The sequence below is a fragment of the Lissotriton vulgaris genome, chromosome 1_1 (assembly GCF_964263255.1).
Source record: "Lissotriton vulgaris chromosome 1_1, aLisVul1.2, whole genome shotgun sequence".
Lineage (NCBI taxonomy): Eukaryota > Metazoa > Chordata > Amphibia > Caudata > Salamandridae > Lissotriton > Lissotriton vulgaris.
The window spans coordinates 1,401,878,749-1,402,455,464 of NC_141685.1; the positions used below are offsets into that span (position 1 = coordinate 1,401,878,749).

At 45.6% G+C, this 576,716-nt stretch overlaps 1 protein-coding gene and 2 pseudogenes across 3 annotated transcripts; 1 reads left to right on the plus strand and 2 right to left on the minus strand.

Moving 5' to 3' along the window:
- Positions 1 to 28,825: 28,825 nt before the first annotated feature.
- Positions 28,826 to 452,728, minus strand: ATXN7L1 (ataxin 7 like 1). 3 transcript variants are annotated; one of them, XM_086967089.1, is made up of 9 exons: positions 452,602 to 452,728; positions 271,389 to 271,614; positions 234,879 to 235,156; positions 168,590 to 168,672; positions 109,533 to 109,789; positions 98,350 to 98,545; positions 90,410 to 90,531; positions 66,495 to 67,413; positions 28,826 to 43,546 (listed from the first exon to the last, which is right to left on the minus strand). In XM_086967089.1, the coding sequence occupies exons 2-9, from the start codon at positions 271,595 to 271,597 to the stop codon at positions 43,508 to 43,510; spliced, it is 2,103 nt and encodes a 700-aa protein (XP_086823215.1). In that variant the 5' UTR covers positions 271,598 to 271,614; positions 452,602 to 452,728; the 3' UTR covers positions 28,826 to 43,507. The 3 variants fall into 3 exon arrangements, with proteins under 3 accessions (XP_086823215.1, XP_086823205.1, XP_086823210.1); XM_086967079.1 differs by having other exon boundaries at positions 28,826 to 43,549; XM_086967084.1 differs by lacking the exon at positions 452,602 to 452,728 and adding an exon at positions 390,718 to 390,926 and having other exon boundaries at positions 28,826 to 43,549.
- On the plus strand, positions 117,695 to 118,994 carry LOC147750588 (E3 ubiquitin-protein ligase MARCHF5 pseudogene; annotated as a pseudogene).
- Positions 263,016 to 263,854, minus strand: LOC147750589 (gametocyte-specific factor 1 pseudogene; annotated as a pseudogene).
- Positions 452,729 to 576,716: the final 123,988 nt, after the last annotated feature.

Consider the following 576,716-nt stretch of genomic DNA (forward strand, 5'->3'; position numbering starts at 1 on the left):
ATTTTGTTAACTTGGTCACCCGCACAACTCAAACTTTAAAAAAATTTTTTTACCCCTAAATTGAGTTTTGAGCTTGACTACTTACACTGTACCAAATTATCTCTGTATAAACCTTATGCTGAGTCTCTGGAGTACAAGCATGAACAGCCTTACTTAGACTTTTCCCTTACCCACGGTGCAAGGAGGTCAATCACGATGTTGCGTTTGGGCATACTACCCGTGTTAACTTTTACCTCAACTTGGAGACCAGACAGTTCTCCGCTATGCTCTCTCTGTCAGGGGGGAAATCAGAACCTCGAGCATCTCTTATTTACATGCCCTAATGCCAAAGTTGTAAATGCACGGTTAACATGCCTTGACCCTATCTATCGGACATGTAGGATTGTTACTGCAAAAGATCTGCTACTAGCATGCAAACGGCCACCGAATGAATTTGTTTGCTATAAAATATATACATTTTTAAAAGTTTCATTGAAAATGTATTGAATTGTAAAATAAATTGTGTGTATTTTTATAAAATTTGTGGTCCTCAATTGAGTACCAAAACAAATAAAAACTCTTTTGACTTGACTTGAGTAGACTTTTCAGAAAAAAGACATTGAAAATATGAATACTGCAGGAAAGTTAACCCGGATAAAAGAGTTGATTGAACTACTAAGGAGATGGGGAGATGTAAATAAGTGGAGAATAAAATGGGCAAAGAAGAAAGAAGAAGCCAGTGATAAATCTACATTAGCTTTCCCTGTGAGAGAAAAAGAAACCATTGCAAATTAATTCCCTATGAGAGAAATACCTGGAGGAGGTTTTGTACATGTTCCCTGGAGTAGATAGGATATATCATTTACAAATGATTTCCCCAGATTAAGAGAAAAATCAGTAGAATGGTAGCGACAGGTAGATCGATTTGTGAAAGTTTCAAAAGTACTATGGGTTGATCTGGATGGATTGTTTGACATAGTTGTACCAGTAGATCTGTGGACTGAGTGCAAGATAACGGTAAATTGGCAGGAGGAGGAATATCCTCGAGACAAAGTAACAGGTGCTCCATCACCTGAAGTAATACGCAAATACGAACAAGTAATAGTGTTTTTGAAAAATAAAATTCCACCAAAAGAAACCGATTGGGTTAAAATAGACAGAACTATACAGAAATTGAAAGAATCTGTACATGCATTTTATGAAATGTTAATGTTAATGTGTTAATGTTAATGTTGAAAGTATGAAAGACTGTTGTTGTTGTTTAAACAATACAGTGGATATGAGGAACTGAGCGAAAAAGACATGAGTCATTTTGTATATCGATTTGTATATGGTTTAAGACCAGACATTGGAGACATGATTAGACATAGTTTAATAGGATGGCAGTCGAGTACAGTGGATGAGGTATTGAGACAGGCAAAATATTGTAGTGATGAAATTGAAGCTAAACAAAAGAAGCTAAAGGAAAAGGCTATGTGGGCCCAAGTAAAGGTAGCAGAAAACCAAGCAGCACAATTGGAAAATAAAAATAGAGATAGTCAAGGAAAATTTAAAAGAAATTTTAATAAAACAAAATTGGTAGGAAATATAGAAGACCTCAAGAAAAAGTTTCCTTGTCATAGTTGCGGCAGGATAGGGCATTGGAAGAAAGAGTGTACGTATCCACCAAGAGATAATCCCGAAAATACATAATTGAATCCACAGGTCCAGCATGAGGTAATTCAACAGCCACCGCAACAGCAGCAGATAATTACTCAGATAAGTCAGGTGCCACAACCGCCACTTCCACACAGTGTAAATCTACAGAGATACAGTGCAGAGACAGGATTCAGCGGAGGCGAGCAGGTAAACCGATCGCCCAGAGTGAATGTGAGTCCCCAGTATTGGTTACAAGAGGAAGGCGGGAGTGAGTCGGATGAAAGTTTCTGACGGTGCCTGAGAGAGGGAGAAGAGTGTGTGCTTGGAGCCACTCTTGAGGTAGATCAGTCTGTTCCATTTGTGAACGGAAAGGTGAATGATGTAGAAATAACTTTCCTAGTGGACACTGGTGCTATCCGTTCTACTGTTAGGTCAGTGGAAGTCCAAAATCTTCCTCTCTCGGGAGACCACATCCAAGTTGTAGGTGTAGCTAATAGACAGATTAAAACCTCTTTAACACAACCAGTTGAAGTAGAAATTGGAAATTTCAAAGACATGCACCGATTTGTGGTGTGTGATAGTAGCCCCGTAAATCTGTTAGGACGAGACATTTTGTGTAAAATGAACTGTGCCATATACTGTTCAGCAGATGGCATAGAACTACAAACCCCAGATGAAGATAGCCTGTATAAAATGACTATGCTAATGATTGAGGCAGAGAAAAATAAGTTGTTTCCAGTGTTTGATCCACAAAAGATACCTGATGAATTGAAAAAGGTAGTGAAAGAGAAGGTGTGGGATTTCACAAGAGAAGATATTGGATTAATAAAAGACGTAGATCTTGTAAAAGTCTCTATAAAAGAAGGTGTGAGTTATCCGAACATTCCCCAATACAAAATGACAGCAGAAATAATTGAAGGAATAACTCCAGTGATAAAAAAATGATTGACCAAGGCATTCTGAGAGAGATAGAAAGTAGTCCTTGTAATTCACCGATAATGGGATTGAAAAAGCCAAACGGAACATTTAGGATTGTACAAGACCTTAGAAAGGTTAATAAAATAGTTGTCCCATGTTGTCCAATTGTACCAAATCCAGCAGTGATTTTATATCAAATTCCCCATGATGCAGAATGGTACACTGTGATCGATCTGTGTAATGCGTTCTTTACTGTTCCATTGCACCCAGAAAGCCAGCCAATATTTGCGTTCCGGTTCGGAGATCGTATTTTGGCATAGTGCCGAATTCCTCCAGGGTATACAGAGAGTCCATCTATCTTTAATCAGTTGCTAAAGAAAGCACTAGAAAGTTTGAGCATGCCTGGAGAGTCTGTATTGGTTCAGTATATTGACAGGACAAAAGATGCATGTATAACAGATACTGCTGCATTGTTGAATCATTTGGCAGAGGAGGGACATAAAGTGTCTCCATAAAAATTACAATTTTGTCAGAAAGAAGTGCAATACTTAGGTCATAAGATTGCCAAAGGAATTAGACAAGTCACTGCAGAAAGAATCAGAATGATACAAGGAATGCAGCCGCCAAAAACCCAAAGGCAAGTAAGAATGTTCCTCAGAATGGTAGGTTACTGTAGACAATGGAATAGTGGATTTTCACTGATAGCAGCACCATTACAGAGATTACCCAGAGCAGATATCAGAGACCCTATAGTATTGACCAAGACTGAGATGGAAGCATTTGAACAGCTAAAAACGAGCTTATGTGAAGCTCCAGCTTTAGGGATGCCTGACTATGAAAAGGAGTTCGAACTGTATTGCAGTGAACGAGAAGGATGTGCATTGTCAGTGCTAATTCCGAGACATGGAAAACTGAGAAAGCCAATTGCATATTTCTCAGCTGTTTTGGACCCAGTTGCAAAGGCATTGCCAGGTTGTCTGAAAGCAGTAGCAGCTACAAGCGTAAGTCTAGAACAAAGTGAAGGAATAGTGATGGGATTTCCTGTGAGTGTGTATGTATCTCATTCTGTGGAGATGCTCCTCACTAGGACAAAGACCCAGTACCTCACCAACAATAGAATGACCAAATACGAAAAGGTAATTTTGGGAGCAGAAAATGTGACAATCTCTAGATGTGTAAATATCAATCCTTCTACGCTATTGCCTGATTCTATGGAAACTGAAGTAAGGAATGAGGTTGATCACAAATGCCTAGATGTTCTTGAATACTGTACCAAACCAAGACCAGACATCAGAAATGAGCCATTGCCTGAATCCGATTATGTAATGTTTGTTGATGGTTCGTGTCTGAAAACAAATGAAGGTGTTTTGAGTGCTGCATATGCAGTGTGCACAGTGGCAGATGTACTGGAATCATCTTGTCTGAAAGAAATTTGTTCTGCTCAAATAGCAGAATTGATTGCTTTGATTCGAGCATGTGAACTGGGAAAGGAAATTGAGGTTACTGTAGTGACTGATAGTCAGTATGGATTTGGGGTTGTCCATGACTACGGACAACTGTGATCCCAAAGAGGTTATTTAACTTCTGCAGGATCCCCCATACGTTATGTCGAATTCGTAAGAATGTTGATTGACGCAATTCAATTGCCTGATAAGATTGCAGTAGTGAAATGCGCAGCACATAAAAAGGGAGATGACTACATAACTCGAAGTAACAGGTATGTAGATTCCATTGCAAAATATTGTGCCAGAAATCTTGCACCCATAAATCGGGACAGGAGTGAAGAGCATGTTTCAAGTTCTTTAATGCTAACCACAGGAGTTGAGACTTGGCAGGAAGTGAGGCAAATGCAGGAAGAAGCTGGTGAGGAAGAGAAACACGTCTGGTTAAAGGCAGGATGTAGGCAAAGAGAAGATGAAATTTGGGTTTACAAAGATGAAAGACCAGTAATGCCTGATAGCATGATCTCAAATATGGCCCGAATGTACCATGGTCAAGCTCATGTTGGAAGGGATGCCATGCTTCGTCTATTTAGACAGACGTGGTACAATCCTAAGTTCAGGATGATTGCTGAAAGCCTGTGCCAGAGATGTTTTGTATGTCAACATTTTAATCCAAACAGAAAAACAATTGTGAATCTGGGTACCATAGGACGGGAGGGAGGTCCATTCACACGAATGCAGTTGGATTTCATAGAACTTCCACCTTGTAACAGGCTCAGGTATGTTTTGGTGATCATTTGTCTGTTCTCTCGATGGGTGGTGGCTTTACCCACTTGGAGAAATGATGGACTAACTGTTGCAAAGTTGCTTTTACGTGAAATCATCCCAAGGTTTGGATTCCAGTAACGATCGAAACTGATCGTGGAACGCACTTTCAAAATGAACTTATGCAAATGATCTGTGAAGTCCTGGACATTCGTCACAAATTGCATTGTGCTTACAGACCTGAGGCTTCAGGGGTAGTTGAACATGTGAATAGAACAATAAAAAACAGGATTGCAGAAATGTGTTTGGCAACAGGACTGAAGTGGCCAGATGCCTTACCACTTGTTTTGATGACCTTAAGGAGTATCCCTGACAAAAAGACTGGATTGAGTCCACATGAGATTTTAATGGACAGAGTGATGAGACAAGCATTTGTAGCAGTTGATAAACTGTTAACTATTAATGATGACATCATACTGGATTACTGCAAAAACCTGTCTGACGTGGTGACTTCTGTGTTCCATCAGGTGGGAACTGAATCAAACACGAAAGAGAAACATCCAGCTCATGATCTAGTTCTTGGAGATTGGGTTCGGATAAAGGTACATCAATCAATTAATCAATCAAAAACATTTATAAAGCGCGCTACTCACCCGGAGGGTCTCAAGGCGCTTGGGGAGGGGGGGTCCGCTACTGCTCGAACAGCCAAGTCTTGAGCTGCTTCCTGAAGGAGAGATGGTCTTGGGTCAGGCGGAGGTGGATCGGGAGGGAGTTCCAAGTCTTGGCGGCCAGGTAGGAGAAGAACCTTCCTCCTGTTGTGGCTCTTCGGATGTGGGGGACGGCGGCGAAGGCGTGGCTGGTCGATCGAAGCTGGCGGGTAGGAGTGTAGAAGTTGAGGCGGCTGTTGAGGTATCTTGGGCCTTGGTTGTGTAGGGCTTTGTGTGCGTGGGTGAGGAGACGGAAGGTGATTCTCTTGTTGACCGGGAGCCAGTGCAGGTCTCTCAAGTGTCCGGAGATGTGGCTGTGTCGGGGGATGTAGAGGATTAGTCTTGCTGAGGCGTTCTGGATCCGCTGGAGTCTCTTCTGGAGCTTGGCGGTGGTTCCGGCGTAGAGGGCGTTGCCGTAGTCCAGTCGGCTGGTGACGAGGGCCTGGGTGACCGTCTTCCTGGTCTTGGTGGGGATCCACCGGAAGATCTTATGTAGCATGCGCAGGATATTGAAGCAGGACGAGGAGACGGCGTTGACTTGTCTGGTCATGGAGAGGGAGGAGTCCAGGATGAAGCCCAGGTTGCATGCGTGGCCTGTCGGTTTGGGTGCGCTGCCCAGGGCGGGGGGCCACCAGGAGTCATCCCAGGCGGAGGATCCCAGGATGAGAACTTTCGTCTTGTCTCAGTTCAGTTTCAGGCGGCTGGTCATCATCCACTCGGCTAGGTCTGTCATCCCTTCGTGTAGGTTGGCTCTGGCGGTGGTGGGGTCGTTGGTGAGGGAGAGGATCAGCTGAGTGTCGTCGGCGTAGGAGATGATGTTGAGGTTGTGTTGGTGTGCGATGGCTGCGAGGGGGCTCATGTAGACGTTGAAGAGGGCGGGGCTGAGCGATGATCCCTGTGGAACGCCGCAGACGACTTCGGTGGCTTCTGATCTGAACGGGGGAAGGCGGACTCTCTGTGTCCTTCCAGCGAGGAAGGAGATGATCCACTCCAGTGCCTTCTCCTGGATTCCGACGTTGCTGAGGAGCTGCACTAGGGTGCGGTGGCAGACAGTGTCGAAAGCCGCGGAGAGGTCCAGGAGGATGAGGGCCGCTGTTTCTCTGTTGTCGAGCAGGGCTTGGATGTCATCGGTGGCTGCGATGAGGGCGGTCTCGGTGCTGTGGTTGGCCCGGAAGCCAGACTGTGAGAGGTCGAGGGATCCATTCGTTTCGAGGAAGGAGGCCAGCTGTTTGTTGACGGTCTTCTCGATGACTTTGGCCGGAAACGGGAGGAGCGAGATGGGGCGGTAGTTTTTGAGTTCGGTGGGGTCCGCTGATGGTTTCTTCAGTAGGGCGCTGAGCTCGGCGTGCTTCCAGCTCTCCGGGAAGGTCGCGGTGTTGAAGGAGGTGTTGATGATGTCCCGCAGGTGGGGAGCGATGACAGCGTTGGCCTTGTTGAAGACGTGGTGAGGGCAGGGGTCGGTTGGAGATCCGGAGTGGATGGAGTTCATTGTACGGATGGTGTCTTCGGTGGTAATCGGGGTCCAGGCGCGGATGGAGGTGGTGGGGGGCGTTGGTGCGGTCGTGGGGATCGTTGGTTGTGTGCTGAAGCTGTTGTGTATGTCTGCGATCTTGTTGTGGAAGTAGGAGGCGAGGGAGTTGCAGAGGTCTTGCGATGGGGTGATGTCGTTGTTTCCGGCGTTGGGGTTGGAGAGCTCTTTAACGATGTTGAAGAGTTCCTTGCTGTTGTGTGCATTGTTGTCCAGTCGTTCCTTGAATGTAGTTTTCTTGGTGGCGTGGATCAGTTGATGGTGTTTTCGAGTGGCGAGCTTGAGGGTGGTCATGTTGTCTGGTGTTGGGTCTCTGCGCCAGGCTCTCTCAAGGGCTCAGCAGTTCTTCTTGGAGCTCTTGAGTTCGTCGGTGAACCATGGTGCTTTCTTACTGCCGGGTCTGCTAGGCGGGGTCCTCAGTGGGGTGAGGTCGTCAGCGCAGGTGCTGATCCACTTCGTGAGGTTGTCGGCGGCCTGGCTGGGGTTCGCTGAGCTGGTGGGAGGGTGCTGGCTCAGGGATGCGGCGAGCTGGTCGGCTGTGATCTTGTTCCAGCTTCTGCGTGCAACCTGTTGCTGGTGATGGTGGATTGTGGTTCTTCTGAAGCTGAAGTGGACGCAGCTGTGGTCCGTCCAGTGGAGTCCGGTGGCGTGGCTGAAGGCGATGTCCTTGCTGGATGAGAAGACGGCGTCGAGTGTGTGTCCGGCGTAGTGGGTGGGGGTGGTCACCAGCTGCTTGAGACCGAGGTTGGCGAGGTTTTCCAGCAGGGTGGTGGTGTTGCGGTTGTTGTTGTTCTCCAGGTGGAAGTTGAGGTCCCTGAGGAGGATGTAGTCCGCGGAGGGGAGGGCGTGCGGGCTGATGAAGTCGGCGATATCTTCGCTGAATTGTGTGCGTGGTCCCGGGGGTCTGTAGATGAGGGTGCCTCTGAGGGTGGTCTTGGGGTCGGTGTGGATCTGGAAGTGCAGGTGTTTGGCGGTTGTGAGAGTGTCGTCGGTGTTGGTCGTGATGCGGATGGTGTTCCTGTGGATGATGGCGATGCCTCCTCCGGTCTGATTGCCGCGGTCCCTCTGGGTGATCTTGTATCCGTCGGGGATGGCAATGGCGATGTCGGGCGCTGAGGAGGCGTTCATCCAGGTTTCCGTGAGGAAGGCGACGTCTGGAGATGTGGTCTCGAGGAGGTTCCAGAGTTCGATGGCGTGTCTGTGGACGGAGCGAGTGTTGAGCAGGATGCACTTCAGGTGGTTGCTGCTGGTGCTCGGCTTGGTGGGTGATCGTGTAGTGCAGGTCCGGATGCAGGTGAACTTGCAGGAGTGGCAGCTGAAGGGTCCGTGGGTGCGTCTCGGGTGGCTCGGTAGCATCCCGGGATCCGACCGGTGAGTGCGTTGAGTTCGGTGGAGTCGTAGGTCCGGCGGGTGGGCTGGCGTCTGCGGGGGCCAGGGGTCCTGGCACTGGGCGTGGTCCAGGCGTGGACGGGCGCAGACGGGCTTACCTTTGGCGCGCCTTTGGCGCACAATCGGCATGCCCGCTGCGCGTCAACGCTGCGCGTGCGCACGGTCGCCATTTATGGCGAAGTGCGAGGTTGGGAGGAGCAGCTGGGAGGCGGGAGCGGGGAGGGCACAGAAAGAAAAGGGGGCGTGTCCGATCTCTCAGCGGCGGGAAGCGGGGAGCGGGGCGGGAGGGCACAGGGGGCAACAACGGGGAAAAACAGCACGGGGGCACACAGAAGACAGAAAAAGGGGCAAAAATGCCTGAATTAGGCAACAAGGCAACAGAAAAAAACTCAGCAGACACAGACTGCAGGAGACCACGCCGAGCGACGGCAGGGGGCGTGGTAGGCAGGCAGCAGGCAGGCTCAGCGTGGCAGGCGGGGAGCACACGCTACAACTGGTGGCCGTGCGGCGCGGGGGTGTCCTAAGAATCGGTCACACTCACCTGCGCCGCACGGTCGCCATTTATGGCCAAGTGCGAGGGAGGGAGGAGCAGCTGGGAGGCGGGAGCGGGGAGGGCACAGAAAGAGAAGGGGGCATGTCCGATCTCTCGGCGGCGGGAAGCGGGGAGCGGGGCGGGAGGGCACAGGGGGCAACAACGGGGAAAAACAGCACAGGGGGGCACACAGAAGAGAGAAAAAGGGGCAAAAATGCCTAAATTAGGCAACAAGGCAACAGAAAAAAAAAACCATTGCAGAAGAAACTGTTTGGTGCCTCGCTGGCAGAGACCAAGACAAGTTATACTGGTCAGCACCACTGCAGTTAAATGTGCTGGAGTAAAGAGATGGGTACAGGCAAGCCACACCATCCGTGTGCCTGAACCTGAGAATCCAAACGAAGAAGGTGAAAGCACAACTGATTCTGATGGTGAACCAGAGAAAAATCCAGACACTGAAGCTCGACAAGAATATCGACATCTGGAAGAATCAGATGCTAGCTCTGCGTCTGAAGGAGAAGGAGAAGGAGAAGGAGAAATTGTTGAAATACCAAATTCTGAAGATCAATCTGAAAATAGAGATTTGGTAGAGACTGACACCAGTAAGGACACTGAGCAAGGTGGAAATAAAACTGGTGATCAAGGAAATACTGAAGAACAGTCTGGAAGCTCTGAAAGCAGGAACGAAAATCCTGACACTGGAAAAGAGGAAATAACTCACGACAAGGTTGAGATTCCAAATACCTGCTATGGAGATGTTCTTAACAGAGTGAAAGAACTGTCAAAAGAGAAAACTGATTTTGAAAAAGAAAAAGACATTATAAAGTTTGTCATAAATGAAACTGTCGAAGAGACTGAAAGTGAAACTGACGACAGTGCAGATGAAACTCCATTGAGCAAGAGTTCAAGAAAAAGGGCTTGGAGAGTGGAACATAACACCGCGGAGCCTAAGACAAAAAGAGTTTGTAAAGGAGATAATTGGCCTAAAGAGAATGATGGACTGAGATTTAAACTGGTTAACAAAGCAAGAAAGCCAGAATTTAAAGGTGGAGAAGATCCAGTTTTCCCTGGTATTTATTTTATTTGCGGAAACATAGCATATTATAGATTACCATACCATTGGTATGGGACATGTTATGTAGGTCTGGTCTTTCCTAAAATCTTTTATGTAGATATAGGTACTAATGGAATACATGAGATAGGTAAACCTTTAAGTCGCAGAAAAAGAGAGAGTGTCATTTAAATAATAGGTGATATTTATGAAGCACTGATACCAACAGTGGGAATATCTTTTAATGCAAACCGAATTTGAAGATTGTCAACGATAGTAGATCGTTTGTCAACAGACACAGCAGGTGGATTTTTAATGGTAAATACTGAAATGATTGCTATTAGAGCTATGGATGATGCAGAATCGTCTTGCTCTTGATATAATATTGGCAAAAGAAGGAGGAGTTTGTGGAATTTTGAAGGTACAACACTGTTGTACCTACATTTCAGACAAAAGTCAAAATATTGAAAAGTACATTACAAACATTACAGAATTGCATAAGGAAATTGAACCACTGGAAGTTGATGGTGTTCTTGAACAACTTGGTAAAAGTTTGTCAGCAGTTAAGCACTGGTTCCAAGAAATAGGTAGTTCAATTATAGACAAAATACTAATCCCAGGAACAATAATAGTATTAGTGATTTTGATGTTAAGATTATGTTGCATATATAGAAAAAGAAAGAATGTTAGAAAGTCAATAAAGAAAGCCATTCAAGAAAAACGAGAAAGAGAAAGAAAAAACAGTGATATAGAAAAGGAGGAATTTCAAGAAAAGGTCTTTAATGAAACCAGAGAAGAAGATACTAGAGTATAAACTGTACTAATCTGAAGAACTTGAAACATGTTTGGATAACATTTTCAAAATTTTGGGAGATATTTGGTGATGAGATCACCAAAGGAGGGAGTTGATGGAGCGAGGTGAAGAAACAAAATTTTGTATACCCCTCGTGAAGTCATTTCCTCATAACTTTAACCTTTATTAATTGTGTGGTTTGGAAAAACTAATCAACGTAGTATAGAGTGCATACACAAATACACGTGGGAATATTAATCTGCTTGCATGGAAAACTCTAACTGACTAATTTAGTAATGTTGTCATGTTGTTTATTAATGCAAAGCTTTAATTTAATCAAAAGCGGCATAAATGTGCTTTCTGTATGTATTTTGTGGCAAAAACATGGAGTTAGGTGAGTATATCATGCATATGTGTTGCTTATTTGCTAGGTAACAACTAACAGGGCCGCCCTTAGTATAGGGGAGGTAAACAGAAGGGCTATATTTCAATAATGAACATTTATTTGTGTTTGTTTCTATGATAGTTCCCATTCTGGCTCGTGAGGCCTACCTAAAAATGGAGGCTTTCGATTACTGTGACAGTGAAAGATACTGCGCACGCGCGGCTAAAGCCGAGATTGAATGTGAGCTGCCTGTGCCTGAGCGAGAGCGGTTCAAAGACGGCTTACCCTGGAAGTCCCGATGACTGCCAACAGAATGAATATTTGAGTTACTGATCGTGGGAAAGAAACCTGTAGTAACTACTTGAGGATGTAACTAAGCCAAAGACTTTCTCAAACAAAGGACTCTTTAAATTCAGCTGATGCCACAGAAATTGAATATTAGAATGATGAGGTGATGCTCATCCACCATCAAATTGTCCAATCATAACTTGAGTTTGTACTGACAGTTACTTTTGTAGATAGATAAAGTTAGTGAATAGGGTATAAAAAGTCGTGACTTTTCTTAAGAAAATACTCTCTTTCGATTTCCTCCTGAGATGCTGTTGGTATGCTGATTTTCCTGAGATGTTAGATTCTTGAATAAATGTTTTATTTCTTTGAGAGAGAACTGAGCTTTAGATGAGGTTATTAGTTAGGGAAGTTAGGAGAAAATGGAATTTGGGAACTACCTGTCCTTTTGCTAATACTTCTGCTCTGAGACCTAAATAATAATGTTTATTTCTGAATTTCTGAAATAAAATGAATATACCTGCTTGAGATAAACTTTTACTCTTTTAAGGTTATTTTTGAATAAAGAAATAAATAAAACGAATTTACTGTTAGACATGCTAAACTTTGCTTTGAATAAAAATTAGATAAATGGAGAATTACTCTGGTCTTGAATTTTCCTAAGCCTCATTTTTTACTAGCAGATTCATCGACTATAATGATGGTGTGTCTGAATAAAATGTCTTGTTAATAAAAACCATGGTAAAACTCATTTAAACTGCAGATGTAAATAGTATAAATATTTAGTTTTGATTTAGACACTCCGCTATGATATAGCAGCTCTCCTTTGAATCTCACCGATCCATGAAGTAGGATGGACGTGTTTTGTAAGTAACTCGCAGTGTTATGGGCCCCACTGATGAGTAGATGTATGATTTGGTACTTCAGGGAAAGGTGATAGGGTTTTAGAAAATATTTCCGGAGTAGTGCTGCATCACTGCATAAAGAGTGTTGCCATAGTCAAGTCTTCTAGTTATCAGGGCTTGTGTGACTATTTCTCTAGAATTCTCTGGTACCCACCGGAAGATTTTTAGCAGAATCTTTAAGATGTGGAAGGAGGTGGAGGTCACTGCATTTACCTGGGGTATTGTGTTGGGCTTGCCATCTAGGATGATTCCAAAGTTTCTGGCGTGGAAGATGGGGGTTGGTATGGAGTCGAGGTATGCTGGCTACCAGGTGGAATCCCAAGCAGATGTTTTCCTTCAAAAGATCACATCTTCAGTTTTGTCTGAGTTGAGCATGAGGCAGATTAATCTCATCCAGGTTACTACAATGGTCATGCAGATAGCAAAGCTAGTTTTTGTCGCGGAGGTCTTGTCTGTCACGGGTCATGTAGATGTTGAACAAGGTCAGACTGAGTGATGATCCTAGGGGGATTCCACTGATTAGGTTCTTGGCTTCCGACATGAAGGATGGTGTGCTGACTTTTTGTGTTCCTCCTGTGAGGAAGGAGGAGATCCAAATGAAGGCAGGTCATTGGATGCCTAATTTATGTAGTCGTCTGATCACAGTGGTGTGGGAGACCACGTTAAAGGCTGCTGTGAGGTCGAACAGAATGAGGACTGCTGTTTCTCCAAGAACCAAGAGGCAGAACCTAGCCTTAGCCTCTTCCTCCCCCCTTTTTGATTATTGACTGCTGTTTCTCCTCAGTCTGAGATCATCCTGATGTTGTCTATAGCTGCGATGAGGGTAGTCTTGGTGCTCTGATTGGGTCTGTAACCTGATTGCTCGATGTCTAGGAGTTGGTGTATGTCAAGACATTGGATGAGTTGCATTTTGATGGCTTTCTCAATGACCTTGGATGGGTAGGGTAGCAGGGAGATCGTACAGTTGTTTGCTAGCTGAGTGGTAACTGCCAAAGGTTTCTTTAGAAGTGCGCTGACCGCTGTGTGTTTCTGTGAACGTTGCAGTAGTGATGGAGGAGTTCAGGATGCAGGTGAGTCATTTGCTGATTGGGGAGGTGCCCAAGTTGTGAATGTCGTGGGGGCAGGGGTCCATCAGTGCCCCAGAGTGGATGGTCCCATCATGTTAGCTGTTTCTTCGTTAGTGATTGTTTCCAATGTCGCCAGGGTGTTTCTGAGGTTTTTATTGAGTAGGCTGGACGCAAGACTGCAGGGGTGTGGTTGAGGGTTGAAGTTGTTGTAGATTGATTTGACTGCTGAAAAAGTCCTATAGGGCATCGTATAGGTCTTGTGAAGGGGTGAGGCTGTTTGTGGTGGAAATTGTTGTGGAGGAATTACTTCCATCCATTCTTTCTCTATTTTTGTTTTTGTTATTTTCTTTCTCACCTCTTAGGGTGATTCATAAGCAAGGACGAAACCGATCCTTTGGGAACCCCCAAGTTAACATTTGCTATGGAGTTCTTGTGGTATTAATGTTGTTTGCTCAATGGAGCATGACTTGGATATTCTAGGGGTTAGTGATTGTTACTTGGATTTGATGTACCTTTACCTAACATCCATATATTAGGAAGTAGCTCAGGATGCTTTTCAGTAACTAGAAAAAGCTCTCACTACAGAAAATGTCTTGCCAGCCCTCTAACTGAGGAGGTAAGCTACTGCTTTTTAGAAGTTCCTACCGCCCTCCGATTTTGTAACCCATTCCTATGGATTTTTAAAAAGGCCTGCTGTAAGCTAGCTGACACTGACAGATTCAGGTTTTGACGAGCCTGATCTGTCAGCTAGTACCAGCCTGTGGCCTCTGGAGCCAGTAGGCTGCTGGTGGGGTTGGAGCTGAAGTCTCTATGCTCCGTCAGTAGAGTTCTGGAACAGACCAGCATATGGTTAGGCATTTGGTCTGGTCTCTCTCGCAATTTTTTTCAGTCACTGGACATCACCAACAGGGGAGGACGGGGACCTCAACACTGAAATCATTAATTTCTCTTTGCCTAGGCCAACGTTACTCCGCTGTGTACAAAAAGAGCTGGTGACACTTGAGAGAGACATTGAATGCACTGCAGCTTTATAATTTAAGTGAATGTGAGTGAATCACTGCTTTGTTTCCATCTGTTCCCAGACAACAGGTTGATACTGAACCAGTAATTATTGAAATCTTAGTTCTTAGGTTCTCCGTGGCAGGTTGGCAAAGGGCTGCAGCAGAGACAGAGGCTGGAAAACTAGACAGACAGCAGGACTGCCTGAACGCTGGGATCGAGCTGCTTCTCACTGGTCAGGCTGCTCAGCTTTGGAGGTTCACAAAAGATAATGGGGATGAATGCAGCTACGTCACAGATGAACCCTACTTTCAGGCAGAGGCATCCTCATAGTTGGATGTATAGTGGAACAGACTCGTATAACCTGTGAACCCCTCCCAAGCAGAGACTGAGACACTGTGGAGTTCTCCAAACACCTCCAAAGTACAAGCTTGCATGAAATACTTGCATAACTCTGCCTGCGACCCATTGGTCGCTCGAGGGTCGGACTGGCCTGTAGGACAATAAGGCAGCACCCAATGGGCTGGTCTGACAGATCAGTGATTAGGCAGGTTTTATGCCTGTTTGTGGGTCTGTTTTATGGGCCACTGGGCTGTTTTTTTATTTCCCTGATTATTATCAGGGAAATAAAAAATAAACATTGCCTGAAGGAAGCTCAAATCCGTGCAGTCTTCAATACCTCGCAAAAAAATGTATACAACGTGTCTTTACGAATTCAAAATTACCCCAGTTTTCAAACAAGGGCCATTTTTAGCTTCCTAAATTACTAATAGGGGCCACTATTATTTTGGTGCCCAGGCCTAACTTCTCTCTCAGTCCAACCCTGGTGGCCAGGTATCGATAACCATTTTGGAGTAGAAACTATGGAAAAAACACAGATGTTTGTCACATGCATGATTCATGATGATAATGATCTGTGAGTATCGAACGTCAAGGTGGACTGGAGCCATTAAACCTGATCCTTAGGCAGCATACAGAAAATTCCCTCTCCCCTTTTACCTCCTGGACTAGTACTTCCTAACAGTGTATATCCATTTAGAACAGCTTTTTTTTATAACAGAAATATTTTTCAACATGAACAAACCACCAGTTTGCTAAGCTTCTGATTACCGGGAACTGTCTTGAAATGAGATGAGGTACTCAGGCACTAAAACTAGCCTGGGTGGTTAGTGTTACCTCCTGTCAATAGACTAGAGCAGTGGTTCTCAACCGGTATTCCATGGACCCCTGGGGATGCCTGGCACCTGTTCAGGGAGTCCACCACTGTTTAGAAAATTAAATCATATTAGCAGATTAATAAAGTATGCACACATAAAAAAGAATAATGAAACATTGATAATTATAAAATGTGTTGTAAATGTACAGGAATATGAAATCGAAGGCTAAATATTAAGCTTTTAAGCATCCTTAGCTTGGTTTGTGGGAGCAGCACAAATAAAGTGATGAGTAGATCAGTAGTATGGATGACTGGTGACCTCAATAGAATGACAAACAGCATGAGCCAACGAAAAGGATGCATTGGGAAACAAAAAAGAAAGTGCTACACTGGAATCTAACATACTGCTTTGGGTTTTAGAAGTAAAGCCACATTTTGAAAAATTCCAACCTCCCTTTGAAAATAAAAATTGTGATTTTGTATATATTTTTTTGTTTGTGAATTAAGAAAAATATATAATCTTTTGTGTATTTGCTTGATATATACTTGTTTCTGCAGTTTAGCGTTTTTTGTGAGGTTTAAATTGTAGAAATTGCTTAGACCGGAATACCTGGTTCAAAAAAGGGATTCAGTGGTGGTCCAAAAAATCAAAAGGTTGAGACTTGCTCGACTAGAGTTTACAGGTAGGGAGAACTTTTCAGACAAGGCGTTTCAATGCTTCCTGTCCTGTAGACTCTCTGCATTGATAATTACAGTACACTAGCAGTTCTGTTCATCAAGGCTATCACATGTGTACAGAATTTCTTTACACTGCCATTTCCAATGCACTCTGTGTCTTATAAATGAACGGATTCCTTATACACACTGCCTTCTGTTTGCTAAGCTGCCTTTGTTCTGAATGTGTTTTGCCATAAAATGCACCCTCGCAGAACGCTTTGGCTACAAAAAGCTGCCAGCAAACATATCCTCCAATTCACCAAGGACAGATAATGTAGTCTATTTAGTCAACATGAGTGTACACTTGTTCTGGACCTATTACTACCATGTGCCAGAAACAACCCCCTTTCTCTTCACAGTGAGGTGTGTTTTCTCTAATGTCTTGCTGTCCATACACAAAGCAATGTTTGTATCTAAAAAACTTAAAATTATAGGGTGGCAATCAAATCAAGGTGTCCAATGATGCCTGCCCTCAATCAGACAGTACATCAATCCACACTCAAACAGATGAAGAAATGAAAAAATGTGTGGTGGAGAGGAAGGCACCTCACGGGCGAACAACCCTCGGGGAACTTGGCAGATGTTTTACCCAATTCTATGCCCCTTTCTCATCATTGGGCGCCATTCCAATCCAAAAAGAAAACAGCGGATAAAGGAGGGGCAGTGGTGGTTCTTAATACGCAGGACTATGATACAGAGATTCATCGTTTGTTGAATGTCCGTACCAACTACCAACCCCTTAGAAAGGATCCGGTTGATGATCTGTTGAAAACCATTAGAGAAATGGTTAACAAAGCTAAAACCAACAAATGGATATCAGTAAAAGAAGCGGAGTTCCTTGTGAATAACACCCCCAGGACTCCGGCATTCTATATTTTACCTAAGATTCATAAACCCACCGCCCCCCGCCGGGGAGACCCATAGTATCGGGTATACAATCAGTGTTGGAACCCCTTTCGCAGTATGCGGATTACTTTCTGCGCGAGTCGGTGGTGAATCAACGGTCATTTGTTAAGGACACCACTGATGTGCTTAACATGTTGGAGAGTACCCCTTACGACCCCAGTTCCCAGTTTCTGGTGACCATCGATATTGAGTCCCTGTATACGAGTATCCCCCAGGACGCGACGTTGGTGGCAGCATCGCGCGCTCTGGGGGAACTCGAATGGTTCTATGATGCTCCACAATCATTCGTCATGGAATGTATCGAGTTGGCACTCACCCAAAACTATTTCGGATACAAGGACCAACTCTACTTACAAACCTCTGGAACATCGATGGGGGCCACGATGGCCCCCAGCCTGGCATGCATATATGTAGGCCGTTTTGAAGAGCACATCGTCTATCCTGATACCAACCCCTTCCAGCGGCACGTTTGCCTCTGGAAGAGATATATAGACGATGTGCTCTGTATCTGGTCAGGTACTGAGGAATCCCTGCTGGAGTTTCTGACATGGTTGAACTCACAGGACCAGAGTTTGAGATTCACTTGGTCATACAGCCATACCACTGCTGTGTACCTGGACCTTGAAATTGAAGCACATGTTGAAGGTGGACTCGGCACTAGGGTGCACCAGAAGCTGACTGACAGAAATTCGCTTCTCATATACCAGTCATATCACCCCAGAGCCCTCCATGACAATCTTCCGGTGGGTCAATTCCTACGGTATCGGCGGAATTGTTCAACTACCACGGACTTCTTGGAACAGTCGGACGACCTGTCCAAGAAACTTGAATAACGCAGCTATCCCCGCAAGGTGATCAAGAATGCGAGAAAGAGGGCCCTCAATACACCACGGAGTGTCCTGCTCGAACACACCAACAGAGATAGAAAAGATTGCCTCCCGGTGGTGATGACTTTTGACCCAATGGCGACAAAAATTAGACAGTCTATCAGAAAACATTGGGCCTTATTGTCCAACAAGGATTTCTGTATGCCACCACCAAGATTTGCCTTTAAAAGGTCAGGCAACTTGAAGGATAGGCTTGTCCATACCCGTGCTCCCTTACCTCAGAGGAGTGACCCCACGACTGTACCCAATGGGCACTACCCGTGTGGAATGTGCTCGGTTTGTCCGCTCACAACTAAAAACACTAGCGTGATTTTGAGTTCAGGGAAGGAATGGTTCTTGAACCACTTCAGCAATTGTAATACCACTAATGTGGTTTACAGATTGCTGTGTTGTTGTGGTCTCCAATATATTGGTTTGACCACACGAAAAATTAAAGTGCGTATCCAGGAACACCTGAGTACCATCAAGTCAGGTAAACTAACTACAAAACTAGTCCAGCATTGTAACAAAGAAAAACATGGTTTCACTTGGACCGTGCTTGAAACAGTGAAGGGCAACCCACAAAATATGGAGACAGTGTTGCTGAACAAGGAAGCAGGATGGATTTATAGAGAACATAGTGACACACAGGGTCTGAATGAAATTATTGAATGGAACAGACTGAAATAATCTCTTGTTGTCATAATATGATGGGGTTTGGCCCCTAGAGTAGCTATACACTTCTTATGTAAACAGGTGCCTTTTGCTGTCCATATTGAGTTTACAATGTAATTTGCCTGGCTTGAATTGACCTGTGTCCCGAAATGTGGAGCAATATACACAATATGAATGAAGTTCTAAATGCTCCACGGTCTTGAAAATCTCCTTCCCCCATAACAACAATGACACTTATCTTTGATATTATTGCAAATTTCTATTTGTTAATTACAGGTGTGCGCGCAGTAATCAAAATGAGATCATAGCACCATTAATTTGGTCGGATTGCAACTGACCCGTGTCCCGAAATGTGGAGCAATATACATAATATGAATGCAGTTTCAAGATCTCTACGTTTTGAAACTTGCTTTCCCTATAAATGACCTCATTGCAGACCCTTAATGATGAAATTTCTAGTTGTTAATTATATGTGTGCGTGCAGTAATTAAATTAGATCATAGCGCCAACTCCTTGGGGTTAAACTGTGTGCAAACACCAGTAACGACATTGATATACATATCGACAAAACTCCACTCAAAGATGGCGCCCACAGGAGTGCACACTAGGAAGTGCTTCTGAGCATGCCCGGAAAGCCATGTGACCGGACATCCCCCGGTCTCGCTGCAATCAACATCTAGTTAAATATCCCTAGCAGCGAGTACACGGCGTTCCTGGGATGATTTGACGTCCTGGTTACGAAGTCGTACGGTGAGGAGAGGGGTGTAAGGTTTGAATAAACGTACCTAGCGAGGAGGAAGAGAGACTGGGAATACGTGTTACTCTTTACTTTTTAAGTATTTGGACGCTGGCGCTGTGAATCTCTGGCAGCTCCACCGTCGCAGGGGAGCGAATTAGGACTCCCACGGGGACATTGTTTGGCATTACCTCTGAGCGATGTCTAGATGAGGGACAGAGTTTCCCACAGGAGGGCTCAGTGGGAATCAATCGGCTTAGGAGCATGCTTTGCAGTTAGTACCTTCACAGTTAACCGATGCAGGCTTTCAGCACAGGTTGATGGTTTGATGGTTTTACTATTTGCAGATTGATGCATCAATCGACATAAAACAAAGTGGATGGTGGCCTGATCAGCTGGTATGAGAAGACAGGGCTGAATCAGGGTAAATGTTCTTTATTTTGACCTTAACTTTCTAGAGAATAAGATGTCCAGATTGGTTTCAGAAATAGGTTTTTAATGGTTTTATACGGGTGTGTGTTTTTTCAACTCAACAGTGTCCAAAAAGAGGTGTCCACAATCGGTGCAGTGACCGAGTGTTAATACCCTGATGAATCTGCCAAAAGCATTGGGGCAGTGAAACATGTCGGTATCAGGTATTGGTATGCATTATTAAGCTACCAGCCGTTTTAACTCACCAGCACACACTAATCTCCCGGTCAACAAGAGAATCACCTTCCGTCTCCTCACCCACGCACACAAAGCCCTACACAATCAAGGCCCGAGCTACCTCAACAACCGCATCAACTTCTACGCTCCCAAACGACACCTCCGATCAGCCAGTCACGCCCTCGCCGCCGTCCCCCGCATCCGAAGAACGACAACAGGAGGAATGTCCTTCTCCTACCTGGCCGCCAAGACCTGGAACTCCCTCCCGACCGACCTGCGCCTGACCCAAGACCACCTCGCCTTCAGGAAGAAGCTCAAGACCTGGCTGTTCGGGCAGTAGCAGCACCCCCCCCCCCCTAGCGCCTTGAGACCCTCCGGGTAAGTAGAGCGCTCTATAAATGTCTATGATTGATTGATTGACTAATACGAATAATAAAGATATATAGTAAGTGTGTCTGATGATTTTATGTCACTCGTTTATGTTGGTCACACTAGTTGGCTATTGTTATAAGCTTTCTGTCTAGCACCGCTTTACACGCAGTTTTTCTTTTGTGTTGTACATTTTCTGTGTTTTGTACACTCTTTTCTTTTTGGATTGGAATGGCAACCAATGATGAGAAAGGGGCATAGAATTGGTAAAAACATCTGCCAAGTTCCCCGAGGGTTGTTCGCCCGTGAGGTGATTCCTCTCCACCACACATTTTTTCATTTCTTCATCTGTTTGAGTGTGGATTGATGTACTGTCTGATTGAGGGCAGGCATCATTGGACACCTTGAGTTGATTGCCACCCTGTAATTTTAAGTTTTTTAGATACAAACATTGCTTTGTGTATGGACAGCAAGACATTAGAGAAAACACACCTCACTGTGAAGAGAAAGGGGGTTGTTTCTGGCACATGGTAGTAATAGGTCCAGAACAAGTGTACACTCATGTTGACTAAATAGACTACATTATCTGTCCTTGGTACAGGGATCTTTTTTGTGAATTGACTGATTAGAGTGGAGGGCGATCCCTTTTGTATCTTTTTGTTCCCTCTTGGCTCCTTTTGTGTTATGGTAAGCAAACATATCCTACCTGCTAGGGCAACTCTGGTTGAATCACATTTTCTTTGGAGAGCACCAGAGGAATTTTCCCTTTGTTTGTCCTCTACAGCCACACAAGTTTTCTTTCTACCGTCAGACTTCTTTCTTCCTTGTGGTAAAAAAGCCATCTACAGAACACTCAGAACAGACTCCTCTAATAAAATCTCTGTGCATAATCATGCACTCCAGCATCGTTGAACATTTCACACACATGAACCTTACTGTAATGAGCAAGCATTTGCAATGCAATAGTTCTCGCATCTGCGAAAGTTTGTGTTATTAGCATTGTAAATAACAATGCAAACACAAGATGATGATGGACGGAGCACTGAAACATGTCAGACACTAACGCCCAGTCACAGATCTGAGTTGAATCCATCATCGTTCTTTAGCTCACTTCGCCACCCCAGTTCAGACACAGCTATATGTAAATCAGTCTTGACCCTGTGCCTCATAGGAACAGTCCAGCCCAAACTGCCAACCCATGTCTTTCCTGTATTCTTGTCCTGCTAGTCCATATACTGAAAAATCCACAAAATATACACAGCGTTCATGTCCCAATTTTATAATCCAGATGCCTGTCCACCTGCATTTCAGCCCAAAATCTAGAGGCTGAGCAGTCCCCAAAACGCAGTGAATCCGCAAGAACAGCCACCACCTACAATGCATCACGGGAGGTTTGTGCTCCTTTTTTGAAGGGTGGTGCAGTCTCTTTACGGCTTTGGGCAAAACTGTTACAAATCCATAGATGCTCCAATTACTGCATTTAACAACTATCAGTGGTATGACATCATTTCCTGTTAGCATTTAGCCAAGGCATTATGGTATCTGTAGTATACAAGACTTTTTCAAATCGTTTTTTATATATCTATATATCATTTCCAATTAAAGTGTATTATCCAGAATTAAAAATTTAAAAAATATATAAAAAATATAATGCACAACTCAATAAAATGAAAAGTCACATTGCGCAAATTTCCAATGTTAGAAAATTATATAACCGTATCTCAGACTCAGTCCATTGTCTGACTTTGACTATGCTTTTTGGATCGTTCAAGCCTCAATATGTTTTCACATAACTGCCTCTGGTGGCTGTATTTCCAAAACATTACAATATTTAGTTATGTCACCCTATAGTTAAACCATTTATTTAATATTTCTTTGCCTACAGTGGCATTTTAATCCGAATGGTTAATTTTTAATAACCTGCACAATTTGATGACACCCTTCTTTATCCTAACCATCACAAACAAGCAATTACTTTTCATTGAAATAAACATTAGTTATTTGAGTCCATGAGGTGAGATATCATTTCATGATTGGAAAAGAGATTTGATGATTCCAAAACGAAAATTAAGAAGTAAAATAAAATTAAAATGTAACGATAATAAAATGAGTTAAAATAAAAGAGGAAAAGCATTGCATTTTCCGTCACACCTTGCAGCATGAATGATCAAAATAAACATGGTCTCTCCCCACTAATTAGTCCCATATACACGGTCATTCTACAGATGTATATACATTTCTTAACTTTGGTTGAGACCAAAAGGGGTTAGAGACCGCAGATTTAAAATGTAGCGGGATTCTTTTTGCCTTAATGTTCTTTCTCTATCCCCCCCTCGGCCTTGTTTTTTCACCATGTCAATGCCTTAGAAGGTTAAAGTCTTCCAATTACTTTCATGGTGGGACTCCATGTGTTTAGCTACAGCGTTGCTCCTGTCTTTGTGGACAGTTGCCCTGACATTTTCAAGGATCCGTTTCTTCAAGTTACAAATAGTGCTGCCAACATATTTTAATTGGCTGGGGCATTTAATGACGTAAACTACGTATTTGCTCTTGCAAGTAATCAAATCACCAATGTTCCATATTTTTCCGTTGGCCATCATTACATTATCCGTGTTCTTTGCTATTTGATAAACTTTACAGTTATAGCATTTCTTGAATCCTTTGCCTTGTAGCCAAGTTTTTTTCTTTTCTTTACGGAAATGACTATGAGTCAGGCGATCTGCCAAGTTTGGTGCTCGCCGATATGTTACTTCTGGAGCATTGCCCACAATCAGCCCAATGGTTGGATCTAATGTAAAAAATGTCCAATTCTTTTTTAGGATCTGTCTTATTTGAGGGGATTCTTTAGAAGATGTGGTTATGAATCCTATTGGTTAAATTTCTTGCTGTTTTTCTTTTGTTTCAACGATGGTGTTTTCAGAAATTGCTGATAGTAGGTCATTCCTATTTAACTTGTTTGCTCGCTCCCATCCATTCTTGATAGGTTTTTTAGAATACCCTCTCCTTTCAAATCTTTTTGAAGTGGAATTACTTTGTTGTAACCATTGACTCTCTTCTGAGCAAATTCTTCGCAGTTTTAAGAATTCACCGTATGGAATATTCTGGAAGAGGCATTGTTGGTGAAAGCTACTAGCATGCAGTGTTGCATTTGTTGCTGTCTTTTTCCTATGTAGCGTAGTTTGTATCTGATTGGCCTCAATGTAAATTTCTGTACCCAGAAAGATGACTTTTTTCACTTAGTTCATAGGTGAATTTAAAATTTGCAGGTGTGTTATTTAGAATTTCAAAATATGCTTTAAATTCCATTTCTGAACCGTCCCAGATGATCAACAGGTCATCAATGAATCGTACCCATAGTATGGTTTTATCCAGGAATTCGTCATTTTCTGCTTGCCGTGCCCATTTCTGCTCCCACCATCCCATGGTGAGGCAGGCAAAACTTGGACTAAAAGAAAAGCCCATCGCCGTGCCCTTCGTTTGGGCAAAAATCTCTTCACCAAAGTAAAAAACATTTTGATTCAAACACATCATGATCCTTTCTTCCAACATTTTGTTGTGTTGGGTATAGTGTATATTTCTTTCATTCAGAAATTGCAAGCTGTAATCCCAGTTTTGTGATCAATGTTTGTGTATAACGATATCACATCCATCGTTATGAGTTTGTATGTGGGTAACCAAGGGGTTCCATTCAGATTCAGTCATTTATATATGAACTTAATTTTGAAACAAAAGGCAACAAAAAATAGTCAATATAGTTGGCCATGGGTTCAAACAGGGATCCGTTAGCTGACACTATTGGGCGCCCTGGTGGTCTAGTGTGGTTTTTATGCACTTTCGGTAAGAAATACATGGTTGCTGTCACAGGTTGTTGAACTGTTAAATACTTCCATTTGTCATGATCAATTAACCCTTCATCCCGCCACTCTTTTAGTTTTATATCCAATTTTAGTATCATTTTGGCGGTTGGGTTAGATGTTAAACTGTCATAGTAGGTTTTATCACTGAGTTGTTCGGGCTACATCGATGTAGTCTTGCTTGTCCCATATACCGATGTTTGTGCCTTTGTCGGCCATTTTGATCTCGATTTTGTCATCTTGGCTCAAAGTTATTAAGGCATCTTTCTCATCAGGTTTAAGATTGTCCAGGTATCTCTGTTTCTTGAGTTTGTAAAGATCTTGTATAACCGCTTCACTGTATGTATTATTTTTATTGCAAGGTGGCATCTGCGGATAAAAATGCGATTTTGCTTTCTTTTGGCTCAATCCCGCTCCCAATTGTGTTATACATCTCCAAAGGGCATATGTTTTCATCAGCCCACAGGGGTTTTAATCACTCAGTTATTTACTGCTTCAATGATGAACTCACTCAAGACAATTGGTTCATGCACTACAAGACCCAGAAGGCCATTTTATGTGACCACGCCCTTGGAGGCAGGCACTTTAAATTACAGTGCATGTTGCATAATCATTATCAACAGATGCCATTGAGAAAGGGATAGGATTCCCGAAACCGGTTTGGCTGAAAAGAACAGATGGTGACTGTTTTCTCTGCGTCTCCTGTTGCAGTTGATTCCTAAATGAAATGGTTGCAAATTTCACCGATCTTGTGGCTTCTTCCTTCGAGGGCTTTGATGGTATATATATATATATATATATATATATATATATATATATATATATATATATATATATATATATTAGAACAGTTTTTCTCCGAGGGAAGAAAGTTGGCCACACCTTGAAAAACTCTTTTAAAAGGCTGCTTTATTAATAGAAAAACAAGCGACTTTGAGGCTATATATATATATCACACATTTTGATCAGCAAATTGAAGCCACACTCCCAAGCAGGTTAGGAACATCCTTTATTTAATGAAAGACAGCCAGCTTTGCATCCCATATTGAAGTCCTTTGGCCGACGCGTTTCGGAGAATTCTCTCTCCTTCTTCTCGGGCCAATGCGAGCACTTAATATGTTTTCTGCTGAAACTGCTGACCCTGCGTGATGTTTAAATGTCCCTTATTGGCCTCTCGTGTGCCATCAATATTCATATTCGGCCCATTGCACGCTGGTTAACGTAGTTCCACAATTTTGTGCATACTTTTTGCCCTCCAGTGGTATATATATATATATATATATATATATATATATATATATATATATATATATATATCACCTCCACAGTGGTTCCTATGCGGGAGTTGCGCAGCGCTCCTGTATGTGCGGTGTCCTGCGGCAGAACCAAGCCGCTATTATATTTACCAACTTTTCCAAACAAGGAAAATAACGGGTCGCACAGCCAACCTGGATTCCAACAGTGATCCTCTTTATTCTCAATATTTTCAAATAAGGGCAACAGGCGCAGAGATCTCTGCGCCTGTTGCCCTTATTTGAAAATATTGAGAATAAAGAGGATCACTGTTGGAATCCAGGTTGGCTGTGCGACCCGTTATTTTCCTTGTTTGGAAAAGTTGGTAAATATATATATATATATATATATATATATATGAATGACGCGAACTCCGTTATGCCCTGAAAACAGCTTCAGAACACCAACGAAACCAGGCCCAAATGGATAGTTTGCAAAAATTATTTATTTCATCCTTCGTGCAGAAAAACACGCCGCCATGACGCGTTTCGGGACCTCAGCCCCTTGATCGCATGACATGGTCCGGCATTACACCCATCATTTTAAAGTGCAAGTACATCATCAGCTGACCCCTCAGCCTGTGGACATAAAAAACAGACTTCAGCCTGGTTCAGGAATGAATACATCACATATCAAATGTAAAATTCCAATTGATTATACATGGTCCATGTAAATTTAGAAAACAACATGTACAAGTAAGAGAAAAACATTTCAAGGAAATTATTGCTCCTTTTCACAAACGTAAACTCTCTGTCCTCCTATCCCTCTCATGTTTGTTCCCATTAATTGAATTGATTAAAGTGTACAATCAATTAAAAGAATAAAATGAGTCCGTATATTTCATGTTAAAATCATGACTTAAAAATATACAATTCATACATTCTGTGCAAATTCGCTCTATTGTGTGCAAATTACGCAAATGGAAACAAAACATCCTTATCCTTCAGAGGAACTCATGTTTAAGGACCACCTTTCAAAATTGAGCCCCAGTGGGCATTATCAACTCCTGGAACCACTGCGTCCACACTGCTGTACACTGGTAGAAAGCTAGTGCACTTTAAATAGCTTTAACTAAATCATTGTTTAAATAAACAAAAACCCTTACCTAGTGGTTAAAATAACACTATACCTATCACCATCAAATTGAGTTAAAAAAGCCATCTTCATGTTCGACTTAGTTTCATTGATTAACAGTCCACTTAGGCTCCCCTACAGTATTAAATGTATTTGATGCTTTGAAAAAACCTCCTGATATTTTTTAATATCCTCAATACAAACATGAGTGTAAGTCTTCAGTTTGATTCAGACCGTTGGGGGTTTTAGAATTGAGCTCTAAGATGTAACAAGTCTCCAATACTCGCAGCCGGGCCTCTCTGTCACCCCCTCTTCGAAGGGGCGGGACCATATCTATAGCGTAATACCGTAGACATCCTACATCACCCCCATGGCATGAATTCACGTGTCTGGCCACAGGGTAAGTCTCATCCCTGTTACTTATTGCCCTTAGATGCTGCAAAATGCGCTTGTGAACCTGCAACTTCGTGCTGCCCACGTATCGCAGGCCACAAGCGCATTCCAGACGTACACCACAAAGTCTGATCTACAGGTGATTTTCCTTTTGATTGCTATCACCTCACTACTAAAGGGCGTTGTGTTGGAAGTACGACTCCTCCCTATCCTACACGCCTTACAGACGGCACATTTGATGAAGCCCTTGCTCTTTCCAAGCCAGTTGTCATCAGCCACTTCAGGACTACTACTCACCAACATATCGCTCATAGATCTGGCCCGACTGTATGTTATAGCTGGTCTATCAGCTAGGGTCCCCCCAATAACCGGATCTCCCTTGATGACCTGTCAGTTCTTGCAAATTATGTTGTGTATTTGTTTGTGCTGTCGGCTATAAGCTGTTATCAATCTAGGCTGACCAGACTCCTTATCATCTCGTGCCTGTGTTGGTACAGCACCCATTGTCAATTCATGCCCAGAGGTTTTATTGGCACGCCTCATGACACCCTCCACCATTTCTCTAGAATACCCTCTCTCAATGAACCTTTCCCTGCTTGCATTTTGGGCTCTAATACAATTTTCACCTGTACTACATATCCTCCTGATCCTTAGCATTTCCCCGTAGGAAATGCTCCGAATCAGGTGGGCTGGGTGATGGCTTGTGGCGTGCAACACCGTGTTGCCTACCTTCTCCTTACGGTGCAGGTCCGTTACCATTCTTCCGTTGGCAATGCTAACCTCCACATCTAAGAAGGTAACTTTTGAGCTACTGATTTGACCAGTGAATCTTAAGTTCAAGTCGTTTATGTTAATATCCAAAATGAACCTAGATGCCTCCTCCTCTGACCCCCTCCAAATAATGAAGAGGTCATCAATGAACCTGTATCAGGCTATGATGTTACTAGCCATGGTATTTTCATAGGTTCCCCCAAGGACCTGCTCCTCCCAAAGCCCCATGTGCAAGCACGCGTAGCTTGGGGAGAAGCAGGCCCCCATCGCAACTCCCCTCAGTTGTTGAAATATTTGCTTTTGAAACAGGAAGAAGTTGCTTTTGAGGCAGATCTCTGTCATCTCACTGATCATGTTGTTGTGTTGTAGCATGCAGGCAGGCCTGCGCTGCAAACAGTGTTTTACCGCCCTCAAGCCGTCATCATGATTTATACTGGTTACAAGGAAGTTACATCAAGCGTTAACAATAGGTAATCTTCCTACCATACAATTGGTCTAATCTTATCCAAAAAATCACCAGTATCTCTGATGTACGAGGGAAGAGCTCTCACATGTTCCTGCAGGAAATGATCAATATATCGGGAGGCATTCTCAAATGTACCCTGCCTGGCTGAAATTATAGGCCTACCAGGTGGTTTGGATAAATTCTTGTGAACTTTTGGAATCATATAGAAAACAGGGATTACTGGATCATTTGATTTGAGGAACTTCAGCTCATCCCCACTCAGTAATCCCATGCCCTTCCACGTATACAATCTGGTATGGAAAGCGTCCCAGGCCTGTCCAGCTGTTTTCCAATCGCTCCAACAATATATATATATTGGTTTGATTGATTGAAGGTTGTATGTTTTTAGTGGTAAACATTTTACAGCTAGTACTCTTTGCACACTACCTTCAATTACCAGGGCAATGGAAATGATGATGTACATATTAACATACCTGAAGAAGCATCTATCTTTTGAAAATAAAAATGACACATTATTTTCTTACAAACATATAAATTATTTTATTTACAAAACCATGTTAGAAAAAATGGAAATGGAAAAAATTAATCTTGCATTACAGAATAAAGCCAGGCCAGACATGGTTGCAAAGCAGTATCATGCAGTATCATGCAGACATGTTTTATAATTTTTTTCAGAAAAAAAAATGTGGCACTTGTTTTGAGTTAGGCAGAATGTACCCTGCTGCCCTGGTGGATTACAGATGGACATTTTTAGAGATCTCCGCCTACCTGGTGGAGAGTTTCTGCATTACCATAGGACCAAGAACCACGGCAACCTCTCTGAAAGCATGCTTTGCTGTGTAAGAGCCATGTTTCCTGCACAGCAAATATTTTAAGTTTTTCAAAATTATACACCCAAAGTGCGAGATTTTAAAAAAACAACAATCAAAATATAAAAACCACTGACACACTTGGAGTTTTCTCCCAACATATGGAGACAGTTTGATTAACTCTAAATAAGAACAGATGTGCTGAGAGTTCGGCAAATGGGGCATTCCACTATATATGTGGTGAAGTACCAAGTTCTCCAAACTTTTAATTACTCTGTAAAACTGTAAGCTACATAATTCACTTTTTTGTCTACTTTTGAGATTTTTCCAGCTTTCAACTTTCACAATGAATGATTTCTATAGTGCACAGCTTTTATAAACAAGGAAATACTTTGTTACAAAACACAGAATGCATTAAAGTAAGCACTGCCCAACAGGGGTCAGGTCACATAAATTGCTGCGTGGTAATTCTGCACCAGCATTAAAATATTTATACCATCAATTCATGCAAAACACAATGTTTGCACTGATCAATTATTGCCAATTTCACATTTATATTATTCATCATTGCCCATTTTACTGCAAAATTGCACAGCATTGTTGGAAAATCGTTTGATGCAACTGCAAACTTATCTAATACCAGTATAAATTTTATGTGAGCTGGATGCAGTTGTTAATAAATCTTCTCTTGATCCAGTTATTGAATCTGCTTAATGACTACCCAGCCATACCAGTGTCACACTTTCCTGTAATTTCCCAGTTACCCTTGTAACAAAGTGGGGCGGTAACAGGAAATCAATTTGTTTTACAGGCCTTTACTATGAACAAGAATTATTAAAATATGTGGCATGAACAATTCTGTAGAAAAGTCAATGTGCTTTACATATAATTCTTGCTACAGTAGAACATAAGGCATACAAGTGAATTAAGCAATATCAGTTAGCAAACAGGCTTCTTCGTTGTGTGTTTTTTTGAACTGTCCAAGTGCTTCAAAGGAAAACCAAACCATAAAGATAGTGAAGGGAAAGAACGCCATGAATTAATGTAGCAGTGCTAGAGCTGGATTAACAGAAAAAAACATTTGCACACTTTGTCAGTACAAAAATTAAATTTGCATAAATTTATCAGTGCAAAACTGTGTTTTCCACTGGCCAGTCTGGACAAAAGAAGTTTGCCTTGAGGTTCAGATTCCAATATTTTTGGACAAGTGTAATCAAAGTTGTAAATGAGGGCACAACATAGTACTTTTATGAACTTCTAACTTCGCAACAAATCACCAGAATATATGATTTTATAGAACTGACAATATATATCAGATATGTGTGTTAGAATGAACCTTTTTACTATCACTGCAACTTGTTCCATGTCTCCTCCAATATCAAAATTCATGATACATTAAACACAACATTGACCAAGTTCCCAAAAGCAAACTCGACATAATTGCGAAAGTTACAGATACATACAAACACACGGTACAGACAAATCAGGGGCTAGTTTATTATTTGGGCCATGGAGGGGAGTTCAGCACTGCTTCACGAGGGTCAGATCCATCTTCAGTTTTTCCAATATTAACGGACTATACAAATGATTTTGATTATATTGATTGTATTTATAGTTATCCCATGTGGTTGTAATGAAAATCAGGCTTTTACACTGCTGAAAAAATGTTTTGCCTTATCTCTGTGTGCTTCACACCTTTTCTGACCCACAATTACGGCTGCATTTTAGAAGCAATGATCTAGAGCTATCAGAAACACAACAACTGCTATTCTATTGGTAATGCACTGTCAGCCTCACCCTCTCTCAACTCATCCATCAATGCACTGTACTGCATGTGTTTTTTTGCACTGTGTGGGGAAGTTAAGGCAGATGGTGCTTGTTTTGAAAGCTTCAGGACACCAGACGTAAACGAATCCAGTTGTTACAACTTGAGCCCAGTAACTCTTGATTGCTCTGGAACTTCTGAAAATGATGTCTAGGGCATATAATGGGGTGTTCTGCCAAATATGTATCTGTTGGATACTTTCATGAAGAAAATGGAATTTTGATTTGAATTCCCCAAAACGAGTATTCTATAGTATTTGCTAGAATCTTCCAAATGCTTAATGAAATCTACTTTTAATGAAGGTTCTCCGCCGATAATCACTAGCGGTCACATACTGGCTATTGGTACGTTTAACAAATTCTTACAGATGTTTGTTGATTAAATGTTTAAAGTAACAGATGCCCTGTGTTATATTACCTATTTTGCGCTACCTCTTGGCTTCCTCCAAACCCTTTATACATGCTATGCTTAAGATGTTCTTAACCTCATTAGCTTAGAATGCAAAAGTCTCATGGATGCTTAAATCATTTAGTAGCAGCACAACTAAGAAGTCAATTCTACATTTTTTGCAAACACACATTTACAAAATAAATGATGACAAATAGCACATGCCTAAATAAGACTCGGAGCACTTCTGGTAGCAACAACTGATCTAAAATCTTCTGCCAAGAAATAGCTAGGAAACAAAAAAGGGCCAATGAGGATTAAAATAGTCTCAAACTCTGCTTTTCAAGGCGTTCTATTGCAAGTGAAACTGGAACGCGTTTATCAATAATGCTCCACAGGTGAAACAAATTGTCCCCTAAATATGTTGCACACTGAGGAGGAGCTTAGCGCGCATACAAGATGGTCGCTTGAGCACAGGGCTCCCCGGACCCTCGCCACTCTCCGCAATTTATCCTGATGATATCCTGACTTCTTGGACCGATTCTCGAAGATGAACCTTGACTGAGTCCATAACTCTTTTCAGAATTTAAATCGAACTTGGGCAGCCGAAACTACATCGTTTTGAACTTTTGGGGCCCACCTGGAGGCGAGCCAGGGACTTGGCGACTTGCGGATCCGGGACGAAGTTGAACAACGGCTGTGGGGTCTCCTTGGTAGCCCTACCTCAACTTTCGGTTTCGTTTCTGGATCCTGGCATGGTCTGATTGAGAGACCGTTTCGCTCAGTTGGGAACCTAGCCAGCCTCCATCTAGTGTAAGCACGGCTTCATCATCACAGCCTTTTGGGTCAAGTCGTGACTTTGTCTTGGCCGTACGAGCCAGCTTTTGTGGTTTGTTGGTGCCCGGCCTGCCGGAGGCCATTTTCACCAGGTCTCGCGGGCCCCTCTGGGGCGCATCTTCCAACATGGCGGGCAGGGGTGAAGCAGAGAAGCGGAAGACCAAGACGCCGCTTCGTGGGGGACGGGTCCAGACAAATGTTATGGACCGGTACACTCAAGCCAAAGGATCCCCCGGGCTCTCCAGCCGTACCCCGGAGGACGCCAGAGAGGACCCGTCCGCTCCTGTCGATTTGTCCCTGCAGGACATTATGGGCGCCATCACCAACATGAAGGAGACCATCGGCCAGCAATATGAGGCTCTGGCTCGTAAAATTGACACGTCGCCATTGATGTCACTCTGATCAGGGCCGACCTGTCCAAGACCATTGAGAAAGTGAAGTCATTGGATCTGAAGACTTCCAGCCTCATGGCCGATGTGTCGGAACTCCAAACCGAACTTGGCAATTTGAAATCGGCCAATGACCTGATGTCCCATCGGCTGGAGGATTCTGAGAACAGGGCAAGACGCAACAACATTCGCGTCATAGGTGTTCCAGAAAATCCCGAGACTCACTCAGTTGACCTCCTGGTTGAAGATCTAGTCCTGAACCATCTTGCCCCTTCGGCAAGCCTCGTGATCGTTGTGCGTCATACAGACCTATCTCTCTATTGAATGCCGAGCCGAAGATTCTCGCCAAGGTCCTTGCTAATCGTCTACTCACTGTAATTTGTGACCTGATCCATCCGGATCAATCCGGTTTTATTCCGCACCGGAACACTGCTCTCAATTTACGGTGCTTACATGGCGTTCTCGCTAGGGCGCAGTCTCTTCCGGAACCGGCCATCTTGGCTTCCTTGGATGCCACGATGGCCTTTGTCACGATAGAATGGCCATATCTTTGGGCCACTCTGGCGAAGTTTGGTTTTGGTGCGGAATTTATCAGTTGGGTGAGACTTCTATATACGGATCCGCTGGCTCAGGTTGTCGTCAATGGTAGAGTGTCCCAGTCCTTTGCTTTCGGGAGGGGTACTAGGCAGGGGTGCCCGCTGTCCCCCCTGCTCTTTGCTCTTGCTCTAGAACTGCTTGCAGCCTGGCTCCGATGGGAGCCGTCGATAAAGGGCATTCAGTGGGCCCCCGATTTTGAAGACCGTGTCTCGTTGTACGCCGACGATATCCTCTTGTACCTCACTTCCCCTCGTAAATCCCTTAACGTCCTATTCGACGTTCTCACTTCTTTCGGCAAGATCTCCGGTTTAATCATTAATTGGTCTAAATCGTGTGTGTATGTCATCTCGGGCGGCCTTCCCCCCTTGCCGAGTAGGTTTCCATTCAAATTTCACAATCCGGCTTCAAGTATTTGGGAGTCTATATATCGTTAGACCCAGCTGCCCGCTACGAGCATAATCTCCTTCCTCCTCTCCGATGATTGAGGTTGGACGTGGCTCGGTGGCGTAGAATGCCGTTGTCGCCACTCGGTCGAGCGGTACTCTTTAAAATGATGTCGCTGCCTCGATTCCTCTACGCGCTTCAGAACTCTTTCGACATTTTTACGGCGGCTTACTTTCGGGAGGTGGAAGGTTTACAGAGGAGGCTTGTTTGGGACGGTCGCGCACGCATCGCTCTTGCAAAACTAACTCTCCCCTGGTATGACGGGGGCATCCCGCTCCCGGACATCAGGAGGTATTATTGGGCCTCCCAGTTGTCCGCCATCAACCATGCCACGTATGCACCCGGTCCGAATCCGGCTTTCGAGATGGATAAATATCAGTTGCCCAGTGGTAACTTCAACAGAGCGCTCTACTCTCGGACGGCGGGGAGGAACCTAACGGGACCCACCAAGATTGCTGTGCGTGTGTGGAAAGATGCCAATTCGGCCTTGGGATGGAATGATCGGTTGACACGAGCGACCCCTTTGTATGCTTCTGAAAGACTGGGATGCCTCTGGACAACGAAAGGTTTTGAGAACTGGGATATGATTGGCATTAGTAGAGTGGGTGATCTCTGGGTGAAGGGCGCGGTGAAGACCTTTGCGATGCTTCAAAGTGAGTACGAGTAGAGTGATCGGGAGTTCTTCAGGTATGCACAGGTTCGCCACGCTTTGCTGTCTGTCTTCACAGCTGGTGTTACTGTTCCTGAATCTTCCCCACTCGAGGACCGTATACTTGACGGTCATCTGCCCGATAATACGATCTCCTTGATTTATAAGAAATTAATTAACAATTGGGCAGATCTCCTTGTGTGTCTCAGGGAGGTCTGGACCGGAGACGGGTTGGAGCTGGACGACGAGGACTGGCAGTCTGCACTATCCTCCCGGAAAGAGGTCGCTATTCCTGCCCGTCTCCGTCTCGTCCAGCTCAAAATTCTTCATTCTGTGTATATTACGGGTCCTCGTTTGGTTGCTATGGGCTTCTCCTCGGATGGGTTGTGTAAGCGCGGATGTGGAATGAGTGTCACCTTTCTTCATATCATTTGGGAGTGTCGTGAGGTGGCGGCGTATTGGCAACGTGTGCATGCAGTAATGGAGCGTGTCACCGGGGTCTCTCTGCTGCCTGAGGCTCGTAGATGTTTGTTGAATGTGTGGGAGCCGAATAATTACAACGTTGCCCAGGCCCGGCACTTGGGAACATGATCGCAAAAAGAGATATTGCGCAGCTGTGGGGTTCCCAACGGCCTCCCACCGTGTCGGTATGGAAGGAGAATATGGACTGGTGCATGTTTAGAGAGAAGACGGTATACTTGGCTAGGGGCAAGCCTAGGGCGTGGAGTAAAATTTGGGGTCAATGGAACGCCTACCGAGGGAACATCTGTAGGCCCCCTTTTGAAGACACTCCGGACATTTCTCTGTCCCCCTGATCCTGAGGTTCTTGAAATAATTCACTCCTTTTTCCTGATTGTCTGACTTCCCCACTGCCTCCCCCCCTAGTCATCTCTATTGCCCTCCTGATTCGCTATCCGGTACTGCAGGTCCCCCCCATCGGAGCCCGACATCGTCTAAAACGCTTTTCGCCTTGAGTTTTGTTCTTCTCTTTTTCTCTTTGTTCTTTTTCTAAAAAATTAAAAACATCTGTATCCTGACTACATCCTGTGTTGCTGAAATTGTATCCTGTACTCTGCTGGACCGCTAAGGGATCAGTCGCTGCTTTGTGATGTCATATACTTGCTTTACATGTACTAGCGGCCGGCCCCTGTGGTTGTAGGCACATACTTGTAATGATATTTTTTTGCACAATAAAGTTTTACAAAAGAAAAAAAAATATGTTGCACACTGTGACTATGTGGTGTCCCTGTATAGACCATGGCATTTGAAGTAGAAGTAAGCAAAAGTGACTTTTCTGTACTTAAACCAATGAGAAAAGAAAGGACATCAGTAAAGCTATTGCATTCAAGATAGTGAAGGGCACAGTACTAGGTAACTTTAGATAAGCGGAACCAAGGAATATTTCCTAAATAGAGCAATTTATCAATATATTGACATACAGAGTTACAGTCCACCAGTCCACCTTCATTTACAACTTGGCAATCTATCCCTAAACCAGGAAAAACCAGAACATCACCAGAGAAGAGGAAAGATGTAGCTAAATGAGCAAATTTGAACACCCATCCAATGCCAAATCACATCACTCAAATATAGAGGTCAGCTTTTCATTTTCAGTTTAGTCTGATGTCAAGATCGCAGACTGTGTAAAAGAAATGGACTGAAGGGGATGAGCATTCAGGTAGTCACTATGTTAGGCACCTAAAGATGTTCCTTCACTGCCTGCCTGTTTTTCAATAAACAGTGTCGAAAGAAAACATTAGATGCCACCACAGAAATGGAGAATTACATGATTCATGAATACTTAACAAAAAGATCTGGACTACGGAAAAAGTGCTCTTTGCAGGGTGCGGAACTCACCTCCTCGGACGACTACAGACCACACAGAACGGCGCAGCCAACTTGCCCTGGATCTCCCTAGACAAACCCACATCACACACCCTGCAGGGAACTCCACTGACTTCGGGTAGAGAAAAGATGGCAGTTCAAACTACTGACCCACCATTAACCCATGAGACACCTCCAAACCACTTCCCTCTCTCTAACCTTCACCCTCCGCATTTGAAGTAGCCGATGCGGAGGTCGCTATTTCTCCTACCTAGCAGCGAAGACATGGAACGAGCTACCCTTTCATCTCCAGACCTCCTACTTTCTTCCAAATTTTAGAAAATACCCGAAGACCTGGCTATTTGGCTAATCAACTGGACCCTGCCAGTGCCTGAATACCCTCAAGGTTGATAAGCTGTGCTCTACATATCTACTGGCTGATTGACTATCACCTAAACAGTCCCTAGAATATAGATTGTCAGGTTTAACACTTTTACAGTATGAGAAGTGCCTAGTCCCCTTGCTCCTTTTCATGGAGGACCCACATAATGTCTACATTGAGGAATGTCCCTTTCTTCTTTTACAAACAGATGGAAAAAAAACAGAACAAAGATTTCAAGAAGTCAGTAGGTCCCTAGGAAGAAAGTGCTCAAAGAAGAAAGTACCTTGTCTTAACTGAAAAGGACATAGTATTCCTCTGTAAATAACACCTTTATCTAATGCATATCACCTTGTTGAAAGTTTCCTTGTGATATACTCCTCACACAAACACAGACAGGGAGAAGGCTAAGATACCACACAGGAAGGTTGTACTGTTAGCCCTGTTGATAGATGTAGCTATTATGCATCATTGAGCTGAGGCACCTGTCACAAGCTAAGGCACACACTGGAGGTGAAACAATGCAACCTACATAGGCCTTGATAATGGCAAATTAGAACTGGTCTAATCAGAATGTAGGCTACCATCACAATGTCCTTGTGTGCCAGAAAGCTTGATGCCTGAGGATGAAGAAGTGTCTGGGCTAGAACCACCTCCATAGATGGACCACCTCTTAGAGGGAGACAGTTCTTTACACTTCTAGGTATACATGGCACATTCACTAAGTGCTTGAAATTCCGGACTTTACCATATAAGTCTTTGTCCACAGCAAAATCCCTATCCTACTTAGAAACAGAGAAAGGAAAGGCACCTTACTCCTTACCTGTATGTCCTGTTAAGTCCTTAACATGGTCCCAAGATCTTGTTTGATGTCAAATGCTGCAATAGCTCTGGGGCTAGTGGCATCCCCAGATCCATAAGTTCAGAGGGGGAAGATGCAGATTCAAGAGGTAGAAGTGGAGTATGAAAAGTCACTCGAGACAATAACGACTGCTTAGGCAAAGGGTGAAAGGTACATTGGCGAAGCAATATAAATGGAGTCTACGAGAATCCACATAAAGGCCAACAGGACCCACATAGGGAGTCAATGCCAATAATTTCTGGCATATAGGTGTCAAAATATCTGTTTATGAAGTTCAAGTATTTGTCTCATGAGCATAGAAGTGAAACTGGGTCTGGTAACTTAGTGTAGTAATGCGTCCACTTTAGTGGCCTGTGTTTTACCTCATGGTCACAGGTTCAAATCCCGTTGGGCCCACTCTCCCTTGCATCCTTCTGAGGTCGATAAAAAGAGTACCATTGAGTTGGGTAACAATAAACATCTGTTATTCAGCGCCAAGATGGCCACGGGTGAACATGCACTTTACAAATACATGTTATGTTATATTACTGCAATAATTATCGTTTTATGGTACTCTAAGATTTTCTTCAGAAGATGGAGTGAAGATGACAGTCTGAGGATGAGGAGACAAGATGAGGCTAATCTTTTCAGAGTCCCCGTCCTTTGGATACTGTCTTCGGTGAAATCCTGCTTCTCGTTGTTCAGATTAAGGAAGTCTAGGGCTCATGGTCCTGTCTAGGCAGAAATAAAAAGGTTTTATCAGAATTCTGAGGCTCACAGTTCTGTGACTGGCTCTGAATCCTGTGATTACCACTTATTCTTAGAATGACTGAAGAATAAATGATGTGTATCACCTGGGCAATGGAGACATCTAAGACTACTAGCCCAGCAATTATTTTAGCCTCAACCAGTAACTCCCCCAAAAAAGGTCAAAGAAAGTCTTTCTTGGATGGTACCACTGGGGTTGCTATTCACTTTGTGACTGGAGAACCGAGATATATTGGCAAGCTCACAAAGCTCTTGCTAGAATACAATGGGGTTGAACCTGAGTGAACCAGCAGCATGGCCAAAGATGTGTTTTCTACTGCTGCCCTCTTGGCCAAAATGCTTTATTTCAAGCTGCAGGGATTCAGGAAGAGAACAAGTGTAAGACTGCTGAAATTGCTAAGTGCCCCTGTGTAAAGCCAAAGCAGCACCTCAGTGTTACCACTAGAAAGGGAGCAGCAAGGACATATGTCCTTTGCCAGTCTAGGCTCTGGGTCTAAAGGATCAGTCACTGAAGATGGGGTCGCTCACATTCAGCTTTCAGTTGATAAATACATGTAGCTCAGTAGAAGTGGCACTCCAAGCAACGGTAGAACAGCAAATGATGGCCGCATACAGAAAACTTATAACTAAGGGAGGCACTCGTTGAACCCTGAAAGATGAGGCACTGGGAGCCTAAGACAAAGAAATGATCAGGCCCCTGATAAAGCTTAGGAGATGTAAACATGTGCTTACGTACTGGGTTGCTGTCTGAGGACAGAGAGATGGGGGTGGTATCAATCCCTTCTAGGTAAACACAAACTGTATATATATATGTATGTCCTGTTTCCATAGTGTGAACCTAGTCAAAAGGCAGTGGAGCACTGTACAAGGTCAAATACAAGCAAAACGTCAAACGTTAACAAGTGATAAGAGAGGTAGCTAGGTTGTGGAAGGTTAATGCATCATGATGTAGAGTTCTTTAAAGAGGAGCATCTTCAACTCCTGCCTAGATTGGAGCAGTTTGGAGTAGTCCTGAAAGTTTGTTTCAGATCCTGGGTACATAGATGGAAAAGACCTGATGCTTTTTTACCTTTTGTTTGTCTGTGCAGACCAGAGATGGTGAACATGTCTGCAAAACATGTGGGATACTGGTTGTGATGGCTTTGTGAATTATGCAGCTGGTTTGAAGACGGTGCTGGTTGGCAAGAGGAGCCAACGTAGTTCGAGCATGATGGATGTGATATGCTCTGGCATATAGGATGCCCTTCAGGTGTGCAGTGTGGAGTCTGGGAGGCCACAGAGCAGGGCATTGCCACCATTGAGCCACACAAGCGTACAATGGCTTGAACAGCTGTTCTGAAGTTTCTTTTTGAAAGAAAGATTTTCATTTTCTTCAGAAAAGAGCTGGTACCAGGCCATCTTTGTTTTTTAACAGTATGGTCCTTGAAGGTGAGGTTGGTGTCCAGGGTGAATCCAAGTGACTTAGCATTTGATGAAGGTTGCAGTTTGAAGCCTTCAAGGTGCATGTCATTGAGCCAGGTCTGTACTGCTTCTTGTTTGAATTGTGCCTTGGTTAGGTTGAGTTATAGGTAGGCCCCAGACATCCAGGTCTGGGTAATTTGCAGGCAGTGTTTGAGGCATTGGAACTTTAGATCCGAGGAGACTTTCAAGTAGAACTGTGTGCCAGCGGCAGACTGGGGAATCTTTCTGCTGTTATCTGTGAGAAGAGCACCAAGCGACAACATGTAGAGGCTGTACTTGACAGGAGACAGTATGGAACTCTTTGGTACTCCACAGGTGATAGGGATCTTTTGCGAACTGGAGGTGCCGGCGTGAATAAACTGGTGATGGCCGGAAAGGCAGGAGGAGAATCAGTCAAGGACACTGCTAGTGAAACCCTTTCGATTCTCCAGGGTGCATTTGTCGGTAGGTTGGTCAACTGTTTTGAAGGCAGCTGAGAGGTTCATTAATATCAGGAGACATGAGTCTTCATCTGTGATCAAGAGGGCCTTTTCTATGATGGGTGAGGCAGGTGTCGCTATGCTGCTGCATGATCTAAATCCAGGCTAGTAGTCATGCAGGAGATGGTTAGCACTGATGTGATCTTGGAGTTTAACATAGACTGATTTTTCAATATTCCTGCAGATGAATATAAGTGAGTGATGGGTCAGTAGTTGGTGAGGTTATCAGGTCCTACAGCAGGTTTCTTTAGGAGTGGAAGGATCTGGCCTGCTTTGAGAACTTCTGGAAAGATGCCTAGACTGGTGGAGGCACTGATAATAGTGATTCGGGGCGAGATAGCATTCTAATAGAGAGCTTTGATGAGTAACGGGGATAATATATCTTCCCTAGAAATGGCTTTGAGGGTGTGAATATGTTGATGAGATCTGAGAGAAAAGGCTGATAATTAAGGGATTCTATGGGAAGAGGTAGCTGTAAGAGAGAACGTGTGTGCTTCAGTTGGTGCGTGGATGTTCAGATAGTTTTCTCAAAAAGTTTTGAAGTTGTTTAGAAGCGTGTTGACCTTGTATGTGGGGTTTATAGGGTGGTAGATGAGTACAAGCATTAGGTTGTCTTTGGAGAAGTCTTTTCAGGATCTGACATTTTGTTCTTGCCTTTTGTGTTGACCTTAGTTGTTGGTAGCACGCTGAGTAGAGAGATAGGAATGGCGAAGTTGTCTGTACTATCCAGGGTTATGGGTGGCTTGCTGGTGATGTTGAGAAGGTAAGGCCGAGGATGTTGCCTTTGGAATGTGTTGTTTGTGTGACATGCTGTACCACATTCTGTTTGTTGATGAGGTTGAAGAGGGTGTCTCTGGATTTTTTTGGGCTTGTGTTGTCTTGAAGGTTGAAGACACCCAAGTGGGTGGTGTGAGCATGCTGAATGGACGAGGTGGTGGGGAGATCTGAGAATTCAACAATAAGGTCCTTATTCTGCCTGCGAGGCACGCAGATGAGATGGAGGTGGCCGTCTGAGTTGCAAAAAGTGGGAAATGGCATGTCAGCAGCTCCATGGAGTTGAGTGTCACTTGGTTGCCTAGGGTGCAGGTCCAGGAGGACTTATGAATGACAGCAAGATCTCCCCATCTTTTAATGTGCGCGGTCCACATGATGTTTGCTGTAGTCTGTGGGAAGAAAGATGTCTAAGATGTGGAACTGTGTGCCATCAAGCTTGTGAAAGGTAATGAGGTCTGCAATATCTGGTGCTGCAGAGGGAGTTTTAATGATCATGAACTGGAATGTGTGTTCTGTAGTTGAGTGTTTGGATCTTCCTGCTCTCAGTGTGATTGGCAGCATGGGGTACTGGATGAAGCACATGATATCTTACCCTTTAGGTTTTGGTGGACCACTGGTTCTGCAAAGCCCTATCTACCCCTAACCGTCCTAGGCAGGCAATGCACTTGTTTGGGTCAGCCCTTTGATGGGGACGCTCAGGCCCAAGGAGGACAAACTTCACTGTCGGATAGGGCATAAAAGCTGATCTTTTTTCACAGCTTTAGCATGAGCTTTTGGTTGATTCTCACAGAGGGGACGAACAGCTTGTTCCCTTTTGGACTGTCAATGTGTAACAGTTACTGAGGCCATAGGAGTTTAATATGTGCAAAACATATTTTGAAAACAAGCCATTCTCTGCAGTGACACACTGGTTGTAGTTTTTAACTGCAGATGTGCAGTGACTCGTGTTTAATGGTTCTAGGTTTAAAATAAATAATATTTATAAACAAAGGAGGTATAGTCGCTTCACCTAGTGGAGTGTTTTTGTATTCACTTATAGATCTTCCACAGGGAGCTCTGTGCCTTGCTCAGTGGAGAGAATTCCTGGAATCGGTTATATTATGGATGAATGCTGATATTTTCTTAAATACTTACATGATCTACCTTACAGTGTTTGGAGACTTACATATTTTGAAACTATAAGAGATGGAAGGTGCTGAAGAACCCAGTATTGTGATTTAGCCCTGAGCACCATAGAGGACAGCAGAGTAAAGTTTATGCTGGTAAGTATTACTGCAAGAAAAGAGACAGGTCATGTTCAACGACCTGACTAGAAACATGTTTAAGAGAAGATACAATGCTCGGCTATTTAGGAAAATGTTATGTCATACCTACAGCCTCAAAACCACAAACCACACAAAGCTGTAGTGAAGATTCATCAGCATGTTATCTCACCTTAACTTAGGGTAGGGGCAGGGGTAGGATGGACATGGGGAGGGAATTGATTTAAATTACCCTAACATTAAGAAAAAACAGGGCTTTGTTGATTGTTACAGTCCAGTACCCACTGACACTAGAAACATGACATGCTTATTGCTCTCTCTCTTGTCATCAACAGTTGTGTTTTTTTTAACTTTAGATGTATGGAGTCCAAATAAACGCATTCATGTGATGGCATTGAGCATCTTCTGTGTTCTTCTGTGCTGTCTTTCCACCCTTTCGTTTCTTACTGAGCCTCCTCTGTTGAGGTCATTACACTGTAGAAAACTCTTTAGAATATCGGGATTCAATCTGATCTTCTGAAATTTAAGAAATCGTTAACAACTTGGTTGATTCCTGTCTGACAAGAATATTTCACTTTTCTCAAAACCACAACATTTTATAGGTGGTCACTGTGCTGTGTAAATAAAAGAAGTGAATTAAACCGAAACTAATCCTGAAGCCACTTTAACATATTAAATATACTTGAGGAACACAGAGAGCAAAAAGAAACACTACACAATAAGTGGTTTAAATGTATACCCTATCTGAAATTCCAAATGTATTGTGTAGTGACAATGTTTTAGTTCTCTTTTATGTCACACTGTAAGGTTTTGTTTCATTCCACTTTCAGACGAAAGGTTAATGTACATAATATGTTCCTACCATGTAACGGTGAGTGCACTCAGTGGCTTTCTTGTGGGAACCCTTTTCAAGCATGTGATGTCTCCGCGATCATATCATATCTTCACACTTGGCGAAGGCACTAAAAGTATTGCATAATACATTTTATGGTGATGAATAAGTCTCTGTAACCTCTTATTTAGGTTTCCCCTTACCAAACATATATGCTTCCAGTAGGATCAACAAAAACATCTGGGAATATTTAGTAGCAATACACAAATTCACCGTTCACAGTGAAGTGAATTAATTACATAACATAAGTGCAGCGTAATGATTAACGCATATCCTTTGCTGGATCTATGTAAGCAACAAATACAATATTTCAATATTTTGTAGTGAAATACTGAATTTACACTGTTCTATTAAACAAAAGTAGCTATCCATGTGGAACAATTACGAAAAGGAAAATGACAAAAAAATAACCCAATTAGCAAGGCAGATTTAGAAAACACCAAAGGTTCTTGCATCATTGTGTTTTTTAGAGAAGATTGAAAACCATAGAACAAATTCAAAACTGGAGACAAATGGAAAATAAAAGTTGGTTCAAGTGGGTTGCTGGTGAGTATAGACACTGGATGGCCATCTGCTCTAGTCAAGGAAGAGGCAGAACTCTCTCAGTCCATTGCGAAGTCTTCTAAAAAAGAAAAGAATTCGATTTTAACAAAGAAAAAATATTTGCCTTACACCTGTTTTGAAACAACTCAATGATTAAAATTATGAACATCGCTAATCGATAGCATTCAGTAGTTTTGCAGGGAAAGGGATCTTTGGTAGACCGATACATACCAAGCAGGAACATATTAATCCTGAACAGAGAAAAGATCCAATGATTGAGGTTCCTTTCGACCTCATGAAAGATTGATGGGTAGAGTGAATCATCTTATCAACTGGTACCATCCGATGGGCCTTACGAAACACAGGGACTGGCAAGATCTCTGGCCGAGGTGATAGACTTGATGACAATTCCATAGTTTAAAAATATACAGATGTCTTAGCACCCATATTATTGGAGGTATGTAAATGAAGCCCAAACTGCTCATTCACTTCCTGGTTCATTATAAGAGCTGTGATCACAGTACTGCCCAAGATTCTAAAAGGGCATCTTGAACGTGATCCGTGCTGACATCTTTCAATTATAAATGTCTATAACAAAATACTGTGAAAGATTCTGGTGAACATTCTTTTAAGGGTCACTGGTACCAAATATTAACTAACTATTCATGATTATAGAATGTCTGAAGGACAGCCAGATATCATACGCATAGCCAATTTAGAATCTCTCAAAACATTTGTTATACTGGACTTGCAACACATGCAGGGGGGTCTTAAATCACACTGGAATGTGACACTTTTATCTCATGGGTTTTTCTGCTGTATTCAAGTGTCTCAGCAAAAGTTTAAACCAACAACATAATAACAAATGTGTTGTAGATACCTTGAGGCATGAGACTAGGTAGCCCTGTCTTACTGCTAATCTCTGCACTTGTACTTTAACATTTTGAAAGAGTAACAAGGGGATCTAAAACCTTTTGTTTCTTTATATACAGATGACATCCTACTGTTCATGAAATAGCCCGAATTTGTTTTCATAAGTATTTGAAACCAGTGAGCAGTTTTGGAAGACTTCAGGTTTTCAGGTGAACTGAACGAAATCAATCTTATATTCTTTGCCTGGCTCTGATGTAGCACACTGGAAGAATAGACCACTGATACTAGTCTGACCTCTTTAAATATCTGAGTGAGTGGAATAGCTGTGATATGAGCACTGTGTAAGAAGATCCTGTGGAGGGTCTTGCTTCAGACCAAAGATGTGTATCGTGTCAAGAAAGTAGTTTCTTTTAAGGAATATGCCCATGGAGCTACCTGATACATACACTAGCAGCTGGATTCTCTCCTACTACACAGGAAGGGCAGCCCAACAAGCACCTTCTGTGCTCACACTGTCATAGGTAAGTGTTGTAATATTGATGTCACATTTCAAGATCATTTACTGTGTATCACAATAACAATATTTAGTGTCTTGGGGGTCTGAATACAACATGGATTTATTCACGTTATCACTGCTGAGGTGGTTCCTGTCTCACCAATTGTCATTATCACTACACGCGAATACAGTATCAGATTAGCTGGACAACTATGTATACACACCACAAATGAACTGGGCAATAACCAGAACGGAGGAGCATAATCATGGCAGAACACTGCATTATACTCTATCTCCTTGATGTATGAGACAATACAGACAATAGAAGTGACAGGTCCACTCTATATCTATAACACACACACACACACACACACACACACACACACACACACACACACACACACACACACACACACACACACACACACACACACACACACACACACACACACACACACACACACACACACACACACACACACACACACACACACACACACACACACACACACACACACACACACACACACACACACACACACACACACACACACACACACACACACACACACACACACACACACACACACACACACACACACACACACACACACACACACACACACACACACACACACACACACACACACACACACACACACACACACACACACACACACACACACACACACACACACACACACACACACACACACACACACACACACACACTTAAAGTTTTGTTATAGTTAGGAACACTTTGTTTATTCTTTCTAAACAACCATACGTAAACTACACAAAAATGTAAAACTCTAAAGTTATAGTGATAGCTTAAATTTCTAATTTACACACCACTTTAAATTACTAGAAATGTTTTTATTCTTTAGATAAAAACCAAACTCAAACTACACAAAAATGATTAATTCTAAGCTTATTCTTATACCATTAATTCATAATTTTTAACAAAACCTTCAAATTATTTTAACTTGCGCACCTCCATACACAGTGCATTCAACTCAATAGCCACACTACAATAACTGTAACTTGCATCTTCTCCAAGCACTGCTTATACTCTTTACTATTATATTACTTATACCAGTTCAAATAATAGCATTTACAATAACACTTATGACATCGCAAATCATACATTTTGTGAGAACACAGTGCATGGCAGAGGGGTTAATACCTTATAAGTATTAGGTTTTATAGTTGTTCCCTACCGATTACCACTAATGTTTAGGTATTACCACGGTACTCCGTCGACTTTTTTGTGAAAACTTACATATTCTAATATATAGTGTAATACAATGTATTTTGAATGTTTTTTTTTTAAATATGTTTTTATTTTTCCGATTACGCACACTTTAAACATTGTACATTTTATATCATTGATTAAATTTCCATCAATTCATGTCAATTAAAGATATACAGTATACAATACATTTTGTTATCCTAATTATATTTATATTAGAAAAACGCCTTGCACCTAACAATTTCAATTGCAGCCTAGTCCCTCCTTCCATCTAATTATGGGTTCCATATTCTCAAGCCTAGGGTTTTCCCTCTCCTTCCTTTTCGCGCATATATATTCTTCTCCATATTATATGCCAATAATAGGTTAGCCAGCCAACTCTGCATTACCGGTGGGCTTTTTTCCAGCCATGCCCTGGCTATTGTTAATCTGTATACCGCCATTGCTACAAATATGAAATCCCGCTGTACCCCATCCTTATCCAGGCCAACCCCTAGCAAAATCCAAGATGGAGTAAGCTTAATTTGCATCCCTAATGATCTTCCCAGGAAACCCTCAATTTCTCTAACCAATGTATGAAGTTGCGGACAGGTAGCAAATATATGTATGCTATCAGCTTCAACAGCATTACACCTAGGACAGGTAATACCCGTGGTACCCCCCCATTTTGATATCCTAGCTGGAGTAAAATAAAGTGAATTTTTAGTTTTATAATGCTGAGACTGAAGGGGGGATGCACACAATATCGTTTGACCTAAATCTAGTGACTCCTGGAACCACCCCGTTTCCGTAGCTAGTTTCTCCGCCCATCTATTGCCGTATTTTTCTAGATCATCCATTTTCTCTTTTACCAGGATTGCATAAAAAGAACGAATCGTGCAATCCCCTGCTATTCTTATTTTCTCCAGAATTTCGTTTTTATTAAATCATGCTGGTCCTCCTTGTTTACTAGCTAAAAAGCTCCTGATCTGAAGATACTTAAAAAAGCCTCTGTTGCTCATATCATATTTATTTCTAAGATCTGCAAACTGTACCAGTCCTTCAGAATTCAATACATCACCAATTTGTACAATCCCCCTTTCGGTCCACTCTGCCATTGGTTGATCTACAAATATTTCCATAGGGAATGACTTGTTCTTATACAATCTAACATATCGATTGTATCTCCCCAGCTTAGACTTTAAAAAAAAAACATTCCAGACCTTAACAGCAGCCACAATTGTCTTAAACCTCGTTCTTTTGAAGTATCCAAAGTCTATGCAATTTAAAAAACAATTTCCCGCTTCCATCACTAATACAGCTGTGTATACTTTTGTAGAAAAATTATTCACTCTTGGATCACAGTCGTTTCCATCTATTAACCCCTGCATATATTGCAAAGCTGCTGCTATATAGTAGAGCCTAAAATCAGGGGCGCCCCACCCACCCCTCTCTCTTGGTAGAGAGATAAATCTGTAGGCCCTGCGAGTCTTACCCTGCGCCCAGATGAACCTATTGCAAATAGCCTCCAATGTATTAAACCAACTGGCCTAAAAAAATAAAGGGATGGATCTAAAAAAATAAAGAAACTTGGGAAGGATCACCATCTTAATTACATTGGTGCAACCCACCAATGACAAATGCAAGTTGTTCATCCTCTCCAAATCCGCTTTTACTTGTGACATTAAGGGGATCATATCGTTTCCCACCACCTGATCCAGATTTGCTGATATTGCCACCCCTAGGTATATTGCTGACCCAACAACCCTATCATCATTACAGCTCAAATAACTATTCTCGACAATCTGCGTTTTAGATCTATTCAGGCTGTACCCAGAAACCAGTCCAAAACATTGAGCTTCTGCTTCCGTCGCCCTAATAGCAGCTATGGGGTTGGGTGTCAGAATGGCCACATCATCCGCGTATGCCAATGTTTTTACCCTGCAGCCATTTATATTCATTGCCGGTATCCCTGGGTTCCTTTCCAGTCTACGCAGATACGGATCCAGATAAAGCGCGAATAGCAGGGGGGATGACGGGCAGCCCTGCCTGGTCCCTCTACTAATTCTAACAGCTGTCGAGTATCCCCTATTGACTCTGATCTTGGCCGTTGAGTTTATGTATAGAGTCTGTATAGCTCTAATTAAGCCTTCCCCTATGCCACTCCACCTCATAACCGACCATAGGAAACGTATTTTGAAATTTTTAACACATTTATTTATTTTTATTGCAGTACTCCTGAGGCAGTACCGCGGTACTCTGTACATTTATTTTCAATTTATGGAAACGTATAAATATTTTTCTATACCTATTTCCAGTTTAACCTGTTAGGTGCTAAGGATGTGTTAGAGACATCCTCAGCTCCTGTGCTCCAAGCACCCACCCACGCGGAAAGCGATGGGCTCCCGACACATGCCCCTAGCATGGATGTAAGCGCTTCCAATGCCACTCCATATCCCTGAGCGATGACAATGTCAGCGAACGCACAGCTTGCCAACGTCATTATAAGAAGCCAGGAAGCGCTGGAAGACATTTCGTTCCAGTGCATCATGAATTCAAGATCTTTTTCAGCTAGGTCCACTTGCTGGAGAAGGGATCAGGTTGAAGAGGCACACTGGAGAAAAGGAAATAATTTTTCCTTTCCCCCCAGTGTCTCTTTTTAGTGAATCCCTGCAGCGGGATCACTGCAGGGGCCATGATCCCGCAGCAGGAAAGCACCCACTAGACACCATGGATGTCTTTTTGATGCAGGGAATGAGCGCTTGCGCAAGGGTCGTTCCTCCAAATATCTGGGCATTTGTTTTTGCCGTTTCTGACCGCCCCCACCCCGGGGGCAAGTAAGCCATTTTTTTAGGCCCATCTGTCTCACCCCCCAAGTTAGGTGGAAAGCCACTGGACCCCAGAGATTGTAGTGGATATGTATTTTACGGGCAGTGACCCCTGGGGAAGGGTTGCCCCCCCGGCACAATTTTCCTTTGTTTTCGCCCACCCAATCTGGGATGCAAACGCACTTGACCCAGGGATTTCAAATTACTGTACGCTGGGGAAACATGTGGCCATTTGTTTTGACCGTTTCTACCCCCCAGGGCAGATCGGACATTCTTTAGGGTGATCTGCCACAATGCAGCGGAAAACCATTAGGCACCAGGGATTTGATTGTACATGTATACTGGAGAGCGGCCCCTTGGGCATAGACCGCTCCCCATTTTTTGGGACATGTTTTGGCCATTTTTTTCATCTCCCCAGAGGCAGACTGGTGATTTTTTAGGCTGATCTGGCGAAAAACCACTTGACACAAAGGACTTTATTATATGTGCATGCTGGAGAGCAGCACCTTGGGCAAGGGTAGCTCCTCATTTTGGGGGCATGTTTAGCCATTTGTCGCCCCCATCCCCTTGGGAGCAGATCGGTCATTGTTTAGGCAGATCAGCCCCCAAATAGGGCAGAAAACCATTAGATACCAGGGACTTTATTGTACATTTATGCTGAGGAGCAGTCCCTTAGCCCTTAGGAAAGGGTCGATCCCAATTTTTGGATATGTTTTGGACATTTTCTGGCCCTCCGGGGCTTCGGCCAATTTTAGGCCGCTCTGACCCCATGGGAGGCAGAACCATTAGACAACAGAGATTCTATTGTATATGTATGTTGAGGAGCGGCTCCTAGGGCAAGGGCCGCCCCCCCATTTGTGCGGACCTGTTTTGACTGTTTTCCGCCCACCACAATGGGATTATATTTTCATATATGTTGGTGGAGCAGCCCTTTGATCAAGAATCACTCCAGTATTGCCACACTGGTTTTTTGTTTTCTGCTTTTCCTGCGGATAATCAGACTTTTTCTTAGGCCAATCTGCCCGTGGGAGGGGGAAGAAAACCACCATACAACAGGGAATACGTTTCTGTGTGTGTGTGAACTGGCGTTTTGCTGGTGGCGTGCGTGTAGTGGCATTTGGCTAGCAGTGTGTGTGGACTTGTGTTTGTCTAGCGTTTGTCTGATGATGAATTTAAACTGGGTTTTTGGCTGGAGATGTGTGTGGACTGGCTTCTGGCTGGCAATGTGTGTGAACTGCTGTTTGACTTGTGTTTTGCTAGTGGCTTGGTTAAGACTCATTCCACTTGGGGGTGCTAATTTCTTGCCTTTGCTTGTGCCCCCCTTTGGAGGCAGATCTAACATTTATGATGCCTATCTGTACCTAGAGACAGACTTCATAGTGCTCTATAATGTTAACTTTCATCATTTGCATTTGTGATCTTAATGTTTTTTTCTCCTTATTATAGTAGTGCAAAGCATTTGATTTCCTTGGTGGTGTCTCCTGTTTGATGTTTCAGCGATGGTAGTTTGTGCAGTTGTATGTGTAAGGAAATTTTTTTGTAATGTTAATTTTAAATTATTATCATTGCCCTGCTTTAATGTTTTTATTTTAACATTTGATAAATCCATAGCATGTTAGTTTTTGGTTTATTGTTTTTTTATTATTCACTTTTGGATTTGGGTATGATATGTATTGTGTTATTTTCTGTGTCATGTTGTTTCTGTTTTTCCTTTCTAGTAGGATATCTTTGGTGCTTGTTGTGTCTGTGCAGAGTAGGTGCAGTTGATCCTCAGCCTAGCTGTTTTTGGCAAGTGAGATGTATTCTATGAATGGCTATGCTTAGGCTCTATCCTGCTCTGTTGAAACTCTTCCCACTATGTGCAATGTTGATTTTGCTCTGGTATTCTATAGTCTTTTTAGGGAGCACATACTTTGAAAAGGAGTTAGTCTACAGTGCATTTCTCTTATTTTATCCTGGAAAATCTAAGGTATCGTTGCTACAACACTGTGGGGGAGACTTTTTTCTAAGGTTTAATAAGTAAACTATTCAACAACTTTACCTACTAGGTTTACGAAAAATTCTCTTTCATTTGTATACCAAAGTAAATATCTTTAAACTTAAAGGTTTTACTCGATTTTAGGAGTGAATTGGATAGTCAGTGTCAGTATTTTTGTTGCACTCACAGCCGCTATTCGGTCACTGAGAAGCTGCTTATGGGTAGCGGTGGACCCAGATGGGGGAAACCACTTATAGGGGTTGCGGAAAGCTGGTGCCAGCGAGGCATTTGTGGCTTATGTGGCTCATGGAGTGCAGTTTGACAAAGGAGGAGGTGGGCAGTTTGTGGCCTGAGAGTTCTTATTAATTATCAACTGGCCTTCTGTCCTTATGCTGGAGTGCCTGGAGTGTTTGGGGGACATAACTTCGGTGGTAAAAATTTCTACTGCTCTGATCCATCATGTTTGAGCGGCGCAGAAGGTCTTTACTTTGTTGCTGTTTGCAACGCTCTGGTAATAAGCAAAGAATTGGCTTGTTTGAGTTATAGCTGGCAGTAGCTGGCTCCTTTCTCGACTTCTATAGAGCTATAGCAGCCCGCAATAGCAGAGGGAGCCACATGCTACTCAATTGACCCAAACTACCTACAAGAGATTTGGGAACAGTGGAAGTTGTTCATATCCCCTTTATTCTGCCCTAGAGTGTCATTTTGCACTGGTCCATCAATTCTTTATCACTTTGGCCTAACCACTTGTTAATTACATTACATAATTAACAGATGGCCAAGAGTCCGCTGAGAATACTACATTCAAGTGTCATGAGTATGAAAGATCTAAAAAAGGGATGCCAAAACCAAAATATGATAAGTCAAGGTCAAAATCTGAAAAACAGAAAAGATGCCAAGTTAACAATTAAAGATTACATCATACTGATAGTAGATGAAATTGATCCCAGCAAACCTACAAACATTGGCAGTACTGATAAAATGAAAAACAAGTAGACCTAATTTATTTGCCAACACCTATAATATCTTCAATAGGGACTAACTGGCTCACTTGACTCAAGAAGCACATATTAAGAGTTCAACACATTGAGCCCCACATGCTGCTGCGAAGGTCCCAATTCCTGCTTTCTCTAAGTCAAATTGTTTAAATGTAGAGGTCTGACTGTTAGCCCACATAAATCTCAAGTGAGAGAGGTAAGTCAGATTAGAAGTTGTAAAATGAACTATGAAAGGACTGTAGAGCAGATTCATGCTGCATCAAACAAGCAAGATGAATACTCGATTGATGAGGGCGAGGAAGAACCAGTTACTATTAAGAGCTTCTTAAATATTGATTATCGGGTTGCTTGTGAGGACCCGATACCTGACTCAATTGAAACAAATACATTTTACACTATTAAATGTACCTCTGATACTGCAAGCCTGGGTATAAAACCTAGATATCAGGATACAAACGCAATAACGCAGAGTTATAAAGACTTACAAGAAGTAGCTAATGGTTAAGAGGGCGCCTTAACTTGTCCTGTGAAGGACAATATTGTAAGCGATAAGTTAATTCTTGATATAGTATCCAGCAATAGAAACATTAAGGATTTGAATGATATAGCTTTTTGTTCCATGCTCTCAGATAAGATTTGTGGCCTAGGACATTGAACAGTCATCAAGTCCTGTTGCTAACTCGATGTACAATAACCAAACTGAAGCAGATAGGACTACTCCATCTATTCAAAGAACACTATCTCTGCCTTATATAATTGATCTGTCTTCGACTCAAGATGTGACTACCCATGATGGTAGCATTACATTACTAGGCAAGGCGTAATAATTCATTCGGAATGCCTTTTGCTCTCTAAGCAAAGAGGTCCTTACCACTCTGATGAGTTAAGTAGTTATCAGGCTCGGCTTGAATCGATGAACAAAATACTTGATTCCATTGCCCATCTTTTAGCCAAATTGGTGAAGGATGTAGAAAATAACACAGATATCAATCTTCAAATATTACACATCTTAGCAAAACAAATAGAAAGGGCTGGGAAAATTGAGGTGCTAAAAGGACAATATTTTGGGAAGGGACCTGACACTAATTGTAATGATCAATATTTGCAAGACTCCACCTTATGTAATAAAGCCACCCAAACGGAGGTGGCATGGTTATCATTGGAGTGCGAGAAAGAGGCCGAAAACTCTCAATTTGGATGCAATTAAGTAACCATAAAGAGACCTGGCCCGAAGGTTCCTTTAGAATAATGTCCAGAGCTTCGGGAAGAGAGCATGCAACTGTTGATGTGATGCTCTAAACAGTAATATCTTGAATCCTGTAGCAGTCATTCCATCAGCTTCTTGCTGAGTTTCTTTGTCTCAAAAGGTAATATTATCTCTAACTACTGAGTCGCAATATTGGGAAAGACTTATCTACGAGCCAGAAAGTGTTTCCGATATTTTCAAAAAATACACAATTGAGGCTCAATAAACGCAGGCAAAGGAAAAGGAAAATAACAAGGAAAGGTTGAAGAAAGCTAAGGCTAGATCCTCTCTCTGCAAATCCCGCAAGAGGACAGGCACACAATGGTAATGACCTACCTTCTTCTGAGAATGGTTTACTGCATATGTGGAAGGCTGTTGACCCTTTAGGTAAGAACTTAATTTGAATGGTTCTCGAACACATAATGATGCCCAAGCCCTATTTAAATTAAGATACACCTAACCTTATTTCTAATATTTCAGAGTGTAATACTATGGCTACTCAAGTGATTCTTCTGAAAGATACAGGTGTGGCTCCTAAAAGTTCCCTCCTATCAAAGGACCAGGATTTAAATGGGAATGTGGATTGTGAGGTTTTAATGAATAAAGAATGTGATTATATACATTCCATCAGGTCAGACCATTATCAAACGGATAAAAGCATCTTGAGTTTTATAGATATTTTTACTGATCACGATTCTGTCCCTTTTTTAACAGATCAAAGATTGTGCCATTTCTTGCTAATTTACACACAGTTATCAAAAATCGTATCAGGGGGTATCTTCTTGGTAGAGTTACCAAAACAATGGAAAGGATCTTCGGACTGGCCAAATGCTTTTATACATTTAATATCTGGGCACATTGCGAATGTAGTATTACACCATGTGGATAATCTCAGGCATATGGGGTATGAAGTTTATAAAGTCATGCCTATGCCAACTATGGCTAATCCGTGCAATGAGGATACCCCATACTTAATTCAGCTGTCGGAAAGGATATAAGTCCCACTGGGTTATTGGTCCAGATAGATGGCAGACACAATGGAATACTTTGGATCACATCACAGTAAAATGGTCAGATAACTCGAGACCCCCTCTTGGGGGACACACAGCCGGAGACAGACAACTCTGGCAGGGGGCCCTGACTACTGTTTGCCGACTTTTGGATCCTTGCTTTTCTTCTGTGGCCGTCCACTGCGGCGGCCGCCTACCAGTCAACGGTTCAGGCGTAACCTGGTGCAGTATTACCTGGCTCTTTGACTAATGCTTGGGACTCAGTGAACTGATGCTATTTATCATGCACTGTTTCTTGCTTATGCCTTATTCTGGGGGGGGGGGGGGGGGGGGGGGGGTTGGGGCAACCTGTTGGGTTTGGGGGGTGTGTTTGGGAGTGTGCTTGGTTGGTGGTAGGGGGGTTACTTGGGATCCATTGGCATGTCTGCCCTTCGGCGCTATGTTCTAGGCCTGAAGAACCGCATGCCGCGACAGATACTTCATCGTTTCTTGAGGTATTGGGGTGGGGGGGTCATGGGTTGTTGAGTGGCTGATTGGGGGGGTTTGTTCTTCGGGGGTTGTGGGTATCGGGGTCCTGTTTCATGGGGTGCACGTGGTCTTCCTGAATTTTGCAACTGTGGGGTCTGGGGCCTGGGCCGGGGGCCGGGGATGGTGGGGCTTGGTACGTTGTGCTAATGGTTGATGTCCCTCATTTAGCGCCTTCGAGCGCTTCCATGCATGTTCTTAGCTGGAATGTCCGGGGACTCTTGGATAAGATTAAACGGGGGGCGGTGCTTCGCTGGGCTAAGAGGGACCTGGCGGATGTGCTCCTTCTTCAAGAAACACACATGCTAGGCACCAAGGCTCTGAGTCTGCAGCGCTTTGGCTTTCACCAGGTGTTCCACGCTGGGTTTACTAGGGGCTCCAGGGGGGTGGCCATTCTTATTCACAGGCGGCTGGCATACACTCATGAGCGTCAATGGCTCGACCCCCAGGGGCGTTTGGTGTTTGTTCAAGGGAAGATTGGTGCGGAGCCTGTGGTATTTGGTTGTGTGTATGCCCCCCCCCCTTGCAATGGGCCTTAGCTGAACGGTTGTTTGCCTTATGGACTGAACTCTCCCACTCCCTGGCTGTGATTGGTGGCGACTGGAACGATGTAGTGGATGTGGCATTGGACCGGCAGAGGAGGCCCGGAGTGGCGCTGGTGTCCCCCCCTACGCGGCTGGGGGCTATGATTGATGGCCTGGGATGGGCGGATGTATGGAGGCACTTGCATGCGGAGCGGCGAGAGTACACTTATGTCTCGGCTGTCCATGGCTCCCTTTCGCGCCTGGATTGTGTGTTTGTTCTGAGGGCCTTCCTTGCTAGAGTGAAGGGGGCGGCGATACGGCCTCGCGGGCTCTCTGATCATTCCCCTGTGGCGGTCCAAATCGATCTGCACAGGGCACGCCAACCTTTCAGATGGCGGATGTCCACGTGGCACCTGCAGCGCCCTGATTACTCCCAGCATCTCCGTGGCGCGATCGCCCAGTATTGGCGGGACAACCTTGCCGTGGGTATGGACGCAGTGACCGTCTGGGAGGCCATGAAGCCCAACCTGCGGGGTATAGACATTGCTTGGTGTGCTTCCGCTCGCCGGACTCGGCTGGAAGACATTGTTGCTGCGGCGGGGCGGGTGGAAGACCTTGAGGCTCGCCACAGGGAGGCATCTGATGATGTCGCACTGCGGCTGCTCCTGCAGGTGCAGCAGTCTTACTCCTCGGTCTTGTTGGACGAGGCTCGCCAAGCATGGTTGGCCACCCGTAGCCGGGTGTACTAGTGGGGCGACAAATCTTGCACCATGCTCCATAGGCTTTGTCAACAGACTTTGTAGCCTCTTACACTGCCGGGTCTCGTCGATGACGCCGGAGTGGCGATCACGGACCCGGCAACTCTTGCCACGAGCTTTGCGCTTTATTATGGGCGTCAATATGCCTCCCGGGAGACTCTCTCCCCTGCCGATATTGCTGATTATCTCGCGTCGGTTCCCCCTTCTGCTGTGTCGGATGAGGTGCGTGATGCCCTGTATCTTCCATTGACGGCTGAGGAGCTAGGGGACGCATTGGGTCAACTCAATGTGGGCAAGGCGCCGGGGCCGAGCGGATTCCCCAGCGAATTCTACAAGAAATTCCATCTACAGCTCGGGCCGCATTATCTGCGTGCCCTGGAGCAGGCGCGAGAACATGGCCGCCTCCCACCGGATTGGCGCCATGCCGAAATCGGGGTGTTCCTGAAGCCGGGTAGGCCCCCGGATCGCCCTGAATCTTATCGCCCCATCTCCCTTATTAACTTCGAAGCCAAGCTCCTGGCCAAGGCGCTCGCGAACCGCTTGCTTCCACACATCTCAGCCCTTGTTCACCCTGATCAGGCAGGCTTTATGCCGCGCCGGGCTACGAGACACAATATACGGCGGGCGCAGGCGGTTGGGTCTTCGGAGGATCAGGCGGCGCTACTATTGGCCGACATCAACAGTGCCTTTGATTCGGTCAGCTGGACCTTTCTTTTTACCCTATTACCGCTGCTGAACCTCGGCCCAGTCTTCATCTCTTATGTCCGGCTACTCTATACTGAAGTCACAGCCTCGGTGCGTGTCTCCGGGGCGGCTTCGGCTCGGTTCCCAGTGACCCGGGGCACGCGTCAAGGGTGTCCGCTCTCCCCTTACCTTTTTGCGCTGGCCATGGAGCCGCTGGCCGCCAGGGTACGCCAGGATGTGCTCTATCGTGGCTTTGTATGGGGTGCGGATCATTCGGACCGCATAGCTTTATATGCGGACGACGTGCTGTTCTTCATGACAGACCTGCAGCGTACGGGCCCTCGTGTCCTGGTACTAATGCAGGACTTTGGTCGGGCGTCGGGGCTGTTCCTTGGGCCGCATCCCTTCAGGTGGCTGTGGAGGGTGTGAAATACCTAGGTGTTTTCCTCTCTGCTTCGCCTGCAGTGGCGTGGAACCGGAACATCCAGCCGGTATGGGACCGGGTCCAGATGGACATCAAGACATGGACGCGTATGCCTCTTAACATCTACGGCCGGTCGGCCATCTTTAAGATGGTGGCCTTGCCCCGTCTCCTCTACCAACTACAGAATCATCCCTTTTCGATTGATCCGCAGTGGTTCCGCAGTGTCGACTCTGTGCTGGGCCGGTTTCTGTGGGCTGGGGGTGCCTCCAGGGTGGCGCTTCGCACATGCTTCCTCTCTACATACTGCGGCGGCTTGGCGACTGCGGACATTTTGTCCTACTATCAGGCCTCCCATCTCCTTGTGCTTAACGAATGGTGGTATGGGGACCGCAGTGATCCGGCCTATGCCTTGGAACATTCTCTGATGGGCGACGCCTCCCTCCACACATTGCTGTACTCGGCCAGACGGAGGCGACTGCTTCCCAGGGTCACCCAGGATTCGCGGTCTGGCGGCGGGCCCTACACCGTATGGGTTGGTGGGGTAGGCTGACGGCCGAGACTCCGTTATGGCGCAATGGCCTGCTCCCGGCGTTGGCGTCTTTGCGGGGGTTCGACGGCTGGGACGCGATCGGGATCTCCTCCCTCGGGCATGTTCTCTCTGGCACTACCCTTAAATCCTTTCAAGATCTCAGCTCTGAATTCAACATGCCCAGGTCCCAATTCTTCCGCTACCTCCAATTTCGCCACGCTCTAACTCCTAGCCTGGTGGGCTTGGAGCAGCTCCCTGACTTCAGTCCCATTGAGGCGAAACTCTTTATGGGAGACCTGGGTGACAAAAAGGTCTCCCAGATATACCGCTCTCTGGTCACACACTGTTCTCCTTCGCTCTCGACATTGAAGGCCTCGTGGGAGAAGGATGTTGGTTCCCTGGATGAGGACGACTGGCGCGAGGCCCTTGAATCTCCCCGTGGTGCTGCTATAGCTGTCCGCCTCCCCTTCATCCAGTTCAAATACCTCCACCGAGCTTATTTCACTAGGGACCGTTTGTGGCGGGCGGGACTCATTGCAACCCCGGAGTGCCTGAGGTGTGGTTCTGAAAGGGGCACCCTTTTTCATACTGTGTGGTCCTGTGAGAGGCTGACTCGATTCTGGGCCGGGGTATGGGATTGTCTGTCTGAGGTGTTGGGGTGGGACCTGCCTCGTACCCCTAGATTGGGCCTGCTTCATGTTCTTGAAAACATCGGGGGCAACGTTTACAAGCGCCATTTGTTGTTGCTGGGGCTTGTGGTAGCAAAGAGGGATCTGGCGCAGGCCTGGAAGAGCGAGCGCGCCCCCCCACTCAGTGCCTGGAAGGCGGGCCTGGACTTCCTCATGGGTCTGGAGCAGCCTGTTTTCGAAGCTCGGGGGTGCCCCCGCAAACATTACAAAATTTGGAAACGGTGGGCGGACTACAAGGGCCTGACCCTCGACCCCCCCCTGGACATTGATGATGCATTGCCGCTGGATGTTGATCCCACGCCCTAGGCCGCTGGCCGGCTCCACCTTTGTATATCATCTCATATTGCAGAACTGTGATCACGTGCACCGGGTTAGGGTGGGATAAGGGGTGGGTAGTTGCGGGAGGGGTTGGCGGGAGTTTCTGGGGTTGGGTGGGCAGGGGTAGTTAGAAATATTTCGCTCTATAACGCTGGGTTCAATGCTATGTCAATGTTGTGTCTTTTCGTATCTGTCGTTGACAGTCTCCGCCTGACTGTGGAGGGCTGTACTGAAACTTGCTTGAACTCATAATAAAAATGGTTTTGAAAAAAAAATGGTCAGATAAGGGGTGTGAAATTTTTACAAACCGCAGCGATCAATATGACAAATTCAGGACTGGAAATGGATTGCTTCTACGGTTCAACCAAGAAAGGAGCTTTTGTAAACCCAGTGTTGGATATTCTGATGCCAAAGTTCTTAATATCATCTCCTAGAAGATAGCTGGCTTAAAGTAGAATTTTAAATATCTGACAGCTGTGCTGAAAGTACTGGATATTTAACTCTAAATGACAATCCTCCCCACATAGCCAATACTTTTGCTTGGAGATCTTAATACAAATGTCCCTATGAGATCAAAATGTGATGGCGTTCAGAATACAAAAGAAATGGTATGGGGATTCTCGAAGAAATCTTTTATATCTCCTTGGGGAATGGCAGGGCACAAAAAGGGGGTGGAGATGTCAAGGGTGAAAAAACTGGTGCGTTATTCAATGCATTGAACATGATTGTATTTAATGGGTGGCGTCAAGGCGATCAGCTGTGTCGAAATATGTTTGATAATCGTAGATGCTCTTCTCCTATTGATTATGCAATAATAACTGCTGAAGACTTCCATTTGGTAATCTATTTGGAGATAGGGGTTAAGAGCTGTAGTGATCACAAGCCACTGTATTTACCCCTAACTTACAATTTGTCAAAGAGAGAAATGTGGTAGAATGCAAATCAGATAAGATGCCTTAATGACAGAAAGATATTATGTTCATCAAAACCAAAAACAGACCTAGGTAAGGATAAGAGCTCTCCTACAGTAAAGCACAGACTCATCAACAGGAACTATAATGGTAAAATAAAACTATTTTATAGTTACAATTCGGAATGTTGCTGGAAAAGGGGTATTCACTGGCAAGTCGGCTAAGGAGAAACTGAGCTTGCAAAAGGAGCTTGTGAAATTAGAACATAATAGATTAATCAGAGAGAACTTTAAACAGAAGCTAGGCTGCAGGGAGGATATCATTAAACTGCTAAAGAGGAAATATAGAAGAGAAATACAAAGTTTAATTTGGGAGGAGAAACATAATGCATGGGCTCCAGTTATTAAAGCTTTACGTGAGGGTAAATCACAGCTTTTCCTGGAAATTGGTAATCAATAGGTTGGGTAGTATAAAAAAACTGGACACCCCCCGCCGTGCAAGAGGAGGATTGAATTCAATATATTTCTAATCTATATAAAATGAAAGAAAATCCTATGAACTCTGCAGCTGACCTTGATTGTTAAAACTCATCTCACTGAGACTGTTTCTGGTAATTTCGAGGATTTTATCCCTGCTGTATTAGAAATCCAAAAGTTAATAAAGGGTTTAAATAGGTCGCAGGCACAAGGACCAGATGGCTTACTGCTAAAAGAATGGGTGAATAAAGATTTGGGGCATATTATCAAGAAACAGCGTTAACATTATCGCCGCTTTAGCGGCAGAAAATGGGCTTGATAATACACCCTTGTGAATTCCCATAGAAGCCCATGTTCTGGTGTGAACATGGCCTTCTATGGGAATTCTCTACGGCGTATTATCAAGCCCATTAGTGTCGCTTTAGCTGCAGTTTTCTGCCACTAAAGCGGTGATAATGTTAACGCCGTGCTTGATAATATGCCCCTTGGTTATCCCAGCAACACAATTAGGCTTTAAAACAGGGCACTTACCGTTTGATGGCTGTTTTGCATTGAAAGTCGATAGTCAAGGAATATGCTGGGAAACAGCATCAGCCTCTTTATGTGGCATTCTTCGATTTATCCTCGGCATTCAATATGATTAATCGTTCACTTCTCTGGGCCAAAATGGCACATTTGAAAGTGCAACCAGCCCTGTTACAATTGATTATGCTCAGGATTCCTGGACAAAGGTAGAATAAGGAAGAAACAGTGCTCTGTTCAGGAAAATAAATACCCCATATGGCATAAGGCAGGGTTTTATCTTAGCCCCATTGTTGTTCTCTATTAATGTAGCGGATGCTCTGTTTTTTTTTGCCCTTCCTCATGGTTTTCCGCCAAAACTAGAGGGTAAACCAATTTCTTCAAAGTTCTTTGCAGATGACAGAGTCATAATAGATCTTACACCTGTGGGTCTGCAAAGACATATACATTAATTTGACTCTTATTGTAAAGTAAATGATTTGGTAACAAATGTTACTAAGACAAAAATTATGGTATTTGCTAATAAAAATCAGACTAGTAGGACAAAATGGTCGATAATTGGGGCCTGGGTAGGGAGCGTTATAGAGTACAGATAACCTTGGCTCTTATTTCAAACAAATCTTAATTTTAAATCCCACATATAATAATAGACGCTAATGTGGTCGCAGGTACTTTGTGGAGGCTTGATTCCAAGTTGGGTCACAAATCGGTATGTATAATTTGAAAAATTCTAACCTTTTACTCAATAGTTTTGAGTTATTCACTAAGAAGGAATCAGTCTCTCTTCAGTTTATAGAGACAAATATTTTGGAAAAAAATGGCTGGACCTAGCTAAAGGAACATCAAGGATATATCAGTGGTATGTAGTAAAATTATGCTGAAAAGGCTGTTTAAAGTGAGATCTATAGAAAGAGACCAAAAGGATTGTCAGAGTTGAACCCAGGTGGCTCATCTGATGAATACAGATTATAACGGTCTCCCAAAACCGTATTAAAAAAACATCAAACTTAAAAATATTCGAGGATGTATGTTGAAACCCCTTAGCCTGATAGATATAGCCCAGAAGGTTTTGGGTTGAATACTCCTGGAAAGAATTCAGACCTGGGAAGAAGAAAATGAGATTCTGAGTACCCTACAGGCTGGCTTTAGAACAGGTACATCAACCATTGACCAGATATTCAGACTCCAGGTCCTTTATTGGAAATCAGTGAGTGAAGAGGGTGGCAGCCTCTACCTCATTTTTGTGGACCTGAGGGCCGCGTTTGATCTGGTCCCCAGGGACAAACTTTGGAGAGTTCTCCTTGGTATACCATCCTATCTCCTGAGAGTGTTGAGAAGGCTCCATACAGGAAACTTTGCCCAGGTCAGATGTGGGAAATACAGAGAACTATCAGCACCATTCCCTGTACAAAGGGGATGTGTGCTGGCTCCCACCCTTTTTGTCTTTATATTAATGGGCTTATAAAGCATCTTTCAGGCATATAGGACACCGATGCCCCAAGACTAGCAACAGGCAGGGTCCCCGCCCTAATGTTCGCGGACAACACTTTACTGTTGTCCCGAACATCGACGGGTATCCAACGTATTTTGGACGGCTTTGCAGACTTCTGTACCCTAAGTGGCTTGGATATTAACTTAGATAAAACAAAATATATGATCCTTAATCCTCCTAGGCAGACGCGCCCCAATCCAGTATTGAATGGTACACCTTTTGAGAGAGTAAAGACCTTTGAATATCTAGGTATCGTTCTAGAGGAATACCTGGGATGGGATGCCCAGATGGCTAAGTCTGATCTAAAACTGATGCAAACTGTGGGCAGTCTATCTAAAATGCATAGAGTATTGGTCTTTAAGCCCGCCGACCCTGTTGTAGAAATTTATAAGGTACAAGCAAGAGCAGCTTCTATATACGGGGCGGAATTATGGGGACACTGCAGGCCTACACGTCTAATAAGGGTCGAACATCTATTTATGAGGAATCTGCTAGGTTTGCCAGCTAGTACTCTGCTGGTGCCCCTAAGGTTCGATCTAGGGCTACTCCCCGTGGAGGAGGAGGTGGCCTTAAGGCCTCTTACCTACTGGAGAAGACTCTGGTCCGCCTCGGAGCTGGCCTGTTATCGAAATGAGTTTAAGGAGGTGTGGTTTGCAATCAAATCAAAGAAAATGTCATGGTTAACCCACATCAAGGACCCTCGTGACAGGATTGGCTTTCCCGAATTATGGGGATCGCCGGAGGGATCTTGTCCGGCCCTTTCTAGGGCTGACTTGGTATACCAGTATAGGAATCATAACTTAGGGGGTCATTATGATTGCGTTTTTTCCGCATCCTCGGGGCCGGCGGAAGCCACCGCCGGCCCCGAGGATGCGGAAAAACCGCAGCGGACTGACCAAAGACCCATCGCCACATTAGGATGGCTGGTGGGTCCTGGTTTCTGTCCGCAGCTTTTCCGCCGCGGTCGGATTACAACCGCGGCGGAAAAGCTCTAATATGGTGACGGTGTCTCTCAGACATCCTCGTGCTTCATATATCGGTCATTCCTGGAACGTGCACCAGTCCACACCCCTCCTCCATTCCCACAGCGAGGGGGACACCGGAGATCTCCACTTTTATGCAATGTCTTGTTTGGCCACCAGTGTGGTCACCCATACTAAGGACCGCTCCATCCTGCGGCCCCAACCTCATTCAATAGACTCAGCAATGCAATGCTGGGGGTAGGAGTAATTGGGTGATCTAGGATCAGAGAAAGTTCCCCTCCAATCCCTTCCCAAAACTGGGCCAGGCCCAGACAAACCCAGACCATGTAAAAGCCTGCCGTAGGGAGAACCGCGCACATTGAGCCTTGCCTGCACGGTGTAGTCGTTGGGGGGGATGGAGGGGTCTGATAAGTGAGGTGTGGGTGATTGAGTTGGACAATGCGAAGTCGAGTGGGGATGGGCAGCTCCCTGGGAGCCAGGTGGGCTTCACCCCAGTCATCATCATCATCGAGGTCCACACCCATCTCTCTCACCTCTGGTGCAGATTTCCAAAGCGGTCTGGAGCATTAATGATTAGAGAGCGATATGTTCTAGAGATAGCGCCTTTACATAGTTCACCATCAAGATCTAAGCTTCAAGAGGGTTACATTCTTGGATGCGCATACTAGTGGGTAGGTGCTTGCCTGAACAAGGCATAACGCAGCTGCAGATAACGATAAAATTTGGTACCTAAGAGACAATTTTTTTCCTGCATTTCCTGATCCGACATCAGGGCATCTCCTTCCCAGACGTCCTCCCGGTAGTTGATCCCTATTTTGTCCCACTGCACGAAGTATTGTAGGCTCGGCGTGTGATTCAGCCACTTTACCTGCCACAACAGGGTCATGCCAGTGAGTTTGCAGTCCCATTTGATAAAGCCAAGTGACGCACTCCAGCAGAGAAGGGTCATTCTGGTGCAATCAGGAAGTGAGTGTGGGATTAGGCTTACATACAGCACGCCCAGAAGACCGCTGAGGCCCAAGAGTTTTAGTTCTGACAGATAGGCAGGGTTGTTCCATCCCCCCTTCAAGCAGTTCGTTATCATCACAATTTGGGCAGCCAGGTAGTAGCCATTTAGGTCCGCTCGCCCTATTCTCCCATCAAATGGAAAGTGTCTGCTGTTAACAAAAGCCACTCGGTTGCGGCCTCCCGCCCAGAGAAAGGTGGTGATTTTTGACACCAGTGTTTGGAACCATCGTCTGGGATTCATATGGGGAAAATTCACAAGAACATACAGGAGATGGGGGAGACACATCATTTTAAACAATGCTACGCCGTCACAGGGGATACAAGGGCATTCGGCTCCACCGACCCGATTCAACCCTGTCATGAGGGGTTGCAGGTTAAGACTCCACGCTAGTGCTGGGAGATGAGAAATGTTAATGCTTACATATTTAAAGGAATGATGGAGCAGTGGGTTCCTGGGACACCAGGAGTTCCTTCCTGTGACTCCTGCTACTGGTACCAGCAGGGATTTAGTTTCATTGATTTGCAGTCCAGAGGTTCCCTCGTAAAAGTCTCCAATCATTGAGGGCCTGAAGATAGTGGGTCCTCGAGAAACAGTAGAAGGTCGTCCACGTATAAGGCTTTACACTCCTTTGGTCCTCCCTCCCAGGAGTACCCCGTACTCGAGCATTTGCCTGGACATGAGCCTGACATAGAGGAGGCCAAAATATTTATGGAACAATGGTCCAAAGCCTGCTCTTTGCAGCACCTCCTCAAAAAAGGCCCATGAAACAGTATCAAATGGCTTTTCAAAATTCAGTGTGCTTGGAAGAAAGTTAGTTTGACTCTTCGGATACAGTAGGGGGGTACTCTGATAGCCAAGACTTTTGCAAACACCTTGATGTCAGCATTGGTAAGGGAGATAGGCCTGTATGAGGAGCATTGGTCATAGGACAGTCCTGCTCTGGGTATCAAGACAATGGTGGGAGTGCCCACATCTGGAGGAAATGGCCCACGGGCGGCCGCTTCTGTGTACAGCACCAGAAGATGGGGAAGTGGGAGGGTCCCGAAGCGTTTAAGGAACGCGACTGGGAAACCATCTGGGCCCGGAGTTTGCCAACTCTTGTCAAATGGATAGATAGCAGTCGGAACAATCAAAAGGAGGATGTACTTGAAAATATATGTCCTTTCTGTGCTAAAAGAGACTTAACTATGGCTCACCTTTTGGTTTTCAGTCCCTCATTTAATGGTGACAGAAAGAAACTATTACTTTGAAGATTTGGTGAAATCAATATCCAGAATTTACCTGATTTGTTAGTCTACATAATGAATTGCAGTGATGTCTGCTTATGTCATGTTATTGATAGGTTCTTAGATATTGTTCAGAATAAGCTGAATTGTGGGCATACTCTGTGTTAGAAAATCTGATATTTATAACAATATTTGGCTACTTGTATGCACAGTACTTTTTCAATATTTTGCACATAGTTTGACATTGATATTGTAATAGAAATATATGTTAGAGCTGATATTTATACATTTTAGTTGCCTTAGTTTATGCTTTTATATATTTATAACAGTTATTCATCATATTTATATCAGCATACTTTGTGTAATAGGCTCCGGAGAGTTCCAGTAGTCAAAATGCACCAGGTTCCATTTTTTATGTATTTGTTTTTATATATTGTTTTTTTCAATGATTTGTTGTATGATTTAGCAAGAATGTTTTTTACAACTATATCCTTATATGAAGTGAACTTTTGTCCTACGGAATATATATTTTATTAGTTTTTAAGATTTACTTAATGGATTAGGGGTCAAATTAAGAAGATATGCATTATATAGAGAAACTTAGGTATAGAGGTTTGTAATGCTAAGTTTGTGATTTTTATGTGTGTTTTTGTTGCCTTATTGGCACAGTATCAACAAATAAAATACTGAAACTCAAATTGAAAAAATTAGTGGTCAAGTAGTGTTTTATAAATTGCTAATAGCATAAATAAATATTCACATAAAGAGTAAAACATCAATGATGAACGAAACCCAAATTATCCAATACTAAGTATCTATAAAATCATTGACACTGTTACAATACAGTACACAGCACTCGTATTTGAAAATACAGCTTCAGGGAACTTGGCGTAAAAATTATTGCTCAATGTATCTCCTCTTCAAATTTGTTCCATCTCTTCCTAGTCCTGTTGTACGCCTCACCTTTCAAAGCCTTGCTCAGTGCAAACCTTATCAGTTGTCTAGACACACAGATCTAGTAGATTTTTATCCCATCCCAAAGTACATAACACTGTGTCAGATGGTTATGCCCCAGCATTGTGTGCAGGTCATGTCTAACCTATGCAGCTACATGGACACTGCTTCCATTTGGCCTCTCCTTCTAATGGGTCTGAAACAACCGGTCCCAAGTGGTTTTAGCGGAGAGCACTGAAACATGGTGCTACTCTAAAACATGGATAACCACATTTAAAATGGAGACTTAGAATGCACATTTAATTTTTAAACTCTTGAAAAATGTAGGTTCAAACTTTACCTGTCTTGTGACTGAGGTCTTCGCAGGATCTGGAACTGTCGTGATAAAGTATCCTGAGCTCCTAGTGTGCACACTGTTCATACCAGGCATTTTATTGATTTTACAAGTTTTAGTGCTAGCATTGCAGTTTTTACGCCTTTTATCATATGATTTCTTTATAGAAAGTGGAAGTGGAGACACTGGTTTGGCTGTTGCCTGAGTTTGGCCCATCGGATAGTGCCTGTGGGAATACGGAGGGAGATTTGAGTCTATACTGCTTACTACCGTGCCCATATGTTTTAGGGTGTCAATGGGGTTACTCAACAAGCTAGTTCCGACTTGGGGCTCAAATCTGGCACTGCGTGTGCATGTTCCAGGGTTTGTACTGTTCAGAGACACATGGTTTAGCAAAGAGGAAGTGTGATGGAAGTTCAAGGTCACCCTTGGATTCAAGATATAGCTGCCTTCATGTGACCCAGAAAGCGAAGTGGATGGAGACATTGGCAAAGGAGGTGAACATGAGACTGATGGCGTCCTTTGCTTTTTGCTACATGAAGATTCAATGGCACAGGAGGGAAGCTGTTGCCCTTTCAATGACTTGTTTCGCTTTGTCCTGGATGTCTTTTGGGATAATGATGTTGGGACTACTTGCAATGGTGACATGGTAGGAGATGGGTCTGGTATTTTCAAAAAGGCTGCCACTTGATGCAAATCTGCTGGCTGTGACATGATGGAACTGGTAGCAGATGTTGTAGTGAAGGTGGCTTTTGATAAAACAGCTGATTTCCTGATGTTGGACGGAGAAACCCTTGAATCAAGTGTTGACGGAGGCAACATAACATTTGGCTGGCTGAGAGGCAGCAAAAAAGTTGTTTTTAAATTGGTTCTGATATGTGTTGCTGGAGAAGGTACTGGGCTGGAAACTGCAAGAGGAATTTTCCTAATAACGAGAAAAGAAGAAAATAAAATGTTTGCACCTTTCTTTCACCATCATTAATTTGTAATATTCAAGAAACATTGCATAAATCTAATCAAATGTTGTGATTGGAATTATTATAAATGTCTCAGGGAATTTGTTTTAAAGTCTGTATTGGTAGTTTAAACACAGGCACATTTTAAAGTTATTATCAGAGAATCATTTTAGCACAACAGATTTAATGGACTGGATCAGAACCCTTCAATCTAACAGATAAATTCCTTCTGTTCATACTAACAAGTTTATTTTCTTGTCTATTTCAGTACATACAAGGATGCAAATCTGTTACAGAAACTATTTATCTGCAGCAACTAAGATCACCATGATAGATAACAGCAGAAATCGCATATGACCTAGGGGAGATGGCATCTTATCTGGGGCAGCTAACGTTTGGAAAACTAGCACAGCCACAGGACCAACAAAAGATATCCATCCCAGTACAGCTGCCCATACTGGGTCTCATCGTATGGGCCACCACAGATCAAGGCGATCCTTTGCCTGTCCTTTCCTGGCAGTATTCTTTCGGCACATTATTCCTAATGTCTTTATTATACTTCTTCTACACTGTTCTGGATGGCATGACTCCTAGTACAGTATCACAGGGAGGCACAACTTTGATGCAACAGCATCTTTACCGAACTTTAGTCCTCCTACAAAACAGTTCTTGAACAACTTTATTGTCAGAGCACTGTACTCATCTGGGCAGTATTCTGTTAACACGGTAACACTGATGGAAGCTTCAACTAGCTTTGCTTTTGAGGTGCCCCATTCAAATGTACTGTATTCAGAACAGTAATTTTGTGGTATAGTATTTTTGAGGGGCAATTTTCAGGGAAGCTTTTGGTACAGCTATGTCTCTTTTGTTATTGCTGATAGGACTTATATATGTTGGTGGTCATGATTGATGGACATTTTCTATCAGAGGGACTATATTTCGGGTGGACCAGTGTTCCCCATTGTTTTTTGGAATTCGAAGGTTTGGGCATTCTCACTCCTGAAGCGGATGAGGCCTGCTGACTCCAGCACATGTGCACTGCCATAATACTGAAAACTGCTTTTATGTTTATATTGCCATAATTGACACTTTGATATGTCAGTTGTAATTAACACTGAAGCTTCTATGTTCAAAGGTAAAACCTTTGATTGGCACAAACCATTAACACTTAGCTAACATCCTTCCATCTTCGATACCACTCCTCCATAACATTTGACTGGAGTTAACCACCAACTTCTTTCTGACCACGCTCCTTTGTTCTTCAAACGCTGAGGTTACCAAGACCAAGTTATAACACAACTTTTAGACTAAAACTGATATTTAATTTTGCATTGTTTTTTATGGGTTTCTATTTCAATAATTGCCTTCCTACTTCCAATTTTCTTCTTTCATCTTTAAGTCAATTTACTTAGTAGTAATTTTCTCTTTTTAACAGTAACATGTTTGTAGTATCGAACCAGATGAAGGTAATCACAATTTTACGATTCTTAAATACCGAATTTTACCGATTCAGTATTTAAGAATCGGTAAATGTGATGTGGGTAATAATTGGCAGATGTATCAACCAAAATATCTCCCGGTAAATAGCGAATCGGTACAACAGGCCGTTACCGAACACAAAACCTGAAATCCCAATGCATCAACCCAAATACCGAAAAAAGAAAGAATCGCAAAAAAAAACAGCGGTAAAGTACTGAATCGCAAAATTAGCCGCCCGGAAATACCGAATCGCTATTAAAAAGTCGCAACAAAATGCATCAGAAATCGCAAATACCGAAAATCCACCCAATTGCTATTTAGCATGAGCAAAATAAGGGGAATCTCAACCAGGAAGTAAAGTTGATTGAAGACAAAAAAAAAGAAAAAAAAAGAAATTCCTACAGGTGGCTACAATCAGAAATCCTTCAAATATGCCTCTGGAGACCCTGTACGTCTTCCAAAATGGCTGCCCTCTACGGTCTTGCTAGGAGGATGAGAATCAGTGCTGCAGCACAGCGCAGGAGGAGGATCCAGAAGAGGGTATTCAGGGTGCGCATCTCATTGTGGGACAGTTTGAGGAACTAATCTATGACAAGTACAGACTGAATCGTGCCATGATGATGCGCATCAACTTCCCCACAACCCCACAGCAGTTGAACCGCACCAAACAGGACTTCTACTAGGTGGCACAATTTTCCCATGTCATAGGATGCGTTGACTGCAAGCATGTCCCCATCTGTCCCCCCTCAGCCAACGAATACATATTCCGCAACTGGAGGTCCTATCACTCCATAAACGTAAAGGTCGTGTGCAATGCCAAGCACATCATTATGGACATTGTAGCGCAATTTCCTGGAAGCACACACAACGCATACATATTCCGACAAAGTGGCATCCACAGGCGTCTGCTCAACAGTGAATTTGGAGAGGGACACCTACTAGGTACATACTTATGCCTAGTCATTAACTCCATCCTCACATATGTAATTTCATTCATGCCGCTAACCCTTTGCTCCCCACCCTGCAGTTGACAGCGCACACGCCTTGCGTGAATATCTCTTCACTCCCTACCTCAACCCATCAACACGTCAGGAGCAGCGCTACAACGCAGCACATATTAGTACCAGGAATGTGGTAGAGCGAACCTTTGGCATCCTCAAGAGTCGCTTCCGGATGCTACACAAGACAGGAGGTGCCTTGCAGTATGACCCGGTAACCTGCTGCTGGATAATAGCAGTGTTTACCATGCTGCACAACATTGCCACAAGAAGGGGGATACCAATAGAGGTGGACGGAGAAGACAACTTTCGTGCACAGCAACCCCCCCCAACACCGACAGGCACACGTGCCTAACACAGCTGAAGGTCAAAGGAGGCAGACATACATCACACACCATCACTTCAGAGACAGGTAAGAATGAGCCATCACTACATAATCTGGTGTGCGAATGTTTAATACACATGAGCACTTGTCAGGTGAATAAGAATGATACGTCTACATGACGCAGACCCAAAACATAGTTAATGATACATATCCGTTGTCATCACTGGAGTATCTTGAAGTAATGTAGGTGGCCCATGGTTACATCACCATGGCCAAATAACCGGTAGTACATAGATATTTGCGCCTTCCACGGACCCCCAGCCTCCTGTCGCGTGACTCCTCCACATCACCCCGATGTGTGTCAGTGGCTGTGGAGCTGCGCAAACTGCACCTTGCATCGCTGGGATCCGGCACAGAGACGCTGCTGACGTTTGATGCCGCCTCACTCCCCTCTTCCACTCCCAAATTGCTGGCACTAAAAGTCCCAGACTGCAGATGCTTCACTGCAGTGGTCACTTGGCCACATCACCACAGTAATGGCCCAGGTCGACCTGCAGTGGCACATATCTCTGTGCTGTGGCAGAGCTTTGTGATGGCCCTAATGGATGCAATGGACCGGAGCAAGTTCTGGTGATGCCTCCTGCACTCGCTGTGTTGCCCTGCTAGGACGGCACGGGTTAGCTCCTGTAGGTACAGTTTGATGTCTCTGTTACCCTCAGCAACGGCTGTGGTCATTTCACGCACAGCGTCTGTCATCGTGCCCATTTTGCTAGCCAATTTTGCCATGTTAATGTTAATTGCTCCCATGTGTCTCCTCTGCAGGCGCTGAACACGCAGCATCTGTGACTCAACCACACCGTAGCTGTGTGCAGGCTCTTCAGATTCCTTTGCAAGTCTTCCTAGGGGCCTGTGCCGCTGTCTGACTCGGACATGTGCTGGTGTTTGATCTGGAGGAATGACAATTGACTGTTGTGGAACATTTGTGGCTGCTGGCCTCTGCTTCGTCTCCATCACCTGCAGGGAGGGGACAATTGCCCTGCGTCTTCGTGGTGTTGTCTGTGGTGGTGGTGGTGATGATGTTGGTGGTGGTGATGGTGTTGTGGAATGACGTCCCTGCGGAGTCTCTCCATCGGTCCCTGCCGGTGTTTCTGATATGATGAGGCGTCTGCTGTAATCAGAGTCCAGGGGTGATGCATCTGTGAGTGAAACAGTGCATTGTTATAATATTTTTCTGAATGTATATGTTAATCATTTTGCATACTTTTGACTTCATAAATGACATACTTGGACAGACTGTTGGCCCTGTGCTGCTGGTCTCATTTCTTTTACATTGGGGATCATACATGCACACTTGGATGACATGACTACAACTCCCATGATGGAACACTTCGGTGAGGGTATATGCGTTAGGCACTTCTACCTGTGCACTGTGATTGGCCTGGGGGGATGGGCATGGGTAGACAACACGCTGCTTATCAGCACAGGCATGCATCTTACCTTGTGCTCCTGGCGCAGCGCCTGAAATGTCCAATTGGGTGACCCCCACGACTGCCTCAGGCTCAATGGTACCCTCAACGAGGTCCTCAAGGGCTGTGTTGGGAGTGACTGTGGATGTCCCCCCTCCTGTGGCAGCTGCATCCTTCACCCTTTCAGCAATCCTCTCCTTTGCCCTTTTTCTGAGGTCATACCACCTCTTCTTCAGGTCGTCTATGCTGCGGTGCGTGACTCCAACCGCATTCACCCTCTCCTTGATGCGCAGCCAGATCTTGCGCTTCTCCGTCTCAGGCACCTTTAGTGACAGCTTACCAAACAGCCTGTCATTCTTGCTGCTCACCCCCTCAATCAGAAGTTCCAGTTCCTTGTCAGAAAAGCTCCTCTTCCTCTTTCTGGGCGTGTCTGTGTTTTGGGGTGCATCCTTCTCCATCCTGGATTGCAGTGGTGTTGCTGGTTGGTGGGATCAGTGTTTCTCTCCTAAGCTCCTGTGCTCTGCCTCCTCCTCTGTGCTCCTAAGGGCACTGAATGAAGCATGGGCTGGATGACTTCCTGGTTGTGATGTCATCAACCTGCTTCCAATGCGACTCTTTTTTTGCAAATTCGCTAATACCGAACTCGCAAATACCGTTTCGGTGTTTGCTAATTCGGTATTTGCTAATCTTTATTTTGCACTCTCGCTATTGTGGTTTCTGTATATTTTAACGAATCCTTATTTGTGATTCCTTATTTATCGCAAATAAGGACTAGTTTTACAGATTTTTAATACATGGGCCCATAAATCGGTAACATTTACTGATTCGGTAATATTCCTTATTACTGAATCGGTAATACCAATTCGGTAATGAGGAATACCTTCCCATTCATTCCTATGGGCCTGGAGGCCCATAGCAATGAATGGGAAGCCATTCACTATTACCGATTAGGTAAATACCGAATCGGTAATAGTGGGAGCATATTCAAGGGTGTCACATATACACCCTGTTGCTTCCCTGAATCGTGCAAGTGTGCACATGTGGTGCCACATGGCACTTTTAAAAAAGCAAATAATTGCTTTTTCAAAGGTATTCGGTATTTACCACCAACTTGTAGTTGGTGGTAAATAACGAATCCTTAAAGCAAAAATGCACTCACTTGAGTGCTTCCTACATAGGTTATAAGGATTCGGTAATTTACTGATTTCTTAAAATAAGGAATAAGTATTTTACAGATTCCTTAAAATAACGAATCAGTAAATTACCAAATTGTTATTTGGAGCTTCCTACATGGAATGGGCTAAATACCGGTCGGTAACGGGAAAATCACAGATTTTCGGCCGTTACCGACCAGTATTAAGCTACCTACATCTGGCCCAAAGTGAATCAAATATTCCTCACTGAAACTTAGTTTTTGGGAGCTCAGTCACAGCGCCCCCCAAGACTCTCTCGCCAACAGTTTAACTATCTGGTTTCATACAGGCATACAAACATGGAGGCACAATGCTTTACATGGACACATTCTGTAAGTGGGTCAGTGTTTCTGCTTGATATAATATCTATGATGACACAGTTCCTGAGAATACCAAGTAAAGTTAAGCATAGCTATGCTTATGGGCTTAATTGGCAAAAAGCACCAATTATTCTGCTACGCTTTGGTATCTGAGTTTAATTTTTTTTACTGATGGTTAAATAACAATGGGCGTGGAAAACATCCTTGCTATTCTGGTGTACTGCAGGTACAGTGGTAAAGGCAGAAACAATATCCTGAATAGAATTTCTAAGTCAACAGTGGTTCCAAATTAACAGGCACTTGAGATCCCTAAAGAGAGAGGCCTAGATGGGCAAGACGACAGACTTGGCTAAGTAAAGCTCCCGACGAACTTCCACTTAATCCTTCATCATCCTGGTATATTGACCTGTACTTTCCCTTCAAACGGCTGAGAAGTGAGCTGACTTGTCCGAGGCCTGCATGTATGGAGGATGTCCCAATATGGAACCCCAAGTTCTTGCTAGCTCTCAGGCGAGTTTCTCCTCTGGCCTTCTGGAATGGCGGCGGTGGAGCTCAAAGCAGTGGCAGTGGGTGGCCCGAGGAGGGCCAACCCACTTTCAGAGCAGGTGAGGCTGGGGAGGCAATGATCCTGCCTCAGCAGGAAGTTCTGGAGGCCCTGCGCTGGTGTTGCTGCAGCCTGATTCCCATGATTGGAAGCATGGACTTGCATAAGGCGCAAGCCTTTGAAGCTTCCCCTTCGTGGACCCTGCCCATCCTGGGGGAGAAGGCTTGGCACCTCATCCCAGGATGTGCATTGTTTCAGACCCCTGATAGCAGCAGGCTCTAGACTCAGGGGTCCAGAAACATGTCTGGTGGTGGCAGCTGGCGAGCAGCCTCTCAGCCTGGACACTAGTGTTAGGTCGTTTTTCAGGGGAAATCTCTAAGATGCCCCCTGAGTGCATGTTTAATTAAATCCCACACTGGCATCAGTGTGGGTTTAATGTGCAGAGAAGTTTGATACCAAACTTCCCAGTTTCCAGTAAAGCCATCATGGTGCTGTGGAGTTCGTAATGACCACTCCCAGCACCATTCACTCTTAATGGCAGTACTGCACTTACAATGTCTAAGAATTGGTTTAGACCCTGTAGGGATACAGGGCTCATGCACCTGTACCCTCACCACTGGTACAGTGCACACAGCAAGAGGGGTGGCTGACCTATGCTAGGGCAGTGGGTCGTAGGCATGACACACAGGGATGTGTGCCATGTCGACTCTTCACTTCGTTTTGCACCAAAATACGCAGCCTGCAATGGCAGTGTGTGTGTAAATGTACAAGGCCTCTAAGGGTGGCACATTAGGTGCTGCAGCCCTTAGGGGCATTCTCTAGCCACAGTGCCCTTGGTACCTATGGTAACATTTGCAAGAGACTGACATGTGGCAAAAGAGTGCCAATTGGGTTTTGTTTTAATGCAATTTTAGGGAAAGAACATAGGCCCTGGATATTTGATTGGCAGGATCACAGGGCACACTCAGTCAAGTTACATCCACAGTTTGGCAAAAAGTGGGGGCAACCATGCAAAAAGAGTTGATTTACTCTAGATTTATCAAGCCATGCAGCGCCAAGCGTGGCTGCCTTGCGTGGCTTGATAAATATCAGTTAAGTTTTGCGTCACCCTTGCGCCCGATGCAAAACCTTGATAAATATATAAATATAGGCCTAAGTGCCCAGCACCATAATCTGTTTAGAGGGTCGCAGAATGGTGTGAAAGCCCATTTACATGTCGTGATTTAGTAGGCTATGTCGTGATTCAGTAAATCATAGTTTTAAGAGCAGACAAGGAAATATTGAGTACTTTCTTCAAGAAAAATAATAAGTTAAAAATAAGGGCTTGTTAAGCCAGGAGAAAGCAATTATTTCTCTGGGCACTGATGCCACTTCCTCTTCCTTTGCCAGGGTTCCATTAAGCGGTAGGAAGAAACACCTGTGCTCCTACAATAGTGAGAACAAGCATTTGCAATGCAATAGGTCTCGCATTTATGCAGTTTGAGCTATTGGCATTGTAAATGACAATGCCCTTTACTTATGTTTTGGTTTTCAAAACATAAGTAAAAGGCATTGTCATTTACAATGACAATAGCTTAAACCAGCGTAAATGCGAGACGTATGGCACTGCAAATGCTTGTTCTTATTCACTCCAACTCTATTCCCTGTGTAACCATCTACTCGTCTGAATGCGTTCGGTCTAATTTACATGCCTACACAAAAAAAATTCAACACAGCGATGCAAAAATAAAAGCATGCGTATTAAAGTTGGGACATGTTTTGGATCAAAATCGAATTATCTAGCTAGAAAGCTAGTTTAGGAATGGGAGTATAATTAAATAATATAACATAAATCAGCATCGCCATCGCCCACCGTTTACCTCGTCGGTCACAGTCCCGGCTGGTGTCTGCTCTCTGTGTGTTAGTACTAGACACCTGGCCTGCACTATGGACAGGCAGTCGATGAGCTCTCTGACTGCGACAGGCAGTCTCCGGTAATAGTGTCATGTCTATGAATCGTGTGCTTAAATGTAAAGCAGAGGGTTCAAATGTGAGGAGGGGACTTTACTCCACCACAGCAGCATTAGAAGCATTGCTTCATGCAAGTTAAAGTGAGTGAGCTACTAAAATGAGGAGATTCCATTCAGACTAATATTTCAGCGTCATATCCTCACGCAGTGTGAAAACTCGCATCCATGTGAATTCAGCCCGTGTCAGGTTATCTGGCTCTTCCCTGACTGACAAGCTATGCAGTGTTTCATCGGAAAGAGTCTGCGAGCCTTGTCATGCTGTTTAGAAATACACCCTAAGTGTTCTGTTTTTTTTTTTACTTTTAACTTTGCTACAGTTCTTCTAGAAACCGATCGAGAAAGAAGCAAAGGCACTCAGGGGTGTAAAAATGCACCACCCTATGAAGGGTGTTTTCATTTAAAGGACCAGTCCAGTAAATGGAACTATCGGTTTTAAAACCCCAACAAGCGTCATCAAACACAGTGAGATTGCATGCAGACCTCTAAAGTTGGTGGTCGTTGGCGGTGTTTTCACCGTAAGCGGACAACTTGTTTTCAATGTCACTGGATGGACACTTTAATGTAAACTCACCAACACATACTCGGGAATATGTACAGTACACTGTGTACAATGTGTATGGAATGCTGGTTCCGTGGAATAAGTCTGAATTCCACATGTACATTAAATTATGGAATCTTCCATGATTGGTGCGTATTGTAAGTTAGGGTTGCCGGTTTGTAATAAAGTATATTTTGCTTTACCAATCAAGTTATACATTCAGCGCCTTCCAGCTCGCCTGTCCTTTTTAAAGCTCTTGAACTCTGGTCTGCTAGTTCGATAAGCAATAATCTAATGTCGGAGGCAGCCTCTTCCCCTTCCATGGTTCCACCTGCTCGCCCTTCTCTGTTTAGACTGGCTCAGTTGTAGGAGGGAGGGGGTGGCGGGGTGGGGTCTCGGTGCGCTCGTGTGTGTGTGTGCGCGCATGTGTGTATGTGTGCTGCGGGGGGTGTCTCTGTATGTGTGTGTGCATGTATGTGCGCTTATGTGTGTGTCTCTGTGTGTGCGCTCATGTGCGCTCATGTGTGTGTGTGTGCGCATGCGTGTGCGAAAGCAGGGGGAGGTGTGGCTGTGTTTGTTGGAGCTTCCCAGGAGACAGGAGATGTGCACACGCGTGCGCGGCCCGCTCCGATCTGATTCTTGAAGATGCGTGTGGCCATCTCTTGTCTCCTGGGAAGCTGAGCCGGTGACTATAGGTCTCTGGCGAGACAGCGAAACCGAAAAAGTGCACTGACCACAAACAAATCCATCCAATGCGCTAAAGTATTTCAGGATGATACCTGATCAATCTAGGGGTAGTGGAGGTGAGATTTCTGTATTAAAGACAAAAAGAAGTGGAGGAATAACAGTGCAGCACCACCAAGTTCAGTACAGATGGAAGCCCACTCGGAAATTCACTATATATATGTTTTGTTGATTTGTATAGTGCACTTATCACCCGAGAGGTTTATCCAGGTGCTTTATTGGAAGACTTTTCAAGGAGAGCATGTGTGAAAGAACCAGGCAAATAAAGCCAGAAGTGGCTCTTGAATGTACCTTAACATTTTTAAATACTTTACAAAGTTAACGTTTGAAACAGAAAATGAAAAAGGTATATTTTCAAAATAATTACATTTTCTTTTTAAAGGTATACTCAGCCATGCTTTAAGGTACCCTTACCCACGCATACACCCCAAAACCAATTTTGCTAATCCTAACACCTAAGCAATGCTGTAAAATGCCATAACCGTAATACAAACATCCTTACCGTAACTAGCCATTTCACGTACCTATCTCGATCTCTAACACTAAGTCCTGCATTGCGAGTTGACACGATTCAACTTCAGGCTAACCGTGGGTAGCAGTGGGGAAGAGGAATTTCCTATTCCAGTCAGTTTTCCAGCACCTCAATCTTTTCATTATGTCCCCAGAACAGGGTATTACTAGGCAGACCCAGGGATACATCGCTAAAATGTGCATGTAATCCAGATTTAAGTAAGCATTCTACTTATTACCACTTGCTCTGAGTATGTGGCAAATTTCAGCCGGGGAGGGGAATGGGATGGAGGAAAGGAAGCCCCCGGGTCGAGGATGAATTGCAGGGAGCGTTTCTAGGGCCATGGAAGTATGTGGTCAGGCCTGGGGACATGCTGTCCGCTCCCCCATGAAGATGTTTGAGACCTCGCTTTGTCTCTACAAGCAGCCCCAGACCTCTGCTTTGTGGATTTACTGAGTGCTGATCTACACCTTGTAAAACAGGTTAGTGTCACTGTACCAAATTATTCCACAGATGGAAACATCGGCAGGTCGTGGTATGGCGGAGCACTACCCCTGATACCATTCTGGCATACTCATAACAAGGGCCTAAACTGAACATTCATGTTCACGCACACACTAACATTAACCAAAGCACTCGCTATTACACTTGTCCCAAAAATAGCCCTTAGACTATTGTTTCCTAGCCCATATGCTAACCTTTAGCCTTTCCCTAAATTAATGTAAATATACTGTAAATGTCTCAAATACTTCTTTTACAAATCTAATTTATTTCATATTACAAATCCACAGGGCTCACAACAAATCAAAGAATACATGGTTACTTTTATAATGCACTTCCAAACCAAAGTGAAACACCTGAAAAATAGAGCTTGTGCAGAGACTGTCCACCTCCTATTAGTAACATGACAAACTTGAGTATGATAGTAGGAATCTTCTTAAATTTTGAGTTCTTCATGACTGACTATCTTTTAGAGTTTGCTTTTCAGAAAACGTATACTGCTCACCAGAGCACTTATTGATAGGTCGTCAGGAGATGTTACCATCATCGCTGAACTAAGAAGCCCAAGTGAAAGTAGGTAATTCCCTTTCCAGGCTCCTGTAGTGCGACACACCTGAGTAGCATGAGAAGCAACCCATTAAGGAGGAATGTTAAAGACCTCTCTATAAAACCCCAAAAGACTTTTCTTGCAAAGATTCGCAGCACAGTACTATTTGTTGGAGGCTCAGCAGGTTAATCCCCAAACTCCTCACTTGGAATCAGGACACAGAAACGACTGTGATGGCAGAGTTCACCAGCCCTCCACAGGAACGATCATAGCGAGGTTACGCCTTCAGACGTAGAATCCAGTCAAAGAGGTAAAAATGGAAACTCTCCATGTAATACACAACTGGTTGTTACCCTTGTGGTGAGGCCAGTCCTCGTCACCAAAAGTGTGTGGTGTACCATACAAACCACAAGAAGATAAAGTGTTGTAGAAGCTTTGTTTTCACCATAGGGAATCACGTACAACTGCTCATTCCAAGAACTTCCAGCACTCTCCAAAACCAAATCACTACATTCCATAGAAAAGATGTCATATAGATTCCAGAAGGATGACATAAAAAGGTTCTTACCTTGTGTTTGCGAGAACATTAACATTACACACATCCTCCCCCGTACAAAATAATAAAATTTAAATAATGGTAATATAAAAAATATTAATAAAAATACAAAAACACATTTGAAACTTCAGCAGTTTACAGGTAATTGCAATAGTGGGTTGTAAACTCATATATAAACATATACATTAAAGTGGACAAGGCACATGCAATTAATACTTTGTGTACAGCTTGAAATATATATACTTAAAAGAGTACAAAGAACTTGAATTAGTATTTCTCACATACACAGTCTTCTAACCATATTGGTGACTTCCTATTCCTTTTCTGTTCAACAGGAACAGGACCAAAAAACACTTCCACCATTTTCAGTCCCTGGTGCCTCGTCATTTGCAGAATACGGACTTGTTCCACAATCATCCCTTCTCTCACAAACATCAACAATACAATTCTCATCCTGAATGGGCTTGTCAAAATAAACATTCGCAGTTTCATCTTATATCAGCACCCTTATTGGTCATCCCTTCTGAACTCTTCTCATGTCCATCATCCACACATCACTCATTACTCTACCTTCCATCAGAGTTCTGTTTCTAGAATTCTTCTTACATGTTCTCAAAACCAATGGCAATACAATTTAGGTTCCATACGTCATCATCACTTAATCTGACTGCATTCTTTAACATTTCTACCACTTCTCTTGGTTCAAAAACCTTTCTTTCATACTTTGGTACCCTACCTAATTTCTTCATTCTTACCCACTGAACAATTTTTATTTCAACATCCTTGACCTTGTTCTTAGTATTAAATGACTCCTTGTATTTTCAATGACTATCTTTAATCCTATGTCTAATTTCTAACACAGACAGCTCCACCTGAATCGAAGTAAATAAACACCCAGGTATATTCTTGGATCTGAAAGTTCTACTTCTCATAATTTTAAATGGTGAAACAATACTGACACAATGGTTGAATGACACCTTTGATCATGAGATTAAATATCTCCATCATACTATTACCAGTTGGATTGTATAAAAACGTAGTCTTATGTTGCATGGCAAGTTTATTAAAGTAAGCTTGTGCAATATTAAAAATAAATTGAACACCATTTTCACTAATGATCATTGACTGAATACCTTCCAACAAACATATTTGGCCTAAACGGTTTAAAACTGTTTCAATATAAGCTTTACTAACCACTTTGACCACTGGCCAACGGGAAATAACATCTATCAACACTAATGTACTGTTGTTGAATGCCAATGGGCCCCGTAATGTCCACAGCTACACACTCCCCAGGTCAGTTGGGAATAGACACATCACACATTGGTGGTTTAAGTTCACATTTCATAGTTCAAACAACCTAACACTCTTCTCAAAATTGATACCAACCCTTGGCCACCAATAAAACTGTAGGACAAAAGTTCAAAATTATCTTCATGACTTAGCTTACTGACTTGTTCTCTTAAAGAAGTAGATGGTATCAACCTCTTAGTAGCATACAATTACAATGAGATCATTTTAATCTGATTTCCCAATATGGCCTTTCGTCCATTCTCAGACAATTTATATTCGACCAACTGTTATCGACAAATTCCTTTACTCTGTTCAATACCTTATCTATGCTAAACTCCTACAACCATTCCTCATTATTGATCCACTGTCATGAACAAGAGCAACTTGTGAGTCATTCCACAAATCCTCCAAGCATTCTTCTAATTGCACAGGCACTCTGGATTTAGATTGAAAATCAGCAACATTTTCCTTTCTATGTACATACTCAACTCTATATGCAACTTAATTGAAAATTATGCAATTCCTGCAGACCTTTTTACCCTTCCTTCAGAGATCAGTATCTTAAAAGTGGTTTAGAATCACACCTAATACAAAATTCTTTACACCAAGTGAAAGCTCTGAAATACTTCAATGCCTCCATGCATCCCAAAGTTTGTCTCTCATTGAAGGAGTATTTTTCTTCAGCTGGAGAAAGAGACTTTGAGGCAGGGATAATAAATGCAGCAATTTTTCTACGCTCTTTATTCAAAGAAACTTGGTGATATGGTGATACTAAATCCACAGTAGAAAACCAATTTGTGCCTTTCACCACAGCCAACATCTCATTAATTTTTAGCAATGGAAACTGGTCTATTATGATGCTATTTACATGGGGAAGATCAACACACAATCTTATCTTACCATTGGTACATCTAATAATCACCAATGTGGAAATCCAGTTGAATGCGTCAACCAGTTCAATGATGTCAGAATTCATGAATTTCTCTATTTCCTTTGACACTTCAACTGGCAATAACATGGATGTATGTCTTCATTTATGTACTCCCCGTTGGGTTTGTTCTTATAACAACATTTTGTGTTCAAACCCCAATAACTAATCAATAGTTCTAAAAACTTCTATAAATGTCACCAAAAGTTTTTACCCTTTGTTTCACCTTCATCTACCACCAGAACCTGTTCGTTACTGTTTGGGTCCTATACAATGTGCAAATGTCCCTGATCTGCAAAACCAACAACTGATGGGCACTTCTTATTTATGTATAGTTTACCAAGAGTTTGCCTGATTTTTAACATAAAAATGTTATTCCAATAGCCTAACATATCAAAAGGTTCCCCATCATAACCTTTTGTTCGAATTTCAGATGGAAAAAAATTGCCCTAAATCTTAATGACAAATTTGTCTCTCCAAACCTCCTCATTTATCGTCATATATGGAGGTCTGCGAAAACGGTTAACTGCAGACCACTGATTGCCATGTTACACTCTACCTTTCTTTTCTTAACCATCTGGTCTTCCACATTCATAATTAATTTCTCATGAAAACTCATAACGGTACTCCAAGATTCCGCTTCACTGAACAAACTACTCTACTTACTGTAGACACACTTAACGCAACTTTGTTTCTTTTTTCTTTTTTACAAACCTCGGCAAAATATCTGAGTAGCCCACAATCACTACATTTTTGTTTTAACGCAGGACAACTCTTCCTGTAAGCCAAATGTTCCTCACTGAACACCTATAATATCTTGCTAAGTCCCTAGTTTTGCTTTTATTTAAATACTCATTTTAAAGGTTTTGTTAAAAAGTTTCTCAATCTGACCCTTAATCTTTCCCACAAGTTCACTCATCATTACTTTTGGCTCATTCCTAGCACATCTTCCAGACATTTCTGCCTTGCATGCAATGGCTAAAATATATTTCAAAATGGAATAACCATTGACCCACAGCTGCTCTCAAACATTAAACACATGCATTACGACTTGATCCCTAATTAGTTCTTCTTGTAAAGCCCCAAATCTACAATCCATAGCAAGCTTTTTGAGATCAATACCAAAATCACTAATAGATTCACTTTAGGTTTGTTACCTTTGGAAAAAACATAAATCTAGTAATACCTATGCAAACCTTTGGAGCAAAGTAGTTATCAATATACAATAGCACACAAACAAACATATCCCCTTCTCTAGCTGTACCCTCTACAGATAGTTGATTAAAAATCTTGATCCCTTTAGGAACCAGAGAGTGCAACAAAATGATTTTCGTCTGGCACACCAATATGTTATTCTCCTCACTGATGGTCGCAGTATAATTGAAAAAATACTCCTTCTATTCTAGCCACCTCTTCGTGGGTTGAACACGAGAGGGCCGAAATACTAGCTGTTGACTAAGAAAGACATTTTGAGAGCTCATGTTTGCTCAAAGGAAGGAACTGTTCAGTGTCCAAATTTCACCTAAAAGGACAAGTCCACTCTCCACTCACCAACAAAAGTGCACAACAAGAAACAATTGTAATTAAGAGAACAGCTCAAATAAACAATGGCTGAATTAAAATAAGAATAATCCAGTAGCTTGCAGCACCCAAGAAGAAAAGGAGAATCTCACCCAACAGTCTGCAAAACCACAAATGTGAATGAGTCTTCGAATAATGGTAGTCAAGAAAATCAGTGTGGAAGCTGACTGTCTGCAATTCAATAGTGCAGTCACCTCATCGTATGCAACACTGGTTGTGCCGTAACAATCATAATTCCACTCATATAGAGAACAGGACAATCCAAATAGAAGATGGACAAACGCAATGACGTGATCTTGTAACTTTGTAGTAAGTAAGTAAGTAAAGCATGCCAACCCAATCCAAAATGGCTGCACAGAATGAACTTGCATGACCTGATAGCGTGCAGCAAGAAACACACTGAAATATTTTTATGTGTTCCATAACACAGACTGGAGCACACTGGTGCAGTGTTGAATGATGTGCTCGGTGCTTATGGTCACAAACTGCTTGCACCTCGCGCGACCCAAAATGTCGGATCATGCAGCACCTGCACACAATCCCCCGACCCTAAACCTAGAATAAGTCCAAAGAAACGACTGAGATGGCGGGGGTCACCAGCTCTTCAGAAGATCCTAGGGATGGTGACGTCTTCATACGGAGAATCCAGTCAAACAGGTAAAAATGGAAACTCTCCAAGTAATACACCAGTGGTTGTGTTGTTCCGGTGAGTCAGTCCTCATTACCAAAACTGTGTGATGTACCATACACACCATAAGATGAAGAGTTGTAGAAGATTTTTCTCACCAGTGGGAAGAAGTAGTTTCTTACCTGTAACTCCAGTTCTCTTGTAGAGGTATTTCCGTGATAGTCATAATCATGTGAATAGTCCTGCCCATGTACGTGGCCCCGGAGCACTTCATTAGATATATCTTCATAAGTTGTTATCTTCTGCCTTTCTTCAGGAAGGCCTGTATAGACACTTAAGAGATACAAAGACAATAATGCAGCCTAACAAAATAGGCTACACTGGCCATTAGTTCATCTTGAAGTGAGAAAAAAATAGACTGTTTAACTTTTTAAATTTTGCAATTTACTGAGTTTTACACATAAAAAACTCTCCTTCACAAAGCTCCTTTTTTCATGATAAGAGATGAAAAGGAATGGATAGGGAAGCCCCCATAGGCTGCCATTATGTGTCTGCAAATGGATACCGTGCCTTTAAGAGTCTCCAGAGACCCCCGGTATCCCATGATGCACCGCCAGAGGCAGTTACTTTCAGTTCTTTTTGGCGGCGTAAGGAAGCAGAGCCTGCTGAGTCTTAGGGACATCTGTGTCTGCCACCGGGGCGGAGGGCGGGTTGCTTATGACTATCACAGAAACAGAAATACCCCTACAAGAGAACTGGAGTTACAGGTAAGAAACTACTCCTTCTCTTGTAGGGGATTTCCGTGTATAGTCATTATAATTTGAATAGACTAGCAAGCCCATTCCCAAAACAACTCTCCAGCGGTGGTAGAAACAGAGATGGTAGAAACAGAGAACAACTGCTCTATTGTGCAAAAAGATTTCAAAGTGAAGCCTGCCCAACCTGAGCATCTGCCCTAGCATCAGTGTCTAGGCATTAGTGCTTAGTAAATGTATAGACTGACTTCCAAGTGGCAGCCTTACAGATTTCCGAAATAGGTACGTTACGAAGTAAAGCTGCAGTAGCTGCTTTACCTCTGGAAGAGTGAGCCCTAGGCTTACTAATCAAAGTCTTGTTGGCTTTCTGATAACACAGCTGAATACTGGAAACAATCCACCTAGAAATGGATTGTTTGGAGGTAGCTAGACCAGTTCGGACCGAGCCATAATTTACAAATAACTAGCCCGATCTACGGATATCCTTAGTCTTGTCCAAATAGAATCTCAAGACCCTCCTAACATCAACGGAATGAAGCGACCTCTCAGCAGGAGAAGAGGGATTCTGAAAAAATGTAGGCAGTGTAATAGTTTGGTTCACATGAAACTCTGAAACAACTTTAGGGAGGAACTTAGGTTGTGTCCTCATAACTACCTTAGTGGAATGAAAGACTGTATAAAGCTCTTTACAACATAATGCCTGAAGTTCGCTAACCATGCGGGCAGAAGTTGTGGCCACAAGGAAAGCCGTCTTCCAAGACAGGTGCTGAAAAGAAGCCTTATGAATGGGTTCAAACCTTTCCTTCATCAGTCGTGAAAGGACCCCATTGAGCTCCCAGGGAGGCAAAGGACGCCTAATAGGAGGAAACACTTTCTTCAATCCTACAAGAAAATCTCTGATGACTGGGGTTTAAAAAAATGGAAGTTTGTGAAGGACATTTCCTATAAGCAGTTAAAGCTGCCAGGTGAACTTTGCTCAAATGAAAATCCATTTATATGCATATGACGTGCGTGTAGATGGTCGTTTGGCCTCCTTCAATATCTCCATACAGTCCTGAGAGAGATTCAAATGTCGGTACTGTACTAACTCAGGAGCCATGCAGCCAAATTAAATGACGAGAGGTTGGGGTGCACCATCTGCCCGCCGAACTTCGTCAGAAGGTCCGGCCTGCATAGAAGACGGAGATGTGGCAGGAGAGACCGGTGGAGTAGGTCTGTGAACCACCACTGATGGGGCCACTCAGGAGTAATGAGGATCATCATGGCCCGTGATTGTGAGAGCTTGATCAGTACTTCCAGATCAGGGGAATTGGCGCAAAAGCATAGAGAAAGCCGTCCGACCAGTTGATCCATAGGGCATTCCCCAGAGTCCCTGGTGAAGTCGCGGAATTTGGTGTTTTCCGCGGTAGCGAACAGATCTACTTACGGAGTACCCCATCTTTCGAAGATGTCTTGCACCACTTCGATGTTTAAGACCCATTCGTGATTTTCTTAAATGAGTCTGCTAAGTGCGTCTGCCTGAGCATTCTGAACACCTGGAAGTTGAGTTGCTGTGAAGGTCAGGTTCCTGGCTAACAGCCAGTGCCAGATGGCCTGGGCTTCCCGAGATAACACTCAAGATCTTGAGCCCTCCCCTGCTTGTTGAGGTAGAACATTGTTGTCGTTTTGTCCATCTGAACAAACAGGGAACTGGTGTGAAACGACGGCTGGAAGGCTTTCAGAGCCAAATGGACTGCTCGAAGCTCCAGGAAGTTGATGTGGTACTTGGTTTCTTTTGGGGACCACATGCCCTGTATCTGAAGGTGGTCGGAAAGTGCACCCCAGCCATGGAGAGAAGCATCCGTCACTATGGTTTGTGTTGGTATGTCCTTGTGTAAGGGAATCCCCAGAGGAGATTGCGCGGAGAACACCACCATCGGATGAACTGGAGAGCCTGCTGCGACAGCTGAATCCTATCTTCCCAATCCCCCAGTTTCTGGTCCCACTGATCCTCCAGACAGAGACCAACCTCCTCCGCTTATGGGCTGGTCGTGAGGAAGGAGCCCTGGATTCAACATCAGACGTCCCCCTGGACGGCGATCCACTGCTCAGCGTCGAGCGCCGACGTCGTCTGGAACGCAAACTCCCTGTTGACGACTATAGGCTCACAATGGAGCGAGGACCAGAATGGGACATCAAACGTCAGTATCGACACCTCGACGTTGACCTTCTCATCGTCTTCGATCCTCTCCTCGAGGTCGACCGTCTTGTAGACGTCGATTTTCTCGACGTTGATCTTCTCGTCGATGGCGACCGCCGTTGCTTGTGAGACTCTGATCAACGACGATGATGCCTCGACCGCGATCTTCATTGAGTCGACGTCGAACGCGGGGAAACCCGCTACGGCGATCTCGTCCGAGACCTCGCTGTCCTTCTCCTCTACGTTGATCTTCGACGTCGCTCGATGGAGAGTATATCGCTGTCATACATGCTCTCGACGTGGATCGGGACCGGAGTTGTTTTTCTGCCGTTTTTCGACTGGGGAGCCGCCCGGAGGTCGTAGCATGGGACTTGGTAGAGGACTTACCCTCTCCTTGCCCATAGGCTGAAGAAGCTGCCTTCTGTCTTCTCTGCTCCAACCCGTGGAGCCAAATCTTCTCCCTGTCCACGCAGGGTGCGCCTGGAAAAGGTCTTATAAATAGAACAGGGGTCAGGCACATGAAACACAGGCAAACACAGAATACAGACTCTGTGAGCATCAGACTTGGCCTTCTTTCTACCACAGTCAGGACACTTGTCAAATAGTATTTTGACAAGAAAACTGTAGAAATTCTGCCAAAAAAACTACAGCAGAAGGTAGATAAAGGTCAAGTGAGACTGCAAAAATCCAAATATATCACTATAATTGAATGTAATACCAAAAAAGGTAGAGCTCAATGATCCAGGGTCCTGCTAGCAGGAGCCAGAAAAAATAACTGAAAGTAACTGCCTCTGGCTATGAAGCATGGGATACCAGGGGTCTCTAGAGACTCTTAAAGGCACAGTATCCATTTGCAGACACATAATGGCAGCCTATGGGGGCTTCTCTATCCATTCCTTTACATCTCTATCATGCACAAGCATTGGCATAGCCAATAGGTCTTGCCTTTGGGACCTGATGAGTATTTATTAATGCAGCAGGTCCCAAAGGCAAGACCCATTGGCTATGCCAATGCTTGTTTTTATATCTGGGCATGTTGAGAGGCTAGGGGACTGGGTCTCGATGTCGGGTTGAAAGCACAACAATGACCTACTCAATTTGAATGCGTATCTAATACAACCGGAGGCGTAAAATGAAAGTTTCACTACCAGGATTAACAGGAAGCTAGAAAGTTAGGCTGGTTAGAAAGGTAAGGAGGGGTAGAGGCAGGCATGGTGGTGAGGGGAGAAACAGATGCATGCTAGGAGAGCGCTGTGAGGGAGGGAGGGAGGCGAAATGGGAAGAGGCACTGAAAGGTGGTTCGGGTAAAGACCGTAGTGAGGCAAACAGAAGGGTAGCGAGGGGTGAAGGGTAGACAAATAAGTGAGGTATAGAAGAAAAAGATTCAGGTGCAGAGACAGGTAAATCAAAGATGGAGAGGGCAGAATAACGCAGTCTTAGAACGAGAGAGGGCCATGTAGAGAGAGGGAGAGGTTTGTCAGAGACAGGTAGAAACAGTTGAGGACTAGGGAATAATAAAGAATGAGGTAGACATGTACGGTAGAAGGGTGCATTGATATAAAGGAAGTGTAGAGATGTGTCAGACAGATGTTACTGAAGAGGCAAAGAAGTACAGGTATTGAGAAAGGAGTAAGGTACTAAAAGAAGTAAGTGCGTGAACAGAGGTAGAACGAGTGGAAGGGGAGAGAACATATAGAAGATGAATGGTAGGGTAAAGTGAGCGATCAGGCAGTGACTGTGAGGAGTGGGATACAGAGGGATATGTTGCAGTGAGCGCGAGGTGTGGGGTACAGAGAGATATGCTGTGGCAGTGAGCGCGAGGTGTGAGGTACAGAGGGATATGTTGTGGCAGTGAGCGCGAGGTGTGGAGTACAGAGGGATATAAGGCAGTGAGCGCAATGTGTGGGGTACAGAGGGATATAAGGCAATGAGCGAGAGGTGTGGGGTACAGAGGGATTTTAGGCAGCGAGCGCGGAGAGTGGGGTACAGAGGGATATAAGGCAGTGAGCCCGGGGAGTGGGTTCAGAGGGATATGAGGCAGTGAGAGATGATAGAGGAGTGGAACAGTGGTGAATTAGAAGGCAGAGAAAGTGGTAGATAAATGTTAGGTATAGAGAGAGGGTGAGGTAAAGAGCAGATGTTGAGAGCGAGTGGAAGTAGAGACAGTTGCAGGTCTTGTACATAGAGATGCAGAGAGGGGAAACATGAATTTGTCCTTGTGTAAACTGTCTGGGAGAGTGAGGTTTGAGGTTGGGCCGCTCAAACATGCAACCTAAGTTTCTGGTAAGCATTCCCATCTGCAGAGTTAGGAAAAAAAAGTTTCCCATGCAAACAGTTATTGACTTTAGACTGTCCCGATCAGTTTACCAGGGACCTCCTTGGAAGGTGGGGGCATGGGAACCTGCCCAGTTTGACCATGAATTGAAACCAATCTGGGGAGAAAAGCAGTCCATTGGCCCTGTAACATGAATTTGACAAGCCGATTTTCCTGGTACTGCTACAAGGAAGCACAATAATGTGATAAACTGTCAAGGTTGGTAAACATTAATTCAGTAAGTCCGGTGTTTGATGCTTGGTGTTTGCAACTGATTCTTCTACATGCAGCATCTGCCATCTAGCGGCTGGCATAGACAACTACACCAATATTTCTTTAAAACAAGCAGCAGCTGTTTTCGGGAGTGGTGCGTGCGTGCACGCGCAATCTTCACTTTTCAAGCACTGCACTCGTGCTTGTGGCGCGCTGCTGTTCGCTCCCGCAAGGTGGATGCCGCCACAAGCACGAGTGCAGTGCTTGAAAAGTGAAGACCGATGGCTAAAGGCCCTCCTAGGGCAGCGCATGCGCACAGCCTAGGACCATCAAAAGGAGCTTTGTGAAGGAGAGTTTTCTAAGTGTAAAACTCAGTAAATTGCTAAATTTGAAAAGTTAAACTGGCTACTTTTTCCTCACTTCAAGATGAAGTAATGGCCAGTGTAGCCTAGTTGGTTAGGCTGCATTATTGTCTTTGTATCTCTTAAGTGTCTATACAGGCCTTCCTGAAGAAAGGCAGAAGATGACAACTTAAGAAGATATATCTAATGAAGTGCTCCGGGGTCCATGCATGTGGGCGGGACTATTCACATGATTATGACTATACACGGAAATCCCCTACAAGAGAATCAAGTGTACCCGATCACTCCGACAACCCCCAACACTCTCCCAGACCAAATCAACAAATTCCATACACAAGATTCCACATAAATTCCAGAAGGATGACATAAGAAAGGTCATATTTTGAGTTTATGAGAACTACAATACACAGTTTAAACAGTAATATGATAACACAGTCGACGACTTTATTTACAAAGTTTTGTAACCTAGAACGTTTTGTTAGAGACATGGGAAAATGCTGGGATTTGCCTGTTTCAGGGCCTTCGAAGGCACGTTAACTATTAAGCAGGTTAACTATTAAAAGTGTTGAAAAGCAAATGAAGTGGATCAAGTGGTCAATATAATTAGGAGGGTATGGCCAGTGTAAATTACTTCTCCCACTCTCTTTTCCTCCATTCACCAGTGCCTCCGAGGCTAGATGTACCTGAGTTTAGAGTTTGTAGTCAAAGTATTTGTTAGTGACTTCCCAACCTAAAACGGAGATTTTGTTTTTGTAGTATATGACCTTTTTGCATTATTTTTAGTTTGCTGGCATTTGCGATGTATCTGCTTTTGTGCCTTAGTACAAATGGATTTAAAACAAAAAAGATAACACGCTGTTGTGTCACTGTTTATGTATTGAATGCGGACAACGTGCAAAACTGGGTGTGGATAGAGGTGATGCTACAAAGTTCATTTAATATCTTTTGTGAATACTGAATTACAAAGTACGTATGACTTACTTCCACATCTGTGAATTCAAGTGTTTTTCAACCATGGAGGTCAGTGCGTATCTAAATCGATCCCATCGTTTGTCGAATACAAAGTACCCTCTTCCCATTAAGCGACTCCCAAAGGAACAAATCTAGATGAAGAGAATTACATATTAAACCAGGAAAATGAATGAAAGACAGTCACAAGATACAAAAAAAACAGCGCATGCAGAAGTGGGCTATAAGGCTGCCACTTCTGTCAGCTCTGTAGGAAGCTTTTGTCTTGTGCCTCATTATTCTGTGGTATTCTAATGAATAACAACAATATTTCTACAAAAGAAAATATTGTTTCAGTGCCTTGCAGGCAAAATGATTTTATTTTTATTGGTTCACACACAGTATCCCTATACATCCATTTCATCTGTGTCCTTGATTTAAAGCATCAATACTCCTGTGATGAAGGACTTCATACAGAGCAAATGTCAGTCCATCTCAGCCTGCAATTCACCTCCATTTAATGAAGATACAGGTTACAGTGAAGCTGAACAAATATAATGTCACAGCAAGAGCATCATATCTGAGTTTTATCAAGAGTAATTGCCCTCCTCTACACTGTTTTTGCAAACACAACAACAGAGACAGTGTCATAGAGGGTGTTTTGAAATAAAAAATTCAAATTGAACAGAACATTTAAGAGATAGCTTGAAACAAAAACTATTGGACTGGTACCATTTAAAGTAAACATCTACCTAACAAAAACAAAACCCCTTTGTCAGACTAATAGTTAAATCTATTCAAGTTTGATCGTGGCAAACTTGCATACGTTTGGACAACTGTGGATAGATTGGGTGTGTATGGGCCTGGATGATAAAGCTTTGGCATTTTGTGATTTACAGTGCACACAATTAGGTCCATGTATGACATTCCCCACCCTACAAATATTTTGTATATAATTATTTGATTTAACTCCCACTCATGAGAACTACCCAATGATTTGCTTAACACATCAACTGTGATATTTGTTCTCATGGCAGCTGATGTACCAGTAAGAAATTCAAACTGAGTTTCACCCATTGGTATATGTCTTGTGCCTTCTGTCAGTGTGTGTGACTTTGTGGGGCCTTGGTTGTCCACACACACATGTTTTGGTTTTGCCTTCTTGATTCTGGAAGTCCATGATTTGTATTTGATTTTGAAAAGCCTGCAGTATCATGTGAACAATCATCAGCTGCAGGATATCGATATGCATTCCCTTCTCAGACTTTTTAAATGTGCCTCTGACCCTATGTGAGAGGGACAATATTATTTTCATAGTTGGAAATGGTTGTATGAATGCTCCCCCCTTTTTCTTGTTGTCTTGTCTTCACACTTTAAACCTTTCTTCACTTTGTCACCGACAACTATTAGATTCTCTCAATCCCATAAAGATGACGACCACTGAGTTGGATTGTAACCCGTTCCTGTATTAGACACATGTAAGAGGGCTTGAGATATGTGACGAATACACAATACCACCATTACTAACAAGTTCATTATCATGCTCATTGTCAGAGACTGTGACGTCTGGTAAAAGTGACACGGATCCTGGATTGGGTGGACTATGTGTGGTTTGGCTGCCCTCTGCACTCTTTCTATTGCAAACAAATCTTTCATTGTCACAGAATGCTGGGCAATTGTTACAGAAAGTCTGCAAATTGCAATTTGTATAGCAATTGAATCACCTTGTTTATACTGTACAGGCATTGTTGGAACAAATCTGTCTTTACCAGTTAGTCGTCCAGCTAAGGATACACATGCATGGTCTGACTTCTTTGACGTGCTTACAACACAGCTAGAAATGCTTAGGGTCAATGTCATGCCTTCGTGTGCATGCTGATTTGATAGCACTTTTTCCCTGCCACCAGCCTTAGGCATTTTCGGTGCTTTCAATGCAAGGGGATGTGGAACCAGGCATGCATCTTTGACGACTAATGTTGCCAAAAAACCCTTCTGCTTCAGCTTCAGCACACTCATTATGCCATACATTATCATCTTGAATTTCTGTCTTATAACGTGTCACTTTGAAGTCTGCAAGTCCTAGTGTTAGTCTTAAGTTTACCTTTGGAAAGTACAGTGAATATAGTCCCTGATACCTTTCATTATGCAGAACCTTTCTATTGCTCCATACAGCATTAATGACTTTACTTCTTCTAACGGGGCGAAATTAATCCTTTCAAATGTTGGTCAATTTTGGTTGCATATGTCGTGGTTTCTCTGTCAATTCAATGCAGTAGACTTTTTTATTGTTTGTAAAAAACACTTGTGATTTAGGTGAATAGTCTTTCCCCCCACTGGTGCTGTATGGTTGGGAGATGGGAGTTGAAAGCTAATATCACTTGCTAGCAGAACGTTTTCGATTCTACCCTCTGCCTTTGTCCATTCTATGAAAGGGCTGCTTGCGTTGGTGAGAGTGCTGTCATTGTGCTGTTGTTAGATGACCCCATTTTTTTGTTTAAATTTATTGCTGATAGGTTTTTGACCCCAACTTTGGTAACTGCTTTGATGGGCCTTGCAGTCTAATTATCGTTTTCATCCCTTTAAGGATTGTTTCCCTGAAGTGATGAACAAGGTTTTCCACCCACTTCGTATAATTAAAGCTTGCTTCTAATTCTAATTTGAAGTCACACACCCTAAGTGGAGCACATATGTGAAAAACAGAGCTTGTACATAACAGCCTGCTTAATATTTCTGCAACATACAGAAACATTTCAAACATGTTCTCTATGGTTGCCTTTCTTTTCTAGGTGCTCTGCAAGTTGTTGCAACCCTAACTCTATTTCCTCCCACTGCTGGTGCTCATACCATCTTAGAAGTGCATTGAATTGAATATGAGCCATTGAGTTGCTGCAGATCACTCCATTGTTTCTCCACCACATCATTATCTGGCAGTTGGCCAGGACAGGAAGAGGTTTCTGGGACTTCTTTCTTACTACTTACTGTAACAATGCCTGACTCAATATAACTTCTAATATAAATAGAATCCTGAGGTGATGTTCTGCATTTTTCATTTTTGTTGTTGGTTACTGATTTATAATATATATATATAAACACAGATTCACAAAATCAAGACGTCGGTATTCCAAGGAGATGTTGGTGAGGTTTAGTGAATCATACAAACGTGCGATGCGCCCAACCAGCTCTCAAAACAAATAGTGAAAGTGAATAGTTAAAATAAATATGTTTGCTTATATTGATAACTGCATATGGGGATCCTCAAATCCTCTTGCAAGGGTGTTTTTTAGGGTTGTAGATTCAGCACTATAAAAATGTTTTGGCCTTTTTATTTTTCAAACTTTCATCAGAATATTTTTTTCTAATAAACACTCTTTTTATTTTGTTTTGAAAAAATTGTTAAGTTTAACAAAACAAATTACAACTTGAACATAACATGACTGCTAAACTAATGACATAATTATCGTCTTGTGAACTGACAATCCAGTTTGTACACATATTTTTCATTAGGCTTGGAAAAGGTCTTATCTATAGATCAAGCAGTGTTCATTTGGAAGTGCTCCCAACAGCGCCCTTAAATTTCCAGTGTTTATCAGAGCAATACAAGGCCGTGCATATTAGTTGTTCTAGCTTCAAACACTAATCGATGCCCCCCAACCAGGCTCTATGAGCTGTGGCATTCACTAGCCTTGTCCGACCTCCAATATTTAGCAATGTCTCTTTTGGCCAGGAGGGTGCCTATTCCCAGCACTGTTCTCCCTGTGCTTGGGCCGGTCACATCTTGTAGGAACCCTCGTCAGGACAGTCTCAATGAGGAGTCAATATTACTCCTCAGTACCTCACTGAATGTGTGCACAACTATTTCCAGAAAGGACTATATCAAGCGGAACCTTTCTCTTGTTTACCTGTGACATCTAGTACAAGGAGGAGAACGCTCCTGCTTTCCAATGGTGACTAGGGGTTAATACCTTATATGATGATAATTAAGTTGTTTCAGCCTGAGTTTATCTCATATGGAAAGTTCCCAAGGGACAAGAAGGGTATCTTTCCAATCGCCTCGTCTAATGATTTGATTAATCAAGATTATTCAGTGTCCATGAATTTCATGCAGCTCTTACTGCCTGAGTACTAGGGACTAGCCTTTGTATACAGTGGAGCACATTTGGAGGTGTCAGTTTTCCTAAAGGGGAGTCACGATTGGGAATTTGTAAAAAAAAAGATTTTAATCTGACTTTTGATGGATACAATTCCACATGTATCCTGTGCTCGCAGCAAATCAGGCTGTGTACTTCACAGTAAAAAATATAATTAACACTTAATTGGTTTGAAAATACACAACATTTTTTATAGCACTGAAGCCAAGTAACGTCATAACAGAACATCAGTCTGACCACTTTTGATAGGACAGGAGTAATAAAGAGTTCATAATTCTCCACACATTTTTGGTTTATTTAGAGTGTCCTGAGTGTAAGAAAGCAGCTAGCAAATAATAAATATTTTACAGCGGTAAGGATCTTATGTAGCTTGATATTGGGCTCAACATGCTTGCCCTACACTACGCCAGTTCCAGTTAAAAAGATCACTGCGGAGACACAATTAAAATAACTGCTATTATTTACCAGGCATGAACTGAAATTGAGTTGGTTGTATCTTATAGGAAGAACCTTTTTACCACAAATGAAAACCACTCCTACACGAAGGTTTGAGCATCCATGTGGGCATTTCCCATTTTTAAAGCCTTGATTATTTATAAAGGAGCAAAAATGTTTAATGGCAAATACAGATTCGTTCTAATATACAGTCTCATTCAGAATGTGACACAGATAGTAGTCACAGTTCCTTAATTGGTATATGAGTAACTGAAAACTGTGATATTTCTTATACATATATATGAAATGATATGAAATGCAATTTATAATGCGCAACTTTGCCCAACGGGCGTCAAGGCTCCTAACCAAACATTATCAAAATAGGAGCATCAGAAAAGAGACATGCTACTGATAGGCCTCAATAAAAAGCCGCGTTTTTAGTGCTTTCTTAAAAAGAACCAAAGAAGGTAGTGCTTTTAATTCGGAGGGGAGTTCATTCCACAGTTTAGGGGCCATAGAAGAGAAAGCCCTTCCACCCCATCTGACTCTATTTGTTCGGGGAACGGCTAGGAGATTCTTAGAAGCAGACCGGAGGCTTCTACTGGGGATGTAGAGGACCAGGAGGGAGCCAATGGCTTCTGAACGCCCACCTGCTAAGGCACTGAAGACCAGACATAAGATTTTAAAAGTGATCCTAAGATGAATAGGGAGCCAGTGCAAACTCTTCCTAGCAAGAGTAGCAGAGGAGGTATTAGAGGCGCCCAGAACAAATTTGGCCGCCGCATTGTGAACGGTCTGTAGGCGTAGAATCAGGCTCTTATTGATTCCTGCATACAGTGTATTGCAGTAGTCTAACCGTGATGCCAGAAGGGCCACCACGGTCTGTTTACGAGCTTGGGGGGAAAGATAATGGGCTATTTTTCTAAGGATCTTGATGACTCCCCAACAGGTGGACACAGTCCGATTAACCTGCTTTGTCATGGCCAGTGAAGTATCTAGAATCACTCCCAGATTACGGGCTGATTTAACAGGCATGGGACATGTTCCCAGGGAAGGGGGCCACCAGTCACTGGACCATATGTTTTGATCTTTGTCGAAGATCAAGACCTCGGTTTTCTCTCCGTTCAGCTTCAGTGAATTTGAGATCATCCATTCAGCAACTGCCTGCATGCAGTTCCTGAAGCTGAACGCAGAGGTACTCACCGAGTAGGAGAGGGACACCATGATCTGCGTGTCATCGGCGTATGACACCACCTCCATCCCGTGCGATCTTACTAACCTTGCAAGTGGGGCCACATAGATGTTAAAAAGGGTCGTACTCAAGGCCGACCCCTGTGGGACCCCACATTGCACAGGCTTAGCAGGGGAGAGGAACTCTCCAAGCTTGACCCTCTGATCTCTATGGGTGAGAAAAGAGACCAGGAGGCTCAGTGCTGGGCCCTCCACCCCTATCTCCTTTAACCGAGATGTTAAAGTCAAAGGAGATAGGGTGTCAAAAGCTGCAGTCAAGTCGAGTAGTACCAATAGAGTGGTCTGGCCTTGATCGACTTTAGATCTAATATTGTCGACTACTACCGTGAGCGCCGACTCGGTACTATGGAACTTTCTAAAACCGTGCTGTGATTGGTCCAGAAACCCCGAGACCTCCAAAAAAGAAGTTAAATGCTGATTGAGATGGCATTCAAGCATTTTAGCTGGAGCAGGCAACAGCGATATAGGTCGAACATTTTTAAGGATTTCCGGATCCAGAGTTGGCTTTTTAAGCAACGGCTTGACTATGCCTTTTTCCAAACAGTAGAGAAGATGCCCTGGGTCATGGCACAGTTCATTATCTCCAACAGAGGGGGCAACAGAGTTTCCCTGCATTCTTTCAGGATCTTTAAAGGGCAGGGATCCAGGGGAGAGCCTGACTTGGTTCTATTTAGAAGAGAGTCTAGCTGCTCCAGTGTAAGGGGTGGAAAGTCAGACAAAACGTTTGTGGGAACTTTACCCCAACAAACTAAGGGGTGTTGGGTCGAGAGGGAAAGGGAACTCAGTTGGGCTCTCTGAGTTTCCAAAGTATGATGGAGGTCCGCAATTTTAGTATGAAAGAACTGCGCGATCCTGTCGCACAGCTCTTGGAAACTAGTGATGGTATCAGGGGTTTGTAATGAACATAAAGAGTCAACGATTTTAAATAGATCCCTCGAGGAAGTAAGGGACATAGTAAGCTTAGAAAAGTAAGCATGTTTTTCTTTGATGACCCTTATCTTGTAGCCCACCAGCAACAACTTATGTCTTTCTCGATCCTTAAGGTTCCAGGACGTTCGCCATAACCTCTCCTGCCTCCTACAACTCTGCCTTAAGAGCCTAAGAGGCTATGTAAACTAGGGGGCTGATGGTTTCCGCCTCGCTGAATAGCAATAGGAGGCGGGAGCCAGAAGATCTACTGCTCGGGAGATAGAGTTGGCTAGCTCCATCGCAGCATCGCTGGCATCCTTAACAGCTAGAGTGGTGTTCTGAGCTACAAGGGAGGTTAGAGAATTGTTCGTAATACCCCTATAGTTCCTTTTGAGTTCCTTGTTCGTGAGCCCATGACACAAGGAAGAGGAGGGGGGGAGTTTGAGTTCAAGGGGCACCGCCAGATGGTCAGACCATACCAGGGGAATGGGCGGGCCCGTAGAGACTCTAGGGTCGTTAGAGAACACCCTATCCAGAATGTGGCCGGCCCGATGGGTGGAACAGTTTACCTGCTGGAGGAGGCCGCAGGCGGTCATAAGGTCCACTAAAGAGAGGGTATCCTTCGAACAGAAATCATCTAAATGAAAGTTTAGATCTCCCATAACCGTAAGGTGAGATTTACCAAAATAGGGTTCTAGGATTTTAAGGAGTTTGAGGGTAAAACTGGATCTCGGTCCAGGAGGCCTATAATTAAGAAGGATACAGAGGGAGATGAAGAGATCGAAAAATGAATGGCCTAAAAGAGATCTGCCGGAGAAGAGAGAGTCGTAGTGCGACAGATAGCCGAGGTTTTATAGAGAATCGCCAACCCTGTTCCCCTGCGGCCTACTCTATCTAATCTATTTAACGCATAACCCTCAGGTTTGTAATATATGGCAATTCCTGAGAGACTACTTGATATACTAGTCACACGTTACTAGTAAGATCGTTATTTTGGAGAAGGTACCTAGTGGGATACCTCTCACGTTTCCTGATTTTAAAATAAATGGGTTTGCATTATTTGCAAATGTATTTTTGGCAACCATGCAAACATAAGGGCTGTTTCCAAGATGTTAACACTGGTCAATGAGATGTGGTGGCTGAAGTCCATATAGGTATTTTGCAATGCAGTCTTAATAAGACACAAACCTTTGTTTTGAAGCACAAAACAGAGCAACATAATATACCTACCTTGATTGGTCTGGGATGGTGTCTAGAAAAAAGGCAGTCAAGTTTTTCTGAATCTTCATCTACACTTGGGTCTTCTTCTTCTTCACTGGATAATCTGCTTGCCAGGTCTTCTCCCACTGAGGTGACTAGAGGCTGTGGCAGTTGTGCAGGGCAGGTTGCAGAACTGTTAATATCTAGAGTATTTGCACATGATGACCTAAGGAAGGGAACATATAAACCATGATGGTATGAAGAAGCAGGTGACTACATGCTAGATACCAGTGGACCTCGTACTCCTTTCTGTGATGTGAAAAGAGACCCTGCTAACCCCTCCCTACTCAAACTATGTACAATAATATTTTTCATCCAACAGTCTGAAGATGTGAAATATTAAATGAAAATAAATGTCAAAGCACGTGAAAATGTCTATGATCCAAAAAGCCACAAGATGCATTACTGCATTAGTAAACTTAGGGCATCTCAGTTAGGATAGCATCTTCAACATGCACTATGAAATCTGTGTCAAAGATGTACTCCACATCAGGATGAGGCTCAGAAAACAGCACCTAATTATTCTATTAATATTCATTGAGCATCAAGAGCAATTTCCACAAAAAATGATGTACAATTACAATTACAAAGTCGTACACAGTTTAGGTGATGACATTAAGGGCCCGATTATGAGTTTGGCGGACGGGTTACTCCATCCCAAACTTGAGGGCTATCCCATCAACCATATTATGAGTTCCATTGGATATAATGGAACTCGTAGTACGGTGGAAGGATATCCGTAACGTTTGTGATGGTTGTGATGGAGTAACCTGTCTGCCAAACTCGTAATCAGGCCCTTAACGTGTTGTGGATTTGATACAAGGGTGAATGATGACTGAGACACAATACTCAAGACACTGCCAAACATTTAGCATATATTCATACTAACACCAAAGTGATAAGGAATATTAGAGGAGAGAGAGTGTATAGAAATAAATGAGTTGTGGCCATTTATCAGACTAAGAAAAATATTCTAAGAACAGTTTTAAAAGAGAGAGAATCCGACTCTGCTGACAACTAGCTACTTTAATGTGGGCCTTGTAGGTAAAAGGAGAGAAATCAACATGTTGTGTAGGTCTAGCTAGCAGTCACAATGAGGTTCAGACCTTTTAAGTGCAGACTCTGTGGATGCATATATCGGGTAAATATTTTGGGCAGGTTATCGGGGTAGGCCGTTTATGATGAGAAATTAATCTTAGGGCAATTAAGGAGGCAAAATAAGCACCCACTTAAATGTTATTAGTATCTGTAACATGGGACATTACCAATTAAATCCTAGCTTGTTCAGCAGCGAATCCAACCTATATAAAAAATAACTGGTATTTTAAATGACTTTTCTGAGCCGTGCTTGTCTTCTGAACAGTAATTATTGAAAAATACACAATGCGCCAGACTCTCTACTACTTTTGAGCTTCTATACTTTTCGCTCATAAGCCAAACACATTTATTTATGTTTGTACCTCTATTTTATTTGTACTTTTTTTGGAAAAATTACTTTCTTATCAAGTTTTTTTGGGGAAAGTACTAAAAAGGAAAATTAGTGCAAATTTACATATATTACAATTACATTTACATTCATTTACAATCAGTCTATTAAGCATACTCCAACACTATACATACAGTTATATACAAATACTATACAAAACAAATTAGTGAATACAAGTGCAATTTGTGCAATGCATGAATAAAAAAAACAGGTTTCAAATAAACATCCATGTCACTATAAGAGCATATCCTCATTAAAAATTTATTTCATTTATAGTATTTGTATATAACTGTATGTATAGTGTTGGAGTATGCTTAATAGATTGAATGTAAATGTAATTGTAATATATGTAACTTTGCACTAATTTTCCTTTTCACTACTTTCCCCCCAAAAACTTGATAAGAAAGTAATTTTTCCAAAAAAGTACAAATAAAATAGAGGTACAAACATAAATAAATGTGTTTGGCTTATGAGCTAAAAGAATAGAAGCTCAAAAGTAGTAGAGAGTCTGGCACATTGTGTATTTTTCAATAATTAAGTGGCTCTGTCTGACTCTTGTTCCTTCGGGACAAACTCCTTTTGTTTGATGCCTTCTGAACAGAGCATTTTATTAGTGCCTCTTTCACAGAACAAGTGGTCCTTTAATCATACTGGTAGTGGTAGAACACCAGGCGGTGATGGTTTTCCTGCTTGGTTTTAAACTGAGTTTGTGGATTCCCTAATTACCTGTTTTCTGAACCTTTTCAGTTGCGGAGTGTATGGATAGCTTTCATTGATTAGGCTGGGCATCAAGGTAATAAGTAAACTTTCTCCCGTTTATGTTCTCTCCCGCCTTGCTCTCCTTCCCTTTCCCTCTTCGCCTCAACTCATTCTTTCCCTTGCAGCCCTATTCTTTCTTCGCCTTATGAAGGGAGGCGTGTTGTAATCTCCTCTAAATGGTACGTTCCAACCCCCCCCTCACGCCTCCCAGTTGGTTTCCCCCTACCAGTGTTTGCCAACATTCCACTGTGCCCTCCACCTGACTGGAACCTGTGGTGGTGTGAAGACGAATAAAGATGATTCTCTTACCTCACTCAACTTCATGTCTTCTTTGTAACAAAAGTGTTAGCAGAATATCCCTTAGTAGTGATGGCTACAATAGGTGGCAATAATCGAGGTGACTGGTACTGCCCTTAGAATAAAGTTGTCTCTCCCAACTAATAGATTGCTGAGAAGCTCCCAAAGTGCAACCTGCTAATCTAATAGGCTAGTCGCCCAGTTTCCACTTCAAACCTGAATGCAATCGATTGACTGAGTGTAATGCATGTACAGACTAATTGTGATCCACTTAAATCAGAAATGTTAGGCACGATAGTTGACTCCACCAATGAACCAATTATTTCTGTTAATATTGGGAGGGGTTGGGAGGTGTGACACAGGTGCGTTGAGAATGATAAACAGTGTGTCTCCTAATAGAAACAGTGGAGAAATGTTATTTGATGCTTCTACCTGCCTGAGTAGGATAACTGGGAATTTTGACAGTGATAATATGGAGGGTGGTGCTAGGGTTGGTGACACAAATATTAAATCTTTGATTGTCAGCCCAAGTTCCCTTCAAGCAATGGGTCCAGTAGGTACCCAGATACAATCTGGTATTAATCTAATATCCTGGAACCTGGCAGGTATTGCTTCTAAGTTGGATGACCTTGAGTGGCTATTGTACATCGGTGAGCATGATATTTGCATATTTCAAGAGACCCGGGCAACTGAAAAAATCTTTGTTGATGTCCCAAACTATAGTGTAGAGGCTAAACCCCCCAACCATTATGGGAGGGCGATCGGTGGTCTCCTGATCCTCGTTAAGAATAATGCATCCAAGTCATGTACGCAGTCGCAGATAAAATGCTTAGATTTAATGGGGATCACTGCCTTGTTACAATCAGGACTTGTTTTGGCACTATTAAACATATATGTGAGATCTACTGCGGCCTCTATTGAATCTTCCACTCTGTCCATCCTTGAAAAAGCTTTGGACTCTTTCCATTCGAATACAAAAGTAATACTGGCTGGTGACTTTAATACATCCTATGAACCATCTTCCTATATTAATGAAGTTACAGAAAAGAAAGATGAACAGTGGGGTATTAGAATACCAACGAGGAAACCTTGAGTAAACTTTATGGCAACTGGTCCTAAACTAGGCTCTCTAGTAGTGGGCAGAGGGCTTAGGATGTGTAACGGTCGTATTACATCTGACCCGATCAAGCCCCAACTTTTAGGAGAGGTAATCATGCGGGGATTCAATTTTTCTGCATTATCTTGTATTTTGAATTCAATATGTGTATGATCTTTCATGTTTTTAATTACAAGATGTATTTTTAATACATATTTGATTTTTATACATAATTTCAACTGTTATAGTTACTATTCTTGAGGCATTGTGTTTCGATAATTTGAAGGTCTAGGGAGACATTCCTTTTTGTTTGGTAATTTACCCTACTTCCCTTGACGCTTTACAAGGGGTACCTCTCCTATTTCTTAACTAGAATATATGCCACACAGTGGTGCCTGATCCAGTAATATCTAACTGTAGGCACTACGTTTCTTGGCCTAAAATGATGGCGAATCAAACATTGCTGTCACAGATATATGGGCTTTCTGCCAACTCCTTGGCCAATTATAAAGAGTTGAGTGAACAAGAAATCCCAATCTTGAGCATACACAAATCTACTCTTTAAAAAGCTCCATCAGATACTTTATAAAGACATGGCCAATAAAAAAACAGCTATGGGGAAAAAACTACCTGGTTCGATTCCACTTGTAAGCAAGCCAAATATCTTTTAAGATGTGCAGTCCTGGAAGGTGATCGGGACCAAATAGCCCAAGCAAGGCGCGTATAAGAAACCTCTATAAGATTGGCAAAAAAATGATAGGATGATAGAATTTGGGAGGATATGATGTGCGCGGTAAGAACAAATGATAATAGCTTGTTCTGGCGCACAGTGACTCAAACCAGAATGGAGAATAGTAAGAACTACCAACATTTTATATCAGCCGATAGGTGGGTTTTTCACTTCTCTGATCTCTATGAGCCCAAGGAAAACATACTGCAGGGCAACGAAAGTGTTATAATGCCACCTAGGGACTTGCCCTGCTGTGTTACTCTACAACCTGATGGCCCTGATGTCACCTTTAGTATTGAAGATACCATAAATGCCATTCTTGCGTTAAAAACAGCTAAGGCACCAGGACCTGATAAAATCCGGGGAGATCTCTATAAATCAGAACCCCAGGTTTGATCACTTTATTTTAATCTGCTTTCCAATGCCATAGCGAGAGAGGGAGAGGTACCCGAATCTTGGAAAGGGGCAGAGATTGTCACCATATACAAGAAGCATGAGTACCATCGAATTATAGGTCAATTAGCCTAATCAACAATGCCCAGAAGATTTTTGCTAAACAAATCCTTGATAAGCTACACCACTGGATAGACATGAACAACATCATGTCAGATTTACAAGTAGGTTTTCATTCAATGGATAAGCACTGTAGATCAAATTTTCAGATTGACCACACAATACTGGAAATATGCCCTATTACAACAGCAGAATATTTATGTGGCATTTGTTGATCTCAGAGCAGGCTTTGATTTTATCCCCCGTACAAATCTGTGGTCTATTTTAAATACAATGGGTGTACCGGGGAATCTGATACATCTGATGTCCCAGCTACACAATAACAACTTTGCACAGGTACGGTGTGGGGATGCAGAAGAGCTAACTAAGCATAGCCCAATATAGCGTGGTGTACGCAAAGGGTGTATCCATGCCTCTACGCTTTTTACCCTCTATATAAATGATGTGGTTGACATCCTGGAAAACTGCAGAAATTACTCTCCTTTACAAAACGGTAATAAGGTACGGATTCTCTTATTTGCAGATGACTCCCGTTTAATTTCCAAGACTCCAATGTGTCTCCAGCTTCTTGTCGACAAATTTACAGATTTTTGTGAGTCACAGGGCTTGGAGCTCAATGCCAATAAAACCAAGTATATGGTTTTTGGCAAGGGAGCTGCTAAAAACTCTATCAAACAGGCCAGGGGAGAAGTACTTGAGAGGGTGAGGAGCTTTGATTTTTTAGGAGTCAAGGTAATGGGGAGTATGAAGTGGAATGATCAGACAAAGAAAAGTACACTGCTACTAGAACATTGAGCAAATGCTATTAGTAGGTTGCATAAGCAAACAAGTTCACGTGCAGTATTGCCAGCCCTGGAAGTTTATTTTGGCAAAGTACAAGGGGCAGCCCTATATGGAGCTGAGATTGGGGGATGTACTGATGCTTCCCAACTCACTGCTGCAGAAAATGGATTTGCCAGAAGTCTGGTTTCTGTCCCCAGAAGTACACCATTAATTCCTTAGGACTCAAAGGAATTGCTGACCTGGCCGCCTTTAGACCACTCATTTACTGGATTTGATTATGGGTTACTCCTGAGCTGAGGGAATTCAGAGATTGCCATGTTGAAATGTTGAGCATAAGGGGTGCCAAGTCAATACTCTGGGTTAAATTTGTCTCCGACTGGTTTAACAAGTTGAAATTGACAAGGTTGTCAATTAACCAAGAAAGAACGTGTAAAACCGACCTTAACATCATAAAATCCAGCTATTGGACTTACATCCAAGATATCCATTTAAATAATTATTCAATTGGCAAATTAACAAACAGATTTTTAGACATTAAGCCGTTTTCTCGTCACGAGGATTTTTTAGATTTTATTTCTTCCCCTTTAGCTAAAAGTCTCCATATCCGTTTTCGATTTGGCATCCTCCCCTTGAGATTAGTAACGAGTCAATGGCACATGCCCCCTGGTATTAAGACTTGTCCAGCAGGTTGCCTGGCAGATGAAGATGATGCTCACATATTATTCTTCAGTCCGAGTTACCATGTCCCGCACTGGATATGGTTTATTCCTGTATGCCAAAATCTGAAATTAACAAAATACACAGTGGCCCTCAGAATATTAAGGAGTGACACCCTCCAGAAATAGCTATTGCAACAAGCACATTTTTACTGGCGGTATGGCATAAACGTGGTAGACTATTCTCTGTGCCCATAAATGAGTAGATCAAAACATTTTAATGACTGTCTTTATCTTATTTATATTGCTTTTATAGATACAGTTGCAAGATAGTTTTTATGTATTTCTAGGTATTTATTGCTTGATTTACACATAGTTTAACCTGACTCTTGCTCCCATTTTGCACATTAGTAATGGCTAAAGTAGATGAATAGTGTCGTTCTTAATAAATTGTGCAATGACATGCAATGAAAGGGTTTTATGATATACTTGGTACTTGGTTACCGAATAAAGATCATTACTACTACTGCCCTTATAGTATATAGGCTGTTCCAGTGGTTAGACGATGTGAAAACAACCACAACAATGGTGTGTTTCTGAATCTGAATGCCAACAGAAGGTGTCCATATCAATTCTATGTCAGACCCAGGGCAAGAATTATGCTTTCTCCAAATTTTACTATTGCAAACAGCTTCAAAGCAAAATGTTCAACATTCTAGTATACAGAAAGACCTGGGGTAAAGCAACAAAAAACCATCGTTGGAAACCCCTAATCAGTCTTTGCCCTAAACATATGTGATCGGAAATCCACAGTAAATGTGTAACTTTCTGCTAACTGCAACAGATGAGTAGAGACGTGCGTTCATTATTTGAATTGATAGTCATTGTTTAGTATAATTCTTGAATATTTTGGCGGTGAGTCTTTCATGTTTAAATGTAATGGGCTGGATCAAGCCTTATTACTTTTGTTCAAAGACCATCAGAGGTAGACAACGTTTGAGGCTGTGCTGCGCTTATTGGGATTCACGTTTGCAGTTCTCATTTTAACCACTGAGGCTTTGGGCAGCTAGATTGCAGGGAAAAGGAGCCAGGTGGAGGCATAGTGTCTGTTGATATGGTTTGACTATAAACATTATGGCATAATTATATTCCTTTAAAGTAAAATTGATATCTGCAGATAGAACTAAATGGTCAGTAAGAGGAATGTTTAAGTTCAGCTTGTAAGAAAAGCATTACAAATGGGATAGGTCTAGCAATTGTTTCAGTTAGAGCTATTGGCATTGTAAATTACAATGTCATGTGTTAACCTCTCCTATACAGATTCCTGTTTGGGCTTCGAGCTGTATGCAGGATAGATAGACTTACATTGCCACATTACTAATTTAAGACGTTGCGGTGGACGTCTGGTGCACCGTACTTCACTTCTTTGTTTCATTCTTTCAGCCACGATTGTAACGAGAAAGAATAGACTAAGGGGAATGTAATTATTGCCCACTCTACATACATATTGTATCCACCCCAGAAGGATGAGTGGCAGAGATGGTTTATTCTCCACGTTATCTCTCAGAAGCGCACGTTACAGAACACATCAACCAGGAAACATGCAGACTCACCTCATACAGGACTCTACTTCCTGGCGCTAATGTGCACTGGTACCTGACGGCCACCGGGACGGTGAGCTCGGCGGGGGTAGAGGTGACGTTAATACGGGCTCGGAGAGCGGCGCTCTAGGAGTGCACAGTAAGCAGGCGACCCCGCTTTGAAGCCACTGTGTACTTGAGCACAGGGGACAGGCAGGGCTCTCGGGCTGGCACCGAGGAATGGGCGAAGCATGCATGTCTTAAAAGGACGAGAGGGAGTGCTGAAGAGCCCTGGAATGCGCTACATTACACCTGCAGACTTGTGTGGCTGAGGTACCTTTTTAGCCAGCGATATTGACGTTTATCACAATAGTTTTACTTTCTTTCACTTACAACACACACCCCTCGCTAGAATGCAGAGATTCCCAGGACAAACTCGATTCGCCTTGTACGACGGCACACGTGTGCCCAATACCAATGCATAACAACAATAACATGTATGAACATGGATTAGATTGTAAAGGTGTGTAGGACATGCAAGGTGATGCACTTTATATCAAACACAGCAGCACATGGACAAGGGCCCGAAAGAAAAATGCCCAATGAATCTATTCCACACAAGTGCCAACCACGCCATACAGCGCCAAGAGGCCATATTTTTAGCAGATGCGGAGCTCTTAAAACACAACTACATGCAATCGATATTCATCTAATGTCTTTTGGAGAATTCCAAACAAGCCCCGGCGAGGCCTCTAGGACCGCACACCAAGGCAGAAGAAAGCCGTGCGCACGCTAAAGAAACGCATGCGCAAGCAAAATATCCAGTTCAGGTGGGCAAGCCGAAAAGGAGACAGGGAGGGAACAAACAAGCCTTACTCCAAATCAAAAGCGAGTGTTTGACATAAAGTGTGATGTGCGCCAATGAAAAGCATGGGCGGGGCTTCGACTCCACTTCCGAAAGCAGCCCGTCGACAATAGATCTCGCAGAGCGAGCAACGCATGCACTGTGATGCCAGGCAAGACTTAAAAACTAATGAAACAGCACATTAAACACATATAATTCTTAAAATAACACAAAGGTACCAATATTAAAAGCAGAATCTAGAAAACACAAAAAAATTACAATAAAGGTAACACTAGAACACTACAAATATTGACAGCCTGTCCTAAACATTAATGCGCCCTAACGTGCATACAAAAATGACAATGCTCTTCAGGTGCCAACGAGCAGCAGGCAGTATTTTTTGTCACTAGGTAAATCCAAATTTTTGGTACCTGGGATTTGAAACACAATAATGTAGTGGTAACATATATATTTGAAAGGGAGAGGAAACAAATAGAACAAAGTCCGTTTTGATTTGGGAGGAAACCACCTACCAGTCACACAACTAAAAAACAATACGGTCTAAAAGTATTCATGTGTTGTGAGTTGTAAGGGAAGAGAGTTTGGTGAGACTGTGTAGGTTTAAGAGTCTCTCCAAGGCAGTAAGTGGCTTGCAGTCAATGTCGAAGTCTCCTAGAAAGATATTGTTCATCTGGTTGAAGAAAATTAATTTGAGTTTGACCGACCATCAGGGAAGAGGTTCAAAGAAAGGTATTTTCAAAATATGTAGACATTAGCAGCTTCTATTGCAATGACAGCATTAGTTGTCTTTGAAGGAACCTGGAACCTGCTCTTTAATGTGAAGTACCTCAAACGCATCATTACCGTATTAAATATATATTCCTATCTGCAGACAGTAGCTCAAAAAGCTGATCGTGACATGATATGGCAAATATAAAAGTTGAAGCCAGACCCTCTCTTGTCATCTAAACTCTTGGTCATGAGAGCTATGGCAAAGGGAATGATATTGACTGGCTTCTTTACAACACCAGAAGAAAGAAGTTAATAAGGGAGTGTACAAAGAGACAAGGACTCCACTGTTAGAGGGGCATAGATGCTTTGACTTGGAGCATCAGTAGGTAAGGCTGGCCCCTGATGTAAACATACATTAAGGTGAGGCAGACTTTTAAAGAGGCTGACCTTCTGTTCTGAGACTTGAGAGATCACAACATGAATTTGATAACTAGGTTACTGGGTTTTGCCTCTCTCTGAGAGGTGTCTCACTGCAGGTGTCATATCTATTTAAGAAAATCTCTAAGATGATTCCCAGCTATTGCTACACAGATTCAGAGTCACTTAATGGGCTGCACAGCAATTCATTATATAATGTCAGATCATGTGACGGTCACCAGTAGGAAACTCCACCTTATAATGCTTGGCCTCCTTGATAATGCAGCATTGGCCACACAATCACCAGAGAAATAGAGAAAGTATGTATATGGTCATAAGACAGTAAGTAAAGCATCCCTGAGAAATAAAGAACCCTGTGATTAAAGGTATCTGAAGCGAAACAGATCCAAAAATAATACTTAGAGGGCAGCAGAAAAAAAACTGAACACAAGAAACAGCAGGACGAAAAAATATGGAGAAAAAATAAGAAGTAACTTTCGAAACTAGCGAAAGGATTGACAGTCCTCATTATCTGACACAAGGTCCCTAAATGGACCTGTTCGATTGAAGATCGGTATGAGTGTAATAAACAAGATATGAAGTGCTTCAAATGTAATCCATGGTGTACCTTGCCATGTTTATTTGTTATGGAAATACCAATAAAAATAGTACAAATAAAACATGGTTACAAAGTGAAGGAGAGAGCAGAAAAGGAACATTCCGAAAATGATCAACATTTAAAAAGAAGTGTACTCATGTTCATTTCATTTATTTAAGACATATTTACAAATGCTACATGCCTTTAAGGTGAGTTGGAAGGGGAACAACCTTTACAACGAAGGTTTTACAACGCAATACTGTTACCACGCAACTTTTACAACGCAAGTCGTTACAACGACTTGCACTGGGGGGCGCTCCAAGATAGTAAATAGTTTAATTTACTATCCAACTCCTTCCCTACTATCCACGGGGACTGGAGTTGAAATAGTAAATTAAAATATTTACTATCCAGCACCCCTCAACGCAAGTCGTTGTAACGACTTGTGTTGTAAAAGTTGCGTAGTAACGGCACGCGTTGTAAAAGTACGCGTTGTAACGTCATACATCCAAGTTGGAAACCATGCGATTTTTCATGTTATTGTTTTCATTCAGTTATTGTGGGTTCACAAGGCAAAAAGCGTGGGTGTTGTCAAGAGAAGAATGCCCTCCTTGACATCTACATTAGAAGGTGTGCAGAAATGGTTGGAGTGTATCGCTTACCTAGGACGGACACAATTAACCGGTCTACTTTTGGCAGGGGAAGTTACTTTGGGTTCCTGAAAGCCGTTTTCTGGAGTAGCCGGTGAGGATTCTTGTGGAAGTGCAGGCAGGCCCTGTTGCGTTTCTCTCGTGCGTTGTGGGTGTTCTCGGTCTTTTGTTACTTCCTTTTCTTTGGAGAGTGCCTTGTGTTCAGCAAGTAGAATATCAAATTGTTGGATGCGCCCTGGCACGGCTCTTCGATGGCTTAGTGAATGTGTCTACGAAAAAGAGACTGCAGTTACAAGTTTGCTTTTGATCAATAATTGTTATGAATTACCCACAGTTCTTCAAGACTTGCAAAGCAACTAACAAGTCTAGTTAAATCATGGTATGTTTTCAGTGTGGGTTGCTACTGGTGGTGAATAGCTGGCACACAACTGTGAAATAAATAATTAATATTTGATAACAAAACTACCCCAAAGCTGCCCTTTCTTGGTAGGTATATTAAGAGAAACCAGGAAAATAAACCAAGAAATTATACAATGAAAAATGAACTGCTGAATCCTACTAGATTCATACGGCGCATGAGTGAAAAATGCACCATTGAGCCCTTCTACTTTCCAGTTTCTATGAGTACTTGCAACAACCTCCAGCAGAAGTCAAAAACTACTTCCTTGACTACATCTCAACTGGGAGCCGAGGGTGGTAAAGAGGGATGTGCAGCTCTCATCTGTCCCAACAGGGGAAGCAGTTAGAAAGCTTTCTGATACCAGAGCCACTTTTATCTCTGCATAAGCAGCACCTGGCAGTGCAACAAGGTGGCTGGCCTAAGAAACTAGGGGGAATATTACCAAGCAATAGCGATAATTATTGCTATTGCTTGGTTAGAGACAAAAATGTATCTCTGACCTGTGGTGATTTTTATCGCAGATAAACCTTGGTATTACCAAGGTTTATCGCAAATGTGATAAAAATCGGCCGCAATGCATGAATATCGCTGGAAAAGTCAGCGATATTCATGCATTACCGAGCTAATGCTCTTAGCCATGTTATCCACCTCCCATTAGATAACATGGCTAAGAACTGCTCAGGGCAGGTGTTAGCTTTTGGAGATATTCGCGATTAGCGCAAATATCTCCAAAAGTTGGTAATAGGAGATAGCGATGTTAGTGACTGTTTCCAGTCGCTAACATCTTGGCACGCCCACTTTGCATGTCATTAGTGATAAAATTCTCTGACATGCAAAGTGGGGCCCAAGATGTTCGTTATCTCCTACTAGCTGTCGCTAACTGGTGTTAGAGAAAGCTAGGTAATAGGGAGATAATTTTATCTCCGCTTTCTTGGCTTTTAAAGCCAAAAAAGCGGAGATAAACCCCCTTGATAATATGCCCCACAGTCATAACAGCTCAGATAGTAATTCTGATTCTGTTTGTGCCTAATGTAAAAACATTGCGCTTTATTCACCAGTGAAAGGTTTCCATGTAAAACCTATTGAAGTGTGCGCAGGAAATACTGAAAAAGCTCAAACTGGTTAAAGACGCACAGGTACCACAGTATGCCTATTATGAGATGTGGATTTCAGAATGGTGAGGTTTACATATCTGGTAAATACCGCACCGTGTGGTATCCCAGTTTACCATCGGCAATATTACCACAACAAATACGGTGGCTCTAACAGTGAGGCCGTTGGCATCGTTGAATGAGAGTACCTCACCTCTAAGAGCTCCAAATACCTCCACAAAAGAGAAACCAGAGGAGTAAAAAAAACTGTAAACAAGGTTCTGTTTTGGTTTCTCAACAGGACCAAGAATTATTGTGGAACACTGGTTTCCCATCACAAACAGAATGGTGTAATCGTCTTTTTCAGACCAATGGCTTGTACCTTTAACCCCTTCGATGCTGATGACGAGCTCAGCTCGTCATCACCCACGGGTGTCGTGTGCTGATGACGAGCTGAGCTCGTCATGGTGCCACTAAAATGGCATTTTCCAGCACAGGGGGGGGAAAACGCCTAGCAGCCAAGTGGTTAAAGGAGCAGCCAAAGCACTAATACTCTAGCTATAGTAAGAACAAGCATTGGCAAAGCCAACAGGTTTTGTTTTTTGAAAAGGAAATTGCTCAGCTACTGGCTTTGCGAACACTTGTTGGCATTGGTGGCACTGGAAAAAAGAAAAAAAATCAAAAATTAACATCAGTAAGTCATGGTCTTTCTCAATGAAAGCACACACATAGGCAATTATCCTGGAAAGGTTGTTCTTTTTCTTTATGTGATGAACAAGTTACTTACCTTCAGTAACACTCTTTCTGGTGAGTACTCTATCTAGCTATAGATCCCTCACCTTTAAATACTTCCCAGGTGCCAGACTGGATCCAGGAAACATTTCTCTAGCAATACTCCTGTTTGATGCTAAGGTGGCGCCATGCGGCCCCATGTTGACTCTGTGCCACCCCGGAAGTGACCAAGCCTAGTTGCATATAAGCACCGCCCATTGCACTGACATCAGTTTCTTGTTTATTTCTTTTGTACGTTCGTACACCGAGCTTCAGCAACTGGTAGTACCAGTGTACAGATTGCTAACTTGCAACCTTTTTAAATGTTAAAAAGAGACCACTTTACAGAATGAGGAGGTGGGATTACAGTGGGGTATCCACCTGAAAGAGAATTACCAAATGTAAGTAACTTGTTTTTCTGGTTGATACATCTAAACACAAATTCAGCACCTTGGAACAGACACAAAAGCAGCACCTACACAGGTGGAGGGTCTGTGGAATTGAATCATACCAAAACGTCTTGCAGGATTTAGCAGACGAAATGTCCTTACCAGACCTGGCTGTCAAGCAGTACTTAATTTGTAAAACAATAAGTGCCAGGGCTCTCTTCCCGAGGCCACTGCAGCTTGCACCACACATTGCCCCTGCTATGCTACCAATGATAGTAACAACACAATTACTAACCATCACACTACTACAACAGTGACAATTCGGACTATTTCAGGTTGCCAAAGCTATAAGAATGGCTTTGGTGGCAGGTAATAGTAATTTTTAATGTATATTGAATGAATAATTAACAGTTGTTTTGGTCATCACTAAATTCGTGAGACAGTGCCACCTTGTGGCAGACTGTCACAAGCGCCGGTGTTGACAATTAAGTTCCGGTGCAGAGCACCAGAAACCACCTGCTCAAATTAAGCACTGCTGTTAAGGCAGCAGTGCTTTGTGAATGCGTACACTGACACCCACATCACAGCCTGGCAGATATTAAGAACAGGCACTCAGCATTCCAACGCAGTGCTCACAAGACCTACCAGTGGCTATTTCATGGGTAGTCTGTAGCAGATCTTAATGCAGGGGAAAATCCACCTTGACAGGGTCCTCTTCTCACAGCCTTCCTGCTGGACCTGGCCCTCTCTGCAGGGCTACTCCCGAACATTTTGCCTTTGCCCCTCCTGTTTTCTGATCCCGTTTTTGTTGGCTTTAAGACTTAGCACATTTTACCACTGCGAACCAGTGGTAAAGTGCTTCTGCTCTCTCCTTTAAACATGGAAAAAATGGCTTACACCAAATGGAATATTTAATTTACTTGTAAGTCCCTAGTGAAGGTGTATACCCTATAATTAGCGGTGGTAAATTAAATGCTAAAACATGTACATAAACCTCAGCACTCTAATCAATTTAATGTTGATTCATAACATTTCCCATACAAGTCAATTTGAAGCACTAGCAAAGCAAAAGGGTTTTTACTTGCTGTTCAATTTAATATATATATATATATATAAATATATATATATATATAGAACATAACGTTTTATCCATATATTTAGAAGCAGTAACATTGTGTTCCAAGGATGGAAAGCTTAATACAGTGATCCTCCTTTCAAGCATTGGACCGGCAGCCGACAAGTGTTTCGTTTCAAAGAAACTTTTTCAAGGCTTCAATAAATAGAGGAATAAAACCAAAAGTTTTATATATATGTTCAAGTCTTGTAGTTGGGAATCGTCCGTCCCTATGTATAATAGTATTCTTATCCGTAACAGAAATTGTGCCCCATATTTTCAATCAGATCCACTAAACTGATATAGATTAATAGGCGAAGAATGTAGGGCTATGATATGCCCCTGTAGTAAGCATCTCCCCATACAACGAGGCCAGTCCAAATGTGTCAAAAATTAAATGCTACTAATGGGCCTGCAGCACTTATTCTGCCAACCCCTTAGTAACCCTTTAAAACATGTCTCTAGCCTGCCAATGCAGCCTGTATGAGCAGTTTTGAACTGCCATTTCAACCCAGCAAAATAAACCCTTTGCCAGGCCTTCCTTTTTATTTATTTATTTATTTAGTGTTTTATAGAGCGCACAGCTACCTCCGACGGAGGTGTCCCGGCGCTGAAGACCTTATCTCAGAGGAAGGAATGGGGGAGGAACGAGAGTTTAGATCTGGGAGAAGAACCAGGTCTTTAATTTTTTTCGGAAAAGGGGTTCTGAGGAGGCGAATCTTAACTCTGTGGGTAACTGATTCCAGAGTTTAGAGGTGACAACGGCGAAGGCCCTTCCACCCGTGTGTGTGAGGCGGAAACGGGGGGTAGTGATTAGACGTAGGTTGTTAGATCTGAGGTTACGCTGTGAATGAGAGAGTTTCAGTCTGCGTCGGAGGTATGCAGGGCCACGGTCATTGAGGGCTCTGAAGACCAGGGTCAGGGCTTTGAATTGTATACGCATTTTTATTGGGAGCCAGTGGAGTTTGATAAGGTGGGGGGAGATGGAGTGTCGAAAAGGAATGTTGTTGATTAATCTGGCTGCTGCATTCTGGACTCTCTGTAACTGGTTGATGAGATAGGCGGGTGCCCCCAAATACAGGCTATTTGCGTAGTCCAGGTGGGAGGTTATCAGGGCATGGACTACTGTTTTCCGGGAGTCAAGTGGTAGGTAGGGAATGATTTTTTTTAACATGCGTAGCTTTCCAAAGCAGGCAGAGGTTACTTTACTGATTTGGGTTTTGCAGGAGAGAGCAGTGTCGGATTGGAATCCTAGGTTTCGGGCCGCTGGGAACGGCACAGGGGGAGGGTTTAGTTCGGATGGCCACCAGATATTGGGGGGTAGAGGAGATTTTTGATTAAAGAATAAGACTTCCGTCTTATCAGTGTTGAGTTTTAAGTTGTTCTCGGCCATCCATAAGGCGATCTTTACCATGCAGTTGCGGAAGTTGTCAAATGATTTTTCATCATGGTCTTTAAAGGAGAACACCAGTTGTGTGTCGTCGGCGTAAAAAGTCACCTTGACTCCACATGATTCCACAATTTTTGCTAGAGGTTTAAGGTACACATTGAAGAGGAGAGGGCTCAGGGCAGAGCCCTGTGGGACTCCCCAGGTCAGTGGTTTTTTGTCAGAGAGAAACGATCCTAGCATCACTTGTTGGGTTCTGTTATTTAAAAAAGATTTTATCCACAGGAGGGGAGGGCCGCCAATCCCTGTCTCTTGCAGGCGAGTCATTAGTGGTCGTGTGAGATGGTGTTGAATGCAGCGGACAGGTCGAGGAGTACCAACATGGCCTCCTCTCCCCTGTCCGTGCATTCTCTAATTGACTCAGAGACTTCGAGTAGTGCAGACTCGGTACTAAAGTCCGGTCTGAAGCCTGACTGGGTGTCATGAAACAGGGTGTTAGATTCCAGATAGTCTGAAAGTTGGAGCTGGACTGCTTTCTCTAGTACTTTGGCGGGTTTGGGCAGAAGTGAAATCGGACGGTAGTTACTCAGACAAAGAGGGTCCATACCTACTTTCTTTTGGATAGGGATAAGGAGCGCATGTTTCCAGGCAGCAGGGACCACACTGGTGGAAAGGGAGGAATTCCAGATTTCGAGAAGGGAGTCGATAATTAAAGGAGCAATGTCATTCAGGATTGAGGCTGGAGCAGGGTCTAGAGGAGAGCTCGACTTGCAGTCCAGAAATAATTTCGTAGCTTGTTCCTTAGTGAGAGGTTGGAATGCTGTAAAGACCAGTTTATGATTGTGATTCGTGTCGGGACTTTTGGTGATGACCTTGCCATTTTGTTGGATGGTGGTTGCAATGTTGATAATTTTCTCTTCAAAGAAATTTGAGAGACTGTCGCATAGTGTTTGCGACAAGGGAATAGGGGCAACGAGGGCATTGGGCTGTGTGAAGTCTTTGACTATATTGAAGAGTGTCCTGGTGGAATTCTTAGCTTTGGCAATGGTATCAGAGAAGTACGTGCTCATAGAGTGTTGTTTGAGTTTACGAAACTCTTTAAGGCCTTGTTTGTAGAGTGCCTTGGCTGCTGGGTCATAGCTCTGTCTCCAGAGACGTTCAAGTTTCTTACACTTGCTTCTATGTGTCCTGAGTTCTTGTGTGAACCAGGGGGCAGAGGGTTTTTGCCTGTTGGAGGTGAGAGGACGCATTGGGGCTATTTTTTCTATTGCAGAAGTGAGGTCATTATTTAGAGTGCACACAGCGGTGTCTAGGTCCTCCAGAAGAGGGCTGTGAGTCGAGGCATATATTTGTTCTAAGGCTGTAAGAGAGAGTTTGTGCCACTTTCTGCCATGAGTTCTTATGGCGGCGTTGTGTTTAACAATTTGGGGTGGGGAGATCTGAAAAGGTACTAAGTAGTGGTCAGACCATGTCAGGGGTAAAGGGGGAAAGGCTGTAAGTTTCTCATGGTTAGAGAAAATGAGGTCAAGAGTATGCCCAGCGACATGAGTAGGGCCAGATACCCTTTGTGATAGATTAAGATTTTGCATTGAGTCCAGGAGAAGGGCTGCGCGATTGCAGCTGTTGACGTCTACATGATGGTTGAAGTCTCCCAGAGCGATGAAATCAGAGTGTTTGAGGGATAGATCTGCTGTAGTTGCTAATAGCTCTTGGATAGCAGATTGGGGAGAGTTAGGGGGAACATAGGCCAGGATCCCTGAGGAGACGGCAGTGGAGGAGTCTATGATAGAGAAGTATAGAGCTTCTATAGGTTTGGCGTTAGTGATTTTCCTGGTGGTCATTTTTAAGTGATTCCTTAGAATTACTCCTATTCCCCCTCCTGGTTTAGAGCCTTCGCGGCTAAATCCAGGGAATCTGTAGCCCGGTGGGATAGCTAGAGCGATGTCAGGGTTGGAACTGTCTTTAATCCAGGTCTCAGTTAGGAAAACTATGTCCCAGGGTGACGAGGATAGTAGCAGCCAGATGTCATTGGCGTGGCCTGGTAGTGAGCGGCAGTTTACTAGCCCCATGGAGTAAATTTTGGAAGGGAGGGGGTTGGGGATGGGGTCGGCTGGTTTGCGTGGGCAGGTCCAGATGGGGTGGAGTAAGAAAGAACAGTTAGGGCATTTATGTGAGAAGGGGGTGGGTAGGGGAAAGCAGCAAGGCGAGGGGGAAGAACAAGATGACTTACCTATGTCCATGAGTTGTGATTTGGACCAGGTAAGTGTCTGGGCGGCCGGAGAACTGGCAGCATGGCCGGGCCTAGGCACGGAGCCGGCGCGGACGGGCGCAGACGGGCTTGCCTTAGGCGCGCCTTCGGCGCGCAATCGGCGCGCCCGCTGCGCTCGTCCGCTGCGCGGTCGGGAAGTGCACATGAATGATGCGCAAAGGGGCGTGGCCTAGGGAGATGGGCGTGGCCTCGAGGTGCCGAGCGAATGGCGGCAATCGGTGAGTCTGTCCACGTCAGCGCTAGAGTCCGCTGGGCGTGGTTGTGCAAAGTGGCAACAGAATAGGGCTTTTTAAAACACACAGTAATCACAATAAACACAGTTTAAAATAGTCAGTTTTCGCGCTATCAGTCTCTTCTCCCGGCTTCCGCCTCAGGAGATGTGCAGGCTTCTAGGTCGCGCTAGTGATCAGCGCGCCTAAAATACACAGAGTAGGGGGCGTGGCCTAGGGAGATGGGCGTGGCCTCGAGGTGCCGAGTGAATGGCGGCAATCGGTGAGTCTGTCCACGTCAGCGCTAGAGTCCGCTGGGCGTGGTTGTGCAAAGTGGCAACAGAATAGGGCTTTTTAAAACACACAGTAATCACAATAAACACAGTTTAAAATAGTCAGTGTTCGCGCTATCAGTCTCTTCTCCCGGCTTCCGCCTCAGGAGATGTACAGGCTTCTAGGTCGCGCTAGTGATCAGCGCGCCTAAAATACACGGAGCAGGGGGCGTGGCCTAGGGAGATGGGCGTGGCCTCGAGGTGCCGAGCGAATGGCGGCAATCGGTGAGTCTGTCCACGTCAGCGCTAGAGTCCGCTGGGCGTGGTTGTGCAAAGTGGCAACAGAATAGGGCTTTTTAAAACACACAGTAATCACAATAAACACAGTTTAAAATAGTCAGTTTTCGCGCTATCAGTCTCTTCTCCCGGCTTCCGCCTCAGGAGATGTGCAGGCTTCTAGGTCGCGCTAGTGATCAGCGCGCCTAAAATACACGGAGCAGGGGGCGTGGCCTAGGGAGATGGGCGTGGCCTCGAGGTGCCGAGTGAATGGCGGCAATCGGTGAGTCTGTCCACGTCAGCGCTAGAGTCCGCTGGGCGTGGTTGTGCAAAGTGGCAACAGAATAGGGCTTTTTAAAACACACAGTAATCACAATAAACACAGTTTAAAATAGTCAGTTTTCGCGCTATCAGTCTCTTCTCCCGGCTTCCGCCTCAGGAGATGTGCAGGCTTTTAATACAAAGAAGTCATCCCTGGCTTTCGATTTCAAACAAGCTGCCCTCAGTTTCGGAACCACGAAGGCTACGGACAGGCACTGTTGGGTATGCTTTGCCATGGAGAGCGAAGATCACACAGCCGAGTGGGTGAGCCCGTGCAGCTGCAGGAGCTCTATCAAATGGATCCACCAGTCTTGCCTGCAGCGTTCGCTCAATGAGAAGCAGAAGGGCAGCAGCACCGGCAGTGTGAACTGCCCGCAGTGTGGCACAGAGTATCATACAGTATTCCCCAAGCTCGTTCCACTGGTTTACTTCCTGCAGCAGGTTGATAGAGTACTCTCCAAAATAAGCCCCTTTGCTGCAGCAGGTATTTTGGTTGGAACGGTGTGCTGGTCCTGGACCATGCAGGTTGTTGGTCACAAGAAAGGTTTAGATGTGATGGAATGTGCTGACCCACTCTTTCTGCGCATAGGCCTTCCCACCATTCCCATCAATCTGGTGCTTGGCAAGATGATTCGTTGGGAAGTTTACGTGCTGCGGTTGTGGCATAAATACTCCAGCAAATTGCAGGCTCTCAATGCACTGCTGTTAGGCATTGGCCGTCCTTTACCGCACATGCCTCTGGAGACCTACCCACAGAGTGACCACTTGTCAGTTTCACGCACTCTTTGTGGAGCACTTGTCTTCCCATCTATCGCCAGCATGGTGGGCCGAGTGATGTTTCGTGGTGTGAACTCCAGCCTGCAGCGAACTATCGTGGGTGGCATTGTCTTCATTGCAATCAAAGGATGCCTTAAGGTTTACTATAAGCAGCAGCAGTACAACATCCAGAGCAACAGCGGAAATGAAGACACGTGACCTAATACTTCAGTGTGTGCTTCCTACTTCCCTTTCCTGCATCCGAATGTGAGAAGAACTTTAACCCCCCCCCCCCCCAATCGGGAAGGATTTCCAGTGATTCTGTTTTGTAACGGATGTACGTTGTAACAACGCATGCTTTTACCACGCATGCCTTTACAACGACTTGCGTTGGGGGGTGCTGGATATTGAATAGTTTAATTTACTATTCCAACTCCAGTCCCCGTGGATAGTAGGGAAGGTGTTGGATAGTAAATTAAACTGTTACCTATCCTAGAGCGCCCCCCAGCGCAAGTTGTTGTAATGACTTGCGTTGAAAAACCTGCATTGTAAAGGTACTGCGTGGTAAAAGTTGCGTCGTAAAGGATGTTTCCCGTTTTGTAACAGGATTGGTCCCTCAACAAGTTAGTTATCCAGCTTTGTGTATTCCATTGCACCACAGGAGTTTCCCTTAGAGCCAATGAACACTCAGCCTTTAAGAGGGAGGCATCATTTGTGCAGTGCTACTGGGTTTGGTCACCCTTACTTTGGATTTTTTCTTTAAGAAGGCGATTATCCCCACTTGCTTCCTACCCCGCAAGCTGTCTCTGTATTTCTCAAGCATAGTCCCCCTCGTGAAAGGTTTGCACTGAGTTCTCTGCACCACAGCCTGATGTTAGCCTGATAAATTTTACAATTTATGATTCGTTTTCCACGTGCTGATGAGCGGATGCCAAGCACAACGTTTATGATTTTTCTTTCAAATCATTTACCCCTATCCAGTTTCAGGTTTGTAAATCGTGCTTTGATGGCTATCTTAAGTGCTGTGTATATAAACAAGAGCTTTGCATTGTAAAAAAAAAAAGAAGTCATCCCTAGGGAAGGCCCTAAACAGCCTGCACTGCAGGGTGCACTATATTTAAAATGTTGGACATGTACACGTACCAGTAGTAAAAAACTTGTTTTTCATTATTGTAATGCCTACCTCTTCCATAGGATAACAATGGGTTACCTTATTACATTTAATAAGTGATAACCTTTGTTTGGGAGCAGATCGGAATGTCATGTTGGGTGTCTGACGAATTGTAATTTAAAACCCTCATTAATGGTAAAGTGGGATTTTAAGTCACAATTGTAATGTATCTTATGTTACCTCGATTTGTACAGCACACTAATCACTTGTAAGGGTATACAGGCACATGGGCAGATATGTAGGTGTGTGGTCCTCTCTGTGTTTAATCGAAAAGCCAGCTCTTCAGCTTCTTGCGGAACTCAAGAAATAAGTATGAAGTTATGAGGTGTTGAGGGAGGTTGTTCCATTTTTTGGGTGCGATGTAGGAGAAAGAGTGACCTCCTGCTCTGCTTTTACGGATGTGGGGAGCATGTGTAAGTTAGAGTGAGGCAGAACATAGGTGTCTGGAATTCTTGTCTAAGTGTACAGAGCTTTTCAGGAATTCTGGTACTGTAATGTGTAAAGCTTTGCATGTGTGCGTGAGAGGTTTGATTTGGGAGGGCTTTTGAATGGGGAGCCAGTCAAGCTTCTTGATGTACGGTGTAATGTGGGCGATTGAGAATCAGTCTTGCAGCGGCGTTCTGGAAGGTCTGGAGTCTGTGTAGGAGTGTTTGGAGATTTCGGCGTGGAGAATGTTGGCAGAGTCTAACCTGCTGGTAATAAGTGCTTCTGTGACAGACTGTCTAGTGTTCTGTGCAACCATTTGAAGATCTTTTGCAGCATGCTTAGGATAAGAAAGCAGGAGGTGCTCACTGCTCAACGCACCTATCCGTACCTATGGAAGGATTTCTATCAGGCTCCAGGCACTAACAACTAACCATTCAAAAAGATGCATTTTTCAGACATGGGCTCAGATACAGATAGTGATCAAGCCGCAGTTAGCTCACATCAGAACGCATTTAACAATCAGCCATCTACATCCATCAAATATTTTTAGGACAGACACACGGGGCCCCAGGTTCATGCAGGAGACAAACGGAAGGGAGGAGAGGATGCTACCAGAGCCAATACACCTTGGGCCAGGAGCAGACCCGGAATCAGTACTACGAGTGGTAAATCAAGACCTAACCCTACCCATTTTTAATCTCTCCTCCCATGCCCTCACTGAAACTGAGAACTCAGTATTAGCCTCAGAACTCACGTTTGTCCCAACACACAAGAATGATCATTTTCAAACCAAGATAAAACTCTATTGATTCTTTATATCAATTCACCTGAAGAACTTTTTTTAAAACATCAATTCATATAAACACATGATGTAACAGGGCTACATAATTCATCTACATTTTGTTCATCTAACAATATGATCTCAAAAGAAGTTACAGTCTTTTAGAAGGTCATTCTAACTGTAATAGACAATCTATTCAGAAGTCCACTTTATAGTAAATATAATCTCTCTAAAGATGAACACTAAAAGTGAGCTTAGCAAACACATTCTTATTCTCACCACTAAGGGCTTTGAAGAAGGTTGGTTAAGTGTAAAGGAATCTGAATTTTTTAACAACTCAGACCCAACAGTGCCGGCTATATATATCTTTGCAGAGGTACATAAAAATCCTCTTAAGTCCCCGGGAGCTCAATCCTGAAACCACTGGCACAATGCGCAGACTTCTTTTTTAGACCATATGTTATCAACAATCCAACCTTTATTAGAGATATCAAAGCAGTTATAAACTCCATTGAGAACTATCCATTTGATCTACTTAAAGAAATTCTTGTCACTATGGACATAGACAGTTAATACACAAACATAACCCAACAAGAGGCTTTGGAATTTCTGGAGGTACTATTAGAAACAAGAACTGGGCCACACCAAGTCCCTACCTCCTGTATCCTTGAATGTACAGTAGGAACTAGCTTTGAGCAAAAATTTCATTATATACAAGATTCAGTTCTATGAATAGATCAAGGGTGTAGCTTTGGGGGCGGTTTTCACCCCTGACACAGCAAACATCTATTTTGCAAACTTTGAGTCAAAACACATAGAATGTATCAACAATTCAACTGTCTTTATAACACATCGATTTACCTATGTGCAATAGGTAAATCGAAGCGTTATAAAGACAATGTTTTCCTGATATGGAAAGGTGACACAGAAAGCCTACTTATGTTCCACAATTGGATCACAAGACTAAACCCTAATTTAAAATACACCATTGAATATAACAACTAAATTAGGAACTGCCTAGATATCACAATCAAGACAGAGATAACAAACTACACACCACTTTATCTACTAAACCAACTGCTAGAAGTACGCTTTTACAGTTCAACAGTCATCACACCAAGGTCGTAAAACCTAAGCTCCCATTAGGGTAATTTATTCGCCTTAGACAAATCTTTTTCAAGAAAGATGACTACTTTACATTGGCACATAAGTTGAAAGAAAAACTCAAAGCCCGGAGATATCCATCCAGACCCTTTCGGAGGTCACTGAAGAGGGTATGGTACAAAAGGGAAGCCCTCTTTAAGATTAAAAAACGACTGAGACAATCAAGGCCAGTATGCGTCTCTACCTTTGGCACATTGTCTAACACAATTTTAAAAATCATCTGTAAATATTGGAGCCTTTTGGCAAGAGGCTCAATGTTCCATGAGAAACCATTATTTGCTTTTAAAAGAGGCTCTAACCTAAGAGACAGACTCGTCTAAGCATATGTCAAACCTACACCACTAACAATCCAACATATGTGTCAACTTGCACCTATTACCGGCCACAACAAATGCAATAACTGCTTAGTTTGCAGCATATCTAAAACAGTCTCGAATTTCAGCATAAATGATCAACAATCAACCGTGAAACACTTCAAATTGTATCACCAGTCCCGTCATTTACTGCATTGAATGCCTTTATGGCCTCCTCAACATAGGCAAGACAACTCAACCAGTGTGTAAACGTATAGTTCAGCATCAGTCTAGAATCAGATGCTGAGTCAAACATGCCTGAAGGTCCAACACTACACAATTCAGTCCAAGAAAGACATGACATGGTGGGTGATAGATACTGTCAAAACCACTATCAGGTCTCCCAGTGTTGATCGGATAACCACGATCAAGGAAAATAGGTAGATCTGTAGAGTGGACAGTATTAAAAATGGCCTGAATGTATCTTTGGAATGACAAACTCTGGCCCCACTTTAATAAATGTCTTCTGTATAACAAATGTGTTGTATAATGTATCATAGCAGTTATTATTTAAATATACTATTGGGCCTGCTGTCAGTTAGTTCTATATAAGAGACCCTAAGATAACATTATCTTATGAAATGGTATAATTATGTACATATGTTAATCGATATGATCTTTGATTAAGTTAATACGCAAATTTCTGTACAATAGTATCTCCAATCATATGACGGAATAATCATGTACATGCCTTGATACGAGTATACAGTTTCTCATCATGTTAATATGCAGATTTCTTTCATGCTTGTGATCCAATTATTTTCTATGCCATAAATATAATTTGTATTCTGTGCTATTAATTATATCATAAAATGTAATGACATCAAACTAGCTGGACAAATTAATCTGTCAAGCTAGCACATCACTCTTTTGGTATTCTACTGTAAATTATATATACTTAACACTACATAATACAACGAATACGGGACACCCCGATGTCACTAACAGCTCTCCATTCAATGGAACATAGCTTCTTTATTTTTTCTTAATTTGATACTTAATTTGCCTTTTAGTTACTATGTGCAGCTCTAATAACAGCTCTCTTTGACTTACGAGACAGTTCTATGATACTGTTTTTTCGATAAGGGTGATATACTGATCTCAGCAGGTTGTAGAGCATTTTAGGACCCTAGTGTAATTTTCCCGATTCATGCCCTTATATAGGTATAAATCACCATATCCTTATATAGGCATAGAAATCATAACCATATTAAGACATAGCTCAGGCAGTCCAAATACGGCATGGCTACTTCCACTAGTTCCGAGAATCCACAACGATTTCTTGGAAAACCCCGCCTTCAGCAGTCAGGGACCTCCCCTTGCTTGAATATTGATTTATCCAAGAACTCATGGAGTTTTCAAAGAACTGAGTCTTTGATGATGTTATTATGTCCAACCTTACGTCAAACTCGGCACCTTCAAGGTATAAATGTGCCCACACTTGGCCAGGCAAACACACAGTGGTTTGGAGCAGTTCGACTATCTACCTACACGACATAGCTCGCTGCAGCAAGTGCCGAAGGAAGCCGTCCCCCAGCAGACGCGCTGAGAAAGACGCTGTCTTTTCTCCTGCCGAGAAATCCAGCTCCAGTGTTTCCAAGCTACCCTTGCGGGTTGTTGGGAAATCGAGTCCTGAGAGAGAGAGAGATAACAGACCTCCTTCATTCTAAACCAAGGTACGGAGCTGATTAGACCCTTAGAGAATTCTTGGATAGATTCTTGGCAAAGAATACTGAAACTAAGCTACACCTCACTTACTTCTTCCCTCGTACTAGACTTAGGTTAGGTACACCGGGGTAGGCGTATTTTAGAAGCACTAGTTGAGTACTTTTAGTCTTTATTTATTAATGTATGTATTCTATGTATTTTATGGCTTAGAAACCATATCATGCTTTTACAGTATTATTTTATAATACTCCTCGTACTGTACACATTGTACTTCGCAACCAGTATTACGATTGTAGCAGGTTATTTCTTCTGCATGAGAAAGAAGACTGTTCAATAAATACTTTTATTGAAAACGCCCGTCTCTCTATTTCTCTGCACCTATGGTGAAACGAAGTATGCACGACTGACTGAGTGAAATACCTATCTATTGTTTCCGTGACTCTTGAGATATATTTCTTACTCTTGGGAAACAAAATTGTCATGTTTATGCGGTTGTCAGAAACAAATCACTTCTTGTCTATTTGAGAAAGTTTCTAGTGACCTCTGAGCTAGCTGGCACTCACAATTAAGTCTAATATATTCGATAGAGACCTAGTCGACCTAAGTCCTACGTCAAATCTATAGTATATATATTTCCAATGCGTAGAGCCTATTGGGAATATAGGAACTTCACTACAAGCATACTGCCAATATGGCCGACCAAATGCAACTCTAGTTCCTCATACGTTACAACATTGTTGACTTTTGTGGTTAGCTCTGCGATTTTTTAATAACGTGCATTGCTGGCTTTTAGTAAAACCCCTCCAAAAGTGGCCAAGTATAGTTAGCCCTCTAGCTGTTTACCACATATAACTCAGCCGATTTCCGCGGTCTCCGTCGGGTTCAAACTAACTAACTAGCAAGACAGAAGGCTTTTCCACAACTCTGCTAGGACTAGTAAGTACCTGCCAATTTCCTAAGTAACTGAACACGTAGAAAGCAGCCTTCTTTTAAATAAGTATGTGTGGTCTGCCTTGCAGTGAGCACAGGATGGCTGTAGCGTTATTGTGTGTTATCTGCTTGATTGCAATACCCGTAATGTTTTCGGATGCCAAATTCTACGGAGAATCACCCACTAGTTTATCCATTGGTGCATCTCTACGCTGCAACCTGACCCTTAATACTGCTGTGTGTTCCACATGAATAGTTAATGCACTTTAGAGTTGTTATTTGGCTGTACTAAAAATTATGGCGCAGAAGTTGGTATATTACCTGACCTCTATTTCAGGCTTAAACACCGCAATGGTTTTCCGAAGCGCTTTCTCAGGATATTACCTATCTTGTGCCTCTGTGCACAACACTCTCAATATGTATTTGACGATTTAGACGTCGTCTTCCACTGCTTTGTTCAACAGCGCCTCATCCAGCATTTATATTAACCTCAAAGACGCACAAGTTTATTTATAATTTTTTATCTTTTTCCATAACGTGATTAAACTAAAGTGTCTTTCCCTGTTCATCTCAGGGCGCATATACGTGCAGAGTCTCCCGTGAATATAGGATTCATATTGGGACCACACAAATTTTCTTGGTGTATGTATTGTACCTTCTGCCCAATTAAGATACAACCTGAATAAATTCAAATGATCATAGTAATTTGAGTGTGTGATCTTTAAGATGAAACGTTGATTGAATGATTATCAGTACTGGCATTTGTTTTGTTGATTAATGTAGTATTCAGGAAAAGGACATTAAGCAACACCCATCTTTCTAATTTACTCCTTATACTGTCCTTTGTAGATGGCTGCTAGTCATTGGTAAATATCTAGTCAGTTCTTTTTTTCTTTCGTAATCTCCCATGAGAACTGCCCCTCTTACATTTGGTGTTATTTTTAATGTTATTTATTACTGTCTGAGCACTCTTTTTTAGGTCTCGACCTACAGCATTGCTTTAGCAATGCTTTTTTGGTCGAGATTATAGTAGGGCTGTCAAAAGTCTACCCAAATTGCTGCGGATCGGGTACAGTTCATGTGAGCCAGGCGGTTGCACATCGCACATCGCACACCCACACCATTGCCAGCCACATCCCACACCATTTGTCTGAGCCTCGGCATCAGACTTCAAATGAATGCGCTCCGCCGCCACAGCAATGCTGAGAGCTTGGTTTTTTGCATCCATTTCACGGGGAAGTTCACGGTGCCTTCCTCCTCTCCCGGATAAAATACTGCTGCAGGCCACTTTCGTCTCACTACTGCAGGATTCGGCAGAAATCAACCTAACAAAACACGGGGTGACAACGTGCAACTTTTCCGCCGAGTAAACAGAATTTACATTTCAGAATGTTATCTCCCTACTTGTTTTAACGCACTATCATCGTGATGCATTTGTGACCCGCTAGTGCCCCTCCCCCTGTTATTTATCACGTACAAGAAACAAACTAAAGAAACCGCATATTTTTCCAGTACAAACTGGGCAAAATCACTTTACTCCACTTCCTCAGTTCCACACTCCCAAGTTTCAGAGGCAGCCTGCCAGGCTTGCGACGAGTGATGGCGTTATTGCGCTTCTCTGGTACCAGCTCTGCACCCAGAAGCGGGGTTGTCGTCGGCCGAGTGCTTTACGTCTCACAATGAGTTTGGTAAGCAACCAAGCGCTATATGAATTCAAGCAAAGTACAAAACACGTGCTCAGGCAAGCGGATCTGTGTTGCTTCCTTACTGAAAGCTACCTCACAATCCATTAAAAAGGTGACAATGAACACACTGAGAGGACTGTGCATGTAACCTGCAAGCTGTGACAAATCTTGTTACACTTCCGGTGTTTGGTCCTATATTTCAGGTTCGTTTTCCACTTAATTGCATCTTTCTTTTGCTTTCTTGATGAACGGGTGCGCGCATGTGCTTGCTTAGGGCAGGTCACGGGAACTCAGGAAAGCTCTCCAACAAATGTCCGTCCAGGTCCCCCACCACTCACGGTGAATCCGCAAATGACATGCCTCTGCCCTGGAAGAGTGGACTTGGTTCTTTTAAAAACATAACTTTTTGTGTTTTATATCTTGAACCGCCAGAACATTTGTCTATTCTGATGTACTTTCAAGCAAAATATGGGCAGCTGAGCAGTCACAGTTTACAGCTGTACTATTTGAAACTAACTGTAGACGTGCTCTCCATCGCTCCCTCTTCTAATATTTCGCTCCTCTCTCCCTATTCGACCTTTTTTACTGTCTATTCTGCATTTCTCATCTCTCTCATTACCTCCTTTTCTCCTCCACTATCTTCACTTCTGTCTTTTTCTGCTCTCAACTCTTGTTTCTTCCTTTCACTTTATTCTCTCCTGTCTTCCATCCTACATCTATGTATAGACCAGTCGCCTGCTTCACCTCTCTGCTATTTTCTTTTCTCTCTCACGCTCTTTCCTACACCTCTGTTTCGCTACCTCCAAAATGTGCCCACTTTATTTTCTTCCTCTAATCTCCTCTTTTATTTAATTACTCATAACCTTTTCACCTGCCTTTCTCCGTTTCAACCCTGCCTTTGCTTCTCTGTCCGCCTTTAACAATTTATTTTTCCTTTGAATATCTACATTTAATGGTTTCTATCTATGTAACTCTCTCCAGACTGCCAACCGCTAGTTCATTCTGTCTCACTCCCCACACAACCACAAACACAACTACACACACAACCACAACCACACACACACACACACACACAACCACACAACCACACACACACATACGCACAACCACACGCACAACCACTCACACAACCACACACACACAACCACATACAAAACCACACACACAACCACAAACACAACACACACAACCACAACCAAACACACAACCACACACGCAAACAACCACACACAAAACCACACAAACAACACACAACCATCCACACAACCACACAAACAACCACACACACACAACCACACACACAACCATAACCACACACACAATCACATATACAACCACACATACAACCACACACACAACCACACACACACACAACCATACACACACAACCACACACTCAACCACACCATCAGTACACACTTTCACCAGGCACAGACAACATCAGTCATCAGTGCACGCTTTCAACATGCACAAACACCACCAGCCGTCAGTTCACGCTTTCACTGGGCACAAACACCACCAGCTGTCAGTGCACGCTTCCACCAGGCACACACCACCAGACGTCCGTGCACGCTTTCACCAGGCGCACACACACACCACCAGCCGTCCGAGCACGCTTTCACTAGGCACACACACACCACCAGACGCCAGTGCACGCTTTCACCAGGCACACACACACCACCAGCTGTAAGTGCACGCTTTCACCAGGCACACACCTCCAGCCGTCAGTACACGCTTCCACCAGGCACACACACCACCAGCCAGCAGTGCACACTTCCAACAGGCACACACACCATTAGCCATCCATGCACAATTTCTACAGGGACACACACCACCAGCCATCAGTGCACACATCAATTGTTAACGCATCCACAATTAACTATTGTAGCAATCGCAGTATGGCGCACTTTACTTAACATATTCATCTAAAGCGCAGCATGCCACCATTGTTAAATAAATAAATACATATTTTTTTGGCCTACAATTATAGACTTATGTTGCAATTGGTGATGCAATATTTAGCAATGCCAATAGCTCAAACTTAATTAATGCGAGACCTATTGCATTGCAAATGCTTGTTTTGTTAAGTCTTTTTTAGGCTCAGGAACTCACTCTCGCCCATGCTTGCTCTCTTTCCTCAAAATTATGAACAGCAGCCCTTTTATATTTGCTAACGCCCCCTCCTTGTTAAATATAGTGGCAATTACTTTTTTAAATTTACCATTTAAAGACAGAAAGTCTTTATTTTTTAAAGCGCCCCATGCCTCACTTTCACTTAAACATCAAGGACATGCCCCTCTCTTTATGCGCAGCTCGCTGTATTTATCTTTGAAAAAAGAAAGTATTTTTTAAAGCGCCCCATGACGCACTTTCATTTTAACAATGGCTGCTGTGCGCCTTTCCTTATGCGCGGCTCGCAGTATTCACATTGTAAAGTCCTTTTTTTAAAGCGCCCCATTCTGCACTTTTACTTTAACAATGGCGGCTGCAGGTCTTTCTTTATGCGTGGCTGGCCGTATTCACGGTAACAAATATAAAGACTTTTTTTTTAAGGGCCCATGCTCCGCTTTCCCTTAAACAATGGCAGCCGTACGCCATTCTTTATGTGTGGCTTGCCGTATTCACTTTGCAAAACATATAAGTCACTAGGTTTGTCCGTTGTTTATGTCTGTGGCGTTGCACAGTGTTTGACATCATTTTCTGCTTCCTTTGGGCTCACTGTGCGTTCGGGCTCACTTGTCTTCCGGTCTTTCTCAGTCTCAGGCACAACAGCAGGAGTCATCATGGTGTACCGTGGGCAAGGCTCAAAGGTGCAGGTACAGCCCATTGTATCCTAAAAATGTTATCGTGCTTGGAGCGTATGAGGGAGACTTTTGTATGATTATTCCAAAATATTAGTTTTGGTCAATTAACTCCTCTTTATTTGAATGATTGTCTAAACCCTGCACCTCAGCTTGTTGGCAACCCACACTTGTAACCCTTGCTGTAACTATCCCAAACATCAGCCCTCGGCCATTTCGCAATTCATTGCAACCCAGTCGTACAGTGCTTTATACGATCTCACACATATAACCACATTTCATAGTTTATGACCCTGTTGTTGTTAAGCACTGCTGTTTCCTTCAGCCAAAATTGTACGGACTGTCTAGAAGGTTAGAAAGGTGGGTCTGGTTGTTATATATCAATCTTCTGTTTGGTGGTTTTCCTTAACAGCTTTATTTCCGAATCTCATCTTCAGATACCTACAAAATGTAAGTATACACTATTACATGGGGTAGGGTGCAAGTGGAATGGGACTGCACTATATTTGTTGGTTATGGGAGGACACATCACATTTGCGTGAGGCTCACTGTGCTGCAGACAGCCGTTCAGCTTGTTCTTCTGTCATTGGAGTTGTGCTACTAAGACTACAAGCACAAAGTGCATTGTTTGTTTCTGGCTTTGCTAGTGCTTCACATTACGGAACAGCAGTGTAAAATGCTTGTAAACCAAAAAACATAACAAAAAAAACGTAATTTGTAATGCCAGTAGCTCTAACTTTCACAAATGCGAGACCTATTGCATTGCAAATGCTTTAATGCACAGGAATGCTTTATAGTATAGCTCAGTGATAAATTATGTAGAACTGAATGGTACACCTTGTAATCTTTGATGTAATATAGTAAGCACATTAACATGATCTGTTGTTGTTAGACCTGGCATCATTGCGCCAGTCTCCCTTTCATTTTGACGAATTACCTCCTCTGTTTTGATATGTTTTGCTGGTTTTATGCTATGGGCACTGTGCCACTGCTGATCAGTGCCACAGTGCAAGTGCTCTCTATGTTAAATTGATGTACTAATTGGTTGTGCCATGATTGGGTTATTTGATTTATCTGTCAGCCCCTAGTACAGTGAACCATGTGAACACAGGGCTTGTAAATCAAATGCTGCTGGTGGGCTTGCAGCATTGGTTGTGCCACCAACAGAAGCAGCTTGTAAAGTGTGTCTCAGGCCTGCCATTGCAAGGCCTGTGTGCAGTCTAGCACTGCCATGTAGACTTGGCCAAGTGCACCCACATGCTCTGATGTGTGTAGCGTGTTCTAATAGTGAATGACAGCCATTTTCGTTTTTCACTATTGAAGGCTACCTGTTCTCCATAGGCCAGAATGGGCAGTTAGATTATTACAGTCTTATAATCCTAACTGACTCAGGGAACATGGTAGAAATTCGAGTTAGTATGCCTGAACTCAGAATAACAAAATACATCTTTTAATAAAGTTGATTTTAATATTCTGTGTTTGAAAATACCACTTTTAGAAAGTAGGTATTTTCTTGTCTAACTATCCAGGCCTGCCTCTGCTGGGTTGTGTATTCCTTGTCTGGGTTTGTGAGTGACAGGGCTGGGGGATTCCAGGAGACAGGCTGGGGCAGCCCGGTGGTGAACATAGAGATCTGCATCTAGATAGGAGGGAGGAGTTGCACCTGGGACCTGAATAGGGCTGGGCCTTCCCTCTACAATGCTGGCTCCACCTCCTGTGGCATGTCTGATGTCTCTGCCCTGCACTGTGAAAGGAGAGAAGGAATCTTGCCAACAGTGTGCTCCAGAGCTGTATCTTCCCTCCCCTGTGCTGGCTCCACCTCCTGTGGGGCGGCTGATGTATCGGCCCTGCACAGTGAAAGGAAGAAGAGAGTTGTGTAAACAAAGTGCTCAGGAACTGGTTTGGGCTATGCAGAGGCCTCTCTGCCTTCAGAGAACAAAGGATTTTGGGGTGTAAATATTGGGACCCTGATCCCAAGAAATTAGATCACTTCTGGACAAGAAACCTTTCTGCCAAGGAGAAGAGCCAAGGAAGCTGCAGGAGTTGTACTGCCCCTTTGCCAGTGTGCTGTTTGCTGGGTTGGCCTGCAGTGGTTGCTTCATTGCCAAGGGAAAGAAGAAGGAATTTTGTAAGGACTTCCATCTACAGAATATTCTCCAAGGGCTTGAACTGTGCTTGTCTCCTGCTGAAGTCTCAGGGACAAAAGACTTCACCTCCAGCTCCCCATTGAATTTCCTTGCTGGGAATTGTGACTCCAGACACTTGCGTGCCACTGGGAGCTGGAAGCGCGACGCATCGAGAAGAAGTGTGTCGCAGCCGCAGCTGAAATCGTTGCATCGCCGGAGAAGCGAGCCTTCGCCGCATCTCCCTGGAAGCGTATGTTCATCGAAGCTGCCTGCTGTCGCATCACCGGAGAAGCGTGACACCATTGTGAGAGTCGCCATCGCATCACCGGAGCGTGTCGCAGGGCCTGTCGCGGCTCCAAGGTACCGAGTCGTCGCAAGGCTGCCAGGGCGTCCTTGCATCGTCATCGCATCGCCGCATCAAGGGCGCCATCTTCTCGCATTGCAACCGGATCATCGCATTGCATCAAGGCGCCATCTTGCGCACTGCAAAGGGACCCGCAGGCCGAGAATCTACGCGTCACCTCCGCACCGGTAAAGATCATCACGCATTCCCTACTCTACACAAGCATTGAGGCACAACGCATCATCTCCCCCGGATTACGGAACCAACGCATTTCCCCTTTTGCAAGCCTTTTGTTTACTTTGTGTTACGCATCCATGTACTTTGTTGAGAACTTTGCCGTATTTATCATCAACTTGAACTAAGCAACTTTAATAATCTTTTAAGTAATCTTAAGGGTAGTACTGGGAATTGTTGTCGTTTGTGGTTTTGTGTTTAAGTCTATATAAACAATACTTATTTTTATAAAACCTGTGTTGGGCCCATTTGTAGTGTTTTCACTGTATTACTGTGTATATTCACAAATGCTTAACACACTGCATCTTAGATAAGCCTGTCTGCTCGTGCCAAGCTACCAAGGGGGTGAGCATGGGTTATTAAGGAGTGTAATCCCCTTATCCTCACTTAGAAGTAAGGGTCCCTATTTGGACAAGGTGAATACCATTGCCAACTAGAGACCCCCAGATCTAACAGTTGTCTTTCCATACAATTAATAATCTGCTCTTGTTGCACTGATTCCGATCTATTTTTCTGGCAGGTTGGTTGCTACATATTAATCTGCATAAGATATATAATCACAACAAAGCACTCTTCACCAACACTATCCCCTCTTTTCATCTCCTTTAATTGGGAACCTACTGCACGCTCATCTTCACACTGTTAGCTTCTGCACCTTTTCAGTCTTTCTTGGACCAGTTTCTACCCCCAGTTTTCATACATTCATCTTACAGGACAAATAACAAGGGACAGCACAGACAGGACACAATGAGGGAGGAGAGAGGAGAGAAAGAGTACACGCAGAAAATCATTGTTCCAATATTATAACTACTACCACCAGCCAAAAGACCTCTTAGGCTCAAGTCTAACTTTTCATGTAATTTCTTCGTCCTGAAGAATAAATCAGCAGTGTGGAAATTGTCTAGACCATTATTGTTTTTTTTTCCTCAAAACTCAGAAGGCATCTATTAATGAATGTTTTCTGGGAGAATATTTGGCATTCAAATATTTGGATATAAACACTACCAGTAATGTAGCTGAATTAGTAGCTAGGACAGTTTCTCCAGTGTTCATATTAACCAAGCAATCTAAATGATAACATTTTTAGCCAGCCCACTACCTTCTAAGCAGGCAATCTGTCTTGGATGTGGTTGTTTCCGTATCCAACTATTAGTTAACCCTAAACTGCCCGGAGTAAACATTATGCAGATTATTTTGGGTAGTGTTTATCATGATTGCATCTTGGTTTTTAAAATGATGTAAGAAGCTGGGCCATGTAAGGCACTTTCCCAGATACTGCAGCTTAAAACTTAATCACCAAACCCCAGCACCTTTCTAAAGATGTACCACATCTGAATCCTACAGACCCTGATGCAGAGGTCTAGCCCGGGACCAGGGTTCAATTCCCCGCCTCGGCGGGTCTTGGGCTCAAAATTCCACGGACCTGATAATTCCCACTCTGCAACTCTGGGCAATAGCTTGCTTAATCTCCACAACGGCCCCCACAACGCTAAGGATGCCTGGCCTCCACCTTGCGGGTGCCCAGAAGTGGACGCCTCACAGGGAAAGCCAGGATGGGTTCCACAGCGGTATTCGTACAAGCACCTTGAGACCCTTGCGGGTGAGTAGTGCGCTATACAAGTTCACTTTTTCTTCACAATTGGATCTTCATAAGAAGCTCTGTCACAAATGCCAAGTAGACATGAGCAGAGGCATCAGACCAAACCAGACCAGACCTCTAAAAACACCAATAATGTTGGCTGGCCCCTGCTTTTCCATTGTAACTCTGCTTCGGGGTGGCAGATCCAGTAGAAACCTCCAAAGAGGTTGTCTATACATACAAGGCTCTACTAAATGGCCTCACTAAAAACCCTATTTATGCATCTTTATAGCAATCTAGCAAGTCTGGCCTTTTTATTTATACTGATGACTCTTGTGATAGCCCCATACATTGTGGAAAATAGTCCCATGAGAACTCAGACAGTGGGTAGCTCTAAGATAAGCAACATCCTTGGTGTCAAGTTTAATTTCCACAGATGTCATGCAACAGTTCTTTTAAAACTAGGCTAGAACACCCTAGGTATCAAATGATATCCCTTTTCATGAACACATCATAAACGTTCAGTTCTCTGTCACTTCTTCCCTTTGTTCAACGCATTATCCCCAGCTAATTTCTAATACTGAAAAGACTGAATGTCTAAATATTTCTCAAAAGATTTCCAGGACCTGCGTTTCCAGGCCACTTAGGTACCGCTGAAGGTCATCTGTGAACAAAGATAATTTCAAATGGGTATCAACACTATCTCTCCTCCTGGCATTGCCATGTCTTCTTGAGGACTAAAACAAAGGTACACTACTAGTGCAAAGAAAGAAGACACTATTCTGTTTATCTAGTATGGTAAAGGATTTCCAAGCCTTTTTATACTTGTACTCTTGCTCTGGGTCCCTAATATAGCACTGGCAGCCAGTAAAGAATTCAAGGGACTACGCCAAATTTAATTAGTAACTTTGGTAAAAAGACAATTTGAGAGCAACGAACGTATGATTCTGTCTCTTCATCCATTGTGGGGGATATTCTTGATCACTTTCTCAAGCGCCTAGTGCCTTATTGTTTCCTCTTGGGAGGCTGAATCCTTTTAAATATGCTGATTTATTGCCCTTTTGCTCTATGCCCCTATTACACTTAACCTTCAGGGTATGCATTCCTCAACATAACGTCTGGAATTTCTCCAGAATCTCTTTTCTATAAATGTGAATCTACTCATCTACGCCCTCTCCTGCTTCTGCACACTAATTCTCGACTCCAGCAACCTACTGGCTCTGTGCCACCTTTTGTAGAATTGGCACAGAACAAGTGTAGTACTCAGTTTCTCTGAGACCGTACTTTTGTATTTAGGGCCTCCCACCAGCTTAGGTTTAAGAGATCTGATTCTGTTAGGGATACTCTGTTCATAAAGGGCATGTAGTTCTTACTCTTCTAGTGCCCAGAGCTAGCAGCTCTTCCATACATTGACTTTATGGACCTCCCACAGCACACACTCTGATACTTTCTATTATCAATTCCCTTAAAAATAAAAGCTCGAAAGAATGTCATGTTAGATTGTCATTACATATCCATCTCTACTTTCTCATGCTGAAGGGTAGCACTTCTGACCATTTAACCCTGCAAGGAAGTCCAATGTTCTGGAGAGTTTCTTGAAAAGTAGCTAAGGCAAGCATCTCAGTTAAAGTTGTGTGGTTAAATGTGAATTATATTTTATGTCTGAATGGTATCCGCCCCATGCATCTATGTTTGTTAATAACATTACATTTCTGTATTTTCCTTGTTTGAATGACATTCCACTTATTCATCTCAAAGTCACTAACCATGTTCAAATTGTATCTATTAACAAGTTCACCTTTCTGAAATTTCTTCAGTCTTTTCTGGTCTTCATCAGATGCTCTATTGTTAAGTCTACCGACCCATAGGTGGAGCAGAGGATCGAGGTCAGCATAACCAATAGCCTTCCTATCAAGAACCATGCTGAACTGGTCCGTAACCTATATCCCTCTCTATACACCCTTTACTGTAACAAAATATTTGACTCCAAAAAAATATGCCACTGTTTTCTTGTTTTTGAATGCCAGAAAGACCAGTGCAAATAACTTGCCTGCTCTTAGCAAAGTGCATTTACAGAATAAACGAAATCCCTATCTTAGTTGCGCGGAGATCTGGCTTTCAAAACTAGCAGCAAACAGGAGAATGTAGTCCCTTAACATGGCCAATTTCAACACTACATATTAGTTACCTGTTCTAGTGCTCCAGTCATCAGGCAAAGTGTTCATCACTCTTTGGTCAGTTTCACTATCGCCAGGAGGTCCTGTTCATGATGTTGACTTGCTTCACCCCTGAGAAAAGGAAACAAGAAGGAAAGGGAAAACCACATAGACTCACAGACGCAACCAACTTTCTTCCCCTTTACAACTCACGTCTGGTGAATCTTTTGTTCAAATGCACTTGGTACAAACTAATACTGATGCTTTTAGCAATTACAAGAAGGAGCCTGGAATGGGAAAACATTCTCAACTAGCTTATGTGACTGTTACTGCCACAAAACAAGTCAAATGTCTCTTTACCCCAGAACACCTTACTTCTTCCCCACCACCTAGAGGCATATTTTCAGTAAATCTGATAGCAAGCCTTCATACCCCAGAGAATTGAACAAAAACGTGCACCTCTCCCAAATAATCAAGCCTTATTTGAAAAACAATTATATAGCAATACAAAGACCACAGAAATCCTTAATTCGGTTGTGGCCAAGAAGAGTGTGTCTTAAGAGCCGACCCTGTGAGCTCCTATGATTCAGGCATTCTTCCCAACAGAGCACCAACAAAATATCAGCATTCACGATCTTCAGATCGGAAAAGAGGAACCAAAGAAACCAGAGACCTTTAGGTGAACTTTAACAATAATGCAGTTTCAACCTGAAATTTTGTTGTAATGTTAAGACTCCTTTGGTCAGATAACTCGCAAATTCGGTGCATAGGCTGGGTTTTTGGCCTTAACAATGATGGCGAATAGAGGGCAGAGGCAATTTAGCCTTAATCTAGCTGGTGAAGAAATTAAAAGTTGCCATGTGTCGGTAAAAGGACAGATGTACAGCTGGCGTCTTTAAGGAAACAAGCATATCTTATGGTAGACTTAGAAGTTGGCTCAAAGAAATCACTTCACTGACCCAGAACAGATTCTGAAAATCAATGTTAACTGATTTTACAATAAATGCATTGTATAAGAAATCATTTTCAAGAAAGTGAGGCGATCAGCACTTATGGAACTTTAATTTTTTTGACAGAGATAAAGCTGGCCTAAATAATGTGCCAGATTCAGTACAAAAACATGTAAAGAGTAAAAATTATCCATCCTAACAGATTACAAAATCATATTCATAATTAACATATCTCATGCATTGGGTTAGGGCACAGAAGGGCTGATAGCAGAGGGAAAGACCGAGGGCTAGAACAAGGCGCAAAGGTACTGCAGTACTACCAAGGAGCACAGTAAAACGGCCAAAGGAGAAAATGTAAAGACTCAAACATGCTTATAAATTGGGGACGATATCACCAGATTACCCATTATCAAACCAGATCTGAAAAATCTGCAACGAGAAATATAAAATTATAGCTCCACTTTTTTTTATTGTTAGAAAAGACGTATTTTTTTGAAGTTTTTCCAAATAATACACTGTCTGTGCACTTCAATGCTTCCATAGAATCTCCACATCCCATTACCATTTGGTAAAATAAAGACCACTCAGTGCATGCAAACAAGTCCTTTAGTGTAATCCACCAATTATTTTCCTCTTGTCACCCACTAACCACACAGTGCAGACCTGACAACCCCCCTCCATGTAACAGCATGTGTATCAGAACCACGGGTTCTTCACATGTACAGGCAACACTATGAGGTTGGGATCCTGTCACAGGTCCGACTAGTCATTTAAAGGCCCATGTGACATAAGGCCATTACTCATTTAATCATTATCCTCGCTTCCCTCAGGTTGGATTATGCACCCTCTGTCGCACAGTGGCGGTATAGCTAGTATTATTATTTCCCAGGCTTCCATTCAATTTCGATTCCTCAGCCACTTAGTTACCATTAGCTTCAGCGCTGCACTCTTTCAACTAGCCCATTTGATAAGTTCAGTTCTCCAGCTGTTCAACCTAGGCCAACCCAGGTCTTTCTAGCTCATTGCTATTTGTCGTCTTGTGGTGAAGGCAGGGCCTTGCATGCCCACATTGCTATGTTAGCTTAGCCTTTTAGTCGTTTAAACACCATTTTGCCACTTTGCAGCTTTTGCACACAACACTGCATATATCTGTTATTGTAAGTTAGACTGCTTGACTTTTCTTCACATGACAAAACCTTGTTTTCGACATCCGTAGATTTACACCGCGATGTCCGTCTATACAGTGTGTGTAGAAGCCTCCAAGGTTAACAAAACAATGTAAGCTGTTATTCGGCTGATCGGCTCACGATCTAGACACAACATGCACACAGCTGCGGCTGACTGAAATTCTAGCGCCTTTAATATTGCACTGCGTGCATGATTGCAACACTTGGAGAAAGTCTGTATCCAGAGAGAGAGAGATTGTTGCAGATCCTGATGTGATTCACCTCTGCTGATCTTTGAGGTATGGGGTTCCCCATTCAAGCCTAAGAGACCTAGCTAGTGAGGGTGGTACACTAGGCACTATAGGTCCTGTTTCCAATAGCATTATAATATGCTTTCTCCTTTTGTGTTTTATGGAATTGTAACAATGCTGATCGTATTGTTATTAATCATATGCCTGCTTATGTTGGCAAAAATACTGCATTTTAGAGCAGGTTGTTAAAATAAACATTTTAAACTTTTCCGTGTCACTATTTACTCACGTTGTAGACTGGTATGAGAATATCACGAAAGATATCACGAAAGAGTGTTCTTGATTCCCACCATTCCTGAGAGTAACCTAAGTCGCATGTCTGGGTTGTCTAATCATTGTTACCGAAGAGCTAATGAGACACTGATGCTATTAGGTTAGGGGTTCTAGGTACTGAGGTGAGTTTTTTGGTCCACCACAATTCACTGAGGTCTTGGGTCTCTGTGCACAGTTCTGTGTATGAGCAGAATCCCTGCAACAGTCTCAGTCAAGTCTGCAAATGCAGACGTAGCTGCATTAGCTTTATCTCTGGGGAACCATCCCAGCAAGCAAAGCCCGGTGTCTTGGCAATGGACTATCTGCGGTCTCATAGTAACTTGCACTACTATTAGTTCAATGCTTGGCCTCTCCAAACCATATGAGAGAACTCAGCATACCCCTCCGAACTCAGTATACCCCTCCCTACATCTGGTGCAACCCCTCTTACTGTCCCATACCCCCACCACATGAAGAGGAGGTTCACCCTCTTGGGTGTTAGATACACCCTTTGCAAGAAATAAAACTGTGCTAATTTTAAAGCACACATTGGGCAATAGTTTTGGGGTCTACCCAAGGATTCTAGTCCAGTCTGCTTCACTGACGGGACAGCCTATGTATGCTGGCCAATGCTTGCATAGGACACTAATGTGCCCTCCGATTGTTGCAACAGTGCCTGATACTATAGTGACATTGCATGCCTGTGCCCACTAATCTCACAGATACTCTGAAGACACACATGCACTGGTGGCTGAGTCGCACCCTGATTGCCACCACTCTCGCATCACAGCCATAACTGCCTCATATAACATGAAGTAGTGTGCAGGGACCCCATGTTGCTCCATTAGGCCTGCAAAGTTCTCAACCAGTGCATTCACATACAGATACCCACCAGTAGTAACCCCCATGGTCCCACAATTTTAAAGTCCACTCCAATTATGACGGGGCAGTAAGGTCGAAAGTGTCATAAGCCGATGTTCGTGGGTAGAAGGCACCAGCATCTGTGTGCACTACAAAGCACAGGATCACACATATGGAGGAGTGGCAACCAAGATCCACTCGCCCTGCGGATGAGACGTCCATGAGGGGGCTAGCAGCAATCTCGCTAGAGCATCTCTAGAACGGGCTGCAGACACCTCTCTGTGGCGGGCACCCCATCAGTGATCACACCAACGCGCCCCCCACTGCAGCTGCGCAGGCAGATAATAATGCTCCAAATCTGGAACAGCTATTCCCCATTTTGAAGCAGGTAATCTTAACTTTGTAAGTGCTATTCTCCTCATTTAGGGCCCCCATATAAGCTGTAGCAGTAACACATATATGTTTCTAAAACTTTTCCTAGGATCTGGTCTTGGCAGAGCTGCAAAAAATACAACAGCCTTGGGAGGAGAACCATCTTCGATAAAGCAACCCTGCCCATTTCCAACAGTGGAAGAGAATTGCAGAATTTAAAGGCCTGCAGCAACAAGACAATAGCCCCAACAATGTGGCCGTTCAGCCGCTGATCTGCCGTACAGTAAATGCTTATCCCCAAGAAATATATACTTATTGGTTCAAGCGTAGAGCATTCCTGTGGGTCTCCGGTCTGTTGCCCGTCCCAGGGCTAATATAGGATACACACAGGGCATTTCTCAATTGACCTGCAATCCTGGCAGTGTTCTAAACCGTACCAGGGCCCTAAAGGACCCCTTCATATTACCCACTGTTCTTCATATCATGGCCCTCCCCGCATCATGTCAGCTGCATTTAACAATAGATGCAGGCGTGTGCCATTATTCTAAACCTATGGTAGTGATTGTTATGAGAGTTCTAGCCAGTGATTCCAGTGCCATCAGAAACAGCACTAGTAATAGTGGCAACCCTACCCACTGGATATCTCTCAGAGATAATAACACCTGTCTTCACTGGGCCATCAGATTAGTATATAGTAAACTAGTTAAGTGGCCAAATCCGCTATTAAGGCCCAAACTTGCCATTGCACATATAGAAAGTCCCACTGCAGGGAGTCACAGGCTTTTTCTATATCTGTCCCCAGTGTGAATGCCATTGGACAGTTCGGCAAAGGGTGATGTAGCACCAGAACCAGCTACCTGATATTTGGAGTAATGCTACGCATAGCCCTGATTAGTACGGGTGGATTAAGTCTTGTAACTGGGGCAATAACTGTATCAGGCAAAGCATCTTGTAATCCATGTTCATTAAAGAGAGTGGTCTATATGATGGGAGGTTCTCGCTGTCCTTGCCTGGCTTAGTCAGTGCCGTAATCAAAGCCTCACACAGGTCAGACTTAATCCACCCATCTCTCTGGCTTCATTAAACACTGTCAGAAGGCGGGGCGATTACTGCTCAGCATATACATCATAGAATTCAATGGAGAGCCTATCTGTACCCGGGACCGTTCCCTTTCCATTTCTTTAATGGTCCCTCCAACTTCCAGCTCAGTCATGCCCTCTCCCAGGGACTCCGCCTCTGCCGATGGCAGTCAATGGAGTTGTGCCTGTATTACATAGTTGTGGATTGCTTGCATGCCCTGTGCTTCCTGCAGGGCACATGCCTTGTCTATAGTAATTTGTAAATGCCTCATTGATCGCAAACTGTGTATCAACAAATTCCCCCCCTGCAGGCTATATAAGAAATAACGGGGATCCACTCTTTTCAGGGTTTGCTAATCAAGCGAGCAGGCTGCCAGCTTTATATCGCTTATCATGAGTTTTATTAATATAGCAGCTGTAGTCATAACCCTGCAAGCTCTGTGTAAGGGCTAGCCGCAATTTCAGGTCCTCCCAACATCACGCTTCCATGAAGGGATCATCCCCCAGGTTTTTTCAAAGTATTGGAGAAGCGTTTCATTTTTAAGTATGCCTGCACTCAGCTGCACCCGGATTCCAGGCATGGAAGCTATACAATGCCCTTTCATCATCACTTTGGATGCTTCCCACTACACCAGGGGGGAAGCCGCTGTCCCCACATTGTCGGCAAAACTACTGTGTATAGCCATCCCCTACCCTTCGTGGAATACCGGGTCTTCCAATGACTCAGTATTAAGTTTGCAGCTCAGTATTACTGTTCTGGGAGTTTCCCAATTAAGAGTCCGCAACAAAGGATTGAGGTCGGTGGGTTCTAGCTATGTACTCTGCATCCATCACCCTCTACTGCATGGGCGTGCTGTATAAAAATCTATCTAGTGTGCATTCCAAAATAATATGAGTATTCAAACCTGTGGGCAATAGAGTACTCTCCAGGTATCCGACAGACCCAACTGGGTCATCCACTCTTGGAGTTCCTTGGAAATCTTATGGGGCGCTACGATGGCATGGGGGTGTGTGATCTATCTACTACTGTGTCCTCAATGCAACTGTAATATCTCCCTTAACAAGCAAGGAGTAAGGCTGTATGCCTGCCAAGAGCAGCGCTAAACTCTCTAAGAAGACCCGCTAGCCCACATTAGCTATATATATATATATATATATATATATATATATATATATATATATATATATATATATATATATATATATATATATAACAGCATCTCCTCTCACTTTTTCAATTTGTTGCAGAAGACAGGACCTCGGACCGCAAGTTAGTGGTGTAAGTATTTTTATTGTCTGCTCAAACAACCCACAGCCATGACGCGGTTCGAGTCCAAAAGCCCTTGATATATATATATATATATATATATATATATCAGCTCCTTTTTCTCCGTATTCCCCAAAGAAAACAAGCACTCGCGGGAGGAGGATCAATCGGTTTTTATTACTGACCCTCTGAGCACCAGACGCGTTTCGGCTACTGCCTTTGTCACTTTGATCCTCCTCCCGCGAGTGCTTGTTTTCTTTGGGGAATACGGAGAAAAAGGAGCTGAGATATGAGCGAGGTTCGCCCCTCGCAACAAGGCACCCGTGCTTGATTGTGCGACCTGGCGAAAAGAGGAAGCAATAATATATATATATATATATTCACTGAAAAAACCATAGGTTATAGACCATATATAGTTAGGAATTTGCATTTACAAAACCTTGAAAATTCACTGAAAAAACCATAGGTTAGAGACCATATATAGTTAGCTGGACATTTTATTGACATAAAACCAATGAAATTCCATATATAGTTAGTTGCACTAACTATATATCGCGCACCCGCAATCCACTGCTGATGATGTCACATATTGCATCATTCATGACATGGTCAGTGACATCACTGATGACATCACTGATGACATCTCAAATGACATCACTGATGACATCACTGATGACATCTCAAATGACATCACTGATGACATCATCTAGTGTCTGTGTGTTTTTGTAAAGTTTAAATATGTTTTACATATTGAAGAATGGGTGGATGTATGGAAGACTGAGTGTGTGTGTGGCTGGCTGGGAGGTGTGTGACTGTGCATATCAATGTGTACTTGTATCAGTGATTGTATAAGAGAGTAAGTATGTGTTAGTATATGTGTGAAAAGTATGGTGTTCTGTGTTTAACTGTATAGATGAGGAAATCGAAGTGTGATTGATTCTTCACAGGACTGACTAGGTGTATGAGTGCATATGATAGTGTTGTAATAATGAGTGACTGTATGTATGAGTGATTGTATGGGTGAATGAGTGAATGTGTGTGTAGACGTAGGAATCAGTGAGTGCATATGTAGTAACTGGTATTGGTGTGTCATGATGTCATCAGTGATGTCATTTGAGGTGTCATCAGTGATGTCATTTGAGATGTCACCAGTGATGTCATCAGTGATGTCACTGAAGTATGGTGTTCTGTGTTTAACTGTATAGATGAGGAAATGGAAGTGTGATTGATTCTTTACAGGACTGACTAGGTGTGTGAGTAACTCCATGGATGAGTGGCAGTGTGTGAGTGTCTGCATAGGTGTATGAGTGCATATGATAGTGTTGTAATAATGAGTGACTGTATGTATGAGTGATTGTATGGGTGAATGAGTGAATGTGTGTGTAGACGTAGGAATCAGTGAGTGTGTATGTAGTAACTGGTATTGGTGTGTCATGATGTCATCAGTGATGTCATTTGAGATGTCATCAGTGATGTCATCAGTGATGTCATTTGAGATGTCATCAGTGATGTCATCAGTGATGTCACTGACTATGTCATGAATGATGTAATATGTGACATCATCAGCAGTGGATTGCGGGTGCGCGATATATAGTTAGTGCAACTAACTATATATGGAATTTCATTGGTTTTATGTCAATAAAATGTCCAGCTAACTATATATGGTCTCTAACCTATGGTTTTTTCAGTGAATTTTCAAGGTTTTGTAAATGCAAATTCCTAACTATATATGGTCTATAACCTATGGTTTTTTCAGTGAATTTCATTGGTTTTTTAAAAGCTAATATCTATAGCTGTAAAATATATTCTTTATTACGTGACGTATCACGTAGCCACGTGAGACGCCTCATGACGCGTCGCATAACCGTGACGTATCGGCTCTGCAGCGCAAACAAAACCCGTAACGTAAGCGTGCCGGAGCACGCTTACAGATATATATATTTTTTTTAACCTTAATTAGACAAAATCCACACGTGCACATATCTTGAGGCCTTGTAAAGGCACATCAAACAAACAGTCCCTACAATTTTGCCAAGTTTGCTGGAAATCTATTCCCTTAATTTTTTTTTTACTGTTTCTCTTGGTTTTCCCCTTGTTACGCTTACCGGGACGCTACCCGGTACGCGAACCGGACGCTCCAAAAACACAAGATGGCGGACTCCCTTTACGCTGCCGGTTAGCTGCCCGGTTCGCGTACCGGGAAGCGCCTCTACCGCGAAAAATCGCGGGGGACTTTAATATCCCCCTCATCAATCCTAGGGGGTCAGGAGGGGTTTACCTTGCCCCCTTTCCTTCATTTCCCCCTTCTTTTTTCACCACATCTTGTCTCTCGATCGTACCGAGAGACAAGATGGCGGCCGCTCCGGACTGTTTAGAATGTTGACAGCTACGCTGCCGGTTAGCTGCCCGGTTAGCTGCCCGGTGAGCTGCCCGGTTCGCGTACCGGGACGCGCCTCTACGGCGTAAAATCGCAAAAAAAAATGTTTTTTATATTTTGCCCCGCGGGGCACTTTAATATCCCCCTCATCAATCCTAGGGGGTCAGGAGTGGTCTACCTTGCCCCCTTTCCTTCATTTCCCCCTTCGTTTTTCACCACATCTTGTCTCTCGATCGTACCGAGAGACAAGATGGCGGCCGCTCCGGACTGTTTAGAATGTTGACAGACACCGGAGAGCCAATCAGCTTCGCTTCGCGAAGTTCCGTTACGCGTCAGGTACGCGAACCGGGGCGCTAACCGGAGCGCTGTCAAAGATATATATATTTTTTTAAACGTTAATTTCTCAAAATCCACTGGAGCACATATATTGAGACATAGCAAAGGCACGTCGGGCAAACCATATCTACAATTTTGCCAAGTTTCATGTAAATCTATTCAGCCGTTCGAGCTAAAAGTGAGTCCAACCGCCCTATGGAAAAATGAATGGGAAAAACACGTTTTGGGACCCCCCTTTTTTCTCGGCCCCCCCTTGACGAAACCCCCCCAAATTTTCAGGGGCTGCTCAGAAACAAAATGTGCCATTTTCCTGAAAAGCCAATTCCGTCCACAAACGCCAAAGTTATTAGACATAGAATTTTCAGAAATCCCATAGAGAAAAAATCCTAACTATATATACCCACTGGCTATCGCCAGTAGGTAATATACATATATAAACATATATAATCTGCATATCTATATAAATATAAATGCATGCATACATATACATATATGCATACATATGCATGTTATTTACATGAAAGTTTTAAAAACACTAATAAAAGCAAAGCTAAAAAGCCACCTCATTACAAACAGAATGGCTTTAACTTAAACGAGGGCGAGATCTATTGCATTTTCAATGCTTGTTTACTTTGGTTCTATCAAGAAGGCATTCAGATGTGTCACACATTTGCCTTAAATTCTGAATGTTAGCACTCTAGTTGCTCATTAGATCACTGTAGTAAAGCTAGTGCTCACCAGGGAAGTCTGCTGCTAATCATGGTTTGCAGCCATTTTCCCGCATTTTTTATCCCGCAGACTTTCAGTCCGCATACCATTATCCCGCAAGGTCATTGACCTCGCATACCATTATCCCGCATTTTTTCAAAACGCATGTGCATTTATCGCGCATGCCTTTACAAAGAATTACGTTTTAAAGGCATGTATGGTAAATGCATTTGCGTTGTGAAAACCACGATGACGAGAAAAGTAAGTGGGTTTGTGTTAATTTTTTCATGGGTTAGTGATTGTGTAGTGTAGTGTTGTGTAGTGTAGTGTTGTGTTAGTATAGTGTAGAGTTGTGGTGGTTGTTTAGTGTAGGGTCATGCTGGGGGTAGTGTTTTAGGGTTTAGGGTTGTGTTGTAGTGTTTGCGTAGTGTAGGGTCATGCTGGGGGTAGTGTTTTAGGGTAGTGTTGTAGTGTTTGCGTAGTGTAGGGTCATGCTGGGGGTAGTGTTTTAGGGTTTAGGGTTGTGTTGTAGTGTTTGCGTAATGTAGGGTCATGCTGGGGCTAGTGTTTTAGGGTTTAGGGTAGTGTTGTAGTGTTTGCGTAGTGTAGGGTCATGCTGGGCGTAGTATTTTAGGGTTTAGGGTAGTGTTGTAGTGTTTGCGTAGTGTAGGGTCATGCTGGGGGTAGTGTTTTAGGGTTTTGGGTAGTGTTGTAGTGTTTGCGTAGTGTAGGGTCATGCTGGGGGTAGTGTTTTAGGGTTTTGGGTAGTGTTGTAGTGTTTGCGTAGTGTAGGGTCATGCTGGGGTGTAGTGTTTTAGGGTTTTGGGTAGTGTTGTAGTGTTTGCGTAGTGTAGGGTCATGCTGGGGTGTAGTGTTTTAGGGTTTTGGGTAGTGTTGTAGTGTTTGCGTAATGTAGGGTCATGCTGGGGGTAGTGTTTTAGGGTTTTGGGTATTGTTGTAGTGTTTGCGTAGTGTAGGGTCATGCTGGGGGTAGTGTTTTAGGGTTTTGGGTAGTGTTGTAGTGTTTGCGTAGTGTAGGGTCATGCTGGGGGGTAGTGTTTTAGGGTTTTGGGTAGTGTTGTAGTGTTTGCGTAGTGTAGGGTCATGCTGGGGGTAGTGTTTTAGGGTTTAGGGTAGTGTTGTAGTGTTTGCGTAGTGTAGGGTCATGCTGGGAGTAGTGTTTTAGGGTAGTGTTGTAGTGTTTGCGTAGTGTAGGGTCATGCTGGGGGTAGTGTTTTAGGGTTTAGGGTAGTGTTGTAGTGTTTGCGTAGTGTAGGGTCATGCTGGGGGTAGTGTTTTAGGGTTTAGGGTAGTGTTGTCGTGTTTGCGTAGTGTAGGGTCATGCTGGGGTGTAGTGTTTTAGGGTTTTGGGTAGTGTTGTAGTGTTTGCGTAGTGTAGGGTCATGCTGGGGGTAGTGTCTTAGGGTTTAGGGTAGTGTTGTAGTGTTTGCGTAGTGTAGGGTCATGCTGGGGTGTAGTGTTTTAGGGTTTTGGGTAGTGTTGTAGTGTTTGCGTAGTGTAGGGTCATGCTGGGGGTAGTGTTTTAGGGTTTAGGGTAGTGTTGTAGTGTTTGCGTAGTGTAGGGTCATGCTGGGGGTAGTGTTTTAGGGTTTAGGGTTGTGTTGTAGTGTTTGCGTAGTGTAGGGTCATGCTGGGGGTAGTGTTTTAGGGTTTAGGGTTGTGTTGTAGTGTTTGTGTAGTGTAGGGTCATGCTGGGGGTAGTGTTTTAGGGTTTAGGGTAGTGTTGTAGTGTTTGCGTAGTGTAGGGTCATGCTGGGGTGTAGTGTTTTAGGGTTTTGGGTAGTGTTGTAGTGTTTGCGTAGTGTAGGGTCATGCTGGGGGTAGTGTTTTAGGGTTTAGGGTAGTGTTGTAGTGTTTGTGTAGTGTAGGGTCATGCTGGGGGTAGTGTTTTAGGGTTTAGGGTAGTGTTGTACTGTTTGCGTAGTGTAGGGTCATGCTGGGGGTAGTGTTTTAGGGTTTAGGGTAGTGTTGTAGTGTTTGTGTAGTGTAGGGTCATGCTGGGGGTAGTGTTTTAGGGTTTAGGGTAGTGTTGTACTGTTTGTGTAGTGTAGGGTCATGCTGGGGGTAGTGTTTTAGGGTTTAGGGTAGTTTAGTTGTTTAGTGTATGCTAAAGGCATATTCGTTCTAAAAGTTTTCGTTATTTTAATTTGCGGCCTAATAGTACATGCGGGATTTTTTTTGCGGACTGATGGTATGCGGGATTTCGTCATATATTCGCTAATCATACTTTCTATGAACCCCCTCATTTTGTTCCTTTTTAAATTATATGTTTTAACGCGTTTTTCCCATTCATTTTTCCATAGGGCCTTTGGCCTCACTTTTAGCTCGAACGGCTGAATGGATTTGCACGAAACTTGGCAAAATTGTAGGGACTGTTAGCCCGATGTGCCTTTGCTAGGTCTCAATATATGTGCTTCAGTGGATTTTGAGAAATTAACGTTTAAATCAAGATATATATCTGTAACAGCGCTCCGGGCAGCGATCCGGTCCGCTTACTTTTCGCTTATCTGAACTTTGCGCGCAGAAAGCTGATTGGCTCTCCGGTGTCTGTCAACATTCTAAACAGTCTGGAGCGGCCGCCATCTTGTCTCTCGGTAGGATCGAGAGAGAAGAAGAGGTGAAAAACGAAAGGGGAATTTAATGAAAGGGGGCAAGGTATCCCCCTCTTGACCCCCTAGGAATGTTGTTGGGGTTATTAAAGGGTCCCGTGGGGAAAATTAAAAAAAAAATGATTTTTCACGGTAGAAGCGTTTCCCGGGCCGCGAACTGGGCTGCAAACTGGTAGCGAAACGGGAATTCGCCATTTTGTGCTTCGTTAATTAAATTACTAGGTATAAGGGGGTGCGGGAGACATATCCTAATCCCCTATATTTCCTGAGGGTGGCTGAGGAGGCTCATATATGTTGATACATCTCTTCCAGCGGCTGTGCGTGAGCTTTTTTTTTTTTTGCTGCGTGACAGTCCGGAGCGGCCGCCATCTTATCTCTCGGTAGGATCGAGAGAGAAGAAGAGGTGAAAAACGAAGGGGGAATTTAATGAAAGGGGGCAAGGTATCCCCCTCTTGACCCCCTAGGATTGTTGTTGGGGTTATTAAAGGGTCCCGTGGGGAAAATAAAAAAAATATTATTTTTCACGGTAGAAGCGTTTCCCGGGGCGCGAACTGGGCCGCAAACTGGTAGCGAAACGAGAATTCGCCATTTTGTGCTTCGTTTTAATTGTTTAGAGACAAAAATTATCGCCGCACATCGGCCACAATGCATGAATATCGTTGAAAAGTCAGCGATATTCATGCATTATCCAGCAAATGCTCTTAGCCGTGTTATCCACCTTCCATTGGATAACATGGCTAAAAACTGCTCTGTGCGTGTTTTTTGTTATTTTTTTTTTTTTTGCTGCGTGACGTTTGTTAACGTTCGATTCGATGGAAATCAGGAAGTGGTGACCACCATTTTGTCACTGCGAGTAAATATTTTGTTATAAATGAATCCTTATTGATAAACATTGTCTGCGCCATCTTGCGTTTTGTCCAATGCCACAATTTTGTCGTGCACGGCAGCCATTTTAGATGCCTTGACCAGGGCCACTCTCTGCACGCCGCCGATTCTCAGCATGGCTCCCCACCCTCGCACGCATCTCCCCCACGCAATGGTCACCCCCGCTCTCTCTCTCATGCATGGGCCATATACTTCCCCCCATCTGCGCTGCTCTTCTCTGAGAATCACACCCTGTGCCTGCCCGACACCTCCCTTTCACCCTATTCACTACCGCACCCTCTGACACTCCTCTTCCTCTGTGTCCGATTGTCCAGGCCGGACCTAGGCTATCACCTAGCCCTGCGAGTGTAGTTTATGACCCCAGCTGTAGAGTATCCAGACATGCCAACCCTCCCGATTCAGGCGTGAGACTACTGATTTCAGTGCTAGTCTTTCGCTTCCTGATTCCTGCAAGGAAAAACCCGGGGGCATATTACCAACAACTAGCGGTAATTTTGTCTCTAACTTGTTTAGAGACAAAAATTATCGTTGCACATCGGCGAATTATATCGCACATAAACTTGCTATTAGCAAGGTTTATCGCAAATGCGATAAAAAACGGCCGCAATGCATGAATATCGTTGAAAAGTCAGCGATATTCATGCATTATCCAGCAAATGCTCTTAGCCATGTTATCCACTTCCCATTGGATAACATGGCTAAAACTGCTCAGGGCAGGTGTTAGGTTTTGGAGATATTCGCTCTTAGCGCGAATATCTCCAAAAGTTGGTAATAGGAGATAGCGATGGTTAGGGACTGTTTCCAGTCGCTAAAATCTTGGCACGCCCACTTTGCATGTCATTAGTGATAAATATCACTGATATGCAAAGCGGGGCTCAAGATGGTCGCTATCTCCTTTTAGCTGTCACTAACTGGTGTTAGCGACAGCTTGGTAATAGGGAGATAATTTTATCTCTTTTTTTTTGGCTTTTAAAGCCAAAAAAGTGGAAATAAACCCCCTTGATAATATGCCCCATGATTTCTCGGGGGTTTTAGCTGACAGGGCTTGGTATTGTGTTACGTGCTAATTCTTCCAGGAAACGTCAGGGGGTCGATGCAGGGGTTATAGAAGGGGTGATAAACCATTTAAGCCTCATGAACAAGCGCATGGTCTTTTAAAGATTTGTGAAGTACTCGGGGCGGCTGTGTGTGTGTGCCCTCTTTCAGGAGCGGGCGGGGGGCACTGCCAGCAACTTGCCAGGCCAGGCAGTGTTCAACACGTGCATCACCCTTTCTCTGCCTGCTATTGCGCTCCATGCTTCGGAAAGGTAAGAAAAAGAATGTGCATTTGAGTTTGAAATGTCCGATCTTGTAGCAGTACACTTGCAAAGCCCACACATGACAATAACCCGATTCAAGGCCCCATTCATCCGATTTTTTAAACATATATAGCACTCCAACAAAGTTAGATTTTAAAACTTTATTAACATTTAACTATAACGAACGCAACAAAAACTGTAAATATATTTAACCATTTTTTGAAATTAACCAGAACTATAACGATAACAACAACAAGAACAATATTATAACTTTTATGCCTAAATTACACAAACATTTAGCTAATCTGCTAAAGGGGGGAGTCGCCATTTCTTTACAATAATCAATAATGAAAAATCCACATCAATAGGGTTGTCCGTTTTCTCGATGCAGCACTATAGTGCAACATAGACAGCACCTGGGGTGTCAAGAGTGAACAGGTCTTTCTTTGTTCCTTAAGATGTTTTTGTGTCAACCTCTTCCGAGAATGCTGATGCGTTAGGGATTTCCTTGTGACAGCTGCTTCATAGACAGACGATATCTTTGTTAAGTCATTAGTGTTAAGTGTGTCTGAAACTCCAGTGCCCTTCTGTTTTACTTTCCACAGACACTACAGAGTTTTGTGTGTTGTTCTTCTGAGCGACAATTATTCCAGAGGTTTCAGGTTTACTTGTTTTGTCCTGCAGTGAGTTAACAGCTTTAGAGACTTCATGTTTATTTGCTACGTCCTGCTGTTCGTCAACTGCTTCAGAGACGTCAGCCTCATTTGTTATGTTTGACTAGATCCTGGACCTGCCCGGCCGCGCCCAAAATGGCGCCGGTGTAAATGGGACTCGTAACTGCTTGTTGTGTACTGGTTGCCCAATCTTGATATCACGAGATACATATGCAGTTTTGAAGCACATGGCGGAGGCTCGTCTACTGTAGTGGGGCGCCCCTTTATCGTTTCAGTCGCCATTCCGCCCGCTTTTGCTACACTGTGCATTTTCCGCCATTCAGCTGTTTACCGCCCGCTCTTACGGCTACAGCGTCTCGCTCACCATGTAGTTGAGTTGCTCCCACTCTTGCTGTGCAGCGATAGGCGGCTTCCACAGGACTCTTAAAATGGTGGCCGGCTCTTCGGATTTGGGCCTGGTCCGGTACAATGGCCCTGGGACACCTTGGAACTCGGACGCTTGTCTGCCATGGCTTGGGTTCCATTCTCGAAAGCGTCCCCTCAGCCTTGAAGATTGTACAAAAGTCTTGGGGGCCGTCGACTCCCGCAGGCTTCCGGTGGGGAGCGGCTGCCATGATTGCTTGCGAAATGGCCATGACGGAGCTACGAGATGGTGGTGCTCTCATGGTGACGCCAGCTTCAGTCTGAAACATCCAGAAACAAGGTGGGGCTTTCATCGTTTGGGAAAAAAAATGTTTTAATCCAATGAAAAGTGTTATTTTTAGGTCACATGACCTAGTCTTACATCATTAGGAAAAGAAAAGTAAAATGAACCAATGAAAAGTTTTATTAACAAGTCACATGACCTGTTATGCTTACGTTACGCGCTGCGCGGCGCGCTCTGGATCGTTTCCGGGAAGCTGCGCCTTGCGCACCGGAGCACTTCCGGGTGCGCTAACGCGTCGCGTCATATGACGCATTACGCGACAATGCAGGTCCAGAATATAGTCAAAATGTCTCCACCAACCAGCGGTCGGAATACAACCGCTTTCAGCAGTCCAAAAAGTTCGGTTAAATCTTAAGAGCGGGAGCAACTCAACTACATGGTGAGCGAGACGTTGTAGTCGCAAGAGCGGGCGGTAAACAGCTGAATGGCGGAAGAGGCACAGAGTACCAAAAGCGGGCGGAATGGCAACTAAAACGGTAAAGGGGCGCCCCACGACAGCGTGTCTTCAGGTCAAACGGATTGTGGGACAAGGTCCAGAATGGAAGATTCTTCAAAAGGGAAAAAATTCCGCCGGACCCCGGGAGCCGGCCGCCTATGCCGGGGGCGATCTCAGGCGTCACCAGGGCAACACGACTTGGGGAGGGGGCAGGAGCCAAGCGCCCCCTCTCAGTCCGCGCCATCTCACCGCCTCTCGGGGGCCTCCGTCAAGCGGTTTAGGGAGGCACCGTATCACATTGTTTTCCAATGCAGTCAGGTCCACAAATGGACCCCACTTACTTTGAATAGTGAAGCTGCAGCAGGTGCAAATAAGGTTTAAACAGTGTTACAAGAGCTGCTTCGAACTCTGAAGTATGGCACTCAACAACCAGGACTTATGCCATTTGTGTAAGGCAGTGACATGGAAGCAACTTAGGGACTAAAAGCATGAACGAACATTCACGTATGAAAATCTTATTTGGGGAAGGGGTAGAATCCAAACGCCCCCTGCCAGTTCGCGCCACTACACCGTATGTGGAAAATCTGAAGCCATCGTTCTACAAACTCTCAACGCTTGCTATCAGTGCATGAGTTTCATGCTCGATCGATTGAGCTAGCCGGATCGGGCAATAAAAAGTATAAAATAGTTATGTAAATAGTTATTTAATAAAATGTTTTACTCTGTTTCTTTGCTGGTGTGTTGTGTATATTTATAATATTTGCATAGGGTTTGTCGTTATTTTGGGCGGTGTGGGTGGCGGAGTCGAGCTGTCTTGCAGCCCTCATGGTGTGGAGCTCAGTTCATTTCACTATTTTCGTATTTCTCATGAAGGGTTGTTCCTAATGTTTGTATTTTACTGAGGTCAAAAAGAGATCGAATTAGTGGTCTACTGATTTTGCTCGATTACTTTTATTTTTTTACACGATTTTTCACTATCTGCAAAGATTAAACAGAGTATTGTGACTTTGTGCTTGTTTGTAAATAGAGAATGATCCAAAGAGAACCAATTGTAAAACAGTAAATGCTTGGATAATAATCAATCAAATGGAGAGACAAGCAAGTACGACGGATTACAACGGGGGCAAAGGTCTGCGTTAACTACCGTTCACTATCTGCAAAGAGAGAGTACTACTAAGAGAAAAGAGGGGAGTGGGGGGGGGGCGTTCAAAGCACATCAGCGTGCATAAATACGAAATGTTTTTACTGATCACGTACTTGACATTTGACAGCTTTTGATATTAGCTTTTAAAAAACCATTGAAATTCAATGAAAAAACCATAGGTTATAGTCCATATATAGTTAGGAATTTGCATTTACAAAACCTTGAAAATTCAATGAAAAAACCATTGGTTTTAGGCCATATATAGTTAGGGATTTGCATTTACAAAACCTTATTTTACTCGCATAAAACCATTGAAATTCCATATATAGTTAGATGCGCTAACTATATATCGCGCACCCGCAATCCACTGCTGATGATGTCACATATTACATCATTCATGACATGGTCAGTGACATCACTGATGACATCACTGATGACATCACTCATGTGATAATACAATGAACCTCTTCAGACTCTAATATAACCTTACATACACTCAGTATAAACAGACACTCACAGACTGTCACTCATCCATGGAGTTACTCACACACCTAGTCAGTCATGCAAAGAATCAATCACACCTCCATTTCCTCAACTATACAGTTATACACACCTTACTTATTCAAACATATTCTAACACATATTTACTCTCTTATACAATCCCTGATACAAGCTCACAGTGATCCATACAGCCACTCACACATTCACTGGCTCTTATCCACAGTTATTTATATATGTCAACTCTCACATGTATTGTGTTTTACATACGTATTTACTTGCACATGTAGCACTGAGATATCCATTCACTCACCAACACACCCATGCACAGTCAACCGCCCATATAGCTGTTTCCACATGCACTCTTGAACTCATACACCTAGTGAATCAACTGCTTACACATCTATGCAGAGAGTCACACACCTCCCAGCCACCCACACACACACTCAGCCTCCCATTCAAATACTTGGGCAACCAATCAATAACCCATATAGCCACTCTTATAGCTACTGATCAACACATGCAGCAGCTTACACAACAACAGACATACTGATGCACAAATTAAGACAGTTTAGTCACTAACCCATGCACTCAGTGAGACACATTTAATCACTCTTTCATACAGTCAGTCATGCACCTACTAAATTCTTCATCCAGACACTTATACATCCACTCATTCTTCAATATGTAAAACATATTTAAACTTTACAGAAACATAGTCACTGGATGTTGTCATCAGTGATGTCATCAGTGATGTCACTGACCATGTCATGAATGATGTATTATGTGACATCATCAGCAGTGGATTGCGGGTGCGCGATATATAGTTAGCGCATCTAACTATATATGGAATTTCAATGGTTTTATGCGAGTAAAATAAGGTTTTGTAAATGCAAATCCCTAACTATATATGGCCTAAAACCAATGGTTTTTTCATTGAATTTTCAAGGTTTTGTAAATGCAAATTCCTAACTATATATGGACTATAACCTATGGTTTTTTCATTGATATACATATATACATATACATATATATATATATATATATATATATATATGTATATATATATATATATATATATCTATATATATATATAGAGAGAGAGAGAAGAGCTCTCTTTTGTAATGCCTGTCCCTCTAAACTAGTACCAAGTGTTTCCTGTAAGAAAGTGATTTGCACCTTCCGTCTTTTAAAGTATGCCTGCATATTGTATCACTTCCATGGAGAGTTGAGACCTCTCACATTTTACGTAAGTATCTATACATATGCCATAAACCCAGTCATGCAGTTGGTAAGCAATGTCACAAAGCCCCTTCACTATCTTAAACTACGGATGAGTTGTTTAACCTCCCCACTACCGCCTGTAATCATGTCTGTGATCTGGTGTGGGCGGATGAGAGGGGTGAATTCTTATGCCCTGTCTGTGGTATCACCTTTCACGCTTATGGGAAATCCAGTTGGTTTGTCGGGGAGGGGGGGGTGGGGTTGGTAATACTACCCATTGTAATGGATTAGATACCATTGCTTCTGCCCCTCTCGGCCCTTCTGCCCCTGACTGTCTTATTAACTGTTGATCTCTACCCAGACATGCTATAGATATATTCAACTTAAATGGATGAGAACCAATGGGATCTGATAATTCTTACAGAAAATTGGCTTAAGGATTGGTCTGCTGCTGACGTAGACTTGGCTATCCCTCCTGATTTCTCTATCAAACACATTGACCGGTTGCAGAAAAATGGGGGTGGACTGCCAATTATACAGCGCCCCCCCTTTTCTTGCTCCATCACAAAACTGATGAACATCAATAATATTGAAGGAATGGCCTTCACTATTCTCCTAGCTCCCTCTTTTGTCCTATTTGGAGCTGTTATCTATCGCCTTCCCCAACGCTTTGGTTTACTCCTTACAATTACTTTCTGACACAATGGGTCAATTGTCTCCTCTGCATGCTAATTTTGTGGTACCTGGGTACTTCAAACTGCATGCCAAAGACCAGAATAACAGACTTGTGAAGCAGTTCCTGACCTCTCTTTAAGGTTTTAATTTGGAACAACTTGTAATGGAGCCCACTCACAAAGCAGGTCACCTTCTTGAACTTATGCTCTCTAACCCTCCTAAAGTTAGAGTTGATCCTGCACTGAAATTCACTTATTCAGACTATTTTCTGGTTCATTTCAGCTTTATCTTCCCTACTCCTTGCCGGGTGCAGGGTCTGGTTAGGAAAACTTGGTGCTCATGTAAAACGGTCCAACGATCCCTTGGACCGAGTTCACACTATAGAAAAACACAAAAAAGCGATAAAAAAACATTACCGCCTCTAATTTTTTTTTTAAAGTAATTTTTATTGCAGACGTACAGTACATAATGTATTGCCACATATACACTCCATCTCTGCTCTTCAGTGCACTTTTCTCCATTCAGCTCTGTACACAGCCTTTAGGCCCACAACCCGGAGGTCGGGCGACGATAATAAGGAAAATGACAGAGGACTGGATATGTTAGCAAGTATAACCCCTGCGCTTGGAAGTGTACATGTCTGCTTTTCTCTTTCTTCCTACTTGTAGCCCCTCTAGTGTCTATTAACTGTCCCCAACATCCTAACCTTCCCCCTCCCCAATTCCCACCACCCACTCAGAAGGACTAGCTAAGTTCTAGTCTATGGGTAAAATCAAGAGGCATAGATTAACTAGGTGTGTGATGCACCCGGTGTGTCCTGGGAGCTGTCCCCGTTCAGGTCCAGGGCCTCCTCGTTCCCTTGCAGTGTGCTATCCCTTAGGGCTTGTACTAATGCTTCCCATGCCGCTGCCGTGTCCAGTGCCCTAACGTCCGATTTCCGGCGAGCTGCTTGGTACTGATGTGTGCTTTCGCAAGCGGCCCATCTCAGGAACTCATTAAGCCATCGCCTGTGTGTGGGACCCACTCTCGCCTTCCAATGTCTTGTAATTTCTCTTTTAGCTATGATCAGGCCCATATCTATGAATTTGCTTGTAGTTTTGTTTTTGGGCGTATGTGGGAACCAGTGCAGTATACATACCCCCATATCGGATTGTAGTGTTCTGTCTGTTACTTCGTTTAGTGTATCGCCAATCGCCCGCCAGTATTCCCGAAGGTCAGGGCAGGACCATAGCATATGTTCCAGCTCTGCTCCTTCGAAGCTCATCGTGGGCATGCCGCCTCGGCCACCCCGAAATACTTCTTCATTTTACCAGGGGTCATATAAGCCCTATGGAGAACGTAAAAGTGGATTTGTTGAAAACACGCGTTTCTCGTACTGTTCTGAGCTCGTCGCACCAACCGAGCCCAAGTCGTCTCAGGGATCTCCCTATTAAGCTCCGATTCCCATTTGGTCTTTAGCACCGTTAGAGGCAGCAGGTTCTCCTGGAGCATTCCGGAGTATAGGCATGTTACAGCCTTGTAAGTTTCGGCCGCCATCATGGTGTACTGACAGGCCATGGTCGTCGTTGGTTCCGCGAGTCCCCCCTTCCAGTGCATCTGCATGGCTCCAGTTACCGCAGCATGCAGAAAGTATCCCCCTCGTGGTAGGTCAAACCGCTCTTGCAGCTCCTGACACTGGATGAGCGCCCCGTCTTCGTAGAGGTCTCCGATAACCTGTATTCCCGCGTCCTCCCAGACCTGCAACTGCGACCAATCTCCACCATGGGGGAGCGCAGTCACCATTCCCATGGGAATCTCTGGAGCATATGGGTGCCGTACCCCCGCGCGGCGTTGAGACTGGTTCCAACAGAGCCTGAACGTTTGTTCTTCGCGTGTCAGATTCCGAAGGGCGATCCTTTGTTGCAAGGTGATATAGGCCAGGACATGTCGCGGTGTACCCCCATCTCTCTCGTTCTCCGGACCACGGTATACTTTCGCCACCTCCTGCGTAAAAATCTGCAGTTGAGCAGCAAGATAGTAAAGCTCGAAGTCTGGGACCGCCAGTCCTCCCTCTTCTTTCGGGCGGGTGAGCGTCGCCAGCGCTATTCTACATCTGCACGAGCCCCATAGGAACGTGGTCAGCTGAGACTTCAATTGACGAAAAAAGGATCTAAGTATCCAAATGGGGAGGGCGCGAAAGTAATTCAGAAGTCGCAGCAGGGCGATCATTTTCAGTAAAGAAATGCGACCAGTGACCGAGAGCGGGAGTGTGGCCCAAAATGCCATACTTCCCTTCAGCGCCCGCATACATCGGCCCACGTTGCCTTCCAGCATGTCTGCCGCCGTGTGATACACCTATACCCCTAGGTATTTCAGGCAAGTGGGCTCCCAGTTAAGCCCGGATCGGTGGTCTGGCCGTGCCATGTCATGTCTCAGAGGAAACAAGCAAGTTTTAGACCAATTGACTTTCAATCCCGAGAGCTCTCCAAATCGCTCTAGTAGTCCCTCCGCCCCCTCTAGCGCTTTTGACACGTCTTCTAGAAATAACAGTAGGTCATCCGCGTACAAAGAGATAAATTGTTGACCTCCTCTACTGTTTATGCCCTTAAAATGTTTCCCAGTCCGGGCCTCGGCCGCGAGGGGTTCAATCGCCAGGGCGAATAACAGAGGGGATAGGGAGCAACCCTGTCGGGTGCCCCGCTCCACCGGATATTGGTGTGAAACGAGGGATCCTACCCGCACTCTTGCCACTGCCGCTGAATACAGGGCTCGCGTCCATCTAATATAGCCGTCCCCCAGGCCAAAGCGTTCCATGGCTCTGTATAGGTACTCCCACTCCAAACTATCGAACGCTTTCTCAATGTCTATCGAGAGGACTAGGGGTGTCTGGGCTTCAGAATATGCATTCTCCAACAGTCGTGTGAGTCTCCTAATATTTATCGTCGTATTACGCGCAGGGATAAAACCAGACTGGTCTGTGTGGACCAGGTCGGGCATGTGTTGCAGAAGCCTCGCTGCCAGTATAGCACTCAATATTTTATAGTCCGTGGTCTGCATGGAAAGTAGCCTATAGGAGGTCGGGCTGCTGCTTTCCCTTCCAGGCTTTAGTGAGGGGATCACCAGTGCCTCACGCATAGATTGGGGCAGGCAGCCAGCAGTTCTGGCTTCGTTATATATTGCTTGGAGGCGCGGGGCCAGCAGGTCTAGGTATTTGCTGTAGAATTCTATGGGCAAGCCATCTAATCCCGGTGTTTTGTTGCGGGCCATCCGTATTATAGCTCCCCTGACCTCCCCCAATTCTATGTCTCTACCCAAGTCGTCCGCCTGTTCCTGGTCTAGTTGTGGTAATTGTAGGTCCTCAAGAAAAACGTTAATGTTATTCTCTTGTCCCACCAATGCGATCCTGTAGAGGCCCTCATAATATCTCTGAAAGGTGTTCAGGATCTCCGTCTGGGAGTAATGTATGTGGCCCCCTTCCCCCTCAATGGCCAGTATCGGGGAGCATCGTTTAGTGGGGTTAGCTAGCCATACCAGCAGCATCCCAGCCTTGTCCCCCTCAACATGGGCCCTGAGCGTGTAAGCTCTGTGATCAAAGCTGCGGAGGCGCTCCACTTCCACTGATACTGCCTCCCTAGCCAGGGTGACCTCGTCATGGAGCTCAGGGTGGCTCGGTCGCGCCTTCTCTGCTTCTCGCAGCTTGGAGTCTGCCTTGTGCAGATCTTCTAGTAATATCTTCCGCATGATTACGTGTTTCCCTATGCACTGGCCCCTAACTACCACCTTAAAGGCGTTCCATTCCATTGCTCTAGAGGCAATGGACCCCTCGTTTTCGGCGAAGTACTGGGTTATCCCCTACTCCAGCGCCGCGTGAAACAATGGATCGTCCAATGTCTCAGCCCGCAGCTTCCAAGTCGGGACGCGTGACACCTCAACTGCCCAGTCTAAATTGATCAACATGGGGTTATGATCCGAGATTGTCCTGGTAAGGTACTCGGTCCATGTTACAGTTGGCATCACGACCTGAGCGCACAGTATTGTACAAATACAAATACAAATACACCCCCCGTGTTCCCCCATGGTCAGCAGCGGTCTTACATCCCGGTTCATGACCCCCATGTGCAGTACCTTTCAGTTTGTGAATACTCCGATCGTCAGCAATGATCACTACCTGTCGCCTTCATGTCAAATGTTCAGGATCTCTTCCGACGTTTGCGGCATTACCAACGGGCCTTTGGTACTGTGTATTTCTGATTGGTCCGTCTCCAACCCTGCGGCGTGGTCCTCCGATTCCGTGCCCTGTTTTGATTGGGAGGCATCAGATCTCGACAGCGACTCCACTGCTTTCAGCGCGGCCTTCCTCTCCACATCTGTTTGAGACGCAGACGGTTTCCGAGAGCCTTGCTGCCTGCGGCGTATCCTCTGTGATTTCCGTACCTGTGTTGTCGAGCGCTCTTTCTCCTCTCAGAATCTGGCACCATCCATGCCTGCCTTGTACGTCTCCCACCATGCCCATGCATCTGCCGACGTGAGGAAGAAGTGTGTCTTGTCAACTAGCACCACCCGGAGCTTAGCCGGGAAGAGCAGAGAGTACGGAATGCCCTCAGTTCGTAATTCTCGTTTAATGGTCAAGAAGGAGGCTCGCATCCGCTGCGTTTCAAAGGTGTAATCAGGGAATAGTGTCACTTTGCTATTCGCTATCTGAAATGGCCCCGTATCGCGGGCCCTTTCGAGTAGTAGGTCTCTGTCCTTGTAGTGCAGCAATTTGGCTATAACCGGCCCTGGGGGCTGGTCCGGCCTGGGCGGCCTAGTCGGGACGCGATGGGCTTGTTCTAGTGTAAAAAATGGTGAGAGGCCTTCCGGTGCCACCGTGGTCTTGGGCCAGTTGTCAAGAAACTCGACCATATCGTCCCCTTCCGTTTTTTCTGGAATTCCCACTATTCGGACGTTACTGCATCGGCTCCTGTTTTTGGCATCCTCAGCCCTCCTCTCCAATGTTTGTATTCGGTCTAGAGCGTCCACTAGCCTCCCCGCCATAGTTTTGTGGGCTGTGGCCAACTCACTTAGGGTATCTTCGGTGTACTGTTTTTGAGTTTGTCGTGGTCAGCTCGCAGGAGACCCAGTCCCGACACCACCTGTGCAATATCCTGTTGCAAAGTGTCTCTCGTCGCCGCAATAGCCTCCAGTATGCGGTCTTGGAACTGTTGTAGGTCCGAGGGCCCCGTGGGAACCCCCTCTGGCGCTTCCGAGGCCGCAGCTCCCTCTGTTTTCCCCTTGTTTTTTACCATGGTGCCAAATCGCCCTTCGTGCTGGTGTTCTTAACGTGCTTTGCAGCTCCCAGGAAGCCTCCGTGGTCTACTCCAGATCGCGGTCTTGTGGCAGCTATTTTCGTCGGTTCCACAGCTCTCCACCTGTGTGCCCACGGGCAGAATCATTCTCGGTCCTTTCAGCAGGTGGGTATCCGCGGCATCAATCGGCCGTTAGTTTCCTTCCTCCACGCGGCTTTGCGTTGTTTCAGCCACGGGGCGTCCTCTCGGGCCACCTCCACTTCTCGTGTAGTCAGGCTGGGCTCGATGTTCTTATTCGTATATCATGGGGGCTCCCGCTGTGCCCGTCGGCGATGGTGAAGGGTCTCAGGGTGTAACTCCCTTCTTGCGCGCGGTTAGGGTTCAGTTCCCTGCCAGGGTCGGCTTGTCAGGCAGTCTCGTCGTCTCCCCTGCTCACCGGTCTTCTTCCTTACTATCTTAGTGCCCCACTGTAGCGCTCATCGTGATCCGAGGTCGCCCTCAGGCCTGTGTGTTGTCCGGGGTCTGGTCCCTGTCCAACCTCTTTGCGCTGCCTCTGACAAGGTAGCCGCACTCCTTTCGTCCACTCTTGGCTCACCGCCCACCGCAATTTCGTGGACTGTGTCCGGGGCCCCCCCAATATCAGGCGGAGGCCGCTGATACACCACTCGCCTCACCAACAATGGCGGAGGACTCGTCTGGGGCCGCTCTCCCTCCAAGCAACGCTAACCGCTCCTCACCTTGTGGTCAGGCTGGGGGTCTCACTGTGGTCGGATTCCGCGTCGCCCATCCGCGCTCGGCGGTTCTTTCTGCACCACCGGGTCAGCCAAACCGTTCAGACCAACTGCGGGTGCTCCGATTCCGCTGCTTCTTTCCCCATTGCCGCCCTTCTCAAGGCTTTCTCTGTGCCGGCCCCGTCGCGCTGTATATTTCCCCCTTCTCCGTTAGGGGAGATCACTGGCCGTCTTGCAGCGGTAGGCTCCAACAGGCGTCCCTGTGTCAGCCAGCAACAGCGGGGGAGCCCTCCGCTCTTCAGGCTCACGGGCGGCAGCTGCAGTGCGCTCCGTAGTGGCTAGGAGCTCGATTCCCCTTCGCCACTGCTCCGGTCCGGGTGCCCCGCTTTTCCCCGATATTCCGCCTGCAGAAAACAACCCTTCAGACCACAGCTCGCCACAACTGGTGGCGTCCTGGGTGTTCTCTCGCCCCTCAGTTGAGTGGGGATTCCACAGGGCGGCGGTCTTAGTTACACTGCAGTTTCATCGCCGCAGATCACGCCGCCATCTTGTTTGGGGCTCTCTAGCTCGTTCCGTCCCAGCGGATGGTAGTCGTCTCAATCTGGGGTCCCGGGGCTCACCGCATCTACGTCCGGCCTCACCCGGTTGTCCGGTGCGCTCCCCAGTGTGCTCAGCTCCCAGGGATGTGTCTTTCTTCCGAGATCGCTCTTCAGTAACTCCCGGTATCAGCGGTGTCCGCCATTTCAGGTCCCTCCATGCGCCGGCTCCTCAGCTTTCCCCCTTTGCCGGTGCACTCTCTCGGTTGGCCCCGTGAATGGTCCCAGGGGTGCCGCTTCGATTCCCCCTGCCTCCAGTATACAAATTAGGGTCATTGCGGGCGTCGCCGCACCGTTTTACAGGATTATTGTGGGGATCGGGCGCGGAGCTCCGAGCTCATGCTGCCATTCCCTCCGGCGCCCAAGCCACGCCCCGTGAAGTATTACCGCCTCTAATGATGTATAAATGACATCATAATGTGAGATGTAAACCGCCATTGCTCATGTTTTAAAATTGTGCAAAGGCTAGGGCATCATAATTAAGGCAGAATCTTTATATCAAAAAATATATATTCTTTTTTTAACATCGCTTTTTCACTTTGGTTTAGTTTTCACAAATAATTAGGGCAACTTTAGACTTCATTTTAAAGTGCTTTTGCCTCACAATTACTATTTAAACTATATACTGATCAGAGAAAACAAATTGGGATTTAGGTGATTTTCTTAATTTTCGTACCGGCCAGGATATAAAGATACCTGACATGCCAGTGAAAAGCAAGCCAGGTGGCAACCCTAGCCAGATCCGGTGTTGTGGCCATTGGGTAATTTTTATTTCACCTCGCCTGCCCGGCCAAACTGCAGTGCTTCTAGTTTTTACCAATGTTACCCGCTCTATAAGCTTTAAAATGCTAAAGTTACCAAACATTTCAATAAAAAGGAGTCCAATGAAATGAATCAATTGTTTTTTAGCAAAGGGCACGATCAAGAAATGTGGGACACTTTTTTCAGGAGTTCCCAGGCCTAACTGTGATCACAATCCGACCCTGTCCCTAATGGGCCTCCATACCATCACTGTTGCCAGTATTTCATTATGAAGATTAATCATACAGAATCTATTTTAGCAATATCTGACCTAGAGCTTGTTAAACTTAGGCAACGTCACAGCCACATTTTATTTTGTAGAAGTTAGAGATTGCTATACAAAGGGCTCATTAAAAATACTACCTGGTAGGCATTCAAGTGAATTAACCCACTCACTCAGCAGGATAATTTCCCCACATTCAACTCTCGAATGCCCATGTAATCTGTAGTTCATTTGTTGCTTCATACAATTCTACCGCCCACTTATCTCTTCTCTCATGTACCTGGTGTAAGTGTTTATGAATCTTCCCGTTTAATTTGGTACAATGTCTCGTATCCTTTTTGGTCAAACTATGTTCATCATACATTATTTTGCCTTAAATCAAAAGTCAGTGACTCACTGGGTTCTGCTAACTGCTGCCTTAGTCACTCATATTTACGGCATATTCTGTAAACCTGTCACACATAAATGCAATGTAATTATCATTTGCAATTGTCAAGTATTAATGTCCTTCTGAAGAATGTGTAACTAGGCTTCAGGTCCAAATTTATCATACGTGCATAAGCAAATCTGCTGTCGTATTTATGAGAATGATAGCAGATTAGACAAGATTCACAATCCTGTGCACTATTTCAATTCAGCTAAAACTCATCCGACTTGATTCACAATCTTGTGCGCTATTTCGATTCAGCAAAATAGTGATCAATCTTGACTGCACAATCATGTGTACTATTTTAATTCAGCTAGTGATCAATCTTGACTGCACAATCATGTGCACTATTTTTATTCAGCTAAAGATTATTTAGACTTTATTTCACAAAACTGTCTACAGTTTTCTAAAAATCGATTTCACAAACAGAAACACAATTTCCCCCAACAAACGACTGATCTAACTTGATTTTCCAATCCTGTCTATGATTATCTATACAGCCACAGGCTGCTCTCTTGGGTTTAAATATACTTTCCTCTTGAAACTAATTTACATTGAACAAGACCCTTAGAAGTGTAGGCCACTCAGTCTGAGTGCTTAGTTTAACTGAAGGATGCATATATTTGTATACGACGCTTATGCCTTTCTTACACAACAGTATACCTGTACCCAGAGAAGATCTCGAGTAGTAGTTGCTGCATTCATGCACACTACTGTTTGTATCCTGTAGCCCAACATGGTTGATACGAGATTGTTGGTTTAAGGGATTTTTATACAATTTGGGGTGTGCCGTCACACTACTGTTAGTCAGAAGGATGATGTGGATAATATGGTGTTTATGCTCTTTGCTATTATCCTTTACTATATGCGTACCTGCACTTTATGGGGATGCTAACCTGTAGTTTCGGCCCTTATGGGCGTTTCTGCTTTTATTGGCTGTATTTCCGTGGGCTAAGAGTCTGATTTGTGTGATTTTACATATGTATTGATTATTTATTATTGTATATTGATTTATGATTTGTTATTGTATGGCAGAAAGTCGACACAATAACCAATAAACTTTAAACTTATTGGTTTATGACAGAACCGACCCTCCAGGGATATTTACTGATAACTGAGTTGCAGTGCTTTCCTAATGTATACATTATGTATTTACAGCACGGACGAGACAATTGAGATAATTACTGAGGAACACAGAGGGAAACTAAATAATTCCTTCCTACATCATCATTTCTGAGTGGCTTCCGATGAATGAATCCCATCGCCCATTAAGGGAGTCAAACACTTCCAGCATAAAAAGCTCTAAATGAACACTTCCTAATCATGGTGAAGAGGGAGTAAAATCTCTCTTTCATACACACCCAAATTCAGACATGGTGTCAGTGGTGTGGATTTACACAGGGTTTGTACACTGCATTCCAGCTCAGTCCACAGAGGTGAAATTAGGTACAAATACTTCCTCAGATCACAAACACACTCACCCCCTAGTCAACTTTCTCTTGAAAAACGCATTCATGTTGTCTTATGCCATGCATCACACATCAAGAGTATGCAGAGATTTGACTATGCAAGTATAGATATGTCTTGTACGAGAATGTTGACCTTCATGTGGTTCCCGGCTGCAGTGGAGTTACACAAAGTGATGACACCCCCTGCAATATGTGAAGAGGTGCCCCCGAGTTTCACATATCTCACAGATATTCATTGAGATTGGGCTGAATGGGGCCCCATTGAAGGACAACGGGGCCCTGAACAGTTGCCCTCTGCCTGCAAGGGCTGCTGGGGCATGCCTTATGCCCTTGTTACTCGGGTTTCATGCATTCTCTACTCCTACATCCACAAGCAGGATTTCCCCTCAGTAAATAGGACTTGGCAATAAAACATGTCCCACATAACAATTCACTCTCTCATGCTCTAATTCCAAATAGGTACATGGGAGCCTGAAGCCCAGCATATTGTATGTGAATGAATCACCCTGTTTAGCTTTTCCTCGCGGTTGACACCACTAGGGAGTGGCGCCTCGGCATTTAGTAAACAATCAAGGCCGTGGGTACTATAATTACTTTACCAGACACCGGGGCAGACAGACAAATAACTTAGACAGCTCTACCTTTACAGTACTAGAACTCTTGTCTCAACCACCGTGGGAAAGGGAAAGGAGACTGAACCGCACTAGTCTTGGAATAACTTCACGTGTTTCACACTGTTCTTATCAGATGGCGTCTGGGAGTAGCCCTGGAGTCAGGATTGACTAACTTCCTCCTCATCACAGTACCCTGCGATAATTGTGAATGTTACATTTTCCCTCAACACTTCCTGTGTAGCATTTAGTTGTGTGTCGCCATTAAATAACTTTTTCTTCCAAGTAAAAGCACTGGCTGGACAATGGTTTATTATGTCTCATTATTTGCTCTAATGAGTTCTGCGTCTCTTCACAATAGCACCTCTCAGAGTAACTTGTGGGCAGATTTCACTTCCTACGCTGAGGGTTAAGTGCCACAGAGCTCCCGTTTTCGATTCAACAGCAGAGGAAGGCGCAGCCCAATGGGAGTAAAAGGCTCTCTCTATTACAATATGAGCCCCACTGCTTTGGTGTTTCTGAAAAAGTCCCTAAAGAGAGGTATGCCATATTAAACTTGCATGCAGATTGGTGAAAAATTAAGTTTGAGCAATATATAAAATACTTTCCAACTTCACACACTATTCTACATATCTTATATTTTTCACTTCACATAATAATACAGATAAAAGTCGTGAGGCCCTTTCTTTCGTCCCTCTACAAGTACAGCACAGTTTGAAAAGTATACATAGTGGTGACATATTTAATGTTAACATGGTACATTTGTAATGTGCAACATACTACCACAGTGTTATAGCACCTCTGAGCAAATTTAAAGTGCAAACTTACTCTCCTATCTCAGTCAGCGTGAATAAGGGCTTAGAAGGTTGTGAGAGTTTCCAACATTAAATGTGTAATACAGAGAGTGTGTGTAATTAGCTCCAAGGTATATTCGAATTGTGGCAGCCATGGATCAGAATGCTCTATTTAAATACAATAATATAGCTTTATTTCCCATTGTAGCGGGCTATACCGGCTATGAACACCCTGCTCCAGCGGTAAAGGCCCAAGCTAAAGGTGAGGGCCTTGAATAAGGAAGTGGACTTTTATAAGACTACTAGAATATTCTGCCCCATGTTGTCAAAATCTTCTAATTAAATAAAAAAACAAAGACCTCCTTGAGACCGAGTGGGTAGACCAACCCTCCGTGGCTCTGAAGCCTTTGTTTCACAGCTGTTGCTGTGAATCTTCAACAGCTAACAGCTGCGCACAGGGCAAAGGCTGTTTACTGTTGAACATTCACACCAGTAGCTGTGAAAGGAGACTGGGGTCGGCCTCTGGTTCTCCCTGGGCTCAGTTAAACTGCTTTTCCTCTTTCAGCTGTGCCGGGGAGACCCAAGAGCTGAGCAGAATTATCTCCCCTTCCTTCCGTGGCTCCAGTGACAATGTCAGCTACAGGAAGAATGGGGGTAAGGCTGCTGCACAAGCTCTGTCTTTCACTTTCCTGTGCCCAATTCATATATTTTGCAGTGTCAGGGGAAAGGTAGAGGCGGTGTATTAGGACATTTATGTTGAGACCAGCCGTCCTATACCAGCTTTTGTAGGCTGCTGCTGATTTATTGTCTTCAATGGAGCTCCCAACATTACAGTGTTCTAATTTTTATTATTTGCTCCCTCAGGGAGCGTTTTATAGCTTGTTATGATGTGGGCCATTGTTGAGACATGCAGACACTATGCATATTATAGAGTAGGTTTATTAAATACATTTGATGGATATTGTGGATGGACCCATCTGAGAAGAAGTTACAGTTAGCTCAGCCCAGTGAAGCCAGGGCAACAGGGCCTTCCATGACATCACAGGAAGGCAGACCTGGTTCTTCACTACACACCTGCGTTTCTTTACACACAATTCATGTAACATAAATGAAACCAAAACTACAATAAATCACGTTCTCCAAAACAAAACATTTCTACAACATTTGAATGAGTATGAAACAAAAAACTCTGCCCTTTCTGAAATTTCACACTGTATATATTGTCTCCAAGTCCATAGAAAAATAGGCAAAAACAGCACATACCCTGAGAACAAGCACTCCTCACCCTCCAACCCAAACCAAATGTGTCCTATTTGAGCCCCTAACACCCAATCCTCACGGGGAAGAATCACTTCACAGCACCAGACACGGGATGACATGAGCTGGTTTAACTAATGTGAGTACAGTGGTGAAATCTGCAATCAGTGTACTTAAAATACACACTGAACATGCTCCCTGTAGCCACAACAAAGATGAAGCAAGCCTCCTACATAGAGCAGAATACTGGAATGACACAAGCATATATCAAACTCTCCTATTTACTACAAATTCTTTTTTTTAAACTTTAACTAAGCATCATTCTCAGTATCACATATATCCCATGACATCTGCTCGTAAGTGTCAAAACATTACCTTGCACGTGAGGGATCTTGTGCATGGTTTCTTTGTCTCAGGATCCAATACTCCACAGTGTTTATTTGGGTCAAATTCTCTTTCTGTTTAAATTGAAAATATTAGTTTAAGACGTGTTTCATTACATGTGCAAACTCAAAATTTTTAAGAACAAAGAAATCATTAGCAAAAGTAGCCCTAAACATTAACTTATATGATTTAATTACAGAATGTGGAGCTGAGGCTTTGCAAAACCTGATGGTTCCTCCATATTTAGGAGAGGCTGGGAAACCACGGTTTGGCCAAGCAGGAGTAACTGAAATAACATTGATATAGCGCTTACTACCCTTGATGAGGCGTTGAGCTAATGATATATGGATACTGTTCAGCTCTGCCAAACTTTAAATGGCCCCCTTAATCTTTCTATAAATTGGCAACGATTTGTATTTTGCTGACATATATTAACTAAACTTGCCCTAAGCTGCCGCTGAAGTGGTAAATCACACATCTATTGCTTCAATTCTAAAGCAACACTGTATTATTTATTCATATAAAATAGAAGCTGAAGCATCAAATATTTAATTCAGCTACATCCCCCTGGAAGTATGGTGTAGTTTTATAAAGAGAATGGGTGGGTGGTAAACTTCTTCCGCCAGCTGAGTTTTGTCATTTAGCTTGGAATGTGGAGTTTGGCAAACAATACGCCAATCGGCCGGCGGATCGGAATTTACCGGTGCGCTCACCCCTAGTCTCAGCAAGCTCACTTGGGGACTTACAGGTCTCACCAATAGGGGACCCCAACGACTCTCAGTAGCAAGAGAACTTCATCCCCCAACCAGTAGTGCACAAAGAGGCCTCTATGTTGCTTGGTTGAGAAAGGGAACGGGGCCTCCGACGACGTCTCAGCAATCCTGCTGTGGGGGACTTACTTGTGGGAACAATAGGAGTTCTTGGCCTCCAATGACCCTCAGCAGCCAAGGGGATTTCACCCCCCAACCAGTGTTGCGCCAGGAGGCCCATTTGTAGAGTCGCTGAGAAAGGGGGCGGGACTTCCGACAACGTCTCAGCAATCCCGCTGTGGGGGACTCACTTGTGGCAACAATAAGAGTTCTTGCCCCAACTACTCTCAGCATCCAAGGGGATTTCCTCAGGAGTGGTTTGGCAACTCAGCAGAATTCCACGAGTGAAACTCCACTAGCTCCGCCAGGCCTGATAAAGAGTATTCATCCTTTAGTTAGTAAGGCTTTTCTCACCCCAGTGCTGAGCTATTTCTGGAATTTTTGGCACTCTGATCTTAAGCATTCAGAACTATTTTCCACAAAAGGTATACAAGCCAAATGTTTGTTTTTTGCCCCACATCTTGAAGATTCTCAAGGTACCCAGGATTCAAGGATTCCACCTGAGGGAACTGACAGAACAGCCAAAATATGGCAAAACCATCTTTTGTTTGCTGTGGAAGAAAGTGTATATTCTCTTTTCTAAAAATGGCATCAATAGCATTTTTGCTGTGCAAAGAACTACATCTTCCCAGCTTTCAGAAACAAGCAGAGTTGTAGAAAACAAATAATTGTTTTTACCATAGTTTCTGCATGTAGTTAAGTGGTAGTCCATGTTTCCTATTGTTTGTGGTTATAACCTACTTGCAGTTTGTGGTGGAAACAGGGATGAAGCTCATGGGTGAACCTAGATAACGATAGATTTTCTGAAACTAGATAACATCCTGAAATCTGCAAGAGGTATTTGTGTAGATGGCTTATAGTTTCCCCAAATAAACTTATTATCATAGCCATAAAAAATAATGTTAAAAATAAGAGATTTTTTTTGTACAACTCTTAATTTGGCGTTACCGGAACTGTCATGCAATTCAGTGGGCCTTTTACCAAGTGTGTTCTTTCTTGCACCTCTGCTTCTATTGAGAAGCCATAAATGTAGAGAAATTCAACTGATAATAAGAAATATTTTAAAAATCGGTATTGCCACACTTCTTGTGATAAAATCGCTTCTCAAGTTCTGTGGGTGGGGCTATCGCTCACAACAGGAAAAACCCCAAAATGTGACAGGGCATGAAAAATTACTCATTTTGGTTATGCGGGTACCTGTGAATTTTGGGCCAGGGCTTGTCCCCTGACCAGGGAAACCCACTGACCCCAGATATTTCTGAAAAACAGCCACCCAGGGGAGTTCAGGATGGAATGATTTGCATAGAACACAATTTCATATCTAAAATGCCCTGCAAACTTTAAACTTCGGCAAAATTCAAACATTTGTCTCACATCTATGTAAGGGAAAATTCCGGAACTTGGGAAGATTCACAAAATTCCTACGTTCCCACATTTCTTCTGATACAAATGGTAACCCACTTGTGTTGATGGGCCTATCCACTGTGTCGTGTAGTTCCTAGAAGTCCCACAGGACCTGCGTGTTTTGGATGACCTAAACTAAGGACTTGGTGTCCCAACCGTTTCTGGACACCCCCACAGGATATGTCAGCCGTTAGACCAGCTAGGTCTACAGTGCCTCTACCACCCCCTGTATTCTACAGTGGTGTAGGTAGTCTCTGGCAACGACTGAACATGACAACCCTGATTCCTCAGGGATCATGCAAAACAATACTGTATGTTTCGCTCAGACACTTGTGCTTACTTTCTCTCAGAATTTATTTATTTATTTTACTGATTTGTAGAGCACATGGCTGCCCGTGAGCGTCCCAGCGCTAAGTAACAAGAGACCGGCTGAAGGTGGATCTCAAGGGAATAACCATGTTTTGGAATATACACAGGTTGGCGATTAGGACGTTTCAATAACTATTTATTGGTCCAGCGACAATCTTGTGAAAAACATATGTGCTGCGATAATCAGGAGGCAGAAGCATGTGAAAGAGATTGCTAGAACCAATATTGTAAATAGTAGGCCTTAAAGACGACACAAGGGCCTCAATCTCGGTCCCGAAGGAGTTAGCGGATAGCTTTGCCAATTACCTTGCTGCCCAATACGCTCCCCAGGACTCTCCGGTTTCCAGATATTGACACATTTATAGCCGACCTTCTGCCCCGTGCACTTCCGGACGCTGTACGGGACCTGCTGGAGGCTCCCCTATCAGCGGAGGAATTGGGCATAGCCTTGGGAGAGCTCAATACTGGCAAGGCGCCCGGACCGAATGGGTTCCCGAGTGAATTTTTCAAACAATACCATCTTCAACTGGGGCATCACTACGGGCTGGCCCTGGAGTCAGCGAGGGAGGATGGCCTCTTGCCGGCAGACTGGAGACATGCAGAGATAGTAGTGTTTTGCAAACCTGGGCGGCCCCCGGACCGCCACGAGTCCTACCGCCCGATCTCTCTTTTAAATGTAGAGGCCAAGATCTTGGCCAAGGCCCTTGTGAACAGTTTGCTCCTGTATATCACAGACCTTGTCCATCCAGATCAGGCCGGCTTTATGCCTAAAAGGGCGACGAGACATAATATTAGGCGGGCACAAGCAGCGATAGAGATGATGGTTAGAACGGGAGATCAGGCGGCGCTACTCCTTACAGATATTGATAAGGCCTTTGACTCTCTGAGCTGGGCCTATCTGTTCGCGCTTCTCCCACGGCTGAATTTTGGGCCTCGTTTTCTGTCATATATTCGGCTGTTGTACACAGACTTAACGGCCACGGTGAGAGTGGCTGGGGAGACATCGAGGACCTTTCCAATAGGAAGGGGTGCCCTCTGTCGCCGTACCTGTTCGCCCTGGCAATGGAGCCATTGGCAGCGTGGGTCAGAATAGACGCACAGCTACGGGGCTTTGAATGGGACGCCGGGCCATCAGACAGAATTGCACTATATGCAGATGACGTTCTGTTCTTCCTCACGAATGTGAACCGATCAGGTCCTCGAGTCCTTGAAATCATGAGAGTCTTTGGTGAAGTATCTGGGCTGTATTTAAATTTGCAGAAGTCCACGTTATGGACGGTGGGGGATCGCTCCGGGATTGGGGCGTGGGCCTCGGTGCTGCAGATGGCGACCGAGGGCCTCAAGTACTTGGGCGTGTTTTTGACCATCTCGCCGACCATTGCATGGGAACGCAATATCATCCCAGTGTGGACTTGAGTCCAGCAGGAGATGAAGTGCTGGTCCCGTATGCACCTCAATATTTATGGCAGGTCCGCTATCTTCAAGATGGTTGCCCTTCCTCGCCTGCTCTATCAACTACAGAGCCACCCGTACCCGATCCAATTGCTGTGGTTTAAACACGTTAACACCGCGTTGAGCTCATTTTTATGGGCAGGGGGGTCGTCGAGAGTGGCGTTGCGCACATGCTTCCTATCCACCTACTGTGGAGGTTTGGCGACATCAGACATACTGTCATACTACCAGGCGGCACACCTTGTGGTCCTCAGTGATTGGTGGTATGACGACCGGGGAGACCCAGCCTATGCCCTGGAGAGATATCTGATGGACCCAAACACTACCCACACGATTTTGTACTCGGCACGATTAAGAAAGAGGCTGCCGAGTGCCACACAGATAGTTTTTCAGGTCTGGAGACAGGCACTGCGTCGTATGGGTTGGTGGGGAAAACTGACAAGAAAAACCCCACTTTGGCACAATGGGCAGCTGCCGGCGCTGGCGTCACTGCGGGGCTTCGATGGATGGGATTCAATTGGAATCTCCACGCTGGGCCATGTCATGAAGGGCACGATACTGAAGTCGTTTCAGGAACTTAGCGAAGAGTTCAGTATGCCCCATACGCAATTCTTTAGATACTTACAGTTTAGACATGCCCTCGCGCCCAGGTTGGTTGGCCTTAATGTCCTGCCGGAGTTCAGCCCTATAGAGGCTAAGGTGTTTATGGGAGATCTAGAGGACAAGAAAATATCTCGCATATATCAGACTTTGGTTACACATTGTTCTTCCGATCTGTAGGCCCTGCGGGACCGGTGGGTGCAGGATATTGGGGACCTGGATGAGGACGACTGGCGCGAAGCACTTGAGTCCCCCAGAGGGGCAGCCATAGCGGTCTGCTTACGCCTGATCCAATTTAAATACCTGCACCGCGCCTACTATACCAGAGAGAGATTGTGGAAGGCGGGCCTGATTGACTCCCCAGTATGCTTGCAATGTGGTGTGAGAGGGGGGGCCTGCTGCACACGGTGTGGGGGTTGTAGTGGCCTGGAGAGGTTTTGGGCTGGAATATGGACCTGTTTGTCTGAAGTACTAGGATGGGACCTCCCCCGTACCCCTAAGCTGGGGTTGTTGCATGTCCTGGAAGGGGTGGGAGGCAATATCTATAAGAGACATTTGCTTCTACTGGGCCTCACAATCGAGAAAAGAGACATTGCACAGGCCCGGAAGGACCCCAGGGCTCCTACAGTGGCTAAATGGGCCTAGACTTTTGCATGGGGCTGGAACGTCCGGTGTTCGAGGCTAGAGGCTGCCCCCGGAAACACTACAAAATATGGAAAAGGTGGGCGGACTACAGGGGCCTGTGGCTTGAGCCCCCAGCACTCGACAGGACTGTGGAGGAGCAGTTGTGATGGACATGTGGAGGCCATAATCTACACGCTGACTTATGTATGTTTATTCATTGCGGAATTGGCGAGACGCTGTGCACAGGGGGGGTTGGGGGGGAGGGAAGGGAGTTTCTTTGTATGACTATGCATCGCTATTCATTGATATAATGTACTTGCTACAGCCTCTCCGGGACTCGGGGTGCTGCGTCTTCTGTGCGATTCATAAATAAAAAAGTGTTCTTAAAAAAAAAAATATTGTAAATAGTAGATACATTTCTACCATAGTGCTAATAAGATGAACATAGCGATACCAAAGGGGATGATGGACTGAGGGAGAAAATAAAAAAACTCACCCCCAGTCAACTGATCTGGGTTTAATCCATCATCATGCTTTAGCTCACTCCACCACCCCATGTCAGACATGGCCATATGCAAATCAGTCTGACCCTGTGCTTCATGGAACAGCCCAGCTCAAACTGCCAAGCCATGTCTTCTCTGAACCGGAAACAAGCATCCTGGGACTGGTTTCTGGCTAATCAGCCATCATCAGCCAGGCTACCTTGAATCCAGTGGCAAAGTGAACAAGGGACCCACGTCCGGGCATAGCCTGCCAACTTAGGGCGAACAAAGCGATATCAAAGGGGATGATGTAAGGAGCGTTGGAGCAAATCAAACACTCACCCCCAGTCAACTGATCTGGGATCTGGGTTTAATCCGTCATCATTCTTTAGCTCACTCCACCACCCCAGTTCAAGCATGGCCTAATGCAAATCAGTCTGGCATTGTGCCTCATGGGAACAGTCCAGCCCGAACTGCCAAGCCATGTCTTCCCTGGACCGGAAACAAGCATTCTGGCCATGTCTGAACTGGGGTGGTGGAGTGAGCTAAAGAATAATGATAGATTAAACCCAGATCAGTTGACTAGGGGTGAGTGTTTGATTTGCTCCAACGCTCCATCCATCATCCCCTCTGATATCGCTTTGTTCGCCCTAAGTTGGCAGGGTATGCCCAAACGTGGGTCCCTTACTCACTTTGCCACTGGATTCAAGCTAGCCTGGCTGATGACGGCTGATTAGCCAGAAACAGGTCCCAGAATGCTTGTTTCCAGTCTAGGGAAGACACTGCTTGGCAGTTCGGGCTGGACTGTTCCCATGAGGCACAGGTTCAGATTGATTTGCATATGGCCATGTCTGAACTGGGGTGGTTTGGTGAGCTAAAGAATGATGATGGATTAATCCCAGATCAGTTGACAGGGGGTGAGTGTTTGATTTGCTCCAACGCTCTGTCCATCATCCCATTTCGTATCAATAAGATGAACGTAAGCAGTTCAGATAAAAACAGTAGCATTTGCATATCCCTAAAATGCGTGCCCTAAGTAATTTTCCTAAATGTACCTAGCCTATGTATGTGGGTGTAGCATGTATAAGTGTGTAGCTATGTGTATCTGTAGCCAAGAACCCCCTGGGGAAGAACCAGCCCCCTTATCTGTTGGTTTAGAATGAAGGACCCCGTCTCTGCGTCGAGGAAGACAGCCCACAAGGGATGTCAGACCGCTACGTGTCGAAGATTCAGCATGCAGGACCCCATCTCAGCTTGGAAGAAATTCTCCTCTAATTTGTAGGGGGAGTGAGGGTATTTTATACTAAAATGGTAACTCCAGGGTTTTTTTTTAGAATCAATATGTTTTTAAAACAATCATGGATGTTTTGAAAACAATCACCAATGCTTTTCTAAACAAATATGATCATGCCCACCTGGCTGTTGGCCAAGGATGACACAAAATGGTGACACTGAAACAGAATAAATCTGCCGTACCTGGGGACATGTTTACATATGTCAGGTACAGGGATTACGGTAGAATACTTAAAGTCTGATGTCGAAGAGACAAAAGCAAGCTACTTGGTAAAAGGTCACATGTTTAGAATCATTACTGTCGTAAGAAAAATTTATGTAAAAAAGGTGTATACATGACAGGACTATCCTAAAAGACATGACAACTGCAATAGATAGGGCCACAAAATGTGACATGGAAATATAGCATTTTCTTCACTAATAATGAACCATTTTGGAGAGCTGTGAAATTCAGGTCTGGGCTTGGCCACCACCCAGGGACACCTACCAAATCCAGACATTTCTGAAAACTAGACACACAGGCGATTCCAGGGTGGTGTGACTTGTTGGGTCCCACCAGGTTTTCTTTCCTAGAATGCCCTGTGAACCTACACTTTGGATACAATCACACATTTTCCTCACATTTCTGTGAAGGAAAGTTTCAGAATGATTGGAGATCCAAAAATTCTCACCATCCGACATTCCCACACTTCTCCCAGTAAAAATAGTAAATCACTTGTGTGGGATGGGCTACTGCCCACATCAGGAAAGGACCCAAAATGAACGTGAAGACATTACATTTTCAGCATGAAAAATGACCCATTATGGCAAGGTGGGTAGCTGTGAAATTTGGGCCTGGGTTTGGCCACCACCATTTTAAATGTGTCTAACTGATTCACGTCTAAAAGTGAGACATCCAAGGAAGTGCAGATGGTGTGACTAGTGTGGAACCTACTGTATTGTCATACCCAGCATGCCCTGCAAACCTCAAGCTTTGGGTACAATCACATACTTTCATCATATTTCAGTGAAGGGAAGTTTAGGAATCTGCAGGGATCCATGCAATTCTTACCATCCTGCATTCTCATTCTTCTCCCAACAAAAATGGTGCCCTATCTTCAATTTCGGTCTGGCTATGCCTAGGACTGCAACAGAAATTGGTGACCTCATGAAGTCAATGTGGAATTTGCATTTTCCAAGGTTTGGATGTTTCCTGTTAAGGGCAATGCCTGGGCAGACCGCCAACACCATTCTTGTTTTTCACAATTTTTTTGTGGTGGCTAGTAGACTCCTCCCGTCCAACCCTATGACAGGCAGAAAAATTGTTGTGTCTCGAGGGGAGTATTTGTGTTTAGGCTTTAATATAGGAACAAATATTGGAAAAGATATTGTGATAAAAAAATATTGTGATGCAGAAATATCATGGTCAGGAATATAGATTTTTCAGGTAAGTAATATTGTTTCAAAACTATAGTTGTTTTAATATAGTTTTCAATAATATAGTTGTAAAAAATATAGTTTTTCAATTATCTGTATGTGTTTTAGTTTATATATTAATTTAATGTGTTATTGTTTGTATAATTAATATTTCTAAATACAGTTTATAATGTAATTCTTTATTGGTTGATGAATAAAAATCATCAAAATTAAAACATTAGTATCATGTAAAACCGACAATTCATTAATCATTTAAAATTTTTATATGTTATCTAGGACCATGTGCATTTCCCTAATTCGCTAATTATACAACTCTACACAAAAATGCTTCATTGGTTACATACCGTACTGGGACATTTATAGCACATATACACATCTTTATCACAGTCGTTCATTATTCATAGTAAAAGTAACATATAATTATCAAGTAGTTTCATTAACAATTCAATAAGAACTGTAAACATTATGTACCATTGTGCAAATGGACAATAAAGTGCCTGGGTGCTTACGCATGGTCTGTAGAGTCTGTTCAAACAAGTAGCAAAAAAATTGACCTTCATAAAACCACAGTATAAAAAGTCATAAAACAATTCAATAAAGCTGTAAACATTATATACCGTTGTGTAAATAAAGAATAAAGAGCCTTTATGCTTACACATAATCTTTAGAACCTAGTCCCAAAAGTTGCCGAAAACAGAATCGATGAGTTAAACAAAAGAAAAAGCATTCGGTGTATTGAATTCAAACAACCTAACAATAGCTGCATAACAATTCAAAATGCCAAGTGCCTAAAAACAGTAATCTATTATCCAATTTTATAGAATTTCCCTTTAGAAAAGGGATAAACAAACAAATTTAAGCTACAGAGGCCAGCATTTTTTCGCCAATTGTTAAAAACGTCATCATTTGACAAATCAATGGAATTCACCCACCCACTAAACATAAAATAAGGGCCTGGCGAGCAGATCTTACCCCATCTTTAAGAAATAAAGGTTTTAGTAATTCACAACATGTTTTAAGAAATTTAGGACACGCACACACAATGTGTAGTAAAGTTTCATGTGACTACCCGCACAGTCTGCATTCACTGGTTGGCCACTGTTGTATGAAGGTCGGCGGGCCCTTAGTGGGGTATCTGCCAAGCCTTAATTTGTATCCCTCATATGGGCTGAAAAATAAGCAGTCATATAAGGCTGAATTCTCAAAAGTTTGATTAGAATAAATAACTTAGCAGTAAAATGTGTTTTTGCCACTAAAGCCTCTTTATCTGCAATGACTGATTTAATTTTAATCTTTTTATTTAAAAACTGTTTAAAGCTGAGCTTTGTCATTTCTGGAATCCCTGACTGCCGATCAAAACTAAGGAAAGATGTTGAAATATGGGATCTCTAATCGTCTGTGTAAACAGAATGATTTATTTCACACCAGCAATTATTAAAGTTTAAGCTATTGGCACTGCTAAATAATGCAACACCAATAGCTCAAACTTTAATAATGCGAGACCTATTGCATTGCAAATGCTTTTTGATTGCCTCAAGCTGCACTGCTGGACTCCTCTGGTGCCTGGTCAGGCCTCTGATAGTGATTGCGATCAGACATTTGGGGTGCATGCTGGTGAGCCTTCCCTGCTGCTCGACCTGCCAGCTGCCGTGCCTCACCATTGTGGTGTTTTTGGGAGCCTGACGATGATGGTTGGAAATGGGTTCTAGATGCAGCTGACTGCTGCCGTCCATCTAGGTGTTGCTGGGATGGGGCCACCCAGGACTGGACCGGGTTCCCCCTGACTTCTAGGCCCCCTCCTTTGATCCTCTTCAGCTGCATGGATCAGGCCCGGCACAATGCACCTCAAACTGTGCTCAGCATCTACAGCAGCAGGGTGGCTGATAGGGGTCAAAGGCATACACTGTCCTCTTGCTCCGGCACACTTAGGTGAATGGACTTTGGTCCTCTTGCTAGGTAGCACAGAATTCGGCTGCATCATACAGTGCCCCCTGCCTGCAATAACACCCCAAGTGGCTGTGGGGAAAGTTCACGCCCCTTGTGGGAGCTGTTACCGGCTGACTGAGGAGTCCAAGCTGGGGGTCGTGTCCCCTGTAAAGACTTTCCCACTTCAGCATTTCTGCTGAGGGTGCATGAGAGGGCACCATGTATCCTGGGGCCTCTCTTATGCAACCCTGTTGTGCTCACTGCGTGCCAGGAGGTCACTATGACTTCTGGGCAGAGAGCCAGAACACAGTCAAGGTGACCGTCCTGGGAGCAGAAATCGCCTGGGGCTGGCAGGTCACTGGGGAGACCTCAACCACCAGGTAGCAACACATTTTGACTAACCTGGCAAGATAGAAACGCCATGCTCCAACTACTGCCTCAAACACCTGCAGACTACTCCTTAAATATGACGCGTGACAAGGCAACAACAGCACCCAAGCAGGGCAAGATGGATACATTTGCAAAGCCTATTTTGGCTATCACAGCTCGCCGTAGCTTGAGTTTGTGGTCCCTGGTGGCGCTACCTTTGAATCTACAGACAATACTACAAACAACTGCAACAACATGGCATCCCCTTAAGTCACAAATCGGATCTGTGGGTATTGAAGTAACATTTTTCAGGCAGGATTTACGCGATGTGGTGTATTGGGTCACAGAAACAGATAAGAGCATGTCTCAACTTGAAAACACAATCACGGGCTTTAGTGACATTGTTCAACCAGCATCGCGGCACCGACGCTTTACTTTTAATGTTAAAAGTAAAGCGCAGCTGCGGCGATGATACCAAAAGTAAAGAAATAGATGTTTTTTTCTATTTCTTTACTTTTGGTATAATTGCGGCACCCGCGCTTTACTTATAACCTTAAAAGTAAAGCGCAGGTGCCACGATTATACCAAAAGTAAAGAAATAGAAAAAAAATCAATTTCTTTACTTTTGGTATAAACCCGGCACCCAAGCTTTACTTTTAATGTTAAAAGTAAAGCGCGGGTGCGACGATTATACCAAAAGTAAAGAAATAGAAGTTTTTTTCTATTTCTGTACTTTTGGTAAAATCACGGCACCAGCGCTTGACTTATAACATGAAAAGTAAAGCACGGGTGCCGCGATTTTACCAAAAGTAAAGAAATAGAAAACAAAATCTATTTCTTTACTTTTGGTATAATTGATATAATCGCGGCACCCAAGATTTACTTTTAATGTTAAAAGTAAAGCGTGGGTGCCGCGATTCAACAACTAGTAGTGCGCGCACACCACAGAGGAGCGGGGGGGAGGGTGTGCGGCAGGCACACCACAGAGGAGCGGGGGCAAAGGCACCCCCATTCCCACCGGTGGCCAGCATGCGAGCTGCTGCGCGTGCTGGCCACTGGTGGGATTGGGCGGAGCAAAGGCGGGACATGTGCCCGCCTTTGCCCAATCACGTGCCATAAAAAAAAGTACAACGCAAAAGGCAATTACAGATGAGCAAAGCAAACCCACACGCACAAGCGTGTGGGTAGCTTTCTGAAGCCCTTTCAAGAGGTCTCGTGCTACGCGAGCACTGCTGGGCACTGCAACGCTAGGCGCGAGACCTAAAAATTACCCTTGCACCATCATAGACTGGGTGGATTCCGGGTTGGTGGTAGCAGCCCGGCGCCATTATTGAGAGACGCTGCATAACGGCAGACTGGACTACAATTGCTTATTTGACATTTTAAATTAATCTTATGTTATTGATTTGCGCTTTTAAACAGTTACTGTGTGACTGCAACGGTGTTTCGGTTTGCGTGCAGGGCGGCTGACCCATAGCGCCATTTGCACCCTTACCTTCACAGCGGCCCCTCTGCCTTGGTCCATCGCGGCTTTTGCCGTTTGTGTGGAGGGCGGCTCACCTACCGCGGCTTCTAGTGCCGGGCTGGTGGTGGGAACGGGCGCCATATTGGGAGGAGCCAGAGAGCGCAGGGACCTGTGGCAGCGGTCCAGTCGCTCGAGGCTCCCTCCCATAAAACGATTGGGAGTTCTTCCTCACTCGTGGATTCCGGGTTGGTGGTAGCAGCCCGGCGCCATTATTGAGAGACGCTGCATAACGGCAGACTGGACTACAATTGCTTATTTGAAATTTTAAATTAATCTTATGTTATTGATTTGCGCTTTTAAACAGTTACTGTGTGACTGCAACGGTGTTTCGGTTTGCGTGCAGGGCGGCTGACCCATAGCGCCATTTGCACCCTTACCTTCACAGCGGCCCCTCTGCCTTGGTCCATCGCGGCTTTTGCCGTTTGTGTGGAGGGCGGCTCACCTACCGCGGCTTCTAGTGCCGGGCTGGTGGTGGGAACGGGCGCCATATTGGGAGGAGCCAGAGAGCGCAGGGACCTGTGGCAGCGGTCCAGTCGCTCGAGGCTCCCTCCCATAAAACGATTGGGAGTTCTTCCTCACTCGTGGATTCCGGGTTGGTGGTAGCAGCCCGGCGCCATTATTGAGAGACGCTGCATAACGGCAGACTGGACTACAATTGCTTATTTGAAATTTTAAATTAATCTTATGTTATTGATTTGCGCTTTTAAACAGTTACTGTGTGACTGCAACGGTGTTTCGGTTTGCGTGCAGGGCGGCTGACCCATAGCGCCATTTGCACCCTTACCTTCACAGCGGCCCCTCTGCCTTGGTCCATCGCGGCTTTTGCCGTTTGTGTGGAGGGCGGCTCACCTACCGCGGCTTCTAGTGCCGGGCTGGTGGTGGGAACGGGCGCCATATTGGGAGGAGCCAGAGAGCGCAGGGACCTGTGGCAGCGGTCCAGTCGCTCGAGGCTCCCTCACATAAAACGTAATGCGGTGGAGGGAGCGCAGCGGACGTGCGCAGCGGGCGCGACGGAGGCGCGCCGGAGTCGCGCTAGAGTCAAGCTCGTCTGCGCTCGTCCGCGAGCGTCCGGGACTAGGGGCTAGGGACTCTGTGTGTCCTTTGGTGTATACATCCGCCGATTTATTAGCGCTTCGACCTTCGACCATGAAGTGCCCTCCCGTACCCCTTAATGCGGTGAAGCGGATTTTCCGCCTAGGCCTCTGTAATTCCATCACCCCAACTATGTACTCCGCCTCTACCTACGCGGTCGCGGCAAGCATGCCAGTTACCACATGCAATTTTACATGTTTTTATTTAAACACACGTTCCATGACCAAACATCAGATAGATATTTTTCTGCTACTATCCGAAAGTAAACCGGATTTACTCCTGTTGACTGAAACATGGCTCACCCCGGACTCATTACCAGACATCCTGGCCGCCTTACCTGCTGATTATTATATTATTTCCGTGATACGACCGGCAGGTAAAAATGGTGGCGGGGTGGCCATTATCTCCAATAAAAAACATCAACTTAGACAACTCCCCTCCCTGGATATTCCTAATGTGGAGAATATTGTTGCCAAATTGGACACTGTCAACGGATCACTTGTGGTGGTTTTACTATACCGCCCGCCCCAAACTATGGCTAAGTTCCCTGCTATTCTTGCGGAGCAACTGGCCATGCTAGCCACTGATAATTCCAAATTGCTTTTGGTCGGGGATTTAAATCTCTGGTTTGATAACACTTTATCTGACCCCCAAGCAGCAGAGACTAAGGACCTTCTGAGTGATCTGAATTTAATACAGCATATAGACACTCAGACCCATCAAAAGGGCCATAGTCTCGATCAACTTTGGTCATTGAATTTAGTCATTGATCTTATCGATATTAAACCTTGTAGCTGGTCCGACCATTTCATTATTAGTTTCTCATTTTGTGTTGAGAAAGCTCTTCAATTTAAGCTGAAGGCCACCAGTTTAACTCGAAAATGGTCCTCGCTGGATATGTCTGCTTTCCTAAACCGGTTAAAGTCTACTCTGCCAGAGCAGAGCTCAGATGTGGAGATAGCCGAAGGTAGGCTTCAAGACTGGCTAAATTCGGCCATTAATGTCTGTGTTCCCCTCACTCGCTTCGATAACTCGCGTGGCGCGGATGCGCACAAATGGTTTACACCGGAGTTGAGGAAACTAAAACTTGAAGTGAGGCAGCAAGAGAGAATGTGGCGCTCCAATTACTGTCCTCAAGCAAGGACCGCTTATTGTTCTACCCGAAAAGCCTACCAAAAAACACTGCACACCCACAAAACTGCTTATTTCTCTTCTAAGATACTTAATGCCACCAACAAGTCGAAAGAAATTTTCAGGATTGTGACGGAGTTGTGCAATGATGAGAGAACTTCTCCCCCGGTTGTCCCTTCACAATTGCTCTGCAATTCGCTGAACGACTATTTTAATGATAAAATAGTGTTGATTAAGGACACTTTATCTAAACTTCCAGTGTGCGCCCCGATAGACGACACTTTTTTAAACCCTCTTACCCTGCACTCCTTTCCTTTAATCACTCACCAAACCCTTCAAGATTTACTCACCAGAGTTAAATCAGGATCTCCTCAGGATGCCTGCCCTCCCCAAATAATGAGAGAAATTGGTCGGGCGCTCCCTAATAGCCTGATTCCACTGCTTAATAACTCCCTTGTGTCTGGAAGCGTCCCTAACAGTTTTAAACAGGCCTTACTGATCCCTCTGAAAAAAAAACCTGGCATTGATTCCTCAGACCTCTCTAATTACAGACCAATATCGTTACTGCCTTACCTATCCAAAATACTGGAGGCGCATGTAACTAACTGCCTATCAAGTTTTGTGGAGGCTTCCGGGTATTTACAACCCAACCAGGCAGGTTTCCGGCCTGGTCACTCCACTGAGGCAGTAATATTGGCCGTCCAGAACACTCTAAGGTCTAATGCAGACAGGGACTTACACCAGGCTTTGGTTCTACTGGACCTGTCTGCAGCGTTCGACACGGTTGACTATACCATCTTGGTCAACCGTGTCGAACAGGCCGGTCTTCGAGACTCGGCCTTGGCCTGGCTTAAGTCCTTTATTTCTGGACGTACTCAATCGGTTCGGCTAGGCTCTTTCATAGCCCCAAAAAAAGTCTCCTTCTGTGGGGTTCCTCAAGGATCTTCCTTGTCCCCTTTATTATTTAATTTGTACATGCGCCCACTGTTATTTTCCCTGCGAGAGTTCAAGGTCGATGTCTTTAACTATGCAGACGACCTGCAGTTGGTTTTTGTATTAAACTCCCACAATGCTGCCGAGGAATTTCGAGCCACCATGTCCTTTATCCAGAGGTGGATGTCTCTAAATCATCTTAAGCTAAATCCGGGAAAAACGGAGCTCATTCTACCTGGGAAGAGTGAGATCAGCTGGAGTCCCAGCTTCTGGCCTTCGGACATGGGCTCGCCTCCAAAAAAATCCCGTACAGTGAAAAGTCTGGGAGTGACTCTTAGTGAGGATCTCACCTTGGTGAACCAAGTCGGAACTGTGGTCTCTTCTGGTTTTTTTCAATTGAGGAAGATCAGAAAAATAGCACATCTTCTTACAGGCCTGGCTTTAATACAGACAGTCAGTGCTCTAGTCCTGTCTCATATCGATTTCTCCAATGGCCTCTATTTGGGGGCGCCTATTGGCCAACTCAAAAGATTGCAGTACTTGCAAAATCAAGCTGCGCGACTCATCTGCAAAGTACCTAAGTGGGAATCGATTAGACATGGACTGGAGACCCTGCACTGGCTGCCTGTGGAACAGAGAGCCACTTTCAAGGTGGGTTGCATTGTGTTCAAGGCTCTGGAGGGCAAGGGCCCTATATTCCTTAGATCATTACTGCGCAAATATACACCTTTGCGCAGTTTGAGGTCAATCCACAAAGATCTACTCGAGGTCCCTCGTTTCAAAAAGAAACGCCAAGGGGGTAGCAGCTTTCAATTCTTAGCCTCTTCATTGTGGAATTCCCTCCCCTTGACCCTGCGACATAGCAAGGATCTCCTTGCTTTTAGGAAGGCATTTAAAACTTTTCTTTTTTCCCAGGCCTATTGCAAAAAATAATTGTTTTTCTTTTATGTACTGTTATGTTTGATTCTCTCACCAGCGCCAAGAAGCCCCAGGGCTTATGCGCGCTTAATAAATAATAAATAACATAACATAACATAACATAGACTGTCTTTGGCGACCAAACTCTAAACGAATTTCGGCTTGGCCAATCGACCCAGGAATTCCAAAGACGGATTTACAAGTCTTAATTACAAGTAGATCCAACAGTTTAGCATCTTTTCCCCTAGTGATAGGCGAGCCATATGCATTGGTTAGCAGTAGCTTGGCTCCCAAAACTTTAAGAATATGTTTGTAGGATGACATCTCAATAATTTACGTAGAGATTTAGAAACATAAATTAAAGATGATGTTTTTGCCCTTAGAGCATTACAAATGCTTTTAAACAAGACTTTGTGCCTGATTACGATGGCGGAGGGACTGTTACCGTCATGTCATTGGTGGCGGTCCCAACACCATCTCCCCCTGCAGGTCCGCCTGCCGCATTACGATGGCAGGTGGATGGTGGGCTGGCAGAGAGACCGTCCACCATACATCCGACTTGCTCAAGGAGCATGTGGGAGGGGCTGTAATCCCTACAATAGGGGCAGAGCCTGCTCAGGCAATGCCGTAGGGATTACAATGTCCCTTTCCACCTGTCATTTCATGGCAGTCCACCCGCCATGAAAAGGCAGGAGGAAAGTGACTTTGGGGCCCCTAATGGGCCTCCTTCCCTCCTGGTCCTCCGCTTTAGGTTCTGGAGGGCACTGTTCCTCTTAAACATCCCTGCTCCATGTGGCAGACATCACATGCTGCATGCCACTTAGTGCAGGAATGTTTAAAAAGTGTATATTTTGAACTCCGGTGTGTGCTGAAGGCTGCAGCACACACTGCAATATAAATTATACAGATTGCGACCGCCTTAAATGCGGACACATCCTAATACGGGTAGCGGGACTGCCGACAGCTAGGAGGGAGGTTCTGCTACCGCCACGAAAGTCTGACCGGCATCGTAATCAGGCCTAAAATTATCAAATGAAATGCCCAGGTATTTATGTCTTCACCACTTCAATTGGCCCACCTCTAACTCTCTATGATCTCGTCTTAAACGTCACTGGACCAATTTCCATGATTTTCGTTTTTTTAACATTGAACTCCAGACCATTAACTAAAATATAATCATCAAATGCAGTAATTAATCTTTGTAAACCTATTGGAGTTTGACTCAACAAAATCGTATTGCCAGCATATTTTAGCTAACTAAGATGGACATCAGCAAGTTTCGGAGGGTAGGCACTGACGTACTCAAAATGCTGTAGCAGGTCTGACATAAAAAGATAAAAGAGACAAGGGGCAGGTACACAGCCTTGTTTGAGGCCATTACAAGTTTTGATTTTTCGAGACAAAGTAAAACCATCACCTAACTTAACCTGGACCCAAGTATTGGTATACAAGAGTATTATAGCATCAAGCAACTTTTGGGGAATTCCTCATCCTGCAAGTTTTTGCCATAATACTAATGTATGGGTCAGCAAATTGGTAACTGTAGATTGGCCCTTACAAAATCCTGTCTGTTTAATTGGGATTATTTCCTGCAATGCTGCCCAATCCTTAGCTTCTACATCAGTTACGGCAATTAACCAAATGTTTGAGAGATATTTAATGCTAATACCTCATTAAACACAGGAGTCAACACTTCGGCCCACATATCAACATTGGCACGGAATATAGCATTAGGGAGCCTATTTGGGCCAGGAGCCCTGTTCGATCAAATCCAATGCAAAAGATTGGCTGTTTCTATATTGCTTATAAATCCCAAGGCTGGCCCCGGATTGGGGCTACTCTCTTTCTCTGTAAATGACTTGCTAGTTTTCACATAGTAGTGACTCAGATCAAGGGCTATTTGTATCTGAAGCTCTATGGCCATACTGTTTGGTAATACACCTCACCCATTCCTCCTCCATAATATTAACACTATAGGCCCCATTACCTCCCGTTTCCAATTCATTGACATCCCAAAACTATTTATCATTATTTAGCTTAGGGGTAATTAATAATCTGTGCCATAGCCCTGTTTGATAACGTGATTTTGCCAGCCACACTTCTTGTCTATATGACCTTCTTAGTGACCTCAGTTTGTACATAAATGTATATGATAGACAATATTGATTGTTGAAAACTTTCCTTGAAGCCCTATTCGATGAAGGCCATTTGTTAGTGGGGAACAGTTATGGATTTGCTTTTGCTGCGTTTCGTACTATACATTTCCGAACCAATGATGAAGTGATATAGTTCCATTTATCCATCATTGATCCATCTCCCACCAAGTTTAGCAAACTTCACAATTGTAACTTGTTTTTTCTGAGTGCCATACCAGCCTTTTCATATTATATTAAAAATGAGCAATATTTTGAAGCACAATGGCTTTAGGATTGCAGCTTATTAGCAAATGCAGAGTTCATAACTGAGGATTATGATCACTTTCGACTCTAGGAATCACCTTATATGTAACAATTTTTTAATCCAGCTTATCTTAAACAAAAATGTAATAAAACCATATGTTAACTGTTTAAAAGTTGGAACTACCCTTGATTTACACAAAGATGATTCATTTAACATAGTTAGCACAGGCTGCTGCGAATTGTCACAGCACATCTTAGCAGTACCATTACTCGGCTCATCTAAAGTGTTAGATGAAACCAGTTGTATTTTTTTTTATTGTTTTTTTTTTAAGTTTCAAAAACCTTTATTGTTGTATTTTGCACAGTATTACAATGCAGAGAGATAATAAGGCATATTCCGAATTCAAGTGTCATTGTTGTAAACAGTAAAAAATCTCTCGTAATTATAGAAACAAAACAAACTTGTCCTTACCCCAACTTTCCAGCAAACACATTAAAATTGAGAAACGCGGAACTGACCAGTCCTCGGCATTGCCGTATGTAATCGTAATTAAAGGCATATGTATACATTATAGCTTCATGAGATCACAACCTTCTTTGGAAACAGTGCATCACATGTGGATACTATAAAACACCCCGCCACCCTCCTACCCATCCCTACCAAATACGGTCATGAGGGTCTCGACATTTCCAGTGCCTAAACAAACTGCCATAGCGTCCAGCCTTACTAATTCATAACCTCTATGCACACTCTTGTGCTCCAGTCTCTGGTGTGCCTCCCTCCTCCTCACAATCCGCTTCCTGCGCAAGAAGGTATGAGGTGAGTGGGCCCCAAATATCCTTTGGGCATGATTTGATGGGAAGCATGTCTGCATAATGATGCAGGTAGTCCTGCCATGTGGTCATGGTATTGATCCAGTCCTTAAACTTGAGAGCCTGACCTCTCCCCCACTTACACGCCACTTGACGTTATGCCAACAACAATCCCATTGCTAAAAATGTTGTGTGTTTCGTTTGGGTTCCCGGGATCAGGCCCAGGAGGGCCACGAGTGGACATGGAGCTATCTGGGTATCTATAAACCTTGAAATGTCTGTGTCCAGTCACCTGGGGGCAATCCCACGCAAGATGGAAGAATTCCGCTCCTTCCCGCCCACAACGTGCACATGCATTGTTATCACGAAGTCCGATTCTTTAGAGTTTCGCCGGGGTATGATATAGGTGATGGAGAAACCTGAAATGGATAAGGCGTAGCCTGTTATTGCCAGTCACTGCATCTATTTGCGCGCATATAGTCTCCCACTGTTCATCTGACAGAGTGATGTTTAAATCTGTGTCCCATTCCCGCCTGGCACGCAGTGGGCCGGGGGCGGGTGAGATACGCGCGTGCTGATAAAGAGAGATATGACGTGTCGAGGATTATCTGTCTGTAATAAAGCAGGCAGCGGGGCTAATGTAACAGGCTACAACGGAAAATCAGGAGTCAGAGCCTTCACACTCTGCCTAAGATGGGCATATATAAATGTGTCCATTATCGTCAGTTCACAGGTTTAAAAAAATTGTTCACTGGATCGGAATTGTCCCTCCACATAAAGGTCTCCCCAAGTACTATATTTAAGTTTCTCCAGCACCTTCCAGCAAACCCCCTCAAAAGTGACCTGCAACAGTGGGTTTCGCGAAAGTGGCATCTTGGGGGAGTACACCAGGGGTATCTCCAGCCTTCGGGCTATGTGCTGCCATGCCAGTATAGTACAGCCTACAATGGATGGATCCCCTACGCGCTTTTTCACCACCGTGAAAAGGTATCACGCCGTGGGTGTTGGGGCCATATAGCCATCCTCCACCGCCAGGTGAGGCATAAAAGGCAGCGGGTGAAACCAATACAGAGCAAAGTGGACCGGCGCACAGTAGTAATACAGCTCAAAATTAGGGACATCATATCCCCCTTGATGGTATGGTAGCATCAAAGTAGTCAGTGTAAGTCTCGCCAGTTTCCCACCCCATATGAGTCTTGTAAGCTGTGAGTTAAGTGTTTTGAATAAAAATGCCCTGGATGATATGAACAATTGTTACTTACCTTTAAACAGGTGGTTCTCCAGTATTGGTGTCTTTCATAGATTCACATGCTTGAATATTCCCCGTCGTCGAAGTGGGAGTCCCACGGTACATACAAATAGCAATAATGCTAATATATACATATGTAATAACATAATACATAATAAAAATAGAGATAATACACACTGAAAAAACCTCCACTATGGTTCCTCCATAGGAACGAATTATAAAGAGAAAAACTCATTTGTAACATATCAGTGTCATTATGTTAGTCCAAACTGCAGCCAATCAGGCCCAAGCACCCTCTAGAACCTTCTCCTCAGAAGCTCAAGCCCTCAGATTTTCGTAGCACAAGTAATAAGAGCGTATGAGGAGAAAAGAGCCTCTTAGGGGAGGAGGGAGGGTCGCATGTGAATCTATGAAAGACACCAATACTGGAGAACCACCTGTTTACAGGTAAGTAACAATTGTTCTTCTCCAGTATTAGGGGTGTCTTTCATAGATTCACATGCTTGAATAGAATAGATAGCAGTAACCTCCTTAGAGCTGAGATTGCAAAATACATTCTCAAAAACTTAAACAATAACATACAGATTAAAAGCATATAGCAATCTTAGAAAGAAATGGAGGAGGGAACAGAGGCTCACCTTATTTGAAAAGATGACAAAGCACTTCTTGCCCCACTGCCGTATCCGCTTCGTTGATGGCTTCCAAACAGTAATGTCTGGTAAAGGTGTGCCTGCTGGACCATGTTGCTGCCCGACAAATCTGGTGTAGAGGCACTCCAGCAAACAAAGCGGTGGAAGATGCCATCGCTCTCGTTGAATGTGCCTTCACTGAACGCTGTAAAGGCTTGCCAGCTTGCTGGTGACAAAAGGATATGGCCGCTGAGAGCCATCTTGCAACTGTCTGTTTTGTCACTGAATGTCCCTTCCGCATCCGTCCATATGCTACAAACAGTTGCTCGGATTTACGGAAAGGGGTAGTCCTTAAATTGTAAAATTTTAAGCAGCGTTTGATGTCTAAAGAATGTAGTCGCTGTTCTGCCGGAGATTTGGGATCCGGGAAAAAAGTCTTTAAGAAGACAGGTTCGTTCAAATGGAAATCAGAAGGTACTTTCGGCAAAAAGGAAGGATTGGTACGAAGTGACACTTGATCGTGAAAGCGTGAAGATCACTTACACGACGAGAAGATGTTAAGGCCAAAAGTAATGCAACCTTCCAGGTAAGATACTTGATGTCTGCTCTGTGAATTGGCTCAAAAGGAGGCTTCATAAGCTGTGACAATACCACGTTGAGGTGCCATGCCGGAGGAGGGCAACTTACCGGAGGAAACTTCCTGAAGAGACCTTTAAAGAACTGTCGGATAATTCTGGATGAACAGAGAGACGTTGAGCCATCGTGTCAAAAACGTGAAATAGCTGCTAGAAAAACTCTCAAGGTGGCATGAGAGAGACCAGACTGAGCGAGGCTCAGAAAGAAAGGCAAAAGCTGCTCCGGAGTTGAGTTGATTGGGTGGATATTGGATGCAGCGCACCAATGACAGAAACGCTTCCATTTTAGCTTGTACGTCTTGATGGTTGATGGAGCTCTAGCAGACGCTAGAATGTCCCTGCATTCTTGGGGCATATCTACATTTGCAAATTCAACGTATTCAGGTTCCATGTCGATAATTGAAGCGTGGACGGGTCTGGATGGCAAATTTGACCGTCGTCCATCGTCAGGAGGTCTGGACGTGGATGCAGACAAATGGGTGTGCATTGGGATAACAGAAGCAGTTCTGAGAACCATGCCTGTCTGGGCCAACGAGGGGCGATCAGTATAAAGTGGCAGGGTTGCCTGCGCATCTTCCACAACGTTCTCGGCACCAACGGGATTGGTGGAAAAGCATAAGCAAACAGCCCGCTCCAATCCATGAGCAGGGCATTTCCGCTGGATTCTGGATGGGGATGCCAGCTTGCGAACGAGTGGCACTTCCGATTCACTGGGGTTGCAAAGAGGTCTATCATGGGACGACCCCAACGGCGGAAAACCAAGTCTAGAGTCGGCTGATGCATCTCCCACTCGTGAGTGGATGACGTGGACCTGCTCAGGGAATCCACAAGGATGTTGGATACCCCCGGCAGATGGACTGCCGTTAAAGAAATTTGGTGACTAAGAGCCCAATCCCAAATCCTTTGAGCCAGACGAGACAGTGGCTGAGATCTTGTACCGCCCTGTTTGTTCATGTAGTGCATGCTGGTGGTGTTGTCTGTTTGTACCAGCACCGACTTCCCCTGCACTACGGGCAAGAATGATCTGAGCGCTAGGAAGACTGCCATCAACTCCAGCCGATTGATATGCCAGGTTCGTTGTGTCGCCGTCCATTTGCCTTTGATAGAAAGGTCCTGGAGGTGAGCGCCCCAACCCTCCATGGACGCATCTGTAGTCAACGTCAGATCCGGAGTCTGGGCTAGAAACGAAGTTCCTTCGTACAGATTGGATGGTTGTTCCCACCAGAGCAAATTGTTCTTCATGCGGGACGTTACCTTCACCAGGTCGTTGAACGACCCCGACACCTGACGCCATTGCAGGTCTAATTCCTCCTGTATAGGACAAGTGCGTAACCTGCAATTTGGGATCAGTGCGATACAAGACGATGCCATCCCCAGAAACGACTTTAACGTTCGCACAGAAACTGACTGCTTTGACCTGATGAGCGAGACCAAACGAATTATCTTCTGATGGCGTTCGAGGGAGATGAAGGCTTTTGACAGGCTTGTGTCTAGAACTGCTCCTAGGAAGTTTCTTCTTTGCAGCGGTGTAAAGTGTGACTTCTCCAAATTGATGGTTAACCCCAGTGACTCGAACATCTGTTGGCATAGACGTGTGTCGTGAGCCAGCTGTTGAGGAGATTGGGATTTTAGAAGACAATTGTCCAGACAAGGAAAGATCTGAACTCCCTGAAGGCGCAGATGAGCCATGACCGGAGCCAGAACCTTCGTGAAGACACAAGGTGCTGATCGTAGGCCAAAAGGTAGGACCCTGAACTGATAGTGAAGGTGACCCACCTTGAACCTCAAGAACTGCCGATGTTGATGGAGTATTGGCACATGAAAATAGGCGTCTTGCAGGTCTATTGTTGTTAGAAAATCTCCGCTGCAGAGAAGCCGCAAGACTTCCGATAGCGTCAGCATGCGGAAAGATTGTTGTTTCAGGAACAAATTGAGAGCTCTCAAATCCATAATGGGCCGCCACTCCCCCGTCTTTTTGAGAATGAGGAAAAACCTTGAGTAGAAACCTTTCCCTCGCTGAGATACAGGAACCACTTCGACTGCACCCTTCTCTATCAAAAGACAAACCTGATGTTGTAGTTCCTCGAGATGGGGAGGTGGCGGGCCTGAGGGTGGAGAATTTGGAGGAATCTCTGTGAACTCCAAGGCATGACCCTTGTGTACAATGTCTAAAACCCATTGGTCCGATGTTATCATAGACCACTGGGAATAAAACTGCGAGATTCGCCCTCCAACTCTCTGCTGAACTTGAAAGTCATTGACGTTTGTTGTTGGAGCCCCTATAGTTAGATTTTCCTCTATAGGGCTTGGACTGTTGCTGACGATTAGATTGTTGGTTGGAGTAACGCTGGTTTCCTTGATTGTACTGGCGGTACTGGGACTGACTGTCCTCCTCGAGAAGTGCCTGACGAGGTACCTCATCCACGCGCACCACGAAAAATCTGTTTTTTGAATTGCAAGGAACCAAGTGACTTTGCCATATCAGTATCCTTCTTTATCGATTCTAGTGCCTCGTCGATGTGAGAGCCGAAGAGAGACTCTCCGTCATACGGCATGTCGAGTATCTTCGACTGGATCTCCTGTCGAAACGATGTGGATTTTAGCCAACCCTGGCGCCGGAGAGCCGCAGCACTGGCAAGGATACGAAAAGCAGTACCCGCAACGTCCACAGCACAGTCAATTATCTCTTCTGATGCCCTCTTGCCATCATGAAGGATCTGGTGTGCTTCCGCTCTGGATGTCTCCGGAATCAACAAGACTAGCGCAGAAATGTCTGACCACATTTGTCGGTCGAAACGACCTAAAATGGCCAAAGCATTAGCTGCACGGACTGAAGTAGATGCCATGGATGAAAACTTTTTCCCAATCGCATCCAAACGTCGACCTTCTCTATCAGGAGGAGAAGTGATAGGAGTTGCAGGGTTACGTGCCCGTCGTTGCGCTGCCTGGGTCACCACGGAATCTGGTTTAGGATGCGAGATCAAGCAAGCGGGCGAACCCGTCGGGGCCTTATATTTCTTTTCCAGTCGAGGAAGTTGAGCAGGTAAGAAGTTAGGAGCCTGCATGATTTTCATTCCCTCCTTCCACACAAAGTCGATAATAGGAATGGTGTGGACCTGTTTATAAGGCTGGTTTTTAAAGTCATAGAGAAAGCAATCTTCCTCTCGCTGCACTCTTGGTAATTTGAAGCGATCTGCCGCCTTATCCATCAAACTATGGAAGCTAGCGATGTCAACCGGAGGTGAATCACCGGAATCGCCTTGTTGTGGAGAGGGCGTTTGTATTCGATAGTCATCGAATTCTGCCATATCCGGGTCTTGGTCATCATCCGTATCCAGGGGAACTACCCCTTCTTCTCTTTCCGGCTCTGTCTCATCTTCCACATCTCGTTGAAAATTAGTGGGGATAGCCTGACGGGGCCCTTCCGGAAGAGCAGTCTGCTTTGGAGGAAGCTGCTGAGGTTGAGTAGGCTCTGTGGTCTCAGCGGTAGTAAGACCCGGGGTACTCTGAGGCGTAGGAGGAAATCTCTTATTGTAATCATCCAGCATATGCTGGAGGTTGGAAAACAACGATACTGGGAAAGTCGCCAATGGAACCTGCACATATTGTTCCTCCTGTTGGTCCTCAACCTCCTCCTCGTCCTCTTCAGAACTAGTGTCCTGACACTTAATAATAAAGTCTGAAGGACTGTGGGCCTCGCCAAAATCATTGTCGTCCGCAATGGATTCTGTTTCATGGTCAGTAACCAACAAAGGTGAAGGTGGCTGGAGAGTAGGAGGTGGCAACTGGAGTGCCGAATCCTGGATATTGCCCATGGAAGGCTCCGTAACAACTGTAGAAGTTGAAGTGTCCAAAGGCACTAAGGGCATAGTGGCGAAAGACATGGATCCTGATGTGGATGCTGCGTCTTTCTGCTGCTTTCCAGAATGTAAAGGCAAAGCTGCCGTCGACATAGCCGTCAACGTCGATGTTTTCACTGGAGCAGCCGTCGACGACGATGAAGCTGTCGGAGACGGTGATTTTTTGGATGTATTCGTCGACGACGAGTGTTTTGCCACAGCCGTCGACTGAGCCTTCGTCGACGGGAGCCTCGTCGACAAATCCTTGGATGTTATTTTCTTCGTCGACGAAGCCTTCGTCGACGGGATATAATTAGTCGACGAGCTGGTCGACGGCGCCTTCAGCGTCGACGGGATCTTGGTCATCGACGGGACATGCACCGTCGACGATGATTTCTTCGTCAACGGAAGCTTCTTCGCTGACAAGATAATCGGAATCGTCGACGAGACTGAGGAGATAGAGGCTTTTGTAGACGTGAAAGCCGTCGGCGAGACCCTCGTCGACGACGACGCAGACGCAGACGTTGTCGTCACTGTAATTGTCGACGAAGCCATAGCAGCCAATTTCGTCGATGGAATGGTCGTCGACGAGCCCGTCGACGACCGCGCTGACTGAAGTGTAAAAACACTTGTAGAAGCTAGAAATGACGCCTGAGAGCCAGGTCTCGTGGGCATAGACACAGAAATGACAGTAGCTGTAGGTTTCACTGGGGCTACTGTTAAGGCCAGCTTTTTCTTCTTCAGGAAAGGAGAAGGCAACTCCTGAACACTGCCACGCTTGGAAGGGGCAGTTGAAGGACCTGACATGAAACTCTCTGCATCAGACAAGACTGCGTCCTTATCCTGAAGGCGCTTCAACCACAGAAGAAGACGACCTTCCCTGTCTCTGAGAGTCTTAGCAGGAAAAGTTCTACAGAACTTGCAGTCAGCCACCGTGTGTTCTCAAACAGACGCAGTTTCCCACAGGAAGAGCAAGGCCTGAACAAAGACTTCTTACTTGACATCCTGAGAACAACTGAAGTAGAAGACAAGAATGAAGAAAACTGAGCAGAGCTCAGGGAGACTCCCTTCACACGACGTGCGGTAGAAAATCTGAGGGCTTGAGCTTCTGAGAAAAAGGTTCTAGAGGGTGCTTGAGCCTGATTGGCTGCAGTTTGGACTAACATAATGACACTGATATGTTACAAATGAGTTTTTCTCTTTATAATGCATTCCTATGGAGGAACCATAGTGGAGGTTTTTTCAGTGTGTATTATCTCTATTTTTATTATGTATTATGTTATTACATATATATATATATTAGCATTATTGCTATTTTTATGTACCGTGGGACTCCCACTTCGACGACGGGGAATATTCAAGCATGCGAATCTATGAAAGACACCCCTAATACTGGAGAAGGTATGTTAATGAAAAGGTACAGTGATTTGGGCAATAAGACAATTTTAATTAAGGAGATCCTGCCCGCCATGGAAAGTGGAAGGTGTAACCACTTAGTGATAGTGTCTGTGATTTTGTCAACAGCTGTGCCATAATTTAGCCGCATGAGCGCATCTCAATCTCTAGTAACGTGAATACCTAGATATTTCACCTCATCCTCCTCCCTGGCCAGGGGATAGTGCAATTGGTGCCGTGGGGTATTATCAGTGAGGGGGAAGATTGCTGATTTGGACCAGTTAATTTGCACTCCTGAAATGGCTCCAAATTTAGTAATTTCCCGATCCTGGGGTTTATGAATATACAGTGTCACATCATCCGCATATAAGGAGATGAGTAGCAGTCTAGCCGGGTAGATTAATGCTCTGTGGTTGTCGTGTTGATGAAGTTTAGCAGCTAAGGGCTCGATGGCCAGCGCAAATAGGATGGGGGACAGAGGACAGCCCTGCCGAGTGCCTCTCGATACAGTGAAGGTAGAGGATTTAGTCCCGTTCAGAAGCACCGAGGCCACCGGGCGGATATACAGTAACTAAATCCACTGGAGGAAGGTAACAGGCACTCCAATATATTCCAGAGTGCCCAACAGATAGTCCCACTCTAGGGAGTCACACGCTTTGGTAGCGTTGAGGAATATTGCAACTGCTGAGCACTTTGGATCAATATCTTATACCACCGCAGCCAAGGTACGGAGATTATGCGATGTGGCTCTGGATAAGCCCGCCTGATCAGGAAGTGCCAGGTGCTGCATTAATAGATTAAGTCGGGTAGGCAAAACCTTAGCCAGTATTTTAGTATCGTAATTTAAAAGGGAGAGGGGTCGGTATGAGTCACAGCTATGGGAGGGCTTTCCCGGTTTTAATAAGAAGGTTATGAGTGCCTCCCGCATTGTCAGAGGCAGGACACCCTCCTCAAGTGCTGCATAGTATACCTCCTTCAGGATCGGGACCAGAACGGAAGCGTACATTTTATTAAATTCAATAGGTAGCCCGTCGGACCCAGGAGCCCGACCAGACCTCATCTGCATGATAGCTTCAGTGGTCTCGTCCAGTTCCAGATCGAGATTGAGGAACTTTCGTTGAGGGTCCCGTAAACAGACTAGGGCAGTGTCCTCAATGTAGGCAGGCAAGTCGAGAGGGGGGCATCTATGGGAGGAGTTTAGATTGCTATAGTAGTCTCTACGTGTGCGCAGTGGGTCAGGAAGGTTTCTGTGCAGAACACCATGCGCATCCTGCAGTTCTGTCACATAGTTGGAAACCCTAGGTGACCGCAGCCGCCAGGGCCTTCCCTGGGCGATCTCCCTCACCATAAACCCTCGCTACGTGTTGTTTCCCCCGAAATTTACACTCCCTGTCAGCTAGATCTTCGTATTCCGTAAGCTTGCCGCGTATAGTGGCCCTGGTGTCATTCCCAACAGGGTCAGAGTTCAGCTCACCTTCCAGTTGTTTGAGTTCCCTCTCCAGTGTGGACAAACTAGTGTGTACTGACTTAAGGATACCCCTGCCCTTAGATATACACCAGCCCCGAATCGTAACCTTGAACGCCTCCCAAACCGTTGTGATGCTGGGGACAGAGTCAAGGTTTGTGGTCAAAAAATCCTCTATGTCCTGCTCCAGCTCAGTCCTGAATACTGCATCCTGTAGGTGCAGCGGATTGAGGCTCCAATTATTATATGGGGAGTGGTTGAGGGGCGCATGTAATTCAATGATGACTGGGGAATGATCTGAATGAGTGCGAGCTAAATGGGTCACCCGCCCGAGCCAGTGAGCCATCCCAGTGGAAATAAACAAGTAATCTAACCTGGCCCAAGATGAGTGAAATGCTTAAAAGTGTGTGCCCTCCCGTTGTGTGGGATGTATGTGTCTCCAGGAATCCAGCAAGTATTTCTTGTCAATAATGTCTCGCAGTGTCTGCTGAGTGTCGTGTAATGCACAGGGGAATCGCGGGACCGATCAATGTGGGGGTGCATAACAGTATTAAAGTCCCCACCCCAAATAATGTAGGTTGTACCTATCTCCTGTATTCTGCTCCATAGGCGCAAGAGGACCTGCAGATCGTCTTTATTTGGCCCATAGTAGTTGGCAAAGTTAACATGATGGGAATAAAATCTGCCCCAAAGCAAGCAGTATCTACCTTCCACATCAGTTTCCGATCCACTGGGTACAAATGCGACCCCTTTCTTCACCAATATAGCCACTCCCCAGGAATACGTGGAGTATGATGCAAAGCTGCGGTGCAAAGCCCACCGCGAGGCAAATTGGGGGGTAGGGCCGGGACCCAAGTGTGTCTCTTGTAACATAGCTACCGCAATGTGATGCCTGTCAAGATAACCCAGAATTTGCCGCTTTTTTCTAGGGTTGTTGAGACCTCAAATGTTCCATGAAGCTACAGTAATACTATTGATGTCCCGTGCAGCATTTAGCATGAACCCATGTAATGATGACCTAAAAAAACTGGACAAATCGCTGTGCAATCAAAAACAGTGAACCTCCCACCACCCACACCGGCTCCCCCAACCTGCCGGGCACAAGACCTCCCCCTCCGAAGAAACCAACATAGCGTAATTATCTGTACCCCCTTAAGAGATAGCTTCCTAGGGTCCGCCCTCTCGGGGACTCGCTAGGGGCTCACGACCTGCCCACTTCCCTTCATATTGTCACCCACCCACCACACCGCCAGCCTGTGGGCAGTTACAGTGGGACGGAGGCAAGTAGCCGAGCCAAACCTTTTACCAAATAGTAAGTCCACATATACATCACCAGCGTAGTTCCTGTCATCAGGACTAGTTCAGTAGCTAAAGTTCCATCTGATGCCAATGCCAGGTATACAGTTCAGGCAGGGTCTGACCTGGGCGACGGGGATCTGGACCGGTCGCGGACCTGTTGCGGATTCAAAAAATAATGTTGCGAGCCATGATGAGTTATCTTCAACTTTGCTGGATACAGCATTGCGTGTGGAATTTGCTGTGACTGTAATTTCTTCTTGGCTGCGGCGAATTTCCATCTAGCGTCCTGCACCGATTGCGTAAAGTCTGGAAAAAAGACAGTATTGTGTTCTCATAGCGAACCTGCTTCTTTTCGCGAGCTAGGCGTAGGACCGTGTCCCTATCTCGGTAATCTAAAAAACGAGCAATCACAGGCCGTGGCGTTGCACCTGGCGGCGTATGGGCCGCCAAAGATCTATGTGCTCTTTCCACCGTGAGGTGCGCCGAAAAGGAGTCTTTACCAAAGAGATCTATAACCAGGCGCTCTATAAAGTCTTCCATAAGTCCTGTTTGTGTTGATACCGCCAGGCCAAGGATTCGGATGTTATTCCTCTGGGAGCGTGCTTCCAAATCCTCGTTTTTGCCAGCAATTACTTTCAGCAATTTATCCATCTGTGACATGTGAGTCTTACTCGCTGTGGCTCCGTCTTCCAGGTCGGATACTCTAGTCTCGGCTTCTTTCAAACGCTGCTCATGCTGGCCGAGTTTGGTAACCACAGAGTCCATAACCATATTAATTGTGTCTATTTTAGCGTCTATGGATGTGAGGCTCTGCTTCATGCCCCGTAGAATGGCCTTCCAGTCTTCCTCAGGCGCATCAGTAGTTTCGGATCCCTCGTGTTTTCAGAGCGCGACCTGGGAGTTTTACACACTTCAATTGGGAGCTTGGCCTGCTTGGCATCAGTACACCCCATGGTGCAAGGTATGGGGCAGGATGAGGGAGTTCGGTGAAGTGATCTGCAGCCCCTGCCCACGAGGAGGTAGTCTGGCAGAGCTGTGTCGCAGGTTGCTGGGGATGTAGGACAGGCAGTTCTTGCACCCTGAATGAGGCGTCCGACAACAGCAGTGCCACGTGTAGTGGTTATTTCGCCCAGGCAGTACAGTCTGCGGTATCTCGTTGCCCAGGTCAGTCAGGAGTAGATGTCTTCCAGGCCCAGATAGCACGTTAATAAAGGAGATAATTCAGTATCGGGACTCCATCACTAGTGGACCCAATGCAGCGTTATCATAAAACCACAAAGATAGCCGGGGGGAGCACCCTCCACACTGTCAGCACCCACACGCCATCACTCAATCACCTTAAAAATCAGTGCCAGGTCCAGCTTTCAGGAGGTCCAGCGCAGTGCAGTCAAGATGGAATTGTCGAGTAACGCCCACGTAGTGCCAATAACTTCGGGGTGAGTACTGAGCAGCAGGGTTCCACAGGAGATCTCTGGGATCTACAATGTGCGTTCTCTAGCCCCTCCAGCCAGTTTGCTACATACCTTGCAGCACCAGGCCCTGCAGTAGATCTTCAACAGCAGCCACAAAATGGCGGCCGCTCCGGCGGCGGCAAGAGACCAGAGCAAGATAATCAGGGGCCCCCAGGTCAGTCTACTGAGCGCTCAAGGTCCGGCAGCACTTCGGAGCTGGGAAATGACAGGGTGTTGTGTTTAGCGCTGGCCCCCAGGCGTGAGGCGGCCGCGCCTGTCAAACCAGGTGAATTTCAACGCTTCCGCACGTTACAGACACTCCCGTACTGCAGGTCGATGGGGCCTGTCGCAAGCCTTGAGCCGCCGCAGCGTGCAGGCAACTCGCGGTCAATGATATTGGCCCCCTCCGCACTCCGAGAATGCTGCACGCTTCCGTCGCGGGGTTTCCGAGTTCCCGACCCAGGGCCCTCAAAGCCGCGGCATTTCCTGACTAAGGCGGGCCGCGATGCAGTTCCAGACGTAGCTCCGTGTCCTCCACTCCTTACTGCGTCAGGTGTTTCTCCACCGCCCTTCAGGCCAGGGTTATGACAGTGGTATCCCTGGAGGCAGTATGAAAGCAGGAATCACGCGATGTAGGTGAAAGTGCTGAATATTAACACAGGATGGGCATTATGAATGGTGTTTGGCTCAGCAGGGCTGGAGCCTCACAGGAGTGTGGCCATCTTGGTCATGCGCCACCTAGCGCCCATGCAACCAGATGTATATTAAAATCTCCAGAAATATTCAAGCCGGCCGTTGGGAACTGGAGTGCTAATGTTCTTATAATATCCCACAAGGTAAACAACTGAGTCATCTTGTTAATTTTGCTTGTGCTTAAATAAACATTCAATATTATCACTATATTATTGTCATGCTGCAATAAAACACCTTGTATCCATGCCAACTGCACATCAATTGCTTCTACTTTTAAATCAGTTGTGATATAAAATGAAAGACCGCCCTTTGCTCAGCCTTGATTATAGGTACGTATAGCTGATAGATTAGATTCAATAAAACCAAGCAATGGAGCATCTTGCTCTCTCCATGTTTCCTGAAACCTCAAAATTTTAAAAGCATTTAAAAAGGAAAGTTTGTCCAGGTCAGCCAGCAAGTGAGCGAAACGATGTACAAGGACATATTCTCAATTGTTTATCGATTCTGCTAGCAGCAAAAAGAGTTCAGTCCGCATCTCCAGAAGACGCATTTGTAAGGGTCGCTGGAAGCCATGCCCTGTAATCATATGGCACTTCATTTTTAGTTAACAATTCACAGGTACATACTCCTTTTGACATATTTTTAACTTACAGGCCTGTGTTGTTAACTGGGTTATTCAGTGGTCCAATTGCACTTCTAAGTAATGGAATTGACATTTTACAATCAGTTTTTTTTATTTTTGTTGAAAATTTTATTTTGCATAATACAAACCTCAGTTAAACAGGCAGGGTACATATCCGTTTTAAAATCATTCCGTTCTTCACTACACACAAGCGCGGTCAAAATCATAATCACATTACATTTCATTATTACATAATTATGTTCATTATCTTGTCGTGAACCCCGCTCCCCCACCCTTTTACTCCACGTCAGAATGATCATCTTCATGATCTGATGGGGGATCACAAATGTCACCCCGAAATTTATTCCAATTACCCCAGATTTTACTCCACTTTTTGGGGCACCCCGATTAATGAATACAGACTTCTCGGCGAACATGGTAGCATCCATATCTCTCCTGATGCAGTCAGGTTAGGCACCTCCGGCACACTATAATAACAAAAGTAATGTCTGAGGGTCAAAAGGTGCTACAATTTTACTGTGTAAACTGAAGTGATGTCGCCAGGAGATGGACTAAAGTAGGACTAGTGCTTAAATATGTGACAGACTGTACTTGGTTCCTGAATTTGGAAGAAAGTGCCCATCAGTTCCCACCCGGTTCCGCCCTATACATCATTTGGGCTCTCCTTACCCAGGAGAAAGTGTGATCTGTCCATGAGTGTAATGCTGACAGATAAACAACTCAAAAACAATAGAGTTGTGCAATGGGTGGGACCGGTGTAGTGTGTAGGGGTAACTGAATTGCATGCGTGAAATATGTGGTGAAAACGTGAAGTTGATAAAATTAGGTAGTAATTGAGTAGATAAGGAAAAATTATTTTAATGAGCTGTCTCAATACTCCCAACATTAAAATATATATGTGAAAAAACGAGCAGATTTGACATAATATCTGCAAGCCAGTAGGGTCGGCATGTTTCAGCAATTGTGACTCTGAATATGTCACTGCTTTCTTCAGGACCTAGATTTTAAAAGCTACTGCAAAAAATTAGAAAAGTATCACCTGTATACTTCTAGGTGTTGCTCAGTCCTCTCCTCCGTAACTAAAAAAAGGAAGAAACAGTGCACCAAAACAAGAAAAACACAGTAAAATCGGCATATAGGCATAGACATTTTGTACAGCCATACGATGTGATTGGCACAGCATATCTCAAAGGTATGGTCATGAATCACCATTATCTCGATTTAAACATTTAAGCCTTCTTACCTAATCGGTAGGAGGAAATGCGTCACCCCACCTGGCTACAGCTCAGGTATGAGGAGCACCACTCTAGTGAAAACACAAGACAAAACAAAACACTCAAACTCACTCTTACAAGACACACAGTTCTTTGAATCCAAAAGCGATCTTAATATGATTTTTCGCTTGTGTTTATATAAACAAACTGACAAAACACAACCGACTCGCGTTCACCGAGTTTTGTTATGCAATAATCGACCACCAGCTCACTCTAGTCAGCCTTACGCCATTATGGTATAATTGTGGTTTGTGAAAGCTCCGACCTCTTTTAAAGACATCTTAGAGCTAGCGCGACTTCAATCAGTACCTTGTATCACCGCGCATACACAAAGAACTAAGATTAACATTCCTCATTGGTAAGCGTATTTTATATCGGCCAAACTGCTCGCAAGCATTTCATGAGCCATTGACCTTTTCTGTATCAGGCAGAGTAATTGCAAGCGCACTGGCCTTTTCAGTATCAGGTAGACTACTCGCAAGCGCACTGACCTTCCAGTCGGTACACCAGGCGTCCCTCTGAGCAATCTGGGGGGGCGCCGGTGTACTGTTCAATCTCAATTTTTGTTTACTACCTCTCACCTGATTTTCGTATTCACGAGACCTCGAGACTACAAAAACTCCCAGGTGATGTCGGGAGTTGTAGTACCTGAACCTGGCACACCCCATTTCTGGGCGATGTTCCCCTTAGCAATCACCATACACAGCGTAGCCCAGCCCTGAGCCAGACGGTTCATATCATTAGGTTCCCATACATTTAATAAGCATTGTCTCTGTTCCGGTACTAGGGAAACCCCTTCTACCTGTGAGATTGTCCGCATCACTTGTCTCCAGTACTCCATTATCCTAGGGCAATCCCACATGGTATGAAAAAATGTACCTTCCTCTCCACAACCTCTTAAACAAAATGGGTGCATTGTTCTGCCAATCTTGTCCTGGGTGTGTCTAGTGTAGTATGCCCGGTGTAATATTTTCAGCTGCACAAGCCTAAGTCTAGAAGGTATGCCCACTTCCCGCGGAGAGGCCAGCGCCTCCAGCCACTCAGACTATCTAGTTCCCCCACATCACTTGACCATTTTCCACGCAGTGAACCCGTCAGGTCCGGCATATTATCAATTTCCGGTAAGTGAGGGAAGTTGCTTTCTTCTGCATATATTCTGTGAGCAATCTGTCTTCCAGGGGGGAAGCCTCAGGGACATCTGTACCAGGGGGCAGCGCTGAGATCAGAGCATGTCAAATTGCACGTAGCGAAATCGTTCCCCACTCGCCATTTCATAGTCTTGTTGGAGACTTTCAAACGATACCATTTCACCATTGTGCCAGAGGTCTCCCACCGTGGAGATGCCCATGTTGCCCCATTTATCGAAACATCTGGTATTACGGAGCTTGCCTAGACGTTTAGTGTCCCACAAGGGGGTAAGTTGGGTCAGTACCCCACGCCAGCCGGGCTTGGTTTGAGCAGTATGCCAAAGGACCAATGTATGTCTAAGAGGACCAAACACAGTCAGTGCCAGTTTTTTATCATAGGGAGGTGATAACATACCTCTTGTGCCTAGGAGGGCCCTATCTGCCTGAAATGCCGGGTCACTCTGTGGAGCGTGCAGCCATTGATTAATTATCTTCAATTGCGCTGCCCAATAGTAAAATTGTATGTGTGGAAGTGCAATCCCTCCATCGTACCAGCTTCGCATTAGCTTGGACTGCGCTATACGTGCTGGTTTGTTGCCCCATAAGAGGCCGGAGACCTGTGCCTCAATAGCCTTGAAATATTTTGGCGTACCACAAAAGGCGTGTTTTCCAGTACATATAAAAATCGGGGCAATGCCATCATTTTGAAGAATGCCTCCTTTCCTAACAAGGTCAGCGGAAGGCCTCCCAATGCAGCACATCCCTCCTGAGACGGTCCAGAGGCGGTTGCAAGTTTTTTTCGAAGACTTCCACCGCATCCACAGTAATATATATGCCCAGGTACTTGAACGCTCCCTCTGCAGGTCTAAGTGCACAATCCGGAGGAAGTCGTGGGGGTGGACCGTGGAGGATAAACATGACCGACTTTGACCAATTTATGGCGTATCCCGACACGCTCCCAAATATCACACATATATTAAGCAGAGACAGTATAGACCGCCTGGGGGAGGTCAGATAGCGCAATACGTCATCCGCGTATAGGGATCTTCGGTCTGCCCACCTGTCCGTCCACTTGAGCCCCTTTATCATTGGGTCCCACCGAATCCAGGCTGCCAACGGTTCCAGCACCAAGGCAAAGTGCAGTGGCAACAGCGGGCAGCCCTGACGCGTACCACCCGTCAGGGGAAAATCTTCGGAGATATGGCCGTTGGCAGCAACATGTGCCACCGGGTTGGTATAGAGAAGCCGGACCCATCTGCAAAAGGTGGGGCCAAAACCCAGATGCCGGAGCACTGCAAATAGAAAGGGCCATTCGACCATATCGAACGCCATTCGTGAGTCTAACGATAACACCACCGCTGGTTCCTGTAAATATAATGCCCGCGCAAGTACTCCATGTAATCGCCGCAAATTGTGGGCCTTGTTTCTGCCGGGCATAAAGCCAGACTGATCTGGATGTATTTGGGACGTTAAGTGGGGCGACAGCCGAAGTGCTAGTAATTTTGCAAGGATTTTGGCTTCCGCGTTAATTAAAGATATGGGACGGTATGAGGTACACTGATCCGCCGGCTTAGTGGGCTTTGGTATAGCTACTATGGTGGATGTGCGATGTGGGTGGGAGCTGTGGGTGGGAGCTCACCCTTTTTAAGACTATCATTAAACATATTGAGAAGATATGGTGCGGTAGACCCTGACGTTTTTTTGTATAGCTCAACAGGTATGCCATTCGGCCCCAGTGCTTTACCCGACTGCAGTGCCCCCATTGCTGTCTGTAGCTCCTCTATGGTGAGATCTGCTTCTAATCCCCACGCCGCTTCTGGGGTTTGCTTGGACATATTAATGTCCTGGACGTAGGTCAAAGCTTCCTCTATAGTCATGTCGGAGGTAGACTTATAAACTGTTCGAAAGTGCTGAGCAAGTGCGGCCACTATCGCCTGCGGATCAGTAGTTGTTCCCCCATCCTCCGCAGTGACTTGTGCTATCCATCTATTACCATTATCTCATCTGTGTAGCCAGGCCATTAACTTCCCGGCTTTATCGCCAACCTCATATACCCTATGGTGTGTAGCCTGTATTTTGGCCCTAGTTACGTCTGTTAAGTGTGCCTGGTATTGTTGTTGTTTGAGATGTAAATCGTGGAGTGTCTCTGCAGTGGGGTTCTCATCATGCTGGGCGTCCGCAGTGCGTCGGGCGAAATCCAGTACGTGGAGCTCGGAGTGCTTCTCTCTTTTATATGCCATGATGGATGCTATAGCCTGGCCCCTGAGCACTGTTTTATAAGCCTCCCACAAAATGGTTGGTTAATCAACTGATGTGACGTTCTCTTGAAAGTAGTGGCTGGACACTGCAACGATTGCTTTCCTGATTTTGGAAACCTGTAAATACCCTGGATAAATTGGGTATATACGGTGCCGCGTCGGAGTGTGGTGGGTATATGTCAAAAGCAGCGGTGAGTGGAAATAATCTATTCGTGACAAACTATTGTGTACCCCAGAGTATTATGTGTATTGTTGTGTCGCTGGGTGGTATCGCCTCCAGATGTCAGTCAGGCCTAGGGCATCCAAAAAACCCCAGAAGCGTGTCGATCCCCCTTTAGTTGTTTGTACCGGAAATCTGTCCATGGTATCTTCCAAGATGGCATTGAAATCCCCCCCAATGAGTAGGTCCCCTTCCGGCAGGTCAAGCAAGAAGGTGCTGAGATCTGGAAGTGCCACAGCATGCAATGCAGGGGGAACATAGGCCGATATAATATTAAGGGGTCGACCCTCCCATTGTGCGACAATAGCCGCGAATCGCCCCGCTCCTTCAGTTTTGACTTTATGCACCAGTAGGGGAAACTGCTTTTTAACCATAATACCCACACCTCTGGACCCAGAAGAGAACTCAGAGTTTGCCACCATCCTGTAACCCCATCTGTCCATCGCCTTAGTAACCGTCCCTGTTAGGTGTTTCTCCTGCAGTAGTACTACCATTGTGGCTCTCCTTTTAATACAATTGAGCACTAGGCCCCGTTTTATTTTGTCCCCTAAACCTCTGACGTTCCATGTAAGTAAGGTGAGGGGAGGTACCATTACGCGGGGGTCACCGTTAATCCTTTTATCTATGGTATCACCCATTGTCATATCCAGTGGGGGTCATCGAACAGGTTGTTAACTGTAAGTGTGACTCGCATGCACCGCCGTGTGTGTTAGTAGTGTCTGCGTCTGTACCATAGCCATCCTGCGAACAAAACCTAAAACAAAACCATTGCAACCTTCCCAACTTTCCCACCCCCCTCCCTGCCTCCCTGCCTAGCGGATTTAGAACTACCCGCCACCCCAACTCAGCAGAGTGCTTTAGATCCCAACCCTCCAACATTACTTGCGTATACGGGAGCGGGAAGTCCAAGGAAGACAGTGTTCCTCCTCCGCCCAAGAGTCCATGTTCATACAGTGTTTATTTCAAGTCTATAGTCGACGTGTATTCAGGTGTGCTGCTTATTCAAAGTGTCCACAGGTGAGTCCGGTGCATCAGGTGCGTTGTCACTCCCTGGATTCCTTTTGTAACTTGGAATATTCGTCTTCACCCTGTTCATCAGCCACAGGACTGTCTTCCCTCTCATGATGGTGGTGCCCTTTCCGTTCTTATACAGGTTTCTCCACTTGTCGCCAGCCAGTCGTGCGCCTCCTCTGGCGTTTCAAAGAACCATGTTTTTCCGTCCGCCACCACCCGCAGTTTGGCTGGAAAGAGCATTGCATAGGGCAATTCACGGCCCTCAAAGTCTTTTTGACCTCCAGGAAGCTCCTTCGACATGCTGACACCGCTGTCGTATAGTCCGGGAAGAAGGAGAGCACAGAATTGTGGAAGCAGATAGGTGGCGCCACTCGGGCTGATTGGAGAATGGCGTCTCTGTCACGGAAGTTAAATATGCGGGCCAGCACAGGTCTTGGGGTGCACCGGGCTTCGGTCTGCCACCCGGCACCATGAGCGCGTTCCACTGAAAAGAAGTGGGATAGTCCTTTAGGTTGTAGTCTAGTTTTGATCAATTCCTCAAAGTACAGATCCATGGCGTGGCCCCCTTCTGTCTTGGGACTCCCCGTAATTCGGATGTTATTCTGGCGCGAGCGCCCTTCCTGGTCGTCCTACTTTGCTGCCATTTGTTTGTTGTCGGCTTCTAACTGTGCCACCTTCTTAGTTAGGATGGAAGTGTCTTTTGTGAGGGATGTTGTCAACGGCTCCACCTCCCTGACTCTGGCTGACATTTTTTGGAAGTTCGCCCTAAGGAATGTCACATCTGTTGAAATGGAGCCCACTGTTGTTTGCACACTGTGGAGAGCCGCCATAATGTCTTCAAGCGTTAGTTTGGGCGCAGCCGCGTCCTCTCCTCCCTTGGTCACCTGTCCCTTCCGGTCCGGCAGCGGCGGGAAGTCCTTACTAAAGGCAAACTTGTCTAGTTTCCCCTGTTGGGTCCCTCAGGTCCCTCTGCCACTCATCTTGTTTTCCTCGTTGCTCCGCTGCTTGCCTGGGGGGTGTCCGCTGTAATAATCGTCCGACAGGCCCCTTGATGCCGTCTCTAAGGGATCCCAACCCCCAAGGCGATGCCACTGATATGAGCGGCGTCAGAAGATTGCTATTGATCAGTCCTACAGAGGGGGAAAACACAGCTGCGCCACTGGCGATTCGACTCCTATAGTATGTCCCCCATGAGACTGCCCGTTATCTCCTTTTAGTGTTTCATCTGCTATGTGCCATATATCCTAGCTATAGCCCACTGGTTTTGCGCTGTATGGCTGGGGCACTACCCTAGTCGGGGAATAGTATACCCAGTGTCCGGGCGTCTCGCCAGAAACTATGCCCGTTAAGGTATGGCAGTCTGGTCACTCACAGGAGGGCTCCCAGCCAGTCCAGATCAGTACTGTTAGTGTCTCTTTAGGTCCTTGGCAAGGGGGCGCCACCCACGGCTTCAAAATGTTTTCAACAGTAGTGCAGAATGTAAAACCCTCAGGGCGCCTCTATCTCACCGTTGTGTCCATGTGTCTCGTTTCGATCACACCACAGGACAGGATTGCCACCTCCGCAGTTATGCATACATGCTTCCCTAGCCGGGGCTCATCCAGCACCTCACAGTCCCTTGGTACCTCAGCCTGTCTTCAAAATAAATCCCCCGGCGTTCAATAATGGGGTACCGGGCATACCTGGGCCAGGCGTGTTTGTAGTCTCTTTCCACCAGTCAGATCAGCTGGTTAATAGGTAGCGCGGTTTTCCTCCATAGCGTGAGTGTCGGGGTCTCAGGACATACCCCTGCCCTGACCGTTTCACTGTGCCAAGTGTTTTTTCGATCTGGTCTTTAGTGCCCTGCAGGTCCCCTCAGTATTCCAGACCCACCAGCTGCTCCCGTTGGCGAGAAGGTACCAGGTTCATATGTGGTCACGACCGGAGGCGTTTCCCCGCATTCGCCGTTTGCTCCACTCTGTTCTCCCGCCTCTCTGTAACTCCAGGCCCCAGACCACACCACCCCATCAGGCCGCACTTCGCAGCTGTCACTCCTACGATCCTGGGGGGGGGAGGGGGGGGGGGGTTTTGGGTTATGGGGTACAGGTGTAGTTTTAGGGTTTAGGGATAGGTATGGGTTTTGGGGTACGGGGGTATTTTTAGGGTTCAGGGCTAGGTTTGGGTTTTGGGGTATAGGGGCATTTTTAGGGTTCAGGGGTAGGTTTGGGTTTTGGGGTACAGGGGCATTTTAAGGGTTCAGGGCTAGGTTTGGGTATTGGGGTACAGGGGTATTTTTAGGGTTCAGGGCTAGGTTTGGGTTTTGGGGTACAGGGGTATTTTAGGGTTGAGGGGTAGGTTGGGTTTTGGGATACAGGGTTATTTTAGGGTTCAGGGCTAGGTTTGGGTTTTGTGGTACAGGGGTATTTTTAGGGTTCAGGGGTAGGTTTGAGTTTTGGGGTACCGGGGTATTTTAAGGGTTCAGGGCTAGGTTTGGGTTTTGGGGTACAGGGGCATTTTAGGGTTCAGGGGTAGGTTTGGGTTTTGGGGTACAGTGGTATTTTTAGGTTTCAGGGCTAGGTTTGGGTTTTGGGGTACAGGGGTATTTTTAGGGTTCAGGGGTAGGTTTGGGTTTTGAGGTACAGGGGTATTTATAGGGTTCAGGGCTAGGTTTGGGGTTTGGGGTACAGGGGTATTTTTAGGGTTTAGAGATAAGTTTGGGTTTTGGGGTACAGGGTATATTTATAGGGTTAAGATGGGTTAGTGTTTAAGGGTGTTGGGGTATTTTAAGGAGTAAGAGTGGGTTATGATTCTGTGGTGCAGGGGTATTTAAAGGGAGCAGGGTGGGATTAGCACACGATATGAGACATGGCATGTAGGGCGGAACGTACCACACGCCCCCAGCGTTTGTCACGCCCCAGCACACTCCCACAGCACAACGCAGACACGCCCACAAGGGACTACTTTGCTGGCACGGTTCTTCTACCGTTTAAATGTATATGGTGGGCGTCTGCATAGCCTATGTCCTTCTGCTGCAACTGCCCTTTCCAACGCTGTATTGGGTGTTGTGATTGGTGCTGTGGTTCCTGAGATTACCCACCTCAAAAGTTTGGGCTCTCTCTTTATTATATTAGTATGGATATGGATGGATGTCGGATGAATGAGCGGATTACGGGGGAGTCAGTCTCGGCCCCGGAGTTCCTCTAGTCTGTGGCCATCTTGTCCGGCTGCAGGCCACGCCCCCTACAATGAGCTTTTTAAAACATTTTTTGGGACTACTACTTCCAGTATTGCGGGATATTTTGAGGGGGTGTATTTTTTCATCTCAATACCCCATTCCACTAAATATAAACTTGAATCAAGAATTTTGTTTACCATTTCATTAGTAGTCCAAGTTGCGATGGTGGACTCACAAACTAAGTGGGGATTTTGCCGCACCGCGCGTGCGCAGATCGGACGGCCCCCGGCCGTCCAACGCACACGCCCACCGCAGCGTCAGACAGCCAGGGGCCGTCCAATGCATGCAAGGGGATAAACTGCATAGATAAAAGATCTGTAGACCTAATAAATGTTAATTCAGAAATTGTTGAGATGAGTTTTAGGATTGAACTCAGATTCAGATGGAATACTAGTTTCGAGGCATTAGAAGATTGATTACCCGGCACAACCCTTGTATATATGGCAGGGTGGTCCACTGGATGGGGCGTTTACGACACTCTGCCAAGCTTTTGGCGACATTCAGTTGCAGCAATTGGTCCGTTCAGCGACTCACAGGGGAGGTCACGTCTTGGATCTGATTTTCGCTGACGCTCAATCAGTAGTGGTCAATGATATCCTAAGCCAATGCTGGACCAACCACGCACTGGTGGCTTTCTCCCTTTGCATAGGGGATTATCCCTCTGAAGCAGCCGGTGTAGGACTGTCGAAACTGGGTAGACCTTGGTCCCGACTACTCAGCTCATCTTCACTGCCTTCTTTACTACCAGACAACTTCTGTTTGAGTAACTCGGTGGAGGCGAAGTTATCTTACTCTGTGCCGGTCCATTACCGACACGCTAGACAAGGTTGTGCCCCTTCGTAAGTCTCGAAGAGCTACGACTGTTGAAGTTGAGCTGCAAACGTGCTGAGAGAGCTTGGAGGAAGCAGTATTCAACCTCAGCAAAGGCCTCGTTCAGGCTCGCACTGCAGGGCTACAAGGCGCAGATTAAGCTGGCTAAGGCAGCTTTTCTGAAATCCACCTTGAACCAGGCGCCTAATAAATCTCAAGCCCTGTTTAAAATTGTCAGGGACTTGTCCCACCCTGTGTGTGTGGCTAACACGGTCCTTGCGTCGCAGGCCCTGTGCGACTCCCTGGCGGGTGCTTTTGAGGAGAAGACTGCAAAGATCTTAGAGGGCTTAAAAAACTCTCTGCCCGCTGCTCTCGGCTTGGGAGCTCCGGTTAGCCCGTTCAGTCGACCCCGGCCAGTTGGTACTAGCCTTGGCTTGGGAGCTCCGAACGGGTTACCCAGTCGACCCCAGCCGACTGACTCAGCTCTCTTACTGGGAGCTCTCGGCTTGGGAGCTCCGGTTGGCCCGCCCAGTCGACCCCAGACGGGTGCCCCAGGCCCTAGTCTGGGAGCTCCGGACGGATCACCCAGTCGACCCCAGCCGAGTGACCCAGTTCTTTGTTTGGGAGCTCCGGATACTTCCCCCAGTCGACCCCAACTAAGACTCTTTCCTTGTCCCTCCTTTGAGGAATTCTGCAGCCTAGCACATACGGTGTCCTCGGGCTCTCCGCTCGACCCACTGCCTCCCAAATTCTGGAAGGTTTTCCACGCGGAACTTTTTCAGCCTTTGTACTCCATCTGTCTCCAGTCTTTGGAGTTGGCATCTGTTCCCGAGTGCTGGAAGCTAGCAGTAGTGTCTCCGCTGCTCGAAAAACCAACGTTGGACCCTGCCTGCCTTTCCAACTGTAGGCCAATCTCCTTGCTCCCTTTTCCTATTAAGATCAATGAAAAATGGGTGACCCGCTCACTCTCAGGCTTCCTGGAGAATATCGGATGGTTCAATGAGGCACAGTTTGGCTTCCGCCCCGGGCACGGGACGGAGTCCGCATTGGTAACCGTATTGGACAATCTCCGCTCGCGTGTCGACAGTGGTCGGGCAGCCTTTTTAGTGCTGCTCGACATGTCGGCCGCGTTCGATACGGTTTGCCATCGGACCCTCATCAGGAGACTAGAGGAGTGTGGGGTCACAGAGGGTGCAAGAGACTGGCTGATTTCCTATCTTGGCAGCCGGCAACAGTTGGTCTCACTCCCTCCATTTCGCTCTGAGCCAAGGAAAGTAGGGCAGGGGGTCCCACAGGGCTCGGCCATCAGCCCAATACTTTTTAATCTGTACCTTCGCCCCCTGGTCCAGCTTATAAAATCTTTTGGTGTCTCAGCTTTTAATTACGCCGACGACACCCAGCTGGTCTTTTCTCTGGAAGGAAACAGTGCGGTCTCGCTGGAGACATTTCATCGCTGTATGGCAGCCACAGCGTACTGGCTACGTGCCAACTCCTTACAATTTAACAGCTCAAAGACGGAGGTGCTCTATTGTTCCATAGATCGGATCCCGCGGGTACTTCCAGAGAACTTTTGGCCTGCCACCTTTCCCGAGCCAGTGTCGGCGGCGGAATCAGCTCGTAACTTGGGGGTGATCTTCGGCCCAAATTTACAGCTTGACATGCACGTCAATAAAACCATTTCTACGTGCATGATGCAGGTACGCATGTTGCGTAAAGTTCTGCCCCTTCTCCCCGCCCAGGCCAGGCCGGAAGTAGTTTGCGGTACCATACTAAGTCGTCTAGACTACTGTAATGCGCTACTTCTGGAGGCCCCAAAAAATCTGCTGGGGAAGTTACAACGGGTGCAGAATATGGCCGCCAAGCTGGCTCTTTCCCGCCCTAGGTCTAGCTCTTCTACTCTAGCTTTAAGAGATCTACATTGGCTCCCGGTACACCTGCGAGTGCTGTATAAAGCCGCGTGTCTGGTGTTTAAGGCAGTACATCAACAGGGCCCAGTACCTCTGCAGAATATGTTTGCTTGGTACTCTGCCTCGCGGCCCCTCCGCTCTTCTTCGGCACAATTGCTTGTAGTCCTGAGGTTTCAGAGAGTTAGGATGGGCGGCCGCTCATTCAGTGTGGCAGCGGCCAAACTTTGGAACTCCCTGCCACTCTCTTTGAGAAGCCACAGGGACCACTTTCCGTTCAGGAAAGCGTTAAAAACGCACTTTTTTCCTAAAATTGTCTGAGCAGTGAAAAGTGCAATCGCTCGAAGTTCAAAGCGCCAGGATGCCCTTTGGGTGACAGGACTGCGCTCTATAAGTACACAAAATAAATAAGTAAATAAATATATAACTAGGCCTGGATCAATACAGCTGGCTAAAAATATATTCTGATGTCCTTTAGGAGATAATGATCACTGAGTAGCTCCAGACCTATTTCCATTAACTAAGGTAGGCCCAGGCATTCTCTGGATAACACAAACCTGTGGCAGAAACATAACCTCATTATTTATAGTTAGTTCAATCAACATTTATGAACGACAAGCTATTTTCCCAAAACTATTTCCATTAACCGACTAGGACTTTGGCATACTCTGAGTAAAACTACCATGTTGCATAGTTACAGTCCCGTTGTCCGTACCTGCTTTATTTTTCGGAGTTTTATATAGCGTGAATTTGACCTGGACGTATTAGGTATCAGAGCGCTTTACATGAGCACCAGTTGCGTTACACAAGGACACATACATTTTTTTAGGGACGGGAGATTAAGTGATTTGCCCGGAATCACAGGATGTTGAGCATCATTGCCGACACCCAAACCATGTTCCCCAGAATTGAGATCGACCGCCCTAGCCCATTAGACAACATCCTCTCCCCCAATTGATTCAGTCAGCATATGTGGATGATAAACATCAATGTTTTTTGCAGACTCTGTTACCACTTTTTGGGAGACTCAGTACCTGTGAGCTCAGCAGGAAGTTTGAATGGGTTAACTGGTTATAACCAGTGGGATTATCTACGCCTTTTAAAGATTGGTCCTGTTTTTGTATATTCTGACCAGTTGGTTTGAAACTAGGCTAACAATCCCTGAGTTGTTACACGGGTTTAGCCGATATACCTATCGTTTTCTTACCTTTATTCAGGACCTTCCGCAGCCTCTTTTTAGCCCAATTTTGTTAAAGGGGGATCGCCACAGGAACTCTCACATAAGGCAGTGGAATTTAGAACCTTACTTCTCTCTGTATTAACATTTTCTGTTACAATACAACTTTTATGTGTATCACTTTCTGACCCCAAACGTCCTTCCAATTTCCTAGTATACCCAGCTAAACCACTAGAAATATGTGCGGGAACGTCACACTGAACATTTTGAAGCTTCGTACTCTCACTGGTGGCCCACGCCCCATAATTAATATGGGATGGTAGAGGTAGTTCTGCCTTTGGTTGTATGGCCAATTTTTTTACTTCATCAATAGGAAATCATACTATATTTGGACATTCTGATACATTATCTAAGATATATGAACACGTACATTTGATTAATTGGTTAATAACGTTGGACTGAGCTCTTACCACAAAGTTAGTTAAGTTACGCAGCTTAGTGTCTATCCCAGCCCCATACACAGCTAAGGTATTTAATAAGTCCACTGAGATTTGATGTTTGGGGGAACTTACTTCTATTAACGTGCGCACATCATATTTTTCCGAGAACGAAAGATCTGCAGAATTCAATGAATTATTTGATTAGCCATCTTAGGCCCCTGACCAGACCCTCTAGGGTTAATTTTTTGAGGAGGTAAAGTTGGTTGTGAGTCAGAATATTGACTCTCGCAGACCTTTAAGTTCTTAGTAAGCATGGGTGACTTAAAAAAAACTTGGTTTAATTGATTATCAACCAAACAAATGACAGAGATATCACAGTCAATAAGAGCACTGTATTGATCTACCCCAACCTGGGCTATTCATTCCATCTTTAGAGGACGGATCTATTTAACAGACAACATTATTTGATCTGACGTCGCATTCGATGGAAAAGGAAATGAGGCACCAAGTTCAGGCTCCAAAAGTACGTGGGCCTTAACTACTGTTATTTGAGAATTCTCTCCCTTAGATCAGACATATTTTGTAACAGTAGTTTTAAAACAAAAATCATTCTCAGCAGGCTGTAGCAAATAATCACAGCTCCCAGGGGTAACACACCATCGCACATGGCCAGACCTATCACTGGTGACCATAGAGCTGCTGGGGCTGAAATAGGTAAATACAACCCACTTTCACATTGAACTTTATCTGACTGTTTGAAATAGCCCATAATATAGGAGTGGGAGAGCTGAGTCCGATTGTTGTTAGTAGTCTTGATTGCTTGATCAGGGACCATTTTATCATGTTCTATACTTGGCGACGCTTCAATATTGGCCTGTGTTTCCTCCAGATCCATCTCATTGCCGGGCAATGCAGCCTTTTGGGTTTTCTTAACAATCTTCTGCCTTTTACATGGCTGAAGGACCTACGTAGGTGTCCTGACCTCATATTATAATCTGCCAATTGTCCTCCAATGCACAGAAATACAAAAACTCAAAACTAGCAGCAACAAATTAGAACTAAAGTCCTCCTCTCCTACCACACTGAGCAATACACCACCACTTCCAGGAAGACTCAATATGTTGGCTGGGAGTCACAGAGCCTTACACAGAGTCACTGAGATAATATCAATGTAGAGGAGTGGAGGGCATTCTCAGTCCATACACCTTGTGCAGTAGACCCACCTATCTGTCTATACCATATAATATGAGGCCCTTTACAGTGGGGCAAGAAAACACCAGATGAGCCCGATAGGCAGCAAATCCAGATGTAAGATAAAACTCCAGATATAAAAGATTAAAGATTATAAATTAGAAAGCATATTTATTTGCATTTCCGTATTTTTCTGGACCCAACAAAGGATTTACCAGCCCCCTCTGCTGTGGAGCAAGCTGCACCGGCCTATCATCGGCTGCTTCCGTGCCACCAACAGGGGTGCCAAGGCCGAGTGACATCCACACACTTGACCACACACTCAATCCCAGTACACACTTCAACGAAATCCTGAAGTAAAGTGCCTTACTACATATATGCCGCCTTCTCCTGTGGAAGATCTTATGAGGGAGCGCACCTGCAGCCCTGTTATGTTCTTGCTGTGTCTTTGAATAGCACTGCCCAAAGTGTTGCAGGGGCTTGCAAAGTCAAAATACTGCTGCCTGGCTGCCACCAGATGGAATCTGCAGCAGCGGAGTTGCTTGTGGGCTCAGGGGTATGACTAGAAAGGGTGGGAGCAGCAAAGAACAGGCAGGCAGCTGTTTATGGTGCAGGGCAAAATCAGGGCAGTACCAAAAACAAAAAAGCAAATCTCGCCAGGAGTCTACAGGCAACGTTCGGCGCGGTCAAAGATGCCAGAAGCCGTTTGCAGTCACAACGCAGGTCAAAGAACGACCACCCACATACGCAGCGTAGATCGCACAGTTCTGTCCTCTTGCCTGCCGCCTCTGCTCTGTTTGCTCCTGTTCGCATGATGGTGAGACAGTGAGGCGGCCGAAAACCGCACCAGCAACCCAGTGCAAGTACCGGTGCTGGCTCACGACAGCTGCCCAACTCCCCCTGTACCACTACTGCTCCCTGCTCCTTGCAATCTGTGATCCGAGTCTGCTGCATCACGTCAAGTTTTTTCTTTACTTTCTAATAGTAATTTACTTTGTTAGAGCAGGTTGTTAGGTATGTAGGGTGGGAATTTAATTTAGTATAATTAATTAATACTTAATTATTTATATGATTGATTATGAATTATGTCAATTGTGGACTGGCAAAGGGACATTGATCGGTGCATGGCAGCTGAGAAAGTGGTGTATAAAAGTCAGGACGGCACCAGAAAGTGGGAAAAAATCTGGGGTAAATGGAATGCTTATAGAGGCTGCCCCCTGTGCCGCCCCATTCCAGTTGCTACTGTAGTCATAGTTCCCCAGGACTTCACCCCCGGTGCATTGGAGGTGGAGGAAGAGGTGGGAGGAGGGAAGTGTGATCACTATAGTTTAAAATGCAATTTGTGTATTACCTATGGAAGAGAACGTCTATGTGTGGTGTATTTGTTTGCTTTTTGTTTGCTGTAAGCATAAGGAAAAGATGGAGGAAAAAAAGTAAATTATGTAATAACTGTATTTTTTAATAACTAATATTAAATTGATTATTAATTATGTTAATTGCGTTACTTTTATTTATTGTTGCTATATTTTAAATATTGGCTGGTAGGTTTGTTGGGGTATAGTCTGGCATTTTAAGTAAGTAATAAATATATGAAATCATTTAAAATTGATTATTAATCATTGATTTATTACGGCCCTCTGCCATCTAACCAGGCAATTTGCTACTTTGAGTGTGGGGTAGGCCATTATAGCCTCCCATGCAGCCCAGGGGACTGCCACCTCCCAGGGGCTTTGCGTAATAAAGAAAGCAGAGGGCCGCGAGGCCTGTTACTTTCAGTAAGTCCCACATTGCGGGATTGTTGAGAGGTCTTCATGGCCGCCCCCCCCCCACCCCCCCATTCTCTACCACTCTGCAAACACGGCTCCTGGTGCACTACTAGTTAGGGGATGAAGTCCCCTTGGCTGCTGAGGGTCCTTGAGGGCGAACAACTCCTCCTGTCACCTCCAGTAAGTCCCACACAGCGGGATTGCTAAGAGTCTTCAGAGGCAATGCCCTCTTTCTCCACCACTCTGCAAACGTGTCTCCTGGCACCCTACTGGTTGGGGAATGAAGTCCTAATGACATGGTCAGTGACATCACTGATCACATCTCAAATGACCACTGAAGACATCATCCACAAATCACTAATGCACCCACCCACACCCACTCCCACACAACCATTCACAAACCCATTCAGAGACCCATACCAGTACCTGCCCACTCAAAGACTCACAGATCCACATACACATCCAGTCACTCACCCATACGGCCACTCGTACACCCACTCACTCACTAATACAGCCACTGACATATCCACCCATACAGCCACTCACACACTGAGTCAGTCACCTATAGAGCTACTCACACACTTATTCACTCACCCATGCAGTCTCGCACACGGCCACTTACTTACCCATAGTTACACACACATCCACTTACTCATATAGATACTAACACATACTCACTCACCTATACAGTCACTGACACACGCACACACTCACCCATACAGCTTCTCTCACATTCACTCTTTCACCCATACAGTCACTCATATACCTCATCAATCGCCTGTATTGCCACACTCACTCACACAGCCATACTCACACTCACTCATCCATACAGCCCCTCAAGGACACACACACTCACTAACCCATACAGCCACTGACTCACTCATCCGTACAGACAGTCCCACACCCCCACACCCACCCACAGAGATACTCAGTTACCCATACAGGTACTAGGAAAACCAATCAATCACCCATACGGTCACTCATGTACCCACTCACACACACATACAGCCGCATAGACACCAACTGACAGACTGATACAAACATTCACACACCCAGTCACTCACCCATACATTCACTGAGACACCTAATCACTCACTTATACAGTCAGACTTGAATGGAGGTGGGGATCAAGCATTTAACCTGTTGCATGTGCGGGGAACGGCAGGCGGCCAGCCGAAACACGGCCACTCATTAATTCCCAAGCACCACGGCTGAATTTGCGCTGCGGTCAAGGGGTTAATATGGTTGGTTTGACTGTGTCAAAAAAGAAATGTAACATACCCAGCTTTGGAACAAAGGGCTATATCATGAAAAGAACATGTCTGCATTTTATATCTTTGCCTCTGATAATGTTAAGAGATTTGCAGTGTGATTTGAGATTGCAAGATACAAGGAAGTAATGGAGCGTGGGAGAGTGATATGTGATTTAAGGTATAGAGAGAATTGTCACATACCAACCCTACCAACGTTAAAGTCCAAACCATCCCAGCCATTGTTAATATTCTGTGTCATTTGGCAGGCACAAAACAAAAACACATCTCCCTCAATGGAATGTGATGACAGGCTGAAAGATTCCCAATCTAATATACTTTTCAATTTTCCTGCGATGATAGAGGCGAGGCAACCCAAACTCAATCTCCCATATGGGAGCTCAACAATGATGTTACTGAAGATGCCGTCCATGATGTCATGTGTGAGATCATGTGCAGTGCATGAGAGTGATCAGTTAAGATTTGAACATCAAACTATAACTAAGTAATTTCAGCGCTTTTTAGGATTTGCATTGCCACGAAAATGTCATTATAATAATGTGTTTTTTGATGGAATTTGTAACGTTTGTATTAACATATATTTTGGTCAAATGAGCACCAGTAGCCTAGTCGTACAGTTTTTTGTGTAAATTGTTGAGGTTTTTCCTGTGGCCAACACACTCCTCTGTGCAAGATCTCTGGTCTAGATCAACCCCTTCCCCACGCAACTCTTTACACACGAACTCCAGCCATAGCCATGGAGCCCGCTGCACTCAATCTCTGGCTGTGGCTACACATCCTACTGTGCACAGCCTCCAGAAAGGCCCTACATCCTTTACTCTACCCACAAACCAAATTACACTGTGCCAAATTAATTTTGTTCCATTTCTTTTTTTAAGTTTGCAGATTTTATTTGAAGTCAGAGGTGTTTGAACATGTTAACTGGACATATAAAGCAGGGGTGCTAGAAAATCTAGGGTAGGAGATACATTTGCTGGGCAATAAAGATGTTGTATAGTTTCCCGAGAGCAAATATATTGCCTGCCATCCCCTCTCTTTTTTAACTTATATATAGAGCCCTTTGCACAAACTCTCAGGTTAAATGGCTCTATTGTTCCCTTTAGTAGCCCTGGGGGGCTCACAAAGAAGTTAGTCCTATATGCAGATTATCTGATCTTATTTGCATCAGACTCTAACAAATCATACCCTTAAATACAACAGGAGGTTGCAGGTTTTGGTCGATTTTCAGAGTATCAAGTGAATAAAGATAAGTTGAAGGGAATTGCGTGGAATTTAACTGGATATGATGTGAGAGGAAGAAGGGTATTAAATAATTAGATATTAATGTAGTGAAAGACCTAGAGAACCTAGCAGAGTTCAACCTAAGCAGGTCTATTAAAGAGTGCAAAGGTTTGCTATTCAGATGAAAAAATGTATCCCTGACAATTTATGGTTGCGTTAACATGGTTAAGATGATGGTCACCTAAATTCACCTTCTTGTTTGACAATATTCCCTTAGCCTTTGATAAGAAGATGTCCCAGAAGATTGAGGGAGAGATTAGTAGATTCATTTGGAGTTCCGGAGTGGTCAGGATTGCCTAGAAAAAAACTCCGAAGGAAATGGCTTAAAGGGGGATTGGCTGCACTTGATATACAAATATGCTGTTGGACTTTCCAATTAAATAACTGTAGAAAACTGATGGAACACCAGATTTAAGTTGGATAGGGAGAATATGAAAGAACCTTTTGGCAGGCATAAGAGAAGCAGGGTTCATGTACCTGGTGAGTGCTCTCGGTCAGTGCGCCACTCTTCTGCTCGCCTGCCACTCAGCCTCTTGAATCAGCTCCCCGCCCCCACCTCAAGCCTCAAGGATGTCGGTTCGGTCCTAGGGAACCATTGCAGCTACTTGGGCCGCCACTCCAGCTAGCGTCACTTTTTTAAAATTTCGTTCATATTTTGTATTGTGTTGGTTTTGTCCTGGGTTAATACTTGCTGCAGGATTATCTCAGTGGGTAGGTTAGGGTTGCTACGGCTGTTTTTCCCGCTTCCTGCCATCTCCGAGCCCCACCCTTCTACATCCCGGCTAGCCCTACCCACCTCCCAGTACTACAAATGGAAGCTGCTGCATGGCCGCACAGCTCGTGAACCAAAGGCAAACCAATCTGCGCCTATCCAAGCCTGGACCGCGTCCAACTGCCAGAACCCCTGGCCCTCCTGCCATCGGCTGATACACCGCCAAGGAACTCCTTGACCTGGACCCTGGATACCTAAACAATAGCTGCTTCACCTCCTCACCACGATCAACCAAAGGACACTCCACCTGCTGACTTTGCCACTTCTCCTGAAACACAACCTATGAAGGATTCCACATCACTCCCGGCCAGAAGACCATGAACAACCTGAAACCACTCCAATGCATCCTGGTCAATGCCCGCTCCATCTACAAACATGCCATGGAATTCTGGGACACCATCAACACTCTCTCCACTGACGTTGACTTCATCACAAAAACGTGGCTCAACCCCGACATTGTCACTGCCACTCCCGACGGCTACAAGATGATACAACAATGAAGAGGGAAGCCATCCGATACACCATCACTAATGACGACCCCACGCCCCTCATGATACACATAAACTTCCTACTACAACATCCCCTACAGACCCCCGCGACCCGGCCAACTTTCTGCAAAGCTTATCCAACTTCAGCACCCCCGTGGCCATCGACTCCCACTACTACTTCCTACTCCGCAACCTTAATTTCCAGAATCAACGATCCCAATGATGCCAACTCCATCACTCTCCTGAACAACATTGACCTCACCCAACCAGTCATTGAACCCACACACAAGACTGGACACACACTCGACCCCATTTTTACTTCCAGCAACAGAATCAAATTCAGCCACACCACAGAACTCACCTGGACTGACCATGCCGTTATACACTTCACCCTCTCTGATGCCCATCAAACCAGCACTACGTTTTGCCCAGCTTCCCACCACAGCTGGAGCAAGGTCACCGAAACTTAAAGGTCACAAGCCCTCACCACCACCCAGCCTGAAGCCTCAGCAGAATTTAACCAGGCCATACAGAATTTTTCTGCCTGGATCACTGACTACGGCGACAGAGTAACACCTCTGAAACCTGCAAAAGAAAAACAAAACCTGAAAACAAGCCAGCTGGTACACCCCAGAGCTCAGGACCATCAAGTGCAATGCTACCAACTGGAGAAGCGATGGCACGCCACAAAGAACCCGGCTGACAGGGACACCCACAAAAAAGAACATCAGCCTCTATCACCAGCACATTAAGGAAGCTAAGAAAGCAGCCATTACCGCCCGGATTTGCACTGCAGCCAACCACACTAATGAACTCTTCAAAATAGTCAAGGAGTTCACCAACCCATAAGCCACAGAGAACACCGTCCTCCCTTCCCAAGTACTCTGCGACAACCTCTCAGACTACTTCCACAGCAAGATTTCCGCCTTCTACAACACCTTTGACCCCCAACCCACCACACTCATACTCAATAATCTCTACCCACCAGTGAACACTAGACAAACGATTACCTGGTCTCCGCTCACCACCCAGGACACCACAGCCATTGTACTCCATCCACTCCGGGGTCCCCACAACCTCTTCAACATTGAGACCAATCCAATCACCACAGAACTCACCAGTATCCCAACACCTTCATCAACACGGCTGCCTTCCAGGACAGACTGAAACACGTAAAAGTCAGACCTCTCCTAAAGAAACCCTCTGCTGACCCCAGCGATCTAAAAAATTATCAAGCAATTCCCCAGCTCCCCTACCCATCCAAAGTACTCAAGAAAGTCACCAACCTACAACTACAACTCACCAGGTTCCTGGAACAAAACCACCTTCAGGATGCCTCACAATCAGGATTTGGTGCCAACCACAGCACTGAGACCGCGCTGATTGCTGCCACAGACTACATCAGAACTGTCCTTGACCACAGAGTAACTGTGGCCCTGATTCTCTTTGACCTCTCCGGGGCATTCAACACCACCTCCCACAACACCCTAATCAACAGGCACTACAACTTTGGAATAAAGCAAGACGCCCTTAAATTGATCGACTTCTTCCTTACAGGACGTATACAGGGTGTTCGGTTACCCCGCTTCACCTCCGCACCCAAGGACATCATATGTGGTGTACCCCAAGGATCATCACTCAGCCCCACCTTATTCAACACCTACATGACCCCCCTCGCAGACGTTGTCAGATCCCATGGCCTCAACATAATCTCCTATGCAGGCAACACTTAACTTATCCTCTCGCTCACTGATGACCCCATCAGCGCCAAAACCAACAACTCCAATGTCCTGTCCAACGTAGCCAACTGGATGAGAGACAACTGTCTCAGACTGAACTCCAATAAGATAAGCACTGATCTTTGAAAACAACCCGTCCGTCTTGGACCCCAGTTCGTGGCTTGATGCACTCGGACCTACTCCAACACCAACAGACCATGCATGCAACCTAGGCATCATCCTCGAAAGCCAACTGACCATGAGATGACAAGTGAACGCAGTTGCCTCCTCCTACTTCCATACTCTTTGCATTCTCCACATATTATTTAGATAGATCCCTATCAACTCCAGAAAGACCTTTACTCAGGCCCTTGTCACCAGCCGCCTCGATTAGGGCAACGCTCTCTATGCTGGCATCTCAACCCAGCTCCTCAGAAGACTCCAGACCATAAAGAAAGCGACGGCCAGACTCATCTTGGACCTCCGCAAACAGTCACACATCACCACCCACCTCAGAAACCTCCACTGGCTCTCCATCCAGAAGAGATAAAATTTCAAGAGCCTCACGCATAATAAAAATCCACATTTGTAAAGCGCAAACAATCACCCGTAAGGGTCTTCAGGCGCTGGGGGCCGTTGGGAAGATTAAGTAAGCTATTGCCCAGAGTCACATGCTGTTGGGATAATCTGCCGCTGGTGCCGGTAATCGAACCGTGATCCCCAGATTCCAGCGTCAGTCGCCTTGGCCGCAGCGCCACACCTCTCCTTACCTACAAATCCCTATATGATCAAGGACCATCCTACATCAACCATTGACTGAAATTTCATCAGCTCTCTATACACCTGCGATCCTCCTAACTCGCCCTCCCCCACACCTCCCACATACATCGCAGCCGTAGAGGGGGACACTACTTCTCCTACGTCACCGCCAAGACCTGGAAGTATCTTCCTTTCCCTTTCCAAACAGCATCCTTTTATTATTATTAAGGGAGGCTTATAAAGAGCTTGGTTATGCTAGGAAGCGTGTCCCCGCGCTACACCTGAAAAACTCAGAGCAGTAGTGAGGAGTGAGCCCGATTATCTTGAAAATAGGTGTGTTTTTAAGTTCTTCCGGAAGCTGGACTCCGATGGGTCTAGGCGGAGATTAAGAGGCAGGACGTTCCAGAGCTTCGCTGCCAAATGGCGAAAAGAGCGTCCACCCATGCGGGCCCTTCTGACCCTAGGGACCACAAGTAGACCTCTGTGTGAAGAGCGCAGAGCGCGTGATGGTACATACTTGGTAACTAGGTTCTGAAGTGGTGTAGGCGCTTTCCTAGCAAGAATACGGTGACAGGTACAGAGGGCTTTAAATTCCACTCTGCTTCTCACTGGCAACCAGTGGAGAGTCTGAAGGGCAGCTTTAGAATCCGATCTTTTTGGGGTTTTTAGGATGAGGCGGGCTGCCGCATTCTGTAATACCTGGAGGCGGTTTATTGCCTTGCAGGTGGCTCCCAAGTACAATAGGTTGCCATAGTCTAGGCGCGATGTCACGAGGGCATGTACCAGCGTTCTCCGGGCGGACATAGGAAGGAGTGCAAGGACCTTCCGTAGGATTTTTAAAACGCTGAAACAGACACCCGCCACTCGGTCTATTTGGGGTCCAAAAGACAGGTCAGCATCGAGCCATACACCAAGGTTTTTGACTTCTTGACGGGGCATAGGTGCCTCACCTAGGCATGGAGGCCACCATGCCGACGACCAAACAGATGGACTCCCCCCCACCACGAGCACCTCGGTCCTGTTGCCGTTTAATTTAAGGCAGTTGGTGGACATCCAGGTTGCAAGATCTTGCATGAAAGCCCTGAAACTGTCCATAGCAAGTCCGGGTGCACGTGAGAGGGAGATAACCAACTGCGTGTCATCGGCGTATGACATGATGTTCAATCCATGACTCACGGCAATCGAAGCCACTGGAGAGACATAAAGATTAAACAAAGTTGGGCTCAGGGACGATCCCTGGGGAACGCCCTGTCCCAATCCTATGTCTCTAGAGTAGTGATCACCCTGGCGGACTTGGAAGCTTCTCCCAGTCAGGAAGGATTGGATCCATTGGAGTGCAGCTTCAGATATTCCTCCGTTATTCAGACACTGTAGCAAGTTGGCGTGAGCTACAGTGTCGAATGCTGCACTCAGGTCCGCCTCTCTGGCGTACTTCAGGAAGAGACTCATGACCTGGCTTTTCAATGGAGACATGGCATCCTCAGCTCACATATACCCCCAGGGGTGACAGTGCTGCTCTATAAAAATATCGATTGATTGATAAATCCGGGTCACCAATATTTTTCAAAACAATAAGAATTAGGTTCCCTTAAGGAACTGCCAATTTTTGGTATGACATAAGAACATTCTTGGGTAGCTCATATTATAGCCTGTCAGTACCAATATGGGACTATCCAAGGACTCAGGAGTGTTTTATTGATACGCTGTGAAGCCCTATCAGAAGAGAGGTGAGCAAAACCTAGTGAGACTTGCTATGTGAAGGGAAAACGCTGTCGTGGGAGTAAAGGGGGGAAGAACATCTGGCCATTTCTCATAGTTCTAGTACATTCAGATAATTCAGTGGGTAAAGTGACGAGTGGAGGCTCGTGCTGAGATATTCTGATAGAAGAGGGTCTGCGAGACACCCAACCCAAAAAAAAGAAAGTCTCCATGTGGTACTGGAATATGTTGTCGGCTGCAGATGGAGGATGAAGCCGCAGTATGGAATATGGGAGCAAGACTTGCCTAACCAGGCGATGGAGGAGATATGGCAAGTATCTTAGAAATTGTTGTATGCTACAGTGAAATCTGCTCCATGAGGAAGGAACCATATTGTCACTCTTTATAGGTGTTATAAGAGAGCGCGGATGTGCAAGATGTGGGCTGAAGGGGGTCAAGGATGTGCACATGTTTTGGAATGTTCAGGTTTGATCACTTTTAGGTAAGAGTTGGGCAAGGTATTATATTCCATAATTAATAGTGGCCTGCAGGTAAGACCCATTTTGATATTATTCAGAACAGATAAAGGTCGTTCGGTTGGGAAGGCCCTCAGAAAAAAGTGAAGACTGCTATTATTCTACCTGGTCTTGTTGGCCAGCAGGGAAAGAAGCAAAATATGGATACAAGGGATGCCTCTGTTAGTAAAAAAAATGGCTGATAGCTGTTGATTACATATGCAGGCTGGATAAAGCGACTTATGCTAAAAAACTGAGCTTCTTTGGGAACCTTACGAACTTTGGCAGAAGACAAGATAGGGGGAAGTAGTCTGATGATTATACCAATACTCTCTGGACATGTAATGACTGTTGCCTAAGGCCTGCGAGTGAGCAAACTGGGTTCATAAACAAAAAAATGTGTCATTTGTGTGCTCCCTGAGACTGTTACTCACACCAACTATTGCAAACATGCTCTGTGTTACATCATTGCCTGCTCTTCATTTAGGGCTTTCTTAACTTGTTTCATACTGGATTTGGATGCTACTCAGAATTTGGGTGTCACATGTGATTTGCTTATTCTACGCTAGTCCTAAGGGATTCTAATTCCACCTGGGTGTTAGGTATGAGCTGTTCTACGCCCTATGTTCTGTCTTGTTTCATACCTGGATGAGACAATCTATACCAGAGGTTTCCTTTAATTTGTTACATACTGCATCTAGGTACTTCTGGGAATTATTTCATTCTGCATCTACAGGCAGCTTATACATTAGTTTGTTTTATCGTGTTGGCACATGCACATATTAAATGTTGTATTTTGCCACTCTGCATCATGGTGTAGCCTGTGAATAATTATACAGCACTTTAGGGTGCTATCGTACAGAACTTCCGTGCTACTTTACATCGGATTATTATCTGTAATTGTTTTCATTTTGCATCTGGGTGCTGTGCTGAACTCTCTTTTCTGCTTATGGGTGATGCTGTTAATCTTCTGTGCTACTACTTTAAAGCTGTGCTGTATGAAGCAAGGTGCTGCTTCTAAATTTCTCCATACTAAAATTTGATAACTCTGTGCTTCTCTTCATCAGTGTGGAAGCTAAAACATTTATGAACTCAGTTACTAATCTGCGCATGGGTACTGAATGTGAAATGTTACATTCTGCACTTGGAAGGCACCTTTGAATAAATACTCTGTACGAAACTGGTTGCAACTTTGAATCAGTGTCTTACTTATGGACTGTCTTTTCCGCAGCTGAAAGTAACTCGGTGTTACTCTGCATCTGGGTACAATGTGGCTATTGCTTTTTTGGCACCTGACTGCTGTGGGAAGTTAGTGTGCATATGGGTCCTGCTGAACATTCTTTCTTTCAGTGTCTGGGAATTTCCTTGTCACCCTCTTGGTTCTCTTGGATGTTAATTAGTTCCACTTTTTAGTATTGTACAGTACAATTTCTCGTCTGCAACCTGAATCACGCAGCATGACTACCTTTGAGAAGCCTTAGTCTGTTTTTAGTGCCTCTTTATCCAACTGACTAACAACACCTGCTTTTCGATCTCAAGAATAAGGATTTTGGAGGCATTTGGCTGGTGCACACTAATGGTGTCCTTTGGATAATGCACATAGAGGAAACACATGGGGTTACCAGCACCATCTCTGCTATATGCTCCACATATACCGCCTTCCTGTGCTATCATGCTCCCTACCTATCCTTCCTCTGTCCTATTCACACTTCTACTATTCTCACCAATCACCCACCCAACCTCTCGATTAACATCTCTCACACTCCCAATTGCATATACAAAGCTAACCATATATTTGTTAGCTTTAATCCTCCGCACCATCTAAAACAAACCAGTATAACTATGCCTATTCTTCATCCCAGTTATATTGCAACACCACCCTAGCTCACACCTAATTCTAGCTTCCTGTTCACCCCTCTCTTCCCGATTGCTCCCACTTCAATCCTACTTGCAGCCCCCAATTACTTCCAATTTCCCTCTTCTTCCACCTCAATACTATAGCCTTTCTTCCCTCACCCCTCTCCTGTTTTCACCTCATGCTAACTTTTTTCAACTTACAATATCCCCTCCTCATCCACCACTCCTGCCCACCCAGGTCCTAACTCTTTTTCCTTCCATTTTATGTAGCCTCGTAAACGCCGGATCCATCAGAAAGAACTACCACTCAACCTTCAATGGCACAATCTTAACTCCATACATGACAACTAATTCACTATGAAGATTATGGCTCTCAAAACTAAGAACCAGGGGCTAGATGTAGGTAAATCTTATTTACCGATTCCTAAATACCGAATTTTATCGATTCGGTATTTATGAATCGGTAAATAAGATGTAGGTAAAAATTCGGTAATTTTGACTGAATCGGTAGGATTCGGTATTTACCGATTCGGTAATTACCGAATCGGTATTTGCCATTGATTCCTATGGGCCTTGAAGCCCATAGGAATCAATAGCAAATACCGATTCGGTAATTATGGATCAAATGTACGTATCAAATGCCGCACTTAGATCAAGGAGGATCACGGCCACTGATCCCCCTTGATCCAAGATCTTTCTGGTTTCCTCAATGACTGCCAGCAGAGCGGTCTCCGTCCCGTGTCTGGGGCATCTAGCAGCTGGTTATTCTCGAGATAGTCAACCAGATGGTTATTGATGTGTTTCTCGAGAATCTTGCTCACCCAGGGGAGCAGAGAGATTGGACGATAACTGCTGAAGTCACTAGGGTCCAGACTAGGTTTTTTTAGCAAAGCACAGACCATGGCCCGTTTCCAAGCAGGAAGAACGGTACTAGTAATGACGGAGGCATTCAGGAGGTTCGTGATGGTGGGGAACACGGCCCGAGCTGCCAGCATCAAGGCTTCTGGGGGTGCTGAATCCCTTGGCGACCCAGATTTTACCTGGCGGGCTGTAGAGTCCAATGAATTGGAATCTAACAATGGGAAATGGTCAAGGGTTATCGACACTTGGGCTATGGTATCCCCCAGGCTTGTCTGTCCCTGAACTGAGAGTTCTGGTGCGCTGGAGGGAGGTCGTTACCACACGGGGTCGGTTTTTTGGTAAGGGGACGTCGCCACTCACGGTTTGTTGCACGTCGAGTTCTTCGACATCCGACTCGTCCCCTTCCGACCCCGACTGATCCTCATGATCCTCTTCTTCATCAAGTTGCTGGTCTCCGAACAGCTCCGGGATCGCCTCCGACTGCATTCTGGAAACCTCGTGTCTTCGAGCTCGACGATTTCTAATCGTCGACTTGGAGTAGAATGCTGCGCAGGCTTCGCAGTCCCTGGATTCATGTTCAGGCGATGGGCAGAGGTTGCACACCTCGTGTAGGTCCTTGTGTGGGAACTTAGCACCACACGTTGGACATTTCTTGAATGGAGTTCTTTCCATGGACTCCGGGCTTGACTACGTCGAGAAAGGCCTCCTGTTCGTCGACGTAGATCAAAGTTTTTTCTTCGATGTTGGAGTCGAAACGCGCCGGAATGGAAATGAAATCGCGTTCGATAACAATACCCTTCGAATTGGAAAGGGAATACGCGCCGATAAGTCACTTCTTTTTGAAGTCGATCTGGAGCGTCTCAATCCTCATCCGAACCCGATGGCGGAAAAAAACAATCTAAGGATGGAGCCGATGCCCATGCGCACTACCAACCAAAGGAGGAGTCACCAAGATACAAAAGACTCTCCAAGAGAAAAACAAAGTGCAATCATCCGAGCCCAACACCAGATGGCGATCTATTCATAATGTACCATCTGCAGCCCATATGCCTCGAACATTTGGTTAACTTTATGATGGAAATAGTCTGCCAAGTCATCGCATTGAGCTATGGTTTTGCCCGGGGAGGAGAGTTTAGTGACACTTTTCACTATTTGAAAAATTTCCTTGGCTCGCAGGATTTTATCCTAAAATTAGGTAGACTGGGCGGATTTAACCCCGGTCTTATAGGATTTGATTGCCTCTCTGTATTGGATTTTCTCCTCCAGAGAGTATCCCAAACGCCACCGTCTTTCTAATTTCCTACAGTGGCGTTTCTTTTCCCTAAGGGCCTCCGTATACCAAGGGGCGGTTTTTTGAGAGCGTTGCGGAGTAAGTTTACGCAGGGGAAGGGTGGCCTCCAGGGTTTGTGTAATCCAATCTTCATATTCCTGATTGGCCACACATGGGTCCCCATTGTGAGAAGGCTGGGCAATAGCAAGTCTATTAGACCAGGAATCAACTGATAGTCGGGACCAGATTCTTGCCTTTCTTACAGTGACGCTAGGCAGAAGTGGCTTATAAGTAGTCCAAGTAAAAGGCACTACTAGATGGTCGGACCAGGGGATGGCCATTGGTAACCCCACCGCCAACTCTGCACAGTTGCTAAATACTGGGTCCAGTAGGTGACCCTTAATGTGGGTGGGCGCCTCAACTCATTGACTTAGCTGTAGTGCTGCTAGATCGTCTATCAGCGCCACGGCGATATGATCCAGGGTAGCGTCAAAATGAAAATTCAGATCGCCTAATACTGTATAATTCGAGGTAGTTGTGACCCGGTTGGCTACAACAGATGGAAGAAGTTTATGAAACTGTTTAGAGGGTACCGGGGGCGGTATACAATAACACCTGAAAAACATTTGTTAGGTGAGAATTCTACGCTGAATCCTAGGCTCTCGCATTCTGGAATTGGTTCAGAGGTTACTCTGCAGTGATACTGATTTTTATATATAATAGCTAGACCTCCTCCTCTCCCTTCAGAGCGGTCTTGCCGAGTAATTTGATAGCCTGAGGGAAGGGCTGTCACAATGTCTGGGTCTGAGTCTTTCGTAAGCCAGGTTTCTGTGAGGAATACTGCATCTGGCAAACGTTCTTCAAGCAAAAGAGCCAGTTCCATCCTATGCTTGGGTACGGATCTACAGTTTAACATAAACATGTTATAGTCGCGTTTTGAGTCACACAGTTGTATGGGTTTAAGAGTCTGTTGACACCCTGGGCAGATCACAGGTAGATCTGTCGCCTGGTAGGAATGTGAACAGCCTTTCATTTCCACGGACCCTATGCTCAGGAGGGCTTCTGCACTGTACTGCCAGTTATTTGGTGTCTGAGATATAGGGGGAGTGGCCCTAGGCCCGGTCCCGGTGCGGACGGTCGGAAACGGGCTTGCCTTTGGCGCGCCGCCGGCGAGCCCGCTGCGCGGACGTGAAGTCATCATCTTTTTATCCATTGTGGAGGAGGGTGGGAGGCGTCCTACAACTGGAGCGCTACCCTGTCCTCCCACCAAGATGGCGGCCACCCTATGTGCCTCCCGGTGTCAGCACCTCAGTCGGCTGCGCCGGGAGTATAGTCGGATGTAGGGAGCCTCGGTGCGACGTAAGTCTCACACCCAGAGGTCCGCAATGTATGGTAAATAAGGGGAGAAGTAAGCAAATTCTGAAAACTAGTGATGAATGACCCTTAAGTATACTGGGAGGGCAGGAGGCGTCCTACAACTGGAGCGCTACCCTGTCCTCCCACCAAGATGGCGGCCACCCTCTTTGCCTCCTGGTGTCAGCACCTCAGTCGGCTGCGCCGGTAGAATAATCGGATGTAGGGAGCCTCGGTGCGACGTAAGTCTCTCACTGAGAGGTCCGCAATGTATGGTAAATAAAAACGGCCAATTAAAATATTTACAAGGTTAAGAACAATTTTACCAATAAATTTCAGCGCAAAACGGGAGGGATAGAGTGAAGAGCCCCCGGCTTCCGCCTCAGGGGAGAAGTAAACAAATTCTCACACCTGTGCCATGTGGCACACATACATGCCCTAAGGGCATGTATGTGTGTCACATGGCACACAAGCCTGAATCAGGGGTGCAACAGGGTGTCAAAGTGACACCCTGTCCCCCTTGTCAATTCGGCAATTTTACCGAATCGGTAAAGGCCCATAGGAATCAATGGCAATTACCGAATCGGTAAATACCGATTCGGTAAGTATCGAATTTTAAAGATTCGGTAAATAATTCGGTAAAAATACCTACATTGCATTTACCGATTAGTAAATACCGAATCGGTAAAATTCGGTATTTATGAATCGGTAAATGCCATTTACCTACATCTAGCCCTTCGTTATTTACCACCCAATGATATTAGGTGGTAAATAACGAATTCTAAAGGCCCTGTAGCACTGTTTAAAGTGCTACCTACATAAGAAATTACAGATTCGGTAATTTTACCGATCAGTAATTTTACTGTATCTGTAAAATTTACTGAATCAGTAAATTTACCGTTTCGGTAATTTTACCGATTCGGTAAAATAACTGATTCTATAAATGTACCGAATCTGTATGTTTTTCTACCCCTACATACCAATGTCCAAATACCGGTCGGAAACGGCCGAAAATCGGTATTTTCGTCCGTTTCCGATCGGTATTTGGACACCTACATCTGGCACTGTTTAAAGTGCTACCTACATAAGAAATTACAGATTCGGTAACTTTACCGATCAGTAATTTTACTGTATCTGTAAAATTTACTGAATCAGTAAATTTACCGTTTCGGTAATTTTACCGATTCGGTAAAATAACTGATTCTATAAATGTACCGAATCTGTATGTTTTTCTACCCCTACATACCAATGTCCAAATACCGGTCGGAAACGGCCGAAAATCGGTATTTTCGTCCGTTTCCGATCGGTATTTGGACACCTACATCTGGCCCCAGATGCTGAAGCACAAAAGCAAGAATAACTATCCAACTAACTCTATTAACTTACTTCCTAAGACACTGATCAGGAAAGTCAAGAAAACAATCTATTATGCATGCCTTGGTCATTCAGGCCAACTCCCCTTCCAGGCAGCTCTTGATGATCCACTCACAATTTCACATCTGAGCATCATGCTCCATAAAAATGGCACCTTTCCAACCTAGTGATATCTTTAGAAGTGTAAGTCACAGGGAACTTGAGATCTGCATAAATGTGCCAAAGGGACCCCCATTTAAAAGTAGTGTTTGCTCTTTTCCTATTCATATACCTCACTGGACTTATAGTGTACTGCTCAAAAGAAGAGGAATAAAACATGAGGAGTCACTTATCTTCTTTGGGTCAGGGTTAGAACCCGGAGAATACCTTCTTCTGGAAAAATTAAAACAGTAGTCCCTGCAATATACATCCCACTGGGAGGGAGGATACTATGTTGGTGTTAGCATTTAGCATTATGGTTATGTTTGTGCTCAGAAGTAGCACAATGCTAATCTATCCTATGGAGCTATGGAAAAAGAATCTCTTGTGGTTGTGTCTACCTACACCACAGTGCTGGGAAGTACACCACATGCAAAAGAGAAACAACATTTCAAAGTAAATGCTCATAGTCTCCTCACCAATCATGCCATTTACCACAGCTTTACATGATCTTAAATCCGTGCTTCTAGGAATGTCAATGAATCACCATGGTAACCAATAAGAGAGCATGAAAAGTGATCATTGGGAAATCAGGCAACTTCCTCATTTACCCCAGTTCTACCTCGCTCTGAATGACATGCACAGTGTGTTGGATGCTTCCCTCAACAGAAGCCTGTTCACCAAACCGGAAGGAGAAACAAAAAGGAAAATGGTGCTAAGTGAGTCGTATTGTTTAGAATTGCCAAAGTACAGATGCACAGAGACTCAGGCTAGGCAAAAGCACAGTGCTCTCTGCCACATTTACTGCTATACACAATTTAAAATCTCACTGTGCTAGAAGATAGAGTTGATCAGAAAGTTCAAAGATACCCAGGTAATGCACAGGGGCAACTTATTCTCCACAGTGGAGCATGAGACAGCCTGAAGAAAAAGAAGAGGACCTTCAACCCTGAAAAACCTTCAGATTCTAAAGGCTCTTCCACCTAAGCACAGCAGCTCCAAGATTTTGTAAACCATCAAATCTGGTTACAAACTTAAAGTACGTACGAACAAACACATACTGTCCCTCTCCAGCTAGAACTCTGCCTTTTGTAGTCAAGTGAACTGTGTCAACCAATTAAATGTAAATGTCAGCATTTGTAAAGCCCACAGCTACCTCCGGAGAGGTGTACCGGCGCTTTGGGCCGTCGGGAAGATTAAGCAAGCTATTGCCCAGGAATCACATGGTGCTGGTGGGCTAACCTGCCGCTGGAGCTAGTGATCGAACCGTGAACCCTGTGGTCTGGAATGAGGAACCTTGGCCGCTGCACCACACCTCTTCCACCCACAAGAAAACATATCTGAGTGGATGAAGATATTTATACCGTATAGATAGGATAATTTTAAAAAAATTAACGCTTACACACTAATGGAACTGCATGGGTTGTGAGCTGACACTCCTTCACAGTTGCAATGTGACAAAAAAGTGGGACAATGTTGTCATCACTGCGGTCGCAAGAGAGGGTCAGAAGGGAATTCAAGCTATATACAGGCAGAGTACACTGAATTACACCATGCTTTGGCTCAGAAAAACTTCTGAGACAATATGTGCAGCAAGAGTACTGCTACATGTCTCACCTGAACGACGTTTGCAAGGCTTGCGATTGTTTTTAGGGCCGTTCTGATGACTCTTGCCTGTTGACATGGATGTCAGTATTATTCCATTCCCAATCTTCTTTGGTGAAAGCTGCAGACCTGTGGAAACTAGGGCTGGTTTATGTAGCGATGAGGCTGATGCGGTGGATGAAGAAGCTGATGAGGAGTTGACGTCAGTTTTGGACCCAGAGTTACATTTTAAATTGGGTCTGCCTGCCTTCTCCAGATTAGGAATTTTTTCTAAACTGACAACAGGAACTCTGCAAGACAAACAAACAAAATCCTTATTTTTTCATTAACAGAGACAGCAATAGTGTATTGCAACAACATTTTGCAGGGAGATATAAAAATAGTGTCCTGGCAAGTGACAGTATTGAATATAGGGTAGTATGAAATTACACCTATATTTTTCTCTTTAGAATTTCCTCCTTCCATTTTTTCTCAAACCAGTTTTACAAGTACTAATTTCGCTAGTCACTGATAAAAGCCACTAGTGTCCCAGGTATGTAAACAACTGTTATAAGTGAAACAGCTTCTAAACTTTCCTGAGACTTGCTGCTGTTGCGTAGGTGCTTGTAAATTCCAAACATGACACAGGACTTTGTATTTAAGACCTGTTACATTTATCCTGTATTAGGATGTGAATCATTCAGGCTCCCTGATAGTCCTGAATGAGTTCAAGATAGACTTTTTTAAACCTAGGGCCACATGCCACTAGACCCATGACTATTTTACCATACTTCTTCAAACCTTTAAAAAGACAGTTGCGATACAGCTACAAGCAGACCTGCATAGCCATCACTGGCTACAAGTCATTCAGTCAGATTACATACATTTATAGGTACAAGACTGCTGGGCTGTGACACACTTTTACAGCATTAATTAACACACACCACGCCCGCCAAACAACACAAAATACCATAACACTCAACAAGAATAACACGAGCTCTCACCACATACTATGCCTACCACTACACCATGCATTACAAATTCCAACAACACTCAAGACAAATTTACACCATAAAACACAAGGCACCACTCTGCAACACACCATAGGAATCCTGCATATGCCTTCATACTGTGCCATCCAACAGACACCACACAGATCACACCATTACTGTACTACACAAGACACTATTATGTCATATCGGATAACAGCACGCCTTGCCTGTCACCAAGCCCCCTCACATGAATATCCAGAAACACAATCACTATTATGCAAATGGAAAAATTGGGGACATGGAGAGACAAAAACAACGGCAACAGAGACACAGGGATATGGTGAATCTGATTCAGTAACACTAGGCAAATAAACTACAAAAGAATTTCAAAACAAGGGAAGAAACAAGTTACTTACCTGTAACTTTAGTTCTCCAGTATTGGTAACTTTCATAGATTCCCATAGCTTGTATCATTCCCCGTGGTCGGAATGGGAGCCTCGGTAATAAAATATATATATATATATATATATATATATATATATATATATATATATATATATATATATATATATATATATATATATATATATATATATATATATATACACACACACCTAGGTAGATAAACCAAAAGAGGTACAAAAGAGGAACAATTAGGCCTAGGCCTTATACTTTTTTGTAGCCTATAGGTGTCCTTTTGTAAAAAGACCCAAATATAGAGCACCAACCAATCAGATCAGCCTCACCCTCTGGAACCTTCCTGAGAAAGCTCAGAGCCTCAGATTTTCATAGCCGTTGTATAGCCCTAATGACATATGCCAAAAAGGGTGAGCTTTCCCAGGGGAGGTGGGTGGGCGCATGGGAATCTATGAAAGTTACCAATACTGGAGAACTAAAGTTACAGGTAAGTAACTTGTTTCTTACTCCAGTATTGGAACTTTCATAGATTCCCGTGGCTTGTATCAGAATAGATAGCAGTTAGCATGCTTAGCACATTTCGTGTATAAAGTCTCAATAACCTCACATAATATGTCATGAATTCACCATAATATCATAAGACAGTTAAACAACAGTATAACTAACGAAATGTGAAAGAAAAGGAAGGAGGGTAGGAAGGAAAGCTCACCGCTCACTGGAAGAGATTTCTCAGGACCGCTTGACCAACAGCCGCATCTCCTTTAGCAGAGGAGTCCAAGCAGTAGTGCCTTGTGAAGGAATGAGTACTGCTCCAGGTGGCTGCTCTGCAGATGTCCTTAATCGATAATCCTGCAAACAGCGCCGTTGAAGATGAGATAGATCTCGTGGAGTGTGCTTTAACCTGTCCTTCCAGGGGCTTCCCCGCCGCCTGGTGGCAGAAACGGATTGCACTAGATATCCATCTGGAGATCCCTTGCTTTGATAACGGAAACCCCTTTCGAGGGGCCCCAAAGGCCACAAACAGCTGAGGTGATTTCCTAAACCCAGCCGTGCGTTGAAGATAGAATTTTAGACATCTCTGGACGTCTAGAGAATGAAGTGCTCTTTCGGCCGGAGTGGAAGGCCGAGGAAAAAATAAATTCAGAACAACCGGTTCATTCAGATGAAAGTCCGTAGGAACCTTAGGCATAAACTTAGGATTCATTCTAAAGAGCAAGGTATCATTCTTGAACTGTAGGAAGGGTTCTTTGATGGTCAGAGCCTGTAGTTCTCCCACCCTCCTCGCGGAGGTAAGAGCGAGGAGAAGAGCTACCTTCCATGACAAGAATTTCAAGTCAGTCTTATGGATTAGTTCAAATGGGGGCCTCATTAGTTGGGCCAGGACCACGTTTAGATGCCATACAGGAGGTGGAGGCCGGATTGGTGGAAACACTCTATTCAGTCCTTTCAAGAATTGCTTAATGACTCTTGTCGACAAATGAGAAGGACCCAACCTTGTCCTTCTGTATCTGGAGATTGCCGCCAAGTGGACTTTGATGGAAGAATGGGCAAGACCTGCATGAGCCAATGACAGGATATATGGCAAGAGTTGATGCGGAGCAGACGAAAAGGGGTGCACTCCTTCTAGCTGACACCATACATAGAAACGTTTCTACTTTGCTCTATAAGTCTAATTCATGCTAGGAGCTCGTGCCTAAACCAAGATGTTTCTGCATTCGTCAGAAATGTCTAAATCTCGGAACTCTCTGCGCTCAGGAGCCATGCTGCCAATTGAAGCGAGTTCGAGTTCGGGTTCGGGTGGAGAACCTGGCCGTTGGACATTGACAGAAGGGATTGGCTGGATCGGAGATGCATGGGATGGTCTTGAGACAGAAGGAGGAGTTCCGTGAACCAAAACTGGTGAGCCCAGGCGGGAGCTATCAGAATCATTTTGCATCGGTCCATCTTGAGTTTCCTGAGGACTCGAGGAATCAGGGGAAACGGAGGAAAGGCGTAAACAAATGCGCCGGACCAAGACATCAAAAGCGCATTCCCCAGCGATCCCCGATGGTGTTCCCTGCTTGCATAATACCGGCATTTCTTGTTTGCCGGCGTGGCGAACAGGTTGATCGCTGGTGTCCCTCTGCGGGCGAAGATCTCCTTGACCACTGAATCGTCCAATTCCCATTCGTGAGAAATCGCTCTTAGGCGGCTTAGAGTATCCGCCTTTGTGTTGTTTACACCTGGCAGATGCTCTGCCACAAGCGTGATGTTCTGTAAAATGGCCCATTCCCACAGCAGCTGAGCCTCTTTGGACAGCTGTGACGATCTTGTGACTTGTGTTTGTTGACATAGTGCATAGCTGTGGTGTTGTCCGTACGCACTAGGATGGATGAGTTTGTTATCTTCGGGAGGAAAGCCAACAGAGCCAACCGAATGGCTCTCAGCTCCAGAACATTTATATGAAGACGACGTTCCACTGGTGTCCAATGCCCACTGACTTGGAGATCTTGCATGACCGCTCCCCATTATTGAAGGGAGGCATCTGTTGTAATGATGCGAGGAGCCGGAGGCATTCTGAAACTGAGACCCACCGAGAGGTGAGATCTTTTTATCCACCAGGCAGCCGCCTGCTTCATTTGTAGGGTGACCGTGACCTTGTCGTTGAATGAACCGTCCACTTGCCTCCACTGAAGGTCTAGTTGCTCTTGTAAGGGACGCATTTGCAGCCTGCAATGCGGAATCAATTGAATACAAGATGAAATCAACTCTAAAAGAGACTTGTACATCCTGACTGACACTGAATGCTTCTTTCACAGTCGACTGGCCGAAGAAATGAGTCTTGCTTGTCTTTCTTCTGATGGGAAGGCTTTGCAAGCCTGCGCGTCGATAAGAGCGCCCAGGAATTTCGCCGAATTGGCTGGACGAAGGACCGATTTCTTCCTGTTGAGCTGGAAGCCTTGTTGATCGAACAGACGCAAACATGTCTCTACTGCTCCTGCGGCCGCTTGGTAACTTGGTGCCTTCAGCAGCCAGTCGTCCAAGTACGGGAAGACTTCTAGCGACTGCCTTCTCAGAAAAGCTGCCACCGGGGCCAGCACCTTTGTGAATATCCGCGGCGCTGATGTTAACCCAAACGGGAGCACCATGAATTGGAAGTGACTCTTGCCCACTGTGAAGCAAAGGAAACGTCTGTGAGCTGGGTGGATCGGGATACGGAAGTAGGCATCTTCTAGGTCTAACGTAGCCATAAAGTCGCCTGGATTCAGGAGGCCCCAGATGTCCTGGAGTGAGATCATCCGAAATTAAAGTTTCACGAGATAGGTGTTGAGCTCCCTTAAGTCTAGGATCGGACGCCACTTGTCCTTTGTTTTGCGAATCAGGAAAAACCTGGAATAGAAGCCTTCGCCTCTTTGCGATAGAGGGACACGTTGGATCGCCCCTTTGTGAAGCATTTGTTGAACTTCCAATTGCAGAAGGCTTAGGTGTTTCGTATTGATGGCGTGGGGAGTTCTGTGCGGTGGAAAATCCTGGAACTCTAATGTGTGACCCTGACGTATGATGTTCAATACCCACTGATCCGATGTTACCTGTTCCCAGCTGTTCAGATGTTGAGAGATCCTGCCGCCCACTGGTGACACATTGGGCGGAGGACAAGTCGGCAGAGTCAGGAGGCCGCTATTGACGCTTGGAGGCGTCCCTGCCTTGACGACCTTGTCGCCCACGTGAGTTTTGGCGAGAGAAAGATTGCGATTGTCGCTGATAGTACTGATTACCGTACTGAGGCCTGTACGATTGCGATTGCTGAGAATAGCGTTGTTGTTGGTAACCACTTCTTGTCGCTGTGAAGCCTCTTCCTCTTGCCCCACGGAAAGGTGTCTTCCTATATTGCAGAATGCCCAGGGACCGAGCCGTCTCCGTGTCCTTCTTTATTCCCTGTAGAGTATAATCAACATGTTTCCCAAACAGCATGTCTCCGTCAAAGGGTAAGTCCAGGATTTTATTCTGGACTTCAGGATGAAACCAAGTAGCTCGCAACCAACCCTGCCGTCTAAGAACAGCTGCTCCACCTAGAGCGCGGAAAGCGGTGGTAGCGATGTCCATCGCGCAGTCTATTATTTCCGATGAGGAGCGTTGTTCCTCCTCCAGGAGTTTCTGGGCCTCAGCCTTAGTATCGTCAGGGAGCTGGTCCAGGTATGGCGAGACGTCACTCCACATCTGACGGTCGTACCGTGCTAGGATTGCTAGGGCATTGGAAGCCCTAACTAGCAAACTAGCAATAGACGAAAAAAGCTTCCCTGCGTTATCTAATCGTCTTCCTTCCCTGTCCGGTGGAGCTGTTAGAGGAGCGGATGGATTGCGTGACTTTCGTTGAGCTGCTTGCGATATCACCAAATCCGGTCTTGGTTGACCAATAAAGCAAGCTGGACTGTTATGCGGCGCCTTATATTTCTTCTCCAAGCGCGGGAGGACCGGAATGACCGTAGCCGGCGCCTGCATCACTTTCTTTCCCTTTTCCCATATGTGGTCCACGAGGTGAATGGAACGGACAGCCTTGCGATATGACTCCTTGAAATCATATAGAAAACAATCCGTGGAAGTTGAAGGCATGGCGAGTTTAAAACGTGCCGTGGCCCTATCCATCAGGTTGTGAAAACCTCCCACGTCCACCGGAGGCAAGTCTATTGGATCCGGTATTGGGGATGCCGGATCCGGAATAACGTATTGATCCCATTCAACATCAGGATCTGGAGCCTGATTTTCTCCCTCATCATCCTCTGAAGTGTCAACACGGGTAGGCTCTATCTGCGGAGGAACCTCTACAGCCTCCTCTACATGCGGGGGCGGTGAAGAGCAAGTAGCAGACAATTGTGGTTGCTCCTGCGCCTGCCCTTGCACTGGACGCGACGCCTGCCTGCTGCAAAATTCTTCCAACATAGCTCGTAAGTCCGTAAGCAGTAATCGGCATTGAGACCATACCCTGCTGATCCGGGACTTCCTGGTATGCTACACGATCCTGCTGCTGCTGTTGTTGCTGATGATAAAAATATTCATTCTCTGGCTCAGAGTCATGAAATTTGAGGTGCAATTGTGATGGACTATACGCATCCCCAAAGCCACCATCTTCCTCAACCGAGTACTCTTCCTCGTCAAACAATAAGGCCGGAGGCAACGGAGTTACCTTCCTCGGCAAAGTCATATCCGGTGTAATACGCCTTTTCCTAGAGTACTCAGCCCTCACCAACGTCGACGCTTCCATCGTCGACGGTGGCGTCGTCGAGGTCGTCGACGGCAGAATTGGCATTGTCGCCGTCGAATTCATCGTCGACGGGATTGTCATCGTCAACGGGATTGTCTTCATCGACGGGATTGACATCGTCGACGGGATTGTTGTCGTCGTCGACGTTGTCGTCGACGCTGTTGTTGTTGACGTCTTCGTCGACAGTGTTGTTCTCGTCGTCGACGACGGTGTTACCTTCGTCGACGGGAGCTTCTTCTTCGTCGATGGCAAAGGGGATGACGTCGTCGGTGGTAAATTCGACGACGATGTCGTTGACGATGTCTTTGATCCTTTACTCTTGCCAGCTGAAGAAGCCTCCACAGCTGGCTTCTTGAAAGATTTAGAACCTTCAGCCTAATGGGATGGCCCAGCCAAGCCATCATCTTTCTTTGACTTTGGTACCTGAGGTACCCGCCTCTCCCTCTCCTTTTCATCTCCGTGAGGAGATTCGCCAGTCCCAGGCTTGCCAGACCTGTCAGAGGTCCCACGCACATGCTTCGAGGGGGGTTCCGAAGAAATTGAAGCAGATGACCTACCCCGCTTCTGTGACCTTTTAGAAGAAATAGATGAAGCAGCATCCTCTTCATCACTAGAAATAACCCTATCTCTCGTCTTCATCTTCTGTAACCAAGTCAGCAGACGCTCCTCGCGGTCACGTAGGGTCTTAGTCGAAAAGGTCCTGCAGATCTTACAATCTGCCACCTTATGATCTGGGTATAAGCAATATATACAGTCCTTGTGCTTTTCCTTAGCAAAAAGTCGTTTTTTAGAACATGTGGCACAAGGCCTGAACCGGCTTTTCTTCTCCTTGTCAACCATCAAATAAAGTTGACAAATCCTTTCAAGATTTAGAAGAAACAGTACCTCAAGCAGAAAACTAGAGCAGAGCTCTATGGAGACTCCCTATCACCAACATGCGGTAGAAAATCTGAGGCTCTGAGCTTTCTCAGGAAGGTTCCAGAGGGTGAGGCTGATCTGATTGGTTGGTGCTCTACATTTGGGTCTTTTTACAAAAGGACACCTATAGGCTACAAAAAAGTATAAGGCCTAGGCCTAATTTTTCCTCTTTTGTACCTCTTTTGGTTTATCTACCTAGGTGTGTGTGTATATATATATATATATATATATATATATATTTATTACCGAGGCTCCCATTCCGACGACAGGGAATGATACAAGCTATGGGAATCTATGAAAGTTCCAATACTGGAGTAATAACAAAAATTGTGACGCAGTCTTGCAAAGTTAAGTACAAGTAGACAGGAATCAAGATGTCAATGGTAAATCAGCTCTTACTGAACTACAGTAGAAGCCAAACATCACAGAGAAGTCCAGGTGAACAACAAAGAAATTATGAAGATTTGGACAAACACCACATAGCATGTATTTGTATATGGTATTTGTATTGGCAGAGGATGTGAGGAAGGGAACAATGTCCACCACCCATATAGAGTCCCAGTACTACTCTAAACACAATAGGATGCGCTAAATGTGTCAATAAGTTCTTACTTGCCTGTTTACTCTCTACCACAAAGTGTGTACATTCCATCAGCTTACACTGAAAAGATGTGCTCTTTGACTGACATAATAGTCTATCTGGGCAATACAGTAGCAGATAATGAAGGTGCAATTGTGTTGGTTATGAGTGACTTTGATACCACAAATTCACATTTCCAGGTCCTTTCAGGGTTCTAGGGACTTACAAAAGGAAAGGGGTGGCATCTGATCTTTACAATAAGCTTTCTGAAAAAGTCAGTTAAACTTGTAGCTTCAGCAGCCTGTGTCGTGTTTCATCTGTTGTGCCTGCAATTTTACAAGGTCAATTGGTTGTGCAAGCGTATTAGTACTGTTGATTTGATGTGCCTTCCTAATCTAGGTAATAGGCCTCGGCCCTTATGTATCATGAAAATGCAAATAAAATTTGTTATGAAAAAAAAACTTGTAACTTCAGCCTATATAGCAGCAGATGCAGAAGTACCAACATCACTCTTTGGTATGTTTCTGTTCTTCACAATATCGGTAAAGCCTAACGTTTGTGGATTTACTGGCATACCAGTCTCTTATGGGTCCATCCACTATGCCTAACTCTCTCAATTAGATCAAAATATAGAGGTATTTCAATCACTTATCCCGGCTGTCCCTCTTTTATATCTGCATCAAAGATTTTTCCACGGCTGGTGCTTGGTTGCTCCATTGATGCCCTTGTCTTGGTGCACACACAAACCTCCCTCTTCTACCAATCCTGGCACCTTTCATGGCCACCTATCAATCCCATGCATGCACAGCTGTGGGACACCCTACGGGGGCACATTATCCATTGGTTGATCAATCTCATGTTCACACTGCATAGGGCTCTTTGCTATATCCAGGTCTTGACCCCTCTTCCAAGCTCAGTACTTAGTCTCTGTGACATGCTTACCTCTCCATACCTCTAACATGATCAGGTCTACACCCCTCAATGATGATAAGCTCAAGGTGCGTCTGACATGCTTAACTCTTAGTGCTTCTAGTATCCTCAGAACTTATTGTCTCGGGAATCCCTGGAGTGCTCAGCTTTTGTTCCCCTGGCATGCATAGCTCTAGGTCTCTCGGGCACATTCTGCTTTTGGCTTTTAGCACCTCTGACTGGCTCCACTACTGGTCCCTGTGACAGGCTTAGCCAATGACCCTACTAGCGTGTTCAACTCTTGGCTTCTCTGGAATGCTTGGTTCTTTTTACCTCTCTCGTGCTCATCTCAATGTCCCTCTGGCAGACTCAGCTATCAACCACCCTGGCATGTTCTGCTCGTGGCCCCACTCTAGTGCTCTGATCTTTACCACTCACTCATGCTCAGGTCTTACCCCCCTCTGTCAGGCTAAGCTCTTGACCACAGTGAAAGGCTCAGTTCTTGTTGCCTATGGCATGTTCAGCACATTGTCCCCATGCCATGTAAAGCCACTAGCCCCCCTTGAATAGTTAGCATTTGGTCCCTCTTGGAGGATCAGTTTTGTTTACCTCTTATCTCTTCAGGTCTTGGCCATCCATGCATGTTCAGCTCTTGCTCCTTTGAGCTCATTCTCAACTCTTGGCCAATCTGGCATGCTCACATTTTAGTCTTGCTGCCATGTTCAGCTCTTTGTCCCTGGCAGACTCATCTCCTGGTACCTCTAGTATGATCAGCTTTTGACTGCTTTGAGGTGTTAAGTTCTATGCCACTTTTGCATACTCAGATCTTGGTCTGCCTGCCATGTGCATATCTTGAACTCTCTGGCATGTTGAACACTCAATCCATCTGATAAACTCAGCTTTCAGCCAGACTCGAGTCTGGTTGATTCCTTTTTGTCCCCTGCACCTTCACCCTATCAATCTCTTTCCACTAAACTGTCCATTCCTGCCCTTTTTGACTAGGTGTTGGGAAACAGAAATACTCTCTTAAGGTACAAACTAGAATATCTCTTTGTCTGTCCTCAACTGTTACCACCTGTTCTTTAACATCTTCACTTCTTGTCTCATTTAGGGTATCTGCTGAAACAATACACATGTTTTTTAGGATTTTATCTCCAATGCAAACAACAAAATAACAGGCATTTCCAGTAAGACTGATAACTGTTAAAATAAACATTGGGAAAACCAATAGGTCTGGCAATGGCTGCTGGCCTACTGGGTTTCCAACAGCCTTTTTGTGTTTGTGAATGCTTTTAGTATGAAATGGCCATGTGTATGCACGCAAGCGTTGTCTAAAAGCTGTATGCCTATATGTTGTATGTAAAAGCACACATTGTACTGTTAGTTCCTGACCCAAAAGAGGACCATTTATTTTGTGGTGTGCACACTGTGCAAGGGCAGAGGGCCGTCACTGACAGTCAAGTAAGTCAATGGAAGCAGTGGGCTGACTCTGTGCCCCATGTTGTATGCTCTGGTGGGTGGAAGCAAAATGGGAAAGTACAAGGTGAATAACACTACAACAGACCAATGGATGAAGAGAGCCAGTGCATAATTTGAACCAGTGGTTTCCGGTGCTGAGCACCGGCACTTAATTTTTGACACCGGCACTGAAACAGCGCCACCATGTGGCAGACTACCTTAATTTAGATATCCGTTTTTCACACAAAATGCCAACCCACTTTTTTTGGTTAGCTCTTAGTTATAAGCAACACATCAACCTTAGTTAGATATGTTAGGTATATTTATTTTTACCTTTTCTTTCAAATCTTTTTTCGAAAAATTCTTAGATTATATGTCAGAGAGAGAACACAACAAATATAACATATATGTACATCAACTTAAACACAACATTTACCAAGAAAAGAAAACATCATTACATCAAAATACATTCACTATACACAACAAAGCATCTATATCTAATTCAGACTGTTCCAAAAGGCAAGTCACAATTTCTAGCCTCATTAACCATCAGTGATTCGGAATATCAGGAACAGTAGTAGACAAAGTCACAGTTAAAAAGGAGATATCACGACACATTAATTCTACGAGTCAGTGATTATTGGTATTGTTAAGTTTTTTATCTCCTTTCTTGCCGACGCGTTTCGAACTCCATACAGCAGTTATGGGTTCTCCTCAGGGCCTTGTCACTTCTATCTGCATGTGTGTAAGGGAAAAAAAGAACACTGTTTCAGTGTCGATTCCCAGGGCCTCATTTTATTATTCCCCTTCTAATCTCCTACATTTAAAGTCCATGTTACCTTAATTGTAGCCGTGGTTATCCTATGTCTGGTTCTGGGTCTTTTGAGCTGCAGTCTAAAGGACATTAAAAAATCCCATTTAGAGCCAAACTCAATACTCACCCTACGGTCACTTCTTGCAAAAACACTGCAGGACGTACCTTAAACTGTCTTTTAGGTCCGTGTATGGGCGTCTCCCTATGGCACGGTGATGCTTTTTGACCTGGGGGGGGCAAGGAGGGGGTTACTACTAGTGGGCTCATGTCACATCTCAGCCATGTAAGGTGGATTGTTGTAACATTCCTACCTCGTTTGGTGCACCGCGGGCTTCGGGAGCGACTCACTCCATGATCAACTTTTTGCACACGGTCCTCCGGACTCTGGTTGAGTGTACCGCGTAATTACTCTCGTGTTGTCCTCCGGTATCATACACTGTTTGAAAGATAGACCGGAGTGCGTATTAGTTCCCCATTACATGGACCAGTCCTACGTGCACAGCTCAAACCCTCTTACGGCTCACCTTGCTCTGTACAGCTTGCTTTCACTAATGCTTCGTTCACTGTGGAGGGCGGCGGCCAGGTTGCCTGGTTACTTATGACGGTCTCATGACCGTAGGATTTCTGGGATTTGTAGTTTATTAGTTGAGAGTACGCGAATACCTGTGGACTAGCCCTACACGTTTCGGCAACATAGCTGTTCCACTTGGCCTCCCCAATACTGTACCCTTCAGTCAAGGGGGACTATCAAACCCCCGTGGAGCCCCACACAATTCTTCCACTACAATCTAGACACCTCAGAGAGAGTGTTTAATCCGTTTTGCGTACTATTAAATTTCAGAATCAGGTATGCCTCTTTTCTAAGGAGTGTGTCTTCAATGTCAATCGGACCTTTGTTACCTGTTGGCACAATTGTGCACAATACAGTCCATTTAAAGTCCATTTCACTGTGGTTAGAATCCAAGAAATGTTGGACCATTGGAGCGCTCACGACCCTCTTTTTGATTCTTGACCTATGCTGGGTGATCCGGCTGTTAACCTGTTGTGTCGTTTTACCTATGTACATCTTCTGGCAGGCACAAATGATGGCATAGACCACGTTTCGTGTCTTGCAATTCGAGAAACTGATGTTTTTGCATTTTACTCCCCTGTGTTCAAACTCAGACCTTTCAATTGTGGAATCACACGATATGCAATTTCCACACTTGCGGTGCCCTTCAATTGGCTTCATGCCCCATATTGAGAGTAGATCACTTTTTGGCTTGGGAGTTAGTACATCCGCTCTAATTACACTTTGGCCGATGCTCTTATTTTTCTTGTAGGCGAACAACGGTCGCGGAAACGAGCATTCAAGTTCCTCTAACAGGTGCCAGTTTTTCAAGACCATTTGTCTTACTCTGTGTGTGTCTGGTCCAAAAGTTGTCACACATACTAACCTGTCCATGTCTTGTTTCACCTTTCTCTCAAGTAAGCACTCCCGAGGGGTGTGGTGTGCCCTCTTCTTAGAATTACTTAGCAGTTTTTTGGGATACCCTCGATTCTTCATCTCTTCGCAAAACCTGGTTGCGTGTTTCTCATATTCAGTTACTTCCGAACAATTCCTTCGAATCCGAAGCAATTGCCCGTACGGCAGGTTATCCCTCAGGCTTCTGGGGTGTGCACTTCGATGGTGAAGGATCGTATTTTTGTCCGTCTTTTTTTCGAAAAAGGGAAGACTTCAACTCCCCATTCGTGCACTTTATTTCAAGGTCTAGAAATAAGGGAACACGCACACAGCAGCTGGTGGCCGTGCGGCGCGGGGGTGTCCTAGAGCTAGGTCACACTCACCTGCGCCGCACGGTCGCCATATATGGCCAAGTGCGCGGGGGGCGGAGCAGCTGGGAGGCGGGAGTGGGGAGGGTACAGAAGGCAAAATGGGCGGGGTTATCGGCGGTGGCGGGAACCGGGGAGCGGGGAGGGGGGACGAAGGGGCTAAGGCACAAGCACAAACAGAAGGCAAAAAAGCAGGTTACAGGGAGACAGGCTACAAAAAACACTAAATAACTCCCATACACGGACCTAAAAGACAGTTTAAGGTACGTCCTGCAGTGTTTTTGCAAGAAGTGACCGTAGGGCGAGTATTGAGTTTGGCTCTAAATGGGATTTTTTAATGTCCTTTAGACTGCAGCTTAAAGACCCAGAACCAGACATAGGGTAACCACGGCTACAATTAAGGTAACATGGACTTTAAATGTAGGAGATTAGAAGCGGAATAATAAAATGAGGCCCTGGGAATCGACACTGAAACAGTGTTCTTTTTTTCCCTTACACACATGCAGATAGAAGTGACAAGGCCCTGAGGAGAACCCATAACTGCTGTGTGGAGTTCGAAACGCGTCTGCAAGAAAGGAGATAAAAACTTAACAATACCAATAATCACTGACTCGTAGAATTAATGTGTCGTGATATCTCCTTTTTAACTGTGACTTTGTCTACTACTGTTCCTGATATTCCGAATCACTGATGGTTAATGAGGCTAGAAATTGTGACTTGCCTTTTGGAACAGTCTGAATTAGATATAGATGCTTTGTTGTGTATAGTGAATGTATTTTGATGTAATGATGTTTTCTTTTCTTGGTAAATGTTGTGTTTAAGTTGATGTACATATATGTTATATTTGTTGTGTTCTCTCTCTGACATATAATCTAAGAACTTTTCGAAAAAAGATTTGAAAGAAAAGGTAAAAATAAATATACCTAACATATCTAACTAAGGTTGATGTGTTGCTTATAACTAAGAGCTAACCAAAAAAAGTGGGGTGGCATTTTGTGTGAAAAACGTATATATAAGGTCCAGCCTTTCCCACAGCCCAAGGACCTAACTCCTTTACACTAAAAAATTAATTTAGATATCAGCACAACAACATCTGTTTATTAATTCATTACACATTAAAAATGACTAATACCTGCGGCACAAGCCGTTCTTATAGCTTTGGGGGGTCTAGAATAGTCTGACCTGTCACACTGCTAAGTGTGTGGTGGTTAGTGTGGGTGCTGGTACTGTTATTGGCCGCGCTGGTAGGAGCAATGGGTGGTGAAAGCTGCAGTGGCCTTCTGACGAGAGCCCTGGCACCTATTATTTTACGAATTAATCACTGAAGAGGGCTAATTGAAAGCCCTCATAAGAATCTACAGGATATATATTTTTACTAAAACAAAAAGTCTTCTAGGGGTCTCACTGGTACAACGGCTCGCTACAGTATTTGCTGAAGCTCTATACAAGCAACACCTTCCTCCCTCGATGCGCTAAGCTCATCTGGTCTCTCTGTTAAAGCCAGGCAGAGATCCGGAAGAGCTAGGTTCTTATCGACCCCTGGCTCAACCCCATACCGATTACAAAGTTCTCGCAAAGGTTCTGGCCGACAGACTTGCGCAGGCAGATCAAAATGGCTTTGTGCCAGCACGCAACACCTCCCTAAATCTACGTTGTTTCTTCCGTGTAGCAACCTATGCAGTGTCGAAGTGGCCAAGAGCAGGATGCCTTGTGCTAGACCTCGAAAAGGCTTTTGACTTGCTGGAGTGGCTTTACTTGGTTGCAGTACTCACAAAATTTGACCTAGGCCCGGACTTCATCCACATGGTGCGTCTTCTTTACACTGACCCCACAGTGCGAGTCAAAATTGGCCCGTACATCTCAGACTCCCTCCCAGTCTGGAGAGGCACACGTCAGGGGTGTCTCCTGTCCCCACTCCTATTCGAAATTGTGATGGAGCCGTCAGGGGAGGCACTGCGCGCCCAGCTGGCAGACGGGGTGCCCCTGGGAGACGCTACCCATCAGGTATCACTCTATGCAGATGACCTCCTCATTTACCATTAAGATATCCCCTGTGTTCCTGTTCGGCTAGCTCAACTGCTCGAGGAGTTTGCTGAGCTTTAAGGGCTAAAAGTGAATATCGGTAAATTAAGCCTCTCCCCCTTTAAAGAGGGACTTTGCTACCCGGGACTGGCCATGGGCGGCACGCTGGTGCGGTGGGCACCTGATACATTCCGCTATCTGGGTATTCACATTCACCGCCAGCCACAAGACTTACATGACGACAATCTAGGCAGAGCAGTCACATCTATTAGATCGCAGATGCTCTTCTGGAGCACACTGCCATTGGCCGTGACAGGCAGGGTGGCGCTCACCAAAATGATGGTCCTTCCCTGGCTCCTATACTATTTTACAAACCTGCCCCCATATGTCCCTGCCTCCTTCTTCACTGGCTTGGAGAGACAACTCAGAGACTTCATCTAGGGTAACGCCAGACACAGACTGGCGCTGAATAAGTTATATCTGATGACAGACCAGGGTGGGCTGGTGGTCCCCTGTCTCGAGTATTATTACCTAGCTTCTCAATTGCTATGGATAGCACGCTGGCTTTCCGATCGCAACCGTGCAGACACAGCAACCACACTGCCGCCCCACTCCCTGGAACGCATAATCCGGTTGTCCTACTCTGGGGCGTGCAAACGACCACTGGAGTCTCTACAACTCGCAGTAGCTTACAAATGTTTCCGTAGGATTTTGCATCTAACACGCAGTGTTGCTCCCTATGCACCAAATAAACAAAACTGGGTCTGGACGCCTACCCCAGCAAGGCTAAGCCAGATATATGTAATAAACAACACAAATGCCAATACTGGACTTTACTCTTTGAATTTTCTCAAAGACCATAAGAACAAAACATACCGGTCTGTTTACTATAACGTCACTAGTTTATTGCTTTATTTCTTTCACTAGTTCATATTTTGTTTTTGTAAACATTTTTTGTCATCAGAAACATTTTTTGTGCATATACAAACAATACAATTAGATACAATCTGTTATCAAGACATACACTCTCTATATATATTTACAACTCATCCATACCAAACTTTTTGGCCAATACATTCAACCTGCATTCATACAAACCCATACATACCAAAAAATAAATAAAGTGTGGCTCTATGTCAACAGAAACGTTTTACTCATACAGTTTGTGTCCTAATTTACAAATTAATGCAACAGTGTTACAGAAATACGTTCAGTTGTAACCAAATGTCATATTCTCCTAGCATAGTCCTTCTAATCCTTATTATTGACACTAGGCCAGCTAAGGTCGACGCGTTTCGAACTCCCTGATTACGGGGTTCTCCTCAGGACCAAACAATTCTTAATCCTAGTGGGGTAAATGGCCCTTTGGGTGGGTCGTGTAGTGTAGTCACAATGTTCTTGCTCAGGCTGTATTATGTAGTCACATGAACTCTTTATTCACGATGAGGCAAACTCGGGGTGCCCGGTGATAGACGCGGTGAGCCAAAACCGGGTTTAACACTTGCTGTTCGGCGGTCGTTTTCAAAGCGGTCATTAATCCACGGTCTCTTCTCCATTAGAAATTCCACTTGAACATATTTCTGTAACACTGTTGCATTAATTTGTGAATTAGGACACATAAACTGTATGAGTAAAACGTTTTGTTGACATAGGGCCGCACTTTATTTATTTTTTGGTATGTATGGGTTTGTATGAATGCAGGTTGAATGTATTGGCCAAAAAGTTCGGTATGGATGAGTTGTAAATATATATAGAGAGTGTATGTCTTGATAACAGATTGTATCTAATTGTATTGTTTGTATATGCACAAAAAATGTTTCTGATGACAAAAATAAAAAAAAATAAAAAATATGAACTAGTGAAAAATAAATCAATAAACTAGTGACGTTATAGTAAATAGACCGGTATGTTTTGTTCATATGGTCTTTGAGAAAATTCAAAGAGTAAAGTCCAGTATTGGCATTTGTGTTGTTTATTACATATATCTGGCTTAGCCTTGCTGGGGTGTGCTCCCTATGCACCGGCGGGGTCCCTAGAGGGTGCCCCCAGTGGACAATCAGTATTTACACAGTGCACACTCAGGGACTGGCACGATAAGGGTATCCACACTCTAGGGGATCTAAATCGAGAGGGGGTACTCACGCCCTATGAGGTCCTAGTGGAGGAGGAGGAGTTTCCACCTGGGCAATTCCTTATACACCGCGCACTGGTAGCCTCCCTCACAGTGCAATGGGGAGATATGTCATCGGAACTATCCACACACCTCACAATACAGTACCTACATGTTATGGGGCGAGGCAGGCACCTGACACGCTGGTTTGCAGCCTCACTCCGCACGCATGAGGCAATCAACCTAAACACACTACGCCACAAGTGGGAGGAAGATCTAGGTAGCCAACTCACTGACAAAAAATGGGCTGGAGTGCTTGAGAGCCCCACACACATCCCCAGAAATATGCGCTTCCGGCAGATACAGCTCTACATTATTCACAGGGTGTACCTCACACCTGCGAAAGTCGATCAGTATTTTACCCCAGCGATGTAACGTGGCCGTGGTGTGAGGAGAATGGGGCTGACCTGCTGCACATGTTCTGGACCTCCCCCCGTGGGGGAGAGTACTGGAAAGCTGTGGCAGATAAGCTATATGAGTGCACAGATAGGGAGCTGCCATTCACCTGGCCTGCATACTTGCTACATAACTTTCACAAAACCGCCCGCACAAAGGTCACGTCCAGGTTCATAGATCTGGGGATGATAGTGGCTAAATGCCTGATTAGTAGAAGATGGAAAGCGCCAGATATCCCACATATACAGGCCTCGTGTCACTCCATGCTCGCCTGGGCCAGAGCAGAGAGCCTTGCTATCGAACGTGAGGAAACGTTAGATTACATACGGTCCTCATTGCTATGTATTGGAACACAATCTACCTTACTTTTCAACATAGCCCAGATGCGCCGTCCGCGGACACATCTGCCACGCCAGTACACAACAACACTTAGCCTTGTTCAGGCAACAACACAGAAGCGAGCAGCACGCCTACCCTTAGCAGGTGCGCACAACACGCCCATGAAACCTAGTCGCCACATGCCTTAGGCAAGGGGTAACAGTCAGATACTGTTCAATACACAGGCTTATGAGTCACGATATACATAGAAGGGGAAGTTCATGGGGGGGTGGGCTATGTGTCGTTTAGTTGGTTTACTTACACTTTGCATCTCTCTCCTTTTTTTCTATCCTCCACCTCTTCTTTGAAATGCACAGTATTTAGTTTTATTGTTAGTGGTGAATCTCTGATCGGAACTTCTTCACAGCTGAGCGCTAAAGCCCCTGCGCACATCATGGGACAATACCCGCACTTGAGTGCAACAACCGACATCAGTCGATATGCCTGGCAAAGCAAGAGCCAATCCAGAGGACAGAGATGTGATCGAACTGTCATCCCACCCCCCTCCATCCCTTCTCTTGTTCCTTACCTAACCTATGCCGTGCAAACACCAGCCCGAGGTATGTACAATTGTAACTATGAATCATACTGCCCGTACGCTGTACATATGTTATAGGAAGTTGCTGAACCTTACATGATACAAGTGATGCCCAACATTGTCAGTTATGTGCCATGCCCTAGATGCTGTACTAATATCAAAAACCAAATAAAAACAGATTCACAAAAATAAAGGTCTTCTAGAACTAACAAGCATTTGCAACGCAATAGGTGTTGCATTTACACCAGTTTGAGCTATTAACATTGTAAATGACAATGCCTTTTTTATTTTTATTTGTTTTTAAAACATAAATAAAAGGCATTGTCATTTACAATGCCAATAGCTTAAAGTCTTGTATACCGAACACGTAGGTATTCTATATATCTGCAATGATGGTGATCTTGCACCTTTATCTGCAGTGATGGTGATCTCACACCTATATCTGCAGTGATAGTGATCTCACACCTATATATCTGCAGTGATAGTGAACTCACACTTATATCTGAAGTGATGGTGATCTCACACCTATATCTGCAGTGATAGTGATCTCACACCTATATCTGAAGTAATGGTGATCTCACACCTATATCTGCAGTGATGGTGATCTCACACCTATATCTGCAGTGATGGTGATTTCACACCAATAACTGCAGTGATAGTGATCTCACACCTATATCTGCAGTGATAGTAATCTCACACCTATACATGCAGTGATGGTGATCACACACCTATATATGCAGTGATAGTGATCTTACACCAATATCTGCAGTGATGGTGATCTCACACCTATATCTGCAGTGATAGTGATCTCACACCTATATCTGCAGTAATAGTGATCTCACACCTATAACTGTGGTAATAGTGATCTCACACTTATATCTGTAGTGATAGTGATCTCACATCTATATCTGCAGTGATGGTGATCTCACCTATATCTGCAGTGATGGTGATCTCACACCTTTTTATTGTTAGCACATCACTACAGCTGGGGCCAAGCGAAAGGAGCCCCTTGGGCGTGAAGGGGCATCTTGAGACCTCAATAAACAACAAAGGAAGGCTGGACTCTGGTGTTGAACAGTGACTGGTTAAAAGGAGCCTTGGCGGCCTGCAGAGGGGGGGATGGTGCACAGTGTGCTCTGAAGGCAGAGGGGGGAGATGGTGGAGATGGTGTATGTATATAAGCTGGGACGCTCGAGGGCAGCCATGCGCTTTATAAATCTCTTTTCATTTCATTTCATTTCATAAATCTGTTTAAACTAAACATTAGATTTAGGGTGAGCAAAAATACAGTAGTGTGAACGTTTTATTTCGGTGTAGACTGTGTGTGGTGCTGTTTTGTAATGTCGTCACTGGCAGACATAATTCCATTTAGAAAAATAAAACAGACTTCAGAAACATGATCCGTCATTACATGCCTCCTTTAGATAAGAAATACCCTCACGACAGCCGTCAAGCAAACAATCCAGTCCGGATTGGCCATCCCAAAAGGAGACAGGGAGGTAACAAAGAAGCCTCATTTTCAATCGGAGGCCACTGTTTAGCATAAACGATGACTCCAGCCAATGAAAATGATGGGCGAAGCTTCAAGTCCCCTTCTGAAATGTCCTCTACCACAATATGTCTCGCAGAGCGGGCAACGCCTGGTGCTGCAACGCTAGGCGAGACCTAAAAAGGAATAATGAAAGCCTATACTACTCAGCTTACACACAGTGCTAACTAGAAAGTAACAGTGTGAGCGCGCTTTAGCAATGCAAAGACAATACCACAAAGAGAGCAGCAGTATAGCACATGTTGCAGTCTTTCATTGATTATTTATTTTCAAGGTTCCTCTAAACGCCTGCTGTTTTGCAAAATGCAACTATGATACCTACAAAAGACTGAAAAAAGCAGAGGTAACAGGCAAATCAACACACATCATCACATAATAGCTAGGCATATCAAGAACTCTTGACATAAAAATAAAGCAAAAGATATATCCAGGTGAGGGCTGCAGATAGATTCAGATTAAATAGCAAATCCATTAACAGTAGGGGTATAGTCTTATACTAACATTGATATAAACCAAAGGTGCATGAGAAATTAATAGTGTTTGACTCACTACATAGACCTTCACAGCAAACCGTGCTCACAAACTCGATTTGGACAAATAAACTAGGAAGGAAAAACATGGGTTATGTTTCATCAGCATCTCTATGACCTGGTGCCATCAATACAGAAGTCCCAATTTTGTTGGTCTTGTAGTGGAAGCGCAATGGGTGGACGCCTGGTGATATGGACAAGTGCTACTGTCACACACTTGTACTCACTGCGCAAACAGTTGTTCCCGCCGGAAACCCGCCACAGTTTGTTTCAACGAGGCGGAGGAGGCCAAGAGACTCCATGAGGCTGAGGAGGCCAAACGACTACACATCCCATCAGCCTGAGCGGCGTGCATGCAGTGCTTGTCACCTGCGCGCCAGGAGGTGCTGAAAAGGGAGCCGGAGGTCCCGCAGCGCGGGATCCTTCACACACTTGTACTCACTGCGTAAACAGTTGTTCCTGCTGGCAGCCCGCCACATATTGTTTCCACGAGGCGGAGGGGGCTAAGAGACTCCACGAGGCTGAGGAGGCCAAGGGACTAAACATTCCATTAGCCTGAGCGGCGCGCACGCCGCGGTGTCACCAGCGCATTAGGAGGCGCTGAAAAGGGAGCTGGGGGTCCCGCAGCACGAGACACGCACAGGCGTGCCCGTGCCTGGGCGAAGAGCGGGCCCATCTGCGCCCGGTCGAGGCTGGGCTGTGCCCCTCCCCCTTGTGGCCTGTTGCCCTGGGATTCCTGCACGGCTTTGACTGTGGTGATTGCGATGTTTTAGGCCACCGAAGGAGCTGTTCATCGCCCAGTACCGGTTACCTGTTATTCCGAGTGATTCCACTAGTGACAAAGGAGGTAGGAGCGAGTAGTGTGGTGAGGTGGACTGGGCTCGATAAGTTGATTAATACCCCTATACCACCCCTATACCATTGCTTGTGGTTGAACTCTTGTTCAGGGGGTTAAAAAGGTTTGCTATACCCCCCCCTTTTTTTGCTAGTGTCATCCAGCTTTCCAGCTCCTTGCTTCTATCTCCTGATCACTAGCTATGGTTAGGCGCAAGGTTACGACATCTACTGCCTCAGTGAAGGGAAAGACTGGCTCCACTGCTACGGTTTTTACTATGGACTCCTTCTTGCAAAGGACAGCAGCGGTGATAGATAAGGAGCTCAAGTTGGTGAACAGGCGCCTCTCGAGGTCTCCAATTAGCATTCCTCATCTTCCCCTTATAGATACTCTTGCATCTCAGACAGAGGGTGATGACGAACTCTTCAGCCTGTCCAGTAGCCCTGAGATTCTTGATGACTCACAGATTGGCGCTGAGGCAACTAGAGTGTTAATTGCCCACTCTAAGCAAACGCCAACGCCAATGCTTCTCTCCCCCGTCACTATAATATGTAACAAGGGGGGTATTGTCCCTATTTCCACTCAGGGAAATGTCGTTCACTTGATCAGTAAGCAGATGGAACCATCCCCAGACCGTAGAAGTGAAGATGTAAACTCGGCAGCTAAAGGGAACTTGCGGTTGGTCGTTGGCTCTAAAAGGAAAATTCAATCTACTGGAGGTAAAGCGAAGAAACCAAAACTTAATATGGTCTCTAAAACCCCAGCACTCGCCACAGTACACCCTACCACTAGCCCTACCTTGAATCTTCCCGGGGCACTGGAAGCTTTCCAGGCAGCATTAACCAGCTTGCTGGACTTAAAATTGGGTCCTATCTTTGAGAGGTTGACTCGGATTGAGAAAAATATAGCATCCTAGATTATTAATGATGTTCCGCCCCCAACAGGAGAGCCAAGTATCGACTTGGGCCAGAGAATTGTACGGGACCCCGACATACGGACAAACCTGTTGAACTCCATCATGGATCAGCCACATAATCAACCACAGAAACAGTCTGTAGTAAAGGTAAAGCTTGGAGCAAAGAATATAGAGGCAGACGCGAGAAGGGATACCTCAGTACATGGTAGCGCTACAGATAATAGTCACTATTTAAGGGTCGGAGGTTGGTTAGCAGGGAGGCACAGCTATCGAGTCTACCAGTAATTGACCTACCACCTGAATCCACCCATTATGTAGTAGTCCAGGGGAATGTTCCATCTCTCCACCAGGGGGTTAGCGAGGATTATGGGTAGTTAAAAAACAAAGTAATTCACTGGCTATCAAACAACACCTATATGAAACAACAGGGAGAGAAAGGGTGTTAGACCGTAGGTACGGAGGAAACTCCTGGTCCCCTTAATCAATATTCAAAAACAAATGGAGGAGTACCTCCTAGAGGTCTTACAATGCCTCTATCAGCAGGGTTATGAGGTGCACACAGTGCCACACAACAGGAGACAGATCTGTCCCTTTAGAAGACCCCTCACTCACCAACCTAGTTGGTGGCATGTTTCATCATCGGGGTCCCACCCGGACAACCGAGTGCCATCCGGGTGTGCTGTGACACCTGACTACAGTGGAGCTGGTTTCTTGTTTTTTATATGTACAGAGCTACTAGTGGATGTTTAAAAGTTAGCCAACACTAGTCACTCTTAGAATTTATTCTGGAGTGATTGGGCAACGTATAAAATAAAGTGGGACATCTTGGCCTGATTAGGTAGGCTGGTGGTGTCAAAAAAGTTGTGTAGTGAGTTAAAATATTGGTCTACATGTTTCAACCATGATGTAAGTATAAGGTTTTCGTCAGGACCAGTGGTGGTAGTCTGGAAGGTCTACACACGCTAAGGTGTACCCTGTCCTCGATTATGAGAAAAACAGAAGCCACAAAAATAGTGGTTTGTTTAAAAAGGATGTTCTTCTCCAGGATTCCTAGAAAAAAATTCGAAGCGCGTTATGTATCGGCTTCATAGGCGTCCCGGTTGCCACAAACGATCTATTCTACAACTTGTGCATAGAATCGAAGAAAGCAGATTCACCAATCGTGCAACCTCGTCGGAGCCACGGGGGCTTTGACGAGGTTGCAGGATAGGTGAATCTGACTTCTTCGATTCTTTTTTTTTGGGGAGTTTTACAAGTTTATTTCAATTATGGTGTGAAACAACAAAATTGTTTGAACATATATTCAACAGCTTTGAATGTTTAAACAAAACAAAAACAATTTACATCGAATTAGATCAACCAGATGTGCATGCACTTTCTACTGTATTTCTAAATGGGCAACTCATGTTTATCTTGTTTGTTTCCCTAAACTCAAATAGTTGGTAGAAACAACATTGGACAGCAGCTTGATCCAAGCAAAAAAAAAAAAATTTGAACAAGCAGACTTTGGAGTTTCAACGTTTTTTGGTCACAGGAAAAGCACAGTGCACCATTGTCATCAGTTCAATCTTTAGATTAGGATTCTTCTTTATTGTGCAGGGCTCAGAATGAGATACTAACAGGACAACCATAATGTATTTACAAGACAACAAAATAATGCAATATGAAAACAGATTTTAGGACTTCCGTAATCAATTAGACAAAGGTTGTTTCTTATGGGGCTATCCCAAATGCAGAGTGATGCTAATCTAAAATTGATTGTTAAGGAAAGAGAAAGGAATAAGTACTGATAATTGTATGTGGGAAAGAATAACTGAGATGACAGTGGCAGTTCATATAAAGGTGATTACTGATGGGTTTTTGTAGCTTCTACAAAAGCCATCTGAGAAATGGCTCAATGTGGGCCTGAACGGGTATCATGGTTACAAGAACCTTAATTTGCTTTAAAAATAACTATTCCACTTTTACCTAACACAACAGTACTTGCTGCTTGTAAAAGCAAACACACTATCTTTGCTGCAAGCGAACCCCCAACCAAATGCCACAGAAGAAAAACTAATGGAAGCACTCTGAATACGTTATGAAAGCTACTCAGTCTCAGGACTCAGAGCTATTAAAAAACCAACAGTAAAACAGTATTATCTTTACAAAAGCTTTTGCTCAAAAGGGAAGAACAGGGCATGCAAAGGGGAAGGGGAGAATAAAGAGAAAATTAATTCCTGTACATAATGTGATTTGTGCAATCTTTTAAAGATATGTTTTTATATCTAAATAAAGAATTACTTACTTACTAATTCATTCCCACAACAAATACAGTAATGATAATTGACATGACTTAACCATCTAATTTACAATACACCAAAAAGTGTGCATTAACTGGCGCCTAATAATGTCACTGCTAAGTGAAGCAAATGCTTTGTGATAAGACTATGGTTTCATTTTATGAACTCGATTTACCTATCCAATCTGCTCCAGTGGTCAGAGCCTGCAGGACTGATCTAACTTCTTTTGAGATATTAGAAGTTTTAATGTAAGCTAGCCTTCCTCCTATTATGGTTTTAGCTGTATAACTTATGCTTCCCAAGCACTTAAAATATCTTGATAGCTACCATTTTGCTAACAACCAGTACTTCCTTTTTATTATCACTGTAAACTTGTTAAACTTGGTCCAACTAATCTTCTATGCGACATTAAATGCTTCCCCACATCTTTTTCCAACCACGTTTTAAAGATATCAAATTTTCTACCCATCGGTCCTGTGGCTTGACAATGAGCTCATCAAGTGTGTCACCCTCCACACAACAATCAATGATAAGGCCAAACTATTAAGTCTCCCATCGGTTAGAGCACATTTATTGGAATTAGTGCAATACACTCCACTGCAAAAGCAGAGAAAGCACTGCTTTTCAACCGAGTCTCCAAACAAAGTTATTAAGAACATTGATATAGGGCACTACGGTGTTGCATACACATGTAAAGCATCTAAAAACATATTTTCTATATGGATTGGCTGACAGCACACAGATTATGAGTCACTACTAATGTTTATACTCCTGTTGCATCACAGGGCTAGGAGGATTACAAAACTCTGTACTATTGGATTGGTTTAACAAATGATATAGCTTCATTCAGGAATACGAAGCCAAAGAAAGACACAGTGGGATATGGTTAAGCAGGGATGGGGCATATTTTTTCTAGTGATGAATGACATAATAATGTGGTGATATATCGAGCAGATGTATGAGAATTCAATCAATGACGTACAGATGAATTATAGAATAAGGAGTAAAGAACTAGGACAGAAAAAATAAGCCGGACCTCTCTGTCATGATGGCTGAAAATAGAGGCAAAGTGTGGGGCTTGAGATTTGTATTTCTTTAAATAGCATTAAGCATGCTGAAGCAAACTATACTGAGTTTGAACACGTATTGATATACACTGAACAGATGATGTTCCACAGCGAAATATACAGTAGAAGGTTCAAATGTGTTAATGCCCAACAGCTATAGTTCAGTTATTTACAAAAACACTCATCAACCAGATCAATAGAACTTCTGGCTTTTACTGACATAGCCAACTCACATCAGTGAGGTCAACAGTTCAATGGCATTCTGTGACGTCTAAAACCACATTTCTACAGATACAGTGGCAAATATGGCTTTAAATAACCCCAATTATGAACAAAGTTAACTGCTTAACTCCAACTCCCCAGTGTCATCATCAGTTCTTCCTAAACTGGGGCATCCAGGGTGAGGAACTCAAACAGCCACCCCAATTCAAATTTTGAGCAGTCTCAAATTTAGAGGGAAGCCAATTTACCATGATTTTCATAAAACCTAAGAGGGTGGGCTCCGAGGTGCCAGGCACATCGTAAACTAAAAATGGTATTTTAATGTTAGAGCTGTGGCAGGCAAATCCCCTTCTGCACATCATCTTTATATTTTATGCACATTGGTATTTTTTTTAAATGTGTGCAAGTATGAAGCCCAAATCAAATAAAAGCTCTGCTTTAATGGAGTTTCTCAATGCAGTAGTTGGGTACTTGCACTGCAAAATAAGCACAAATGTAAAACGTTTTCAGCAAGGAATCAGGTCTTTATCTCTAAGCAAAAGGACACATATGGTGCTAGTTATGTACTGAGAGACCAAGAGAAGCTGCAATCTTAGAAAAATAATGGGACACTGAGTCGCAGACTACAGTTAGGAGTTCCTTGTAGGAAGCTATGGAAGGCTTATCGGGCAACAACACCGTATTCTGCTTAATATTGCATCTACTGGTATCGACCACGACAAATAAAAATAGGTCATGTAAGTGAAGAATATAGTAAGTATTGTGAATAGGGCAGTGTTTCTGGCTGTGACAAAATGTCTCAACATGCACTACTTTATAACAGAAGGGAACTCACTAAGGCCTTGCATAATGGCAGATCCATGTATGTGAATGCAGGTTAAAAGGATAACTCACTAGCTCGTTCTGTGCTGCCAAGAGAACAATGGCTTCTAGACATTAAAAACGTAACTTTTCTGCTCCTTTTTCACTTACATAGAAACTTTGCTCTCCCGATGAGTAACCACAGTAAATGAGGACAGTTCTAGGCAAAACCTACATTACTTGTAGGTCCTTGATTTGCATTATTTTTGTAATATCGCAAGAAATAAAATTCTTTCAAGCGTAACTGGTCAGCAATATTTCTAAATTGCTGTCAAAATAGAGTCTTTACAACTCTAAAAGAAATATCTGTTGAAGGTTTGCCTACACAGAATCATTGCAAGTCTGACATTAATTCATACGTATGCCTGGCATTTAAGTCATTTTTTACATAAAAAGCCTGTGTTTTGGGCAAGACTTTGGAAACTGACATCTATGGCAGTTTCATTATATTCCGAATGCCTGACTCATCATATTCCAGATGCGTACGTGGTAATTTCAGGGTAGCGATACCAAATCTAGACACTATGATGCACGTAATTCAACCAGTCGACAAATTCAACAAAATAAACTGATTTAACATGTTAATGAAAAAGAATTTTGCAATGAAAAATTCTTTTTCAACTTAACTCTGGCACAAAACAGGTCAAAAATATTTCCCAATGAAAGTGGCAAGAAATATACAGCAATCAAAAGATATCATTAGCCACAAAGGTGAATGCACTTTTGGCCAAGTCGAATAAAAACTGATCATGCTGAAAAGTTTCTGTGGCAGTCTCAGCATTCATTTGTCTTTCAGAAACAGACAAGCAAGCCAAGAGTCAGTAACTGGAAAAAATAATCAATGTCTCCAATTTGCATCGACTTTTTTTCCTTGAGTATTAGGGACATTTCTATTTTTCCCGAGTTGAAAAAATTTGTGGCAGTAGTCAAGTTATTAGGACGGGTCATCCGCTACTGTTACATGGCAGTCCCATAGGGGACAGACTAAGGGTTGATGATGACAGAACCAGCGGAGGCTCCACCACTGGAAACTTGGCAGTTTGCCCACCTTTAAATGAGGTAAGGGGAGAAAATGTAGTTCACGGAAATTCTTTCCAAACTCAACATTAAACCCAAAGTCTAAATCAAATGGACAACAGAAGAAATTTTTTCAAGTACAAAGTCCCAAGTAAAGTTATGTTTCACTAAAATATTGACATTTCTGATTGGGGATTTGAAGTAGTTTCTTCACCTTGATTAAGTACATAAGGGTTGTGTTTAGCAGTTTTTCAATTTTACAACAGGATTAACAATACAAAATGACAGCACTGCGGAGAATGGTGCGGCGTCTTCTTCCAAGTTAACTCCCAAACCAATATCCAAACTGAATGGGAGGAGTCTACTCTCGGATTGCTGAATTTGTTTTCCAAGGGAGCACATATGGCAGAGACTTTGGAGCCCGGATGGTAGAGCAGAGATTGCTTTTTTGCTCCAATAGCGTATTCGGTCCAGTGCTGTTTACGGCACAATTCACGGTAGCCCAAATAAATGCTGGACAAGACTGTTGCTTTAAGTCCATATCCCAATCTTCGTCACAAGGCGGGGTCTGCCACGTGCTCAAATGGACCACTTCTTCCCGTCTACAGCTGCTAGATTTATTAACAATGTCTTGCTCGATGTAGCTTTTCTCGTCACAAGAGGATATGTGGTGACTCATCCCAGCTCTCGGAACATGATGACGTGCATTAAAAGGACATGTTGCCAGTTCCCTCTCTACATCAGGATGATTCTTTCTGCACTTTATAATATGATATGGGAACCTGCAGGCCCTGAATTGATGATAAGCATCATATGGATATTGAATCAGTTGTTCTTTATCATAGGAATCCAAATAGTAGTCTTGTATAGGTTCAACTTTAGGCTCTTCTTTCAGTTCAACTTGACGCCAATTTATTTTCTTCTTCGAAAGCCGAACATTTGGTGGAACAGCAGTTTCCCTTGGTTTGGGTTTATCCTTGCAAATCAACATATGCAGGCGGAACTCTGAGCCTTTGATTTGATGGTCAGGATTGAATGGGCAGATCATACCAATTGATGGCATAACGCCTACCTCTTTAGAGCCACCGATTCAAAATGTTCCCAGTCCCAATTAAAATTCGCTAGCACCTGCTACGTTTATCCAACGGTTATTCCTGCCTTCTTCGATTCTATGCACAAGCTGTAGCATAGATCGCTTGCGGCAACCGGGACGTCCATGAAGCCGATACTTGACGCTCTTCGACTTTTTTTCTAGGAATCCTGGAGAAGAACATCCCTTTTAAACAAACCACGATTTTTGTGGCTTCTGTTTTTCTCGTAGTCGAGGACAGGGTACACCTTAGCGTGTGTAGACCTCCCAGACTACCACCACTGGTCCTGACGAAAACCTTATACTTACATCATGGTTGGAACATGTAGACCAATATTTTTTTTTTTTTTTTTTTTTTTTTGGAAAACCTTTATTTAACAGTATGTGCAGAAAAATACGGGCCTACAACCCTCAGGCCGGCCTCGACAATAAAGGGCACATCAGCAAGCAATTACACATCTCAGCGACAAAGCAGTAGGTCAACGAATAGATCAGGTTACGTTATACACAATCGTGCCGCCAAGCGTCAGGATGATGAGGTTTAATTTTTATATAAAGTTCCGAAATGAGTCCGTAGCAACAGGTCCGGGAGGATCTGAATCAGAGCAATGCAGTTAGGACTTATACTGGGCAGCGATTACAAAAAGGGTCAGCAAGCATTATCCGTAAGGCAAGCGATCGAACTCAATAAAATCAGGATAGTAAAGAAGCATATCACATGGCGATCCCCAAATACTACCCATAAGCACCCACTCCCCCCATAGACCCAAGAAAGAAGAAAGGAAGGAGCCAGCTAGAAAGGTAAGAGTAGAAAGAGAGAAGAAAGAAAGAAAGAAGAAAGAAAGAAAAAGGAGGCCCATAGAAAGAAAAAACCCGACAAGGAAATATACCCCCCACCCTACACGCATGCAGAGGCTACGGCCTACCCCCCCCTAGCAGTGTGTCTGTCGCCCCAGAAGAGTACCCGAAATGTAGAAGAAGAAAAAGAGAAGAAAAAGAAATAGAATGTCACGGTTGATCGGAGGAGGGCCAAGGATTGATATAAGCAAGCAAAATCGCTACCCGCGGTCACCCAACCCCAGGCCCCAACCTAACACCCATGCTACATGTACCTCCAACAGTTACAAGTCCCAGTCTCAGCCTTATATGTTCCAATGTGCAACAAGTAAGTCCCCTCCATCAGCCTTGGCCCCTTCGAATCTGCAGTCCAACAGAAACCAGTGTCAGTACAGCCAGCTTGGACGAAATGGACCACCATGGAGTTCGTTGTAGAAGTTGAGGTGCAGGAGACAAGGCAAACTGGAGTGAGGCTTGATAGTAAAGAACCAAAGGATGCACCATTGCCCTGCCACGGCTAGAGCAACAGGGAGCAGGACGATGTACAAGATCCAAAGAAGCAGGCGGCCGGTGCACAGGAAGCAAGTCTAGGAGGACGCTCAAAAACGTGGCACCCAAGGACAAAGGGGATGGGCGAAGCGGCGACGGAGACCCGAGCCCCGGCCGTACCAAGGAAGCAGAATTGTCAGACTCCTCCAGAGAAGAACCGAGGAGTACCGCAGCGGGCTCTGGGACACGTCCCCCCGCCACCGCCTCATACCCCAATTCGGGTGATCCGCCGACAGTCGGCTGAAGATATGGCTTAACACGCCGCACTGAAGAATCATCATGGCCAGCCAGCAGGGCCCCATCAAGCCGGTCCCCCAATTCGGTAGCAAGGTCGCGGAAGGCCGATCGCAGGTCCCCCAGTGCAGCCAGGATGTCGCAGAGCCTCAGCGGCGGATCAAGGACGGAGGGTGCTGCTGTGTCCGCCATCTTAGGTAAACAACCATTGAGCGCCCCGGGAGGCAAGCCCCCGACACCGGCCATCGGTATCTGGAAAGTAGTGAAATCTCTGCGAGGCCCCGATGGTGCAGGAAACGTGGAGGCAGCCGGTCGTGAAGAGGCCGTAAGGACAGGAGTAACTGTAGCACAGGGAGACCCACCGGCAAGATCAGGGCGTCCGTTGCAGAAGATGGCGGCCGCTGCTACAAGCTGCAACAAAGAAGCGATCCCGGCCCCCTTCAGCCAGGCCGGGATACATTAAGCAGGAGCCGGAAACAATGTTGCAAGCGAGTCGCGCTGGGCAGCTGAGCAGGGAAAAAGGCTGCTGTGAAAAATTCCCAGCGCCGCGCTCCAGGTCCGATGCACCGGCTCCTCCCTCTCCTCAGCGGCCGCTGCTGTCGTAGTCGCCGCCGGCCGTCCCCACCAAACAATGGCCCGGCTGCTCCCGCTCGAAAGGCCGGAATGGGAACCGAGGCTCAACTCCGCCGTGGCAGCTCCGTTCTCGACCGGAGACACAGCATCGTGGTCAGGAGTGCAGCGCAGGTAAGCGTGTTGCTCGGAGGCACAGGATTTTTACCAGGATCTCGGCGAAGGGCGTCAGGACCGGCGGAGCCGAAGAGCTAGGTGGCCATCTCGGCTGCAGGCTAGGCTCCTCCCCCTAGACCAATATTTTAACTCACTACACAACTTTTTTGACATCACCAGCCTACCTAATCAGGCCAAGGTGTCCCACTTTATTTTATACGTTGCCCAATCACTCCAGAATAAATTCTAAGAGTGAGTAGTGATCCACTCGTAGCTCTGTACATATAAAAAACAAGAAACCAGCTCCACTGTAGTCTGGTGTCGCAGCACACCCGGATGGCACTCGGCTGTCCGGGTGGGACCCTGATGATGAAGCATGTCACCAACTAGGTTGGTGAGTGAGGGGTCTTCTAAAAGGACAGATCTGTCCCCTGTTGTGTGGCACTGTGTGCACCTCATAACCCTGATGATAGAGGCATTGTAAGACCTCTAGGAGGTACTCCTCCATTTATCAAACAACACCGCCTTGGGTGCACGGGTGGCTAAAAATATCACCATGGCTCGCACACTTAGTTGGATTGGTAGCTCTTGTAAAATGGGCACGGGCGATTGTGTTATTATTCATTTTGATAACCCTCATCTTGCTGGTAGGATACTGTTTAGGGACTCACACCCCGCTTTTCTCAAACCAGGATCTGTTATTAGGGCCTTACCCTTAGGCTTTTTTTACAAACTCGACCCCGCAGGGAATATTTATACTAACACCTTCATGAAAGCTCCCCGAGGTGAGTGGTCACATAGATTTCCACCTACATTTGCTCAACTGCATACACCCACAGTTTATGCACCATCTCTGACAGGCTGTCAGTATATTGCCCCTCCCACGCTGGACTTAAATAGCAGATTTTCCCAACTAGCAGGGTTGGAGGAGTGTGGCTGATTAAGGAGCCCTTCATTTTATGACATTGAACCCGATTTAAATAAGCACTACTCACCAGGGGTAGTTGAGTGGGACTCCTGTGCATTTGCTAATAACATTCTAACATGGAACACTGCAGACCTGGCTAACAAGTTTCACAACCCAATATGGTTGCAATTTGTGAAGCAATTCCCTGTGATTTGTTTACAAGAAACGTGGTTGGTGGAATGTGATCTATTTCTGGAAGGTTATAAGGCTTTATTTGTGCCGGCCTCCCCATCGGTGGGCGGAAGACCTAAGGGTGGTTTAATCACTTACATATCCCTGGCAGTCGACTGCCAGATCCAGGTTGTGCCGTCTCCAAGTCCAGGAATACTGGCGTTGATATTAAAAAGGGGGACTACAAGATTGGGCTTCATTAATTTTTATAATACCGTGGCATGCCCTTTTAGTGTCTGTAATATTACTATTGATATGTTGTCCCTGATGTCCTAATCCGATCGGCACAGTATATTTCCCGTTCCCACCTTTAAAGGGAGAGGCAGGGGGTCTTTTATAGACTATATTTTAATTTCCTCTTCTTCACAAACGTTATTCTGTGGTTTTAACATCGTAGAGAGTGTCTATCGTGACCACAACCCGCTTTGTGTCCAAATGCGTGGCCCACTTTTAGCACGAATTGGCAGTGTAGTAATTAGGGGTACGCTTGGACCAATTGATGGCACACATTGGCTTAAATGGTCCCAGATTTCTCCAGAAAACTTCTATTGTGCAGTAAGAGATTTCTATGCTTCTGAGCTAGTGCTGGACACCTCTGCAGGTACTCCCCCAGGTGAGGTTATCAGTGGCTCTAAATCCATTTCCACTAAAGTTGGTGAACTTTTAAGTGCCCGGCCCGCAGAGTAGCGTCTTCTATCCCCAGATGGTTTGATTCTTCTTGATCCCAGGACGCGAAAAAGCTGAGGGAAACCCTGTCAGCTAAGCCGAGAAATCAATCTCAGGTGCACGTATGCCGCAAAGAATATAAAACAACTCTGGCCAAACGGAAGGGCGTTCTGAAAGAGGAAGCTTGGAGGGAGTTGATTGAGTCAAGTACCCTCAGGAATAGCTCTAGGTTTTACAGCATTGTTAACAGACCACTTTTTGAATATGAAATTGGAAGGGGCTTTAGATTCGCATATTACTGAGGAGGAATGGGTGCTCCACTTTAAAACAATATTTGATAGCCCTATGGAGCACTTTGGCCAGCCAGCCGTGATACGAACGCAACTGTAGTGATTTTTGAACAGGGTGAGATGGAAGCTGGCATTGCAGGGTTAACCAGTAATAAAGCTCCGGGTCCAGACGGTATCCCCCCGGATTTGTTTAAGTCTGATACATCCGTTTGGGCACCGGTCCTAGTGGCTGTGTTTAACGCAGCTGCTTCGAACGGTTGCCTTGAGTCCTGGGCCACCTCCGCCATAGTCCCTGTTTTCAAGAAGGGTGACAGGAATAGCACTTATTGCTATACGCCAATCTCCTTTCTTGACTCAGTGGTCAAGGTTGTAGGCCGCATACTTCTAGAAAGATTATCCACCTAGGAGGAGGAGCACAAGATCATGTCGGACGTCCATTTTGGATTTCGTCCTGGGCGATCAACTGTAGGCCAATGTCTTAATTTAACCATGTTTTTTAAGCAAATATATAGTTGCGCGCCCAGGTACTGCCTTCATGGACTTGTCTTCCACATTTGATTGCGTGAATAGGGTTAAACTATGGCAGTCCATGAGGGTAATGGGAGTAGAGAATTGTTTTGTTAATTTTTTAGAGGACCTTCATAAGTTAACCAAGGCCAATGTCAGGTTCTTTCAGGATCTCCGTGTTACAAGGGACTTTGAGATTAAGAGGGGAGTATGGCAAGGCTGTATCTTGCCCCCATTTCTGTTTAATTTTTAAATTAATGATTTGGACAGAGCATTAGGAGCTGCTGGGGTAAATTATCCGTGTGTAGAGCGGCATAGCCTCACCGTCCTACTTTATGCGGACAATGCCGTCCTTTTATCGAGGACTGCTATAGGCCTACAAACCTTGCTTGATGCATTTTCCAACTTCATGGTGGACCGGGACTTATCAATCGACAACTCGAAATCTTATATAATGCAGGTGGGGTCTCGACCCCCAAAACATTTTCAATTCAGAGTCGGCCCCGCTAAAGTCCCTCGCACTGATATTTTCTCCTATCTAGGGGGTCCTCTTGGATGATCAAATAAAATGGGGCCACTCATTTCTAGGAAAAGGGGGATTTGACCCGAGTGAATGCGGCTATTTTCAATTTCGCCTATAAACTAAGGAGAAGACCAATGGCAGCTTTGCTGAAAGTGTACCAAGTGAAAAGTGTGACTATAGCTAGTTATGGAAGTGAAATATGGGGGCATATTGCGGTGGATTTACTTCAGGTGACTACGAATCATTTTTTGAAGCACCTGTTTTGTGTTCCGCCTGGTCTGTCGAATTTGGCGGCCCATTAGGAACTAGGGGGTTCCCTTTCTAAGTGACACCCTGGCTCTACGCCCACTTGTGTTTTGGCTGAAGTGTTGGTTGAACCAGGCATTAACTCTTAATCATCTGATTTCAAGAGAGTGTATGTCCCTTGATAACGTATCCCGAATTCCTTGGCTTAATTACATTAAAAGTAGCCTGATTTATATTTTAAGCTTGAAACCATTGTAAAGAAGGACGTGGAATTAATCAGGGAATCCTTTCTCACCCTAAGGAAACTGGACAGGGATGAGCGGGAACTTAGGAAACTGAGTGTTCGCATCTTTTCAACACTCAAAACAACTCCCTCTACCGAGCCTTATCTCCTGGGGTCTTCATCCACATATGAGCGGTTTTTATTGACTAGGTTTGGCATGAATCTCTTTCACCTCCTGCCAGCTCAGCCCGAAGGGTGCAGTAGAGGTCAAGTGTTAGCACCCTGTGGCTGCGACGGACAGTCTCCACAAGATCTGCTAAATTTTATGCTTTTCGATAAATGTTTTGCGATCCCTCGAAGGTATTTTTTAGTCCCCATTTTAAAGAGGAAGAATTTTACCCAGGCTCGCCCTGCCCCCCTGTATCATCAACTGTTGAAGGAGGATTGTATATTTTTTTACTGTGGGCTACCTAAAATCTATTGTGCAAACCCGAGCCTGCCTGGATATGTAGCCATTTGGTTTAGGAATCACATAGATCTCTGAGGAGGACCAGCTCACTTTAGAAGAAAAAAACAACCCAAGGGAGATGCTTTTATGGTACTATGCATTTTACTGGTATAGATTACATTGGGAGGTTGTGCAACGGGTTTACTTCATATTTTATAAACTCTACTTTTGAATAAATTCATGTTTTAATGTATTATGGGTTTTATGGTTTTATCTATGTGAAACCGAATAAAGTTTATTTGATTTGATTTGAATATGGACAAGTGCTACTGTCACATAATGTTAAAGTGGAGTATCTAATGAGTGTGACACTTTTACATTTTGTGAAAAAGACTGTCAATGTCGCAGTTTCTAGCATATGGAACAGGTACCATTCTGCTTTCAACCATGAGAATTAGTTTCCTACTAACAATGCTTTAATGTGTGATTTTAGTGAAATTCACACAATGTGCACCAATAAAAACGGTATTTCAGTGTGAGAGTAAAATAATGTCATAAATAACGTGAGAAAGGTGTTCTCTAGTTATTGCTGTAATTCATTTGGTTCTCATGTACAATAGGATATGCGCCAGATGGCCATAAGGTAGTGGGATCAACATTTTCTACTGAGACATATTTTTCCCTTTTCTTTAAAATCTTTTCACAGATGTTTGATAAAATGAACCCACAAATCCCAATAAATAGCACCTAGATTTTAGTCATACATAACATGCAAGGTCGTACGCAAAGGTAGAAGGTTGGGCATGAGCTTTTGCTTCCAACTGTTGCATGATCCTTTGACACCAATTGCGTCACTTCCCAGAAGGCCGCTACCTTCAAGTTACAGTAACAGACATGCAACGTCCACACCTCTGACAAGAAATGAGGCCCTAGGCAATGCGCGGGGGTGTAACAAATAGTTCACCTGCAAAAAGGAGAAGGTACAAATAAAATTAACATCGTCCAAAGATCACTACTGCGTTCCATATAGAGGTGTGCCTTTTTTAGTCCCAGGGTCAAAATTCCTAACAGAGCCTTCCTTCCATTACAAAGGCAAGGTCTGCTCCCTTTAAAAAGGCACAACTATGTCTATTATAGTTCTTACCTCAGTTTATCTTTGGGCACCTTTGAAGAGAAGACTTTCTGTGTTTTTTTTATACTGGAGGTGAATGCACAGTCTTTGGACCTTCTGAGTGACTTTGGACCATTGCCCACAGGACTCGGACAGCGGATACTTTCTTTCGGCTTCATCTGCACCTCTGAGGTTTTGCAACTGACAGGTAGAGAAGCTGGAGTAGGGGGAGACTTGCACATTGGACCGTGTCCTCGTTCTGAAAAGAAAAGCAGCCAATCAGTATCCCCCAGGTCTCTCAAAACAAAGAAAATAACTTGTGTTGCAGTCTCAGCAGGCAAGCACATGCTTTGTTAACTTGTTGACTCTGTATTTACTGAAAAAATGTAGTCGTTGTTCATATTACCTGCCTCACAGGAGGGCCGTGCTAGAGTAGTACAAAAACTCAGATATCTACAGCGTTTGAACAAATACCCTTATCTGTTCTTGCCCACTACAGAATAAATGGCTTATCTAGAAATTAGTAGCTGGGCGTCGAGACCCTAAACTGGGACAAGCATCCTAGGAACGGTTTCGGGGTATCACCCCTCATCAGAAAGGCTAGGTTGAATCCACAGACACAGTGAGAAAGATACCCATATCTAAGCATTTGTCTACCCGAGTTGGACGGGTATGCCCACACATGGGTCCCGTGCTCTCTATGCCACTGGAGTCAAGCTAGCCTGGCTGATGAAGGGTGATACCTCGAAACCGGTGCCAGGATGCTTGTTTCCGGTCCAGGGAAGACCTGGCCTGGCAGTTTGGCTGGACTACTCCCATGAGGGGCAGGGTCAAGACTGATTTCCATATGGCTGGGTTTAAACTGGAATGACATGGGGAGCAAATGAAACGATGGATTTAGGCCCAGATATCTGTACTGGGGTGAATGTTTGACATTGTTCAGCATTCTTTTCAATTTCTCTTTTTCCATTTGTCACCCCGAGTGGGACGGGTATGTCCAGACGTGGGTCCCGTGCTCTCCATGCCACTGAAGTCAAGCTAGACTGGCTGATGAGGGGTGATACCCCATAACCGGTCCCTGGATGCTTGTTTCCGGTCCAGGGAGGGCCTGGCAGTTCGGGCTGGACTGTTCCCATTGGGAGTAGGGTCAAGATTGATTTGCATATGGCTGGGTTTAAACTGGAATGGCATGAGGAGAAAAAAAGAACGATGGATTTAGGCCCATATCTCTCAACTGGGGTGAATGGTTGACATTGTTCAGCATTCCGGTGATCAATTATTCTTTTCGCATTTGTCACCCCGAGTGGGACGGGTATACTCAGACGTGGGTCCTGTGATCTCCATGCCACTGGAATCAAGCTAGCCTGGCTGATGAGGGGTGATACCACGAAACCGGTCCCAGGATGCTTGGTTCTGGTCCAGGGAGGACTTGGCCTGGCAGTTCGTGCTGGACTGTTCCCAGGGGGAGCAAAGTCAAGACTGATAAGCATATGGCTCAGTTTAAACTGGAATGGCTAAGGGAGCAAAAAAACTCTATACTGGGGTGAATGTTTGAAATTGTTCATCATTCTGTCCATCAATTGTTTTTTTTGCGTAAGCGGTTTTGAGCACATGATAAATATGTGCAAAATAACAAAATCCTTTTACAAAAATTGGTGGGTGGGTAGTGGTTGTGATTATGTTACTTCCTGAAAAAGCGAACATGATAGAGTACTATGAAGGAAACTATCAACAGATGAAGCTCTGAAATTCACAAAGAATAATCTGCTAAAGGTACCTATGGTTAGGACACAAAGCCTAAAAATAATTATATTTGCCAGCTATGGCCAGGCCCACTGAAATTATATAGCAGGAGAGCACCAAATTATGCGACAAGGATAACTACATTTTACAACAAGAAAACGCAAATTATGCTGCATACTGTGGCACATTTTTGGGTAGTATTACTTGGTGATTTTTACACATTATTACTGTCTGGGCACAGATTGCACCTCATTAGTATTGAGTTAACAACCAAATACCTAAACAAGCATATGAAAGATGACCAGTTAACGTGTGCGAATACATATCATCACGTTTTCAATAACATTTGATCCATTCGAGCTAGAAAAACACTTTTCACTTTTAAAATCTGCAGATTATGCAACAGATGATGGATTATGTGCACATCCTTAATCATGAAAAAACAGCTGTGGCCATAGAATTGCATAATTCTGATGGCCCTGGCTATGGTACACAATACAGCTACAACCTCCGCCTCACGCCCAAAAAGTTTCTGAGGTGAGAGCTGGATTCTTTGATAACTATCATGCTAAAGGCACAACCCTGACCTAAACGTTACTATCTCAAAAGGTGACAGGGAATGGTGTTGTGCTCAGAAGCCTGCCACAGGAGAAAGACTGACATGGCGTTTGGCAACATCCAGGCTGTGACTTTACAATTCATTTGCAGTGCACTAGGGTAGGGGAGTTATGGTTACACTGCTTACCACAACTGGTAAACTTCTGTAGTTTGGAGGCAGTGCCAGATTAAACCCTGTGGAGGCCCCTAGGAAGTCAAAATTTCCAGCACCCCTCACAAATTAGATCCTAATACCCAATGCACCGGATTGTTTTACAAACTAACAGCTGCCAGAAGATGAGCTTTTAGGAGACAAACTGTTATGTGAATCTGATGTCTCTGGTTTATGCACTTTAAGATTTTAATGGGTACATTACATTAATAACGTATTTTCTCCAAAGAGTCTTTAATGTAAAGTTTTCGTTTCTTTGAGCTGATTAATTTTTTTCTAGCTTTTAGAAACAATATTTAAGAAAGCTTTATTGTAATTTTCCTTCAAGAACAAATCAATATTATTTTGATCCGTTGGCACAGGCCCCCTAAAAGTAGTGGGGCCCATAGGCCGGTGCCTACTTTGCCTATTTGGTAATCCAGAACATTTTGGAGGTTTTGTATAATTACCATAATCTCTTCAACTGAAGTTTTTAGGGAAGGCCTTACTGATGTTATTAGCCTCCTATGTACTTAACAATTGCTCTCTTAGAAAACAGTTTATTCAATGACCTTCTAAAACTTTTTAACTATATATTTTAGTCGCGTGCCAAAGCAAAGAACCTCTCCACACATTCTAAAAGGCTTATTACAAGCCTGCCGGTCCACGGACTGCCAGAATTGTGAGGCTAAGCAGTGGCAGTCTTCTGACAGCCCTATTACGATCAGGGAGGTTGAGCCGCCCTGGGACCACCACAACCACCACAACCAGCCTAGGATCAGAGATTCCTGGTGGTGGGGCGGCAGTCTTGAGCCCGCAATATGCTTGGCTGGGCCGCTGCACCCCTGCCAAGCATATTACGAGTTTCTTCACTGCCACACTTTTCATGCAGGTGCAACCGCCATGAAAAGTGAGGTGGTGAGGAAATAAAGGGGGCCCTACAGGGACCCCTTGTGCCTCTGGGCCCTGGAGTGCATGCAGGGGGGCATATGTTGTGCCCTCTGTGTGCATGCACCCCAATACCTGCACGGCACGGCCTGAAGCAGTCCATGCTGTGCAGGTACTGATTCTGACGCTCCCATTGCAGTGTCTATTTTATAGGCACTGCTGTAGTAATGCCAAAGAACCACCCGCCAGACAGGAGAAAACACGAAATCTGGCGGGCGGTTCAAGCACGAGTTAAGCCATGACCATGTCACTGACCATGTCATGAATTATGTAATATGTGACATCATCAGCAGTGGATTGAGGGCGCGCGAGATATAGTGAGTACAACTAACTATATTGAAGGAATTTCAATGGTTTTGTACGAGTGAAATGTCCCGCTAACAATAACACCCCTAAAACCTATGTTTTTTTTCAGTGAATTTCTAAGGTTTTTTAAAAGCTAATTCCTAACTATATCAGGCTTGAAACCTATGTTTTTTTCAGTGAAGTTCGAAGGTTTTCTAAATGACAATTTTTAAATGTATTAATTGTTATATTTATTTTTTTATACTGATTTACTACGTTTTTTAAACTATTTATTTTTAAATATTTTATTTTTTTAAATTACATTATAATTACATTATACATTACATTACAAAATATACTTTCTTAGAATGAATTACTTTAGTTTAAATACTTTGCAAATAGGCACTAGACTTTTAAGTACAGTAGTTACAGTTGTTGCAATGGGCTACACAATTTCAAACAGAATGCAACATTGACCTCAATGTGAATTTCTAGTTAAATGCAAATAGTTACTTTATGGATTACTTTTCTAACCACAGGACTGGATCCTAGATTCAGTCATTGGACATCTCCTGTAAACGGTTGAGTAAAAGTGTTTTAGTTACAGTAGTGATTTTTAAGGAATATTATTTTATTTCAAAAGTTGACCCTGACATTTTTTCACATAGAATTACCAATGTTATCCTATAGCAGGAAATTCCTTTAGCAGGTAAGTAGTGCTATTGTCACTTTTTTACTCAGTGGTGGATCCTGGATCCAGCACTGGTGCATCTCCTGTAAACAGTTGAAAGAATGTGTTTAAGTCATACAGGCGATTTTTTTTTTTTTAAAACCTTTATTCAGAAAAGAAGGAGATACATGCGCAGGCCCACAACCGTCATGGCCGGCCGCAAAAGCAATCAATAAAACAGGAGAAACTGAAGCCAATCAGGAAACAGGATATATCAAAGTACATCAAATGCGGTTGTGGGGCTCGCAGACAGGATATGAGGTTTTCATTTTTAAATTTTAGAGGAAGAGTAGGGGCTGCAACAACAAGGGCATCGCACCTCACAGGATAGGAGCACAAAGAAGACGATTGGGACCAACCCCAATCACAGTCGGAGATAGGCTATAACCAAAGCAACTATATAATCCAAGCAGCCACGGCGATAATACTGGACGGGAAACCACATTACAATGATCCACATTTCTAAAAATCACCCCAAAGAGCCTACCCCCCAAGAACTGAAAAACAGAGGCTTGTCGAGAAGCCGAATAAAGAAAAAGAAAGGTGCAAGACCAAGAGACAGCCAATCCTACGAAAGGGGAAAGAACCCTCCCAAAGCCAGAAAAGAGCGATAGAGACCATAGAACAAAACAAACTAAAATAACAAACCCCCCCCCACACCCGCCACCCTGCACCCCTGTAATGGCTACGGCCTAACCCACTAACAGCGTGCCTGTCGCCCCGGAACTGCCCCACAGAAGGGAAAGTATTAAAAAGAAGTGGAGGAGGAGAAATCAAACAAGCCCCCAGACACCTGATACCTCCCGCCGGCGGTATCCCCCCATAGCACAATCATCATCAATAAGCAGAATCAGTCAGCATTAGCACGGGGAGGACAGTCACCAAACCCCCCCCCCCCCCCCCCAACCCCCTGCCCGGTGAGGTATTCGGTACAATCCCGGCAAGAATAAACGGAGCAACCCCAGAGAATTAGAAGTCAACCCTGCAAGCGGCACGAGGAGTTATATCGCCAAAGTCGTAACAGTTGCAAACCGAGGAAGCGTCTCAAAGTTCAAAGCAGTGGCAAGGAGCAAGAAAATTCCAAAGTCAAAGTCAGCCCTGACCAGTGCGAATCCGTTCCGGAGCACATCTCAACCAAGCCACATCAGACCAGAAGCAATCAAAGCGTCCATGGTGGACCACGGCAGTGAAGGCGGAGCACGGGTCGGTTTCAAAATGGCGGCATCCGTTGCGCAGACTGGCCGGGACAAAGGAAAATGGCGATCTTCTCCGACAGGACCGTGAGACTCGGCAATGGGGAACAGGATTTCCAACGACGACACACCATCGAAAAGGAGATGGAGAGGGAAGACCATGCGCTGCAGTAGATGAAGGAAAGGTGGGGCCGACTCCCAAAGGAACAAAATCGGGCTGCCGCTCGGGCCCCCGCAGATGGAGGGTCAAATCGGTCGTCTGGATCGCAGATTTCTGTGCAGGCACTGCAGCAACCGTGGCCGGCCGCGAGCAAACATCATCCAGTTTCGCCGCCAGGGAGACACAAGCGCCGGTGAATTGCGAGCGGAGCGCCCCAATCGCCGCCATTACGGACCTCAATGAATGTGCGCCATCAATCCCCTCCATCCCGGGGCTCAGAGGACGGAGGGGAACACAAACTCCAGCACACAGCACCGGGCTCCAGGCACACACTTGGCGATCGCAACAGCAAGGGCGTCCCGAACTGGCGCACTCAGGACAGACACCGGCCGTGGGTGCAGCCCGTCGGCCCCGGGACCGTGAAACGGGGGCAGGCACACAACCCACAGCCGCGGTGCAGGAGGATCCCATCAGTGTCTCTTCTCCATCCATCAACAAGGACAAGAGTCAAGAGCAGAAAAAGAAATTTCCAGACCTGGAAGACCGGCCACAATTGCGGTCCCACAGCCGATGTTGATGAGGTCTCTCTCGGGTGCTTCAGAAATCGAGGACCCGGCGGCAGCCCGGGAGTAGGCCGAAAATGGAACACGACATAACTTCGTCACTAAAGAAGATAGAAAATCCGGGAAAGCACCATTGGCATCAGGCAACCTTCGTACAGCCAGGCACGGGGCGTGGGTAGAGGATAGTCGACAGGATAGTCGGGCCGCCGGCGGAGGTCGGCGGAGCCGGGAGCTTATGCGGCCATCTTGGATCACGGCGTAGCTCCTCCCCCCCATACAGGCGATTTTTAAGGAATATTTTTAGTTTGTAAAAATAGACACTTTGAAACTTTTCTGGTGAAAACATGACAATGGATTCCTATGGAAGAAAATACAAGTTACTGGTAAGCTGTGTAGCCCCCTTCTTTTTCTAATTTATTGGCCCTGTGTACCCCATCCCCCAAGGCCTGCCCCCAATTTTTAATAAAAAAAAAAAACAGGAAGGGGGCCGCGTGGCCCCCCCCCCCCCTCTCGAGGCCATAATTTGCCCCGGGGTCCCCTTCCCCCGGGGCATGGCCCTTTTTTTTAAAAAAAAATCTTTTTGAGGGGGGCTGCCTTGCCCCCCTCCTATGGCAAGTTCTGGCCCGGGACCCCATCCCCCGGGCCGTTTTTGTTTTGTACATTTTTTACGTTTTTTTGGGGAGGGGCAGCGTGGCCCCCCTCCCGGGTCACTACTAGCCCTGGGGCCTTCTTCGTTGGTGACCGTGGGGGGGTCCCTAATCCCCCCACCGTCCGGCAAGCTCCCCGCCTCCTGCGGGAGCCGGCAATGCTTTTCAATATGGGGAGCAGCTAACATGCTGCTCCCCATATGGAAAAGCAATTTGCTTTGCTTCATTGAAGCAAGAGCAGGTTTCCCTGCTCTCGCTTCAATGAAGCAAAGCAGGTTGCAATGGCAGGGTGGGTGCCGCAACAGCAGTGTCCTGGGGGTGGGCACCCCAGAACACTGCAGGAGCCGGCCCTGGGGGTGGCGGTCCCTAGGGCCTGTACAAGGCTCCAGGAGGGGGGCCGTGCGGCCCCCCTCCCACATCCCACATCAGAAGCCCTGGGAAGTGGTGGTCCCCGGGGTTGGGGGGGTCTCAGAGCCCCCCCACCAAGTTTTCTTAAGCCCCGGGGGGCGGTCCCCAGGGCTAGGGGGCCTGAGAGCCACCCCACCCATTTGTTTAAAGCCTGGGGTGGTGGTCCCCGGGGCTGCGGGGGGCCCTGTGAGCCCCCGCATACATTTAATTCTTGCCCCGGTGGGGTGGGTGTCCCCGGGGCTGGGGCGGCCTGATAGCCCCCCCCGGATAACATTTTAAAACCCCCGTGGGGTGGCAGTCCCCAGGGCTGCGGGGGGCCCCTGAGCCCCCCCCATATATTAAATTAGAGCCCCGGGGGTGGCGGTCCCTGGGGCAGTGTGGGGGGAAATTTACATATTTTACACGGAAGACCGCGTTTCTTTTTTTCTTTAATATCGCTAGGATTTGCGGATCCTACGCGAATCTCGTGATTTAAAAAAATATATATATATATTTTGGGTCCTGGGGGTTCTTGTGGGACCCCCTGAGCAGGCCTAGGGGGTCAGGGTGTGTCTACCCTGCCCCCTTTTCGCATTTTGCAGCGTTTTTTTTTGTTTTCTTGTGCCACGGTTCTCGGAGGCACAAGATGGCTCCCAACACTTCCTGATTTTGACAGTTGTCAGCCAATGAGCATTCAGCTGGTTAACGACAGGGTGCTTATAGGCTGCGCGTAGGGTACGCGGATAGATCCACGGATCCACAGTGCCCATAGATATATAAATGACTTTAACCGTAATTTTCTCAAAAACTACTGAACAGATTGACACCAGATAAGCGAAAGGCCCAAGTCAGAACTGAGGACTACCTCTCTGCCAAACTTGGTGTAATTCCATTCAGCCGTTCACGCTGTAGCCATGGCTAAAGGTCCTATGGGAAATTGCATGGGGAAAACAGTTTTTTTCTTAGCCCCCGCTTGACCAATCACCCCCAAATTTTCAGGGAATGAGCGGAACTGAGCTGGCCAAAAGTTTGGAAAATTTGACGCAGATTTATCAATCGTCGCCAAAGTTATTGTCAATAGAATGTTGTGGATTTCCTATGGATAATAGGTCCTAACTATATCTACGACAGCCAATATATATATATATATATATATATATATATATATATATATATATATATATATATATATATATATATATATATATATATATATATATATATTATTCTCCAAAGCCCCGAGGGTTTAAGAGGCGCACTCGACATCAGTTACCAAGCAAACCATTGGTAACGTTCCGCAGAGCACAAAGCATGGGGACAGTATTGGATCAAAGTAGTCCTGAATTGAAACAAAAGGCAGTCTGGTTACAACCAACGCCGGGGTTTCGTAAGTGTTCTTCGTGTAGGGCTTGCCAATTTGGCACCAATAAAACCCACTACAGTACTCCATTTACATCAGTGGAGACACCTATTGTTGGTAACCATACTTGCAAGACCGAGTATGCTGTATATGTCCTGACGTGCACCTGCTGCCTTAATTATATAGGCAGTACCAAGCAGCAGGTGCACGTCAGGATTTTGCAGCATATTAGGGCCATCTTACACTGTGACCAATCCTATCCGGTGGCTCGTCATTGTCAAAGCATACTTAATAAAGATGTTAAAGATCTATCTTATTATGTAGTAGCCTCAGTTCCCCCTCTCAGACGCAGGGGTAATCGAGAACTCAAACTGAGGCAACTAGAATCTCGATTCATTCTTGAATATGACAGCAAATGGCCCAACGGTCTCAACAATACTGAAGACTTGAGAAACTTCCTCTAAAATCTCTTCCCATGCTCATATACACCTTTGTTTTTTCCTCAGGTAGTCAGGTTCCCTGTTACCTAGAGTTGAATGTTCTATGAGTCTTGAGTTTTTGCTAGCTGTTCCTGATTTTGTGCAGACTATTCCTATGTTCCAAATTTCCTGTATTCCGTGGCTAGTCAAGTTCCTTGTTAGCCTCGGACACATTAGTTAACTACTCTTCACCTCCACATTTTAATCCACTTTTATCACTATTTAGAATTTTAACACTTTTTATGGGTGTTGTTTATCTCTTTTTAACATGCTAAATTATTTTATACCTGCATAAAATGTTTTAAATTATGCTTTTATTAAAAAAAGACAAAATTGTGATTTTTCCTAATTGTCAAATTAAGCATTAATGCATTTTTTAACACAGGTTTTTTTATCATGTTTTTACAATATTTTATATTGTGGTTATTCCTTGTAGCACGCGTGTTGGCACTTTATGTACAGTTAGACACTGATCTAGTTCAGCACTGTTATTTGCACTTTATCTTCAGCCTATTCCAATAACATTTAAATATTTTTACTATAGACTTAGAAATTTTGCATTATATGGATTTATCCAGTTATATTTTTTCACATAATTGCTTTAGTGACATTTTTATAAAAACATTTTCAATGATGAAATGTCAATTTGCTATGGTTAAGTATTTAACTGGCATGTGTAAAATTTGTGTTTAACTTATCTTGCGTATTTGCACGAAGAAAATGCATTTATAAAACACAAGATTTTGTCTATGTCTATAGTCACATGACTGTTGGAAGGGTGGAGCTTATGTCACTCACCTAAAAACATTTAAAAACAAAAAATCTGCGCTAGTTCTTTGCATGTGAACAAGGGCTCTTAAGCCCGAAACGCGTATTGCCCTCCTGTTGTACCAACTGCAATAAAGCCAAGAACCTGTGAATCTTGTGGTCCGTCTCCTTCTCTGCCTGCCTGCCTCGCCGTTCTTGTGTAGTTCTGGAAGTGGCGTTTGTGGAGTTTCTACATATATATATATATATGTATATATATATATATATATTATATATATATATATTGTTCTCCAAAGCCCCGAGGGTTTAAGAGGCGCACTCGACATCAGTTGAATAACCGAAGTTTTATTAAACAGAGAGCCAGCATCTTTCACATGGGGTAAATATTTTTGTCGACGCGTTTCGAGGCAGGCAGCCTCTTCTTCATGGACGGCTCAGATGACTGCACAGGCAGCTCCAATCCGTCTTAAATAACATGCAAAACCCGCAGTGGATTATAATTAGTTCCTTTGTGTAGGACAATGCATGCTGGGATACAGAGTCCTAATTGGACTACAGTGGCGCCCCCAGTGGGCTCCGTGCAGTCATTAACAGTGAGAGCAATTTATAAACCCATCAGTGGGCCCCCAGATGCCATGCTGGTTTATTTACTCGCAGCTGATGTGCTTCACGCAGGGACGGTGTAGTTCCTGTACCGCGTAGCCTTCCCTGCATTGAACGCGAGTGGTGCAGCCTCTCACGGCCAGGCAGCCGTGTTTGTTCATTTTGTATATATATATATATATATATATATATATATATATATATATATATATATATATATATATATATATATATATATATATATATATATATATATTCACTGACTAAACCAAAGATTACAGGGACATTATAGTTAGGAAACAGAATTTTAAAAAAACTTTAAAATTCACTATAAAAACAAAGGTTACAGGGACGTTATAGTTAGGTTCAGATTTCACACACACAAAATCATAGAAATTCAACAGTTATAGTTAAAGTTATTTTCAAGTAACTATAACTCATACCCTAAGGTAACTATAACTTGCACCACCGCCATGCAGTTTTCTCATCCATAATTTTACAGCAAATGTTGAAGTGATATTATCAATGATATCATTGAAGATGTCATGAGTGATAAAATATGTGGGGTAATTAGCAGTGCACGACGAAGGTGCGAGTTAGAGTTACCTTAGGGCACAAGTTATAGTTACTTGAGATAACTCTAGCTATAACAAGGGCCACTGAAATTATGCAACAGGAGAGGGGCAATTTAAGCGGCACTGTTGAGTAAACTATGCTGCAAGGAAAGGCAAATTATGCAGCATAATGTGGAACATTTTGTAATAGCATTACTTCATTATTTAGTCATTTTTAAACTTAGTAACACTGTCCAGGCATTGTTTGCACCTCATTAGTACCAGTTTAATAATCTAATACAGCAGCAAGCAACAGAAAGGTGACCAGTCCATCTTTGCAAAGGGCCTTGCACTGCGCAGAAACACGTGTCACTGCATGTTTAATAACTTTTGAACTATTTGAGCTAAAAAATAATTTTGTTTTTTAGTTAAAATCTAGCATATTATGTGATAGAAGATGGATTATGTGGCAAATGAGGGAAAGCATTAATTATGCGAAAATCGCTACACAATCATATAATTCCAGTGGTCCATTACTATTACTACTAAATTTCAATGGTTTTGTGTGTGTAAAATCTGAACGTAACTAGGAAGTCCTGTCCCCTTTGGATTTTTATTGAACTCCTAAGGTTTTTTAAATTCTAGTTCCTTAGTATAACTGCGGCAAGGCCCTGTGGCCAACCCTGCCAAAGGCATCCAACCCCAGAGGGGGGGCAACGCAGCTCCCCTACCCATGACAATTTCGGCCCCGGTGACCCCGCCCCCCAGGGCCGGGCACATTTTTGAAGGACGGGTATATGTGGCCCCCATTTGCTGGGGCACGGTTTAAAGGGGCAAGGGCGCATAACCTCCTTCACCGGGCCGATTTTATCCCTAGGACCCCATCCCCAGAGCCCAGCATCTTTTTAAATAGGGATGGGGCATGCTGCCCCTCTCCCCAGGCTGACTTTGGCCCTGGGGACACCATTCCCATGGGCCAGGCCAACAAAGGTGGTGGGTGCCCTGGTGCCAACCCAATGCCCCATCATTTCTTGTTGGGGGGCCGCGGGTGGTGCCCCACGGCCCCTGCCTCCCCTCATCCAGTAAGGGGAGCCTGCATTGCTACCACTTTCAGTGGACAGCTAAAAATGTTGCTCCCTGTGGGTGAGAGCAACATTCAGATATGTTTCCATTTCCATATCACGGTGGACAGGAAAACAGATCTGAAGTCTGCTCCCAGCTGGCTGGGGCATTTTTAAAACTCCTGCCGACTGGGAGAGGACTTTGTGTTTACTCTCGCTCGGAGTTTTGAAATTGCTCCTGCCATGTGAGAGCAAACACAGATTTTCCTGCTTGCCTCAGAGCGGGCAGGGAAACTGCTGTGCCCGGGAATGGGCATTACTAATACGGCCAGGGCCCAGGAAATAGGTTCCCCCGGGCCAAAATCGGCCTGAGGTGGGGGGGGCCATGCGTCCTCTTTTCGGCTTCGGGGAATGAGGTCCATTGGGCCGAAATCAGCCTGGGGTAGGAGGCAATGTGTGCCCACCTCTCCAATATTAATATAAACAATTGCGCTGACCTGGCCCACCTGTGGTGCTGAAAAAACAACCCTGGGAGTCCGCGCATGTTGTTTTTGTTAATTGTGCCACAGATCCACAAATCCCCTGCAAATGTGGCGAACATTTTTTTTTAACGTTTTTGGCCCCACGGTGGGTCCCCTGTGGGTCCCCTGTGGGACTCCATTACCAGGTCTAGGGAGTCAGGGTATTGCTACCCTGCCTCATTGTGTTTATTTTTGCATTTTTCTTGGGACTCGGGCCGAGTCGCGAGTTTCAAGACTGCTGCCACCACTTCCTGGTTGAAGTAATGGCAGCTAATCAGATCTCAGCATGAAATGTCAAATCCGCAGACCATCCCCGTCTCTACATATACAAAAATATTTTGTCCTTAATAACTTTAAAACTACTGTACAGATTCACACCAAATTCCAACAAGCATTTGCAATGCAATAGGTCTGGCATTTGTTAAAGTTAGAGCTGTTGATATTGAAAACGTTTTTTACTTTTGTTTTTTTATTTGCAGTGGAGTTATTATAGCGTAGTACCATAGCCAATGGTACAAAAAAGCAAAAGTAAAAAACATTGTCATTTTCAACGCCAACAGCTCTAACTTTAAAAAAATGCAATCGGTCTTGCATTTGTTGGAGTTTGAGTTATTGGCATTATAAATGTCCATTTTTTTTTACCTAGCCATGTTGCAGGGTGCAGTACCATATGTGGCCAAAAGTGGTTCCATGGGACCTCTTTTGACCACGTATGGTACTGCATCCTGCAGAAGATATAGTAAATCCACCCTACCCATAATGCATTGCATGCAAGACAGTACCACAAGTACATTGTATTGTAATTGTATTTATATACCGCTTAATACCCGTCCATATATACAATTAGTAGCTTTGAAATGTGACAAAAGAATTATCATATTAATTACGGAATGGGTTGTAATTTTAATTCATAGGTCTCATATAAATGTGAGATGTGCTAGTGAGTAAAGTAACACTGCCAGCGTTGCTAAGGACCAAGCCTGTTTCCTGCTGCAGCCCTTTAAGAAAGTAGTGCTCTGAGGCTGGAATTAAAACCTAGGGAGTAACAACACATGCAACAGGGTGTCCTCATGGGAGATTACAAGAAGAGACAAGGTGGTACTAAGGATGGGCTACTAAGCGTACTGATCAATGAAAAGCCACCATTTACAAAGGACAGGGACAGGAGCCAATTAAAAGATCGGAGGAAAGTGGACAGAGCTTTATGCCAATATCCTGAATACAGCGTGTTTCGAAGAAACAGTGCAAGCGCTGCCTAGGCATGACCTAATAAGCACTCTTTCTGGACCAAGATTTTGCTTTCTGCAAAAGTTGGTGTAATTCGGCTCAGCGGTTCGAGGTGTAGTCTTGTCTAAAATCCATATGGGAAATTGCCTAGGGAAAACGAGCTTCCAGATCCCTCTTTTTCTCTTCCCCACTTGACGAACCACCCCGAAACTTTCTAGACAGCAGCTGAAGTGAGTGGCAAACTAGTTTTGAAAGTGTCATGAAAATTCATCAATTGGTGCCAAAGTTATTAGCAAAGCTATTAGCAAAACAAACAATCATTTGCAATGCAATAGGTCTCGCATTAGGAAAGTTTAAGCTATTGGTCTTGTAAATGACAATTTTTTTATTTATGTGTTGGTTTTGAAAATAGCTAAATTAATTGCTTTGTCATTTACAATGCCAATAGTTATAACTTTCGGAAATGTGACACCTATAGCATTTGTAATGCAACATGTTGTATTTACGTGACTTAGATGTATTGATTTACAAATAACAATGGCTTTTAATTTTTTAAATAATACTTAAATAAAAGTGATTGTAATTTATAATGGCAATAGCTTAAACTTTTGTAAAAAACTTTTGAGAAGATTATGTTCAGTGTATTTTGTGACGAAAATCCAAGAACAGAAGTGAAATATTACCATCTTTTTGTGACATTTGTAATCCAGTTGTTGTTGAATGGTTGCGCAGATTGATGCTGGGTTGGCGCTGAGTGGTGCTGTGGTGGTGCTGAGTGGTGCTGTGGTGGTGCTGTGGTTGTGCTGAGTGGTGCTGTGGTGGTGCTGAGTGGTGCTGTGGTGGTGCTGAGTGGTGCGGTGGTGGTGCTGAGTGGTGCAGTGGTGGTGCTGAGTGGTGCTGTGGATGTGCTGAGTGGTGCAGTGATAGTGCTGAGTGGTGCTGTGATATTGCTGAGTTGTGCTGTGATATTGCTGAGTGGTGCTGTGATATTGCTGAGTAGTGCTGTGATGGTGCTGAGTGGTGCTGTGATGGTGCTGAGTGGTGCTGTGATGGTGCTGAGTGGTGCTGAGTGATGCTAGGGTGGTGCTTAGTGGTGCTGTGGTGGTGCTGAGTGATTCTGTGGTGGTGCTGTGGTGGTGCTGAGTGGTGCTGTTGTGATGCTGAGTGACAATGTGGTGGTGCTGAGTGATAATGTGGCAGTGCTGAGTGGTGCTGTGGTGGTGCTGAGTGACAATGTGGTGGTGCTGCGTGACAATGTGATGGTGCTGAGTGACAATGTGGTGGTGCTGAGTGATAATGTGGTGGTGCTGAGTGATGCTGTGGTGACGCTGAGTGATGCTGTGGTTGCGCTGAGTGATGCTGTGGTGGTGCTGAGTGATGCTGTGGTTGCGCTGAGTGATGCTGTGGTGGTGCTGAGTAATGCTGTGGTGACGCTGAGTGGTGCTGTGGTGACGCTGAGTGGTGCTGTGGTGGCGCTGAGTGATGCTGTGCTGGAGCTGAGTGATGCTGAGTGATGCGGAGTGGTGCTGAGTGATGCGGAGTGGTGCTGAGTGATGCTGTGGTGGCGTTGAGTGGTGCCTCAGCACATTCTAGGCAGCTTTATTTAACAAAAGACAGATTGTTGTTAATTTTTCCCATCGTTCGTAGCACCTATCATTCAGTATACATGCATCCTTGTTGTACATAGCCTCCTCATATCACCATTGACACATTAAATTACAGTAGATGTTGTAACACCCAGGATAGCGAGCTGCATTGCTAAACACTTATGAGGTCCCAAAGGCGAGACCAATTGGCTATGCCAATGCTTGTTTTTATTGGCTACTGTTTTGAGTAGTAAAGATTGAGAAGCAAAATCTGAGCCTCCGGTCCTGCCATGGAATCCCTGGCATAGTCAGAGGGTCAAGACTTTGTTTGCTGAGCACTACAGTTGGAGACTGCATGAATAAAGAACTAAGGGCTAGATGTAGGTATCCAAATACAGGTCGGTAACAGCCGAAAATACCGATTTTCGGATGTTTAGCGGCCGGTATTACCGAATCTGTATTTTGTAATGTAGGTAGCACTGTAAACAGTGCTACAGGGCTTTAAGGATTCGTTATTTACCACCAACTATTAGTTGGTGGTAAATAATGAATTCCTATGTAAATGCAAAAATGTGCATTTACACCTGTGCCATATGTGTGCCACATGGCACAAAAGCACTTATCAGGGGTGCAACAAGGTGTCAAAGTGACACCCTGCCACCCCTGAATTTTTTGGTATTTACTGAATCGGTAATTACCGATTCGGTAATTGACATTAAGTCCTATGGGCCTACAGGCCCATAGGAATCAATGGCAAATACGGAATCGGTTAATACCGAATCCTACCGATTCGGTATTTTTTACCGAATTATTACCTACATTGGATTTACCGATTCATAAATACCGAATCGGAAAAATTCGGTATTTATGAATCGGTAAATCCAAATTACCTACATCTAGCCCTGAGTCTGAAGTACCTGGGGCATGAATGTGGGACATGAATGTTGTATTCTATTATGTTTTCCTTATTTATGCTTTTTTGCCTCTTCTTTTTGGAAAGATTACAAGGGATGTAGTGAGCCAGCCGGACAGTATGATATATTGTATGGTGCACGCATTCTGACGGCCGGACGCGCCCCGTGGGCTTAAATAAAGGTGCGGTAGCAGCTCGAAGTTTTGCACCCCTTCCCCTTAGTAAACGTTTCTGTGTAATCCGGCACGGACGTGGCCTGTATGTATGTGTCCAAATAGCAATCCGACACTTGGACAACAAGGGCCCTGGTCGAAGCACTTTAGAGCCGAAGCCATAGCCAGCAATGTATAAAATACCCCATTGAATACCATATATATTTGGTAGCCTCAAGTTTCGTCCTACCAACACGCCTACACAGCGCGAATCCCTGATACGGACTCCTCCTTCTCTCTTAAATCTCGCCCGCCTTCTCCGGCACCTGCTATTACCAGTCCCGTGGCAGCGATAGGCTGGCGTCATAGGAGAAATGCTCACAAAGCGCCCAATCCAGCAGCGCCATAAACGCAGAGGCTGGCGTATAACGGAAGCACCGCTAAACCACGCCCCTTCCGCCTTATCTCCGAGAGGGTTCTTCCTTGTTATGGTGACTGTATTTCTTACCCTAGAAGGGAAGGTTTTCCTCCTTCCACATTTCTTTCTAAAATATTTCAGAGCGTTCCATTTTTTTACACGTATAATACAGGTTTCGATTTAGGGCGAAATCCATTACCTTGAAGAGTTGGCAGAGAACGTCGGGGAAAAGCGTGTAGCGCTCCTACACCTCTTATCGCTGTCTCTACCCTTAGCCACCGCCAACCCCTCCCTCAGCCATCGCTGATCTGTCCAGAGACGCAGCACGACTCAGCTCCTCACTCCCCCACGTTACCCACCCCTGCCTCCCCTTTATACCAGAAGTATTTTTTCAGCGAGGACAGCCAGCATTTGACACCCTGCATCTCCCCCCACAGCTCCATCGAGCACCCTTCCCTCCACTGCTACACAAAAAGATTTCAGAGTCACCCCATGTCGCGCTCACAACCTTAACTGGCAAATCTGATTTCCTCAACGCCCCCCCTCTGATACCCACACTAGACGTTTCACAATAAAAGACCACAGTCAGCACGGTACAGCCTGAACAGCTCAAAAACCAGCAGCTATCTACCTTTCCAATGACAAACCATGACCTTTAAGTAAAGATTGGATGTAAGGGAGACGGGGGCAGATGAATGATTAAAAGCCTAAACGGTGAGCAGTGTGTGTGGGTTGGGAGGGGTAAAGACCAGATGAAACTAGAACAAGCAGCACCCAAACACCTCTGTAGGGAACCATTGTCGTCACTCACCCGTGTCCGGCATTGTTTGCATCATGACCAAAAGCCAAGTTCAGCGTGATGCCACAGAGTGCTAGCGGAAGTCAGGAAGCCTTCGTTGGGACGTGGGCGGGGCCTGCAAAGAAACAGGAAGGAACTGCCGGGAGAACATCCTGGAACCCTGCACGCTGAATGCTGGCTGCCGAGGGACACGCGGAAAGAGCCCGGTGAGTGGAGGGGGAGGGCGGGGGTGTACGCACGTGTGTCTGTGTGTGTTCAAGTGTGTCTGTGCGTGTGTCTGTCTGTGTGCGCGTGTGTCTGTTTAAGGGGGGTTGCGTGTGTGTATGCAGTGTATGTGCCTGTGTATGCGTGTGGCTGTGTATGTGCGCATGCGTGAGTGTGGCTGTGTGTGTGTGTTTGCGCACGGGAATCTGAGGCAGGAGATGGGCACGGCGCCGTGCGCGCCCACGAGGTGAAATCTGCGCTCGTGCCCATCTCGTGTCCACATTCCCAGAAACGGGTGACAATAGTTGTCGAGCAGACTAAGCAATGCTTTGCATTGCTTGCGTCTAGGCTTGACCTAAAAACGTTACCCCGATAGAAACTAGGTTCTAATTATAACTACCTATACTACATATATATTTATATCACACAGAGGCAGTCTCTACTGTGTATAGTTAGGATCTAGCTATCATAGGAAATAGATTTTTTGGTGTGCTACTAACTGTGCCGACGTTTGATGAATCTTTAAAAAAAAAGTTAATTTACCTCAGCTCTTTCCTTGAAAGTTTACGGGTGATCCGTCAAACAGGGGCTGCTAAAAACGGGGTCCCAAAACGCAACTTCCCCATGCAATTTTCCATGGGATTTTTGAACAGCGCTACATCCCAAACTTCTTAACGCAATTACACCAAATTGGGCATAAAAATAGCTCCTTATACAGAATGTGTATTTTTAGTGATTTCGTGCAAATCTCTACAGTGGTTATTGACCAATTAAGGTTAAAAATGTATATATATCTGGATAATTCTGTTCACGGGACTGTCGCAAAAGTCCTGCAACAGCGCAAATTCAAATGATAGAGCGATATGATTGGTGACATAGGTTTTGCTTCCTGTCGACTGACAAGCTCCGACAAAAGCGAGAGGCTCATCAGAGTCTTGCAGGAGCTCACGTTCTGAATGACTGGCCGCAATGTGAAGAGAATTGTTGCAGTCGCAACAACAGAACTCCGGGACTCAGTAACCATACCCTAAAAATTAAAACAAAATAAGGTATAAGGGGGCAGGGTAGGTGTGCCCTGACCCCCTGGACTGTGTGGGGGAGGTCTCCAGAGGAACACCCACTAGGGGCAAATTAAAGAAAAGTTTTCTTTTTGGGGTGTTATGATCCCGTAGCAACCAGCACAGGCCCCCCGGATTCCCTTAGGGGTCAGTGGAGCTGCCTTGCTGGAAAACAAGGGGTTGGTGTTCATTCAGGATGAGTGGGTTGGCCTGTGCCCAGACCCTGCGGCCAACCCTTACCATGCATACTGTAGGGTTGGCTGGCTGTAAGGGGTCAGGCGCAGGGCCTGGTCACAGGTGTGCATAGAAACGCATGGTGGTAAAATGTTACTTTACATTAAAATAACCCTAGATATTCCGTAAAAAATACTAATGTTAAAGTGACTTTATAGTTAGGAATTGTAATATTATCTCACTTTTCAATTTTAAAAATCCTTAGAAATTCACTGACAAATACAAAGGTTAAAGTGACGTTATCGTTAGAGGTGAAAATGTCAGTTTAAACGTAACACTTTCAACTAAAAAACAAACAAGCATCGGCATAGCCAATAGGTCTCGTCTTTGGAACCTTAGTATTTAGCCATGCAGTACATTATCCTGGGTGCAAGATCTCCGATGAAGGACAAAGAGGTAATGCTCAGATTTAACTTAGTTATTCCTAGTCTTCTGAAGACTGCCAGTATTTAATCCTACTGAAATAATGAGCCATATCAGAAAGACTGTGTGTCACTCAGAGCCTGGTGAGATGCTAAAAGCTACTGTGTAAAGAGCAGACGGTTGCAGAAAAGGAGTGGTCATTTTGGGAGTCCTTACCACACACAGCCAAGGGTAACTTCATTCTAGGCAATCATTCTGAAAATGAATCCCTTCCTCCCCAAAACATCCGGACTTTGGTGGAAGACATCTTCCAGGGGAAAACCCAACTCATTGGCCTCCAAAAAGACACCAATCAAAGTCATTCTGTAAGCAGAACAGGACTAATCACCAACCAAAGAAAGTTTAAGCACATCTTCCTACATTGAAAGAACTGCATCGTTTATCTTTCCCCAGAACCCAGTTCAAATCCTGCTGCGTGATAAGGTACGCAACCAAATAACTTCCATACCAGTAAAATCTGCAACTTCTGTGGCACCAGAACCTACAGGAGTGAATTCCTGGCTGCACACGAAATCCAAAAGACTTAAAGAATGACCTTAGCAACATGTATTCTTTGCACACACAGACCCTGGTGCAACCTCCCTTCGCAAGTTAGACATGCTCCTTTGCTGATGCAATTAGGGAAATGTCTAATAGCTCATTTCCTCAAACTGTGTACAATCTTTGACTGCATCCCTTCCCTCCCTCTACCTCACTGGACTGCTGTGTTGAATTTCTTCAAATTTATTCATGCTTCTTGTCTTCAGTTCTCATTGAAAACATACTTGCATGTATTTGTAAGGTCACAAATGTAGCAGGAGGATCCTTACATGAGACCATATACAGCTATTACCTTCTTTTGGAGGGTAGGTTGGAGCTGTATAATAAGTACTACAAAAACAAATTCCCAAGATCCTGCAGCGGCTAATAATCGATATGTCCTTTTCCCCACCCTCTCACCTGACGTGGTATGCTAGAGAGTCAATCCCAACAGAAGGAGACCCTACAGGCCAGTTAGTAGCTTCCTATTACATACACCTACCCAGAGATTGAAACAAAGACATCTACCATCATGGTATACTTACTCCACAAGCTTTAATTAAAGGGTTTGAGTCAACAGCACTGCTGATGTTAGATTTGACCAGGTAACGATAAAAACTTTGCTTGAAACCGGCAAAGACGTTTCCAATTACAAATAGCAAAATATAAAAAATGTATGTAAACCGGCTTCAATTTCTTGCAGAGCAAAAAACACGCCTGCAACACTGCCCGACAAAACGTAATACCATACTTATGAACTACAACTGAAAACCAACTGTGTCTAAACACAAGAGGTTGACAGTTCATTAGTAAAGCTCTCCAGCATTAAAATAAGTCCTATTGTTAGAGGACACACTATCAATGTAGACAAAATATATATTTTGATAATTCCTTACCAAAAATATATTCCATCCACACATGTGTCTGAGGTACAGTACCCAAATAGTCAACCCAAGGAAACATAGCCATTGGCTTTGCTAATGACAGCCCTCAAATGTCTTCACTTAAGAGCTTTTGAAGTAGTCGACTTTTAGACCTTGCAGCCATTACCTCTACTTTTCAGTAGAAATACCCTGTCTACCTGACACATTGCATAGGTTATAAGTGAATCTGAATTTTATTTTATATTTAGTTAATGCCCAGTTTCTAGTCATATGTGTGGGACTTGGCCCTTTTACCAGAAGTTTTTCGCTTTTTATTCCTTTAATTTAGGGTGCCCCCTATTGTAATAAAAGGGTATAGGCCTTGTGTAGTGGAGTTGCCCTGCGTAATGTTAAACTAATGTTAAGGTGCAGGTGCCCTCTTCCCATAACATGGCTGCCCCTGACCCCTGCTACTGCAGCATGGTCCTTTCAGGCGCATTCTAGTAGTCAGGAGCTGTCTGGAACACTTCAAACAATGTATCAATACTAGCCTGCCAACCTGCCTTTAGCCAGAATGGTGGAACCTCCTAGAACCTCCTGGAATCTTCTGGAACAGGTGAGGTGACACCAACTGCCACTGCCAACTGTCAACTTTCACTATAAAAGGAAAGGGAGGGAAACTTTCCTGTCAGATTGAGGGAGAACATACCTGGGGGAGAACCTACGCAGGAGTTTTAGGCAGTAGGGCCTAGTCAGGGACTTATGATACTGGGAGTGACAGGGCTTAGGTGCTGCCTTCCAAGTGTTGAGGAATCCTGAACTAGCCCATTGACCTGGCCTGGCGGGAGGGGAACCCAGGGACCACTTGAAGGGAACTGGCTGAGGAGATTTGATATCAGCCATCAACTCAAACCCCCCCCTTCAAGGAACCCAGAGACTGCTATTTACAAGGCCGCAAGAAACATAAAGAAACCAAACCACCATAGGACTATTGAGAAATCAACCAGGTATTGGCGCTGTGTCGCTCCCCACGCTCCCTGACGCACCTGGGACCCCTTTTGCTGGTTTGCCACTGTTGTGTGGCCTGTCCTGTTGGTCCTGCTGATCTGATTCCAACTTAAATGAACTGTCTGCTGGCTAAGCGCCCCTATTCCCTAGCGCTAGCATCCTGGACTACCTGTCCTGCCGGTGCTGTCTGAACTGTCTTATCTATGGGAAGGGCCCCTGCGAAGTGCTGTACCAGAGAAGCGCTATCTCCAGGACTGCCATATTCCCTTCCCCTACAACTGACACCAGAAATCCATTACCAGCACTGTGAATGGGTCGCGCTGTGTACCTGATCCCTGAAACCCACTACCAGCGCTGTGACTGCGAAGCGTTGTGAACCTGAGAGCTCCGCTGCTGCCTGGGGACCCTTGAGGTACTGTGAAGCGCTGTACATCCAGCATCGGTCATTAATTTCAAGCGCTGCATCAGCGAGGCGCTGTGTGCCCAGGACCTGAATTTGCAGCCTGGCGCTGTGTCAGAAAGCGCCCTGTGCCCAAGATCATTGCCGCTAGTGTGAGCACTGAGGCTGTGGAGAGCACTGTGAGGAAGAGCGCTGTTATGCCCCAGAACACCTCAATCAGTGAGAGCGCTGTGGAAGTGTAGAGCGCTCTGAGGAGCAACGCTGTGTGCCGGAATCACCGCCGCTGCCCCTGCGCTGCTGGGAGAAGAGACGCTGCGTCTCAGATCATCGCCGCGATCGTGTGTGCTTTTCCTGCCCCGTTGTGTGTTCTGTTGCGGCCGCCGGAATTTGTTAGGCCGCGCTGGGCCTGACAGGACTTGAAGCCTGCCTCTCAGGTCCTGTGACGGGGGCGCCGCGTCACCGGCCGCGCCCCCGCCTTTGGTGCACCGTCATTGGCCGCTGCGGCCTAGTCCCTCCTGCACCACATTCATTCTGGTTCCCGGGCCGTGGAGGCTGCGGAAGGCCCGGGAACAGCCGGACATCATCAGGGAGGGCTCAGAGAGAGTCCGAGCCCCCCACCTGCCGGAGCCAGCTCAGGAGGAGCCTGTGAGCCCCAGAGAGGCTAGAAGAGATCCCCAGGCCGTGTGAGGCCTCCGGGGGGGCCGGAGCCTTTCTTACCCGCCCGCAAGCACAGCAAGGGCTCCCTGAGGAGCCGCAGATTAAGGTAACCCCGGGGAGGAGGGTAGAAGGCCGGAGAGGGCCCGAGTTCACCCCTCCCCTGGGGAACACTGTTGTTGGGCCCCGTTGGCCCTAATTATTTAAAGAAGGCCCCCTTCTGAAAGGGGCAGTAGCCCTTAATGACTGGGTAAGAATCCCCAAATTCCTAATTAGTGACTGGTCTGAGGAGGAAGCAGTCCCTAGCTGTGGAATTATTTTAGCCAGATGGCTTCTTAGCAGGGGCTGAGGTTCACAGGGGAGAATCCCCTGCGGATTCAATGATTTGTCCATGCCTAATGAAATGATTGCCTTTTAAAGGGGGTACTTACCTGACGGATCGGTTGCTTAACTGCTGGGTTCAAAATGTGTTAAATGAATGTTCCTCACTGAATTCCTTGCAAGAGGACCCTACTGCGGGTTAATAAAAGCTCATTCTTGTTCCAGTGAAGGGTTACTCCTACTCCCTGAAATGTTTATTCCTGATTAAGGAGATTTTCACCTATGCTTAGGAGGTGGTTCTTCCTGCCTGATTGTAATGGCCTGTTTATTCGTGGGTGGTGGGATGTTGGTTCATGTCTACTGATATGGTTATCCTTCCCTAGAGAAATGTTGATGCATTGCCTACCAGTGTAAAATGAAATGTCCTACTCTGGTATAGTGACACGCAAATTTCTGACGCAATGAAAAGTTTATTGGGAGGTAATGAAATGCTGAGCCTTCAATGAAAAGTTCATTCTTGGTGAAATAATTTAATGAAATGTTCTGCCTTTGATTAATGCAATGGTTTCCGCGACAGGTTATGTTGAGTACTGCATTGCTCTCTGGATGAAGGGAACTAAGTGAAGGTTTATCTTTGGTGCACTGCTTATTCAGGCATCAAGTAATGGGATGGTTTTACCCTACTGAAATGGTGGTCCCTATCTAATGATTGGGTTACTTCTAATGAATGAAACGTTTATTCCAACTTGACCAGTAATGAAATGGTTACCCTGGTTCACTGAGGAAAAGTCGCCTGTGTTCTAAAGGGATGAGGATACTAATGTCTTCACCATGAGATGCTGGTTCTCTTACCAATGAGAGGTTACCTAATTTTCACTAAAGTGTTAGGCCTGCAAAGGAAGTTGTTGACTCAAGGTCTCCAGTTATTTAAGGAACTGCTTAGTACCGAGTAATGGGATGGTTTAGTTACCTATTTACATGTTTACTGCTGTGAAACGCTCACCCTTGCTTGGTGAGAAGTTGGTAAAATGCTTACAGAAATAATAAGATGCAATGTCATTTGGTTGTCTCCTTAATGTATTTCTTACAGGTGCTGACAAGAAACAAGGCTAAGGTCAGGCCTGTGGTTATCTATATTTAATATTATCTCATATTAAATATTTATCTGATATTTAATATTTATTTCCCTGAGTATTTATTACAAAGTGTTGAAACATATGTATTCTGAAGGAAAACTAATAAGTAATTGATACTGTAATTTTTGATTACCCTGACTCTGCTCTATATAAAAGTTATCTAATTTTTATACAAACTAACTGGAGTGGTGTCACTCATTGCGTGCCCATTTTACTGTCTCAGTTGATGCGTGTGCTGTATGGTCGCTTCACAAGTAAGCTTTCGGATGCCTACCCGCTCGTGCCATGCTACCCTTGGGGAGCTGGTGACCCCAGTTCCAACAATATGCATCTCTTAATATTCGTCCAGTGTGAAGCGGCTCAACTAAGGTCATTTGGGGGGGAAAACTCAACTCTCCCATGAAATGTTCTCTTCAAACTGAGGTATTTCTTTTCTTTCATGTGATACTTGTTTTATCATTAAATTTAAAGACAGTTGCAACCCTAAACACTACTCTTCCAGCCCAGTACATGCTAATGAACAATTCAAAAGGGGACTAGAATTAATCTACCACAAAACAACCGGAGTAAATGCATAAAATGATGTCCTTGAGAGCAGAAGGCTAAAACTAGTAGCAGTGGGTTACCCCTAACCTTGGGATTTTGGAGTGGCGTGCTAATCACCACAAACCACTTCAGAGAATCATAATCAGTAGTAACTGCTACATAAATGCATTTAAACCAGAATAAAATGTTATCAATCCCTCATTACCTCTGTAAAACTAGCCCTACCCTTTAAAAAAAAGGCCGAGCACAACGCTTATTCTCTATCTGTGCCCTTTGCCCTGCCCTCACAACCGCTGGTGAACTGCTCTACCTCCAAAAACACTGCATGCAATCAAGTTGCTGTATGCATCGGAGTACTGGCATTATATAAAAGTCAAATCTATTAATTTTGTCAGTGCTTGTTTTTCCGAGGCAATACTGATTTAATTGAAGTGAATAACAACAAATGCACGATTATTAAACACTGAGAGTTGCCATTTAATTTCTGACTCCTTTATCCAGCCCCTTAACTTGTAGCCAACAATTTGCTTGCTTGAGTTTATTTAGCTCATTCTTACAGTGTTAAAAGTCAAACTACACGTCCCATGATGCAATTTGCTGTTGTCAAAAACAGTTGAAGCTCTCAGGCACAAAATTGGGGGAAGGACATCCTTTGCCAAATAAAAGTGCACGTGACGGCTCCTCATCTGACTCTGGTAGGAGGAACTTTACCTTCCAGCCTATAATGCGCTCCTGTGATTTGCAAAGCTCAGCACTTCCAGGTGGCGGAAAGCGCAGCATAGTGCTTTCATCACAGACATTTTACAATACAATATAAGGTGTCAGGGGCAAAGGCAAGCTTCCCTAAAGGCAGGTGTGACAGCTTCCCTCTTTCTATCCTACAGGGTCGGTCGGCGCGTGGACAATTTGGATCGAGGAAACGGTTGCTGCTCGTCTCTAACTCCACTCTGCACGGAGGCACCTACCTGGCGCACTGTAAAGACCAAATCTGGGTATTTTTAAGGGAAGAAAGTAGAGCAAATAGTGTTTCTGTGCCGCTGTTTCCGTTTTAACCAAAGTATTACCCGGTCCGGTGTGTATTTTCATGGCAGAAAACGCTCTGTTTCTTATACCACAGAGACTCTTTTAACTAGCCCCAAACCGTGTCTAAAATATGTACATGCGTAGGCATATCCTTATCAGCTGTTTTCGGTTAGAAGTTGTGAGAGGATGTGGCGTAAGAGCCAGAGCTACTGACTTTGCAACGGGGAACCAAGGTTCGATTCTCGACCTTGGCTCAACTTCATGTGATTCTAGGCACACCACTTAATTAATCTCTTCGTGCCAATGAAAAACAAGCTTTTTTTTCAACTTGACAAAGAAGACTGCGAGTGGTGCGCTTGCGCATGAAGGCAAAAGTGAAAACAGCTGCAGCATGCGCGCGCGGCGGCAAAAGTGAAAGCATCTGCAGCGTCCCGCAAGTGGTGCAAGCGAGAGCGAGCACCAGGCCATATGTTTTAGATTATCGCGCCCGTGTCTGGGCATGATAATTCAAAACATATGGCGCCCGTGCAGGTAACAGCAGGCAATAGGCCACACACACACAAGCGTATGGTGAGCTTTTTGAAGCCCCTTACAATAAGTCTCGCAGTGCAGTGCATGCGCGCTGCTCAGGCGAGACCTAAAAACAATAAAATTCCTCAGTTATAGTTAACTCAAGAAATGATAATGATTATGCCATCATCATGTAATTTAATAAGTCATAATTGATCTAATATGTGAGGTCATAAACAGGGCATTATAGGGGTGCAAGTCATAGTTCACTGAAGTATAACTGCCGTATTTCAGTGTTTTCCTGAGTTTTTTAACAATAGCTCAAGACTGTAACTATAACATTACATTAACATTGTTTTTTCTGTGAATATCGTTTTTTAATATAAATTAAGCTCTTATGATCTAACTATAACACTACTTTAACCTTTGCTTTTTCTCAGTAAAAAAAATAAATAAAATATATATATATATATATATATATATATATATATATATATATATATATATATATATATATATATATATATATATATTCACAGAAAAAACCATAGGTTATAGTGGATATATAGTTAGAAATTTGCATTTAGAAAACCTTGAAAATTCAATGAAAAAACCATTGGTTTTAGGCCATATATAGTTAGGAATTAGCATTTACAAAACCTTATTTTACTCGCATAAAACCATTGAAATTCCATATATAGTTAGAAGCGCTAACTATATATCGCGCACCCGCAATCCACTGCTGATGATGTCACATATTACATCATTCATGACATGGTCAGTGACATCACTGATGACATCACTGATGACATCTCAAATGACATCACTGATGACATCACTGATGACAACACCCAGTGACTGTATGTTTCTGTAAAGTTAAAATATGTTTCACATATTGAAGAATGAGTGGATGTATAAGTGTCTGGATGAAGAATTTAGTAGGTGCATGACTGACTGTATGAGTGAGTGATTAAATGTGTCTCACTGAGTGCATGGGTTAGTGACTAAACTGTCTTAATTTGTGCATCAGTATGTTTGTTGTTGTGTAAGCTGCTGCATGTGTTGATCAGTAGCTATAAGAGTGGCCATATGGGTTATTGATTGGTTGCCCAAGTATTTGAATGGGAGGCTGAGTGTGTGTGTGGGTGGCTGGGAGGTGCGTGACTCTGTGCATAGATGTGTAAGCAGTTGATTCACTAGGAGTATGAGTTCAAGAGTGCATGTGGAAACAGCTATATGGGCGGTTGACTATGCATGGGTGTGTTGGTGAGTGAATGGATTTCTCATTGCTACATGAGCAAGTAAGTACGTATGTAAAACACAATACATGTGAGAGTTGAGATATATAAATAACTGAACATAAGAGCCAGTGAATGTGTGAGTGGCTGTATCGATCACTGTGAGCTTGTATCAGGGATTATATAAGAGAATAAATATGTGTTATTATATGTTTGAATAAGTAAGATGTGTATAACTTTATAGTTGAGGAAATGGAGGTGTGATTGATTCTTTGCATGACTGAGTAGGTGTGTGAGTAACTCCATGGATGAGTGACAGTCTGTGAGTGTCTGTTTATACTGAGTGTATGTAAGGTTATATTAGAGTCTGAAGAGGTTCATTGTATTATCACATAAGTGATGTGATCAGTGATGACAAATGAGATGTCATCAGTGATGTCATTTGAGTTGTCATCAGTGATGTCATCAGTGATGTCATTTGAGATGTCATCAGTGATGTCATTTGAGTTGTCATCAGTGATGTCATTTGAGATGTCATCAGTGATGTCATCAGTGATGTCACTGACCATGTCATGAATGATGTAATATGTGACATCATCAGCAGTGGATTGCGGGTGCGCGATATATAGTTAGCGCTTCTAACTATATATGGAATTTCAATGGTTTTATGCGAGTAAAATAAGGTTTTGTAAATGCTAATTCCTAACTATATATGGCCTAAAACCAATGGTTTTTTCATTGAATTTTCAAGGTTTTCTAAATGCAAATTTCTAACTATATATCTACTATAACCTATGGTTTTTTCTGTGAATTTCATTGGTTTTTTAATAGCAAATATGAAAAGCTTTAAAATGTCAAGTACGTGATAGATAAAAACATTTTCGTATTTATGCACGCTGATGTGCTTTGAACGCTGCACCCCCCCCCTCCCCTCTTTTGTCTTAGTAGTACTCTCTCTTTGCAGATACTGAAGGGTAGTTAACGCAGGCCTTTACCCCCGTTGTAATCCGTCGTGCCTCCTTGTCTCTCCATTTGATTGATTGTTGTCCAAGCATTTACTGTTTTAGAATTGGTTCTCTTTGGATCATTCTCTATTTACAAACAAGCACTAAGTCGCAATACTCTGTTTAGTCTTTGCAGATAGTGAAAAATCGTGTAAAATAATAAAAGTAATCGAGCAAAATCAGTAGGCCACTAATTAGATCTCTTTTTGACCTCGCTAAAATAGAAATATTAGGAACAACCCTTCATGAGAAATACGAAAATAGTGAGATGAACTGAGCTCCACACCATGAGGACTGCAAGACAGCTCGGCTCCATCACCCATACCGCACAAAATAACGACAAACCCTATGCAAATATTAAAAATATAGACAACACACCAGCAAAGAAACAGGGTAAAACATTTTATTAAAAAACTATTTACATAACGTTGTTTTATAAGATGATGTCAGTAGTGGACCGATGTGTGAATAGATCGAAAACAGCACAAGGCTCCAAGATCCAGATGGCAAGCTCCTGGATGTTGGGTGCCATAGTTTAGAGTTCTGAATTTCAGCCTTTTTCAATGCCTGTGCTTTGTTGAATCAAAATGGCGGCTTGACACAAAGCTGACTCAAGCGTTGCTACTGATGCTATGCAGACCAAAACTGGTTTTCAGTTTGTACATTTTTCTAGATTTTTCAATCCAAGTTTGGTTGACTTTGTAGAACGATGGCTTCAGATTTTCAACATACGGTGTGGTGGCGCTGACTGGGAGGGGGCGCTTCGCTCCTGCCCCCTCCCCAAGTAAGATTTTCATACGTGAAAGTACGTTAATGGTTTTGGTCCCTGAGATGCTTCGATGTCACTACCATTCTCAAATAGCATAAGTTCTGGATGTTGGGTGCCATAGTTAAGAGTTCTGAGCACTGCTTGTAACACTGTCTGAAGCTTATTTCCACCTACTGCAGCTTCACTATTCTCAAAGTAAGTGAGTGTCGTTTGTGGACCTGACTGCATTAGAAAACAATGTGATATGTTACCTTCCTAAACAGCTTGACGGAGGCCCCTGAGGGGCGGTGTGATGGCCATGGACTCGGAGAAGACGCTTGGCTCCGACACCCTCCCCAAGTCTTATAGCACTGGTGTAGCCTGAGATCGCCCCCGACATAGGCGGCCGGCTCCCGGGGTCCGGCTGAACTTTTTGCCTTTTGATGACTCTTCAATTCTGGACCTTGTCCCACAATCCGTTTGACCTGAAGACAAGCTGTAGTGGGGCGCCCCTTTATCGTTTTAGTTGCCATTCCGCCCGCTTTTGCTACACTGTGCCTCTTCCGCCATTCAGCTGTTTACCGCCCGCTCTTGCGACTACAGCGTCTCGCTCACCATGTAGTTTAGATGCGCCCGCTCTTGCGGTGCAGCGATAGGCGGCTGCCACAGGACTCTCAAAATGGCGGCCGGCTCTTCGGTTTTGGGCCTGGTCCACTAAAATGGCCCTGGGACACCTTGGAACTCGGACGCTTGTCTGCTAGGGCTTGGGTCCCATTCTCGAAAAGCGTCCCCTCAGCCGTGAAGATTCTACAAAAGTCTTGGGGGCCTCCGACTCCCGCAGGCTTCTGGTGGGGAGCGGCTGCCATGATTGCTCGTGGAATGGCCACGACGGAGCTACGAGATGGTAGTGGTCTCATGCTGACGCCAGCTTTAGTCTGAAACATCCAGAAACACTATAGACTACCAATTCGATCAGTTCCGGTAGCGCCCCAACATGACCCGGAAGAGAAGAACTTGCCCTCCCCTCTTTGACTGATGGTTCTTGTTGCCTGTCCCCTCTGTTGTCATTTAACAGAACTTTTTGGACTGCTGAAAGGGGTTGTGTTGTGAACGCTGGTTGGTGGAGACATTTTGACTATATTCTTGACCTACGTTGTCGCGTAATGCGTTTTATGACACGCCGCGTTAGCGCACCCGGAAGTGATCCGAGGCGCGACGCGCAGCGCGTAACGTAAGCATAACAGGTCATGTGACTTGTTAATAAAACTTTTCATTGGTTCATTTTACTTTTGTTAATTTAATGATGAAAAGCTTGGTCATATGACCTAAAAATTACGCTTTTTATTATTTTCGAACAATATTTTTTTTTCAAACATATGTTATAATATTCCAGGCTAATGTACTTTCCCGGAAAATTTACAACTGTCTTGCAAGTAAAATATATTCCTTTTTCGAGAAAAAGGGCGTTTCTTCCTTCCATGACGGAGCCGTTGAGTAAAAGAGATTCGGCCTGCTGTCTTAGTCGCCGATACGCCTGATTATCAGATTCTTATCGATCACTTTATGTTGCAGGAGTGGAAAACACAACTGCCCTTGACCATTTATCTTTACTGCGTTCCTACATATTATACCTTTTTTCCGTCATGTAATTGGACTGCTTTATTTCACTTGCCTTTTACTGATTCGAAAACAGTCACTAAAAGTAAAAACTTTACAAATGTAAATACTACTACCGAGTTTTGTTTTAAAAACCTTTATTGTGAAAATGTCAGTATACAAATACGGGCCTATAACCACGTGGGCCGGCCACGGAGCAAACTGAAATCGTATATGATGAGGAGACATTTACACTGTAGAAGAACGTAACGAGCGGGCCATTATTTGACAAGAACAAAGGTGTCTAACAGTTGCGGAATCGGTGGACGTACATTTTGTAATTAAAATACGACAGGGCCACTTACAATAACATTTTCTAGATATACATTTGCGGGCAAGGAGTTACGAGTCCCATTTATACCGGCGCCATTTTGGGCGAGGCCGGGCAGGTCCAAGATATAGTCAAAATGTCTCCACCAACCATCGGCCAGACCAGAACCCCTTTCGGCCCTTTATGCTACAAGATGGTGTCTTCCATTCAGAAAATATTGGTGGCAGCATTTTGAAAGGAAACAGAAACAGCCGTTCTCGAGTTTCACATTGTTACATTTAGGAAGAATGTTGAAGAGTAGTATGTGGTAAATCTGAAGCCATTTTTCTACAAACTCTCAATCAGACTTGAATGGAAAAAAAAAACCTGAAGAATGTACAAACTGAAAACCAATTTTTGTCTGTATAGCACCAACAGTAACGCTTGAGTCAGCTTTGTGTCAAGCCGCCATTTTCATTCAATCAATAGCGTCCCCCTGCACACATTCAGGGACCTGGTCGTGTCTTCAGATGAAACGCATTGTAGGAAAAGAAGCAGAAAAGAAAAGGCAAAAAGTTCCGCCGGACCTAGTGAAGCTGCAGCAGGTGCAAATAAGCTTCAGACAGTCTTACAAGCACTGCTCAGAACTCTCAACTGAGGCACTCAACATCCAGGACTTGCCATTCGGATCTTAGCGCCTTGTATTTTTGTTTTGTTCTTGATGGAGGGGAAACAACAAAAAACAGGCATTGAAAACGGCTCAACTGGAGCAAAAAAAAAATTACTTCTTGGGTGCATTAGGGCATTTATGATTTTCGAATGCCGTATTCATCAGGTTGATGCTCATGTTGCCATAGGACAGCATAGCATTCACCTTCTTTGATCCAGGAGGGATGGAGAAAAACTGCCAGATGAAACTTGAAACTTGGCCATCCAGATCTCGGCGCGTTCGACTCACTGTACCGCAACAGTGACCGCAACTCAGCTGGACACGCCGTCTTTCGGCGCAGCATTGTAGGATGGCCACACCAGTGCGGCAATTTGCTAGACACCACCTCGGTGCCATCCGGATCTCGGCGCGTTCGAGTCACTGTACCGCAACAGTGACCGCAATTCAGCTGGACACGCCGTCTTTCGGCGCAGCATTGTAGGATGGCCACACCAGTGCGGCAATTTGCTGGACACCACCTCGGTGCCATCCGGATCTCGGCGCGTTCGAGTCACTGTACCGCAACAGTGACCGCAACTCAGCTGGACACGCCGTCTTTCGGCGCAGCATTGTAGGATGGCCACACCAGTGCGGCAATTTGCTGGACACCACCTCGGTGCCATCCGGATCTCGGCGCGTTCGAGTCACTGTACCGCAACAGTGACCGCAACTCAGCTGGACACGCCGTCTTTCGGCGCAGCATTGTAGGATGGCCACACCAGTGCGGCAATTTGCTGGACACCACCTCGGTGCCATCCGGATCTCGACGCGTTGTGCTGCCTTCGGCCTATTCGCACATCGGTCCGCTACTGACAGTGACCGCAACTCAGCTGGACACGCCGTCTTTCGGCGCAGCATTGTAGGATGGCCACACCAGTGCGGCAATTTGCTGGACACCACCTCGGTGCCATCCGGATCTCGACGCGTTGTGCTGCCTTCGGCCTATTCGCACATCGGTCCGCTACTGACGCCGCCTCACGTGCCAACGGATTTTCTACGCTTTTTGTAGCCCTATGCCGCAGAACAGGTCATGTGACTTGTTTATAAAACTTTTCATTGGTTCATTTTACTTTTGGTTTCCTAAAGATGGAAGGCTTGGTCATATGACCTAAAAATAACACTTTTCATTGGTTTAGAACATTTTTTTTCCCAAACGATGAAAGCTCCACCTTGTTTCTGGATCATTCAGACTGAAGCTGGCGTCAGCATGAGAGCACCACCATCTCGTGGCTCCGTCGTGGTCATTCCGCGAGCAATCATGGCAGCCGCTCCCCACCGGAAGACTGCGGGAGTCGGGGGCCCCCAAGACTTTTATACAATCTTCACGGCTGAGGGGACGCTTTTCGAGAATGGAGCCCAAGCCCTAGCAGGCAAGCGTCCGAGTTCCAAGGTGTCCCAGGGCCATTTCAGTGGACCAGGCCCAAAACCGAGGAGCCGTCCGCCATTTTGACAGCCATGTGGCAGCCGCCTATCGCTGCACTGCAAGAGTGGGAGCAACTCCACAACATGGTGAGCGAGACGCTGTGGCCACAAGAGCGAGCGCAACTCAGCTAGATGGCCGCCACCTGGGGAGGCCCGTTCACGCCGCCTCCCCCCCCCCCCCCGGGCCGCCGCACGCCAATTTTCGGAGCAGCATTGTAGGATACCAAAACCAGTGCGGCAGTTTACTGGACATCACCTGGGTGCCTGTGGTACATGTTGTGTCAGCCATGTGACACTGGACACAGACCGCTACTGACGAGGCCTCCCCCCGCACCACCCGGGACGCCCCACGCTGTTTTTCTGTGCTGCATTGTAGGATCCCTAAACCAGTGCGGCACCCAGGCGACATCACCTGGGTGCCGTCCAGAACTCTGCACGTTGTGCTGCCTTGGGACTATTCGCACAACAGACCGCTACTGACGAGGCCTCCCCCCGCCCCACCCGGGACGCCCCACGCCAATTTTCGGAGCAGCATTGTAGGATCCCTAAACCAGTGCGGCACCCAGGCGACATCACCTGGGTGCCGTCCAGAACTCTGCACGTTGTGCTGCCTTGGGACTATTCGCACAAAAGACAGCTTCTAACCATTGTTGCTTTTTGTGTTAAGAAATGTTTAAATGTTTTTAGTTTTTGTTCTGTTCATTATCGTTAAAAGTTAATAAAGTTGTATAACCTTAATTTGTTGGAGTGTTATCTATTTTTTGAAAAACGGGTGAATGGGGCCTTGAATCGGGTTATTGTCATGTGTGGGCTTTGGAAGTGTGCTGCTGCAGGATCGGACATTTCAAACTCAAATGCACGTTCTTTTTCTTACCTTTCCGAAGCATGGAGCGCAATAGCAGGCAGAGAAAGGGTGATGCACGTGTTGAACACTACCTGACCTGGCAAGTTGCTGGCAGTGCCCCCCCGCCCGCTCCTGAAAGAGGGCACACACACACCGCCGCCCCGAGTACTTCACAAATCTTTAAAAGACCATGCGCTTGTTCATGAGGCTTAAATGGTTTATCACCTCTTCTAGAACCCCTGCATCGACCCTCTGACGTTTCATGGAAAAATTACCATGTAACACAATAGCAAGCCCTGTCGGCTGAAACCCCCAAGGAATCGTGGGGCATATTATCAAGGGGGTTTATCTCCGCTTTTTTGGCTTTAAAAGCCATGAAAGCGGAGATAAAATTATCTCCCTATTACCAAGCTGTCGCTAACACCAGTTAGTGACAGCTAAAAGGAGATAGCGACCATCTTGGGCCCCGCTTTGCATGTCAGTGATATTTATCACTAATGACATGCAAAGTGGCGTGCCAAGATGTTAGCGACTGGAAACAGTCCCTAACATCGCTACCTTCTATTACCAACTTTTGGAGATATTCGCGCTAAGCGCGAATATCTCCAAAATCTAACACCTGCCCTGAGCAGTTCTTAGCCATGTTATCCAATGGGAGGTGGATAACATGGCTAAGAGCATTAGGTCAATAATACATGAATATCGCTGACTTTTCTGCGATAATAGCAAGGTTTATCTGCGATAAAAATCGCCGATGTGCGGCGATAATTTTTGTCTCTAAACAAGTTAGAGACAAAAATTATCGCTAGTTGTTCGTAATATGCCCCCGGGTTTTTGCTTGCAGAAATCGGGAAGCGGGAGACTAGCACTGAAATCAGTAGTCACACGCCTAAATCAGGAGGATTGGCATGTCTGAATTCTCTACAGCTGGGGCCATAAACTACATCCGCAGGGTTAGGTGATATCCTGGGACCAGCCTGGCATCTAAAATGGCTGCCGTGCACGACAAAATTGTGCCATTCGAAAAAAAGGCAAGATGGCGCAGCCGCTGGAAGAGATGTATCAACATATATCAGCCTCCTCAGCCACCCTCAGGAAACATAGGGGATTAGGATACGTCTCCCGCACCCCCTTATACCTAGTAATTTAATTAACGAAGCACAAAATGGCGAATTCCCGTTTCGCTACCAGTTTGCGGCCCAGTTCGCGGCCCGTGAAGCGCTTCTACCGTGAAAAATCATTTTTTTTTTTATTTTCCCCACGGGACCCTTTAATAACCCCAACAACATTCCTAGGGGGTGAAGAGGGGGATACCTTGCCCCCTTTCATTAAATTCCCCCTTAGTTTTTCACCTTTTCTTCTCTCTCGATCCTACCGAGAGACAAGATGGCGGCCGCTCCGGACTGTCATGCAGCAAAAAAAAAAAAAAAGCTCACGCACAGCCGCTGGAAGAGATGTATCAACATATATCAGCCTCCTCAGCCACCCTCAGGAAACATAGGGGATTAGGATACGTCTCCCGCACCCACTTATAACTAGTAATTTAATTAACGAAGCTCAAAATGGCGAATTCCCGTTTCGCTACCAGTTCGCGGCCGCGCTTCTACCGTGAAAAATCATTTTTTTTTTATTTTCCCCACGGGACCCTTTAATAACCCCAACAACATTCCTAGGGGGTCAAGAGAGAGATACCTTGCCCCCTTTCATTAAATTCCCCTTTCGTTTTCCACCTCTTCTTCTCTCTCGATCCTACCGAGAGACAAGATGGCGTCCGCTCCGGACTGTTTAGAATGTTGACAGACACCGGAGAGCCAATCAGCTTTCTGCGCGCAAAGTTCCGATAAGCGAAAAGTAAGCGGACCGGATCGCTGCCCAGAGCGCTGTTACAGATATATATCTTGGTTTGAACGTTAATTTCTCAAAAACTACTGGAGCACATATATTGAGACCTAGCAAAGGCACATCGGGCTAACAGTCCCTACAATTTTGCCAAGTTTCGTGCAAATCCATTCAGCCGTTCGAGCTAAAAGTGAGTCCAACCGCCCTATGGAAAAATGAATGGGAAAAACGCGTTTTGGGACCCCCCTTTTTTCTCGGCCCCCCCTTGACGAAACCCCCCCAAATTTTCAGGGGCTGCTCAGAATCAAAATGTGCCATTTTCCTGAAAATTTCAGCCGATTCCGTCCACAAACGCCAAAGTTATTAGACATAGAATTTTCAAAAGTCCCATAGAGAAAAAATCCTAACTATATATACCTACTGGCGATAGCCAGTAGGTAATATATATATATATATATATATATATATATATATATATATATATATATATATATATATATATATATATATATTGTTAGAATAAGCTGAAGCCATCTTGTCTGTGGCATCCATTTTGTTAGCTATGTAATTCTTCCGTCTTCACTGCTGCTTGCCCTTCTATTCTGCTTGAGTCATCAACTTTAGTTAACTCCTTCAGTACTGAGCCAAAGCAAAGCACATGCTGAGAAAAGGCCTGTAGCTGCTGAAATACACCTGGTTAAAGATGTACCTGTCGACTATTTGTGGCTGCTGTAAGCAGTTCTGTTCCCCCTCCCACTTTGCTGACTAAGTGATCTCCCATCTGCCCATGTTTGTTGGTAGTTATTCCTGTGTATGCTTGTACTTTCTATTTGTATCTACATGCTTACTCTGCAACAAAGTCTGTATATAAGCACCATGGTCTGTGTCTTCAATGTACTACCGCCTGGAACACTTGAGGGTGTTGTATGGACGTAGTCCCACTCATGAGTGATTAATAAACTTGTTCTTTGAATTCCAGCTTCAGTGCCAATCTCTATTTTGTTGGTCTATGGACCAGTGGACAAGATAAGGGTGAACCCTGCACCGGTGTGCCCATTAAAAGGCACATTTCCACAGGGCCAGCACTCTTATCAAGTGACTGATAGCGGGTGGAGAGATTAGGTGTTTTACTTTTGGTGCTTACAATTGCGCAACAGTCACCGCCGTGCTAAAGAGTATATTCAGAGAGCTTTAACCATGTCCTCATCTGAGGCACTGCGTGATCACAAATCCGCAGCAGAAGCTTTGTTTTTAAACCTACCTGAGGTTCGAGATAATATTAATAACCAGAGCCATTCAATGATAAATAATGATGCCAAGACTCTTCTAAGGACTTTAGAAAAATTGATGAAGACTGAGCTCACCAAATGGTGGGAGTAGAAACCCCTTGAAAAATACAGGGAAATCAACAGGGTACCCTGGGGGTCCAGAGTAATGATAGCACCCACATTCGAAAACCCCAACCCTTTAATGCTGAAGGAATGGGCCGCCAACAATTTACAAGCATCTATGAATATGGTCCTGATTTCAATCAAGTTTGCTGAAATTGATAGAATCAAAGTTTCAAAGGAAATTGAGCGTGTAAATTATTACGAGACAGGAAGGGTGTTAATCTTTTCAAAGAAATTTGACACCTTCAAACAACAAGCATTTGCTACCAAGATGCCCATTGCCCAAATTCCATTACAAGCAGGCTTTGCTCCAGAGTACTCAAGCCCAGATGCAAGTTCTGCATTAAGTAGTTGCGAATCTGAAGACAGCAGAGATTTAAGATCTAATGTGCAGCTCTCTCTGGCTACCAATTTAACTCCAGCTGAAGAAGTCAATTTTTTAAGACAGGATCGGTGACAGACCCTGCGGCCTCGGAACCCTCAACCCAAACAGGGAGAAGGAGAAACTAGCGCAGGAGGGCGAGGCGGAGGCAACGCAGGCAACAACAGAGTCAGAGGAACATGAGCGAAGAAATGGAATCGTCAGTAACTCTCACTGACAATGCAGTCATAAATCTATCTGATACTGTCTTATCTACAGCAGAACTGCAGTTGCTGTCTCTTGGCTTGACGTACTGCCCAGAGAGTAACTTCAAGTACAATCAGTCCAGGGTGGATGTGTATAAATGTATTCGAAAATTAAAACTTTGTACATTTTTCCTGTTAAAAAATTCAACCGAGAGCAAAATGAATGTACCACCTGGTAGAGAAGTCTATCCTAACACACATGTGTCTGATGTGAGTACCATCAGGCTACTCCAGTCTTTGGCCAATGAGAATGATGAACAGATCTACTCTACACAGCATGTCTAATGGAGGCGGGCATTGATTACAGCAGCCCGAGTTGCAGTCCTTTCCGCTCGGTGTCTACTTTTGTACCGGTCATGCCGAAGGACGCAATAGATGTATTCAGCGACAGCGGTCGTTGAAGAGTTAAAGAAATTAAATAGATCTGTAAATCATAGGAATTACCAAAGAAAGAGCCAGGATGCAAAGTATTCTAACCTCATGCACAAACTAAAAGATAACATTAATTTGGTCATCAACAAAGCAGACAAGGGCGGGAACATTGAGCTCTGGCCCAAAGATCAATATATAGAGGAAGCCAATCGACACTCAAATGATACAATTTTTTCCAGAAGAGCAACATTTCAAGATCTGGGTAAAGTCAAGAAGATAGTATTTAAAGAACTGGCACAATGGAAACATATGGGGTTATTAACTAAAGATGAATTCAATTTCTTGAAGAATGAACACCCTATTACTCCTGTCCTTTATTTTATCCAAAAGGTCCACAAGAATGTTACACCTATTCGTGGTAGATCTATCATTTCGGAAATTTGCTTGAACCATTGTCAAAATATGTGGACTTCTTTTTATCAGGATTACCCTCTTTTATCAAAGACACTAGTGAATTTTTAAGAAAGATTGAACCTGTCAAGTGGGACATTGATTGTTATTTAATAGTTATGGACATAACATCACGCTACACGAGTATCCATCATAGTGATGGTATGAAGGCTGTTACATTTTCCTGGATAAACTTCCAACACACCTGTATGAATACAATCAAATTATTTAAAAAATGATTGAAATGTGTTTAATGAACAATTATTTTCTGTTCAATAGAGATGTATACCAGCAGTTGAGAGGAGTAGCTATGGGGGCATGCTTCTCCCCCAGCTCCGCATGTTTACATGTGGGCTGATGGAAGGAGCATGTCCTCAAGAATCAACACAAAATCATGTTTGACACCAACGTTAAGCATTGTTGGAGATTTATTGGTGATTTGTATGTGGTGTGGAAGGGCACAAAAGATTAAGCTGAAGAGTTTGTTAATTCCATCAATAACAATGAGTTTAAATTGAAATTTACTACACAGATCAGTAACACTGATGTAGAATTTCTAGATGTACAACTCTACATAGTAGGTGGCACAATTCAAACAAAACTTCACAGAAAAATCACGGCAGGGAACTCTATTCTCCACACCAAGATGCCCACCCCAGACATTTGAATCGGAGTATCCCCTATGGGGAGTTTTTAAAAATTCGCCGAATCTGCAGTTCTGACTGTGCCAAACAACAATGCCAAAATGAGGCAGTCCATCACTCAGTAGCACAAGGCTATAACATCAACGACCTCAAAAAAGCCCTTATAAAAGCCAACACCTGCACCAGAGAAGAGTGCCTCGGTGCTCCTTCCGATAAAATAGCTCCAGGTGTTACAACTATGGAAAATGACGATGATAAACCTCAGGAGATCAGGATGATTACAGCAGACAGGAGAAACAAATCAGCAAGATCATAAATAATCACTGGCCGAATGTTCTAACCGATGTCACTCTATCTCAAATGTTACCTGAATTACCATCACTGACATTCAGGCGTGCACCCTTATGAGGGAGGCACTTGTCAAGAGCAGCCCTGAATTCAGTCCAGCAACCACGTGGTTGTCCACAAAGACAGGATTTTTCAAGTGTAGCTCTTGTCGAGCTTGAAGGTTTGGAGTGAATACCACTGAATATACAACAGCGTTTAGCAACAAACCTGTTAAGATCAAAGGGTATTACACATGCCATACTGACCACGCTGCTTATGTGCTTGAACGCACATGTTGGTTCAGATACGTAGGGAGTACTAAACTCCAAATATTAAATCGAATACTTCAACATTTACGAGCTGTGGTAAACTCAGATTCGAATTATCCAGTGGCAAGATACTTGAAATTAGTTCACCAGAATAATCTTAGTGATCTTAAGTATTTCGTACTATGGGCTGTTCAGAAATCTAGACGTGGTGGTAACAGGGAAAAGCAATTGCGACAACTTGAGTCGAATTTTATTATGGAGATAGATAACAGGATGCCTAATGGGCTGAACACCAGTGAAGATTTACATAATTATCTTTTATCTATCAGCAATAAACTTTGAATATAATTGAGAAGTCTGTTCGTCTCGATAGCTGCTGTTTTTAACTCCATACATTAAAGTAGAACCATCAAGATGAATAACCTTCTGACCCTAAATTTATTAAGATGGGTTTAGTAATTTTGCATCCATGATTTTTTCATGGATGTATAACTTTGGTTTTATTAGGGTAGCACTGGGCCAATTTGGGGAATTCATTGCAGCATCCTGATATTTGGTAGGAGGTAATGTTTTACAACATGAACAATGTGGATCTATTGAGGCATCTTGAGTGTATATTAATTATTTGTTTTCACTATTTTTCATACATTTGCATTATCTGGCTAAAAGTAGAAATGTGTTTAAATTGCACTTGAACTTTTGAATGAATCTGCAAATCTCTCTGTGGGTTTCGCGAAAGTATGTGAAGTTTTTAAGTCACCCAATGAATGAGTTTACATTTATATGTATTGCACTATAGCACTTTATAAGTAGCACTTTAAGGAGCGTGCAATATAGTAGCACTAGCAATTTATATCATCAGTAATGTGGAAGCTTTGAGTAACAGTAATGTTGAGATAAAACTTTTCTACAATTAGGGTTCAATATTTACATTTACCTATTAAGGTATGATATTACTGCACTAAGTTTTTATGCGTTGTTTTTTTGAATCCCTTGTAAGAATACGTTTATCAAGCCTCACTGCAATCTTGTTGGGTTCTATATGATTAATTGTACTGACAATAGCATTGAAGTGACCCATGATTACGTTAGTCTGTTGCCTATGTCTACTATTATGGCTTGCTCCACAGTTTAATTAATCACAAGTGTGTTGGGGTATCACTATTTAAACTCAATTGATTCGACAGCCCGTCATGTGATCAAGGCTGCGGACAGCGGTCGAAACGCGTCATGCTGGGCACTAGCTCTGTAAGGACTGGTTGCTAGAATTATTTGAACTTTGAAATAAAGCACCGCATTTTTAATTACACTTAGTAGTCCGTACCTGCTTTTGTTCTTGCAATTGGATGTGGTGAGACAGGATTGTGTGCTATATGTATGTATGTATGTATGTATATATACATGTATATATATTGAAAGAAAAAGTTGCTCCTGGGATGAGCCAGCAAGTTTAGTGAAGGTCAGGGAAACTAAAGATGTGCCCTCTGCGTCTACCGATGCGTTTCGAGCTCGCGCTCTTCCTCATGGGAATGCAGTAGAACAAACTCTGCGGCCTGCTCGGTCGCGGGCTGCACAGCCGCTTAAAAGGCGGTTCCGTGATGCATGATCTTTGCAGCCTAACTGGCACTGGGGGAACTTTGTGTATGTGCTCCTGTATTGGTACCATCACTGCGAAGACACCAGCAGCCCACTGTGGTAATGACTATGTGTTCGAATGGACTTTCAGTCCCAAGATGCTTTGCTTAACACTCACCTGAGATTGATGGCAACTGATTAAATAAATAAAGGGGAGGTATCTGGAACTCCGAGTGCTGGTGTTTGTTCTACTGCATTCCCATGAGGAAGAGCGCGAGCTCGAAATGCGTCGGGAGACGCAGAGGGCACATCTTTAGTTTCCCTGACCTTCACTAACCTTGCTGGTGTGCGGCCCACATATATATATATATATTCACTGGAAAATATATATATTCACTGGAAAAAACAAATATTAAAATAATATTACACTTAGGTGAAAACGTCAGCTAAAACAAATATTTTAGAGTATAAAAACCACTGAAATTCACCAGTTATAGTTAACTGAAGAAACTATAACTCATGCACTTGCCATGCACAGTGTTGTCATCAATGATCATTGATGTAATTTCAGATGTCATCAGTGATGCTATCTGTGATATATATATATATATATATATATATATATATATATATATATATATATATATATATATATATATATATATATATATATATATATATATATATATATATATATATATATATATATATATATATATATATTCACTGAAAAAGCCAAAGGTTACAGAGACGTTACAGTTAGGCTCCGGTTTCACTCATAACGAGCATTTACAATGTAACGGTCTCGCCTTTGCAAAAGTTAGAGCTATTGGCATTGTAAATGACAAACTTTTTATTTATGTGTTGGTTTTGAAAACAGATAAATAAATGGCATTGTCATTTACAATGTCAATAGCTTAATCTCGCGCAAATGCAAGACCTATTGCATTTGCAGCCACACACACAGAGCCACACACACAGCGCTACACACACACACACACACACACACACAGCCACACACACACACACACACACAGAGCCACACACACACACACCCAGCCACACACACACACACACACGCAGAGTCACATACACAGAGCCACACACACACAGAGCCACACACACACAGAGCCACACACACACAGAGCCACACACACACACAGAGACACACACACACACACACACACACACACAGAGCCACACACACACAGAGCCACACACACAGAGCCACACACACACTCTTACCCAAAACAGTCGCAGAGAACAGACCAATCAGCGAAGAAGCACATCACCCACAAACATACACAAACCAAATCCGCAAAACAAAAACACATCATTTCCGCAACTTCAATTAACACGCATTAACAATCGAACAATTAAACGAACACAATAACTACTAAACAGGAACGGCCACGAGTATTGTGTGGCAACACTGGTGGTACGTCGGAGACATAAGACTGACAACGCCTAAATAGTGTCGCCCAAACACCTACTCTTGGCGGGAACAACCTGTGCTGCGCAATAGAAGCAGAGGAAAGACTACCGACTCGGCAGCTCCGCTAATGTCAGGACAATGAAAGGGGAATGACACTGCTGCAAAGTACATTTCAACCGAACTAAGCAGCATCTTTCCACCTGCATTTTGAAGTAAGTGCACCGCCACCCCCGGCTCAGCACCCTCCCTCGCCAATCTACAGTAAGGTTCAGACGGGCACATTATTTTTAATCTGAACTCTCCCCGGGTCAAACGGTCAGCAGGGGATTACTGATTAAAATGGTCTTCCTCGCACTGCACTTAAATAATGGAGGTTTTATGTGTGCAGCCTGGCACACAGTCTCCCAGCGGCGACGACGGGATTCTGTTTGTACATGTGGGAAAAAGTACTGAACTACGTTTCTCTAACCCTTACTGAAAAAAAGAAAGAAACTGTATAACTGCCCCCTTTATATTATTATCATTATGTATAATAATAATGATAACAAGCAACAAGGGGGGAGGGGGTGAGGAGCTCACGCACACAAGCTGGGAGGGGGGTGAGGAGCTCACGCACGCACAAGTAACGAGGGGGGTAGGGGGGTGGGGAGCTCACACACACACAAGCCACGAGGGGGGTAGGGGGGTGAGGAGCTCACGCACACAAGCAGCGAGGGGGGGAGGGGGGTGAGAAGCTCACGCACGCAGAAGCCACGAGGGGGAGGGGGAGAGGAGCTCACGCACACAAGCAACGAGGGGGGGAGGGGGGTGAGGAGCTCACGCACACAAGCAACGAAGGGGGGGAGGGGGTGAGGAGCTTGCGCACGCAGAAGCCACAAGGGTGGAGGGGGGTGAGGAGCTCATGCACGCAGAAGACACACGGGGGGAGGGGGTGAGGAGCTCACACACACACAAGAAACTAGGGGGGGTGAGGAGCTCATGCACGCAGAAGCCACGAGGGGGAGGGGGGGAGGAGCTCACACACAGACAAGCAATGAGGGGGAGGGGGGTGAGGAGCTCACGCACACAAGCAACGAGGGGGGGAGGGGGGAGGAGCTCACGCACGCAAAAGCCACGAGGGGGGAGGGGGTGAGGAGCTCACGCACACAAGCAACGAGGTGGGGGAGGGGGGTGAGGAGCTCACGCACACAAGCAACAAGGGGGGGGAGGAGCTCACGCACGCAGAAGCCATGAGGGTGGAGGGGGGTGAGGAGCTCACGCATGCAGAAGCCATGAGGGGGGAGGGGGTGAGGAGCTCACGCACACAAGCAACGAGGGGGAGAGGGGGGTGAGGAGCTCACGCACACAAGCAATGAGGGGGGGAGGGCGGTGAGGAGCTCACGCACGCAGAAGCCACGAGGGGGGAGGGGGTGAGGGGCTAACGCACACACAAGCAACGAGGGGGGGAGGGGGGTGAGGAGCTCATGCACACAAGCAACGAGGGGGGAGGGGGGTGAGGAGCTCACGTACGCAGAAGCCACGAGGGGGGAGGGGGGTGAGGAGCTCACGCACACAAGCAACGAGGGGGTGGTGAGGAGCTCACGCACGCAGAAGCCACAAGGGGGGAGGAGCTCACGCACACACAAGCAACGAGGGGGAGGGGGGTGAGGAGCTCACGCACACAAGCAGCGAGGGGGGTGAGGAGCTCACGCACACACAAGCAACGAGGAGGGAGGGGGTGAGGAGCTCACGTACATACAAGCAACGAGGGGGGAGGGGGGGTGAGGAGCTCACGCACACAAGCAACGAGGGGGGAGGGGGGAGGAGCTCACGCTTGATTGGATAGTAGCTCCCAGATTCTGACTATTGGAAAAAACAATTTTATCCAAAATATGGCAAACTAAATGTGGTGGCAATGGGGGAGCAGCATGCTTGCTGAAGGAAAGGAACCTGTGAGCAACGAGACGGATAACCCAGGAGAGCACAGCAGTGAAAGAAAGACGTGACCCACCTAAGACAAGAATCCTCCGACAGTAGTCCGGGTCGCCAGCTTTACTTTTCCCGCAGTCTTCCGAGGGGCCGGAGGCGGGGAAAGCCCCTTGCTGCTGCTGCTCCTTGGCGAACGGATGCCGGATCACCCCGCAAATGGACGCCTGTGTCGCGGCTGGCACCCCACCAATCAAGCGAGGAGTACTCGGAAGTGATTGGCCCTGGCTGTGGGGAAGGGCGCACAATCAGGACGGCGAGGGCCCGGGTGTAGGGTGGGACATTACACTTTCTTCCAGTGGTGCGGGCCCTGTGGAAAGGAACCTGTGACCACCAAGACGGATAACCCAGGAGAGCACAGCAGTGAAAGAAAGACGTGACCCACCCCTGACAAGAATCCTCCGACAGTAGGCTTTACTTTTCCGGCAGTCTTCCGTGGGGCCGGAGGCGGGAAAAGCCCCTTGCTGCTGCTGCTCCTTGGCGAACATCTTTTCTCCAGACTTCGCCTTAAACTTTTGGCATCCAAGCTGTTGGGTCGGCACAGTGAGGTCTTCCAAGGCAACAGAAATCGCGCAGCCCATCCCGGCAACACACACGTTAGTAATGAAGAAAATACAGCCCTGTTAAAAAAAAAAAAGGGAACGCCCACCTCTCCGTGACGGAGAAAAAGGGGCTGTAGCGGGAATTCCGTTCTTCTACAGAACTGTGCATAGAGACCTGGAACCTCGGTGAATTAGGATGGCCCAAATCTCACCTCAGTACCCAAAATCCCCTTACCGAGCTACCTACAGTGTCTCATTGGTCATAACAAACTCCCAATGCTTAGACAGACCAGAACATGAACTTAGATTACCTCAGGTATCGTGGAACACATGAACACTCTTTTGTTATATAATCATTCCAAACCAGAACATGGAGTAAAAGAGGACATGTGCATGTTTGAAATATTTATTTACTAATGCAAGGTTCTCAAACGCAGTATCTTGTACAATACTAGCAAACATATTATAAGCAACAAAGTTATCAGCATAGTTACTAGTCCATAAAAGGCGAATGGTGACAGCATACTAAGATGCTGAAATGAATAGGAATTAACAATACCTAATTCACACCCTCCCTATTTAGCATAGTATTTTTATATCTATGAAGGTCTCATTTTGGTTTTAGCAGGGCGGCCCATACCTCAAAATCTCAGTGGCAGAGGATCACATCATCTTCCACCAGCTCTCTGCATGCAAAGCACCATCAAGTGTGTAAAGTGTGTGTTCAGCACAACAATATAAAACCCGCCTAGAGCCAGATTTTGGCAGCAGCATGTGTGTTATGTCTATGGAGGTGCGAAGATCAGACCTCACAACAACATCATGTCTAGTTATCCTTGCAGCCTTCAGCACTCACTGTGCAGACAGTGTACGGAGCACAACTGATATCAGAGCAATAACATATTATTTCTCAAGTAAAGCACAAAGCTCTTCTGGGTCGAAAGCTAAAGCAACAATTATATGTTGTGTGCAAAATGAGGCAGAAAGGTAAAATGGCGTTTAAACATTTAATAAGCTCATGCTAACTTAACACAGTATATAGAAAAGAATTAGCTATATGACACCCTCCCCCCCCCAATGATCCAAGCACGGACAAAATCAAGGCAAGGTAAAACCAGAACAAGGGCATAACATGAAAGCAAAGTTCAATAATAATGAACTAAGCTAATCAGAAAGGGCATACATGATGGCCTATAGTGGCCAAAATAAATGGTTCAAAACCATCGAAGATAATGTCAATAGGCCTGGGGCGTAAAAAGTCAATAGGCCTGGGGCGTATAAAAAGAACTCAGCGTAAGAAAAAGGTACCATCAAAAAAATACAAACTGGTACGTGCCTAAACAATAAAAAAAATGTTCCGAGGCATCTCAGGGTAGTACTGTATACGCAAAAAATGCAGCAACAGCTTCTAAAATGAAATCACTGTCATCATCCGAAAACAGTTCAGCCATCCAATTAAGCAACGGAAAAGAACATACGTGCTCCTCTAGCATTGGATCCTCTAGCAGCATCAGAGGACAACTGGGTGGGTTTTCAAGAACACTCTGTGCCAAGAACTCATGCGCCGCTGCTAGTATGTCCCGATGACCCATTAGTCCATGCATCGCTGACTGATGATGTGGATTTGAATGATTTCATAAAGGGCCCGGCTAATGGTAGATCTAAATGATGGATTTATGCAATTTACAATGAAATCTGGAAAACTTCACAGGTTGAGGCTGCTAAGCGCCTAAGAGCAATTGATCAAGCTGTTCATCTACGTCAAAGGCCGTGGCTTGAGCCACGCAGTCTAGACCGTCGAGGTCAGGGACATACATCTTGATACCAAAGAGCATTTCGTACGGGGTCCGCCCACCCAGAGACCTTCTAGGGAGATTATTAAGAGCACGCTGCACGCCATTAAGGTGGGCTAACCAGTTTCTGGCAGTGCCTATAACTCGAGCTGTCAAAGATTGCTTTAAGTCACGGTTCATTCGCTCCACTACACTATTACCCTCAGGTCTGTATGAAGACGAAAACTTGACTTGGACCCCCAACGAAATCATAGCATCCTTATACGCCTTAGAGGCGAAAGCCGGACCCTGATCCGAATGGAAGGTACCACAGGCAAAAATCCCTACAAAGACACGCAAATCTCATATGACAGTCCGTGAATCAGCGCTGCGATGGGGCCATACCCACACAAAGCGTGTGCATGAATCAACTGCTACTAAGATGTATTTATACGCTGTATCAGAAGAAAAAGGACCGCAGTGATCTAAATAAACGCAACCCAGTGGTTTAGTAGATATGTACAACTGTGTCTGAGGCGGACGCGCAGCAGTCGAAGGCTTGAGCTGCTGACAAATGTCAAAATGAAGGACATAATCACGCGTCTGTTTGTACAGTCCCCGCGACCAGAACCTCTGTTGTAGCTGAGTTACAGTGGCCGAGACGCCCGCATGCGCAGACGCCACACCTTCATACGCCGCTGTAATCAACGTAGCCCTGCGACCCGAGTTGGGCATCAAAAGTTCGCCAACATCAGGAATTTTCACATAAGGAACCTTATCGGGACTTAAGTGGTATGTGTACTTCGAAGGGAACCCCGCAGGATATTTACCTCCCTTCTCAGTGGCAGCAGCTGCCGCCAAGATGTCATCATCTATTTTACTTTTGGACCTTGTAACTGCTGCAACTAAGTATTTCGATACTGCAGATTTCGCCGCTTCATCAGCAAGCGAGTTACCGACAGCATGGACTCCTACACGCTGTTGGCCGAGAGTATGAATCACAAACACAAGTGGCAACCGCTCTTTAAGCTCAGCCACTCGGACCCAGATCATTTTATGTTTTATTGTGCTACCCTTGGAATCACGAAAGTCATTCTGAATCCAAAAGAACAAGTTCTCATTGTAAGACTGGACACAGTAGTAAGAATCACTTACTATTAAAGTTGTCACACAAGGATCCGCATACTCCAATGCAAGCATCAGAGCACGAAGCTCTGCTAATTGAGCAGTGCAGTCTCCTAGTGTCTGCGTGTGCACAACACTGGACTTGAACTCATCGTTCACCATGGCACCGACCACAATGGCGCACGCGGAAAGGTAGGCATGTTTAGAGCCATGCGCAACCTGCGCCGAACCATCAGTGTATATGATGCAATGGAAATCCTCCAAGGGTCGCATTGCTAAAGGAGCCGGATGAACAAATTCATACTGTAAGTACTCCTGCGACTGCAATGAGGCGTCAAAAATAAACATGACATCCTGAGATGTCAAGGACGCAGCCCATTGAATCCACCGAGGGTGCAAAGCTTTAGAATTCGGTACACTGGCTTTTGTGACTGCCTCCAAGCCAGGACACGGGGTAACAACCAACATGCGCTTTCCCTGTGACAGGGCTAGTTCCTTAAGAATTGCCATCTGCACAGCCGTCAAAACTATCTCCACAGTGGAAAAGCGCAATTCAGCCGAAGTGTACAAGTGCGACTTGTAAGCAATAGGTACTGTGTCTCCTTCATTAAAAGTCAGGTATGTGAAACCCACCGTCCCAGGTATAATTCTAATTACCAGGTTGGTCTGGTTATCACGAGTCAGTAAGAATTTAGAAGCGAGCAGATCAGCTTGCAAAGACTGCAGAATAGCCGAATGCTTTGGCAGCCAGCATGGTTTGGAAAAAGATGGTTGTATCAAAGCATACAACGGCTTGATATGCTGGGCATATTCCGGAATGTATGTCCTCCCGAAATTCAAGAAGCCCAACAATGATTGTAATTATTTCAGTGTTGTCGGAGCGCGCAATTGTGCGCATTTCTCCAGGAAGTGAGGAGCCAATCCCTTTCCCTCATTGTTGAGCTCGTAGCCCAGAAACAACACTGTGAACTCTGCAATGTGCGATTTTGCAAAGTTGAATTTGTAACCTAAGGTGGCAAAGGTACAAATAATCCTGTTGACCCGACACAGATGCTCCCAAAGTTCGTCGTCTGTGAGATATATGTCATCCACATACGAACAAGCATCTGGGTTGATTCCTTTTAATAGGGAGACAATGCGGGCAGTGAAAATCTCAGGACTATTCTTATAGCCCATAGGCAAACGCCGAAATTGTTTTTTGACACCCCCGCAAGTAAAGGGTGTCCATTGGGAACTTAGAGCATCCATCGATGGGCATAAAAACCATTGGAATTGTCAAGCGTGGTTTTAAACCGCTTACGCACAAGACTATTCACTAGAGCAGAGCCGCGGGTATTCTGTACTGCACAGTTACGGCAATGCGAGTTTAAATGCCGGTAATCCAATACCAAACGAAATAAACCGTCTGGCTTGTTCACAGTAAAAAGAGGGTTATTCATTGGTGACACACAGGTTTCAATCACACCTTGATATTCTAATTGTTCAAGGATAGCCGCGATGGAAGCCTTTGCTTCTTGTCGTATGGGATATTGAGGTTGAGGTTGCGGCTGAGAACGTAAAGGAATCTCATGGCATGGGGACAATCTATCCCAACCACATTGATTGCGGTACACAGCCGGTGCTAGAGCCAGAGCCCACTCTTCTGCAAAGTGCAGCGCATCCTCTTTCAAGACTGTGTTTGCGAAACTGGGGAGGATTACCTCCTCCCCTCACGGAGCTGCGAGCACAAAAGGTGGGGGCCAGTCAGCCTTCGAAAGCAAAATGTCATATGTAGACGAAAGATTTTTCAAAAATACCCCTTTTATGGTTCGCTGTATGTCACCCCCGATTAACAGGACAATTTCAAAAAGTCTATCGGGGGAGCAACTCTGGTATCAGTTGTTTCAATGACAACATAAGTATCAGTTGCTTTCACCTTCAGTAGTGGACAGAGGGCCTCTCTCACTATGAAAATCTCCGCCCCGCTGTCCAGCAAGGCCAGAGCCCACGTCAGATTCCGAAGCCACGTTCTCACTATCTGGGGCATATCGATGCGCTGTTAAGTCTGCGACTTTCTTCTTTGCAAACTGCGGTCTCTTAGGCGTAGAGCCCTCCTGCTTTTCTGCACCGTTCCTCGGGCGGGGCTGGTCACGTCCTTGCTGGCCACCCCGACCACTGCCGCCCCCTCCACCACCGGTTGTCGGGGCCGATGAGTCCTGAAAGGAACGAGGAGAGCATTGGTCAGAAGCCTGAAAACGATCAGGAGTTTTAAACGTCCCGCGATCGCGCAAGTCATAAACACGTTCCGACTGCGCAGGTAACGGAGACGCAGGACGAGAACTCTGGGTCTGTTGTTGTTGCTGTTGCTTACCCTGTTTCTGTTTTTTAGGCCAATTTTGTTTTTTGGACTTGGGCTGAACATCTGTTTCCGAAGTTTGTCCCTGGGGCTGCTTTTTCCCCTTAACAGAAAAAGGCTTAAGACCCTTAGCATTGCGACCCACGGTTTTATAAGCCGCCACAATGATCTTCGCTAACTGTCGGGGTTTCTCGGCATCGGGAAGCGCCGCCAACACGTTAGCCACCTGAAAGTTCACTGCATCTCCCTTGACATTGGCAAGGATCAGATCGCAAACCACATCAAAGGTGCCAAACAGGCGCATGCCCAACTCAACCGCAGACTTCGGTCCGTGATCATCTTGAACACGTTTAAGCACCGAAGACAGCACGGACATAGACGGGGTGCCGTAGCACCTCGCATAGACCGCTGCAAAAGTCTTACCCCAGGTCTCACAGTCAACGAGCTCAGGGGCCAAATCTTTCGGTAAACTAAGCGTAAGAATCCAGTGTTTTTCACCAGGAGTCGCACTAGGAAACACTGCTTCCAGCTGGTCAAATTTTCAGCAAGCCAGAAAGGAAAATCATCCTTATCCTGGGGCTTCTTGCCCATGACCGCATTTACCATGACAGGACTGATTTTTAAACCACCCTGTCCGGCCGGAAGCGCCGCACCCACCGGAGCTCCACCCGGAAGATTACGGCCCATCAAATGCACTAAGGCTCTGATCATGGCAATCGCGACTACATGTAGTCTTCGGAGTTCAGCCACGTTACAATTGCCGTGTAGAGGATGAGGATTAAATCCAGCCAAAACAGGCCAACTAGCGCCTGGAATGGACAAAGGACCTAACCTCGGAGCGGTTAAAGAATGGGGTAGGGCGCCACCAAACCAAACTCCATGCTGCCAAACGTCAATAGGAACTTCCTGTGCCCTGTACGGAGTATACTCATTAGGTACAGCTGTGGGAGTGTACGTGTGGAACACACCAGAATTAGCGTCCACTGCCGGAAATGTCACCCACGAATAAAACAGGTTGTAAGGATAATCATGTTCCGCACTCACCACCATGATCACAGCCAAGCCTTCCAAAGGCACATTGTACATCCGCAAATGATCTCGCACCGCAATGCGACTATGCTGCGGAATGTACACGGCAGCCATGATGGCACAAGAAATAAGAAAAACAAAGTATACTTCGTAGCACAACTGGGTAGTAATTCAAGGAAACTGTTTTAGTAAGAATCAAGCTTGAAAAGACCTATTACAAAAATAGGTAGGTTTTTCCGACACCACCGTTTTCCGGAAACGACACTGAAGGGGTTAAGGTTAGAATGGTATACTACTCGAGTGTCATGATATAAGGCCAACAACGTATGGGCGCCATGTAACGGGAATTCCATTCTCCTACAGAACTGTGCATAGACACCTGGAACCTCGGTGAATTAGGATGGCCCAAAACTCACCTCAGTACCCAAAATCCCCTTACCGAGCTAGCTACAGTGTCTCATTGGTCATAACAAACTCCCAATGCTTAGACAGACCAGAACATGAACTTAGATTACCTCAGGTATCGTGGAACACATGAACACTCTTTCGTTATATAATCATTCGAAACCAGAACATGGAGTAAAAGAGGACATGTGCATGTTTGAAATATTTATTTACTAATGCAAGGTTCTCAAACGCAGTATCTTGTACAATACTAGCAAACATATTATAAGCAACAAAGTTATCAGCATAGTTACTAGTCCGTAAAAGGCGAATGGTGACAGCATACTAAGATGCTGAAATGAATAGGAATTAACAATACCTAATTCACACCCTCCCTATTTAGCATAGTATTTTTATATCTATGAAGGTCTCATTTTGGTTTTAGCAGGGCGGGCCCATACCTCAAAATCTCAGTGGCAGAGGATCACATCATCTTCCACCAGCTCTCTGCATGCAAAGCACCATCAAGTGTGTAAAGTGTGTGTTCAGCACAACAATATAAAACCCGCCTAGAGCCAGATTTTGGCAGCAGCATGTGTGTTATGTCTATGGAGGTGCGAAGATCAGACCTCACAACAACATCATGTCTAGTTATCCTTGCAGCCTTCAGCACTCACTGTGCAGACAGTGTACGGAGCACAACTGATATCAGAGCAATAACATATTATTTCTCAAGTAAAGCACAAAGCTCTTCTGGGTCGAAAGCTAAAGCAACAATTATATGTTGTGTGCAAAATGAGGCAGAAAGGTAAAATGGCGTTTAAACATTTAATAAGCTCATGCTAACTTAACACAGTATATAGAAAAGAATTAGCTATATGACACCCCCCCCCCCCCCCCCCCCATGATCCGAGCACGGACAAAATCAAGGCAAGGTAAAACTAGAACAAGGGCATAACATGAAAATGAAAGCAAAGTTAAATAATAATGAACTAAGCTAATCAGAAAGGGCATACATGATGGCCTATAGTGGCCAAAATAAATGGTTTAAAACCATCGAAGATAATGTCAATAGGCCTGGGGCGTAAAAAGTCAATAGGCCTGGGCGTATAAAAAGAACTCAGCGTAAGAAAAAGGTACCATAAAAAAAATACAAACTGGTACGTGCCTAAACAATAAAAAAAATGTTCCGAGGCATCTCAGGGTAGTACTGTATACGCAAAAAATGCAGCAACAGCTTCTAAAATGAAATCACTGTCATCATCCGAAAACAGTTCAGCCATCCAATTAAGCAACGGAAAAGAACATACGTGCTCCTCCAGCATTGGATCCTCTAGCAGCATCAGAGGACAACTGGGTGGGTTTTCAAGAACACTCTGTGCCAAGAACTCATGCGCCGCTGCTAGTATGTCCCGATGACCCATTAGTCCATGCATCGCTGACTGATGATGTGGATTTAAATGATTTCATAAAGGGCCCGGCTAATGGTAGATCTAAATGATGGATTTATGCAATTTACAATGAAATCTGGAAAACTTCACAGGTTGAGGCTGCTAAGCGCCTAAGAGCAATTGATCAAGCTGTTCATCTACGTCAAAGGCCGTGGCTTGAGCCACGCAGTCTAGACCGTCGAGGTCAGGGACATACATCTTGATACCAAAGAGCATTTCGTACGGGGTCCGCCCACCCAGAGACCTTCTAGGGAGATTATTAAGAGCACGCTGCACGCCATTAAGGTGGGCTAACCAGTTTCTGGCAGTGCCTATAACTCGAGCTGTCAAAGATTGCTTTAAGTCACGGTTCATTCGCTCCACTACATTATTACCCTCAGGTCTGTATGGAGACCAAAACTTGACTTGGACCCCCAACGAAATCATAGCATCCTTATACGCCTTAGAGGCGAAAGCCGGACCCTGATCCGAATGGAAGGTACCACAGGCAAAAATCCCTACAAAGACACGCGAATCTCATATGACAGTCCGTGAATCAGCGCTGCGATGAGGCCATACCCACACAAAGCATGTGCATGAATCAACTGCTACTAAGATGTATTTATACGCTGTATCAGAAGAAAAAGGACCGCAGTGATCTAAATAAACGCAACCCAGTGGTTTAGTAGATATGTACAACTGTGTCTGAGGCGGACGCGCAGCAGTCGAAGGCTTGAGCTGCTGGCAAATGTCACAATGAAGGACATAATCACGCGTCTGTTTGTACAGTCCCCGCGACCAGAACCTCTGTTGTAGCTGAGTTACAGTGGCCGAGACGCCCGCATGCGCAGACGCCACACCTTCATACGCCGCTGTAATCAACGTAGCCCTGCGACCCGAGTTGGGCATCAAAAGTTCGCCAACATCAGGAATTTTCACATAAGGAACCTTATCGGGACTTAAGTGGTATGTGTACTTTGAAGGGAACCCCGCAGGATATTGTAAGAGGGCGGGTCTGATAAACAGGCGTGGAGGCGGTAGTGGTGGTTTAAAGAAAACAGGTTTATTAGATATAACGGATGTGGCAACGGGAGTAGGCAGGAAATCCTCGAACTTGTCGTCGTCTTCTTCCTCTGAGGGCTCCGGGGAGGTCTCCGGCGATGATACGGCTCGGACGTTGTTCGTCAGGTCTTCAGGACGTGGCGGCTTTCCCCGGTGGCTCATAAGAGAAGGGAGATAAAGGAGGGTATCGTGAGAACTCTAGAGTATGTTTATGAGACAGCAGTAATACCGCCACCACACCTTTCGTGACTAGGGACAAAAAAAAGCCTGACGGGGTAACGTGTGGGGAAAGGGGAAATGGAATAAAAATAGTGATAAGGGAGGTTTAGGATATTGGCGGAAGGTATATTGTGCGAAGGCAGGTACTGAGCGCACATAGACAAGAGCAGTCTTACAGCTTAGGGCAAGAATCGATAAACTTATACTACGTCAAAAGAAGTGGGTTTGTCAGGATGAACTATATTATCAAGCACTTTAAACTACCCGGTACGGATACTCGTGTCTTGACTTTACGCAGTTAAATAATGCCCTTAATTAGCAGAGAACATAAAACACTCAATTTCCCTCCCCGAGTTTTCCTCCTCCCACCTCCCAATACAATTTCCCTCGAGTCGGTATTACTCACCAACCCTGCCGTAACTCTTCCTAGAGTCACGGCCGCTCTCCAGCATCCACCGGACACCACCAGTCCTCGCACCAGCTGTCGTCTTCGACGTCCTGTTCGGGGCTGAACCGGGTCTCCTCGGGTCCCGCGTCTTCAGTCTTCGTCTCCGTGTTCCTCACTCCGTCTTCAACGTGGACCTCGATTGTTTCCACCCTCGCGTTTTTATGGTGTTCTGCTATTGGTTCTGCCGTTTCACCTCCGGGTTGATTCTCCACCTCTTCCGGGTTACCGTACTCGGCGTTCACGCTTTCCTGAGGAGAAACAGTAAAGGATCGTGGGTGTTGCAGTCCATTATTATTCCACGTTAAGGTACGATTGTCGTCCAAACCGGCTACTTCCTCACATCCCCTTTCCCTTGCTGTCCTTCTACTAGAGTCTGTACATTGGGGATAACGAGATAAGTAGTCCGCATTGCCTTGTTCTTTTCCTTTCCTGTGTTTGGTTTGGAAGCGGTATGGTTGGAGAGAGAGAAACCATCTTAGTACCCTTTCGTTATGTCCCTTATTTCTGGCCAGCCACTCTAAAGGGGCATGATCAGTAAAAAGTGTAAACTCTCTCCCTTCCAGATAGTACCGTAAGGATTCAATGGCCCATTTGATGGCTAGAGCCTCTTTCTCGATAGTCGCATAGTTTTTCTCCCGCGGGAATAATTTGCGGCTGATATACAAGATTGGTTTCTCCCCTTGAGGTGTTTCCTGTGATAGAACTGCTCCCAAGCCTTGATCAGACGCATCGGTCTGTAAAATGAATGGTCTAGAATAATCAGGACTAATCAACACTGTGTCTGAGGTCAGTGAGAGTTTTAAAGCGTTGAATGCCACGACTACCTCAGTTGGGGGAAATTCTAGAATTTTTTCAGTCTGCCTATTTTTCTGTAGTAGATCCGTTAAAGGAGCAGCCACCTGAGAGAAATTAGGGATGAATCTTCTATAATACCCTAACAACCCTAAAAAGGCTCTCAAGTCCTTCTTTGTTCTGGGGAGAGGTATTTGTGAAATGGCTGTCAATTTTGATTTCTGTGGTCTTATTACTCCTTCTCCTAACAAATAACCCAGATATTTTACTGTCTGAGCAGCCAAGTGGCTTTTGGCAGGGTTTATTCTCAGTCCATAAGACCCCAGGGTTTGGACTACTTGATATAGATGTGAAAGATGTTGTTCCCAGCTGTCACTATAGATCACAATGTCATCTATATAGGCCCCAGCAAAATTTGTATGTGGCCTCAATATAATATTCATGGCTCTCTGAAAGGTTGCTGGTGCCTCATGTAGTCCAAAAGGCATGACCTTGAACTGATATAATCCATCTGGGGTGGAAAATGCAGTTTTTTCTCTGTCTTCCTTTCTGAGAGGTATTTGCCAGTAGCCCTTACATAAATCTAAGGTGCTAATGTACTTGGCCCTCCCTATCCTCTCAACCATTTCATCTACCCGTGGGAGGGGATAGGTATCAAAGTCAGAGATTTTGTTTACTTCACGGAAGTCAATGCAAAATCTGACAGACCCATCCGGTTTTGGTACCAACACTATGGGCGAATTCCATTCGCTCCTGGAGGGTTCAATAATGTCCATTTCTAGCATGCTTTGGATCTCGTCTCGTATTACCTGCCGACGGGCTTCAGGTATACGATACGGTCTCAACTTAACTTTTTTCCCCGGTGGAGTTTTTATGACATGCTCAATCAAAGTAACCCTCCCCGGCTGGTTGGAAAAAACATGGGACAAAGGATGCAGTCGTTTCCACAACTCTTCTGTCTGAGTGGTGGCTAATTCAGTATCAATACTTTGTTGAAACAAGGGTTTGGAATTTTCTATCAGATGTACGGGTGCTGGGGCGGGCCCCTCCCATTTCTTAAGGAGATTAATGTGGTAGATCTGGGATACATGTTTGGTAACATCTGTTTCAATACGATAAGTAACAGGAGTAACCTGTGCAATGACTTTATAAGGACCCTGCCATTGTCCTAGCAATTTTTGGTCTGATGTAGCCATCATAAGCAACACCAAGTCTCCTACCTGAAAGGATCTATTCTTAGTCCCTTTATCGTACTGTCCTTTCTGGTCATTTTGGGCGTTCTCCAAATTAGTACGGACAATATCTCGGATTTGTCTCAAGTGTGTTTTTAAGTTTGAGACATACTCCGGAAGGGGTTTAACATTGTTCGGTTCTTTTTCCCACTGTTCTACCGCCATGTCCAGCAGTGTACGAGGTTTGTGTCCGTACAATAGCTCAAAGGGAGAATACCCTGTACTTCTCTGTTCCTTACACCTAATGGCAAATAGTGCTAAGGGAAGCATGTCCTCCCACTTGCGAGCTTCTAAAGCCAACAGTTTTTTTAGTGTGGTCTTAATGGTGGAGTTGTATCTTTCCACCAACCCATCGGTTTGTGGGTGATATGCTGCAGTTTTAATTTGTTTCACACCCAATTGAGCACAAATTTCTCTCATCATTTTCGACACAAAGGGAGTTCCTTGGTCTGTTAGGATTTCTTTTGGAAACCCCACCCTGGAAAAAATACCAATCATGGCTTTGGATATATTAGTCGTATCTGGTCGTCTAAGGGGTACTGCTTCGGGGAATCGAGTAGCATAATCCACCAGTACTAAAACATAACGACAACCACTACGGGAAGGCAACAAAGGTCCTATTATGTCCATGCCTACTCGACTAAATGGCTCATCGATAACAGGAAGGGGATGCAAAGGAACTCTGGGAGGTTGGTATCGACTATTTTTTTGACAAATCGGACACTCCCTACAATACCGTTTCACCTGTTGATATATTCCTGGCCAAAAGAACCGCTCTAGGATGGCTTTCTCCGTTTTCTCTGCACCAAAATGTCCCCCCAACAAATGGCTATGTGCTAAATACAACACTTTCTCTTGAAACAATTTGGGAACTAACAACTGTGCTTTTTGACTGGGACCCCCTTTTCTATACAGCAAACCCCCTTTAACAAAAAAATAGGGACATACGTGTTGTGGCTCTTCACTGTCATGGGCTTTACTCCATGCTTCTTGTAGTATTGGATCCTCTCTCTGAGCCGCATGAAAATTCCTGTCTGCCTCCCATGGATTCTCTTCAGGGATTACGGGCATGACTATGTGACCCTTTCCTTTCTCTGCCCGTCTTTGCCTTTTACTTTTCCGTTCTTTGGACAGAGGCCACTCTTTCTCGGGGTCAGAGGAGAACGGTGCCGTGGACAACCAATTGTCTTCGGACCTGGGAGAACTTTGTAGCAGTTCCGTCAACTTGGGGTAATCATTCCCTAGGATTATTTGTTCTGGCAAACGTGGTATAAGCCCCACGGTCATGGGAGTACCCTCATCCTGGGAATGTTGTATTTGTACTTGGGCAGTAGGATAGGGTTTTATATCACCGTGAACACATTTTATAGCCACCATTCCCTCTATGGGTCCTAACGTATTACCCAAATCCTGAGGTCTCACTACGCTGTGTAAACACCCCGTATCAGCTAAAGCAGTTAAAGGCTGTCCATTTACTGCCACGGTACATCTATACGGGGGTGTCGTTCTTTCTTTCGGGGAGCAGTAGTAATTCCGAACCATTCCTATCTCCATGGGCTCTTCCTTTTGTGGACAAAACCTTGCTACATGGCCCATTCCTCCACATTGAAAACACTGTGGTCCTGCAGGTGGGGGTCTTATAGGGAATGGAGCACTCAAAGGGGGTGGACTCGGAATGAAAGTCAGGGTCTCAGGTTTCTTGGGCATAGTAGGCCGGGGATGTCTAAGTCCAGTATGGTTTCCCGTTTTCCCGGTATTGTCATCTTTTCCTTTTTGGAAGTCTAATGCTCTATGATAAGCGCTTGCTATTTCAACAGCAGTTTCTAGGGTAAGATTCGCCTGTTGTCGCACCCATCTTTGAATTGGGGGGTGGAGTGATGTCAGATATTGTTCTAGGTAGATCTTGGCCATGATTCCGTCCTTGTTTGTAGTTGCAGGCTTAAGCCAACGATCAGTCATATCTCTCACTCGAAAATATAAAGCACGAGGGGTTTCCTGAGGACCTTCTTTCATTTGCCTCAACTTCACCCTGTATGTCTCTTCATCTATACCTAATCTTTCCAGGATACATTTTTTTATATCCGCATAAGGGACTGTACCTTGTAAGGTTGCTGCCTGATACGCGGCTTGTAGGTCACCTGATAACAATGGTCCCAAATACTGGCCCCACTTGTCAGCCGGCCAAGACGCAGCCGTGGCCATTCTCTCGAAATTATTAAAGAAAAAATCAGGGTCTTCTCCTGCTACATATCTCTGTAGAACAACCGAAGGTAGAGTTGTAGGCCCTTTCTGTTGTCCTAGTACTTCGGTGAGTTTACCCATGGCAGCTTCGTGGGTTTGTCCTTGACCCGAAATAACTTTTTGAATCTTTTCCCGGTCCTCTTCAACAACATTTAGAAATCGTTCCATGATTTTTCCCAGGTGTTCCTGATTTTCGGCCATCTTTGCCATGGCAGCCTCCATCTTGCCTTCAGATCCCACTTCTGACACCACTTGTAAGAGGGCGGGTCTGATAAACAGGCGTGGAGGCGGTAGTGGTGGTTTAAAGAAAACAGGTTTATTAGATATAACGGATGTGGCAACGGGAGTAGGCAGGGAATCCTCGAACTTGTCGTCGTCTTCTTCCTCTGAGGGCTCCGGGGAGGTCTCCGGCGATGATACGGCTCGGACGTTGTTCGTCAGGTCTTCAGGACGTGGCGGCTTTCCCCGGTGGCTCATAAGAGAAGGGAGATAAAGGAGGGTATCGTGAGAACTCTAGAGTATGTTTATGAGACAGCAGTAATACCGTCACCACACCTTTCGTGACTAGGGACAAAAAAAAGCCTGACGGGGTAACGTGTGGGGAAAGGGGAAATGGAATAAAAATAGTGATAAGGGAGGTTTAGGATATTGGCGGAAGGTATATTGTGCGAAGGCAGGTACTGAGCGCACATAGACAAGAGCAGTCTTACAGCTTAGGGCAAGAATCGATAAACTTATACTACGTCAAAAGAAGTGGGTTTGTCAGGATGAACTATATTATCAAGCACTTTAAACTACCCGGTACGGATACTCGTGTCTTGACTTTACGCAGTTAAATAATGCCCTTAATTAGCAGAGAACATAAAACACTCAATTTCCCTCCCCGAGTTTTCCTCCTCCCACCTCCCAATACAATTTCCCTCGAGTCGGTATTACTCACCAACCCTGCCGTAACTCTTCCTAGAGTCACGGCCGCTCTCCAGCATCCACCGGACACCACCAGTCCTCGCACCAGCTGTCGTCTTCGACGTCCTGTTCGGGGCTGAACCGGGTCTCCTCGGGTCCCGCGTCTTCAGTCTTCGTCTCCGTGTTCCTCACTCCGTCTTCAACGTGGACCTCGATTGTTTCCACCCTCGCGTTTTTATGGTGTTCTGCTATTGGTTCTGCCGTTTCACCTCCGGGTTGATTCTCCACCTCTTCCGGGTTACCGTACTCGGCGTTCACGCTTTCCTGAGGAGAAACAGTAAAGGATCGTGGGTGTTGCAGTCCATTATTATTCCACGTTAAGGTACGATTGTCGTCCAAACCGGCTACTTCCTCACAGATATTTACCTCCCTTCTCAGTGGCAGCAGCTGCCGCCAAGATGTCATCATCTATTTTACTTTTGGACCTTGTAACTGCGGCAACTAAGTATTTCGATACTGCAGATTTCGCCGCTTCATCAGCAAGCGAGTTACCAACAGCATGGACTCCTACACGCTGTTGGCCGAGAGTATGAATCACAAACACAAGTGGCAACCGCTCTTTAAGCTCAGCCACTCGGACCCAGATCATTTTTTGTTTTATTGTGCTACCCTTGGAATCACGAAAGTCATTCTGAATCCAAAAGAACAAGTTCTCATTGTAAGACTGGACACAGTAGTAAGAATCACTTACTATTAAAGTTGTCACACAAGGATCCGCATACTCCAATGCAAGCATCAGAGCACGAAGCTCTGCTAATTGAGCAGTGCAGTCTCCTAGTGTCTGCGTGTGCACAACACTGGACTTGAACTCATCGTTCACCATGGCACCGACCACAATGGCGCATGCGGAAAGGTAGGCATGTTTAGAGCCATGTGCAACCTGCGCCGAACCATCAGTGTAAATGATGCAAAGGAAATCCTCCAGGGGTCGCATTGCTAAAGGAGCCGGATGAACAAATTCATACTGTAAGTACTCCTGCGACCGCAATGAGGCGTCAAAAATAAACATGACATCCTGAGATGTCAAGGACGCAGCCCATTGAATCCACCGAGGGTGCAAAGCTTTAGAATTCGGTACACTGGCTTTTGTGACTGCCTCCAAGCCAGGACACGGGGTAACAACCAACATGCGCTTTCCCTGTGACAGGGCTCGTTCCTTAAGAATTGCCATCTGCACAGCCGTCAAAACTTTCTCCACAGTGGAAAAGCGCAATTCAGCCGAAGTGTACAAGTGTGACTTGTAAGCAATAGGTACTGTGTCTCCTTCATTAAAAGTCAGGTACGTTAAACCCACCGTCCCAGGTATAATTCTAATTACCAGGTTGGTCTGGTTATCACGAGTCAGTAAGAATTTAGAAGCGAGCAGATCAGCTTGCAAAGACTGCAGAATAGCCGAATGCTCTGGCAGCCAGCATGGTTTTGAAAAAGATGGTTGTATCAAAGCATACAACGGCTTGATACGCTGGGCATATTCCGGAATGTATGTCCTCCCGAAATTCAAGAAGCCCAACAATGATTGTAATTATTTCAGTGTTGTTGGAGCGCGCAATTGTGCGCATTTCTCCAGGAAGTGAGGAGCCAATCCCTTTCCCTCATTGTTGAGCTCGTAGCCCAGAAACAACACTGTGAACTCTGCAATGTGCGATTTTGCAAAGTTGAATTTGTAACCTAAGGTGGCAAAGGTACAAATAATCCCGTTGACCCGACACAGATGCTCCCAAAGTTCGTCGTCTGTGAGATATATGTCATCCACATACGAACAAGCATCTGGGTCGATTCCCTCTAATAGGGAGACAATGCGGGCAGTGAAAATCTCAGGACTATTCTTATAGCCCATAGGCAAACCCCGAAATTGTTTTTTGACACCCCCGCAAGTAAAGGGTGTCCATTGGGAACTTAGAGCATCCATCAATGGGCATAAAAACCATTGGAATTGTCAAGCGTGGTTTTAAAACGCACAAGACTATTCACTAGAGCAGAGCCGTGGGTATTCTGTACTGCACAGTTACGGCAATGCGAGTTTAAATGCCGGTAATCCAATACCAAACGAAATGAACCGTCTGGCTTGTTCACAGTAAAAAGAGGGTTATTCATTGGTGACACACAGGTTTCAATCACACCTTGATATTCTAATTGTTCAAGGATAGCCGCGATGGAAGCCTTTGCTTCTTGTCGTATGGGATATTGAGGTTGAGGTTGCGGCTGAGAACGTAAAGGAATCTCATGGCATGGGGACAATCTATCCCAACCACATTGATTGCGGTACACAGCCGATGCTAGAGCCAGAGCCCACTCTTCTGCAAAGTGCAGCGCATCCTCTTTCTAGACTGTGTTCGCGAAACTGGGGAGGATTACCTCCTCCCCTCACGGAGCTGCGAGCACAAAAGGTGGGGGCCAGTCAGCCTTCGAAAGCAAAATGTCATATGTAGACGAAAGATTTTTCAAAAATACCCCTTTTATGGTTCGCTGTATGTCACCCTCGATTAACAGGACAATTTCAAAAAGTCTATCGGGGGAGCAACTCTGGTATCAGTTGTTTCAATGACAACATAAGTATCAGTCGCTTTCACCTTCAGTAGTGGACGGAGGGCCTCTCTCACTATGGTAATCTCCGCCCGCTGTCCAGCAAGGTCAGAGCCCACATCAGATTCCGAAGCCACGTTCTCACTATCAGGGGCATATCGATGCGCTGTTAAGTCTGCGACTTTCTTCTTTGCAAACTGCGGTCTCTTAGGCGTAGAGCCCTCCTGCTTTTCTGCACCGTTCCTCGGGCGGGGCTGGTCACGTCCTTGCTGGCCACCCCGACCACTGCCGCCCCCTCCACCACCGGTTGTCGGGGCCGATGAGTCCTGAAAGGAACGAGGAGAGCATTGGTCAGAAGCCTGAAAACGATCAGGAGTTTTAAACGTCGTGCGATCGCGCAAGTCATAAACACGTTCCGACTGCGCAGGTAACGGAGACGCAGGACGAGAACTCTGGGTCTGTTGTTGTTGCTGTTGCTTACCCTGTTTCTGTTTTTTAGGCCAATTTTGTTTTTTGGACTTGGGCTGAACATCTGTTTCCGAAGTTTGTCCCTGGGGCTGCTTTTTCCCCTTAACAGAAAAAGGCTTAAGACCCTTAGCATTGCGACCCACGGTTTTATAAGCCGCCACAATGATCTTCGCTAACTGTCGGGGTTTCTCGGCATCGGGAAGCGCCGCCAACGCGTTAGCCACCTGAAAGTTCACTGCATCTCCCTTGACATTCGCAAGGATCAGATCGCAAACCACATCAAAGGTGCCAAACAGGCGCATGCCCAACTCAACCGCAGACTTCGGTCCGTGATCATCTTGAACACGTTTAAGCACCGAAGACAGCACGGACATAGACGGGGTGCCGTAGCACCTCGCATAGACCGCTGCAAAAGTCTTACCCCAGGTCTCACAGTCAACGAGCTCAGGGGCCAAATCTTTCGGTAAACTAAGCGTAAGAATCCAGTGTTTTTCACCAGGAGTCGTATTAGGAAACACTGCTTCCAGCTGGTCAAATTTTCAGCAAGCCAGAAAGGAAATTCATCCTTATCCTGGGGCTTCTTGCCCATGACCGCATTTACCATGACAGGACTGATTTTTAAACCACCCTGCCCGGCCGGAAGCGCCGCACCCACCGGAGCTCCACCCGGAAGATTACGGCCCATGTAATGCACTAAGGCTCTAATCATGGCAATCGCGACTACATGTAGTCTTCGGAGTTCAGCCACGTTACAATTGCCGTGTAGAGGATGAGGAGTAAATCCAGCAAAAATAGGCCAACTATTTCCTGGAATGGACAAAGGACCTAACCTCGGAGCGGTTAAAGAATGGGGTAGGGCGCCACCAAACCAAACTCCATGCTGCCAAACGTCAATAGGAACTTCCTGTGCCCTGTACGGAGTATACTCATTAGGTACAGCTGTGGGAGTGTACGTGTGGAACACACCAGAATTAGCGTCCACTGCCGGAAATGTCACCCCTGAATAAAACAGTTTGTAAGGATACCACCATGATCACAGCCAAGCCTTCCAAAGGCACATTGTACATCCGCAAATGATCTCGCACCGCAATGCGACTATGCTGCGGAATGTACACGGCAGCCATGACGGCACAAGAAATAAGAAAAACAAAGTATACTTCGTAGCACAACTGGGTAGTAATTCAAGGAAACTGTTTTAGTAAGAATCAAGCTTGAAAAGACCTATTACAAAAATAGGTAGGTTTTTCCGACACCACCGTTTTCCGGAAACAACACTGAAGGGGTTAAGGTTAGAATGATATACTACTCGAGTGTCATGATATAAGGCCAACAACGTATGGGCGCCATGTAGCGGGAATTCCATTCTCCTACAGAACTGTGCATAGACACCTGGAACCTCGGTGAATTAGGATGGCCCAAAACTCACCTCAGTACCCAAAATCCCGTTACCGAGCTAGCTACAGTGTCTCATTGGTCATAAAAAACTCCCAATGCTTAGACAAACCAGAACATGAACTTAGATTACCTCAGGTATCGTGGAACACATGAACACTCTTTCGTTATACAATCATTTCAAACCAGAACATGAAGTAAAAGAGGACAGTTGCATGTTTGAAATATTTATTTACTAATGCAAGGTTCTCAAACGCAGTATCTTGTACAATACTAGCAAACATATTATAAGCAACAAAGTTATCAGCATAGTTACTAGTCCATAAAAGGCGAATGGTGACAGCATACTAAGATGCTGAAATGAATAGGAATTAACAATACCTAATTCACACCCTCCCTATTTAGCATAGTATTTTATATCTATGAAGGTCTCATTTGGGTTTTAGCAGGGCGGGCCCATACCTCAAAATCTCAGTGGCAGAGGATCACATCATCTTCCACCAGCTCTCTGCATGCGAAGCACCATCAAGTGTGTAAAGTGTGTGTTCAGCACAACAATATAAAACCCACCTAGAGCCAGATTTTGGCAGCAGCATGTGTGTTATGTCTATGGAGGTGCTAAGATCAGACCTCACAACAACATCGTGTCTAGTTATCCTTGCAGCCTTCAGCACTCACTGTGCAGACAGTGTACCGAGCAAAACTGATATCAGAGCAATAACATATTATTTCTCAAGTAAAGCACGAAGCTCTTCTGGGTCGAAAACTAAAGCAACAATTATATATCGTGTGCAAAATGAGGCAGAAAGGTAAAATGGTGTTTAAACATTTAATAAGCTCATGCTAACTTAACACAGTATATAGAAAAGAATTAGCTATATGACAGGGCGGGGCTTAAAAAAAGACAGAAACGCCCACAAATCTGCTCCAAGACTGATTGACATAATTCTCTTCCAATGGCTAGCCTCCATTTATGGAGCTAGCCAATGGAAGATAGAGGCGGGTTCAACCCCAGTACTGGAAAAACAACATTTCTCGAGCTGCGTGACAACAACGCTCACAACAGCAAGGAACTTTTCAACATCGTCAAGGAATTTTCCAATCCCTCGGCCAACTCCAACGACATCACCCCCTCTCAAACCCTCTGCGACTCCCTAGCCTCTTTTTTCCACAACAAGATTGCAGACATCCACAACAGCTTTGACAACCAACCCGGAAACCAACCCACCCTACCGTCTGCTGTCCATCCTCCCCCCGTGAACACCCTTAACGACTGGAAGCCAATCTCCACTGAGGACACCATCCGCCTGATGAACTCCATCCACTCAGGATCCCCCACAGACCCATGCCCTCACCACATCTTCAACAAAGCAGACTCCGTCATAGCACCGCACCTCCGAGACGTCATCAACTGCTCCTTCAACTCCGCTACCTTCCCTGAAGACTGGAAACACGCTGAACTCACCGCCCTTCTGAAAAAAACCAACAGCGGACCCCACCGAACTCAAAAATTACCGCCCCATCTCGCTTCTTCCATTTCCGGCCAAAGTCATCGAGAAAGCCGTCAACAACCAGCTCGCCGCCTTCCTCGAAGCCAACAAATCCCTCGACCCCTCACAATCTGGCTTCCGAGCAAAACATAGTACCGAGACCGCCCTCATCGCAGCAACAGATGACATTCGAACTCTACTGGACAATGGAGACACAGTCGCCCTCATCCTCCTCGACCTCTCTGCAGCATTCGATACAGTCTGCCACAGCACCCTTCTACAACGCCTCAATAACATCGGAATCCAAGGTAAAGCACTGGAATGGATCACCTCGTTCCTCACCGGTAGAACCCAGAGAGTCCGCCTTCCTCCATTCAAGTCCGAGGCCTCTGAAGTCATCTGCGGCGTACCTCAAGGATCCTCACTCAGTCCCACCCTCTTCAACGTATACATGAGCCCCCTCGCGGCCATCGCACGCCAACACAACCTCAACATCATCTCTTATGCGGACGACACTCAACTGATCCTTTCCCTCACCAATGACCCCGGCGCCGCCAAAGCTAACCTGCACGAAGGAATGAAAGAAGTCGCCGAATGGATGAAACAAAGCCGTCTGAAACTGAACTCAGACAAAACAGAAGTCCTTATCCTAGGCACATCCCCCTCTGCTTGGGACGACTCCTGGTGGCCGGAAGCCCTCGGAAAAGCACCCATCCCGACAGACCACGCACGGAACCTTGGCGTCATTCTGGACTCTTCACTCTCAATGAACAAACAAGTCAACGCCGTATCCTCTTCCTGCTTCAACATTCTTCGCATGCTCAGAAAAACATTTCGCTGGATCCCCTCCGAAACTAGGAAAACAGTCACCCACGCCCTGGTCACGAGCCGACTGGACTACGGAAACACCCTCTACGCAGGTACCACCGCCAAACTCCAGAAGAAACTCCAACGAATCCAAAACGCCTCAGCCAGGCTCATACTAGACATCCCACGCAACGAACACATCTCTGGTCACCTTAAAGACCTCCACTGGCTACCCGTCAATAAGAGGATCACTTTCCGACTGCTCACCCACGCACACAAATCACTTTACGACATCGGACCAGACTGCCTCAACTCTCGACTGTCCTTCTACACCCCCTCCCGCCAACTACGCTCTTCCGACCAAGCCCTCGCCACTATACCTCGCATCAACAAGACCACCATGGGAGGCAGATCCTTTTCTTACCTGGCTGCTAAAACATGGAACTCACTCCCCGCTTACCTCCGCCTCACCCAGAACCACCTAGCGTTCAGAAAGCAGCTTAAAACGTGGATATTTGACAAATAATCCTCCTCCTCCTCCTAAGCGCCTTGAAACCCTCTGGGTATGTAGTGCGCTATACAAATTTTATGACTTGACTTGACTGCTGCGCAGTGTACGCCAGTCGAGACCTAAAATATCAGAGAAATTCAGCAGTTATAGTTTGATGAGCTAAATATAACTCGCGCCTCCACAATGCACTGCTTATGACCTCACATATTACATCAGTCATGACATGGTCAGTGAAATCACTGATGACATCTCAAATGACATCACTAATCACATGGCGGCTGCTGATCTTGGAAGTACGTTTTACACACAATATCATATCGAGGAGGATAGTTTGAACTCTTTTTAGAATCTGCAACACCTTCCATAACCTACATGAGCAAATCATGAGAGAAAACATTTTTCTCTCGCACAAGGTTCATAAACTCTCAGCAGGTCAGAATTGTTTATAGGGTAAAATCACTTGAGATCTCACAAAAACCTAAAATCAGTATAACACCATCAACAAATGACTTATATTGTGAATACAATCTTTTATCACCCTTCATATAAGTTCTAATTTGACACTCAAAACACTTTCATTAGAATGCATTTCAATGGGGATCATGACCCCCCTAGAATTCAAATAGCTGCCACAACAAGCACAACTGGGACTCCCCACATGCCCCTGGGGGTCAAGGTGTGCTCAACCTGCCATCTTATATTTTGTTTATTCATTTTTAGGACGCATAGACCATGTCCCTGACTACTGTAATGGCTACCACAACCTATTTTGCATGTTGTGGCCGGCCAATCAGAATTCACTAGTCCCCTTTAAATTTGCCAATCAGAGCATACCTGGACTCCATCAGTACAGATAAACATAACTTTTTAACCCCTGCATGCTCAACCCAAATCCCTGGTTATAGACTAATTTATTGAAAATGGTGATTGTATCACAAAAAGCATGCTTTCTGCGTAAAGGTGTAACGTTTTGCCAAATTTGAGGTAACTACATTTTGCCATTTTTTCTTATCGATACCAGCGTTTCCTATGGGAATTAACATCTGATACGACACTATTAGGACCACCCTCTTTGTCTTGGTCCCACCAAGATGGACCAGCATGAAACTTTCCATGAAGGAGCCAAGGTGAATTAATTTTTTGGGAAGTGTTGCGCATATCTGTCAAATGGTGCCAAAGTTACTAGCGAAACCAAAAATTATCTTCCTACGGCAACTTTGACCTTACTATAACTACATAGTGGGTGACCGCCACAGTGTAATGCATACAACCGAAAAATTTAAAAGTCTGGAAATTCACCATTTAAAGTACCAGCATAAAGACACCCAAAAACATGTTTTGGCTGCTTTTATCTAACACTGTATGGTAAACCAATGTGTACATTGGTCATTCAGGAATTGCAGATATATAAGGGAAAAAGTACCCCATGAAGTACAATATAAAGATATTGCAAGTCACCGAGGAGTTCCATAACCATACAGCTGAGTTTCTTTATAAGGTTATAGAACTACAAGGTGAGTTGCAATATCCTTATCATGTACGCCATGGGTTACTTTATCCCATATGACACATGGTCACAGTATCACCTTGACCATAAATCAGTTAAAACTTTAGTGTGTAGTACTTTAATATGAAAGAGTAAGCATGTTTGCAAACATGTAGAATAAAAATAAAACCTTGAGTGCAAAATGAAACACATCAAAAACCTGTTAGATATTTGTTGCAAACAGATGTTATAAACAATACAATACAAATCATTTTTTTTAACTAAAAAGTTGTAGTAGCTCGGAATATGTATAAACATGCAGAAACATTCTAGCTTTTCTCTATCTAAGGGGTGAAAAAATTAAACATGTTCTCTTTGCTTGTCACAAATTTATATTTATTGTTTAATAAAAGTTAATTTAAAAAAACTACATACTTCTTTTATTTTGTTAGGGAGGGGTATGACGGCTCACAATAAAAATAATGTTGAAAAACTATGGTAAGATATTCAAGACCAGGATTGAAAACTACTGAGTTTTAACTAACAGATATAATAAAAACAACGGTGAGAAACTACGAAAATGGCGATGAACGGCGATAATTACCATCATAATACGGCCTTGTTATTTTCCATAGAAGCCCATGTTAACACCAGAACATAGGCTTCTATGGCAATTAACAAGGACGTAATATCAAGCCCAGCCTCCCAACATTAATAAAAACACCATAGGCCCTTCTAAATTTCCATAGCAGCCCAAGTTCTGATGTTAACCTGGGCTTCTATGGTTATTCACAAGGGCATATTATCAAGCCCATTATCGCCGCTTTATCGGCAGTTTCTGCCGATAAAAACGACGATAATGTATCACCTTTTGTTGATAATATGGCCCAGTGCTCTTTTTTTTACCAGTAAACTTAGGTGCATATTATCAAGGACCGTGTTAAAATTATCGCCGTTTTATTGGCAGGAAACTGCCGATAAAACGGCGATAATGAGCTTCATAATACGGCCTTGTTATTTCCCATAGAAGCCCATGTTAACACCAGAACATAGGCTTTTATGTACAAAGGTCTACTTATGGTCTAAAAACATTTTACAATACCAAAACATGTTAAAAGCATTACTACCATAGACGTGGAGCTTAAGCATACATTTGATGTTAAGGCGTTAGCCCACTGCTAATCTATCAGCAGGGTAATACAAGTTGGCCTGAGGGTATATACACGTGTGTGGACAATATTTACAGTTAAAATATACCTAGTTAGAATATACACATACATCATGTGAATTCAAGAAATGGGAAGCAGATATGTACAGACGGCATGTGGCCCATGTGTCTGACCCTGACCCAAAAGGAGAGCTAGACTGGGAAAAACAAACATGTATATATAAAAATGGAGTGCACAGTGAAAAACAGACAACCCATTTTGAGGTTAGACTATTTCCATGATGGCAGCTTAGTGTTGTTAATTAACCCTGGGGCATGCTCCAACATATAGTAAGAGTAAAAGTCCAAAAGGATCTCTAATTCCATTGTACCTAGTAAAACATACCATTGGTACACAGAGTCCAATACTCATTTACCTTTTAGTTAGTGGGACGTCGCAAATGGAGAGAAGTGTGAGAAGAAGCGGGGTCCAAGGGTCACCTTCCCGGCTACTGTAATCCTGTTATGTATTGGTTCAATCAGAGGTTGATTTCGCAAGCATGGACCTTAACTGGGGCATGAAAAGACAAAAGGTATCTATATAACCATACAAAGCTATGTTATTGTGTTGTTAGACAGCAGGGGGCGTTAGGCTCCCTATCATAGAGTATAGTATATCTTGAGAAATAACTACTTACTATAGGTATGCTAGTGGGCAACAAAGGAAATGTGTACTCAGAGTTCCTAGTTGGTGTAGAGAGTCATGTCACCTTAATGATATGATTGTCACCATCCGTCTACTGGAAGACATGAAAAAGCGAAAACCCAGCTTATGCCCTATGCAAGGACTTGTTACATTAATGCGCAAAGAAATTAAAAAGCCGATGGCCCAGGATCAAGTGCAGAAGATCCAAAGCTGCGAACTATTAATTACCTGAATCACAAATAGAGCTGGTGATGGACTGGAGGTCCTAATAGTCCAATGGAGGAGGGTGTGGGCACTGTATCCCAGTAGGCCTGTTAATTAAAAGTAAGTAGATTGCTGTTTTAAAGTTGGGTCTAACCCATAGAGCATGAAAAAAGAACACAATTCTTCGTGGATTTGTGTAGTCAGGTGTGACCATTGTGAGCATGGTCCCAAAATATTCTGCCCCAGGTTTTAAGTCCAGAATGCAAGTACCATGTTCCAAAATTTTTTTTGTGATTAGCAGGCTATTATTATTTATCTAATTCGGGTCATTGAGAAGGTAGAGAGAATCCCAGAGTGTGCTGTGCCCCTTAACTAGGATGTTATAATGGATAATGGTAGCCAAAGTCTGTAACAGGGGATAATTCTAATGTGGAAGATAAACCCAACCCAGACCCAGCTGGGGACCAATAGTATGTCTGGAATTACCAGAGAGGATCAGCCGGTTGCAGGTAGGTAAACAAACTCACCGTTCTTGATAAAACGGCCGGCGCCCATCCACAGCCCTCGTCCTGACGAAACACCCGCAGCGACGTCGTGTTCAAATGTTGTGAGCCCATCCTGTTCATTTTATAGCGGAGGTAATTGGGTTAAGGGTCTGCACCTGTCAGAACTCCCGCCCACGCATAAGAGCGCTGTGCAATGTCAAAGGCAAAGCGCGAAGCCGACTTGTGTGAGGGAGGCGGCCATCTTAGAATGTCTGTGTATTCGAGACCATTGCACTTTATTTACTCATTCTCTTGACCCTTTGCACTTTGTTGTCAGGAGTAGCGTCACTTTTATAGATATTATATGCTCCTCTACTTAAAGTCTAGCTCAGCTGTATAACCCCCATATCATCATCCACTTCTATCTCCCAAGCGGATACTCTGACAAACATGGCCGCCTTTACATCACTTTTCCCATACACTGAACTACACTTGTTGTGGTACACCCTCCCATAACATGCCCGTGCTCTCTTAGCCTACATTAACAAGACTTTCGTCCTCCACCTTAAACCAGCTGGTCGTTTAGAATTACGTACTACCGTTTTTCGGATATTATTTTATTTACCCTTCGATGTCGTTCTCACACGCTATATTGGTTATAACACTCATGGCTGTTCACATTAGTCAGCCAGGTACTGAGGACAGTGCACAGGTTGAACACCCATATTAAATCGGGCTCCAGGCTCAAACCGATGAAGATTAACATACTCCCCCCTGACACTCCAAGATGGCCGCCATTTTCACATAGATATAGACCGCGAACTATAATAGATGTTCCCCTTGAATAACATGCCCATACCCCCTTTTTTCCACAAAATAGGTTTCCGTTCCTTTACTCAATTAAACAGATGACCTAGCAACACGTGCGACCGTATATTCCGTTCGATCCTAGCAGCGTTTATTTTGTGGTGTTATACGTTATTGCGGTCAGAACACTTAGGGATACTGACATTAAATATTAAGCTACAGTAGATAATACGGAGGACGAAATACATATAGTCGATTAGGCATTGGGCATAGAGGTACATATACACATGTGCTCCTCTCAGACATTCTAAGATGGCCGCCTCCCTCACACAAGTCGGCTTCGCGCTTTGCCTTTGACATTGCACAGCGCTCTTATGCGTGGGCGGGAGTTCTGACAGGTGCAGACCCTTAACCCAATTACCTCCGCTATAAAATGAACAGGATGGGCTCACAACATTTGAACACGACGTCGCTGCGGGTGTTTCGTCAGGACGAGGGCTGTGGATGGGCGCCGGCCGTTTTATCAAGAACGGTGAGTTTGTTTACCTACCTGCAACCGGCTGATCCTCTCTGGTAATTCCAGACATACTATTGGTCCCCAGCTGGGTCTGGGTTGGGTTTATCTTCCACATTAGAATTATCCCCTGTTACAGACTTTGGCTACCATTATCCATTATAACATCCTAGTTAAGGGGCACAGCACACTCTGGGATTCTCTCTACCTTCTCAATGACCCGAATTAGATAAATAATAATAGCCTGCTAATCACACAAAAAATTTTGGAACATGGTACTTGCATTCTGGACTTAAAACCTGGGGTGGAATATTTTGGGACCATGCTCACAATGGTCACACCTGACTACACAAATCCACGAAGAATTGTGTTCTTTTTTCATGCTCTATGGGTTAGACCCAACTTTAAAACAGCAATCTACTTACTTTTAATTAACAGGCCTACTGGGATACAGTGCCCACACCCTCCTCCATTGGACTATTAGGACCTCCAGTCCATCACCAGCTCTATTTGTGATTCAGGTAATTAATAGTTCGCAGCTTTGGATCTTCTGCACTTGATCCTGGGCCATCGGCTTTTTAATTTCTTTGCGCATTAATGTAACAAGTCCTTGCATAGGGCATAAGCTGGGTTTTCGCTTTTTCATGTCTTTCAGTAGACGGATGGTGACAATCATATCATTAAGGTGACATGACTCTCTACACCAACTAGGAACTCTGAGTACACATTTCCTTTGTTGCCCACTAGCATACCTATAGTAAGTAGTTATTTCTCAAGATATACTATACTCTATGATAGGGAGCCTAACGCCCCCTGCTGTCTAACAACACAATAACATAGCTTTGTATGGTTATATAGATACCTTTTGTCTTTTCATGCCCCAGTTAAGGTCCATGCTTGCGAAATCAACCTCTGATTGAACCAATACATAACAGGATTACAGTAGCCGGGAAGGTGACCCTTGGACCCCGCTTCTTCTCACACTTCTCTCCATTTGCGACGTCCCACTAACTAAAAGGTAAATGAGTATTGGACTCTGTGTACCAATGGTATGTTTTACTAGGTACAATGGAATTAGAGATCCTTTTGGACTTTTACTCTTACTATATGTTGGAGCATGCCCCAGGGTTAATTAACAACACTAAGCTGCCATCATGGAAATAGTCTAACCTCAAAATGGGTTGTCTGTTTTTCACTGTGCACTCCATTTTTATATATACATGTTTGTTTTTCCCAGTCTAGCTCTCCTTTTGGGTCAGGGTCAGACACATGGGCCACATGCCGTCTGTACATATCTGCTTCCCATTTCTTGAATTCACATGATGTATGTGTATATTCTAACTAGGTATATTTTAACTGTAAATATTGTCCACACACGTGTATATACCCTCAGGCCAACTTGTATTACCCTGCTGATAGATTAGCAGTGGGCTAACGCCTTAACATCAAATGTATGCTTAAGCTCCACGTCTATGGTAGTAATGCTTTTAACATGTTTTGGTATTGTAAAATGTTTTTAGACCATAAGTAGACCTTTGTACATAAAAACTGATTACATGTATATATGTTTTTACCGACAGCCCTGAAGAAGTCCCAGTTTGGGACGAAACGCGTCGGCTGTATGTGTTTCACTGCTTTTTGAAAATAAAGATTTAAAGAAGAACTTCAACATCCCTGAGGAATATCTCCTTATTGTGCTTAAATTACGTTTGCACTTACTGTTTCATGTTTTGTGGTGCACCTTTGCGGTTGTTTGACTTGAATTAAAGTTCCCTAGGGAATAGGCACGGTGATGATGGGTGCCATTCAGTGTGCACACAACCCCCTTGATTAAACTTAAGGGTTAAGATACCTTACGGGGAAAGTTAGTCAGGTGCTGACTCTAGGAAGGGTCCATCATTTATTCAGTATTTTACCAGAACATAGGCTTCTATGGGAATTTACAAGGACATATTATCAAGCCCACCCTCTCAACATTAATAAAAACTCCAGACAATGCAGGTACCGGAGCTGGAAGGTCATTTTACATATCACTGCCCCAGAAATGTGGCGTTCCCCGCGACGTGTACGAGGAGAGAGAGAGAGCTCAAAAAGATCGGTGTTACAATTATCGCCATTTTATTGGCAAGAAACTGCCGATAAAACGGCGATAATGACCATGATAATACAGCCTTGTTACTTCCCATAGAAGCCCATGTTAACACCAGAACATAGGTTACTATGGCAATTAACAAGGACGTAATATCAAGCCCACCCTCCCAACATTAATAAAAAAAACATAGGCCCTTGTAAATTCCCATAGCAGCCCAAGTTCTGATGTTAACCTAGGCTGCTATGGTTATTCACAAGGGCATATTATCAAGCCCATTATCGCCGCTTTATCTGCAGTTTCCTGCCAATAAAAGCGATGATAATGTCTAGCCTTTTGTTGTTAATTTGGCCCATTGCTCGTTTTTTTGACCAGTAAAACGTAGGTGCATATTTTCAAGGACCGGTGTTAAAATTATCGCTGTTTTATTGGCAGGAAACTGCCGATAAAACGGTGACAATGAGCTTCATAATACGGCCTTGTTATTTCCCATAGAAGCCCATGTTAACACCAGAACATAGGCTTCTATGGGAATTTACAAGGACATATTATCAAGCCCACCCTCCCAACATTAATAAAAAAATCCAGACAATGCAGGTACCCGGAGCTGGAAGGTCATTTTACGTATCACTGCCCCAGAAATGTGGCGTTCCGCGCGGCGTGTACGGTGAGAGAGAGAGGGAGCTCAAGACATATTTTTTATAAAAAAAGACCCGAGGGGTGACGCTCACGGAGACTGCGGGGAGTAGGACCGTAACCCCTGCATACTTCAAAATAAAACAAGAGGAGTGCCGTACCCCAGTGCTCGGGGCACCTTACATGCCCCCATTATGCAGAAAAATTGCCCCCGTAATTTGCCGCCCCCCCCCTCCCCCCTCCCCCCGAGACCTAATGAATAAAACGGACTTCTACTTTATTTTCACCTTTTCCACCGCGTACAAGTACTGCACGAGTACCCCGCCATTTTTTATTTTAAAAAAAATAAGAATTGAGCCTAGAGATCCATGCACCACCCCCTGACCAAGACTATAGCCTCAGAATCTTTCCACCCTGCCCCGTTTCCTTATTTCTCAACTTTGTTTTACTGTTTTCTTGTGACTCTCCTCTCCCAACAAACAACATGGCGGCCAACACTTCCTGGTTTGGAGTATTGACAGCTAATCAGCATGCAGCTCCTGCTCGTAATTGTACGTATTTCCATATACGTACACCGCGATTTTTCTTTACAAAATAAAATAAAAAAATAGAGCCTAAACATCCATGTACGACCCCCTGAGCAAGCCTAGAGGGTCAGAATGTCTCTAGCCTACCCCCTTCCCTTATTTCTCAACTTTGTTTTACTGTTTTCTTGTGACTCAGTTCTAGCGAGGCAAAAGATGGCCGCCAACACTTCCTGGTTTCGAATGTTAACAGACAGTTCACAGCCAATCAGCATGCAGCTCGCGCTCGTAATTAAACAGATTTCAGTACGCGTGCTGAACTCCGTCTCTAGATATCGCTATGATTTTACTTGCAATTTTCTCAGAAACTACTAAACGGATTTACACCCAAAATAAAAATAATGTTGAAATATTATAGTAAGATATTCAAGACTAGGATTGAAAACTACTGAGTTCTAACTTACAGATATAATAAAAACAACCGTAGGAAACTACGAAAATGGCGATGGACAGAGTAGGTAATCAGCGTTTGGCGCCTCAGCACTACCTTTCAAATAAATATATAAAAAATATGACTATTAATACTGTACAAAAGTACAGCAGCTGATGACACACACGAACCGGGAAAAGAAAGCGACAGATTTACTAACTGATACAAAGAAAGGTTTGCTTGTTGAACTTGAAGAAAAAGAAAACGAGGGCTTGGAAACGACGCTGAGCATGCGAAGAGAGTACAACTGCTACACCAAAAAATAAAAAGGAAAGCTTTACATACTATCATAGAAATGAAAGGGCATTTTATCAACAAAAGGCGATACATTATCGCCGCTTTTATCGACAGGAAACTGCAGATAAAGCGGCGATAATAGGCTTGATAATAGGTCCTTGTAACTTCCCATAGCAGCCCAGGTTCTGGTATTAACCTGGGCTCCTATGGTTATTCACAAGGGCATATTATCAAGCCCATTATCGCCACTTTATCGGCAGTTTCCTGCCGATAAAAACGACGATAATGTATCGCCTTTTGTGGATAATATGACTCATTGCTCTTTTTTCGACCAGTAATCTTAGGTGCATATTTTCAAAGACCGGTGTTACAATTATCGCCGTTTTATTGGCAAGAAACCGCCGATAAAACGGCGATAATTACCATCATAATACGGCCTTGTTATTTCCCATAGAAGCCAATGTTAACACCAGAACATAGGCTTCCATGTCAATTAACAAAGACGTAATTTCAAGCCCACCCTCCCAACATTAATAAAAAACAATGGGCCCTTCTAAATTGCCAAGGCAGCCCAAGTTCTGATGTTAACCTGGGCTTCTATGGTTATTCACAAGGGCATATTATCATGCCCATTATCGCCGCTTTATCGGCAGTTTCCTGCCGATAAAAACGACGATAATGTATCACCTTTTGTTGATAATATGGCCCATTGCTCTGTTTTTTTAATATTATCAAGGACCGGTGTCAAAATTATCGCCGTTTTATTGGCAGGAAACTGCCGATAAAACTGCGATAATGAGCTTCATAATTCGGCCTTGTTATTTCCCATAGAAGCCCATGTTAACACCAGAACATAGGTTTCTATGGGAATTTACAAGGACGTATTATCAAGCCCACCCTCTCAACATTATTAAAAAACTCCAGACAATGCAGGTACCCGGAGTTGGAAGGTCATTTTACATATCACTGCCCCAGAAATGTGGCGTTCCCCGCGACGTGTACGAGGAGAGAGAGAGAGAGAGAGCTCAAAAAGACCGGTGTTACAATTATCGCCGTTTTATTGGCAAGAAACTGCCGATAAAACGGCGATAATGACCATGATAATACGGCCTAGTTATTTCCCATAGAAGCCCATGTTAACACCAGAACAGAGGCTACTATGGCAATTAACAAGAATGTAATATCAAGCCCACCCCCCCAACATTAATAAACAAGCATTTGCAATTCAATAGGTCTCGCATTATGAAAGTTTGAGCTATTGGTCTTGTAAATGACAATTTTTTTATCTATGTGTTGGTTTTGAAAATAGCCAAATTAATAGCTTTGTCATTTTAATATCAATAGTTATAACTTTCGCAAATTTGACACCTATAGCATTTGTAATGCAACATGTTTTGTATTTACGTGACTTAGATGTATTGATATTACAAATAACGGCTTTTAATTTTTTTAAATAATTAATACTTAAATAAAAGTGATTGTAATTTATAATGGCAATAGCTTAAACATTTGTAAATAACGTTTGTGAAGATTATGTTCAGTGTATTTTATTGTGATGAAAATCCAAGAACAGAAGTGAAATAACATCTTTTTGTGACATTTGTAATAAAGCTTGAAACATTGAGAGAACATAATTGAACGAGTTGTTGTTGAATGGTTGCACAGATTAATGCTGTGATGTCGCGGAGTGATGTTGTGATGGCGCGGAGTGATGTTGTGGTGGCGCTGAGTGATGTTGTGGTGGCGCTGAGTTATGCTGTGGTGTCGCTGAGTGATGCTGGGGTTGTGCTGAGTGGTGCTGTGGTGGTGCTGAGTGATCCTGTGGTGGTGCTGAGTGATCCTGTGGTGGTGCTGAGTGATGCTGTGGTGGTGCTGAGTGATGCTGTGGTGGTGCTGAGTGATGCTGTGGTGGTGCTGAGTGATGCTGTGGTGGTGCTCTCTGCAACTGCACTCTGCAACTGCACTCTGCAACTGCACTCTGAGTCTGCACTCTGAATCTGCACTCTGCACTCAGAATCTGCACTCTGAATCTGCAATCTGAATCTGGACTCTGAATCTGCACTCTGAATCTGCACTCTGAATCTGCACTCTGATTCTGCACTCTGCACTCACAATCTGCACTCTGCACTCACAATCTGCACTCTGCACCCACAATCTGCACTCTGCAACCACAATCTGCACTCTGCACCCACAATCTGCACTCTGCACCCACAATCTGCACTCTGCACTCTGAATCTGCACTCTGCACTCTGAATCTACACTCTGCACTCTGAATCTGCACTCTGTACTCTGAATCTGCACTCTGAAACGGCACTCTGCACTCTGAATCTGCACTCTGCACTCTGAATCTGCACTCTGAATCTGCACTCTGCACTCACAATCTGCACTCTGCACTCACAATTTGCACTCTGCACCCACAATCTGCACTCTGAATCTGCACTCTGAATCTGCACTCTGAATCTGCACTCACAATCTTCACTCTGCACCCACAATCTGCACTCTGCACCCACAATCTGCACTCTGCACCCACAATCTGCACTCTGAATCTGCACTCTGCACCCACAATCTGCACTCTGCACCCACAATCTGCACTCTGAATCTGCACTCTGCACTCACAATCTGCACTTTGCACTCACAATCTGCACTCTGCAATCACAATCTGCACTCTGAATCTGCACTCTGAATCTGCACTCTGCACTCTGAATCTGCACTCTGAATCTGCACTCTGAACCTGCACTCTGCACTCACAATCTGCACTCTGCACTCACAATCTGCACTCTGCACTCACAATCTGCACTCTGCAATCTGAATCTGCACTCTGCACTCTGAATCTGCACTCTGAATCTGCACTCTGAACCTGCACTCTGCACTCACAATCTGCACTCTGCACTCACAATCTGCACTCTGCACTCACAATCTGCACTCTGCAACCACAATCTGCACTCTGAATCTGCACTCTGCACCCACATGCTGCACTCTGCACCCACAATCTGCACTCTGAATCTGCACTCTGAATCTGCACTCTGCACTCTGAATCTGCACTCTTCACCCACAATCTGCACTCTGCACCCACAATCTGCACTCTATATTTGCACCCACAATCTGCACTCTGCACCCACAATATGCACTCTGAATCTGCACTCTGCACTCCGAATCGGCACTCTGAATCTGCACTCTGCACTCACAATCTGCACTCTGCACTGACAATCTGCACTCTGCACCCACAATCTGCACTCTGAATCTGCACTCTGCATCTGCACTCTGAATATGCACTCTGCACTCACAATCTGCACTCTGCACTCACAATCTGCACTCTGCACCCACAATCTGCACTCTGCACCCACAATCTGCACTCTGAATCTGCACTCTGCACTCTGAATCTGCACTCTTAATCTGCACTCTGCACTCACAATCTGCACTCTGCACTCACAATCTGCACTCTGCCCTCACAATCTGCACTCTGCACTCACAATCTGCACTCTGCACTCACAATCTGCACACACAATCTGCACTCTGCGCTCACAATCTGCACTCTGTACTCTGAATCTGCACTCTGCATCTGCACTCTGCACTCTGAATCTGCACTCTGAATCTGCACTCTGCTCTCTGAATCTGCACTCTGAATCTGCACGCTGCACTCACAATCTGCACTCTGAATCTGCACTCTGCACTCTGAATCTGCACTCTGAATCTGCACTCTGCACTCTGAATCTGCACTCTGAATATGCACTCTGAATCTGCACTCTGAATCTGCCCGAATCTGCATTCTGAATCTGCACTCTGCACTTTGAATCTGCACTCTGCACTCTGAATCTGCACTCTGCACTCACAATCTGCACTCTGCACTCACAATCTGCACTCTGCACCCACAATCTGCACTCTGCACCCACAATCTGCACTCTGAATCTGCACTCTGAATCTGCACTCTTAATCTGCACTCTGCACTCACAATCTGCACTCTGCACTCACAATCTGCACTCTGCCCTCACAATCTGCACTCTGCACTCACAATCTGCACTCTGCACTCACAATCTGAACTCACAATCTGCACTCTGCACTCACAATCTGCACTCTGTACTCTGAATCTGCACTCTGCATCTGCACTCTGCACTCTGAATCTGCACTCTGAATCTGCACTCTGCTCTCTGAATCTGCACGCTGCACTCACAATCTGCGCTCTGAATCTGCACTCTGCACTCTGAATCTGCACTCTGAATCTGCACTCTGCACTCTAAATCTGCACTCTGAATCTGCACTCTGAATATGCACTCTGCACTCTGAATCTGCACTCTGAATCTGCCTGAATCTGCACTCTGAATCTGCACTCTGCACTCTTAATCTGCACTCTGAATCTGCACTCTGCACTATGAATCTGCACTCTGCACTCACAATCTGCACTCTGCTCTCTGAATCTGCACCCTGCACTCTGAATCTGCACTCTGCACTCGCAATCTGCACTCTGCACTCACAATCTGCACTCTGCACTCACAATCTGCACTCTGCACTCACAATCTGCACTCTAAATCTGCACTCTGCACTCTAACTCTGCACTCTGAATCTGCACTCTGCACTCACAATCTGCACTCTGTATCTGCACTCTGAATCTGCACTCTGCACTCTGAATCTGCACTCTGAATCTGCACTCTGCACTCTGAATCTGCACTCTGAATCTGCCCGAATCTGCACTCTGAATCTGCACTCTGCACTCACAATCTGCACTCTTCTCTCTGAATCTGCACTCTGCACTCTGAATCTGCACTCTGCACTCACAATCTGCACTCTGCACTCACAATCTGCACTCTGCACTCACAATCTGCACTCACAATCTACACTCTGCACTCACAATCTGCACTCTGCACTCTGCACTCACAATCTGCACTCTGCACTCACAATCTGCACTCTAAATCTGCACTCTACACTCTAACTCTGCACTCTGAATCTGCACTCTGAATCTGCACTCTACACTCCGAATCTGCACTCACAATCTGCACTCTGCACTCCGAATCTGCACTCTGAATCTGCACTCTGCGCTCTGAATCTGCACTCTGCACTCTGAATCTGCACTCTGAATCTGTACTCTGAATCTGCATTCTGCACTCTGAATCTGCACTCTGCACCTGCACTCTGAATCTGCACTCTGAAACTGCACTCAGAATCTGCATTCTGTACTCTGAATCTGCATTCTGTACTCTGAATCTGCACTCTGCACTCTGAATCTGCACTCTGCACTCTGAATTTGTACTCTGAACTCCTGAATCTGCACTCTGCACTCTGAATCCGCACTCTGCACTCTGAATCTGCTCTCACAATCTGCACTCTGAATCTGCGCTCTGCACTCTGAATCTGCACTCTGCACACTGCACTCTGAATATGCACTCTGCACTCTACATATGGTATGTTATGCTTACATACGTTCCATATATTATCCATGTATATGCCACATTTAGTTAAGAATATATGTTCTGTTTAGTTACATTACTTTGTTTGTATACCCTTTTATGCTGCTCTAAAGTTATTTCCTGGGCAGCAGGAAGGAGAAGATAAGAGAGTGCATCGAGTGCAGACTTGTGAGCAAGCGCCTTAAGCCATCAGGATGCTACTTCAAGGCACGTAGACAGGGTCGTAATACCCAATGATACTCGTAAAGGTAGCTACAAAAAATGGTGTTAGGTTGTGCAAACACCCTGCAAAGATGCGTGTAGCGCCTGAAGTCACAAGTTGAACCTGGTGTTGTTCGCTACAATAGACGATAGTTATCAGTGAGGTATGATACAGCTCACCTGGCTTTGTTCCACCATGAAACGAAAGTAAACAACTCATTATAAAGCGTTTCTTTTATGAATTTAGAGTGGTATGCAAGGCAAATGGGCACCGTTCTGCCTGCTAAGCACGGGAGGTGTGAATGACGATAGCAGCCCCTTTGAAGCTTGTTTACTGAGAGGTAATAAATGAAGATGCGCAGGAGCCAGGAGGGAGGAGTAGAGAGGCAAGCCAGATGGTCGCTGCAGGGAAGAATGCCAGCTTTGATAAGCGGGCGTAATGCCGGGCTGGATGGAAAGCGCGTGCAGCAGGGGGCGGAGCAGATCCCTTTGAAGTGAAGGAGTTGCAACCTTTCTGCATCCTGTTCTGTTGAACTGCATCTGTGTCAAGCGTTGGAGGACTGACACAGCGCTTTGTATTGTTGTTGCTGAAGCGCATTTGCAAGCGCTACTTTCCGCCGGACCCGCTCCGCGGGTCCCGCTTCACCGGAGAAGCTCCCTGCTGTAATTGACATCTCAGGACCAAGGGCTCGAGGCAAGTAGGGCTGCGAGCAGGCAGACTGCTGGACTCCAACTCCCAAGAGTCTCAGCAGCTGCCTCACCGATCCCACCTGGTGACGCTCTCCCTCAAGGCCACGCCCCCTCCTTTTCCAGCAAAAGGCGCCGGATCTCCACCTACAGCGGATACCTTTCTGCATCCTGTTCTGTTGAACTGCATCTGTGTCAAGCGTTGGAGGACTGACACAGCGCTTTGTATTGTTGTTGCTGAAGCGCATTTGCAAGCGCTACTTTCCGCCGGACCCGCTCCGCGGGTCCCGCTTCACCGGAGAAGCTCCCTGCTGTAATTGACATCTCAGGACCAAGGGCTCGAGGCAAGTAGGGCTGCGAGCGGGCAGACTGCTGGACTCCAACTCCCAAGAGTCTCAGCAGCTGCCTCACCGATCCCACCTGGTGACGCTCTCCCTCAAGGCCACGCCCCCTCCTTTTCCAGCAAAAGGCGCCGGATCTCCACCTACAGCGGATACCTTTCTGCATCCTGTTCTGTTGAACTGCATCTGTGTCAAGCGTTGGAGGACTGACACAGCGCTTTGTATTGTTGTTGCTGAAGCGCATTTGCAAGCGCTACTTTCCACCGGACCCGCTCCGCGGGTCCCGCTTCACCGGAGAAGCTCCCTGCTGTAATTGACATCTCAGGACCAAGGGCTCGAGGCAAGTAGGGCTGCGAGCGGGCAGACTGCTGGACTCCAACTCCCAAGAGTCTCAGCAGCTGCCTCACCGATCCCACCTGGTGACGCTCTCCCTCAAGGCCACGCCCCCTCCTAAGGTCAGCCATTAAACAGAGTCTCTGTACTCCGCTGCGCGGGAGCGCGCGGGAGAAGCCCGGGACAAGGGCGGGCCCTCTGAGGCCCTCAGAGGCACGAATAGGCCAGGCTAGGCCCACTCCCTTAGCCCCGGTACGTCATACCTTATTCCTAACGCCTTCAGCACACGCTCCTTCACAGCGCATCTACGATAGTTCCCCAGCTAAGATGACAAAGAAACTAAGATCCGGTAAAATATTAGTAGGAAGATCCAGCTCCAAAACTAAATCTAATCCCCTTCGAAATAAACATAGCCAATCGACCAACATGAAAAGTACCTGCCAGCTATTCAACTTTTGGGAAAAGGGTAAAAATAAAGCCTTAGGGTTAGACAATAAAGTAACGGACCCAAAAGATCCTGGAGTTATCCATTTAGACTCCGCCATAAATGATGCCCCAGAAAACCCGGAAATTAAAAGAGCAAAGGCAGATTCAAGTCCAGCTAGGACGCTACAATCCTCCCCCAAGAGTGAGTTCTCTCCCCCTTTGTTTTCTACTTTGAAAAATAATATTGACCTAGCACCAGAGGTAATCATAAAAACAAAAAAAGACATAGAGCAAGATAATATGAACTTCATGCCAATTCCTGTCGATGAAGCTACCCAGCCTGCAAACAGTTCTCCAATCGAAACGTCCTTTCACAACGGTTTGTCTCCAGTGATTCTAGATGAAGTCCTTTGTCAACGGTATTTAGAATCTGATCCCACAATAGTTGAGTTACCCCAGAACACCCCATTAATGTTAAACCATGCCGGACTACAACTTTACAGCAGTACTCCATCCAAAACCTCACACTCTCACTTCTCCTCTAGCCCTAATCTAAATTTGACCGGAATAAATTCCTTCCAATGTAAGGGGCCCGGTAAACCGCTTTCTGACTCCCTCCACATCTTAGAACATTTATTGGCCTCTATTTTACATCTATTAGAAAAATTTGTGGGGGGATCTGATTGTGTGCTGGATACAGTGACCCAAATTTTAAAAGTTCTGCTGAGGTCCCAAAAAGAGAGGGAAGTGGATGGGAAGGAGCCCTCCTTCCCCCCCCATGGTCCCAGACCAAATGGGTATAAATGAGCAACCCCCAGTAGTTACAACTACCTTAAAAATTGTACAAGAGAAAACTGGTGCTTCCCAACCATTACCCAACTTAAATGGCTCAGTAAATCACGATTTTCTAATAAAACCTTATGGGGAAACCCCACTAAATACTGGAAATAACCTATTCCCAATCTTTAAGAAACAGAAGGGGGACGGGGAAATAGAGGAGGAAGCTATTCAGGGGGAAACTGATAATAGAGGGAAAATTGTGCCATTAAAAAAGAACAGAAAGCACAAGAGGAAACTGTTAAGACGGATAGATAAAAATAGGCGGAGGAAAATTTTATTCAGGAAACACTTAAGCTCCCCCCTACTGGAAGCGTCACCTCTAATACAGATGGCAGTGGGAAATAACAAAACCCCTGTCAATATGCCACCCAAAGAAAATACTCCCTTAACATCCAAGGCTAAATCGCCCTTCTTACCTACTCATACATCCCCTTTGTCAGCAATTACTAACATATTTACCTTTGGCCAACAAAGTAATAATATTAGGGATATAAAAGTGGCACATAAATCGACCTCCCCAGGTCAGGTTTTAAAGCCGCCTACCCAAGCACCCATGCTACTTAATCCCTTCGCACCGGCCTATCAGGGTGTAACGGCTCAGGGTGTTCCTCCCCAAGGCTCTACGTACCAAGAAGCAGATAAACCAACCCCATTAGGGTAAGAGCATAATCACCCCGCACAAAAAATGCCCTCTTTTAATCCTTTTGTAATTGCTCCCATGGATGCTCCTGCAAAGGTCTCCATGGGCAAAGAACACATAGAAAATAACATAGATACAGTATGGGTAGATTTCTTTCCCCTTTTTGAACCTGACTGCATATTGAATAGATCCCTCCTGTTGAAATACTTCCAAGAATCTGCCAATTTGAAACTTATTCAATCAGCCGACCTAGATTTAGTTCTGCAACGAAAGTCTGAAGTGGGGACGGTCACAAGGGTGAAGTTTCACTCTAAATTGGTAGCCAACCTCATCCTCCAACGGGCTGAAGATCTCCAGAGCAGGGGAATAGATGTAATTCCTGTACTATTGTCACCCAGTCGGAATATCGCCGTTAAAACGGTAATCCAACGGAATCCCTCCTCTTCCCTGCTGCTAGCCGCAGCAGGCAATATAAATAACTTGGGTGAAATCAAAGAATTAAAAATAAGTAAGTCCAGTGATTCTCGAGTGGTATCATACGCTCAACCCTCTTTTTTATCTCATACTACCCACAGAGAGGAAAAGGACCACTGGAATTGGCTGCCCAAAGTATTAGCCGACAAATCCTCGGGAAAATCACTTTCTAATCAGTTCCTTTAGCACGGACGTATCTATAATATCGTGGAATTCAGCAGGCTTAAAAAATAATACGGAGAAAATACATTTTCTCCTATCCCTGGAGGCAAATATTATATGCCTCCAGGAGACATGGTGCAATGAAAGTATCCAAATAGGGAAGGACTATTTTGCTCTGGAAGGCAGTGCTACTGCGAATAAAAAAGGCCACGCCAGCGGGGGCATAGCCTGCCTATTATCCAACCGTATAAACTGGAACTACAACCACTTCCTGGACCCGAGTAAACTTTTCCAGGTAGTTACTTTGTTTGGGTCAGGCAATTTCTTAGCTGGAACCCGCCTGGCCTTGATAAATGCCTATATCCCTCCCGAAACGGGTTTTAATACAATCTTAAATAAAATTTTCCTCCATATACAGAGCATTAAGGAGAAAGATCCTGGAATGGTTATTATCTTAACTGGGGACTTGAATTGTAAAATCTCCAACTTTAGTTTAAATCTATTTTCTGACAAAATAAGAGAAGAAACGCTCCATATTCCTCGGGCAATATTCCCTGAAAATATATTAACAAATAAACGGGGTAAACTATTACTAAATGAGTTGGCTGAAATCGATGGGATAATCGCAAATGGGCGTCTCCCCTCGGACTCTCCAGCAAACTTTACCCATAAATCGTATCAAGGGGAATCGATTCTTGATTATGTTATAATAGGGTCTCATTCATTTGAGTTATTAAAGGACATCGCTGTAATCGATACCATTTTCAGCGATCATAAAATTATTTCTATCTCAATGAATGTACATCCCCCTAAATGTGATCAATGGTCCTTGAATAGTAGCCAAATAAATTTTGGTAACAGTTCGGGAAGGTGTTATTGGAATGCAAGGGCTCACCGTTACCTGGAGGATATGCTAGACATAGCAATTTCCGAACTCCCCTCTTGGTATGGTCGCGAAAATGAGCTTTTTTCCTTATTTTTGAATTCAATAATAACAGGGGCTCAAAAACAGAACAAGAAAAAATCCACCAAAATAATCCATTGTCCTCTGAAATTACTCAATGTAGACCTGAATAAACTTATAAGGGCCCAATACTTAAATAGAACTGAGGATAAATCCCGACAAATAACAACACTAAAAAGGAGAAGGAGCGACTCTTATATGCTCTTCGAAAAGAAAAAGAGGATACCATCTGGGTAAAAATAAGGGAAGCTGCAATTAATGTAGAATTGAGACAATTTTGGTCCCTTATAGGGGAAGGGTGCGGAACGAGAACTATTCCGCTGCCTATCCCTATCGAGGAACACATATGGAGGGATTTTGTCTCAAACCTCTATGCCAGTAACCACTCAGTCTCTCCCCAAGTTCGGCTTTTAGACATTAGCCCACCGACAGAGTCTTTTTCAGAAAAAGACATAGAACTTGCCATTGGGGAAATGAGACGCTCAGGGGCAATGGGCCCCGATGAAGTCCCAATTAATGTGTTAAAGCAGAATAGGGTTAAATGGAGCAAGCTTTTATGCCCTATCTTTAATTCCTGCATATTAAGCGGAAAGGTCCTACCTTCCTGGAAGGGAAGTATCCTGGTCCCATTGTACAAAAAGGGAGATCGTCTCCTCCCCCAGAACTATCGCCAGATTGCTTTGCTGGACGCAATCGGCAAAGTTTTTACTAGATGCCTGCTCAAAAGGATAAATGCTTGGGTTGAATCTGCAAATATCCTTCCACTTGAACAGACAGGCTTTAGAAAAAACCATGGGACCCTGGATAATCTAACAGCCCTCCAGGTAATAGTTGATAAGTATATAAGAGCGAGGAAGGGGAGAGTCTATGTGGCCTTCATAGATTTCTCCACGGCCTTTGATAAGGTCGACCGTCAGGTATTGTGGAGAAAGCTACACATTTTAGGAATGCCACATAGCCTCTTACGCTTGGTCCAGGATCTGCATGATGATACATGGTGCAAGGTCCTGTTGGGAGGAGAAAGAGGTCTTTCTCAACTCATTCCATCTGCAAATGGCCTCAAACAGGGCTGCCTACTAGCTCCCCTCCTATTTTCCCTTTATGTCAGTGACCTTCCCCTTACTTTATCAACATGTGCAGGAATTGCCCCACGTCTAGGCGAAAGACACATCCCCTGTTTAATGTATGCAGACGACATTTTAATATTAGACCTCTCCCCCAAGGGCCTTAATAACCGTCTGCATGCACTATACACCTTCTCTGAAGAGCACTTTTTGAAAATAAATATTTCTAAAAGTAAGATAATGTGCCTGGAGGGACGAAACAAACTAAAACTGGACCACATTAGTTGGGAATTGGGAGGTCAGAAATTAGAAAAAGTAAAATCGTACGTCTTTCTAGGTATGGTAGTTACTAGTAACATAAGTAACAAATCACACATTGAAAGCAGTTCCCGAAAAGCAAAGTCACAGGGTAAAGGCCTAAGGACACTATACAAATCAACAGGTCAGAGACACTTCGTTCATCTGTTGGAGGCCTTTCGGGCAAAAGTTCCCCCGACTCTGCTTTACGGGGTAGAACTAATTGACCTAGCAGAATGGGGCTTCTTAGACACAGTGGAGGGCTCCTTACTGAGAAATTTAGTCTCGGTTAATAATAGTTGTAGCTCTGCAACCCTGCGTCTTGAACTTGGCCTTAGGAGTAGCTGGGCTCAGGGACTTGCAGGAGTGATTCGTTGGGTTATTAGTCTGATCAAAGGAAAGCCATCTACTCTCAGATCTCTAATTACAAAAGAGTTGATGGGCCCCCTAAACGCTTACTCGATCCTAATAAAGAACTATAGGAAAGCTATCACTCTTTTAGAGTTGGAGGAAGCACCCATCTTAGAACTTTCCATGACCCAATTGCAATTACAACTAAAACAAGCTACATGGAAGCTAAGTTACGAGAGGGATCGGAATTTAATAACACAAAAAAAAGGGGTCACACAAGTTGCCGATTCCTATTTGATCAGACAGATACAACCCTACCTGTCATGGAACATCCCGCACGGCTTACGCCGTTTTTGGCTGCTTCTCAGGCAGGACTTGCTCCCCCTGAATAAGTTATTGGCCAAATGGCACGGAATATCCAACGTATGTAATTTCTGTAACCTAGCAATTCAAGACTCCAAACATGCCCTGCTAGTTTGTCCCGCATTATTGACCTACCGGCGCCTTTGGATAAAACCGGCTTGTATTCAGTTTGGTATTTCTTCTGCAACAGCTCTGTTGGATGCCATTCTTAGCCCCCCAAATGGAATTTTTTGCAACAAAATTTTTAATTTTTTTAAATGTTTCTTAGAACTTTATTAGTAGGATGGTAAATTGCTTTTGTATAATTACTGTTTGTATGAGTTGTTTTAATATGGTCAAATTTTCATCCTGTGTTTTGCAATTGTATAATATGTGGATCTCCTCGGAGTTCCAAATCATATTTAATAAAATAATTGAATTGAGTTGCAACAGGAAAGCTAAACCAGCAGGCGGATGCGCGTTCACGATCACATGCACTTGTGGAAATCCGCCGGCTGGTTTAGCTTTCCTGATGCAACACTAAAATTCTCCCCTATCGATTCCTGCGGAGTGGGATAGGCTTGACCTAAAAACCATAGGCCCTTGTAAATTCCCATAGCAGCCAAAGTTCTAATGTTAACCTAGGCTGCTATGGTTATTCACAAGGACATATTATCAAGACCATTATCGCCGCTTTATCGGCTGTTTCCTGCCAATAAAGGCAACGATAATGAATATCCTTTTGTTGATAATATGGCCCATTGCTCTTTTTTTTTTGACCAGTAAACGTAGGTGCATATTATCAAGGACCGGTGTTAAAATTATCGCTGTTTTATTGGCAGGAAACTGCCGATAAAACGGCGATTATGAGCTTCATAATGCAGCCTTGTTATTTCCCATAGAAGCCCATGTTAACACCAGAACATAGGCTTCTATGGGAATTTACAAGGACGTATTATCAAGCCCACCCTCCCAACATTAATAAAAACACTCCAGACAATGCAGGTACCCAGAGCTGGAAGGTCATTTTACACATCACTTCCCCAGAAATGTGGCGTTCCCCGCGACGTGTACGGGGAGAGAGAGAGCTCAAAACATATTTTTTATAAAACAAGTTCCGAGGGGTGCCGCTCACGGAGACTGCGGGGAGTAGGACTGTAACCCCCCCCGCATACTTCAAAATAAAACCAGAGGAGTGCCGTTCTTCAGTGCTCGGGGCACCTTACATGCCCCCATTAGGCAGAAAAATTGCCCCCGTAATTTGCCCCCCAGGACCTAATGAATAAAACGGACTTCTACTTTTTTTTCACCTTTTCCACTGAGTACAAGTACTGCACGAGTACCCCGCCATTTTTTATTTAAAAAAATAAATAAAAATTAAAACTAAAGATCCATGTACCACCCCCTGACCAAGACTATAGCCTCAGGATCTTTCCACCCTGCCCCGTTTCCTTATTTCTCAACTTTGTTTTACTGTTTTCTTGTGACTCTCCTCTCCCGACAAACAACATGGCGGCCAACACTTCCTGGTTTGGAGTATTGACAGCCAATCAACATGCAGCTCCTGCTCGTAATTGTACGTATTTCCATACACGTATGCTGCAATTTTTCTTTAAAAAATAAAATTAAAAAATAGAGCCTAAACATCCATGTACGACCCCCTGAGCAAGCCTAGAGGGTCAGAATGTCTCTAGCCTACCCCCTTCCCTTATTTCTCAACTTTGTTTTACTGTTTTCTTGTGACTCGGTTCTAGCGAGGCACAAGATGGCGGCCAACACTTCCTGGTTTTGAGTGTTGACAGAAAGTTCACAGCCAATCAGCATGCAGCTTGCGCTCGTAATTGAACAGATTTCAGTACGCGTGCTTAACTCCGTCTCTAGATATCGCTATGATTTTACTTGTAATTGTCTCAGAAACTACTGAACGGATTTACACCATTTCACAAAAAGCACAATCTGCGAACAGAACTCTACCTCTCTGCCAAATTTCGTGTAATTCCGTTCAGCTGTTCGGGCTGTAGCCCTGGCTAAAGGTCCCTATGGAAAATTGCATGGGGAAAGCACATCTTGGGACCCCCCTTTTTTCTCGACCTCCGCTTGACGAATCACCCCTAAACTTTCAGGAAAGGAGCGAAACCGAGCAGGCCATTTTCTTGGAGAAATTCGTGAAGATTCATCCACTGGCGCCAACGTTATTCCAAATAGAATGTTGTGGATTTCGTATGGAAACTAGGTCCTAACTATAACTACCTACTGGCGACCGCCAGTAGGTTATATATATATATATATATATATATATATATATATATATATATATATATGTGTGTGTGTGTGTGTGTATGCGTGTGTGTGCGTGTGTGTGTGTGTGTGTGTGTATATATATATATATATGCACACATGACTGGAACTTCGGTATTCAGTGGAGGCCAAATAACGAAGACAGACCCAATGAGGTTATTTTAAAGCGTCTTTTATTTCACACTGTGCACCCTCCTGATCGCCATGACGCGTTTCGGGCCCTGGAGCCCTTGATCACATAACATGGTCAAATTACACCCTGTGATTTGTAGTGTTGGTCCGGTCACATGGTCCCAAGCCTATAGAAATAGAAAAAATACTTCAGCCTGGACCAGACTCAGTAACCAATGATGTTTACATTCATTATGTTATTTTGTTTTTTTGTGATGTTTTGTTAACCCCAATTGTCAAAAATTATTAAGCGACAAACAATCCTTACAAATGTGCAAATTTGCGCAATAAATATGTTAAAACAATATTTACAAATATGCAAAATGCCAATATTACTATGTACAAAAAATCACAGTGGACGTAATATGTACAAACATTTTCTGTGCAATATTTAGCAGATGAATAAAGTGCTTTTGTGCAAAATTTACAAAGGAAGGGGTTTGATTAATATTGCCCAAGTGGGCATTGGTTAAAATTTCATCTGGACCACTGCGTCTACACTGCTTAGGTATTCATGTTGACTCCAGCACTAATGAAAAGAAATGTGTGATTTCCCAAAAAAAGTGTTTGATACATTATATAATCCTAAAAATCCGGCAGGAAATAATAAATAATTAATAAAAACAGCCTTTACAGATGACTATCGTCTCATTTCCACTAAACAATTTCAAGACTCTGTGTGCAAGCAAGTATACAAGTCTTCTGTCGCGTTCAATCCACTCGGAGCCTTAGTGTCTAATTCCAGAATGTACCTGGTTTCTAGTACGCGCAGACGTGCTTCTCTATTTCCCCCTCTGCGTAACGGCTCCACCATATCAATTGCGTAGTATTTCAGGCAATTGACATCACCTTTATGGCAGAGATTGACATGCCTCGCTACTGGGTAAGCATCATCTTTGTTCACAACTGCCCTCATATGCTGCAATATGCGCTTGTGGACTTGTAGTTTAGTACTACCAACGTAGCAAAGTCCACAAACACATTCCAAGACATAGATGGCAAAGTCTGATTTGCAGGTTATTTTCTTGGTGATGGGGAGTTCTCTTTCACTGAATGGGGAATAGTAGGTGGTTTTACTTTTTCCTATAGTGCACGCTTTACATACTGCGCATTTCAAGAAGCCCTTGCTTTTGCCTAGCCAGTTGCCTCATGATGGTACCTCCGGGCTGCTACTGACTAGCATGTCACTCATGGATCTGGCACGGCTATAAGTAATAGCCGGGCATGTGGACAAAGTTTTCCCAATCACAGGATCACCTGTGATTATATGCCAGTTTTTCCTCACCATCCTCTGAAGCTGTCTATGCTGGCAACTATAACCAAGAATGAATCTCGGTTGGTCCACGGTCGCTTTGGTCATTATTGTGTCTACCCCTATTGGTGTTTTAGGAGATAATGCTGTCTTGTTTGCCCTTTCCATTGCCTTAGACACTATATTTTCAGAGTAGCCCCTCTGCAGGAACCGTATCTTGCTTTTTTTCTGTGCTTCAAAACAGGCTTCATCGGTGCTACAAATTCTTCTGATCCTCAGCATCTCCCCATAAGGGATGCTGCGGATCAGATGGTTAGGGTGCTGACTAATGGCATGGAGGATGGTGTTACCTGCAGTCTCCTTCCGATGTAATTTTGTCTGCAGTCCCCCTTTGTCTACAAAAACCTCTACGTCTAGGAAATTTACTTTCCTGTCACTGATGGTACCTGTGAAATGCAGATTCAGTTCATTCTGATTGATTTCTTCAATGAACTGTTCCGCTTCACTAGCAGTCCCCTTCCAAATAATGAAAAGGTCATCGATAAACCTGTACCACACTAGCACTTTGCTACTCATGACCTCTTTAAAGGCATTGCCTAGGACCTGCTCCTCCCACAGCCCCATGTGCAGACATGAGTAACTGGGGGAGAAGCAGGCCCCCATTGCCACTCCTCGCAATTGCTGGAACATTTGGTTTTGAAACATGAAGTAATTGTTGTAAAGACACATTTCCAACATCTCCACAAGCATGTTATTGTGTTCCAGCATACACATGGGCCTTCTGCTAAGATAATGCCTTACTGCTCTCACTCCGTCCACATGATTGATACTTGTGTACAGTGCAGTGACATCAAGTGTGATCAACAAATACCCCGTACTCCACACTACTGTTTTTAATTTCTGCAGAAAGTCCATAGTGTCCCTGATGTATGAGGGCAAGGATTTCATATGATCTTGGAGGAAGTGATCAATGTATCTGGACACTTTTTCAAATGTCCCCCCACAAGCTGAAATTATGGGCCTCCCTGGTGGCTTTGCACTGTCTTTATGTATCTTGGGAATCAAGTAAAACACTGGAGTTATGGGGTGGTTGGTTTTCAAGAATTTTAGTTCATCCCCACTCAGGAGTCCTTGTCCCCTCCATGTGTACAGTCTTGTATTCAATTTCTCCCAAGATTGCTTAAATGCTGATCGGTCACATCTACTGTAGCAGAGTCTATCATTAAGTTGTTTTAGTGCTTCCTCTACATATGCAGATAAAGGCCAAAGAACAATATTTCCTCCCTTATCTGATTGCCTGATCACGGTTTTTTCATCCGTCTGCAATTTTCTCATCAGGCTGCCAAAGGGGTTGTTGCGCTGTAAAGCATTGTTCTTATTTGTCAAAGTATGTTTATTCAGTTTCTTCATTTCTGAAATTACCAAATCACTAAACACATCGATGTTGTCATGTGTCATTATCGGGTTAAATGTTGATTTTGGTTTAAAGGAGGTATTGCCTGGTAAATTAGTTATTGTCTCATCCGTTGTCTCCTGGATGTAGTCTAAGTCCCCCTCTTTCAGCAGGTCCTGTAGATCGCACTGTAACTCATATTCCCTCACTGATAAACCATTATCTGACCCCATGACTATTTCTCGAGGTTTGCGTGCCTTCTGTTTGTTAATTAGAAACAGTTTCCTGAGCTTCAGTTTCCGCACAAATTTAAAAAAATCCATTCTAGTTTTTGCATAATCAAACCTGCATGGTGGACAGTAAGATAACCCTAATGACAGAATTTTTTGTTCTTTCTGGCTAAGGCGTGTGTCAGTAAGATTTATAATCGTCATATTGTCACTTACTTGCTGATTCAGCGCCGATTCCATCTCCTGTATGGTTTCTTTTTTGTTGTTACAGATGCTGCTCCTTGATCTGGCTGCGGTGTGCTTTCTTGGTTGGTTACGTTTTGTGTTGTGCCTTTGTTTGCTGGTCTGGCGGCATGGGACCTCAACGACTTCTTGCGGTCGTTCTGGAGGCACTCCACCTCCTGTCCCAACGACCGCTTCATAAAACCCGCCTCCGCCGCATTTGGATCCTGATCGAATTCAGAGTCACTACTCGGAATCGTGCTAACATCCGTAGATGACATTGACGGAGTTTTCTGACTTTTCCTCGCCTGGGTCTGTTTAGGTGTTTTGTTTGCCATAGGAGGATCGAACTTCTTGGAGAAGGTGTATATGCGTCCATTCAAGTAATCCATTTTGTCCCTTTGGAACTTGAAGGCTTTCCTTTTCATAATTATATCTTCCTCCTTAGAGAGCCTCGCTGTCATCGTCTCTCTTAGCTTCTTCTCCAATTCCTCTTCGTTTAATGCTTTAATTTGGTTGTTCAATTCTTTGACTTGCATCTGTAATTTGGCCCCATCACTCTCGGCGTATCCCACCAAGATCCGCATAAGGCGACTAGAGTTGTCAAGATTACATTGTGCCCAGTCATGCAGCATCTTCGGGTCGGGATTTTCGAAGCTGGGAGCCAGCATTATTCTCAGGCCACGGGGGACCCGCCCCACTTCCAAGTACCTGCTGAGCGATTTTTGCTCCCACCACTTGGCCTGTTCCATTTTCATGGCCTTTTCAAGCTGTTTAAATAACTCCCTTATCTGGATACTGCCGGACCCCGATGTTGCGCTGACATTCACTTATATATATATATATATACATAATAAATGCTGTTCGTTGTGTCCCCTCATCTCTTTTACAAAAGCAGATCTTTTTGCACATTAGCGTGGAGCCACGGCTACGCAAAGGGGACCCTTCCTTTAGTGTTCCAAGGTACAGTGGCATTTACCTGGACCGCCACTGAATCCCCAGAAGCGGCGTCTCTGTTGTCGACTGACAATCCATTAAATATGGACAGACGTGGTCACGAAAACCGGCGTCTCCAGACTCGCTGCACATGGGGACCAATCGGCTGGAAGTGAGGACTTTGGACACTGTTTATAGTCCAGCACAGTACAGGAGTTCAACTTCAATCGCATTGCCAATCAGCCGCTTACCAGAAGCAATTGGCCTGACACTGCGATCCCAGGTTCTGGGTCTTACTGGCACCTGTTTTGGTCTGCTCCGGATGCTTCGCAAGTTTCTTCCTATACTATCGGAGGAGCACAGGAAGATCACGGTGCAGGCCATAATCGGCTCGAGATTGGATTATGCTAATATTCTCTATCTCGGCCTACCGGAGTATCTGCTGCAACGACTGCAGGTGGTCCAGAATTCGGCAGCACGGGCCATTTTTGGACTTCCTGGCCGTGTTAGAACCTCGGGCCTCCTGCAGTCACTTCACTGGCTCCCTATCCGGAAGCGGATTATTTTTAAGGCTCTGACCTTGGCTCATAAAGCCTTACATGCTTCAGGAGCAAAATATCTGCAAAAAAGGTTAGCTTTTTACCATCCTGCCAGGTCCCTGAGATCAGGGTCTTTGTTTCTAGCTGTGGTCCCTCGGATAAAAAGGGCACGTATAGGAGGTCGATCTTTCAGACTGCTGGCCCCGCAGCTCTGGAACACTCTGCCAGTGACACTGCGTAGCACCTCTAATCTACTGGCGTTTAGGAAGGGCCTCAAAACTTGGCTTTTTACGATGTAGTGACAAAGTTCCATTATTAGCTAGGGATCTTTTCTTCTTGTCTGCCTTTTTTTTCTCTGTTGTGTTGTGTTACAGGTCTACAATAAAGCGCCGGGACACTCTTCTGAGTAGCCGTGCGCTATACAAGACAAAAAAATAACAATAACATAACAATTGAAAACAAGGGCTGACAGAGACACTCATCGCATAAACGAACAAACTGCAAACTGGATGTTGCAGTCTTTTCAAAAGGCAACACTGAGCAGCGCGAGTGTCCCAGAGTGTGATGCGGTTGGGGCGTGGCCTACACTACTTCAGGGGGATGGGCCAACCATTAAAAGGAGAAATGTATGGACTTCCTGTACCCGAGGCATCTGAAGAGGCAAATCGCCGAAACGCGTCATGCCAAACTTAATAAATGCTGTTTTGTAGCCCTGTTGTGTCCCCTCATCTCTTTTACGGAAGCAGATCTTTTTGCATATATATATATATATATATATATATATATATATATATATATATATATATATATATATATATATATATATATATATATATATATATATATATATGTGTGTATATATATATATTCACTGAAAAAAACATAGGTTTCACACCAGTTATAGTTAGCTGGACATTTTACTCATACAAAACCATTGAAAATCCTATAGTTAGTTGTACTCACTATAACTCGCGCGCCCGCAATCCACTGCTGATGATGTCACATATTACATCATTCATGACATGGTCAGTGACATCACTGATTGCATCACTGATGACATCTCAAATGACATCACTGATGACATCATCCATGTGACAATCAAATACACCTCATCACACACTAGTATAATCTTTCATCACTCACTGTAAAATAGAAAGTGCCATATTTGAAACCATTGACACACCAATAGAAATTTCTAAACACCCACTCAGTTATTCATAGAACTATACACACATCTAATCACTTACCTATAGATTCAGTGTTATATGTTTATGTTTATGTTTATGTTTATTGCATTTATAAAGCGCAGCTGTTACCAAAAGAGGTGTCCTGGCGCTAGGATAGAGAAACCTACTGATCCATGCTGGGAAAAGACAGACCCGCTCCATAGTTGGCAACTAATTTATAAAAAGCCAGGTTTTTAAAGCCTTTCTAAAAGCCAACAAATTATTTTGGTGTCTTATTTGGGGGGTAGTGAGTTCCAGGCGATTGCTGCATTTGCAATGAAGCTTCTACCGCCCCATTTAGTCTTTTTTATCCGGTGAGTGACTACCAATTTAGTTGAAGTGTTGCTTCAGAAATTTAGGTCCTGTGCCCTGCAATGCTTTAAAAACAAGGCATAGGGCCTTGAATTTTGTCCACTTCCTCATGGGCAGCCAATGAAGGTCTTTAATTACTCCACTGATAGATGCACGCTTGGGTGTTCCTGAGATGAGTCTAGCGGCTGCATTCTGCAGGATCTGCAGCTTGTTCATAAGGCCTTCCTGTAGCTGGAGGTAGAGGCTGTTGCAATAATCCAATTTGGACAGCACTAATGCAGTGACTACTGTTTGCTGTGCTTTTTTGGGAATTAGAGGCATGATTTTTTTACAGGCTCTAAGCGTAAACGCAGTGGATGATGCAATTGAGTTTACTTGGTCCTTGAAGCTAACTTAGAGTGTCGTCTAGCCAAATACCCAGGTTCTTCACTTTCCTGGTTGGGAGTGGCAATTGTCCCAATGTGCTTGGCCAGCAGCTAGGTGACCAGAAGACCGGGTTATTCCCAAATAGTATCACCTCGTTCTTATTGGAGTTTAACTTTAAACAATTATTGGCCATCCAATTTCCTGTTGCGTGCATGCAGTCATGGAATTTGGTGGCTGTGTCCTGCAGTCTTTCTGGTTGAATGGCAACAACGATTTGAGTATCGTCGGCATAAGAAGTTAAACTAAAACCGTAAGATTCACTAAGTGGCTCGAGGGAAGAGACATATACATTGAATAGCGTCGGGCTTAGTGAAGATCCCTAAGGGACTCCACAAGGCAATGAAAAGGCCTCTGCCTCATATTTATCAAGTTTGACTGTTTGAGTTCTATCCGAAAGGAATGATTTTAAGAGTTTCAGGGCAGTGCCTTTTATTCCTTTCTCTGCTAGCCGGTCAATCATTAGTGTGTGGTGTACCGTATCAAAAGCTGCCGATAAATCTAACATGATGAGGGCTGCCCGACCTCCTTGATCCAAGGTGGTTCTGATTTCCTCTGTAGATTTTATAAGGGCTGTCTCGGTGCTATGGCCTTCTCTAAAGCCGTGTTGAGTGGGGTCAAGGGCCTGCGTCTGATTGAGAAACTGGTTAATCTGGTAATTCATGTTCTTTTCTATTAATTTAGCTGGGAGGGGGAGTCTGGATATGGGCCTAAAGTTATTAGGGTCATCCGGGTTCAAGTTTGATTTTTTCAACAACGGCAGTATAGCGGCCCGCTTCCAATCCCTAGGAAAATAGCCATCATTGTACATTAGGTTGAATATGGCCGTGAGTTTGCTTGTCACTGTATGACTGGCTAGTTTTCTCACTTCTAACGGACAGGGGTCGTAGGGGGAGCCTGATTTAGCTTTAGTCATCAATTTGTGTGTGTCTTCTTCTGCAAGAGGGCTAAAGGAAGTGAATTCCGATTTGGCTATTGTATTTAAGGCAGTGCTAGAGCAAGCGTCAGGTTTAGATAAATTTTCCTTGGGTAGGTCTGAGAATGTGGAAAAAATGGTATTCACTTTATCAAAGAAACAATTGGCTATTCTGTTACAGAGATCTTGGCTGGTCGGAGAGGCTGGGGCTTTAGGCTGGGCCAAGTCATTTACCGTTTTGAACAGTGTTTTTGGCGAGTTTTTGGCCTCATGTATTTTATCCGTATAGTATTTTTGTTTTGTGTTGTGTAACTGTTGTTTCTATTGTGCTTGGCTTAATTTATATTCTTTTTTATCTTCGTCGTTATAGCCCTTCCTCCAGTTCCTTTCTAGCTGTTTACATAATAGTTTCTGGTTTTTGAGCTCTTGTGAGTACCATGGCGCAGATGGACGTGTTCTGTGGTGGCGTACTGTTTTTAAAGGGGCCAACTTCTTCCCTGCGCCTTCTAACCAGTTGGAGTAAGATTCTGTGGCCTGATCTAGGTCAATTGGGATGGGGGTGTCTGTAGCTCTAAGGACGTTTTGAAAGTCCCACTCTGATATGTTTTTCCATGCTCTGACTTCAACATGTTTATTAGGGGGTTTGTTGACTGGGCGAGGCAGCATAGTAAGTGTGAAGAATGCAGCTAGGAGGTCAGTCCACGTAAGAGGCAGTGCTTTTGTAAAAGCAAGTAGGGGGTTGTTAGAAAAAAGTACCATCCAAGGTATGCCCCACTGAGCGTGTGGGTACATTGACCGTAGTTCGAGGTTACCACCTGACATGAGGTCCATCAGGTTGGTGGTGTCTATATCCTGGTCTGCCTCAAGCTGAAAATTAAAATCACCTAGTATTGTAAATGATGGGGTATTAAGCCCTATCTCTAAGCTATACCCTACTTGGGCGATAAAGGGTTTTCGAGGGCCTGGCGGTCTATAAATGAGGGATCCTCTAAAGGAATCCTGATGCAAGATCTGAAGACAGAATTCCAGTGCCTCACATCCTTCCTGTCTTTAGAGGGTTAAATGATGATACAATGGAGTTATGGTGTATCACAGCTAAATCACCTCCTCTTTTTAGGTTCCTGCTAAGTGAATGGCAGATGCAGTCTGGAGGTGTCGCTTTCACTAAATCAGGACCTGAGGCTTCGTCTGTCCAGGTCTCTATAATAAAGGCTAGCTTAATATCTTCGCTTTCTAGGAAGGCGGCACATTCAATACTGTGCTTGACCAATGATCTTGCATTGATCAGGACACAGTTCCACACGGTGTCCTGCTTGGAAATACCCTTATATGCAGTGAATAATCAACAGAACACTATCAAATATACGTATACGCCAATTTCAACATTACACACCAGCACACATTGTATTCACTTATAAAGACATCCTTCTGACTTATGCAAACAATTGATTATACTTACATTTACTCACCTACACACTTATACAAACACCACTTCATCTATTTATATAGATAGTAACTCACACTTAGTGTGTTATAAAATCACTATTACAAGTATACAGTTATCCATATAGTGACTCATACAATCACTAAGTCTTAGGCACACTTAATTAGATATAACTGTCACATACACTGCCTTTTTTTCAGGTTTAATGGAGATGTACCATTGAGAGAAATATGTCATCGCCACCACACCCATAACCATATACACTCACTGAAACAACTGTTATAACATGTAGTCTTAACCTCATATACCCACTGAATGAACTATTCACAGATTTTTTGTCAATCACACACCCCCCACCAAACCACATAGACATTCATATACCCATACAAATACTCAGTTAAAAAACCAATAACAAATATAGTCTTTAACATAGCAATTAAGACAAAGCAATAAAGACTTTCACACAGTTTAGTAACTACACATTATATATAGTGAGACTCTACAAATTAGTCAAGGAAACAATCAATGACACTGTTACTAAATCCACCATCCACACATTTCTATTTATATATCCACTCATTCTTCAATGCAAAGTAGTGTATTTATAATACATATTTAAATATCAAAGTAAACCACATTCACTGGATGATGTCATCAGTGATGTCATTTGAGATGTCATCAGTGATGTCACTGACCATGTCATGAATGATGTAATATGTGACATCATCAGCAGTGCAATGCGGGCGCGCAAGTTATATTGAGTACAACTACCTATAGCAGGGGAATTTGAATGGTTTTGTATGAGTAAAATGTCCAGCTAACTATAACTGGTGTGAAACCTATGGTTTTTTCAGTGAATTTCAAAGGTTTTTTAATTGCTAATTCCTGACTATAACGAGTGTGAAACCTATGGGGCCTTATTTACGAGCCCCTGGCGCCTCCGGAACGTCACTTTTTGTGACTTTCCGGTGGTGCAGAAGACTGAGTGATATTTATCAGGCAGGGCTAAGCCACTTTTTGTGGCGTAATCCTGCCTGATAAATATCAGTCCCTTTAACGCAGTGTCCTGCCTTAAAGGGGCATGCAATGGGTGTTGCTAGGGCCGTTCCCAGCTGCATCCATGGACTTGAGTAATTTATAGCATCCTCAAAGTCAGTCTTTCAAAAATTCCAAAGTATAGGACATGATAATCCAAATCCAAATGTTTCTCAAGAACGTGTCCGTGGGTCATATCTGCCCAAACGCCGATATTCCGAATGATTGAAAATGACTTTTCTTGAGAAACATTTGGATTTGGATTATCATGTCCTATACTTTGGCATTTTTGAAAGATGACTTTGAGGATGCTATAAATTACTCAAGTCTGCCCGAATTGTGTGGGTAAAATTGATACCTAGTCTCTTTGAATAAGAATGTACTTACAACTCGTCTAACATTTGGAAGAAATATCTAGTTATATGACAACAGTATACCGACATAACTTGAAGGAAATAAGAACACCCTGAAGAAGTTCTGTCGTACAGAACAAAACGCGTCGGCTGGCTGTGGTACATAAACTTAAGGAAAATAAAAGCATTTGAATATACACCAAGATCCAGCGCTTCAATAAGGAGTCTAAGTGATATGATTTAATTGGACTTGTTGTGCAAGTGGTGCTGAGCCAAACTTTGGAATATTCTCCACTACTCTCTACTACTCACTCTCTACTACTCCACTACTCTCTAATACTCACTCTCTACTGCTCATTCTCTATTACTCTACTACTCTCTCTCTACTACTCACTCCCTACTACTCACTATCTACTACTCTCTACTACTCACTCTCTACTACTCTCTACTACTCACTCTCTACTACTCTCTCTCTACTACTCACTCTCTACTACTCACTCTCTACTTCTCACTCTCTACTACTCACTCTCTACTACTCTCTCTCTACTACTCACTCTACTACTCACTGTACTACTCACTCTCTACTACTCTCCACTACTCTCTACTACCCACTCTACTACTCACTCTCTACTACTCTCTACTATTCTCTCTCTCTGCTACTCACTCTCTACTACTCACTCTCTACTAATCACTCTCTACTACTCTCTACTACTCACTCTTTACTACTCTCTACTACTCACTCTCTACTGCTCTCTACTACCCACTCTACAACTTACTCTCTACTACTCTCTACTACTCACTCTCTACTACTCACTCTCTACTACTCTCTACTACTCACTCTACTATTCACTCTACTACTCTCTACTACTCACTCTCTGCTACTCTCTCTACTGCTCTCTACCACTCTCTACTACTCACTCTCTACTCTCTATTACTCACTCTCTACTCTCTACCTCTCTACCTCTCTCTACTTCTCTCTCTACTAGTCTTTACCTCTCTATCTCTACCTCTACACCTTTAAGTCTACACCTCTACCTCTATATCTCTCTCTACACGCACACATATACACATATATATATGCATATATATATATGCATATGCATTTATATATGTATGTGTATATATACATACATATATAAACATATATAATCTGCATATCTATATAAATACAAATATAAATGCATGCATACATATACATATATGCATACATATGCATGTTATTTACATGAAAGTTTGAAAAACACTAATAAAAGCAAAGCTAAAAAGCCACCTCGTTACAAACAGAATGGCTTTAACTTAAACAAGGGCGAGATCTATTGCATTTTCAATGCTTGTTTACTTTGGTTCCATCAAGAAGGCATTCAGATGTGTCACACATTTGCCATAAATTCTGAATGTTAGCACTCTAGTTGCTCATTAGATCACTGTAGTAAAGCTACTGCTCACCAGGGAAGTCTGCTGCTGGTATTCAAAGTGCATGTTTCAGTCTGCATGTCAGAATTTATTTAATGAAATAGAAGAGGATTTGAGAAGTCAAAATGTGCCCTAATTTTTCTTTCTTCAGCACTAATCATAATTTCTATGGCAAAATGAACCCCCTAATGTTGTTCCTTTGCAAATTAAATGTTTTAAGTGTTACCACTTTATTCCAATCAAGATGACTTCAGGTGTGCCATACTTTTGTCATAAATAAGACTGTTAGCGCTCTAGTTGTTCTTTAGAACACTCTGGGACATTCTGTCATTGGGCTATACTTGGGCTACATCTGGGGGATATTTGTGCTACATTTGGGCTCTTTTGTCTCTGGTGGCCATCTTGGGAGACTTCTTTGTTATGAAGTTTCCTAATTTCCCATTTACTACAGTCTCCTCAGTAGGAAATATTTTCAGTTTTCTACTTTGATTCCATCAAGAAGGCATTCTCGTGAGATCTGATTGGCTGTCAGCACTTCATCCAAGAAGTGTTGGCAGCCATCTTGGGACCAATATACATGATAGCACCTCATTAAAAAGCATTGCAGTTAATAGAAGGTTATTGTTATATTTTGTATTACTGTTATTATTATTACTGTGAACTTCTCTGTATTTCATACCTCTTTATTTCTCTTACCATATATTTTTCTATTGCTGTTCCCCTTCCATTCCCCCATTTTCCTTTTCTTCCCTCTTTCTTTCTCTCTTTCTTCCCCACAAAATGAAAAGTTACAAAAGCATTTTTTCTTTGTATAGCGTTTTCCCCTTTTGGGGCCTTTCTTGTTTATTGGCACATTATTCTCCACAATTATTTTAATTCCTATTGCTCTTTATTTGTGCTATTGTACTGATGTTTTACATTGTTTTCTTCAACTTAATAAAGCTTTTCAAACTCAAAAAAAAGCATTGCAGTTAATAGAAGGTTTTAAACTTTAGTTACATTATAAATCATTTGTTGATGGTACCATACTCATTTTAGGAATTGTGGTGTGTTCTAAGGTGATTTTACCATGTGAAAAAGCCTTCTGCTGGGATATCATGAATCATGTTTGAAAGAAAACTATTATCTCATGCTTTTCCCACAGTGGTTTGGAAGGGGATCTATAAGCTAAACTGAAAGCATATTTTTGGTAAATTCACATTATCTTTCTCAGTCATGTGAGAATGAAGTCTGACATTCTCAGTAAAACATGTACATCCAACAAGGACAGAGACTGTCAGTTGATTCCTTTGTGTTCTACTGCAGCCTCCTAGAGTGTTCTAAAGAACAACTAGAGCGCTAACAGTCCTACTTATTACAAAGGTATGGCACACCTGAAGCCATCTTGATTGGAATAAAGTGGCAACTCTTAAAACATTTAATTTAAAAAGGAACAAAATGAGGGGGTATATTTTGCCATAGAAAGTATGATTAGTACTTCAGAAAGAAAAATTAGGGCACATTTTGAGTGACTTCTCAAATCCTCTTCAATTTCATTAAAATATTCTGACATGCAGACTGAAACATGCACTTTGAATACCAACAGCAGACTTCCCTGGTGAGCAGTAGCTTTACTACAGTGATCTAATGAGCAACTAGAGTGCTAACATTTAGAATTTATGGCAAATGTGTGACACATCTGAATGGAACCAAAGTAAACAAGCATTGAAAATGCAATAGATCTCGCCCTCGTTTAAGTTAAAGCCATTCTGTTTGTAATGAGATGGCTTTTTAGCTTTGCTTTTATTAGGGTTTTTAAAACTTTCATGTAAATAACATGCATATGTATACATATATGTATATGTATGCATGCATTTATAGTTGTATTTATATAGATATGCAGATTATATATGTTTATATATGTATGTATATATATATATTTACATATATATAAATGCATATGCATATATATATATGTCTATATGTGTAGGTGTAGAGAGAGGTAGAGAGGTAGAGGTAGAGAGGTAGAGAGGTAGATGCAGAGAGGTAGAGGTAGAGACTAGTAGAGAGAGAAGTAGAGACAGGTAGAGAGGTAGAGAGTAGAGAGTGAGTAATAGAGAGTTGAGAGTGAGTAGTAGAGCGTAGTAGAGAGCAGTAGAGAGAATAGCAGAGAGTGAGTAGTAGAGAGTAGTAGAGTCAATAGTAGAGTGAGTAGTAAAGAGTAGTAGAGAGTGAGAAGTAGAGAGTGAGTAGTAGAGAGTAGTAGAGAGTGAGTAGTAAAGAGTGAGTAGTAGAGAGTGAGTAGTAGAGAGTAGAGAGTAGTAGAGAGTGAGTAGTTGAGAGTAGTAGATAGTGAGTCGTAGGGAGTGAGTAGTAGAGAGAGACTAGTAGAGTAGTAGAGAGTGAGTATTAGAGAGTAGTGGAGTAGTAGAGAGTAAGTATTAGAGAGTAGTGGAGAATATTCCAAAGTTTGGCACAGCACCACTTGCACAATAAGTCCAATCAAATCATATCACTTAGAGTCCTTATTGAAGTGCTGAATCTTGGTGTCGTCGCGTTTCGTTCTGTACAACAGAACTTCTTCAGGGCGTTCTTATTTCCTTCAAGTTATGTCGGTATCCTGATGTCATATAACTAGATATTTGTTCCAAATGTTAGACGAGACGTAAGTACATTCTTATTCAAAGTGACTAGGTATCAATTTTACCCACACAATTTGGGCAGACTTGAGTAATTTATAGCATCCTCAAAGTCAGTCTTGCAAAAATTCCAAAGTATAGGACATGATAATCCAAATCAAAATGTTTCTCAAGAAAAGTCATTTTCAATCGTTCGGAATATCGGCGTTTGGGCAGATATGACCCAGGGACCCCCAATATGCTAGGGGAATTAGTCCCCCTCTGCAAACGCGCCAGAGGCCTGCGTTGCAGATAGGTGTAAAAAGGGGCATAGCCTCATTACACCTCTGTGCAATGCAGACCCCTGGCGCATACTGGAGGTTCCAGGTGGGCTAGTTGGCCCCCAGGGACCCCTAGTATGCAAGGGGAATTAGTTCCCCCTCTTCAAACATGCACGGGGGCTGCATTGCAGAGAGATGTAAAAAAGGGTGTGGCCTCATTACACCTCTCTGCAATGCAGCCCCCTGGCGCATACTGGAGGCTCCTGGTGGGCTAGTTGGCCCCCAGGGACCCCCAGTATGCAAGGGGAATTAGTTCCCCCTCTGCAAACGCGCCAGGGGGCTGCGTTGCAGAGAGGTGTAACAAGGGGCATAGCCTCATTACACCTCTGCAATGTAGCCCCCTTGCGCATACTGGAGGTTCCAGGTGGGCTAGTTGGCCCCCAGGGGCCCCCAGTATGCAAGGGGAATTAGTTCCCCCTCTTCAAACATGCACCGGGGCTGCGTTGCAGAGAGGTGTAAAAAGGGGCGTGGCTTCATTACACCTCTCTGCAATGCAGTCCCCTGACGCATACTGGAGATTCCTGGTGGGCTTTCAGGTCTTATATAGTTAGGAATTAGCATTTAAAAAACCTTTGAAATTCACTGAAAAAAACATAGGTTTCAGGCCTTATATAGTTAGGAATTAGCATTTAAAAAACCTTGCAAATTCACTGAAAAAACCATAGGTTTCAGGCCTTATATAGTTAGGAATTAGCATTTAAAAAACCTTTGAAATTCACTGAAAAAACCATAGGTTTCAGGCCTTATATACTTAGGAATTAGCATTTAAAAAACCTTTAAAATTCACTCAAAAACTATAAGTTTTAGGAGTATTAGAGTTAGCTGGACATTTCACTCATACAAAACCATTGAAATTGCTCCTATATAGTTAGTTGTACTAACTATATTTCGCGCACCCCCAATCCACTGCTGATGATGTCACATATTACATCATTCATGACATGATCAGTGACATCACTGATGACATCTCAAATGACATCACTGATGACATCACTGATGACATCATCCACGTGAAAATCACATACACCTTTTCGTACACTAGTAAAATCTTTCATCATCACTCTTTGTAAAATACAGAGTATCATATTCGAATACATTGTTACAGCAATACAAGTATCTAAAAACCCACTCAGTGATTCATAGATGTATACACACATCTAATCACTTACCTGTAGATTCACTCATACATGCTGTCAATGACCAATAGAACACTATCAAAAATACTTATACACCTAAATTGACATTACACACCAGCACACATCCTATTCACATATGAAGTCATCCTACTCACGTATGCAAACAATGGATCATACTTACATATTTACTTAGCTACACACTTATACAAACACAACTTCATCTATGCATTTAGATAGTAAGTCATACTTAGTAAATTGTAAAATCATTATTACAAGTGTAAAGTTATCCATACAGTCACTCACACAATCATTGAGTCTTATGTATACGTATTTATATACAACAACTAACACATACACTGCCTTTTATTTTTCTAGTTTGTTGGACATGTACCATTGAGAAATATATGTGCTCATCCCCACACCCATAAAGATATTCACTCACCCAAACAACTGTTAGAACATGAAGATTTAACTTCATATTTCTAGTGAATCAACTATTCACACATCTTTGGGCAGTCACACACCACCCACCGAACCACACACACATTCACTCTCCCATACAAATACTCAGTTAACTAATCAATAACTAATATCGACTTTCACATAGCCAGTAACCAACTGGAGAACCAGTTTACACAACAACTGACAAAGTGATACAGTTATTCAAACAGTTTAGTCACTATCCACTATATTTAGTGAGACACTATAAATTGGTCAAGTAAACAGTCAATTACACTGCTACTAAATCCTCCATCCAAATATTTATTTTTATATATCCACTCATTCTTCAATGCAAATTTCTATATATATAATGCATATTTAAATAACAAAGCAAACCACATTCACTGGATGATGTCATCAGTGAGGTCATCAGTGATGTCATTTGAGATGTCATCAGTGATGTCACTGACCATGTCATGAATGATATAATATGTGACATCATCAGCAGTGGATTGCGGGTGCGCGAAATATAGTTAGTACAACTAACTAAATAGGAGCAATTTGAATGGTTTTGTATGAGTGAAATGTCCAGCTATCTCTAATACCCCTAAAACTTATAGTTTTTTGAGTGAATTTTAAAGGTTTTTTAAATGCTAATTCCTAACTATATAAGGCCTGAAACCTATGCCTTTTTCAGTGAATATATATATATATATATATATATACATATATACCTCTCTGACACTGGTCAAAACGAGACAAAATATAGGATCTAGTAATTCAATATAAGTCAATATCTACCTAAGGAAATAGAATCCTGGCAGATAGAGGGGCTATGGACGTCAGAAAGGAGGAAAATTGCTGGCCAGGCAGATGGAATTGAAAGTAAGGGTGACTTTACCAGACAGGGTTATCATATATCTGGGGGAGAACTACCTATTGCAGAACACAGACGCATCCTTGATGAGGGCACAAAATGTACACAAGAACACATAAAAGTAGTGGCAAGGGCCAACAGTAGTTAGAAGATATTACTTCCAAGCAAAGGGGCTGATAAACTGGAGACAACAAAAAGAATAATATCTTTTTAATGTAGTGATTCAAGACACATTTTTGAGGTTTAAAAGTACTATTATATTAGTATAAAATAAGAGATGTTATTGATAACCAGTTTAAAGGTACTCAACTTACCAACCTCGGAAGGATGGAAGAATGAGTTGGCCTTGGTGACATCTGAACGAGTGATCTCATGTTCACATTATAGGCCATATGCAAGTGTAACTAAGCTACCTCACTGATAAGGACCGCTAATAGGGAAACAGGGATCAGCAAGAGGATTAGAGTTGCATTAAGAAATAAGGTCACTGAAATAGATCACTGATAAGGACCGCTAATAGGGAAACAGGGATCAGCAAGAGGATTAGAGTTGCATTAAGAAATAAGGTGTTGGCACGTAGTCTGCATCTCTTCACTTTATTTGGACAGGTTTGAAGTGGTTAATTTGCATTAATTATTGGGGAAATGATTCCTTGAAAGAAAGGGCACACAAAAATGGCATAAGACTTGTTGCAGGGTTGCAAGGCTAGTCGAGGTGTTGAGTTGTGGTGAACAGACAAATTAAAGATTTAGCCTTGTCTAAGGATGTAGAGCCTAGGCGAGCCATGTCTGGAGTTGAACATGCTGGCTGCAGGCCAAGAGACTGATGTTACACTCACAGTCGGAGAACAGATATCCAATACAGCAAGGTCTAGAATGTTGTCAGGCGAGGCGGGCAGATCCACCAGGAGTGACCAAAAGGTTGAAAGTCGGGGAGCCGGGGGATAATTTATGGAAGATTATGGAGTTAAATCATACCAAATTCATGCTTGGAGTGTAGTTTCTTTAAGGTCAGGGCTTTAAGTGGAAAGAAAAAATTGGGAAGGGGGGGTGGTCCTCTCAAAGGGGCGTGGCCTATGTAATTAAGGGTGTGGCTTAAAACACCTAAGCTAAAAACGTGTGCTTAGCATAGTGTGCAGTCTGACTGATATGTTGCCGTTTCTGTCATTGCATCCAGATATATAACACAGCAAGAACATTACACCTACAACAAATCAGGACTATAGGCTTTGTCAATGGTTGGTAGTTAGTTGGATAAGATAAATAAGCAACAACTGTAATTTCGTTGTTTATAATATTAAAAATGCTTTAGTTCTGAGATGGTGAGACTATGAACGACCTACAACGAGTCTCTTCAAAGTTACATCAAAGGCAGTGAAGGGTGCCATTGCTTCAGAGTTGAGATTTTATTTTCACCAGGGAACAGGAGGTATGATGCCATCCCTACTCGGCCACTTCCCACAAGATGAATGTGGGTGTCCCTCAGGGCTCTGCCCTGAGACCTAAATTTGTCAATATCTACCTCACGCCTTTGATACTCTGGTAGAATCCTTACGGGCAAAAATCGTGTCCTATGCAGATGACACCCAGCTGCTGTTCACGTGGAAGAACAGCGAGCCCTGCCCAGGCAAGTTAATTAGTACTTGCCTCTCAGCGGTATTTGGGTGGCTGTCCATAAACCAACTTAAATGTAATGCAAGAATGACTGAGTTTTTTCTTTGGTACCTGCTTTGTCCTCCTGCAACGACTTCTGACATTTTTGTTCTTTTGTCTTTGGCGGTCAGACAGCAAGCAATTCAAGTCCTGATCTTATCTCGTCTGGACTATGGGAACAGCCTGTACTTAAGCATGCCTAACTATCTGATGGACAGGCTTCAGCTGGTCCAGAATGCAGTGGCCCAAACTAATTTCGAGCTCCCCCGTGATGCTCACGCATAAAGCCTTGTGAGGAGTCTTCACTGGCTTCCAGTGAGGAAAAAATTATCTTTAAGACACTACTTGTGACCCAGAAACCCTTATACAGAATGGGCCATGGCTATCTAAAACACAGGATCTCGTTCTATATCCCACAGAGAAATCTTCGCTCCGCAAATCTTTTCCTAGCCAGTACCCCACATATCAAAAAGGCTAGGTCAGGGGGAAACGCCCTCTCCTTTCTGGGCCCGTCCCTTTGGAACAAACTTCTCTTGACCCTTAGAAGCATTAAGTCAACGCCTGTGTTTCAGAAGAAGCTGAAAAAGTGGCTTTTCTCCGGCCCATAACTCCATCCTGTGAGAAAGTGGCTCTGTATATACTGGACCAAAGTAAGGTACAGGGTGCACAGAGTCCACAGTCCCCAGAGGTTTGGCAGAGGCTAAAGTTAGATATAACCTTACTCTCTAAAGTGGTAGCTTGGTCGAGCAGTAAGGCAGTATCAGAGAACAGTGTAAAGCATTTGTTGTACACACTCAGTCAGAAAATGGTCTCACACACTCAAGAACTGAACTCTAGGACAATTGTTTGTATAAACAAATATACAGTTGTTTTATTTTAGAACCAACAAGGTATCAAAATATACTTTCTCAGAATGAGTTACTTTAGTGAAGTACTTTTCAAATAGGCAATAGACCTTTGAATACAATAGTTACGGTTGTTGCAATAGGCAACACAATTTCAAACACAATGTTACATTGAGCTCAATGGGAATTTCTAGTTAAATGCAAATAATTACTTTAAGGATTACTTTTCTAACCATAGGCCTGGATCCTAGATTCAGTCCTGGGACATCTCTGGTAAACAGTTGAGTAAAAGTGTTTTGGTTACAGTTGTGATTTTCAAGTAATATTATTGTATTTTAAAAGTTGACTTTTTCACATAGAATCATCAATGTTATCCTATGAGAGGAAATTCACTTAGCAGGTAAGTAGTCTTAATGTTACTTTTTCCTTACTCGGTGTTTGATCCTGGATCCAGCCCTGGTGCATCTCCTGTAAACAGTTGAAAGAATGCATTTATGGCATACAGGCGATTTTTAAGGAATATTTGTAAGTTTGGAAATTGGACCCTTAGAAGATTTTCTGGTGAAAACCAGACAATGGATTCCTATGGAGGAAAATTGAGTTAACAGTAAATCACGGTTATAATTACTTTTCAGGTTCAGTGCTAGGCCTTGTTGTGCTGAAAGATACAGCACTGGGGTCTCTCCTGATAACAGGTGAGTAATTCGGAATTAGTTATTCGGCTGATTTTAGATGAATATTTTAAAGTTTCAAAACTCCACACTTAAAAAGAATTTCCAAGTGAAACCAGTCAATGTTCCCCTAGGAAGAAAAGTGAGTTATCGGCTTTTGGGAAAGTGCTCGACTGGCAGAGTTAAGGTTCTGGGCATAGACTCAGGAGTCTCCCAGGGTCAGGTAGGTACAGTTGTTACACCCTTAGCGGCACAGGGGCAGCTGGATGTAGAGAGAGTAGGCCCAATGTTATCCTATGGGAGGCTGGGGGTCTTTGGTTGGTGGCTGCTGGCAAGCTCCTGGCCACTTGCTGGGCTCCTGGCCACTTGCTCAGGGCAAATGGGGAAGTAGATTAGGACAGAGGTTGCACTCCCAGGGGCACTTGGGCGGCTGGGTGCAGGGTGCTTTGAGCCGTCGGGCGCTCAATGTTATTCAATGGAAAAGCTGGAATTTGAACAAAGGCTGCCAGCTCGGGGACGGAGATTCTTCAGGTGCGACCATCACTTCGAGAGGTACGTTGGTATCTTGGAGGATAGGCAGGCACCCAGAAGTTGGGCACAGGGGGCCGTGGGGCGCCGGGTGCAGGGGTGTCTTTTGACGTCGGGAAATCTTACCCTCAGCTGGTCGCGGTTGGAAGGGGTCCCTGGTTGTGAGGCTGCAGGCATTGTCTGGGTCATCGAGGAGGGACCTTGGGCACTGGATTTCAGGTTACAATTGCCAGGGGGACGTCCTCAGGATCCTTGTCCACTCAGGCATAGGCCGGGCTCGGCGGGTGCAGAGTGGGCTGGATTCGTGGTTCCTAGCTGGCACCAGGGGCGTTGCTTTTTGAGCAGAACCACTGCTCATGTGAGTCCCAGTCTTTTAGTTGAGCAAGGCAGGCAGATCCTCCGGGGTTTTCAAGGTTGCTTTCCGCAGGGGACGCCAGGGTTTAGCAGGAGCAGGTTCAAGGATCCACGGGCCGGTAGGGCTGGGGCCAAGTCAGTTGGTGTTGTCCTCTTGTTAGCAGCTGTACGGCAGGTCATCCTTCTTCTTGGAAAACCAAAGGAAATGATGGACGGAGCGTTGACAATACAAGCACTCACCCCCAGTCAACTGATCTGGGTTTAATCCATCACCATTCTTTAGCCAACTCTGCCACCCCTGTTCAGACATGGCCATTTGCAAATCAGTCTGACCCTGTGCCTCATGGAACAGTCCAGCCCGAACTGCCAAGCCATGCCTTCCCTCTGAACTGGGGTGGCAGAGTGGGCTAAAGAACGGTGATGGATTAAACCCGGATCAGTTGACTGGGGGTGAGTGCTTGTATTGTCAACGCTCCGTCCATCATTTCCTTTGGTTTTTCTTTGTCCTTCTTCTTGTTCTTCTTTCTTGATTTCAAATCGGGATCTGCTAAAGGAAGGTTCAGGGTGCCCCTAAATACTAAATTTAGGGGCATTACAGGTAGGGTAAGGGCAGGGACCAATGGGTCCCTGTCCTGGTGTGAGTACACCCCCTATTCTGCTCCTCTACTGTGGGAGGGGGCAGGAGCCTATCTCTGATTGGGCAGGGCTCCCCAACCTCAAGATGTCGGGAGCCCGGAGTTGTGCTTCACCTCGCCTCTCCCACCTGAGGGGTGGGGTTGGCAGAGGCTGGCACACCCCCTTCCCTTCCTTTGTTTTCCCTGCCTGTCTTCCCGCCAGAGTAGGGGTCAGAACAGGTGGGAGCCAGTTGCTGAGTACAGCAAGTGGCCTGGAGAAGCTCACAAAGGCGGCATGCCTTTAAAGCTCCTCCTGCCCATACTGGGGGAGGAGATCTAGCACCTCGCCTCAGGATGTGCATTGTTGCTGGCCCAGGAGAGCTGATGCTCTCTATCCAGGAGTCCAGTAACATGTCTGCTGTGTGGCAGCCTAGGCAGCCTCTCAGTCAGGACACTGGTAGTTGGTAAGGTTTCAGGGGGCATCTCAAAGATGCCCTCTGTAGTGCATTTTACATTAAATCCCATACTGGCATCAGTGTGGGTTTAATGTGCTGAGAAGTTTGATGCCAAACTTCTCAGTCTTCAGTGTAGCCATTATGGTGCTGTGGAGTTCGTAATCAATCAATCAATCATATCATTTGTAAAGCGCACTACTCACCCGTGAGGGTCTCAAGGCGCTTGGGTGGGGAATGCTGCTACTGCTCGAAAAGCCAGGTCTTGAGGAGTTTAGTTTTCTGAAGGTCAGCAGTTCTTGGGTCTGCCGTAGGTGGATGGGGAGGGTGTTCCAGGTCTTGGCGGTGAGGTGGGAGAAAGATCTGCCGCCGGAGATCGCTCTTCGGAAGCGGGGGACTGTGGCGAGGGCGGCGAAGCGGAGCTGGCGGTGGGGTGTAGAAGCTGAGTCGTCTGTTGAGGTATGTTGTTCCGGTGTTGTGGAGAGCCTTGTGTGCGTGGGTGAGGAGCTTGAAGGTTATCCTCTTGTTGACTGGGAGCCAGTGCAGGTCTCTCAGGTGGGGTGTGATGTGGCTGCGGCGAGGGATGTTGAGGATCAGGCACGCAGAGGCGTTCTGGATGCGTTGGAGTCGTCTCAGGAGTTTGGCCAGGCTCCTGCGTAGAGGGTGTTTCCGTAGACCAACCTGCTGCTGACGAGGGCCTGGGTGACCGTTCTTCTTGTTTCAGTGGGAATCCACTTGTAGATCCTGGGAAGCACGAGGAGGGTGTTGAAGCAGGAGGAGGAGACGGCGTTGACCTGTTTAGTCATGGAGAGGGTGGAGTTGAGGATGACCCCTAGATTGCGTGCGTGGTCGGTGGGCGTTGGAGCGGATCCCAGTGCGGTCGGCTACCAGGAGTCGTCCCAGGCCGAAGGGGTGGATCAGAGGATGAAGACTTCCATCTTGTCCGAGTTCAGCTTCAATCGGCTGTTTCTCTTCCATTCAGCGACGGCCTTCATTCCTTTATGGAGGTTGGTTTTGGGCTTAGGGATGAGCCCTGGGGTACGCCTCAGATGATCTCGGTGGCTTTGGAACGGAAGGGGGGAAGGCGGACGCTCTGTGTTCTGCCGGTGAGGAAGGAGGTGGTCCAGTTCAGGGCCTTCTCTTGGATCCCGGTGTTGTGGAGGCATGTTCGTAGTGTGTGGTGGCAGACTGTGTCGAAGGCGGCTGAGAGGTCCAGGAGGATGAGGGCCGCCGTTTCTCCGTTGTCCAATAGGGACTTGATGTCATCGGTGGCGGCGATGAGGGCAGTCTCAGTGCTGTGGTTGCTGCAGAAACCGGACTTGGATGGGTCCAGGATGTTGTTCTCATCGAGGTAGCGGGTCAGTTGTTCGTTGACAGTCTTCTCGATGACCTTTGCCGGGAACGGGAGCAGGGAGATGGGCCAAAAGTTCTTGAGGTCCTTGGGGTCTGCGTTGGGTTTCTTGAGTAAGGCGTTGATCTGGGCGTGCTTCCAGCTCTCCGGGAAGGTTGCTGTCTCGAAGGAGGTGTTGATGACTTTCCGGAGATGGGGTGCGATGGATGTGCTGGCTTTGTTGAAGATGTGGTGTGGACATGGGTCTGACGGAGATCCGTAGTGGATGGTGTTCATGATCTTGATGGTGTCGTCGTCGATGTTGGTCCAGGAGAGCTGGCGGTTGGTGCGCATGGTGGTCGGGGGGGGTCTCAGTGGTTGTCGGGACGGTCGTGGCGTTGAAGCTGTTGTGGATGTCTGCGATCTTGCGGTGCAAGAAGGTGGCCAGCAATTCGCACAGGTCTTGCGAGGGTGGGACGTTGTTGGTGTTGGAGCTAGGGTTGGAGAATTCCTTCACAATGTTGAAGAGCTCTTTGCTGTTGTGCGCATTGTTGTTTAGGTAGTTTTTTAAGGAGGCCCTTTTGGCGGATCTGATGAGGTGATGGTGTCTGTGGGTGGCGTTCTTGTGGGCTGCGTAGCTGTCTGGTGTTCGTTCACGGAGTCAGATCTTCTCCAGCTTTCGGCAGGTTTGCTTGGAGGCCCGGAGGTCTTCAGTGAACCAGCTGGCTTTCTTGTTGGTGTCACTGTTGGAGGGTTTCTTGATCGGGTGAGGGTGTTGGTGCAGTCGTTGATCCACTGTCTGAGGTTGCGGACGGCGGTGTTGGGGTCAGCGGGTGGGCTCTGGGCGAGGGTGGTGGTTAGCTGGTCTTCGGTGACTTTGCTCCAGCAGCAGCGAGGCATCTGTTGTGGTGGGTTTCTTGAAGGGGAAGTGGATGCAGCGATGGTCGGTCCAGTGGAGTTCGGTGGTATGGTTGAAGGAAACATGGGGGCTTGCGGAGAAGATGGGGGTCAAGCGTGTGACCGGCGGAGTAGGTGGGTATTGTGACGAGTTGTCTGAGTCCGAGGTTGGCTAGGTTGTTGATCAGGGTGGTGGAGTTAGTGTTGTTGTTCTCGAGGTGAAAGTTCAGGACCCTGAGGAAGATGTAGTACGTGGAGGCGAGGGCGTGAGTGCTGATGAAGTCAGCGATGGAGTCGCTGAACTGTGGTCGGGGTCCGGGGGGTCTGTAGATGAGGGTTCCTCTGAGGGTGGTGTTGGGGTCGGTGTGGATCTGGAAGTGTAGGTGTTCGGCAGTGCTGAGGGTGTTGTCAGTGTTGGTCGAGGGTGTCGTTGGTGTTGGTCAAGGGTGTTGTTGTACTGACAACCTCCCAGCACCATATGCTCTTAATGGCATCACTGCACTTACAGTGCCCGGGAATGGCCCTGGGTACTGTAGGGGCACAGGGCTCATGCACCTGTGCCCACACCACTGGCATAGTGCACCCAGCTAGAGGGGTGACTGATGTATGCCAGGGCAGTGTGTTTGTGGGCATGGTACACAGGGATGTGTGCCATGTCGACTCTCTGTTTAGTGCTGTACCAAGACACTCAGCCTGCCAAGGCAGCGTATGTGTGTCAGGGTACAGGGCCCCTAAGGGTGGCACAATAAGTGCTGCAGCCCTTAGGGGGTTTTTCTGGTCACAGTGCCCTGGGTACCTGGGGTACCATTCACCAGGGGCTTACCTGAGGCCAGAGATGCCATTTGGGTTTAGGCTTTAGTACCGTTTTTAGGGAAGGAACACAGGCCATAGGTTCCTGATTAGCAGGGGCCCAGGGCACACCAAGGAAAAGTGCATCAGTTATCAGGCAAAAAGTGTGGGGGGGGGGTAATGGAACAGAAACCCACTTCCCTACACATCCTACCCCTACTGTCACTTTACGGCACCCAGAGCCAGGACACTCCTTGCAGTAGCAGCTGCGCTTTAGGAATACCCCTACATAGACATAACATAGACCCTGAGGGTGAGGGCAGAAATGGAGAATCTGATAAGGACCTTCTCAGCACCTGCTTTTTAGAACTGCCGGTGTTGAGCACCGGCAGGACCCTGCCCATTTAAAGCCCTGTTGAAGGTAATTTAACCAGATTGTAGGAACTGTAAGCAATGCCCTGTATCATTAAAGCGCTGTTTACACAATATTACAGTGTGCATGCTATTTCCGTGTCAATTTCACACTGACCTGTGGCTCATCAACACATAAACAGGATCTTCAAACAGTAACGCTGCTATGATGGGAAACGTCCCTTCTTAACTGTCAATAAAGATTCTCTACAGGAGAAAGTTTTGCAAATTGTACAAGTAGCAACAGGTAACTGAAAACTAACTGGGACAGAATGTGCGACGGGTGGGATTGCAATTCACTGATAACAAGCTAGCAATACACTCCGTAATAACCAGTAAAGCACATACGCTGCATGCCTGCATTTTTGTCACTTCATGGCATTTCATTTGAGGTCAAAGAGGTGGGGCAAAGAGCATGTGATGCAGTGGAAATCACTGAATCCCTTGCTGTGCGAGTATGACACTGAAATAGTTTGTGGTCCTAACATTTTGGCATCCTTATGAAAAACATCTGCACTGGTTCTACTTCTGAGATTTCAAATATGAACGGAATTAGTTCCAATAAAACTAAATTTCGCTCTCGTAAGAAGCACAAATAAGACACTTGGCTATGAACGCCTGAAAACCTGGCAGTTGCTGCCTACAAGGCATTCACGCATACCTTGTTTATGCTTTCAGTTCTGCAGTAACACTAAAAGGACGGGCGAAGCACTTTAAAAAGATGACCCTACCCCATAAGTGGTAAATATGCCCCACCCCAGTTATAATTTCCCAAACAGCCTTCGCTTCGCTCTTCAAACACGACTGACGCAGACAAGCTGTGTATCTTTTCGTAAAAAGAACAATCGCTTTACACAACCAAAAACATCAGCATTCCTCACGTTTCGTAGCTGCCAATTGCCACAGGGCACAACTAACACCTAATTAACCACATCAAACACGTGAACAAGTGTCGTTTCCTGGCAGAGGCCAGCGGGACCCAATAAGGAAACAGTTTTCCTCCTGGCTGGGACTAGAGCATTTCGGTGCAGGCCGCGGCAGGGCTCCGTGGCGCAGTCTAGAAATAAAAAAAAAACACGACATCGACAGAAGGCAGAACGAGGCTCATGCAAACGGAAACAACAAGAACCATGGCACTCACCGAGCAGCCTGCCGAGCTGAGGTGACTGCGCGCGGCGTCGGGCGGTGGAGCCCTGCCCGCAGACCTGCAGGCGCTGCCAGGGGCGCAGCTGCGGCGCTCGCTGAGCTGGCGCCCGGCCCCGGTGGTCACGCACACCGACTCTTCCGACGACAGGCAGGCGCGCGATAAACACCGCCTTTCAGGTCCTACCAGTTGTACTCTCCAGCTCCGCGGATTTGAACCGATTCCAAGATCAACAAGAACAGAGAGACAACGATCTCCGGCTTAACTGTTTCATTTAACGAGTACGCACCTCCGTCTAGAATAAACCCTCTTTCAGCGCGGTGTCCATAATATGTGCATGCATTTTTACGACAATGTGGACTTATTATTATTTTTTTCTACACTGTCATCACGTGCAGTTTTCATTGGCAACAACATCGAATCACTTTCTGTAAGGTTCAACGTGTCATAGTTCTGACGGCACAAGAACGATGGCCCAGCGGGATAAAATATATATATATATAGCCCCTTTCTTACACAAAATAGGGTAAACAGTAGGTCAGACCCTTTTCTAGCGCCACTTAAGAACTACTCAAAGTCACCCCTGGATATTGAGTACCGAATTACCACCTTAGCCAGTGCAGCGCGCTTGGAGATCACTGTGAAGAAGCATTTACTAATAGTTTTTGCTCAAACACGTTAATCATCGAAAACTGAGCAGCAGAGCAGGGAAACCCAATGGTGGATTTCGACAATTCCAGATATGTGTAGGTTTTCAGAGGGACTTTGGTCTACACATGTATTTACAAAATACTTACACATTTCAGTAAATTATGCCCAAACCACTATTCACAATGAACTTTTCTTTGAAGACAGATACCAACCGCAGGCCAGTAGGGGAAGGCAAATAAATATAGAGTTAGGGCTGATTTGGAGTTTGGCGGACAGGTGACAGATATCCCTTCCGTCGTATGACAAGTGCACTATAGACAAAGGCACCTGTTTATTAAGGCGGACAGGATATATGCCATGTTTTGAGAGAGTAACCCATCTATCAAACTCTAACTGATTTACTTACTCTCAGTACACCCAGGGGTGGGTTCTCTGTTGAAGTGGAGGAGCGTCGCCCTACTTGACCTCCACCCCCCACCCAAGCTCCAGAGTTAACAAGCATTGGAAATGCAATAGGTCTCGCAGCATTAGAGTTAGTGCTTTTAGAATTGTTTATGGGTTTTTTTGTAAATCTTTAGCATTTTTGTTTCCTGTAGCCAATGCTAAAGAATTAAAAAAAAAAAGCCATAAACATTTCTAAAAGCTCTAACTCAAATGCTCCGAGACCTATTGCACTGTGTGCATTAGAAATGCAATAGGTCTCGCATTAGAAAAGTTGGAGCTATTGGTCTTGCAAATGACAAATATTTTATTTATTTGTTGGTTTTTAAAATAGCTAAATTGATAGCTTTGTCATTTACAACGCCAATAGTTATAACTTTCGCGAATGTGACACCTATAGCATTTGGAATGCAACATGTTTTGTATTTACGTGACATAGATGGCAGCTCTGGTCGTTAGGCCACATCTCTAGAGAGCAGGAGAGTGCAGCAGGGGAGAGAAGCACAGCAATGCAATAGGTTTTGCATTAGGAAAGTTTGAGCTATTGGTATTGTAAAGGACACATTTTTCATTTATGTGCTTGTTTTGAAAATTGCGAAATTAATAGCTTTGTTATTTACAATGCCAATAGTTTTATCTTTCGCAAATGTGACACCTATTGCAACACAATATGTGTTGTAGCACTGAGTGGTGTGAGGGTGAGTGGGTGTGTGAGGGTGTGAGGGTGAGTGAGGGTGAGGGTGTGTGACGGTGAGGGTGAGTGAGGGTGTTTGAGGGTGTGTGAGGGTGAGTGAGGGTGTGTGAGGTGGTGAGGGTGAGTGTTAGGGGGTGTGAGGGTGAGGGTGAGAGGGTGACTGAGTGTGTGTGAGGGTGAGGGGATGAGGGTAAGGGTGTGTGAGGGAGAGGGGGTGATGGTGAGCGGTGCGAGGGTGAGGGTGGGTGAGGGTGTGTGAGGGTGAGGGGGTGTGAGGCTGAGTGAGGGTGAGAGGGTTGTGAGGGGGTGTGAGGGTGTGTGAGGATGAGGGGGTGAGGATGAGTGAGGGTGTGTGAGTGTGGGTGAGGGTGTGTGGGATTGAGGAGGTGTGAGGGTGAGGAGGTGTGAGGGTGATGGGGTGAGGGTGTGAGAGGGTGTGAGGGTGAGTGAGGGTGAGATGGTCTGAGGGTGAGACGGTGTGAGGGTGAGGGTGTGTGTGAGGGTGAGGGGCTGTAGAAGCAAACATGCAATAATCAACTATGGCTAGAAAGATATAAGGCCTCCTTGCATGGCATATATTATTTTTCCCCTTTACATAAGTTGGTTTGACACAAGGTAACAAATTTGTTTAAATGTAGCTCATGTTCCATCTTCAGGAGGGTATACTGATGGGGATTTTCTCTCTCTCCCTTTTGGTAAACATATATAGTGCCCTCTAGCACTTTATGATACTAGAATAGTGTGCCCCCTTTTTGACTTGCAACTGATTTTTATTTATATAGTGTGAGAGTACCTCTAAAAGTTAAGTCTCCTGTGATCATACCGTGGAATGGTCATTAGCATATTGTGTTTAGCTGTAAGAGGCAAGGGTTAGGTACAGACAAACACTCAGGATGGCTCCCCGAACCCATGGGTTCCTTACCTGCTCTGGACACGGCGCTTTGGGTGACTGCTCTGATCATCAATGGCAGTTGCTACAGATAACAGCTCCGTCCAAGCCTTCTGCTTCTGCTTTCGGGTGACTGCTGTGCCCTTTGATGGCGAGGGCAGAGGAGAGCAGCTCCGCCCGAGCCTCCCACTTCTATTGCTGCTTTCAGGTCCAAAGCATCTTCACCGAAAGGAGCCCATTAACAGCTTGCAGAAGCTATGGGCTATGCTGGGACCCTGATATATATCGCGCTGTAGCACCGGGCCTCGCACACTTCTAACCTAAAACAGCTGTACAATGAGAAGTGCATCTTAAACTTGAAGGCTATAATACAAGTGACAGCTGAGCCAGACAAGTGAACAAAGGCTAGTGTTACCAAAAATCTACTACAAATCCCAGCGTCCTCTGCTCTGCGGGTCAAGGTGTCTTCACCCAGAAGGCTCGCAGCCGAACCCACCCCTGCTAAGCAGTCATTGGTTGAAGCATACTGCATTCGCCGCTCATCTAGCCCACGCGTCAATCAAATCAACTCGCTCCACCATCAATAAACAGCGGCCATTAGAGTTAGGTTGACATGGCAAAAAAAAAAAGGGGGGATAGGGTGGTGGCTAACAGCCTGGCTGCGCAGTTTAAGCGGGCCAAGCTATAAGACGCTAGCACCAGCGATCTGTAGAGGACGGGACAAAAGTGAAATGTTAAACGCTCGAACATCTAGGTACAAATAGTACCCTAAGTCTCAGCGTAAAGCGTGCCATTAGACTTTTCACAATATGATCATGTACACTTAAAATCTAGAAGAAGATTCCTGCAGGACTAATCTCAGCAAAGAAAGAAAAATCGGAGGAACGGCTCCATCATAACAACATACGATAACACTTCCATGGAGATACCTTGCTACCGCCCCGTTTACCCGCGTGACACGGGGTTCTCGCGAGGACGCCTGGTGGTTTTTTTTTTATTCCTACGTAATGTGCCGTGCTGCTTATGGCGGCGCTGGTGATAGTGCTGTAAGCTGTTGGGGTGAGTAAGACTCGTAATTACAGTTTTCGGGGTTCTTTTAATTTTAAAATCGTTGCGAAACGTCTCCGAAACTCACCTCAGGGAGATGGCGGGTTCAAAGGCTTGTAGTAGGAGGAATGTGAGTCTTTGTAAATAATTTAGGCACAGGAAGAGAGAGGGGTAGAACTATTGAGCAAAAGAACAAGACGGACGGAGGAGAGGGGAGGGGGAGGAGTAATACGACACGGCGGGAAGGGGAGGGGCGGAGCGGGTACGGCGCTGGTGATAGTGCTGTAAGCTGTTGGGGTGAGTAAGAATCGTAATTACAGTTTTCGGGGTTCTTTTAATTTTAAAATCGTTGCGAAACGTCTCCGAAACTCACCTCAGGGAGATGGCGGGTTCAAAGGCTTGTAGTAGGAGGAATGTGAGTCTTTGTAAATAATTTAGGCACAGGAAGAGAGAGGGGTAGAACTATTGAGCAAAAGAACAAGACGGACGGAGGGGAGGGGGGAGGAGAAATGCGACACGGCGGGAAGGGGAGGGGGCGGAGCGGGTAAACAAAGACGGACGTGCACGCGCTTTTAAGCTCAATGCGCATGCGCATTGAGCTTAAAAGTCACGGGCACTGCAAGGAATCGCCACGATTCCTTGCAGTGTGGATAAAGAGCGGATAAGTCCCAATACTCTCGCCTTGCTCGATGCGCATGCGCATCGACAGGCGAGACCTAAAAAGTAAAATGGTTGTTTCTGGTGCCAGTTCCAAAGAAGAGGTCAGGACCGGAGGACGTTGTGTTCGTGTAGGTAATGAATGATTTTTTAAATATATTTGTGTGCTTTTTTATTTTATAATTTGCGCGCGTGCCCGCCCTCTCCCTGTATATGTCAGCTGCCACTGGGTACACCCAAGGGATCAAATCGGGGCTGACGCACCTCAGTGTCCTGATGGGCAGCCCAACATATCTTGAAGGAAAAAGAGATTGCTTCATGCTGGAACAAGTCAGCGGAGAATACGAGATGATGCACCCATAAATTGATTCAGATTGGGCCCTGAGAGTAGAGAATTTAGATATGTAGAGGGTTTCATGTATTTACAGTTCCACAGGTGCTTGGGTTAGAAGCAATACAAGCAATTTGAGAAGTAAGTCAATCAGTAATGCTGGTTTAGAGCTTGTCCTTTGGTGGTAGATACCTACCCCACAACGTATAGAAACATAACAAACAATATATTAAACATCACCTGGCTCCCCAATGAATTTAGAACTAGAGGCATGCTGTGCTCTGAATGGCTGAAAGAAAGGGTGACATAAAAATGACAGTTTTTAGTCAGCATAATATGACTGCGTGGTAGGTCAACCCAATGCTGAATTATAAAAGGCCTACTATGCTGACTGAAAATATTAGGGTCTGCCTTGCAAAGGTATTGATCTTGAGTGCAGGACTCCTCCTCAAAGCTTAATTTGAAGCGTCTATATGATTTGAAGTGATGCAACAAAAAGGGCCAAACCAACGGTGCACTGAAGGATTCATGGGACTAGACGAAAAGAGTTGGCAAGGGCTTTCTGGTGATATTGCAACCAAAGAACGTGCATTGAGAGCTTACAATGTGGAGGATATTCCCATAAGCTGCAGACAGAGGCACTATGGGCGCTTCCAGAGCTGCAGAGAAGAGGCAGGAACCAGGCAGTGGGCCATCGTCCAGTGGAGAGACTAGGTTTGCAGGGAAAGCCAGATTTTGGTGACAAATGCCCTGGGAACCCTACAACGGCACATATGTCTCTGAGGCAGCATGAGCTAAAATAGCATCCCGTGTCAGAGTGTAGGAGGGCTGCGAGGTGAAGAGGTAAAAAAAGGCAGAGGAGGCACAGGGGTGAAATCTCATGGATGCTCAGAGTAGTTGTGAGTCTGGTCACAGTACAAAAGGAAACCCAATAATTAACTGCCTAAAAGGCCACCTAAGACCCTGCACTTAAACATGTACCCACTAAAACAAGACATAGTACACAATGTAAAAAGAAGTTAGTGGGCCAGCCAGACAGTAAAGAGATACTGGGAATGTTGTTCATAAGGCAAACTTGATTGACAATGGAGTACAGTCCAGACTGGAGGTCTTGCATGCGACATGATAATAAGAAATCACCTAAGAAACTGCAAATGCAATACCAGTATAGAATAAATGTAATAAACAGGCAAGTTGGGCAATGACGGACATGGATTTTGCAGATTTCAGGGAGAGGAACCTTTGCTCACATATAGAGCCTCAGCCTCGGAGATTAAAAAAAACCAACATAACAAAAATGTTATAGCAAAAAAGAACACTAAATGTACACAGCAAAGTTAAGGTAAGGATAATGATTAAGATATTTACCAGAGAAATGAAGAATGCTTGTTAACATTTTCAAATGTTAGAGCAAAAATAAAAATAAAACTCAATGGTAAAACATCACATTCAAAATGAGTGAAAAATCAAAATTATTGAAAAGTATTTCCAGCACAAATGAACTAAATAATGGCAAGAATATCATCCTAAAAATTGATAGTAAACAACATAGTTGAATTTTTCCTTTATTACATATTCAATTCGCAACAAGATCTAAGAAAAACAATGGAGAAGTAAATGACTTCAATAAAGCTGATCCAGTTCTCAATGGACAGTGCACTTGATTTGGGATTCTGGAGATCGTTCAGACATAGTGGTGCTGGTGGAGGTGGAGGGCAGGTGCTGGTCGAGAGTGGGCAATCTAAACATGTACCTAAGCAGGGCTCCACGGACATCAGACACACTTACACAGGAGTTCTCAGCCACTCACTTCATCTGGTATCACCACTACGTCCTACAGAGCTTCAAACATCTAACGAGAATCTAACCTGCAAATTTACCAATACATAAAACCCTGGAAGCTGGCCACTTATAGAACACCTCATATAAACGTTTTAAAAATGGATAACAAACGTTTTCTTTCTCTCAGATGTTGCTGAAATTTTCAGGGCATGTCTCCAGAGTCCTTATCAACTTACAGATAATGATGTTAGAAAGTTCCTTATCAAGAACTGATTCCACACAGGACTAGTCGTCATCAGCTAGCAAGACTTGTCCTCACTAGCTAACAGGTAACAGTCTCACAACAAATTAGAAATCCTTCCAAGGTCAACAGCTTCCACTCAACACAGAATGGATCTTCTCCACACCGTGGCCATATGATAAAAACAAAGTTACCTAGCAAGAAAGCAGATTTTTTTCCAGTGGATATGGGCTCAATGTGCTGTTCAGCAGGTTGTCTGCTAACAGCCATGGTGCAAAAGGTTTCCAGCGATAAAAATTAAAATGAATGATTACCGATATGTGTCCATAGAATATTATTCTTTACCTATCCCATCGTCAAGTTATTTTAGATCATTTTGTTGGCATTTTAGAATAAAGGTATCAAAGAGAAAAAAATAACTACGCAATGATTATCAGATAGAAAAAAGATACTGATACATTAGAGACAGCTAACACGCATATTAAAGATGAAGAGTAACCAGGGTACCATGCTCTCCCACAGGCACATTCATTGCACCACTCCCACATATCTCCATCACAAGTATGTCATTTCGAAGGAGCCCCCTTACTTCTTCATAGACAGGTTTTGAAGGAACACACATCTATTCATTTCCTACAACCACCCTTCTAGGCAGAGGTGCTCATGGCCCACCATTGTTGAGCAGAGTCATGTGGTACCAGCACTAAGCCTAAATACTGTTGTGCTTTCATATAGTGGTTTGTTTTTGGATCCTCTAAGGTAGGCAACAAAGCTAATTTCAGAGAATGCAGGATTGACTATTAGAATATCTGTGATAAAGTGTTGAAGACCACCACCTGGGGGCGTGGCTTGGACGCCGATCGGGATGGCGGCGTGAGCTTGCAGCTCCGCGCATGGTCCCGCTATTTCTCCTGAAAACTACACCCTTGGTGTTCCCTGAACGGCGAATTCCTCCTGTGAAGTGTTTAGGAAACATCGGAGAGCAGCTGAGAGCTCTCGGGAGACCGAATATATCGTTGAGACCCGAAAGAAGAAGCCGGAGGTGCTGTGCCGAGAAGGAGGAAAATGGCGGCATAGAGGGACGGCGGTCTCCGCGCAAGGGGCGAGGCGGACCAGAATCGACCTGCAGTGTGAGCCGCCTCCAGCGGGACTGGTGCAGCTAGGGCCCACCTGAACGGGTCTGGGAGGTGGACTTGGGGGTGCGGAGGCCAGCGTTGGACTGGGACACGGTTTACGCTACACCCGCATATACCATCCCCTCCTCCCCCAACCCTGGCGATTGTGAAGCGGGCGGCCCCGGCATTTGTGGTTGTTGGCACTGTCGGAGAGGAAGGGGTGTCTGCTCTACTGCCGCTGCTAGTGAGCACAACTCTCGAGAAGAGGACTACGAGATCAGGAAGAAGGCCTCTGGCGGCCGTATGACGACGCCCGAAGCACCTAAAATGGCGGCCGCAGGCGGAGCTGCCATTGTGGAACAGGGCCGGGAGGACGCAACTGCGCTGACCCGGGATGGTGAGGCCCGGGCTTCCCCGTTGATGATGGAGCAGGAACAGAGGCTGTACCAGCGGCTGGACAACATTTTGGATGCAATAACTTCGACTAAGGAGGCTTTGCAACAGGACATTGCGCAGGTCGCCACAAGGCTGGGTCTCCTGAGAGCGGATCATGCCAAGCTATCGGACAAAGTAAAGGACCATGAACAATTGCTTCAAGAACTGAAACCGGCGGTGGTGACCGCGGAACATAAACTAACGGATATCCTCAGCCGCCTGGACACACTAGAAAGACGAGCAGAGGATGCGGAAAGTCGTAATCGAAGGAACAACGTGAGGGTTGTAGGCCTTCCGGAGAAAATTGAAGGGGATGACGCAGTGGCCTATATGGAGAACTGGTTTAGGACGGTGGTGGCGCCAGAGGGCCTGTCTCCTTTCTTCTCCCTGGAACGGGCACACAGGGTGCCAGCTCGCCCGCCGACGCTCGGCCGCCCACCTAGGCCGATGGTGGTGAAACTCCTGCACTATAAAGATCGGGACCTATTAATCCAGAGGGCTCGCACATTGGGCCCTTTTCAGGTGGAAAATAGTCGAGTTACGATATTCCCGGACTACACACAGGAAGTCCAAAAGAACAGAGCGTCCTTCCTGGCAGTGAAAAAGGAGCTGAGGGAGGAAGGCATTCAATATTCCTTGCTCTTCCCGGCTAAGTTACGTGTTATCCTGGATGGGAACACCCAATTTTTCCAGACCCCTGATGAAGCGTGGTCGTGGCTTGAGTTGTATCGCGCTGGCACGGACCGAACTGGTAAAAATCAGCGGGAGAGGCCTAAACCGCTCCAGATCCGAAAATCACAACGAATCCGTTCGCGAAACAAGCTCAAGAGAGCGGAGCGGGGAGGCCAAATGGCTGTGGATAAGAAGGGGGCGCTGGCTGCAACAGCGAGTATCACGAAGTCGCAACAGGAGAGGGACCTGGTTGAATCGGACTCTGGTGAGGACAGAGGCAGAACTGGAGAAGAACTATCGGAGGCGGAGAGCTCGAAGGGCCCTGCGGTCACCCCACAGACATCCGATGGACTCTTCAATGAGTGTCTATTGTTTGGGACTGTTGATACCGTGCTTCCTACGGAGATAAACTCTACTAGTGATAGAAGGGCTGGCAGGTATGGTGATGCATAAGCAGTGTGGGATGGGAAGCGCGGGGTGAGGGCTCCGCCTGCCCTGGGTCGGCGATAACTCACCCCCTTGTGACCCTTAAGGCCTTCTGTGGTGGCGACCACAGATTAGACTGATGTGTGATGTGTTACAGGTTTGGAACGGGGCTGAAACTGGGTTATTAGGCTCTGTCCTGGGGAGTGGGGTTTGGGGAGTTTTTTCTACAGTTCTTTTGGGGGGAAGCAACAGCAACGATGTGGGCAGCAACTGGTTGCACCTGAATTGGTTCAGTAAGGATTACCAAGGGGACGTTACCTAATTTGAAATGCCTAACATGGAATGTCCGAGGACTACAAACAATGATCAAACGCCACAAAGTGCATGCTTATCTGGTGAGGCGGGGTGTCCAGATTGCAATGTTACAGGAAACTCACTTAACTAAACAAGAATGCACTGCACTACAGAAGAGGTGGCGAGGTCAGGTTTTTGGCACCACTTACTCAGCGTTCGCAAGAGGGGTGCTGATATGGGTAAGAGCGGGCATACGGTTCCAGGTTGTGAACCAGCTGGTGGACCCTGAGGGTAGATATGTGGTGGTGGAGGGGAGGCTATATGGCAGAGACGTGGTTTTGTGCTGTGTATACGCCCCAAATGTTGACCAGGCTCACTTCTTTGATGGCCTCACAAGCTCACTGGCCTCCTTCCTGGCAGGCCCTATGATCCTAGGAGGGGACTTTAACTCGATCACTAATGTGGCACTTGATAGGTCACACCCACCACTGGCTGACTCCCCAGTACGTAGATTAGCCGCACATAGGAAGGATTGGCAAGAGAGGTGGGGATTGCTAGATGTATGGAGGGAGCAACATCCTGATAGTAGGGACTATTCCTTTTTCTCGGCCCTCCATGCGTTACACGTTCGGATCGATTCGGTCCTGTGCAGTGGTTCCCTGGCTGCCATGGTCACCCATACAGAATACCTGACCAGGACCATCTCGGATCATAATCCCTTGTTGGTATTAATACAGTGGCAACGTGCGAGATCAGCAGTCCCAACATGGCGGCTTCGGCCAGACACCTTAGAAGATTCGGTGTTTAGTGACGCGGTTCAACAGGGCATAGACCACTACTTTGTGGAAAACGAGGGTTCAGCTAATACTAGATCTACTGAATGGGATGCGATGAAAGTGGTGGTGAGAGGAGTATGCATGGGCAGGTTCTCGAACGCACGAACGTCAGTTTTGAATGCGCTTGCAAAAGCGGAGGAGGAGTTGAGGGATTTGGAACGGCGTAGACCGGACCGACCGGACTTACAAGCTCGGTTATTAGAGGCCAAAGAGGTAGTGGCGACTGAAACGGAACGGCTGCGGAGTTATGATTATAGGCACTATGCCATTAAAGCACATGCCGAGAGGGATAAAGTAGGCACGCTACTTGCCAGGATTGCTAATCCGGAAATTAGAGGCTGCCCAATAATGAGCATAAAAACTGAGTCAGGGGAGATGGTTTATTCGCAGACAGCGGTGATGGAATGTTTTCGGTCTTATTATGCGAAGTTGTACGAATGCCACCTAGGGGTGGAGGCCTCGGAAATCAGGGCTTACTTGGATTCGATGCAGCTCCCAGTGCTGGATGACGATGATGCGAAAGAGTTAGGAGGGCCTATAACGCTAACTGAGATTAGGGTGGCCATTAAACACATGGCAAGGAACAAAACGCCTGGGGTGGATGGCCTGCCGATCGAATTTTATCAGAAATACGTGGATAGTTTGGCGCCCAGACTACTGGTGGTGTATGAGGAGGCTAGAAGACTGGGGCACCTGCCCAGATCAATGAGGGAGGCACTGGTAGTACCGTTGCTGAAACCCGGTAGAGAGGCATCCGATGTAACGTCATATAGGCCTTTGTCCATGTTGACTGTGGACTATAAGATATTAAGCCGTATCCTAGCCACCAGATTAGCTCCCCACATGACTAGGTTGGTGCACGGGGACCAAGCAGGGTTCATCCCTACTAGGAACACGACGCTAAACATACGCCGACTAATTAGGATATTGGATGGCGCCGCGGACACGGATGGAGAACCGGCAGTCTTGTCCGTGGATATTGAAAAAGCTTTCGATAGCCTGGAATGGGCCTACTTAGAAGAAGTACTGGGGAAGTTTGGTATTGGTGAGGAGTTTGGTAGATGGACGAGAGTGTTGTATTCATCGGCAACAGCGAGGGTGCGCCTGGGCGCACTTGTGTCTTCGGATTATCCGGTCTGTAGAGGGACGAGACAGGGGTGTTCGCTGTCCCCGTTGCTGTTTGCACTAGCAGTAGAACCATTGGCGGCGCGAGCCAGGCCAGGAGTCATGTATCAGGGGATTGAACAGGGTGGGCAATCGCAATACATATCTCTATATGCGGACGATTTGTTGCTGTACCTGGCAGATGTGGAGCAGGCTCTAGTGGGGGCGATGGATATGTTATCCAGGTTTGGTCAGTTGTCGGGACTTACGGTGAACTGGAAGAAAACTTGTATCTTTCCGCTCAAGGCTGATGCACAGTGCCCCCCTCGTGATTTGGGTGTGATCTGGGAGCCATCTTGCTTCACTTATTTGGGAGTCTGCATCTACCGTGAGGTCACGAACCTGTTGGAGGGTAATATAGGGCGTTGTATACGAGCATTGAGAGGCTGTATATCATTTTGAGCCTCCCTCCCTTTGTCAGTGCTGGGCCGAGTGGCACTATTGAAAATGGTGGCGCTCCCAAGGTTGCTTTATTATTTCCGCACACTGCCCGTCTGGATCCCTCAGAGGATTTTTAAAGAACTACGGATGTTGATAACGGACTTCCTCTGGGGTCACGGACGACGCAGAGTAGCATTGAATACTTTGCTTAGACCAAAGCTTGAAGGGGGGATGGCAGTCCCCGATTTTGATCTGTATTATTTGGCGGCGCAGCTTCAGATTCTCACGCAGCACGTGGCCAGGGTATTTAGAGGGCCGGAACACGAACGGGGGAATGGTATACAACGTCACGTCCTGGCTTACATAATTATGCAGCAGAAACTAGAGTTGAGGGGCCTTACTATAGAGGAAAAGACGCTCAGGCTGTGTTGGCACAGGAGTTTGAAAAGAGCAAAGACGTCCCGGCCTTATGCCCCAGAGATACCATTGGGAATGTTGACCGCGCTGCCGCATGGAGGTGATTGGTCTCCGCTGTTGGAATGGGAGGAGTTGGGTTTACAGATGGTGGGAGATTTGTATGTGGATGGAATGCTGGTCCCCTTTCAGACGTTGCAGGAACAGTTTGGTCTGCCGGACGGGAGCTTCCTCTTGCACGCGGCAGTGGTGGCGGCGATACAGAAACACTGGAAAGGAGGGCTCCTCGAGCCGGAAACGACTATGGCCTGCCAGTATGTCGTGATGGCTGCGGGCACATTTAAAGCGGTGACTTGCCTACATAATAGGATGTTGCATGAGGGGTTGGACCCGCTCCTAGGTCTGAAATCGAAATGGGAGGATAGTATTGGTAGGCCCATTCCAGACACGGTGTGGGGACATATTCTGAAGCGGACATGGAAGGGGACAAGGAATGCACGTTTTCAACAGGTACACTTTTACGTCCTGCATAGGGCTTACCTGACCCCGTAAAAGATCAAAAGGTACTTCCGGTTGCATGAAGCACTGTGCCCGAGGTGCCTGGCACCAGAGGTTGACATAGATCACCTGTTGTGGGGCTGTCCGAAGTTGGGGACGTATTGGCTGGAAGTAGGGGAACTCCTGAATGTGGTGACTGATCGAGAGGTGGATTTTGATATGGCGGCATGTCTGTTGCTCTGGTTCCCACACACGAAGAACACAAAAGTGACGAGTAAATTCATTGATCTGGGGCTTATACTGGCGCAGAGAGAAATTACTTGGCATTGGAAGTCTAAGGAGGGACCTCGGTGAGGAGATGGGTGAATGAACTGCTGAAATGGTCTGAATGTGAGAGTGTGCTCCGAATGAGACAGGCGGTCAAGATTGATAATGAAAAGAGCTTGGAAATGGCAAGGGCGTGGGGGATGATAGTCCAGGCGTTACGTGATTACATGGTGGAGGATGAAGAGTAGGTTAATTGTGTACCCGGGATCCATGAGGCTTGAGAGTGTAAAGGCATCACTCGATCTGTAGCGAGCTCCATAGCAGTGTTAGTAAACAAGGCCCACATCGTCAGCGGTTGCAGGGGGGGGGGGAGAGGGGGTCACTAGGGGATAGTGTTAGGCACCGTGGCCGAGTTCAGAGAGGCACTGCAGCTGGACCCAGGGTTGGAAATGTTCCAAGCGTGACAGGAAGGCCCAGACAGGCTGCGAGGGTGTTATGGGGACGCACTAGACCGACACGATAGGCGTTCATCGTTAGATGGGTATGGGTCCAGGATTACAAGTGTGAAGTCGCTTAGTTAGAATGCTAGAGAATGTCGGCTGGTGTAGGGGGAGGGTTAGGAGTTTAGGGGGGTAAAATGCAGATACAGAATGATGCTATTGACCAGTTATCCCTATGGGATAATCACTGTGATGTTCTTGCTGGAAGAATGGATTAATACGCCGCCCGGCCTCCGGGTTGTGGGCTAAATGGCTGTGTACGATACTCTGTTTCTTTTATCCATGCGTTGGGACACCATGAGTGTGCTGGTTGATCTATTATGTGTACTGGTTTCTAATTCTGCAATAAAAACAAATTTAAAAAACAAAAGAAGACCACCACCTTAAACAACCTGGAAAACGGGCCTGCCCCAAGTTTTACGTAAGAAGGTGCTATGAACAAAGTGGTACCACAATTATGTTTGGGAGAAAGCCACACCCAAGCTATGCAATCAAATTTGGTTACAAGAAACCCAATGAAGATATCTGAATTGAATTCAGCTGTATCATTTTGAGCTGGTCACTAGTTCTGGAGAGCATCCCACCATTCCTCCTTGGACAGACTGCCGACATCTTCCTCGCATGCCTCCTGCAGGGCAAGAAAGTGATCAGGAGAGCTGATTACCAAAGATCTGTAGTATAGTGGAGTGGTGTGGCTCACTCTTTAGAGGCGGCAGACCCGGGAGCAGAGGACGGCCTGGGACCAGGGTTCAATTCCCGATGCGGCAGGGTCGTGGACCAGGGTCAGCGGACTCGATAATTCTCACCTCGGTGTCTACTCTAACCAGGGATCACACTCGGCAACTCTGGGCATTAGCTTGCCTCATCTCCACAACGGCCCCCCACATATGCCGGGGATGCCTGGTTTCACCTTGGAGATACCTAGTAAGGACCATCTCACAGGGAAAGCCAGCGGTCTATTGCGCAGAGATACTCCTTCGGGAGGCGATTCTAGCGCGTTAGAATCCCACAATTAAATTAAATAGTGAAACACTCTCATTCCCATGTCTCTTATCACAAGTTTGGCCTTCAATGGATTAAATTCTGCAATGTCACCTGCGTCTTTCAGATAGGGGGAGATGGCGAGGGGCAGTTGGAGGTAACAAATGAATTGAGAGCCATGTAGATAAAAGTTATTTTGAAATTCAGAGACGGATTGAAGGTGGGATCAGCAGATCACATCTTTCAGCTGAGATATCTCCCCACTCACGGGTTTTACTAGTCAATTTCATGTCCCATTGCTTAACACAAAGTCCGTCTCACCAAATACCAAAAACCATCTTTGTAGTGGGAGGCAAACCATATAGAAGCTGTAGAGAATGGTTTCCCAACACCAAGTCAAGTATGCAGTGTAAATTTGAGAGCCAAGAAGCCTGTAATTAATAACTAATACATGAGCAGGGTAATAGGAAATAATGGGATAGGTGACCTATGATTCAGATCGCTCTGAACGGAATCCAGGAGTTGAGTTTGCCCATCGCTGAGGGAAAGAACATGCCACATGCACACCCTAGTATTTGAAACCAGTCAACTGTATAATGAACTCCAGGGCCCAGACTATCTCTTCAGAGGGGCCCCCAAACCAGAAAAGTGATTGATTTGTATCAATCTAACTTCACGCTTGAAATATGATCAAAAAAGATGTAGCAATAAACCGGCACGTATAGCACAGGTGAAGCTCAACCGGGGATGGTACGACGGCGGGATTGCACTCCCTAACATCCAGTTGTATTATTGGGCTGCACATCTAAAAGTCATTAATCAGTGGATACATGCCTCCCAGGCTGACCCGGCGTACAGGGCAGACAGGTTTCAGCTGGGTGCAGGAAACATACTATCAGCCCTCTATAATCAGACCCTCCAGGATATCGCGATTTTGCGATTTTGCGATTTGCCGCGAAATCGGCACTTTTTAAAAAATGCCGCGATTTTTACAAAAATGCCCGCGAAATCGGCATTTTTATAGAAATCGCGGCATTTTTCGCTATATCCTGGAGGGTCTGCTTTATGTGGCAGATACTCAGCAGCATTGAAGCGTCACAGCGGGATGGCAAACCTCACACCTCCAGCCCTTGATGACCTGTTAAGAGGTGCTTCGAAGGTGAAGGTTCAGGAGCTGCGACATCTATTCACATGCAAACAGCCCTGAATGTGTCATGTATTTGCTATTTAGAGGGGGGCTCACACATTCCATTTCTACCTAGGGCCCCAAACATCCGAGACTCGGCCAGATTACGCCCCTGATTACACCGAGGCAGCACATGGTTCTCTTCACGGAGCGTAATTACTGTCACTAAATAAATTGTTAGCAAACCTCGGTTCTTCAAACAAAGCATCATTGAAATAACATGACAGTGTTTACATGTAAAGAACACTGACGGTGGTTATTTTAAAAAACAATGTTTATTTAAGCATCATTGACATCGAATTGATATTTAAGCATCATTGACATCGAATTGAACAATGCATAAAGCGAGCACATTATGCATATATTATGCATACAAGTATAAACGGAAAGCGGCGCTGCATATGAGGATATGAATATAAGTATAAACGGGAAGCAATAAACGGGAACCAGCGCACAATGCATAAAGCGAGCACATTATGCATATATTATGCATACAAGTATAAACGGGAAGCGGCGCTGCATATGAGGATATCATTATAAGTATAAACGGGAAGCAATAAACGGGAACCAGCGCACAATGCATAAAGCGAGCACATTATGCATATATTATGCATATAAGTATAAACGGGAAGCGGCGCAGCAGATGAGGATATGAATATTTTAAAGAACAATGTTTATTTAAGCATCATTGCAAGAACATATAAACATATATTTGGAAGTATGTTTATTACGGTTCACGCCTGGGAAGTGTATTTATCACGCACATTCCTGCTCATTTTTTGAAGCTGCGGTTTGGGTCAAGGTGTGAACAAAGCTGCATAAAGGGCATGGGAGGCTATCAAGAACATATAAAGAACAATGGTTATTTTAAAGAAGAATGTTTATTTAAGCAATATGCGCACAATGACATAAACTTACTTACAAAAAGCAAAGCAGCGTAAAGCGAGCACATTAAAAACGGGAAGCATAAACAGAAACAAGCAAAGCGGTGCATATTTGGAAATATGTTTATTTCAATAAGCAAAACATCAACGTCAGTGACTGCAACAACATGTGGTCTAACGGAAACATAGACTGACTTTGGTGCTGACAGACAAGGTTCGCGCCTGCAATCCTCCACTCATACCAAGATTATATACTTATTTTTTTTAATATACTTATTTTTTACAAAAAAATTTGATGGGAAGTTTATTTATCACGCACATTCCTGCTCATTTTTTGAAGCTGCGGTTTGGGTCAAGGTGTGCTACATCCCCTCATATCAATATATCTGGTGGGTGGATGGATGGGTGGGTGGATGGATGGATGGGTGGGTGCCTGGATGGGTGGGTGCCTGGATGGATGGATGGGTGGGTGCCTGGATGGATGGATGGATGGATGGGTGGGTGCCTGGATGGATGGATGGATGCATGGGTTGGTGGTGACATGAGTGGGTGGATGGATGGGTCGGTGGATGGATGGGTGGATGGATGGTGGTGGATGGATGGATGGGTGGGTGGGTGGGTGGGTGGGATGGGTGGCTGGATGGATGGTGGTGGATTGGGTGGATGGATTGGTTGGTGGATGGGTGGGATGGGTGGATGGATGGATGATGGTGGATTGGGTGGATGGGTGGATGGATGGTTGAGGGGGAGGATGGATGATGGATGAAAGGAAGGATGGATGAGGGGAAGGATGGATGGATGAGGGGAAGGATGGATAAGAGGAAGGATGGATGAGAGGAAGGATGGATGGATGAGGGGATGGATAGAGGGGAAGGATGGATGGATGGGTGGGTGAAAGGATGGATAGATGGATGGATGGATGGATGGATGGATGGATGGTTGATGAGGGGGTGGGTGAAAGGATGGATGATGAGGGGAAGGGTGGATGGATGGATGGATGATGGGTGGGTGAAAGGATGGATGGAAGGAAGGATGGCTAAGTGAAAGGGTCGATGGAGAGAGAAAGGGAGGATGGATGGATGACTAAAATAGTGGATGGGTGGAAGGATTAGTAAGTGAAAGGATGGCTGGATTGGTAAAAGGGTAAATGGCTGAATGGATGAGTGAATGGATGGATGGGATGAAGAGTGGATGGATAAGTGTACAGATGGATAGGGTGAAAGGGTGGATGGATAATGGAGATGAGTGAAAGGATGGATGAGGGGATGGATGAAGGGATGGATGAGTGAAATGATAGATGGAAGGATACATGATGGATAGGTTTGCAAACGGTTGAATATGTTTGGAAATGGCTGGGCTTACTTATATACTATTGCGCGACCTCTGATGTGTCTGTAAAACGTACCTATTGTCCTGAAGTTTTGTCCTGAATTTTGAGCTCCTGTCCTGAATTTGTGTCCTGAATTTCGACCCTTTGTCCTGAATTTTTACACTCACCGTCCTGAATTTGCACCAATGCCAGTTGGTCACCCTATTCGCTGGCTTGGAGACGGAGCGCCGTGCAGAGATGTCTGTCCCTCAAGATAAACAGACAGAACCACTCACCCATGTCATGGGTGTCAACTTCAACCAGTCCCCGCTTTTAAATCGGAAACGATTTGCAGGCTGACATTTTGCAACGAAACTACAAGTACCAACATGCAGTTCGCTACTGTTTAACAAGTGACCACTTGGCGGTTTTGACTGCTCTTTCTCTAGTGGTTAGGTCTGTCGAACGGGCATCCGGTGGGATATCAGGTCGTGTTCAAAATACACTGTACTATTTAACGTGCTTACTAATAAAAGGGGCGATAGGTATAGCCATCATTAGTGCAGCAGGTACAGTGTCACCAAGCTCTAAGGCTATTGCAAGACACAAACTGACTTGCAATGGTACGCCTCTTCTGGCGCAGGGCTTTGCAACGTGACGCATCTGGGAGATGCGTCACGTAGTAAATACCCCGCACAATGGTGCATCTTTTGCGCCGCCGCTGCGTCACAAAAGTGATGCAACAGCGGCGTAAAAGCAGCGCAAGGGGCTTGTAAATCTGCCCCAAAGTGTCTACATTGTAAAGAAACCAAATATACATAGCTTCATGTTGTTAAATAACTAAAAAAACTAAGATATCTGTGTTTGTTGGAGGAAAAATGGCTACATAAAATGCCGCAAAATTGCCGCTAAATTTCCATATTTGTGCCGCTAAATTTCCATTTTTGTGCCGCTAAATTTGCTAATCCATGCCGCTATATCCTGGGGGGTCTGTATAATAAAGGTCAGGTCTTAAAGCTAATAGGACCCACGAAGCACACAGTCACGATATGGCACACAGCACAGACATGGTTGGGGTGGAAGGGAGTCATTACCCGGCTTACTCTGCTCTGGGATACTAAACGACTGGGACAACTTAGGAACAGCAAGGGTTTTGAACAATGGGACACCATAGGCATCTCCAGAGTGGGCGACCTGTGGGACAAAGAGACTGTGATCCCATTTGAACAACTTCGGCGACAGTACGAGCTTGCACCGTCTGAAGCCTTCCGTTATACTCAGATTAGACATTCACTGTTTGCAGCTCTGCCGCAGGGCACGGAAGTGCCTGAGGCTTCCCCGCTAGAGGATAGACTGCTAACGGACTATATGCAAAAGCGAGCCACATCTTTCACTTTCTAAGTTAATCAATAATCTACCAGACCCTACAACCTCCCTAAGAGAAAAGTGGATGGGTGGCGTAGGAGATCTAGACAAAACGGAGTGGCAGGAGGCATTGGCTTCACCCAAAGAGGTGGGCACAGGGCCAGACTGGGAATAAAAACCGGCCCTGTCAAAGGGCTCAGCCGCGGCCCCTCCCTCCCCCGTGGTGTTGGAGGTGCCGCCGAGCTCTTTGCCAGGGCGGTTTTCGGCCGATTTTGTTGTAGGGCCAATTTTGCAGCTATGCTGCAAAAACAGCCCTGTAACAAAATCGGTCCCCAGGGGCCCAAAACCGCCCCCACCCCTGCGGCGCACTGGGGTATTGCCCGGTGCCCGCTATGGCCAGTACGGCCCTGGGTGGTTATACCCTCACGACTCAGACTAGTACAACGCAAGATACTACACCGCACATATCACACTAGATGCACTTTGTACAAGATGGGCAAAGCTCAGCATCCATACTGTCTTAGAGGGTGTGGGGAGGAAGGGACCTTCTTCCACACAATGTGGCACTGGCCCAAGATAGCTGATTACTGGAAAAAGATACTGAGAATGGTGTCGCAGACAGAGGGGGTATCACTAGTTCCTGAACCACGCAGGTGCCTGCTAAAAGTATGAGAACCTAATGATCTTACACGTCCGGCGTAAACATGGGCCACAATGGGGCTAATGATGGCTAAATGTAATATAGTGCAGAAATGGGGGGCCGCAGAGTTGCCGTCATTGGCGACATGGTGTGCAGACATGGACTTGGCCATGATGGCCGAAAGGTCGGTATTTATCAATCGAGGATGCCCCCAGAAATGGAGCAAGATATGGGGAGCGTGGAATAGGTACCGGGGAGATATACGTGAGCCACCGCCAGATTGTGATGAAGAAAGTTCAGAAGATGAGCAATAATATATGTATTAGGACAAATTTTAATGGAATGCCTGGTGAATTGATTGTGATCAGACAGATATGTGAGGACATCAAACGTGATTTGCTACTGTGGTTATGTATGCTAACTGTAAAATCTAATTATGTACAACCTGACTTTTCTGCCAAAGTTATTACTGAAAATAAAAAACAGATTTAAAAAAAAAAAGATGTAACAGTTGCATCATTCGTAGGCCAGCCATGAGAGAATGTATATCAGGGGCCGTATTATGCATTGTGATTGTTTGAGCCCGGTGCACCTTTTAAAAGGTGCGCCAGGCACAAACAATCATAATGTGCCCAATTATATTGTATGCGCTGCTCCCAGGACAGCCCATTCATGTGAAAACACAGATCAGCTGCTCCGTGTTTTTCACAGTGCAGACGGCACCCGCCTGCACTTTTACAGGGTAGTAGAGATCCCTTTGCAGGTGGGTGATGTCAGTGAGGGCCCCACCTGCAGGGGGATGTCTGGGGGTCCATGGGACCCCCTTTACCTCCTGCAGAGGGATGCTCTCGTGCCACCTTTTAAATCGCACACTGTCAGTGCACCTTCTGAGGGCTTCTTTGACTCTGCGCTCTGTAATATGGAGCGGGTGCAGAGTCAAAGGAATTCCTTCATTTGCATAGGACACGCCTCTACGCAAATGAGGGAATACCCTCTGTTGATAGCGCTGACGCTTTAAGTGAGCAGCGCTATTGGTATTATAGAAGGGGTCGCACAAGCGTCTGCGCCCCGTTCTATAATACCAAAGTGCCCCGGGGGGTGCGTAAAGCGGTTGAAAATGCCTGTTGCACCCCTGGTAAAATTATTGTAATATGGCCCCTGGTGGATCTTGGCACACCCTCAGCCAGGACACCACCAGATTGCAGAGAAAGAAGTGTAAAAAAGAAAATACAAGACAGCAGGACTTCTCTATTGATGCACCCAGGATCAGAATAACATTCCTGTATCCATCAGGTCTGCCCCAATGCTGTCCAATTTATTAAGGAGTTGAAGATTCCGCTCTTTAAAGAACACTATATGACAATACATTTACCATCCTAAACCAGGTGCTTCTCGTCTTACTTATTGGCTTTATGCTTGTCTTTGCCCATGATAAGCGCCCAACAGCCTTTTGGTTAGGTTTGGGATATAGAAGTACATGCAGCTAAGTCTTATATGGAGGTCATTGGCATAAAGTAAGGCATGAGCTTCAATCTCTGCCACCCAATCGAAATCCTGAATAACCTAGTAAGATTTCGGCAATCTAGCAAGACACTCAATATCCTGTTCAAACAGCAAAGGGGATAGAAGGTCCCCAGTTGGGTTCGGATAGTGAAATAGGGAGGCCAAGACACGAACATTGGTTGTTTCAAATGTGTCAAGTAAGCTAACATAAGGAAGGAACAGGGGTCCAAATCCCTTGCCAACAAGAATCGCAAACAGATAGTCCCAGCCTAGATAGAAGACATTCTCGAAATTGACCAGTAAGAAAGCCAGTGGTCCTTCCAGGAATGAAGAAAGAGCAAGTGCATTATTGAGGTATGTGAGGTGACAGGTAAAACTATCTTGCATAAAGACTCTTTGGTCTGTGTTAAGTAGGGTATGAATGCATGGCAGTAGGTTATTGGCAAGCACGTTTTCATAATCCTGTCCTTTAATTTTATCAGGGAAATTGGTCTAAGAGAGAGAGAAAAACAAATTGGTCTGCTGGCCTACCTAGTTTTAAGAAGACAGTGATGAAAACTTCCCTAAAGTCAAAAGGGACTAGTCCTTATCTACTCTTAGAAACATATCACAGAGGCATGGGGCCACCTTGTATGAAAGCACATTGAACAGTTCTGTGGGGAGCTTTTTGGCTCCAAGAGCCTTACCGCTGAGAGTTGTGAAACCACTTCACTCACTTCTTTGATTGAGAGTATTAGATTCCCGAAGGCTCCTGATCACTTGGGGCAGTGATGAATGAGGGCTGTCACATAAGCCTTTCAACAAGTTTTAAATAGTGAGCGTGTGGTGTGCAAATCCTTTTGAACAACAATTCTTCCACTCTTAGAACAGGGGAATTGGTAATGTAATATAATTTAAATGGTGTATTTTTCAGCATACTGTCAACCATGGAAAATTCAGCATAATGCATAGAGAAACAGCACAGTGCGCATTGTTTTCACCTAAACAGAACATAAAGTATGATTTGCCATAAGAGCAATTAAGTACTCAGTAGAAAACTATTTGTGCCAGCAGAAACTTTTAAAGTTGTATTGCCTGTTGCAGCCTTTCGGCTACTCAAAAAATACTGAGGCCAGAAACAGACAACCAAGCTTCCCTCATACAAAGCACACACCCCGGAAAGATAGGCCCCTTGCAGCTACAATACACATTTGTTGCACTCCTGGTGCATTGTAGCATTCATCATAACCATTTCCTCTGAGATCCTTAATGCATGCTAAAACAGGCAATAGAATTGCCATGCTTCTCTCCGTGTCTACAGAAGCCACCTGGACATTGCCTGCTGTTGTGCTCAATTTCCTTTAATTCATCTTTTGCTTTGTGCATGCTTGCCCCTTGCGGTCTACTAATGCGACACATTGCCCACTTTAAGATATTTCCATACACTTGCACACATGCATAAGTCTCTTTGAAAAGTTATTGATGTTACTATTGTGTTGCAATTGTTTATGACAATGCCCCACACAGAGGGTTGCCACCTTTTCAAGAGAAAATACTGGGCATTTATTGTTCTAAGAGTCTGAAAAGGTTTGGACATGATACGAAATAGTACTTTAAACAAAATCATATTTATTCATTAGGAATATTTATGTTCTTCCTTTGTTTACTTTAATTATTAGCCAAGAACCATTAATGCAGCTCTAGAACACATTCTAAAGTGCTTTCTATTTATATTTGCTCTTTTAAGTACGTGCTAATGAGGGCCAAAAAAACAGGCTTGAGGTGATTTTGCTTTTTTTTTTGTACCCGACAAGACATTAAAATACTGGTGGTGCCGGTAGAAAACCGGCCAGGTGACAATCCTACTCATACGAAATTTCAAAATGCCATTGAACTTTGAAGCGGCTTCATAGAAGGCTCTATGATTTGCTTTTACAACAGGTTTGAAAGGACAGCAGAAAGCGCAGTCAGCGGGCAACAGGCACTGGTCATTGTCTGATGCAGCCTCCAGGCGCTGGCAGCTCCCCTTGCCTGCTGAGCCAGAAAGCGAGGATGCTCACTGCACATGCTGCCGAGATATGTATCTGCCTGGTGCCGAGGCCCTGCATGGGCGGTATCATGAAGGCCTTGTACTGCATGCAGCAGCCCAGCCAGCAGACCCAGTTGGAGGGAGGGGTGACAAATGCTCCTCCTCACAAGTAGGCTACATACACGGCTTTAATGCTCGCTTCCCCCTTCCAGGTGTTCGTAGAGGCCATAATAGCTCCCGCCAGAACCAGCGAAAGACTCTCTCTTTCTCTCTCTCTCTCCAGCCTCCCGAATAAATTCCCAGTGCCTGATAAGGTCAGCCCAAGCATGCTCCCTTTAAATATCAATAAAGTTCAATGAGCACGGCCACAATGCCCCCTGTTAGTACCACTGGGGTTCATCTGTGTGAGTAGTGCCCCTCCTTTAAGATGATACATTAAGGTACAGGGCACATGCCTCAGACCACTATACATAGCCCCTAACCTCCTGCTATTCCAAGTACTTGCAGAGTCTGAATTCAAAGAGGGCAATCGACAGGGTGGAAGCGCGCCTCCTGGACTGGACTGTTACTAGAGCAATTAATATAATAATGAATTGTGTTGGAGAATTAAAAAAAACATAGGTCATTTGACAATATGCCTGCGATCTGCCTCTTGGGCCTCTTCCAAAGGCCGGGCCCGGACCCCAAGAACGTGGGCAATAGATTTACTGACTTGACTCTGTAGCCTAGGCTTGGAAGTCGCCCAGAGGACCTTGCCTGGAAACCTGGGTGAATGATGTCACACGTTAGGCTCGGGCCGAGGAAAGAGCACTGCAAAGAGAGGAAGCACGGGGGAGGGAGGGGGGTGGTCGCCTCCGACCTATTGCTCCACTCTGGACAGAGGTGGTTGACGAATGGAATTCCCTGGGTTGGCTGACTAACCGTAACCGGTGGAAGATGGTGATGAGGCTATGCGGGGGTTGACGGAGGAGTTTTGATCCGATCTCGGCAGAGAGCCTGACACTATAGGGGATAAATGCACAAAGCAACTGGAGTTGTAGGTGGGGCACGTTAGGGAATAGATGGAGACCTGAGTGGGGCGTGTAGTTTCCAGGCCTGACTGGACACCTGGGACACAGTAGTAGGCCTCTGACTCACGGCCACAGTAATAAGGGGACAACCACGCGTTAATATTAGTACTGGGCAAAGACCCAGAGCGGTCTCATGCCTCTTTATTTAACCCCTCGGGTGAGCCCGCCCTCGGGGTGCATGGATGCGTGTGTGTAGTACGTGCTCGGGCTGGGTGGCTCCATCACTACATCCCTTCAATATTTCAGATACTAAGGTCATTCAAAGTCTTAACCTCAGTTTTTCTGTACACACCAATCAAGGTCCTATAATCTTTGGCTGGGGGCTGGTTTCGGCCAGAAACCATACTTCTGGTTCCGGGAGTTCTTCTCTGCTCTAGACTCCCTGGCTCCTTCGCCGGCCTCAGGGGATACGGCCCCCAGGCTCGGCTGTTTTCCTCCTGACTCTTCTACTCCTTGAAGAATCAAAAGCAGAATGGACACTTGTAACTGCGTTACCTTGGTTTGCTTAAAAAAATACCCTCATAAACGCAGTGGAAAAGTCGCTATGCAGTGTATTTTGTTTTTCCGCCCCACACTCGCGTTATGGCATCGTCATAGGGTTTAGTAAATGTGCTGTATGCCCGCCTCAAGCCTGAGGCAACCTCTGGGCAGCGCAGTAGTGTCCAGAGATAAGTCAGTGTCCACAAAAAGTAAAAAACAAGCTTACATCCAGAATGAATTTTAATAGGGATTAGATGAGGCTTGTTAGTAAAAGATCTTGGGTATACTCATAGATCGTGTTACTGGATCGTATTATACCACTTTCCAAAAACGGTCAACATGTTTCTGCCCCTCCATGCCCAGCCGGGTCTATGGGGCGTTCGTCAGGACTAAACAAAAATACTTACACCATTTGTGCAGTAATTCAAGTGGATTTTGTGTTGCCACTATGTTTCGTTTCGAGGTTATGATGTACCTCCGTAGTTGCTAAGACGCGTGTCTTCAGGGGTTATGGATATCTTGATCCCAGGCCACATTCAGAGACTTCCCCGTGTCTTGTGCTGGCTCTGCCCCCGGGGGCACTGACTTATGTCTGGACACTACTGCGCTGCCCAGAGGTTGCCTCAGGCTTGAGGCGGGCATACAGCACATTTACTAAACCCTATGACGGTGCCATAACGCGAGTGTGAGGCGGAGAAACAAAATACACCGCATAGCGACTTTTCCACCGCGTTTATGAGGGTTTTTTAGCAAACCAAGGTAACGCAGTTACAAGTGTCCATTCTGCTTTTGATTCTTTGAATACTTATAAGGGGAACTGAATGGACAGATATTCCTCCTCCCTATCTGGTGATTATTATCTTCTACTCCTTGACCTGACATGGGCGCCAGGCTGCTGATGGGAGTGCTCATCGGGCAGTTGCTTCTTCATCCTCTGACCCTCCAGTGGCACCTTCCACCGGACTAGGGTCACCCTCCATCTTCTTGAACCACAATGTGTTCCTGGTGACCACACGAGTTCCACGCATGGCCGACAACATGGTACCGTGCACATTGACGACTTCCCATACTTCCGGCTCGTGCAGGGTGCGATACTTCCAGCGAGGATAGTGGTCTTTCACAATGACCCTGTCCCCAACTCGGATGCCCATTGGTTTCATTCTTCGATCCTGACTTGCCTTGTCGTTGGTCACTTTCCGCAGAGCTTGGACGGCTTCTGGGTGCAGCGCTGGAGGACCCCACAACGGGTCCTCAGGGACACTGTCTCTTGGCGCCCTTCTGCACATGAGGTGAGCCAGTGCACTTTGGGTGGTGCAGTGTGGCATCTGGTGATAGGCACGTAGGAATTGCTGGAGGCACTGTTCAGCTTCCTCTCCTCTTTCCACTCCAATCCAGAGAGCTCTGTTCATTGTACGCATGAACCCCTCCACCTCACCATTTGCCTGAGGCCACTGTGGCATGATCTTGCGATGCCGAATAGCCCTAGAGGCCAAGAACTCCTAGAACTCTCGACCTTGAAATGGTGGGCCATTGTCTGATTTCATCTCTTCCGGCAATCCCATCAGGGCGAAGATGTACTCAAGTGCAGTCTTGACGTGCGGAAAAGCTGTTGATGCCACAATTTCCACCACTGGGAATTTTGAATGCGAGTCCACGAGGACTAGGGTGCTTCTCCCATCAGTAAAGGACCCAAAGTCGACACTTACTTTGGTTCAAGGTTCTTGGCATGGATCCTCTGTGATCACCGAGTGGGTAGCTGGGACACCCCTGTGATGTTGCACGAGTGGCAGGTGTGGATAACGTCCTCGACCATGGTATCCATTCCCGGGAACAAGTCTTTGCTTCTTAACCAACCTGGCTTTGGTCTTTGATATCCCTTGGTGCCCTTGGTGCACAAAATGAACCACTTTCTTTTGAAGACTCCTCAGGATAACGAAGGTGGTTCCTCGTAGCACAACTCCATGGAGGCCCACACTGAGCTTGCTCTGAGCGTTCCACAATTGCTGTCGAAACAGTCTTTCTTCTGCCGTTAGTGCACTGACTCTATCAAGGAAATGCTGCCAGTTCCTGTTGGCAAGCGTGGTCTTGACCTTGATTAGGCATTCGTCAGGTTCAGTCGCCTTTCTGATGTCTTCAAGTGTAAGGGCTACTGGGCATGCTTCCAGAGAAATTATCCTGACATACTCCTCGTTGCAGTCTTCCTCGGACAACCGCATGGACGGCACCGGCGGACAGGGGTGTAGCGACAGGAAGTCGGCAGGGTTGTTGACCCCAGGGCGAAAAACGCAGTCAATGTGATAGTCCTGCAGCTGGACTGCCCATCTCTCTATCCAGGGAGAAGCGAGCCGTTATGTGCCGGCGAACAGGGGAACGAGTGGCTTGTGATCTGTGACCAAGTGAAATAAGTGTCCATATAAATAGAGATGGAAGTACTGGCACGTCCATTTGATGGCTAGAGCCTCGTGCTCAATCTCTGCGTAGCTCATGTCAGTTCCAGTCATTGCCCTGCTGGCATAGGCGGTGGGACCCACTCCTTGGACTCCGTCTCCTGCATCAGGACTGTGCCCAGCCCCACAGGGCTAGCGTCTACCACCACTTTGGTGCACCGATGGGGGCGGAAGTATGCCATCACCTTTTCATCGATGAGGGCTTCCTTGACCGCATGGAATGCCAGATCTTCTTCCGCGAACCAGACCCACGGCTTGCCAGACTTCGTCAGGTTTCAGAGAGGCTCGGAGAGTGATGCCAGATTGGGAATAAAACGGCCGCAATACGTGGCCATCCCGAGGAAGCTGCGGACCTCCGTGGGCCTCGGGGAAGATCGTATGGCCGCTGCCTTCTTCGGATGAACACGAAGGCCCTCCCTGGAGAAAACATATCCAAAGAAATCCACAGACTCTTGGTAAAAGGAGTACATTGCTTTCTGCAGAGTGAGTCCGTTCTCGGCTAATCGTTGGAGATTGGCTCTGAGGTTCATATGGTGCTCCTCCAGTGTCTTGGAGTATACAAGGATTTCATCACTCAAGTTTATAATCCCTTGCAGTCCAGTTAGCGTCTCTCTTATCGCATTTTAAAACACCACTGCGGCAGAGGACACCCCGAAGCTCAGCCACTTGTACCGACGTAGCCCCACGTGGGTGGAGAAGGTTGTGATGTTCCTGCTGTCGGGGTGGAGTTCTAAATGGTGGTAACCAGCGTTCAGGTTGAGTTTGGTGAACCACTTGGCGCCGTTGAGGTCGGCCACAATGCCATCCATCGTGGGAGTGAGATGACGCTCCCTCTTCACGGCCTTGTTCGGAAGGCGCATGTCTACGTACAGCCAAAAGGCTCCTGGCTGCTTTGGTTTAGGGGCCACGACCAACGGTGACACCCACGGGGTGCGGCCTGACACCCTTTCTATCACGTCTAACTCCTCTAGCTTCTTCAGTTCCTCCTCCACTTGCGGGCATAGGTGAAAGGGCACCCGGCGGTGTCTCAGAGCCATGGGCTTGACTGTTGGATCGACGTGTAGCTTGAACATTTTACCTTTTAGGCGGCCCATGCCCTCCAATAGCATGGAGAAATCTTTGAGAAGGGCGCGGCCGTGTAGATCATGCACCTGGTTTGCGAAGAAAACAAGCTCTAGGTCCTCCGCCATGTGGCAACTGAGGAGTGTTCCTCGTTTCCCCTCCGTGACATGAAATCTCGTGCTGATACGATGACCCTCGTTGGTGACTTCAACCTCCATTACTCCTCATAGGGGAAGCGGTTTGTTTCCATCGTAGGTGTAAATTCTTGCCGTGGATGGGAAGACATGGCTTTGCAGTTCGGGCTGGACTGTTCCCAGGGAAGACATGGCTTGGCAGTTCGGGCTGGACTGTTCCCATGAGTCACAGGGACTGATTTGCATATGGCCATATCTGAACTGGGGTGGCTTGGTGAGCAAAATAAAGATGGATTAACCCCAGATTTGTGGCTGGGGGTGAATGTTTTGCCATTTTGCAACATTCCGTCCAACATCTTGTGTGTTTTGCTGTTCACCCTATGTGGGAAGGGTATGCCCAGATGTGGGTCCCGTGCTCACTAAGCCACTGGAGTCAAGCTATCCTGGCTGAAGACGGCTGATAGCCAGTAACCGGTCCTAGGATGCTTGATTCCGGTCCAGGGAAGACATGGCTTTGCAGTTCGGGCTGGACTGTTCCCATGTGGCACAGGGTCAAGAGTGATTTGCATATGGCCATGTCTGAACTGGGGTGGCTTGGTGAGCAAAAAACTAATGGATTAAACCCAGATCTGTGACTGAGGGTGAATGTTTTGCCATTGTGCAACATTCCGTCCATCATCTTGTGTGTTTTGCTGTTCACCCTATGTGGGAAGGGTATGCCCAGACGTGGGTCCCGTGCTCACTAAGCCACTGGAGTCAAGCTATCCTGGCTGAAGACGGCAGATAGCCAGAAACCAGTCCTAGGATGCTTGATTACGGTCCAGGGAAGATATGGCTTGGCAGTTCAGGCTGGACTGTTCCCATGAGGCACAGGGTCAAGACTGTTTTGCATATGACCATGTCTGAACTGGGGTGGCTTGGTGAGCAAAATAACAATGGATTAAACCCAGTTCTGTGACTGAGTGTGAATATTTTGCCATTGTGCAACATTCCGTCCATCATCTTCTGTGTTTTGCTGTTGGATGGGAAGAGTGGCGGGCATGGTGATAACTGCTCATACTGGTGACTGTCCATTACATTCACTGACACCCCTGTGTCTATGAGGGCACTCACGGGAGATCCAGCCACGGTGATCTTGCACATGGGTGGGCGGCGCCTTGTGCCTATTCGACCTACAAACGACACGAAGAATACATCATCATCTTCTGTCCCCAGTCCAAACCCTGGCGGGGTGGTGTCCACCTGATCTAGCGTGTCTTCAAGAATCATCTGTCTCACTGCTGTCGTTATTCCCCGTGGGTTTGGGGCATTTGTCCTCGGCCTGCCACTCTTGCAAACCTTCACAAAGTGGTTTAGTTTACCACACTGGGAACATGTCTTCCCTCTTGCAAAACACCTCAGCGCTGGAGGGTGGTCCAGGTCACAATTGCCACACACGCTTCTCTGGGGTGCCCTCGCGGCCCCTTTTGGCAGTCCCTGTCGTCTCTGGATGACGTCCACCCTTTCCTCTTTGATCACGGGTGATCGCGTCAGTGCTGATTTTGGCGTAGGCCACTTGAGTGCCGCCTCCATCTTGTCCGCTCTAGCGTTGGACAGCTCGTGGGACCTGGCGAGGACGAGGATCTCGTCCAGACTGATGCCCGGCTGGCGGAGTATCAGGCAGCGCAGCGCAGCGTCACGGAACGACACCCCTGGATTATCTGCGCCTGAATCTCTTCTCTCTGACGGGCAGTGTGCAGGAACTCGCCAACTTCCTCAGGGGTCTCGGACTCCAACTTGAAGTGCTCGAAGTCAGGGTTTATCTGGGGGTCGAAGTGCCTGTTAAGGGCTGCGACTGCCCAATTGTAGTCGTCGTCTGGTCCAGTGTTGGGCAGCGTCTCGAAAAGATCATACAACTCGCCACCTCCGTAGCACATGAGGAGCAACCGTTTCACTCTTCCATCAGTCTCTTGCACGCCCACAAAGTAGTAGTCCAAGCGGCCGATCCAGGACTTCCAGGGTGCTGCGGCCGTGGAGGGGCCAGAGAGCTCATTGAATGGAGGCAGGGGGCAGCCATGGCCTGACCAGGCCGATCGTGGGCAGGTGGGACCGTCTACTGACGAAGAAGCGGTGGTGCCGCAGGGGCACCGCCCCTCCACTGCCGTCCTTTTGACTCATCTCCAGTCGACAGCGCGTTCGTCGATGGCCCCCAAGGGTAGCAGCTGGGCAGGCTTTGCTTGCAGTTTGCTGTGATGGCGCCCACTGGCGTGGGCAAGACCTTGATTATGCACCAGGCCGGAGTGACACTGTGCCCAGCTGGGGCAGAATGTGGGCGGATCTGGAAGCTTTGCTGTGTAGTGAGGCGTGATCTCTCAGGGCTCCCAAATGTGTGCAGGGGCGTGTGCCCTAAGAGTCTGGGACTCATGCAGGAAACGTTGCACTCCACCTGTTGTCCCGCTTCTGGCTCCTCAATGGGCGCGGAGGCCGGGCGTGAGGAGCAGGTGGCGCGCATGTGGAAGATGCGCTGCTGGGCCTGAACAGCTGCGCGCCGAGATAGGTGCTTGCACTTCTCGCCGGCACGACCACGTGACAGTGGGAGCACTGCCGGGCACAGACATTGCCGGAGCACCGGCGCGAGTCTCGCACGCGGCAGGGTGCAGGCACAACTAGCGCAAACGCGAGCAGGACAAGGTCAGCCTCACTGTTGGGGGCGCTGCTCCAGGTGCGAAGACTGCTGACTTGCGGCGGTGCACAGCGGGGTGGGCTCCCGCCAAGGAGAGCGTGCACCGATGCACTGCGTCTCGAGGGACGGCAACACTTCGCAGGGTGGGCTCCCACAGTAGAGGCGCAGCGGAGCGGACTGCAGACCTCCACATCAGGATCTCCAGCACCGGCAGGTGAGGCGAACACGATGAGTGGGTGGGACCCGCCTCGTTGCCAGTGTAGTGTCCAGGCCTGACTGAACATCTGGGACACAGGAGTAGGCCTCTGACTCACGGCCACAGTAATAAGGTGATAACCACACGTTAATTTTACTACTGGGCAAAGACCCCGAGTGGTCTCACGCCCCTTTATTTAACCACTGGGGCGAGCCCGCCCTCGGGGTGCATGGATGCGTGTTTGTAGTACGTGCACAGGCCGTATGGCTCCATCACTACAGGGCGCTATGCAACCCACTAGCCAGGGCTGCCATACCTGTTATTCTTCTCCCCCTCCTCCACCTGCCCTCTCCCCATCCTCTGAGGCCGATATCATCCTTCCTTTTTTTGTTTTCCTTTCCTCCCCAGATATTGTTTGCACACACTAACATGAGATTCAGACAAATATGGACACAGTTCTAGGTTACACGCAATACGGAATGTTTTGTTGTTATTTTTACTGTGGCATAGAGTTCTCCTGCTTATGTGACCAATATGGGTAGTGGGTTCTACCAAATGGCTGGTGAGCCCTCAATTAACCTGATGCCAACCTGTATGCTCGGAGTAGACTTTAACGGCTGAAGCTACTAAGCCACCGTCCACTGTATGGATGTACAGTATCAAATATACTGTGTTGATGTAATTGCTGAAATGCCAATAAACAAAAGTTGTTAGTCAATCTGCATCACACTCCGACCTCAGTGGTTTGCAGGGACTCATGCTAATTAAGAAACCTGATTGGCTGATAAAGCTAACCTACGTTGTAATTTAATGATTATGTGAAATAGTGTATTACAGCAAGGCGATTAGTGTGCCAAAGGTCAGATCAAAACAGGCAAGTCCTGAGAGCTCAAGATCAGTTGAGGAGAAGTTTCAGGACACGATGCACACTGTAAATTCCATCTTCACTGTTTGCATTAAAACCTGGTGGACTTAATTAAACGCTCAAGATAACAGTAGACGTCTAGCCATTACCCCATACCCAATGGGCTCTTTTTGGTGTAGAACATTCAATAACAGCAGCACGCTTGTTCATATTTCAGGGCCTATAATTTCAGAGGTTCTGAGGTTTTTTAGAGGGTCATTTATGTTGGACAGGCCACGTGAAGGGCTTGCTCCCTCCCCGCACGACCGGGCCCGAGCCCGGCTCTTCAGGTGTGACACGCAACAACCACCCGTTTCCCGTCTCATATGGGACCCCTGCCCCTGGACATCTCCACATCATGGACCCGAATCACTACCGGCCCCCTCGCCCGGCTTGGGGGCCATCTTGGACACAGCACCACGAGGCCGCGTGGCCTCCGATCGACCCTAACCCTGGGCCTGGCCAGGCCCCGACATCCCGGCACCATCATCCACCCAGGAGGTGAGCGGACTACTTGGCAGGTCAATGGGAGAAAGAGGTGTCGATGGCTCTCCCCCGCCAGGTGCCGATCGCCCCCGGCTCCCCCGGGCACTGGCTCCACCCCCCTGCTGGGTGTCTGGACTCCCTCATCCCGGACCTCCCGACCTCCAAGTGCGAGGGTCCGGACATCAAAGGGGGCCAGACCTATAACTGGGGCAGCTCCAGAGCAGGAAGGCAGTTGTATCCTGGAGTCGAGAGACGCAGTGAAGAACTCATCCTTGACGGACTACTGGCGCTGCCGTAGTCCTGCCTTGCGAACTATCGTCCTGCCTGCTGGCGCTGCCGCAACCTTCTGAAACCTTCATCGTCGTCGGGACCTGCTGGCGTGGCCGCGGACCGTTTGTAACCACCACCTTCATCGGGACCTGCTGGCTCCGCCGCGGACCGTCGCTACCTTCAACCATCCCGGGACCTGCTGGCTCCGCCGCGGCCCGATCATCTAGAACGCCGAGCTCGAGGATTGTGAGCTATTTCATCTACCAGATTGGTAACAAGACTGTCCCGCTACCCTTTTCCCAATCAAGAGACTAGAACCGAGGGGACCCCTGAGTCCAGACCTCCTTGTACCATTTCACCGTACTTAAAGAATTGCTTATAAAGAACGTTAAACCTTATCCTTGTGTGGTGTACATCTGTGGGGGGGAAGTTACTCGTCTGTACGATCGCTGGAGACGGCTCTCCCCGGAGACCTCTCCCCTTATTCTCGGCCGACCCTCCCGGTCCGTCTAACATTGGTGGCCAGCGGCGCGATCCGAATCAACGCGTAATCGTACAGAGAGTAGCTCACCCCACGACGAAACCACAATGACAACCAAAGAGAGCGGATCCACCGAGAAATTCCAGATGGAGAAATTGGAAGAGTACAGCCATCGTGAGTTGAAACAATTCTGCATTGAACTAGGTATCGCTACCACCGGTCTGAGTACTAAGGACGATTTCAAGCACGCCATTGAGTCATGGGCGGAAACCGGGGCCGTCAGACCCCCGGACCAAAATGTCGCAGCAGCAGAGAAAAACACCACGGCTCCCGAGGAGCGAAGAACCGGTCTTTCGCAAAACGAAATCCAAGAACGAGAGAGAAACAGACTACATGAACTAGAAATGGCCCGGCTCAAAATGGATGGCAAACTCAAATTAGCCGAACAAAAACTGAACCTAGAACATCTACGGCTCTGAGAAGAAAGGGAAGAAAAACAGAGACAAAGAGAGCTCGAAGAGAAGAGACTGGCGTATGAACACGAGCGCAAACTAGCAGAGATAGAATTACGTAAGCAGAACAAAGAATTAGGGGTGCCCGAGCAACCGCGCACCCCGGGAGCAACAGAAAAGAAAGTACACATCCCCAAGGATGTCGTTCGAGAATATTTCCGAGATGACGACATACAGCAGTGGTTCAAGGCCTACGAGATCGCTATGACCTCCCACCGGATCGATCGAAGCGACTGGGGAGCCGGTCTATGGGGGAGGTTCGTCAATGAGGGCCGCGATGCCCTATTACAGCTCCCAGACCATCTGATGACCTCCTATGACCACATGAAAGCTACCCTCCTCACCCGCTATGGGCTCACACCCGAAATGTACCGCCAGAGGTTCCGAGACTGCACCCGGATCCCGGGTACAACTTGGGTGGAGTACGTGAACTATTTCAGCCGAGCCTTCGAGGGCTGGATCAAGGGGTGCAATGTAACGACCTACGAGCAACTCTTCAATCTCATGGTATGGGAGCATCTATCTAACAACTGCTTTGTCGAGCTCAGGCAGCACCTCCTCAACAGTAAATTGACTGATCCACGACAGCTCGCCGCCGAGGCTGACCGGTGGGAAATCACCCGAGTGCGCCGAAATGGTTCGCAGGAACAGAACCGGAACCACCCAGGTCAGCACCGTCCCCGAGGAGGAGGAGGGGGCCAGGGACGAGGAAGAGACAACGCCCCGGCCGCTCCCGCTGCCAACACACCACCCCCGGCCAACCGGGGCAACACCCCGGCGCGCCCGGGGTACAGAGCCAATGTCACGTGTCACCGATGCCAGCCAGTCGGCCACTACGCAAATGACCTGAATTGTCCACAGAGCCAGACTCCGAGACCCCGCCAGATGGCTGCCGCCGCCCTGGGGGAAGAACAAATCTCCGAAGAACACGAGGAACGTGAGCAAGAACACCAAGAATGGGAACCAGCCGCCATGGTTCTAGCGTGCCTAGGGGGAAAAGACATGGTCCCGCGGGCCCCCCTACCCGCCAACACCCGGAAGTACAGTCAGTGGATGAACATTAATGGACGCAGGGCCGAAGCCCTACGTGACACCGGGGCCAGTGTGACAGCCGTCCGCTGTCACCTGGTGACCCCAGAACAGATCCTGCCGAACGTTCTCTGCCCTGTCCGTTCAGCCGACAATTCGGAGAGTCTATGTCGGATGGCCTGCGTCCCCTTCGAGTGGGGAGGAGTCTCCGGCATGTTGAAGGTGACGGTCCGAGATGATGCCCCCGTAGACTGTCTCCTGGGAAATGATCTGGAGAGTTCCCCGTGGGCCGCCGTAGAGAGAAGACAGCACCTGGGGATGTTGGGCCTCCCGGACTGGGCGTGCGTAACCACCCGGTCCATGGCCGCCCGTGCCATCCCCCGACCCGAAGAACCTGAATGGCCGGCACCTCCTCCCCCGGTCGCTCCAGTAGAAGACACCGACCGTGCCGACCCTCCAGAGCAAACCCCCGAAGGGCTCGCCCAGCTCCAGGACCTTCCCGACCTGGCTCAGTGGCATCAGGAAGGGGGGCCCACCCAAGAACAGTTTCGTCAAGAGCAGAAGACCTGTCCCTCCCTCGAGGGACTCCGCCAACAAGCCCTCGCCCAGAGCGCAGGGGATACCTCCGGAACCCATTGGGTCTATTGGGACAATGACCTGTTGTACAGCGAACAGAGAATCGCGGAGTTAGGGGCCAGTCGAGTGCTAGTGGTGCCCCTCCGCTTTACAGATTTTTTGCTAAACCTGGCCCACGATGTCCCCCTGGCTGGTCACCTGGGTCAGGACAAAACCTACAATCGCCTGGTGACCCACTTTTTCTGGCCCAAGATGAGGAACGACGTACTCCAGCACTGCCGGTCTTGCCCCACGTGCCAGGCCAGCGGGAAGAGCGGCCGCAAGCTTAAAGCACCTCTGCAACCTTTCCCAGTGGTCACCACCCCGTTCGAGAGGGTGGGAATAGACATTGTGGGGCCCCTGGACCCCCGTACAGCACAAGGACATCGGTTCATCCTGGTACTGGTGGACCACGCCACCCGCTACCCCGAGGCTGTTCCCCTGCGAACTGTGACAGCCCCGGTGGTTGGCCGGGCCTTGATGGGGATCTTCTCCCGGGTGGGCTTCCCCCGAGAAGTCGTCAGCGACAGAGGCACAAACTTTATTTCAAAATACATGAAATCCCTCTGGCAACAGTGTGGGGTCACCTACCGATTCACGACCCCCTATCACCCTCAAGGAAATGGACTAGTTGAGCGGTTCAACCGCACGCTCAAAGGGATGATTGGGGGGTTGGAAGAGCCCCTCCGTCGCCAGTGGGATGTGCTACTGCCGTGCCTCCTCTTTGCCTATCGAGAAGTCCCACAGAAGTCCCTCGGCTTCAGCCCGTTCGAACTCTTATATGGACACCCGGTGCGAGGGCCGCTCAGCCTAGTCAAAGAAGGTTGGGAAATGCCCCCTCTGAAGAACCCTCCAGATGTTTTCAAGTACCTCCTGACCCTACGCAACCAGACCAGACGGTTCAGAGAAATTGCTAAAGCAAACTTGGAGGCCAGTCAGGAAGACATGAAAAGGTGGTACGATCAAAATGCCTCCTCCATCGAATTTGAACCCGGCCAACGGGTATGGGTGATGTCTCCCACCGAACCATGCGCCCTGCAAGACAAATGGACAGGGCCCTTCAAAGTGGTCGAGCGCAAGAGCCCTGTCACCTATCTCATCGATATGGAATCTTCACGGAACCCCCTCCGGGTCCTCCACGCCAATAGACTAAAGCCCCACTTTGTGCGCTCGGAGCTCAGCCTCCTGATGGCAACAGACAGCGGAGCCGAAGAGGATTCCGAGCCACTCCCTGATCTCCTACGGACTCGAGAGAAGGACGGCTCCGTGGACGGGGTCCGACTCTCGGAGGCCCTCACCCTGGAACAGCGTCAAGGCTGCCGAGACCTCCTACTGCAGTTTGCCGCTCTGTTCTCCCTCACCCCAGGGGTCACCCCCTGGTGCTCACACGATGTAGACACTGGAGACAGTCCCCCTATCCGACATCGGGCCTACCGCGTACCAGATCGGGTACGGGCCTGCATCCAAGAGGAGGTGTCCAAGATGCTCACGCTCGGGGTCATCGAGCCCTCAGACAGCCCCTGGGCCAGCCCAGTGGTACTGGTCCCCAAAGCGGCCGCCCCCGGCACCACTCCTGAGCTCCGGTTCTGCGTCGACTACCGGGGCCTGAATGCGGTCACCAGAACCGACGCACATCCCATTCCCCGAGCAGATGAACTAATCGACCGCATGGGAGCTGCCCGCTACCTCAGCATCTTCGACCTGACAGCGGGCTACTGGCAGATCGGTCTCACACCCCGGGCCCAAGAACGATCTGCCTTCTCCACCCCTGATGGCCACTACCACTTCAAGGTCATGCCATTCGGCATGAAGAATGCTCCAGCAACATTCCAGCGGCTAGTAAATCAGGTCCTGGCGGGACTCGAAGAATTCAGCGCCGCCTATCTGGACGATATCGCTGTGTACAGCCGCCACTGGTCCGACCACCTCAACCACCTCCGAGAGGTTCTGCAGGCCCTCCAACGAGCCGGCCTCACGATCAAGGCCAGCAAATGTCAAATTGGCCAGGGGTCCGTGACCTACCTCGGGCATCAGGTGGGAAGCGGTCTGGTGGCCCCGATGCAACTCAAAATCGCTGCCATCCAGTCGTGGCAGCCCCCCATCACCCAGACCGAGGTCCGCGCCTTCTTGGGACTCACAGGCTACTACCGGCGGTTCGTGAGGGACTATGGCAGCATTATGGGGCCCCTCACGGAACTCACATCCAAAAACCAACCAAAGAAGGTCAACTGGACCCCAGACTATCAAGCGGCCTTCGAGAAGCTGAAGGCCGCCATGTGCTCCGCCCCTGTGCTCCAGGCCCCCGACTACAGTCGGGAATTTATCGTCCAAACGGACGCCTCCGACCATGGCATTGGGGCAGTCCTGTCCCAGCTGAACCCCGAAGGACTTGACCAACCAGTGGCCTTCATCAGCAGACGTCTCCTGGCCCGAGAGCAACGCTGGAGCACCATCGAGAGGGAGGCCTTCGCAGTGGTGTGGGCCCTCAAAAAGCTCCGGCCTTATCTCTTCGGTACCCACTTCCGGGTACAGACCGATCATCGGCCCCTGCAATGGCTAATGCAGATGCGGGGGGAAAACCCAAAACTATTGCGTTGGTCCATCTCCCTGCAGGGGATGGACTTCACCGTGGAACATCGGCCCGGACAGGATCACGCCAACGCAGATGGCCTGTCCCGCTTTTTCCGCCTCGACGAGGAGAGTCCCCAAGAGGATGGGTGACTCTCCCCGCCTTCAGCTGGGGGGGACGCATGTTGGACAGGCCACGTGAAGGGCTTGCTCCCTCCCCGCACGACTGGGCCCGAGCCCGGCTCTTCAGGTGTGACACGCAACAACCACCCGTTTCCCGTCTCATATGGGACCCCTGCCCCTGGACATCTCCACATCATGGACCCGAATCACTACCGGCCCCCTCGCCCGGCTTGGGCGCCATCATGGACACAGCACCACGAGGCCGCGTGGCCTCCGATCGACTCTAACCCTGGGCCTGGCCAGGCCCCGACATCCCGGCACCACCATCCACCCAGGAGGTGAGCGGACTACTTGGCAGGTCAATGGGAGAAAGAGGTGTCGATGGCTCTCCCCCGCCAGGTGCCGATCGCCCCCGGCTCCCCCGGGCACTGGCTCCACCCCCCTGCTGGGTGTCTGGACTCCCTCATCCCGGACCTCCCGACCTCCAAGTGCGAGGGTCCGGACATCAAAGGGGGCCAGACCTATAACTGGGGCAGCTCCAGAGCAGGAAGGCAGTTGTATCCTGGAGTCGAGAGACGCAGTGAAGAACTCATCCTTGACGGACTACTGGCGCTGCCGTAGTCCTGCCTTGCGAACTATCGTCCTGCCTGCTGGCGCTGCCGCAACCTTCTGAAACCTTCATCGTCGTCGGGACCTGCTGGCGTGGCCGCGGACCGTTTGTAACCACCACCTTCATCGGGACCTGCTGGCTCCGCCGCGGACCGTCGCTACCTCCAACCATCCCGGGACCTGCTGGCTCCGCCGCGGCCCGATCATCTAGAACGCCGAGCTCGAGAATTGTGAGCTATTTCATCTACCAGATTGGTAACAAGACTGTCCCGCTACCCTTTTCCCAATCAAGAGACTAGAACCGAGGGGACCCCTGAGTCCAGACCTCCTTGTACCATTTCACTGTACTTAAAGAATTGCTTATAAAGAACGTTAAACCTTATCCTTGTGTGGTGTACATCTGTGGGGGGGAAGTTACTCGTCTGTACGATCGCTGGAGACGGCTCTCCCCGGAGACCTCTCCCCTTATTCTCGGCCGACCCTCCCGGTCCGTCTAACAATTTACTTATTCATTGTTAGTAGAGGTAGGCGAGCCATTGAGGGCTTTTGCTTGGACACAGCAAAATGGTTGGCTCTGGCTGAGCGAATGGTCTATGTGAAACATCAAGCTCAAAACGAGCCAAGCTTTCACACAAGGACATGTGGCCTAGTAGGTAGAGCTGCAATCCTCGCACTTAGGGACTTGGGTTTGATTCCTAGTCTCGGTTTAACAGCTTGTGAATATAAGCAACTCTCCCTGTGCTGACAGAAAAAGAGTAACATAGTCTCTAGGTGTTGTGAAGAGCTTTTATGCCTTTTGACAAGGTTAGTGCTATACAAAACTGCCAAAAAAGTGGTTTCTAACCATCACACATGCTATAATCTCAAACACCAATAACTAACGAGAATCATTATCCGCTCCTTGGTCCCCTCATCCCAGTCCATTACAGAATGAGTGTGGCTCCGCCACCACACATATTCAATGTTCTCTTTCTTTATTGTATACACTTACCGCTGTGCTCAGCAAAACGTTTTGTTGACTGCACCGCACATGTATGCACTCCCCGTCAATGTGCGAGGCTGGGACAGAGAGTAGGAGGCAGTGTGCCACTGGCAGGCCATTCAGGGACCGATGATGGTTTCCTCAGCCCAGCAACTCTGTGTGAATGCACGCAAAATGGTGGGAAGACTGAAGTCTAGGTTTTGGTGAGACTTGTTGCTGGGCAACACCTTTAATTGTAAAGATTGCAGCTGGGTTCTACCTTCACAAATCCCTGCAGTTATGGAGTCCTCTGGGTCTGGAAAGAAGGCTGAAAAACGAAAGAAATACTGAAAACTTACAGGAAGAGGATACTCTCCAGATATTTGGAGCTGAACCATAGTGGCACATTAAACAGGCTGTTGATGAGGCAGTAAATGACCCTCGGGCTAAAAGGCAATGGTTGGATCAGGATGATGAGTTGAATGTCTCTCCAAAAGGGAAGTATGTAGAGGGGCCAACTGTAACAGACATACTTGCCCATATAAAAGAGGCTTTGGATTTTGAACAGAAGACCCTGGATGAGAAGGGGTTTTATGTCCAGTATAGAGGGTCTGTGGTGGGTGACCTCCCATTTCATGATGTTCTGAAGGACATCGTTGTGAAAGAATGGAAGGCTGTTGACAAACAAAATATCCCTCGTTTTCTACATGAGTGGTACTTGGTGGACTGGTTTGATGAGAAGTTTCCCCAGACTTCTAAAGTCAATTCTATTCTCTCTTCTATGGCATCAGCATCGTCACTGTCATCAGAGGACACTTTATCTCATCAAATAGACAGAAAACTTTAATCTTCTTTGATAAGGACCCAGGAGTGTCTAACTTTAGAATCAGGGTCAGCTCGTATGCAGCTTACACTTTCCAGGTTCATTTGAAGGATTTTCAGAGACTGATTGCATCCAAGAGAAGGCTGACATTTTGGCTCAAATGCAGTTGTTGGCACAGTTCCTCTAGGATGTGACATTTGATTATCTGTGGGCTTCCGCTCCTGGTGCAGCAACTGCTGAGATAAGAACACTTGGAAATTAGGCATAACCCAGAGATCCTTGGTTCAGACACTTCTGTTAAGTGAATTGAAGCTCTTTGGTGAAGAGCTTAATGAAATAATTCAGAGTTCTGTAGGAGAGAAGAAAATACTGAATCCTTTTAAGCTCTGACCTGGAATAAAATGTCAATTGACCAAAAGCAAGGTCAGAAGGGGCGAGAAGGGAAGTATTCCTTTCCCATTCGAGGCCAGACTGGTGGTTGGAGATCCATGTTTACCAATAAGTACCACTCCCAGGGAACAGTCTGAGACAGACGCTGGTCACAAATGCCTCTATGGCAGTGGGAGCCAGGTTACAATTCATCATTCCACAGTTGACTGCTTAAGAAAGAATCCTTGGGTACTCTTGATAATCCAAGAAGGGTACAAGATTCCTTTGAGACAGACTCCCCCAACCTGGCATTCAGGTCTACACTGCTGTCAAGCAGCAACACAAAGAGATAAGCTGTGTTGTCAGGCGTGGAAAAGTTGCTTCTCAAAAAGGTGATAAGACCAGTCTCGCTTCATCAGAAAGGACACGATTTTTACTCAACTTTTTACTTGGTATTGAAAGTAGATGGGTCATTCCGTAAAGCGGTGAACCTCAAGGCAATAAACAAATGGGTCCCATTGGAGAAGTTTTGGTTGGTCATACTCTAAACTATAATCCTGTTGCTCAAGGAAGGTGACTTGCTTGCAACTCTGGATCTAGAAGATGATTACTTTCATGTGCACATCCATCCGGACGGCCAAGATTTCCTGAGCATCCCTGGTGGGCTAGTGGGGAGCATCTTTTGCTCTGCTGCTGGTCTGCCTTCTGTCCTTGTGCTTTCTGCCTCTTTTCCCCCTCTGCCTTCTTTGCACTCTTTTTTTACTTTTTCTTTTTTTTATCCATTTTGCGTACTTTTCTTCACTTTTTCACTGACTTTTTCACCATGCCCCTGCTGCTGCTCGAACCTCGCGGCCAGCAGATTCGGGTTTGTGGTCAGCTCCATAACTTTTTCAAAGTAAAAACACAGGGAGTGTTGAACACAGGCTACAGGAGATATGTTAACCGGAAGAGGGGAGAGCAGCCAGCTACACCCCTCCTACAGCCCGCCCATTCTTCTGTTGACCAGCAAATTGTTGGCACCCCCTACCACATTGTCCCCACTGTCTTGCCCTTCCCTGCCACTGGACATTGCAGTTCTGTTAACTCCTCCCAGGGCAATTGTATATGTTATAATGATGCCATAATCATTCAGCACACTCTCTAGTATAATGTCACTGCTGTACCTTGTGCCTCCAGGACGAAGAAGACCTTGTCTAGCTTGCATGTGCATAGCAGGACATCTCCACAGTTTATCCTAGGTCCCTCAAGAGAAAATACAGATCCGGCATACTTTATCATGTAGCAAGTAGTAATTTCTTTTCACCTGCTTTGTGTTCTTCTTTCCTGGCCTTGTCTTTCCGCTCAGGGTCGTTAGACAATGCCCTTCATGCCCATTAACACCAGACGTCACTGTTAGGCTCCAGGTCTGGGTGGGTCGATAAAAACATAAGATACCAATGCTTCATAGCCTTACGGGACCGCTATCAGCAAACTGGGAAAAATTCAGGCCCTCAGTTTCAAAGCCATCTGTCTTACATTTATGGTATTCTGAGTCTCTGGTCCTTCCCTTTTGTTGGATAAGATCAGCCAGTACACTGCAGGATGATCCTTCCACTCTACTAGCAATTACCTCCTTAATAATGTAAATGGCATAAATATTCCATTTGGAGGCAGAGTATTGTTAGAGCAGACCTCTGCAACCCCTTGAAAGTATGTCCGCACTACATCAAATGCATAAAAGCAGCAACACTAACCTGTACCATCAAAGCTATATAGAGGGTAATGTGCTGTCAGCTCAACAGCACTTTATTTCAACAATCCTGCATACACATCTTAGAACCTATCATACACAATTAGCTAAAGAAATCACACCTCCAACTGCACAACATCCAAGGTAGGACTGGGTTGGAAAAAAGACCAGGACAACAAACTAAGGACCAGATGTATCAACAGTGCATTTTGAGATTCTAAAATAGCTAATTTTACTGATTCGCTATTTTGGAATCGCAAAATGCAATGTATGGAGGTTTCGCCAAAAAAAGCGATTCCTACATATTCTCTAATAGCAAATCGCAAATTGCGATTTGCTATTAGTGAATGCCTTCCCATTCATTCCTATGGGTCTAGAGGTCGATAGGAATGAATGGGAAGGCATTCACTAATAGCAGAGGGTTTCCCTTGCTGGCTGAGACCCCATTGCGGCCCCGATAGCACTACTTCGCTTACCCTGGTGAGGAATAAAAATTTCAGCGGTGCCTGACTCTAACATGGCGCCCGCAGTGGACGTGATAGCGGCGCCAGCTGCCATTTTGAATTAGGGAGGCGATTTTATCCTCTGGCATTCTCCTGACTGTGTTGAGACGCCCCGCCAGTGTCCTAAGGTATTACCCGCCCGCTGCCTCAGCGGACATACCAGCTTGTCTACCCAGAGCCTCCGGTTGCTGAAGGGTGAGGTGAGCGACCTCCTCCTCCCCCCTCCCATTCGCGAGGCAAAATGGCGGCCCCCACTGTGTCCCAGCGCGCCTACAGGGCAGGGCACCCAGGGACGCCAGGGGTGATCTTTGTTGCCTGTTTTAACAACTAATGGGCGTCCCTGCAAAGCTCCGCCGCACTCGACTTACTTGATATGGAACAGGGTCCAAGGATGCCTGACCCCATCATGGCCGATAATGAAGACTTCTTCAAATTGCGATTTGCTATTAGTGAATGCCTTCCCATTCATTCCTATGGGTCTAGAGGTCGATAGGAATGAATGGGAAGGCATTCACTAATAGCAGAGGGTTTCCCTTGCTGGCTGAGACCCCATTGCGGCCCCGATAGCACTACTTCGCTTACCCTGGTGAGGAATAAAAATTTCAGCGGTGCCTGACTCTAACATGGCGCCCACAGTGGACGTGATAGCGGCACCAGCTGCCATTTTGAATTAGGGAGGCGATTTTATCCTCTGGCATTCTCCTGACTGTTGAGACGCCCCGCCAGTGTCCTAAGGTATTACCCGCCCGCTGCCTCAGCGGACATACCAGCTTGTCTACCCAGAGCCTCCGGTTGCTGAAGGGCGAGGTGAGCGACCTCCTCCTCCCCCCTCCCATTCGCGAGGCAAAATGGCGGCCCCTACTGTGTTCCAGCGCGCCTACAGGGCAGGGCACCCAGGGACACCAGGGGTGATCTTTGTTGCCTGTTTTAACAACTAATGGGCATCCCTGCAAAGCTCCGCCGCACTCGACATACTTGATATGGAACAGGGTCCAAGGATGCCTGACCCCATCATGGCCGATAATGAAGACTTCTTCCCCCCTTGCTGAACTTTGACTTACTCTACCCGTCCAGGACTGCGCCTACCCTAATGAGAACATCTGCAATTCCTTCGGACCATGGCTCCCCGACCCCCCCGCCACTCTTCTGACTATCCCTGAGCACACATGACCTCTATCCTGACAGCGGAGTCCGAACATTATGTCCGAATAGTCCCCACCCTGTTTACCTGTGAATTTTCCCTCGTCATTTTAGATCTAGCTATTTTGTCTGACGCCCGATGGAGCTACCTGGTTTAGCTATAGGGGAGACAGGTCTGGGATTCCCTCCTTGGACGTCACCTACCCAGTCGGTCTTTACCCAGACTTCCTTCAGTCTCTCCTGTCATATCTTCCCACATCCTCCCTCTATTTATGTCTCTCCTTCTTTCCTCTCTCAATGTATTGAGACTGAACTATTTTGTCTGATGCCTGATGGAGCTACCTGGTTTAGCTATAGGGGAGATGGGCCGTGGACTCCCTCCTTGGTCGTCACCTACCCAGTCGGCCTTTAGACAGACTTCATTTCGTCTTTCCTTGTTGTCTCTTCCCCTATCCTCCCTTTCTCACCTTCCCTGTCCCCTCTACGCTCCATTATTTTGCCCTCCATGTTCTTTAATTTTTTTCCATTGAGACCTTGCTATTTGGCCAAAGCCCGGTGGAGCTACCTAATAGCTATAGAGGAGATGGGTTTTGGGACTTCCCCCTCGACCGTCACCTACCCAGCCGGACTTTGGGCACACTTTCCTTCGTCTTTCTGCCGTATCTCCCTCCCACCCCTTTACCCTTACCCCCTTCCCCTCTACACCTCACTTATCTCGATCTCTATGCTCTTGTAATTGTTTGTCTAGCAACTGATGTAAATTGAAACTGATGTAATCTTGTAATTTTGTGGAACCTCATGTAAAGCGCTCTGATACCTCCGGGTCTAGCCAGTGCTATATAAAACTCTTTAAATAAAGTAATCGCAAATTGTGAATGAAATTGCAAGGGTGCCAGGGGGACATTAGGCCCCCCTGATGCACTCCCAAAAAAAGGTAAGTGTGCACATGTGGCGCACACACATGACCTAAGGGCATATGTACGAGCCACATGGCACTTAGAAAAATTAAATTTTGTGCATTTTTTTAAAGATTTGAAAATTACCACCAACTTGAAGTTGGTGGTAATTTTCGATTCCTTAATGCAAAGTCACATTCTGGGAATGCTTCTTGCATTGCATTTAGGGAATCGGGAACTGCATTCGCAAAATAGGTAATTGCAAAAATTGTAATTACCTATTTTGCAAAGGCCTTTTGGGTTGATACATCCCAAAGGATTTTTATCATTTGCATAAGGGGCCGATGCACGACCGGTAAGACCCTTGATACATCTGGCCCTAAAAGTGGTCCACATTACTAAATCAGTTAGCCAAAAAAGTGGCCAAAATTTCCAATTCAGGGCAGTGTTGAAATTGTAAAGACAAGCGGTATAGGCGTTCTGAACGATATGGGAGACTACATAAACTAGCTATTACTTTAGGCAATGCTTGTGGTCATATGAGGAGGTCACCCAGGCAATAAAACCGACCTACAAACACCCACAAAACTGCCCAAACACTGTCCTGCCCCGCCAGCACTGCCAAATAGCCAGAGCGCCCAGTACGACCCTGACAACATCGAATCATAACTATATACCTAGTTAGCAATAGCAATCTAGAAAACAGTCTATGCAATGAAAAGCCAAACACCAAGAACAATGAAAAATGGCAAAGTCCTACAGCATACCCATTCCTACACATAGCACTCTAAAAAGATCTTTCACTGGCTTGAACTTTTATATTTACTACCACAAACTATTACTGAACAAATCACTCCCTTCCGAACACAACCTTATACAACAAACAATGTTAATTCATGAAGCTTATGAAAGGGTGGTTAGATTACGAAAACCCTATGAGCCGCAGATAAGGCAGATACATTAGCTAACAATTGCTGATAAAGTAACATAACAGAAAAAATAAAACAAGTAAAACGTTTCGATAGAGAAGAAACAAGACAGTTTAAGGAAACAATCATCTACGGAGGCTAGGCTGCTGAATAGCTGTGCAGTGTGCATTGCTAAGCACATGGCAAAAGAGAACAAGTATTGGCATAGCCAATAGGTCTCGTTTTTGGGACCTTATAAGTATTTAGTTATGCAGTACAGTATCCTTGGTGCAACAACATCAACTGTTGCATGGCTAAACACTTATAAGGTCCCAAAGGCGAGACCTATTGGCTATGCCAATGCTTATTTTCTATTTGATGGAAAGGTTTAGGTCTTCAAACAACACCAGTCAGTGGTTTGCTGCACAAAAGGCCCAGGGCTGTGTTGAGGCTAAGACAAGGAGGCTGTGCCCGAGGACTGTCTATTGCTTGTAACATGGAAAGGGTTCAGAATATTTGCATTCATCTGTATTTTATTAATCCAACCAAACATCAGCATGAAGAATTCCAAAAATATGTGCATCAACTCACATACCTCAACCACTCCCCCACCCCACTAATGTTAACACTCAACTGCTATTTATTTAATCTACCCCAAGGAAATTCTAGTGAATGCATGGAATAGTTGCTTGAGTCACTAAACTAACCCCAATAACCAATAACATGACTAGCCACTAACCTTGGGTTTGGTAGCAGCATGCTGCCCAGGTTAAAGCGCTTCAGCACCTCATCCGGGGTAGTAAGTGTTATATAAATGCAATTACAATTACAATTTGCCAAGGTTCCCCAGAAATGGATTTCTGAGGCTTAGATATCTGTGTGAGTGAAAAGGGCTGGGGCGTGGGGGTTCAAGAGCGAGAGAGGGGGGAGAAAGAGAAGGCTTTGACTGTTGAAGGGAGGCTAGAGAGGGCGGAGCAGGCAGAGAACAAGACAGATGGAGAGTCAGAGGAAGGCGAGAAGGAGCAGGAGGGAGAGAGTGACAGGAAGTGAAGTAAGAGTGTGTAAAGAGAAAGCGAGGGGGTTGGGCCAGGGAGTGGCTGAGGGCAAGGTGTGTTTAGGAACATCAAAGGTTCTTTAAATTAAGTGACGTCATTGAAGATGGAGTAGGTGGGAGAGAAGTGTCATGGCGAGGTACGAAGAGAGATGAAAGAGGTGGGATTGGTAAAGGCAGAGGGGACTGGAGAGTGTGGAAGACCATAAGGAATTTATGAAGGGAGAATGATGGGAGCACGGGAAGGTAATGTAAAAAAGGAAAAATATGGCAGAATATGAAAGACGGGCAGGATAATGAGATAAGCTATAAAGGGGAAGAAAGGTGTGATGAAAGGAGCGGTCAGAAGAGGGTAGACATATAAAGTGGGAGAGAGGTAGGCGATAATGTAAGGAAATGAGTGATGGAAAAGGACAATGCAGATATAAAATAGGAACGGGAAAAACGTGAAGATGAGGGTCCGAGAAGATGGTGAAGTGAGGGAGAAAAGGGGCGAAGAAAGCACAAAGTAGAAACAGAACCAGGGAGAAGAAGAGTTCAGAAGAGTGATGAGCAGGAGATGTAAAGGGGACAGAGTGGTGGAAAACTGGAATAAAAAAGACAAAAGGTGGAGACGGGGCAAAGTATGAAGAGAGCTGAGGTTGAGAAGATAGGGAAAGCAATGAGAAAAGGAGGAGCTAGTAAGACCATGTATAATGTCCTGGCTCCTTCACGTATGGAGCGGAGATTCTGGGAGAGTGAGGGGAGGAAAAGTGGGGAGAGCCCTTGAGCAAGGGAAGAGAGTCTGGAATGAAAAAGACCAGCGAGAACAAGGGGTCTTAGAGGGGAGAGAAAAAGATTTCAAGGGAGCCGGAGAGTGGTGCACGCTGACCAGGCGGGATTTATTCCAATCAGAAACACATCTTCGAATATTCGACGGTTGGTGCGGCTCATGGGAGGAGAACACCGAGGAGTACACTTACCGACGGCATTGTCAGTAGATATAGAGAAGGCTTTCGATAGTCTGGAGTGCGTATTTCTCTACAATGTGATGAGTCGGTTTGGCTTGGGAGACGGTTTTGGGACTTGGACGTGGGTGCTGTATTCCTCTGCGACGGCTAGAGTGCGGTTGGGGGCAGTAATATCCGCCCAGTACCCAGTCCTCCGAGGGACGAGACAGGGTTGCTCGCTATCCCCTTTGTTGTTTGCCCTAGCAATAGAACCTCTTGCAGTACAGGCTAGACTGGGGCAGGCCTACCAGGGGCTGTGGCTGCAGGATGTACCCCACTACATATCGCTGTATGCAGACGACCTGCTCCTGTATTTGGATAACACAGGGGACGCGTTGCAGGGCGCAGTATCTTTGCTGGAGCGGTACGGAACGCTATTGGGCCTGAAGGTGAACTGGCGTAAGACATGCCTCTTCCCGTTGCGTCCCTGTGCACAGCAGCCACCGCTGCTGGGGAAAATGAAATGGGAGCCGACGTGTCTGACATACCTGGGGGTCCGTATCTATCATGCACCGGCGGATTTGTTGGAAGGTAATGTGGGGCGCTGTGTCAGGGCCCTGAAGGGGAGCATGGCGTTTTGGTCCACGCTCCCCCTATCGGTTGTAGGTAGAGTGGCCCGCCGCGCATTTTTAAGGAACTGCGCTCCATGGTCGTTGGCTATCTGTGGGGGAACGGACGTCGGAGGGTGACTTTGGCTGCCTTGATGCGGCCTAAGGCTGACGGCGGGATGGCAGTGCCTGACTTCGAGCTTTATTATTTGGCTGCCCAACTGCAGGTACTTAGGCAAAGCATAGCAGCAAAATTTCGAGGTCCTGACCAATTGTGAGGGACAGGCATACAGCGGCATATCCTTTTGTACATAGTCCTACAGCAAAAACTTAATTTACAAGACTTGACGATGGAAGAGAACACCCTGCGGCTGAGCTGGAATAGGAGTCGACGCAGAGCTGAGGCGGAGCAACCGTACGCACCGTAAATCCCATTGGGGATGCTGACTGCACTACCGCACGGTAGGGACTGGTCCCCCCTTATGGAATGGGAACAACAAGGACTTCACATGGTGGGGGATCTATATGAGGATGGAGGGCTGTTGCCCTTCCGTGCCCTACAGGAGAGATATGATCTCCCTGAAGGAGGCTTTCTGCTTCATGCAGCGGTAACAGCGGCTATTCGAAAGCATGAAGGGGCAGGTGGAACCAGCGACTACTATGGCCTGTCAGTACGTTGTGATGGCCGCGGGAACTGTCAAGGCGGTTACTTGCCTTCAGTCCAGAATGTTGCGAGATGGACTCCACCCACTAGACGGCCTTAAACTCAAATGGGAGGAGAGCATAGGCAAACTGCTACCAGACACTGTATGGGGTCACATCCTGATGGAAACATGGAAGGGGAGTAGCAATGCGCGCCTTCAGCAGGTGCAATTTTTCATCTTACACCGGGCTTATTTGACCCCTGGGAGGATTCGGAGGTATTTCCGGGTGCGTGACGCAGCGTGTCCCAGGTGTTCTGAGCAGGGGGTGGAATTAGAACATATGCTTTGGAACTGTCCAGCTCTAGGACAATATTGGGCGGAGGTAGGGGAGCTCCTAATGGAAATTACCGATAGACAATTAGATTTCGACATCGCACTGTGTTTGCTGCATTGTTTTCCACACACGCCCAAGACTAAGGTAACCAGTAAATTCATTGACTTGGGCTTATTCTTAGCAAAGCGGGAAATCACCTGGCATTGGAAGTCACAGGAAGGGCCGTCGAGCAAGAGGTGGAGGACGGAGTTATATAAATGGGCGAGTAGCGAAAGTTCCACTAGGTTTCGACAGGCTAAGCGTACGGCCAATGAAAAGGCTCTAGATATGGCCAAGGCTTGGGACACGTTGGTGCAGGCGCTGCGGGGGCTCGAGCAGGAGGGGGATACTTGACCTGTCCGAACTGTACATGTGATACTTACGAATGCGCATTAAGTCTTGAGCAATGTCCATACAGCTAGTACGATGATCTGAACAATGTTCCTGAAATGTGCCCACACCAGAGGCCAAAAAGGGGGAGGGAGCCGGGGGTTTAGTTTTGAGTAACCCTGAAGACATATTTGGCGACTGTAACTGTGGTGGAAGTTGTATTGGTTTGTATGATGATTAAAATCAATAAAATATGTTTTCAAAAAAAGGGAGCCGGAGAGGGTCAGAAAAAGCACTTCATGCGAGTGTGTGAAAGAGCGACAGGTTGGGTCGACAGGGACAGAAAATAGTTTGGGAGAGCATCAAAGAAAAAGAAGAGATACCGCGATAAAGAAAGGGATGAAACAGAGAAGATAGGATGGTAGGTCTAAGGGGGAAGAGAGATGGTGACTGAGAGAGCAGGGTAGAAAATGAGAAAGGGGAACGACAGGCTAGAAATTAAGAAACGCGGTGGTGATGGAGAAGAGTGTTAGAAAGCGAGGGAATGAATATGTAAGAAGGAATGAAGGAATGGAACATGGAAGGGTGAGATAAACCTGGGAAGAATGAAGAGAGGATGTTTGGAAACAATAACAGGAAATACCTTTTGTAGGCAGAACTCCTTAAAATCACACGTTCAACCCTATCAACAGACGCCATTCAGATCTTTCTTGTGGCAATTGCATATGATTACAGCACACAAATTATAGTTTTGGCCTGCAGGTGGCGATAGGTGACCACATCCAGAAATTCGTTTGGGGGTGGTAACTTGTCTCCATAACAACCCCCTTTTGAGTGTGCCCAAAAGTGTGATAAGGGCCCCACACAAAGTTTGCGGCATTTAAAAAACATATTGTTGTGGCAAGAATGGCAAAATTATGGGACAAGAAAATACAAATTATGGAGCATGTTGCCACATATACAATGACAATGTTCTTTTTTTATTTCAACACCAAAGTAATCCGCAAATAAAACAAGCATTGCTTAAAAGCGGATGCCCATTACTCTCAGCGAGTGTGCTCAGACGGAGTGACAGGCGCCAGAAGGATGGAAGCAAAGACGGACAAAGGTGCGAGCGAGGAGGAGCGCCCTAAAAGGAAATGAAAGAAAAGGGCGCGAGTGGTACGCGCGCGCGGCACCGAAGTGAAAGCAGCTGCAGCGTCCCGTGAGTGTAAGGGTGGAAAGCCAGATAGCGCCTGTGCGTGTAACCATGTGTGTAACCACACACTTTAGGCCACACAAAAAGCGTGTGGTCGGATTTTTAAAGCCCACTTCCTAAAAGTCTTGTCAGAGCAGCACATGCGCTGGCTCAGGCGAGACCTAAAAAGCATTGTCAGAGCTAATACGTCTGGCGTTAATGTGTCAAGTTATTTAAACAGAGGTATTCACAAATCTTTATGTAGGTTGCCTGCACAAATGCTGTTTATCGCATTAAAGTCTACCCTTTTGCAAAACTGGGAGAAAAGTATCAAACAAGCATTGGCAATGCCAACAGATCTGACTTTAACCCCTTCGAGGCTAATGACGAGCTGGCCTCGTCATGGCGCTTACCTGCCGTGCGCGGATGACAAGGCCAGCTCGTCATAAAACAATAAAAAAGAATAAAACCCAGCGCAGGACGGGAAAACGCCTAGCAGCCATGGGGTTAAAGAAATGTTGTATGGAAATGTTAAACATTATTAGTAAATAGCAAGGGATAGATATACACTTGTATGGAAGCAAACAACTGTAGAATAATATTGGTGTAGGTTAAAAATTCAGGTGACATTTGCTCTGTCAAGCCAAACCTATAAATCCTTTTAGGTTAAAGACTGCCCTCATCCCAGTCGTGCTGCTGCCAGAGAAAAACAATATAAATTATCTAGGTATGTAAGACACTTTTAGTAGTATTCCAATATCATGTGTGTGCCCCTGAAAATTCAAGCTTAGGCAGCTGGATAAATAAACAACATGATAACAGCTGTGTCGGCCAAGCACTTTTTTGTGGAAGTGCACAGCTTCTGCCCAATCAAAACATGTACTCCTGACTCCCTTGTCCCAACATGTGGGTGGAGTCAAAGCCCCTCTCTAGAGATGCACACATAATTGTCTGGGGATAGCTGAGCTGACCAACCAGCACATAAAAATGATTGATTTCTGTACTGAACGCACGCAGGAGAGAAAGAATTGAAAGGGACAGAACATGATGATTAAGTGTGCTTTTCAAATGTAAAATAGTCCCTCATGTATTCTAAAGGAAGCACTTCTCGGAAGGCAGAATGATAAATCAAAGAGACAATAGCATGTGGTGACAGAAATACTTCGCTGGGTGGAGAAACAGTTTACCCTGGACACATTTTAAAGAATGTGTAACACTACAAAAACAGACCGCTGTGCTGTCACGATAGGACTAAAAAAAATCTTATTTGTAATTAGTAGCTGATGATTCCTCAGGCCATCAAACGACAGCAGCTCAATAAAAAGTCATATCATATGAAACTATGCAGCCAGTAACAAATATGAGCACAATTTAAGAACGTGTGAGAGTCAATCTAGTTCTGCTATAAAGTTCATAATCCCACATTGATTGATGCTCCCCTAAATTTTTGTGGACCATAAAATCTACATGCTTTCACAGAGATCCGAAGGCCCGGTTACCTACTGTACAGTTATTCTTTTTAAGAGAGCAGTTGCCGTGGTTGTGTTCTGTACTACCCTCTAGAAATGAAGACTTAAACCTGAAGTTGATGGGTGTATTATTAGTCATAGAGATAAGTGTTGGTAGGTTTGTGTTATTTTATTAGTGTACTTAATCATAGAGGCCAGTGAAATTGGAGTGCTGTGCACTGTAACACACATACAACTGAAATAGCAGACGTAAGCAGCATTAAAAGAGCAATTAGAAACAGCCTGGACTATGAAATAACACACAAGTACATTCTTGATAAAACAAAATTTAATTTAGGAAGGAGACAAAAAATAAGCAAAGTGAGTCGGAAAGTGCTCCAGAAATAAGTGCAGAACCAAAGAAGACTGCACCAAACTTTCCAGAACCAAGTGCAGAACCAAAGAACACTGCACCAAAATTTCCTGAAGCCAGAATTTAGGCATTTGCTGTGCAAGTCTGACCTGGCTAGGAGAAGTTAAGGAACACTCGCAGACCTTTGGCTGAAAGCCAAATATTGTGGACACTTCATATAAACAGATTTATATACTAAGAAGTCAACGTTAAAAATAATGTTGGTCCTCATAGGCAATCATTAAAGAGAGAGAAAAGTTTGAAAGGTATAATCAAGTGTACATGCACCAACCGGTGCACAGACAAAATATCGACTCCAAAATATCGACTGGACATAATATCGAGTTTTAAATATAGACTGGACAAAATATCGACTGGACATAATATCGACTACAAAAATATCGTTTTTCAGGTAAGTGAAGTAATATCGACTGTATAAAATATAGATAGCAAAAATATCGAATTTTTAATAATATATAATATTTTATAGTGTATTTTTATGTAATAATATGTGTGAATAGTGTGTATTAATGTTATAAAATATTTTATTAAATGAATTTTGTTTTTATAATAATTGCGTAATGTAATTCTGTAGCGGGTTGTGGGTTTATAGGGGAATAGGGTGGGAATAATTTAATAATAATTAATTAATTAATATATGTTTGTTAATATTTTTAATTAATAATTAATTGATAATTAATTAATATTAATTAGTTAATTAATTAATATAATTTTGAACATATTTTGTATTAGTAATTAATTGTTAATTAATTATTTGTAATTAGTTAATTACATTAATTAGAGTAAATTTTTAATATATATAATTTTGTGTTATTTTTAGGTAATTAATTTGGAAAAAATAATATTAATTATTAAAATAATTACAGCTAATGTTCTAATATATTTACTTTATTGTTATTGTTAATTAATAATTAATTGGTAATTAAATAATATTGATACATTTTGGGTAAAGGAGCATTTTTAGGGTTCAGGGTCAGTTTTCAGTTTTAGGGTAAAGGGGTATTTTTGGGGTTCAGGGTCAGTTTTCAGTTTTTGGGTAAAGGGGCATTTTTAGGGTTCAGGGTCAGTTTTCAGTTCATGGGTAAAGGGGTATTTTTAGGGTTCAGGGTCAGTTTTCAGTTCATGGGTAAAGGGGTATTTTTAGGGTTCAGGGTCAGTTTTCAGTTCTTGGGTAAAGGGGTATTTTTAGGGTTCAGGGTCAGTTTTCAGTTTTTGGGTAAAGGGGCATTTTTAGGGTTCAGGGTCAGTTTTCAGTTTTTGGGTAGAGGGGTATTTTTAGGGTTCAGGGTCAGTTTTGGGTTTTTGGGTAAAGGGGTATTTTTAGGGTTCAGGGTCAGTTTGGGGTTTTTGGGTAAAGGGGTATTTTTAGGGTTCAGGGTCAACTAATAAGATTGTACAAAATTATTTTTATTATTTAATTATTATAATTTAATTTAAGTAGTTTTAAGCATATTTTAGTAATTTAAATTTAATATTAATTTAATTTAACACTGTTTTTAATAAATTCGATATTTTTTACATCTATATTATTGTTAACGATATTTTGTACTCGATATTTTTGTACTTACCTGTTTGTAGATACAAACTCGATATTTTGACTGTCGATATTTTGTCCACGATATTTTGGCAAGTCGATATTTTGTCCGTCGATATTATTTCAGTGATCCGCACCAACCACCATTTGGGCAGCAGAACAGAGAATGGACTTCATGGGAGCAAAAGAAAACTTCTCAACCTTCACCAAGACCTAATTCTTCTGTCGATCCTAGAACAAAAGATGGCAGCAAACTGAGAGACAATTGAAGTTGGACGCTAGATTCCTTTTGGTGCCTTCTATCTAAGATTAGTCAATACACAGGATTTTGGTGTCTCCACTGGAAGATAAAATACAGATAAGCCATAAAACAGGTAAACCACAAAACTCAGGGGTTTCTTATCAAAGCACATGAGATCCATCACCCCCCAAGAGCTTTTTCAAATGGTCCATCACCAAACACAGTGAGCACCCAGTGGCAGACACAGAAGAGGGTACACCTTATCTTAGAAAAGGTGATGGCATCTATGATACATGATACGTTGATTGATCTCAGTAGAAAAATGACTGGGTTTGAAATTAGACTGAATCAAGTTGACACTAATGTCACTGCTGCTGAGGAGACAGTTGCCTATTTGCAAGCAAGAAGGCTGAAGCTAAATGCTTACAGAAATTCACATTGCCATCAATGATCCAACTCGAGGGACGAGTGGAACATCTAAAAAACCAGCAACGGTCAAGGAATGAGAGCATTCTTGGATGCCCATTGTCGCAGGATATGGCTGATTTATGGACAATAGTTAAACCCTTCAATTTAAAGAAGGGGTACCTGATATTCAAGTGGAATAATTTATGCTGGTATCACTCTTGATAGACTCGGTGAGACCTCCTTAAAGAGCTTCCTGACAATTACTCTACAAGGATGTTGTATCTTGGACACCAATAGAGTGTTAGACTCTGATGTTATGTTAGGGGGGTTCTTTTAGAGCGCACTGACACCGTGAGTTTCCTGGCGCTGATTGGGATTTCAGTGAGATAGCAGATAAAGATTAGCCAGATTGGGGAAAAAGCCAAGTTTTGAGAGATTTGCGAAAAAGAGTGAGTGAGTTAGCAGATTTGAGAGAGAGGGGAAAAGAGTTCCAAAGTGTAGGAGCAAGGTGTGAGAAACTCCGAGCTCCAACCCTCGCGAGTTTGAAGGAGGGGGTGGCAAGGAGATGAAGATGGGAAGATCTAAGATTGCGAGAAGGGTAGTATGGAGTGATGAGGGATTTCAGGAACCTAGGGGAGGGGCCGGTCAGGGATTTGAATACTATGCAGCCGATCTTAAAGGCTGCCCTGAGATTGACCGGGAGCCAGTGCAGTTTGGCAAGAGGCTTGGCCGACTGCCATTTTGGAATCCTGAAGACCAGTCGTGCCGCTTGGTTCTGAGCGATCTGCAGCCTATAGAGCAAGGTTTTGGGCAGACCGTGATATAAGGAATTTGAGAAGTCCAAGCGGGAAAGGACCAAGGCCAGGGTGACTTGGAGCAGAACTTCGGGGGACAGGAGATAAGCGACCTTCCTAATCCTGCGAAGCTGGTGCATACAGGAGGAGACCACCGCCCCCACCTGAGCTTTAAGTGAGAGTTCGGAGTCGATGATAACTCCCAGACTCTTTACGGATGCCACAGGGGCAGGGGGGGGCCAAGCCCTGTGGGCCAGAAGTGAGGACCCCAATGGATGGAGCTCTTGCCTGGAAGAAGGAGCTCCGTCTTTCCAGGGTTCAATTTGAGCTGGTTTTGACTCATCCAGAGGAGAATGTGAGACATGACAGCATGAAAATTAGAGACAGCGGAGGGGGTAGAGAGAGGGAAGATGAGTTGTAGGTCGTCAGCGTAGTTGAAGACGGTGACGTCCCACTGCCTCAGAGAGAGAAGAAGGGGGCGAAGATAAAGATTGAAAAGAAGGGGGGACAGAGAAGAGCCTTGAGGGACACCGCAGGTGGAAGGTACTTTGGGTCCACGGAAGGTACCCAGACTGACCGACTGAGACCTGCCGGACCGAAAGGAGTGGACCCAGGCCAGCGCCGGGCCCTGGAGGCCGGCTTGTTCGACACGGCGGATGAGAATGTTGTGCTCCACCGTGTCGAACGCGGCCGACAGATCTAACAATACCAGGGCCTGGGGGGGTACCCTTGTCAGCATTGCCTCTCAGAGTGTCGAGCACGGCCAAGATGACTGCCTCCGTGGAGTGGCCGGGCCTGAAGCCGGCCTGATTAGCCTCCAGGAAGTTCGAGCTTTCGACGAACTGTGAGAGGCTGGCAGTGACATGGGCTTCCAGAATTTTGGAGAGGTAGAGGAGAAGGGAGATGGGTCGGTAGTTAGCTGGGACCGAGGGATCAGCCCCAGGCTTCTTCAATAGGGGCACAAGAACGGCCTCCTTGAGAGAGCCAGGCACCGTACCCGAGGAAAGAGAGGAATTCAGCAAAGGAAGGATACATTCGGGGAGGGACAAGCAGATGTTTCGTAAGATGGAAGGGGGACAACAATCATCCGGGGAACCAGACTTGACCCGGGTGGCTAGTTTCGCTAGGGTGGCGGAGTCAAGGATGGGAAAGTGTGAGAATGAGGAAGTATTGTGAGGGACGGGAGTGGTATCAGCGTCAGGAAGAGAGGCAGTGATGGAATCCTTAATCATAACGATTTTATCCACAATGAAAGAACTGAGGACGTTACAGGATTCCTGAGTGGGGGCCTGGGTGGGAAGAGTTCTGGTGTCAGTGGTAAGTTCCCCAATAACTTTAAAAATCTCCTTTGATTTAATAGGTGCGGAGAGGATTCTGTCAGTGATGTGTGCAGATTTGTGTGCTGATGGGCGTTAGTAGTCCAGTTAAAGGGGTACGTCATTTGAAATTGATGGCAACTGCCCCCAAAACTAGCCACCACACTACTAATGGTTGGCGCCAGCTGAATACAGTAGTTGGGGTGAATACAGTTTTTTTTAACTATAGAGTCCCTACTAACTTTCCCTGGTGCATCCATATGGTATGTCATGACTGGGTCTCTGCTTTCCCCGATACTGTGTGATGTATTCATGAGAGTGCTTGAGTATGTGAATGGTGGGGTACTAATGTGGAGGCCAGCCAGGTGCATGAAGCCCCTAAGGTTGACGGGTTTTCCAGTGGGTTTAGGAGTAATCGGTGTTGCTGTCTCCCCTTTTCCCTGCATTTCCACTTGACTTGCACTGTTTCTAACATTATCATTTCTTGTGAGATTTCTTCTAAAGCCAAGTGCACTCATAGGACTTAAATCATCCTCCTGGAGTAAAGAACAGTGAGGGCTTTTGTCAATAACTGGGCCTGAACCAAGTCAGTTGCAACAGGTCAGGCTGTGGTCTCTCAAGGGCAACATTTGAACAATGAAGCTGCCACAAGGCATAGCCCAAATCGTACAAGTTATGTAGAGAAGATGGGCTACCTTTCCAACCTGCTTATTTTGTGGTTTCTGATTCTGGATAGAGGAGCTGTCTTGAAGCAATGCACAAACTGTGAGTAACAGTTTCACATGAAACCCCTTATCATGAACTGGAGGCAAACTGAAAAGAAAATGAACTCGAACCTGACTGCTCCATCCAAAAATGTTGGCTAACTTTGAATTTGACTGGACAGTTGGATTTAAGCTCACTGCTGAGTAACTGGACATGTTCTTCCTCCAGCAGCATATCCAGTGTTCAGCATTTACTGTAAGAAGCTTGTACACCTGTGTGGATGGAGATGAGGACCCAATGTAGAGTTCTAGTCTGTCTTACTTTGAGAGGTAAGGCCTATACCACCAACGCTGAGGAAAAGAGAGTGCTGCTGCTGCTGAAGGAGACAATGAGGAAGGCTGCAAGTAGAGCACCTGTCCTGTTTATCTCAGTAATGATTCCATCATAACTGAGGTACGAGAATTAAGCTTGCCAAGACCAGGATACTTCAACTGATGCCTAGCATGATCTGCTCTTTGCTGCGAACCTGGAGACCATGTGCTGTGCTGTGCACTGCTGTGGAGAGCACAACAGTGCAGTGCTGATGTTCTTCTGAGATCTATATCTGCACCTTTCTCTATGCAGCGCTGATGCACGGGTGATGCCAATATACCCGATCCTTGTACTGTAGCACACTTTTCCCTGTGCGGCTTGGTCATCCATGTGAGGCCTTTGTGTCTGCACCCTGTTTTGCTGTGTGCCTTTCGTTGTTTAGCACTGATGCTCAGTGAGTACTGACTCGGGCAACTATTGCATACTTTTGAAGCCGCTGCATTCTCTTTACAGAGAGTGGTTTTTGTGAATTACCTTCTGTTTTTTAACTTGGACATCATGTCTAATTTCCCCACTTTAGGGTTTGACTACAGAGCCAACCTACTCTCACCCCCCCCCTGGGGTTACACTTTCCCACAAATTGGGTGACTGTATATATCGTGCATTATTAATTACTAAAGATAGCCATTCTTCATTGTGTGTATGTATGCATCCCACAACCCCCAAGTGGAGCTCCATATTTGGTGGTTCATGTGTAGTATGGGCACCTGAATCCAAGTCGCAAAGGTTTTTCGACCTGTAATGTCGTACATTGGTGTGAGGTGAGATAATTGATGCACCGATTTTGCATGGTTCGCAAGGAATCTGCCGTGTTGTGCCAGTTTGATATGCTTGATCGAGATAAAGACACTCTTGCTTACAAAGTATAACCAGTGCTTATGCACATACATTGGGGAGTTGTGCATGTCACGTTCTGAAAAGACACATGGTGACACTTCTTATGCCATGTAATTTGCATTTCCAGGTAGAACACAGAGTGTCAAGTATTACACTGACTGTGCATGCTTTGAGTGTGATTGCATGCTGCACTAAATCACGTAAAAGAAACATCACTGGGGGAGTGCATAAAATACGAACCCACCCTGAAGAAAGCCCAGGACCTATTTATTGTAATTGGTGAACATAGGGTCATTAAATCTTAAAACCCTAACAATATTATAGTTTTAATCTTTCCCGTCCACCCAGAAAATAAAGTGAAACCTTGGAGTGGATGAAAAATGTTTATCTAAGAATTACCCCCTAAGTTACAATTCTCCCAAGAGCGTCCTAAAACATGGTTTAGCCCACCTGACCTGTAGGAGTCAGGGTGAACCTGATGATGAAGCACACCACTAATAGAGTGGGTGAGGGTTATTCAAAATAAAATATTTTGTTTCCTTTTCCCACTCCCTTAGGAGCGGTGTATAGGTGTGGCACGTAACTTTCCCACACTGTAAAGTGTCTCTAGTCCCTGAGGGATACTCTTGAGTAAGTAGTGGGTTTGCGTTGGGGGCATGTATCTCCTTCCCTTTTCCTTGTTCAAAGGATCTCCCCACCCTTCAGGTTTGGTAGGTCACTCCAAAACCTCTGGACCGTTGTTTTGAGCCCATCTACCCACTTGTCCCCGGCATTCACAAACTGATCATTTATCAAATTGTATTTAGAATATGAAAGACGAGCTCAAACATTAAGCCAAATGTGTTATTATAAGGGTAACTACAATGACCATAAACACTGGGACAAGAGAATTTTTGTCATCTACACCAGCAAGTCTGAAATATCAGATGGGTCATCAAATATCCAACAACTATGCCCACATTGAAATGGAGGGCCAAAAAGATACATCCTGTCTCTTTTGGCCTTCCATCTCAAACAACTAGTAAAAACAAAAAAAGCTGTTAATAGTCATTGATGTTGGTTTGTTATGGTGCAACCACAGTTCACGTAAGGTGCGTTACCAACAAAATCTGACTCGTCCTCGACCATGGAAGGATGAAAGGCTTAATCAGTGGACTTGTCAGGAAGTGAACCTGTGACCAGGGGTTAAAAACAGATTATAGCAGTGGATGCGTCAACCACCCTCTTTCCCAGCTCATCTTATTAAGATGACTTCTTTTCATACCTGTTATAGCCCTCTGGGTTCATTCCAACCTGCTTACGAAAGTCAATAAGGGAAAGGTGATCTTAGTAGGTGAAGTTTTAGGTTTCACATGCCACTTATCGCCTTCCAGCGTTTAAAGGCCTATGTGTCCGATCTACTTCTGAAGTATTTTAAGGTATGGGAGTCTGTTAAACACAACGTGTGTAACAGAAGGAGGATGTCTCAGCGTCCAGCTTATTTGCCGGAGGCTCGTATTGGAAGAAGGGGGGCAGTGTACAGCAGCAGGATGCCACGCCCCCTGCCTCTGGCCCCGCCCCTAGTGTATTCAACACTCCACCTCGCACATCTCACATCCCCTAGCCTCTCCTTCCAGGGCGAGTGACCCCTGTCCTCCTTTCATTAGGATCATTAGGATGTCACACCCGCTCCTAAACTAGCTCTACCGTCCAGCAAACCAGGATTATACCTCCAGCCTCTCCTCCCAGGGCGAAGGACCGCCACCTCACAGGGTCGTGTACTCATGCCCCACAGTGGCATCACTGTTCTTCAGCCTCAGTGCCGGTGCTGGCTATCGGGCCAGAGACCACAGGGTGCAGGCCCGGTCCTCACACTGCGGCCTTGAGGGTTGGCCATGAAGCTGCTAGTCCTTCTTCTCCGGTGACGCCCAGGCCTTGCCTCTTGACCCCTGCCCCTTCCACTGACCCCCTCCCCTTCAGCACGCACCCTGCCCTCTCCACAAAGACTTCCCTATTCGGTACCCGGTCCTAGCTTTTAATTGGGTCTAATGCCTTCCTCTTCAGCTCTCACTTCCGCCCGCCCTCTCGCGTGACGTTCCCTGTTCAGTACTCACCGCCGTGGTCGGCTCTTCGGCCTGGCTTCTTCCCCGACGGTCTGCAGTGCTCCTCTGCCTCGCGCTTCCATCTCTCTGCTGCGTGCCCGGGCCCTGGCAGCGGCTGCAGCTCGCGCGCCGAGGCTTTCTGTTGAGTCATGCAAACACATTCACTGCCAGTGCAGCGCCGCGCGGCCCAGCTGCTCCCTCTCCCGGCGCGCGAGAGGCGCCTGCCTCTGGAAGTCCAGCATCGTGTGCACTGACCAGCTTTTCAGCACAGCTGCTTGGGGCGCTAGGCACCCCTCCCGCTCAAAGGGCCCATGTGCCCTACCTGTCATCTCATCCTCCTTTAGGGGTTACACCCTGCTTTCACTCATATTGTCCTATTAAATGCATTGCCTGCTTAAGACTTCTCCGAGGTCATCCTCTTTTCAAACCTATAACACCCTTCAAGGGAGTAGCCTGAAAAATAAAATACCCCCACTTTGACCCATGCCTCAAATTGCTCAGCAGGAGTGGATGAAGCTATTAACCGTCCTTTGAGGGGGTTGCCCACCCTGAAGAGCATCTTACATTCTTACATTTCCTACTTTCTTTTTCTGCACCCTTCTCTTTTATTTCAACGTTGCTTTTCTTTTCTCTTTCCTTTTGTAAAATTTCAGTAATTTTTCCATCCATCAATTTATCTATCTTTCTGTCTCCCTCCCTGTATACATACTTCATTTATTCATTCTACCTTCTAGCCATCCTTACTTTTCGTTTTCCTTATTCATCCATGTACCCATCACTCTTTCTTTTCTCCCCATCATTTATCCTTCTCTCCATCTACCGTTTCTCCATCCATCTTTACACCCTACTGTTCATCCATCTACTCCTGCAACATCCATCTCTCCAGCCATCCACACTTTCTGTTTGTCTCTCTTTACATTCCTCTCTCCACATACCCATGTTTACATTCCTCCATCCACCCATCCTTACTCCAGCTCTCCTTTTCTCCACTTCTCTCCCTCACCCATCCACCCTTCCACTGCAAGAGGTCATGTGTAGGAGCTGCACAAAACCAGAGTTTTTGATTAAAGTCAAAGAAACCACATATACAAAACTGCCCAGTGACACCCAGCGGCAGCTCCTCTGCAATAGTGGAGGAGCGTCGCCCCACTGCCTGAGAACCAGCAGGTGAACAATGAAACAATATTTTACTATGGTTTTATTTTTCACTTGCTGGCTCAGCCAGTGTGTGCAGGGAGGGGCGGGGCCGTGGCCATTGGAGGGGGAAAGAGGACTGGTTCCTGCACTGTAACTGCGCATGTGTGTTTGGCTGGCCGTCTTAGGGTGACCAAACACACATGTGCACTTAGTTTTCTCCAACCTGACTGTATTGAAAAGCCGGGCTGGAGAAACGGCGGAGACTCCCTGTCTGGGACGAAGCATCAAAACAATCCGCTCGGGCCAATCCCTGCACTGCTCTCATGCTTGTGAGCAGCGCAGGGATTTCATAGGGATTTCATAGGGAGTCTCCAATGTCAGCCCAGGGGCTGCTGGGACCCAGGAAGCATCAGAGAACTGAGGTGCAAGGCGGCAGAAGCAGTATCAGGCAATTTTTATTTTTAAACCTGCTCTCCCCCTCTCCGGCGTTCACCCTTGCCCCCCCTCTCCACCTGCTCAATACTGTTTACATTCATCAGCCACCGTTGGTGACACCTACGCCCCCCCCCCCTCACTGAAGCTGCCAAAGTCTGGGGTCCACCCTCCCCCCTAAAAAAGGTTCATTTTTCTATCACTTTAATGGGATTACAATGTTAACATCGGATTTCAGGCTCAGGTTGATAGCCATCTTGAGAATCCTCTGTGAGCCCTGCTCAGGGTGTGCCCTCGCTCACTCCCTGATTTTTCCAGCATGGGCGTTTTATCAATGATCAGCACGCCCAGAGGCACCAGGGCCCGAAGGCCTGAAGCACCCGAACCCTGATTACTGCCACATTTTAGTACCCAAGCAAACAGCAGTCAGGGACCTATTTTCATTGTTTGTTCAAGGGCCCATCCCCCTTCCCAAATCACAGCAAAAGGGAGTGTTTGCCCACAGTCACTCACCAGCCTTTTCGGGGGTCCCTTTTGAAGCCCTGCTACAGGCACTAAAATTTGAGTACGAATAATTTATGTGTACCTACGCATATAAGAAATAGTGAAACCTGGGGACTGATAAGTAAGTTACTTTATGTCAATAAATATTGACAAGTAGCAGGCCCTTAGGAGGCTTATAAGGTCCACTGCAGAAGAGCCTGTGCCAGGATGGGGTATAGATTTTTCCTGGAAAAAGAAACCCTCCCAGAATATAGTGAGTGGAGCTTCTGATTTGCGGGTTGCACCGGAACACAGGGAAATGATTTTGAAATATGCGTAGTATGTCGGGGGGCGGAGCTAGCCACGAAGCGAGATGGCCGCCGCCTGAGCGAGCTCCTCGCCTGAGCCCCGATTATCCTGGCATAACTATCCTTTTCTCTTATCTGACCCCGAAGCAACACGAGCTGCGAGCCGTGGGACACCCAAAAACACTGCCGACACATTAAAACCCGCTGATCGAGACCGCAGAATCCTAGATCCTGGCCCCTGGTGTCGGAGGCCTGTTGGCGCTGCTGCGGGATTGGAGCCCCAACCTCGAGTGAGTGGAGGCCCGCGGCGCGAGCCCGCCTGCCAGGCCCCGGAACCTGTGCTGCACGATCTAAGTTATAGGAAAAACAGGAGGGAACCCATAGACCACGTTGGGATGGGTGTATCATGTAAACAAAAACAATTCCCAACAGGTATTATTGAAAGACAGTTTCAATTGCGTATGCACCAGGCATTACTGAGAACAGAAAACAAGGAGTCAAAAGTTTGGAAGGCGTGGTGGTATTATTCACCAAGGACAAAGGGCATTCAATAAGCAAATACAGTTAAAACAGCACTGTAAAGATTAGATCTTGTGACAACCCAGTGGCACTTGGTGCAAGGTGCTATATACAGTTTAAGGTGAGGTAAAAAGTGCAAGTGCTTTAAAAACAGCATAGGTGGCGCATAAAAGAAAATATATGCATCAATTAAAGCTTCAATTACAAAACAAGTTATAATCACTTGGAAAAACAATTATTTTTCTGGTAAGAGCTTTAAGTGCGATATGCGTCATATGAATCAGGCTGTGTGGTCGACGGCGTTTCGATCCCCGTAGGTTGGGATCGTCATCAGGACGGGGTTGTCGATGAGTACAGTGAAAGAGCCAAGCAGGGATGCGTGGCTGGCGGTACACGGCAGTTGTTTGAGGCCAGTTACTGGTCGTGGTACGTCCTAGGAATGCTCACGTAGTTGGGCAGCGTCTGAATGGAGGAATGGCACAGAAGGCAAGAGCTCGTCTGGCGGGGCTATTCGGCAGTGAATGCGGGAATGCATTCACTGCCGAATAGCCCCGCCAGACGAGCTCTTGCCTTCTGTGCCATTCCTCCATTCAGACGCTGCCCAACTACGTGAGCATTCCTAGGACGTACCACGACCAGTAACTGGCCTCAAACAACTGCCGTGTACCGCCAGCCACGCATCCCTGCTTGGCTCTTTCACTGTACTCATCGACAACCCCGTCCTGATGACGATCCCAACCTACGGGGATCGAAACGCCGTCGACCACACAGCCTGATTCATATGACGCATATCGCACTTAAAGCTCTTACCAGAAAAATAATTGTTTTTCCAAGTGATTATAACTTGTTTTGTAATTGAAGCTTTAATTGATGCATATATTTTCTTTTATGCGCCACCTATGCTGTTTTTAAAGCACTTGCACTTTTTACCTCACCTTAAACTGTATATAGCACCTTGCACCAAGTGCCACTGGGTTGTCACAAGATCTAATCTTTACAGTGCTGTTTTAACTGTATTTGCTTATTGAATGCCCTTTGTCCTTGGTGAATAATACCACCACGCCTTCCAAACTTTTGACTCCTTGTTTTCTGTTCTCAGTAATGCCTGGTGCATACGCAATTGAAACTGTCTTTCAATAATACCTGTTGGGAATTGTTTTTGTTTGCACGATCTAAGGCCGCAGAGGAGATCGCAAGCCTCGGAGGGCTGGCGGCCTGTCTGGAGGATAGCCCCGGGACCAGGACTGAGCTGGGGCTACGAGAGACCCGATCCGACGCCAGCAAGGTAGGCCCGCGGCATGTGGGACTGCTCTGGGGGCTAAGGCGGCCGGACGCGGCGCTCCCTTTCTGTCCTCCTTTCTCCTCCGCCTCTGTGGTGGACCCCGGAGGGTGCCGCATCGGGGGCAGGACGCAACCCCCCGGGACCAGCGCGACGATTGTGGCCCCTTATAAACGCTGCACATACTAACAGGAGGGAGCAGGTCAGTGAAGCCCTACAATTGAGGGGAGGAGGCACAACGGGCGCCGATGGCCGCCATCGCAGACACTGCCTAACAGGCTGCGACTGCTGAAGCAGACAGGAAATCTACAACAACTGCGGTATTGCCCTCCCGCGGAGATACAGGTCTATTGAGAGGGAGCCATACTAGCAGTGCAACACTTGTCATCGCCTGATACCGCGATGCAGCTGAGCTGACAACACACGTGGCTGGGGAGTGAGTGGCGTGGACCCTGGAGTGGAGTGCAGAGGGTCGTTGACACACACACTAGGAGGTAGCGGAGCGCACACATATGCACCGGCGCGGAGGCAGGAATTGAGCGGCGCTGCACTAATCTACATCTTCGCATTACCCGCGTGCTGGAGTTGACACCCTGGTCCGACCCCTGATTTTGACCCGGCGGGCACGCTTTTCCTCTTTGGGATCTCCCCACCATTAAGATCACCCGCGCTGGCTCATCGTAGGCCGCGGGGACAGAGTCATGGGTCAACCGTACCGCAACCAGCCAAAGATAACCTTTGACCAGACCAAAAAACAACAGGATGCCGGCGCGGAAGCGCAGGCCCCACCCACGTTACAGACATCGGACGCAGGAGTCGTTACGAACGAAGCCATACAGACCATGTTTCATACCATACAGACCTCGCTCACGAACATTGATGGAAAGATAGACTGATAAACATACAGGGTGGATAGAATGTCCGAGCGCTTAGACAAACACGCAGAGCGCCTAGACATGGCGGAGTGACGGATCTTCGAGACCGAAGACTCTCAGACGCAAGTGGAAACAAGGCTAACTAGGATGGAGAAACAACTGGTGATGATGGCATCTAAGACGGAGGATTTGGAGGACAGGTCCAGGAGGAGCAACATGCGCCTGATGGGTGTTTCCGAGACAACCAACACTGGCCCAATGGAACGCTATGTAGAGAACCTACTTACCTCTATGCTTGGCCGGGACACCTTCTCAGAAGTGTTTATCGTAGAAAGGGCACATAGTACATTGGCGCCAAAACCACGACTGGATCTAGGCCGCGACACATTATAGCTAAAATACTCAATTACAGAGATTGTGATGCGGCGCTACGGAAAGCCAGAGAATTAGGTACACTCACCCATGAAGGAATGAACATCTCCTTATATCCAGACTTCACCTCTGCGGTGCAGGAGGCACGGAAGAAGTTCATGGATGCAAAGCAGAAACTTCTTGAGCTCCATATACCTTACGCAATGTTATACCCTGCATGGCCCAAAAATACAACTGAGGGTAAAACGAGAATATTCAACGACGCAGAGGAGGTGCAGACATTCTTAAAGCAAAAGGAGAAGCAAAGTGTGAGGAGAAGATCACCAAGAAGCACACATGGGGAACCCCCCACTCTGTCCGACGTGGAATAGTTTGTATTTGTGTTTCATAGGGTCTGTGAGGAGGCGGTGGGCTGATAGCGTACCTCAAGAGCCCGTAGAATCTGGACACTAGCGCTGGCACTATGGGACTGCAGCGGCAAACGTATCCAGATAAGTGACTATTTATTATATCTGTAATGTTCTTGGACTATTGCATATACAAATGCTGGATCTGAAATAGGCACTGCTCTGCCATTCTATGCTGTCGCCCTGCGGCTCTAGATAAAATGTTTGGAAATAATGGGGGAGGAGGAGTGGACACTGAGACACAGGGGGCTCGGACTCATGTAACGTTGGTTACAGGAAATGGGTAGGCAGCTCTGACCCCCGCGCGTGAATCGCACCGTTTTTTTTATTTTGGTATTTCTTGGTCTTCCTGTTAAGTTGGTTGTGGGATAAGATGAGGAATGTTTTAAGGGATGTCTCTACTGGTTTTGGGGAGGTGGAGTGGGAGGGGGAGGGAGGGGGAAAACAAAAAACTCTGACTGGCAGCTCGAAGGCCGACACTCTTGATACTGACATGCTCCGACGGCGAACACATAGGGGATTGACACTATACTGGACTGCACAAGATGAGTGGCCCCTCTAAAGATCGCAGGTCCCTGAACCTCCTCACGTGGAACGTGCGGGGCTTGCACAACCCACAAAAAATACGCAGGTTGATAGCATATTTAGACAGACACAAAATAGATGTCGCCTGCCTGCAGGAAACGCACCTCACTGACACTCAGGAAGAACATATAGGTAAACGGCGGGCCTCGTTTAGGCTGGCATCCTCTTATTCGTCCTATGCCAGGGGGGTTCTCATATGGGTAAAACGCACTGTCCCCTTCACTCACCTCAAATCACTTCCGGACGACCAGGGACGCTTTGTCATATTACAGGGCAACTTCGGGGGCTCTGTATTGACCATAGTGAATGTATATGGCCCGAACATAGACGACCCTGACTTTTATACTAAACTCTGGTCGACCTTGAGGGAGATGCAACCAGGCACCATAATCTGGGGGGGGGGGACTTTAACACTATATCGATCGACTGGCCTGGACAGATATGTCAAACGCTCGGCAAGAGTGCTACGGGAGGGAATGTCTGAATGGAATATGCTGGATGTGTGGAGGCAGAGGAACCCGGATAAACTAGAAGGAACGTGTTTTTCGTCCACGCACCTCACATGGTCTAGACTCGACTACTGGTTAGTGACTCAAGACGCCTGCACTTGGACTACAGAGGTAGCGCACATGCCTAAGACATTGTCAGATCACGCACCGGTCATGCTCAAACTGGACGTACCAACGCACATACCAAGACAGTTCACCTGGAGACTAAAACACACTGCACTACAGGATCAGGTGTTCAGTGAGGGGCTGAGACAGGCCATAGTGAGCTTATTTGAACACAACACGGGCTCTGTTCAGAGCGCGAAAACTCTGTGGGAAGCATTTAACGTGACCATACGAGGCTACTGCATTAGCCCCCATGTGGGGATATTGAGGGACATCCAGAACCAACTGGGGAAAATCGAAAGCGACATACAGGTATTGGAGCGAAGGTTCGAGGAGAGTCCAGCAGACTCTATCCTAGCCGAGATACGACAACACATTGATAGATACAACGAATTTGCTGCAGACGAAATAAAATACCTATCACGCAGATACGTGGCGCGAAACCATGGTGAGGGAGGTAGGCCTGGAAGGGCCTTATCCTTCAAAATTAAGCCTTCACACACCATGACACACACCACAGAATTAAAAACTGCGCAGAATACACATGTATACGACACACCGTCTATATTGACTAGTTTTACTGAATTTTATACACAGTTATACATGGCGCTTGTAACACCCCCAACCTCGGACGCTTGGCAATACCTAGACGACATAGGACAAGCCTGGCTGTCCGATACACACAGAAAATATTTCTGTCTCCCGATATCCAAAGAAGAAATAATTGAGGCTTTCAACTCACTGCCCAATAACAAGGCCCCCGGCCTGGACTGACTCCCGGGCGAGTTCGTATTAATGGTCTAACTTCAGCTCCCATCTCCATCACTAGAGGCACGAGGCAGGGATGCCCGCTGTCCCCCAGGTTCTTTGCCCTGATACTTGAGCCGCTGGCCTGTAAGATTCGCCAGAAGCACTGACACTGCTTTGCAATTTACCCTGAGACCGATTAGCATCTCATTGTATACAGATGATATGGTCCTTTACACCACACACCCGTACAGGAACCTAAACCCGCTCATTAGAGAGTATGTCCAGTATGAACAATACGCCGGCCTCAGTATCAACTGGGACAAGTCGGTGGTGATTCCACTCACCACCACTACTTCGGAACCAGAGTTAGACTATCCCTTAAAATAGTGCACTGACCCGGTCAAGTACCTGGGGATATGGATCCACAGGGACCCAGATATAGTCATTTGGGACAACTATCGAACGGCACTGACTAGATTAGAAGAGCAAGTGGATAGGTGGATTGAACTGCCCCTCTCCATGGCATATAGAACAGCCCTTCAGAAGATGATTATCCTACCTAGATTCCTGTATCTGTTCTGGAAAATCCCCATTTGGCTGTCGAACGCATTCTTCGATAAATTGCGCTCAGTGCTCCAAAACCTGTCGTGGGCCGGACGTCACGCTAGAGTGAGTTGGAAAGTCCTGACACAGCCATATCATCTGGGCGATTTGAGGCACTGACCTACAATTATATTACATTTGTGCGCAAGCCCAACACGCGCATTATTGGACACGGCCCCATGCTTACATACCACACGTTGCGGTAGAACAGGACAGCGTATCCCCAGGATCGCTGTTGGTGCTACTGGCCGAGCCCATACGTTATGCCCCAAAAGACACGATACACACTGCGAAGGACACCTCAAGAGCGTGGCATGCACTGGTGCGAAGAGCTTATAAATTGCCGATATATGCACGGGCCCTCCCAATAGCACAACACCCTAAGCTCACAGTGACGCAAGAACCCAAAATGCAGACACTATTAGAGGAAATGGGCTTTCGAACCATGGGTCATGCGTTCTCACATAACACATTTCTTAATTGGTCAGACCCCGCCCTCTGTGCACATCAGACTCCGATGAAACACTTTGCATACCTGCTCTTTCGGGCGGCCATGAGAGCACTATACAGCGCGTTCCCTGAGGAACCGGAACAACTGGCGACACTACAGGCACTGCTCATAGCACCATCACGCACTCCCTTGGTAAACGACTATATACCATGGCCCAACAAGAGCGGGCAGAGGAGATTACGGCACCGAAAGAGAGATGGGAAAGACTGCTAGGCACACCAATATATGAACAAGACTGGAAATATAGCTGCACACAGCTCACACTTCTAACATCTAATTGTAATCTACGCTTAATACACTTTAAGTTCATTCACCAGGCCTACTACACGCCCGCAAGGCTACACCGATTGGGACTCAGGGACACTGACTGTTGCCGCCGCTGGGGCTCAGCTGGTGTGGATTTTTTGCATGTGGCGTGGTCTTGCCGGGACCTACAAGCCTAATGGCACGCTGTCACTGAAGGATTACAGACCATGCTGGCGGAACATATCTCGAACACGCCTCAGACGTGCTTACTGGGAATTCACAAGCTTAAACACGCTAGACGTAGAAAGTTCCTGGCAGTGGCGCTGCTGCTGGCGAAACGCAGAATAGCGATTAGATGGGGCAGTAAGAGGCCATCCAGATTAAAGGACTGGATCATAGATATGACATACTGCAAAACAACGCTGGAGGACCATGCAGAGGAAATACCACTGGCTTCCGGACCCAGAGACTTCTGGGAGCCATTGACAAAATACTTACAAAACACACACAAGCGCGTAGTGACTGACTGTTGTCCGGTCATCCCACTGAAGCGGAACCTCCAATGTAAATAACTAATTATACATTCCTGTGGCAGTTAAGAATATTTAGATACATGAGATGGTGTGAGGCAGGGGCAGAGGATCTGCGATAAATGCCTGTATATCCCTGTACAATATTTGCAATGTTGATTTTTATATGACTACAACAATGTTTCCTAGTGTGTCAACTGGATAACATGATCATGGTAATATGTCAATGTATGCTGTGTATCTGCTGGTCGGATTAAAAAAAAAAAAAGAAAAAAAAAGAAATATGCGTTGTATGTCATGGATGAATGACTGCAATTAAATAGTGTATTGATCTTCAACAGTACTGGGACACTGTGTTTCCTTGAAATGCTTCTTTGGATTATAAGAAAAATAGAGCATTACTGCATTACAGAAGCAACATTGTTTGTATGTGATGTCTCGGAGTGATCCATAACTGTTCATGTTCCACTTTCCACTCCCTTTATCCACTACCTAACAACTTCTCTCTTGTAGGAGAGCTTTTGTATTTATCTTCCAGGGTGTAAGTGCACATTGTAAGTACAAAGTACATTTCATAAGAGTGGATCTTGGAGAAAATCATGGTAAGCCCACTAGAACGTTATTTAAAAACTAGCAGGTGAGAAAAGTTCAAAATAAATCATCACCAGATAGCCCTGCAAATAAAGGTAAGAATATAAATTATATAAAATATGTTAAGTAGTTGCGTGCTACTATGGAAAGTGTAGCTGTAACAAAGTATAGATGTGTGAAACTTTAATTATTGTATTCCCAGAATGGTAAATAATTACACTTTAGATTTGAGGCAGAAATGGCAACCATTCCATATTAAAAGAGAATGGACTTTGTATACATTGTCCTGTGTTTCATAGAAGATAGTTTGTGTTTGTTTATGTACATGATCGATGTATGCAGGGTTGTTCATGTTTTATGTACCTCTTGTAAATGTTATCCTATAACAAATAAAGCACTCTGATATCTTTGGGTATAGCTAGATCTATATAATACTAACAATAATAATACTTTGAACATAGTAATGTTAAAACTAACTTTACCTAGAAAAAGGCACTCAATAGGAAAAAGTAGGCCTCACAGAGAAAAATAAATTTGTGTGTTTTACACAACTAGGACATAACAAAAATTTAAAATAGGTGCCCAGCCTTTAGTTAGTACTGCCTATCAGCTACCTAGCTTCTTAGGGGCATCTTATTAGTAGAAAAATAGGAGTTCAGAGCTTGGAAAGTAGGGCAAGGGTTTCAAAAGGCTCCTGTGCAAAATGTTGCAGCACTCTAATGGCATAGCACTTTATAATGAAATTTCAAGTAAACTCAATATGTCAATAGTGTATAAAAAAATAGAAATCTAAGTTGAATTTATCATTGATGTGGCATGGATTTGACTATCCTTAGATACATGATAATAAATATTAAAAGCATTCACATTAAATGAGTAATTGGTGGCTGCTGTAGGGGAAGCCCCCCCCTTTTATCACACTGCAAACAATAGATATTGACTGGCATGGAATCCCTGGTTTTAATAGACTGAACTGAGATCATACCCGGCACCAGCAAGAACTGTCTGTCCGAAGGGGCACGTGTGAACAGAGGAAAGTAATGAGTGGTTTATCACCCTTTTTAGGTTTCTGTGAGAAGATGAGAATGTAGCACATTGCTTTCATATTGGACAGTTGGGAAACTTGTATTTAAATGGCAGTCCAATATATACATTTGTATTTTATTTTAGAAACAGATAGCATCATAGAGGCCCTGTTTCATTATTTGTCAGACAGGGTTTAGGAGCCCTGGAACTGCCCTCCTGGCAAAAACTGTGAAAGCTGACATCTGCTGGTTATAAAAACAGCTAAATAAATAAGCCAGGGCCTACCAAGACACAGGCTAGAAATAAACACTGGGAGCAGCACTAGGTTTTAAGTTAGTATAAAGTGGCACATAAAAGCACGTGCATTAAAGAAAGTTAGAAATATAGTTTCGTTATTTTGGATAAAAGAAAGGGGTTGAAAGTCAGGACTTTCTTTCCTGTTTCTTTCCTAAGTACATTTGTGGATCTGATGGTAAATAATATCTTATTTCTAAAGGGTAAAACAAACTTACTATGTTTCATTAAAGCTTCTGTGCTTAGTTTTAAAAGAAGTTTTGTAGGTGTTATAAATAAATGCATTTAAAGGCAAAATGAAACGAATAAAACTTGCTTTTCACACGTAGAAACAACCAAAGGGTTAGTGATTATTATTCAATAATGACTACATGTAAAATATTATTATAATACATTGTACTAAAATCGTTTTTGCATTTTTATGATATTTATACTGTTTAATAACCCTTCTGTAAAAAAATAAATACAATTTAGCAGTGTAAAAAATCAACATGTGTAAAGTGCGCGTTCAGATTTCAATGTCTAAATGGGTAAATATGCTGTGTACTAGAGTTAAAGGGCGAATATTAGTTTACCTAACAATGCCAATATTACTGTCTCTTAGTGACAAACTTAACATATGATTTCTAGCCTGGCCTAATGTCTGCAGACTCAAATACAAAGACTATTAAAAGTTATGCAAAGAGAGTAGCTCTAGAGCAGAGGTCCTCAAACTTTTGGATGCCGAGACCCCCCTGTCAACATTTTCAAGCGTAAGGACCCCCTCCTGACAAAAATTTCTAAACCTCTAGGTTATGAGGAAGGTGAGGACCAAATTATGCGACAGGCTTGACTAAATTGTGTGAGTAGAAAATGTAAATAATGTTCTGTGATGCTGCGTATTTTGGGGTAGCATTGCTTTATTATTTAGAATTTTTTTAAACACAGTAATACTGAGGAAAGATTTCACCCCATCAGTACCAGTTTATAACCTCAGAAAGGTGTCCTAGTCAACCTCTGTGAAGGGCCTCCCAATCCCCAGGAATACGCGCTTCCCCATTAGAAGCTCACCTGGCCATGGCCGGGAGCAGCAAGGGTGCATTCAAACCGTGGCGGTCTTGTGCAGAGTTAAGCAGTTTACCCATGCCCCTTTCCTCTCGCCCCCTTCCTTCCATCCCTCTCTTGTCTCCTCTCCCAACCCCGGATCCCTCTCTCGCATTGCAGGCAGATGGTTATTAGCCCCAGGACACCTTTTGGTAACAGTAGGGCACTACAAATGTAAATATTAGGCAGAAGCAGGGGAACCACCAGACCCGAACTTCGGAGGGGGGGGTACACACTCCAGCCAGGGCTTGTCAAAGCACTGGTCGCACACGGTGCAACAGTCTTTCCACCTTCTCCATGAATTCCCTCACTACCACTCACCAACAATACACCTCATCTCTCTATAGCACCTGTCTGACAAACATTTCATTTTTTTATAGCTCTACTCATAGTTTACTCACACTCAGTTCTGTGATGTGCATGGTACATCTTCTTTGTACCAGGCACTTTAACCTTCTGCACTGTGTGGGTGACAAGAGTGCCCATGTGACTGCACGGTGAGCAATGCAACAGTGTGAGAGTAGGGTAAAAGGAGTGACTGCAGGGTGAGTGAGGTGACCATATGAATTTGTGTTCAGCTGTAAGTGCAGAGTGGGACGAATTAGTGCATGGTTAGTGATGGCCTTGTTTGAGTGAGCTACAGATTGAGCAGTAAGGGGGGTACAGGTGAGTGAAGTGTCACATGAGTGCAGGGTGAGAAGTGTGCTCGTGTGACTGCAGGGTGGGGTACAGAGTGAACAATGCAAGCAAAGTTTTAGTGCAGAGTGATCACTTTGAGAGCAGGGTGAGCGGGTGAATGTTGTGAGTGCATGGTGATCAGTGCAAGTGCATTGTGATCACTGTGACTACATTATGATCACTGTGAGTGCAGGGTGAGTGGGTGAATGTTGTGAGTGCATGGTGATCAGTGTGAGTGCATTGTGATCAGTGTGAGTGCATTGTGATCAGTGTGAGTGCATTGTGATCAGAGTGAGTGCATTGTGATCAGTGTGAGTGCAGGGTGAGCGGATGAATGGTGTGAGTGTATGGTGATTGGTGTGAGTGCAGGGTGAGCGGGTGAATTATGTGAGTGCATTGTGATCAGTGTGAGTGCATTGTGACCACTGTGAGTGCAGGGTGAGTGGGTGAATGTTGTGAGTGCATGGCGATCAGTGTGCGTGCACTGTGATCAGTGTGAGTGCATTGTGATCACTGAGTGCAGGGTGAGCGGGTGAATGGTGTGAGTGCATGGTGATTGGTGTGAGTGCATGGTGAATGGTGTGAGTGCATGGTGATTGGTGTGAGTGCATGGTGATCAGTGTGCGTGTATGGTGATCAGTGTGCGTGCATGGTGATCAGTGATCAGTGTGAGTGCACTGTGATCAGTGTGAGTGCATTGTGATCACTGAGTGCAGGGTGAGCGAGTGAATGGTGTGAGTGCATGGTGATTGGTGTGAGTGCATGGTGAATGGTGTGAGTACATGGTGATTGGTGTGAGTGTATGTTGATCAGTGTGAGTGCATGGTGATCAGTGTGAGTGCATGGTGATTAGTGTGAATGCATGGTGAGCGGGTGAATAGTGTGAGTGCATGTGATCAGTGTGAATGCATGTGATCAGTGTGAGTGCATGGTGATCAGTGTGAGTGCATTGTGATTGCTGTGAGTGCATGGTGATCAGTGTGAGTGCATGGTGATCAGTGTGAGTGCATTGTGATCGCTATGAGTGCATGGTGATCGCTATGAGTGCATGGTGATCGCTATGAGTGCATGGTGATCAGTGTGAGTGCATTCGATTGCTGGGAGTGCAGGGTGAACGTGAAAGAGAAGGCGAGAATGAGAAGTGAGTAGTCTGAAAGCAGGGTGCATTCCCAGAAACTTGAAGCGTAGGGTTTCAGATATAAGTTAAACTATTGCTATAATGGCATTAATCAGGGTTCGAGGGTGGAGGAAATAAATAATGTGCTGATCCTGCAACAAACTTCCAGTCTAATGATTAGGGTTACCAGCTCATTATTTTGATGGCCCAGAAATAAGCAGTCACCTACAGCTGTATTTTTTGCACTTATCTGTGAATATTTAGAACAGCAAATATAAATAGAAAGCACTTTTAATTGTGTTCTAGGGATGCCTCAATGATCCATGACTAATAATTAAAGAGAATAAAGATAGAAAAGTCACATAACTAATTAATATATACTTTTTTATTTATAACTCAATTTAGTGTCAAGAGCAGGTCTCTGCAGGATCTTTAAACAACACATAGCAGGCATGTTTCTTTTGGCAACCCAACTTTGTATTTCTTTTCTTTAAATGCATTCTCACACTACAGCAGTAAGTATAAAAATACAAATGTAAGGAATAGGCAGAGTGGGGGCCCAATCAATCAATCAATCAATCAAAGCATTTATATAGCGCACTACTCACCCTGAGGGTCTCAAGGCGCTAGGGGAGGGGGGGTCCGCTACTGCTCGAACAGCTAGGTCTTGAGCTGCTTCCTGAAGGCAAGGTGGTCCTGGGTCAGGTGGGGGTGGGTCGGGAGGGAGTTCCAAGTCTTGGCGGCCAGGTAGGAGAAGGACCTTCCTCCTGTGGTGGCTCTTCGGATGCGGGGGACGGCGGCGAGGGCGTGGCCGGTCGATCGAAGCTGGCGTGTGGTAGCGTAGAAGTTGAGGCGGCTGTTGAGGTATCCTGGGCCTTGGTTGTGTAGGGCTTTGTGTGCATGGGTGAGGAGACGGAAGGTGATTCTCTTGTTGACCGGGAGCCAGTGCAGATCTCTCAGGTGTCCGGAGATGTGGTTGCGACGGGGGATGTCCAGGATGAGTCGTGCTGAGGCGTTCTGAATCCGCTGGAGTCTCTTCTGGAGTTTGGCGGTGGTTCCAGCGTAAAGGGAGTTGCCGTAGTCCAGACGGCTGGTGACGAGGGCCCGAGGTTCCAGTACCCAGGGGGTACTGGAACCATAAAAAAACTAAGCTTTGGTAATCAGTTAACAAAGGCATGTAAATATGATAATGGTCTTTAAAGACCTGTGAAAAACTCGGGCCGGAGATAAGACTCCAGACACTGAGCAGCCGAGGCCTCAGGAGCGCGAGCTGCACTGCAGCAGCCCGGGCTGAGACACAGGATGGGGGAGGAGGGGGGCTGAAGTCCTGGAGGCCAGGGCAGAAGTGACACTGTGAAGGCGCGACCCCCTTTGCATCGCTCCACGGCCCCCCTGGGGGTCGTGCCCCACAGTTTGAATACCCTTGCTCTAGAGACATGTGAACTACATTGAATGCCTTTGGGCACAGGAAATCTAGGTGCATTATGGCACCCTGATAACTAAAATCTTGAGCCAGTTCTTTAGGTGCTAGAAAGCACACTGCACAGGAATAAGAATAAAAATAGCAAAAGTTAGATTCTACCTTTAAAATATCAGCACAGAGGCACCCTCATTCATGCTTCTCGGGAGTTACTTTGAATTGTGATCGCCACATGGGGATAACCTTGCTCAGACAGGGGAAAACAGGTTTAAGGGTCAGAGGCCAAGTTCTGTATTTAGCACGAACTAGCACTGCTGAAAGCAAAATGTCGAGGCAGGGGGTTTTGAGCATTTTTTTATTTGTGATTAGCCACTGTGACAGTCCTTATTTTACACTAGTTGGTAGCAGATCACTGATAAAATTGATTTTATCTAAATGATTTTAGAGAGTCACACGCACAAGGTCTCTAGTGCAAGCTAAAAGCAGTATTTATAGAAATGAAATAAGTCAGAATTTTTAAAGTATCTTAAAAAAGTGTGTGTGATTTTAGCTTTTAGGGGCCTACATTAGACTATGAAAGGATCACAGCATTTTCTGATGTACACATGTACATTTATAATTGTGTAAGTTGTACATTTAGTCTATAGCCCTTGTAGTAATAATACAAATAAATAAATAAATAAATAGGGCTATATTTGGTTGAACGGGGAAGATATTCCTTTTCAGCAGTTTTGCTTCTATTTTGGTCTACAGCAAATGCTTCCTGTTGAAAACGTGTAACACCTGTTAACAAAGGCAGGCTCTAGTGCAACTTATTCTAAATAGGAAAAAAAAAATATATATATATAGTACATGCTTGTAATGTTGTAGTAGTTTAACAATAATCTAATTCCTTTGTAATAATTACATTTCCTGATGATAACATTGTAGGATAAAACACTATGGGTAATGTACAAAGAAGATCATAACAGTTAAAAATTGCTCATTTATGAGAATGTTAAAATAAACTTAGCTCTGATGATGTCTGAGGCTATCATGTGCCTAGGAAAATTAGGGTCAAATTAATGCTCAATTCATGTTAATATTCAGGATACCACCATTACTAATTTAATTACAGATCTGTTTTAGGTAACATTAGCAAAAGGAAAAATTGCATATTCTGTTAAGAGCAGATGGGGATTTCACTATTTTCTTGAGAAATAATACCTTTGTAGGAGATATGCAGGGTGGGGGTTATCCTACTGAATATCATTATCAAGGGGTATAGCGTACATACCAGAGAGTACATAAGATAGGGTATCAGTATAATTGTTGCCCAGTGTTTCAGGATGAAGGTATCAGACATGCCAGAGGAGAATCTCATGTTTCCACTAAGGTTGAAGATATTTCCACTAAGGTGGGAGATAAAGGGATACATTTCACAATTTTTATATAAATTAATATGGCCTCTCTGGAAACAAATATTTGCAGCAGTATATTTTTTGAATAAATGGAATTTACTCTCCAATACCAAGAGATAGCTTAAAACAGTTCACTAACAATGAGGTTCTAGAACTAGGGAACCAAGAGATTTTGAAAAATGCCCTCCCCATAAAGTGATATTTAAAATAAATAAATAAACAAATAAGCAAAATTAAAATAGAGAGGATGGTGAAAACATGCTATCTCCATAAAGTGATTACCTTATAAACTTGAGGTTCCCTTAGAGCCTGTTGTGCCTGACACCAGAACTATATTTTCATTTATACTTGTAGAGGCAGAGTATGTTTCTCTCCTCAGTGGGTTTTAGCATTAAAGTCCATCCACAGAGTGAAAGCCACTTTTCCGTCACGCTAAAAGACACCCAGTACACTTCTTTCACTGTGAGTCCCAATGGCAATGCGCAGGCAGTAAAGAGAGACTTGGACCACCTATACCTGGAAGTTGGTAGCATTGTCTTGCAGTATGTTGATGACCTCCTTGTGGCATCTTCATCACTTGAGGCCTGTGAAATCCTGTGAAAAATACACTTAGCTCTGCTGAACTACCTCCAGAATAGAAGACACAATGCCTCATTGTTAAAATGCCAGTGCTGCCAAAACGAGGTGACTTACCTGGGTTATGGGATATTCCAAGGTACACGCCGCATGCCACCTGACAGAATACAATTGATTCAGGGCATTCAGCTCCTGCCTACCAAGAAAGGAATGATATCCTTCCTGGGGATAGTGAACTGCTGCCACCAATGGGTTCATGAATGCAGATGCTATGACTAATGAACTTGCAAACTGTTTCAAGAAATTGAAAGAGACATTGTGTTCTGCGCCATCATGGGGACAACCTGACTACAAACTGCCTTTCCATCTCTGTTTCAGAGCAAAATGACATTGCAAATGATGTGGTGTTGCCAATGGTGTGCTGAAACAGCTGGAAAAGAAAGGCCTGTGGGATACTACAATGTGACTTTGCATTCAGCAGTGTTTAGGGGTCAGCAGCTGTGATGGTGGAGAGGACAGCTCTCACTGTGTTGGACTATACTTGTATTGTCTAGGTGCCACATTTGGTACGTTTGTTGTTGTCATCTGGAGCAACACAACATTTTTCTGCTGGCAGGCACACAGGTTATAATGGCACCATGTTGTCTAACTGTAATGTCTTAATAAGATGCCCACCTGTTAATTTGGCAAAAGTATTACCTGTAATAGGCTATGCATATTAGATCCATTCTCTTAGAGACAGATGAGACCCCTAAGTATGTTTGTGTTGAGATTGTAGAAAACGGTACCTCACCAAGATTAGACACTATTAGGAAAGACATACTATATGAGTGGTACACTGATGGTTTCTTCAGCAGACTGACAGACACTAAGTACAGAGCAGGGTATGCCATAGCAATAGCAGACAACATAGCTGAAGTGCAGCTCTGCCACCTGAAACATTTACCCAATAAGGTGAGCTGTATGCTGTAACAAAAGCATGACTACTAGTCAAGGGTAAGACTGTTAACATTTACACTGACTCACATTATGCTTTGCAGTTCTTATTTGTGGCCAGCTGTGGAAGTATCACAGAGCTAATGTAAATGAAGAACAATGGTCTGCAACTCCAGATAAACATAGAGGGTGGATTGATGATGGATGTGAGCCGAATAATGAAGAAATTGTGGGCCTACCAGGGTGAAATGCCTGTGTCCCCATACAGTATGTTCCTTTCCCTTACAAGACTGGAGCAGGGACCCTCTAATATTGCACAGGGGAGGATAATTGCACAGATCCATTTTGCTTCCTAGTGAATGGATTGAAATATTTGCTGATGTGGCTGGTTACATTTTCAAAATGAATCGAGGTGTATCCAACTGGGAAGAATGATGGAGCAACCGGTGCGCAGGGTTTCAGGAAAGCCATCTCTCCAAGGTTAGGGGTCCACTAGGGCATAAATAGCGATAGAAGGGATCACTTAGTGACTGCAAAGATGTTACCCCATACAGTTGAGGCCAGGAGGAGTAACTGAGCTCCAAAAAAATATATAGATTTTTAGTAAAGGCAACTGATGGAACAGGCCTGAAATGGCCTAATGCTCTGATTTTAGTACTGCCTGCAATAGGGGCAAAGACTTCTAAAGCAACTATGGAGACACAGTCATGGTGAGAAAAATAAAAGCTGTTTCTCTTAGTTCTAGGGGGACTGGACCACAGACAGTGAACCAACGCCATGAATGGATTAAGAGGACAAGGTGCAGGGCAGCATACCAATGCCTGAGAGGACAGTACTATAAAATTGATGATTATCTGTCACCAGAGGAGCTGCGCAACACAACAGTCAAGGAGAGGACAGACCAGACCATTTCTACGATCCATGAGGGCCCATCAAAAAGTGTCAGAGGGACGTGACATCAACTGATGCTGTTGAGTGAATTACACGACACAGTCTTGAAGAAAGGTGATGGCGTGCACCTGCAGAAAAATAGACTGAAGAGGACAACGCAGGGCAGGTCTGTGAAACCGCCCCTGAACAAGACGACTGCGGACCAGGAGGAGAAGAGGATGACCACTCACTGTGTGCCTTTAAATTACTGACAGTTGCAGAAAGTGCACAGGAACTGAGTGACTACTGTAGCCATATGCATTGCCTAGAGCAAACGATATTTGTTGGACACTTAATTGTAAGTATGCTGCTGGAATCACGACAGACTGCTGATATAATAATGCACACAGGAAGTAGTATGAATTGAATACTAGCATATCATTGTGTTCATGTTCAAAAATAATTATCTCATCAGGATGTATCAATGTGACGATATTTACATTTTATGCAAACACTCTGTAATGCCATCCAAAGATATGTAACTATGTTTCATATATATGGTTTTACACAAATGAAGGATAGGACTATCCTAAAGGGAGGATTGTTGAAAAAAATAATATATATATATATATATATATATATATATATATATATATATATATATATATATATATATATATATATATATATATATATATATATATATATATATATATGTTACCAGTAGGTAGTTATAGTTAGGACCTATTTTCCATAGGAAATCCGCAGCATTCTATTTAGAATAACTTTGGCGCTGGTTGACGAATCTTTGCAACATTTTCAAAACTGGTGGGGTGCTCCGGTCCTCTCCTATCCTGAAAGCCCCAAAACGAGTTTTCCCCATGCAATTTTCCATAGGAACCGTTCATCGTGGCTACAGCCCGAACGGCTGAACGGAATTACACCAGATTTGGCAAAGTGGTAGTCCTTGGTTCAGACTCGTGCCTTTTGCTTATATGGTGGAAAGCTGTTCAGTAGTTCCTGAGAAAATTACAATTAAAAGTGCACATATATCTATGGCCTCGGTGGATCCGCCCATCTTGCGTGCACTATAAGCGCACCGTCCCGATCATGCGCTGAATGCTAATTGGCTGTCAAGTGGTTGTCAATATTCGAAATCAGGAAGTGTTGGCAGTCATTTTGTGCCTCGGTAGAAGCGAGGATCTAGCAATTAGTGGAACAAGTGTTCAAAACGTTTAAAAGGGGCAGGTAAGAAATAGTTTGACCCTCTAGACCTGCTTAGGGGGTCCCCCCCCCCAAAAAATTTTTGTTTGAAAAAACTGAGAAATGTGCGCATGGATCCGCCGTAAAACAAATAAAAACGAAGTGCGGGCTCCTGTGCTTGTTTAAAAATTAGCTACCTGGGAAGGACAAATCCCAGGGTCTGAAATATTGCATTTGAAGCGGGGGCCGAGAAAAAAGGGGACACCAAAACTTGTTTTCCCCATGCACTTTTCCATAGGAACCGTTCATTGCGGCTACAGCCCGAACGTCTGAACGGAATTATACCAAAAAGGTAGTCCTCTGTTCAAACTTGTGCCTTTTGCTTAAATGGTGTAAATCCGTTCAGTAGTTTCTGAGAAAATGACAATTAAAAGTACATATATATCTATGGCCTCAGTGGATCCGCGCATCTTGCGCGCACTCTAAGTGCACCGTCCCGATCACGTGCTAATTGACTGTCAAGTGGTTTTCAACATTTGAAACCAGGAAGTGTTGGCAGCCATTTTGTGCCTCGGTAGAAGCAAGGATCTAGAAATTAGTGTGACAAGTGTTGAAAACGTATAAGGGGGCAGGTAAAAAATATTTTGACCCCCTAGACCTGCTTAGGGGGTTCCACAATGACCCCTAGGGCCACTCCCAATTTTTAATTTTTTTTTTTTTTTAAACTGAGAAATGTGCGCTAGGTGCTTGGATCTGCCGTAATAAAAATAAAAATGAAGCTTCGGGCTCCAGTGCTTGTTTAAAAATTAGCTACCGCGAAGGGCCGAATCCCGGGGTCTAAAATATTACATTTGATGGGGGTTCTGAGGGGCCCTGTAACGCGGGGACCGCCATTCCTCAGTGCTACAAAATAAATGGGTGAGGGAGCTCAAAGTTCCGTCTAAGCTGCGGGTATTACCACCCTCCGGGGCTTTTTATGTTTTGGAGGGGGGCTGGGTGGTCTCCATTCTGGAGCAGTCGAAAGCCTCGGGGAACACCACCCCCCAGGAGAGGCTCCTGCTATATCTCGGGGTGTTTATCCTGGGGACACTGCTGTTTGCTATGGCAGGACGGGAGTCGAGGTTCCCGCTGTGTTATAGCAAACTTGAGGGTATATTAACAAGTGCCATTTCGCCGCAATAAAAAAAAAAAGCAAAAAATGCGGTGAAAATGGTGGGGCGTGGCTTGGCGGGCAAAGATGGCGGTCGCAGCCTTGTAGAGCTCCCGCCGGCCCGGACTTAATTTGATCATTTATCCTGGCCCCCGAGCCCGCTGTTGATACCCAGTGTTTGGCATCGATCTGACGAAGTCTCCTGTCTACTTTGGTGTGTCGATCCTGCATTTCTTCCCTTCCTGTGATCAGAGGGAGGCGACGGCGACGTGCGGCCTGGTGACCGGCCGGAGACCGGGTTCCTCGAGTTTCGCGACGCCTGGTGGCGGTTGCGATCTGGCGGGTGTGGGTGGCATCCGCTGCGCCGCCCTTAGCTCAACTTTACAGCTACGATCGCCTGGAGATCAGGACGGCGCCACTAGCTCCTACTCTACGGGAGGACGACTCTTCCCCTGTGTGACCAGAGAGGGGCGACGACACTGCGAGGCCTCGTGACCGGCTGGAGACTGGGGTCCTTGAGCTCCGAGGCGGCCGGTGACGGACTGGCGGACAGTGGTGGCATCCGCTACACCGCTCTTGGCTCGGCCCGCTGGCTACGGCTGCCCACGGATCACGGAGCCGCAGCTTATTTCTGAGCTTTGGACGGCCGCTCGTGGCGACGAGTGTGGGTGAGGCCTGTCCCACTTGGGTGAAGCCGGGACCTCGATTTTCGCGACACCGGATCTGTGCCGACCGACCCGCCTTCTCCTTTGAGACTTCATTGCTGCCGTTCCATCCAAGACTTGCGACAGTGCCCGACGGTTCCGGGGTGGTGTCCGCCCTGCCCGGCGTGTGCCATGACCAGGGATAGAAGAGGTGGCCCGCCTAAACATGGCCCCATCGACAAATTCACCGGGCCGAGTGGCGGTTCTGGGGCGGCCGGTGGCAGCGGTGGCCCTGGACCGGACAATGCAGCTATACTGGCGGCCATCACCCAGTCCCGAGACATGCTTGATGCTAAAATTGGGGCGGTCGGGGCGGATGTCACGCTCCTGCGCCAAGACCTCCGCAACGCAATGGAGCGGATCACCGGGGCTGAGACCCGCATTACAGCGACCGAGGCTGACATTGGCGCCCTAAAGAAACGATTGGCGGAGGTGGAGGGAGTTCAGAAGACACTGGCGGCCCGCGTGGAGGATGCCGAAGGGCGCGCGCGGAGGAACAACCTCCGCTTCATCGGCTTTCCGGAGCGATGCGAGAAGGACGACATGGAGAGGTTCTTGACCCAGTGGCTAGAGAGCTGGCTCCCCGAAGGGGCACTGTCTACGTGCTTCGTGATCGAGAGGGCCCACAGGGCTCTGACCCAGCGGCCGCCGGAGGGTGAGCGCCCACGGCCAGTCATCGCCCGGCTGCTCAATTACCATGACCGGGATGTCATCCTGCGGGAGGCGAGGAACAAGGGCTCGCTCGCCTTCGAGAATCATACCATCATGATTTTCCCGGACTACACGAAGATGGTGCAGCAGCAGAGACAATCCTTCATGGACGCTAAGGCTAAGCTGAGGGGCCTCAAGCTCCAATACTCTCTCCTGTATCCAGCCCGCCTGCGGGTGGTGTATCAGTCCCGGACCCATTTCTTTGATTCACCGGAGGAGGTGTTCCGCTGGACCGACGAAGCGGTGCGACTCCGGCCGCACCCCCAGCCGGGACTGGACCCGGGCAGGTCCCAGGGATCGTCGCCGGAGCGGACGGATCGCCCGAACAGGAAGGGCCGCCATCGGAGGTCTTGCTCTAAGAAGAGGTCGGCCTCCGCCAGTGCATCGCAGTCGGGTGGTGCCAGGGACTCGGAGCACTCCGATGCGGGCAGCTGAACATTGCTGGGACTAGACTCTTTTTGCTGAACACTGAGTTGCCCTACTTTGGCTGGTGAGACTGTTCTATTCTGTCTTTTGTATGCCGGTCGGTTCCCATGTGAGGACTCCAGTTGTTTTTCATGGGGCCACAGTGGGGCTCGGGGGATACCGTTTGTGGGCCTCAGACCCTCACGGATGTGAGTGTTGTTGGGGGGGTGGTGTGTGTGTCATGGTTGGGTTGTTGGGATCCATTGGTATGGCGGGCCCTGGGTCCTCTGTTTTGGACCCGGGTCCCTCCATGCCGCGACAGATACTTCAAAGTTCTCTGAGGTATTGGGGTGGTGGGTGCGGGGTGTGGGGGGAGGCTCTTGTGTTGCAAATGTTGGGGGGGTTCTGGGTTGGGGGGGGTTGCTGAGTGTATGGGCTGGGGGGTGGGACCACACGTGTCGGAGGCTTTGATTTTTGTTGATTTGCGGGTTGCGCCATGGTGGGACGGAGGGCCAGATTCTAGACTTTGTGATGATAATGGCTGATACTGTGACTATGTCTCCTCAAAAGACCCTGCGGGTTGTGACATGGAATGTGAGGGGTATCCTGGATAAAATCAAGCGTGGGGCTGTGCTGCGATGGGGGAAGAGGGAGATGGTGGATGTGCTCCTGCTCCAGGAGACTCACATGCTGGGTTCTAGGGCCCTTAGCCTCCAGAGGTTTGGATATCAACAGGTGTATCATGCGGGCTTCACGAGGGGGTCGCGGGGGGTGGCCATACTGGTACACCGTAGGGTGGCTTATGTTCATGAGAAACAATGGATTGATCCTCAGGGCCGGTATGTCTTTATCAAGGGCCTGCTGGGTTCCGAGCCAGTGGTTTTTGGCAGTGTGTACGCCCCTCCCCCCTGCAGTGGGCCTTGTCCGAGCGGCTGTTCGCGCTGTGGGACGAGATTCCGGAGGTTCTGACCATGGTGGGGGGCGATTGGAACGAGGTTATGGATGTGGGCCTGGATCGCCTGAGACGAGCTCCTGTTGTGTCTGCCCCCCCCCCCGCGGCTGCTCCCACCAGATTGTGTGCGACTGTGAGTGGTCTGGGCTGGATTGATGTATGGCGGCATTTTCACCCTGCGGTGCGTGCATTCACGTATGTGTCGGCGGTGCATGGGTCCTTCTCGAGACTGGATTATTTGTTTGTGCCGGGTGCCTGCCTGAGTCGCGTCAGGGATGCCGTGATACTCCCCAGAGGCCTCTCGGATCATTCCCCTGTCCTGGCTACCGTGACCCTCCCCTCTAAACAACAACCTTTTCGCTGGCGTATGTCCTCCTGGCAGCTGCAGCGGCCGGAGTATGTGAACCATTTACGCGAGGCGATTGATCACTTCTGGCGCGAGAATTTGGTGGGGGATGTCGACGCACTGGTTGTGTGGGAGGCGCTGAAGCCTACGCTCCGGGGCGTTGATATAGCTTGGTGTGTGGCTGCCCGGCGAAAACATCGGGAGGCCATTGTGACTGCCGCGGCCCGCGTTGAGGAGCTGGAGAAGCGTGGTCGGCTCGGGGGTGATGAGGGCGTCGTGAGACAGCTCCTGCAGGCCCAACAGATGTATGCCTCAGTCCTGTACGAGGAGGCCCGACAGGCGTGGCTCGCCACGCGCAGCAGGGTATACCAGTGGGGCGACAAGTCCTGCACCATGTTGCATAGGCTGTGCCAGGCGACTTTCCAGCCCCTAGTGCTGCCTGGTCTCACGGCGGACGACGGCTCGGTCATGACCGACCCAGATTTGCTGGCGGCCAGCTTTGCCCGTTATTATGAGGCGCAATACGCTCCTCGTGATCCTTTGATGGTGGACGAGATTGCCTCATACCTGGATGACCTGCTCCCGCAGGCAGTCCCCGACGAGACCAGAACCGCCTTGGAGGCCCCGCTTACATCTGAGGAACTCGGGGAGGCCCTTGGTCAATTAAACACTGGCAAGGCGCCCGGCCCGAGCGGTTATCCTAGTGAATTCTACAAAAAGTTCCACGTCCAGCTGGGACCCCACTTTCGCAGCGGCCTGGAGGCGGCACGGGCTCGGGGCGAGTTGCCACCAGACTGGCGTCATGCCGAGATAGTGGTATTCTTGAAACCGGGCAGGGCGCCGGACCGACACGACTCTTACAGGCCGATCTCCCTTCTCAACATCGAGGCCAAGATCTTGGCGAAGGCCCGAGCGAACCGCCTTTTGCCTCACATTGCTGACCTGGTCCACCCTGACCAGGCCGGATTCATGCCGCACAGGGCCACCCGGCATAATATCCGACGGGCGCAGGCGGCGGTTGACGCCATGGGTGCTAGGGATGAACAGGCAGCACTCCTTCTTGCGGACATGGACCGAGCCTTCGATTCGGTGAGTTGGGCGTATCTGTTCTCCTTGTTAGCCCGCCTTAATCTGGGGCCTGTCTTCCTGTCATATATTCGTCTCCTCTACACTAATGTTACGGCTTCGGTCCGCGTGGCCGGCGCTGTCTCTGGGCGCTTCCGCATCGGTCGTGGTACTCGACAGGGTTGCCCGCTATCCCCCTACTTATTTGCCCTCGCCATGGAGCCCCTGGCGTCGCGGATACGAACGGATGCCCAACTACGTGGCTTTGTCTGGAACGATGACCTGGCGGATAGGATTGCACTGTATGCAGATGACGTCCTTCTATTCCTTACTGATCTGCGGCGCTCGGGTCCCCGGGTTTTGGAGATCATGCGGGGGTTTGGCGAGGTCTCGGGGCTCCACCTTAATCTGAACAAATCGACCCTGTGGATTTTGGGTGGCGGAGTGGTTGCTGACCCATGGGCCGCCGAATTGCGTGTGGCGACAGATGGCCTAAAATATCTGGGCGTTTTTCTCTCGGACTCGCGGGCCGTGGCCTGGGCACGTGGTGTCTTGCCGGTGTGGGAACGGGTCCAGACAGATGTTAAAACTTGGTCCAGAATGCCACTCACAATATTTGGGAGGTCGGCCATCTTTAAGATGGTGGCACTGCCGAGGCTTCTATACCAACTCCAAAACTTCCCACACCCCATTGGCATGGAGTGGTTCCGCCAGGTTAACTCGGTGCTGGGCCGCTTCCTGTGGGATGGTGGTGCAGCCAGAGTGGCCTTGAAGACGTGCTTTCTATCCACATACTGTGGTGGCTTGGCCACCTCGGACCTCCTCTCCTATTACCAAGCGTCTCACCTACTTGTCCTCAATGAATGGTGGTATGGAGACAGGGGTGATCCGGCCTATGCCCTGGAACAACTGCTCATGGGAGATCGTACGCTTCACACTATTCTTTATTCGGCTCGCATACGCCGTGGATTGCCGTCGGTCACTAAAGTGGTATTTGCGGTGTGGCGGCAATCCCTGCGCCGCATGGGTTGGTGGGGCAAATTAACAGCTGAAACGCCGCTGTGGCACAATGGCCTGCTTCCGGAACTGGCGGCCCTAGCTGGGTTTGAGGGCTGGGAGCCTATTGGAGTTACGCAACTGGGCCAGGTCATGTCCGGCACCACCCTCAAGTCCTTCGAGGAACTCCGCGCGGAGTTCCAGATGCCTCAGTCCCAGTTCTTCCGCTACCTCCAGCTGCGGCATGCCCTCGCCCCGAGCATTGCCGGCCTCGACTCCCTGCCGGAGTTCAGCCCGATTGAGGCAAAAGTGTTTATGGGAGACTTGGGAGACAAGAAAGTCTCTAGGATTTATCAGACGCTTGTTATCCACTGCTCCTCCACTCTCCGCTCCCTTCGGGAGGCGTGGGAGGTGGACGTGGGCGCCCTTGATGAGGACGATTGGAGGGAGGCGCTGGAATCCCCGCGCGGCACCGCCGTTGCGGTTCGGCTCCGCCTGATCCAATTCAAATACTTGCACCGTGCTTATTATACGCGTGAGCGTCTGTGGAAGGCTGGCTTGATTGCGTCACCGGAATGCCTGCGCTGTGGGGAAATGCCTGGCTCCCTGATGCATACGGTGTGGTCGTGTGGTCGCCTGACTGGATTCTGGAGGGGCGTGTGGAGTTTCCTGGCTGAGGTCCTGGGTTGGGATCTTCCTCGTACCCACCGGCTGGGCCTGCTGCATATTATGGAGGGGGTTGGGGGCAACATATATAAGCATCACCTGTTGCTCCTGGGGCTGGTTGTGGCCAAACGAGACCTGGCTCGGGCATGGAAATCTGTGAGGGCCCCCCCCCTGTCTGCATGGAAGGCTGGGCTAGATTATTTCATGGGCCTGGAAAAGCCGGTCTTTGAGGCGTGGGGCTGCCCGCGCAAACATTTCAAGATCTGGAAGCGGTGGGCCGACTACCGTGGCCTGTCCTTGGACCCCCCGGCGGAGCAGGAAGAGGACATTTGATCACAGTGACAATTCTGGCCTGCAGCGGCAAAGCCCTGGTTGCGTTATACCTGCTTATTCTTTGTGCATTTCCTTTTTTGCTGCTCTTTTGTACACGTGTGGTGGGGGGGAGTGTTGGGTACGGGGGGGTGTAGTTGGGGGTTTGAGTAGGCTGCTGGGGCATTCCTAAAACTGAGCTTATTTGGCATTTGCTTCATCCTTTACTGTCTATGTCATCGTTACATTGATACTGTTGTGGTGATCTTGGTGTGTGGAGATACCACATTCTTGATACTCTCATGCTCAATAAACTTGGTTTTGAAAAAAAATGCGGTGAAAATTATATCGCCCTATTTACTAGGCGACGCTAAGATGCAGTAACGCATGTTAGCAGCCGGTTTGCTAACGGCTCGCCTCGTATCTCCCATGAGTTGCAATGTAGGCGTTCCCAGTGGCAAGGTAGGTGTTCCTATGACAATATAACATGGAAAAAACCGCCATAAAGAGAGAGTAGGTTTTCATGTTCTTTCTTTCAAAATGCAAACCAAGTTTGCTATGGCAGAGCGGGAGCCTCGGCTCTCATCCTGCCATAGCAAACAGCAGTGTTGACATTTTTTTCCGGTAAGATAACAAAGGATTTTGAAGTCCATTATCGCCGTTTTAGTTGTAGTTTGCTGCCGTTAAAGCGGCGATAATTTTAACACCGTACTTGTAAATATGCCCCTAAGTTTTGTTATGTCTCCCATTTAAATAGGCACAAAGTATTTAGTGAAGTGCACTGTGAATCGTGAAGCAACACTGTCTAATTGTGATAGATAAAGAATTAGAAGAGTTGTGTACTTCTTTTGCTCGTAATGTACATAGCGGCAGATTTACAAGTCACTTGCGCCACTATTGCGTCACTTTTAACGTGGGAAAAGTGACGTGAAAGTGGTGCAAGGGGCTTGTAAATCTGCTCCACAGTGTTCTGTCGTCTCAGTTTGCTTTCCCCTCTGTCATGTAGAGGATACTGGGTAAATATAACGGTTTCTGTACAGCCAGTACCTTTCAATCCTACCCCCAAACTGCCTACTGCCTGTTACCATAGCAACAGTTCATGGAACACTTAAATGAGCAAACAGGTCAAAAGTACACCACACAATGTTGCTAATCCAAACAGTAACTGTGCTGGAGTTTTTAAAATTTTCCATAGGAACCGTTAATCGCAGCTACAGACTCTGGTAAAGAGCTGGTAAAGAGTTAGCCTCAGTATTATACTTCTAGTTTTAAACATCATTTGTACTTTTTATTGTTTAATGTTTTCTAAGCATATGATTATCACACTAAATAATAGTGAAATGTTGTCAGAAAAAGAAGACTTTTTTTTTTTTTTTTTAAGACTAACGGTCCCAAACTTTATTTAGTTTCACAGATGAGTTAAGTAGTAGTCACACAATGTCATAACAATGGAGCATTACTGCAAACGGCACTCGGCTAGCCGCACATAATGACATGTCAATCACATATGAGTGAAAATAAACAATAGCCAGTGGAGATGCATTAGTTCACAAGTGGCAGTGCCAGGAAATGTCTCGTGCTGCAGTGCTCGTGGCTCGTAGCACTGCGTAAGGACCAGAGAGGTCATGAAATCCAACAGTCATTGTATTAATTTGTGTTCCTTGATTAGCACAGTAGTGAGCAAGGGCAGGATCATATCCCCCGTCGTCATATGGGTCGCTGGGTTTCCGCCTCCTGTACTTGGAAGCATTCAGCTGGCATTGTATGATACGGAAATGGGGAGGGGGGATCAAGCATTAGCGTGAGTACATCATTAACCATCTCTGCGTCAACCAAAAGATATAACTGGGAAACAAAAGAAGTGGGGGAGGGAGAAACATTTCAACAACTGTTGGACTAGTGTTTGTGTGTGTGGTAGTGTATCTAGTTCCGTAGCTGTGTGTGGTGCACCCTATATGGGCTGCGCAGGAGCGGGGGTAATTGAGGATGTGGTGTCGCTGCGGCTGCAGGGCGGAGGAGGGGGGGTGGTGGGGGGAAGGGCAGCGGCGGGGAGTGGCAGAGGACATCTCTTGTTGTGGAAGGTCTCAGCGGTCGGGGCAGGTGGTGGGGGGGAAGGAGGGGGGGAGGGGTGGGGGGGAGGCGGTGGCGGGGGGGAGGGGGGAAATTCCGCGCCCAACATGGACAGCAATGAACTGGGCCCCCTCTATTCCGCGTCGGGGTGGTATTCTATACCGGCCTGGGTGCACGCCCGATGGTACGCGATCAGGGTAGCGTCCCAGTCTTGGGCGATCGTCAGAAAAAGAAGACATATACACTTTTTTTAAAATTAACTTTTATTACAACAAAAATAAATAACTAGAAACGTAGCTTTAACATAACAATATAATAAATAAATAACTAGAAACGTAACTTTAACATAACAATATAATAATCAAAATGTGAGATGGACTTCAATGGTAGGAGGGTATGTAACCTGCAAAACAAAAATGAAAATAAGTGTTTAAAATTAGATCGATGTGACTGAAGAGCTCAAAGATCACAAATTAACACAACACTTGGCAATATTTGGTTATTTGTACGTCTGCAGTGTGCCTGATACATCCCACCCCTCTCATAGGCCCGGGTTGAAGAGGTGTCTGTAGGGAAGTGCCTACTGCGTCAGATCTACAGTATGGTCCAGCAGGTCTTTAAAATGATTCAGAGATTAGACAGAATTAGGTGAGAGATCACGTCATTATGCAGGATAATATTGTTTATTTGCAACGCATTTAATTGGAGGCATTGTGTATCTAGGCCGCTCTGCTTACCTTTTGTAAATACTGTGTCAAACAGAGTTCACAACTTGAAGTCTGCTTTGTTTCTACACTGCAGACTGTATTAAATTCAGCCTTAATTTTGTTATCTGCAGAGTGGACAGCTGCGTCCATAACTTGAAAAGACAAAGAGAAACAATGTGAGAGAGAGGGAGAGAGAGAAAGAGAGAAAACACGGAATTGAAAGTAAGAGAGAGAAAGTAATAGATGGAGCAGGAGAGGTAGTGTTAAAACGAGAAAATCTTCGTAGCTCACCATTTTGCCTCCGTTGTGTGTCCAAGCACGTGCCGGTTCATAGTTCACCCTCAAGTTTAGTGATTTGAAAGATAGTATAGAGTTAGTACTAGCAGAGTACATACAACTGCACAAGTATATTTCTGCTTTATGCCTTTGGACACTCAGGATACAGTATTACATCAACTTCCACTGCAAGGTGGTGTCTGTGCGGTCTTTTTCTCCCAGAGTACTATACCCCATGCCCTCCCACTGCATAACGGTGAGTTCTTATTACTGCGTACCCAGCCTGTTGCACCCCATTGACTCCCAGAGTCCGGAGGTGTGTGCTTTTTCTTGCGCACCCAGACTGTTCCAACCTATCCATTCTCACTGCCCGGAAGTAGTTGTACATTCCTACGAGGTCAAGCTGCTATACGATATCGACGCTCTCCACCCACAGGTGACTTCTTGTTGCTTCGGAAACAAGCTTCTTTGCTCACCTTGTGCCATTGGCATGATTCAAAAAGGGTCCACCACGTGTCGAAGCAGCCTTCTCAGCCGTTGATATGATGGCCACGCATCATCGCAGAATCCTCCAACGTTGAGCTTTGGAGGTGTTGGGGGGAAAGCCAATTTGTGAAACACAACCTGTTAGATAAAAAGGAAGAGAAGATTGTGCGTCATTTGTTTATCAAAGGAGAGAGGAAGTGAGAGAGTGACTGAAAAGAATATTCGCAGCTCACCTTTCTGTCACCGGTGTGTCTTCCACCACATTACGGGACATAGTGCACCCGGAAGCTCCACATCTAAAAGATAGTAAAAGAAAGATGTTATGATTGGAAATTGGTAAAAAAGGGGGTGGTGATGGACAGAGCATCTGAATCAATCAAACACTCACACCCAGTCAAAAGATCTGGGTTTAATCCATCACCGTTCTTTAGCCCACTCTGCCACCCCAGTTCAGACATGGCTATATGCAAATCAGTCTGACCCTGTGCCTCATGGGAACAGTCCAGCCCGAACTGCCAAGCCATGTCTTCCCTGGACCGGAAACAAGCTTCCGAGGACCGGTTTCTGGCATTCCAGCCATCTTCAGCCCGGCTGGCTTGAATCCAGTGGCAAAGTAAGCAAGGGACTCACGTCTGAGCACACCCTGCCACACTTATGGTGGCCAAAAGCGGTACAAAAGGGGGTGGTGATGGACGGAGCATCTGAATCAATCAAACACTCACACCCAGTCAAAAGATCTGGGTTTAATCCATCACCGTTCTTTAGCCCACTCTGCCACCCCTGTTCAGACATGGCTATATGCAAATCTGTCTGACCCTGTGCCTCATGAGAACAGTCCAGCCCGAACTGCCAAGCCATGTCTTCCCTGGACCGGAAACAAGCTTCCGAAGACCGTTTTCTGGCATTCCAGCCGTCTTCAGCCCGGCTTGCTTGAATCCAGTGGCAAAGTGAGCAAGGGACTCACGTCTGAGCATACCCTGCCACACTTATGGCGGCCAAAAGCGGTACAAAAGGGGGTGGTGATGGACGAAGCAACTGAATCAATCAAACACTCACACCCAGTCAAAAGATCTGGGTTTAATCCATCACCGTTCTTTAGCCCACTCTGCCACCCCAGTTCAGACATGGCTATATGCAAATCAGTCTGACCCTGTGCCTCATGGGAACAGTCCTGCCCGAACTGCCAAGCCATGTCTTCCCTGGACCGGAAACAAGCTTCCGAGCACCGGTTTCTGGCATTCCAGCCGTCTTCAGCCCGGCTTGCTTAAATCCAGTGGCAAAGTGAGCAAGGGACTCACGTCTGAGCATACCCTGCCACACTTATGGCGGCCAAAAGCTTGTTTCCGGTCCAGGGAAGGCATGGCTTGGCAGTTCGGGCTGGACTGTTCCCAGGAGGCACAGGGTCATACTGATTTGCACATAGCCATGTCTGAACTGGGGTGGCAGAGTGGGCTAAAGAACGGTGATGGATTAAACCCAGATCTTTTGACTAGGTGTGAGTGTTTGATTGGTTCAGATGCTCCGTCCATTACCACCCCCTTTTGTACATGATTGGAAATTGTCACTATCTTAATGTGGAGTAGAATAACATCGCCCTTTCACACACCTTCCTTCCCGTATTAAAAATACAACTATTTGTACAGTTCCAACTTGTTTAATGGGCTTCGATTTATGAAGAATTAGTAGAGTAGTAATGTTTTCTATCCGGTTGTGAAAACAAGTGGTGCGTAGTGATACACGTGGTTTTAATCATCACGATCGACGGACTTTTGACCGACTATAAAAACTTTCCTGCTATAGGACAAAGAATACAAATGCAATAAGATACGGCATATAGGACTGCGTACGCCTAAATCGTTGCGTCCCCTTTTTGTAGTCAGTCTGCTGCACCCCATCTACTCCGTCTGCTGCGCACCCAGTCCTCACTGCTCTCCTTTTCGCGGACAGGGTACGTTCTACATCATGCAGTCCCGCTCTGCCACCAGGAAGATTCAGATTTGGTGTTGAGTCTTGATATCACTATGGCAAAGGACATACTCGTGCACCTATCTTCATTGCAGGTTCCTCACCGCTCAGTCCTTGCGGTACCACTAACTCAGTGACCAAAGAGGCCACGCACGTTCGGTAGTTCAGGCCTACATGAGACGTCTGAACCACTAGGACGGGCCATCACAGCTCTTGCGATGGGAGCAACTCTAAAATGGTATAAAGCACGTGCGCCCCGTCTTTTTTATTGGTAGGGTCATGTGTGTAGTGATGCATGTGCTGGATGGGTGTGGTGTGGGTGTATACCAGCCATGAGGGAGTGTGTGTGTGCTGTTCTGACAACTAGACCTGGAAGTAAGAAATCACTACAATGGAAATCTGGGCCATGTTGCGTTGTGTTTTCCTGGTAGGGTAAGCGGAGTGGGCTGGACTGACGTACAACAGTGCTGCGCGAGGCTGTGAACGATGACTCCAGAGCTATGGGCGTGCTCGTAAGCTATATGAGAAATCAACTGATTCGGGTGTCCGTGTTGTAGTGCTGCCGTCACCCGGGTCTTAAATGCAAATGTCTCATTATGTCTGTAAAGTCCCACAACTTGGCAACATGGAAGGTACAGGGTATCACAGACCTTATATTTATCCATAGTTGCACACATAAAAGATGGTGGACATGACGCATTTCTGCGAATATGAATGTTTGTTGTACATTCAGTGGAGTGTTGTGGCTGTTGTAATACAGGGCTATGAAAGTTTTAGGTTGCAGTTTTTGGCACATGAAGGGTAGTTAATATATATATGTATGTGGTCAATCAGGTATACTGTCGAACTTGGTGCTGGAAATCAGTGTTCGAGGCGCGTCCACATCCTGTTATTGTAGAGAAATGACGTAATCTACGCGTGCCTGAAAATGTACTGTAAATACGGTGCTCATGTAAATTGCTGATATAGTTTTGGGTTGACTTCGCGCTATATAAATATGCTAAAAAAACAAAACAAGAAATACCAAACACTTATAAATTGACAATACACTTTCTTTGCAGTATTGTAATGATCCCCTTTGTACGTTCGTATTTGTAGAATGAGCGAGAGAAAGTTATATAATCAAAGTTTTTGTTACTGGCAGAGGTAAGATGGTTGTATACACTGTTTACAGCACAATATAATGTGGTAAGGTGCAGGAGCAGCATTTTAATAAGTACACAGACACAGATAGATAGTTGAGGTGGGTACGGACACGTGTGCTCGACTCCATTTCATTACGTTGCTGTTGGTAACAAGTAGAATAGTAATCATGATATCATACACAGATATTCAATCATAAACGGTTTATGACTTCTGCTGTACAAAGGTAGGAGCACTATATGTGAAATAATACACAGAAGATTCTATTGTATGAGTTGTGGTGCACTAAGGTAGGGTCGGTTTGTGTGGAGCCTGCGATGATGCGTGGTTCAGGCAGAGCGCACTGGTAAGAATGTCTTTTGGCTACTCAATCTTGCCTTAATAAGACCACGTGGCAATTATTTATGGTGCAGTGAGTTAGTGGTAAGTCTGGTGCTCAGCGTGTGCTCACCCTGCGATAATGCGTGGTTCGAGCGGTCTGTACTCAAAGCATTGACTGTTGCATTCTGGACTGCATGAACTTTGAGGGAAAAAATACCATTGAAGGTTATCAATTGCTCTCCAAACTAGGTCTACTGATTGCTCACCATAACAAATGAAACAATTGCATTTTACGCTGTGCATTCTAACTTTCTCAAAATGGGGACGTATGTCTGGTGGCGATGTTAAAGGTGATGCCCCAGAGGTACTCGGTTTTGCCGGTGGTGGAGTTACATTTTGGCGCAGTGGTCTACATTCTTTGTGAGCATAGTTCACAGGATGCAGGGATTAAAGGTGCTTGCGCATAATAGCAGTGCCACAGGAGTATTTTTTGTCTCTGCCTTAATTAAATCAAGGCTGAATTCCCTACTGTCTTTAGTGTAGATCCAAAGCTGAATTCAAATTGTAAATCCTGCTGTCCACAGTGTAGATTTTAGGCTGGGATGCATTATCTGTAATCACGATTGAAATAAAAGATGAAACATGTATGGAATACGTTGTCGAAATGTGTATGTCTCAGGGACATTATAGTTCAAGTTGTGACTGGTGCTGTCCGTAATGTAGACTTCCATTGAGTGTGCCTTTGCACTTGCGGTACAAAGGGGGTGGTGATGGACAGAGCATCTGAATCAATCCCAGTCAAAAGATCTGGGTTTAATCCATCACCGTTCTTTAGCCCACTCTGCCACCCCAGTTCAGACATGGCTATATGCAAATCAGTCTGACCCTGTGCCTCATAGGAACAGTCCAGCCCGAACTGCCAAGCCATGTCTTCCCTGGACCGGAAACAAGCTTCAGAGGACCGGTTTCTGGCATTCCAGCCGTCTTCAGCCCGGCTTGCTTGAATCCAGTGGCAAAGTGAGCAAGGGACTCATGTCTGAGCAAACTCTGCCACACTTATGGCGGCCAAAAGCAGTACAAAAGGGGGTGGTGATGGACGGAGCATCTGAATCAATCAAACACTCACACCCAGTCAAAAGATCTGGGTTTAATCCATCACCGTTCTTTAGCCCACTCTGCCACCCCAGTTCAGACATGGCTATATGCAAATCAGTCTGACCCTGTGCCTCATGGGAACAGTCCTGCCTGAACTGCCAAGCCATGTCTTCCCTGGACCGGAAACAAGCTTCCGAGGACCGGTTTCTGGCATTCCAGCCGGAGCCCCACGCCTTTGCTCACTTCCTGTTGCCCTCTCCCGTTCACACTGATTGCTGTACCTGGGGGGCTCATTGCGGTCTATGCCTTCTGCTAGGCGTGCACCATTTCCGGCCTCTGTTGTTTACTTGCCACTGCACTTCCGGTAATGGCGACCCCCACGAGTGGCGGTGGTTTCGGTTTCGCCTCGGTAGCCGTTCTCCGTTGTCTAACGGGTGCTTGGTAAGTGGTGGAGGTCACTACCGATATTCACCATTATCCGTTTGCCCTCTTTCTCGCTTCCTCTGCTGGCCCCTGCATCTGCTTGCTGTTGCGCTGTGGTCTACTCGCCGAGCCGCTACTCCACTTCGCGAAACCCCTGCCTTCGCTCACCTCCTGTTGCCCTCTCCCGTTCTCACTGATTGCTGTACCTGGGGGGCTTATAGGGGGTGTTCTAGTGCGGCTCCCTTCTCTCCTTCCTGAGATTGTTAATTGATGTTAATGGGAGCGCCTGAGGGCTTCATTACATTTGTGTAAAACTTTGGCTTAAGGTGAACCGAAGGTTATTGCAAGTGGGGAAAGTGTGCTGTGTATGCCTGCAAAAACTGTAAACCAACGGTGTTGCAAAAGGCAAAACTAAAGGCAGGATGCTTAGTATATTAATACACTAAACCTCCATTGGCAAAAAAGTGGAAAAGCAGTACTTCTCAAGCTGTGGCCAAGCCGCTCTGTACAATAAAAAAAGAAATGGTAACTATACGTCTCATACAAACGTAATCTCAGTTTGGAGAACTCTGACGTTGATGCTTCCAAGGTCGATCCAGGGCCGTTTCTGCCATTAGGCAGGACTAGGCGGCCGCCTAGGGCGGCAAAATGATGAGGGCGGCATTTTGTAGTAATCATGGAGTGGAGTCTGGAGTGCACTGTGCAAGTGAAGCGCACCTGCTGACTGTCTGTTTGCAATTGCTTGTTGCGATTAATGGCATGTGTGTAGAGCGGGGTGCGAGACACACTAGTGTAAGTGTGGGTCCCCACACCATTCTTCTGATGTTGGTGTGTCATACCGGTAATGCATGCTATTCACAAAGCATAGAAACTGCACATATGGTGCACAAAGCACTAGCAAAATTACAAGTCGATATTATCTGGAGGGAGGGAATCCTTTTGAATTCTGATCTTTTAGATGCCTTTGGCAAGTACGAGAAAGTGGCTGTTGCACCTTACTCTTCGTATGCACATTATAGATAAAAAAAAATATATCCCACAATTTAATATAGAGAGAACTTGATCCGAAGGTATCAGAGCGCTTTACATGAGCACCATTTGCATTACAGACGGATACATTTAATTAATGCGGAAACGAGGAGCTTCCATTTTACGACTTCCCAACAGAATAATGTGTAAAATAATGTCGTTTTCACTTTTAGCAGCTGCAGCTTTTCTTGAATTGTGTACGGTGCACGGAGCGCTGGAGAACTGTTCCTGATTCTTTGGTAACTTTCCATAAATTGGCATCAACATTAGTGTTGATGACAAAGGATTGTAAGACGTTCATCACTCAGGCCTACATTTGTTGTAAATGAGGCGGAGGCTGGCGGGTGAATCATTTTCTGTTATCTCCACTCCGACTGCGGACCCAGCCCGTCCTCACGGTCGGCTGGAGAGTGGCGCAAAAAACACTGTCACTGAGTGAGCAGGAGCTGGGTAGCAGGCAGCACTGTGAGGGGTGATGAGGTGACGCCCTGTGTCCGAGTGAGGACTGTTTGGATGGTGGTGGCGCGGGCGGGGCGGGTCTGTTTGCTGCAGCAGGCCAGGCAGGCTAAAAACATCTGAGAGTAGATAAGATGACGTTGGTGGCGGCCCCATGTCCAGGCCTCCGGCCTGTGACTGAGGACGTGAGGTGATGATGGAATGAATCTATGATCTCCAAGTCCCTGCATGTGAGCGAGGATAGAGCCTGGAGGAGCCTGGAGGAGTAGTAGGACACGGGAGGGGAGGGGGGGGGGGTAAGGAAGCACGAAGAGAGTGTGCACAGTACAGAACTTAAGAGCAGAGGACCCCTTACCTTATTTATGCGTTTTTATATAGGGCGGACTTTACCCGAAGGTGTCAGAGCGCTTCACAATAGGAACAGAACTGATACATGAGAACATTATAAGTGAACAAATTACAAAAGCAAACGTTACATTAAATGAGGCCGCAAAAGTGACAATCGTGAGCCAACAAAATACAATAGGTAGCAAACGGTGCATTACAGGAGAAAAAAGTGACATGTGTGCAGGTTACAAAAGCGTACACAGTAAACATAGAGGTATAATACTGCAATATATGGAGGACACTCAAAGACCAAACGTTACAAAGGCAATGGTGAGAGAGTGATGGTAGAAAAAGGGAGGGGGCGGCATTTTTCAATTCTCGCCTAGGGCGGCACAACACCTAGAAACGGCCCTGGGTCGATCAACTGAGCTGAGTTTAAATTTCACTTGTTCAAAAGTAGCACCAACCACAAGACGCCCTCCAGCAGGCAGGCATTACTATATGATGGGCTGATGGGCGTCAATTACGGGTAGCCGTGGTTGCTTTGCCTGACCTGCCATTCACATTTACACATATATTCCCTTTCCTTTCCCTAGTCTCCGGGATACTTAAGGGAGCAGCGGGCAGAGGAAGTAAACAAGGCACACACAGAGCTATTTACTTTCTGCAGTAGCCAGCCCTTATCCTTTCTGTAGGCAGTCACAGAAGTGCCACCCCGAGCTCCGGGAGTATCATACAGAGTAGCCTGGCAATCAAGTGCCCCGGTTGTGTCATCCAAAGGACACTTTATGTCGTTAAATGACTATGTAAAGTGCCAGCCCAAACATAACCAACATTTTGGATGGCTGGACTATTACCGCCCACACCGGACCAGAGATCCAGGGTGGCAAGCGCCCCTCCTTGCCCCTCCCTGCGGATGCCCATGGCTGAGAAGGCCTTTGACTGTGTGCACTGGCCCTATTTGTTTGCTGCATTGGAGCGTTTCGGCGTGGGGGCTAAGTTTCGTAAGTTGATGGCTAGCATTTACAGTGCCCCTACTGCGGCGGTCAGGGTCAATGGTATACTTTCAGGGGACTTTGGGGTGGAGAGGGGCACCAGACAAGAATGTCTTCTCTCCCCACTGCTCTTGGCTGTATTTATGGAGCCCTTTGCTCAACGGCTCCGGGACAATCCAGGGGCGCAGGGTGTCCCCTTTAGAGCTGACCGCCACTTAGTTGGCCTTTACGTTGATGATGTCATATTTTCGGTGGCTCACCCCTTGACATCTATGCCGGCCATAGTAACAGCTCTGCAGGCCTTCAGTCTGGTCTAATGCTTTAAAATGAACTTGCAGAAATCACAAGTCCTGAACCTTACAGCGAAACACACTACTGTGGACCCACTGCGAGCCCAATTTGACTTTGACTGGGGGATGGGGGGCATTACATACCTAGGGTTGGTCAGGCACAGCAGTCTGGACAAGACAGCGGAAGTGAACTATACTACTCTACTCTCACGCATCTGAAAAGACCTCGCCCAATGGCGGCGTCTTTGTCTGTCCTGGCTTGGGAGATCGGCCGCTGTTCTACCCCGGGCCTTATACCTTTTCCAAACCCTCCCTCTATTGCCCCCGCCGAGGATGCTCTCGCACACCCAAACGGAGATTGAATGTTTCATTTGGGGCCTGACCTCTCCCAGACCGCAGAAAGAGGGCAGTTCGGCTTTGCCTAACTTCACCCACTATTTCCAGGCCTTGCTTTTGCGTTATCTTGTAGAATAGAACCGTCCTTTGACGGAAAAGCACTGGGTATTTATGGATCAGACAGTGGCCGGTCGGCATATCTGGAGGGAGGTCTGGCTGCCTCGATCTGCGCGCTCCTGGGGACTCTATTCCTCGCCAGTCACCCGCCCCACTATGATAGTTTGAGATAGGGTGTTTAAACGGGCCAATCTCACCACTTTCCTCGCCCCATGTCTCCAATTTTTTCAAACCCCACTTCACTCCTGGGATGGACAAAGGTACAGGCACACAGTGGGTGGAGGGCGGGTGTAAGCGTCTAGGGCAACTGTTCGTTCTGCAGGGTCATATTCCCTTTGAGGAATATGACCCTTTGGCCTAGTGGATTCTGACCTTTTTCTCTACACACAAATGTTGCACTAGACATCCGGTCCCCCAGTCCGTCCCCTGGTCAGCAGACCAATGCTCCTGTTTGAGAAGGGGCTCTTCCTGAAAAAGGATGACTGCAATCTTATCTCCGAACTCTATACCTCCCTCACAAAAAGCGCTCAGGGGGCTCGTTCTGCAGGACATAGGCGGTGGGAGGCTGAAATAGGTCGCACTCTTTCAGATAAAGAATGGGAGGATATTTTTTATAGGTCACACCATTTTGCACACTCCATGGGCAACACAGAGACGGAATTTAAAATTGTATCCTACTGATATTATACCCCGGCTCACTTAACTAAGTGGAAGTCTCAGTGTGACGGCCTCTGCTGGTGTGGCTGTGGGAACCCTGGCACCCTTATGTACTTGCTGTGAAACTGCCCAAAGCTTACGAGGTACTGGGAGAAAATCCTCGATGAAATTGATAGGGTCTTTGATACTGCCATTCCGAGATTCCCTGCCTACACTATCTTAGGGCTGCCCAATGCTCTGACCTTCTCCTTGCGCTCGGTCAAAAGCAGGCAGTTCGCCCTGGCTTTGAATCCTGCACACCGGTTTTACTGCGGGCTGGAAGACAGACAGGATCCCAGACCACTTTCAATGGTTGCACCAATTGTGGTCCCTCCTGGGTATGGAGCGCTTGTCTATGGCTGTACTCGGGGACAAATCTGAATATTCCAAGGTCTGGATCCCCTTCGTCTCCATCGTATACTCGGAGTTCCGAGAACTATCACGACCTGCCTATTTAAGGCTTCTGAAGCTGATTCCTGAGAGTCGGGAGCGAGGCTAGCGGGTGTGGCCCTTGACCAACTCACTTGATATCCAGGGAACTGGCAACTCTCATTTAGGGTCATATATGACCATTTGCCTGTACTTCTGGCTCACCGGGAGAGAGCAGAGGTGGGGGAGGGCACAGGGCTTTATTGGTTGGGAAATTTGTTCAGTTTTTTTCCCTTTTTTTTTCTCTAAAAAGCAGATTTACTCGCCCAAAGTGGGCCTTAGTGTGTCCTTGTTGCATTATTAGGTATACACGCGTGTTGCAAAGGATCTTTCTGTTGCTCTCCGCTTTTAGTACTGAGACTGTTTAATGTTATACTTTGTCGAACGCTGCCGGCCCAACGCGGGTTGTAGGCGGCACGCTGTGTTAAAACTTGCTTTGTTAGCTTATGATTCATAAGCCCGTTTCCTTCCTTTTGACTATGATGCAGCCGACCCAGTGGGTTGTAGGCAACAATGCACTGTATTTTCATGCTATATGTTCTGCTAATAAAAAACGATTTAATTCTAAACTAAATATGATGACTGGAGTGTTCCCACAAGGGTGTGTGTGAGAACTAGTGTGTTACGCATTGGTGATGTAAACATTTAATTAAAAGGTCATGTCATTAAAGGTAATTCCAAATATTCATAACCATGAAAGGTGGTCAGAATTGGAAAAACGTAAGCGTTGCTAAATAATGGTTCTTGGAGGAGCTTGATGCGATTGGCTAAAGTTGAGACGAGTGTGTTTGATAAAAGCGTGGAAGATATTGTGTTACCTGATTTAAGTTCGGATGGTGCTTGCAATACAAAAAATATTGAAGTCAATGAAAGAGTTAATCAAGAACCACCTACTGCAGAGCAGTCAACTTGTAGTGGGTGATGGGCTGCTATTTTGCAAAGGGCAGGATGCAACACTAGAATGCCGAAAAAGTATGAAGATTTTGTTTTGTTTTAAAAGGTAGTAAGGTTTATGCTTTGGTGTTTCACAATTTTCCTTGTAAAATATTAAGGTTATTATTGTTTTTTTTCTTTGTTTAAAGAAGGAATATATGTAGTAATGTGCATTGCTATTGTTGCTTTAATGTTTATGTTCTACTGCATGCGCTTGTTTATATAGGGTTTGGAGTGTTAGTATTCAAGGGGGAGTTTGAAGTTCTGAAGTTGCGGTACTGACTAGATCAGTCTTCCTAGCCAGTGCGTGGGTGCTAATAAAGATTACTTAAGAAACTTTACAGAGCTCTATCGGCCACATGCATCAACCTATTTAGGAAGTGCAAACGGTGCAAATCGGTAAATTCGGCCGTTTGCGATTCCTAAATAGGTTTTTGGGATGCATCAAACATTTTTGGAAAAATCACTATTTTTAGCGAATTCCAAAAATGCGATTGCTTTTAAGGAATCGCAAATTTGCGATTCCTTAAAAGCAATGCATGATTACTTTTAAAATTGCGAATTCGCAATTAGGGGGTGAAAATTACCACGAGGGTGAACCTCGTGGTAATTTGCGAAAATGTATTAAAATGCTCAAAATAGCATTTTAAAACACTGTCATGTTACAGACACACATGTCCTTAGGACATGTGTGTGTGAAACATGAACTTCAAAATACATTTCAGGGGTGAAGGGGGGGGTCCTTTGGACCCCCCCCTGCACCCATGGAATGCATTAACATTTTGCGAATCGCTAATTGAAATTCGCAAAATGTCAATGCCTTCCCATTGATTCCTATGGGCCTTTTGGCCCATAGGAATCAATGGGAATTGCGAAATCGCAAATTAGAATTCGCATAATATTTGCGATTCGGTAAAAATTACGATTTTTACCGAATCGCAAATATTATGCGATTTAAATCATGCATCCCATTTTGCGATTCCTTATTTGCGATTCCTTAAAAATCGCAAATAAGGAATCGCAAAACCGGACTTTGATGCATGTGGCCGTAGTTTTTCTGACCACAAACACTTGTTTAGGGATAGAACAAGGGTAGCAATTATTAAAGTCATGTGGGAAAATGGTGTAGGCTTACAGAACTTCCTTCCTTCATCTCTACAACTCAGATGTCTCTCATTCTCTCTCCAGCTGCCTGTTCCTTTCTGCAATAGTGATGCAGCCCTGTCCCTGCTCTCAAGCAGAGAGACCGAAAGTGGCCTCCTCACTGCCTCGGGCCTTTCATGCTGTGCTCCCAGAGCAAGTGAGTCAGACACGGGCTCACACCATAACTGGTACTGAGGACTCCAGTCAAGAATTGTAGTGGGGCAATGCCCCGGTTACCGGTAATCTTCATTACTCCCAGTCCAGGTCTTCCTCACCACAGTATAGTTTCCCATCCCTCCCAGCCTTATGTAGGGCAGCTTAATTCTTTTAGGCTTTAGAAACAGGATGTGTGTTGGGGCGACTTTCATTGTATGCAAATTAAGGGGAAGAAGAAGTTGGCCATATTGAAGGAATGGGAAACTGGTATGTTAAGTGTTTTGCTTTGGAGTTTTCAGTCATAAAGGCTGATGCTCATTGAATATATACAGGGGTGACGAAGGTGGATAAGGAGGTATTGGCGGTTCCTAGAACCCGCCCCTGGCCCCCCAGTAGCCTTGTCTGTATCCTTGAGGACGGCCATGCAAGAGCAGGGTGTCCCCTTCTTTGGCGAATCATGTGACAAGAGGGATCTCCACCAATGTTGGCACTCAGTTTCACCATCTTTTTTGGCGCTCACCCCCAAAAGACCTCCTTCTCCACCAATTCTCTCACTACCTCCCTCCAGTAGTCCCTCTTATCTCTCCATAGCCACTCTCTCACATGCTTTCCATTTATTTTATAGCGCTGCTCATACCAATGTAGAGTGTAACAGCACTTTACATCAAGCATACATTATACAGAGACAATGAATCAAACATGCGTAAAATCAGTCTATAGAAAATGTAACATAAAACAATTAGGATTAGAATTTGTAGGAATCATGTCATGCATACTAGTAGGCAGTATATTTTAAGAATGTTTGTTCTGGAGAATCCACAAACTCAAGATTTAAAAAGTACCACAGTGATTGGGGTTGGCTTCACTAAACAACCCCTATTTGGCAATATTAGGATAATTAAAGATGCAGAAAACATAGCATAAAGCTTTTTGATGACAGTCATAGGTCTCTGAGCTAAATTAGGATTGTACCAAATGAACCTCAAGTAACAAGAGGATCTCTGTGACAAAAGCAGAAACCTACTGAGCTATCCCCATAAAATACATATCTTTGATCTGCACGTTACACCCCTGCCTTACTTTATGATGAGTCAAAAGTACTGATAGACAAAACTCTATCTCTCTCCTACAGGAACATTAATCACCAGAGTTATCTTGACATTTTATTGTTGCCTCACAACTGCTGGACACACAGAGCAGTCTGGAGCAGGTTTTTTAAAACCCATAAGATATTTCTAAACAGAGCACTTCCTGAGCTCAGTGCCAGATGCAGCTTCACAGGTGGCACCACCCTAAAGGCATCCCTGACTCCGACTCTGTACCAGTCAAGAAAACTCCTTAACTCTCAGCGTTGCACAATCCCACCTTAACCTGATGTAGTGAACCTGCTGTTGTTTCCATTGCTCACTGGCTTCCGCTTATGTGCCCAACGTGCTATGTCTTGCTGGCTGCTGTACTTGCTATGTATTTATATTGATCATTCTGAACTTGCACTCTGTTTACTAGAAACCATGACATAACTCAGTGCATATTTCTACATTGCTCATGACCTGTGTGTAGTTTCTGTACATTGTAATTTTCGGTAGCTTTGTACTGTCAATGATCTTTTCTAATATGCAACCATCAGCCAATGCATGGTTGACTTTTACCCATTGTGCTCACTCGCTCACACCCTCCCTCCTTTGAGTGCCCTGAAACCTGTTTGAGCGGAATATGCGCTTTAAAAGACAAAATATTCAAATCCCTGCTCAGCACAGACGGCACATAGGAGGGCTATGGGGAAGGGGCGCGCGCGGCCTACTTTATCCTTTAAACAAAGGGGCATATTTACAAGCCCCATTCGCCGCCTGCGTGTCACTTTTTTTTTGTGAAGTACCGGCAGCGCAGTGTTGTGCTCCATATTTACAACGAGACGTAAAGCCACCCTTCAAGGCTTTTTGTGTCCTTGTAAATCCGGTCCCTTTTCACTCAGCACTTTGCGTGAAAGGGGAGTTCCGTGGGTGTTACTGTGGGTTTTTCCACACAACGCCCATGGATTCTGCCGCATTCCCAGATTTCCAGTGTTTTGTAAACCTGGGAATGCATCAGAATCCTTTGCCTCCTCAGGGGAGGCGTAAGGAGGCACAACAAGGAGAAATACTTTTCTACAGCACAAATAAAAAGAGGAAAACACCTCTTGTGATTGTTTTTGTACACAAGGGTGTCCCTTCCTGCACAAAACCAATCACCCTACAATGTAGGCACCCTTGGACCAGCACCATGGTGCAAGGGTGCCTGCGTTAGCACATGGCAGCCAATTGTGCACCAGGGGAGAGCTCAGGGATATGTCATTATTCTTGTAAATATGATGCATCCCTTTGCTTTGAAGTAAAGCAGCGCCGCGCTGCCAAATGGCTAGTGGCACCGCACTGTGTTATTTCCTTGTAAATATGGCACAAAAAATGTAGGGGGAATTTGCGCTGAACAGAGCTAAGCAGGGAGAGCAAGACCTACAATTTAAAAGACACTGATGGCGGAACCTTTGCCTTGATCGTGGAGAAGCGTGTAATATACTAACTGATTTCTCCCACACTTTAAAGGAGATTACTAAAAAAAACAAAAAAAAACAACTTCAAATTAATGTTACATTAATCTCGAAATGTCTGCACGTTGATTCATTCTCCAAAGTTTTGTAACACCGCCACCTAGTGGACCGTAACAGAAAACGCGTGTTTGGAATTCAGTTAATTCATTGTCATGAGACAAATTGCATGAAAGTGCATTCGAGTGAACTGTACCAACTTTCTAAAGTTATGAATGATGCGTTTGGAATACATTTAACTAAATAAGACTTCTCACAGTAAAGTAAATACTGAATGCAGCATGCAATATTTGTGGACTTTATAGCCAGCCAATCTGCGTATGTTTGTGTCTCTCTCTCTCTCAGTTAGTGGTACATTCCATTAAGACAGAGAACACTGAGCTACACTTAAAAAGGAGTGCTGATGCTTTAGTTCTGACAAAATCATGGACAAGTCTATCCTAAAAGAAATCCTTTTCAAAGAAATGGACAAAACATGTCATTGGGTGGCCTAGAATAGATTTCCGCTCCACCTGGTAAACAACAGTAATTTAGTCTCTTGTAAATTGAGACTTCTGTTGCCTTCCACTCAGCGATTAACTTGTAAAAACATAAGTGTCAGGGCCCTTCTCAGGGGGCCCTCGCAGCTTGCACCTACCATTTCCACTGTCAATGCCTCCAATGACAGTGCCAACACAATTAACCATCACACTCCTACAAGTGAGACAATTCACACCATGGGCGGCTCCTCCATTAAGGCGGAGGAGCGTCGCCACACAGGAAAAAAAATGATAATAATAAGGTTATTATCTCATTATTTTCAATGATTGCCTATGTAAAGGTGCAGGCGGGGCAGGACTGCGCTTCCCATTCTGCAGGGGGAGGAGTGGAAGCCCTCACCTAAGTGCGCATGACGGTTTGGCCGGTCGCCAAACCATCACACGGACTTGGCATGTTCTCTGACGGGCCGTGTTGTAAAGCCTGGTGGAGAACATGCCCAGACTCCCAGGCCCTCTCTGAGTGCCGAACCATGGTGTTCAGATCAATCACAACCCTGCTGTAAGACAGCGTTGTGATTGGTCAGGGGAGTCCGGAGCCTGGGTGCTCCCTGTTTCATCAACTGGAGAGGATGAGGATGGAGGAAAGGGGCCACGGGGTGGTAAGTGATTTTTATTTAATATCCCCCCTTTTCTTTTTTTTTTACCACCCCTCCTCCCCGCCACGCCGCTACTGCCAAGTAGCAGCTGCTACTGATTCACACTTCACCTGGTCATGGCCCCAAAAGCAATAGAAATGGCTTGGCATCAGGTATTAGCTATTTTTAATACATATGAAAAAAATAATCATCAACTGTTGTTCTGCCCATCTTAAAATTACACAAACAGCACCACCATGTGGCAACTGTCATAAGTGGAGGTGTTCACAATTAAGGGCCGGTGTTCACGATTAAGTGCCGGTGTTCACGATTTAGTGCTGGTGTGCAGTACCGGATACCACCAGAAAACTCTAGGACAGGATGCCATTGTCCTCCAAGTTGACTTACATAATAGTTTGGCCTACTCTGCAGGAACAGTAGAGCCATTGTTGGGGTCTACCTGTAGGGGATTCTTTGTCATCCCTGAAAATGCTGCTGGGTGACCCGTCAGCATCGCTAGTTGAAGTGGGGAAGAGAGTTAAAAAGTATCCTTCAAGCCCAGCATCAAGTTATGCAGAGATTTAGGAAGGAAGCTAAAAAGATCACCTCTTGGCACCCAAAAACATTGTTGCTAAGCAACTCCACTACAGTATGCTGAGATATGGTAACAGAATGGATAGTTTAGAGTTTTGCAGATTTGAGATGTCTTCCAGAAAATGGAGGATGCCTCATTTACCCTATGTAAAGTGTGGTAGCCCTGTCCTGCCTTCTTAGAGTGTATGCACTCTAAATTGGGTGAGCAGATCATCCTCTAATTTTTGGTGGATGTCCCGATTCTGCTAAACTCTAAATAGCCAGTACAGTCTTTTACTTCCAATGATTATATGACCAATGAGGCCAAAGCCACGTAATTTGTATTGCGCATAGGGTTGGAAAATGGCATGCATAATCAATATTAATTGGGTCGCCAATTGGCTACCAGGACTGAACTAGGTAGTAGGCCACTCTGGCCTTTCCCTGGGAATCTGCTGGCTATTGGCCCTCTTTCAGAGGTGTGTGGGCTCCCACGACCCAACCATGCGCCCATCCACCATTATAGTTGCGGCTCCCTTTAGTGTGGAGCTGGACTGGACATTTTTGCCAGAGTTTAATTTGGTCTCCAGTTCAGTCCTGTTGGCTACAAAAGCAGTGATGACCTCAAACCTTCATCCTTGTGTTCACATTGCCAAATGAGAAACAGTTCCCGTGCCCCTCGATGTCTTCCTAAACTCGATAACTTGTCTCACGAGTCACTGCCTGGAACCCCAAGAATGCCCAATATGATTCTCATAGGGGAAGCTGTCCACAGAGACAACATTTCCAGTACTAATAAGATATCACCTCAACTTGAGAATCAGCAACTGCAGTTGCAAATCATTGATAAATGCCATTTCGACTCTTAGTTAGGAGAGGTCACCCCATTCACACCTACTCTTTATTTGTTATAACTCACTCCTTTATATAAAAAAATACTTTTCTAACTCTCAAAGGGGTAATTCGTAAAGCACAAAGCACTGTTTTGCCATCACAAGATTTTACAAATCGCAGGGATTGTGATCACAAAACTGTTTGTACATCAGGGCCTTTATCTCGTAAAACAGTAATTCCCAGTGGTGCTGCAGAATTGATGTTTTCAATAACACTTGTGCTTTCCTCATGACTGGGGGGACTGTTGCAAGAAGAAGCAGCACGCACTAACACACAGATGCCACCACAAACCGTCATTTGTTCACAGGAAGATTTTCATGTTCTCCCGGAAAAAGGACAACAGACAGAAGAAATATATTACACCAAATAACACAAAAAGCCAAGGAGAATTGAATTTAAAGACTAGCATGTGCAGACTCCCAAGGAAAACAAGCATTTGCAATGCAATAGGTCTCGCATTATTAAAGTTAGAGCTATTGGCATTGTAAATGGCAATGCCTTTTATTTATGTTTTTGCCTTAAGCATTAAAGTGCATATACTAGAGGTCTGCAAATGTCACATGCCCGAGCCAGAAATGTCCACTTGTGCAGGCTTCTGTTTGGTTGGTATATTATATGCGGCAAGTTGTGAAAGCCTATGCACATCATATGGGCAGCTGATATTTGCAGACTACCACAAGCCTTTGGCTAATTCATATTAAATAGCCAGCTGATATTAGCCCAGTGCTTCAAACCTTTGGCAAATGCATTTTTTGTGGACAATGAATGCCCAGTAGTGCAGGCCTCAGGGATAGGCAAGTGATGCGATCAGGGAACATTCGTCCAAATTTTAAATGTGTTTACATCTAATATTGAAGGATTATGTCTCATGTTTCCAACATTTAACACAGCAGCAGCATAGTAATATTGATGCAAATAATCTCTGTGATGTTTGAGAGGTACCGTATTGGTGTAAAAGAAACTTTTTTTATAGAAGTTACATGAAATATAAAAACAGCATGTCTCTCCAAAATGTCCATTATAGACTCTCAGATATCACCCACATTAACAAGCATTGGCAAAGCTAACAGGTCACGCCTTTAATATGTGATGTATGGTATTGTAATACAGTGGATTGTGTTTGAATGAGTGTGTGTTGTAATTGTTAGTTTTTTGTGTAAATTTGTTTTGCCAGTGCTTTTGTATCAAATGCTTTTATTAAATTTTGCCCTAGTGATATTTGTTTATTGTGCATAAAAAATGTGAAAACATTTATTTTTTTCAAATAATCAATTTGTTACTGAACCGTGCACTTAGTATCCCGTGGGAGTGGAGCTTCTTTACAACAGTAAATATATTGCGTATGCAGTAGTAAAACATATAACAACACTTTTGTAATTCATATTTTGTATTCTCTTGTAAAGTGCTGCCTGCAAGCGGGATTTTTTAAATTAAAGTGCACTTAGTAGCCACTTGACCTGACCCCCGTTGGTTTAGAAAAGATATTGTGTACGCAGTAGTATTGCTGTCATCTGGATGCTGTTTTAAAGGCTTTCCATGGATTGCATTGTATCAGAGGCAGCGTACATCCAAAAGTACTTTAGAAGGAACAGAAATTCATTAAAAAAACACATATTTTATTGACTTTTAATGGTACCATTTGGGCAGCAGCTTGACAGTTACACATTAAAGACAGGATTGAGCCAAAGTACCAAACGTCGAAACCGTATTGACTACAGATGTCTATATAACAACAAAACGTTGCGCAGACAGCTCCATTCCTCATATAGTATAAGTGTTTGGGTGAGTACCCGTGTAGGTAACAGTAAGATTGCGGAGTACGGTGTAACATGGAAAAGGACGTATGAGGGCGCTTACTGATCAAGGGGTCTGGGAAGGAAAGGGGGGAAATTTATACCCCCATATGTAGCCCATTGCGACCATATTTTCCTATGTTTCTAAGGGCACCCGCGCGCCTGGAACACAGCAATCTCCGCACCCATGCAGCTATCTAGCTCTAAACAGCAATTGATTTTTGGCGCTACAGGAGCATTTTTATTCAGGCTCTCCTGGAGATCATTTTGAAATTAACTTAGTGGATTCCTTTTTAATAATCTGTTGAAATAAAATTATTAAATTTAAAGAAGTGATGTTCAGCAAAATCAAATATGGAAACATTAAAAATGCAGATGGAAAAAAAATTGCCAATCCGAAACAAAAAAGTGTTTGCCAAAATAAAGTTAGCAGAGGGACTCACACCGACTGTATTGTAACAGAGGCTGTTAATTGAAGCATGTTTTTGGACTGCTTGTGTAAAAAGCCTACGGGAGTCTGGTTTCAGACTAGTGTATGTTTTAAACACACATATTTTGTAACAGGCGGAGTTCATATGAAAGGGCTTTAGTAAGTCCCTTAGTATACCTGCGAGTGGTGCCTCTTTACAAAAGTAAATATATTGCATATGCAGTAGTAGGCTGTGAACTGAATGTTCTTTAAATCACTTTCCATGGATTCCATTGTAACAGAGGCAGAGTACATATGAAAGCCCTACAGGAGCAGTTTTACCCAGACGGCGCTTGACAGCGTTTTGCAATGAACTTTGTGGCAAGAGATAAACGCATTGCACATGATCAGCACATTTAATTATAATAATTACATTAATTTGTTTCAGATGTCCAGGGACTTTAATAGATGTTCTCAAAATCGGAGAATAATGATGAGGCATGATTAATAGTCTGTGCCATCTAAAGAAAGTCACACAGAGCAAAATGGCGATATGAAAAAAGGTAGAGGAACAAACGCATACAGTCACACCGACTTCTTTAATAATCTGTGATATTGAAAGAAAGTGAAGTACAACAAAGTGATACGTGGAAATATTAAAAATGCTAATGTAAAAAATGCACTGCGCTTACAACATCTCGGGCGCACTCTGGAAGTCAGGCAGCCTTTGTTTGGACGTGGGCGGGGCTCGTCAAAGAAACAGGAAGTAACCGCCGAGGAGGAAGTCCGAAACATGCAGGCTCCACGCTGAAGTCCCGGGGCGCTTCAAAGAGCCTGGGCGAAAGAGCGAGGGCAGACTGCATGGCAACAGAGGCAACACGGGGCTCCCGAGTGGTGAGGAGACCCCTGCGGCGTGCTAAAAGACAGCCCAGGAGCCTGCACACCGAGCCGGTAAGTGAGAGCTTGCAGGCTGTTAGAAGAAAAGTGTGCGCGCGCGCGCGTGTGTGTGCGCGAGTGTGTCTGTGTCTGTGTGTGTGTGTGTGTGTGTGTGTGTGTGTTTGTGCGCGTGTGTGCCTGTGTGTCTGTGTGTGTGAATGTATGCATGCATGCATGCGTGCGTGTGTTAAAAGAGCCGATGACTGGTGGTGGATGGAAAGCGAAAGTAACGAGCGCGAGTGTGTTTTAGTCTGTGTGGTGGCTGGCTGTGTGCGCACGCGTGGACCAGGGGAAAAGCGCGTGGCACCCTCTTGTCCGTCATTCCCCTGAAGTCGATAACTATAGTTGTCGATCTGGGCATCCTACGGATGCTTACCAGCTCGACCTAAAAATAAACACAGCAACGTACCTGGGTCAAGCAGCTAGAATTAGAATCACTATTGGAACAATCACTGAAGGACAATGTTTCTGACAGAGAAACGAAAAAGGTTTTCTTTAGGATAAAAATCCTCACCCACTCTGGGATGACATAATTCATAAGGGGGGGCCCTTCCTCACGTCACAACAGCTTGATGTGGGCTGCAACTCTGAAAGTAGGAGGAGCACCTGAGCTTTAAACCTACCCTATGAGAGTCTAAGCTGTAAGTGAGCTGTGCAGAGTGCAAAGAGGGAAACGTGAACACAGAAAACTATGACATGGCCAGACCCTCAGACTTTATTCTGTCTGCCAGGGATAGGATTAACAAGACTAAGCTAAAGCAGGGTGGAGACTCATCCCTGACTGTGGAGAATGGTCCACATGTTTCTGCCCTAAGATTACCCTTGGAGAAGTGTAGTTGGCATGTGTCAGGACCTGGAAGAGGTGTGGCACCACAGCTAGGTTGACTGACTCCGGAATCTGGGGATCATGGTTCCATCCCCTTCACCGGCTGCAGATTAGCCCAGCACCATGTGACTCTTGGCATTAGCTTGCTTAATCTTCCTGACGGCCCCCAGTGCCTAGAAACCCTTACGGATGATTGTGCGCTTTACAAATGTGGATTATTATAAAAGAGCCACTCTGCTATAAAATGTATTACTCACATTACTAGTTGAATGTATGCTTGTCTTTGAGCACGTGCAGCACCCGTTGCCTTTTGGCCAGAGTTGCTCTATAAAATTCCATATACATAGATACATACATACAACATCCACACGTCGAACACACATTGTCTTCCATAATGGCTAAGCTTGGACACAGTGTTCCCAGAGTTCTGCCCTACAGATTTCGGGTACGGCAACCATTTGTGCACAAGCAAAACATTGTACAGCTGCGCCCTTTGTACACCAGCTAAGTTGAACTGTCCACAAGGGACACAGGAAACCTGCCCAGTAGCCTGGGGACCAGGGTGCTGCTTGAAGGGATGAATGGATCTTCAGCTATCAATCTTGGAAAACCATCCAAAGGGAATGCACAGATTTCTTGTAGTCACACATGTAATTTGCCTCCCGCCCCTCAAAACCTCTCTGGATATGGTCACAACACTTACTCGGTGCACGATGGGGCAGGCATGTCTCCATTTTCAAGGGCTCTTAGTCTACTAATGAGCACCCCACAACCCTCTGTTTCTAGTCGTAAAAACAGATTGCACAAAGCCTTTTCCTGCTTATCGGACACTTGGGTCTATTGGGAACCTTTCCGGCCGAGTATTGGTGCTCAGGGGCTCACTCGCTCTGTACTGATTTGAATAGGTAATTAAAAGATGACTTCGCTGTTGGTGACAACCATCTATTACAACAGCTCAGAGGTGCCAGTTTCCAACTTTCATTCCACAAAAATACACACTTTGCGTGCTTTCGCTTTCTCTTGTGCATCGGACAATTCTAGTATGGTATTCCCTGCCATGGGTAATACGACCCCTGCTGCTTCCATCTTCTCCTTGTGACATAAACATTCTAATTCCCAGCATGAGTGGGTCTGCATCAATCTGCTGGTAAAAACTACTGTTCCATGGTAAAGCTCTTTGATTGCTACCACCAGCTCCACTTCACCTTAGTGGCTGTCGGCTGGAGAGTGACAGATAACAGATGCAGACAATGACAAAGATGAGGCGCAGTGCGTTTAACCAGAAGTCATCACAAGCGTTCAAGAGACTCCACCACTCAACCTTACCAACACATAAAGCAAATGCCATGGCGAAGACATTTGAAATCCAGCACTCTGCCCTTTCAGAGATAAAAGGTACTTGGTGGGCAAATTGAATGTAAGTACTGGTGTTCTGTGATCAGAGGCTATCATCCTCAGCTGAGGTACAAAAGGGGGTGGTGATGGATGGAGCATCTGAACCAAGCAAACACTCACACCCAGTCAACAGATCTGGGTTTAATCCATCACCGTTCTTCAGCCCACTCTGCCACCCCAGTTCAGACATGGCTATATACAAATCAGTCTGACCCTGTGCCTCATGGGAACAGTCCAGCCCGAACTGCCAAGCCATGTCTTCCCTGGACCGGAAACAAGCTTCCGAGGACCGGTTTCTGGCATTCCAGCCGTCTTCAGCCCGGCTTGCTTGAATCCAGTGGCAAAGTGAGCAAGGGACTCACGTCTGAGCATACCCTGCCAACTTAAGGAAAACAAAGCGGTACAAAAGGGGGTGGTGATGGACGGAACATCTGAACCAATCAAACACTCACACCCAGTCAAGAGATCTGGGTTTAATCCATCACCTTTCTTTAGCCCACTCTGCCACCCCAGTTCAGACATGGCCATATGCAAATCAGTCTGACCCTCTGCCTCATCCTCGGCTGATCATAGAGCCCTCTGGAAAAACTCTCACAGGATATATCTCATTTTGAAGTATCATCTCAAAAAGGAAACAAGCGAAACAGAAGGTACTCGCATCAGTGGCGGCTGGTAACATTCAGAGTGTTGGGACGTTAACATTGTGGATGAGTTTTAATTTGTGAGCCAGCAAAAAGATGGAGTCCAAGTGACACAAGGGTGTGTTCGGGGTATTGTTATTGTTATTGTTAATTGACATTTATATAGCGCTGAATCACCGACAGGTCTCTCAGCGCTGGGGGGGAGGGGGGGGCGAGTAGGTGGGCAACTAGACGACACCGGGCTGATGCGTGAGTTTAAGCAGTACTAAATAATTCTCTGGTATTGTCTCCCTGACAAAAGTTGGAAAAACAGATGGGTGAATGGCATATTTTTCATCTAATTTTAATACTAAAATGTATGAAAAGGTTTATAATGCAATTCTGAAAGTATTGTCTTGAAATATTTCAAACATTAAAGATTGCCCCATATTGTACTGCATTGAATATGTTCAACAGCTCCGACCTGCTCCAACAAGTCTATCTGAGTGTGTTCAGTTTGTTGGGGGTGTTTCAGTAGGGGCAGTGTTGAGAACTCTGGAGCAGAACGCCTATTTGTAGTTTATAAAGGTGTTCACAAAACAGACACATTCAATCCTTGGCCTCACAGCAGCGCTCCTTGATAATGGTAACGTGCCGAATGTGTGATCGCACGTGAAGGAGGTCATTCAGCTATCACAATATGTACAGCAAGAAAGGAAAAGAGAACGCACAGCTCACAGGTGAGTGGAGTGATCCTATCTGTGTGCATTGGAGGTAGGAAAGTGGAGGAGAAGAAAGTGTGCACAGAAAAGAAGAGAATGAAAACTAAATAGGAAAACGACTACTTGAGAGCTATACAGATGCTAGATTCTAGAAATTTGTGGGGAGAAACGTGGGTGCTTTCTTCAAACAGAGAAAGACTCTGGGGAAAATGGTGTAAAAAAGAGAATGAAAGGGATTGAGACACTGAAGACCATTAACCGGCGATTTGCTAATTGGAACATGGAGGAACCTGCCTTCAGAAGGATGTATTTTGTAGTTGCATTGCCCACTGGATTTTAAAATTAACACCAGCGATTGGTTAATCGAAACATGGCGGAACTTGGGTTAAAGCGTTTTCTGAGGGATGTATTTTGTACTCGCATTATAATACAGGAACTGAACATCCATCCTTGGTTCCTTTATGCTATAGGATACTCCACATGTTCACATTCTCCTTCGCCTTTGAGCCCATCTTTAACCAGGTGGTTCATACTTGTACTAAAATGTAACAGAATATTTATTGGCCTGTTTATGATCATGGATTGTTGTTTAAATCATGTGTTTACTGAAAGATACCAATAGGTATTACACCAGGCAACTGCATCTCAGTCCTGATGATGATCCCATATATTAAAGGGATCGAAGCGTGGTCGACACACACTCTGACCCTCTAGATTATGTTAAAAATCTTCCATTTTGGGTGCACAAGTGCATTGTTTTGTCTTATGAGTGACCTGATTGTTGTGCATAAGTATTGGTCAATGTGTCTTGCCTGTTTCTTTGTAAATGTCTTGTTTTGCCAGTTTTTAACACCTGATCTGAATTTACTCTAGCAGAGGTAATCCCTAAATATCCATTTTCTCTATTGAAATGTATGTCTTAAAATAAAATTAAAAAGTTCTGGTCATCGAAACCCTCAATGGAAATTATTATTTTGTCCATGAGCACTATATATAACACACTTTCTTATAATAATAATAATACTGAAGTTTATATAGCAGATACAGCTACCTCACCAGGAAGTGTCCCGGAGCTTAGTGAGCAAGGGTCAGTGTACCGAGTAGTTAAGAAAGAAGGGAGGTAGAAAAAGAATTAATGATTAGAAAACCACGTCTTTAGCTGTTTCCTGAAGCAAGGCTCAGAATTCGCATTATGAAGAGACAGTGGTAGGGCATTCCACAATTTAGCTGTTCTGGCCGAAAAAGCTCTACCTCCAAGCCGAGCCTTCGAGAAGTGTAGAACATAGAGCAAATTCTGTGTATTCGAGCACAGGAACCGTGCCTGCTTATAATGGGGGAATCTTAGTTTGAGGTACTTTGGGCACTTACCCTGCAATGCCCGGTAGGCCAGGGTCAGGGCCTTAAATTCAATTCTACTTGCCACTGGCAGCCAGTGCAGATCACACAGGTGGGGAGAGACATGATGTTTAAACGGTATATGTTTGATCAGCCTCACAGCGGCATTCTGCACCATCTGCAATTGCTGGTTCTCATACTTCGGCAGGCCAAGGTAAAGGCCGTTGGCATAGTCCAGCCTAGATGTAACAGTGGCATGGACTACTAATTTACAGCACTCTTCTGGTAGTAAATCCAGGAACTTTCGGAGATTTCTTATTTTATTTAGGCACCCAGCTGATACCTGTTGAATGTGGGCAGAAAAGGAGAGGTCGTCTTCCCATCTCACCCCCAGATTTTTGGCACTAGTGCTGGGGGAAGGCGGGGGTCCCATTTCAGTAGGCCACCATAGATCTGGCGAGGGCACTGGGCCTTTACCAAAGAAGATCACCTTCGATTTCCCTGCATTTAATTTTAGCTTATTCGTATTCATCCAGATAGCAATGTCACGAAGACAGCCCTTAAAAGTGCCAAGGGCCTCTTTTATCTGCTCTTGATAAGAGAAGACCAACTGTGTGTCATCGGCATAGGAGATTGCTTTGACACCCCAGTTGGCAATTAAGGTAAAGAGAGGGGCCAGATACACGTTAAAAGTAAGGGACTCTAGGCTGAGCCCTGGGGACACCACACCAGAGAGGTTTAGGTTTGGATGAAAAAGGGCGAAGAGCGACTTTCTGAGAGCGGGCGCTCAAGTAGGACTGCAGCCAGGCCAGCACCTTCCCACCCAGGCCGATGTTTTCCAGTCTCTCGAGCAGCCTGGCGTGGTCGACCGTGTCGAATGCTGCAGATAGATCCAGGAGCACCAGCATTGCTGATGCCCCTGAATCTAGTGCCCATCTGACCGACTCCGCAACCTCTATGAGGGCCGTCTCGGTGCTGAAACCCGACCGAAAGCCTGACTGTGTTTCATGCAGGACGGCATTACTTTCAATGAAGAGGTTCAGCTGGCGTTGCACCAACTTCTCCAGCATTTTTCCGGCTGCAGGTAATAGCGAAATTGGCCTGAGATGGCTAAAATCTCCTGTGGCTCCGGTGGGTTTTTCTTTTCAAGGGGAGCAGTGTGGTGTGCTTCCAGCAATCGGGAAAAACTCTGGTGTCAACGGTTGTGTTCCAAACATGGGTGAGTGTGTTTAACAGGGAATCAGATATCATATTTCATAGTTTGGGGGGGCATGGGTCATCAGGAGCCCCTGATTTACATTTTTCAATCCCTGCCAACGCCTCCTAATACGAGATTGGAGAGAAACATGAAAGCGACGGGGCCAGCACGCTGGCCAAAGATGAGTCCAACCTCTCTGTCGCAACAGGGGCAGAGAAGGTGTCATACACCTTTAGGATTTTATTGTCGAAGAAATTTGAAATGTCTTCGCACATAGCTGGTGTCGAAGTCTCGATTGCTCTTGGCTTAAAGAAGGATTGGACTACCTTAAATACCTCTCTACCCGAATGGTCCGCTTTCTGAATACAGGACGCAATACATTTTCTTCTAGCCGTATTTATGGATTTATGTACATTTTTCAAGGCATTTTTAGAGCACGCCTTTGCTGCGTCGCTATACTTTATTCTCCATTGTCGTTATAATCTCTTACAACTACTTTTTTCTTCTTTAAGTGCCTCTGAAAACCACGGAGCTGATGGCAACTGTCTAAGTGCTAGCGTCATTTTTGCTGGTGCGACGGCCTCCACCGCCGTGGCAATCCAATAGTTCATTGCCGAGGCATCTCTATTTGCGTCTAAGGTGGGGATAGGCGGGTCTAAATCTAAAATAGGACCCAGGGTTTCAGCTGTGAGATTATTCCACTTCCTCTTCAAAGTGGGTCGCTTGCCTCTGGCCTGGCTAGAATTGGCCATTTTTACTGAAAAAGAGATCAGGTAGTGGTCTGACCAGACCAGGGGTTGAGGCGCCTCCGTTATAGTGTCCTGAATATTGGAGAAAACTAAATCTAAGGTATGGCCTGCCCTATGTGTAGGACCCGGGATCATTTGCAATAAGTTGGCAGCTGCTAGCGATGAAATTAATTGGGTTGCTTGAAGGCAATTGGGATCGTTGACATGAAAATTAAAATCCCCAAGTACCATGAAGTATGTGTGAGCTAACGATTTTTGTACAATATAATTGCAAAGATCATACGTGATATTTGCTGCACAATCCGGTGGCCTATAGATAAGCAGACCTGCTAAAGATACCCTAGCATTGATTTGGAAGCAAAGTATAGCCCCTCTATTCCTTGTAGGTCGAGGGTACTAGAGGAAGTCAGTTCACAGGAATCTTTAAAAATAATAGCCACGCCGCCCCCTCTTTTTTTGCCCTCCCTATTTGAGAAACACATTTTGAAGCCAGGCAGAATGGCTAAGGTAATAGATGCCATTGTATCTGCGTTTAGCCAAGTTTCAGTTAAGAACATGGCGTCCCAAGATGATTCCATAAGGGTCAGCCAGATGTCGTCGGCATGCCTAGGGAGGGATCTGCAGTTCACAAGGCAAGCCCGGAAGAGCTCGCAATGCTCTGGGGGAGAAGTCTTCGAGAGGCTTAACTCGGAATAAGTCTGTATAGTTGGAATTGTTATGTCAAGTGCTGCATCGAAACCCTGTCCGCACAGCGGGCAGTTAGGTGGGAAACTCATACTAGCCAGATCAACTTGATGCAGTGTGCAATAGTTATCAGTGTTTCAGGCTATTAACTCAGCTCTGGACCAACAAATCCTCTCCATCTCCCCATCCCCACCAACAGCATGGCTGGCACTGGCCGTGTTCGGGCCTGACGGGCGCAGATGGGCTTGCCTTTGGCGCACCTTCGGCACTCCAGTGGCGCCCCCGCTGCACATGTCCGCTGCTTGCATCCGCTGCGCGGCCGGGCCCCCATCTGTATTTACCCCGTTCAGCCAGAAGTGAGGCAATTGGGGGTAGGAGTCGCGTCCCTCCGTACAACCGGCACTAATGAGCCGTGACGGACCGGGGAGCGCGACAAACAGAAGGTATGAAAATGTACAAAACAGAGCAATTTAGATTTTAGCAGCAGCAAACAGTAAAAGATCTAAAAAAGTTTGTAAATCAACTTTTCCTTAAAAACACACAGCACACGCGCTACTCACACTACTTTCTTATATTTAGGGAACTTTGTTCTTATAACTGTTGTATTGTAGCATTTATATTTGGAGCTTCATTCCCTAATGTGGGGTGCCAAAGCGCACGTTCAGACAGGCAGCACCTTACACCGTGGCAAGCACGTGGTTAGCAGGGTGTTGTATTTGTTGTGATCCTCCGTGGGAAGCATTTGGTGTTGTGTGTGAGTGGCCATAGAAGTGCTCTTATCTTGTCTTGGAAAAAACACAGTTGATGGACAGGATGCAGAACAATGTCTTACATTCACCCCAGTACAAAGACCTGGGCCTAAATCCATCGTTTTTTTGCACTCCACACCACCCTAGGTCAGACAATGGCTATATGCAAATCAGCCTTGACCCTGTGCCTCATGGGAACAGTCCAGCCCGAACTACCAAGCCATGTCTTTCCTAGACCGGAATCAAGCATCCAAGGACCAGTTTCTGGCTATCAGCCTTCTTCAGCCTGAATAGCTTGACTCCAGTGATGTGGAGAGCCTGGGACTCGCGTCTGAGCATACCCAGCCCACTCAGGGTGAAAATTGCAAAAGAACACAGTTGATGGACAGAATGCAGAACAATGTCTTACATTCACCCCAGTACAAAGATCTGGTGCCTAAATCCATCGTTTTTGTGCACTCCACACCACCCTAGGTCAGACAATGGCTATATGAAAATCAGCCTTGACCCTGTGCCTCATGGGAACAGTCCAGCCCGAACTACCAAGCCATGTCTTTCCTAGACCGAAATCAAGCATCCAAGGACCGGTTTCTGGCTATCCGCCTTTTTCAGCCTGGATAGCTTGACTCCAGTGATGTGGAGAGCCTGAGACTCATGTCTGAGCATACCCAGCCCACTCAGGGTGAAAATTGCAAAAAACACAGTTGATGGACAGAATGCAGAACAATGTCTTACATTCAACCTAGTACAAAAATCTGGGCCTAAATCCATCGTTTTTTGCACTCCACACCACCCTAGGTCAGACAATGGCTATATGCAAATCAGCCTTGACCCTGTGCCTCATGGGAACAGTCCAGCCCGAACTACCCAGCCATGTCTTTCCTAGACCGGAATCAAGCATCCAAGAACCGGTTTCTGGCTATCAGCCTTCTTCAGCCTGGATAGCTTGACTCCAGTAATGTGGAGAGCCTGGGACTCACGTCTGAGCATACCCAGCCCACTCAGGGTGAAAATTGCAAAAAACACAGTTGATGGACAGAATGCAGAACAATGTCTTACATTCACCCCTGTACAAAGATCAGGTCCTAAATCCATCGTTTTTTTGCACTCCACGCCACCCTAGGACAGACAATGGCTATATGCAAATTCAGCCTTGACCCTGTGCCTCATGGGAACAGTCCAGCCCAAACTACCAAGCCATGTCTTTCCTAGACCGGAATCAAGCATCCAAGGACCGGTTTCTGGCTATCAGCCTTCTTCAGTCTGGATAGCTTGACTCCAGTGATGTGGAGAGCCTGGGACTCACGTCTGAGCATACCCAGCCCACTCAGGGTGAAAATTGCAAAAAACACAGTTGATGGACAGAATGCAGAACAATGTCTTACATTCACCCCAGTACAAAGATCTGGGCCTAAATCCATCGTTTTTTTGCACTCCACACCACCCTAGGTCAGACAATGGCTATATGAAAATCAGCCTTGACCCTGTGCCTCATGGGAACAGTCCAGCCCGAACTACCAAGCCATGTCTTTCCTAGACCGGAATCAAGCATCCAAGGACCGGTTTCTGGCTATCAGCCTTCTTCAGCCTGGATAGCTTGACTCCAGTGATGTGGAGAGCCTGGGACTCACGTCTGAGCATACCTAGCCCACTCAGGGTGAAAATTGCAAAAAACACAGTTGATGGACAGAATGCTGAACAATGTCTTACATTCACCCCAGTACAAAGAACTGGGCCTAAATCCATCGTATTTTTGCACTCCACACCACCCTAGGTCAGACAATGGCTATATGCAAATCAGCCTTGACCCTGTGCCTCATGGGAACAGTCCAGCCCGAACTACCAAGCCATGTCTTTCCTAGACCGGAATCAAGCATTCAAGGACCGGTTTCTGGCTATCAGCCTTCTTCAGCCTGGATAGCTTGACTCCAGTGATGTGGAGAGCCTGTGACTCACGTCTGAGCATACCCAGCCCACTCAGGGTGAAAATTGCAAAAAACACAGTTGATGGACAGAATGCAGAACAATGTCTTACATTCACCCCAGTACAATGATCTGGGCCTAAATCCATCATTTTGTTTGCCCTCCACACCACCCTAGGTCAGACAATGGCTATATGCAAATCAGCCTTGACCCTGTGCCTCATGGGAACAGTCCTGCCCGAACTACCAAGCCAGGTCTTTCCTAGACCGAATTCAAGCATCCAAGGACCGGTTTCTGGCTATCAGCCTGTTTCAGCCTTGATAGCTTGACTCCAGTGACGTGGAGAGCCTGGGACTCACGTCTGAGCATACCCAGCCCACTCAGGGTGAAAATTGCAAAAAACACAGTTGATGGACAGAAAGCAGAACAATGTCTTACATTCACCCCAGTACAAAGATCTGGGCCTAAATCCATCGTTTTTTTGCACTCTACACCACCCTAGGTCAGACAATGGCTATATGCAAATCAGCCTTGACCCTGTGCCTCATGGGAACAGTCCAGCCCGAACTACCAAGCCATGTCTTTCCTAGACCGGAATCAAGCATCCAAGGACCGGTTTCTGGCTATCAGCCTTCTTCAGCCTGGATAGCTTGACTCCAGTGATGTGGAGAGCCTGGGACTCACATCTGAGCATACCCTCAGGGTGAAAATTGCAAAAAACACAGTTGATGGACAGAATGCAGAACAATGTCTTACATTCGCCCCAGTACAAAGATCTGGGCCTACATCCATAATTTTTTTGCACTCCACACCGCCCTAGGTCAGACAATGGCTATATGCAAATCAGCCTTGACCCTGTGCCTCATGGGAACAGTCCAGCCCGAACTATCAAGCCATGTCTTCCTAGACCGGAATCAAGCATCTAAGGACCGGTTTCTGGCTATCAGCCTTCTTCAGCCTGGATAGCTTGACTCCAGTGATGTGGAGAGCCTGGGACTCACGTCTGAGCATACCCAGCCCACTCAGGGTGAAAATTGCAAAAAACACAGTTGATGGACAGAATGCAGAACAATGTCTTACATTCACCCCAGTACAAAGATCTGGGCCTAAATCCATCGTTTTTTTGCACTCCACACCACCCTAGGTCAGACAATGGCTATATGAAAATCAGCCTTGACCCTGTGCCTCATGGGAACAGTCCAGCCCGAACTACCAAGCCATGTCTTTCCTAGACCGAAATCAAGCATCCAAGGACAGGTTTCTGGCTATCAGCCTTCTTCAGCCTGGATAGCTTGACTCCAGTGATGTGGAGAGCCTGGGACTCACGCCTGAGCATACCCAGCCCACTCAGGGTGAAAATTGCAAAAAAGACAGTTGATGGACAGAATGCAGAACAATGTCTTACATTCACCCCAGTACAAAGATCTGGGCCTAAATCCATCATTTTTTTGCACTCCACACCACCCTAGGTCAGACAATGGCTATATGCAAATCAGCCTTGACCCTGTGCCTCATGGGAACAGTCCAGCCCGAACTACCAAGCCATGTCTTTCCTAGACCGGAATCAAGCATCCAAGGACCGGTTTCTGGCTATCAGCGTTCTTCAGTCTGGATAGCTTGACTCCAGTGATGTGGAGAGCCTGGGACTCACGTCTGAGCATACCCAGCCCACTAGGGTGAAAATTGCAAAAAACACAGTTGATGGACAGAATGCAGAACAATGTCTTACATTCACCCCAGTACAATGATCTGGGCCTAAATCCATCATTTTGTTTGCCCTCCACACCACCCTAGGTCAGACAATGGCTATATGCAAATGAGCCTTGACCCTGTGCCTCATGGGAACAGTCCACCCCGAACTACCAAGCCATGTCTTTCCTAGACCGGAATCAAGCATCCAAGGACCGGTTTCTGGCTATCAGCCTTCTTCAGCCTGGATAGCTTGACTCCAGTGATGTGGAGAGCCTGGGACTCACATCTGAGCATACCCAGCCCACTCAGGGTGAAAATTGCAAAAAACACAGTTGATGGACAGAATGCAACCCAATGTCTTACATTCACCCCAGTACAAAGATCTGGGCCTAAATCTATCGTATTTTTGCACTCCACACCACCCTAGGTCAGACAATGGCTATATGCAAATCAGCCTTAACCCTGTGCCTCATGGGAACAGTCCAGCCCGAACTACCCAGCCATGTCTTTCCTAGACCGGAATCAAGCATCCAAGGACCGGTTTCTGGCTATCAGCCTTCTTCAGCCTGGATAGCTTGACTCCAGTGATGTGGAGAGCCTGGGATTCATGTCTGAGCATACACAGCCCACTCAGGGTGAAAATTGCAAAAACACAGTTGATGGACAGAATGCAGAACAATGTCTTACATTCACCCCAGTACAAAGATCTGGGGATAAATCCATCTTTTTTTGCACTACACACCACCCTAGGTCAGACAATGGCTATATGCAAATCAGCCTTGACCCTGTGCCTCATGGGAACAGTCCAGCCCGAACTACCAAGCCATGTCTTTCCTAGACCGGAATCAAGCATCCAAGGACCGGTTTCTGGCTATCAGCCTTCTTCAGCCTGGATAGCTTGACTCCAGTGATGTGGAGAGCCTGGGACTCACGTCTGAGCATACCCAGCCCACTCAGGGTGAAAATTGCAAAAAACACAGTTGATGGACAGAATGCTGAACAATGTCTTACATTCACCCGAGTACAAAGATCTGGGCCTAAATCCATCGGTTTTTTTGCACTCCACACCACCCTAGGTCAGACAATGGCTATATGCAAATCAGCCTTTACCCTGTGCCTCATGGGAACAGTCCAGCCCGAACTACCAAGCCATGTCTTTCCTAGACCGGAATCAAGCATCCAAGGTCCGGTTTCTGGCTATCAGCCTTCTTCAGCCTGGATAGCTTGACTCCAGTGATGTGGAGTGCCTGGGACTCACGTCTGAGCATACCCAGCCCACTCGGGGTGAAAATTGCAAAAAACACAGTTGATGGACAGAATGCAGAACAATGTCTTACATTCACCCCAGTACAAAAATCTGGGCCTAACTTCATCGTTTTTTCCACTCCACACCACCCTAGGTCAGACAATGGCTATATGCAAATCAGCCTTGACCCTGTGCCTCATGGGAACAGTCCAGCCCGAACTACCAAGCCATGTCTTTCCTAGACCGGAATCAAGCATCCAAGGACCGGTTTCTGGCTATCAGCCTTCTTCAGCCTGGATAGCTTGACTCCAGTGATGTGGAGTGCCTGGGACTCACGTCTGAGCATACCCAGCTCACTCGGGGTGAAAATTGCAAAAAACAGAGTTGATGGACAGAATGCAGAAACCGGTCCTGGGCTGGACTGTTCCCATGAGGCACAGGGCGAAGGCTGATTTACTGAATAACTCTTTGACACTCTCTCTTCGGTTTCCTTAATGTCCTCCACACAATGGGTTGGGCTATTAGCACTCATGGTGGCGTCAACGGCCATTAACATGGCCCACTGTACAATACTCATTTCTTTGGTTTGCTCCCTGCTCCATGCCACATACGCTAAATGTTCTGAGGAGTCCATGCATGGTTTGAAATGTAAATGCAGGCCACTGCTACTGGAAGCTAGTAGGTATTGGCCTAAACAACTGCATCTACCTTCACACTTTTCTCCTACACCTATATGTGTAGGTATAGCTACACAATTGTTTATGACACGGTTTCAATAATCTTTGCCATACATTCTCAAGATCAAAACACATTCAATATAGGCCACACTATGCTCATACACTTGTGGCCATTCATGGTGTTTAACGTCTAAGAGGTCTCACGCTTTTTTGTTTGTTTTAAATTCACAGGCAGTCCCAGTAAAAGACACAATACAAGCAAAACTCCGGTAACGATCCATAACTTCAACACTGCTCATATCAGCCACATGCCAAACGCATGTGCTTCCATTGATAATGCTTGCGTGGAGTTTCAATCTTACCTATGCACAAATGTACGTCAGTGCATTGCAGGGAGTCCGAATACCTATATAAATGCAACCACAGTACAATACAATACACCTGAACCTGACATTACTATTAGGCCATACTAATGGTAATATAGCACTATACAAATGTCTTTTAACATATAACCAAATGTATATCTAAGGTCGGACATACATATATTTTATGGTACACCAGGATGACCAGACTGGCCTGACACCTCAATTTCCCTGCCTCCAATAGCCTTGAATACTCCACTTAGCTCCCACCTCTGTGATTGCTTCTGATACTGTGAAGTAGCCATTGTGTGGTATATAATGCAAGGAAAGAGCAAATTGTCTCATGAACTGGAAAGCAGAGTTCTTCAGAGAGTGGGCCAGACTGGATCTAGTTTAGGGTCATTCCATTGAGATCAGTGGGAGGGAAACCGGGCTGAAGCCCTTGTGCCTTAAAATGTTAAACCTATATAATGTTGCATTCACCAAAACACAACCATGTAAGTGTATGCACTGACTCTGAAAGTGGTATGGGGCCATACCAATGATGGAACTGCACTAGGCCAATGTTGCTAACATGCACATCATCTCACTCGTGTTCTGCTAGTTCCAGCTATGTTTATAAACCTGGCCCAGAATGCTAGAGTTGGATATATTCTGTCTACACATAATGGGGCTATTGATAAGTTCTTTCTTGAAGCAAACCAACCCACCTTACAGTGTGACAGTCAAATTAGTACGCACGTTTTTCTCTAGGAGACACTTTGATGTTAAACAGGATTAAGAAAATATTGTACCACAAAGCAACAGATTGCGTACACATCGCAAACCCAGTTTTCTGAATATTAACAGCAGAAATGTTTAGTTTGACCAATCAAAACTGCATAGGTTTCCATTGGGATTTGGATCTGTCCAGGCATTATTTCAATATTTGCCCATCTCAGTATATTATGAAACCGCACTAATTATACTCCCCTTGAAAACTATATTGTTACTCACTGTGTATGCCACAAAAATGTACTGATGGGTGCAAAACACTTCTTCTACATTATATTATAATATTATATTTGAATTTTTATTAAACTTCAAAAATGGTGGCCTTGCTCCTATTGCTCCGACACATAAAAACTTATCAGCCGAAGTATCCATCCCATATATTGATGTGCTTATTACATGACTTCAAATGCGTTGTCATACTAAGCTCAGTGTATGGCGACATGCCCACATTTGTGTGGCCTCAAGTATGCATATGTTGCAATGTGACAGTAGGCAGACGGAAAACATAGCTTTAGTTAGCAGTGGGAGAGGAGCGCCTTTTTAGGGCTCGAGCCTGCGTTGCAGTGAGAGCCCTTTTGTATGGGGTTTTGAAAGCGGCTCACACGCCTGTGCGTGTGAGCAGCTTTTCGTCGCTGCCATTGGCTTTCGCGTGCCTTTTTAGAAAAAAAAAGCCAGCACGCAATTGGGCAAAGGCGGGCGCATGTCCCGCCTTTGCTCCACCCATTCCCGTCGGAGGCTAGCACACGCAGCAGCGCGCGTTCGCCTCGCTGCCGCTGCCGCGCTCCCCGCTCCTCTGTGGTGCCCTTGCACCATTAGTTTTTTTTATTGTTGAAACTTGCCACAAAGGTGCTTCCCGTCATCTGACATTAATGAGGGGAGAAGCAGGTCGGCCAGGAGGGAGTTCAGGGGAGGCGACCCTTTCAGGAGCCAAGCTCTCTCCGGCTGGGAACTCCTGCCTCAAGAACACCCCTGATTCATAGAAACAATGAAGTTGAAGTTAAAACATTTATAAAGCTCTCGTATACCAAGCGGTTTCTTGGCGCTGAGGACGGATACACCGGAAAGAGCAGGGAGGGAGGCCGCCTATTGAGAAAAAGCGCTCGAAAAGAGCTGGGTCTTGAGAGCCCTGCGAAAGATCGATTAGGAAGCAGCTGTTCTAATACTCAAGGGAAGAGCGTTCCAAAAAACCGGGGCCAGAGTAGAGAACCTCATGCCGCCATGTTTTTTCTTCCTAAACCGGGGAACACACAAGAGAAGCGAGAGGAAAGATGTAGAGATTAAAGAGTAAAGGAGAGAGAGACGATCCCTGGGGGACACCACAGGAGACCGAACGCGAGGGAGCAGAGAAACCAGCCAACTGGACCGCCTGGCGGCGGTTTTCTAGGAATGAGGTGACCCATGCCAAGGCAGTTCCCCGAATGCCCGCGCCCCTGACACGATCGAGCAAGATGGTATGGTCGACCGTGTCAAAGGCAGCGGACAGATCCAGGAGAACCAAGACCTGAGGGGATTTGATGTCAGCACCACCTCTAATCTCATCCAGTACAGAGAGAACAACACACTCTGTAGAATGAGCTGGACGAAAGCCCGCCTGGTGAGGATCTAAGTAAAGGGCTTCCTCAATAAAGGAACTAAGGCAGGTGGTGACGTGGGTCTCCAAGATCTTTCCCAAAAAAGGGAGTAAGGAGATGGGGCGGAAATTAGAAAGAGAAAAGGGATCTGCTTCAACCTTTTTCAAGATAGGAACAATTGTTGCCGACTTGAAAAAGTTAGGGACCGTCCCCTGTGTGAGAGAGTCGTTGAGGAGGGTCAACGGGGGTTCAGGGCAGGCTAAAAAGACCTCTCTGAGTATGTGGGCAGGGCAACTGTCGGAAGGAGAACGAGTTTTGACCTTGGTGAGTAGGGAGGAAAACTTTCACGAGCGATCAAGGGGAATTGCTCCAAGAAATGAGAGTTATTGTGCAGCTCCGCACGTCTTGGACCGGCGATGGAGTGGAGCTTGACGATGAGGACTGGCAGCAAAGGAGGTGGCTGTCCCGGCTCGTCTGAGACTGGTACAATTAAAAATTCTACACCGAGTGTATGTGACGAGTCCTCGATTGTTGCGGATGGGGTTTGTTTCGGATGCTTTGTGTAAGCGTGGCTGTGGTATGGTGGGTACATTCCTCCATATCATATGGGAATGTCCTGCGGTTGCCTCATTCTGGACCCGTGTGCATGGTGTTATGTCTGAGGTGACGGGTGTTTCGCTTCTGCCTGAGGCTCGGAGATGTCTGCTTAATGTATGGGAGCCAAACGACTATAATGTTGCCCAAACGCAGTGGGCCACCTTGGGCAACATGATTGCGAAACATGACATTGCGCAATTGTAGGGGTCGGCGCAGCCTCCGAGTCTGTCTGCTTGGTCTAGGAACATGGTTTGGTGCATGTTCCGTGAAAAAACAGTTTATGTTGCCAGGGGCAGGCCCAAAAAGTGGGGTAGAATATGGGGTCAGTGGAATCAATACCGTGGTGAGATCTGCACCCCTCCCTTTGAGCCGTCACCGGAACGTCTCCAGTCCCCTTAGCATGACATTCCCTCCTCTCCAGGTTCCATTTGTGTATTGTTGCATACTACCCGCTCCCTCTTCTATTCCATTCCGGACATCCAGTTTGTTGACAATGCACCAGTGCAGACGTGGTGCCCCTCTCCAGAAGGATTCACCAAGATTGTTTTCTTTTCATATTGAGCCCTTGCAGTATTTTTCTTTTGTTTGTTGGTTGGGGGGTTGTTTTCCAAAAAAGATAAAATCAAAACCTTCCCTTCTCCTTTACATGTACATATGGCTAGACATGGGTTTCTACTTGCCGCCGGGCCCTATGGGTTGTCGGGTGAAGGGCTGTGTACCTTTTATCCAGTACTGTATTGTGCCCGGCAAGGCCAAATTTTAAAAGTATGGAACCGGGTAAAAAATGACCAGGTTAATCAATTGTCACAAACATTAGGGAAAGAAGTAAGAGACAATAGGAAACTTCAAGCCTGGGTATACTTAAACAAAGCAAAAGAAGATTTTGGATTAACATCAATTTGGGAAAATACTATCACCCAGGAAAGTTTTAAAAAAACAATTAATAAGCTGGTCATTCATTTATCACTGCTAAAAGACAAAGAACTACTTGTAAAAAGAAAACACTCCTGGCCAATTGTAAACGATTATAAGAAAAAACAAGTCCAGAAGTATCTAGAAACTCCTTGGTCTGTCCAAAGTAAGCGAACATTTATTAGTGTGCGCTTTGGTCTATGGCCAGGTTTGTGTCATCTTCCACCGTGGAAGTTAAATGAAGGAAATATGATCTGTAGATTGTGTAAAGGAGGACAAGAAGATATGTTGCATCTTTTATGTTTGTGTCCTGCTATAGAAGTAGAAAGGAAAGTAATCCTCAGGCGGTTATTCAATGCTAGAGGTGTAAGAACTTGTAGACAAGCTCTAATGGCGTGCTTAAGCACGAACGATCTACTAATGAACTCCGCTTTTGTAAAATTTTTATCTGTGATTACAAAAGGCCTTAAGGCAAATCTTATTTAGAGTTCAGCTTTTTAGAAGATTAGTAAAATTATCTGTTTATGCTCTTAAACTTTTTATTGTTGAAGCTATTTTTTTTGTTTCTTTTTTCTTTTAAAGTGTACTTTTTTGTAAGATTTTAATTAATCAAACAAATAAACTTAAACAGTACTGTATTGTGACAGATGCCAGCCGACTCACGGTTGCCGTATACTTGCTCCTGTATTTTCATGTCTTTTTCAATAAATGTTTAAAAAAAAAAAAAAAGAAAGAAAATGAGAATTAGACGGGGGCTCTGGATAGGAAAAGCTGGGAAGGGGAGGAGGAATACTGGATTTAATTGCCACAATTTTATCAATAAAATAATCATTTAGAGAGTTGCAGAGGATTTGGGAGGGAGCCAGTTTGAGGGTGACTCTATCTGAGGTAGATAGGTCGTGGACAATAGAAAAAATGTCCTTAGGTTTGTTGGCAGCGAGGAGGACCTTGGTGGTAAAATAGTCAGTTTTGGCTTGCAAGATAGCTTTTTTGTAGTCATGCAACAGGGCGAGATAGGATAGTTTTCGGATTGAGCAATACTTCAGCCTCCATTGTTGCTCAGCCTGTCCGAGAGCAAGTTTTTTAGCTTTGAGGTTGGTGGTGAACCATCTGTTCGAATCATGGAGGCGGAGCGTCCGGAAGCGTTTGAGGGAAATCAACTGGTCGCAAGCCAAAGACAGCCAGTCATTGATTCCTATGGCTTGAAGGTTGGGGGACCGATTAGTCGGGTCCGGGGGGGAAGCCGAGAGGGAAGTGCAGAATGAATGTCCACTCGTCCCCAAGTGTTAGAGGGAGGCAAAAGTTTGTTACTCAGTCCTGAGTCAAGAAGGAATGAAATGAAGAAGTGGTCCGACCAGGGACATGGGCTAATGACTGGGGTAGGGATATGTAGGTTAGCAGACCAAATCTGGTCCAAGGTGTGTCCTCGGATGTGAGTCTGAAAATGTACATGCTGAGAAAAATTTAGATTGCCAAGCAGTTCCGTGAATTCTTTCGAGAGAGAATCTTCACGGGGGGTCAGAGGGCCAAAATTTGAAATCACCCAATATCAGGACGCAAGAATTGTTGATCACCAGAGTGGCCAACAAATCTTGGACTGCCTGACAGAAAAGAGGCATGGACTGTGGGGGGCGGTAGAAAAGGACACGTTAGGGGGACAGTAGTATAGGTGGAGCGGATGACTAGGTAGTCAACCCCTGCGATAGGGGGAAAAGACAGGGTCTCGAACTGGAACTTAGAATGTATAATGGCAGCCAAACCGCCGCCGGTCTTCCCCTCCGGGCGGTCGGAGCGCAGTATGTAGTAAGGATCAAGAATTGCACCTAGAATGTCTGGCATAGAGTCGGAAGCATACCAGGTTTCGGTAAGGAGCTATATTCCCGGCTCGACAGAGCCTAAAAAAGAGAAGAGCTCAACCTAGTGCTTTACCGCCGATCGAGTGTTGAGAAGGTAGGCGGAAATGCTCGGTGGGGTGGGCTGTACAGGGTGAGGCTGAGAAAATGCATCTACCGTGGAGGGGGATAGTGAATGAATCATCAGGTCCGAGAAAGATGAGGGGGGGTCACAGGGCTGTGGTTAGCAATGCCGAGGTTTTTGATTTGTAAAAGTGCAGGATCAGAGAGGGGCCAGTTGCCCCAAAGAGCAAAAAGGTCCTTAGAGGTATAAGAAGTATAAGTCGGGAGGGGGGCATAGTGTATGGCCTCTGGCCCGGCCCGGCCGCAGACGGGCTTGCCTTTGGCCACATGTGGGGGTGTAGTAGTCACAGGAGCTTTCCGGAGAGAAGCTGGACTGCCCGTGTGCCGCATGGTCACACGCTCAGTGAATGTCTTCGGCCCCACCCTGTGACCTCATCTACCCTCACGGTGGGCTTCAAAGCTCCCATTCTAAAATGGCTTTCAAGCTTATTAATGTGGAGTTTCATGTGGGCACATATGCTGGAGAGAGTGCAGTTTTTCAGAACGGCAGTGCACTGCACTTCTCAGAGCGCCCAAGGTCAGTGTCTAGACCCAGAGCATATGCCCATGTGCAAACCTGTCCCGTATTTCCCAAGAACAGCGACTTCAAGTCCATTCTTATTCCTGTTTTTTTGTTGCAGTTTTATATAGCCTGACCTCGACCCAAAAGTATTTGAACGCCTTACATAAGCACTAGTTACATTACACAAGGACGCATTTTTTTTGTAGGAACGGGAGATTAAGTGAGTTGCCCAGAATCACAGGATGTTGACCTGACGTCGAGACTCGAACCATGTTACTTAGTTCTGAATTCCGCAGCTCTGGTTGATATGCCACATACTCTCCCTTTATTGGCCCCATGTGGCTTCCATCAGTAGTTAATGTAAATCAATCCGTGGTCAAGCATAGCGCCTCTAGGACTACAAGCGAGATGAGCCAGTTTTTCCAGACAAATGTCTCGACTCTGTGTGATATCCTGTCTGTCTCAGCAAATCCGAATGTGACCCCTACCTCTTTTGCATTCAAAGAGCCCAGGCTTGCGCTTTATTAAAAAAGGGGTCGATGCCACGTTGTTGCGGATCACTGAAATAATATTGAGTACAAAAATATAGACATACAAAAATATCGAGGATAAAATTTCAACTACAAAAATATCGAATCCCTATCTACAAACAGGTAAGTACAAAAATATCGAATCAAAAATATTGTTTACAAATAATATAGTTAGTCAAAATATCGAATTTTTGTAAATGTCTTAAAAGTAATTTAAAATAAATGAAATATTAAAAATAATTAACTAAAAAATACTTAAAAATACTTAAATAACCTGAAAATTATAAAAAATAATTAATTTAAGCTAAAAAACATACAATTAGATTTTTTAAAACATATATATATATATATATATATATATATATATATATATATATATATATATATATATATATATATTCACATGATATTAATAAAAAACATACAATATTTTTACCATAGGATAGCGGGAGGGTAAAATTTACTATTACCACTCCAGTGAGTGCAACAGTAGGGAAAGCGTTGGATAGCGTAGGGGTAAAAATTACTATTCCCACTCCAGTGAGTGCAACAGTAGGGAACGCGTTGTATAGCGTAGGGGTAAAAATTACTATTCCCACTCCAGTGAGTGCAATAGTAGGGAAAGCGTGGGATAGCATAGCATAGGGGTAACAATTACTATTCCCACTCCAGTGAGTGCAACAGTAATGAAAGCGTTGGATAGCGTAGGGGTAAAAATTACTATTCCCACTCTAGTGAGTGCAACAGTAGGGAATGCGTTGGATAGCGCAGGGGTAAAAATTACTATTCCCACTCAGAGAGTGCAACAGTAGGGAAAACGTTGGATAGCGTAGGGGTAAAAATTACTATTCCCCCTCCAGAGAGTGCAACAGTAGGGAAAGCGTTAGATAGCGTAGGGTTAAAAACTTACTATTCCCACTCCAGAGAGTGCAACAGTAGGGAAAGCGTTGGATAGCGTAGAGGTCAAAATTACTATTCCCACTCCATTGAGTGCAACAGTAGGGAAATTAAATATTTAATATATTAATAAAAATAAATTGAATACCAATACCTATAAAAATAAATATTAAAAGTAAATACCAATGTAATATAATATAATAATGAATAAATAAAAAATATTAATTATTAAAATTCATTAACTAATAATATAAATTAATTATCAATTTACAAATAATTAATTAACAAATAAAATTTAATTACCAAATAATTCAAAATAAATACCAATAAATAAATAAAAACATTTAATTAATTACAATTAAGTAACTTCCCACCCTATTACCCTATATATAAACCCACAACCCGCTACGGAAAATAAATTAATAAAATTCACATAATTATCAATTAATCAATCAATACAAATTAATTACCAATTACAAATTAATAATTATCAATTAAAAATGAATTAACAATTTATTCAAATTAAATACCAACATATAAATTAAAATATTTAATTAATTATAATTAAAGTACTTCCCACCCTATTCCCCTGTAAACCCACAACTGGCTACAGAAAATAAATTAATACAATTCACATAATTATCAATTAATCAATTATTAAAAATTAATTACCAATTAAAAATTAAGTAATTACCAATTAAAAATTAATTAACAATTCATTCAAAATAAATACCAATAAATAAATTTAAATATTTAATTAATTATAATTAAATTACTTCCCACCCTATTCCCCTATAAACCCACAACTGGCTACAGAAAATAAATTAATAAAATTCACATAATTATCAATTAATCAATTATTAAAAATGAATTACCAATTAAAAAATAATTAATTACCAATTAAAAATTAATTAACAATTCATTCAAAATAAATACCAATAAATAAATTAACATATTTAATTAATTACAATTACATTACGTCCCACCCTATTCCCCTATAAACCCACAACCCGTTACATAACTAAAACGCGAAATGAAATTAAAAATAATTAATAATTTCTAAAAATTAATGTTTTATTTAAAATAAATAAATTACTTCCCACCCTATTCCCCTATAAACCCACAGCCCGCTACAGAATTAAATTACACCAAAAATTAAATAACATAAAATTCATTACTTAAAATAAATTACAAAAAATACATACACTTTTCACACATATACTAACATATAAAACACTTAAAAAAATTCGATATTATTAAAAAATCGATATATTTTAATACCCTATATTATATACTTCGATATTTTGACTTTCCATATTTATAAAAATCGATATTACACTACTTACCGTAAATTCAATATTTCTGCTGACTATATTCTGTCCATTCAATATTTTGTCCATTCTATATTTTGAAGTCGATATTTATGTAATTCGATATTTTGTCTGTATACCGTTGTTGCAAAGTACGCGCTCTTTCCACTTAGTTCATATGCATGGTGTCCCTTAGTGCAAATGTTTGAACGTCTGCGTATTTATATCTGCCTGCATCATGGCGATTGCATCTGTGAAAAGCATTTGCCAGAATGCTCTTAATTCTCCCACTTTATGGGGTAAAAACTGTCTCTTAAGTGCTTCTGCGTTACGTACTGTTTTATGGGTGCCTGGAAAACACGACTCCTCCTTTGAATGTGTGTTACAGATGCTTGGCTTGTCTGTCTTGTCCTGTTTCTTGTGTGTGAAGAGACAAAGCAGGGTCTCACATGATTGATGGCCACACGAGCTGCAGCAGGAAATGATTCACCACAAGCCTGTAACTGAAGAATTTCCAACAGCCACTTGCGAAGGAGATTCCGTTTCACCTGCATATATTTCGAATATTACTCTCTGCGGGGTGGGAATGTGTTTTATGGAGCACGGAAAAAGTACACTAGTGTAGAGCTTTGAAAGTTTTAATTTTTTTATTTTTTTTAACAGAGTTTTATATAGCGCAAACTTGACCCGAAGGTATCAGGTATCAGAGCGCTTTAAGATGAGCCGTATATTGTACGCCCCAGGTCCGATAATGCACGTGTATCTTACTGTAAAACAAACAGCATCGACAAAAGACAAGCGAAAACAGCAAGAAGCAAGTTACCAGTTAACTGTAAGGTAAGGGAAACAAGCATTTGCAATGCAATGCAATAGGCCCCGCATTTAAACGAGTTTGAGCTATTGACATTGCAAATAACTATGCCTTTTATTTTTGTTTTCGTTTTTAAAACATAAATAAAAGGCATTGTCATTTACAATGCCAATAGCTTAAACTTGCGTAAATGCGATACCTATTGCATTGCAAATGCTTGTTGGATTTGCTGTAGTAAATAATCTATGATAATAATGTCCTACAACAGAAGAAAGTGTGGGTGAATTGGCATAAGGCATAAAGGTTGTCTACTTGAAAAAACGTTGCAAAAAATGGTCTAATGTGCTTGCTATTAAAATACGCTGAATTTTAGTTGTTATTACAATCTTTCTCTTAGCTGAAGATTACAGTTAGTAGCGTATAAAATATAAAATCCACAATTATAATAATTCTAATTATTTGGGGAGGGGGGATGTCCCATATTTTTTAAATGCACAGTTTGTTATGACATTCTCTCATACTTGCTCTTTGGAGAGCTCCACCCGCTTGGCTTGAAGTGTTAGCACTGTCCCAATTTCTTAGCGTGTTAGCCCCACCCCTCTCCTTCTAATTTCGGGTCTAATTGCGCCCATGTGGTACGGCATACTTGCCAAACTACCCGCACCCAAACCCCCACCAATCTGTGCCACAGCAAAAAAGAGTACAGCTGCACCACATTACATCACTGTACGCTTATTTACAAGCCCTGTGCACCACCAGAACGTCACTTTTTTGATGTTCCGGCAGCACAGAGTACAGAATCATGTTGACAAATCCACAAAAAGCCAGCTTGCGTGGCTTTTCATGGCCTCGTAGATATGGTGTAAGGCAACGCAGCACAAGTCGCTGTGTTGCCTCAGACTACGTCGGGAAGGCATGCCATGGGCATTAGGGTGGGTGTTCCCACTCTATACCCATGGTATTTGACACAATCGCAGATTTACAACACAGCGTAAATCTAGGAATGTATTAAAGCTGTGCACCTCCCCAGGGGAGGCGTAACAATTGTTTTTGTGTAGGAAGGTGGCCCTTCCTGTACAGAAACAATCGTGTCAACAGCACAGACACCCTTGCACCATGGTGCAAGGCTGCCTGCTTTGGCACTAGGCACCAATTTGTGTGCCAGCAAAGGTAGAAAGGACAGAAATGCACTGCATCTCATTAATATGTTGCATTCCTGCCCTTTTGAATTGGCGTAGGGCAGTGCAGCAAAAAGACTTGTGGCGCTGCCCTATACCAAATCTTTGTAAATGAGGCCCCTAGGTGAGACCATTGTATCATGAGGCATTCCATGCACATTGATGCAGCAATATTTTGGAGTGCCAGTCACACTACAGCTTGTGTCTGGCAAATTATTTTGGGAAGTTGTTTGTTCATTTTGTTGGGCTCGTGTTTGCAGTCCCTCATAGCTGACGTTTGTATACTGCCTATCTTGTGGCCTGCGTGTATTTCTGCTGTCTATTACTGATAATATGGCCAGGGACTACCGGAACCCCCCCTCCCTTACGTTAACCAACATTATTAAAAATTGACATGAGACGGATTTCTTTGGAGGCGGGGGTCGTACAACCCCCGGCCGAATTTATTGAAACATAAAATAAAATGAAAAATTGAAATAAACAATATTTACACAATTACGCAGAAAACGTTCTATGATATTTGATTACAATTAATATATATAGATATCAGATGGCTAACCTTAACATAATTCTAGGATAAAATACTTCCTATCCGAATCTAACATATGAACTGTTGGACTTGGCCCATTTCCCCCCAAAATGTGGGATGTGCCACCATGTGCTGGGACAGAGCTGGGACAGGAACGTGAGGGGACCTGCTGCCAGGGGATACAGCTACTTGGGCCTGTGTGCTGGACCCTACACCCATCTATCACCCCTCTACTGTCCCCAGGGCTAGTGGAAGCCCCACTTCAGGAGTTCAGGCTGCTGTTCAGAAGGAGGGCCACGCTGCAGTGGAGGATGGTGTCAGCCTACCGCCCTGTTTTGATGAAGCTCCCACTGACTGTTGACCTGGCCCAGTAGTGCCTACTGCTCTGTCCCATGGCCCCTGGAGAAGAAAGGAGGGACAGCCTAGGTCCCTGAAGCTGCGGAGACCTTGCGCCACACGGGCGCCATATCTAAAAGCGCCTGGAAGGGAAGAAGCGCCTTGGACTGGACCCATCGCCCCCCAGGAGGTGAGGAGTGTTACCCTGGGACTCCTGGGTCTTGCTGCTGGGACTGTCCGCCCCCCTTTCGCTGTGTGCCTGGAAGCGCTGCATGCTTGGAAGCGCTGTGTGCCGGGAAGAGTTGCTGCCTGATGTGCACCTGTAAAGCGCTATACCTCAAGTCCCAGAGAAGAGGAACTGAGGCCTACCGGCCTGATCGCCAAGTGGAAGGGGCTGCTGGTATGCTGCCACGTTTTGTGGATCATGCGCTGTGCTGGTAAAGAGCTATTGGTGCATATTGCTGCTTGTTAACTCCCTCTTTTGAGGGTGCCTACCTCGCAGAATTGCCGCCGAGTACTCACTGCTGCGGCCCGGGGATCTCTAGAAGCGCCGCGAGGGAACTGCGGGGCTCCCTGGGGGTCTGGCAGCGGGCACCTGCAACATTGGGCCCAGTGGAGTCAGGGGCCCCAGCGGACCTTGCCAGTTGGGAAGGACAATTACCTCCCAGACAGAGGTCTGCAGGTATAGGGCCCCGGTATCTAAGCCCCCAGGGTTCTCCAAAGAGTTATTGATGCCAATACACTGGTGCCAATGTGGGTATGCTAAGGAGGTTAAGCAGGTATATGCCCTATTATGCCCACAAGGTTGTTCGCGCCAAGGGAGGCTGATGAGGCTTGGGTCTAATGTTGTTTTCCATCCCTTGGATGCCTTTATTATTTGGATATGGTTGTGCCCATAGTGCATTTTACACCTAATGTTTTATTTGATGGTGTACTTACCTGCCCCAGGTACACAGGTTTAGGTCTGGGGTGATATGTGCTGGTCTAGGGCTTACACTGATAAAGTGATGTTGAGCTCCTGGTGAGGCTCCCCGCCGGGGGTTACACTGATGTACCTAATGTGTTATGCGCCTATTGTTCCTTTTTGCAGGAGACGCCAATGTTTTATCTCATCTGACCTGCCCAAAGGCTCATGCCTAGTGTTTCTTTTCCTCCCATCGATATTGCTAATGTGCTATATCATTTGGTAATGCCTTGTCTTTATTTCAGCTCTGGAAACTACCAGACTTACCTTTTTATTCTTTTTCTGATTCCCCCCGTAAATAATCTCCCTGGTGTACATTGCCCTGGCGCCTGTCAGCGCCCCCTTGTGATTACACTGTCTTACATTTGCAGGTTGGAGACAATTCAAGAGTTATTTTTTTTCATCCAAACCGGTGTTGTGTCTCTTTTTTGTGGTGTGCCTGGTGTGTCGTCTGTGGGTACTGCGTGGATGCTTCACACATGTCCACAGGAGTTTGGCCTGCCCGCTCTGCTCCATGCTACCCGCTGTAGAATTGGCTACCCCGTTTCTAACATGAACCATACTCATACAGTAATTACTTTTCTGAGTATCCTATTTGGGCCTACGGCAAGGTCACTAACTGGTGTCAGATCCTTATCAATTAACCACGCCCTCCAGCCGGAGTGCGCATGCGCAGAGGGCCCGTTTACCGTGAGGGTACTCCCACCCAGTTACCCCCTTAGGCTCTATTAATTCCATTAAAGGGGGCCCTTGCATCTCTGTGCCGTTTACTGACGTCATCATGCACGTGCGGGGTGGGCAACCAGCCTAGAGAAAGCATGACTCCGCCTTTCCCCGCACCAATCCAGCCAACCAGCTGTACTGCCCCTGGAGTTCTAGGAGAGACCACTTGTCCCTCCCCTTGGGCGACCCCATTCAAGAATGGCGCCGCTCTCTAAGAACCTTAAATTTACTGCTCACCAATCATGACCTTACCTCCTGTCCAAGGAATAGCAATAAATACGACGATTGATGACCTGTAAACGGGATAAAGTTCTAATGAACAAAATATATTAGTACGACACACCTGTCATACATATACATTTGGAACAAACATGTGAAACAACCTTCATAAACACAATACCAATCATCTTGTTAGACCTTAGGGTGGTCTCCCCTACATTTTTGCCATTTTTGCCTCCCATTTTTACCTTACATTTTGTTGGACTTAGGACTCTGGGCGCCTCACCACTGCTAAACAGTGCTGAGGTGTGGGTGCTCTCCCCTAAAACATTGTGAGGCTGGCATATCTGCCACAAGCCACTGGTACCGCAGTAAGGCTAATCCTCCATAGGCTAATATTGGGAACCTCTCCTTATGGGATAACTTCTGACAGGGACCTAATAAGTCTGTCATGTTTGGTCTTGTCGGACTCTGGCGGGGAACCCTTTCCAATGATATATAGGGTTTGGGTATTGCTACGCTAGGGATCCCACTTTTATAAAGTGGGCCTTTTCCTCCCTACACTTAGATTAGGCTCTGCAGACTCCCCCCTCCCCTCTGCATACTGATAGCCTGCCTGGGTTGGGATGTGGGAGTGGTGAATCACACCTTCTTCCCTGGGATGAGCTGTTATGGGCTGCCCACTGTACCCTTAATGGTCTGTCTCTCGTCACTGTGACAGCTAGGTCAGGGAAGGCAGGGGACATACCAGAACTCCCTGGACTCTTCCAGAAGCTCCTGCCCCCAGACCCTTCCAGAGACTTCTACCACTTTCTAGCCCTTAGACTGAAAGATATATAAGGAGGGTCCTGGCCTCACTTCTTTGTTACACTGCTGGACCTAGAAGATTCCCTGCTGGAGTGAGGACTGCTGCACAAGAGGATTGCCACTGGGAAGGAGGCTGACTGCTCCAAGGAACTGCTGCTCCCCAACCTGCTGAGCTGCCCTATTGTCTGCTGGTCCTGCCCTGTATGGGAGACTGCAACATCACCAACAGAGTGTCTCCACAACATCCCAAAGGAACTATTTTTCTTTGAACCACATTTTAAAGAGTCTTCAACCTTTTAAAGATTGCCTTTTTGGGACTGCACCCTTTTTAAGCAAAAGGAAACTACCTGTCCTTGGACCACAGCATTTTAAAGACTGTCCTTTGGAACAGCAACAACACTCTCAAGATTTGCCCTGCAACGCTGAGCCTGCCCTCAGCACTGCTTTCTCCGTGATCCTCCTGAGGGCTCTGTGATTGCCTCTGCTTCTGGCGCAAGCTGACTGAAACTGGCCCTGAGGTCACCGCCACTGGGACATGAGCGCGCTGTGTAGCGCAGGGAAGCGAAGCGCTGCATGGCAAGAGGCTCCGTCGTTGCCCCAGACTTGGAGGCACTGTTAAGCGCTGTGCTAAAGGAGCGCTGTGTGGCCGTGACCCCCACCCGTGCAGCGCCTGCCGAGCCCGATGCCCCAGGGGGAGAGGAGCCTCGCACCCGCGCCCACAACCACCACCCCAGGTAACGTCTCAGTGCAACCAGGCTGCTGCGAGGGTGCGGGTGAGCCGGGTACCTGGAGTGTGAGCTTCGTGCTTGGCCGGGAACCGTCCTTCACTGACCGGCCTACGGGGGCATAATTACTTAGTAATTGACATTGGGGCATTTTTTACCATTACCAGCAGCGCCTGGGCAGCCGCACTTCCTACGCTGGGAGCATCATTTCTATGAGAGGCACACTTATTACGCTACAAGGGAACTTTGGCCTAAGATCCTTCCCCCCGTGAATTTTGACCATGAGAACCTACCTCAAGTGAACTTTTGCCATCCAAGGACACTGTGAGAAAGACATTACCAGCAGGAGCCCTTGGCACACCTGAGCTTTTGGTGATTTGATCAGGCCTGGGAACCGGATTCATTCTTATTAGTTATTGATCTTGCTTGGAAACTGGAATCCTTTTTATTATTGATCAGTCCTGGGAACTGGATTCATTCTTATTGATTATTGATCTTGCTGGGAAACTGGAATCCTTTTTATTATTGATCTTGCCTGGAGCTGGATTTATCTGCTTTTGGTTCTCGCATAATTTTTAGATAAAGAAATTCTTATTCTTATACAAAACTGGTGTGGTGTTCCTTTTGTGAGTGTTTTTACTGTGTCATCGCCGTTGTGTGTTGCACAAATACTTTACACACTGCCTCTGAAGTTACGCCTTTGCTGCTCTGCGCCAAGCTACCAGGTCCAAAGCGGTGGTCCCTACTTGGACTAGGGTGCATACCCCAGCCAACTAGAGACCCTGGTTCTAACACATCTGCTTTAGGGGACGGTGGGTGGGGAAAAAGAATTACAGCCTCCTGGAGGCTAGGGGGGGCAGGCCGTGGAGAGCGGAGTCAAAGAGGCAGACTCCCGCACTCCCCGGCCTTTTAACCCCTCAATAGCCAGGTTGGTTTTAAACGGCCTGGCCTTTGCTCCCCAGTGACCCGGAAGTTATTCGATCATTTACGGGTCACTAGGGAACCCGGGTTCCAATCCGTGATAAGGCGCGCCCACCGCGTCATTGTGATGCGACGGGGCGCGCCCTACCACAGAGAGAGGGTGGGGGCCGGTGCGCCCGCCATACTTGCGGTGGGGCCGTTGCCGGCCGTGCCTTTCTCTATTGCCAGGGACTACCGGAAATCCCCCCTTGCGTTAACTAACATTATTAAAAATTGACATGAGAGAGATTCTTCGGAGGCTGGGGTTGTACTACCCCCGGCCGTATTTATTAAAACATAAAATAAAACGAAAAATTGAAATAAACAATATTTACACAATTACGCAGAAAATGTTCCATGATATTTGATTACAATTGATACATACAAATATCAGATGGCTAACCTTAACATAATTCTAGTACAAGGTACTTCCTATCCGAATCTAACATATGAACCATAATCATACAATAATTACTTTTCTGTGTATCCTACTTGGGCCTACGGCAAGGTCACTAACTGGTGTCATATACTTATCAATTAAGCACGCCGTCCAGTCGGAGTGCGCATGCGCAGAGTGTCCATTTACCGTGAGGGTACTTACTCCCCAGGTTACCCCCGTACGCTCTATTAACTCCATTAAAGGGGCCCTTGCATCTCTGCACCGTTTACTTATGTCATTGTGCATGGGTTGGGTGGCCAACCAGCCTAGAGAAAGCGTGACTCCCCCCTCCCCCGCACTCATTCAGCCAACCAGCTGTACTGCCCCTGGAGTTCTAGGAGAGACCACTTGTCCCTCCCCTTGGGCGACCCCATTCAAGAATGGCACCGCCCTCTAAGGATCTTAAATTTACTGCTCACCAATCATGACAGACTATCTGGCCCTCCCATACCCTCCTACACTGAAAGGTCATGCCTTGCCCTTAAAACTCACTAGCCAAGCCATTATATTTTCTAACAGGATTTCATTACCTACCCTAGTCAGGTGGACCCCGTCATTTAAGTAGCACGGCTCCCCCCTGATACACCCATGTGTGATCGTCTGTAGCTGAGGAGACCTGAACAACTTCCCTATTTTATTGTTGATCCTCCTTACTAAGTGATTCAACGCTTTCACAGAATCTCCCCCGCTCCATTTAAATCTGGGTACCATCTGAGATCAAACTATGGTGCTGCCCTGGCATGTCTTAGCTAACCACCCCACTTCCGAGATTATGTCCTCCATCAAGCCTCTTCTACCCCAATTCACCAGGTCGTTCCCACCCAAGTGTAGGATGACTATCCTGGGTGGAGCCCTGTGTCTACTCAACAGATCTGTAACAAAACCCCTGAACTGACTAAGGCAGAGACCCCCTTTCCCATGGAAAGATACCCTAAAACCGTCCTGCTCAGCTCTGTGTCTGTAATTTCCTGAAAGAAAAACTGAATTCAGATGTTTCACATACGAATGACCAATGACCCAAACAACATGTGCTCCTGCGTCCTGTGGATGTGCTCGTTGTTGTGTTGTATCTTGTTGCAGGTGCACCTACGCCAGTTTCCCCCCTGGGTGACAGGTTTGAGAAACTGGAATGTAAGCATGGGACATGCATCAGTACACGTGAGAAATGCCACACTCACAGCATGTGTAGCCGCACATAGCGCTTATAACACTTGGAGGACCACCTCCCAATCCTTTTCACCCTGCTGCTGTGCAAACCTCTAGCTGTTGCTTCTGTGGCAGCCCCTATTATGAATTAATGTGTCCCAAACACTTCGGATCCAATTCTGTCCTGTTTATTGCCATGTCCAGGACCCTCTTAAACTGGAACCTGGTGAGTGGGATACCGTCAGCATGTATCACTAGCGCTCCCCCATTGCACTATTCCTCTGTTGTAGGAATGTTTCTAGCTGAGTCACGGGGCAGCAAGGATTAGCCTGTGCGCGTTGAAGTACTATCCCCTCGCCACTGGCCTCTTGGTCAGTTTTGGATTTTCTAATGGATATTAGTAAAGTGTTGCCATGTACCCTTGCAAGTTCAAGCTGCAGCCCTCCTTGCACGTCCAGCTTATTCCGCGCCACCAGCTCCCCTATCCTAAAGGCTCCATAAAAAGCCATTGAAAAGGCGGCTCTGAATAGCAATGTTTCACCCGTTGAGCTGCAAATGCCACCAAGACTGCTAGCAGAGATGTCAATAATTCTATCCCAATTGGGCGTCTTGTGTCTGGTGCTGACCCCTGGAGGCGTCGCCACCCCTTCAGTGCCTTTCTAACAATTAAACTATTGGTGGGATCCCTGCTGTCCTTGACTTGTGTGAAGAAAGAGATTGCTGCCACATGTCTCCTGGCTGTCGCAGCAGAGCTCCCTTCCCTATTCAAAGTATCTAAATACCGCAGGAATGTCCCTGTCTCATGCCAGCTTTTTACCCAATCCTTCCCCAAAAAAGCGCAGTAAGCCCAAAACGCCCCTTCATAAGCTTTCCTGGTCTTCGGAGCTAGGGTAGCTGCCACGAGGTTCTGTAGCTGGGGGCACCAATCTGCCAGAGTACTTTCAGGAAGAGTGTTGGTGTTGCCTCCGCAGAGGGTAGGTGTTCCCTGAAAACCTGCATCTTAAAGCGAGAGAGTGCATCAGCAGCATTATTCAACACCCAGTGGACATGCTTCACCTTAAACTGTATGTCCAGCTTCATACACAACAATACTATTTCTTTCAAAAGGCGGAGGATCATTTTACACTGTGCAGCCCGTTGGTTGAAGCATTCTACCACCGTCATGTTATCTGACCAGAAAATCACAGATTGATTGCGCAGATGATGAGGCCAAACAGTCAGCGTCACCCAGATGGGAAAGAGTTCCAGGAAACCAATTTTGGCAGTCACACCATTCTCCACCCACCAAGCCGACCAATGTTGTGCCACCCATTCGTTTCCAAGTATCGCACCAAATACCAGACTACCCGCAGCGTCCGTCCATATCCCCAAATCTGCAGAAGTAGTGGGGGGACTCGGCCAGAAATGCCATCCAAATACGTATGTCCTGGCGAACCTCAGACTACAGTCTTGTGTGATGGTGTTTTTCCTGGAGACCTGCCATGGCCTGTGAGATGGAGCAGGAGAATGGTCGTGCCATAGGTATGACTCTTAGTGCAAAATTCAACTGACCCACTGTCAGTTGTAGCTGATGTAAGGTTACTTTATCTTTCGGCAAGCATTGTTGCAGTGCTGCTCTAAATGTTGCAATTTTTTCCTTAGGTAACCGGAAACACCCCAGCGTCCAACTCAATGCCTAAAAATTCTATTGTGGTTGCTGGACCCACCGTCTTCTCTGGTGCCAGAGGAACCCAGAAGGCACGCATGAGCACGCAAAATTCCTGCAATGCCCAAGTACACTCCTAGGAACCCGCTGATCCCAGAAAGAGAAAGTCATCTAGATAATGCATGACATAGTGTGCCCTGTCGCCTGTCTAAAAACTCATCCCAAAAATTAACTGAATTTTTCAAAGTAAGCGCAGGAAACAGAGCAACCCATGGGCCCAGAAGGTGGTGATCAATAGGGTGTACAGGCAGCAGACGAAAGGCAGACTCAAAATATGATTTGCTAGCAAGGCCCCAGGACCCAGAACCCTTAGCATATCCACTGCCTGGTCAAGGGAAGCATATTTCACGCTACAGGTTTTCTCATTGATGGCGTCATTCAGTGAATTGCCTCTAGGGGCTGACAGATTAGGAATCAACTTGAATTCTCCCTCCTCCTTCTTAGGGACTACTCCAAAGGGCGAGCAAACAAAATTATGCACAGGGATGTGATCAAAAGGACCAACTATTCTGCCCAAGCGTAGTTCTTTTGCAATTTTTGTTGCTGCCACTCCAGGGTTGGTCCTCACAGAAAGCTGATTCTTACACTCTGGTGCCCCTGTGTAATCAAATGCGAGAATCCTGAAGCCATACAAAAAACCTTCCTGTAAAATCCTAGCTGTGGCATGATCTGGGTACTTGTTTAACCAAGGAGTCATAGCCATAACGTCAATGGGTGAGTGTGTTGCAAGTTGTGTCTCCTCCTTACTCCTGTTTCTTCTTTCTCCTATACCCTTATTTTATGAGGCATTTTGATTCTGGGTGAGAAGGGCTGTTGCAGATAGAACATGCATGCCTGAACTTACAAGTACCTTGTGCCCTGGTGCATGTCCGTCTATTAAAATCCCAACGAGTCCCCTTCAGTCCACCCCCCCCGGTCCCTGGACTAGAGCCGTGCTCGTGGTTTGGGGTGGTCGAAAGGCTGAGACGCGTGAAATGTGTGACCCTTGTTCAAGTTTTGCACTGCGTAACCTGGATGCCCTGGCCCAATCTGATCCAACCATAAGAGCGTGTCAACTCGGAAAGTGATGGGTCAACTGCCTTGGCCTTCCTGAAATTCATGTCATACTCCTTCCACCCTACACCCCCATATTTGTCATGAGACATAGTAATCCTGCTCTGGTAACAAGCCATCTTTGCTTGTAAGTTAGGTGAACGCTCAGCTATTATTGTCATAAGTACTGAAAAAGGCCCTAATCCAGTTGCTCAAATTTTCCTCTACCCTGAATTTCAAAAGTTCAGTGCGCCATTCACTAGGAAGCATCCAATCTTTATGTTTCCTTGAATACTCCATTTCCCTGTCATCCACAAGTAGTGAGAACATATTAATGTAAGCACCAGAACATACCAATTCTTTCACTTCGTGTGTTACATGCCTGGCCAAATGTTCCCTTCCGGTGGGTAGCACACCGCACCCAGTATTGGCAATGTCACTTCCTTACCTATTGCCACAACTACAGCTGGCTCCATCACCTTGACTTTTCCATTGCTGCTCGCTTGCACCTCTTTGTTGTTTCCTGCTAAAGGAACCCCTCTGTTGGTTGCGGGAGAGATGGAGTACCTGGCCCTTCGCCTGTTGCAATAATCTTCGCCACCATCTTTTTCGCTTCAGCCAAAAGGTCCTCTCCTACCTCCTTTGCCCCTACTGACGTTGGCAACATCCCTCCCCTCCCTAACCAAGGGAGAACTGCCGCTATCTGTGCCGCTAATTCCTGTGGGACCTGATTGATGTCTGCTGGCGTTGTGACGGGCGGAGGGACCACCGGGTTAGGAAAAGGAATCCCTACACTAGGTGTGGGCACCACTGGAAGTGATGTGGTGACCACCGGGGTTGGCGAGGGGGCCACCGGGCATGGTGTGGGTGCGGGGACCCCTTGGATACTTGTGGGGACAACTGGGATAGGTGTAGGGCCCACTGGGACCGCTGTCAATGGAACCCCTGAAGGAGCCCCTCCCGACAGAACCTTCCAAAGGATGGACTGGCATGGAAACTAGCTCTTGATTCTTCCCTTTCCTGGGCCTAGCCTGCTTGCGGAGCGGATCCAGTTCACCCCTGGGTTTTGGGGGCACCATGGTTCGCTTAGGTCTTCACCCCACCTCGCTCTGCCCTTCCACTCTTTCTCTGAGCTCTGCAAGGCTCTGCCCCAGTTTTTCTACCTTTTCCCATCTCCTATCCATTGTCACCATCCTACGCATCATGGACTCCATCATGTGTTCCATATGGGAACGCTTCGCGCCACACTTACTGGCCATAGCTCCTGAGCCAAAATTGCAAGGTCACTTATAAACTGACAGGCAATAACACCGCGTACACAATGTTATCTGTACCTAAGTGATTTCTCTCACTGAGAGCCACCCCACAATATTTGCCTGGCCTGGAAACCTGTCCAGGTTCTTACCTGAGCACCGTTGGGGGTACACAAACCGGCCGTAAGCACCACGTAACTGGAGCCACGCCACACCAGCTAACCTGGGTGTTGGGCAAGCACTCTCGAGCCCGGCGGCCCACAGAAGCAGTGAAATGCAGGCCTGTCTGTGCCCTCTTTTGAGTGATGTCCTCTTGCCCCCTCCGCTGTGCCGCGTCAGTGAGTCTTTCGGACATTGGTCTGTGTATCGTGATCAGTGGAATATTATTGATTATTCACTTAATACCACTCCATAAATGCACGCCCTACACACTGTCCGAATAAATGCCACCAAGAATCACTAAAAACGTCAATATTCTCAGCCAAACAACCGTTATTAATTCAGGAACTATTGAATAATATATCCCTATTTGTGGACGTCGCAGGTGGCACTGTAATCCACACCAAGCCCAATTGCAGCTTTTTATAACTTGCACTGGAAATAAGGCAGTTACTAGTTACTGTATCCCTTAGAGTACGCAGGCCCTAAATGACTGCCCACCCCAAGCGATACAACTAGCTGCCCAATGTGTCCCAATTAACCTTGTATCCCTGTGATCAAAAATAGGTTTAAAACAAAAATGTGTGTGCAAGTTTGCACTGTACTTCAGAAAAATGGCACCGCATGATGGGGAAATACTGGCACCCTCCTAGGAGCATATGAATGAAACTCACCAGACATAGCAGGTTGCTCAGAAACAGAGTGAAATGTATTTATTGGTACCAAAAGCATGCATCATTGCTAATTAGCAAGGAAGAAGTCAGACCTACCACCTTAGGGGCTCTCAGACCGCTTCTTCCCAGAGTGACAAGTTTCTAGGTCTTATATACTGTGTGAAGTGCCATTTCAGCTGAACTAGAATAAGGCACCAAGCCAAATATGGCTGACATGGATGTGCAATGTCTGCACCATGCAAAACAGCCAGATATGGGCAGATCAGAAAGGCAGGCTCTGCACTGTGTAACATTTGCATATCATGTAGTCAAGACAAGCAAGGTGACCTGTAAGGGTGTACAGAATAGCTTGTTGAAGCTTGTCCAGTCAAGTTCAGATAGGAAGCCATTTTGAGCTCCAGGCCTAATGTTTATGTGATCTTATATAATCATGAACTCTTTGGAAGTACATGCAAATGAATGTATATGGATATTCATATATATTTTGTAACAATCCCCCCTTTTGGATATACCTATCCAACATTAGTGTAAAACCAATATATATATATATATATATATATATATATATATATATATATTCGAGCTCCGCAACTCTGCTACCGGGGACCGGCAGCAGAAAGCAACAAGACGGCACTCGCAGCAGGTATAAACCAAGTCCGGTTTATTTAGCGCAAAAAGAATAGGATCAGACGCGTTTCAGCACTTGCCTTCGTCAGTGTCAGCTGGCGTCGGCAGTGCAGCAATAGATAAGGCAAAATTCATTGAAACAAAGAAAGGTTCAAAAGGTCAAATGAAAGCGCCATCTTGTAACGATGAAATCGCGCTATTTACAATATACATTTCACTTTTCATTTACAAGCAATGAAAGTAAATAAACTGAACATTCATAGATATACTATTATCGTGTTGGTAACTGATTGCGCCCTGGATGGGCTGTTAAACACAAATTACTACTACAGTGAAAATCTCCATTGCTTTCCTCATCATATCGTATTGTCGGTCTACAGTAGAAATAACACAATCCCCAAGTTCTTAGTTTATGGTAATAATTGAGGCCTGGATGGCCATACACACATATACCAGTATTAACAGAACCACACAACATAAACCCTAACTAAAAGAGAAGGGGTGTGGGGAGGGGGGGTGCTGTTCTTCTGAGACCAAATGATAAGTACGCCTTATTTAAAGTGTACGAACAATATTACTACAGACAGTGACGTGGTTCAAAAACAAGTAGAAGTGTTCATAGGTGTGATAGTAGCTCCTCCCCTGCATTAAGTCCTCCTGGTGACTTCGTTTGGAGGTCGATAATATATCGAGACTCCAAACGTCTGAGTCGCCTTTTCAAGTCTCCACCCCTAACGTCTTGAGGGATGCAGTCTAAGCTGAAAAAGCTGAGTTTAGTCCTGTCGCTGTCGTGGTGGCTAGCAAAATGCCGGGCCATTGGATAATTTTCATCCTTATTTGCAATGGCTCGTTGGTGCTCAAGGATTCTCAACTTAACTGCTTTCGTGGTGCTTCCTACGTACATCCGTTCGCAGGGGCACATGAGACAGTATACCACAAATGTGGTTGAACAAGTAATAAACTTGTTAATTTTAACTTTTGAGTCCCTGTGTGGCACTTGATAGCTCAGTACCCTCTGACTGTTACTGCAGGCTTTGCATTTCCCGCATGGGTACGAGCCATGCATCGACTGCAGTTCTCCTTTGGATCTGCCCTTCGGTAGATGGCTAGTGACTAGTGTGTCTTTTAAAGATCTTAATCTCCTAAAGGTAATCATGGGGTGTTGTTGTAGATCTTTTCCGATTACATTATCGGATTTTAAGATCCCCCAATTCTTAGCCATGATGGCTCTAACCTTATTAGCTGCCACTGAATAATTAGTGATCAGTCTAATGATGCCACTTCCTTCTTTAGGGCTACCTAGCTTCTTATCTTGTAGGAGGGTATCTCTGTTGACTTTCTCTGCCTTTTTCTCAGCTTGAAGGAGGGTAGATACGGAGTAGCCGCGAGATTTAAAGCGTTTCACACTTTGTTGAGCGGCCTCTGTATAATCTCTCTCCAGAGAACTGTTGCGCTTGATCCTCAACAGTTCCCCGTAGGGGATACTCTTAATCAGGGAGGTCGGGTGGCTGCTGCGTCCGTGGAGGACAGAGTTACCCGCCGTCTCTTTTCTAAAGAGGGCGGTCTGGATCTTGCCTGCATCAACGAAAACTTTGAGATCTAAATAGTTAACCTCACTCTTGCTTATTGTACAGGTGAAATGCAGGTTAAGGTCATTCTGGTTCAGAATCCTAATGTAATCCAAAGCTGAGTATTCCGACCCCCTCCAGATAAGGAAGAAGTCGTCAATATACCTCCTCCAGCATGTCACCTTCTCCACCCAGGGGGTTTTATCGTCTGCCCAGGCCACCTGCTTCTCCCACCAGCCCACGAAAAGATTCGCGTAACTGGGGGCGAAGCAGGTTCCCATCGCAGTCCCCCTTACTTGCCTGTATCGTTGATTCTGAAAAACAAAAATATTGTTATTCAAACAAAACGATATAAAGTCCAGAATCATCTGACTATGTTGCAAGTATCGGGCGGGTCGTAGATTCAGGAATGTCTTAACAGCTGCAATACCATCATGATGACTGATGCTCGTGTAGAGGCTCGAGATATCCATAGTAATCATCAGGAAATCCTCCTCCCACTCCACGTCTTGAATCTGCCTCAAGAAATCCTTGGAGTCCTTGGTATAGGAGCTCAGTTCGGTAACCCAAGGTGCCAAAAATGAGTCGATAAACTTCGACATATTCTCAGTTAGCCCACCTATGGATGACACGATGGGCCTCCCTGGTGGTTGCGTGGGGTGTTTATGAATCTTGGGGAGGTGATAAAAACTCGGTAGTCTTGGTTGTTTGTTCTGTAGGAATGAGTATTCCTCCCTGTTTAGTATGCCCTTTCCATACCATTGATCAACCAGGGAGTGGTAATTCCGGATACTCTCCTGATACTCACGTTCCGTTGCCGGCATGTAGTTATTACAGTCTTGCAATTGAGATAGGGCTTCCTTGCAATACTGTTCACGATTTAGGATAACAACGTTCCCGCCCTTATCTGAGGGCTTTATTACTATAGAGTCATCTTGTTGTAGACTTATAATTGCTTTACGTTGTTGGAATGACAAATTCCAATGTATATCCTTCTTCCGTGCTTCTTCAGTTTGCGAAAGCTTTTGTAGGTCCTGGTTAACGGCGTCTGAAAAGATATCCAAAGCATCCATTGGTGTCTGTGGGAGAAAGCGGGAGGTTGGCTTGAAGTGGCTTGGTTCTCCAATCTGGGTTATACCCATGGACATGCCTCTCCCAACGGTGTCTGTTGGAGGAGCGATTTGACTTAGTCCTTCTTCCAAAAGGTCTTCAAGCACCGCTAGGCCCTCCAAGTCATTGATACTCATTTCCGTTGGATCAACTTGAGTTGTAACGGACTCCCTTGGTGGACCTTGTGCCTTCTCCTTGAGTGCTTTCTGTTTGAAATACTTCCAAAGTTTAAGTTTGCGGATGAACAGGAATAGGTCTATTCGTGTCTGTACATATTCATAGCGGCCTGTCGGACAGAAAGAGAGTCCTAACTTGAGGACATTTTCTTCGTCCTTATTGAGGGCTCTATCTGAGAGGTTGATGATGTTGAGATCTCCCATCAATTCCTCTTGGACCTGTTTTGCCGAGACCTTTGTTTCCTGATTTCCCCTTCTCCGCTTCCTCCCGCCGCGTCTTGTGATGCGTCTCCGCTTTTTTCTTTGGTGATTTCCGGGGGGGCGCTTTTTCCCTCCCCTTAACCAGTTGGAGCGGATTAGATCGCATTCCTCGTGAAAAGAAGCCGATTCTTCAACTTGTGCGCTTTGTTGCGCTCGGTTCTGTGCCTCGTCTTCAGATTGCTCTGCACTGGTCACCTCAGATTCAGAGGTTTCTCGTTGCACTGTTGGTTTCTGCCGTCTAGCCTTAAGAGCTCGGCGAGGCGCGTCGTACTTGCGTGCAAAGGTCAAAATTCTTCCCTGCTCATAGTCACGAGCATCACGTTCAAATTTCTGTTGTTTTCTTAGTTGGATCTTCTTTTCGTAGCTTGTTAGCCTTTTTTTCATGGACTCTTTCTCTGTATCCAGTTGTCCCTGGTCTGCCAGGTCTACAATCTCTTTTTCCAGCGCTTCAATGTCTTGTAGAGCCTTCTCCCTATCTTTCCAGGCAAACTTAATTAGAAGGCATAACATCCCTTCCGAAGAATGTGCTGTCAAGGTAGCCCATTCACTTAGTAATTCCGGGTCGGGATTCTCATAGGCTGGAATCGTGTAGATACGGAGACCCCGTGGGACCCTCTTGGCATCCACGTAGTGCTGCAGCGAAGTGGCCTCCCACCACTTCCTTGTTTCCCTTTCGTATAGTCTCTCTAGTTGTTGGTATTTGCTCTTGAGGGTTGGCTGAACCACATCCTCTGTCTGTGCAGCGTTCCGTGCCCTGGGCTCCGGTCGCGCTTTGAAAATGCCTGTTGCTGCCTCCCGGCGCGCTGTGTCGCTGAACATTAGAATTGTAGATTTTAAACTCCCTAATGTCGTGCGCGTTCTGCTTCACTCGTGCCCCTTTAGAGTGGAATAGGTCGGCGTCTCCTACCTCGATATCGGTCTCAATCTTTCCGTCCCCGTTGCTCCAGTTGTATTCCCAAGTCCGAACACAGCGGGACTGGTGTCGAGGCTGCCGACTTCCTGGGCGGTGCGTTCTCCCTTTCCTCCGTCAGTCGCTCCCAGTGAACGCCAATGGAGACCGCACTCAACCGAGTGGGTGCCGAAAAAAACGGCGGCGTACCGTTTAAAATATTTCGAGCTCCGCAACTCTGCTACCGGGGACCGGCAGCAGAAAGCAACAAGACGGCACTCGCAGCAGGTATAAACCAAGTCCGGTTTATTTAGCGCAAAAAGAATAGGATCAGACGCGTTTCAGCACTTGCCTTCGTCAGTGTCAGCTGGCGTCGGCAGTGCAGCAATAGATAAGGCAAAATTCATTGAAACAAAGAAAGGTTCAAAAGGTCAAATGAAAGCGCCATCTTGTAACGATGAAATCGCGCTATTTACAATATACATTTCACATTTTCATTTACAAGCAATGAAAGTAAATAAACTGAACATTCATAGATATACTATTATCGTGTTGGTAACTGATTGCGCCCTGGATGGGCTGTTAAACACAAATTACTACTACAGTGAAAATCTCCATTGCTTTCCTCATCATATCGTATTGTCGGTCTACAGTAGAAATAACACAATCCCCAAGTTCTTAGTTTATGGTAATAATATAATATATATATATATGTAGGAAACATTAGTTACATATCTTTGGATGGCATTACACAGTCTTTGCATAAAATGTATATATGTGTCACATTGATACATCTTGATGATATCAATATTATATCAGCAGGCTGTTGTGATACCAGCAGTAAGTGTCCAACAAATATTTTCTCCGTTCAATGCATAGCGCTACAGTGACACTTTTTACTCAGTTCCTGGGCATTTGCAAGTGTCAGTAGTTTAAAGGCACGCAGTGAGCGGTCATCTTGTTCAGGGGCTGTGTCACGGACCTGCCCTGCATTGTCCTCTTCAGTCTATTTTTCTGCAGGTGCAGGTGCAGACCATCATGTGTACTTCACTCAACAGCATCAGTAGATGTAGATGTCGTGTCCCTCTGACACTTTATGATGGGCCCTCATGGATCGTAGAAATGGTCTGGCCTGTCCTCTTCTTGACTTCTGTGTTGCTCAGGTCCTCTGTTTCTTCTTTATGACTAGTTTTACAAGGAGGAGGTGCCCGATTTTATTGGGGGTTCATCGATATCTGATGGAAATTCTGGGCCTTGCCGGGTAATCTATCACGAACTGGACAAACCAAAATATGGGCTTGCCATCATGACTCTGCTTTTTCTTTGTAGTGAAAATATGTATATGGTTGAACCATAAAACAAAGAATTCTTGCCTGAAGCTTATATTTGTGTATAAAAAAGAAGAGGATGGTTCTGTAAAAACGAGCAGTCTCCTGAGAACATACATGCGCTTCATGCTGTCAAGTTATGAGCTGACACTGTTAGCGAGTCACGTACACATAAAGAGATGTGATACACTCAACCCAGCCACGTTATTGCCCATTTCAGTAGAGACAGATGAGGTCGAAAAACATGACTGCTGTTTTAGGACAGAAGAAGAGACGAAAGGGAGAGTAGATTTACAGGACACTTCTCTTCCTGAATGTGATGATACCTTATGGGTTGATGGTTCGTGTTTCAAGTTACCGAATGGTGATACCACTGCAGCATATGCTGTGACAACATTGCATACGATTGTTGAAGCTGCACGTATCCCACACAATTCTGCGCAAGCAGCAGAATTGATTGCACTTACAAGAGCGTGTGTGTTGGCGAAAGGAAAACGAGTGAATGTGTACACGGACAGCCAATACGCCTTTGGTGTGGCTCACAGTTTTGGACGATTGTGGAGAGAACGTGGGATCTTGACGTTGCATGGTACTAAGATCCAACATGGTCAGTTAGTAAATGAGCTTCTCGAGTCACTGACCTTGCCACTACAAGTTGCGATTGTGAAATGCAGTGCACACAAAAAGGTGACAGATGATGTTGGTCGTGGGAATGCATTTGCGGATGAAGTTGCAAAAGAAACTGCAAGGAATGTGATGAGTCGAATGTATGTTGCAGGCCCTGCGAGATGGATTGGTGATGTTGGCATGTGTGAAGACACGATTGAGAGTGTGAAGTCCATCCAAGCTGAAGCCACAGAGAAAGAGGTGAATGAATGGAGAGAAAGAAAGGGTAAATTGGATGCGAATGGTTGTTGGATTGAATTGTCAGAACATCAGAGATGGTTGTTGCCCGATGCGTATGTGCTTGCAGTGGTGACAATGGCTCATGGGATGGCTCACATCAGTGTGAAAGGGATCTGTAAGTTGTTGGCTCCAGTATGGAAGAATAGTGGAATCCCTAAATGTGCAGAGAATGTGGCCAAGAACTGTATGGTGTGTCTCAAGTACAATCCTGGTAGGGGAACCCCAACTCCAGCTGGTCATTTTGCGCCTCCAACGTATCTGTTCGAGGTTTTGCAGCTAGAATTCATCCACATGGAGAGGTGCAACAATCTGAAATACGTACTCGTTGTTGTTTGTGCCTTTTCCAAGTGGGTGGAGGCGTATCCCCTTAAGGACAATACTGCCTTGTCCACAGCCAAAGCCCTTGTCAAAGAGTTCTTCCCTAGGTTTGGAATGCCTAGAATGGTCTGGAGTGATAATGGGAGTGAATTTGTGGGACGAGTGATGAAGAGAGTGTGTGAAGGGCTAGGCATACGACAGAAATTCCACGCTGCAAATCACCCCCAGTCAGCTGGATTAGTAGAGTGCCACAACGGCACTCTAAAGTTGAAATTGGCCAAGATTCAAGCAGGCACAGGTCTTAAATGGCCTGACGCCCTGCCTTTGGCACTCCTATCAACAAGAATGACTGTTCACTCTAGAGTGGGACTTAGTCCACATGAAATTGTGTTCGGCCGCCCAGCCAACATATGGGGAGTGCCAAGGCCCATCAGGTTCAGTGAAATAGAGCATCCTGTACTGCTTGACTATCTGTATGAATTGACGGCTAAATTGCGTGTTTTATGCCAACAGGTCCACGACAGTCTACCTCAGGCCTCTGAAGCTCCAGGACACTCTATCGATCCTGGAACCTATGTCCTTGTGAAGAACTTCCAGCGAACGAAGAATGACCAGCCCCGATGGACCGGCCCTCATCTAGTCCTTCTCTCGACCAGATCCGCCGTCCGAGTTGAAGGCAAAAAACATTGGGTGCATGGGAACAACTGCAAGAGGGTCCCCCTGCCCCTTCCATATGACCGGTGGGTCCAGGAGGGAATTGCTGACTCTGAGGTTGAGACTGTGCCTCGCTTCTTACCCTTCCGTGATGCACGTTTGAAAGGAACTACTTCTGAAAAGGAAAGCGATAACATTTTACAAGAAGCTGTGCCTCCGTCAAATCGATTGAACACTGCTGAGCATGAACTCTTGTTACTAGACCACACAGCACTTGGTCGAAACCGCTATAACTTGAGGCCAAGACCTATGACTATGGACAAATAAAAAGTCTTTTTCTTTTTTATTGTGCAGCTCTCTCATCCACGAAACTTGCTCATTTTTGATTTTCGAACCGCCATCCGGTTCTGCTGCTAGGGTCGCGGTTGCCACAGTCTTTGGAGTGCAGCTGGAGACGGTTAGGTCGACAGTTCTGGTTGGTCTAAGGGAGTTGCCCTAAACTGACAGAAGCACTCCGTAGCAGAATCAATCTCCCACCGCGGGCAGCAATTTAGAGGATGGAGTTTCCCAAGATGGAGAGACCTGCCAGATCTACGAACTTTGAAACGAGAACATGCACTGTGATGGCAAAAACACGATTTTTAATAATATGCATTTTCATGTTGTGTAGCATAATGATGTTTTTAATAGGCTATGCTTTATTCACCTTTCGAGTATCATTTGCACACACCACACAGCCCACACCTCCTCCTACTGTTTCCCCGCACTCTTTTCACCCTCTACCTGAACACGAGTCTGCCAGAAGATTAGAATTTATAAATAACTCATTCGTCCAGCTCCTACACCAGCACCAGGTTGTAATGAACACAACAAATTGTTGGGTATATGGACTTATGCCACACACGACAGATAAGGGTATCCCGTATTTTGTCCTGCTATTTAGCTACTATGGTTCTTTGTGGGCATTTCAAACAATGTTCCTATTTGCCATAGAACCATATCCCCCGCGTCCCACGGGAAGAAATTCAAGCAACAAGGCACTAGTGGCAGGAATCAGAAATATGAGCAGAGATATCGACACGTATCGAACGATCCCCAAAGATGAATTTAAGGCGTACAGTAGATGGAATATAACTAAATATGGAATTTCCTTGAGTGAGAGCCAGCGAGCAAAGAAATCCCCCCCAATCTGGATAGTACCCCATCAGGGTCACCTATGTCTGCAGGGAAGTGGCAAAAACCCTAGAGCTCAGTTAGGGAAGAGTGTCTGTACTGAAACTTATGTTTTCTCATCTCAGACCTCCCCTTCGTTCTTAGCAGCTAAGGGTACCTACTTCGTCTGCCATGATAGAGCATATACATGGCTGCCCCCTGACTTTTCGGGCACATGTTTTATCTCGTTCCTGTTGCCACCCACCTACACGGCCGAGGCAGATTACCATCGGACAAGGACAGTTAGGGGTGTTGTGAGTAAAGACGACACTGCCGAACAGGAGTTTGGGGATTTCGCAAAGGGTTTTATGCCGTTTTGGGGGCATATGGTGAACAGCAGGAACATTCGCCAATTGACGAGGGTAGTTGAATCCGCCGTGATTGAAATGGCTGGTGCCCTTAGTAACTTGACTGCGGAGCTCCAGTCGGACCGCCTTATGACCCTTCAGAACAGGGTTGCCCTAGATGTCACACTTGCAGACCGTGGTGGGGTATGTAAAGTAATCCAATCCGGTTGCTGCATTTTTATCCCCGATAACGCTCCAACAGTCTACCAGGCCATCTCCAAACTGCATAAGATCTCTGAATCCATCCACGTGGATAAAGGGGACTGGTCCTTAATGGGGTGGTTCTGGGAACTGATATCTGCCTGGGGATGGAAAACTCTGATATTCATTGGAATGATCTTAGCCATTCTGTTCCTGTTCTGCCTGTGTGTACAGTGCGCTCCTGCAATATGTGGCCTCTGTGCTACATCATGTGTAAGGAAGCCTGTGTCAAGGGACAAACTAAGTAATAGGATGATGCTACAGCAGCATCTCAATGACTTTATGTACACAGACCTGGACTCAGATTAGCATAAGTATAGGTTATTGCCTATATAAGGGCAAAAGGAGGCACTGTGGTACTGAAAATTCTGGACCCTGCTATTGTGTGGTACCGAAGCTTTACACTCGTGTCGAAAATATCATCGTATCATAACGATTTTGGTATCGACAGACCGGTAATGATCAAGACATTATACCTATGCATTTGCGTCATGATTGAGTGATGCAATCACCTTGAAATCGTACTTTCTGTCTTGAACCCTCGGGTTCCATTTTGTGAGCGGCATCCATTTTGTGATTGCCCTTACATAGTCAAAATGACCAAGGCCGAATTCGATCTGAAAGGACACGTACACCTTTGCTGACTCCTCTGTGACCTGGGCGAGCTGACTCCACTGCCTCAAGCCAAACCTGTTCGGGCAGTTCCCATCCCAATGGCCGAGCGAGATTAGCATCAAGGCACAACATGTCATAAACCGTTCATCGCATACAAGCTACGCTAATCACACACACACCTTTCCCTGTTTCTTTTTTATGACTAGTTTTACAAGGAGGAGGTGCCCGATTTTATTGGGGGTTCATCGATATCTGATGGAAGTTCTGGGCCTTGCCGGGTAATCTATCACGAACTGGACAAACCAAAATATGGGCTTGCCATCATGACTCTGCTTTTTCTTTGTAGTGAAAATATGTACATGGTCGAACCATAAAACAAAGAATTCTTGCCTGAAGCCTATATTTGTGTATAAAAAGAAGAGGCTGGCTCTGTAAAAACGATCAGTCTCCTGAGAACATACATGCGCTTCATGCTGTTGTACTTCTAGGATACCTGTTACTGGTTGCAGCCAATAAACTCGATCCTTGACATCACCTAGAAGACTCTGTGTTTCTGTGGTCCGAAACAGGAAGAACTCAAGAGGTCCTTGGGTGTTCCCCCTGGCACCGCCGGGCCCATAAAAACCCGGTACCTCAGATTACGCACTGAAGTTCACCCTTTTCAATATCCCGCTTCCCAAAACTCGGGTAGACTTTCCCCCGCTTTGGCTGAATTCACAAACCCTGGCCTGACAAACCCCCCTAGCGGTAATTTTAGAGTGCGCATGTGCGTCCTACTACTCCAAGAGTCCAAAAAGGAATCCTCCCGATCTCGCCGTCCCCTCTAAACAAACATGCAATTGATCGACTTGACAACAACGCTCACAACAGCAAGGAACTTTTCAACATCGTCAAGGAATTTTCCAATCCCTCGGCCAACTCCAACGACATCACCCCCTCTCAAACCCTCTGCGACTCCCTAGCCTCATTTTTCCACAACAAGATTGCAGACATCCACAACAGCTTTGACAACCAACTCGGAAACCAACCCACCCTACCATTTGCTGATCATCTTCCCCCCGTGAACACCCTTAACGACTGGAACCCAATCTCCACTGAGGACACCATCCGCCTGATGAATTCCATCCACTCAGGATCCCCCACAGACCCATGTCCTCACCACATCTTCAACAAAGCAGACTCCGTCATAGCACCGCACCTCCGAGACGTCATCAACTGTTCCTTCAACTCTGCCACCTTCCCGGAAGACTGGAAACACGCTGAACTCACCGCCCTTCTGAAAAAACCCACAGCGGACCCCACCGAACTCAAAAATTACCGCCCCATCTCGCTTCTTCCATTCCCGGCCAAAGTCATCGAAAAAGCTGTCAATAACCAGCTCGCCGCCTTCCTCGAAGCCAACAAATCCCTCGACCCCTCACAATCTGGCTTCCGAGCAAAACACAGCACTGAGACCGCCCTCATCGCAGCCACAGACGACATTCGAACTCTACTGGACAATGGAGACATAGTCGCCCTCATCCTCCTCGACCTCTCTGCAGCATTCGACACAGTCTGCCACAGCACCCTTTTACAACGCCTCAATAACATCGGAATACAAGGAAAAGCACTTGAATGGATCACCTCGTTCCTCACCGGAAGAACCCAGAGAGTCCGCCTTCCACCATTCAAGTCCGAGGCCTCTGAAGTCATCTGCGGCGTACCACAAGGATCCTCACTCAGTCCCACCCTCTTCAACGTATACATGAGCCCCCTCGCGGCCATCGCACGCCAACACAACCTCAACATCATCTCGTACGCGGATGACACTCAACTGATCCTTTCTCTCACCAATGACCCCAGCACCGCCAAAACCAACCTACACGAAGGAATGAAAGAAGTTGCCGAATGGATGAAACAAAGCCGTCTGAAACTGAACTCAGACAAAACAGAAGTCCTCATCTTAGGTACATCCCCCTCTGCATGGGACGACTCCTGGTGGCCGGAAGCCCTCGGAAAAGCACCCATCCCGACAGACCACGCACGGAACCTAGGCGTCATCCTGGATTCTTCACTCTCAATGAACAGACAAGTCAGCGCCGTATCCTCTTCCTGCTTCAACATTCTTCGCATGCTCAGAAAAACATTTTGCTGGATCCCCTCCGAAACAAGGAAAACAGTCACCCACGCTCTGGTCACGAGCCGACTGGACTACGGAAACACCCTCTACGCAGGTACTACCGCAAAACTCCAGAAGAAACTCCAACGAATCCAAAACGCCTCAGCCAGACTCATATTAGACATCCCACGCAACGAACACATCTCTGGTCACCTTAAAGACCTACACTGGCTACCCGTCAATAAGAGGATCACTTTCCGACTGCTTACCCACGCACACAAATCACTCTACGACACCGGTCCAGAATGCCTCAACTCACGACTGTCCTTCTACACCCCCTCCCGCCAACTACGTTCTTCCAGCCAAGCCCTCGCCACTGTACCCCGCATCAACAAGACCACCATGGGAGGCAGATCCGTTTCATACCTGGCTGCTAAAACATGGAACTCACTCCCCGCTTACCTTCGCCTTACCCAGAACCACCTAGCATTCAGAAAGCAACTTAAAACGTGGATATTTGACAAGTAATCCTCCTCCCCTTCCCAAGCGCCTTGAAACCCTCCGGGTATGTAGTGCGCTATATAAATTCTATGACTTGACTTGACTTGACTTGACTCCTCCGTCGTCTACCGCCGCATGCTCTTCCTGACTCGTGCCCTGTTTCTCGGAGAGTAGCATGCCGCTCCGGAACCAACCAAACCTGCAGAGGGCAAAAGAAGGGAAACCAAGCCGCACCACGACGCGATCCTGTCTTCGACTCCTCCGTTCACACTGACCTGCAGCAAGGAGATAAAAGAAGAAAAAGAATTACAGCCTCCTGGAGGCTGGGGGGGGACATGCCGTGGAGAGCGGAGTCAAAGAGGCAGACTCCCGCGCTCCCCGGCCTTTTAACCCCTCACTAGCCAGGCCGGTTCTAACGAACCTGGCCTTTGCTCCCCTGTGACCCGGAAGTGATTCGATCACTTCCGGGTCACTAGGGAACCCGGGGTCCAATCCGTGATAAGGCGTACCCACCGCGTCATTGTGACACGACGGGGCGTGCCCCAACACTGAGAGCGGGTGGAGGCCGGTGCGCCCGCCATACTTGCGGTGGGGCCGATGCCGGCCCCGCCTTTCTCGAATGTTTCCATTTGTGCCTTTTGCTTCATGTGTCTGATTTCAATGAAAAGGGGTGCTTTGGTTTATAGCAGCCTGCATGCTTCAGCAGACATGTACCTGCATTCTTCCACACCTGTTAAATGAGTTCCTGCCATCTAACTACATTGTTCTCCAGCCGCATTGTCTTATGTTACAAATGCCATGTTCTGTGATACCTAGTTAATGATGTCAAGCGGCCTCTTTGCTGGAGTTCAGTGCGGTTCTGAAATTGTTCCTATTGTCTGTAGTTTCAATGATTTCGTAGTCAAAGGTTGTGACCTCAGTTTGCCTAACGGGGCCATTTGCAAAGTGTAATATAATTTCTTTAAACACTGCATCAAAATAGTTTAGGGGCGGTCTGCTTTATCAGTGCTGATTAAATGTAATTTAAGAGAGTGCTCAAATGTGTGTGAGCCAGGTGTCAGCGAGCTTGTTTTACTGAATGTTCGCATTATATTTCATTCACCAAACTTCATAATCATTCCTTCCTATGGGGGCAGCTTTACCATCCTGTCTATGTCCAGTGATGCTTCAGCACCTCCTCAACATGGACACTGCTCACATCTTGGTTGGCCCATAAACCTATACCCAGGCTCCTATTGGCTGGTGTGAGGCCTCTTATGGGACAAGAGGTTGGAGTCTTTGCACCCAGTACTTGTGTGTCACTTCAGGGAGTCAAGATGGCAACTGCACCGTGGGGAACTCAAGGGAGGAGGAGAGACTTGATTGGTCTATCACCCTTCCGCACAGAGGGAGCCCGCGTGCTACTTTCCAGTCTTCCCATGGGAAGTAACCGCAGCCAACAAGTTCAAGCCCCTAAGGAAACCAAGGACCTGAAAGGCAAAGAAGAAGACCCACACCACAACATGTACACGTGCCCAGAACCCCCAAATCAGCCATGTATTGAAGAGCTTATTCTTTATAAAGAGATGGAGGGGGCTTGGATTTTGCTCCTCAACCAAATAGTTCTTTCTATTTGCTTTATGTTTTGTTAACGATTACACTTGGACTACACTTCAAATATGTACACACACAGCATAAATTTAACCCTTTCGATGCTCATGACGAGCTCAGCTCGTCATGATGCACAGTTGAGCTGTGCTGATGACGAGCTGAGCTCGTCATAAAAGAAGTAAAATAGCAATTTCCAGCACAGGAGGGGAAAACACCTAGCAGCCAAGGTGTTAATAACTACGCGCACCTGTTATCACTGTGAATTGAAGCAATTTTTTTTTTAAAACTATACAAAATCATATTATGTACAAGAGAATGTATATTACGTTCAAAGCCAAGCACATCATTAGGTTACTTGCTTGCAAGGTTATGGATACCTGACAAAAGTCATTTTGTTAATCACTTTTGTCCCTTGGAAAATGGACTGGCTCTGGCGCATGCATAGTTCTGTCTGCTTATTGGATTGCACCATTAGTTCATATTTTTCTCCTCAAAATAATGTGCAGCTAACATGTTTCAACCGCAGAAATTGGGACTGTAATGGTTTGGGGTCCTCATCAGGACATTTGAGCCCCTTGAAACAAAACTTAACAGTGCATGTTGCCAATTCTGGCCATTGTACTAATAGCAAAAATGTTGCTTGCAACCATCCGAAAAATTGCCTCTCTGAGTTTGCTGATTACTTGCAATGAAAATCCTTATTGTACCATTGTAATATGGGGTTTGAAGCCACCGAATTTGCAATGAAAGAAGTCAAATATGTAACATACACACACATATATATAGCTTTCACATCAGTACTAGAAGTAGTTGTCCAAAACTAAATCTTTTTTGCCGCTGGAACTGGGAATATAGCTTAATCATAGCGAGACAACATTCGAGGCCCAAGATCTCTTGCTTGTCATATAAGTCAGTGTCTACCTGGTTACATTTGCCTGATATACCATCTGTGTGACATCCCAGGTGTAGAGCAACTTTATGGAGTTGTCACCATGGCATACTTCAGCCAAACACTAAATGCATTTATTCTGTTTCTATCATGCCAAGCATGTGGCCAAATAACACTCCGTACTAAACAAAGACTTGGAGATTGGTTCATCTTTGTTCCATGAGGGTGTTGGTGGAAATAGAGGCAATAGTTGAAAAGAAACCCATTAACGTTTTCTGTACATGTTGTAAACAATGGAGCGTCTCCGGGTTTCCTTAGCGGTCCTAACTAGTGTGGTGTCCCAGTGGCCTAGTTTTAAGCCCCCTGTCACCCTGGTAAATTGTTCTTTACTCTGCTCTTCAATAATGAACATACCCTTCTACATAGCTTCAGATGATAATTCACTGCTGAGCAGGAGCGGCTCCTCTGTTAAGGTGGAGGAGCGTCGCCCTTCTAACCAAGTTGCCACAGATATGTAAAAATAAAAAGGCAATAAAGTTAATTTAGTACCATTTTATTTTTCAAAACTCCGTTCCAGGGAGAGCATCAGGACAGGGGCGGGGGTTTCTGATGTATGCTGCTGTGAGCCAGGCAGCGGCAGCAGAAAGCAGTGATGGGCAGGGCACTTTAAGGTTAAAGTGCACATGTTTCTTTGGCTCCCCATCTTGCAATGGCCAGCCAGACATGCACAGTTAAAATCTCTCTAACCCAGTCTATGGCTCCAGTGCCCTTGGAAATGGCGACCGAGGCCGCTCCCTCCTATCCTGGCGCTTCCTTTATGCTGCATGAAAGCAGTGCCAGGATTGGTTACTGCAGGTTCGTGGTCCTGCATTGGAGCCTGCCTGCCTGGACCCGAGGAGGACATTGTGCCAGGATTGAAGGTAAGTGTAATCATTTTTTTAATTTATTTATAACTTTTATTTTTTTTTCTCCCGCCTCACCACCCTGCTTACATGCCAGCCGCCACTGCTGCTGAGACTATGGCATTACCCTTGCGGTCCATCAACATTCTGGCAACCAAACACATGCCAAATGTTTTTAATTTTTATTTTGGCAAGATTATTGAAGATGCTGTTTGAACACTGCATAATCGTCTGCTACCTTTTTAGGGTGGTATCTGTGTCAAGCCGAAGATACTCCGTTCTTTTCTCATTTAAAAAGACCCAGTTCAAGTCTTGAATTTCCTTGAAGGATCCACTCTACTCTTTCCACCTCTTTCTCATATTTCTTATGGGATACAAATACCATCCACATTCCCAGAGTACTTATGAAAGATTCCACTCAAAGTATGTAATGGTTCAAGCAGTTCATACAGTAAACAGCCGAGGGAGAGGCATGAACCCTGCATGACTCCATGTCCTACTGGCTCAGAAGGAGAATTTGTTTGCCATGTGGAGTCAGATCGCATTTAATGTAACAGTTGTTTAAAGTATTCCTGATTGTGCCAGGTTGAAGCAAACCCAATACAAAATGTTTAAATAAATGTACCTTGTGATGCACCAATGTTGAGCCAATGCTACCAACTCTGTCATCGCCCAACAACATAGGTGAATATAGTTTCTGCTAAATTTTAGTTAAAAGGTTAGCTTAATATCTGCTAAAAATGTGAAGTGGCAAAAGCCACCATAATCTGCTAAAAATATGTATGCATTTAAGACTCAGTCTTGTCAAAATCAAAGGATGCTGGTGGAACCCCTTCATCTGTTAAGGGTCCAAAATTCCTGACTGCACGAGTTCACTTCCGAGCCCAGACTGCTCCTGCTTTGGGCACCAATGCTAGTTTGCCAATAACTTCTTTAGTCCGGATGGCCTTGGGGAGAACCCTCCAAACTTCCCTCTTGCTGACACGCATGCGTTTAATATTTGCCTTGGGCCTACTCAAGTATAGTGACAAAAGGCATTACACTCTCCATTTCCAAGCATTTTCTCTACACTGCTGCACTATAATTGCCAGAGAAGGTAACTGTGGCTAGTTAAAAGCACATTTATACAAATGGTCTCCTTTGGTACAGATGTAGCTCTGAGTGACTTTTTCAGTTTTGGGGCGCATAAAGGGAGGAAAAGTTATTATGTTTGTGTGTTTATATTTTTTTAATTACGTTTATTTGTTATATTTAGTTAAAATGTATATTAAATGTAATTTAGTTTGTCAAAAATATTACTATTTAATATATTTAATTTTATTTTATATATTTTTAATTCGATTTTTTTTACATGTATATTTTTTACTTCTATATTTTTGAATCAATGTTTTTGTACTTACCTGTTTAAGTATAGGGAGTCGATATTTTTGCATTCTATATTTTTACTTCGATATTTAGAACATCAATGTTTGTTACATCGAAATTCTATCACTGAACCCTTAGAACATCTTCCTTCAAACCACTGATCACAAATTCCTATTTCTAAGCTGCATTTAAAAAACATGCCTCATTGTAATCAATCACTAGTAAATCAATCATGTCTGCCTCATCTCTTCCTTCATAATCCGCAGTATTACTTGTGTACTTTTTGTTTTGCAATTTAAGCAATATACATATGCGCAAAGGGAAGACAAGGAATCAAATATCGCATTTAATCTTATGCTGTGCCAAGGCACTTTTACAATACTGTACACAAATAGTTGACAACTAATGGTTACAATGAATTCAGTTTAAATTGGGACAATGTATGACTTTCCAAGTTTGTGAAACAGAAATAACATCCTGTGTCTTGCCACAAAATTGCATGAATGGTAAAATCTTTAGGATAGAGAGGGAGCTGCAGCTGTCGAAATAATAATGATTATCAGATTGGTGTGCCAATGCGCTCAGGTGAGAATACTTCACCCTAAAACTTGCAAACTGTCAGGTTTCCTTTGAGCGCTCTTCTCACCTCTAGGCTAAGTAATTTAGGGGCATATTAGCAAGAACCTCGTTAAAATTATTGCTGTTTTAGCGGCAGGAAACTGCCGCTAAAACGGCGATAATGGGCTTGCTAATATGCGTTACAGAATTCAAATAGAAGCCCAGGTTAGATGTCCTGCACATCTAACCTGGGCTTCTATTGGAATTCTATAACGCATATTAGCAAGCCCATTTGCGCCGTTTTAGCGGCAGTTTCCTGCCGCTAAAACGGCGATAATTTTAGCGAGGTTCTTGCTAATGTGGCCCTTAATTTAATGAAAATCCAGTCTTTTTACTACTTTTCCACACTCTGGGTAGATATTTCTCTGCACATGAGCCATTTTTGGTATGAAATATCTGTGCCCATCTAATAATTGGCCATTTCGGTGTTAATATCGAATAGAACGAGGATTACTGCATTTTTTCCTTCTGGATTCAAGGTCGGGCGATCCTACCCAACACCACCTTCTAGACAACTATTTCCCTAGTGCAATACCACATTCTATGTTAAGTTTTTCCTTTTTAGGTCGATTCTTTCGCTACAGACATCTTGGGGGGGATACGATAAGCTTCCCTGGGAATGCATTCCACCAATTGCTTACCATAGGCTTTGTGTTTTCTAACTCACAGTTTCTTACTTTCTATTTGCTGGCTTTATTTGTTTTAAGCTGTCCAACTTCAGTTTGTCTCTTCTGTGGAGCATAGCCTGTTAACAAGGGCCTCTTAAATTCTTCCTCGAGTGCTCACTTTATGTAAACAGGCCTTTAAATCTTGTTCTTAACTTGTCACATTTGATGTGTGTTCAGAGACAAAGGGCAAATGTAAGGCTCTGCCTTCCAGGGAGGTTGTGTTTACTTCTTTCTCTGGTTTCAAACTGAGAAGATTTATGTGACAATCATGCCGGGTACTGGAGGAAGGCTGTGCAATGTTTTTTCTTTCTAGCACACAAAAAAATGTCAATGTCTGTAAATGAACGATGCAGATATTTCAGAATATATCAGAATTAGGAAGATACAAATGAAGCACATTTTTGGTAATTCTGAAGTGTGGTGGAAACAAATATTTTTATACGATCAAAACAAGACTAAGTGATGCCATGTTCACCTATATTTGTTTGTGCCCTGTATAGTTTTATAAGTAAAAGTGTATGTCTGTGCAAATGTAATAGTCATTTCAATCCAAAATGTGTTGTCTTGTCTGTAATGACTGTGCGCTACCACACCATACATACTCCAGATTATGCCACTCCACTCTACAACACTCTACACCCGTCCACTATATGCCAATCTATGACACACTACTCCAATCTAAGACACACCACTCCACTCTATGACACCCCACTCTACGTCACTTCACTTCCCTACACTCTACTACGTACCACTTCACTCTACGCTCCCCACTCTATGCCAATCTACTCCACTCTATGCCATTCCACAACAAGACCACTCTAAGACACTTCACTCTATGGCACTCCCCTCCACAATACTATATGACACACCACTCCACTCTACGCCACTCATCTCTACTCTATGCCATGTGACTCCACTCCATGCTGCTTCACTGTGTGCCACGCCACTCTATTCGATGACAAGCCACTCCACTCCCCTCCACTCTTTGTTCCTCGTCTGTATGCGGCTCCACTCTGTGTCCCTTCTCTCTATACCCTCCACTCTCGCCCCCACTCTACACCGGTCCATTCCACTCGATAACACTTTACTCCACTCTATGCTACACAACTTCACTCTACTCCACTCTGACACTTTACTCCACTCTATGACACTTTACAGCACTCTACTCTATGCCCCTCCACTCTACTCTACTCCACTCTACAACTCTCCACTCCACTATATGTTACTCTATTTTTTTTTCTTTTTAACATCATTTTTATTGCATCACCAATATAATTGTACAGACAAGATAATAAAAAATTACAGTTTCTCTGTGTACAAGGAATGATACTGTCCATTGTGTTCTTGTTCGGGAGGGCCGCCCCTTTCTCAGGTGCGGGTATCCTCTGTCCATGAGTATTTCTCGTACCACTTTACACTGTCTGACATTAGTTGTACTAAAGTATCGCTGGGTTGCTTTTGTGATTTTCACCCCTCCCCCGCCCCATAATTTTCGTTCCCCAACAGCCCGCCAATTCCCGCTTCCTTCCCTCCCCCCCCGTGGTCGCGCTGTGCTGATTCATCGTTGTAAGAACGTCTGTTGTGATGTAGGAAGTACATACATTCGCTAAGGTGTGCCCCCCGGTATGGTGACAGGGTCTGCTACATCCAGCTCCTCCTCGCCCTCCTGCTCCTCACCATCTATGTCACGGAGCGCCTGCACCATCATTTCCCACGCAGTTGCCCTCTCCAAAGCCTTCTCGTCATTTGTCCTCCAGGCCATCTGGTACCTCAGGGTGCTCTCACATGCCGCCCACCTCAGGCATTCCCCATACCACCTTTTATATGCGGGCCCCACTCTCGATTTCCAATTCCTCGTTATCTCCCTCTTAGCTAGAATGAGCCCCAAGTCTATAAATTTGCTGGTAGTCTTGTTTCTAGGCGTGTGCGGGAACCAATGGAGGATGCCCACCGCTTTCGTGTACTGGATGTCCCTGTCTGTTGCACTGTTGAGGGCCCGCCCAACTTTCTGCCAGTAGTCTCTCAGAGATGGGCAATCCCATAGCATGTGACCCAAGTCCGCCCCAACCGTATTGCATCTGGGGCAAGCAGCGTTTTCTATCCCAAAATATTGTTGTATTTTCCCCGGTGTGAGGTATGCCCTGTGAACGATGTAGAAGTGGATTAACTGAAACCTGGCATTTCTCGAGCTCTTCCGTGCCCGCCTCAGTAGCTGGCCCCAGGTCGTGTCAGGGATCTCTAATTGCAGGTCCAGCTCCCATTTGGCCTTCAGAGCTGTCAGTGGCTGCAGGGCCTCCCTCTGTATCCTGGAGTACAGGCAGGTGACAGCCTTAAAAGTCCCCGCAGCCATCATCGTGTATTGACATGCCATGGAGGTGCCCGGCTCCTGCAACCCTTCCCCCCAATGAGCCTGCATAGCACCCGTGACCGCTGCGTGCAACAAGTAGTCGCCCCTCGGCAGGTCGAACCGTTCCTGCAATTCCTGAAACGGCAGCAGTACCCCATCCTCATACAGATCGCCCAACATTTGTATCCCCGCTTCCTCCCAACCCATCAATCGCGACCAGTCTCCTCGATGTGGGAGGGCCGTAACCATCCCCAACGGGATTTCAGGGGCATACATAAGGCGGACTCCCGCCCGCTTACGGGCCCGATCCCAGCAGAGTCGGAACGTCTGCTCCTCGACCGTCAAATCTCCTACCCGAAGTTTCTGGTGCAATGTGATGTACGCCAGCACATGTCGCGGGGTGCCTTCTATTCTCGCGTCCTCAGGGCCTCTATACACTCTCGCGACCTCCTGAGTGAAAATCTGCAGCTGCGCGGCCAGATAATATCCCTCAAAGTCTGGCACAGCCAATCCTCCTTCATCCTTGGGGCGTTGCAGAGTATCGAGCGCTATGCGCCTCCTTCCGGTGCCCCATAAGAACGCTATGACCAGAGATCTCAGGCGCTTAAAAATAGAACTCGGGACCCACACCGGGAGCGTCCTAAAATAATACAAGAGCCTGGGCAGGGCCACCATTTTGAGCAGGGAGATCCTACCAGCCAGGGACAGCGGCAGGGTAGACCAGAAGTCCATGTTCCCCCGTAAGGCATTAATGCAACGGGTGATGTTGCCTTCCAGCAAATCAGCCGGGGTATGATAGACATAGACTCCCAAATAATGCAGACAGCGCGGTTCCCACCGGAGTTCCTGCGCGGTGAGTGGACACGGTTCTCCTGATCTCAGGGGGAATAAGCAGGACTTAGGCCAGTTGACCCTCAGGCCCGATAGCCGGCCAAACCGCCCTAGTAACCGCCGTGCCCCCTCTAGCTCGGGGCCCGCGTTAGCCAGAAACATCAGCAGGTCATATGCGTATAGAGAAATGAAATGTGGCCTGCCCCTAAATGATAAACCGGCGTAGTGGCGACCCAGCCTGGCCTCTACAGCGAAGGGTTCCATCGCCAGGGCAAAAAGGAGCGGAGATAGGGAACACCCCTGTCTGGTGCCACGCCTAACCGGGTATTCCCTCGAGATCAGAGCACCCACTCGGACTCTCGCTACCGCATCAGTGTACAGGACCTTGGTCCAGTTTATGTATCCGTCCCCCAGCCCGAAGCGTCGCATCACCTCATACAAGTACCCCCATTCAAGGCTGTCGAAGGCCTTCTCTATGTCAATAGAGAGGACAAATGGAGAGACGGCGCCCGGCCAGTCCGCCCCCATCAGTCTCGTAAGTCTGCGAATATTGTGGGTAGTGTTGCGCGTCGGGATAAAACCGCATTGGTCCTTATGAACAAGGCCAGTCATATGCACCAGCAGTCTGTTGGCAAGAATCTTACTCAGGATCTTGTAGTCCGTCGTCAACATGGACAACGGACGGTACGAGGATAAGGCCGCCCCCTCTCTGCCCGGTTTTAAAAGCGGGATCATGAGGGCTTCACACATGGAGCCCGGGAGCCGACCCCTCGCTTGCGCCTCATTGTAGACCTCTCGCAGCCGGGGAGCAAGGTACTCCAGATATTTACTATAAAACTCTATCGGGAGACCGTCGAGTCCCGGGGTCTTATTTCTAGCCATTTGTTTTACTGCACATCCTATCTCTCCTAGCGTTATGGGCCGACCCAGCTCCTCTGCCTCCGAATCTTCCAGCCTCGGCAGTTGTAAGCCGTCCAAGAACTCTCCTAGCTCATCTGTCCCCCCTGTTTCACCACTTTCATAGAGACCCTCATAATAAGTCCGAAACTTATTCAGGATCCCGGGTTGGGTATGGCAGGGCTCCTCCCCTGTCTCTTGGATCATCATGATCGGCATACCCCTCCTGACTGGGTTAGCGAGCCACGCCAACATAGACCCCGCCTTATCGCCTTCCGCGTGCGCCCTCGTCATGTACGCCTTATGATCAAAGCTGCGCAGCCGTTCCAGTTCTACAGCCAGCCCCTCCCTGGCCCCACTAAGCCCCTCCTGCAACTCAGGGTGATTCGGGCGACCCTTCTCCAGTTCTCTTAACCGCGTTTCGGCCTTATCTAAATCATCTAACAAAGTCTTGCGAGCCCCAGCCGTGTGTCCTATACAGTGCCCTCGCACCACCACCTTAAACGCGTCCCACTCTACCGCCCTCGTGGAGGCCGTGCCTTTGTTCTCCTCAAAGTAACACTCAATACGGTCTCCCAGGGCCTCCCTGAACAACAGGTCATCCAGGGTGTCGGGTTGCAGGCGCCATGTTGGTACGCAGTTAGCAGTCACCATCCAGTTCAGGGATAGCAACAAAGGGTTGTGGTCTGATATCGTCCGAGCCAAGTATTCCGCCCCTCCCACGCAGAAAGCACGCATGATGAACACAGAAACGCGTCCAGCCTAACGTGCAGATCATGCAGGTGCGAGTGAAAGGAGTAGTCCCTAGTAGTGGGGTGTAACGCCCTCCATGCATCTGGGAGGGCCCAGCTCTCCTGCCACTCCAGCCTGCGCTTAGCTACTCTATGCACTGGGGACGCATGCAGTGGGGGATGGGACCTATCCAATACCACATCCTCAACCGAGTTGAAATCCCCCCCCAGGAGTACCGGCCCCGCCAAATAACCCGCCAGTTTGCTCGAGAGTGTAGACAAAAATGCGGGCAGATCCACATTGGGAGCGTACACACTGCAGAGAGATACCACCCTGCCTTTCAGCCTCCCCTCCACTGCCACATATCTGCCCTCAGGGTCCACCAATGTTTTTGTAACCTGGAAGGGAACCCCCGCCCGTATCCAAATCAGTGCCCCCCTCGCAAAAGCTGAGAACGTCGTATTAAACAGCTGCCCCCTCCAACGCCTCTGCAGTGCAATCCCTTCTTGCTTATTGAGATGTGTTTCTTGCAGGAACGCTATGTGAACCCCCCTGCACTTGAGGTATGCCTGAACTTTATGCCTGCGTGCCATAGACTGCATACCCCGCACATTCCAGGACACACATTTCAACGCCCCGGTACTAGCCATTCCCCGTCACACAACCAGACCGAACAATAAAGATCATTGACCTCGCTCTCTTCGCGACCACGGACCAACCCACCCTCCCTCTCCAAACAGGAAGCCAAACCCCCTCAACAACAACTACCCCCCGAGCAACCCCAACTGCTCTCAACACCCACCCTCCCAGGACAGGCCCCCCCGCAACTGGAAGTACCCCCATCCAAACCAACACTCCCAACCACCCCTCAAATAAAGGCAGCAATGGTCGCAGTCTCCACTGCGATGACCTTAAGGGCCAGTAGGGCGTGGTACGATGCGAAAGGTCCGTGAAAGCAAATCAACCCCTCACACTCCGCCCCACAATCCCCACATCTTAGCGCCCCGAAACCTCAAGTAGCAGTGCTCCACTGCCACAGGCCCAGCGCCCCGGTGTCCAACCAGCGAGTCCACTCCACTAGTCCAGATTAACACGCCTCAAGTATCTCCTCCGAAGTCTGCGGCGTCACGATAGGGCCCCGGGCTCCACCAAATTCCGAGAGTCCCGGCTCCGAGCCCGTGCCCGGGTCCTCCGAGTCCGTGCCCTTCCCGGACTGACTTCTGGTAGACTTGGATAAGTCCGCCACCGCTTGTAGGGCCGCTTGCCTCTCCGTCTCCGTCTGTGACACCGAAGGTTTGCCGGTCCTCCTGCGGTTCTTCCTGATCCGTTGAGATTTCCTGATCGGTTTTGTCACCTTAGCCTCCTCCTCCCTGGCCTTGGCACCATCCGTTCCCGCTTTATAAGTGTCCCACCAGGCCCAAGCGTCCGCCGAGGACGTGAAGAAGAGTGTCTGTTCATCTACCACCACTCTCAGCTTCGCTGGGAATAACAGGGAGTACTTGATGCCTTCATCACGGAGCTCCCGCTTAAGGGACAGGAAGTTCGCCCTGAGCTTCTGCGTCTCAAACGTGTAGTCCGGGAACATTGTGACCCTGTTGTTGTCCACCTGAAAGGGTCCTGCTTCTCTCGCCCTTTGCAAAAGCCAGTCTCTGTCCCGGTAATGGAGCAACTTGAACACCACTGGGCGAGGCGGGAGGCCCGGGGCCGGCGGGCGCGCCGGAACCCTATGTGCTCGCTCAAGGGAGAAGAAGGGGGACAGTCCCTCCGGCGCCACCTCCGTTCGCAACCAATTATCAAGATAGCCCACCATATCGTCACCTTCAATTTTCTCCGGCAGGCCTACAAGGCGCACGTTGTTGCGCCTATTCCGGTTTTCCGCGTCCTCGGCCCTCCGCTCCAGCACCTTCAAACGATCCATCACCTCCGTCATCTGCGCCTTCACCGCTGCATGGCTCGGGGCCAATTCCTGAACTGTGATCTCCACGGATTTCACTCTGTCCTTGAGCTTATCGTGGTCAGCTTTGAGGAGGCCCAAGCCCGTCGCCACCTGGGCTATGTCCTGCTGCAAGGCGTCTTTTGTGGTGGCGATGGCCTCCAGGATCCGGTCCTGCATCCGTTGTAGCGCCGACTGGTCACGATCCGCTCCCTCCGCAGCTTCTGTATCGGTCGCACCATCTCCCTTCCCTTTCGGCTTCCCCATCTGGGCCGGCACGAGCGGTGGCCTCCAAAGCCGTCTCTGCCCCCGCTCCGAACGTCGCCGGGCTTTGCCCTCAGGAAGGTCCTCTCGCAGCAGTAGCGGAAAAGGCCCGCCGTGTTGCGCGCCTGGGGCACCGCTCTAGTCTCCGGATCCAAGACTGCTTCTAGGGAGCAGGGTTTCGATCGCCCGCTAGTCCAGCTGGCGCCAGTCGTGCTCAGAGGCCTGGGGCCATCGTCACTGGGTCGTTGCCATGTTGTCGCCTCCGCCACCAAGGGTTCGGATCCCAACCACCGCCGGTGGCGCTCTAGAGGTCCACTCCTACACCCCGAGTGGGGCGCGATGCAGCCGTTAACACCTCCTATCTGTGGAAGTAGCAGCCCTTAATGTGTCTCCGGGCCAGCGACTCCGTCGTCCCCGTGCCTCACGCCACTGCCGCCATTTTAGGTCGATGACTCCACGCCTGAGTTCAGTTTTCAGAGTCAGATATCGGGCTTGGGATGTCCCCGAGTCGTCCGCCGTCGGCGCCGGACCCTCCGTGGTACCGTCCAGTGTCGGATTATACCGATTTCGTCGGGGTTCGATCAGATATTCAGGATATTTTCCGGGGTCGGGCGCGGAGCTCCGAGCTCACGCTGCCTACCTCCTCGGCATCCAAGCCACGCCCCACTATATGTTACTCCATGACACTCTACTCTACTCTGTAATGCTCTATGCAACTCCCTGTATGCCACTCCATGGCACAGTACTACAATGTTCTACGCAACTCCCTGCATACCACTCCATGGCACTCTACTCCACTCCTTCACTCTATACCACTCTATTCCACTCTGCCACTCCACTTTATGACACTCTATGCCATTCCGCTCCATGCCACTCTACTCTACAATATTCCATTCTCCGATACTCTACAACACTCTACTCAACTGTATGCCATTCCATCCTACTACATTACACCACTCTATGCCACGCCACTGTACGACAGTCTACTCCGCTCTATTCCACTCTACTCTACTTCACTCTACGCAACTCCCTCTATGCCGCTCCACATTACTTTACTCCACTCTATGCCACTCCCCTTTGCTCTATACCACTCCACTCTTTGACACTTTATGCTACTCCACTCTATGACACTCTTCTCCACTCTATGACTCTACTCCACTCTACGCCACTCATCTCTACATCACTCTACTCCACTCTATGACCTTCCACTCTACAACACTCATCTCCATCCACAACACTCCACAATACTCCATGCCACTCCACTCTATGCCACTCCACTTCACTGCACGCCACTCCAAGACACCCCACTCTACTCTGACCCACTCTACAACATTCCACAACACTCTAAGCCACTACACTCTACACCTTTCTCCTTCATGCCACTAACGTTTAGGTATGCTGGACAGTATCCACGGTGGTGTGTAACATCGTTAAAACACATTGGCAAAGCCAACAGGTCTTGCTTTGGAGAGACCTATTGACTTTCACAATCCTTGTTTCATCTTCCTGTCCAAACTGTTGCTGTGATACTATAAACAAGGGTACTTTCAGTCCAAGTAGTTGCTTTAGTACTATGTACAAAGAACATAACATAACATTACACAACACAACACAATACAACTCCAGGTAGGAATAAGGTGAGTGTTTAAGGTTTGCCGAAACGATGGGCTTTGAGAGATGATTTTGGGGCAGTAACATAAAGGGCGCTAAAAGGATTTCCAGCCGCGGAGAAGGTAGAGGGCACCGTGAATGCAGGGGCAGAGGCAGGTGTGAGGGAAAGCGCAATGGCGGAGCATCAGAGGAGCCATATTCCATCGGGAAGTAAGTGAGCCGTGGAGTATGAGGGAAGAGATGAGGCAGAAATAATGTTATTTACTAGTGACTGATGACAATGATGAGAATTTTTTAATTTGCAGGTTAGAAATAGGATTTTGTTATCAGTGGTTTGAAGGAAGATGTACTTAGAGTAGCCATTGTTAGGATATGATGAAGCAGAGAGAACACAAGGGTACATAACATATGTAGGTATAGAAACAGGCGGGCGGTTTTACTTTCAGCAGAAAAACAGGTGATGGAAAAGGTTGTCGATTTGTAGTTGGTTGGTGGGAGTGTGGTCAAAGCTATGCAACCTGTTCTTTTTTGATGCAATCAGCTCGGTGTCTGATACTTACTTCACTGGGGTGCTTTGTCTTACATGTACTTCCTTGCCATGTCTTCATTTACATGAGTGCTAATCATTAGATAGTAAGCTGCCAAATAATGTTATTTGTGCAGAGAATTCTTGAGTTTGCATTCAGCTTTTGGCTGAATTGTACACCATAACGGGAAGCTCGCCTTTCATTTCCTTATACTTTTCTTTGCCTAGGAGGTGCCGCGATCCTAAGGTGTAATCTGCATTTAACTGCACCCAGCAGTACTGCGGTATTTTAATTTATGGTTGGAAATACACGGTCTTTCCTGGAACACCAGTCTTAACGTTACTGAAGGATTAAGCCCTTAGTAACAAGACAGTTTACTACAGGCCTTGTCTTTACTGAGCTGGATCATGTTACATTTACGAGCATTAGGTAAACATTGGCACGGATAACTTAAATACTTAAATAAAAACGTATACCCATATCACATTATACATCTATAACGGCCTGTGTACTTAAGTTAATTATAACCTTTGAGATCTGTGCTCGCTGGAGCGTGCCTTCTAAGAACAGGGCAGTGCATCCTCCTGATGTCAAAGGGAATATTCTGATAATTTCACTTCTGGGAAGAATGTATTTAAATGCATGTAAGGATGCAATGCCTGCATACACATGTGTAAATATTCCTACAATCTGCAATAGGCAGCAAGATGGCTCACCACTTTGGGACGTTGATGCTGACTTCTTTTTAAAAAAAAATATAAACACTTTTAATGTTATAGTTGCACAACAAAAATGTGCAGTAAAAAATAATACATATTTCATCAGAGAACACACGGTTATCCTGATTTGCATTATCCGAGCTTTGATAATGCTGCAGTCTCTATTTTTTTGTTACTGAGCAGAAGCATACAATGAAAAACAACCATATCTAAAAACAGAGAATTAAAACACCAGTGGACCAATATTAATTTATATATATATAAACCATTTAAATAAAGCAGACATTTATAAAGTGCAATATGGCATGTTCCAGCAATATCTCGACTGGATAAAATTCTTATAAAATACTGTAGTTAATATCCTTACTTTATTCTAAAGTTTCAGGGGCAGATTTACAATTACTGGCACATCCCTGCAAATTAGCAGGGATGCGCCAGTAATTGTGCGCTGCAGCTCCGCCAACCATGATGCGCCGCATTTACAATGTGGCGCACCATGGGGCAAAAACGGCACAGATGCGTCACGCATCCGTGCCGTAAAGGCGGCGCATTGCTGGATTTGCGTCACAAACGCGACGCAGATCCAGCAATGCTCTGAGGGGCCTATACTTCCAATGCTGCGTCAAGCCTTGCGCCTGCTTCAAGCAGGCGCAGGGTTTTGATGCAGCATTGGCCTAAAATTGACTGAGTGAAATCTTGTAGATTTCACTCAGCCACTTTTAGGAGGCGTTCCTGCGCCGGAACGCCCCCCCCCCTGCGCCGGAACACCACCTCCTTATGGCGCAGGGCTTTACAACGTGACGCATCTCGGATATGCGTCAGGTTGTAAATACCCCGCACCATGGCGCATCTTTTGCGCCGCCGTTGCGCCACTCGCGTAAAAGAGGCGCAAGGGGTTTGTAAATCTGCCCCTCACTACTTAAAGTAGTAAAGGGCATCCAGTGCCAACTTGCCTTCAGCGTCCTAAACTATCCATCCTAAAGTGCAATTTTAAAGTGCATGTTTTTATCAACCCCCTTTCATTTTAAACAAAAAACGTGCAATACAATGTGATCTTATTTTTCCAGCGTGCTCTCTAACTTCACCATAAAATTCCAAACAGCTGTAAACTTTTTAGTAGCCCCCACACTCCTTGCATATGCTTCTTCGTATTTCCTTGTTCGTTCATCTTATTTAGCCATCTCACATAAGTAGGTAATTTCGAAGACCTCCCATTCTGAAGTATCAAAGAGCGTGCTACAAGAGAGGCAATTTCTATAAATGTCTCCTCGCCTCTTGTCATTGCCAGGTTTGCGTCTTGCCTATTAATACTGAAGAGAACTACATCTGCTTCGGAATCTAATCTCTTCTGGATTGCCTGATTTAAGGCCGCAAATCTCCCCTTCCTTCTGCCTGGCAGCGAAAGCATCTATTCTCCAATTCTTTACGTAGTTTATGTAGTGCTTTGGGTGTATAATATGCCATCCATCGGGACAGAAAAGCCATTCTTTTAAAGTTGGCTGCTCCTAGGGCCTTACTCCCTAACTGTGATTCCTGATTCAAGAGTGTACATTGTGTCTCCTGGGTGACTTTTTCTAGAAAGTTTTCGACAAGGGTTGATTCCATTTGGGAGCATAAAAGACAGTACTAATTTCCCACCCCTCTTAATTCAGCTCCCATTAGGGCAATCACGAGCTTAGTTGGACCTGCACCTGAAGAAAGATTGTATCTATTAAAAAAATATACAATCTGTATATATTCAAAAACTTGAGGCTTACTCCGGTCTCCACATCTACTTTGGACCTCTTGCCAAGTGATCACTCTGTTTCCCACTAGAAAATGTCTTAGCTCTTTCAGACCAGTTATTCCACCCTCTTAAAGGACTAGTCTGTATTTGAAGACCCAGACTTTTAAATTGTTCTAATTTTAAATAATAAAACCCTGTAGCACCAGCTTGTTTAAGAAAAGTCTGTAGTCTGTATGAATATTCCTGCAAAGTCTTGTACCTAGTTTTTATAGCGAGTTTTGCTGTTTTTGAAAATGTCAGAATCTGCGAACCTGCCTCCTGCGTCATTTTGTCCCCCAAAAAATGATCTACTAATCCATTTAAGTCCACTAAGCTCGCTGTCAGATCTAAAATTGCGGCTTCATAATATGTACGAATTTGAGGGCGTGCAAGCCTCCCCTGGTTAATATCCAATTGGAGCACCAAGAGTTTAGCCCTGGGTGCCTTCTTACTCCAGATAAACTTACTAAACATTGGTTCAAGCTCCTTAAAATAGATGGTATTCATTTTTATAGGGATATTTGTAAAAAGAAAAACAAGCATTTGCAATGCAATAGGACTCACATTAGTAAAGTTAGAGGTATTAGTATTGTAAATGACAACTTTTTTATTTATGTTTTTGTTTTGAAAATAGCGAAATTAATAACTTTATCATTTACAATGCCAATAGTGTTAACTTTTGCAAACATGACACCTAAAGCATTTGTAATGCAATATGTGTTGTATTTACATGACTTAGATGTATTAATATTAAAAATAACTATGGGTTGTATTTTTTTCAATATTTAATACTTAAATAAAAGTTATTGTAATTTATAATGGCAATAGCTTAAACGTTTGCAAATAACTTTTTGGAAGATTATGTTTAGTGTATTTTATTGTGATGAAAATACAAGAACAGAAGTGAAATATTAAAAAAATGTTGTGACATTTGTAATAAAGTTTGAAACATTGAGAGAACATATTAAATCAGTTGTTGTTGAATGGTTGCACAGATTGATGCTGTGGTGGCTCTGAATGGTGTTGTGGAGGCGACGAGTTATGCTGTGGCGTTCAGTGATGCTGTGGTAGCGCATAGTGATGTTTGTAGTGCCCCTGAGTGATGCTGTGGTGATGCGATGGATAGTGAGGGCGATTGATAGATAAAGGGAGGGCGAAAGATAGATAGAGGGAGGGCGAGAGATAGAGGGAGGGTGAGAGATAGAGGCAGGGCAAGAGGGAAAGGGATGGAGTGTGGGCGAGGGATGGAGTGTGGGCGAGGGATGGAGTGTGGGGCGGGCAAGGGATGGAGTGTGGGGCGGGTGAGGGATGGAGTGTGGGGCGGGGGAGGGATGGAGTGTGGGGCGGGGAGGAATGGATGGAGTCGGGGAAATGGATGGATGGATGGATGGATGGAGTGCAGGGATGGATGGATGGAGTGCGGGGATGGATGGATGGAGTTGGGGGATGGATGGAGTGGAGGGATGGATGGAGTGGGGGATGGATGGATGGATGGATGGAGTGGGGGGATGGATGGAGTGGGGGGGATGGATGGAGGGAGTGGGATGGATGGATGGAGTGGGATGGATGGATGGATGGATGGATGGATGGAGTGGGATGGATGGATGAATAGATGGATGGATGGATGGATGTATGGATTGATGGATGGATGGATGGATGGATGGAGTGGGATGGATGGATGGATGGATGGATGGATGGATGGAGTGGGGGGATGGATGGATGGAGATGGATGGATGGAGTGGGGTGGATGGATGGATGAAGTGGGATGGATGGATGGATTGGGATGGATGGATGGATGGATGGATGGATGGAGTGGGATGGATGGATGGATGGAGTGGGGGTGGATGGATGGAGTGGGGGGATGGATGGATGGAGTGGGGGGAAGGATGGATGGAGTGGGGGATGGATGGATGGAGTGGGGGGATGGATGGAGTGGGGGATGGATGGATGGATGGAGTGGGGGGATGGATGGATGGATGGAGTACGGGTGGATGTATGGAGTGGGATGGATGGATGGATGGATGGATGGAGGGGGGAAGGATGGATGGAGTGGGGGGATGGATGGATGGAGTGGGGGGATGGATGGATGGAGTGGGATGGATGGATTGATGGATGGATGGATGGAGTGGGGGGATGGATGGATGGATGGAGTGGGGGGTGGATTTATGGAGTGGGATGGATGGAGTGGGGGGGTGGATGGATGGATGGAGTGGGATGGATGGATGGAGTGGGGGGATGGATGGATGGAGCGGGATGGATGGATGGATGGATGGAGTGGGGGGATGGATGGATGGATGGATGGATGGAGTAGGGGGATGGATGGAGTGGGGGTGGATGTATGGAATGGGATGGATGGATGGATGGATGGATGGATGGATGGATGGATGGAGTGGGGAAATGGATGGAGTGGGGGGATGGATGGATGGATGGAGTGGGGGGATGGATGGATGGATGGATGGATGGAGTGGGGGGTGGATGTATGGAGTGGGATGGATGGATGGAGTGGGGGGAAGGATGGATGGAGTGGGGGGATGGGGGGATGGAGTGGGGGGATGGATGGATGGAGCGGGATGAATGGATGGATGGAGTGGGGGGATGGATGGAGTGGGGGGATGGATGGATGGAGTAAGGGGATGGACAGATGGATGGATGGAGTTGGGGGTGGATGTATGGAGTGGGATGGATGGATGGAGTGGGGGGAAGGATGGATGGAGTGGGGGGATGGGTGGATGGAGTGGGGGGATGGATGGATGGAGTGGGATGGATGGATGGATGGAGTGGGGGGATGGATGGATGGAGTGAGGGGATGGACAGATGGATGGATGGAGTTGGGGGTGGATGTATGGAGTGGGATGGATGGATAGATGGATGGAGTGGGGGGAAGGATGGATGGAGTGGGGGGATGGATGGATGCAGTGGGGGGATGGATGGAGTGGGGGTGGATGGATGGAGTGGGGGGATGGGTGGATGGAGTGGGGGGATGGATGGATGGAGTGGGATGGATGGATGGATGGATGGATGGAGTGGGGGGATGGATGGAGTGGGGGGATGGATGGATGGAGTGAGGGGATGGACAGATGGATGGATGGAGTTGGGGGTGGATGTATGAAGTGGGATGGATGGATAGATGGATGGAGTGGGGGGAAGGATGGATGGAGTGGGGGGATGGATGGAGTGGGGGGTGGATGGATGGAGTGGGGGGATGGTTGGATGGATGGAGTGGGGAGCCGAAGGCAAGAAAAAACGAGTACAATCAGGGAAGCAGAAGGCAAGAAAACGAGGGCAATCAGGGGAGCAGATGGCAAGACAAGAAACTAGAGAAGTTGTTCCTATTCTGAATCTCCCTACAGCCCAAAAAATTAATGATAGCCTAGATGTAGGTGCAGAGATTATTAGATGTGCCTCTACGTGGAGTATCATTTGAAGCACTATGTGTAAGCCCCATTTCTTCAACAATAGCCCTATTACGTGCAAAGCTCATATTGGAACTTTATTTACAGAAAGAGGAGTTCTGAGGGAAGTGTCCTGTGCTGCTCTCATGGCTGCTCGCGTTGCGTGAATGGTATGTTAATAAATGTGTGATTAAGTTTCTTCAGAAAGTTACTGAAGGAACCAGTCGAGACGTTTTTAATATAAACATTAAGCATTTTTTGTTCCAATGCTTAAATAAGTCATCACGATTTCCCTTTTAAAGAATCTTTTTAGGTCGAGCTAGAGAAAGCAATGCGAAGCATTGCGTCTAGCTCGACAACTAATGTTGCCTGTTTCTGGGAATGTGGACACGAGTCGGACGCACGCTTTTTCTGTCTCAGATTTGTCCTTGTGAGCGCGCTTTTGCTGCTGGCTGCTTGCACATACACGCAGCAGGCACACACCCCTCCCCCCTTACCTCACCGGGCTCTTTTCTTGCTGGAATCCCTATTTTCTTGTGGGCTCCTTCTGCTCGGCTCCCGATGGATGGGCGGGCGGGTGCGATGCGGCTAGGGGCTCCAGAGCAGGGACAGGCTGACAACTTCCAGCCTGCTAACTTTCTGCTGCTCCGGCGGGACCTGCGGTGCACGAGCTGGTCAAGTCGGCGGCTGCGCAGGATTCATAGCCCCTGCCCTTCGGCCGCCTCCGGGACTCCGCCCTACTAGCGCGCCATTGGCTGAGCGCCCCTCAGCGCTGGTTATTGAGAAAGAGGCAGAAGCGCTGGAGGAAGGGGTAATGCTTGTTCTTCTTTTCGTTCATATTTTTGGTACATCTACAAGACTATATCCATAGCTTAACGCTGAACGTTGTTTCTACATTATCATTTTATTGACGAAGGTGTATTGACAGTAATAAACATGACAGGAGGGCTAAGTAACTGGCGGTTGTCCGAAGTAACGATACCTCTGGGTCACCTTCGCGTTATATAAACTAGTTGGACGCAGTCCTCTGAAGTAACTGAAACAAGACGCGCAGCGCTCTATAAAATGTGCAATGGCAAAAACAAAGCACATTGTACAGTTTAAATTGTACAGTTTGTAATTCAGCTGCAGCAATCTACAGCTGAATTACAAACTCCATCCAATTGTAACCAATTCAATTTTTCATGAATTACGCATGTTCGTTTCCCCACGAATTCGCAATTCAAATCGGACATAATTCCAACAAAAAGTGCTAAACTCATAGTAAGCGATTCCAGAATCCTGCAGTGCTATGAACATGGCCGGCAGCTGCCGAAGGACAAACAATTACACGGAAACACGCACGTCAATCCAGCGATAACAGCAACTGACAAGGATCTGCAGAGACCATCATACACGTGTCACGATGAGGAAGAAGATTTGCTGTCAACTGTGCAAATACACGATCTGGCTTGTTCACGGAATCACACTGTGTGATCTTGGGCAAGCCATTAATTCTTAATCTGCAAGACATGTCT

Coding starts and splice junctions, on each gene's coding strand:
- ATXN7L1 (XM_086967079.1), bottom strand. CDS start 271,597: ATGTGCAAGTCTCCCCCTACTCCAGCTTCTCTACCTGTCAGTTGCAAA. Junction 98,546..109,532: donor GTTAATTGTGTCCGTCCTAG/GTAAGCGATACA, acceptor TCCCTTCCTTAG/GTCATCATGTGCAAATACTC. Junction 43,550..66,494: donor AGACCTCAGTCACAAGACAG/GTAAAGTTTGAA, acceptor TTTCTTTTTTAG/AAGACTTCGCAATGGACTGA.